Raw genomic sequence first — 455859 nt, forward strand, 5'->3', positions numbered from 1 at the left:
GCAATGAGCTGGATGTTCTGTATGGACATACTTTCTACATAGGCTTTGTAAATTATATACTTCTAAATTTTGAGAAACTTGCCTTTTAAACACTTGCCGGAAGATAATTTTAATGAAAGAAACTATTTAAAGCACTGTCCTGAATAGAACTGAATTTTATCATATACTCAGGCACTTTACAAAATCAGAGTACAAATTTCTACTTCCTCAGAAATCTTCCTCAGAAAGCAGCTAGCAAGGGGATGAAACACAAAGTGAGAGCAGAAGCTCCATGGAAGGTGGAGGAAGGGAGGCAGTAGTCACCAGGCCCAGTGCTGCCCTGGAAGATGGCAGTCCTGCCACTTAGCAGCTGTAGAGACAGCTGAGGGAAAGACATTTTGGTAATGCATAGTACCAGAGTAGTGTAGGGGTGAGTGCCTCAGAGACTGGGAAAGAAAGCTGAAGTTAGTCCTTGTGAATGCACTCCTGAATATTTGAAATATCAACTTCAATCAGACCATTAACACTGTTTGTTATGCATGGGCAGAAATACTGAATAGAAGTGATTTCTGACCACAGGTTAATTAAAGTGTAAGAGCCAAAGCTGATCACATTTTTTCATGTAGTATGTTATATTCAAGCATTCAAAATTCTGCAAAACCTGTATAGAAGAATTTTCTTTCACATCAACTTTAGTAATGGCTTGGCTAATTAGTAATAACTTGGGGAAGCAGATACCACATATTAAATAACACAATAATGAAGAAGGCATGGTAGATCTTGGAGCTGTATATATCCTTCAACTGAGAAATGACTGTCAACAAAATTTATCATTTGGTTATAATTACTATTCCTCTTCCCTTTCCACTCAACTGAATTAATTTAATCTGTTGCATACAGAGATGTTATTTAAGCTCATATTTCCTACTGTTTTGTATGCTTTAAAGAAGAAGAGATAGAAAATCTCCTTATTGTCTTCATTCTCTATGCACTGCTTTGGTAAGTTCTTTGATACAAAGAAGTAGGAAGGAAAGCATTAAACGGAAGCATTATGAGGCCCAGAAAAAAAAAAAAAAAACAGAGAAGGATCCAGAAAAAAACAAACAAGCAAACAAACAAACTATGTGTCATTCACTTATTTCTTTAAGAAGCTAATACCCAAAATCTTATTTTTAGGGAAGAGTATGAGCTTCCAGCCAGCAATGCAGTATTATTTAGTAGTAACCATTTAGGCAAATGGTCAACTTTAAGTTCTCAGTTTCATTGATCTGAGAACATTACTCTGAGGTCAAAATGAGAATTTGATATGCAGGCCTGAATTGAAACATATACTGGTTTACAGTCTGGATATGAATCAGCAAAAAATTTTCCCTTTAGGATCCATTAATAATAGCTGGTACTGTAGTGCAAGACCACAGAGTCAGAATATATGAGCCCTTAGCCGTTCACACCTTCATCAGTGATGAGATGCAGTCAGCATCAGCTCAAGTTCCTTGGGGGGTTCTGTCATGTTGATTTCTTTTCCTGGTTTAAATCTTTTCTCTTTATGTGGTCATAATGACATGGTAGATTATATGCATATAGATTTTTAACTTTCCAGTCCTCTCTTAGCCTACCAAAGGCAGGTTTTATTGTCAATGAATCACTTCCTTTCTTATTATCCTTTTATAATGTTGATGTGAAAGTTGTGAATTACTGTACACAGTAACAATGACACAACCATTTTTTGGGGAAAAAAAGCAAAATGGGAACACAGACATATTTATTAACATGGTATACAAATATGCTGGTTTATTTAGATTATGCAGAAATGTTTGTGGTCAATCAAAGTGACGTTTAAGATGCTAAAATAACTGACAAATGAAGCAAATACTGATGCTTATTAAATAGTTGTATTTGTCATTTAAGGCTGGAAATTTGACATGAAATGTATGACACATAAATAATAAGATACTTTATAGATCACTCACTGTTCTGTTTTTCTGTCAGTAAAACTTTTCTACAAGTCTGAAAGAATAAAAGGGATCTTCAGGCTTTTGAGACAGGAATCAACATGTGCTGAAGTGTGGGACGTTTGACATAACAGCACGTAAAAGAAATAAATATCAATCCAGAATGATTGAAAAATTATAGTGAAACATGAAACCTGTCACCTTATCCTGTAAAGAAATTTAGCATATAGAGGAGAAGCCATGCTGAAGCTCTGAAAATGAAAAAGAGGATCAGTATTGTAGCTGGCTGTTGGCAGGGGAAAGCTTTGGAGAACTCCAGCATCAAGTCGTGAAACCAAAGACAAAAATACTGCTCTCAGTAGATCTGAGCTACACCCTGCAGATGTTAGGTCAGCACCTCAGGGAGATGACTTTTATCTCTGTCCTCATAACAAATTCTTCAGAAGAGCCATGATTTTGCCTCTGAAATTCTCCAAATGCATTTTCCTGCAGAACAGTCCTTACATTGTGTTCATTTCCACTGTCATTACAGGGAGCGTGCCCTGTGCTATTTGTGTGACAAAGCACTAACCTGTGTGTTCAGCAGAGGCTCAGAAAGGCTTCTTGCAGGGAAGTCAGAAAACATGAGAAGCCTGATCCCAGGACAGCGGTGCACAGGCAAAATGACTCCTGAGCTCAACAAGGATGAGCAGGAAGAATGCTCCCATTCACTGTTCACCCTGTTGATCAGGTGCTGGGGCAAAAAACACCTGACATGCATTCTCAGGAGATAGTATGGCACACTGCCAGGTGGGCTGCATGATTTAAGGCTGTACCTCACGCAGGAGAAATGTTGGCATAGGAAGAATTAGGTTGCTATCCCATTGGAGACCTCCAGATCTTAGGACACACACACGTCTGGTTCGAAGCAGGTGAAGCAGACAGCGCCAGCAGGCTCCTCTAAAGTTCCTCTATACCTACTCTGTATAAGCACCTAATTCAGCTTGGTCAAAAATTTGCAGCAAAGTAACTGGAAAATTTCTCAACTGAGTGAATTTTCTTTTTGCACTACATTGAAAGAAAGGGCTTTAAAAAAAAAAAAAAAAAAGGAGGAAAAAAGCCATAAAATTCACATTGACTTTTTGTAATGGGAAAAACGCACTGTGACAATCTTAATAAAAAAACCCCATGGCTGTTTTTGTACATTGTATCTCATTGTGAAAATACACATCCTTTGAAATATGAAAATTGTTGCAACGTGAGAGAGAAATAATTTCGGGAAACCCCTGTCAAGTTATTAACAACACATTCCATGGAGAAGCACAAAAAAAAGGAAATCTCATAAAATACAAAAGGCCAAAGCTCTGAAAGAACCTTCTGTCTTATAATTAATTTTCTACATTCTGCCTCTGTTCTCAAGCACAGAAAACTCTTTCTAAATTAAATTATCTTCCAGTAGAGAAATACATGGAATTTTAATGCACAAGAACACATTGCTACTTTAATATTCTACACTATTTATAAGACAGCACAAGGCACGGTGTTTCACTTTTAAATACTGGCAAGCCAAATAATTTTAATTTCTTAGGCATTTATCTATGCCAAATTTAGAACATATGAAATTCACCATAACATCCTGAGATATTTTTGCTTAGAAATATATCACATCAGATTTCCATTTATGTTGCATTTACATTTATATCCATTTTAAAGACCCTCTTGTCTGCCAGAATGATTTAAATTGACCTTGCTGAAGGAAAGTAGGGTTTATATTGTATTTTTAAAAGCCGATTATTCAAAAAGACATTGATAACATAGCAAAGTACACTGTATGACACAGAACCTCAGCTGGCTGATATTATTGTAATTTCATTTACAGCAGTCCATTTATATGGTTTCCCTCAACTGGGATCTAGCCACGAATATTTTGTTTAATAAGAGGATATATATTTTAAGCACTAACAGAGGTCTATTGTGTATATTTGGCAAATGTTTCCACACTTCAACCAACTGTGGGAACTGTGAGTTTGGAAGCTAAACATACCAATTACACCCAACCTATATTCATGCCCTTCTTTTAAATTTTGCAGGTCTTGATTAAACCATCCTTTGCCTTTGGAGATTGTCCAGGTTTATGCAATTGCACCTGAACACAAAGTATTATGAGGCTGTACATAATTTATAGAGATCAACACTAATTACTATGAAAAGATTCAGGTGGCTCAATCTTACTTTTTTAATACCAGACCTGAATTTCTCTGTCACCTGTGAGGATGGAATTGCACCTTGCCCAGACAGCAAGCAGTCCTATCTCCCTCTAGATTCTGGACGTAGGTCTCAAGGAGAATTTACATGGTTCACAGGCTCAGAACAGATGGTGCATTTCATCCCAGTAACAGTAACTCCTCTCACTGATGCCAGATAAAAATGGGGTTTGGATTTTTAAATTAAAAAGCCTGCGTTATTAAAACCAGCTGTAATCATTTGGGACTGAATCGCCATTTACGTTTTCATTTGCTGTGCTGAAGCATCAGTTATCCCATTGTGCTCTGTGGAATTACTGTAGGGTTTTATTCTTGTAAATGAGAACAGAATTTCTTTCTTAATCCTGTCTTTGAAACTAAGTGATTACAGCCCAAATTGCCTCTTTGAATCAGACAACTGTATGCCCCCATATAAACATACTCTATAGGTTTCACATTATTCTTTTTTTGCAAACCTACACTGATTTTACAGGATTTTAATGTTGATCAAAAATGAATTAAAAAAAAAAAGTCCTCTTCGAATCAAAATTCCCTAATTTTATTCTTTGGTGGATATTGTCTGTAATGACAGTGCCCCTGTGGTTCATATTGTTTCTAATGGTCTTAAATGGACACTCCTCAAAACTACTTCTTTGAAAAAAAATCAATAAGTAAACCTTTGTGCTGAAGCACAGAACTGTACAAAGAAACTAGAACAAAAACATCTGATGAAAACCATAGGTAGTAGCAGATCTGACTATATCTTAAAATAAAATTCAGATATAACTTCTGTGAACATTAAAGCTGTAAAAGGGGCAAAATTCACAGTGCATAATTTCAAAGTGACAACAATCAAAGTTCCTTGGAAAAGAAAGAAAAACATTACTCTTTTTGTTCTTGTTATGTAATTGTGCTTGTCCTTGGACACACTTCACCTACAATCACACTTCTTGCAGTTTGGTGTAGAATTTCTATTACTTCTTTATATTTTTTCATCGTCATCACTATTTATTTTTTTAAATGTGATGGGGCTTGCCTGCCTTAAAGAGGTTTTTGAAACATCAGTGTGCATGGTGGACATGGCTATAGTCTCATAATCCTCCTCACGGGAGTGGAAGTGACAAAAATGAAAAAAAAACTGCAGGTCCCTTTGGAAGTTCTTATTGAGAAACCCGTAGAAGATGGGATTCACACAGGTGGAGATCATGGCAGTGAGGTGGCAAATCAGGAACAACAGGTTGTGGCTGCAGGTAGCAACAGGCAGAATTTCATGATTCCAATCAAACACGATATTGAAGATGGTGAGAGGCAGCCAGCAAACTGCAAATGCGACCACTATTGATATCAGCATGATGTTGATCCTTTTGGTTTCAGAGGATCTGTACTTACTGTCTCTCATCTTGTCCATCATGTTGTTCCTTTTTTTTAACCGTATGTATATCTGCAGGAAATTCAACAAAGAGAAACACATGGGATAAATTAACCTACCACTGTCATCTTTGCAAGAAAAAACAAGCATCAGGTAGAATGAAGTACATATTGCAAGAGCATTCTATCTTACCTTCAGGTAGCAAATAAATATAAAACAAAGTGGTCCAAAGTACTGAATCACCAAAAGCGTTGTTGTATAAGAAAGCCTGGCAGTGTCCCAGGGGAACAGGTCCAAGCACACATATTTGTCCTTATATTCATCAAATGTTACATTTCTGAAGGGCTCATCTGTCAATACGTGGTAGATCAGGAAAGGCAAGGAGGAAGCTGTGGCTAAAATCCATATGGCAGCAATCCCCATGTAGGCATGTCTGTTGTTGGGCCTCCAGCCGCGGGGATTGATGATCAGCTGATGGCGCTCAATGGCAATGAGGACTAAAGAAAAGACCGAGACGGTGATGGAGGCACATTGTACAAAAGGGTTCAGCTTGCACATGGCCTCCCCAAAAATCCAGTGGTCCATTAAAGTGTACACAAAGGTAAAGGGAAGACACATGATGGTCACTAGGAGATCAGAAAACGACAGGTTGACAATGAGGATGTTGGTAACATTGCGCATCTCCTTTTGTTTTAAAATAATGACAATCAAGGCCAGATTCCCAGAGACCCCCAGAATTATCACAGTCCCATAAGCCAAGGCCAAAGTGAAGACCATGGCCAAAGGCACGTGGCAATCTTCGTCCTCAAACTGCAAGATCTGCGAGTTCATCTCCGAAAAATTCAGGTGACCGGAAATATTTCCCAGTGGGGAGAGAACCGAGGTATTCATGTTGTTTCCAACTCGCCGTCGACCTTCGCCGCCGCCGCCGCGTTCATCCAGAGCGCTCCGAGCTCAGGACGCGCCCGCCGGCCCCGCAGCGGAGCCCGGGCCGAGCCCGCTCCTCAGTCTCAGCGCCGCATCTCGCTCGCCGCCCCTGGGGAGAAGGGAAGCAGCGGGGCCGGTCACGGCCGGGCACAGCGCCTGCCCCGGGCCGAGAGCGGCGCTCCCGTGTCCCGCGGCAGCGCAGCCGCCCGCTCCCCCCGCTCCCCGCCCGGCTCCCTCCGCGGGGCTGCGCAGAGGCGGCGGGCAGGAGCGAGGAGCGGGACGGGCAGCGGGGACACGAGCCACGACCCTGCCCGGCCGTTCCCGCCGGCACGAGTCGCACGAGAGAGCCAGCCGGGAAGCAATTCCAGCCTTCCCACCAGCGCAGCCTCCACTCTGTGTTTTACATCTCCTTTTCACAAGTTTAATCTGCAAACGTCTGCTTTCTTAAACTGCTCTAAATGAAATTATATCCAGGCGTCACATGAGGAGGAGGGGAAAGCCCATCTGACTAATGTGACGGGTGGAAAAATGACTCAATTGCTGCTTTTTTTTTCTTTTTTTTTTTTTTTCCGAAATACATATACTTGATGTTGAGTGGCCAAGTGCCCTCAGCAGCGCTGGCACTGAGTCAAAGGTAAATTAGGAACTCTGAACACCTTAATCTTAGCTAGCAGGGTTGTGCAGCAAAGAAAGAAGAATACAGGACAAAAGACAAAACTTGGCAAATTTTAAACAGAAAATTTCTTTAGCCATGCAAGGGAAATAGGCATGCTTAAATAACCACCCCTTTGCAAGGCCTTGGCTTTTAAAAATCTGAAAATCAAGCCTATGTGTTCAGAAGGCAAATAAAAAATAAAATCAAATTAATTGATACACTATTAAAAATCAATTAATTGATAACCTGACACACCCTTACTTCAACTTGCCATTAGTGCCACTGACTCTGAGCATCACTAGTGACTCTGCATTCCACATTGGGTCTAGAACTTTCTCTCTGCCCACTCCTGTGAGCTAAATTTATTGCTCACTTAACCTTAGGTTATGGTAATGGAAGTAATGCCACTTAAAATTCACACAAGTGGGTTTCAAATGTGACTTCATGTGGCATTTATCAGAAAAGCTGTAAAAACGTTGCCCACTAAAACGTACTTCAATAGAAGTTACCCTGAATAGGTGAGCTTTTGTTCTTAAATGATACTCGATATAAATCTCTGTGCTGTGTAAGTCTCTGGAGAAGAGTTGTCTTTGTCTCTTACTGGTGGCAGGCACCCTTTTAACAGCCTCATGCTGGGCCCCAGAGCTGGGGCTGCCTCCTCCCTAGGGCAGAGGGTGAGGGCTGGGCTTGCAGCTGCAGCTCCTCCTGAGGGTCAGCCAAAGGATGGCCGAGCCAATGCCTTGTCGCTGCTGTCAGGAGCTAACCCCTGCTGGCTCTTCTGGCTCTTTCAATCAGCACAAGGCTACACGAAACTGTGACAGGCAATGGAGCTTGCCTCTGAGTGGCATTTTACTGTGAGAGTTAACAGCAGTGATTTCAGACAAAAGGCTTCCCTGTCTGTTTGACTACTCTGATTTTCAAGCTATCTAGGTATGCACCTGAGTATTACCTCTCAGACATTCTGCTAACTAAATTTATCAGATCTCCTAGTCCAACAAATCTGTTTTAAGGTCTAATAAAGAAATTTCTACCCCATGATTCCTTGAAGCATCACTTCTGTCACAGCCAGAAGTGCTTTACCTAAATGTAAAGTGTGTGGCTCATGTGGACAGCCAGGGCTCCTCAATTCCCACAGTGAAACTTTATCATAGTCTGAAAATCAACACCTGGATTTAATAATGAACCCCACCACCACTTCTATGGCACAAGGTGGGCACTCCAGCCCTGTGACTTGATAGAATGATGGCAAGAGCCATGAAGAATGAAGGCAAGGAGCCATGTCCTGCAAGGAGGGAACTGGGCAGGTTCTTTCACCAGCCAGGACCAAACTGCCCCCAGCAATAAGGTGTCCAGGGATTCATGCTCTTTGTGGCATTTATCAGGTTTTTCTACTCCCTTAGCCAAGCTCTGCTCTTGCTTATTTATTAAATATCAAACTCAAAACCAGAACATGCTACTGTTCCTTCTCCCCTCATTTTTCCCTTAGCAGAGATGCAACCTCTCTGATGTGTGCAAGAGTGTATCTAGGAGGCAGCCCACCACTGCCAAGTGATGAGGAGTCCTTCTTTCCTGTTCTTCTGCAAAGTGGACCAGACAACAGAGGGACATAAAGTTCAATCTCCCAGACAGCTGCACTGTTCCTTGTCTCCTAAGTCAGGAAGGTGATCCCTCCCCACTCTGAGTGATGGCTTGGCATGGGGAAAACCCATAGCCCTGCAGACCCCTCTGGGTGATTGCAGTCACACACAAGCACACCCTCCCGACTCTCCATGAGAGATTTTGGGCAAAAGTTTAGCACCAGCAGACAAAAAGGGTGAAATAATGTGGTGTGAGGTGAATGGAAATGTACAGCAAAACTATCGGAGCTGTTCAAAAGCAAGAGCAAAATTCTGTCAGCCCAAGCTGAAGGTTCACCCAGCTGCTCAGAAGTTCTACCTGGAACCTAATCCTCCCTTGGATATTGTCACTTGCACCTAAGACAGCAAGCAAACACCAGCCTTACTGGCACACAAGCACCCAGAGTCATGGAAAAGCAACCACGGGGGAAACTCACCTTGCAACTGCTCTGCCCGTCTTTGGTCTGCTCAGGGGCTGGCCCAGGAGGCTGGATGGAGAAGGAGCAGGGAAAGGAGAAAGATCCTTTGGTATTTCTCCAGTCAGATCCTAAAGATTGGTGAGGAAGGCTGGAGACTCCCCCTTAAAGCTGAACTCCACCTTACCCCAGTATCACATGATGGTGCTCTACGGAGTAGATCCTGAAAACCACATTGCAAGCACATCACCTTTAAACTGCACATCTGGGGGTGGGTTGCCTAGTAATTCCGAAAGAAATGCAATTAAATATTGAAACAAAAGAGGGGGGCTGGGGGCAGAGCGCTGGGAAAAGCTCAGGAAGGGAGACAGTTTCAAATCGGTCTGCCTGTTCCATTTTGTCTGCAAGTTATTGCCATCTTGTGGCCAAACTAAAGATGGAAATAGAAACTCCTATTAGAAGTCCTGTTAGAAAGGAGACGAGGAAGCAATTTTCAGCATAAGGAGCAAGTTACAAAGTTTGGGTTTGGCCTCTTAAACCAGTACAGCTAACTTCTACTTTGCATTTATCATGAATAGCAATGACTGGACGAATAAGAAATGTCAAGTTCCTGAAACATCTTGCTGTCTCACTCACAAAAAGCACTGCCCTGATCCTCTTTAATGGGCATAAAAGACACAGTAAATTGGGAAGTCTGTGAGAAGTTACCCAGACAAATGTAAGAAACACTTTGAAAATGCCTTGACAAAAACTGCAGACTGTAATAGGAGTTTGTATTTATTGGAAAACAGAAGTTCCCTAATTTGTCCAAGGTCCCAGATTGAATTTTCCTGTGTAAGGAGTTGCATGCTCTCACATTCTTACCCACAGGCATGCATCTATTATATGGCAACACTGTTGTGTCATGAATAACTCTCAACTGAGAAACCAGCCTAATTATAGTTAAAAAAATTAGTTGCACAGAATCATTGATTGTTACAATTTTTTGTAGAAGAAGCCACACAGGAAGATTTCAGAACCCAGCATAAGGCTGATGTTTGCACTGTATTTACAGGCACTTGGCTCAACTGCATTGTAATTGCAGTCCTCGATGAAAGAAAGACAACTGCAGGCACACTGCAAGGCTGCTATAAGCCAGTAGCTGTGGTGCTGCTGACATTTTAAGAGCAGCAGCCAGAAGGAAAGTGCAGGCTGTATACAATGCCTCTCAAGAACTCCAGTCCTATGTAGGTCATTAGCATATGTGCCTTTGAGCAGAGCAAAAGTGGGTACGCTCAGGCAGGGATCCAAGCTGAAGGTCTCATAAAGAGCATATTTCTGTCTGAAGCAGTGACACTCTTGGACATGTACAACTGAGACTTCTCATGGCTTTGGATGTGGAATGATATATCCACAGTGTCCTATAAAGATATTTTTAAGGGCAATAGATGTATTGCTAGGCAGAGTAAAAGCTTTGTTGTTTGGTTTTTTTTTAATGCCAGAATGTTCTCACTACTTCCTTGTAATGTTCTTACCCATATGGTCAAGGCAGCTATTTAAAAATTATAATGAGCATTATGTGATACAAAATTGTTGTACTCTGCTAACAGGTATCCAAGGCAGAGATACCTTTTTAAGACCAGTTCAGAATAAGAGACCTGAGTTTACATGGCAAGCTGGAGAGCTGCAGGGGTGGCTTTTGTGAGAAGAGTACACCCACGTTGTACTCTTGTACTCGTTGTTCCACGACCGGAACCATTTTCATCTGACTCCAAAATGCACCCACTGCTGGCCAGAGCAGAGATTCCTCCCCGCCACAGCCTGTGGTGAGAACCTTGGTGATGAAAGTTGCTCCCTGACAGCTCATGCAGGACCATGGTAGGAGCAGATATCCATGCTGTGGTCCACAGAGGAGCCACACAGGAACAGTCTGTTCCTGAAGGACTGAAACCCATGGGAAGAACCCGTGATGGAGCAGGGGAACATCATGACAAGGAAGGAGAGGCAGAGAAAAAGGGTGATGAACTGACCAGAATTCCCATTCCCTGTCCCCCTGCACCACTCAGAGGGGTGGGAATAGAGAGCAGTTGGGAGACAAGAGTGATGCTGAGCTTGGGAAGACAGAGATGTAGAGAGTTTTGAATTTTGCCTTTGTTTCTCACCATCCTATTCTAGATTTAGATTTAAATGATGTACCACAGAGCCATTCATTTACTAAATGCCAATTTTTCAGAAATGTCGGAATATTCAGATACATATGATCTTTCTCCTCCATTTTGTTGTTAGTCATGAGGATCTCCATTTCAGCAGCAAATTAAGTGATTCATAATACTTCACTTTTTAATGGTTAATACATATAGGAATTTCAAACATTGCATAAACATGGGCAAAGCAAACCTCACAATGCCTCTGTTATACCATGCAAATATAATAATTACCTATAAAAGATCAAAAATAGAGCCTACATATCACTCAGTGACCTGAACTCACAGTGATAACAACAAATATCCATGGGATTACTCACACTGCAGACAGATGCAAGGCCAGGCATTGAACAGCATGTGTGTAGAGCAATGGAAAGCACTGCCTTGGTCCCTGAGTCTCTCAAACACATGTTCCATACAAGTGTATTTACTTAAATACATACACACACACATATATATATATGTATATATATATATATATATATATATATATATATGTGCACAGACACTATAACCCCAGCCTTGTTACAAGCTTTCTGCTTCATCATAACTGTTGTGTGTTCACCTCAGATGACTAAATCAGTTGGAGCTATATCAGTCTTCTCTGAAGCATTTCACATACATGTGAGCACTAATACATGTGAACAGTAAAAATTAATCACTCTAAATTAATAAACAGATGCTGATTCTTTTCAAACTTTCCATTATTCCATTGTGAATAAAATACATTTTGTGCATCGAATATGCTCCATGGGAAAATCTGGCATTAGCAGGTCCTGGCTATTCTGTGCATCTCCAGTCTCAACACCAAGCTGATGGTCTCCATCTGGAGCCCCAAGCTCACAAAGATGTCAAATAATTCCTTATAACTCTTATTTTATTGATGATGACTCTCAGGACATGAGAACACTGGAGTAGCAAGATAACCATTGTGTTAAAGATTATCCTCTTCCAGGGAATAATTTTTTCAGTACATCAAAGGCACCCTGGATTGGATGACTTTGTATGCATGTGTTTGTTTGTGTGAAGGCATGACATTGCAAAAAGAGAGTAAGTACAATAAACAGAACACAAGGATTTCAATTAAGGAAATAGAACAGCTTGAGTAAAAGAATACAGAAATGCTTTGAAGGAAAACCATTGAGAAGGGAATTAGATGTTTTTTAAAAAACATATAGAAAAAATAGACTAAGATTTAAATCCATTAAAATTTTTTCTCACTGCAAAACTCAGAAAACATTTCATAAAATGAGGCTGTTGTTTTTATTGTAATGTATCTTCGTGTGTTCAGCCAATGCAATCCCTCCCTAAAATTTAAAATCCAGTAAGTGAAAGAACACCAGGAGGATCATTTGTCTCTTCTGTTCAAACTGAAGTCACCACTATGGAAATAAATGGAAACACTCTCTGAAGGGGTTTTTTAACTTTATTTTTTATTGGTTTTATATTTTAATAATGAACATCAGTGCCATTGAAATAATTGCATTTCACACTACTCTGTTCAAAGATAAGGGAACTCATGGTCCTTGGGGCAAATTCTGTCATCAGCAGACTAAATAGGCCTTTTGCTGTTGAGTGTAATTTGAATTGCAGCAAATTCTCTCTTTGGCTAAGAACATGTTTATTCTGACATAACTGCATCTGACACCAAACATAACAATACTTCATTTGACTGCTAATGTCACAAACCCAAAAACGCTGCATGAATGATTATGTGGTTCATCTCTGCTGACAGTCTTGCTGCTACAGTTCCATTTTCAACAATACAGCCAAGCTGACTAATGAAAATCTATCCTGATCACATGAAGTATTGCTTAAAGGCTGCTTGAGCTATAACCTAAATTATGCCCACCTGGCTAAAATACTAAGTCATGTTTTCTGCTATGGGCACCCCAGGGTGTCTATTCAGGATTCAAACTCCTATACACTCATACAAAAGCTCTCATCTGGCTTCAGATGAAGCAGAAATAGGCCCCACATGTGAACATTCAGACAGGTCAATGTGTATAACACCAGCCAAAAAATGTGATGGCACGTTAGGAAGCAAAACTTATTAAATACAGGCTCAGTCTTGGAAGTATTTTATAAGCTAGCCCTCGGGTGTCCTGCCTTTCATTGCACAGACATCTCAACCACTGCCACCTTCTCAGAAGTCCAAGGCTTGCTGCTTTATGCAAGCTAAGAATCTGTGGAAGGGATGGACCTTACAGAAGCCAGACATTGGTGGTATTTTTCCTAGTGTTTTATTAGAATTTTTCTGGGCATGAAGTGGTTGGGTGAAGAATTTTAACCAACACAAATGCTTTATATGTATCTCACAAAATCTCTCAAATTCTGTAGCAGCTATGTCCGACCGCTTAAACTGTTTTGCCCATGGATTGGTAGCAGACTTTACAATAACATTAGACTTTGTCTCATGACAAACTTTGACTTTTATGATTGACTGCATGCTGAGGAACTGGATATTAGGTGCTTTAGACCTTTGGTTTTGTGGCATTTATCAGTTCTCACGGATTTCCATTAGGGATTTGAGTCTTCATATCTTCCACAGTTTGCCTTTAGAGGCAAAATTTTCTAGGATATTGGAATGATTCCCCCAAAAGAAAGATACACTTGGGACTGCAGTAAGAAACATGACAAAACTAATTTGAATTCATATAGACACAGAGTTTTCTCTTGTATTTTCTCTTGTATGCTTCTGACTCAGGAATCCCAGCCTTCTCTCTCTGAGGCACCATTTTTCCCCAGCTCCCCCAGAGGAGGTACCTTTCATCATCACCATCTCTTACTTCCTCAAGGACTCCTTTGTGGTTTCAACAATGATATAGTAGCTGGTCTCTAGGGAACCTGTACTGTGATCTGCTGTCACTCCTGACATTTGATATCTCTAATGGCCATACCTTTTCTATCTCTAGATTATTGATTTCATTATTCAGTAGTATTACTGGCAAGACAGAAGGACACAAACAGTGGAAAAGGAAAAATTATAATGATCTGGATAGCAATTGTCTCTGATGTGTGCAAGTATCAGGGATGAAATGTACAGACACAGTTGAGGAAAATGTGGTGTTATTTACAGGTCTGTGGGGAATAAAACAAATAATCTCACACCTGTACAATACATTACAGGCTTTTAAAATAAGACAATAAACAAAAAAAAAGTAGAATATTTTCTTCTTAGAGAGAATTGCTTTGAGGAGGGAATACTTGTCTTACTGACTACTCTTGCTAAGACGCATAAATTTTCTGGAGGCTCCTTGGGAAACTGTACTAGGTGACCTTAGAAATGGCTTAACACGATGGTAGGCTGTTTGTACCTTTATGAAGGTACTATGGCATCCCACATAAATCACACTTGTGCAATATAAGAAACTTTAATTTCCCACTGGGCTCTGCCAGCAAATTTAGACTACTTGTAAAACACACTATCAGTCTGCTGTAGCCAGCAGTTTCCATAGAAAGATGTAGTGTCTTTAAAACTTCACTTTTTCCAGGAGAGACCTTTCACTTCAAGCAGTGGGGCCAGCAATGTTGGAAGCTCTCCTGGAACAAGAGAAATAGGGAACGTGTTCATGTGCCCATCATGTGTTAGAGCCATAGTGGGTTTCTATCTATAGGTCAAAAATTTGCGTGAAAGGCTTCAAAGCCATCAGTGTTAGGTGGGAAGATGGTCAAAAATGCTAAGAACAGCTACTCAGGCCTAAAAAGGATTAATTCTGTTCTCCATTGTGACGAACAGGAGGGTTGTGTTAATACCATGAGATGGATTGGCACGTCATTTCCACCTGGCAGCTCCCTGTGCTCCCCTTGCACATGCAGTGATTCACCAGCAGTGGGTGGTGAATTATGCAGAAGCAGGCAAAAGAAGATGGGACGAAATCTTCAAAAGAAGAGAGGGTGAAATCTTCTTTACCATCCTGAGCTCATCTCCTGAAGATGAAGATTATTTGTTCCTGGATGGCTCAATGAGTATTTTCACAATACCCAAGTTAAATAAGGAACCTACCTGGACTTTTCAAAGGTTATTTTACAATATGATTAATCCAGTTGTTTTGTCTTTATATGGTACAGTCTTTCACAGCCTAATTATAGGGACAGCTTTTCTGCAGTGCTGTGTTAATATCAACTGTCAAAGTAGCACTTTAGCAAATGGGAAAGTCATTACATTTCTGTGTCAGATTCTGCCACTTGTGGTCCCAGGGACCCGCATGTCACTGAGTTCTGCTGTAGCTCTGTAATAGGACTATGATCAATGATTCTTCTTGTGCTAGAAGATAACAGCTGGTGAGAGTAGCAGAGTTTGTCTTTTCATGCTTTGTACTATGACATACCCAACAGCTTTTAGGCTTTAAAATATTGCTCACATAAGAAAATGCCCTGCTTTCTCACTGATTGTTCAGATAAAATTAAAACCACCCTTCAGATATTTTGCTCTGTAAAAACCGAACTCAGCTCAGCGAGGAAAACTGTTTGGGGGAAAACCATTCCCTTCCACCTGTTCTAAAATAAACATTAAAGGGTACTTGAGTAGCAGGGATAAAATCCTGCGGAGCCCTGCTCCAGCCGAAGCGAGGGGAGCTCTGACCAGCTCTCTGCGATTGCCTGTCTGTGCTCGCGCCTCGCTGTGTCCCGATACTCGCAGCGCGTTTCACCTCCGCAAAACGCCGTGCCCTGAGTGCCGGGTGAGGCACTGAGAGCATCCCCTCAGCACCGGCGAGGTGTATTTACCGTCTCGCTGCATTTCCATGGAAACTCTGATTGTCACACCGCGCGGCGCTGAAATACCGGGCTCCAGGGCTGCCTGCAGCGGCCTCCCGAAATGCGCCCCCGCTGCAGCCCCAGCCCCAGCTCAGCCGAGCGGGCGGCGGGTGCGGCACGGACGGCGGCATCCCCAGCCCCGGGACCCGACCCCGTAAGATGCGCCGCCAGCCCTGGGGGCTGCGCGCCTCCCTCCGTTTCCTCGGAGCCGCGCTCCGCCCGCCCGTGCCAGAGCCGTGAGCGCGGACCGGAGCCGTGAGTGCGGACCGGAGCCGTGAGTGCGGACCGGAGCCCTGAGCGCGAACCGGAGCCGTGAGCGCTGACCGGAGCCGTGAGCCCGAACCGGAGCCGTGAGCCCGAACCGGAGCCGTGAGCGCTGACCGGAGCCGTGAGTGCGGACCGGAGCCGTGAGTGCGGACCGGAGCCGCCGCCTCGCCGCGCCCGCGCCGCCCCCGCGGCCCCTCCTCGCCGCGGGACGCCCGCAGCGGGACACGCGCGCAGGTAACGCAGGGCGGGCGCGGAGCCGCCACGGTGGGCTCGTTCGGCTCAGCTCGGCTCGGCTCAGGTCGGTTCTGCTCAGCTCAGCGCAGCTCAGCTCCCCTCCCCTCGCCGGGCGGCCGCGCAAGTTTGCGCGGGGCCCCGCCCTGGCACCAAGTGCGCGGGGATGAGGGAGCGCACCAGCCCTGCCGCGGGTGGCGGTGTCGCGGGGATGAGGGAGCGCACCAGCCCTGCCGCGGGTGGCGGTGTCGCGGGGATGAGGGAGCGCACCAGCCCTGCCGCGGGTGGCGGTGTCGCGGGGATGAGGGAGCGCACCAGCCCTGCCGCGGGTGGCGGTGTCGCGGGGATGAGGGAGCGCACCAGCCCTGCCGCGGGCGGCGGTGTCGCGGGGATGAGGGAGCGCACCAGCCCTGCCGCGGGCGGCGGTGTCGCGGCGGCCGCGGGGCGCCCGGGGCTCGGGCTGAGAAGGGGCGCGCGGTTTCGGACGCGGAGCGGTGCAGAGTGGTTCCCAAGGGAGGCGTGGAAGGGCAAAAATATCAGTCGTTCCCGTTTTGGGGTGGTTTGGTGATTTGCGAGCCAGGAGTTGCTGTGCTCCCTGGAAAAAAAAAAATGTAGCCAGGCGTTTCAAGTTTTCTGTTCTGGCCAGCGAATAGCCCATTATGTTTCATAGCATTTCCTTGGAGCTGGACATACAATCTTATTAGTTGGCTTTGGCGTAATTTGGGAAGTTGTATTCTTGTTTTCCGGGATAATGTTGTAGTTCTTTTGTTGATTCAGAGAAATACGCATACCATTAATGTGTGGAAAAATCGGGGTTTTTTTAACTTCTGAAGTAATTTCAATCTGTTGAATTCTTCCAGGCTCTCAGGCTAGTTTTTGCTGTTGCACATTATGAACTAGAACACGAGAATCAGCAGCTTTTTATCCTTAGCTTGTGTAGTGAAAGCAACACTTGAGCGGTTTCAGATTTTGTCTCAGATGTTATCTCAGTCTGTATTGATGTGAGGGTATTATTTCTCAGGATGTAACAACACAGCTCAGTGCTTTCCTAAAGCTTTGGTGGTCATGCAGTAACGGCCACTCATATTAACTATTTACATCTGTGTGGATGCTTAAAAACCTTCACTGACTTTTTCTGTGCAGTCTTGATATTTTTCCAGTATTATGAGGGCAGAAAAGTTGTACTTAAAAATTTACACAATGTGCTTCCTCCCTGTATGTTTTCATCATGGAGTTTGGGGGGGGTTGTTTTTGGGATTTTTTGCGGGGTTTTTTTGGTTGTTTTTTTTTTCTTCTTTTAACATAGAGAAAGGTCATCCAAGACTGTAAATTGTTCACAGCTATAAAGGTTAATTGCCCTGTTGCAGGGATTAAACTGGACTGTACAAGGGCCAGCCAGTCAGAGATAACTTAATAGGTATTAATATTGTGGGATATAAGCTCTTATCCATGAATAAACCTTAATATAAGTATCTCATCTAATTGAAAGAACATTTCCGGAAAAAACAATTGCCTTTAGAGGATGATGGTTGCCTGACTAACTTTTGTGCTCTTGAAAATTTCCCTTTAAATATATAGAGAAATAGAAATATCCAGCCTATTAACTGTCCTAAATTATGATTTAGGGAATTTGTAATTTAAACAACAGCTTTAAGTGAAAAAATGATGTTAAGTATAAGATGTTAATCCTTTTAAATTAGCACAGATTATCTGGGGCCTCTAACTCAGCTAAATGCTAACTGCAATCATTTGACTCTTACAGTAAATATTCGAATCCACCTTGGATCCTGTCACAAAACTGCAGTCTCTACTTCCTTGAGCATCCTAGCCTCCTGCCTCAAGCATTCCAGTGAAACTACAGGAGACCTGGGCAAGCCCATGCAGAGCTCCCACAGGTGTAGCTGAGCACAGTCAGGAATGTGCGATGTCCAGACCAGCATTACAGAACGGGGACCTCGTTTGCTTGACTGATAGATGCAGGAGGTGAAAGTGATCCAACATTTGGAGCTGACAGCTAGAAAACCTCCAGCAGGTACCTTCAGATTAACTAAATCTGAGTTTTGAAAACAGGTGCAAGCCACCCTGGCACTGTCGCGCATTTAGTTTAGAAATACACTTCAAATATGAGGCGAAGGTTTTGAAAAGGGGCTGTATTACTTAATTCTGTTTTCCACAGTGGGATTTCTGGGAATTTCCATTTCCCTGAAAGTTACAGCCATGTGCTACACCAGGATTGACCAACCAACATAAGGGAGGGTGAGCCAATCTCTGAGAACAGGAACAGCTGTTAAAACAAAGCAGGAAGATAAATGCCAATAAGTGCACACAGCCCTGTGAAATCGGTGGCATGCTAAGATGAGTTTGGGGACTAGAGATCAATGATATGGGAGGAAAACTTCTGTTTACATCTTTACTGCTGCTGGCACTCAGACTGACAACAACTTGTTTCTTTTTGAGCAGGAGAAAAACCCCAGAGAGCAAGAGATCTACTTAGCATATTTTGAAATTAGGGGGGAAAGCCTGCTTTCTTTTTACACATCCAAAATTAAAATAAAATTCTCTTTGGGCATTTTGCAAAGGGAACCTGTGTCAGCACAGCAGTTGTCTGTTGAAACCAGTAGATTATACTGTTATTCCTCCCCTCTCTGTTTTGCTGTCACTCTGAAACTGTGACTACAGGAAGATGGTGTATAAGGGGTTTCTATGCTCCACAGACATTTTTGGTGCCCTAGGTGTCCAGCCAGGGTTTGAAGAGATCATGTTGTGACTTCTTCCAGTGCTCCTTCCTCATGGAAATGAAGACACGTGGTAGGGAAGAGTTTGTCTATCACCTGAGTTAGAGGGCAGCCATAGCACAGAAGGAATAGAGCTGGTAAGCCCATGATGGACTTCCTCAGTACTGATGCATCCCAACAAAATATGTCTGCTTCAGAAAACCACCATATTTGCTTTTTGTTTTTAAAGACACAATTTGTATTAAAAACACAATGAATCCTTCTGCTAAATCCATACTGCAAGAGCTTTATGTGGAGGTGTAAAAATCCACAGAAACTGGTAACAATCTTTCACTTAAACCTTCAAGAAGAATTAAGTAAACATTAATTTATTAAACATGTTACAACATAACACTACATAAAATTTTGTTCCTTGGTCTTATTCATAGCATTATTTTACCTTATCCAGGGCAGAAAAAGTTATGTAGCAGAAATTTCAGCAGATTTGGAAAGTCACTGTGGTGCACATACCATTTTCAGTTAGTTAGTAGCAACTCAGAAATTAGCTCAGAAAAATTAAATAAAAAACTATTTACTTAATGAGCTTAGAGTTGTATAAAGAGAAATCAAAATGAAAACTTCTGATTGTATCAATGTAGAAATAGAGAGATTAGATCACTTACCGAATCTCTAGTCTGCTCCTTTCAAGTTGGTCTAGAGGCAAATGTAGACTCAGATATCACTACTTGTCTGTTATATGGTTTTCCACCATATCATTAAAGACTAGAAGAAACTGAACAGAAATAATATGCATTAATGCCTCTCTGCTCATATACACACAATTGTAATATTTTGTTTATCTAATTTCATGTATTAATTTCTTAATTCAGTTTTAGCTGTTAAAAAGCACTTTAACATTGAGGCAAATTGGGAAGGCTGACTTCTTTTCACCTCTTTCCAACATATTACCTGCAAGATCTTTTCATATATATATTTCTACTCTTACTTGGAGGACCTTCACATCACAATACAGTGAGTGAACATTCTCAGGTTGTTTTAAGGTTTGAGCTGCCCTTTGGCTCAAACCATAACGATAGGAACACACATGATGTGAAGGAAGGAGCACATCTGCATGTGTCGAGGGAGCCAAATAATATTATTACACTTTGAAAATGTCAGCATGGTAGTGCTCACTAAGGAATGCTACAGTCTTGAAGAGCCCTGCCTTTTTCAGGTGACAGATACAGCCTTCTGCTGTATTGACATATGCTTTGGGTTTGTAGGCCTTTTTTTGTTTTCTCTTATGCAAGATTTCTAAACATTAAGCAGTTTTGTATGTTGGCACTCTGGGGAATTTTGACTTTGAAACTCTAGTACATGCAAGTGTTTAAGATAAATGGAGGTTTGAACTGAATTCTCATGTCTTTCTGTTTGTTCTAAAATGAAGACTAATATGTGAAGATTCAGTAGGCAGAATAACTTTGTGCTGAGCTAGGTTTAACACTAGATGATTCTGTGCTGAATAAGTAGCAGTTCACTGAATTTTCAAATGGCTGTGTGGAGTTTGCTTTCAGTTAACACTGTCCTCTCTATATTACATCCAATTACTTTAGGTGTTTTTTAATTTTCCTTTCTTCTTGAGCACAGTTAAACTATATTCAGCACTTAGTAGAAGATGTTTTCTACACACACCACATCAGGAATTCCATCTTGGATTACTGACAGTGGATTTCCTGATCCTTTTTGAAAGCTCTCACCTATTTTGTGTTAGTTGTCTACTAGCAAGGTAAGAAATACTACTGCAGTTATGCATATGCATTTTCAGGTTACCTTCTTTATAATTTGCAATGATATAATGATTAGCCATCTGCCCAGATGGTGACTGTAATTTCCTTACTCATATCAATGGGCTGTTATTCACATGAGTAATCTCACCGACTCGAGGTGTATTGCTTTTGTAGCTAACTGTTCCCTCGTGGAAAGCCTGACAATATGTTCTGCAGCAGAACACAGTTAAAAGGCAGCATCATAATGCAGACCTGTAAACTGTCATTCTCCCATGTGAGCATCTAGGTAGGAGGCCTAGCAGTGCTGAACACCAAATGATAAAACCTACTTAGCTAATTCATATTGACCTGAAATTATCTGCCTCACAGTAGACTAACATCAATAGTAATTTATTTGCATTGAGGTAAAAGGTACATTTATGTATTTTTACATTCTGATTAACAGCAATATCATAATTTCTTCAGATGCTAATTAATGCCTTTCTCGTTCTAAGCAGGACTGTAAAATGGATTTAGAATTCAAAGACCGTAACAACAGCACACGTAGCAAGAACACTTCTGCTGCAACAAAGAATTTTTCTGCCTGGGAAGACTATAAGAGTAGCGTTGATGACATGCAGTACTTTCTCATTGGGCTGTACACACTTATAAGTCTGGCTGGCTTTGTGGGAAATCTACTTATACTAATGGCCCTACTAAAGTGCAAGCAGAAGACAGTAATAAACATTCTCATTGGAAACTTGGCCTTTTCTGACATCTTGGTTGTGCTGTTTTGTTCACCTTTCACGCTGACATCTGTCCTGCTTGACCAATGGATGTTTGGCACTGTCATGTGCCATGTAATGCCCTTCCTCCAGTGTGCCTCAGTCCTAGTTTCCACTTTGATGTTAATATCTATTGCTGCAGTCAGGTACCGTATGATAAAGTATCCCCTCTCCAGCAATCTCACAGCAAAACAAGGCTATTTCTTAATAGTGATCATTTGGGCCTTTGGCTTCACAATTTGCTCCCCTCTGCCAGTTTTCCATAAAACCGTGGACCTCAGCAAAACTCTGAATTTAGAGGGACTGGAGAACAGGCTGCTGTGCATCGAGTCCTGGCCTTCTGATTCCTACAGGATCGCCTTCACGATAGCCTTGCTGTTCATGCAGTACATCCTGCCGCTGGCGTGCCTGACCGCCAGCCACACCAGCGTCTGCAGGAGCATAGGTGCTAGGCTGTCAAACAAGGAAAACAAGTTTGAAGAAAAGGAGATGATAAACCTAACTCTTCATCCCTCTAAGAGTGCTGGCACACAGGTTCAACCCTCCAGATATTCCAGGTGGAGCTGTGCCTTTGGCAGAAGGCACCACAGAAGATACAGTAGAAAGACTTCAAGTGTGATGCCAGCTATTTCAAGGCATCATCAGGATACTCATTCCAGAGATCTCCCAGAAACCTCTGACACAGAAAAAAGCCAGCTTTTTTCCTCCAGTAAATTCATCCCTGGGATCCCTATCTGTTTTGAAATGAAACCAGAAGAAAACACAGAGATCCAGAACATGATTACAGTATCCCAATCCATCATCAGAATTAAGACAAGATCAAGGAGGGTTTTCTGCAGACTGACAGTGCTAATACTAGTTTTTGGCTTCAGCTGGATGCCTCTTCACCTTTTCCACATTGTCACAGATTTTAATGCCACTCTCATTTCCAACAGGCACTTTAAATTAGTATATTGCATATGCCATTTGTTGGGTATGATGTCCTGCTGCTTGAATCCCATTCTCTATGGGTTTCTTAACAACAGCATAAAAGCTGATTTAATGTCCCTTATTCCATGCTGCCAAATACCATGATTTTATGTGCCCTAAGATAAAGTAAAACAAACAAATATGGCTTTCAAGCCTAGTGGTGTGCATAGCTGTAAAAGCTCAATTAGTTTAGTTTAGTTAGTGTGAGTTGGTTGTGATTAGTAGCATTTTTTTGTGGATGGATAGTTCTATGGCTGCACATATTTCTTGCATTGGGCAGAAATATATGCATATGTTATAATATTATTTTATCTGTTACATCGAGGAAATCATGCTCAGTGTACAAAACCAGAATACCATTTTCATTACCCAAATTGTTGGCAACCTGTACTTTGGAATTATACAGAATATATAATGAGTAATAAATGTGAGACAGACTACTTAGACATATCAGTATTAACTGTCATAAAACTATAATAAAATACATAACATTTACTAAATAATTATTGTTGAGATTATTTCAGTGCCAGCTTTGACTGCTTTCTAATATAATTAAATCTCTCTGGATGTTATTAGGAAAATATTTTTCCTTAGCTCTTTGACTCATAGTTTGCAATATCTTTGCAAGATGCTTTGCTGCTTATTCCTTCGTTGCCTTATTCCCTGGAATGGGTTTGAGGGTCATTGTTCTTGCCTTGACTGTTTCCATCTCACTGTATTTATCCAATACAACCTACCTCTGATTTCCTCAGACAATTTTCACTCTGGCTTGTCATTTTATGTCATTTTCATCCAGCCTGAATTTATCTATAGTTATGTCTTTATTCTCACAGTGATGACACCCCTGAAAATACAACATATTTCTGATCAGAGTAAGCCTTCATTATCTAAGCAAATGATAGAGGAAAGAAAAAGGAAATGGAAAGACATCAGGAATTTTTCTCTTCCTTTACCAAAATGCAAAACTCACTGCACTTCATTATAACTGACCCACTTGCTTTGGAAAGGTATAACAGCTTTCAAATAAACATGTGCATGTGTGCCTTGACAGATGGACGGGGAGGGGCAGAGTGGATTACTTTTAAATTCATCAAAGGCAAGTGTAGGGTCCTGCCCCTAGGGAGAAATAACCTGTCCCTGCACCAGGACAGGCTGGGGGTGACCTGCTGAAAGCAGCTCTGCAGAGAGGGGCCTGGGAATCCTGGTGGACGCCAAGCTGTCCATGAGCCAGCAGTGTCCTGGGGGGCATTAGGAAGAACATTCCAGCTGCTCCTCTGCTCAGCTCTGGTGAGGCCACATCTGGAGTGCTGTGGCCAGTTCTGGGCTCCTCAAGACAAAGAGAGATGGAGCTTGGTGGAATGGATCCAGTGGAGCACTACAAAAATGATGACCAGACTGGAGCATCTCTTTTACATGTTCAGACTCAAAAAGAGACAACTGAGATAGGACCTCATCAATGTCTGTCAGTGTCTAAAAGGAGGGTGCTACAGGGATGTTTCCAGGCTCTGCTTGGTGGTGCTGAACAATAGGACAAGAGGCAATGGGCAGAAACTGATGCACAGAAAGTTCTACCTGAACATGAGGAAGAACTCCTTTACTGTGTGGGTGAGCACACCCTGGAGCAGGTTGCCCAGAGAGGCTGTGGAGTCTCCTTCAATGGAGATACTCAAGAACTGTGTGGATGCAATCCTGTGCCTTGTGCTCTGTGATGACCCTGCATGAGCAGGGAGGCTGGACCAGATGTGACCCGCTGTGGTCCCTTCCAACCTTCCCATTCTGTCATTCTATGTGTGCAAACGCACAAATACACACACACGTTTTCTGCATCTCCTCTCTCTCCTTTTCTCCTCTTAACCAGACTAGTATGTTTGCTTCCAAATTTAAATTACAGGTACCTTCCTTAAGTCATATTGTATTTCACAGCACAAACGCAAAGTCTATATTTATATATAATTACCTGTCCCAGATTAATTTAATAATCCATCTCTGCCCTCAGGATTCAGTAAATATACAAAGCCTTTGCTTTGAGTTTTAAGCTGTAACACCTCTCCCCAGTTGTAGCTGCTGATTATTTCCTTTTCTCCACTAAGATTTTTTATCCAGTAGGCTTTTGTATATAGCTTCTACAGACTGAGAAACAAAGTTATTATTTTTATAAATGGGTGGTTGGAAACAGTCATCGTGCATTTTTTTCCCTCAAGATATGTCCTTTCCAGACAGTCTTTAAAGTGAAAGCAGTTCTTTTGTTTTGAAGAACCATCAGCTTATTTTTAACCACAGTGTTATAATTCTGAGACCTTTCCTCCCCAAGACATTATCTGCTAAGGAGTTTATTACATGCCAGTGGGTAATAGCTTCTCTCCTTAAAGAATTTTTCTAACCTCTAGTTCCCATTAACCCATTGTTCTTTGTTTTCAGTAGTGATATACTTTAATAATTTCTTCCTGGGCATTGACTATTGCATTTTGCAGATTATTATCTTCTAAAACCCTATAATATGTCACTTAATAGAGTATAAATGGTACAGAATAGATACTGCTGGAACAATAGATATTAAAATACCTTTTTAAATGTTTTAAGTACTTTAAAAATTTAGGAAAAAGTTAAATCTACAGTCAGAACACAATTATGTCATCCTAAAGAAGCTACTGCAGCTTTTGCCCTCTTTCTGTCCACAAATTTTTGCATCATTGTAAGATTTAATTTTATTTATATCATGTGATATAGCCAAATAGTATAAAAGGAAAAGAAAGCAGTCACATTGTTTCAGTTTGAAATATTCCTCCTAACTTAATTTTTTTTTCAATTTATTGTTATCTTCCTTCCGACTTGCTGTTTATTTTCTATTCCTTCCATTCTTTCAGAATTTTAACTATATTTAACTCCTACATTGCCAATTGTTATTTATATATAAATTAAATATTTATTCAGTAATTATTCTTTCCAGAGCAAATTCTACTCACTCTGTATGGCAAACAGAATCATGCTAGGACTGTAACAAGGCCTAGTTTCTGAGTTGCACAAAGATTAGTCTGTACACTGGAGATTTTAGATTTATATCTATTTGCCTGTATGAAGTCAATAATTGTGCTCCCTGCTCTTTACACTGATCAAAGCACAACAAATTGTAATTTGGCAACAGAGAATTAAATCAAGACAGCTATTGAACTTCTTTAGTCCTGTGCCATATAAATCTGTCATCTTTTTTTAAAGCAATAGTGGGAGAATGTGTGTTTTCTTTTTATTTATAAAGCAATCATTAGCATTCTATTTGGAAATTTCCAAAATATCCCTCTCTTTTCTCTGAAATGTTAAATAAAAATAAAACAACTTTTCTACCTTCCACTTTACTTCAACAGCCAGTGTAGCTTGATCCCAGTAGCAGCAAGGAATACCTATGAAGCAGACAGGAGCAGTAGCAAGTGAAACCAGGCATTAGGCAATTCCCAAAGGAGTGACTTCCATGAAAGGGATAAGAAACAACTGAACCATCCATTTAATATTTTCCCAGTCTTGAACATTAAAAAAAAAATTCTAAACACAGGGACATTTACCCCTTGCTTCTTTACTAGGCCTCACCTCGCTGCAGTGAATGCTCCTGGAGCTTCACACCCAGCAGTGATGGGCAGTGTGATGTTGTTTCCAATAAGTGTTGGGAAAATGTTATCTCACCACAATATCCAATGACATTTTATCATTCTTATATGTAGACAGGTACATGTGCAGGTACAGATATAGATAATGCACACTTCCTAGAAAACAAAGCACATTAAAATGGATTTTCAAGTAGCACATATAGCCAAGTCCTTTGGTTAGCTGAAGTCTACTCCTTCTGTAACTAAAAATCTAAATAAATGGGAAGATAGGACTTTGTTCTGATAGCATCCACTAAATGCAATCAGGAAACAGCAGCTGCAGAGCTATGTATCCATTGGAGTTAGAAGAATGGATTCTAATGGTAGAGTAATTCCTCTCGATTAATAAAAAAAAGAAAAAAAAAGGCTTTCAGACAGATGGTCTTTGTGTATGATGAATGTTAATTCTTAGGAAGACTCATATAACAAATTGGGTTTTCTAGTTCTACAAAATATCATTTACAAAGTTGACTTTTTGCAAATGTCAAAGATTAAAACTCAGCTTTGCCCCTTCTCTTTCAGCGGAGAAGAAACAGATGCCCTGGCACGTACAGGTCACTCCTGAGCCAGCCAGGGCAGTGACCATGGCTGAGAGGAGGTCTGCACGGGCTGACACTGGAGTCTATTTAGTGAGGTTGTGGTGAAAGGTTGTGGTGAGGTTGGAGCCCCTGTGGTTGCCCCCAGTGCCATGGCAACAGAGTCTGGGAGAGCTGGGCATGGCCTGCCATGGGCCTGGAGCAGCTGCAGCCCCAGCAGGCAGCACAGAATCCTTCTGGGGGCAACTCTGTCCCAGGCAGGTCAGTGGGACAGGAAAACCACAGCAGCTGGTTGTCCTGTTCCTGAAGCCTGGAAGCTCTCATGACCAAATTTTTCCTTCTCTGAATTATGAACACCTGGGAAAAGGGGAAAAATAATCCATTGATCTGCAGATGTGTAAGAACCAAGGAGAGGAGCATAGGCAGGAAGAAAAGTGCTCACTTCCAATCATGCTGAGTTAGGATCCAGTTCTGCTGTGCAAAAGTAATAACAAATTAAAAAAAAAAAACTTCTGCTATCCACTATCCATAGGGGTCTGTCAGCTATTATTGCAGTTTTGGAAAAAAAACATATACATCAATAGATTTTCACAGTAGTCCCAATATCCCTCTGCAGCATAAAAGACAAACAGTATTAAACATCACAGTCTCCAGAAAGTTGGCTTTCATAAATACTGTTGGGTTCAGGAATTTAACCTTTTATTCTGCTGAAAGCTAAATTATGCCTATACTATTTGCATTTATAAGTCCTCTCCAGAAAATACATTTGTACAGTCTGGAACTGCCTTGGGGCAGTGGCAGGACTCTTGTCCTGGACATGTCACTTCCTTTTTGCCCCCACATGACTGGAATAATGGTGTAAAATCATGAACCTCATGATTTTAAAGACAATTAAGTAAATTTTTGGACTGTTTTTGACCATATGTGGTCTCTGAGGTCAGGTTTCTTGTTCTTTTATTTCATGGGTTTTTTTTCATATACAGTTTAATACAAATCTCCCATATTATTTTTTTCCTAGAGCCTTTTACATGCAATATGTAATGAAGACTCCTGCAGTTGCTTCGTTTTGATCCAAAAATATATACACCTTTCTTGAAGGTATATTGCTTGAAGGTCGCCCTTACACTGAGAGTAGGTAGAGCTGTTGTTAATGTTCATATTCAGCTGAAGTAACTTTTCCAGGAAGATAAACAAAAGAGAGAAAGAGAACTAAAAGCAGATCCACACTAACACTACTTACCCACATTCTGCCAATTGACAAAGGAATGCATCAAAGCCAGACCCTTCTCAGGCACCTATCATGAACAGTTAGTGTGTGGCAGTAGCACTGAACATTACTAATCCCACAGGTGACCCAGAAGCCTATTGTAAATTTTTGAGTCTCAGGAAGTAACAACTAATAAGTGAGTATGGGTTTAAATGCCTTCAAAATTACCCCTCTCAAAATTTTCCTTTAACACAAAACCATTTTCTTCCCAACCATTTGATAAAGATAGGTTTGCTGAGATCACTCAGAGTGCATCATGCTGTGCCATTAAGACAATCTGTGTCATCATACTAGAGCATACACTTGGGCCAGTGAATCTTACCACAGCATCTATTTTTAAATCTCTCAAGCCCAGAGATACTAGAAATACGTGCTCTACCAGGTTACCATGATTTCCTGTCCCCTTATTAAACTCCATCTCAGTTAAAAGAAAAAAAAAAAAAAAGAAAAAAAAAGAAGCCTGATACCCTGATACAGCTTGTCCTTTGTAAAAAGTCTTAAATTCTGATTTCCTCAGAAAGACTATAACTGCAGGCATGAAGATGTGGTCACATTGTGTTTTTAAGAGCTGAGCAATGAATTAAGATCACAAGTGGCACCATTGTGATGAAACTAATAGAACTGTAAAAGTAAGACTTCTATTAATCTTGTTTCCGTTTGAAGAGAAAATATTGTAAACATTTTTAAAGTAATAAAATTACTTCATTACATGCTAATCTTAGGAAATATCGTAAAACAAAATATTGCTACAATCCAAATTCAGCTCATTTGAACAAGTATGAATGCTTCATTTTGCCCTTGTAGTCACATTAAGATGACCCTTTTAATAATAAGACTTAAAAGTAATCCTCTGGGAAGTTTTTAGAATAGAGATTTGACATTTGAGACTAAAGTAAGTTGGCCCTGCTCTTACATCCAGTTCATCAAATACTTCCTTTGTCTTAGCAGGAAAAGGATCATATCTGTATCACTTGGAGATTAATTGGACATTTTTCGAGCAGGAAACATTTATTACTGTCCCTGTGAACAAAATTATTTTAAAGACACTTCTGGTGCAAAATTTCCCCAGAGAAGTAACTTGGTAATACTCAAGCAGTTATTCATCTCTTCAGACTCAGCTGGAACCACAAAGACAGAAAACCCATTTTATGACAGACCACAAGACTGTTAATTATAAGTTTAACTATAAATCTATTTTTTTGTTGTTGTTGAGAGAGAAAAATATATAAACTAGGAGATAAATAAAATCATCCCTACTACAAGTAATTTTAGTGCCTCTTTCTACCAGATTTTCATCCAGATTTTCTTATGTTGAAGAATGTGGTAATCATACTCTATTTTAACTGCTAGTAATTTCCTTGGATGTATGAGGCTTTCCACCAAATTGGGGTTCACTTAGCATTCATAAGGATTTTGACTTCTTGGCCAAAGGATTAAGAAGCTGCACAAGAGGTCAGAATATAAGTTAAACTTTTACTTTCTGCTGGTTTTGTGTTGGTTTTTGTTCTGTTTTGTTTTTCCCTTTCTTTTTTGTGATGTTAGCACAACTGGGAGAAGTGCAAGTTGTTTACTGCAGGAAAATTAAACTTATTTTTATGTAACTACTGGGACCAAAACCAGGCAAAACAATTATGTATTTTTTAAGACTCCATCAGTTCCAAGGCACATCTCATAAAGATAATTGTCTGAAGCCTCAATGATACATTCTCTCAATTAATATCCTGGAGTATGAGAACACATTTCAGACAGCATAGCCTCATCTGATCCACACTGCACATCACAACGGGTGAAATTCAGAACCTCATTCCTTCTGCAGAATTAAATTACAATATGCTCTACTTGAGATTGCTCCTTAAAACCATTCAGGGACTGAAGCTTATTCAGGGCACAGCTTGTATCTTACTGGTTTTGTGGGGTTCTGTTCTTCAGAAAAGCTGCTGCAAGGCCCTTTATGTCAGAAAAATTAGTTATTTCCCCAGAGCTCTCAGGAGCATGTAACACCAATCTCCCCCTCGAACATCATCACACCTGCAGTCAGCAGGGGCCCTCAAATGTTGTTCCTTTCACAGGAGAGATGGATGAAAAAAGCAGTGAATGAGACTGAAAACTCTGTGGTACTTGTTTTTCCTCTTGATCTGAAATAGCCTAAAACTGGAGACCTTCCAGAAAGTTGTGGAAGACACCTGTGTGAGACTGCTAGAGAGGGAACAAGGAATCACTTCACAGAGATGAAGTGGAATGAAAAAGTCTGTCTATGCAGGACTAGATAATTACTTCAACACATCCAGGATCATGGAGTCTTACTAATTGTATGGGAAAATAATAATAATAAACAAGTAGATATTTGGATATGCAGTTTTGATTATTTTAAGATAAATTTATTGTAAGTCCTTAGAGTCTTATATTTCATACATACCTGATTTGTGCTCTGACTGAAGCAACTTCACCTTGTAACACAGCTCCAGCACCAAACTACCCTTTGTTTTTAAGCTATTCACTCCATTTTTATTGTTCCATGCAGAAGTTTAACCCCAGCCAGCAGCCAAGAATCACACAGCTGCTGCTCACTCCCACACCAGTGAACCTGGGGAGAAAATCAGAAGGGTAAAAGGTAGGAAACTCACAGGCAGAGATGAAGACCTTTTAATAGGGAAAACAAAAGCCACATACACAAGCAAAGAAAATAAAGGAATTAATTCACTGCTACCCATGGCAGGCAGGTGGTCAGCCATCTCCAGAAGAGCAGGGCCCCATCACATGTATTGGTGATTTGGAAGAACAAGCACCATCACTCCAAATATTCCCCCCAGTTTATACACTGAGCATGATGTCATTTGGTCTGGAATATCCCTTGGGTCAGTTGGGGTCATCTGTCCTGGCCGTGTCTCCTCCCAGCCTCCCATGCACCCCCAGTCTCCTCCCCAGCATGGCACTATGAAAAGCAGAAATGGCCTTGGCTCTGTGCAATCCCTGCTCAGCAATCTCTGTGTTATCAACTCTGTTGAGCACAAATCCAAAACACAGCCCCATACCAGCCACTGGGAAGAAAATTGACTCTACTCCAGCCAAAATCAGCACATTCCATTACATAGCACAACAAGTCTGATCCTGATTAATGATTCTGTTGAATTACTACCATGAAAATGTTTCAAGAGAACAGAAATAGAAAAAATTCTTTACATCTGTCAAAATGAGAGGTTGATTAGATCAAGATATCCCTAAAAGCTATAGGAATATAGGAATACTGCATCTTATTGGCACTTGTTCAAATACCTGAAAGGTAAAGGTTTTTTTCCATGCTTTGGTGGCTGTTTGCTGAAATACAACTTCCAGTCTGTGCCCTTAAGAAGGGACATCGACAAAAGACAAGGTTATACTAGGAATTTAATGACCAACAAAAACAAGACACAAAAAAAGCCCCAAACAAAAACAAACAAACAAACAAAAAAAACACCCCCAAAAAACCCAGGAAAACCCCAAACAACCTAGAATGGAAAAGGCTTTCATGTAAATAACACAAAATAAATTGATAATGGTTTATTTTCTTTGGTTATAGTACTTCAAGCACTATAGCAAACTGATTTCTCCTTTCCTTGCATGGATTTCATGACAATGCTTACAGTAAACCCATAATTTACGACGGTAAACAAGAACTAAAAAGCAGAGTTCATTCAACTATTGCTAGAAATGCAAATAACCTTGCTGTTGCTTGCTTACAACAGAAATAAAGACAGCATCTGTGTTACTCTGTTTATGCAACAGCATTCATATAACGATTTTATACATTCATTTTTAACAAATAGGAGGTATAGTAAGAGGAGAGACAGCCAGGCTGATTCTATGTTTGTATCACTATAAATTTACTCTTCATGATACATAATGTTATTTGAAAGATGGCAAAAAACTAATAAACAATATGAAAAAAAGAATCCTTTTTCCTCTCTGAAACATTAACTCCTATTTTCATAACAGTGTTTAAACCACACTAAGCATCCCAACAGAAAGGGTCCCACACATTAGTGGGATTTTCTTGGCAAACCCAATAGTAGTGTTAATCTGCATGTTTGTGGTGCTGTACAGAAAGTTGATTTCTATAATATTTTAGTGTTGTTTAACCACAGCCATACAAAGGAAGAAATAGAGCTAAGCTGCAACAGCATCCTTATTTGTCTTTTTTTTAATAAAAGCACAAGTATAATCTGCATTATTTATTTAAAATTAACGTTTATAGTATCTGTAGCACACTGGTGGACATAACCTGATTTAAGCAGGTCTTGCATGACTTTTTCTGTAGCTTCACCTTCTGGTCTTTCTGCTCCCAAGTTCAGTAATAACAGAAGACTGTGAGAGCCCTCTCCTGGTGAACAAATTTTATCTCCCTCTAGCTGCTGCTTGCCAACCAGAGATTCTGAGACAGATGCTCCAGCTGTAAAAGAAGATAACACTTATAATGTACTCTTAAGGTTTTTATTTATTAATACTTTTCTTAAGTTAAAAAAGTCACAAAACAAAGACTTTATTTTCCAAATACCACCTTATAAAGTGAAGCAGAAAGTCAAGGAAAATACTTCTCAAAAAACTTCTATCTGAAAAGAAATACTACCATCAATATACTTTCACATCAGTACAAATTTTGCATGGCTAAGGCTGACACCCGTCTGGAATGTTTTAAATGAAACTTTAAAGATTTGTTTGTTAGTGATAGGTTTTGAGAAGGTCGTGTGCACAGAGTCACTCCCCAGACAGGGAATGAATGAGTGAGCAAAGTCTGAAGACCCTGAGGCACCTAAAGGGAGCCCTGGGATCCTCTGAGATGGGAGTGGAGAGGAAGGCTCTAGGCAAGAGCACATTTCTTTTCTCCTGTGTAATCAACCAGAGACAGCCCCTGCTGGGTGCACAAGTTATTCTTTCATGCTACCAAAACTGACTCTTTTTCTAGGCATTCCCCTTCATTCCCAGCACCTGAATGAGGTAGCCTGCCCACATTATTCAGAAAAGGGAGGAGCATATATTAAACACAATATCCCTTCCGTGTCTGTAGTTGCTGGTATTAAATTTTGCACTTTCCTTAATACCTATACTCATAACATGAATTTGGCTTATTCTCCTGCAATGCTCTCCCCTTTCCCTGTCACAAGCACTCAGGTTGAAACACTGTCTCTCTCACTTGCACTTCTGCTTATCTTCTTAGTCTGATTTACTGTATCAATTTTAAGAACGTTGTGTATCTCTTTTCCCATGACTTTTGAGGCCTGAGGAGAATTTTAAGTTCAAAATATTTTAAATTCAAATCAGACTAGGTCAAGGAACTACCAGACATGCTTGGGTCCAGCTTACTGTCTAAATAGCATCTCAGTAGGCTGCAAAGGCAGTTTAAGTAATCTTGACATAATAAGAATGCATACACATACTTAAAGCAAAGCTTAGGAGCTTTGAGACCTTCAAGCTTCAGAATACACAGAGGCAACAAACACCCTTCCATTGCTGTGGCACTGAAGCATTAGAGCTGTGATCACACCCCCATGCCTTGGGGAGCAGAGGACTCCACACATCACGTTCACAAAGGTTTTTCTGGGGAGCAATGATGGCCCAGGCAGCCTAAAATGAACTCACTGATTATTTGCATCAAAGTAATCTCAGCTGAAAGCCAAGCTTTACCCAGATTGAAAGCAACCCAGAGAGGTTTATGGGTGCACTAGCATAAATTGTGTTGCCTTATTTGAAGAGTTTGCATAGAGATGGCAGAGGTTGGCTGTGTAGCAACTGCTAGTGGAAGAAATGTTCAGAAAACAAGGAGTTTAATATATGTACTTTGCTCTTAATGTTGACACATGGCTGGTTTAGGTGTGGTGTGTAGCCAGTGTAGTGAGTCAGAAAAGCCGTATACACTGAAACTGTTACACACTGGATAACTTTTATGATAGGCAATTTTCAATCAGTTATAAAAAAAAGCATTTGACAAGATAAATTTTTCTGCTCAAAAAGGGAAGTTCTAATTTTTAGCTAGTACAGTTTTCCTTAGCAAGAAGGAAAACATGAGCAGTGAGTTATTATGTGGAAGAGCCTTCCATGACTTCAGAGACAAACACTCCCAGTTCAGCTTGCACTAGCACTGCTATCTCTTGTAGATGTCAAAGAGCTGAAATACAGTAAGGCCTCCTTATTAAAAGGACATACTTTTATATAAATATGTAGCTTGGGTTCCCATTTCAGATGATCTAATACAAGATCTCATCTCCTCGGTTTCTTTTAGAGCAACAAAGCACATTAACCCTGCTATTTCTAGCTTCAGCTACAAGCTAGAATCCACTGTAGCAACAAGACATAAGTGTCAACTGGGAGAAGTAATGTTTGAAGGCAGAGTAGTGCTGGCCAATTTGATTCCTAGGCTGCTATGGCTGAAACATGCTGTAAAGATTCAAACTGACAGCTAGGAAAACACTTTTGTATGAAATGACTTTAAGATTACTTTTAAGATTGCCTTTTTTTTTTTTTTCATTTTTCAATGCCCTTTTTAAATTTTTTTCTCTACCCTAGTCTTTTCCTTAAATAAGCAAATATATTTTGGTCTCTGAAATTCTGCGTTATTAAGGGTAAGGTCAAATGACACCAGTAGGCAGAGGGCTCGTTGCTTGTCTGGAACTGAATAATTACAGTGAAATGCTGTACAAAGCAAACCACCTCAGAGCATTTGTACTCTAAAATGGAAACTGGGACATGTATTGTGCAAAGCTAAAAAGATCAGTCTGAGAACTTATATCACTATGTGAGAGAACTCAAGAACTTGCTCTCAGCCATTGATCAGCTTTGCTGTATCAAAAAAGTAATAGATCACTGATAATACTGAATAATTCCCAAATTATCATAGGAGCCACGAGGACCCTAAATCAATACACCTCAGTTGGGGCAAGTTTTCAGAAGTGCTAAATGCTCTGCAGACACCCCTGTAATCAGGGGCAAAATAAGCCATAGAAAAACCTGAAAGAGCAAAAATGTTTCTTGCTGGCCTCCATCAAGGAGTTGAGAAGAAACAGAAGGGCTCTGCCGGCTGCCACTTGCTTTTTTGGAGCTGCTCTTACACTCTTGACTCACACGCTTCACAAGCAGGTAAAGCAGAGTGCACATGTTAACTTCCATTTTTCCATGTTTTTGAGGCACTGGAGAAGTTGTGTCCCTCTTTCTCTCTGTTGCTGTACTACATCCAAGCAGAAATACCTGGGAGCACTTCCCAGGTATGAGCTCACCTCCTTGTCATGTCCCCACACCAGACTGCAAGAGCAAGGCATGGAAGGTGATACAGGATATCAGAGAACAAGACACAGCTCCTCAGATACCTAGTGCAAAATTTCTAAGTACAGCCAAGAAACCTGGTTCCATTCCAGTTAATTTAATCTAGTAAAATTATTTTGGGTAAGCCAGTGGGAGTACCAGCTCACCTAGATAGCAAGTAAAAAAGAAAAAAAAAAAAGAGGAAGTGACTTAGTTATGAGTTTGCTGAATTAGAGAAGGAACTGTCTCATTCAGTAAACTAATGAGGTGTGCTATTTTAGAAGGGATTATATGAGATGATTATTTTTAATCAATTAGGGTGTGGCAAATATTGCGCCAGGTGGTCCTTTAAATTAATGGTATGCTTTCATCTACAGTCACACGGATCATGCTGATCATCTGCATTTATACAGAGCAGAAGAGAAAATTATCTCTAATTAATAAATACATTTCTAGCAAAAAAAGGTAAGTTGGTGAACTGCATAAAAAGACAGTGTTCCTGAAAAGTTAGTAGAAACCCCTAGTTATTCCTTTGAATGAAACTTATAGAAATGGGCTCTCACATAAACTGCAGACTGTAAAGGGACACTATTAATACAAAGCATAATTAATCTGTAAATTTATTGTCAAAAGTATTGCAAAGGTCAAAATCTTTGTGAACTGCATCACTTAATGACAACACAAAAGCACTTTTACACAAAGCCCTTTTTACACCTGCTAAGTGATAAGTACTTAATCATGAGATCACAGGCTCAGTTGTAAATTAGTTGAAAAAAACCCAATGCATGAATTAAATATTCTCTGACTGCCACTGTGGTTCTAAGCCACACCGGTCCCTGGTCTGATCCATTTATAAATGACTATAAAATGCCACCTGAAACAGCTGAAGTTTTAGGACAACACATGTTACAACAATCCCCCACCAAGTCTAATACTTTCTGATACAATGTTTACCGAAGGCTAATGACAAATGATCAAAACAAAAACTGTAGTGGTGATAACAAATTATTTTTGTGTGCATTTACCAGTTCAGTTCCTCTGAACCAATTAACTGAAGATAACAATTAGGCAGATACTGTCATAAACAAACAGCTATGCTGCTCATGGTACCTGCCTAACAAGGTCTCCCAAGGATTTAAAATTTAACTCACTAAAATAATTCTTGTTCTAAAGTAAAAATAGGGCACAAAAGTATATCATTAAGAGCATCTTTTTCTTGTAGAAACCGGTATAACTGGATGCCAATGCAAGAACTGGCTAAAGGAATTTATAAAAAATTCTCATTTCTATCATCAATCTATTTCTGCATTAGATTGAGGTATTGCCCTTCTAATATAAAATATTTGAAGTTTGATGTCCAGTAATTCTATTTTAGGAAGCATTAGGCACTGTAAGCCAGACTTTAAAATAGGGATTATATGAATAGATCTCTTGGATATTTTTGAAGAAGTTTTAGATCTATCACTAACCATTAAAAATCTTAAACTACCTAAAGATACATGGAAGTGGAGAGGGAAAAAAAATCTTTATCAAAGATCCTGCTAAAACATAGTTTTGAAAGTTCACACAAAAGCAATCAAGTGTGTATGAGACAAGACAGCTCAATGTTTCTACAAAATTGCTTCATTACAGAAGAAAAATAGCACAAATGGTTTTTCAAAGAGTGAGCCTCTTGCAGGAGACGATGGTTTTTCTTTATACCAAGACCTTCACTTCTCAGTGGACAGGCATTTCTAACTGATTCTTCCAATTACTGTACCCCAGTGTAAAGCATCAAGTAACATCAGGGAGAGCTTCAGCTTGTCTTCCCATTCCCCTCAAAGAAATGCATCTTCCTGGGTAGCAATGCATCTGTCTGACTAAATTGCTCAGCAGAGCATCAAGAACAAAGCTGAAGCATGTCATAGTGGGCATGGAAATATCTTTTCATTTAAAATTTATTGTGACAGGTATTCCTTGGTGATTTAAGGAAGCCATGAACCTCTCCTGCCTCCTTGCACTCACCCGTATGCTGCAACACCAACCTTGGCCCAAATGCCCATTCAGGTTACATATGGCAATGCTACCCCCCTCCCATGTTCCTAGTTAGGCCAGTATTCATTTTAAAAATCTACTTTATTATGGACTTGCAGACTTCCCCTCTACCACCTCTGATTTTGGCCATATTCTAATTGTTCAAAATCTGTTTGCTATTAGTTCACAAAAACTGCAACCGTAAAATGTGGCTCATAGCATGCTTTAAAGCTTTTCTTATAAAGCGTCTACTTTTTCCCCATCCTTAGGTAATCCTTCTTAAATTTTTCTTTTGAAATAGTGGATGGTAATAGCTGTGGATAAATGGGTTATTATTTGAAGTATCTGATGAATGGGAAGAAAAATTTCATAGTGAAAGCAGCAAATGCCCGCAAAGTAGAAAACTGCTTTTCAAAACATCAGACTTTTCTAAATTAAACCAGTTCTTCTTGATAGAAATTGTCACATTTAGGAAGAGACTTTCTTTGTGAAGTCTGAAAATGAAAACATTGTGATCTGTCAAAGATGATAAAACCAACACCTTCTCAAATATCCTTATTTTTGCACTATAGATTTTTGAAAGAAGATAAAATATGAAAAACCTAAAAACTATTAGGCAATTATTGAACTTTGCATAACATTGTGTGAAACATTAGAGAAATTCTTTTCTAAGATGGTAAAGTTATGTTTTTGCTCTGTTTAGAGTAAAACACCTGCAATACTTTTATGCTCATTATTATCAGCAGAAACTCCTGAAATTATGCTGATAAGTTGTTTCAACAGAATTTTATTTAACAGATGCAACAAAATATGACCAGCTTCCCCTGCCAAATAGGGCAAAACTTCTCTTTTAACTTATTTAGCCTCGGTTTTTAAAGAATATTCCTCTGTTATAAAAAAAAGCTTTTGTCTATCTCCTTCTAACAGCTCTGCCTGCAGAGATGTCACCTCCCTGTTTTCTAAGAAACATGATTCTCATGATGTAAGAAAATGCTTCTCCTGACCATCTGCTAGAAAAATATAAGCATAAATACCTTTTTCAGTAATATAAATACAAAATCTAATGATCACTATGACCATGGGAGCTAAATGCAGAGAAAAGCCTCCCTGAGCACTTGCTATTGGCTGTTGTGCCTCTTCAAAAGCCAGGAGCCACACAAAGTCACAAAGCCCACAAGACATTCTGCTGACATGTGTACAACAAACAGCAATGTTCATGCACTTCAGCATGAGTCCTCTGTATTGATTATGCCTACTCAGCAGCTGCTAAGTTAGGAGTAGCTGAAGGTGACAGCAGAATCAAGTTGAAAGCCTAACAAAGAGAACTAATTCCTTGGTGAAGCCATGCTGGATGCCTCCAATCACCTCCCTGTCTTCCATGGGCATAAGCAGAGCTTCTAGAAGTATCTGCTCCATGACCCTCTCAGGCACAGAGAAGTAAAATGCATGCAATAGGATTTAACACCAAAGCCTCAGAAAGCAAAGAAATGCTCCTCTTGAAGTCATTAAAATTCTATTGTGTTGTAATTTCAAAAAAAAATCTTTAGAAACAAGAATATCAGTTAATTTAGCTCCTAGATTTCACATGATGTCATGCAATGAAACTGTATCTTCCTGCTCTGGCATTGTTTCACTATAAACTAATTGAGACTGCAGAATGGCACATGTCATTTTGAAACTCTTCCAATTATCTCTGGGGAAAAAAAAAATTGAAAAAAAAATCAGATTAACTGTTTTTTCTTCTTGTTTTTTGTGATACCAAATGTACAGTCTGACTAATTTATCTGGTTTGCTTTTCTGCCTATACAAATGAAATTATTTCCAGAAGCTCATTAGGAGTAATAGCTCCTAATGGAATAGTAACAGTAATAGGAGGGAAGGGTCAGACAAGGTAACTGGCCATACTAATCAGGGCAAAAAAAAAAAAAAAAAAAAAGTGAAATTCATCTATGTATGTCTATACTTGCCCACACAACTCATTATTTAACAACAATATTTAATAATTGTTGTGACTTGAGTAGATTGTGCACTTCATCTACCTAAGCAGACACGGAACACTGAGTCAAACTACCAGATCTGGTTGTTTTATTGAAAAATCACCAAGAAATATACAATTAATATGTTTCACAAAAAAATTTGTGTTTGGGAGACATTCAGACACACAAGGCACATTTCACAATAAATGCTTCTTTCTCAGGAGCTCTGAATTTTATTCTGAACACGGTGTAAACTGATGCTGTGAATAATTGAAGACTACTGCCTCTGTTCTTTTGTCAGTAAAGCAAATAAAATGATGATGCCCAGCATGATGAAGTACTTCAGGATTTCTTGGGGACAAGAGTACAGCTAAGTGACTATACACCTCAGTCATTGAATGGAGGGCACTCCAAGATGGGTATGTTGTTCACAACCTTGGGATAAATTTCAAAGCTGACAAAGTTTCAAGCCAGACTTGTTCTACAGCTTTAACTTACATAATTGTTATGCATAACAGTCCAGCTAGATTTATGGGAGTCAAGGTTATATTTCTTTCTATATGTGAAAAATAGAAAGCAAATATAGTTTGAAGATATGTGGTCTTCTGTTTTCTTGACACACCAGGAATCAAACAGACAATGTAGTTTCAAAAAAGTGATTTTGTAAACAAATAACAAATTTCAGCTACAAGTTCCTAGGCATGAATTTAATTGCAAGACTCAAACATCATTTGCAGGGAGTTACAAGATTATTTGCAAATCTCCTGGCAAATTTACTGTAGGGCCTTTCTGTGGATTGTTTGTACCTGACAGCAGCAGACCCTCAAAACCTCAGGTAAATTGCCAGCACTTCCAGATACTTCCAGTAAAGTCTCCCATAGTTGCCTGATATAAGGAGACTTATAGGCAATAAAGGATAGTGCCTATGGACCCTTTCCTATGGGTTATATTTCAACCTCATGAAGACACACGGTCATACCTAAAATAGATTACAGATTACCTATCACCGTGGGAGACATTAAGATTTCTGAATGGGATAAACTTCACTCTTTCAGTTCCCCATAGGCCTCTATTTGTTGTCATCTTATTGCAAAAGTTCCATACCTTCCCAGTGATTTCTCATGGGCAGCCCCTCACAGCACTGACTCCCTCTTCACAGCACAGCCAACAAACTCCAGCTCTCTCCTCACCCAGCTAACCCACTCTTTTGTGGCACTCATCTTCTTATTGGACACAGCTCTGGCCTATTAAGGGCAGGCCTGTTCCTAATCTTTGGTGATTGGTACAGCTGCAACTCCTCAGGGGTCAGACTGCCTTCTGCACTATTCTCTTACATTCTATCCCTCCACATCTATTTCCATGCATGTTGTTACTGGACAGTATTCTGTCAGCCATACAAACCAGCCCTCTGTGATCCAAACACTGGGAAACACCTATAGATGAATGGGTTTTAAATATGGTTGGGGGCAGGATTTTTTGTATGGGGAGGAATAAGAGTTTTGTCAAAGGTGGCTCCAGATTCAGCACTACATAATCGCTTGTAACTTCCACTTGTAGCACACCATGATACAATGCAGCAATTGTCAGTAACATTTTTGCACAGCTCCAAAAGACATCATTCAATTGCCAAAATTCACATCACAGTGACCCAGAAGAAAAATGAATTTTGGTGCAACTGCACAAGCACGGCAGGGTTGGAACCAGAACTGGCTTCAGTATGCAACAATCCACCAGCACACACCAGCTTTTCTGCCCTGAAATATTGTAATGGAGGATGGAACTCAAAGTCATGGACTGAAACAAGTCAATCAACTTTTATAGGGATGGTCCATAGACTAAGGGCATGGTATCTGTATTTATTTATATATATGTAGAGGATAGATAGATAGATTAGATAGATTAGATGGACAGATAGATAGATAGATAGCTCAAATAACCAGAAAGATGATGGTGGTTAACTGGGATGTATTGGGAAGTGTAGGACATAGACATGATGTAAATGGTTTGGAATAAGGAGTAGATACTGTCCTGGATTTGTCAAGGATAAGAGCTCATTTTCTTCCTAGTTGCTGGTACAGTCTGTGTTTTATATTTCCTATGAGAAGAATATTGAGGACACACTGGTGTTTTAGTTGTTGCTAAGTAGTGCTTACTTTAGGTCAAGGACTTTTCAGTTTCCTGTGCTCTACCAGTGACTGTGACATGCAAAAATGGTTCTGTACTCTAGACATATAAGTGCCTTCATATTATTTCAGTTATGGTCACTTCAGTTAATGTTGTTTTAGTTGTTTCTTAACCCCAGTTTTCATTATTTTTCCATCTCCTCTCATTCAAAAGCAAAAGGCAAGGTAGAGAAACTAGCATCTTGAAACCATAATTATATTCCCTAAGGAAATACTGTCACCAGTAGCTGCCTTTAGTTTGTTTAAAACTCAAGACATTTTGGATTACTAGAAAATGCAGAAATTATTTAGTTATTTCTGTACAGTTTTATGCAGAGGTACTTAATTTTAAAAATAATGGTGCTTTTCATTTTGCTTTAGCCCAAGCAGGAGAATTATGTTTCCCATGCATGCCATATTACATGACAAATAATAAAGACCTGAATCCTCAAGAGCTGTAACTTGAAATACTGGCTTCAATGAATGCTGTCCCTAAGGAAAAGCAATGTTAAATCTTATTTCACACACAGAAGTACCAGCTTATAAAAGATGAAAGTCTGGCTGGAGAGCTTTTTGGAGCAGACTTTCTGTTGCAAAGTTTTGCCTTTCTCCCACCAGGGACAAACCAAGAGCTTCTGGGTTCCTGGTCTGGCCATACAGATTAGAGTTGGCTTACTGTGGAATTCAATACCAATGTGAATGCATCTGAGCTTGCAGCCTGGAAGGCCATTTAGCCACCAAAAATAAACAACAAGCCACCAAATACGTAACCTTTTACTTACCATGGCAGGAAATAAAGCTGGAGACACAATTGCTCATGAGCACTACAACAGGGACTCTGGGGCAGGGAACATGGTTGTTCCAGAGTCCCTCCAAAATAGCTTCCAAGTCTCTGCAGCAGTGAGCAAGAGAACACAGAGGCCCAATTTGTGTGACAAGTATCAAAGTCTGATTTTCTAGAATGTAATGTTATTTAATATAAAGACATTCTGTGAGTTAAAATGATCTCAAATTATTTAAAAATTGTTTTTATAAATAAGATCCTTTATTTTGTAAAGAATTATCTTTTCCTACTTTTTATTCCAGAAACATATTGGTTTGGTTTGAGATTCATAATTTCATAATTAGTTTCCTTCAGGGAAGGGAAATAATGATTAATAACAACACCAAAGATCAGAGCCATAGTCTATTAGGCATATCATTTAGTACACCTGTATTGTAATACTGGGGAAGTGTTTGTATTCAAATATAATTTCTTTTTTTCCTGTTTTAAATACCAGAAGCTACACAACAATTTTAAGTCCACTGAGGTTTTTTTCCCAAGTTAATTCTTAATATCCAAAGAGTACGGTACCCACCTTGCAAAAGATGTCATCACATTTGCTGTGTCAGGTCATAGCCAGTGGGAAAATTGCCTTTGCTGGATGGCTGCAATTATACCACTTCAGAGCTACTCAGGAACAGCTCTGAACATGGAAGCAGAGTTTTACAGGACTTCATCACCATGATTCCATGCTATTGAATTACAGAGAGGTCACTGAAGGTCTTTGCCTTGAGACAATTTCAGTTTCACACAACAGAATTTCATTACACAGCAGTCACTATGGCACACAGTGATGGCTTTTACACTAATAACATTCAGTAATGATTTATCTCTCACTAATTGTTAAGTCTGTGCTCCCAGTGTTTCTTACAATATAATCAATAATAATATGATATTTTTTTATTTTCTAAATATTATTAATAAGGAGCTACTAATCCCCCATTTACATGGTTGAGGCTCCTCTGCCAAAAGAAATGTTACTATTCAGTAGGGTGTGATGTTTTCAAGGAATAAACACACTATTGAATATGGGTTGAGGTACTTCTCAGTCTAAGTGGTTTTAGAGATTTTTTACAGTTTGCAGGGGATGAAATGATCCAAACTCTACCAATTACATACACCAAAAGCTGAAAACAATCCAAGCTCATCTTTATTTTCCTCTTTTTCCTAAAGGTTAATTCCTTTAAATAGGCACTAATGAAATCATAGGAAGAAAAACAGAAAACATTAAAGGCACTAAGGAGATAATTGGAATTATTAGGATTGTAGAAGGTTTACAAGGAGAAGTTAAATTTATTTAATGAGGAAATCTAGGCAATCAGCCAAAAAAGTCAAACCAAATCTAAAATAATGTAGTTTCAGATAGAGGTATACAGCAGTAAACTTGAACATGTTTATCTAGACTATGCCCAGATCACTCTTGCAGTCTTGGTTTGAAACTCAGAAGTATGCAGAATATCTACAGAAAAAACCACAAAAACATTGTAGGAGAGGCAAAATGTGCTATGCTGCGGCAGAATTTATGGGGATTGCATGCTTTTAAACTGAATATATCAGAGAGTTGAATTCATGTACATTTGAAGTTTGCATAACACTGTGACATGTTTTGCCAGCAGTAATGAGTCTATTCCGAGTTTGAAAAAAACAGGAATTAAAAATTAGTATGAACAACAAAATCAGAAATTATTTGTAGCCTCGCCTGATTATTTGTAGGCACCTGACAACACAATATGCCTGCTAGAGGAGCTGAGGAAAACCTCCTGAGACCTGATGAAATCCCAGACAAGATTGAATTTCTGGAGTCAGCTCATCTAAAATATTATACAACATGTTCATGTAATAGCCTCAACTGCTGCAGCCACAGGGCCTGAAGATTGAAAAGGACAAGAAGGAAAGAGACCACTCAAATGAGACAGATAGATGAAAAAATTATATGCTGTCACTCAAATTTTAATGAAAGCATTGAGATTTCAATCTTTTCATGTTTTTCTGTTTCACACAGTACCAGGATTTTATTTTAGGCTAACTCAGTAACCATCTTTGTATTGTCAGAGAATTTCATCCTTATTTTTCCATTCTTAATGTATGTATAATGAAAATATCCTGATATATCAAGGATGGGTCTGATGAATTTACCAGAGATTACATTCAATTCATTATCGATGGAAAAAGTTGTAATAAAGTCTCACAAGAATAAAATCGTGAATTTTGGTTGCAACTTCACAAATGGGTATATTTGAATGGTTATAAGGAGAAATTCTTCAAATGGATGCCCAGACAGGTAAACAAAAGTCTAGGCAGAGACAGAAAAATTTATTCCCTAAGCTTGAGGCATGTTGCCCAGACACAGCCACCCCACACTGAACTTTTGATCATTTTATCTGAGCATTAACTACTGAGCAAACCACAGGCTCAAGGAAACTGTGGGTTCCAGAGAATCTATTGAAAATTTTTGTGTATTGACACACTTGGATGCACCCTGACTGGAATAATTTGGTCCAGAAAGGTGTCTGCAAAACAGAGCATTTAATGGATCTAGTACAAAAGATTTTCTTTTCTTTGCTGAAGCTGCCATGCTACACAGTGACAGCATGTTACACTGCTACTCTGTAGGTCCATTTCTCGTTCTTTTCTCCAGAAATTTTTAAAGGTAGATACTTCTACAGTTGATATCTTGAAGCTGGAAACTTGCAGAGTATGTTACACAGCTCCCGTGTTACCACGGACTTGCAAAAGGTGAAGCATTGTAAGAGAGCCTCTGCAAAATCGAAACAAATGAAGCAGCCAGAGCTCTCATTTAAAAAGGTTAAAGAGATGGATAAAAGAGGCTCTGTCAAAAGGACTAAGTGGTCTTCTGATATTCTGATTAGCAGCAGGAATCCATTAGGAAGAGCTTAAGTGTAATTAGAATGGAGAGATTAAAAGAAATACAATAATAGAAGCATTTAGAAAAAACAGAAAGTGCAGAAATAGGCAACCTGCAACATAAGCAGAAGAGCATATAGTAGGTGTTTCTAGTAGTTTCTTGTGCAATATAGATTAGAAATTATTGTAAACCATGTAGGAAAAAGTGAGTTATATAAATAGGTACTTCTATCACATATTTTCTTAGTTTGTCAGCAGAAAAATTAAGATATCAGTGCAAAATGCATCAGTCTCAATAGCATAAGTAAACCCAAATCTACTGAATATAAGAAATGTAAGGAAAATTTCAGACAAATGCTAGAAAGTTGGGAGCACAGGTTTTAAAACTTGGCTTTATTTAAAGCTTTCTTGAGTAGTTTAATTTGAAATTATAGAAATATTACCTCAGCCACTCATATTCACAGTCTGTAAACTGTGGACATAAACAATGGCATTGAATTGATGGGAATTTAACATCAAAGCATAAGCCTGACTAAATTAAAAGCAAATGGCATTCTATTTATGAACTCAGGATACAGCAAATATTAAGGTCTGTCTTTAAACCAATGAATGCATCCTCAGATTTGCTGAAGCTCAGGCAATCACCTAACTGTGACAACAATGAGCTCAATTGTCAGCTGAATTATTCTCCTAAAGGCTGATTTAAAAATAACATAGGTCATGTATAATTTTCAGTACTTTATAATTCTTACCCAATTTATTTATATTTAAACAATACGGTTTCCTTCATATCATTATTACTTGAGAAGATCTGACCTCTGCATATGTAGAAAGAGACTAGAATTCCTAGGAACATATAATTAATGAGGAAGTTTGCAATAAATATACATTAAGTGAACCAGGGTTCTATATCCTGTATCCATTAAGATAATAGCACATGCAAAAATCACCTAAGAGATATTAGCTTAAAAAATACACTAAACAATTGCAAGCATAACTGCAATTTTCTATTTCTACTCTACTGCTAGGTCTTATTGCTAACACGTAATATGCTCAAGAAACTCTACATATGTCTCTCCACTAAAGCCCTACTACAAATGCATTCAGACTTTGGCAGAGGGTGAGACTGACTGCCCACCGTCCCCTCACTGATAGTTTTCCTTGCTCATTACTTGTTTCTAAATACAGCTGTTAATTGCTTTAACCTTTAGCTGATTCCCTTGAACTCAGGAAATTTGTATTTTATTACAACTAAGCTAAACACAATTTTAAATTCCATTCTTATTAATGCAGTTATAAAACTGTAAATGAGATTTTAAAGAATATTCAGAAATCAGTCTAAGTCCTATGCCAATTGGTCCAATTCATGACATGGAAATGTCAGAATTTCTGAAAAGCTGACACATGCTATTGTCATTATAATGGAGCCTCCTTCTTAGAATTCTATGTCTACTGTATCCTAAGTACCATACTGTAGTCACTGCTTTATAATATTTAACATAATAATATTTAGTAATGACTAGAATTTAATAGCAAATCAGTTCAGGGGTGAAAGAATTAAACTGTATTTGATAAACCTACTTTATTTTGCAACTTTATTGTTTATTACTGAACACTGTAAGAAAAACTACTGTCACAGCCAGATATCCCTTTATTTTCATTAATGCATTTGTAATAGCATCAGTAAAATTAATGCAAAAAATGCAAATTAAGATCCAGTTATTAACATGCCAAATTTGGATTCTTCTGTCTGTATCTACTCCTCCCCCACAGGATAAATACATGACTTAGGAGAACTTACACAGCAATTACTCCTCACAGCTGTCAAGACATTTTGCAAAAGATCCTTTGTAGATGGATTCAGTGAAATACTAAAAAGCAAGAAAAAGATTTTCCAGATTACAAGCTATTTAAAGAACAATACCAGTCTAGAAAGCAATGCACATTTTTATGGAACACTTTTTGGTTTGTAGCTAGGCGATCAGATTAAATGCATCATCACCCAGAGGTCTCATTACAGTCAGTGGCAGAAGACCAGCTGAAAGGCCCCTCAGAGCTGCCCATTAAATTTAAGTGTCTACAGAGTCTCTGTTTCTTTCTTACAGTTCCCATTAAAAACTTACTGTGGGTGTCTTTCAGCTCCAACTTCTGCCCCAACCATGTCCGTCAGCTCAGAAGTGAAGCCAGTTGTACATCTGCTTCCCACCCAGCATTTCTCTGTGAAATGATAGATGGAGACCACAGCAGTTTCTCTGTGGGATTTTGATGGGAGGGCCATACCTGTTGACATACCCTGGCATGCATGCTCCAAAGCCTCCAAGCTGTTCATCCAAATGAAGAAAGAATCTACAAGTTACTTTTTTCATCTTCCATTTGTATTCATGAGTGGGCCCCATAGTCAAATTATTTTCACAGCCATTTTACCTTATTGCCTGACTTCCTTTGGCATCCCTCAGTTAAATGTGAGCTGCTGGTCCTCAGCAGATTTGAACAGTATTAAAACAGAGCTATTCCCCAGTTTGCTACTATGATTCCTGTGCTGTTTGACAGTAGAACTCTAAATCTATTTACTTGAATGGACTATTTAAAATTCCATGCTCAGTTTCCTGTCTGTGACTGCTACATCCTAAATTATCAGATTAAAATCCAAAATTGCTACTCTCACTGCCATCTGTAGCACTCTTGTAGATCTATGAAACAGTTTTATTGCAAGTGCACAAACAGCCAACGTTCCAATATAAGCTGAATGAAGACTTTGCTTTAGATAATCCCACTTTCCTTATATATATATATTTTAGTAAAATATTTGTGTGCTTGCTGTTTAGGACAATCTTTAAAATTAATATGCTTCTTTATATAGTATAAGATTCATCAGCATCTGAAGAGCAAGAAGTACTAAGACCTAAAGATAGTGTCTCCTTTGAGCCTGGCATGCTGGAGCTGAACAGTCACAAGTGCTTTTCTACAGGCCCCTGGTGTAGGTGCTGATCTGCTTGGAGGTGCCACAGGAGCATTGCTGCCAGAGATGAGGCTTTTTTTCTGTTTTGGTGATGTCTGTGAGTTACACTCTCTGTTAACTTCAAGTTTTGATTTTGGACATTCCAGAGGTTGTTTCTTTCCCTTACCAAGGGAAAGCCTGGTTTCCTCACACAGGATGCTCACTTTGTTCCGTTTTCTTCAGCTCAGCAAGGCTCTTTCTTTGCATTGGCAAAGTTGTGGAATTCCAGTTCTGGAAATTTTCCATCATAAGGATCACCAGGTTCTTGCACTACTTCTACTTTTTCTTTTATCTCAACCTCACGGGCACCGCAGCCCCATTAATTTCAGCTACCAAGAGCCGCGGAACGGCCGCCGCGCCGGCCGCGCGCCCGCCCGGAACGCTGAGGCTGCTGCACCGCGGCGCCGGAAGGAGGCTCGCTCGCCATGGTGCGTGTGCCGGGCTGGGGATGGGAATAGGGTCGGGAACAGGGACAGGGATAGGAATAGGGGTTGGGGTAGGGGTACGGCTCCCGCAGCCTGCGCTTCTGGGGACGCGGTGTTCCTGGCCCCTTCATTCCCTCCGGAAGCGGCCCCGCCGCGTCCCTGGGGAGGCGAGCCCGCTGGTGTGCTGGCCCTGTGGGCCGGTACCGGCGGTGAGCCGACCCTGCACATAAAAACTGCTGCATTGGCTCCGGGGTGGGGTTCGCGACCTTCTGGGCCGGTACCGGCGGTGAGCCGACCCTGCACATGGAAACTGCTGCGTTTCCTCCCGCGGGGTTCGCGTCCTTCTGGGCCCCCCTGGCAGGCCGGGGGGAGGCGCGGTCCGCCTGTGGAGCAGGTGGGAGGTGCCGCCGCCTGAGAATTCCCGAGGTGTTCGAAGTAGCCGTGTCTTTAGCCATGTCTTTCACAACATCTTTTTTTTTTTCGCAGCCCTAAGCACTGATGTTATCGCAGAGAATTGGATGTACTATAGTCTGCGTTTACTCATGCCCATTTATTGTGACGTAGGAAAGCCCCCTTGCTTTAAGGTGTTTCTTTTGGGTGCAGTTAACTAGCACATTATTTTATAAAGCCATTCGGTTCTGTTCAAACATTTTCTTACCTGAAAGTAGCATAATTTAGAGCAGTATTACCATACTCTGGAAATTTGTGAGCTGTATTCCCTCTCTGTGCAGTATGAAGGGGTACAGAAGGGAAGCCTTTGGCTGCTCCCTGGTGTGAAGCATTCCAATGATCTCTGGGGAGGAACAAGAAAATCGCTTTTATTACATTGTACAAATTACACGAGGCTCTTGTCAGAAACCCAGATAAGAGCTCGAATGGGGACATTTTTCTGCAAAGGTACAGCTAATATTAGTTTCCTAGCTGCAGAGTTCTACAAAGGAAGTATTCTGACAGTAGTCACTAGGTACGATCTCTTACAGCATTTCCTGTACTCTAGTGGTTTTGTTACAGCATGTACTGGCTTCAAGTAATTTTGTTATTGAAGTGGGTGAAATTGATAACATGTTACTGAAAGTTAAGGGCTTTCTTAGATATCAGTGCATGACCTTTTCAGTCTTTACCATGGTGTATACTTCTTCCCCTTTGATGTTTTACTCAGCCTTGTTAGTGCATAGTATCTTTGATGTCTTTTCAGCCAAAGTTAAGAAGACCTCAAGGAGGGAAGCAAGAGAAAAAAGTTATCCATCCCTACAGCAGAAAAGCTGCACAGCTTGCAAGGGAAGTACACAAACAGGAAAAGAAAGAAAAGTAAGTTGACTGCAAAACCTCTGTACAGATCAAAGAATAACATCACAAATGATACTTTTTATTTGTGGTAGTGGACATGGACTGTTAGGCTGATATAACCACAAGAAAACAGAAAGGCCTGTGTAACTTGCCACTGCTGCTGGGCCATGTGAAGTGACAGGTTTACATGCATTGAATCAGGTTATACCAAGTATGTAGTTCTGCTGCTTTACTTTGAGTGCTGTCCTTACAAGTTAGATTTCTTGCCTTTGATAATCTGAATAGCATGATGCTGGTGATTTCACATGAAGGTGAGTCACCTAGTTTGGCTTTACTTCAAGTTCAGTAAGGATCCTGCTTAGGGTCTAGCTGCTTCTGCTAAAATGCTGAGTTAATAGAAAGGAAAACCCAGAAACCTTCCTGCAGAAGACAGACTTCTGAATAAAACTGTATAGTTAACTCCTCTTTGGTGGTTTTGTGCTGTTCCATGCTTTTAAGCTTTACCTCCCCCTCTCACAGAGAGAAAAGACAGCTGGTGAATGCTGGCCTTTAAATTACATTGTCTAAGCTTGCTTGTTGTTATGCATAAATATGTTTATTTAGGAAGTTACTAAAGCTAGCTTAAAGCATTTTCAGTTTAAGTATAATATAGCACTACATAAACTAGATAATGCTGTATAAATTGTAGTGTCTGGATGGACCTTGTGAGCTGAACCCAAATACTCATTTGTCTGAAGCTGTTAAATTGGAAACTCCTGGTCCAGAGACTGTGCAGTTTTATTGTTGGGATTGATGTACAACCTTATCCATAGCAGTTGCACCGTTCTTTCCCTAGAAGGGAGGCCTTTGCTGCCACAGTGGGGTCATGTAGCCTCCAGCAGGGCTGCTGCAAGAATTCACAAGCAGCATGTGTTGATTGGGCAGATTCTTAACGTGAGAGAGGTTTTCCCTGCTGTTTTGTATTTTTTTCTATGCTCTCTGACTATTGATAGTAATTTTTTATTGCAGATTATTTTCCTACTGCTAAATTGACCACTTTGTCCCTTAGCTCTCTCACCTTGTGTCATAAAAAACGCTCACAGTTCTTAGTCACAAAAGATGACTTCATCTTACTTGATTCTTAGTGCGTGCATTCGTGACTTCACCATACAGAAAAACATGCACAAGAAAACTTAGTGAGGGAGCAATACTTACTGGTTATTCATTGTGACATGGCACACTCAGTCTTTTAGTGACAGTCTGGTGTGGTTACGCTGATAGGGACAACAGTGTGATATTTCTTCTTAGAGTGCTACATTTTCTTCCTCCTTCCTCTTGCAACAGCAAAACGTTCAAAGGCCGTGCTGAAATTGAGATAGACAATATCCACTGCTTTCCCCTCATCCATTCAGGCTGTTGTTTCATCATAGAAGGCTATCAGGTTGGTCAAACATGACTTGCCTTTAGTAAATCCATGCTGACCACTCCTGATCACCTCCCTGTTGTGCATGTGGATAGAGATGGCCTCCAGAATGAGGTGCTCTGTCGCCTTTGCAGTGGTTTAGGTGGGGCTGACTGGCCAGTAGTTCCCTGGGTTCTCCTTCTTGCCATCTTGGAAGACCAGAGTGACATTTGTTTTCTTCCAGTCCTCAGGCTCCTCTCCTCATCTCCACAACCTTTCAAAGATAATCGTGAGTGGTTTAGCCATGGTGTCTGCCTGCTTCCTTGGCACTCATGGATGAATCCCTCAGGGCCCATGGCTTTGTGGATGTCAAGCTTTCCTGGGTGTTCTCTAGCCCAATCCTCCTTGGTCAAGGGAAAGTCTTCCCTTCTGACATTCCTTAGCCCTGGTCAGAGATTCCTGAGGGCTGCTCTTGGCAGTCAAGGTCCGTGCAAAGAAGGCGTTTGGTATTTCTGCCTCGTCTCTCCTCTGTTGCCAGGGTGCCCCTCAATTCAGTAAGAGCCCTACATTAGCTTTAGTTTTCCTTTGGTCACTGATGTGTTTGAAGAAGCCCTATCCTTGCTATTTCAATCTAGGCTGATTGTAAAAGATGTAACCTTTCATTTTGCATAGGAAAACCATTCCACCAAGAATAGTGTGTCAGTTTTGACCATCCATAGCATATTGTGATAGCAAAATGATCTTATATTTTGTATCTTTATATCTTATAAATAAGATTTCTACATCTTACACTTCTGGGGCCTGAACAGTTAACTAACATTCTGTATTTTGTAAATAGATCACTTTTGTTGTGGTTTCTACAAATCAGTTGCACTAAAAACATCCTCCAATTCTCTATGTTCTATTTTTGTATTGTCTTGGCTTGAAGAGCAATTTAATTTGAAAGACATGAAAATGATTTTTTTCCCCCTTAGTGTTTTTAAAAGACTTATTAAGGTTTCCAATTTCTTTTGAATCTCTATTTTTACTATCAGCTTGGTAAGTTCTCAGGATTTTTTTTAAATATTGGGAATTAAACACGTGTTGAACTTTTTTGTTGTAATTACTTAGCTTTCAGTTTCTGTAATATAATGGTGAGGCTTGGATTTTGCATAGCTCTGAAAAAGACAAAACAAATTTCTGATGCTGTGAATGGAGGAAAGCTTTCCACTCCTACACTCTAGGGAAAAAGAAATAGCTCACACCAGTTTTATTCTTCTGCATTGCTTCTGCAGGTCTATTAAATGTCTTTAAACAATTTTCCAAATTGCTTCTATTGAATGACAGCCCTGTTCTCTGGTGGAAGGTTAGTACATCATTTGGTGGTAAATAGAAGCTGCCTTGTAATCTCTACAGAATTTTCTTCCTTAGTCCAGTCTACAAATCTGGCATTTTTTTGACCATGCTTGTTATTGTGTAGAAGTTGTCTGAAGTATGAATAGGACACAAAACTAGAAATGGAGTTCTCAATGTGATCTCGCTAGGTCTGAGTAAAGAGGATAATTGCTCTGTACAGGCTAGTGCACTTCTGCAGAATGGAAAAACGGGATTAGAGTATTCAGTGAATGTAGGAAGTCCATAGAGGTAATCTGTACTATTTTCTTAAGCTGTGGATTTCTTTGCCAGAGGATGCTTTAATTGTGGCTAGCTAAATTTGTGCAGTTAAATCTTTTCGAACATATACATTTTATCTGTTAATTACTATTTAACACAAAGGTGTAGGGTGTAGGAAACCCTTGAGTGGTGTGTTACTGGAGGGTGAGAATATCTTTTATAGAAGTCAATGTTTTTGGGTTTGTGTGGTTTGTTTATTTTATTTTGCTTGTTTTGGTTTGGTTGGATTTTGTTGGCTTTTTTTCCCTTTGATGCTTGTCTGGAGACAGTTTAGGCTTCTATTTGCTTATTAACTTTCCTATAGGATGGAGGGAAGGAAATAACTACTGTGATTGTTCCTGTTTATTTTATAAAGAAAGGAAAATTGCATTAAGTTGTGAGATGCATATTGCAGTATCTTTTGCCCAAATGAGATAGTAAAAAAGGGTAGACATTATCCACAAGGAATTTGAAAATTTAAAATGCAGCATTGGGAAAAAATGAGGGAGAAATTCTCCATTAAGTTGCAGAAGTCTTTTGTGGGCTCCATTGTCCACTCTTCACTGCAAGCATTCATAAGGAAATATGACAGCAGTTATAAGCTTACTGTCCAGAAACTGTGACTGCACTACAAAAGACTAATCTTAACCATAATAAGAGGAGACAAACCAATTGCTTTTAGAAAATTGGCTACAATCTTAAATCATCTTGTTCACTTCAATTACACTTTTTTCTTGCCTGCGTCCATCTCCTCTGAATTCTCTTCAAGGTCTAATGAGCAGCGACAACTTCCAGTGTATTACTACCAGTTTATTCTCTCTTAATCTACATGTGAATTCTTATTCCTTTAGGCAGCTTGTTTGCTCTGTTAAATTATTACATGGATGTTTTTATGAGACAGCAATAGCTGCTTCACTGGCAGTAGTAGAACACTAACTTTTCTACACTTTAGGAAACCTAACCATAGTGGGAAATTAATGAAACTTCGGTAGTAGTCATGTACTAACAGCAGTCAGGTATTTCTGCAGTTGCAGGAAAACATATCTGGTTTTGGTAGCTAAAGCTAATGTAGCTGCACTTTTTTTTTTATTCCTGTTGTTTTCCCTCCTGAGTCAAAATGGACCCTTTCTATTGAGCATGCACGATCAATTTCTTAGTAGTCAGTGCATTTTCATTACAGATAAGCCAGTCTAATACTGACATGCTCTGAAATATGACATCTAAGGAGTTTTTACAGTGATGGGGCATGAAGTGACCCTTTGGGAGTAAGCAATCTTAAAATGTTTCCTGGTAGAACACTGTGTGTGCTTTTTCTGAGGTTTTCCCCTAACTTCCTAATCTCTCTTGATCCACTGTGCTTCTACTTGCATTGCTTGTGGCAGTGATGCTTTGTGACATACTCTTGCAGATTCCTTATGAGGACCTGATAGACTGTTAGCTTTTAAAATTATTTATTCTGAAAAGCCTATCTTTTTTTTCAGACCCATAGATGGCATTTGCACTTACGGATATTATCAGGGAAAAATACTGAGTTCATAATCTCATTTGGAAAATACTTATTCATTGTTAGTATTTAGAGAAGAACAGTTGAATAAAATATCTGAGATAAAGAGCTGCTAAAGGAACATGTAGAATGTAGTTTTAAAGTACTTAGTAAACATCAAGAAAACAACTAATCATTCTTATTAATAATCATTGCCTAAGCAGAGGATTTCTGGAAGGTGGGTGAAGAAGAAAATCATCAAGAAACAATTGCCTGCCACAAGACTGCATCCCTGACCTTACCTCTCCTTCCTGAGCAAAAGCTATTACTCATTGTGTGGAGGGAGAGGAGAGGAAGTTTCTTTGACTCACCTGATTTGATTAGCCTCCCTGCTAATGCTGTTGTCTTCTAGCAGCCACTGAGGTGAGGTTTTTATAAAAAGTACAATACGCCAACATCCGAGCCGATCATTCATTATTTCTCATACTGAAATTAGTTGTGTGCACCAGGAGACTGAAGGTTTTTGATTCAGAAGAAATGGTGGTTCTGTACTTCGCTGCTTTGATAAATGATTTAGTGGCCCTTAGCAGGTGCAGATGGCAGTTTCTAGTGTTTTAGAATGAAGATGTGTGAAATGATCCTGTTTAGGCAGCTTTCTTAGATGCTATTGTTATTTTCTCCATGGCAAAGCTCTGCAGACAGACTCATCTGGCAGCGTTGCCTTGCAGGGTTCCCAGCAGGGATTGATGGTGTGGAGTTCTACTAAGGGAAGTATGCGTCCTTTTCTTGGATGCTGTTAGCATCCAAAGCTCCCTGCTGTAAGTCCTCTGAGGATAAAAGCCTGCCCAGCTTTTATTGAAGGCTTCTTCTACACATGCTGGGGTATCCATAGAAGTAGAAATTTCTTTAATGTATTAGTGCGTTGTCATCTTACCGCAAGGGTTCCATACTGTCGTCTCCTTATCACAAAAGTTTCATACCTTCTTGGTGTCTCTCATGGGCTGCTCCTCAGAGCACTGACTCTTTCTTCTTCACAAAGCAGCCAACTGACTCCAGTTCCCTTCTCACCCAGCCACCCCACTCTTTTATAGCACTCTTCTTCTCATTGGTTACAGCTGTGGCCTGTTAATCTTTGATAATTGGCCCAGCTGCAACTCCTTAGGGGTGAGATTACTTCCTGCACTATCTTTATTTTCTTATATTCTATCCCACTACATTAGTGGAATTCTTAGCAGTTCATACATGCTGTGCATTTGCTTGTACATGGCTTTTAGGGAGTCTTCAAAGGATGAAATACTTCTTGAAAAACTAAATTGTTATTTAATAATGTAGGTTTGTGGACAAGTGGTGCAAGTATGTTTGTCTCTGGAAAAGTAAGGGTTTATCTTTTGATTCCAGTTTTTGTGATAGGTGACAGACTTCTGTGCTCTCAGTTACTTCAGTTAGCTCTAAAATGCTCATTAAATTTTACAGAGTAAAAGGAATTTAATAAAGGAGTACAATAGCTTTGAACTATGATGACTTTTAGCATTATTTATTATTTGTCAATTATAGCCTTTATGATTTACTTAATCCATTACCAATTTTTCTATTTAATAAGAAGAAGTCAATTTATCAGATGTCCTTGAATATATACACTGAATATTAATGGCTGGGATATATTTTCCAGTGAAAAATTTCATACTTACCCCAATAATGTCTTGTTTTCCTTTCTGGATACAACAGAACATTGCAAGATCCTTTGATGCAGATTGAATCTGACACCTTCAGGACAAAAGAGTACGAGGCTTAGGCGTTCCTGCTAGAGAACTTCTCTTTTTTGAGAACTCCTAATTAGGATGAAAATTAATCCCAAATAGAACTGTATACCCACACCTCATAGAGTACAGAAGGCTTTTGAGTAACCTGCCAGAGATTCAAGTGGACTTAAAAGTACTGTGAGACAGAGCTGGGGAATTCTTTAATGAAGTTGTTAATTTTGGTTTCTTAACATATTAATTTACTGTTCACTAAGCACAAACTTTAATTATGACAAGCTTTAAGGTAACAGAATGGTATTTTTTCACATTGCATGCTTGATTTGCAAGAATGCAGTGCAGTGAAATCTGCCAACTCATTAAACATACCACAAGAATATCAGAAATACTTAAGGAAATTGTGACAATGCAGCTCTTTGGTGTAATTCCTTTTGTTGTGTTTTAAAAAAAATAGTGCATCTTTTTTTCTTCCAAGAAACTTTTTAGCTTAATAGGTAAACTGGACAAATTTCAGCTAGTAATTTTACCAGAAATTAGATCTTTTGGATGAAACAGAAAAAATTTTACATTATTTGGAAGTTGTCAAATATTTCTATTTGAAATTATACCTTGACTTTCATTGTGACTGAAAAAAACCCCAACTTTTTGAGAATAAAATGAAGGTCATTGTTTATATGGTACTCATTCCTGGCTAACACATCTGGTTTTTCTCTGCTAGGTTGAAGACTGACAAAGCTTTGCGTTTAAGTATTATCGGTAAGCAGAAACTTCTATTACTGAGTACAGTATTCAGTTTCTTAGTACAGATTCTAAGTTTTATCAACTTTTTAGACATCCAGTTAGAGCTTCTTTTTCTATAATCTGATTCTGCAATCATCAATTAGACTTGGTTGAATACTGAAATACCTGACATGTCCACTTAATATATACAAGATTGAATTTGGGGCTGAGTCAATGTACACAACAGCAGGGCAATATAGACCAAAGGAGTGTTTTGTACATCTGTACACAAATTTATTGTTTTTGGTCTCCAAGCTTTTTACAATTGCTTGTAGAAGAAGATGATATATGTAGCTTAAAAGACACATTGTATTAGCAAATAAATTCAAAACTTGGAGACACATCCTGAAATATTTTTCTCTTCCATATGATTGATCCTGCAGCTTTTCAGTTTAATCTGTTTAAAAACAGATGTGACAACCAGAACTCTTAGCCACTGTGTTGGTTTTTTCCCCCTTTCTAAGTTTCCTTCCTAAGTAATTGATATAGAGATATTTTAGTTAATTTCCAGTAAAACAAAGTCTAACTTTTTTTTTTTTTTTCATGTAAGGGAGGTATAAAATAATTCTGAAATGATGTGGAAATGTTTCTATTACAGCTGCCTTCATACTTGGTCCCCACAGTATCAGAGTCTCTGATACCATTCAAAATCTTGAAAAATGGCGGGGGTGGGGGGGCTTTAAAAACTTTGAGAAACTTTAATATGTGTTGATGCTACAGTGGTGGTGTAACCATTAATATTCAGTTTATTCTTGTAGGAGAAAAACTGCAATGGTTTCAAAGTCACCTTGATCCCAGTAAAATCGAGTACACAAAGAAGGAAGCTGGTGAACTAATTGAAAAGTAAGACTGGTGTTAAAAACAAGATTAAAAACCTTGACTTGTCTTTAAAAGTAATGTGATGATGACTCAGAGGAGGACTTTTATATATTGCTAATTACAATATAAAGTAGTTGATTTTGTTGCCAGTGACAAATATTGAGAGATGTATATAGTCATACAAGAATTATTCAAATAAGTTGTTTTGTAGTTTCTTTTTTTTTAATTATTTAAGTATATCCCTAGTTTTGTAGTGCGTAGAGGACTTGAAATGATTTGGACAGTAGTAATCACATGCATTTACTTGTTGGGTTATTTTGTGACACCTGAACATGCAGATTTCATACTACTTACTCCTTGAGGCTCCAATAAATAAAATAAATTAGAAAATAAATACAATTAGTAAAATAATTTATCAGAGTAATTATGTTTTGCAATTTTTTTTGTATGACTGCATCTAGCTTTTATGGATTTTATTTCTTTCAGTTATATGTGTCGATTCAATGCTGAATTGGAGCAGATTGAATTACAAAACAGTATTAAAGGCAGACAAGGAAGACAGCATGGTTCACGGGAAACTGTCATCAAGCAGACAATAGAACGTGAAAGACAACTCTATGAGGGCTATGGAATAGGTATGTAAAAGTATCAGAAAGAATTCAGTCCTCACACCTGCTCACAAGGCCAGAATCTAAGCAAACTTTCTAGGCATTGTCTTTATTTTTCTCTTTAAAGAAATTCCTAAGTGCTAGGTGCTTGTGCCTTACAGAGTTATTTGGGAGGAGGGCCACGGTAAAGAAAAGGAGAAAAAAAGATGGTGGAGATCTGACTCATATATTCTACTTTTGCCTTTCTTTCTGCATATTTGTTGGTACTGTCTTTTCAGTCCAGGCATATATAACCTATTTTTCAAACTAAAGTGAGCTTTTAATGCACCTCCCTTGAATTCTGTACAGCAGCTGGTTTGACCTTCATTTGATGGCTGGAACTAGGCTGAAGTGAAGCAGCAATAGTTTGGTGAAATAAGAAAGAAAAAGGGATCATGAAAGTGCAAGAAGAGTTGTTTGGGGATAGTCAAGATAAGCAGTGTTTGTATTTTGCTTTAACGAATAATGTACAGGTTGAGGCTGAGTGGTAAACTTGGCTTTAATGCTAAATTATTATCCAGACATAATTGATCCTTCTAATAGTAAAATATGTTGTGGAAAACATGAAAAATCTACATTATTCTGTAGTTAGGATTCAAAGCACAGCAAGGTTTGGGTTGTGTGTCATATTCCCTGGTCAGCTGTCCCAGCTGTGTTCCCTCCCAGCTCCTTGTGCACCCTCAGCCTCCTCACTGGTGGGCTGGGCTGAGGAGCAGAAAGAGTCTTACCTGTGCAAGCCCAGCTCAGGAATAATGAAAACATCCTGTTTTCATCAACACCATTTCCAGCTAATCTAAAATGCAGCCCTGTGCTAACTACTGTGAAGAAAATTAACTGGCCAAAATCAGCACACCCATGTGTGCGATATGTGATATGTATTGTACAAATCAAGAAAATTAATGACTTTAAAATTTTGCCAGTGCAGAGGCAGAGGAATTTAAGAATATCTGTATGACCACATGCATCATCTTTGATGTCTTAGAAGGAGAGGAAAAAAGTAATAGGAAAATAGATTCTGTGATTGTCATCAAACAGCTTAATTGTAGAATGTGTTCTTTTTGTTTTTTTGCTTTTAAATTTTAGTTCTTTTTGTCCTTAGTGCTTAGTGGAAAGCTGACAGAAAAAGGCAGCAAGGCTAGAGAAAAAGATGTCAAATACACAAGCACAACATAAAAATCATGAATAAGCTAGAAATATTGTAGGCAAAATTTGAGGTTATTATAGAATTAGTAAGTAAAGCATTCACAGAGCACAGTGCAACTTCACATATTAAATACACTTTAAAATCATTCATTATTTGTTATCACAGCTGTTGCAGGTTTTGCTCTCTGTCTAGGACAGTGTTCATTCAGAGAAAATAGTTGCTGCTAAGTACTATAGCAACTAAATACTGTAATTAGAGATTGGGCATAAATGGAAATCAGCTGGAAACAGTGCTTTTATGCCTCTAGCTCATTATTAATCCTAGAAGCTTTAGTGAGTGGAGCTATTATAACTGACTTAGATTTGTTGGGTTTTTTCCCCCCCCCGTTCTTGAACTCAGTTATTTCTTGTATGCATGTGCATTTGCTATGAAGAGACTGCATAGTATGTATTCTTTTCATTTAGGGAAGTCTACTAAACTTTGATGCAGTCTGTTTATATCATAGAATCAATTAAGTTGGAAAAGACTTCCAAGATCATTAAATCCAACCTTTGACCAAACACTACCATGTCAACTAGACCATAGCACTAAGTGCCACATCTAGTCATTTCTTGAACACTTCCCAGGCTGCTGATTCCTCCATCACTTCCTTGGGCAGCTCATTCCAATGCTTAACCATCCTTTAAGTGAAAAAACATCTGTCCTAACATCCAACATGAACCTTCCCTGGGTGTAGCCTGAGGGCATTTCCTCTTGTCCTGTCAAGGATATATGTAAATGAAAAACTAACCCTTTACAAAATGTAAGAATTTGTTTACAAAAGTGGTAGACATCCTGAAATATAGTAAATTGTAGTCTTTTTTTAAACAAACAGTAGCTATACAGGGAACAGTATCAGTGATGTTGTTGAGGTTTAGCAGCTCCTTGTCACTTACTCCTTAAATACATCTACAGTAGTTTTACTGCAGTTTTCTTCCTCTTCTTTTCATTTTTGTGTATTTGGGTTTTCTGTTTAATCTGGTATTACATGTTTATAGCAAAGCTATTGAAAGGCAATGCTAGATACTTATTTATTTATTTGTAACCCAGAGTTAGTATGCTTTCAGTGGAAAAGCATCATAATTATTTCATTCGAACACCATCCATTTTTGATAATTTGCTTCTAATTACCTTACATGTTCTCTCATGCATAATACTTATCTTGCGGGAAAGTGGCTTTTAAAACTAAATACACTAGTTTTATTAATTAGTTCTGCAGGCTTCACATTACAGGGAAATCAATTTAATTCAGATGAAGGCTGTATCATTTCCATTTATCTGCTAATGTAACTTCTGTACTATTCGTTAGCTGCTGTTTTCCCTAGTGATCATTATTGTATAACTGAACAATTTTTTGCCTAAAGAGCATCTACAGTTTCCTTCTTTTTAACAGGCTGTTTGTTCATCCTCACAAAAGAGAAAAGTAAAACTGTCTGAAAGGGTCAGAAACATTAGAAAATGTTTGCTTACCATCTTTCTGCTGTTTTGCTAAATCCATAAATTGTTGAATACTTTGTCTTAGAAATGCCAGACAATAATCTACTCCCCAAAATACTGTCTTCATTTCTTTCCTACTAATTCTTGTTCTGTATTTCTCTCTTACATTTTTTTCTGTCTTTAGTTCAGAAAAACATGCTCCTATGACTTAACATCTTAAAGCAAATGAAGAAGTTCACAAGCAGCAGCAAAACCCATGACATTGGTGCATGCTAAGGAGATGCAGCTGAGTTAGACAAGTGTTACTAATCCAGCATAATTTAGAAAATCAGTTACTGTGCAGTATATAAATTACTTCTACACGCAGCTCTATTCTTAATCTTGCAACTCAGTAGTTTTTATTGTGTAACATATTGTAAACACACATGTAACTGTAGCTTAAAAATTTTGCCACTGCCAAAGCAACAAAGATGAATTCAGTGCCAAATCTTGGTTTGTCACAGAATTTCCTCTGAGTGCCTGCTTTCTCATGATGTTGGTGAGCCCTGAATGATAGGCTACATAAGACTGTTAGAATATTCTCTTTGGAAAAGGTCTGCATAACTTAAACCTATTATACATTTTCCAAAAAAAAAGGAAAACAAATGAAAGGACTTAATTTGGAAGTCTTGTCACGTAGTCCTGGTTTGTCTGACAAGAACACTGAACTGTATGTTGAATCAGTGCTTTTATCAAAGGAAAAAATACAAATCTCAGCATGGTGCCACTTCTGCCAAACTCACTGTTTACATCACTACATGCACTACTAGGGGAAAATGGACTAGCACTGATTGCCCCTTGTAAAATACCTGGGAGAAGGGAAGAACTTCTTTCCCTTGTGGGAGCTGGGATGTTCCAGCATTTGCCACTGTGCTGCCATGACTGCAGTTCAAAAAAGCACTAGGTAAATGTTTCTTTGTGTTTGCTTGCTCAGCTGTGAGCAGTATCACCTCATCTGTTTACTGAGGAACAGTCTGCAGAAATCACTGTAATTGTTATCAAAACATTTCACATATATTATTGTTCTTCAGTTGGTAACTTCATGACTAAGTATGAAAGGAAGGAGTAGTTTTCTGCATAGTAAGGACTGTCTGGCCACAAAGATAAACGGCACAGGTATCATCATCCCATGTTTTGTAGTAGCAAAATCATCCATAGTCCTGCATTGATAGCATGATTTTATTTATTACACTAAAACTTGAGGAAATTGATTGATGAACAAAAGTAAAACTATTTGCTCAAGGACAATACTGTCTTATACTGTGGGAAGATGTCAAGGCTCCTAAGGTATAAATCTCCATAAATTAGTGGTGATGTTAAACACAGGCTGCTTGTAACACTCCAGGACTGACCAAGAAAAGAAGGACAGAGAAGGGAGGCAAAAGAGCTTTGGCATCCTATGTAAAAATCTGCCTAAATTTATAAATCACACTTTAGTAGGAAGATTTTAGCTACTCTGGAAGGAAGAAAGCAAAATGGTCTGTTCCACAGGTCTCAATACAAAATATTTGCCTTCCTTTTTACTAGCAAAGGTAATACAGATATGTATTATTGCTTTAGTTATTTGTATTATTATTTTTATTTATTTTATTATTTGTATATATGTATGGCAGGTTTCTTTTAGAACAGTTTGGTTGCAATGGAAGGGAGGTATGTAGCCATTTTGGTTAGAGGCCATTTAGCTCACATTTCTCCTTTTGAAATGAGATTCACTTGAATAATGTAACACATCTAACAGAATTTAATTTCTTTCCTATTAGAAATCCCAGACATTATGAACAGAAAGCATCTTAAATTTTTCAGGTAGGTTTTTTATTATTACTAATAATCTGTTTATGCAAAATAGTGTTTCTGAAGTTCACCTGTTGTAAGTCTTTTTTCATAAAAAAAGGAACTTAGGCAAAACTGCCAAGGAATTTGTCATTTGAAAGAGCAGAGTAGGTATGGTACTGCTATTTTGGCATTTCTTAGTTGTTACAAGCTGACCACCTATGCCAGTTATTAATTAGAACATTGGAAGATTTAGATTCAACAGTTAGAATGCCATTTCTGTAACTTAAGTAACTTTTTTTCTCAATATTATTAGATAATATTTGACCAAAAATTCTGACTTTAGCTGTTCACAGTAGTGTTGGTATGTGTGTATATACTAGTTAAAAATCTTAAATGAATTTACAACTTGCATCCAGTTAAAAGATCTGGGAGCTGTGAAACTTGCTGCTGGCTCATCTGGGCCAGCATGTTGGTATGTCCTGATAGTAGATGGAGTGAGCATTTTTGCTGACAGCTCTATCAAGTGAAATACTTTAAAGGAAGAAAAAAAAAACAACTTAGGAATGCTTATGTTGCAAGGAATCACTGACTCGCAGAGATGTTATGTAGCCAGAAGTCATATTTACAGGATGTTGGAATAAAGCCAGAAGTTCCAAAGAGAAAGTGCTGTATTTATAAATATGCAATTGACTTCTTAAACAGGGACATCAGATAGAAGTATTGTTGTATTGCCTTAGTAAAGGAAAAATGTATCTTATAATTGGCAAATACTGTCTCTGCCCTTGAGAAAAATTATCCATGAAGTGCACTTACTATAATCAAGAAAGCATTCTATTAAGTGAGTACTGGGTTTGACTTATATTTAAAACAACCTGTTCTCCTTCATGCAGCCTTTTGCAATAATACATTCACCATATGATTTAATGTTACTAACCTTTTGTGTTCTCTTGAAGTCAGTCATACAACAAGTTAACATTTACCATAAATCACCAGGGACTTATGTACATGTGATGTCACATATGCAAATCAAGCCTCCAGATGAAGAAACTCTTCTGACCTGTTTTTCTGTTGCTTACCAGACTGCAAATTGAATGAGACAAACCTAAAAGCAGGTGGCCAAAAGTGACTGAGGGTAGAGTTAATCTTTGGGAATAAAGTGAATCATATATTTTTGTTTCAGAATATCACATCTGAAAGTACTTATTTCTTCATAGAGAAATTACACCTTCTGTAGTGTACAAAATCAGGTGAAATCTTTGTTGCTCATTCATACCACAGTGGGACAGAAGATAACTTAGAAAAGCAGCCTCACTTGAGTTAGCATCTTCTGAGGAAATGTGAATTAACTCTGCCATTCCTTCCTTTCTGTTGGCAACTGGTTTTCATTACCTGTTTTTTCTCTTTAAGAGAATGGGATGGTGATCTGAGGAAACTGCCAAACATCAAAATGAAAAAGCTTTCTGCTAGGGATGCTGCCTGCAGTCACCCCGAGGTGACAGATGCAGAAACAAAAGAAGACTTGAATGAAGAAGAAGAGGTGGGCCCTGATGAGCACCAGCTGATCCCAGAGCTGAAATAGTGAAGGGAATTATAAGAAATCTATTTTAATTTTCACTGCAAACAAAAATAAAATTTAACTATATTTCTAAAGGCTTTGTTAGTTACTTTTTTTTTAATCTGTTTACCTACAGTGAAGAGTATACAATGTTACTGGGTAAAGCTTTATATTACTGGATAAAATTTTTTGACTATAAATAAATACTTATAACCTTAATCATGTAAGTTTATGTTTTGAAATCCCCCAACTAGCCAAGTACCTTTTCTGTCTAGGTTCAGACTGGAATATTTTATGGTCAGAATCCTTACCTTTTTGTGGTAATTGCAATAATCTCTTAAACATGAGGAACTCTTCTCTTTGTACCTTTTCTTTGAGAATCTCTGTCAGGATCATAGAGATCTGGAAATGCTTCAATAAGATACTGAGTATTTTATGTTTTGTCAAGAGAATTTTAAAGAGTTACTGTCCTCAGCAATCTGTATTGCAGAATTCAGATAAAGCCAAAGTCCCTGCAGTCTGCATTTAAATATATCTTAGTCCACATTTTTTCTCTAACCCTTTTGTTGAGAGTTGAATTGAAGCCGCTCAGGACTTTTCAACAGTAGGCTTGCTTTATGAAGCAACTCTTTAGATGCTTTTAAATGTGTCTTTCAGGAAAGTTCTTAGCAGATTATCACTTTAAAAGCTGTAAAATGAATAAAAGAAGGCAAAAGGGCAAGGGCAGAACTAGGGATAATTTCACAGCAGGCATTAAGTAGGAGATCTCAGTGCATGTTAGGTTGTCTGGGCACAGAAGTCACAGTTCAGCTGAACTGTTTGTACACATGGTAGTAAGCACAGCTCAAATGCCTGTTGATTATGAGGAAATAATTATTGCTGGTGGATGATTTTTCTAGTACATGATCCCTAGTACTCTTCTGTGTGCTAAACAATCAAGTCTTTGTCACAGTAAATAGTTATGTGAATTTCCTAGAGTTCTTTTACAGACATCCAGGTGTGTATTTTCATAGCTGTGCAGCAAGAGTTACTGATGAGTGTTAAATCTGTTAATGTGTACATTAAGTTCTGCCCTCTTTACAAATAGTCTTATGCTATCCTTTCATGTTATAGGAAACCAATCTGTTTATGTTATATAGAACTAACAGCTGTCCTCCTTAAATGATTCTAAAGAAGAAATCTGACTAACTTTTAACAGACTTGGAGCATGGGTGGGTAATGTAATTCATCTTCAGGTGAACTGCAAGTCTTAAACCTGCCTAGAGGTCTTGGCCTCTGACACCAGCCACATCTCCAGGCCATCACATCACTGCTTTGTGTTTGAGAGATCAGTGTGCTGAAATTCATGGCAGGCCTTTGGTATTTTTATATCTTTGTTAAATTGAGCTGTGTGGTGGAATTTATCTTGTTTTGATTTATAAAACTTGAGGTGGTAAACTGTGGTAGAAGCTGAGCCAGAGTAATTGGATTGAACTAAACTTGTGTATGTGGTTGTTTCAGTACTTTGACAGATTTTGCCTTTTGGAAATTAATTTTGAATTTTTGCTTGTATACAAAGTCTGAGGTTTGAAATTGCAAGTAGAAACATTGAGTCACTTTCCCATGACACTGTAAAATATGGAAGGAAAATGAGCAGATAACTCGATAACTGGGAGGTGTCATAGTAATTACAGTATATTAGGCTGCCATCCTGGTGAGTGCTTCAAAAAGACTGTCATGCAGTTATGAAGAATGAGATGTTCTATATTCCTGGAAACAATTCAGTAATAAGATATTATAAAAATCTGGTTAATGTGTGAAATTAAGTATTTTTTTAAACATTTTTCATTTAGACTACAACATGATTGTAGATCAGATCTTACTGACTTTTTGAATTTTCTTCCTTGAACTCCATATAGTAATTGCTTGTTTAGCTGGCTTTTAAACTGTCTTGTTAAACTACTGCACAAGTAATGAAAAAAGAACAGTGTCTGCATGTGAACTTTTTACATTGAATTATCAGAAAAAATCATACGTAGCTGTCAGGTATTCATATTTGAATTTAAAATAATCCAGGCCTAAACTGATGATGTACAAGACCAATTCATCAGATGAGTTGTTGCATAATATTAACATGGCAGGGGGAACAAAAACCCCCAAAGCCATGTATTTATTTATTTATAATTTTTGTGCTGAGAGTTTTTTGTCCTGACAGGCCTGGAGTGGGGGCGGGGGGGATGTAGAGAGAGTTTTTTGCCTCACATGTGTTACTGCGACAATCTGGAATCTCTTCAGTTAATTTCATAATCCAATCATGCATTATAACCAGCTGTTAGAGTGTTGTATGTTAATGAGTTTCCTACAGGTGAAAAAAAGACTAATGCTCTCAGAAGTTCTGAATTGTTATTCTTTTTCTTTAAAATTTAGAAAGTAGATGCTGGTAACACGGATGTTCTCTGTTCTTACAAACTTGCTGTGGAGAATACCTTGAAATTGTTCTTTTGTAGCCAAGGATTTCAGATTTTTATGCTAAATCCTCTGTTCATATTCTCTGTAATTTACAGGGCATTTTTCCGGTAAAGGATTAATTTTAGGGAAGATTTCTTTCATTCTAATTTGTTGAGTACTGTTTTGCAATGTTCCTGTGTTTTTTTAGTTTTCAACTCAAAGCTGTAATAGTTAAAATTATTATTTCATTAAGTATCGTGGCTCAAAGATACAACATTTCAAACAAAAAAGTAATATTTTTACACATAAAGCCACTTTCATATAAGAACTTTGGCGTTTTTTAGTGTACTTTCCAGTTTGTTGCAATGTTCTTACTATGTTATACTTTTATTTCATCCAGCCTTGGAGAGCTAAGGCTTCTCTGAGGAAGTGGCTGAATTACATTCAGACTGTGAGTAGCAGCTGACTTGTTAGTTGTGAAACATACCCTATTGATGGTCTCAGCTGGAAAGAACCAGCTGATTTTAGGTCCAGTAGAAATGATTTTTTTTCCTTTCATGTTAACAAAGCAAATGTTATTTTAAAAAATGAAAAATCAAAACCAAACAGAAGATAGTGACATTCTCAAAGCTGCTGGTATACAGTAAATGTAAATTAATTTACAATTCCTTAGTATTGGAAACAAATTAAGCCATTTGTAAGGGGATATACTTATAGAGTATAACGATTCTTTGTTAGTTTGCCTTTCAATGCAATAACATATTTACTCATCTCTGTGATGACACTGCCACATGTGGGGACAAAGTCTGGGACCAAAAATGTGTATATTGGAGTTTAACTTTTTTTAAAACTAGGGTTTGCTAGACACCTGGCAGATATGAAAATGTAGCACAAAAACCCCTTTCTTTTTCTTAGCAGAAAAAGTTCTGTGCTTAAGGAACCTTCTAGGTTAGTTTTCTAATGAAGGGCAATGAAATGCTTGCAGTGCAGAATTATATCAAATTGGCTTGTTTGGTCAGTCTCAGCATGATACAATGCATAAATTATCTATCTTCTAGCTCTTTCAAGAGCAAAATTCATTATAGCTGATTTCCAGACTTCCCCAAAAGAAGTTTCATGAAGGTCAGAGACTTTGCTAATGAGGTGTTGTGATTTATGCTCTGCAGTTTAAGCTGCTGTCTTAAAATCACCTGCCATGGTCCTGTGCAGAGTTCCTCTAATGAAACTGAAAATAAGCTGATGGTGAGACACCATAATGGTGCTGTAATCAAGTTCCCTAAGCCTTGACTGTCCACTTTTATTAAAATGGAGGGTTTAATATGTAACTAGTTACCTGTTACAAAGGAAAAATAAAAGGAATCAAGTTATTAGACTAAAATGACAGCATTACTTTAAAAACAGGATTGCTAAATAATAAATTTAGCGATAACAATATTGCTAAATAAAAAAGGAAGGATCCTACTAATATCAGCTCTTATTCAAGTTAACACAATTAACCAAGACAGTACCATGCTGATTTGGAAACTGATAAAGGGATGATGCTTATTGCTAAGATACGAAGTGCTCAAAAAATCTCATCCACACTTTTTAATGAAATATTCTTTTTCCCCAGCTCTCAAAATTTGGTAGCAAACCTAGAGGTAAGTGGCACTTGAAGATTCATTAAAGCCTTTGCCTGAACTTCCAGACTGATTTGTTCTTTTGGCTGTATCTTCTGGGCTCCTCTAAGTAGCAGTCTTTCTTCTGTGAGCCATTAACACTGGGGTTTGTCCTTATCTGATTTAAGACCCCGTCTTAATCCTGCTACTTCACTTTTCACTTCTATACTGTTTGTGAGCCATTTTTAAAATTTGTTGACTGTGTCATTCACCATGTTCCCAGGCATCTGCACACACAGATGTAATGGTCCATGTTTCATTATAGAAGTATCTCCTCAAATTATTAGTGATTTACTTAACACACTTAAAAATTACTGTGACCTATCTTCTTTATTTGAAATAGTGCTGATTACTTTATTTTCATATATATTATCTTCTATGTGTTAAAAAAAGTCCTGTAATTCAATTACTGTCAGTTAAAGGTATTTGCAAGTAGCAAAAGTTCAAGTTTGTCCTAGGGTCCACACTCTCCAGCAGTCTGGAATCATTCTGCTATCAGTCAAGGTTCTTTTCTGAGCTCTGTGTCATAGGTACTGGAAATGTGTACACCAATGTTTTTGCCAAGTTCTTTGATAATTTCTTTGACTTTTAGGAAAGCTCATGCAGAACAGCCTTAATATTTTATTGGCTGGGAGGTGTGTATATAGACATCAAACTAAACAGAACCCTGCTTCATGTTCTAACGGTGCCTTTCATCAACAGATTTAAATTCTTGTGTGCAAAGCAAAAAGGTTAGGGACCTATACCTCTACTCTCTTAATTATGAAACCAAAATTGGTTCCACTTTTCCATATGCTAATAAATGAAAATTAATATATCTTTACTACAGTAACTTCTTTTTTTATGCTGTTTCTTCTGTATCTTGCAGGTGTTTGTGAAATCCATTTGGATTTACATAGTGAGCTAGTTAGAGCAGCTTTAAGAAAGTGAACAAGTGGCTAGCCTTGGATGTACAGAATGAAATTTGTAGAACATTACTTCTGTGTTTTGAACATATATTCTTCCCAATCATCAGCCATATGATTCCAGCCAGAATTGTGGTATTTTGAAACTTAGCTCACTCTCTCTACAGCTGACCATCTACAAGAAAGATATGGAGTAGGTAGAACTGTAGAAAACTAAATTTGGACCTTGGTTGGAACATTCTGTTTTAATCAAGGTAAGATTTTTTTTTTTTTTGGTTTTACACTTCACAAAATGCACAGGCTTTTTTTATAATGTAAACATGCAATATTCCTTTTCATTAAGAAAATGTCTTTAGGGTTTTCAAAAAGGAGAAAACCCCACCAAATCAAAGTATAAAATAATACAAAAAAGGAACAGGATCCATGCTGACAATCTGAGCTGGGATTAGCTTTAAAGTATTTAACTGTCCAGTCTATATTTAAAGCTTTCATGTGTTGGACATTACAAAATCAGTGTAACAGTTTGTACCAAGGCATTGCTTTCCTTAGGCAAGTTTTGTCCTCTTACCTCCCTGGAGTTGAAACCCAGTACTAGTTGTCCATTACTCTATGGATGCAAAACCAGTTGCTTTCGAGGCTTCTTTATAGGGTTAAAGCCTGCAAGTTAAGCAACTATAAGTCTTTTCAAGTGTTTTTGCACTATGAAGTATTTTCCTGAGCATTCTGCCAAGGTGGGGTACCCAGAAGTAGCCCCTTGCATCTTAGCAGGTTTATCAGTATTAAGTAAGCAACTGAGTTATATTTTTCACCTTTCTTGCAAGAGTGTGGTCTTGCCAATCCATGTTCAGCATTGCCAATCCATGTTCAGCATGTGATGCTCTAGGTAACAAGGTGACAAATGTAGAATACTGCAGTACTTTGAGTAATTTGTTTAATACAAATACATTTTTTCACAACATTAAGCAGATACATTACTTTTGTTTCCCTTACCTTCTGTCTTCCAGTACACATTCACCCACAAAAACATACACTTTTTCTTTTGCAAAAGAGAGGGAGTTAAACAAATAACACAAACTTGTAGTTCCGAATATTATACACAGCAAAATACTTTCATCAGAGTAAGTTTCATTGCATTATTGGAAATTATAAACTGTTTGTTCTGGAGATAGGCAATTATTTTTTCTACACAACAAAAATAAACACTAACTTCAGATAGAGCAGTGTGTGAATGGCACAGTTGGACTAGTCAAGAATCTTTGTAATGCTACTGATAGTCAAAAGTGGTATGTTTATGCCAGTTTGAAATAAACATTATAATGCTTGTAACTTAAATACAGGAAAAGAAATGTGCATGTTCACAGGAGTGAATACAGGAGTATCTTGATCAAACTTCCAGATCTGACCTGACACCAAATTACTTCTACCTACCTTTATTAAAACTTAGGTTGAACAAGCTGTTCTTGCAGCTCAGAGCCAGGTTCTACCCTTGTGGGTTTAGCCAGGCCAAATTCTATTGTCAGCATATTTGCCAGAGCTGCACTGTGGCGGCTACACAGGAGTTTGATATGGTTCTTTATTTGAGATGGTATCTTCATTAAAAAGTCTTTAGACTTCATCTTAAAACCTTCAGTATACTGTTCTGTTTAGTTGTGTGGTTTTGGTGAGGTTTTTTTTCCAGGATAGAATACTGTGGTTAATAAATTAATACAGAAAATTGTACTTTGTTTGGGAATGAAAAAGCATTGGTTGATAAGGATCTGTCTAGTTTCTCTGTCCATGTACTTTCCTTATTACTGAAGACCAGAATCCAAGGCATGGTGGTGTGAATAGCTCCTTGCCCTCTTGAAGAGGTTGCACCCTGCTTCAGAAACTAATTCCAATCCTGCATGAAATTCCTGAAAGCTCTAGAAAATCCAGTGCATCTAAGAAGAGAAAGGGATGCACAGGTTAACACTGTAATGCTTGAAAAGGTTAAAGGCTGCTTCAAGCCAGCTGAAATCTCTCTTGCTGGTGACTTGTCTCATTGTCCATCTCAGCAGACAGTGTCCCATTTTATTCCTTTTCCTGCTGTCCACATTCAGTATTTCCAAGGGAGAGGAGGAATTTCAACTGAAGTCTTTCTGCTTTCTTTTATTTAATTTACTGTAAACTCAGTTGCATATATGGTTGTGTGCCAGAACAGTGTTGAAGTTGAAGGCATTGGTATAAAAGTTTTCACAATGTCTTTTCTGTTGCTGACTCTTCAGGGTGTTTTTAAAAATGTAAAATCTTGTTGGATGCTACAGTTCTGCTTTCAGAATCTTCAGCTATTCTCTTCTTCTAGGTGAATTTTATACTTCTTCAAGGAAAAAAACCCAATGCAAATTACTCTCCAGTAAGCTGACAAAATAGAGGATAAAGTACTTTCAATGGGTCATGATGCAACCGCAGTCAAAGAACAAGCTGGCTAAAGAAGCAGGGTTACTTTCACTTAGTAAGAAACTATTATTTCAGAAAGCTCTTAATTATCTTTCATAATAATGTTCCTTGTCAGTAAACGTTGCTGAGGTTTATTGTAAACATCCTTCCAAACATTCAGATGCAGTTGGTAATTTTATGTGTCTGACATCAGATATCATGAGAGTTACCTTTTAACGAGTAGCTTTTGAAAACCATGCCATTGCAGACTATCTTAAGCATGTGCAGTTACTACACATTCCTTAGTCATGTCATCATGCTCTGACGACCTTCTGAAATCTCCTCCACAATTTTAAATGGAGAAATGATTTGGTTCTCTTGTATGTCGTTTCAAATAAGAAGCTGCTACAATTGGAAGTTGCAGTTGTATAGTTGGGAAATTATTTTATATAAAAAGTGTGTGCCATTACATGAAAAAACTTCAACATTAATCCAACTCACCTGGAGTAACTGACAGCAAATATTGACATATATTAAGGACCCATTAAAGCACCAAGATTTTGTATCCTGTCTAGCCAGATAACCATCACTTAGTCACAGCCAAATTACAAGAGCAATTCCAGTACAAAATAATATAATGATCTGATTAAAGAGACATTTCTTGCTAACACTGCTAGTATTCCCTGAGCCTTAAGCCAGTAAACATTCACAAAGGAATACCTAGTATATAAATTCCAATACATCTTAGGCCCTAAAGCCTGGGTATTTGTAAGAATGGGATGAGTCTGTTATTTCACTGTAAATATTTGAGTGTACAAAGAGAAAATTTACCAGTAGAAACTTCAAGGCTTCTGTAGAACTCCAGTTCACTTGTAATTGTGGCAGATACCCCTCCTTTAAGTGAATCTCTACTCTCCTGTCCTCATTACTCTGGTTCTTTATTTCCTTTTTTGCTTTTCCTCCTTTACTAAATACAAGATTAAAAAAAGAACTTTAACTTCTTTTTAAAATACACATTATGTTCAGGCCCCAGACTTGTGCACACCAGTACATAACTACTCCGAGTCAATACTTGCTCTTGTGTCCTTATAGTAAACACCACATTTTTGCAAAGTGAATCACAAAATTGGTTCCTTATACATAATTCACCCTGTTGGACACAGGATTATATCTACATTCATTTATCTATTGCACCTTTTAATGCTATTCACACTTCATTTTTATATGCCAGTGCTCAAAACACGAAATTAACAACTGAACTGTCGAATCTCTAACACCTTAAGTTTACCTGTACAGAAGGAAACCATTGATCTGTTTTTTTTCAGTCAGGAAGATAAAAACTAACTTTTTAGAACAAGGAGATAAAAACTAATCTTCTCCTAAGATATGTAGGTAGGTATGGTCTATTACATCTACCTTTCTGTACCATGAATCTTAAAAAATAAAACCAAAAGTAGCTTCCATCTTCAGAATGTCATCCTTTTTCAGACCTTTGATAACAGACAATTTACTTCTGTGTAATTCTGCATTAAACTGCTTTTTTTTTCATTTACAATTCTGCCTTAATACCTTGTGTATCCAATTTATGCCTAATTCACTCCTATAAAATAAAATAAACAGCAGAGCTGCTCTTCTAAATGCATATCTACATATTATCTCCTTCCTTACTTCCCTGACATTTAAAAAAAAACTATCTGCAGCTTATGGAGATGTGAGTTTATATTGGTTGGAACTGCTTACTTTTCAAAAATCCAGCCATAGTTAAAAACAACTGGTTCAAATATCCATAGTTGACACAGCTGCCCAAACATTCAGGCTCCACTACAGTCACATGAAGGTGTTACCGTACGAGGCTTAGAGAGGGAGTGCTGCAATACAAAGATCTCTGTACTTTGATTCTGTTAATGCATATTACTTGGATTGGTACCCTTTGAAGTGTAACTTTGAAAAGATACAACTTCTAGTAGTAAACAGATGAAAGGTTTTGTGTCTTCTGTAAACAAAATCATTGTATCACTTCTGTTTCCTACTTTCCCAGCCAGCCCAGTTAGGAAAAAAACCAGAAGTACATTTGTTACATAGGTTTGGCATTGTCTGTTAAACCTGTTCTCTATTGCACTTTCTACACTTCCACTTTCACTACACTTGCTGACTAGTTGCGAAATTACATCACGAACGGTCACATTCCTTACAGTAACAACTTGCTTTGCTGGATCCATTTTCCTTGTATGGTTTTGGTTTTTGTATGGGGTATTTTTTTTTTTTGTCGTTTGGTTGGGGTCTTCTTTAACTGAAAAAATGCAGCAGTCATTTCTACTTTCTTGTAGCATTTGTAGTGTAGCAGACACTACGGCTCACTGTGCGAGGAAGAAGCAGTGCTGTCCGTGTCAAACTGGCATGACCTCCGACGTCGCCTCTTCCGCCGCCGGCTGAGAGTTTGTACCTGTCTGTGCTACTGGCACCACCACCGCGTCCTTCAGCTCCGAGGGCTGAGTGCACGGAGAGCTTTTCTCCTCCAGTTTTTTGATGGTGTCTGGGCAGTTCTGAACAAAGATCACTCTGTTGTAGGCTTTCAACCTGCGCCACAGCTGGACGTAAACCTTACACTGCACGTACATGAAGACCAGGCCTCCTGTGAATCCAATGGCCACCACAACGAGTTTTGTCCAGAACGGCCATTCGAGGACACCTTTGAAATAGAAAGTTTATGTTATACATTGAATATCAAGCATTGTTTCAGTAATGTATACTGAAAAGAAGCCACTGGCTAAGAATGCCCAGGTATGTACACACTATTGCAGCAGTTGTGGCTCTGGAAAATAGATGGGCTGGCCAAAAAACTGCCCATGGAATAGGAAACTGCTTCCTACTTTTAACTGATTGGACCAACATTTGGTTAAATAAATCACTGCCACTCTTAAAATCTTTTTTCAGGATTTCTTTCACCTTTTAACATTAAATATAGGCTGCTGCTGCTTCTGCAGTAATACAGGGAGCATCTTTTTTTATTAACTGCTATGGGACAGAGAGTATATAATTTTGTATATCTTTTTTTTCCAGGATTGCCATGTTTTCAGACTTGAGCTTTACTAGTAGAAAGGTCAGCTGAATCTAGACCTGTTTATTCAAACAGAATAAATTTATGTGCAACTTGATTCCCTACCACTGGTGCCATATAAATTTTACAATATTTTAAATATATTTTAAATTCGCTTTTCTATAAACGAGTGTCAGGTTTAGCAATTAAAGGGTTTGCATCGTATACTTTGCTAAAGAGAAGAAAACTCCCAACCTCTTAAATAATTTGAGACATCCATATTTTAAATAGGATTTTTAAACTAGAATATTAACAAACAATACTAGTATTATTCAGGGTTTCAATTTTTCTCCATCTCAAAATATGTTTATAAAGTGTTTTTTCTCCCGTGCTTACTTGTCTTTGTCTTGGCAGTTCCCATTTAAAGAGAGAAAATGGGGAAGAAAGCAAACTACATATATGTCCTTCTTATTCCCCACAAATACATGTTCGCTTTTGTAAAAGTATTCCCCCCTGCAACAAGCAAATTTTGGAGCAAAAGCATCCTCTTCACACCTCTTCGTGTTTTAAGTAGCTCCAGGGCATATCTTTGTCCATTTTTTTAGTGTAAAGAATCAACCATTACATTTGGCAAATACTGAATGCTATACAAATCGTAAATACTTTTTAAGCCTACCAGGAATAATTAACACGATTCTTATGCATTGTGTGTAACAACAAAAATCCCTGTTAGCTGTTTTGTTATGTAAATTCACCTAATCTACAGAAATAGCTTCCCCCTTGTAATGAGTAGGGTGATGTAGTTGTATTCATAAACAGAAATTCAAAGCCATCCCTAGTCCTGTCCTCTGGGCCAGCTTTTTTGAGATAAAAAGCAAGGTTACCCATTTCAAAAGAAAGCAAAACAAGACTTTGTAGTGTGTATTCATCTGTGACTTACTGAGGCTTGTTGTTTATTTTCCTCTAAGGAAAGAAAGGCAAGCATCAGGAATATCATCAAATATTTATCTAACTAGCAAGGCATAAACGCTCCACCTGTTTTGTTTTCCATGTTAACTTTGGAATATAACAAAAAGCTGGAGACCTTTGTTCCTCTAGGGTGCTTAAATTCAATTCAGATCAAAACTCAAAAGCTTTTTATCATTATGATCACATTTAAGACTGAATTTAAGAGCAAACTTAGATTTGAAATGGAAAACAGTAGTTAAATTTAGGATATATTTTCCATTTATGCTAAGTATGGATCCTACTGACATTAAGCATGCATTTTGTTACACATGTCCAGTTGGATTTTCAGTATCTCAGTAGATGGAGACTCCATGACTTCTCTGTTCCAGTGCATTACCAATAAATACAGCTGGAACATGGACATTGACAGTGAAATTTGAAAGGACACAGGAATGGCTTTCCATGCTATTAAAATCCCACATGAAGGACTAACACAACTGGAAAATGGTCTCTTGGAAGTTCATATTAGGAAGGTTGTTAATGAAGAGGCTCTATCATACTTTACTTCCTGTCAAGGTTCAAGGGATTAATATAAATAAATTGCTATTTAAGGACCTGAACTTGCACTGAGCTGTTTGAACTTGACTCATCTTTTTGCCTGAGCTTTAGAATTACCTAGATAATGGGAGATTAACCCAGGAGATTAACTGGCAGGCCAGTTAAGCTGTTGTAATGATTACACGAAGTAGAGTTCTCTCTGCTGGGGCATAAGGTAAGATTTTCATACTGATGCATTCAGAACTTCTGCATTAAAGCCTCTGGTGTAGGCATGTGAGCTCTTATTTAAGAACAGAATGTGACTGGTTACAGAGCTGCCTTTCAAAGGCAGGCACTGCATTATCAGCAGCACTGAAGAAGATAAAAGATACTTACCGTTGTCATTGCCTTGTTTAATTTCTTCAGCAGTTCTGTCAATTAAAACATACAATGACCAAACAACACAGGTAATTGCAATTATATGGAATGTGACTGAACACACAATTTTTCTCCTCTCACTTGTTGTCATCTGTAATTTCTCCCACTGAAATTAAAAAAAGAAAAAGTAATTAAAACAATCTGACTTGTAAAATTTTACATCAAACTGATTAGGCCATTGTGGCTCTTTCTAACAAAACCACAAGCAGTAATAAAATTAACAAATCCTTTAGTTTTGGTAATATGCATTACAGGAGTGTGTGCATTGTCCCTGTTAAATTCACAATGATCTCATTTTCATAGATTCAGAGGACTTAAGAATACTGTTTTGTTTCTGTCTGCTTGTGAATGTTATCTTCAGTAATTTCATTACAGTACAGCCATAACATGTTAATAGACAGGTAAAAAGATTAATATTTACTTTAAATTTGCATTTCTGGTGGTGAGAGAAGAAAAAGCCCAAACATCTGTTTGTAATATGTATTAAAATTATAGGAATGCAACTATGTAACAGTCTTGCTATAAAATAAAAGCACAGGAAATTCAACTGCATTGAGGATTAAGTTCAATAAACTTGAAAAGAGGATTACATGGAAATGACCATATACAATAGCAGCCAAATAACCTCAGTAATGCAAGGGGGATCTTTCAGGCACGTGTTTCTGAATTATGGTGCTAAATCCTGGCTTAAGTTAAGGCTATTTTAAGATGAAATAGGCTATTCTCTGCAATTGAACAATGCAGCTCTTGAGGCGATTTTTTTAAATCTCACTTGTGACATGGGCTTTTTTCACAGCACGTCCTCAAAACAAAACCCTTCTCTCCTAAAACATTTGCCTTTGACAACAGATGAAAGAATAGAGCACTTAAAAGCAAAATGCCCCAATTCTGATGGATAATCTTGGAGCCAGTACAGGCAGCTGGGGAAGGAAAGCAGTGCAAAGCATGAGACGCGAGTGCCACCTCCCTGTGGCTCTGTGAACACCGGAGTGAGCTGCACTCAGCTCGGTGCCACAGCACTGCTGCCACCTGCTCCGGCTAGGACAGCAACCGCAGCCTCTGCAGAGCACTGCCATGCTGCATATTTACTGCCAAGCTCTGAGTTTGTCTTGGGTTTCCTTGTTTAGGTTTTTGGATTGTTTTGGTTCTATTAGCTGTTTTCACTATTTGGGATTTTTTAAAATTTTGTTTCCAGGCAATTTTTTCTAAATTCCTTAAGGCTGGACATGCCATCCAAGCTAGATGTTTAGCCTTTAACCTGAACCAACATAGCCATTCAACTGTGAACACTCTCTGCAGTCACATTACATTTTGAAGGAGCACAACAGCAGTAAAACCTCATGAGGGTCAGTGCTGTGTCACCAAGGGGAATAACTCTCAGAAATACTTCTTCCTGCTTGTAGAGCAGGACATACCAGGCCAAACAAACTTCAGTCTTTAATGGCAGTTAAGTCTTGCATGTTTCAGAGCTGTTGCTTCAGAACACTCTAGACCATTTTCTAGCCCTTGTCAACATTCTATGAATCACAGAATATTTTGGGTTGGAAGGAACCGTAAGGCTCATCCTGTCCAACCCCCTTGCAATGAGCAGGCACATCTGCAATTAGACCAGCCTGCTCAGAGCCCTATCCAGCCTGACCATAATGTTTCCCAGGATGGGGCACCTACCACTTCCCTGGGCAATCTGTTCCACTGTCATCATAAGCAGTTTCTTCTAAATGTAGTCTAGAGACACCCTTTTTTTTTGTTTAAAATCAATACCCCTTGTACTACTGTTAAGAAGCCCTGCTAAAAAGTTTGCTCCATCTTTCTTACAAGCCCCATTTAGGTACTGCAAGGCCACAATAAGGCCTCAAGGCCTTCTTTTCTCCAGGCTGAACAACCTCAACTGTTAGCTATTCCTCATAGGAGAGGTGCTCCAGCCCTCTGATCATTTTGTGTGGCCTCTTCTGGGCTCTCTCCAACATGACCTCAGTGGGCACCCCAGAGCTGGATGCAGCAGTCCCGGTGGGGTCTCTCAAGAATCACTTCTCCCATGCTTCATGAACACAAAGCATAAATAATTGTTTAGAAAAATGTAAACATTTCCTGAGTAATATACAAAGAGTCAGAGCCATCGGCTTATTTATTAGCTGAGACGTCATTTCAGTTTCTGATATATGTACTTTTGAGTGAAAACAAAGCTTACTGGGTTTTGTATGGCAGTCTGGAAAAAATGGGAGATTTAAAAAAAAGTTTGTTTTGGTTTTCTTTTAAATAACAATCCCCCAAACTTTATACTCATTATAGTTCGTGTAGCTAATATTCAGTGGTCAGACTGGACAGTATGTGGCATTATCAGACTCTTAGATCATTACAGCCACCAGGTTACACAGCCTTTGACCTGGAGATTTTCATTTTTTTGCAGTGAAAAATCAAGTCTTCTAACAGACTTTCTTTCCAAAGAAAGAACCCTTGTCTTTGTCCAGATGGAAGAAAGGGTTTTACCTTAACCCTTCACTTACCTGTGGACACTTTGTGAGAGATAACATAGAACACAACCAAGAATGATTTGTTCTTAAACAGATTTTGTCTGTTATCTCAACTTTGATGCTACACTATTTGGTCTGTTGGAGAGAAGACTCTCTGCAAAGTTTTCATTGTCATTGACTGTATACATGCAGTCTCTTCATAGCCATTTTACTCTCTAACACACTCAAAATGCTTTGTGTTCATCTGAATGCCCAGCCAAAGACAAATGCTGGTCCCATTAGTCTAAATTTAAACATTTTGTAGGTGGGAAAAACCCAGCCAAAATCAACCAACCAACAGGCAGTATAGGTAAATAAAGGTTCCAGCTCACAGAGTTCTGCTGAGATTTACAAGAAAAGTATCTCAGGAGAGGAAGCCAGCAGAAATTGGCTGAAGCAGGCCTTTTGGTAACATCTCATCAAATCCAGCCAGAAGGCAAGTCAAGGCCTACTGGACACTGCTTCCTCCAGCTGCCCCCTTTTCTTCTCCCACAAGACTGCCTGCCTTGCCTGTCTATTCTATCCACACATATTACCACACCAGACAGAAGGTGGCTGCCAAGACACTGGAGAGGTCACCAGGGCACAGATGATTAAGGGACTGGGAGACTGCAGAATATCTTGTACTCCCAGTTTGGGATACAGGAAAGGAATAAGATCCAAGGAGAGACTCTGTCTGTCATGGACAGATACCTGGGAACATTTTACAGCTCTTAGTGTGCTCCAAAGCTGCTCTTTTGTTTTGCCCTGCCCTTGCTGGAGTCATAATTCTCTCAACTATGGTGATGATAAGCTGAACTCAAAAGAAAAAAAGCCATTAAACTTTGTGCTGTACTTCTGGTGATCCCAGTGGCAGCTGATGTAACTTCTCCATCCTACTCATGTATTTTAGGTTGGCTGAACAGAGAGTACTTTGTGACTAGATGAGTCATGCTCTACTAGATGAGTGATGTTAGTAGCCAGCAATTTATGTTGTCCTGGAGCAGAAAAGTGCAATTCCCAATTTTAGGATTTTTGCAATAGGCTTCTATCAAAAAATTAACTGTTAGTTTTAGCATAGACTTGCTTGGACAAAAGCACAGTTATGTGAAATAAAAATTGCTTGAAAATCTGTAACAAAGGATGAGACAACAATGTAATGAGCAATGAAAGCATCAGCCCCTTTTACTTGTGCTTTATAATCCAGGACTTGATACAGCCTAAAGTCGTGTGGGGAATTTGGCAGGCGCTACCTTTCATGTCACACAGAGCATTAATGTCTCCTTAACCTCTGATAAATTCATCCCTGCTGTGTTTTGAAGCTCCTGCAGTTTTCATGGCTTTCCACATTCATAATAGAAAGATAAAAATAAATTGTGTCATGTTTTATTATCTTCATCAGTGATCTCCAAGAAAATACAGCAATCAGGTTGATGACACTGCAACATGCAATGGAGAGAATATCAGATGCTACCAAGAACAGAAAAACAGCACAAAATCAAGTACGCAGATGCAATTTTCTTTGGAAATTTAGATCTTAATGCTCCTAAGGTGCTTTAGATCCTGTAATGACAGAAATAAATGGTAACAACTAGAGGAGACATTTATAATGGCTTGCAAATTATTGTGTCACTAAATTAATCGAAAAACCGTAGCTTTTGCCCAGCCCCACAAAAAACAACCCTTCACCGTAATTGTCACACCCACAGGTTCTGTAATCCTGGCAGCAATACAAACACAGAGTGGAAATCATCACAAATGCAGATGGTTTAATGTCCTGCAAATGCAAGCAACCACAGGAATAGCATAATGCTTCACAGAACAGGTGTGCTAGAACACTTTGTAACATCTAACCGGAACCAAAAGCTCTTTTAAACTAGCCACCAAGTAAATCCAAAGTGTACCAAAAATCCAAATGTGTCCCCAGCAGAAAGCTTGGAATATCCCCAGCCCCCTTTTTATTCTCTGAATAAACTTTCCGAGCGTGTCGCTTGCACTGTGCTCTGAAAACCACTGGAGGGTGGTAAGAGACTGCCTGACTCACAGGTTCCCACCAAGAACGGGAAGAAGCTGGGCTGTGAATGTGATCAGAAACACTCCTCCCACCCCAGCTACTACTTACAGCTGCTTCTTAGACACAACGTTCATCTCAGTCGGAATTCCTATACTTTACTGCCTGAGAAGTTTGGAATAATCTTTAAAGTGGCAGCTATAAAACTGTACCCTGTTCTAGGTTTCTACCTCATGTATTGCTTTTGTTTCCTCAAGAAAATTTCACTCAGAAACTTCAAGAGAGTGGTTACTGATTTCAAATCCCACTCTTGTAATTACAAAATGTAGTCATGAGTCTTCTGGGGAAATAAACAAAAAGAATTTAAAAAACCCACCAAACCCGAAAACATACAGGGAACTTTAAATCATGTGTAGCCAACCACTTCCCTTTCCTGTAAAGTAGTTTGAGAAAATCTCTCATATTTATTTTAAAGGACAAAAAAATCTGCCTCCCTGCATGCCACTTCTAATAAAAGCTTGATTAATCAATATTGCAACAAGCAATTACAGATATTTTCTTTAGTATCTTCTGAAAACACTCCTTGTGAGTGTGGGAATGCTGCTTCATGTCCTACATACCAACACAGCCTCTCTGCTAAAGAGAAGCAAATCTGCAATGCTAATTCCCTCCCATACATTACGATTTCTGCAAAGCGGTTCCATGATGGCCAATGCAGAACTGAAAGCTCCACACTGCTCACACAAAAGCTGTCTCCACACCTCTCAATGGCACTGAACAAACTCTGCTGCCTGTGCTTCCTTTCCCCACCTCTGCATTGTAGATTTGCTGCCTGCCTGCTCCCACCCACCACTCTGTGCCCACGTGTTGCCTCCTGTCCAGGGTAATATTCTGTCACACTGGCTACGGATTTTTGTCTACACCGATGTCCTGAGGCAACTGCAGCTCTCCTGCAGGTTTGCAGACTCACACCTCTACAGCTGAAGGTCTCTCTGCTGCAGGGGCTCAGCACTGAGGATGCCAAATATTGAAGGTGAAGTTAATGGGCTGCTTCGCAACATATGATGAATGCCTGGACTTTTTAACCCCCGGGTATTTTCAAGAACCCTGTTTTAAAAATTGCATGTAAGGAGGTCTGACAGGGGAAGCTGGTATGGGGAGAATATTGCTAATATTAAACATTTTTTGTGACATTTTTCTCCCTATCCATTATTTAGCAGAAAAAAATGCCTATGTATAATGTAAGCAACAACCACAGCTGGAAGGATTTCTGCTCTCACCTAGAGCTAAAGTCATGATGCAATATTTTCTGAATTCTTTCTACAGTCTGAAAAAGTACTTTCAGCCAACCTTTATCTTAAAGTAATTTTGCCTGCAAAATAGAGGCTAAAATTACTTACTAGAGCTGTTGTAGAGACTGCACTCTGCACACACACAGACTAAAAAACATACAGAAAAAGGTCTTTCTTATCTGAAACTCAACCCAAAGGATTTAGCCAGCACGTCTGAAAAAGAACTGGTGTGGTGTATGCTGAAGTGAGCCGAGCAGTGAAGATATGTCAACAGTGTGAACACGTAGCTCCAAGTTATTTATGTTAGGGAGAGTTTTCTGGTCACTTGTTGCAGGACTAATTGGCTCAGGCTCCACAGTGAGCTGCTCACTGCTATCAGCTTACCAGCTGGAGGAAAGCAGCTGCCATGGTAGTTTGTGGAATGGAATTTGTGCAGTGGGTGGAAGAGGAAGAAATAATAGTAATAAAGGACAACAGGGCTCCACTCATGTTGGGAGAACAAAATAGCCCCGGAGAAATTGGAAGTGCTCGTAAGAGATGAGACTTCAAACCTTGTTATTTGAATAAAAGCATTCTGGGCCTCTCTGTGCCATCCAAACAACATGTGGTTGCAGCCTGAACCGTGGGGATGGTGTCTTAAAGGACAAGGCATGTGTCCCCACATCCTGCTCCAACATGAGAAGTGCCCCTCAGACAGTCCAAGAGAATGAGCCAAGTCTGATGGCTGACAAGAGAAAGGTTCGGACCATGAAAACACCTACACTGTGTTCTTTTCCCCAAATACATCCAGAGAGTAGGAAGAACTGAGCAGGATCACAGAAAATACAGAAAACATATTTGTCATTGCCTTTTTTCAAAAGATGTATCCCAGAGAAGAAACTCTTGTAAGGATAAAGACTAGAAGACCATAATTAGACCCCTGCTATGTTAATTGCTGAACAGGGAAATGAAATGAATTTTTAAAATCCCATGTCACCTGGTGGATCATATGGCCCTGTCTATGCACAACTTTACCTGCATCTCGTTATCTCATTAGGTGTTCCAGCAGAGATCATTGTCAGGCAAATCTGTCCCAAGTTTGCTCAAAATCTATTTCTGTCCCTAAGAGATACTAAACAAACCTGTCTGGAATTCAAAAGAATGTCTGTAGTATATTTAAAACACCTATTAAAAATTTTAAACTGAACCAGAAATGGGTACATTTCTAAAAACAAACATACTTACTTCACTTTTGTATGATATGCATACCTAGAGTAATAAAAGAAATACCTAATGAAAAACCTCACTTTGATGAACACCTTAAGATTATTATCTGCAAAGAACTAATAATTCAGTTTTATCATAACCAAGATGGCACCTTATTTCTTTTTTGTGACAATTAGAACAGACTTAAGTGATATAATCAGTATGCACTCTTCACAAGCTTATGCAATGTTTTGCTGTGTATGACATCAATTAGCAAACCCTTAAAAAATGTAAAAGAGAAGTGTAGAAATTAAGCAATTCAAGAATAAAATTTCTAAAATGAAGTAGCTGTTTTTGCAATGTGAAAGTGGTATTGAGAATACTTTTCATTTACCAGCTAAAAGAACTTCAGTACCTGCATCCTAAACATCCCAACACAGACTAACAAAAAACACCCAATAAAAACATAAAAACCCCAAACCAAACCAAACAAAAAAACCCAAAAAACAAACAAAAAAAACCCCAAAAAACCACAAAACAAAACACAACACCTATGCTTTGGAAATACAGGACCTCATGTCCCTCTCATCCAGTGCTCGGTCTCGGATAGAGGCCAACACCAGACGCTTTGGAGAGATGTGCAAGAAATCCCATGGGAAGTAATTACAGAATAATCTCTCCATATTGGGAGCCTCTTTCTAGCTCCCATCTGCTGGAATTTGCTTTACATCAATATATAGAACACAGAAGTACGTGACCAAGTGTTTACTTTCCAAGCATCTTCTTTGAAGGCTGAAAAGACATTAACCCATCTTTTGTTCAATACAGCCTTCAGTGCTATCATGAACTCCTCATTCACAATTACTTTTTCTTTTCTTGCTTTGTAAGAGCTGTAATAAAAAGATGACTATCTCCATGCACAGTACACTTCAGCTACCTTATCTAAAAAATAATCCTGGCAGAGAAAGTGCAGGTAAAACATTAAACCACTGATCAGGAGTGAACTACCACCCTAGTGTAAAACTATGGGGAGTATCTGGTACTACAAACAAGAGGCACACATCTACAACTCTAGAAAATATTTACTTCAGGTATCTGGGCTTTAACATGACTTTATTACTCAAAAAAACAAAAAAGAAGCTATATGTTGGTAACCCATAAAGAAGCAGGGATAAAAGGGGTAGAGTCTATGTCTCCATTAACTTTTATCACAGTTAGTCAAGAACAGAAACAGATGCTACTGTTGTCTGCTCTCCCTACAGTATTTCCATGATCATTCTATCAAAAGGATCTAGTCTGCCACTTTTGTTCTCTTTGCAGTTGTCGACTCCTGCCTCTGCCTACTCTGTATTTCCAAAAGAGCAGCATACCTAATTGAAGGCATGACATTTTCTCCAGTCACTAAGTAGCAAATACCTTTAAATCACAGTCCAGCCCTCAAACAACTTAGACACATACACATACAAAGAAAACCATAAAAAAATCAGTCAAACTGCCACACTACAAGAGCACAGACCATTATTTTCCTGCAACACCAGTTATGCTGAAATTTCCCTTTCTGACCAAAGCAGGTAGGGCTGCTGCATTTTGTGGTGTGTATTCTAGGGGCAATATAAAAGCAGCCATGACATAGGCTCAGTGGTGGATTTGAGATGGATTCTGCTGGGGTCAAAGCAGCCACAAGTCCTTTCTCCACTACAGGAGCCACAACAAACCATCTCCCAGCAGACTGTGCCTGAGTCTCTGTCTTTGAATATCAAGTAGGATTTTTTTGCACATCTGAGTGCTTATAGTGGGATGGACATGGACAGAAGGCTCTAATAGCATGGTAGAAATTGGAAAAGGAGAAAAATTAGAAAAACTGATATAGCAACATGCTGGAGACCAACATCCTATTACATGGTTTTGTAACCCTCTCCACTTCCTTTAGTTCTTCAGTCATGTCCAGTTGCAGGAAATTTCTCTAAAGATCTGTTGCTTTAGGAACCTAAAACAAGTTGTAGAATATGATTACAGTTTTGCTAGTCTTTACTTCAATTGCATTCTCTCCAGTATTCATCAGTGCTTAATTTCCTCTATTTCAAATTGCACAGCCTGCTGAGAATCAGTTAAAATTGTTCAAACTTCAGACAAACCACAAAGATGTGGTTTGGTTTAAATTTCTTTACTTGCCAAAACCCTGGTATTTTTAAATACATTGTTGTTTAAACATACCTGGACATATCCTTTTTTTGCAGGTGTCTACACATATGTCTGAATTTCCACATAACAAAGATTAAAAAAAGGAGCTGATGCTTTTAATTATCAATAAATACGGCTTTAGGAAGAATACTGACTTTCCAATGAATAGCTACAGTTGCCTTCTCTGTCCTTTAATTTTCCCACAAGAGAGATTCTTTTGATCCAATTAAATAAAAATAAAATAGAGGAAAGTTGTGCTGATGAAAGCTATAGTAATTAAAATAAAACTACAGCACAGTGCTCTAGTAAAGAGCTGAGGGGAGCTATTAATTCTGAAAAAACCACAAAACTCTATTTTTTCCCCAATAATTTTAATAAAATGCTACAGGAATAAAATTAAATTAACAAAATCCACCAAACCTGAGTAAAGTAAAAGTTATCCCATTTGGTTATAATTTAGATCCACTACTGGAATTTCTGTGTTCTAAAGAACATCAAATCATAATTTTTCAAAAGAAAACCCATTTTTAGCATATATTCCACCAACAAGCAAGCATCAACCTGTGAACAGATCATTCTCACATCAATAGGTCCCAGGCAAAAGAAATTTGAGGCAGGCAACAACTGTAAAATCGTACGTGTTAATTATGTGACAGATAACTACCTGCATTAATCAGATCATGAATAGCAATCCTCTTCCATGGGAGCTGGTAAAGTGCCTAACTTCAAAATTAAACAGTAAAAATGGCATTTTCAAAAACTCAGTGAAAGACAATGACTGGTTTAGGTCAATGCTTGGGTTGACTATGCTCTTTAATTTCATATTACTAGCTATACATTTACATTCCATTTACACTTTCTTTATTTGCAAAGCAAGAGATTCTCTTAATTATTTTCAATGCTTCAACCTCCCAGTCCTTCCTTGGTTATAACTATTGATGAGGTCAAGCTGTAAAACAAAACACTGAAAGGCCTGAAATAAAAAAAATTAAAAGAAGGCCCCAAGTTCTTAAAAAATATGAGAGAGGCTGATGAACTGCAGGATTGAGTAGGGCTGTCTAAATAAAACGGGGAATTGAATCTTTTGATGCAAGTTGCATCTGTAAAACAACTCAGATCAAACTGTTTATTTCAGCCTCAGAAAGCACAGAAGATTTGTACCTCCCAGAGCTCATATTCATGGGTCTGTGCAATAGTGGATAACACTACTAATACCCAGAGCTGAACAACCTCCCAAATTCCCTTTGCTTTTGCAAATGCTGCTGAGCAGCAAAGTAGCCAATTTGGTTACTGGCATTTAATTAGCAGAGGACACCGTTTTCATTTAATTTTCTACTGTAATATTTTCCATTTGCTTCTTAAAAGAATGCAAGTTCAAAGCAATAACTGTACAAATATCTTGCTCTACCTCCAGGAAGGATGCTGCACACAGGGGTGTCCCAGCAAAGTATCACAGCAAGATGGCTTTTAGCAAGTCTAGGGGTATGTTATGATGGTTTCAAGGCAAGATGCACAAAAATCTTCTGTGAGAAGTCTGTGGGAACTGGGATAGCTCTGTGAATAAAGCTGTGTTCTGAATGGAAGAGAAAGACATATGGGAATGGCAGGCTAGCACAAATTCTACCACCATAAGAAAGCTAAGCTCTAGTTTGTTCTTGTGGCAGAAAATGCAAGACAGCATTATTCTGTGAAGCCCAGCATGCTGTCTATACACAGATAAATTAGCAGTAATGCTCTATTATCCTCAAAAATTAGGAATACAACTGTCTGAATAAAGCAGTCCCTTGCATCCCCAAGGCATCACAATAGGATATAAATGCTATAGAATCATTTTTACTTTACAAAGCTTTAATATACACATTGTCCCTTGAGCCCAAAGTTATTTGCTATAATGACATGATAGCCAACAAGAAAGTAATAGCTTTGTGCCTTTGTGCATACTGGTGAAGTGTCTGACCCTACATATTGCAGGCAATTATTTGAGGCTACTGATGGTTTGAGACAGTTCACTGGAAGAAAGATAACAGTGGAGCAGGTTGCCTTGACGACAATATGTAGCGGCACCAGAAATCAAAGAAAAACGCAGGAGCTCCTTTGTGTTGAGGACTGCAAAATATTCATCCAATTGGGTGAAAAGGGAACTAGTCCCACAGCAAGTCCTGTGCAATTTGATACCACTTCTTATCACGAGCATTATTAGAAAACCACCGACAAAGGCAAGTGGTTCATACCTCACAGCACAGGGCAGTAAGAATTGAACAGCAAGCAGTGTGGTAATGACTGCCCACAAGTTTGGGGCTTTTTCTTGTGAGGCTCTTCTGGTCACATCTGGACCTGAGAGTTTACTCTGGAAAAAGTAGTTTCTAAGGGCCAGAACTTTTGATTTCAGAGCAGAATATCACAGAAATTTCACTGCAGGTTCTATGACTTTTGGCAGCGATCACCATACTCTTAAAAAAGAAATGTAAATATGAATTCCCAAGCTACTATTGAATCAAAAGTAAAAAAACACCCTTAACATATTTTGCCATCAGTAAATGTTTTAGGCATGCTATGAGGTTTTTTTTATATCATCATATAAGCAAATTCAGAATACAAGAGAGATAAACACTTAGAAGATATATGTGCACATTCAAAATAAATAAGATCAAGTTTATTTCATGATCAGCATTTACTTTGCTTCTGTTTAATTTAATAGAAACATATCACTCTGTACTAAAAGAACATTCTGAGTGCTCTATTTTTAAAAAGGCATAAATTCAGATACTCTTTCTATCAGAAAGAAAATTAACCTCAGCTGCTACATAAAGCTTCTGTAAACAAAAAAATTGACTTGCGCTTCCCTAATGACCAAGAGCAACCACATGGTAACAATGAGAAATATTGCTCATGCCTCACATAAATAAGACTTGATTTGTAAATCATTTCAAAAATACAACTGGGAGAGAAAATAGACATCTCTGACAATACACAATAACCTGTTGAGATGATGCATCAAATAAGACATCTCATCAGATATTAGACATCTTAAATAGACAGCAAAATTTAAATATGAAAAGTATTTTGAAGTATAGCAAGGCACTGTTGAGAATCTCCATTTAAAGACATTTTTGTGTTTAAAGCTCCTTTTAATTTGACCCTTTAATCCATTTCATTCTCACTATATTTTCATTCAATTCCTGTTTCTACTAGTCTTCAAACACCAAATTCAAGAGATATGAAATGCAGGTGTTAGTATCTAGGATTGCATCTTTTTTAAAGAAGAAGTGTTTTTCTCAGGTTTAACCTATTACCTGATAGAGCTCAATAAGGAACTCATGCAAGCTTCTTACCACTCCCTAATTCCCTCTGTGATAAAGTCACCTTTTAAATTCTGCAACATGGATTGCAGATGCTGAGAGGCATCTACAAATGTAACTGTATTATTTATAATGACAGACAGAGGTAACAGAGACCATGAGAAACAAACCAGAAACACTAAGCAATGCTTAATATTTAATCTCTATATTTATCTTGAGCTGAAGTAATTAGACCTGTCCAAATATATGGAACACTTGCAATGTCTGTTGATCAATGCTTAAAAGGATTACCTCAATGCAAAGACTCACTAAAATGATTAAACTGAGTTTTATTTGATGTCTGATGCTTTCAGGGATTCTCTAATTAAATAACTGTCACACATTGGCATAAACTTATTGATTTAATACTGACTATCTTAATTTATGTTAACTTTGTATATTCTACATTGTCACTAATGGGTGCTAACAAATATGGCATGATATTCCAAAATGATTGTGCTATAAAACCTTAGACTTTGACAAAAAAATCTGTTATGAAACATTGAAGGTGCATGAAGGGCTGAGGTATAAATAAAGATGGTAATTAATTTTTGAATTAAATAGTTTGTTTTATATTTAAATCATGCTTTTGTGATTCTGCAAAATACAAAACTATAGATTTCTGTAATTAAGTTTGATAGTCTGTAATTTTTTTTCCCTTCAGGAGGCCAGCAGTAGGAATTTTACAAAGACATTATGACAAAATTCATCACAATGAAACAATGCACAGACAGGAACCAAATTTTAAAATGTTGTATAATAAGTGATGAGAGAGATTACAAAACAAAAAGAACTGGTAAGAAGATGTGACCCTTCCACTTGTAGAATGTCACTTCAAATCCATGTTTAATGGCCATGGAAATTGCATCATCTGAAGCTGGACAGAAACTCACTTTAGGAAAAATAATTTCCTTTGTTTTTTTTAAGAAATTAGTCTCTTACGGAATTAAATAGGCACTCCTTTCTTGAAACCAAATATATGCTCTTCTGTTTAGGAAGCATGGAAAAGTAATCTGTTTTCAGAATTCCTCAAAGCTCATTAGCAAAATTAATAACTTTTTGGGGGTGAATTTTGCTGTTCCAGTCAGCATCCAACAAAGTTGACAAGAATTGTGTTGTTTTCAGATACATAACGTCCCTATCATCATGCCAAGAGGATTCCAGAAATTCAGAAATTTTGATTCACTGCTGACAGGCCATACTTAGGGGACTGAAGGTTCTTGAGGTCTAGTACAGAACCAAGCTTTAGCAAAACCCAAAGCTTTCAAGGTCTGGAAATCCCAGAGCCAGTAGTGTTTTTCAGATCCTGCATCAAGGAGACAGGATTGTGCCGAGCTTTAGTGTTAGGAGCTGCCTGTCCCACAGTACTTTGGTCACCACTCTCTGTGCCAGTCTTTTGAAAACATGGGCTCCCCAAGGAACGCCCCAAAACTGAGATTCTGGGCTTCATAAAAGCTGCCAAGAAATTTGACAGTGTTTAATCGGGACTTTCCACTTCTGCAAAATATGTAAGTTCTGACAAAAAAAAATCCTAAACAAAACAGTTTCAGTGATTTTTATAAAGGACATTTGGGTGGAAATTTGCAAGTCAGCTCTACTCATATGGCAGGTCTCATGATCACTTTTTCCTCCCTTACTTTGGCTTTGCTACAGCTGTTAAAATACTTGGTTTCCAAAACAGGTTCTCATAAACTGTTAAGTGTTTCATAAATTTGTGAACAATGGTGATGATAGTGCTCACACTTAGTAAGGATCACATGTTTAATTAAATGTAACACATGAAGGGTGTCACAGTTGAATGCTATAAACGCCAAAGGACAACTAATTTTAACTTTGAAATCTTTGGGAGCTTTGGTTTCTGAAATGGGCTTGACCTACAAGAAAGGATTAATAGTCAGAAGCTGGGTCCATCCTACACAACCAAATATTTGTTAGCATTGCATTTGAAGGGAGGAACGTTGCCAGCACAGACTGCCAGGCAGATAAACTACTTTTGAGTAGTGCTTTGAGCAGAAACAAAAAATCCTGCCTGAAAGAAGAGGGGAATCTTTTCTATGCAGAAATCTAAACCATACCTGAGAACCAATGATAAGCTGAATAAGGTGACAATCATTCAATTAAGAAATTGCAGACTTGTAGAAATTACATTACCACTCTAAAAGGGGGAGGAGATGTGGCACTGACCACACAGAGTTAAAAGTGCCTACATCTGATATCAAGTTATGCACATTTTTCACTCCTTTTCTCCTTGGTTGCTACAAATTTTATTTCCCTTTTATAAAAGATGCTGCATTATCTAACAAAACCAGGAAAACACTTTTGTTAAAAATACTAATATCTGTATATTTTCTTGAGAAAAGTAACTGTTGTGAGAGTACTTGTTAGATATTAAAACAATTTGGTTTGAAAATAGAAACATATAAACTGAAAAAAACCCCAAAGATATGCAACAGGCAGGGGGTTTATATACAATTATCTCATCCTGTCACATTAGTTAAAATCTATATGCAATTACTAAAACTGGAGTCAATATAATTGAGTTTTTAGCCATCTTTTTTTTTGTTTCAATTTCTAGTGTACATGGCCAGATCTACTTGGCATTTGAGAACTGTCTTTCCCTATTACAAGCTTTGCTTTCCAAATTACCCCGAATTCTCTCTTCAGAAGTGGTTTATCACCAGGGACTTAATAGAAAATTCGTCTGAATGGGAAGTGTGAAGAAATTCCATTGATTCTCCTTTCTCTGAACTACTGCTACCTGTGTAAGGCCAACAAAAACAAAATGTCGTTTGCCTTTAGAACACTACTATATAGGCATATGCTACTCCAAAGCAATAGTTGGTACATGTTTTTCATGCAGAAATTTATTTTAAATCAAAACTTGCCCAGCTCCAGATTGACTCAAACTTCAAAGATTCAACAAGACTCCAGAAGGATAAGAACATTTTAAAATACAAATTCAAAGAGAAACTATCCACTCCAAAGAAAACAGAACCCACATATGTTTAATAAATTCTTCACCTTCCCTATACTGACAATCTGTGTAGCATTTTATTGATTTATCTTAGAAAACAGATGAGTGCAGATAACACACATTTGACATTCAGGATGCAAAGTCACCCTGTCTTTTCAATTCCATTAACTAATTTTAAAGCAGAAGTGATTAATTTGCCCATGAGTGTCACAGCTACAACAGATGCAGCTAAATTGACTGTGTTACTTCATAACTGCTGTCTCCACATGGGTATAAGCATCATTCTCAACCAGAAGTTATGGGCTTCATGTAAAAATTGCTGGGTGAACTGGACTGTGTTAATCAGGAGCAAAATATGAAAATATTTCTTTCTGGCTTAAAAATACGCAGATGAATTCATAACAAAAAGCTGACGATAGAAAATCTAAACCAAAAGACCATTATTTGTGCATTTATATGTATGTGTGAAGAAAGCAAGTCTTTAGTCAAATTCCCTGCTGCTGAAAATTAACCAGCTTATATGTAAGAATAAAATCACCGTGACTGATTACCAGCAGCAAATACAACGCCATTCTGGACAGATGTTTCTTTAACTGTGCTGGCAATTTGCACAGCCATCCTGGAGCTCTGAGCCCTGAGGACAATCAAACTCCAGAGCAGCCTACCTTGCGCAGGGGCTTGAGCTTGGTCTCCATGATGAAGTCGTACTTGCAGAGCTCGCAGCAGCGCGTGTCCGAGCTCTTGATCCACTGGTGCAGGCAGGCCTGGTGAACAAAGCGCAGGGTGCCCGTGCAGCGGCACGGCGTGATGAGGGGGCTTTCATCATCTCCCTCACAGTGACAGATCCTGACAGGAAGGACAGCAAGAGAGAGTCAGCCAGCCTGCCAACCAGCAGTGCAAAGGCACTGGCTTATTTACACTGCTTTCTCATCTTCAGGCTTGACATTCAAAAGGTGCCAGGTATATGACCTTTCAGATGAAGGCCTAGGAACATACTCCTTGTTTCTTTCTGCCATTTAGCAGCTTCTCGTCACTTAGTTATTATTTCTCTTTGAATTTGCTATGTGGTCTGAGGGTGAATCAATAGAAATAACAGCTTTTCCCTTTTATGCATAGCAAAACCTTTAAGACAAATACCAGAGCGGAATAGTTCTCGGTCTGTAAGCAATGCCAATAAATCCCTCAAAGGTAGAGAAATCTAACCCAAGCTGAAAATATCCAGCATGTGAAGTACAAAAAGTTTATAGGATATTTCTCTGGAGTTACACAGTTAAAGAATCAGAGAACTGTTTTGAGTACTCTGGAGTCATACATATGGCACAGCGTGTACACACACGCACACTTTTTAGGAGACAGGTTTGAAAAGTCATGGTAATTTTTTTTATTCCTCACTGTCTCTCTTAGGCAGACAGCTGCATTATCTCAGAAAACAAAAACTACTCTGTAAGCAGACCCTAAGATAGAGGTTGGCCCAGAACTGTTTTACCTTATGATGGGATACAGAGCTTTTCATGTTGTGGTTTTGCATCAAGTGATCAGTGTTCTAACATCATCATCTAAAGGGCTTCTTCTGTGACACATGTCCAGATGTTCTGCTGATTTTCCCCTCTTCTAAACAATCTCATGATCACATCAGGAAAATATTCACCCATCAAAAACAATGTCAGACTTATTGGCAAGCATCTCTTTGAAGGCAGAGAAAGCTTTACAAAGAGCAGAAGGCTTAACCAAACACCTGAAGTTAAGGAGGTTCACCTCAATGAAGAGTAATTCCTTCCCATCCCCCAGCCTAGAAAAACACAACAAAGCACCCAAGGTCTAATGAGTGCATTTAATGTCAAGCTGTCATGCAAGTGAAAAAGAAAAAAAAAAGAAAAAAAAAAAGTTAAAAATAAAAATCTGAAGCCTGAGAAATACTATTTCAAAATAAAGAAGTAGCAGTAGCAGCACAGATCCTGTTGTCACACAAATAAAACTTATTACTTCGGAACAGCACCCTCAGATGGTGCAGATGCAGAAGTGTCTGAACACATCTGAGGAATAACTCACCCTTTTACAGAGAAATCTGTGACTGCACAACACCTCTGGGGTAGGAGAGCTTCAGGATAAGGTTGTCTTCCTACTGGGAAAAGCAGGAGTTGCTGAGGTATGTCAGGAGGCAACCTGACAAAGATATCCCAGGAAAGACTGGCTACTGCACAGCTCTGAGGCTACCAAGACTATAAGGAGGGGAGCAGGGAATTCCAATGTCTCTACATGAAAGATCTACAGATCAAATCCGGCAGCTCCACTGTTCTTCTACAGTGCAGCCCAGAGCCATGAGAAAAACCTATCTATGATAATGGGAAATCTGAACAAAGTGGCTTTGCTGGACATACAGAAATAAAGAGACCAAAAAACTCCAACAGATAAATGAAGCTCCGAATACCTGGTCCACAAAAGCCACGTTTCAGTTTCTGCAGTGGTGCTTGCACAGGATTGCATGCCCCACAGCAGTGGAGAACAAATTACCCACAACTTCCTTCTTGCACATGTTCATTTTTTGAGACACATTTTACAGGAACTCAATTTACAGTCTTGTCTTTACTAATCCAGCTGAGTTAGGTGCATCAGTATCTTAGTTCTTAGGTGGGAATTGCCTATATGGTGAGCCTCTTAGCTTAAACAGAACTATATTTTCAAAACACTGAATAGTTATTTTTCTAACAAATGCATTCCCAACTGAGAGTTACATAAAAAACCATAATTCTCTTTTTAAATTAAAACTATTCCCAAAAGGAAGACCAACATTCTTTGTTCATTTAAATTCCAGCCATACATAATTTACTTTACGGCCTTAGCATTTAAACTATTTAGAAATTAGACAACTAAGCTATGGACCCAATAGCTTTTTTTCTACTACTGCCAAGATTGTTTAAAATTATTTTCAGAGGCTAAAATACAAACCTAAAATTCCACTGGGATCTTCAAATAAAGTGACACTGCAAATTTGAAATGAATACAAATAATCCTTAGTAGAAATACTTCTATAGAAAAATTCGATATGCGTTATACATTCTATTTGGGCTTTCCTTGTACATAAATCACAAGCCAATTGTACAAACAACAGGGTGACACTAAGAACTCACAGTAGGAATAAGCTCAAACTAAATATTCTAATGGCCTCTTCTAGCTTTATAACCATGAAATACGTAATGAGAATTAAAACAAACTTCACTAGGAATTAAAGTCCAGAGAAAATGACCAAAGGCATGGCTTTCATTAGCTTGAATGCTCTTTGGTCTCTTTGATGCTATTTAACTTTTTGTTATTTGTTTACCCAGAAGAAATTAGCTTAAAAGATGACTGTGTACCTAAACTCATAGTGACAGTCTAAAGATTTTTGGTGCCCAACACCTGTGGTAGCAGACTGTTGGCTAAATGCTAAAACATCTTTTAAAGACTTGGAGCAGGTAACTTGCTCTGTCTTCCTCAGCCATTAGAGTTAAACCACAATTTTGTGCCTCTTTTCTCTTTGATGTGTTCATCTCTAATGTACATCATAATTATCACAAAACAGAGAAAGTTAACTGTTAATGATGGCTTTGAGAAGTTTGTTGTGCAAACAGAATGGAGGTAGGGATACAAAGCACAGACATATCTGAACCATGTCTGAACCAAGCTGGAGGTGGAGAACTTTCATTCTAGTTTCCTGTTGTCAATGATCACAACTGTTTGAAACATTCATGCATCAAATTGATTATTTAGCTCACTGAACTTGTTCTGAGAATAAAATTTGCGCACATACTTTAGAAATTAGCTCAATGGAAAAAAAACCAAAACTACTCTCTATGATAAAGATAAATATATATAATTTGCTAAATCTATACTGATGTATTTACATTTTGTAGCACAGCACTGATCATTGTTAATAGCTTCAGTTTTAGCTGGTCAGACACACCTACAGAATTTACATACTCTTCTCAAATTTTTAGTCCTTTAGTAGATAAATCGCCTTTATTATAGAGAAATACCTTTGACTATTTTTTTTTCTGACAGCTTAATGCTTTAAGGATTCTTGTCTATGAACAGGACCTTTTTTTTCCAGGGAAAAAATGAGCAGAAGAGTCCAGAGGAGCTTTTGTTCTATGAATCATGTGTATACTAGAGATACCTAAGCCTTTAGATGATCTTCTGATTGTGATACACAAAATTTTGTGTGTGTATTTGTATGCACCCACAAACATATCTCTACACACTGAGATCACAGAATATCTATATTTCTTTCAATAAAACTCACTGTGAATCCTTATGAAACAATACTCTGACAGTGCTGTCATCCTTATGCATAAGTTTTTGGTTTATGTTATTTTAATTACCCAGCATATATTTTTCTAGCACAAAATTTTTTCTATAACCTTCAGCAAACAGATGTACCACACACAGAAATTAATGCTAACACTGTGCATACATGAGAGGAAAAATGAAAAGCAAAAAAATTCTTTGAAGGATGTCTTTAAACAGCAGGTTCATGTATATAATGCAACAAATTAAGGAAAGTATATTTCAGAAAAAAATAATAATGTTAAAACTGAAAAAAATCAATATTTGTGAAAGATTTTTCATAATTCATATAAAAACTGTTGCAGAGCTCTTGTATGTTCCTTACAAAACATATTGCCACCACGTATATATATAAACAAAAGGAATTTCTTATTGGATCAAAATGATGAGATGCAGCTAAAGAAAGCACTCGGAAGTGAGGCATCCTCAGAATTTAGTGTCGTCATACTGTCTTAAATCCCATGACTATTAATTGCTTTCCCAAGTTTTCCATGGTCCTATTCATTGCAAAAGATAAAATGCAGAAAGTTAAGTATGAAACCAGTCTACAACTTTCAGGCATTCCTAAGGTCATTGGATTTTGGCTGATTTTCAGAAAATCAGATAGAGTTATCTTGGATGCCTGACCATCATTTGTCATCAAATTAAGACTTGTTGTCTTCCATATAGACAAACATAATCTCAGTTTAAAGGGTCTAAAATCAGTATAGAACAAGGAAATCACCTGGAAAGCTTTCAGGTTTTCCCAATAGTTATTTATTCTGGCAAAATGATAGTAATTGAAATTACAATCTAGATGGTTAGCATCTAAGCTGCTTATTGCAGGAGATACAGGCAGATTCCAACAGATTTGTAGCTTTTTCTTCATGTGCAGTTAACAGTTTTACTCTCATGAAAGAGAATAGCTGCTAATCTCCATCCACACTGGAAACCCATCGGTTTCCCTAACCTGTCATCCATTAATCCACCTGACTCTTTGGAAATTAAGCAAATAGGCTGATCCCTGTGTCTTTGTAGTGAAGTGGAAAACACACTTATTCTGCAGGAGTCCTGTGGGATTTAGTGCTCCACTCCTACCCTGCCAGCAAGTGCTCCTCTGGGACAGCATCTACCCAGCTGATTCCCATGGATGACTACTGCCAAAGGAAAGTGATGAAGAATAAGAATCATTCAGCAAGTCCCTGCTTCTGCTGCAAGCCACATTGAGAACCTTGTCACCAGGAGCAGTGCTGGAGGGAAAGTGTTTACAGTGATTCTGCATCACCAGAACTCTCTGTGGATCCCGTATTTGCAATTGCCCTCCCTACCTCAGTACCTGGTAAAACTGTTAACGTTGTTTTTGGCCATTGAACATAGACCAAGGGTTTAGCTACAGAAGCTTTTACAGACTTCCTTGAAAATACACAAGGTCAAATTTTACCCTCATTAACAAATGTAAAATGTAGGGGAACGCCTCTGAGCTTTAAAAAATAGAAATGTATATGGGGGCATGGGCATACTGATAATGATGTGCAATAATGTTTAAGGGCTATAAATTATGTAATTATGTAAAACTTGTATTGTTCCATGATTTTCTGGGAGCTGTACAGCTATGTCCAGCTAGCATTACAGTGAAATTGTAACAAATCTCTTTTAAAAAAGTAGCTAGTGCTAAAACCTGGGGTATCTACACCAGACTCATCCTGGTGGTGTTCCTTTCATTTGAAACGGATTTTAGACTGGACCGGGAATACACTCTGAGACAAATTCTCAGTGTGGTCTAAGCCATGGCAAAAGTAAGGTTGATCAGATGTGCCTCAAAAGCAGGCTCCTTATCTGAACTAATGGAGGCCCCTTCACTCACCAAATTAGGAGGAGCTACATGGTGACTGTGGCATGTTTACACCAGCTGTGATGCAATTTATAGGCAAACTGAACTAAATTAACACAGATGCCTAATAACCACACTGTCTTTTTTTTTTGAAGATGGAAGAACACCGGTACAAGAGAAATACTTTGGAACTTTTAACACATTTCCTTAATAAAAGAGAGAAATATTTTCTCCATATAAATATGCTCAAGAAAGATAATACCTATTCCAGAAATATTTTTTTGGTGAGATATTATTGAAAATCTTGCCCTTCACTGGAAAGCACATATGAACTCATAATGGTTAGGCAAAGAAAAACTTTTACTCTGTTTGATGGGTACATCTCATCACTGTATCTCACTGTTGCTAAAGAGAGCTTAGTCAGGAAGAAACAGCAGAGCTGAAAAATGTTGGAGCAAGTGAATCCCTGGATTTGATTTTTGGCTGTGGGGATTATTAGCTGCCAGCATGAAATGCCATGAGCTCCTAGGTTATCTTAATTGGACCAAAAGGATGCAATTTCCAAGAATTGCAAAAGGATGCACAAAATTGCTGTCGCTACTGTTTGATTTTTTCTTAGGAAAACTATTCTGTCCAAAAAAGGTCATTTTCTCTTTTGCCAATTTATAAATTCCTTACAGTACTTTTAGACAGTTAGAATCTAAAATAAAACAGCTTTATGAAGAACTCACAGCAAGTAATTTTCATTCATAAAAAAAATCCACAAAAATATGGAACTCTGCTTATGCATGGTTCATCACTTGGGAAAAAAAAAGGTTAAATTCACGGAATATGTTCACCTTGCAATAAGCTATAGAGTGCCATGTTTCTCTTGCTTTCATTTTACAGGCTTTTCTTTTTTTAAATCTCATTTCCATTCTTTCCACCTTTAAATCACCAAGTAATCTAAATGACAAATTGGTCTTCCTCTCCATTTAAACATGGTGCGAATGAGGCACATTAATTCTCCACACCAAATGTAATCCATTTGTAGGTCTCCTCCCTGTCACTCCTGCCCTTCCATTATGCTATACAGTCAGCTGTCTTTACCCGACTAGAGGAAAAACCATTTTTAAAATGTTGCACCACACTAGTGGAATTTCTTAAGGGCCTAGCTCATAAAGCTTTCTTTTCATTTCTGCAAAAGTGATGAGAATTTGTAAGAGCCCCAAGAGCAAACAACATTAGTGAAAGCACATAAATATTTTATTTTGTGGACATTTCTTGTCTTTCTATTAATCTTTCTTTATAGGTGATAAATAGGATATCGAAAGAGTTACAAGTAATTGCTGCCTCAGATGCATGGTTAGTGCAAGATACATGTCTGACAAGATTTACTGCACTGAACAAGTTCAAAGAACTAGGGACTGCATCTCAAAACAGGATATAGATTTCCTCCCACCCACCTAGTGAAAACCAAGGCTTTAAGGAACTGAACTCCATTCAAAAAATATGCAAGCTTTAAGTATTTAATAATGGGACCTTTAAAACCAAGGATAACTTTCTAACAGGAGGCTGTGCCATTTCATTTATTTCCATTAAAAATAATAATAAGTTCTGAAAGAAACAAGCAGAAAGAAGGACTCAGTTCTCCCCCAGACAAATGAGCCTAATCACAACAAAGACATACTTGCCTTACTTTGGCTCTCCTTGCATCCTTGTGAAGCATGGAGAGCTTCCAAAAGAGACTGCAGAACCAGATGGCTGAAGAGGTGACAGATGGGGATTTGAACCATCAGGCAGATAATAGAATTAACCAGAATTTCATATTGCTCCAAAGACTGATGAACCACCAGACCATCAAGCAGAGGAGGAGATTCCTCAAAAAGCAAAAATCCTTATCAAAAAGTCACTTTGCAAAAAATAAAGCTCTGAACAGGAAAGTAAGCAGCAGTCACAGGTTTGTGGGTTTTTTTGAGAAAGGGGTGAGGAATCTACATGCAGGACAAGATTCAGAGACTTAGCTCCTAACATGCTGAGGTCACAAGGTACACACTAATATCCCAGGGAGAAACAGGATAAAAACTCTCCAGTCAAACACCACAGTCTGGAAGTAGAACACCTTCCATTTTATGGTGATTTTAGAAGGCTCTGGATGGTACTTCAAGTCTACATGTTCTGCATTACAGTTTCTTAACTGGATCCAACAACAAGGTTTCAGCATAAGTATTTAGAATGAGTGTTAAAATTCAGTGGTAGAATTAGAACCTATATATCTATCTTCAACTTTCTGTTTTTTCTTGCTCAAGGACTTATTTCCTATCAACCCCCTTTCTGTCTTCTGATCTCATGAGCACTCTTCTACCTGAATATTTCAGAATGTAAGTAATTTCATGAAAAACACATTTTTTTTGCATGTCCTACAAAATAATACTAAGAAAAGAAAAACCCTGCTGAAACACTTGATTTCACAAGAGAAAACTACATAATCATATTGCCTCTTGTCAGGTGCAGCATAGACTATTTCTTCCCATCTATAATTGTGCTAACACAGAAAAATGCCCATATTAGTATTTTCCTAAGTTTTTAATGGCCTTTTAATTAACGCACCAGATTTTAAAAAACTGTTTTTTAAAAATTATGCTTGAAATATACTCTGCAGATCTCATGAGTCAACCTCATAATCTTCTTTACTTCTCCCCTTCCCTACTGTTGTGCCCTACTCCTCAAATGAGAGCCTGCCATTTGAATGACTTTCTGCAGTCAAGTATGAGTTCATTCAACAAAATCAAAATTTGACTTCCAGTAAGCCTTTTTTTCAAAGTGAGAAACTCCACTTTATTTAAGTGCATGTGTTTTTGCTGAAATGACTGAATCAGCAGTACAAAAAGATTGTACACCTGTACACCAAAACCCTAACTAGTTAAACAGAAAATATCTTTCAACTATATCATCAATAATAAAAATACCACAAGATATATTCATAATCAATACACAAAGCACTTATGATCCACTATGGTAATATCAACTACTCAATTTTCTTTTCTTAGTGATTTCCATGTGAAAATCCATGGGACCAACTTCTCACAATCCATTCACTTTGTCATATCCAATACAGAGCTGTTCCCTTTGGGGATTATCCACATGCAGACCAAAGAAAGCTATTTCTGAGGCTGTGCCTCAAGCCATGGCAACTTCCTTGATAAGGTATATATGAAGAAAATCTCAGGAACAGAGCAACTTCGAAAAAGGAGTCTAACTGTATGATTTAGAAAGCCTAACCTGTCAATCTTTAAAAAAAGAAAAAATTAAATTAGGTGCCAAAACAATGCAGCATAGCCAGAACTTTTGTTATATCTCAGAAGAAGAAACCTTGCCTCCTAATGGACTTCAGGAGAAAGTAGTTGTCCAGGGAAGAGACTGTAAAGGTCAGGATTGATGCCATGACATTTTTTCAGCAGTTTGGAAAGAATCAGTGACACTAGAAGGGCAAATAATTCCCTGAAATGACCAAGAGGTTCCCCTTAGACTAGCTGAAGAACATATTGCACAATGGTACTGTACTTTATCTAAAATGTGCTTATACTGGAATTGAGTGTGCACTGTCACATTCCAGCTCATGCTGATAAATGCAGAGTGAAGAAATTGTCAGCAATCCATGAGGAAATGAAGGAAAAAGTTGCCTACCCAGAAACTGAAAGACAAAATAACTGTTGCCAAGAGACGTTTATGATCCCCGTTCCTCTGCTATTTCCACACAACACCATTTAGGTGAGGACCATTCCTCTCAGCCAGTGCTGTCATATCAACTAAAAGATATGAATAGCTAGGATGAAAAGCTTGAAGAAACCCCCCAGGAAAAAAAAATTTCCACATCACAACCAGTGACTATGCTAACCTAGTCTTGGCATAAACAAAACCGCCCTCTTTTTTCTATATCTCATGCAGAAAAATGGGGAGTATATGTGCACATCTACACTGACATACAATTATTTATTTGGGTTTTGTTTCAGATTGGAGGTTGTGAATTTTAAAAAGAAAACATACCACAGATCACAAATCAATGACGTGCATGGACATGTCCCAAGAAATAGAAACTGCAGAGTGTGCTAAATTGGTAGTAAAAAGATGTCTTCCTTTTTCTTCAGCTGTCTACAAACTGATTAAGTAAGACAACTTATCAGCTATAAAAAATTAACAGGCTTTTGATTTTGCTGTTTTTCCTAGATGTATTACAGTCATTATGATACATCTGATAATGACAACAACAAAAAAATAGTATTATCCCTGACATAGAAAAATGTGTTTCTGACTGGCTTGAGAAATTTTGCAGAACAGGTCTCATCATCAATCATATTAAGTTTAATGCTGGTTGTTCAAAGAACATCTCCACTGATACTGAGCCTAAGGGTGCAACCTATCAAAATTTTTCAACTTTCCTCAACTAAATAAGAGCCTGGCTGAAAAGTCTGCATGCACATCCAAAACGTCCATCCTTGAACCAAGCTCCAAAGCTCTTGCAAAAAGTGCCTGAAAAATTATAATAAAATTCAGTGGTTTGAGAAGACAAATAAAAGACTGGGATTCATCTGAATTTGCTTTTCATCTGAAAGCAAATTCTAAGTTTGGCAACTTGGGCAACAGCTAGGACTAATCTACATAATGCATTTATAGAACTTTATATAGATACATATACATATATATAGAGAGAGAGATATACACACATATATATATATACACATAGACATATCTATATATATAGAGAGAGATACATATATATATATATATATAGTGTGTGTGTATATCTATATACTCACACACACCTTTATTTATTTATTTGTGTAATTTTTACTACAGTATGATGAAGTCCATTGTGAAGACCCATGCTGAAGTGGCATTTCTCAGGTTTTGGGTAACTCAAACTCTTAACATTATCAAATGACCTGTTATGTATGTACTGCGTGTATTACACTGGATCTTCAATATGGGTAGTTCAGAAATAGAAAACAACACTGAAGCTGTTGTAGTTACCTGTGTGCACCTCTGCATCATGCCCTGTAGATAAATTTCAATAACATGGTTTATCACTGTTGCTGTTTCTTTGCATTTCCATAAGGCAGAGAGAACCCAAGCCTGGTCCTAATACATAAACTCATGCACAAACACAGCTGGACTTTGAAGAACTTTAAATTACTAAGACAGACAGTGGATAGACAGTGGAAAAGTGTGGTTTTGCTTGGTAAGTATAAAAAGGAGTGCATAGCCCTAGCTGTGTTAGTCATGGCTTATATCTTCTGCTGCAAAAAACCCCACAAAATACCTGCATATTACCTTTTTTCTTTTCAGAAATAAGATCTTTGCAATGTTTCACTAAGTTAAAGCATACTGTGAGACTGTATGATGTGGCATCATGAACTTCCTCATCCTCTGTTTACATTTCCACACAAATTCTTCCCAGCAAAGAAAAGTGAGAAGTTTTGGGTTACCATATGAAGAAACTAAGCTTGATTTCCACTTTGCAGATGAGAGCCAGTGCTGGCTCACAAGCTTGGTGAGGGAGAAAAAAGGAAATACTTGTTTCAGTTCTGTTAGGCTTACGGGATGGTGCATTTTTATCTACCACTGAAGTAAGTAACTCAAGTGTTCCCAGCTGTGTACTCCAGATTTGGATGTTAGCCCAGAAGTGGCTAGCTTCATCTCATTTCCAGGGTAAAATGCTCACCTTCTGGTTACATGGTTCACACCGGGGCATCAGATTGCCAGAGGCCTGAACTTCTGAACTAAAGAGAACTCTTGGCGTTGCCTTTTCTTTCCCAAAACTTATTTTGCTGCTTATTCCGCCCAATCACTCTTTTGTATCACTCCAATCCTTAAGAGTGGTGACTGAACAAACAGCCCATACACATTCACAGTGTGGAAGTGTTTGGCAGTGCAAAATCACAGACAAATCATGCCCCGCTATAGACATGTTCTCCAGGCACCATCCACTGGCTTCCTGAGGTAATGGCAACTCTAAGACCATAAATTAATTTCTTATAAGTTATTGAAAGATTATATAGGGAGACCAAAGCTGGATTTGAACTGATCACTTAAGGAGGAATAGTTCCATATCCCACTGTATTGAGCTATCTGGCATCCTGCTCCATTCTCCTGCCTCTGGCTGGAGATTTAAAAAAACCCAATACTCTGCCAGAGGACAGAGTGGGTCCATCTTCATGGAGCAAAGACAAACATTTGATTCCCTTGTAAGATTACTCTTTTTAAATAAGGGAAGTATCTCTTCACATTGAGATATGCTAACTTCTCTGTAGCAAAGGCTCTTTGTTATTTCCTGTGGCCTGCCTAGCCTAGTTTATTACTGAGAAATAGTGACAGAAAGCAGTCAAGGGAAAGGCACTCAGACCGTGGCAGGGAGAAACTCCTCTTAAGAAAGCTAAATCCTTCTTATTAGGGACTAACCTGCATACTTCTAAATCATCAGACCAGTCATCATACAACACTGGAAGCTTCTGAGCAGCATGAGGCACAGTGGGCCCTGCCCCAGCAGGTGCTCCATGATCTGGGGCTGCCAGAGCATCGCTGCCAGAGCCTGCCTCTGCAAAGGAGTCCTTCGTGTGTCTAAGGAAAGGCGCAGGCTGCCGGTCTCTGTGGGAGCTTTTCCCTTTGCTTTTCCCACATTTTCTTGAGGAAATCTTTGCTTCCTGAGATGATGCTGAAGACTGTGATTCCTTAAGCCTTGAAATCCTTCGGCGGTGATTTAAAGTAGGATTCTCAGGGTCAGACACCTCTTGTTTCTCTTTTCCCATTGTCCCCAAGGTGACAAGTTCAACAGCATTACTGTTTGAGGACCCATCCTGGTTACTGCATGATCTATTATTTCTTCTCCCTCTCCTGGCCATCCTGGCCTTTTCTCTTGCTCTCCTCCTAGCTTGAGCCCACTGACTCTCATCCGAAGATGATGATGAATCAGATGCATTCCAGCTGGATCTCGGAGGCTCAGGATGCAATTTACAGTTTCTGCCCTTTCCTTGCTTTTCTGTGTGCTCACCATTGTCTCCAGTCTCTTTTTTCCGCCTAAACCTTCGTTTTATGAGCTTCTTACTACCCGGCTCCCTATTAGGAGGGGCCAGAACCATGACAGGGGTTGCATGCTCAAGCTCATCTTCTGACAAATCATGCAAGGTAGTAGATCTAGACAAAGCAGTAAGCAAAGGAAAGGGATGGAAATGGGAAGGGTGGGTGGAAAGAGAAATCACACAGACAAAACAAAAAAAAAGAATGAGAATGAGAACATGAATTTTAATACAAAAACATGAGACTAAAACACAAAAACAAAACCAAAACAAAGAGAGATCAAAAGAAAACTAAAGTCTATGTCCATTATGAATAAAGTTAAGCAGAAGCAAGAGCTACATAATATCTAATAAAAGCAACTAACAAGTATCAGCCAGATGAGAGTATATTTTTCTCAGCACATACCTACAAATGTCCTGAGTGGAGGGGCAGACAGATAACCGAGATTGACTCCTGGGAGCTGTTCCTGTTGTAGGACTGCTTGCCTGTTGAAATAAGTTAGACAGTTTGGAATCTTTGTCCATGAAATACATTGCAGATATTTTACTGCTTTGCCACATGATCACAATATTAAAACAACTATTTCTGCTGTTCATAGTGTGCTGTTGAACACATAGAAGCTGGCAAAATACAGGAAGCTTGAACAAAAGTGAAACCAATTTGTGGAACTAAGTACGACTGAAGTGTCTGAGCTCTTATTCGCTCATGACTACTTTTTGTCACTGTTTGAGGAAGCAGCTTTTAGCATTTGAATTTTCATTTGGCTCTAATGTAAATGTCTGAAGGGAAAATGTCTGGTTTTCTTTTGTGCAGTCAACCAACCATGATAATGCCTTTCCAAATCACGTGAAGTGCATCTGCGATACATTGAGTGAAGAAGAACCCAAAGCTAACTTAGGTTGAGTGGACTGATGAAACAGCAGGAAGAATAGAGTGTGTTTTAAAAGGTTTTGAAGGCAATCAGATCTTCTAGAAGAGCTGAAAATGTTAAAATGAGATGAGCCAGAAAAATTCAAAGTGCAGGCTGCATCTCTACAGAGCTGATCACATTCTCAAACAGCAGAAGAGATATAAAAATGTTTAGTATGTGACATTTTGCTCATAAGGTTGTTGCTACAAATTGCAGATTCAGTTACCCAATACTTTCACTGAAAACATACTTTGATGGTGTTAACAGCAAACCATTTCAATCTGCCTTGCTATCTACTGACAGCGGAACTGTATGGAATCCAAATGTAAATCCAAGGCATTGTGATTCTTCAGGATCCCTCACAAGACACAGTATTGTGGGAAGTGGGTTCAATACACATCACTCTTAAGGCTGTGACCTTCCTGCAGCTGATCAGGGGTATTGGCTTTTACTGTGCAACCCCATCCAGCCCACTGTGATCACCACTTCCAAATGCAGACAAAATACTACAAGCCTCACAATTCCACAAGATCAAGGACCAGATGCAAGGGAAGGATGACTATTAAGAAAGAGCACAAAGCACAAATCAAATAAAGATGTAAAGCCTGTTATCCAAACCTTTTGTACTAGCAAACCAAATTCAGTCAGATAATTGAAATTATTTCTAGCTCGACTTCCACAGACATTTTTGTGGTGTTAAAAAGGTGTTGGAAAATTAGTAGTACAAGCAAAATAATTATAAACAGCAAGTACCTGCCAACACTTCACTTTTAGCTGAGGTTGTCAATATCCATTCTATTTAATGCATACATATTTTGGAAACATCAGTCACCCCTATGTGGATTTTTGCTTTTATATGGGTACCAGCTGAGACTTAGGAATAGTGCTTTTGCATGAAAACATTCTTCTAGCTCCTGGAATTCAAGTAACCATTTTTACCTGTTGATTAATATTGCAAAAGTACACCAAAACCACCAACAATATTACTAATTCTTTACTTCTAGTTCCATGAATGAAAATCAGATATACAACAACTAAGCCAAAGTGAGCAATTAAATTGATAAATTGACACAATCCTTGTGTTGTAGGTTTTTGCCTTGTCTGGATTCACCATCAAAGGAGGAATGTTAATGTGTATACATGCAGTGTCATGCTGGAAGAAAAGGACAAGTATCTGTGAGAGAAATTGTATTCCACATCTCCTTTTCTACAGAAGCAGTATTTCAATTATATGCATTGGGACAGAGTATGAGTGTTTCTTACATACATATTGGAAACATACGTTAGATGCATGGTTGGGTATATAATCTCCTTCCATCTCAGCCTCTGCGATTAGCATTAGGTAATTAGGCATGTCTTAAGCTACTTAATGAGGAAAGATGCAGACATCAGCACCAATAACTAATGTTATTGGGTTACAGGATGCTGCTGCATGAAGAAACACCCCTCCAGACTAAGCCCCAGTGGAAAGACTGGTGAAGAAACCCAGCCCCAGAGTTGAGTGAGGAATCCTGGATTGATGCCTCATGATGCGCTCATTTCTTTTTTCCCCTCACAGCTCCAGGACTGTTAACATTGCTTCTTTTGGGATCTCTGTACTGCAGGGGTTTGGCCTGGTCTTAAATGGTGGTAAGGTCAACTCCATGCAGTAAAAGGAATTTTTACATCACCTTGCCACCGGCAATATCCTTTGAAGGGATATGACTAAGCTGGCCCAGCAACCATACAGTAGGTCTGCACAAGTTCAAGGAACTTTCAGCAGCTATTAAAGCAGGAAGCCAGCTAGACAGTTCTTAAGTGAGCTGAAATAAAGCCAAAATGAAACAAGCTCCTTGAAAAGCTTTTACACTTATGATTTGGAACTGCAGACCAGCAGAAATCTAATTATTTTAAAATAAGTTTACATTATCAGCTTGACTACTTAAATCTTACATTTCACTTTCAACTGTCAAGAGGTCTGGACTGTTTCAGCCCTGCTCAGTCAAATTTACTTTCTAGTTACCCTGTGCCAGCATGATGCTATGTTAATTGTACATAACTCATAGGAAAGTTTATTTCCTTCAAAACCAATTTATATAAATATCTTTTACAAAATGAATGCTTTTTGCTTATTTATCTAAGCCCTATTGGAGCAAACATGACAACTGGCAGGCAAAAAGCCAATGCACCATTTAAGTCTTCAAAAACAAAGCATGACATTCAGATTTTTACCTGTGATCAAATAGAATTAATTTAATTTTTACAACTTTGTAACACGATTTTTAATCTGTATTATCTAAATTGATATGCATTTATCTACCTTTAATTAGCTTTTCATGGTAAAATCATAGATTCATAGAATTCCAGGTTGGATGGAACCTCAAAGATCACCCATTCTAACCTTTCTTGGCAAAAACACAGCGTGGACAACATGTCCCATCACCCCGTCCAGCTGAATCTTAAAAGTGTTTTCATGGAAAAAAAAAATGAACTGATGGAGCGAATTCTAAAACCACAAAGGTTAATGCTTCTGATATTAATTTTCTGTTGATTTGTGCCCCTCACAGGAAATGGAGACCCTTAATTTATAAATAGGTCCAGTCATTGTAAATTAAATAGGAGTGGAAGGACCTGCTAATGTCAGGTCTGTCCTTGCTACCACATGTTAAATGAATTTAAGAATTCACAGCTAGATGAGCTGTTTTTAAGAACCTGTAAATTTCAACTCAGTTGGATGCCTAGTCCAGACCTCTATGCCCAAACCCCTTTACTTTTTCATCCTACCCTGTTCTGACAGCAGTAACTGTATCTGCTTTCTGCTACCAGCACTGTCTCTAGGTTTACCCCAATTCTTTTGGCAATATTCCCTCTTTGCCATCTCTTTTACAAGCCATACATCCCAAACTAATTTTAAAAATTTAAATAATAATATCTCTTAAATTCAGTCTGAGAGCAAAGATATCTAAAGGTGCTTATAGGGTAGTGTGTTTACAGAGAAAATTGTGTATTTTCAAGGCATATCTGACAAACCAGAACATGATAATTTGAATATATTCTGCTCATGTCTTATCAGTCCAGCTCTTTTGGGAATGCATATGCAGCAGATGTTGGAAACAGTCTCAAGCAGACAGATCTTATTGCTGTAATTGCCATCCCATTGCTATTTTGCTATACAGCACACCGAATATTCTGAGATATTGTATTTAGTGAACAGAGGGATCAAACTGATGCTGAGGACTCCAATTCCACCCAGGAGGCTGAATAACAATTTTTTTAAAATAGTATTCCTTGAATGAATGTCTTCTTCAGACAGGTATATTGTACAGCTCACTGGAATGGGAAAACTAAACAAGCACTGTACTAATTTTATCATAACAAATTACATCAGTAGCAGAATTAAATGTCATAATTCAAAATAAAGCTGTCTCTCAATTAATTTATAAGCAAGGCAGCTCATTTCTCTATGCCATCAGTACAAGGAAGAGGTCTAAGGGATAATGCCAACTCCAGCTGATCAGGTTTGGCATTTCAAAAAGATTGTTAGGAGAGAGAGATTCCCCAGTCACCACCTTCTGCTGTCTCGGCCAGTTTAGATGAACTCTCTTGTCAAGGATTTGCAATTCAATTAACAGACATGACAGGGCACTCATCCATAATTATTTTTGGTATGTTGGAAGTGTGCTTTTCAAGCAGAATACTGGTAAATACAGAGTTTTCAGGATAAGTGAGATGATAATCACTTACCCAACAAAAAGGGACTTCAGTGTCACACACATGTGTCTGTGTTAGAAAACCAACAAAGACAGAAATGGGGTACAGAAATAAGTACAACTGGTGAAAACAGTAAGATTTTCAAACCAAGGCTACCTTTACTTAAGTGTTCAGGATCTGGTAGAAGTTTCCAGAAAATAAAATAAAAATAAAAATAAAATTAAATTAAAATAAAACTAAAATTAAGGTTAAAATAAAATAAAATAAAATGGGGGAAAAAAGGTCCTTAGAGGCCATCTATTGCTTAACCTGCATGTTGAAACTACTGCAAGAACATGAGTCAAGTTGTGCTCTTCCTAAGAACAGAGAAGGGATCTGCTTCAGCTTAACAGAAAAGCTGAGTAAAAGCAGATTCCAGAAGTGCAAAGAATCACATACTAAAGGAGTGAAGCTTTAAATTGAAAAACCAGATGATGTAATGGACAGATTATATAAAATGGCCTCACAGCTATCACCAGGAAGGTTAATGAATCCTCTCCTGTCTCTCTTCTGAAGAGAAGCATTTCCAAAAGCTGGTCAACTTACAACAATGCTGAAGCAGAAAGCTGCAGGCAATTGATGGGTGATAGGGCAGACAGGGAACATGTCTCAGGCTTTTACTCCCCTGCTGAGTTTTCTCTAGTAGCAGTGATGCATCACAGAGTACTCCAGATCCCACCAGCCATCATAGATAAAAAGCTGAAACTCTATCCTATTTCAAACACAGCACACAAAGAATGGTTCCCTCAGAAGATCAGAGCAGTTTGTCTGGCTATAAGCTCAGCAGGAGACCCAGTCTGTGTATTTTAATCTGAAAATTTCTGCTTTGTAAACAACATAACGTTCTGCAGAAAACATCCACCTTTATGAACTTTTATGTGGACATCTCCTCAGGTCTAAAAAGTTCCAAAACATGATGAAGATGACCCAAGGTGGGAGTTTTTACAAGCTCGGTCTTGATGGCATCTAAAATTTGTGTGCATGGGTTTGGGAGAGGGGGTTTCTGCATTTTGGTTTGTTTGGCTGTTATGTTTTTCTTTTCTTTATTTGTTTCTTCATGATAGAGTTCTTGCTTTGTGCTCAGATTTCAAAGTTGTTTTAATCTGATTGATGTCTTTACAGCAACTGTTACATTAATTGGTAACTGAATTTCTGTTGAATTATCTTTCACAGATTTTCTTTTTCAGTAACTTCTTGCATAATTCTTCTCTAAACCTTTTCTTTCTCTCCTTTCCTCCTTCCCCTCCTTTCACCTGCCTCTGAAGAGAAGGAATTAAGGGAAAAGTAACACACAAGGAAGGAGCAGAAAAATCCTTCGGATTCTGCCAAATAACACCATTCAGCACCTCTAAAAGTCAGTATGATTATATTATAAAATAGTTTGAAATCTAAAATCAAACTTGCAAATGGCAAATCCGTACTATCATTTAAAAAATGAAGCAAACGAGTAATTACAGCTTTAACTTGTAAATTCAATCAGCTTGTTTAAGTTGTTTTATCCTGCCTTACTAATCTATGTTAATCTTGAGTTTCATGGTACAGGTTCAACTAAAAAACCCACTTTTTCTATAGGCATAGAAGCATGGCTAACTAAGCTTTGAATTATCAAATGGATTATAGTATGCAAAAGCCTTTGTATCATAGCCACACAGTATTTTTCATTCATGAGTCTCTTTAAGGATGCATCTTTCTAGTCACTATCACTTTCTTAATAAAAATATTTCATATTTCTTTAAAAAAATATAGGTAATTGGAAGAAAGGATGTGCCAGGTTTTATTCAAAAGGTGCAGAGCCATGAGATCAGCAGCTTTTGACTGTGTAGAGGGAGCTAAATGGAAATTTAGCCTATAGGAAAGGTGAAGCACAAAACCTGCATTTTCTTTGTTACTGGATTTTGTGGCACTTTATTTCTAAAGGTAGGCAGTACTCAGAGAGCCACTTAGAATTTCTGTTCCAAAGAGGGCATCTGCTTTCACACATCCCTCTATCTGCAAGACTGAAACCCTCAAAACATTCCTATAACCTAAACAGCTTTCACTCAGATGACATTCCTGCCATGCTCTCACAAGCGTGTGTGAGTGCACACACCCACCATGTTCCTCCTTGGGTCTGGTGGACTGTGCAGGAGACAGACTGGATAAAATCCCATCTGTGAGGATACCATTCTTGTGTTTGAACAACCACATTCTGGTGTGTATTTGATGTCTGTTCATTCCAGCCCTAAGGGAGGAGAGAAGCCTAAATATGCCCAAGCAAAAGAGTTGTAGTAAGAATATTGAAATGACTAAACGAAAGAAGTGAAACCCTGAGAATGCATCATTGTGAAAAACAAGAGATATTGTATTTTTATGAAGAGCAATAAACATAAAACTGCATGACTCCCCTAATTTTTTACCAGTGTAGAAACAAAGTTTGCTTAACTGAATTTGTTTATGGGACAAATACGCAAAATGTGCTTCTGAGTGCCATGGTGAAAAAACAAATGCCATGCAAAGACTTCCAGAGTATATATGTACCAGGAATGTTATGGGTCATAATTACTATTTATAATTATGGAAATAATTAATTATATATAATAAGCATATGCAGTAACTTGCATACTCCATTTACTAAAAACAAATCAAAGCTGCTTCTGTATGATATTGGCTATCACAGGATAGGACTGAATTCTGTCATAACAGAAATTAAAATTATATATGGGCATGAGTGAGCTTTTATAAAAACATAAAAATTGTGGCACAACACATTCCACACATATATGAAGTTTTATCTGGATGTGTCAAGATATGAACTATTTTCTGTTGGTTGTCCCCATGTATTTAATACCATCATATAAGCATGCAATTTCATTCAGTTCAATTTTCAGGCAGACTTAGGTAAATTCTGCTGCCATGCCTTTTGTTAAGCTTATTGTAAACAAAGAATAAACTGTATGGACAAACTACAAAGTATTCCCTATACATAGAAATCAAACATTCATAGCTACGAGTTTTAAAAAGTGCAGAAACAGCTACTATGCAATGGATTTACTTCTAGTCTTTGGTTTTCTGCCTCTTTTTTTGTGTTCAAAATGAATTCTGTTCTGATGAAGAAAATCTTTTCACTAACTTGTTTACTTTGCACTGTTGTTTTCAATAAATGAGATCTAAGTGCTAGGTTAGTCTTCAGCTTTCATGAAAATGATTCCGTTTATGAGCAAGAAGAATGATTTGATGACTAATGTAACATTTATACTCATATTTTAATGCCAGTTTTGTATACATCATATTATCTACTGTAAAAGCACTTATGAAGGCTGACATTTTATGCTTTACAAGAGCGAGGACTTTTTTTTTCTTGATTTGTTTTCTTTTTTGAAAGCCCTAAGTTTTCCCTCAGTTACTCACTACAATAATCTAGAACCTACACTTGGAAGGGATAGAGCTTCGTGGTTCCTTGAAAAAAAGCAGCCACCAATCTGGAAGAGAATTTTCACTTGTGATTAGCATGAAATTGGCCAAGAAGAGTAAGAACTATGGATCAACTTGGAGCATTGTAGCTGCCTGTAGCAAAACATAGGGGGTCACACAACTGGTCTTTAGGATTCAGTCATGAAACAATCAATTATCTTGGAATGCTGCAATCCTAGTTCTGGCAAACAAAGTCCATGGTAAGAACTTCTTTAAAAAGAACATTGAAATTCCTTTATGTTTTTTTCACCATGAAACCTACCAGGAGATACTATGTGCTCTCTGTTGGTGTCACTGCCTTAGACATGGTGATGTTTGGACATTACAAACACTTAGAGTGTGTAATAGTGAGTTCTGCTTCAAGCTGGGCAAACCATCCAAATTGCAACATAGGTCTGTTCGTACAATCACCTCATACACAGAGAGGATGAAATAGCTGATAATATCAAAACCCATTTAAAAGATGATTCAATTTTAATGGAAGAGATTAAATGGTAATTTATAACTATTATAAATATTGTATTACTTACTACATTATACTATTACTATTATTATTAGAAATATTATAAATAGTACAGAATTTGATGCCCAGTTTGTGAAATTTCTTTCAAAGTCACAAACTGAGTGATTCAAATCAACAATCAATACATTAGAAACAATAAATTTTTCATCTAGATTGGCATCCTGGTGCCTTTTGGTTTTCATTTGTATCTTATTGGGAGGAACCCCACCTGACAAAAGAAATCAGAAATTGCTAACATAGAGTAAAAACAATTATTTCCTTCTTTCTTTCCCCTATTGCTATTCATATACTAAATTAGACGTGAATATTATCACACAGAATATTCCAAAACAAGCACCTTACTTCCTGATGTAACTCAACAGAGTTTTATTAGATGGAAGCTTCAGAGACTTGTAAATAAAAAGTGTTCCAACACCTGCTCCAGGCTTTTGAGAAGTAATTGAGGCAAATCAAAATTCAGGCAATTTGCTCCAAGCCTGATTTTCTCTGCACTGAAAAATAAGCCCAAGGTTCCCATCAGAGAATTTTAGATCTTGCTGCTGAGATAGCATCCTTCTCTAATGAGCTCTTGAATCATAATTAACATACAGAAAGATAATTACAGTGTTTTAGAAACATTTCTTCCAGAAAGCATTTAAACATAACCAAGCTGCCTCAGAAATACGTATAGAGCATAAAGTCTACAGACTGTAACTCAGACACAAAATTTGTTCCACAGGTTCCCTACAACAGAAAACAATGAATCCAGCAGATCCTTCCCTGACTACCCTTCCTCTTAAATTATACATCTATTTAGGAAGACATAAGAATTTTAATCAAAGAAGTTATATTGCACAGAAAACTAAGCAATAGCAAATAGGTAATGATCAAGGTCAAGTTTTTAATTTACTTAGATTTTAAACACATGCAGATAGGATAATAGCAACTCTGAAATCCAGAACATTGCACAATACTATCTCCTACAAAGAATAATTAAGTTCCTTCTGCTTCCAGCAACAGAAGAAATAGGTGGGAAAAAAAGTCTAATGCTTAAAAATATAGTAATAATTTAAAATCTTGACAGCTGGTTCATAACTCACATTTCCAAGTGTTTCCTATTTTTCTTTATGTGTATAGGTTTCTTTATGTAGATAGGTTTGGAAAGCCATAACTACTAACTAGGGCTACACTTTGTCAATACAAGATAATGTGAAATACTGATCAGTCCAAAATATGAGTTAATAATCTAGTTATTAAATTACTAATCATATCCAATTAAGTGCTAGCAGGGCAGAACACAAAAAGATTGTTTATTTATTTATTGATTGCACAGGAAAAATCTAGGTTATTACCAGAAGTGCAGCAAAAATTAGGCACTGATACATTTTCCTAATTGTCTCTGATTGGGAAACTATCAGAAACAGTTGCTTTTGGAGTTTCAAGGCAGTTTTCTTGAGATAAATAAATAAAAAGCTGAGGTGAATGAACAAATTCTTAGGTTGCTGTTCACTGAAGAGAGCCACAGCTGTCAGTCAAATATTTTAAGTTCTGTTCTTCCATTTGCCTTAAATAGTCTGTCACTGAAATCCTTGACAGAAAATTACATGCAATAAGAAAAGTCCTTGCAAAATGCTAAACTTCTACACTCTCAACAGACTGCAAAAGTGAATGATAAAATTTAGGTGTTGATTTCCACATACACACACATCCACCTGTCTTGGGAATGTTTGATTGTAAAATCTCTTGACTGAATAGATATATACTAACCAGTATCTGTAAAATACCAAATCAAAACCATTTCTTCTCATTATAACTAGATAAGACATCTTCAGTGTTCAACAATTCAGTTTAATCTGTAATACCACAAAATTCAGACTTAAAATTCATGTACCTAGCATGCAAAATTGTCCAAGCATACACTGCAAACCTCAGGTGTCCTCTCCAAATAAACAATTTAAGAGCATTATGAAATATGAATCTGCATTTACACAATCTATGCTGTATTTCATTTCACAAAGAGGTTAGTACAAAATCCAGTGGTATCTGCTCTGGGGAAGGAGCTCTACATCCAGCTAAGGGTGGAATACACAAATTAAAATGTAATTCCATTTGATCCTTTTTAACTTACACATACAGGCAAACGAGAACAGTCAAAGGCAGTGCCTTGATGACACTAATTTATAGCTTTACATAAAGACTATCTAATTTTTCTGCCCATTGAAATTTTTGTTGTGTGCAAGATCTGACATTGCACAGAACTCAGATCCTGCCTTTGGCATACAGTTTATCTGGCCTAGAAGCTTTCAATCTTGTTCTGAGGTATAGTATTTTTTACTATCACTTTCTGCCATGCAATATTAACCTGCAAAGCCAGATGTTTGCTTTTCTATGTATACACACATATATAAAAACCTGTTTTAGAAAAAAAGCATTCTAAGTCAGACAACAAACAAAACTGGAATTCCAATCAAATGTCTTTCAGCATTTGAAAAACTTCACTGGCAGGCAGCTTCAGAAAAAAAAATTGATCCAAAACAATGCATGATGCTATACATCAGAAAAAGATAAAGTGCATGACTGAAAAAATGGGATTTTAGCTTGCAACTAAAACCAGTGCAAATATCCCTCTCTAATAAGCAACTATACTGATTTCTGCAGAAATCACTTCAAAACAAATGTTAGTAACCAGCACGTTTCTCATGTCAGTGAAAGTATTTATGCTTTGTCACAGTGCAACCCAGGCACCTGTCTTCAAAAAAAGCAGAGAAAGTAATATCAATTCATAATAGATTTACAGTAACTATTGCTAGATACATGCATTTAAAATTAGTAATTAAAATAATTAATACAATTCCTGGTGATCAAGTTTGTAAGCATATAGCTATGTGATTTCTAAGGATAGGCAGTAAGCCTAGAAGAGTTTCAGCCGTATCCTACAGCAGTCTGGATATATTCTACATCTTTTTCCCTTCTAAACATAAGAGAGAAGAACCTAACATGGAACTAGTATTTTAACTTAAAATTGCATTTGGGGTTTATTGTCTTTTTTTGTTTTATGCTCTGAGAAGAAAAAATTTTTACAGTGGGTACCCCAAAGACAAAAATATTGAAGAGGTTTAAGGATACAGTGCTTGCCCTAAATGCAAAATATTTAAAACCAAACATAATACATGGCAAATGTTTAAGGCCTGGATTAAAAAAAAAAAAAAAAATTGATTTTGATCTTTTGCCTCCTGTACATCCCGGCTTTTTGGCATAAATTTCAGCCATATCTGAACCAAAAAAATAAAGAAAAGGGGGGTTAAAACCAAAGAACTTCAGTAAAAATCACATTTTGCCTTTCCTAAAGTTTCCCTTCTCTTTCCTAAAAAGCAAAAATTATCTAGATGTAAAGCCCTGGCTTCAGTGAACCATATATCTCTGTGAAAGGAACTCAGAATTCAGCCTGAAATGAATACAGATTTATACCTTTGCATATTACACTTGGTATTATTTGGGTAGGGAGGAGGAGAAAAAGAAAATAGTAATTTTATCTTAAGCTGAAGTGCTAAGGGAACATTAAACACTTGGGGAAAAGAGGTGAAAAAAGCGCATTAATTTATTTTCTTAGTATTGTTATTACATATTTTACAGTAATGACTAATAGTATGATGGAGTTTACAGGGTAACCATAATGTTCAGCAGCAAAACTTAAAATCTGATTTTTATGAATAAATAAAATACTACATAATGAATATGATGGATTAAAGTACTGGTTTATGTTTAATTACCTAGTTTTCTTTAAATTCCAGAAAAAGAAAACAGATTTCACATACCTTTGAAATATTACTCGATCGACTTGCGGAACGCCCTGGGGATTTGTCATTCTGGAAAACAAAATTAAAAGATGAAAAAAAGTTATGTAATTTGGATTTTACCTAATCTTTTCTGTGATTGTGAATGCACAGAGGTTCTCTTCCTCTCTTTTTCTTCAGTTTGGCTACTGACTTGACTGCACAATGGAAGACAGTTCAAGAAATAAACCATCACAACAGTCTTACAAATTACATGAATAGAAGTTTTTAAAAAGTTCTGTAAGAAATTATTGCTAGCATTTAATTATTGTTGGTTTATTTTGCAGTTTTTCAGAAAAAACATTTTGAGTCAAAGCTTAAGGAAACATCAGAGCTTCTCATGAAAACTGGTACTTCTGTATGAAAACAAATGTTCAATGACAAAAATTTCCCACTTACACTGAACATATGCCTGCTTGAAAAAAAAGTAGAATTTATTCTTTAGGCAAATTAGCAGTACTAGATGGCTTCCTGGACAGATATGTTCTGAGAAAAACAAATTGTGACCATGCAAAGATACAGTTCAGTTTAACATCTACTCCTCCATCCCCTCTCACTCCTGCAAACAACACACACACACAAACACCACCATGGGCTCAAGTGCATGAATAAAGTGGATGGCAAGAGCTACATTTCTACAGCACATGGTTGTTGTGGGGGTTTGTTTTAGCAACCCAAAGGAGGGAGTGGAGAAGGGGTTAAAAAATTTCTTCAGTATTTACACTTCCCTGGCAATTGATTTAGCTTCATTTACACTGAAAAGGTAAGATATTTCAGAAACAGGGCTCATCCCCTTAGTAAATCCATGTATCTTGAGAGAATCATGAAAATATTTTTCTCAGCACTTGAGGATGTAGGTTCAAACACTCAAGTGAAACATTCACATCATTCACCAAGCCTGATTTTTACCCAGAAGGAGCTGAACTAGGTGTCATGTGCGTAAGTCTGTCAGATAATCTGCTTGGAGGATCAGGGTGACAAAACCCAAAGCAGAGCTTTTGCTTCTGCAGCTTTATTTGCAATTCAAGCATCATGCAAACACATACATGCACACAAGAGGCTTTCAACTTGACTATGACCCATCTCTCCTCAACATGTACTCAATTAAACTACAGAAAAATAGAGAAGGTGCCAGCTACCAAAGACTAAATTTCCTCCTCAATTAATGCGCGTCTAGTCTAGAAATTAGTACTTCCCCAATACTTTGTGGCACAGAACAGTTTTGTATAGGCAAAAATGACCAAAAAGAAACATCAGGCAACTCATCAGCAAACATCTACATCAAAAAACTCCACTTTTATTTGTCATTTTTGTAGTAAAAAAGCCACTTTGCTCTTAATCCCAGTAAGCACATCCATATGAAAAAATAGTTTTAAAACAATGTGCTTCATATACCTATGTATCTTTCTTCCTCCAGACTTTAGATGGCTTATGTTTTTATTCCATCCCTCAGCACTATCACATTTTTTTGGACTGCAAACATAAATATCCTGAATTATTTCTCCTTCTACTTTATCTTCACTAGCACTAAGTAGCACAATGGATACTTGTCATCAAAAGCAATGCTGAGTTCCCTGACCACACAGCACTCTACTTTTTATTCTATCATAGAAACTAAATCTCAGGACTTAACGACCTTCAGGTTTGTTTGTCACTTTTTTTTTTAAGAAAAATTTAGAAAAAATAAATTCTTCAAGTTATGCATTCATTTCTTACATTTTGTCCTTGAGGCTGGGCCCACTTTGAACAAGGATGCGGAGTAGATGATCCTTCCTGACCTGAAGTATCCTGTGATTCAAATATTACTTCTGTGGTATATTATCCACTGTAGCTTTGGTAATAAATTCATAATTGCTTATCCTTTCTCAATGACATTAAATATCCACAGTTCTGAATGTCTGCGTTTATATCCATAGAAAATACACTTTGGATATTCTGGTTACATCATTTAGAGTAGCTCTGCTTTGACCTCAAAAAAATAGAAGTTATGGACCCATGAAATTAGTTCCCATTTTGTGGTTAGAAATTATGAACAGGGATCACAGCTGAGAAACTCTCTACTAAAAGCATGCAGCCATTATTGTCCATCCCTTGGACTAAAAAATACATTGTATTTTCTGACAGCATAGAGAACCCTGGAACTCTAACTTCTTTTCTCTCAACAATCCATCATTCAAGATTGATTTTCAAAATCTGTTTCTTGACTGCAACTCTCCAGGCTTTTTACATGATTCATCCTTCTCTCTGGCACATTATCGCCTTCACTTGGGATACAACAAGATTCTGACTCTCCAACTGAAAATTCACAGCATCCACAGTCGGCAAAGTACTGCTCATACACTGAATCATCTAAACTGAGACAAAGAGTGCTGTCCCAACAGTTTTTTGGAAAAAAAAAGAAATAAATTTAATCATCACTACTAGGTTCAGGCATTTCAAGGTGATTTATCATGAAAACCACAATATAAATAGAACAAAAAGTGTTGCACTAAATTACAGCACATAAATCAAATACAGAATTCCTCATTGAAGTTCCTATTCAACTTGCATAACTATTCATACAACAAAAGAACTGAATAGAAAAGTTATGGCAAAATCACTTTTGAAATGTGTCATTAAAGAGTGTCTGTGTGCTTCTGTTTTAATGATTTATCTTTACAAAGAACTCACATTGTTAAGAATAATTGATTTTTGTTATAACTTGGTCAAGAGGAAATGCAGAATGCTTTCCCTACAAGCTTGTTAAACAGTAAGATTTTTTTTTTTGCAAAGATTCAATACTAATTTACATTTTAAAAGTTAACAACAAAACAGAATATGCTGAGTTGGAAGGGACCCACAAGGATCATCAAGCCCACGTCCTGGACCTGCACAGGACATCCCAAGAGTCACACCATGACCCTGACAGCATTGTCTCAATGCTTCTTGAACTCTGTCAGGCTGGTGCTGTGACCACTTCCCTGGGGAGCTGTTGCAGTGTCTGATCACCCTCTGGGTGAGGAACCTTTTCCTGATATTGAACCCAAATGTCTCCTGACACAGCTTCAGGCCATTCCCTCGGGTCCTGTCACCGGTCACCACAGAGCAGAGATCAGTGCCTGCCCCTCCTTCTCACAAGGAAGCTGTAACTGCAGTGAGGTCTCCCCTCAGCCTCCTCCAGGCTGAACAGACCAAGTGACCTCAGCCACTCCTCATATGGCTTCTCCTCAAGGCCCTTCACCATCCTAGAGGCTCTCCTTTGGACACTCTCTAATGCCTTACTACCTTTTTTATATTGCAGTCCCCAAAACTGCACACAGGACTCTAGGTGAGGCCACAGCACTGCACAGCAGAGGCAAGACATAACCAAAGGTTTTAACCAAAGACATATATATTCAAATATTTATATATATTTTTGTGCATCAAGGAAATCAGATTCAATTTCCTTAATCTTTGAATCAGATTATTTCAAAGCAAATAGCATTCACCTTTTAGAATTACACATCTCAGCAGGAATTATTTAATGTCTGTAAAGAGCATTTTTCATTTCTGGGACTGAGTTTTCTAAATTCACACACACACACAGTCCTGGCCCTTGAGCAAAGTGAAAACAAGATATTCAGAGATATCTCTCAATAAAATTCTTAAACTGTGTTTTCATCCAGTCAACAAAATAGTAAAACAGCTCCTCCTAAGACTCCTCCTGGACAGGCACCAGCTTTTTGGGTTGTCTTATATATGAAGACCACACTGAAATGCCTCTCCTTATTACTAGATGTCCTGTACCACCAATAGCTCATCTCTTCTATCCTAGGCTACAGCCTGCAAACATTTATCAGGTATCTTTTCTAAAATGTTTTGGCATAAAAATAAGGTCCTTGAACTATTCTACTTGGATATCAAGAAAAATCAGTTTGTGTTTGTAAATTTCCTAAGAATTAGGTTTTACCAAGATCACTTCTAAGGAAATAACTGAAAATGTAATTCAGCCTTCAGTGTAAATTCTGGCAGGAAGACAAAGGGGAAATAATACCACAAAAGTTCAGATTATGACATGTTCATGAAAATGCTTTGGGAGGAATTTTCCATATACCTGTTCCACCATATAAAAACAAAAAAAATCTGTATGCAAATAGTAATTAAAATAATTAAAAATAAGTGCAAAATCTGTTTTTTTACAATAGTAAACTACCTCCCAAAACTTCATTTCAGCCTAAAACTGGGTTTTTGAAGTGACATTATTTTCAGGGACCATCATAAATCTAAACCCATTAAACTTTCTAATACTTAGATACAGCTTCTTTTTCTTTTCTTTTATTTGCAAATGTGACTTGCGCTGCTTACAAACACATTTTTGTTTTTAAAGTAAGAGAATAAAACCCTGACTGGGCAGAGGAAGAGGTTAGTAATAACAAATTTCTAAAATACTGCTGTGAACAGTTCAGGCTCTCATTATAAAGAGGAAAGTAGGAAATTAGCTAGCTGCTTTCTGGCTCACATATAAATATTCATAGGCACGGTTAACGATTTTAAGTCTTGCTGGGCAGCACAGCACATTTTAAACTAATCCATTTGTCTGCTTTCTCTCCTTAGCTGCCCCTTGTTTTGCTCTGGCTATGAGGATCACTGGGGCTGACCCAAGCACCTTGCTAATGAATTGCACTTCATCTCCCTGAAGTGAGCACAAAAGCATCAAGAATTAATCAGAATATCTCAGTTCACAGGAGAATCTTAAGCAACTGCTTTTGTCACACAAATAAAACCAACCCACCTCCCAAAAAACTCCTTTTACAAAATATTTTGTCTTAGTTTTATTTTTGTGGACTCTAATCTTTGCATCCCAGCGGTGCCAAGTGCTGCTTCACATTATCTGTACACAGCCCTTAGCCTTGGAGTTCCACACATGACTGCAATGACAGATATCCATCATTCCACAACATGTTACAAAAATAAATGCCTCCTAAATGTAAGTACAACACAGGCCAAACAGTTTTGCTTCTCTGAAGTGCCTTTCCACATGGTAGACCCTCACTGGATCTGCACAGGAGCCTCTTCTCAGCACCTTTTCACTTCTAGAATTCTGAATAGAAATTGCTTTCCCTTTATGACCTGAGCTATCACATATGTAGATGATCTTAAGTAGGAACATCAGTTGCTGAAAGAGCAGAAGCTGACATTATTAAAACTAATGTACAGACTGGATACAATTATTTCAGTATCTCAACATGAAAATGAAAAGAAAAAATCACAAACCAGGCAACATTTGCTTTAACTGTTAAACAAAAACACCAATGCCCATAATTATCTAAGACATAAACACACTGTAATTACTGGGCATCATGCATAATTTTACTGGAAACCAGAATTTTTTCAATATGACAGAACTGCTAGATTCAAAGTGCCAAGCGACAGGAAAAAAAGCTCACTGTGAATATTAAAGACTGTGCCACAGAGGCAACCTTTAATTAAAATAACAAAGTACAGACAGCAGTAACTATTAATTAAAATAAAATATCAACAAAATACACAGAATATTACCATTTGTATTATTCATATATACTGCATCACATATATATAAATAAAACATCTAAAAAGAAATAACTATCTCTTGATCTATTTGTATAAAGTAATGTGTAAATGCAGTTACTGTCTACTAGTTCTCTGCTACTGCAAACAGCCAGAGCCAGGATAACACTGTCTCCTATGGTGTGGCTATTGCTACATTACTAAAAAACTACTTCAGTTTCTCCTGTTGGGGGTCTATGTTTTTAAACCAAATACAAGCATAATACTGTTCCTTTAAAATTATTTATGCCAAGAAGGTAATGGCAATGTTACTACTGACAGAGCATATGCCCTGACTCTTGGTCAGCATGGACTTGGACAGCCTTTCTCCATAGGAAGGAAGAGGGGGGGAAATCAGCTGCTGGTGATAACATCCTAACAATTTCAGAGTAACTGGCAATTCCTATACAGGTTTGATGTGGGGAATTTATGTTCTGAAAGGAAGTCAAAGCAGATTTTAGCTCTTAAATAATACTGAGAAAAAAGCCTATCATCAGCTGACAGTTACCTTTTATTTTTAATGCAATTATTCTCTGTGCTGCTACATATTTTATCTATATTTTCATATTTTCAAATATTCAACAGTCAGACATATAATTCCTCTTATAAATGAATCCTACCACTAAATCGCCAAGTATAAAATTATTGGTAGTCAAATCTATATTTGAAAATGTAAGAAAATCTATCTCCCTTCTTTGTAAACAAATTACTAGCTTATTCTAAGACATTTTAACTGCACTAAAAAGTTCAACATTAATGCCAAATCACCTACAAAGTCACTAGGGGAAAGGCAGAAGGAGAAAATGAATCTAAACAGACTGAAGGTCTCTGTTGCAAAGCACAACTGTGCAAAACCAGCTAATTATCACAAAAAGGGTTCTGAGGATGCTGAAGCATTTCAAAATTCCACTCTGACTGTCATCTGTGGAAAGAGACTACATATTCCAGTGTGACATAAAAAAATTAGTTTAATTACCTTAGAAGTTGTATATTTGCCACATTTATATATGGGTAGGAGAGTACATAGCAATGATCAAGGAACCTATCTCTTCATGGCCTACTGGGTAACTTTACTTCAGAATAATGTACAGGTGCTTTACTTCTCTTAGGCCCTGTGCAACTAAGAAATCCCTGCTGCCAGATTTGCAGCACATAAGACCATAAAATGTTTACACTGGTACTTGCACTGTAATAAGGTTTGGAGTGAAACCTTTTAGGAAGTTATCCTCTTTTTCAGCATTTTATCCTCTAAACAAAAATCTACAATGCCACCAACTGCATGGCACAGACATATTGCTGTGTTACTTATGGCTGCTTCTTACTCTGGTATCTCTAGTGTGCTAGATTCCTATCTCCATATCAGTCTCAGTGTGTCAGGGTTTTTTTCAGGGAAAGCTGCTAATGAGCATGATAAATACATCAGAATCTGATCCACCATCTTTTTGAGTTGAAAATGCTAATCACACTTTAATGAGGCTCAGGGCACTTTCCATCACAGGCCAAGTTGAGTCAATACCATTCTTCCTGTTAAGGCTTTCACAGTGATGCTTTTACCTGCAGTTACACACAGATCTTCCATGTTTCAGCATTCAGTTACTTTCTCTATGTTGCACAGATATCCAAGGTCAAAGCTGTTTTCAAATGGGAACAAATGCACCATTACAAAAAAAAAGGAAAAACTCAGCATTGAATCAGCCTTGAAACAAAGCACAGGCATGCACAGAATGCAGTCAGAAAACACTATGCTAAACACTCAGCTGATGTCAGTGAAATCCCTTTCTCAGATCACAAAAAGGGCCAGATTTTAATTTGTTCTGCCACATGTAGCAAAAATGAAAAGTTCCTAGAAATCCTCACCAAAATTAGAAATTAAATAACCATGAAGCTGGGAATTTGTTCAACACAAATCAGTTAACAGACAATGTGTGTCACGTAGCTGCCCTTGACTGATCATGAGGTAAGAATCTAGTCAGAGGCTTTTATTGGAAAATCATTTTTGGCAAGTCCTACTACAAATGAGAATGAGGTTAATGCTCATTTTGGCTGGGATAATTTTCTTCACACTAGCTGGTATGGGACTGTGGTTTGGACTGTGCTGGAAACAGTGTTGATAATTCAAGTAGGTTTTGGTTGTTCACAAGTGCCAACAAGAAGTACCAGTATTTGCACTATTCAATACAGTGCAGCCCAATCTGACTAATGTCTCCACTTAGCTCTACCAGGAGGTGAAACCCTGTGTTGCTAAGGGCAGACTTGGGCAATAAGCAGCACATTGCTGAGTGGCAACAGCTGGGCACAGTGGATCTTTCTGCCTCCTTGGCCCAGGGCAAGACATCAGACTGAACCCACTGACAGAGAAGTTTGTGGCACTCCTCACTCCAAAACAACCCCATCTCAGATTGTGTCATTTGAGCTGGGTGGTATCAGAGACTATGGACAACAATATCCTAACCACTTTCTAGGTTAACATACTCTAAAGCCCCCCTAGTTCCACACGATTGTTTTCATTCTTTAAATAGATATTCACTCACTGAATCCATCACTGACTGACAATACTTTAACCTTAAGAAAAATCACAAGTATCTAACCCAAGGTTGTTCTCTATGATAAGGCATTCTAAAATACTCAGTATGTAAAAAGACACATCTAAAATAGTATCTGCCCTTGTTGACTCAGGAACCGTGTGGTGAACACCATGCATTAAGCACAGCACTGCATGAAACATCTAGTAAAATTAGCTGCCTGTGCTCTTCAGATTATACCCTAGCTGCCTGTTTTATCCAAAGCTGACCACATAGCTAAAAATTAAAATCTGCAAAGACAGATACTGGACAAGTGAAGCTTGCCCTTTTTTTTTTATTAACATGTCACAGAGAAAAAGCAAGGAAGAATAAAAAAAAAAAAATCAATAAACTGCTAGTCAGTGCTCTAATGATGTACCCTGGCATTACCAAGATGTATGGAATACTACTCACAAAGGGTACTATATAAAAAATGCAGAGGGATAATATTAATTACAACTGAAGAAAATATGAAAATAAATAAATTTAGGAAAAAAAAAGAAAAAGACAAATATAAGGGAAAAGAAAGAGAAGGAATGAAAAAATAAACATGGAAAAATGTTTCCCCTGTTTTGTCAAAATATGGAACCCTATAAAGAGTTTTCTCCACTTCTCTTATAAATGTTTTATCTATGCATATAGGCATTTTAAAAAGCTTGCTCTTAAACACAAAAGAGAAACCTACAGGGAGGGTGAGCAATTGCATGAATTCATCACTGTGAAGTTTTTCACCAGAGAACTGTGCACTTACTGACACTCAATACAAGGCTCCAACTTCTCTGACACATAGTGCCTGTAGATTTACTTGTCACATTTAGAAACACAGCTTGGCCTCCAAACTTCTTATGAATGTTTTTCTTTCCCCCTGCTATTTGCCAAGTTACTTCTCTTCAGAAAAAACACAGCACTTTTAATTATTATTGTGTCAATGTCTAACTACATCCTGTTTAATTTCTACCATCTCACTATGTTAATCAGAGCACTTTAGCTAAAACAGGTCAGCCATAGAATTTGAGATAGATTTCCACATGTCAAAACCACCTTCTGCTACTTGTTTGCTCATTTTTAAATTACCTGGCAACAACCTGCATGATTGCACAAACACTTGATTTACATTTATATAATACTGGAAACATGCTATGGGGGTTTCATGGTTGGGTGTGGTTGATAAAGATATCTTACCTTGAAAAACTGAAAATGTTTTATATTTCTTTTTCTTGACATTTCTCAGCTATAGAAAATGAAGAGAAACACCATGCCCTCTTTTTTTTTCCCCCTCTAAAACACAAATGCAATTAACAGCCTGCAGGCTTTAATTTGTCAATCTGTTTTTCTAATGTAAGTCTAGCAGTCCAGCCTAAGTTTTATTACTTCTGGACAGGTGTGAAGGGTCACTGCAAGTCAACCAAGATATGTCACTGTACATATCTTGGTTTCAGACATGAAATAAATCAACTCCCTAATTTCCTTAATTATCACTTATTTTCACACTATATTACTCTTTTTAAATGGATTTGACATATAGAACAAGAAAGTGAAATAGAATCCTCCTCACTTTGACATCAAGCTATCATTTTGTCTCCCTCTGGGATGAACAGAAATGCAACACAATAAATTCCACTGTAGCACTCTTAAATCAAATGGGTCTATTATTTACACATTACTAACATTTACAGATGATGTATTTAGGCATTTCCATCCTTAATCAATAAAGATCTGTCTTTTCATACAACATGACAGTATTTCAGTACACTGTAATCCCCAATCTGCTCAGTGGATTTAGTAGGAAGTGGTTGGATTTACTGTGGGAATTTTGCAGGAAAAACAACAGCATTCTCCGGAGGTTCAGAACAACTTTTTCTTGCAAACTTTAGACCACTCTGATGGAACAAGGCACTTTCCACCTGGTTGTTTTGAGCCAATCAACTGTTCCTCTGGTCTCCTTCAATACACTAGGCACTGTATTTATTTTCCTAACCGCCCAGTACAAGATTCAACTTTGCTCCTCCATAAGATCAGCAAATCTGAAGAGAAGGCTATTCATTGCCATGCTGAACTGATAATATTTGCTCCATTATCGGTGTGAATGCTCCCAAAAATCTAGTCTCTGCAGTTCTCTAGTGTAAGAACACTCCTGGTGGTCAGTATAAGTTTCAGCCAAGAGTTTTTAAGTTCTTTACAAGAAAGTAGATGTGGTGTATGGACCATGTAATTTGATTTTATTTCATAGGATGGTATGCATTCCAATTTATCTTTGTTAAGCATGAAAATATGCTGATTTTTAAACTGAAAAGACCAACTAATGAATTTCAGAAGCTGGAATTCAGGGATCACTTTGCAGTCTGTGTTTTTGTGACCTCCTGGATTCCAGTCAATTAGAACCAGTGGTGAAAGTCTCTGGGTGGTCAAGTAGTTTTCTAACAGCCAAGTGTTTATCAAAGGATAAAAGTTTAATTAAATACACAAAGTCAAAGTGCCTCAATTACAACAGAGCTATAAAACATTACTTGATTATGTTCTGTATTTTCAATATCACCCCTTTCATATCTGCTATCTAATTAAAGTTTTATGTCTTTATGTTGCACATTGGTGGCCAGGACATCCACTTCTGAATGTGGACAAAAAAATCATAAATGTCACCAGCTGAGTAATTTATTTTGTACCAGCAGGCCCTGTAAATCTTGGTGCTATGGGCTTAGCATGTCTGAAACCTTACAATCACAACCTGAAAATAAAAAATGTAAGAACATGAGGAAATTTTATGCCAGTTTAATCCAAGATGTACATAGATTCCATAGATATAATCATTAGCAACTTTCCTATTTCTTCTGGAAATCCCTAAATTCATCTTAATGTGATATCACGTTAATAAATAATTAAGCAGAATTTGGCTTATCATTTAATATAATCAAATTAGTTATTGTGTAGTTTGTAATTTTCAACATAAATGTGAAGATTGCAATTCATGTCTCTTTAACCATCAAAGCAAAATATCAACTTTAGGGCCTGAATAACAAAATTTCTATACAATTATTTTCAACAAAGCTCTACATGAAAGCTCCCAAAGTTATATATATATTCACAGTAAAAGGTGTAGAAAATTGGAAGAAAGACAGCTTCAAGTTAAAATGAGTCTCTACAGCCACTTCTCTGTTTTAGAACTAACACTGAAGTTAACTCAAATTTTCTATGTACTTCAACCCATCCTTCATAAAACACAGAATCACAGATTTGTTTGAAAAGACCTCTAAATTCACCAAGCTAACCCAGCACTGCCAGATCTACCACTAAATCACATCCACAAGCACCACACCCACGTACCTTTTAAATAACTCCAGGGATGGTGATTCAAACACTTCCCTGGACAGCCTGTCCCAAAGCTTGATCCTTGTTATAGTTACCTCTACAATATTTTAGGACAGCATTTTTTTTGCCCCTCTGCTTTCTGAAATATTTATTATATTCATCAATGAAAGGATGCTGTGGAAATTACAACTAAATTGGGTTTATTCCTAGAACTCACAAGCCCTAACTAATACTATATATTCATTTATTCAGTCAGGGGATGGAAGGAAACTTATACAAAAGATTTTTGGCTCTTTTCCTTTATAGCTACCTTAATGTTTAATTAAAAGGCTGAAAGTTGGTTCTATTTTCCACATAAAATAATGCAAGTAAAAAAAAGTGAGGAACACAGAATACACCTGTTGTTAGCAAACTTGCCAAGCAAGTTATACATATTCATGAGAGCAGGTTTCTACAGACAGACGTGACCTACATTTAGACTCAAAGATGTGTTGAGGGGTGGGCACAGCACAGCATTTACTGACTGCTTCTTCTTAGCAGACTTTGTGTTATAAACAGAAATCTCTTAGATCTAAAGAGGAACACCAAGGGGATACGGAGGAGGAAGGTTTTGAAAAACCGGTAATAATGACACTGTCCTGGTGTAGACAAAATGTTACACTAGCAAGAGAAGATTTTAATGTTGAGAGCACAATTTCTGATTTTAGATGTGACAAATGAACAGACAGAAAAATAACACCAAAATATAAGAAGCAGCTCTGCTTCTAAGATACCTGATTAACTGTAATGCTGAGACTTTGCAGGCAGTTATTAATTCCTCCCAGTCAGATCTTCATGCCTAATAAAAAAGTCCCTGGCACAATTAGGACAGACAATAATTCAAACTTTCCCAGGGTGGCTATAAATAACTACTTACCAGAATATGGAATAGACTACATTTATTTTATTAATATCTGTTAATTACCACACAGAATTTAGACTAATGTGTTGGGAGTAACATCCTGACACTGTAATTGACTTGAGTATTTGCCCACAATATTCTATGCATTTATGTGTGTTTGTCTTCAGGGCTGTAGCTCCTAAAAACGCCACTGAAATTACCCAGTCTCTTATTCATGAAACATTTTAATTACTACCTTATGCTCTTCATTTTTTCCATTACTGCAAGCAATAATGAAACATGTGTGATTTCATTCTATTCTCTTCTGTGATTTCTCACCAAAGAATCCTGCCTTGCTTAGTCACTACTAAGTGAAATAACATTATAGCCAAATCTCTAGCGTCATTTCTAAATATAAGAATAATAATAATAAATACCATACTTCCTCACATTTCAATAGATCTCACTGTAATAAATGCTCTAAATTTTCAATCTTCAGTACATTTCCAGATTTCCAGCAGTCTATGTTCAAGCACAGTTATACCATTTTAAGAAAATACACAGTATTCTGCCACTTTTATCTGAAGCTGGTATTTAACTGCTGACTTACTCAGGGTCAAGTGGAGACTTCTCCACTGAAGATTTGGCTCATTCATCTCAGGTAGTGGTCCACAATTTGCAATCTGATGCTCATACAACAACCCCAGCACCATGTAACCTTTCAGATTTTTGGAAACCTCACCTCCCAATGCTGGCAAACCTCGGCTTATACAAATACAAAAATGTAGATGGTATTCAGGTAATTTTCTTTTAGGTTTAAAAAACCATCTTTAGCTCCAAATGAACTTTCTTCCATTGTACAGAAAGAATAATCTTGTCAATTATTACTACAAACAAGCAAAACAAAGCTTTCACAATTTCTAGAGAAGAAAGTATTAGAGAGAAGAGCCTCAGAGGAAGGATTAAGGATTCAGTTTTACGTCCTGATATTTTTATTAAGCACTTAACTGATTAGAAATGATCAACCAGAAAACAAAGTAAAGGGATTAAATCTATATCTTTTTTCCTTTACTTGCTTCCAGAATTCAGTTTCTTTAAAAATAGCAACAAAACCTAATTCCAAAAAGCATGTTTCTGTTTTATCTTAAAAGGGCCATGGAAAACTACAATAATGAGCTGGAAAAGAGGACAGGTTACAGAAAATATCAATAGACAATCAGACAGTTTCAGTATCTTCTTTGCTGTTCCTATTTCATAATAAAGACAAAGCATGAAGATGTACTTTCAATATTCTGTTTTCAGTTTACCTTAGTTCTTTCCAAGCTCAGCTGTGTGCTCCACCACTTCAGTAATAAACCTCTCCTTTTGTCTAATTCAGGACAGTGATAATGTTTCTGGATACCAGTGATCCACTACTCCAATGTGACTCCCAGTAGTATTTAAAACATGCAGCTTCTTGAGTATGCTTCAAATATGTGTCCTAGTTGGAAGGTTAATTAAACTATGATTCTATCTGTTTTTCCAGTTGTAAAGGTCAGTATCCAGATTGAACCTACACTGAAATGAAATTAACCTTTTGCATTCAAAGAAAATAGATGTGCTAAAACCACTGAACTGTGATACATGCAAGCACTACAGCACATAACTCAGCTTACCCATCCATATTAGAGACAAACTGAGGAGGAAAGATAAGGACAAACTGACAGAACTTCTGAAAATGGTGCCAATTAGCAGGATGATGAATATAACTTCATACTGTGATTACATGGAGAAACTTCACTAGTGATAAAAGATGAAAATATAATCCCCAATACCAGCTCTGATATAATTTCTCTTTTAAAAGTAATGCACACATGATTTAGTTGGCCTGGACAGTGAAGGCCCCTTCCCATTATTTGCAAAAAGAGAGTCACAAGGACAGTCCCCGTGAATATGAACGTCTCAGCCATTAAATTCTCTCAGCCTGCACTACTCACAGCAAGCATGAAGTGAGATCACCTCCTTCCCTGCATTATGCTTCAGGGAAATTGGATTAAAATGTGCTCAGAAGGCTCAGATAAAAGCAGAAGATTAAGTGCTACACAGGTAAAATATGTTAAGCCTCTGTGATGTAAAGGATCTATAAGGCAAAGAATAACAGCTCTTTGTGTAAGGAGATCCATGTGGGAGAGAAGTTGTGTAAATGTCCCAGCTCTTCTCATACAACAGATAACACCACCCCCCTGGGGTCACTCTCTGACTGTGATATATTCACATGGTTCAACTGCCTCTGCAAGTAACTGGAAAGAAGAAATAGCACAGCTAGATCTTCTTCCCTTCTCAAGTCTTTATTTGAGCTGCTCAGTAAGAATCTCCACAGTGTAAGGAGAGAGCAAGTGAGTTTGGCTCCTACCTGCAGAAATGTTAGGGAATACTTCCAGTAAAAAAACCACTTAACATGGCCTTGCTGTCAGAACCTCAGTGGTGTCACAGCAAAAATTAGCACCAGGAGCCTGAATCAGCTACAGGATGTGAAAGATCCAAGGAAGAAATCCCCATCCTGCCTCTGAGATGCTCAGTCAGTACCAAGAATCTACTGTTCCACTTTAAACATAAAAAGAACAGATACTTTTATACCACTCCAGATCACTTCTGCAATGCATTCCTGCTCTCTGAGTGCCCTCGTGGATGCAGCTTTGAGTTCATATTTACATCAGCTTCTCAGTTCAGTTTTTACTGTGCACTTCTCCAAGGGCTACAGCTGGTACAAGTTCCTTTGTGGTGCTAAGAATCTGTGACATGGAATCGGAGCAGTGAAGGCAAAGCTGTGTTTTTACAAGTGCTTACTTGAATTTGAGAATAGATAGTGGGATATTAGTAACTTCACCTGCATCCTAAAATAAATGTGTTCCAATACCTGTAACTTATTTATCTATTTAATAGAGTCAAACATTTACCTGATAATCCACTGAGGTGCTCCCTTTACTGGCACTGGATCAGGCTGAGCTGTGCACTCATCTCCATGACAACAAGCTTGTATATTTGGCAACTAAAAAACTCAGGTAAATTAAGGTCAATTCACCCTCCTCTTTTACTCCTAGGTACTTTAAAAAGCATAAAGAGTAAATAATGACAAATACAAGAAATGGCTCATGATATTTTTAGCAATGAAAATAACACAAAACAGAACCACCATTAAAATCTTTTTCATTTAATTCAATGAATTAATTATAACAAGATTCATATTTATTAAATATACACTTAAAATGCACTGTAGTCTGACAGCTCTGCTGTAACAACTGCTGTACAGAAATTCCACAATACAACATATTTTTTACTTAGAAAAAAAAAAAAAAAGGCAAAACAGGTGCTTTCCTCTCAAAGGTTGTTTGCCTTTCCCTTAGTCTTACCTTTGCAAATTCACCTTGGCCATTATGAAAAACTATTTTCCTGCTTACCATTAACCACCCATTGCCTTTTCCTCTGTTATGCTCTAAGCTTCCTGTGAAATAGTTTATCAATTAAGCTAATCAAGAAAATCTTAGTTTCATCCTATTCTGAAGAGATTTTTTGTTGTTGTTGTTGGAGGTGAGCAAGTTTTTTTTCATCATGGTATGCTTTGAAAAACTTTGCTGAAGACCCCAATATAGTTCTGAACTAACGTGAATTTAGAGATCACTTCTACATGAGATTAAGGAGAATCATCATCAGAACCTATATCCACACAGTAAGTACCTTGCTAATGGGCAGGATAATCAAGAATAGTAGTTTTTCTTCTCATTCTAATTTAATAGGCCATAGAGAAAACTATTGTATAGCATACTAGTAAATCCTTCATTTTTTAATGTCCTTAACTCATCTAACAAAAGTTTCAGAAAAGTTTATTTAAATACTTCAGCTTCTTTTTTAAAAAGCTCTCTGGTGAATTTAGCAAAGATTCCAGATACACTTGATAAATGAAGCCAGATGCTAAATAGCAATGTGGGAATAAAATTTCATACGATGCCAGCAAAGAGGGATGGAGGGGAAAAGGAGAAGAGTTATGATATCCATGCCTCATGTTGTGACTCTGGAGAATAATTATACTGAAAACCCTGCTGAGTGGATTAGTGCTATAAAATTTCATTAGACACTGCACTCAGTATTGTACAGAAAACTAGGAGGAACTGAATGAAAAAGCAAGAAATAAGAACAAGATAAAATACAAATAAAAGAAAAAGCTGATCTTTATTAGTCCTAAATACCTCTAATGATCCTAGAAACTTAATTCATAACCCCACAAGCCCTTAAGATGAAAAGAGATTTCAGAGGAAACATTTAAGGAAGGACATACAGTCTCAGGGGCTTTAGGAAAAGAAAGGGAACTATCAACAACATGGACAAATATTAACTGTCTTTGCAGCCTCTTGCCCCCAAGTTTAACTTTGTTTGTGGGAAAGAAATAGAAGATTAACTCCACATAAAGCATGGAAAGTCCTTCACATTTTGGTACTGTCAAAATAATCATTCAGCCCAACCATTAAATTAAATCATGCACTCTATAAAGTACCTCACAACTTGTTCTTCTAGGAACTGAATTATAGCTCATTAGTCAGCTTTCCCTTTCTGGAACCCTAAGTTTTTCCATCCTTACCCCCGATGAGTAGCAACTTGACGTTGTTAATCAGATCATAACAGAAAATCCTGCATTATGAGAAAGTTATAATACTTCTAAACCAGTTTGCTATGACATCCACTATGTGCATGGTCTTTCCTCACTGCTCAGCAATCTATCCTTATCTTTCCTTGAGCTGAATGCTATTTCAAATTTTGCTACTTTTTCTTTTTTTCCCCTCCCCCCAGGCCTTGAAGATTAGGCTCAAGATTAGGCTCAAACCTCAAAATATAAACTAAATATTTTTGAGTTGATATTTCTGAAATCTAGACAAATGTATAGTGTTCCAGAATTTTTGTCCAGGCCTTAATATTGATTTACATAGCCTCATTCCTGTGATTTACTCTCATATTTATCAGTTCTCACACTTATAGTTTCTAAGAATATAGATTTTAATCCTGCAGAAGATTCTCCTGAGGAATGCATAACAGCACACCGACCAACTTTCTGAAAGTGTTCATTTTGGATGCTATAAAACCTATTTTAAATTGCCATCTCTAACTTTCAGTATTTGCAGTGGTAAAACAAAATAAAGAAACAAACCTAAAAAAACCTAACTAGCTTTGTAATAGTTTTTTGGTTTTTTTTTTTTTACTTTTTGTATCATGTAAAGTTTTTTATATCATGTAAAGCTCATGGAAGCTCCTTCCTGAACTTTCAGCTTCAGTATCTTCAAAAGCAACTAATTTCTAATTGAAAACTTAAGTTCTTTACTTGCCTGAACAATTCCTTATTTCCAAGATGAAAATGGTAATTGCTATTCTTATTACATGACACATTTGTTTTAGCACAGTATTTCCTATATAACAATTTTTAATCCAAATTCTTTCTTTATAAGCCTTTTATTAACTGACACTAAAAGAAATGTGCATCCTTTTTGAAAACTATCAGGGAATTGTTATCATTGTGCTAGGCATTGATGAGATCACATCTATAATAGCACGTGCAAGAACATAAACATAAGAAAGATTAATTGAAAGTGGATTGAGGGTAGAAAGGCAGTATAATCAGTAGAGAAAGCCAACACTCCTAGAAAGCTTAAGGAGTTTGACTGGTTTAGATTACCAAAATTATGGCCAAAACAAGACAGCTGATATGTATAAAGGTATAGCTGCAATAGGTAACTAAGGGTGGGACAATTTAAGATAAGCCACAGTTTGCACAAAATAAATGGTTTTAAAATATCCTCAGAGTAAATTTAGGTAGGACACAGAATATTCTTAATTGCTAGAAGCACAATTTTCCAGTAAAAGGATAAAAAATACAATTGTTAATAATAAATCAAAGAACAACATGAAAATTATAACAGCACATGACTGGAATCCATGATGGAGGACATCACCTCTAAACATTTATTTTATTTTGGAAATAATGTTTTGTAGGTTTCGTAAGAGAGAATGATTTATTTTCACCAAATTTGCTGCTTAGTAGGAAATTTTTCTTTCTAACAATCTGCTTTTCCACTAGAAATACAATTTTTTAGAACTTCAAATTATTTACATCAATAAAACAAATTTTTGTTTCAAACTTGGCCAATATGTAGAATAATAAATAGCCTGAGCAATGTTTCCAATGCAAAAATTATCCAGGTTTTGGGTTTGAAATTCATATGAGGCACAAAATGGCACAAGAACTTTACTGCCTTCTGCTCTCAAGCAACTGTGTAAGTACAACTTCTCAGAGGTCAAACTATAAAGACAGCTTATTAAAGATTTTGTGGCTATAATATGCAAAATACAGTATAAGTAAGGCAGTTGTGGTAACTAACACGAGTATCAAAAACCTGGCTCTACATTCCCCTGTTTCAAACACAGAAGCTCAATTTTCATCTGAAAGTTTAGATATACATTTTTGTTTAACTGGGCAGAAGAACTCAATTTTCAGCAAGAAACACACATTTTTTAACCCTAGGTATTTTGCTAAGAGCATTCTTCAGGAACATGATGCAAAATTACATACTGTATTCAAGATGGAAATCTAGTACTAAATTAAACCTGAGATTAATAGTTATTTATTTTATAATTTATGATTTCCTGTCCACTGAATAATCCTTTAGGATCAACAGAACTTACCACTTTTTTTAGTTAGCCAGTTTCAAAATAATTAACAAACACATAATCCTTGACTCTGTATCTCCTCAGTGTTTTCAAAACTGCTCAAGAACCTTATTAGCCACAGAAAGGATTTGGGTTTCTCTAATCTGGCATTTCCCTTTGTTCATCCACAGGTTATTTCCATTCATTGTTACTTTTCATTCTCAAACACATTTCTGACTTTTCATTCTGCCTTTCACACTCTAAACACTCCAACAAAACTCTATATGTGAATATCCACTCAAATGAACATTGAGAGTTTAGGTACTTTTTAGCTAAATATTTGTTGCCTTGTACAGCAATTTCCTGTTAAATTTTAAAAGTGATCACTAGTATTTGTAATAAATAGGCATTTTGTCAATTTTTCTTTAGAATAATTGCCAACAAAACTATTCTTATACAGATAAACATTTTTATTCAAAATATTCTCTATGTCAACCAATCATTATCCCCAGCTATGACACAACCTTCCTTGCAAGATGTTTCCATTAAAATTTTATAACTCTATGAATGCTTGTTTCCCTCTTCTTTTGAAAGTGACAGTAAATTCAATTATTTAAATCTTACTCTCAGAAGCTATTATTAAAAAGTATAAAAATAAACTAAATTCTGGACTGCTCTTTTTTAAATACCACTATTTGAGTCAATATAGCCAACCAGTCTGACTCCCAATGTTTTGTAATGAATTTTGCATCTTGCTATTACTTTAATACTTTGAAGGAGCACAAGTTTCAATTCAACCTATAGGAGAAATTAGGCAGAAAAACCTCTGTAAAGGAGACTTCACTAGAGCACATTAATTGATTAATAAAAAAGATGTATTTTGTTTATGGGGAAAAGTTTCTTCTTCCCCTGCAGCATTTCTGTACTTCACAGATGATTCCTCAACTGTCAGCTCATTTGACATGAAATTATACACACAAACTGTTCCAGAGTCTGTACCACTTGACAAACAAATTTAATAAACAATGCAAACACCAAAATACATTGGCTTTGATTTTGTAGCACCATGTATTTCACTAGTATATTGATAGAAAACATACTAAGTTGCAAGCTATACCATAAACCCTGTGCCTTAGGATACTGGTGAACATCTAAACTCTCACCTCTGTTTATTCTGTTCAGCTCTGGTAATAGGATATAATATTGGATTTCCTCATTTGATTTGGGTTCAATGTTGAGCACTCAATTAAAAAAAATTGAAATCTGCCACGCTGTTAGAACTCTGATTACCCCCAACCTAAACCAGAAATGAAACAAGAAACTCACTTAACTTGTGACACCGGTGCAATGTTATATTTGTCTCTGACAAATAAACAAGTTCACCTAATGACATGTGTTTCAATACTTGAAGCTGATGTGAGACTGCAATGACTCTGCAGTACATGATGAGGTAAGAAATTTAAAAGAAAAACCCAAACATTTTATTCTTCCCTAAATGAAGGGGATCCAGAAAGGCTGATATTTTTCCCTTTTTAAGAGAACCTTGGTTACACAGCTGCAGCTCTGGAACTGACTCTGCTGACACACACTGCCTGGCTATGGTGCAGATTGCAATGCAGGACACGTGAAGATTTGTCCATTAGTGCATTATCTCCTCTCTATGCATGGCATTCTGCTTATCTTATCAACCAAATGCAATGGTGCCACCACTGATTCATTCAGGCTTGATTTATAATACAGAAAATAACATCTAAAATTTCCTTTCAATTTGGTAACAACATCAAAGGCTTTAATGCAAATCTACATATGAAGTGTAAAGCTTCAGCTTGAATGATGTGAATTGCTTATCGTTGGTTTCTTTTATTTCTCTAGTAAACTGAACCCCCACATGGCTAGACAGACACAAAATTGCTATGAAGCCATTGGAATACTGGAAAGACACATTAGAATAATAGAAAGTGCCTGATGATACACTCATGCCCCTGGTGAATGCTGCTACCAGTGCTCATAGTGAGTCCTGCACCAGCCCACTGTCAGAAGGCAGGAACACAACCTGAAAACTCTGAGATATATTTTAAAGTCAATTTCTGTTTAAGAAAAAAAAAAAAATTACTGACCCTGGACATACCCTAATCCCTACCCTAACAGTCTAAGCATGCTTAGAGCTATTAAAGTAAAAATACTAATTTTAAAAGTTAATTTTTATCTTTATATTTTCCTAGCTTTTTTTTCTTTTGTAAAAGGTTTTGTTTACCTTCATGCAGAACATGTTCTCTTTTTCAAAACTTCCTTTTTTCAAAAATGTACTTAAATCATTCTGTAATTGAATTCCTGTGCTGACTGATCTTTAAAAAGCATGATATAATACGGCAAAATTATTTCTTTAGCTCACGGATAAATTTGGGAATTTGGGATAGATAATCTTGCTGGTGCCATGGGAGAATTGAAAATTTAGCACTACATGTAAGCAATGTAAAATTTACATCTTAGCTTGTTTTCAACTAATTGAGTAGTGGAAAAGAGAAGCAAAGTATACACAAGTAGTTTATTTAGGGTGTTATTTTTAAACCACTGAAGTATTACATTAACTTCAAGTATTTGATCATATGGCTGGATGTAGCACTACTTGTAATTCAGTGCTGACATTTTAATATACACAAACAACACAGCATATGTTCATATTTAGCAATCTATCAGGAACTTAGTGTCTTTTTTTTTTAGCTCACTAAATTACTGGAATTAATAGGTTTTTGATAATCTCTTAGTGCATACCTGAAAGAAGTAGTATTATGCTTAACAAGAACCTTGACATCTTAACTTGGAAGTTATGAAACCTAGCACACTTTGGCATAGTAAACATACAACAAAACGATAAAATATAAAAGAATTTATCACAGAAGTATAAAATTATTGAAAACCAACTTTTTTTAATTAAGTACTTGCATTTATACATCCTAGTACCTGTGGGACAGAGAAGAGCAGAAAGCACATTTAATATTCCTCCTAACCTATCAAGACCCAAGCTATTCCAAAAAGAGGTTGAACGTTTCAGAAGTGCTTAACACAAAACCCGAACATGTCATTGCTATTATACCACTTAAAACCCTTCGTTTTAAAATATTCTGAGGCTGCTGTTGAAAGATACCAAAATAATATTCACATAATTTATGAAAGGCATAAATAAAAAATATGCTTTTAAGTGCAAGTACTAATTAATGGACTCCACAAGTAAGAAGAGGCAGAAAAAAACAACATAAAACATGGAATCATTGAAAAACTCTTCCCTGTGATATTATATTAATTGCCTATGCAAGTTCAGCTAACAAGAAAAAAAAATCATGCCTCTAAGTAGGGAATAATTTAGTTTAAAAGTATGTAAACTGAAGAGGTCACCTGCAGCCCTGGATTCAGAAGTAGTCAGTAGTAGTGACAATACTCTGCTGCTTTCACACAGAGTCTGCATTCAGTCCTTTCTCCCCGCACAGCTGCACATCATGATCACCACCCTTTCAGCTTTTCATCACATTAAAATCACATCAAAAATGTTAATTATTGTTTTCCAGTGAGAGAGCTTCCAATGACAACACGTGACTCCAGTAAAGCTGTTGAATATAAAGCCTTTTCCATGTTTGCATGGTAAATCACCTGTTTGCCTAAATCATGAAGAAAATCGAAAGACTACTTTCCATATAAATATGTAAGGTATAAAAATAACTACTTTGAAATCAAACTAAGATTTAGATCAGACTTTGGAAAGTTAAACTCCCAGCAACTGTTACAGTGCACAGGTATTGCAGAGAGTCTGTATAAATTATTCTGTCCCATACCAAAATAAAAATTTGACTTCTAGCTAAGTGTTCCAGGCAATGCCAAAGAATCTAGTACTCTGTAAGCAATACACAATACACAGCTGAGGCATCTCAAAATCAGGTTATGTGAGACACATCAATTACTTTTGAAACACATAAGACTATTCTGACCTGCTGAATTTACAGATACAAGATGACAGGATGAGTCTTTTAGTGATGCTTTTGTACACACATATCATAGAAGATCTGTCTTCAAATAGAATCATGAACCTTTTAGTTTCATCTTTGATTATGCCTGATGTGAGAGACTCTACTGCCTGAGTACCAAGAACTAGCCTGGGAACAAAATTATTAATTTAACTTCTTCCTGCATGTGGTTCAGAGAAAGGTTTACAAGAAGTGATAATCAAGGACAAAGACTTCTCCAGAGATTCTAACTCCAAGAACCTTTCTGCCTAAACATTTTCAAAAACCAAAAATTCTTGGTAAAATTTTAATCCAAAACCATTCCCCAAACTCATTCAGTACTTTGATACTAAAAAAAAATTAAAGGGAGGGGAAAAAAAAGTCAGCAGTTTTTATTTACACTGAACTTCCACCTCCTTCCTCAAATCCCTCAACCATCAAGTCAGCAGGCCAGGAAAAGCTGCTGTTCTCTTCCCCCTTGCAAAGAATGGTGGAAGTGACACAAGCACAACCTCTGTGAAGGCCAAACACACACATCTGGGTGGGAATCCCAGATGAGCAATCTGATTATTCATTAATATCCTGGCCTCTCATTCCTGAAGTGACCAGGCACAGCACCAAGGCTGCAGCCAACAGTGGGATCTGCTGAAGGGGAGCAGTTCATGTCACCTCCTACTCTTTCATTCATATGGAATTTCAGCACCAATGAATCTGCTGACAGATTTCCTCCTGCTCTGGTTATTTGGGAATCTGCTGCAGGGAAACATGAAATTAGGAGCAGCATTCTGCTTGAAATTGTTTTGAAGGTATTTCACATTTAAAAAAAAAAAAAAAAAACCCAGGTGTTTCAAAGACTCTGAGTTTAATTTCTTTAATTTTGACTGTCAAAGGGGTGGAATGCATAATTTTGGAGATAGTATCATTAAGTGACAATGATTTTTTCCTTTGAGAAAATTACACAGTCTCAAAATTGTACAGAAACAGCAAAGACATGCCAAGCCTCAGGGACTCTTGCAATTTTTTTAATATGGCCTATGAAAGAGGCATAAAGGGCACTCTTTCTAAATCCATGAAAGATTTGATAATTTATTTCAATATGCATCTCAGTAGGAGCCCAGGGATTTCATTAACAATAACAAGCAGCAGTTCTTCACACAATCCAGTAATTAAATCTGGAATTCTGCCAGAGAAATTGGTCAATTTTAAAATTTAATGTTCTATAGATATTAAAGGAATGCAACTGATGAAATTAATGAAAGTAAATACTTTTATCATGGGCTGTTAAATGCCCTGTGTTATCCCCTCTTAAGTTTTGGGAAGCACATCACAGAAATGTTGACATTTGTAGTCTTCTAAAGACATCAGTTGCTTTTGAAGGAGACATGACTATTTTTATGTCCATCTTTTTTGGATGGAGTGAGATCTAAGTGCTCACATTTGAATTTCATTATTGCTTTCTCACTGTTCAACACTTGGACAAAACAGAACAATACACAACAATTCCAATAGCAGCACAATATTTCACTTTTAGGATCACAGTGAATAATATCAACTTCTGCCATATTTTGAAGCATCTTTTAATATCAAAATACAATGTATGCCTTATTTTGTATCATACTCAGCCTCATATGAAAATATTATGCTTGTAGCTATAGCAAGAAGTAAACTTAATATGAATTACAAACATATTTGTATGCTACTTCATATTTTATACTCTGATGTGTTTATTTGAAAGCTCCATTAACTACTCAGTATAACAAGAGCTAATGTCATTGCTGTCCAGGAATTGAGTGATAAATGGCGAAGTCTCATGATTTGCATTTTCAAAACAAGGCACCTGAAAAAGATAAATTAAAAACTACACAAGAATAAAATTTCCTGGGGAAAAAGAAAATAAATTTGAACAACAGAGGAGCAATCTGTTTTGCAGACCTACATTTTTTCCTCCTTGCAGATCTCTAAAATACTGATTAGGCCCAGGTTGGCTTATCCCACAAGATCTGACAAGATCACAGCTCATGGCAGTATGAAAAGTTAATTTCCTTTGTTAATGTGCTCATTGCTACTGCATGGAGTGAGACAAATGGAATAGAGAAAAGGAATTAAAAAAAAAAAAATTAAAGTACTTCCACCAGCAAGTCCAAGTACATTTAGCTTTTCTCATCCCTCAGTTCACATGCAGATTTATATTTTAGAGACACACTTTAAACAACACATGGCTAAGGAGTATTGTTACGAACATGTTTGCATAGCTTATCCATTGAAAAAGGTGCCCTTCTACAGCACTAAAATGATCACTTGGTTAGATTTCTCATCTCAGCTCACCAAGTATTAATATGATTACCATCTTGCAACCAAGAGGAATACTCAGGTAGAAAGAGTTGGGTGCTCTATCAAAATCAGTCATGTATCTTTCATTACTGAACCTTCTACAGTGGATTTTCAGGCATGAAACTGGTTTTGCCCAAATCTATTCTAATCTGAAAATTAGACAAGATTTTTTTAAATCGGAACAAAAATATTTCTAATGTTTAGTATTTAAGCTTTGACTTTAAATTTATTGAAAAATTATACACAGTCGATAAAATGAAAGGTAAAATAGTAGAAAATGGTGTTCAAAACCTTCCCCTCTTCCCACAAAGATATCTGTGCTGTCCTTTGCTGAGGCTTTGAAATTTGAAAACCAAATGCTACAATAATTCCCTCCTAATAGAAAAGACCTTCAGATCTGGGGAAGACAGATGTGCACAGCTGAGCCTGGGTGGGAAATGATGGGATGGGGAACAATGGGAAATCAGGAAGGGCAATGTAGAATATTCTGAATGTGATTTTCAAGTTTGAAGTGTTTGAAAGGTTTTATTTTTTACTATTTCAAAGAAGAGCTTAGAACACAATTCTGAAATCTTAAACCTCGACTTCAACTAAATTTTTTAAAAACTTACCTAAGCAAAGGAACTCAACAATGACTCAACTTCTATTAACAATAAATTTACTTCTTACAACACAAAGCAAAAGTCATGGTTTTGTTCAAAAGGTGAGCTTAACAGAACTCAATACAAAAATATATGTTTCCAAGAAAAAAGCATTTGCATGAATGTCAAAAACAGCTTCATGATTGTGGAAAGTTTCATCACAGATACCTCTTGATGGCATAGGTTCTAGTGAGGATTATAAAGCAGTTTCAACTACACTGTTTCCATTAATATAACAATCTCAGGACATCCAAATCCAGAGGCAGTGACTGAAAGGCTATTAGAGAAAACTAATAAGCTTTCTTGAGCAGACATGTTATTCACAGACATCCTGCTGAATCTAATTTTTTAATATTGTTTTAAAGATAACCTACAGGTCAAATGCATGGGAATACATTAAATTTTCACTCTCTGCTTTCTAAATAATGTATTTAAAAGCAGTCATTTCTTAGTCCTGAGTCTTGGGCTTCATTTAATATTGGGTCTGAAGGGGAAAGGAGTGAACATGTAAACCCCCTGGTTTTCAGTATCACATATATAATTCTCCTCGCACAACCCATTTGGAAAAAAAACAGGAAAATGTATTTTCTCTCCTCATTCTTTCTCATGGCACAGAAAACTTAGCAGTAATTTCATTCTCATGTCTGATATGGAAATATTCATCCTTTCCCAAAGTATTTATAAATTTTATATTATTGAAAAAATACTGCAAATGTTCCGATTTCTTGTTTTGATTTCTGATTTTCTTGTATTTGTGTAAATAATTACAATAGCAATAACAACAGTAATACTAGCAGTAGTAATGTCCTTGAAGCAGCCTGAGGTGGCTAATGGAATAATGTAAACTCAGCCAATAAATCTTGAAGCAATTACCTTTCTTGGTGTCTGCAATCAGTTCAAGGCAAATGGGAGGTTTAGGAAATAACTAAAACAGAAACTGCAAAAATTTACATCATTCATGTGTGCCACAAGTTACTGATTGTTGATTTTCTTATGTCATGTTTTTGTTTATATCATTTTTCAGATTTCAAGGGGTCTAAACACTAAACCTGAGATTGTGGTAGTTTGCAGAAAGCCCTAAAGAAGTGCTCAGCTTGTCTGAACAGAGTTGTCTACACCACCACTGACAATTCTGTGATAACACAGATGTTATTTTGTAGGTAATGTGTTTGAGTTATTTGGAAAAAAAATAAAATACTGTGAATCAAAGTAGACACTCTACCACCTGCAGTGAAAACCAGAAGCTACTAAGCTGCATTGGAGAACTGTCTTGCTTTGTTTGTAGTAATAATGACTTAAAATAAATGACCTAAAATAAATATATTTTGCTTATTATTATACACACAGCCACAGTAGAGTTTATCCCATGGAGTCTACTCCATTTATCTTTGCCTTTAAACTGAATCTAATAAAATAATGTATAAAAATACTCAAAAGTGCATTGCCTCATTTAATTCAAGTAAATACATTAGGTTTTTAAGAGAAGTTCTAACAGTTTAAGTTAAAAATTATATTTACTTTACCAGAGAGTTATTGCTGCAAGTCTGCAAGCATTTCAGAATGCTTTTTACCTTATTTCTCTGCAGGTGGCAATCTGTATTAAAGCAAAATAAAAACTTATAATCAGAAAAATTCAACCTCTCAATATAGAACATACAGGTCAGGTCTCATCCAACCCACTACACCATTTCAAATGTGAAAAAGTGGACTTGGTCTGATCCCCTATGAGCTAACAGAAAACAAAATTCTCAGATATTCGTCCACCTTTATATATATTTTGATAAAGGAAGAGTTTACCTGCACCATGTAATTAAAAAAAAAAAGTAAAATAGAACACAAAACCTCCAGACAATGGCCCCTAGAAACAAAATTCCTAATGCTATGATCTCTGGATGACAAAAAATACAAGATTCAAAAAATGAAAGAGGCTCTTTCCTTGTAGTGATTTTTTTTTACTGTTGTTTAATTAAAGCACATGCTGGACTCCACACCACATTTTAATGCAGACAATTTGCTGGTCACTCTGGAATGCAAGAATGCACAGGTATGCACAGACCCCATTCTGACTGGCCTGCATGTGGTTAATTGCCTCCCAAAAATAAACACATAGATAGCCAAACCTTGTAGAATTTTCTCATGTAACAAAACTAAGTTGCTTTCAGTTATTTATTTTTTACCTGCAAGAAACCAATTGCTTTACCAACCACTTTGAATTGAAAATAAATATGCAAAATTGCTACAGAAATTGCATACCTTATGCATCTGATGAGCAGTGCATTTTCCATGTCAGGCACTGACTGACCATCCCACACTGTCAAAAGCCTATCTCTTTGCAAATGGTTCTTCAAACTCTGAACACTGAGTTGAAAAATCTTTCATACCTGACCTCACTAAGAAAACTCATGTAAAAAGATGAAATTTTTTTTCTTTTAAAAAAGAAGAGACCATGCTTTCATGGATGATACTGTAGTTAAAATTTCTTGATTCAACCCTATAAATGAAGATGTATTACTTGAAAACTTGTTGTCTATGTTAAACAAAAAACTTTTAGGCCACTTACGGCATTTAAAGAAAGTTTTAATGTTCTACTTTGCAGAATTCTTATATTTATTAATAATTTAATCACTTTTTGCATCCATGGGAAAAAGATTTCCAAAATGCACATTTACTTTATTTATGTCATCCTGTATGTTCTCTAAGTCTCTTTTGAGAAAGAAACATGATCAACATACAAGATTCAAGCAAGAAAAATGAATGTTACAATGACTAAAGTAGAGCAAGATGACTGTTCGTGATTCCTGTCAATGATGGTGCAAATAAAAACTTTGGTTTGCTTAGAACAGACCTTCAAAAACAACAGATTAGTGATAAATATCTCAAAAAAACTTTTACACTGTATTTTAAACATACTTGCATGCCAAAAGTGTAGGCACCCATAGAACACGAAAACTGCATTTAGCTGGAAGTGTCAACACAGTGAATATTCAGCTAATTGATATTGCTTACTACAGGAGCCAAGGTGAACTATGAATAGGGTGAGATAAAGCATTTGGAAGAAAACAAACTTTCAAAAGAGAACAAATGAAGTCAGAATGGTACAAGATACTTATCAAAGTGGAGTTGACATCTGTCAGTATTTACAATACAGTATTCACAATACAGTATTCACTTTTTTCCCTTTTTTTCCTCTATTATCTTCCTCATTCCATTTTCTCTCTCCTTTAAATAATAATGTTTTTTTAAATCCTATCTGATTCACCCTCCCATTATTTAAAAAAAATTCACTGTAGGACCTTGATATCAGTAACATCAACTCTGAGATATTCACACATTCTAAATATATAACTTCTACTGGTTCCCTGAAAGGACAACCATTTTTACTGAAATCCCAAAATAATGACTTAAACCCAAAAGTTATCTTTACCCATTTGAAAACACCCCTTTTGATTACAGACCAGGATTTTCAGAGAGGGAGCACCATTAGGCATTTATGGTACTGGGACATCAGCATTTCTTCAAAAATCCCATGAGTGTCTTGAACTGGCTATTCACAAGATGAGACCTTCAGCATTTCATAATCCCAGTTCTAAACAAAATGGCCTTAACCCACAACAACAACAAAACTGAAGGGAAATCTTACTTAGTCTACATAAAATACTCAACCTATCCCATACTACTGTAGTTCAATGCACATTAACTGATGTTTTGACAATTTAGCAATTATTCATGCAATTATAATTTAAATTGATTAACTGAATAGCTCATTTTTCTGCATTTTGTTTTTATCAGTTGTTATTAACATTTCATAAGCATTAGTATTTATAGATTACCAAGATTACATGAAGCAATTAACACATTCTGGAATATTATTACCCAGAGAAAACAAACATCAAACACAATTCAATAAACACAAGTTTCCATAATACAAAAATTAATTCAATTATTTCAGCATCAAATAGGTAAAATATAATATATATAATATAGATACAGTTTTGTTGCACCCCACTACTGACAGAGCTCTCAGAAGCACCTGCACTGCTGCTGTTGTCTTCCTCTACTGAGTTAGTAATTAGATGGAGCAGCATCAATGCACCTCTGCTCAATGACCTCATTACCATAAATTTCACTACACCTAAGTTTATTCTGCCTGCCTTCAAATTTACTAAAGCCAGAGCCTGTACTCAAGAGCTTCTCTATGAACTACAAAAGGTAACAAGCCTGCAGATATCTTGGTTTTGGGGGTTTTCCTTTTGTTTGCTTGTTTGGGAGGTTCTTTGTCTAAGAAGAACACAAGTTCAAATTAATGGCCTGTACAGCAAAAGAGCTTTATCTACAACAACTTTTTATCCCACAATACACCTTTCCCCTTTATTTACATATTTCTGTTACATATTTACTCCAATGGCTATACTAAAAATGCCAATTATGGACTGACAGTAGAGATAGCCCTACAACAGATTCTTCTCTGGGACTTAAGACAATGTAAGGAGACAAATAATATCTAGGAAGAGTAAAATGGGATTGCACGGAATTAATATAATCTTCTATGTCCTTCAATTTTATTTTTTTCTCAGTATTTTTTCCTTCAGATTTTTGATTTTTTTCCTTTCTTTAACATGGGAAAGAAAGGGAGGCAAAATTTCTACAAGCTACCAAATTTCTGTGGAAGGAATAGTAGTTCATAGAAAAATGACATAATCTGTCATTTTCAATTCAAATATTTTATAGCCAACTACCTTTTCAAAAAAGACATTTTAATGTGTTTTTTTCATACACAGTTTAGAATCCTAATCTTAAAACAAACAAAACAGTCTTTTCAGGACTCCTGTTTAGTATCCTAGCAAATATTTCCTTTAGAAAGAGGAAAATATTTCCTTTAGAAAAGGAACCTACATGGACAGAAAATCAGAGACAGAAAAAAAGCTAAAAAAAAAATCATAGCAAATATTTCCATTTCCATTCCATTCCAAATTTCAAGTACCACAGACATGGGATTTATGTAACCCCCAACATAAAATCACACAGCAGCCTAAGTCATGTTATTGCCAAGATTATGGTCTTCACCTTCAGTTTAAATTTCCCCTTCTTAACCTTATCCTATTACTCCCATCTCATACTTTATGCAAGGGCCAAGGGGAGGGAATAACAGATTAACCCCAGAGGTAATTAGCCTAACAAGGTCACAAGCAGTTTTTTCTCAGTCAGCAGAGTCAACACAAGTGATTATGGTCAGCATCCACATACAGCCATCTCTGACCACATACCCATGTTAATGAAATTGATAGGACTGGCATTTCTAAGACAAATATTTGAACACCTCTGAAATTGCAGCAGGGTGCCTGGTTCATCCAGTTATCTCCATCTCCTGTGGATCAAACACTAAACTGCAGCCTGTCTGTTGATTCATCCTGAGGAAAAAACTAGGTCTTTGCTATATTTTCTCCTCCTTCCTTGTATTAATTATCCAAAGTTATTAAATCCTTCCACTATCAACCAGGATAAGTCTAACCCCTTTGTCTCTAGAGGATTGAAGCACCTTACTATTTTAAGTTAAATTTCATCTCAAGTGTTCATTAGTTCATATTAATGAGGCTGAAATAATATAGTAGAAATTACTTTCACAAAGTTACATGGAAGTTACACATAAGCTAGTGCTTTAACCTACACAATAATCATGATTCCTTTCCTCTCCTGCACTTTCTGTTGCCGTTTTTTGTTTAAAGGGAATACCACAATTCCAGCGGCAGTGGCAAGTGTTCAGTGACACTGACAATACAAAACAGGGACATTCGATTTCAGAGACTTCCCAGACCATATTTTTGGAAGAATCTGCTTATAAAGGTTATATTTAATTTGAAGGTATGATATCTCCCCAGACCCTATTCCACCTCATATCTCCATCAAAGTCACAAAGAAAGGGAAATCGCACATGTTGCAGATTTCAAGAGGCCCTACCTTATCTTCTATGCTACAGACGCCTCTATGCGATAAAAGGAAGAAGGACAGAGAGCTGCCATGAGGACTCAGGCTGTCCCTAGCCAGGCTAGGTGCTCACATGACAGCCCTGACATGTGCAGGCTCATCATCTGCAGGAAAGCCAGCCCCCAGCCTGGCTGGAGCACAGTGCTGCTGAATGTGTGCTGACATGGATCCACGAGGCTCTAGCACAGCAGTGCAGTGGGAGCACAGCTGCAGAGATGTGCAGCCTCTAGGACACAAAACCAACACCCAACCAATTCAGTGTTGGGAAGACTTTTACTGAGGAGAGCAAAGCAGAATACATCAGGGATGCATATATGGAGATGCACAGCTCCCTGTAGCTGTGCAACTTTCTTCTTTCACCCCTGTCTGTAGCAACACTTACGTACTGGTATGAATGCAGGAAATGGCTTCTAGGTGTGCACGTACAACCCTATTTTCCTCTTAAGAATATATTTTGCAGCAATCATTACTTTGCAAACCACTTCAGAGTGAGAATGAATCCTTTTGCAGAAACTTAAATGATTAGGTAAAATTTAAACTAGCAGGGTTGAAATACACACACACACATATATTTACACACTACACAAACTTACACGCACATATTCACATACTTGCAAGCCTGCAAATGGTATCAGTATAGACTATTTAAACAAATTATGCATACATATTTCTGTTTACAGCACTGAGTTACACAAACTGCAGTAGTCAGCACAGTAGAGAGATTATCCTTAAGCTGTTGCTGGATCTTGTAATTCAAGTGGTATGGGACAGCAAAATGTCATAAAAATACTAGGGAACCTGAGGAATGGGAGTATAAATAAACTTGCACTTAAATTAAAGTGTTACCTTGAGATTTTTAACAAGATAAAGTGCATTATCATCTTCCACCACCACCTTTTTTCCTTTTTTTTTCCTAACATGATATGCTTTCATAGCTTTCCTTGCTGGTATTACTCTGGAAATAATGGCAATAACTCTGATGCTTCCTATCATCTTGATTTCCCCACTATGGTGTGTGTTCACTTAATGATGGGACTGAAGGCTTCACTGAGCTAGAATGAGAATAACTCAATTTCACCTTATAAGAAACTTAGGTTAATTACTTGGCCCTGTCTGATTTTCTCATTTTCAAGAACTCAATTGCCAGACAGAAACTAAATGATGATCTGGCAATTCCCTCTTGTTTCAGTATCTGTAATGCTACACCACATAACCTGAAGTTTTACATACTTGAAATATAAGATTTTTATGAACATATGAAAAACTTCTAGATAAATAATTTATTGGACTTTCAGTCAAAAGTTATGGGAAACAGTCTAATGTAGTCAGACATAGCTCTCATCCTCAAAGCTAAAAAATTAATAGGTGTTAAATTCTACATTAAAATGATGCTCCTTTTCCCTAAGTGAAATATTAATGACAGCTTCAATTATACAAAAAGGAAACAAATTATGAATAATTTACATGAAATAGATTTGAAGCAATTTTGTGAGCACATGTTGCTGTGAGACACTAGATGCATGAAATATTCTGGGGAAAATAAAGAGCTGAATACAACCTATTCAAACAGTTACACAGACATTTAATACATTTTATGTCAATGTCTTTTTATAGTAGTTTTATCTAGAGAAAAATATTCTATTGCTAATTTCACTGATGATAAATGCAGAAACCTAACAGCTAAAAAACCTGAAATATAATTTCAGTTATAAAGCCAAATAAAACATAGCAGTATAATAACAATAATATTAATAAGGATAATGACAATATTACAACCTTACTGCCTTATTGAATCCAGCATTCAGATAAGCTTTTCTTTTTTCCCCCAATACTAAAGTTATTTTTGTGCATACAAATTCAAAATACTATTAATTTTCTATGTAGCCTCTGTTTTTGGTTAGAGAAGGCAAAATGAAAATTCTTGAAGTGAGGATTGTCATTTTAAGCCTGCCATAGGGGAAGTCTAACTGAAATCATTGGTCAAATACATAAAAACTTGACCATATCTTTGTCAGTCATAAATAATGAAGTGACACTGGTGGAGACTTACCCAAAAGCTTCTGCCTACATCTACCCTGCTCTAATTGTTTATGAATGCATAGAAAAGGAGCACAAATGAGCTCTTAACAACTTAACATCCTCACTACCACATTCATGGTGAGAAGGTAGAAGGTGACGGTAACCAAGGTTACAACTGCTAATTGGCTTTAAATATAAGGAAAATCAACAAGATTGGCCTGGGGTGGCATGGCTTCTGAGGCCACTGCCAGCTTAGGCTGATCCTGGAAATTGTAAAGCAATACATTGTTAAAATAAATTGTTAAAACAATTGCCCTGCTGGGCAGCATGCTGCACTGTGCAGAAGGATGTGGAACACCCACAGTGCAAGGAGCAGTTTTCTTAACTTTACCATGAACAGATACTTAGGGAAATCATATAATTTATTATACTGGTGAACAATTCTACACCTTTTAAAATTAGATTTCTCTGCATAATCTCTCTTCCATAGTTTTACTCACATGTACACATTGTTGTGCTATTATATTAATGTTACTACTATATTTTTTAAAATCAGTTTATAGAGACCTTTTTAGGTATGGTATTGTGGATTTCCTAGCTGGTTCTGGAGTCTTAGTCCTAAAATCTACTTAATAGTTATAGAAATAAGATGATAATTCAGAAGAAAACAACTCCATATTCTTAGATAATTACTCTTTTCTCACATCTAGTTATTGAGTTTTAAATTACGTGGTTTTCTTATAACAAATTAAAATACAGATCTTAAACATCCCATCACTCCCTGTCAGATTAACAGTTCAAGGCTTGCAGTATAAAAGGAAACTTAGATGTACCCTATTTCAAAGATTTTCAAGGAATTACATTATCTTGATGAAAATCAGGCAGCCAAACACTTCAAACTCAGATGAAGAACTCTTTCTTATTCTAAAATTAAGTTTGGGTGTTTAGATAAAGATCCCAGATATAAAGAATGGTTAGGGTTAGATGGGACCTTTAAAGAACATCTAGTGATAAATCTTTCTTACACTATTAGAACTCTCACATAGTTAGCAAAACTTACAGTTAAATCCCAGATACTCACTTTATTATCACTGGAGGAAAACCTGTACTGGTTCTGGCTGGAATAGAGTTAAATTTCATCATCACAGCTCACATGGGGCTATGTTCTCAGTTTTTGCAGGAAACAGTGTCAGTAACTCAGGGTTGTTTCAGTTTTTGCTAAGCAAGGCTTACATCCAAGAACATTTCTGCTCCTTACCCCACCCCACCAGCAAGGAGACTGGGATTGCACAAGGAGTTGGGAGGGGACATAGCCAGGTGGGCTGATCCCAACTGACCAAAGGGATAAATCATGTTCTGTGCTGTCATGTTCAGCATATAAATCTGAACGGAGGAGGAGGAGGAAGCAGAAACATTCAGAGTGGCATTTTTCTTCCCAAGTAACCATTACACATGATGGAGCCTGACTTTCCTGGAGATGGCTGAACATCTGACTGCCCATGGGAAGCAGGGGATAGATAAATTCCTTACTTTGCCTATTAAACTGTCTTTATCTCAACCCTCTTATCTTTCTCACCTTTTCCCTCTGCTTCTCTTCCCCATCCCACTGATCAAGTGAGAAGGCAGCTGTGGGGGGCTGAGCTGTCTGTCAGGGTGAACAGCAAAAAAACCCCAAAGCCACCCACTTTTCCTTGTTTGTTTAATTATATTTCAGAATGACTATTGTCTACTATTAGCTTGCTTAGTCAAAATCATATGTGGCAACATGGGATCTTCCTATATCAAACAGATCATTCATAATCACATTTTACTTTCTCTTGGAGAAGCAGATGGCATCATTTGCTCGCATAAAAAGAAATCCTGCCTAAGGGTTAAATCAGATGCTTGATTATTTTTCATGACTTCTAAATTTCATTTGCCTATAGAAAAACAAATTACCTAGTTACTCAGCTGACTATAGTTCCACATATATATTCACCTATAATTCTGGTTGGGAATACAACAGGGAAAAGCAGTTTATACTAATGGCTACAATTCAGCACTAAGTACATGCTCTTGTGCCATTAAATCCATGTGTTTCACACGATGCACTGAATTAAGGACCAGCCCATGCCCTGTGCAGAAGAGGCTGCAAATAACAAGAGGGAACATAAATTATAATAATGCTCAGATTTTGAACTAGGACCCGGAGAAACACTAGACACTCTGCAAAAACAGCTGGACACGGAACTGCTTCTAGGCAAATTGCTCAATCAATGTTAATACACATTTACGTATTCGCATCAAAATCATTTGATCCCACCACATATACATAATCACAGTATAAATAGATACTGTCAGCACAGAGTGATTAACGAAGAAATAATTTTAAATTTCTTATTATCAATTATATCCATTATCTTTTCAGAAGACAAAAAATAGTATTGCACAAAATTATGAGTTTTCAAGATCTAGATTCTTTTCAAATAAAGGAAAAAACATTACTATTCTTTCCCCAATTCTACAAACATCAGAGAAAGGGAAAAATGAAAAAGAGATGAGTTTGCATATTGCCTGGTGAATAGAAAGGATAGAAGAACATTAATAATTTTAATTTATACAGTTTTCATGTATTATAATTCAACATAGTCTAGAGGTTTCATCTCAAAACTAAAATAATAGCTACAAAAAAGTATCAATAAAGTGATGCTAAATCTATGCAGTATGATAAATGTGCTACTGGACAGGCAATAATGTTACAATTGTTAGGAACAGAAAGCTTAATCTGGAATACTGTGCATAACTGGTCATTCCTGCTCAAACTGGAGCAGGAATAGGCAAGAACATTTAAGACACTTATGGGGACATGGAAAGTATGACAAAAAGGGAATGTTGTATTACAGGTCTCTCAAAATATGATGAACATTACAAAGGATGGGTCTTCAAAGTCTAGAAACAATGTATACAGAAACAAACTGATAATAAATTCAGCTTGATAAAGAGATGATCTCTAGCTATCAGAGAAGCAAAGTCAATTCCAGGTTTATATTCTACTACAGCAAGTTAAATGACTATATGAAATTAAGTATAAAAAAAAAAGATTTACTCACTGTGAATCTGAAACTATCAATACAACACACCAAATCCAATACCTACAATATTAAACAGTATTTTTTGAGAACTTATGCCTCCTTTGATGACAGAATGATTCAAAATTTTCAAGGTGTTTTCAGAACCAAGAAGCTAGAGTGTCATCTAAAACTGAATGCAAGGTTTTAATCTTCAAATAAAGTAGACTAAGGTGATAAAGCTTGGGAGTATTATTATAATTAAGTTGACAACAGTAACAGAAAAATGTTTCCAAGATGCCTTAGTTGAATTCTGCTAAAATATTTCAGAATTTATTTGTTTTGGATGAAGCTATAACATCTTAACATCAAATAAAATGAAATGGTGCAACTTCTTTTATTAAACTCTTTAAATACATTCCAGTGTTTTCATAAGCTTAATTCTTCTGTATTTTTTCTCCACTGCTGTGCAGTGTTCCATTTACTTGCTTCATGAAAAAAGCAATTTCTTAATGATCATAACCTGCTTCCCGCTCTGCAAGCTCCCTTCTGTTTTTCACAGAGAGAAAAATATTTCTTTCCATAAAAGTGGACTGGGAAGCCTGCCACACAAGGAAAGGCTGAGAGAACTGGGTTTGTTCAGCCTTGAGAAAGGAAAGCTTAGGAGAGATATACATTATCATCACATTCCAGGATTTCAAGGGTGGCTACAAAGAAGCTGAAGACTCCCTTTTAGAAGGAGTTAGAAGCAAAATACAAGTAATGGGTACAAGTTGGGCACACTCTGATTAGACACAAGAGGAAAATGTTCTGCAATGAGAATAATGAGCCATTGAAATAATCCCCAAAGGAAAGGTGCTGGATCCCCCAACACAGGATATTTTTAAGACTGAGCAGGACAGGGTGCTGTGCCATCTTGTCTATATGGCGCTTATGCAAGGAAGGCTGGACCAGATGATCCTTGAGATTCCTTCCATCCTGGTATTATAGGATGCTGTGAAAAAATTAATGAGAGTTGCTTGCCATTTTCAGATCATTTTCCTTTGGAAAAGCAGCATTGTGAAATGCCCAGTTTGGGGTTTAGTTTTAAATGGAAAGTACTTTTCAATGCCTTAGCTGAAATTCTGAAATAAAAAAGACATTCTGCTGCATCAGAAGCGTACACAAAAGCATATGGCAGAGGTCAAAAAAAGATGCAGTCTACATTCCACTTTGCTTCCTTCCAAACCCAGACTTGTCACCTACAGAATAAGGAAGCAAAGAGCTGTGTCTTCATAACACAGACTCACATGGGCACAAAACTCTCCAAATAAACCCATACTGAGGGAATCAGGTCCACAGAGGAGCTGCAATGCACCGAAAAATGAAGTTTAATTCAGAAAGAATGAGCTTCAATAGCTCATTGGAAGTGGCTTTGTACACTTAGAACGATTTGCTATATTCTTTATTTTCTGCTGTTTCATTATTTTTCAGTTTCTAGTGCTAAACTCTGTATCTTCACTCAAGACCAGCCAGAAAATTTTTCAGTATTGAAAAGGTAATGACTACTAAGCAAAATCAAAATTGATTTCAAACAAAATTTCAGATTAAAAATGTTCACAAGTGAAAAAAGGATTTTCAGTCAACATCCTGCAAGCTGGAAAGACATTGCCAGCAAAAACTTATACTGAATATGATTTTCTTCATACGTGAGGGATAGAAAAAGTCATGGTTAAGAGAGTGGGAAGCAAAGAAAATGAAAAGGAAAGCTTGGCAGGCCTCAAGAGACATCACTGTTTTATTTCCTGTTGTGAAGATTATTCTTCTACAGCCAATCATGATATTAAAAGACACACAGTATTGTCCCCAGTAATTTATTTTTCTGGCTTTCTCACACACTTCAGTCTACATGCAAGCTTATTTTTGAACAAGTTTTAATATTAATAGGGTTAAAAGATGCTAAGTCAATGGATTCAGCAGTTCTGAACTGTATATCCAGTTCATCATTTCTAAATCCCATCTGGTAGATTGGAATGCTTATCTCATGAATATCAAAACAAATTAAATGTTGAATAGCAGTCAAGCAGAAATCAAAATATGCAAATTTCCACATATCCCAATTCCATAATAGCTAACTCCTCTTACTATTAATAGCTAAATAGTAAAAGCAATTAAATAAAATTTAAAAATAAAATAGCAATAGTAATTATATGTGGGGATAATATACTTGGCATCTTTTTTCATAGAATCATTGATTTTTAATTTCCTTTTATTTCTCTGAAAGTAAAATATTCTAGAGGAAAGTGAGCTATAACAATATTCTACAATATATATAAAAAACTATAAATTTTGCAGCTTTTACGGCTGTCTTTTTGCGTTCTCTTCTATAGCGGAAACTTACATTCTATATCATTTACCACTGAACATGATCATTTTGCCACATTAATTAGGGGTTTTATTTCACCAGAACTTCAACAGCTTTCAAGCAGACCACTGTCTCTTCATTTGGAGTACCACATTTCTTCAGTGGCTAGGAACAATTATTCACCTTTTAGCTGTCACCCTGTCCGTGTTTCAAGAACTGCAGGGCAGTATTTCCTGATCACTCCTGTTTCTTAGGATAGGGAAATATAGTGCCTATTTACCACTCATTAATGAAATTGGAGCAGGCATATTGAACTGGATATGTTTCAAATATTCAGTCTTGCTGTAGTCTGAAAATGTCAGTTGAATTAAAACAAGCAGACAAGTAGACAATTTTTGCTCTTAGAGACAGGGCAGTTAGAAGCCTTTACATACAAATACCAGTTCTTACTCACCTGGCCAGGTCTACTGATGTAAGTGGCTTTATTTCAATGAACAAAAACTGCAGGATTAAAATTCTTATCAATGAGTAACTTTATTCAGTTTCACATGATACATTTTAACTCCACCATGTAAACTGTCAACTTTACATTGCCTGAACATCTACTATCAATAGCTTTACATGCAGAAATTCAACCATCTCTTGGAACAGCCTGTTTAATATATAAAGATAATTTTAAAATCCAGCTGTCTGACACAAGTTTAGACACATGATACTTTGTTCCTGTTACAGGCAGGAACAAGGAGTAAATGAGGTGCCTTTAGATAATGTCCAGCTGTATTCATCAGAGACCAAATGCCATTGCACTGATTAGGATCACAAAGAATATAAGTGACCCATACTCGGTCATCTCCTGCTTAAAGACTTAACCATTCACAAAACACCAATACTGGTTTATAGACAGCATGCAAGCCAGAATGAACCATGCATTACATAAGAGACAAAAAAAAAAAGCAAACTGAAAGAGCAAACAGATGTTATATCAAAGGGTTTCGCACACGGAGGAAATGCAAGCAATGGCAAACAGTACAATTTTAAAAATAAATTTAACACCTCTCAAGTTCTGAGCATGCCACTGTCACGAAATGCAATTTTTCACTCACCAAAGTAGAGTTATGTGAAGCATCACCTGAGACCTCGGGTGTTCTTGTGCTGTTTGGAAGTCTGTGAGGGTTACGAGCTATCGCTTGGCACCAGCCCAACATTTTCTCCTTCCACTTATCCCTTCTCAATTTCTGAAATTCTGAAAATAATTTAGATTCCCTGAAACATTGACACTTGGAATTCATTGTGTGCATGTCTCTGGATGCATGCCTTTAAAAACAGCTTTTTAAGTTATATCTGAACAAGCTAATAAAACATATTTTTAAAAGACCATGTTTTTCTAAATTATTCCCAAGTGCTAAACAATAAAGGTTAGAAAAGAGTCATGCATTTTCAGTGCACCTTACATGCATTAATACTATTTTAGTGTTAGCAATTACAGTGCCTTCTCTCCATGTTAAATCTTCCTCAAGTTGTAACTTTAATTTTCATCAAGTTGTAACTTTAATTTTAAAAGTTTTATTTTAAAGGGATTTTATTACAGAATACCTCTGAGACTAGCACCATCCCAAAAACTACATAGCATTTGGATACAAACCCCCACATTCAATGAAATAAGGAGAAATAGCCCTAAATCAGCAGCAGATACTAGATACAAATAAACAGTGTGAAAACACAGAAACCTGTATGTACCCATGCCCAGACACTCCAGAATACCTGGCTCATCTTGAAGTGCTATGCTAGGATGTGTTGTAAACAGCAAAAACTAATTCAGGCACACCAGAAATAAATGCTCTGTGCCAACTACAAATTGCCTCTGCATTTACTTCTAGTTTGAAACAATAACAAAATACCTTGTAAGTAACATGACCACATTCTGGAAATGCAGCACTAGTGCAGCATGCTATTAAGTGTAAGAAACCTTCATAAGTATGTTTAAAATCTCGCAATCTGTTTCTTCCCAAGTGAACTTGGCAATGGAGGTAATCAGTGCAAAACTTGGCTAATTAATTACAAAAAACAACTTAGAACAATTTTATTGTAAACATCTGAAGCAATTTCTAATCTGGTTGTTTATAACATATTGTAATTTAAAATGTGTTATTCTGTTATTTCTGAATCATGAAACATAATAAACAGGAAGATCAACCTACAAGACTGAATGCCTAATACTCCAAATAAGGGTAGCACTAGACTGAATAAAACTGGAAAATAATGGAAAAAAAAATACAATAATGCTGAAGACCTCCCATGGCACTATGCAGTGTCACTGAATATTATGCACTTGTAACTTAAGTTTATTTTTTCTGCAATACATCTCCATGCAGGACACAAATTATGCATGTATTTACAGCAGATTTTATCTTTCCAGGTTCTGAGTCTGACAAAATGCAACCCCTTTCTGAATAATGACAGCTCTACCATTTCCACACTTAACCATTAATAGATAGTTTTCAAAGTATGAAATGCACAAAGCTGAATTCCCCACATAACCTCGTGGAACTGAAAGGAATAAATGGAAATTAGCCTTAGCTTTATTGCACTGGAGATGATTAGGTGAGTGAGACAACAGATTAACTAATTCTTTTTCAATGTTTTGGTCCCTTGGAATTTTAATGTGAGATACAAAATCATGCTCAGTAAGAGATCAATCAATCCTTTCTATACTGCCTGTATCCATGAACACAAGAAATCATTTGAATATAGGTACACTCCTATTCTGGTCTCCTTGGTGTGCAGAACCCTTTGGAAGATTTGCAATTCTTCTTTTTTTGGCCTGAGCAATCCAAATGACTGCCACTGTCCAGATCGTAACTGAAAGGATTTTGCTCTTGCTCATACACCTGAAGAACCACCACAAATAAATTTCCTGAAAACAATCTTAATTCATCATCTCTAGATTTGTTTAAAAGATAGAAGAATTACTTTATTCATATTTTTAAGGTGAGAAAATTTTTACTTTTAAATTAGCCAAGCAAAGGGACACACAATTATTGTCCATCTTGTAAAATATCAATGCTAAAAAAAAAAGGGAGGTTAAGGATGAGGTATGAAAAATTAGCCACTTGTTTGAAATAAAAGCATAATATTGCTTAAAAAAAAAATCACAAATAAAGCAAGACAAAAGAAATTACATGCTTAATTCAGGAGCATATTCAGATTCAGGTAACAAAAGTTATGATTTTTAGTCCTTACCAGAATCTAACCGCTATCACAGAACAGCAGGAAATTGAACACAAAACACACTGTTCTTTATCTAAGCTAAGTTTTGTTCTCTGTGTTCAAAGATTCCCAACAGTAATCAAAGTGATGGTATTTGTCCAGCTGCATGACTTGGCAGACCATCAAAATATTCCAGGAGCAGAGCTACAGGAATACTGAAATACAAACAGCCTTGACTGCTGAGCTCCGCTAAGATAAATACAGTCACTGTTATTCATCATGTATCTCATGTCTGAGTCTTACCAAGCTGTGACTTCTAATCAATTATTCTAATTTGGATAAAACCATTAATTGAAGGGCTGGATGCAATAGAAATCTCTGACAGTTTCTGTGTCACAAGTAAGCCATTGGCTGTTCTTAACCAGCCAGTTATTATCGTATGACTGCTGTGTTTCACAGAGACAATTCATAACATAACATAGCATATGTTAGCCATAGCATAACAACATAATGACACTAAAACTTTCTACAAATAAGCTCAACCTCAGGTTTTAAAATTACTTCTATATTAAAAAAATAAATAGATTCTTATTAGAATATATGTGATTTTGTCAACAGCTGCAAAAGTACTGTTTTTCATTTCAGTGCTTTGGTGTAATAACTCAGTGCTGTGGTGATTCACCAGTGGTTCTTTTAATTCAGGGGGAAAAAATTACTTTCCACATTCATATGTGATCATTAGATGTAAAAATTTATATAATCAGAAGTGCTGAGGGACTGCCCCCCCCAAACAAAAGACTAATTTTTTGAGTCCAGCATGGAATTAAAATAGCATGAAAGGCCATCAAGCTAGAGAAGTCTTATTTTCCTGACTGCTTACCTGCAGTAACCAACTAACTAAAGTACCTGTATAATACCTAATAAAATACTTAATGTTCTAGCCTCATTAAAAGCAATGCAGAGACCAACAGAAAACAAGCACACATGCACAAGAATCATTAAGTTGACACCTAGAATGATGGCACCAATCAAGACTATAATGGTACCAGCTTTCTTTATAGCTACTGGATATACAAAATCAGACACCTCTGCATTAAGTGCATGCAAGATTCTAAATTCAAACATGTCATCTTTATTAATGACTGTTTTCAGAAGTGCTTCTAGGGCACTACTGGAACAGTAAACCCAATTATGCACATCTAAATGCCTTTCCCTACCTGTAAAGACAAAATAGAGCTGTCATTTAACTTAGCTATGCAGCTCCTTCAAAACATCACTGCAGAATCAGGACCCCTCTCTAGAGTATTCAACCTTATATTATAACCAAGTTTTCCAGAACTTATAGTTTAAGTTTGCAAACTGCCAAATACAGCATATTCTTAAATCAATACCTATGTTATCTAAGCAATTTTCTTTAAAGAAATTACTTTGATGGTCCTGTACCATAATTAACCATATAATTATTTCTAACTAAATCCAGCCTTTGTGGATTTGTTCTTTTCTCTTATACTGCTAATACGTATTTTAAGTTGTCCTTAGTCCTTTAAGACTTTGATTCTGTTTTGTCACAACTAAGGATGCATATTTCACTTATTGATTCCAACAATTCAGTCACTGAAAATAAATAAATTTAAGATGACTGGTACAAAAATTATTGCAGCTAATATTGCTTTGTTTAACCACACCATAACTACTATGTCCAAAGCATGACAAGAAAGCTCTAAATGTTTTCAAAGAAAATAGTCTTTTGGGCTGCTAATTTAATTTAAAATTTTAATTTACAATTTAAAATTTGTGAGTATGTTTGCCTTCATAGTCCAACTCCTTTTTTTTCCCCTACAAGGAAGAGCATCTCTTTTGTAAAGCAGAAAGCAATTTTAAATCACTCAAGGCTCTTTAGAAAAACACCAGTAGGGTTTTTTCCCCATGGTAAATTTTTTTGCATTGTAATTATGCCATTTTGCATTTGTGAAGACTTCAAGAAGAAAATGTTGAGAAATGTATATTTATGGCAACTGATTTAATGTTTAAGAAACCTCCACCTTTTATACATTTAGATACTGCATAAACATCTGTATTTTCTGATGCAGTTTTTGAACTGCTTTCATAAGCAACCTCTATTCCATCCTCAAATATGACTTTGCTGTCAATCTCACAGCTACTCTTCAAGTGAATGCTTTGCTCATCCAAGGTTAAACATCTCTGTTGAATTTTCCTCAGACCTTCAAAAAGCAATGGAATTGTATTTGCTACTGCTACAGGTGAGCAGTGAAAGGGTGCCTAACCCCTCCCTGAGGACCTCTCCATGTAAATTTCAGATGCATCAGACTCCCAAGCAGGAAGGACAACAGCCTGGATACGAACATGGAGTTGAGAACAAGAACAAAGTACATGTTTTTGCTTTGTGAGTTTGCATATATTTAGCCATACATGACTGCCAAGCAGCTTAAATCAAAGTTTCAAGCAACAATAAAGACATGACTGGTAAATACACCTGATAAACCATATCCAGCACTTGGCAGATGAAGACTCTTCGGGGAATATACAGAAATAGCAGAAAATGTTAAAATGCAAAAATCCATATGAAGCTAAAGCATTAACCACCTCATGAAGTTATGCATGCAATTATCCAAATGAACAGGGCATAAGTTACAGTAAGTCTTTAATGGACTTTATTCTGCTTATGAAAAATTAGAAGTTATTTCTTAAGGTTTCTTCCCATCCTTATGTGATTTATTTACAGAAGAAGAAGGGTATATTTATGCCGTAAAATCAAATCCACTTTGCATCAGGCAGAACTAATGAAGTACAATAAGAAGACAGAGAGAAGTAACCTTTTTTTTAAAAGCCCAATAAAGGTTAAATACCTGAAAGACAAAATTTAACCACGAAACACCACTGTATCAAAGGATAGATCATTGAAAGTGAATTTAAGTTAACTTTTAAGAAAAAAGAGAAAATCAGATTTCATTGCAATACCAGATGTATACAAAATGCGCTTAAGACCATGCTTGGTCCACCAGAACTATCTCCCCTTTGTCAGAGTAGCATTTTTAACAGAACTTTTTCTGTCAAATACAAAGTTCTGGGCAGCTATTAACAATCTTCTGTGACAGCCCTAAACACAGAAAGCTCTTGCTTGTGAGCAGTCCAGATAGTGCTCCTGTGAGAGGTCAGTCACACAGAACCCACACTAGACAGCGGTAATCACTGCTGGGAAGAAGGGCTTATCCTCTTCCTTAGGTATCATTGCTCTTTGTAACACAATCTGTAACAACTCCAGGGCAGAACAGGCCACTGCACCTTTATCTTGGCTGGTCTCGCCAATTTTCCTTACCTCACTTCATATTGTTTTCAGCACCTCTTTTAGGGTAACTTCAGCCATCATTAGCATTAGACATTTGCTCTCATATTCTACGATATAGTTTTATAAAACCTAATTGTTGAATTGGTTTCTGGTTGCCATTGTTAATAATCAGTGTTTGCAAGAAATTTACTTCTGGTAAGGGTGACAGTCTTCCTGTACCTGAACGACTACAGGAAAAACCGAGAGGACTTTTTTACAAGTACATGTAGTTACAGGACAGGGGGGAATAGCTACAAACTGAAGGAGAGGAGGTTTAAGTTAGATATTAAGAGGAACTCCTCAATGTGAGGGTGGTGAGGCACTGGAACAGGTTTCCCAGATAAAGTGCAGATATCCCAACCCTGGAAGTGCTGAAGGCCAGGTTGGATGGGGCTCTGAACAACCTAGTCTAGTAAAGGTGTCCCTGCCCATGGGAGTTGGGTTGGATCTTTAAGGGCCCTTCCAACACAAACCATTCTATGATTAGTGAGAATTGCAGTCATATCCACCAATACGAACCTGGAAGTATTCTCTGACTTACCAATATCATGAAATAGTTAATCTGAATGCTAGTTGGTAGAAAATTCAGGGTCACCTCTGGATACTGAAGTGCAACTATTTTCTTCTAAAAACTAAAGACCTGAATTATAATTAGTAGGAAGGTAAAAATTGATATTCTGTTGGAAGGTATTTAGAACACTTACTGAAGTTAAGTTGTATGCATTATAATCAAGAATATTCTGCTAAATATTTTGAAGACTTTTGTTGTCATCAAGGGTATACCACCTAACAAGCTGACAGAAGAGCCAAATGTGTCAGGAAAATTTGTGACAGATTTACCAAAGGAGAAGATTTGGAATCCTTTTTAATAAAGATTAAATAAGCCCATTAAATAGCTGTTCACCCCAAAACTAACTGAAATATGCAACTCCCTTCTAGTGGATACTCTGATCATGACTTATGATCTGACCTCTGCTAGTAGAAAGCCATGACAGATGGCCTATTCAGGGTTTCCTCAGGATAAATGGATTTAAGTTATAAATAATTACTGGCCTACTGGCCTAATAATGCAGTTACTGGTAACAGCTTAAATAACTAGTCCCTTACATAAGTAAAGATTACATTAACCTAAAAGCTAATAATTATATGAATAAATATTTGAATAATATTACTTTGATAGTTTTTAACCAAAATTTCCAGAAAACAAATTACAAAAGTAGGACTTAGAAGTGAATGCATGAGACCAAAAGTATGACTCAAATAGCTGAAATGTTTTTTTTAAAATGGGGCTCTCATTAGACAATAATAATGGTGGCATAATTATTGTAAACAATTATTCCTGTTGCTCTGGTTGCTGTCAAAAAATAACCTTGACAAATTGAGTAAGGAAAAAAAAAAGTTCAAGGATTATCTAGTCCTTCTAGTTTTTATGTTTGTAGTTGGGAAATAAACAGAAAAGTTTTGCTGAATAGATAATAAATCTAGAAAGGTGCAAGAAGATTGGATGAACACCAGCATGGCCCTCTAAACTTAAATTAGTGGGATTCTCAAAAGTGTCTTCCAATAGTTTCAAATTAAGCCTGGACCTAATTTATTACAATTCCAGACCATAATGGTTTACTAACTTTTTTTCCATAGAGAAAATTGGGGGGTGCTTCTTTGTGAGATAAAAGCAATGCAGAACGTGCAGTTAAAAGCACAACTCACACAGCTGTCAGTGAGCTAAGATTCACACAGCCCATATGCACATCACAGTTATAATATGCCAGTCCTCACAAACCATTTTTAAAATATTAAAGATGTGGTATTTGTTGTGCTTGCTAATTAAAGTGTAAAACTAGACACAACATTAGTTTCACTCTTCTATTTATTTATAATATTAAGCACACTTTAGGTATCCAACCTCTTGCAAGTCTTTCCAAAGAACCTTGAAGGAAGATGACATTGGCAAGATTACTGACAAAATATAAAGTTATAAAACTGAAATCTTGAAGTGTACAGCAGAAAACAAACACAATGCTTGATTGCAGAGCATTGCTCCCTGGTTCTCTTTAGTGACTGGGTAAACACTAAGATTTCTAACTCTGGGGTGGCTGTGGTGCAGCAGCTCAGGCAACCGAGTCTCATCCTGAAGGTTTGATCTCTACCCCTGGCAGCCCTCCCCTGACTTTGCTATCACTCACACTGCTTTCTACTAGGCTACACTGAACCCTGGTGCTGACACTGAGACAGGAGTATGCAGCACAGCATGGCACACAGATGCCCATGCAGGTGTGCAGTGTGGCCTGGCACAGCTGTGCAGCAGCTGTTCATGCAGTCCCATGCAAAGGTCCTGCTCCAAAACCTGCTCAGCTGCTGCACTGAAGAGCAGCTCCATAGCTAAGCCACGAGCCTTGCCCTCATGACAGCTTCCAATTATTTGTCCCTTCTACAGCAGGGGTAGAACAGAGACAAGTCTTAGCTTTCCTAAGATACCTTACAGCAGTGATAACAATGCAATTGCAACACATAGCTCAGACATGGACACCGGGATTGAGGGCAACCTCAGCAAGTTTGACAACACCACCAAGGTGTGTAGTTGTGTCAACACACTGGAGGGAAGGGATGCCATCCAGAGGGGACCTTGTCAGGCTTGAGGTGGGCCCGTGTGAACCTCACATTCAACAAGGTCAAGTGCAAGGTCTTGCACCTGTGTTGGGACAATCCCAAGCAAAAACAAAGGCTGAGCAGAGAATGGATTGAGAGAAGCCCTAGAGAAAAGGACTTGGGGATGCTGGTGGACAAAAAACTCGACACGACCTGGTAAAATGCACTGGCAGTCCAGAAAGCAACCACATCCTGGGCTATCTGGATCAGCGTGACCAGCAGGCCAAGGGAGGGGATTCTGCCCCTCTGCCCTGCCCTTGTGAGACCCACCTGGAAGGCTGCACCCAGCTTGGGAGCCTCCAACACAGGAAAGATGTGAGTCTGTTAGAACAGGCTCAGGTGATCATACGGCTGGAGCACCTCTCCCATGCAGGCAGGCTCAGAGAGTTGGGGCAGCTCAGCCTGGAGAAGCCTCAAAGGAGATCTTGGGGCAACCTTTCAGTACCTAATGGGAGCCTATAAGAGAGCTGGAAAGAAACTTTTTAAAAGAGTGTGTACTGATACAATAAACAGTAATGGCCTTAAGCTGAAGGAGGGTAAGTTTAGATTAGATATTGGAAAAAAATTCACTGCTGTGGGGATGGTGAGGCACTGGAACCAGATGTCCAGAGAGGTTGTGATGTCCTATACCTGGGAGTGTTGAAGGTCAGCCTGGATGAGGCTGAGTAATCTGGTCCAGAGGAAGATTTTCTGCCTGTGGCAGGGAGGCTGGAAGCAGGTGATGTTTAAGGTCCCTTCCAACCCAAAGCATTCTGGGATTCTGTGACCTGTACTAAATGCCTCCTCAAGGGTAACCATGTTTTTGAATCAACAAGATCTGGAATCAAAGCCTTCCATGGCCTTGATGTAATTCACTGACAGGATTTGCCTTGTGCATAAGTATTTGCCCTGGCTGGCTGTTTTTTCAGCTTCCTCCCCCCGCAGCAGTGCACGATTATTGTCCCTGTTTTCTGAAAATTTCTCTTTTTTCATTTACCAACTCTGGCTTCTTCTGCCTTCGGCACTAATCAATGTGTACTTTTTGTTTAAATCACTTGAATATATAGCACTTCTCCAATATAAAATAGCTTGAGCAGGTACACAGGTTATACCTTCTTTCTTTGGCTTCTCAATTCTTTGAATTCAAATTTTATTCATTTAGAAATGTAGATGTTTTACATTGAATTCTTATTAAATGACATTTTTATTTCTTTAAGGTCCCATTAAGGTTTGTATTATTTTGACACTTAGCTCTCTGTTATACCATTCATTTTCATATATATGTGTGTCTCTAATCACAGTCTTTTTGCATGAATCTTTCTCATTTTAAGTAAACAAGCAAGTAACCTTCCATTCTAGTGCTTATTTTTTATCCACTTCAGAAAAATAAATAAACTAGAAATATTTTTTGAAAGAGTTAATAAATAAAAGTTCCACCAATACAATTCTGGCAAGATAGTAGAACCAACACACTTATAAAATTAATTTAGCATTTAGAAAAGCACATCTACAAAATCATACATCTTGAAAGATAATTTTCACTACATTATCACAGGGCTTGTTTACAGCTTTGAAATAGATGCCATGCTACAAAGCTGAACAAGCTAGCTGGACTTCCCAAAGCCATTCCATTCTCTTGAGATTGAGGACACACACTTAGCAAGCACTAACTCAATGGCTAAGATTTTATTAAGGATTATATATAGCTCCACAGAAAATAAGCATGCTCCAGGAAACACAAAATAATGGAAAACAGAGATGAATGCAAAAGCACATGTAGGTAGTTGGCCTACATTCAACCTTAACACTTAATTAGAAAGCTAAGCAGAGAAAAACTAACTTTTAAAGTAAAAAGTGTATTTAACCGCAGGCCAGCCACCCACAAACCAGGGAGCATTTCAAGAAGTTCTTAAGGGGAAAAGAAATGTACTGGTGAAAATTATTACATACAGACTATTATTGTTGCTACTGAAGTACTCATTTTAAGAGTCTCCAAGCACAAAAGGAAGAGCCCAACCTCCCTCTCAGCTTAGGCAATATCTGGGATATAAGAAATCCAGGTCAGACCCCCGATAATTGGGTAGAAGTCAGTGGGAAGAAGCAAAAGATAAATAGGACAGTGCAAACAAGATACTCAAACAGTGGGGTCGGACACACTCATCTGCGATGTGAAAACTGGAAACATGAAACATGCACTGAACATGCAATAAAGCACCTCAGGAATCTTATACCCAACATGCAATTGGTGAAGGACAGTCTTGTTCATCTCATGTCCGTGCTGAAGCTATGTCACATTTTGAAGCATCAGGATGTCCCCAGACCATCAGAGGAGAGGCACTGGCACGTTTACAACGACAATCCATTTATCTGTGCCAACACAAAGCCACACTAGGATATGGTGTGGTCAGGGTGGGGCAGGCTATTCTCAGACACAAAATACATTAATTCCCTGCACAAGCATTTACTTAAGTCTTTACTGGCAACCCATGGGAATCCAGTTTGCATAGAGAATTATCAGTTGTTGTTAATACAAATATTATTCATTTTTAATGCCTTATGTTTCCTGCGCTGTAACAAAAAATATATTTTCACAAAAAATATACCTCCAGCTGATGTCTAAGATCATAATATCAAGTAAAACATATAGTTTCAGTTTTTTGCTTCTCTTTAAAAATTACATTTAAAGATAAGCTCTATCATAAGACAGAAAGAAACACATCTTTCTGTTATCATTTATGTAAAATTTCATCCCAAGAAGTTCTTTTTCCCAGCAAGTAAAAGCCCATGACTGCAGTATAGAAAAAGGTGCCAGATCAAAATTGGTTTTCAGCACAGTTGAAGTTTTACTACAGAAGGATTTCCATACAGTTTTACAGAAAGAAACCTACAGTCCTTAAATTTACAACAGTAACAAAGAAGTCCTGGAACAGAAACAATACTGGGAATTAAAATACATTTTGCTTCATATAAGCTCAGTACAGCTATGAAGAGGCATCAAAAGTGTGAAAATTACACTCTCTTTTTTCATTTGCCACTGCAGTGCTCCCATGCTGGAGTACCAGAATGCACACTTTTCATATTTAGAGATTGGTAAAACCAAACCAAGATTGCCTGCTAGGTGACAAGCAAGATACTAGACCCCTATTCCCAGCAACTGCGCCCCACTTTTTTGCCATTTCTCCATTCTTCTAGTTTGTGACTGTTTAGCTAAAAATAGTAGTTCTTGGAGAGAAATCAATTAGGATCTTTTAGACATTTCTGAGTTACTTACAGCAGTAATACATTGTTATCACTAAAAACCTGTCCAGTAGATATTGCACTGATCATATCACAGAATCACAGATTATGCTGAGTTGGAAGGGACCCACAAGGATCATTGAGTTCCTCTCCAGCCCCACACAGGAAAAACCCCAACTCACACCATGTGCCTGAGAGTTTTGTCCAAACACTTCTGACACCTCATATCAAGAATTGCTGTTGGAACGTAATTCCAACAAAATAATTATGATAAAAATATTGCATAATGAGTCAACACAGACCTATTGCTGTCACAGATCTATATTTCAGACATATCTGAAGATACAGTATATCTAAATATTTATGTTGCAAAATCTAGTTTTTCACAGGTTTATTGATATTAAGGTAAACTCTGCTTACTGTCTGTTTTATAATGGGGAATCTCAGATTAACAGAAGATTGGTTTCACTTTGAATATTTGAAATAGTTTTGCTTGACAGTACTGATTACTAATAGCGAGGCATAACTATATTCACAATGAACAGAAGCTACAAGTAAATTTTAATTTATTCTGGCCTATGGCATCATAGGGTTTTGATCAGCTAGAACTCACACAGAGATGAAACCTGGCCTTGACTCTTTGCCTTCACACAAGAAGTGAAGGTTGCCTAAGCAATTCGTGCTGTCACTACCTTTAGAAAAAACAGCATTGATGGTCTTCAGAATAATTAAGCCAGGCACCTTCTGAATGAGCTAAATCTAAAATGAAACAGATAACCATAAGGTAATAGGGATGTATGGGCAGAATACTAATAAGGTAAATCCTGCTTCTTTGATCCCTTCCAGTTCTTGGTGGAAAGTCAACAGTATAATGAACAAGGAATAGAAATTACTATTTACCTGGACTCTCAAAGAACTTTAGGTCATACCTTCCTGAAAAAGATATTTAAGTAAGTAACCACAGGCATTATGCAAAGTTCTGTGTCAGACAAAAACATGTGTCTGTTGAGCAACAATAGGCTGAAACAGGAATATAGGAGCTATTTCTGTTGTGAAGAGATGTTCAAGGTTTTACAGTAGGATTTTCCTGTTTTAAGCATTAGGAATTCTTGCTTGAGGAAAGTTGCTGAGGCTGACAAAGCAAATAATAAGTAGAGAAAAACACCGAAATTATAACAGATTATTATACATGCACCATAATTTCATTGTTATCATATGCTGCTTTTCCTTGCATTACTTCATACTCAAAGTGGAAAATAATCACAGAGAGCAGAAGAAAACCCCATTACATGAAACCATGTTTACTACATTGTCCAGGTCCTTCTTCAAAAGATGAATTTTGATTTCCTCACAGGTTTTAGTACGGCATCAATTAACACTCAGAAGAAAGTCTCCTTTACCCACATGTCCCTCACCATACAGGTTTACAAGTTACTTGTACCTCTGACACAGTCACAGACAGACCCAGCCTGGCTCCAAACACCTACTTTGCTGATGTACCATAGGACTGCAGACATAGGTCCAAGGCCTGGAAGCAGTTTAGGTGTGAAATGGTTATTAACTAACACCATCCACAAGCTGGCTTCTGAAGAGCCACAGGAGCACTGCCCTTCTCAGGAGTTACCACATGTGAAGGCTTGTTAGCAAAACCACAGCAAGAAGATGTGAAGACAGCTGGGGCCACACTGCACCTGAGCAAAACATATCTGAAATTTGAGGCACCAGAAGATTTTGTGAAAGGATGCCCAAGCATTCCTGTATCTGTGTTTTGATTCCAATGAAAAACTGATTGCTTCCTGTCTAAGTCAGCATACCTTAGTTTTAAAACTTCACAGAAATCATCTAGGTGACAGCTTAGAATTAAGCTTCTCTTAGTGTTCTGATTCTCATGAAATACAGGTGCCTACCTGTACACCTTTTAAGGGAAAATGCTCCTAATAATTACTTCTTCAGGATTTATGCTATAAGCAACCTTTACTGGGACTGGATGGAATGAGAATTAGGAAGGAAAATTTCCTCCCTGAAGTATTCTCCCTCTTTGGCTCTTTTACTGGAAAAAAATATACTGACATTTATTCTTTTATGACTTTTTCATTAATGTTAAGCACTCATTTTAAACTTGTGACATCCATAAACTTAATTTGTGAGGTCTTTCATAGATATGTGGCTTTGTTTTTCACCTCTTCAACACATGGTATTTTATATTACAAGGAAGGAGATTAAACCTGCCTCACAATAACATTCATATCCTTTCCAAGCCTAGCATAACCAGTGGCTAAGGCAGTGCTATACATAATTTACAGACCTTAAGAGGGCTGAGAGACCTGGAGTTCTATGTGCCAACAGTTTTTCTCTTGCCAATGTACAATGTGCCATTAGAAGATGAGAGCCAAGTTGTCAGGAATCCTTCATTCACCAGTATAAATCTAAGGTTTTGTGGCTTTCAAATCCTGTTAGCCCCTCACTCTAGGTGGAAAACTTGATGACAACCCTTGGTGATAACATTATGCATCTTCCTCAGCTATCTAATTGCACTAGATCCCTGAATTTTTAACTGTCTTTGTTCTATCTTAACAGTGTTGCACAGAGTAAGGAACATATGGGCTTAATTATTTAAGGATTTCTAAGAGTTTGGAAAAAACAGACATGTCATATTTCACAATTATATTTCACCTAATTAAGCAAAAATAAATTATTTGTTTCAAGAACTGACTCAGTGAAATCTGTCATTCCCTAAATTTCAAGGATTGCATGAGTAGGGCAATTGACTGATAAACCCATGGGAACACAGCTGGTGATTTTACAGCAACTTTTGAAGGAAATGAAAAGTGTAAACTTCATCACCTTTACCACATTCTGCAATTTATGTCTCACATAGAAGACAAACATCTGCTCCAGAAATTAAAAAAAAAGAAAGGAAAAAAACCCCTACAGTAAAGTTTATCAAGATTTTTCTCAGTTTAGCAGGAGAAATGAAGAAAGTAACAAATCTGAATAATCTTTAGCATCAATAATTTTTAAGACAAGCAATATGCAATAATCTTTAAGAAAGTTTACTGTTCTGTCCTGAAATTAAAAAAAAAAATCCCACAGAAGACTTGAAGAAACACTAGTTTCCAGGACAATATATCCATGGTTTAATTTTTTTTTTGTAGTGATCAAATAATAGCATATATTATAATCTTCTGAGAGCATCACTTTATCACAAGCAGACTAATACACCCATATAAATTCACCTTCTCCTGTCATAACACTCAATTTCAGCTCATTTAAAAAAATATGTTTTCAATCACAATCTTTTTAGGGGGAAAGGATTGCATTCATAATTTTGTGTGAATTGGCATTTCTACTAGTGTTTTAGTCATTAATGGGTCAGCTTGATAGCCTCTCGTTGGCACACCTTTATTTCAAACGTCAAAAATAGATAATGCTGATTTTTAAAAGTCACTTGGCCTCTCTACCATAATGGCAATTGAGAGTTCTTCAATGAGATTTGAAGAACCACAAATTTTAACCAAAAAAAAAATTGCATTTATATAATGTATGTTAAAGAATTTGAAGGAACTTGTATCACAAGGGGTCACTAAACTTCTTACCTGATGACAGTTTTGAGCAAGCAATTTGATATTCTATCTGCTATAACCACAGGACTCAGCAAGTCCAGTTTGCCTGATGCATGGTAAACCTCTCTTTTAAAAGGACTGGAAGCAAACACGCAGTAGAAGGCATAGCATTCTAAGTATTAGAAGAACCATCAGTCTTACAAGTTGTGATGTTGCTTGATAGTCACAGAATCATAAAATCATTTAAGTTGGAAAACCATCAGAGATCATAAAATCCAACCATTAACCCAGCACTGTCAAGTTCGCCACTAAGTCAGGTGCCCAAGCACCACATCTACTTGTCCCCTGCTTTAAATACCTCCAGGGAGGGTGACTCGCCCCTTCACTGGGCAGCCTCTTCCAGTGTTTGATCAGCCTTTCAGTAAAGATGTTTTTTCCTAATATCCAATGTAAATCTCCCCTGGTGCAACTTGAGGCAATTTCCACTGGTTCTGTCATGCGATACTTGGGAGAGGAGATCAAACTTCACCTCATTGCAGCTTCTTCCCAGGCTCTCCCCAAGCCTCCTTTTCTCCTGACTACACGCCCCCTGCTCCCTCAGTTGCTCCTCCCAAAATTTGTGCTCAGACCCTTCACCAGCCCTGTCACCCTTCTCTGGACATGCTCCAGCCCCTCAATGTCCTTCCTGTAGTGAGGGCCCCAGAACTGGACACATGGTTTGAGGTGTGGCCTCACCAGTGCCAAGCACAGGGGGACAGTCACTGCTGTGGTCCTGATGGCCACACTATTGCTGACACAGAAATCAACAAACAACCTAAAATATAACACTTGTTGTGGGATAATTCAGACAATACAATAACAAAATTATTAGCTAAAGCTGTGATTCAGAGAGCATTTAATTGTAAACGTCTCTCTTTTTTAAGGTAGTGTTGGTTTTTTGAAACATGAAGCTTTTGAGCTGATACTCAATACCTACCCATCATTCTCTTGAAATCCTTAAACTTAAGTTTTAAACCCCTAAAGTAATGAAATACAGCTCCTTGAGGTGTATTTTTTTATAAGTTCAAAACCAGTGGAACGAGGGTGAGATTCTGCAAGAAAGCACATCTTTGGTGAGGACAAACTTAGATTAGAAATGAAAAGCAAGTTGAAATCTGGCCTGTAAAATAAATACTTAGCCAACAGGCCTAGCTGTAAAAGAATGAGGAACGGTCAGGAATAATATATATGTAATCAGACCTATTTCTCCCTTTTGCATGAGCTATGTCCTTCCTTACAGTCATGACTATGTCCACATGTATGTTAGGAAGGAAGAAGCCAAGTCTTCTGGGTGGGCACAGCACAAAGGGAAAAAAATGTAACATTTCTGTTGGTGCACAGTGACAGGTAAGAGTTTGAACTAAGAAAAAAATAACCAGGGCTAAAGAGAACCCTGTTTCCCAGGCACATTTAGCAATAGGATACTCACTTCTGGGAGGCAAATTTTTATAAATACTTGAATTACAAATCCAATTTAGTACTTCAGGGATTTTCAGATGGATAAAATGTTATCAAACATTTTGTAAGGAATGAAGTAATATTAAACTGAGGAGAGAAGCGACAAAACTTGTCTGAAAATGTAGAGGTGTGTGCTTTTCCACTTAGTGTTCAATTTAGTGGATGCCTTGCATGGTGTTCCTCTATCCCTCTCTGCACAGGATTTATTTCATATTTTCTCAGCACTAGATGAAGATTGCTGAAAATAGGATCTGTAACACACTCAAAACTTTCAATCTGGTTTCAAATTTGGCATGCTGACAGCAGCAAGCCAATCCTATAGCGAAAGTGACTTTTCAAAAATCTCATACTTGAGATAGTTCACTATTGAATCCTCCCCTTGAGATAGTTCACTACTGAAAGCATTCAGATGGCAAGTTCCTAGTTACATATCACTAAATAAACACAGCACAAAGTTCACTTATACTGCAATTTGTTTCTGATTACAGGAAATAAAAATGGTGCTGCAGGTTCAGCACTTCTTTTTCAGTGTTTGCTATGAAGTATTGAATACTACATAAATTTTCCAAATGCAGATGTTAACAAATCAGCCTAGGCTTTGAAGAGAAATTCCTATCATTTAATGTCTAATCCAAAAATACACAGCATATTACAGAATGCTCTCTCTTCATATCTTTGCAATTCCACTCTTCTCCCCACAGATAAAAGTACTTGGAATTTAATAAAGAAATATTAATTGCACACTAAAACCAGAATCCAGCCTACTCATTTGTACCATCTCCTGTTTTTTCCTGTGCAATTGAAAGTAATTAGAGATGAATAAAAATTAAGTAACTTGGGTCTAAGTGCAAAACTCAGTCCAATTAAAGAACACTTGGAGCTGAAATGAGAGATCTGTGAAATAACAATAAATGATCGTGTGACAGATGATTGCATCATGGGTAATAGGTAGGGGTGAAGTCAAGTACAGACTGGAAAACCTACCAATGCAGTCATCCCTATACATGTAGGAACAACTGCAGGTGAGCTGTGCAGCTGACCTGTGCACCTGTAAAGCTGTTCCTATCCATACTGGCCTCATAGGGAAAGCTAAGCAATTGTCTGAGAGGCACAGCAAGTATTGCAAACTGTTGTACTTGAGTACTATAGCACTTTATTTAGAGTAAAATTTTCACATATTTGTGGAGGTTGTTTTGTATGTTCTCTATTTACAACAGGATAATTCTACATTGCTTCCACACAGTGATGAATGTCAATGGGGGGAATTAAAGATGACAAATATACAGAGATAAAATTATCACCATCACAACTGCTATATAGCTTATTCATCCAAACAGAAAAGCAAAACTTATAGCTGCAAATAAATTCTTCAAAAAGTTATTCAAAAATTTTTTGGATCATATTAGCCTTTCACATAATATTTCCCCCCCCTCTTCTGAAAATCTAGTCCTTCAGAAATTTTATGCTAAAAATCTAAGAGATTTGGGCTTGTTCAGCCTGGCAAAAAGAAGGCTTCAGGGTGACCTAATTGCAGCCTTCCAGAACCTGAAGGGGGTCTACTGAAGGGTTGGAGAGAGATTATTCACTGTGACAGCAGAAAAGGGAGTGAAAAAGAGTGGGTTTAGATTAGGTATTAGGAAGGAATTCTTTCCTGTGAGGAGGGTGAAGCACTGGCACAGGTAAACCAGAGAAGTTGTGGACTCCTCATCCCTGGAGGTGTTCAAGCCCAGGCTGGATGAGTCTCTGAACAACCTGGTCTAGTGGGTGGTGTCTCTGCCCATGGCAGGGGGTTGCAACAAGATGGTCTCTACAGTCCCTTCCAACCCAGGCCATTCTGTGCTTCTATGCTTATTCTCATTATCTTACTATTATTGAAAACTACCAAAAGTACTGCTTAAATTGCCTAACATATTTTTAACTCCATCCTGCCTTTTATAAAACTCCAAACCTTCAAAAACAGATGCATTGGTGAATGATTTGTTTCCTTAAGATCACATCCTATACTGTTTCTGATTTTTTTTAACATGTTTTAAGAACAAAGCAAATACTGAAACCAAGGGAAGCAATGCTCACATAAAATCTTAGCATCAGTGCACCAAATGTTTCATTTGGAAGGTCCTCTGAGAGCTGCAACCATACACACAAAAACACAATTGTATTCTGAAGCATTGAATGCAATAGCTCCAAACACAGAAAGCTTGATCCACTAATACCTGGATATCTGGTTTGAAAAAAAAAAGAAGTGTTATTTTATAAAGCCACAACTTGGAATTCAATACAACATCCAGGGGTCTGTCAAACAAAAGGTCCCATAGACCTTCGACTGAAATTAGACAAACTGAGAAAATATGCAATCCCCTTTGAGGATTATTTTTGTTGACTCACATCATCTTTGGTTAACTCTGGTAGAGCTCTGTACATGTAAAGAGGACAGACTTTTTGGCAAAGTTAGTGACGTGAAACAATTCTCCTGTAATTTCTAGTACCACCAACAGCTGTTGCTATCACTAGGATATGTCCATAGTATGACCTATCAGGGAAGTTCAGAAAGGCAAGATGGTTTTAGAAGTTCAGTCCAACTCTGCAAGAATTTGCCTACTTCCTAAATAAGCATACACAATCTGTAACAAATGCAAAGCTCAAGATTGTCATGGTAAAATCAAGATCTTGGATTTCAGCACTGCTCCCCAGAAGGACCCATGAAGTTTTAAATACAAAAGTTGAAAAGGCATTGATATAAATGATTTACCTTGTGCCAATCCAGACTGCTCAAAATAACTTCATCTCACACAGAGCTCAGTAGGGGAGAAAACCTTCTCTAAGAAGAGTAAGTACCTACTGTACCCAACACAGAAGGCTGCATGTCCAATAATTGCTTTTCAAATAGATGCCCAAAGCTAGAGTGGAAATAGTGTAAAATGTGTCAACAGAAATTTAGTGCACATTTAGTGCAAAATGCGTCAACAGAAAACATAGCTTTTTTTTGTTAATGCTTGTTTATTTTTGTTGTTGTAGATTTTGTTGTTGCTGCTTTTTAAATCAAAACTGATTTTATTAGTCAGCCCTCATCAGATCAACACGATTCATCCTAATAGCCTCTTTACCACTATTTTGGCCATTGGCCATATCAGTAAGTGTATACCTTACAGGAAAATATTCAATCTCAAATGCATACAAGAAACAAAGACATTCTAAACCTGAATGCCAATGTTGGGTATTGGTTTTTATACTTTTATTTTATACAAGAAATTTAATTCATGATTTGAACATGAAAATAAACCAAAACCCAAGGGAAAAACAAACAAACAAACAAACCAAAAAACCTCCTGAAACAGAAGCTTCTAAATAGGTTATATCCTAGCAAGAAAGCTGAAACAAAGGGAGACAGCACTTGCAAAGCCCTTGTGTTTGTCAGATCACTAAAACTGACAGTGTTGAACCACAGAGAAATAAAAATAGAAGAAAAATCTTCCACTGAGCCACTGAAAGATATTTCAAGAAGTTCACACATTTCTGACAGTGTTTCTCCATGCACAGGGGCATGGACAAAATGTTTTCCTTTTTAAAACAACTAGTAAGAGCTGCACTCACAGGATTTAAGGAGGGGTTTCTTGAATCCTAAAACTTAATGGGCTCTTTTATTAATATGTTTACATCAATAACAATATTTATGCTGCTACAATGGTAACATCATACAGAAATTTTGCAATTAGCATGGAACTTTACACATTCAGTACCACTCTCAGGTATATCAGGTTTTGCACAGCATTTCCCCTTCTTTCACAAGCAGAAAAAAAGCATAGAAAATAAGGAATTTCCTCCTCCTACTGCTGATTTCTACCATCAAATCAACCAGGTATCATCCATTGCACAACCCCCTTCCAAGGAAGGGAGAAACACTCAGCTGTTCACAATCACCTTTTTCTTTCCTTTAGAACAAACACACACCCAAGGCCAAGCTTGCTGGAAAATGACAAATGCCCATAATGAGCTATATCCAAAAGAGGACAAGAAAGAAAACCATATCTCCAGGAACAGTGATATCTCTTGTGTGCCTTAGAGAAAGAGTAGCAAATCTACATATCTCCTATGGTTTACCAGTAGCCTTCCTGTGAGATGGTATTAAAACATATATTATGTAAGTACACTAATGGGGATAAGAGGGTTGCCTAACCTCCCAAGATAATTATCTCTAATCTAGTTTCTTGGAAATATACTACCACAGACCAATTAGAGTAGATTTTTGCTGGTTTTCCTGCTTATAAAAAAATCCCTTCAATATACAATCCACATTCTTAACCACTTCTTCAACAAAGAGGCAAATATATTTCAGAGTAACACAGAAATGGAGAACTTAATATCCTTTTAAGCATTACTCTTTCCTTAATTATTCACTCTGTTTACACTTCCTGGTTGTTAAATTCTAGCAAATAGGAAGATAAGTATATCTTGAGCTCTGTTAGACTTGGAGAACTTATCTGCTGAATTCACTTCATTACTTTCTAAAAAGGGAAAGAAAACACAACTACTAAGTCATGCTTTCACATAATAATAGAAGCCTCTCCAAATAATTATCACTATGCCAAACCCACAGATTTTGAAAGGGATTTAGTACCTAAATGCATATCATAGAACTTAAAGGTGTTTTGGCACCACATTAAAATATTTGGCTCATTTGAGCTTAAGCCTCATCAGTTCCTGAAAATTAGGTACAGTGACTTAACTGAGCAATGGACATTCAAATTACACCCTTTCATCTTCACTGCTGCAGGTCCTATTTACTCCTCTTATTTTTGTGTTATTATATTACCTTAACCTGGTTCTAGATTTTGGCATCACATCACATCCTGCATATAAGATGGCAAAATAACTGTCACAACTCTGGCCCAAACTTCAGATTTTCCAAGTCTGGACTTTGGTGATGCTGGTGAGGCCAAAGAAGTTGCATTCTGTACAGGTTGGGCAAGCATTTTTCTCCTCTGTTACTTCATTCCATGCGGACTCCATGTTCACACCATCATAAACAGCCATACACTTCATTTTGAGCAGAAAAAATGAGCTGCTTTCACAAGTACATTAGAAGCAACAATGAATAATGAGTACAGTCCCATGAAGGATAAAACATGGGTAAAAGTGCACTTTATAAGCAGGAATGCTCAAGGCACAATAACAAAGCTGTTAAAAATGTGTCATACTTGCTATATTTAATGTAACAGTAACATAGCAATTGCTATGTTTTAATCAGTATTTACTGAAGATGAGATATTAATGAGAAAAGAAATTACTGTATATTAAAACTACTAACTCAAAATGAAAATGAACTAAACCCAAACAGCAGCAACAAAAAAAATATTAAGAAATGGTTTTTTTTCTGATTTCTGCTGATTGCTTACACTGATACTTCAGGAATTACTGAAGATTCCATTCATCTGCTTCACTAAAATGAAATTCCCCTGCTGATCAATAGGGAATGAAGGCATTCCTGCTGCCACTGATTCCTGAAGATATTGATCAATAAACTTACTCCTTTATGTGTAGGGGAAAAGAAAGGAATCTTGCAAATTGTTTTAGGATTCACCACTTTTCAAAAGAGCTAATTATGATACTGCTTTTATAACAATTACCTCATAACAGGACTTTAACCTTTTGTGAAGAAACATAATATTCTTGAACTTGAAACCATTGCTTTTCTCAGCTGAAACATTATTTTAACAAACAGTGAACTTGTATGATTTTAATCCTTTTAATTAATACAGTAAGTAAGTAACTGAATGTTTTAGTAGCAACATGGCTTGACTTCAACCTTGATGTGTAAGAGCATTTGAATTTTTAATAGAAAATAAAACTCCTTATAAAGAACAGGTACAAGAAACAAACTCACTAAGCGTCTACTTAGTAGAGAGACTTTGGATTGTCTTCATATAAATACACATTTACATGTAAGAAGAAATAACAGATCTTTCTAAAAGGAAGATATATAAAATTGAAAAAGTGTCCTGCAATAATGGATCCAACTCTCCCTAAATTATTTTTTTATTGTTGTTGCACTGCTTTTTCCCTAATTCTTCATTAATTTCCTCTAAGTTTCTCAGCAAGACCTGTTTATATTTATCTTTGTGTCACTGTAGTTATGAAAAGTGATTATGAAAAAAGGAATACAGTGGAAATGTTTGTAGGATCAGCATTATCATATGTGCTACTTGAAAAGGACTCAAGGGATCTCAGAAATCATACTCTTGGTGCAGATGAGCAGAAAGTTTATTACGGTCTAGTTTAAAGACTTAAAGCTTTCTAGAGAACTATCAGTTTTGTATTTTTTCAAATAATATTCAAAGGCACTCAGAACTACCCAAACTGTATTCTGTCTTCATTTATTGCAATTCTGATTCATGGTAAGGAACTGCTGTAAGGATTACAGTATTACATTCCTAGTGCATGACAATAAAAATCTCTATCAGCCTCTCAAATGTGTTGCAGTTTATTAGGGCTGTAAATTTTGCTGGTTTACCTGTCCAGCTATAGTTTTATTGTTCACTCTTAAATGGCATCATGGTCTTTTGCATTTTGGAAGCAGATGATGTTGAAAGTCTTCAAATAACCAACTGTGGAGAGCAAGACAGAAGTCTTGCTCAAATTTAAACTCACACAGTATTTCCAAATGACTACTCAAGAATATAAAATACTGTACACTTTTGTGTAAAACAACAGGGTGTCTGCTGAAGCAAAAACAAAACCTGTGCAATGATCTGCACACTCGGAATTTTAATGGGCTGGATTTACTACATCTTTATCTGATTTTACTAAGGAAAAAAAAATAAAATGTGTATAACACCAAACGTTAGCTGGCTTTTAGCCTTCTGCTACAGCCTCTTCTAAAAGGAGAAAGGAGACAAAGGATGGGGGAATTAGATACAATTTATGCTAGTTCAATATCTTTTATATCTCCCAGATGATAGATGTTTGAAGTACCAACCCTCAAAATTCAATTAAACTAATGCTCGTGTGTTATTTGGTCAGAAAAATTCTAAAACTACTCTGTGTTAGAAACCAGAATTAAACTGTATCATTAGACAAAACAGAAAATGAAGTGCCTCACTGCAGAAACAAAAGCTGTCAAACTACAGTCGGCTATAAGAGCACTTCAAAGGAGAGACCTATGCCAGCAAAGTTACACAAATAATATCTCTCCATAAACCGATTGCAGGTAGATGGGTGTTGCTTTATTAGCCACTAATGTATACTTCACACAGTAAATATCAACATTTTGACTTAGCAGCACTACCTGCAATATCAGAACAGCCAATACAGTGAAATTAATTACAGAACAGCCAAAACACTGAAATTAAACCAGGAACTGAAGAGACGAACTTTTAGAGACCAAATTTTGGTATGTGACTTATTTCAATTGAATGGGAGGGAAGTTAAGGGATAGCACATAAATCACTCAACAGTTTGTAGCTCATGCAACAATTTAAACAACAGTATTATCTTAACAGCTGTCAGTCACCACATGTCAAACACAACTTATTTCAATGTTAAATTATGGCAAAAAGACAACTACCAAATTTGAATGTTTGATAAAAGAATCAAAAAGACAAATAATGTCAGATGTTGCCCGAATCATACTGGAAAAAAATAAAAGTAAAGAAAATACACCTTGAGTTGTTTACTATGCAAATTCATCTTGCATATTTTCTATTCAGGAAACTTCAAAACACAAGAAAAATCACATTATAATCAACTTCAAAATTAATTTTTTACCACTGTATGATGAAACTAAAAATATTAGAAGTTAAGCCATAATTAGAGTGCATTCTTAAGGTATTCTGAAAGGCAGGGTTTTTTGAAATTAATACTTGCAGAAGGGAAACCAGTAACTTCTTTTTTTCATTGCAGCAATTTTTTGTTGTTATTTTAGCAGGTTTACGTAGCAAATACTATCAACAAAAGGTAAGCAAAGACTAGAAACTTCAATTATGCTTTCATTTTAAATCTTTATCATGATCAAAGCAAGTAATTTTCCTAGTTTTATTCATGGACATTCCTGTTCCATCTCTTCTGAACCTTTTCAACTGAGAGACAGCACAGAGCATTTGGGCCAAAGAGACAAAGTTTAGCAAGACTTTTAGCACAAAAAACACCTCCACAATGAAGTGTTGAACAACATGAACTGAATACTGCCAATTTGTTACCTTAGCAAGCTTCCTGAAGAAACACTTGTGCATACATACATATATATATGAGTGTCATGGGGTGAAGCTTACTTGAAGGTGTCATTCAGATAAAAAAGTGTCTGAGCCATAGGTTTGCCCACTAATTAGATGAAAATTTGAAAAAATAAATGTAGTTGTCCCTGATGACACATGTAAATGGCATGGGGAAGGCTGAACCAAATCTCTTCCAAATGAAAGGGTCTATCTTGTTTCCCAGCTATGTGAAGAAAGAAAATAAGGCAGACATACAACTTTATGTTGTTTTAATGTCTTTATGGTGAGAGGCCAAAGAGTCATAGAAACCCAGGAAACAACCACGAATTGCCCTCAGATGCACGGGGAAAACTCAAAGAGATTAGTTGGGGCCATACAACAACGAAACAATTGGCATCTTAATGTGAGCACCCACATAAGGAACTAATAAAAATGGAGAAAGGTGCCTGTCAGTGAGATGCCCTGTATGGGTGCCACAAACCATGCAGAAGGCTGAGTCTGATGTGGAACATCTGGCCACTCAAAAAAGCCAGCTGCAAGCTAGGACTGAGCACATGGGCCCTTTGGAGCAACTGCCCTCTGCCCCCAACCTCTGGTGCCACTCAGCTGGGCCAGAGGGGCAGGAGACTTGGTCAGGGTGTGCGTCCTTACAGTATCTGCCAATTTCATAGAAAACAAATCTTAAACAGAAATTGCTGTCAACCCACTACACCATTCTGGTTTGCAATTTAGTATACATTTTTTTACCAAATACTTATATGCCATACTACACTCTTGTTCTTGCAGGTCCCAACCTATATTCCCCTGGGAAAACACTCTTTTTTCCCCCTCTAGAAGCTTCTATTTTATGTGCAGAACTTTCTTACTTTAAATCCACAATAATACCACTAAGAAATAACAATTGAATTTGCACTCTGGGGGACCTCAAAATGCAATAACATGTACTTCAAAAATCACTCAGGTTAAATACATTTTGCCATCACCACATTTTAAATATATTACCGAGAGGTGGGACCTACTGGATCATCAAATAATATGTTTTAATTTATTAAATTAAAATAATATGTTTTGTATTTAAAGTTGAGCAAATTAAAACATATCTGACACTGATTAGGTTGTATTTAGTACTAACTGAAAATTCTGCAAAGACCTCATGCGGTAATACAGCTCTGCATTTAACAACTACTCCAAAATTTGAAAGCTAAGAAAACAATATGCATCACTAGGCTTCATTTCTAAATGTCATATAAGAAAATAGGTATTGACTTTATGCAGTCATGAACAATACTTAAGGAGAATGCACAAAGATTAATTGATGCTCAGAAATATTTGAAAACAATTTTCCACTCATCAAATCCACATACACTAGGTAAAAATAATACAGATATTATAAATGCTTGATCATGAACTTCAATATTTTTTTCTGTTTGAAATGGGAGCTTTCAATCTATCTTTAATTATTTAATGAGTTATCGCTTCTTCTTTTATGCATAATTTCAGTCTTTCTTCAATAAAGTTCCCTATTAAAACAAACAATACCCCAAAAAAGTTCAAATGTAATTACAGAAATAGCTTCAGATGCCCTTTACACCGGGGAAAAGTAATTATGTCAGAGAACTACTATATCCTCTGAGGCATGCCAGACTCCTGCACACAGAAGTCAGACTACAGACTTGCAGGCACATACACCTGGCATCTTCCAGTTGCTGACTGCTGCTCTCCAACAGTCATGAAAATTGTACAAATTCATAGTAATAACAGGAGCAGTGTGGCTAGCTTTGTCAAGAGGTACCTTCTACCAGCTGCTCAGCTCTGAGAAGTGGAGATTTTTGATACCTTCTTTTCCTTTAAACCCGTAGTTCTTACACAGAAAAAAAAAAAATCCACAAAATTACAGTTGGCATTTGTGCTGCGCAGGTCTTTACAGTCCATGTACTTATTTTCTTTTGTGTAGATAAATTTTATGGAGCATCTACTCAGTGCACAAAGTGTTTAGAATTGATTTTCCTAGTGACACGCTCTGCAGTTTTTATATCCACAATTTTATATGCATGACAAATAATTGCTATTCAGACATGTATTTTCGGGTGCAGAAGTGAAGACCAATGTTTTATAACTTGGTTTTTGGTGGCCTTAACATCGTACCAAATGTAACTGACTTTATGAGGATGCCTGCTAAACATTCCCTGTTGCTTTGTGCATAAAATAGATGTGTTCTTTACCCTGAAACTGCCACACTTCCTCCACCTTTTTCAAAACCAGCCCTTTTCATTAAAAAAGGAGTAAATTTGGGCAAGTCTTTGCCCAAGGTTCAAGTTTTTCAAAACTTGATTCTATGTCAATCACAAGGAAATACTTTTCATGATTATCTTAAGAGTACTTTCAGCCCATATCTGATGGCTTCAATTTGTTACAATTTTAGAGAAATTATATCATAGGTAGCTGCATGAGGCATAAAAACCCTCTTTGGAACTGCCATGAAAAACAACACCCTACAAATTGCTGGAAGAGACAGGAAAACAATCCATACACTGGCATAGAACAGATTTACCATTCCTTATAGGACCAATTTTTAAACCAAAATGACTCCTACATTCAGTACTCAATAAGCAGTAATAAACAAGCCCATTAGATAAAGCAAAGCTACCAATGATGCAAAACAGCCAAAGTCCATCATGTGAAAAAGAAAAAAAACTAAAACCAAACCAACCAAAACATACAAACAAAAACCTCCAAACACCACATGACCCCAAAAAATCTTTGTTTAAAAATAGCTAATTATTGAGATAATATATTGAACATAGCTTCAGCAGCCAACTTAGACCATAAAAGACAGCACAATTAACAACTGAGAAGACCCCAGCACATAGACCAATATGTAAAGCAAATAATGAAAGAAAACATACAGATGAATAGTGATAAAAGTTGGTTTCTTCTTCTTCATCATGGGAAGGAGAGTAAGTGAATCTGCTTCTACAAACTACATCTGAAGTGGTAGTTCACCATTAAATATTTTAGCAGCAATTCAGGCAGAGTAAAGACCAAAGAAATATCATTGGGTTTTTCTCTCATTAAACTGAAGTAGCATAAAATTAGGAACAGTTATTTGCACTACAGATGTGAGAACTCAGACATGCTATTATGGCTTAGAATGCCACTTAAACTTAGGTGACACATAATATTCCATTATTATTTTCAGTAAAATTTTCATTATCAGTAATGTAAGAAGACATAAAACCTATTTTGCAGTCAAAATTTTTGATTTCAAGGCTTAGTCTACTTTGCTACTAAATAAATAGTATTTATTACTATCAAGTATGTTATTTATTTGTTCTATTTCAAGCAGAGTAATAGTCCACTAGTAGCAGAGGTACAGCATTTGTACCTTTAACATTCTACCCTTCTGATTCTACTCAGTGCCAAACACTATTCTGCCAGAAAGTGAATGGCAAACAGAATATGCTCCTGCACACCAGAGAGTATCAAGTCTTAATGTAGGGTTTCCAAAGGAAAAAAAAACCAAACAACAACAAAGCAGATGTCACATTGAAGAGCTTAGTTTAACATCAGTCAGACACACTTCACCTGCACTCATCCTATCTGTATGTTACGTTACCACACAGAGACATCTATATTATCTGGGGTAATCATTTCAGCAAAAAACATTATACGAATCAACAACCCAATGATCAGATGTTTAAATTTTTTCCCTAATTCACAATAATGTTTTTGTGTTTAGCAAAATGCTGCAGGTTTACCATTTTTCAGAACAGACACAAAAGTGATACCTCAAAGTTTTGAAGAGCAGGTCGGTCACTTGTGTCACAGCAGTGTTGTGAAGTGTGGCAGCAGAGTAGCTGTTCCCAGTCATGCCATAATCTATTTGTTTAAGCTTAGCTGTTTGACAATAAAGGTTACATTAGCTTCAGAGAGAAAACTGATTCTGTCATATTTCTCCTAAAACAGCTGGACAGCAGCAATTCAAAAGTAGAGAGTTCTATATTAAGATCTTAAATGAACTAAAAATCTTCTGTCCAGGTTAGCTGGTGGCAGATGCAGAAACCATGAAATCTCAAAGTAAAAAAAGAGCAATGCATTCTTAGAGCTGTATTATTAAGCAAGAATGCCAAATCTCTCTTACAAACCATTGCCTTGCATTTAAGATTGCAGAGAAAAAGTTTGATACTACAGTCTGTGAAAATATGCAAAATGTATTCTGAATGGTTTGGCTTTTCCTTGCATTTGAAATGTTTTGAAGAAGGCAATTCTGAATGATGATGTTCCAGTTCACTATCTTTTTAAAAGGTTTCTTTTTAACTCCTTGCACATTTGGTATCACCTTTTAACCTTCTCAACTTTATCTACTATTAGTCTTCCAATGTTTTATAATTTATGATTTTTGTCCTTGTGCATTAATATTCAGAAATTTTAAATGGACAGTGAAACAAGTAGTCCAAATTCTCAACCACACTCAAGACAGGCACAAGAGGTAAGTGACTAACATTTGGTTTTTAAACAAAGCTTAAAATGGCAAAAACATGGAGTCTCCACATAAGAAATAGGTAGATCCAAAATCTGTCGTATGCACAGAACTTCCATGATTAGGTGGGAATGGTAAAAGTGTAAGGGCTTATTGTTTCCATGGAAACTTTTTACCTGCAGGATCCACCCACAGGAAACTACAAAACACATCCACATCCCTGAGAAAATGGACTTCACTGGGGGATTTCGTAATGTTCTATGAAAGCAGAAGGAGCAGTGCCACACTTCAGAGGAGAAAAATGAAAGCACAGAAAATTACATCTGGAATTAGAGCCAAAGTCAGAGCACTGCAAGGTGTCCATCAAATGTAGTCCATCAAATTGTCAAAGAACAGCATTCATAGATAATAAAGGGAGCAGGAAGAAATACAGCAGAAAAACTTCCATCAAAAATTACGCTATTTTCTGCATTAAATGGTTGCCCATGGATCCTGTGAAGAGGACTGTCAGCAAACCAGCATTCAGTGGCTCAGGAGGGCCAAACCTGCACACTACCTGCAGACAGGGGCTACAGCAGCCATTCCTCACTAATGAGACTTGAAACAGATTTCAGGCACAGCATGTGGATAGGCTGAGCTCGCAGCAGCACTGCCCTGTGCATGCTGTGACCTCCTTTCCTCACTGGAGGAGACTGCAGCAGCATTAGAGGGTCTTAACAGGCATTCCTGTCACTGCCCATCTGTAACAGTGAGACAGCACTGTCAGTTCAGGAAAACCAATTCACATTACCACCTGTGTCTGAGCTCTTGTATTCCGAGCAGAAGTCTGGAAGTGCTCAGAAAATTGCAGATTCAGTGTCATTCCATGCACACAGTATTCACAGTTACCAAACTGACTCCTCTCTGGGCCATGTACACTGCCAAACCACAGCACTCTCCAGCTGCACCCAGCATGTGAGACAGCATACTCAGACATCCTGGTGCCTACTCACCAGCACTGCAGGGTTCACTGCCAAAAAGCAAACATGTATTTCACCAACACAGGTGAAATTTCAGCTACTTTCACAAGGTTTGACCAATTAACCATTTGCCCTGTGTTAATGTCTTGCCTACCACTGGAAAAGTGATCAGAAGGATTTTGTTTCCCTCTCAAAGAAAGAGTGCCTGAAGTAAAAGGGAAGGAATAGCTAAAACTTACAGATACTAACATGGCATTGCTGTGAGACTCTTACCCTCACTTCATTTTGTTCTTGCACTGAATACTTGACATTTGTGTCCTATACTGACATTAAGGTTCCTGATTTCTTGCCCAGAAGCACAAGGAGTACTAAGAGGGGAAGTGTTTGCTGCATCTTTATCCCTCTCACGACAACAAAGCCATTGCAACAGGCTACTGCAGTAATGGTAGAGTACAGGATGGAAAAGCCTCCCTTTAAGCATCTGCAAGCATGATTATTTTAAGAGAAATTACAGTGTGGGGGGTTTCTATTTGGGCTGCCACAAGACAACAAATCTCTCTAATAAGACAAGCATTTCTTTAAAATCAATAAGACATCTCTGTAACTACTTTGAACTTTTCCAGCATGATGGTACTGTAAAATACAGCTATAATCTCAAACATATTTAGTGAGTAAACTAAAAGGGTTTCCTTAGGATCACATGTCAGGGGGTTAAGACATACACCTAATCACTCCAGGAGACAGTTTCCTTATTATTGACAATAAAATTATTCAACCTCCTATATTCACATAATCCTATGACTGCATCTCTGAACACACTTGGCTAATAACTGAGATCAATGAAGGTACAGACATGCTAACTACTGAAAAATTTCATTCCACAACATGGATAGTCCTAAGAAACCTAATCTGAACAAGGAAATGCTTCCACTGTCTACACATACTGCTCCTGCTGCCACAATTTTAAAAGGCAGCACTGATACAGAAATGAAGTCCTGAATCTCACATATTCAAAGTCCAGGAGAAGAGTTGAAAGATCTACTGATACTTCAAAGTAGGCTGAGAGCCAACCTCCATCTTCTTATCAAAGTCAAATTATTCCATCCTGAAATGTAAACCAGCTGATGTTTGTACTCCCATTAAAAGTAAGGTGACACTGCTAAATTACACTCTCCAATACAAAATCTTGCCTTTTTATTGAAAACAAAACCAAACAAAACAAAAGCGGGAAAAAAAGACAAAGAAGAAAACCTCAAAATCATAAAGTTACAAACATACATATAAATAGGAGGTAAGAGATGTGTGTATTTTATGAAAATTGTTTCTAGACATAAGAAAAACCTTGGCAGCAGAGAGAAGGCCAGGGGCTGTGACAAACCCTGGGTGATCTCTGCTGTGGCAGAACAATGCCTTCATCTCTAAGAACAGAATTCAGCAGATCTGCAATAAGCACCTCATTTTAAAGGACAAGAATCAACAAGCCTCCTGCAATTTGAGTAGTTTACACATGTGCACATTGCAGAAATTAGAACTGTATTTCTAATATGCTTATGACATTTCTCTGAAGCCAGGAAGCTTCCAGAGCTGGTGATATGAGCTGAAAGTGTCTCCACTAGACAGAAAATAATCTTTCCCTTTCATGGTATGATTGATGAACATTCACAGTGTCTTTGAGAAAGACCCTCAAGTTGGGCAAGTGTTCTCTGCCTTAGAAAAAAAAAGTCATACCAAACTCAGCATTATTTTGTTCATGGTTATGAAGAAGAACTAAATATTACTGTCAATAAAAGCGATTTTAGTATTACTAGTAATAATTTTATAGAATTCTATATGCCTGAATACACAGGATTTTAAAATTTCTTGTTCAGATAGCTAGATGCAGATGAAACTGGAGGAACCTATTAGGCTAGCATCAGTTTTGCAATGCTGGCAGTTTATTCAAGCAATTTGAGCCTCTATTGTATTGTTTCTTAACTAATCAAATAGTTGCCAACAACCAGATTTCAATGCCTGAGAGTCATCTTCAAACAGAACAAAATATGCTGGGGTGTATGTGACCATGGAAGCTATTTTTAAAAATGCTGACTAAATTCAAAAATACTTCTCTAAAATGAGTCTTGGGACACAGACTCTGCTGACGCCTTCAATAACTTGCACTTGAACTTTATTTGTAACACGCCAACCCCCCAGAAGAAAAGCATCTCCACCAGGGCAAACAGCTCACAGAACTGTTCATATTGTGAAAGGTATCTAGAGAAAATAATCTGTTTTTCAGCTTCCTGAACTGTATCCAGTTCCTGGTACCCTATTCAGCTACCAGGTTTAGACACTACAACACATTCTGCAAACTGTCTCAATTACAGACATTGCTTCAATATAAATCAGGACCCAAGGAAGTCATTAAACTAAAGTATAGAAGCTTACAGCTGAAGACAAAACAACCATCAATTAAAGATGGAAAACTTTTGTGTTCATGGTTTTGGATTGTTGGGGTTTTGCATTTATTTTCAAAAAACACCACTTAGCAGGAAAATTCTACAATTAATTTTAATATGGAAAGTCTTCCTCAGTAAAACGTCCAATTAACTTTAGAGAGAAATCCAAATTAAATAAAATCTGAAGCCTAATATTTTATACTCAGAGACATTTTAGACTGGGGGGGAACTACACACACAAGCCCAATTCAATTTATTTGAACTGGGAGTTCCAGAGATATAAGGAATTATAAAAGCTTTCTTCATGAAACTTATAGTCAGACTTCAGCAGCAACAAAAGACACATGCCAACAGATTGTAAGCACTGGCTACAAACAAAGAGGCAGAAAGCTACTCCAATATGGAATCTTGAGCTTCAAATCCTTTATCAGTGAAGAGATCAATTTTTAAATCAATATTAGTATTGGATGCTTAGTCAATACACAGCAAATTGGAGAAATATGCTTTTACGGACTTTTCATAACAAACTTGATCAAAAAAAAAGACCATGCAGCCAGTAGCCTTTGCATGATCTTATCAGGAAAAGCAGCCTATAAAGAATTGCATTATCCCAAAGCATGCTAATAAAAGCACAGCAAGGAATCTCTTATTTTCTTACTGGTAGCACAGTAATGTTTTTATTCACAGAAATATAAAAAAAAGAAATAATGTCTCAAAATTATTATAACAAACCCAGCATGTTAACTTCTCCCATTTCTTTCACTGTCATGAAATTGCTTGTCATAAGCCCCACATGAGTAACAGTAAAAGAGTAACAATTCCCAAACAAGGACCATAAGACTTACTGATAAACAATTTTCTAAAGCATCCTAAAGATAACTAAGCACGCCACAGGCTGATTTATGGGTGTACTTTGGGAGCACTTCAACCATTGATCACAGAAGCAATCTATCACCACAAAAATACTGACAAATTTCACTAGGAAGTGTCTTCAACTGCAGATGCAGTTGGATTTCCATGCAAACATAGCACTGAAGTACAAACAATGGTCATGTCAAGAAAAGAAGAAATACCATATAATATTGATGATAAATAGTATCAGCAATTTTGTCATAAATTGTGTATGACATCATGTTCAACATGAGCTTTACATTAAGAAAAACTATGAAAGGAAAGCAATACATGTCAGAACACATCAGTAATCTGATTCATATGCCAGAGCTTCCCCTCTCCATTCTCCCACCCCCACATCTCTTGCTGAGTAAAAAATCATACCTCCTAACAAGACTGGAATTACATGACTCTTCCCAGTCAGCTGTCATTGAAAAGAAACATCCCTACCCTTCCTGTAGAAAAAAAATCCCAGTGTATTTTAGGTAATGAATGACCATCTCTATCTGTTAAGTTAGAAATTTGCCTAAGAAATTTTTAGAATATGAGATACTCAGCCACAAAACCGAAACCATCTATCTGGCTTATGAATTATTTCACCAATATCCTGCAATTCTAAGGCTTTTATTCCTTGCATTATATGCCTTAAGCTATTTTATTAGCACTGGTATAAATGAAATTGTCACATATTAGGAGGTGCCCTATTCTCAACCTTTTATAAAGTGACCAAAGCCACCAACAAATTTAAGTACACTAAAGATTACGCTTCCCTATGTAAAGGCAAAACCCAAACCAAACCCAAACAAAATACAGACACAATCCCAAAAACAAAACAACCAGACAAAAAACCCCACAACAAAACCCAATACATCACTTGACTTAAGGCTGTAAGACAATAAAACAACATCAATATGTAAGGCCTTTGCCTTTTTTCCTTAATTACAGATGTTTCAAGTATCAATTATCTCTGTATGTACTTCACAACTGCCATGAAAATCTTTTAACAGAAATGTAAAAGCACTTTCTTTGTAGCATGTAAGGAAGTCTAAGCCTTGAAAAATATTTTGTCTATCATTACATCTATTTAAAATTAAGTAGGTAATAAGTGAGATAACGCAGATAAGTGTAAAACAATTAATTCCCATCAATAACATTTAGCTACTGCTTCCTCCTTTAAAAAAACCAGTCAATTTCTCCTAAACTACTTACAAGCTTTAAGGCAAACATTAGCAGTTACTCTAGTCTAGTGCTTAAAATAAACATTAGCAGTTACTCACAAGTGCCATTCACAAGACCCCTTAGGTTTCAGTCTCAATTCTGACTTGAAGATCTCCTTACCAAAAAATGCGTGCTCTACACAATAAATGAGTGTACATAATTCAAGCAACATATTCTTTCTTTTTCTTTAAGGTACAAACTGTACAGAAAAACCAAGCTCAAATTCAATTTACTATACTCCTTCATAAATGCCAAGTATTTCCCAGGTAGCATTTAAAGCCTCCAAAGTAACAGGTCTTATTGCTTCTGAGAAGGCAGAATATGAGAACTCTGCTGAAGAACAGAGAGGTCCCAAGTTTCCTTCAAAGCACAGAACTGTGCAGGGTGCAGAACTAAATTTCATGCCAAAGTACAATACACAGTGGAGTGAGGATTCCTCCCTGCAATTTATTGCATTTTGTGAACTTCTGTGAAGGAAACTAATAGTCATCATCACCTCTGCCAGAATATTAAGATCAGAGAAACACAGTAGGCATAAGAAAACCATTTACCAGTTATGAGCAAAAAATCAAAACTAAAAATAAATCAACAATAGCATGGCTAATTTGTTACTTGTTAACTACAGACTATCAAACTTCGTAACTTCTTTAGGATATTGGGTTAGGTTTTGGGGCAACAGAGTAAGACTCATCTCTATAACAAGCAAGTTATACTAGCATCTGAGTGTGTCCAAAAACCATATTACAAAGGTTATTTGGTTATTGGGGCTCTTTTATTTAAATCAAAGTTTTGAAAGTAACCAAATCAAGATTGACTGACACCTGCCACTGCTTTCTTCATTTAGGTTATTTTCTGCTCTGAAATTTTTACCTGCAAGTAACTCATAAATTTTCAGTACCATGTATTGAAAACTGCTCAGGCTGAAGAGGTGCAGTATCTACACATTTAGTTTGGCATCAAGAAATGTCTTCTCTACCACACAATTTTTGACTTCTGACAATTTTTGACTTTTACATACTTGCTCCTACCACTCTAAGTGTACAACATTCAAGTCTGGCTTTCCACAGTAGTCATGGCGGTTTATCCAATGACCCTTGCAAACTCTTTGTTAGTGTGAGTGTTTTCACTCACTTGGCCTTTCCAGTTTTCTCACTGGATGAAATTTTCTTTCTGTATTTAACTTACTTTAGAATAATTCATGCCTGTACAAAAGCCAATGTAAACTGAGACTACTTTATGAACTTCACGGTGTATATTCGCAACAAAATAATAAAATTATGAGCCAGAGTAGGCATTTCCTCAACCATGTTCTTTAGGAAACATATACATTTACCTTTTTTATTACGGCAGAGAAAATCAACCAGATGTTCAAAGTAACTGTTGAAATATTACATACATATAAAATGGGGGTCATATGTTACCATGACATTGGTCCCAGGGCACTGAAACCTATGTATTAAAAAAACTAACTAATTTTGGAGTCCTGATGACATAATTTGATCTTTAGGTTACTGATTTAATTCACTTTGAACAACAGTTCTATTAGTAAACTCTTCTGAAAACAGACACCCAAGGGTTTTTCTCTGTCACAGAAACCTAATTCCACACTTCACTATAAACTTAAGATATTTCTCAAATATCAAAGAAAGCTCAATTAACTATTAAAAAAAAAAAAGCCCACATCATGTTGTGAATGCACTTTATACTTTAGTCTTCATTTCTGCAACAAACTTTTCCAACTGCATTAGTAAAAGAGTAAGAAAGACAGTTTTTACACTTAAATGTTTGGGGCAAAGCCAGTGGCAATAATGACTGGTGAGCTTTCCTAAAATCAGAGAAACAAACTAGCAGAAGATTATACCTGTGTATGGAAATATAGTGTACAGCTGCTGCAACAGGTTATTCAACATCTAAGCATCTTCACTGCTTCATTATGGAAAAAACCTACTTCATCTTTAGGCTACATTTAAAGAGGCTCTATAGCTAAACTTGATGCAAATTCCATTGTTAGCTACAACTTCTGCTAATTATTATTGAGGCAAATCACTGAAGGATTGCAGGAATGGCCGGCACTAAAGTTTTTACTTCCACAAAGGACACCCCAGAGAAAGTCTCCCTGTAGGCATTGTTATCACACCTCTACTCCCAATATTGGCCAGAGGTCCACTATGGGCACTTGGGGCTCTGAAGTGATACTGCACTCAATATCCTTACTGATAGATCAGTGTTAGGCAATCATCTGTAAGTGTGTGCAGACACATATTAAAACCTTCAGATAAAGCATATGTATGAGCATCCAACTATCACAGAAAAGCATTATAGAATGAGTTTCATCATTAAGAACCTCAGTTGTGCATGACTAAGGCAGATTTACGAATTCACCATGAACTTGGAAACAGTCCACTGCATCCAGCTCTGCAATTAGACAGAAGATGAATTCTTCTTCATAAATTTTAATGCTGTTGTATGAACATAACATAAAATTCTTCAGCAATAATAGGATCTGGCGTACAATCCTAACAGTAGTTAACCCTAGCAACTGGAAGACCTTTTGGACATTTCTTTTTTCCATGTCTTCCTGAACCAGCTTGATGCTCTCAGCTAGAAGCCCATTTAACTACTTTACTTAGCTTCCACCTCAAAAAGCCTGCTGATGGAAAGACAGAGGAAGTAGGTACTTGCAGAAACAATATCAGAATACCATGAACCCAGAAGACCCTCACAAACACAAACACTGAGGACCAGGTAGGGGAGCTTCCCTGTGTGAGAACCATACCATGCAGGGGTAGACCACCATCTACAGACATCTGAGCAATCTCTGTCTAGACAATAAAAAAGCTGGTTCACTACTCTCAAATTACACCCAAAAAACAAAGCTGAACATCATCACAATTTACATAAGTACATATTTTGGGGAAAGCAGTCTTCAGTGCTTGGACTACTATATCCATCAATAGCACTAGGGAGTTTTTACACTGTATGAATTCCAGCCATAAGCCTTATAGGATAAGCAGCAGTTTGAGCAGAATGATTAGGCTCTGACCAGCAGAGAGCAGTTTGGCAAATACATTTCAGTGAGTACCATGTACTTTAAGTTTGGTTTGGAGTTTTGTAGGGTTGGTGTTTGGTACTTTTTCTATTGAGTTTAGAAGAGAACTTTAATGAACTTAGTTATACATGTCATTTTACTCTTTTCTGATACATCCACAACATTCAAGAAGAAACTGTTTTCTGAGATACTGGAGTCTTGCTGAAATGACCCAGCCCAGCCCTCACAGGGAAAAAAAAAAAAACAAAACAGCAAAGTGCATGAGATGATTCTCACAACTCAGATTCTCCACAATTCCCCCTCCCAACTAAGTCTCACATTTATCTGACTCCTGTATGAATATTGCATGTATTCTTCAGTTAACTGAAGGATCAAACAAGAATTCAAGAGGACAATTTAAGCCAGGTAACATGATATATTTTTGCTTTTCACACCCTGAGCCTTAATACACAGAATGGTTTTCACCTGAACCTTCCCCTTGAACCAATTTATGGAAGAAAAAACCAAACCAAAATTTTCCATTTCAGGACAGAAATCCCAAAATATTATGACTCTTATGAATGTGCTACCAGTTAACAACTGGAGACTACTTCCAGGGAAGGATGCTACTTATACCAAAGTGCTCAAACAAAAAACAGAATAATCATTTTCAGTGAACTTGTCATAGCCAAATATTAAGAAAAAATATTATCTTTAATTTAAAAAATAAAAAAATAAAAAAAACCCCAAACAATACTTGTCCACAGTCTCACAGACCTCTTATGAATATCAACAACCACCTGTTGAACTTAACAATTTCTGGAAAGCTATGCCACACAATCCACCAGAAGAAAGACTTCTTTCAGGGACACAGTTTGTCACAGTCTCTCACACAATACTTAAAAGACATCGTGTTTGTTTTCCCAATAGTTCCTTGGTTTCCATACAGCAATAGGAAAAGAAAAGCACAGAGACGAGAAACATGTCTGTAAAAAGCAGATGTCTATGTTACATACATTTACTGCTATATCTATCAACAGACTACTTCTGTTTTGGGTTTGTAAGGAATGCTTTTCTTTTTGGGCTTGCACAATGCATACTTAACCTATACATGGCAAAAGAGATTCCTACAGGTAAAAACACCATTAAAATTGCACAGATTTTCTGTATTTCTTTTTGTACTAGCCATTAATGTAATGTGAACCTACAGTTTCTTTTTAACTGGGAGATAACAGGATACAGTTTTTACTGATGAAACAACACTTGTGTATGTTTACAAATCAAAGAAAGTCAAGAGATAAAAAACAAAACACTGCTGCCTTTTAAATGGTAAAAAGACTAAGCTTATGCCTAATGTGAGTGTCCTTATACCAGGACGCTCACATTAGAAAAACAGGCTTTAGTACGGTATTTTTGTTGGTTTTAAACAAAGACAGGAATTTTACTAAAACTACTTTTCCATCCAACCTACTGTAAAGAAACTGCTACTTGACAGCTTATAGGGAACAATGACTGCCAGTACAAGCAGGCTGCACTCATTTAAAAGAAAGCATTAAAACCCCCGATGCAGTTTGTAACTTCCTTCAGCAATTTATCTGACTTTTGAAGCAGGCTCCCTGTCCCTGTAAGGCTGAGGTGCTGCTCTCACAGCATCCCCTGCAGTGTGCTACAGCTGCACCCCTGAGCACTCTGCAGCGCTCCAGCCACGCCGCATCCTGCATCCCACATCCAAACCCACTGCCTACCACAGGCACATCACCCTGTCCCAGCAAACTGAAACCTTCCTCTTACCTCCACCTCCTTGCTCTTCTCTTTGTTTGTGCCCATTGAACTTCTCCCATTGCTGGCAGTCTCCCGCGCTGGCACTACAGAAATCTGCTGGAGTGGCATTCTTACAGAGCTGCACGTTGCCAGAACCTGTTTGGATGCCTTATATCTTCACTCCCCCCGAGTAGCCCACCTGTATAATTGTTCATATCCTCTCTTTGCCAAGCTCAGCTCTAAATAAAAAGGGGAAAATATTATTTGAGAAACGGTGAAGCCAGGGTCTTCCATCAAAAGAAAAAAAAAAAAAATCAACAAAGCAGAGCAAATTGCAAACACAGGCGAGACACAGCAAACAAAGAAGTAAGGCACAACAATCCAGGGAGTTTCACATGCTTAGAGTGATGAGTTGCTGCAAGTCTGTGTCCCTGGAGCACCCCACCATACCACTATCCCCCAAGAGCACTGTGGGAGACAATTCAATTTCTGTGTTACCTAATAACTGTCATGGAAACCAAGGAAACCCAGGTCTCACAGGCCCTGGTTAGCGATCGCTTCCCGCTAACAGCACCGGCTCCCACATTTGCAGCAGCTGCCACTTCTGCTTTTGTCTCCCATCCGACTCCACAGGAGCCCACTGAGCACCCCCAGACACTGCCTCGTGCCCGCTAGGTGCAGCAGCAGAAGGCTGAAAAGCTTAGTGTCCTATTTTGGAGGCAAAATCTCCTCCTTTAAAAGCACAGGAGAGCTTGCTGTGTCCTTCATGCGTCTACAATAATCTGCTTAGGTCAAGGGATCTGCCTTGAAGTGAGGAGTAGCAGTGAGCAATCGAGGTGTAAAAAGGAAGACAAGACTGGGAAGGATTGCAAATGTGCCTTCCTGAGGTTGATAGTAAAAAGTTAACCCTTTGCTGCGCTCCTCTTTTCCCGAGACTTGCCCAGAAGCCAGCTCTGCAGGATGAGCAGAGGCAGACACACACGTGCCTTTACAGTAGTCACACACACCCTGAGAATGTCACTTATGTGAGCTTCTCCCTCCCAACAGCTTCACTGCTTTTAGTCACTGTGGAGCAAAACACTCAGGAAAAATGTTTCAGCATTTCCCCTCCCCTTAAAATGCAAAACAACAGAACAAAGTCACAGGTGTTGTATTACAAAAATGGATATGAAGAAAGGAAACTCCTGTTGTTTCTACTTCTCTAAAAAAATTATTATTCTTCATAAGTATTAGGAATGCCAGCAAAACTGGTTTTGATTAAAAATAGTAAAGAAATTATTAGATCAGAAGCCAAGTTCTTAGCTGTATAAATTATTCTGCATAAATAATGCAGGAATAAGAAAAAAAAATCCCCCAACAGGCACCACCAGTGTTTTAATATGCTGTCAATTAAAGAAAAAAAAATATTACCTAAGCCCTGAAATACATCATCTTTATTTCCAGCTGTACAGAACAGCACTTAGAATTCTGACAAGAAATAATAGCATTATAAACAGCCTGGATTCTCTTACAAAGCCAGTGGGGAGGATTTAAAATACTGTTGATTCACTACTCCACTACTTTAGTTACTATTTCTCCTTCTGAGTTAATAGAGCTTACAAGGGACTAGCCTGAGATAAATTGAGATCTGGTTCAGGTTGACATCCTGGTTTTACATCACTGATTTAAACTAAGGTATATTGACAGGCTGTAAGAGAAGAGTTCATCAATGCATTAACAAAGAAATATAATCTGTGCTAGGAGTTTAGAGATGCTGCAAGATTTGAGTATATGTGCACATCTTTATAACATATATATTCTATATATCTATAGTCATGGAACAGATTTACAAAGAATAAAATTAAGTCTATTGCCATTTACACGTTTCCTTTTACACATTTTTAGTTATATTTTACATGGTAATTCCATTTTTAATTTCCAATATTCCAAAATCAGTTTGAATGTAAGTTTAAATAACTTTCCATATACACAGGGAGATTTTGAATATAAAGGAAAAAAAAGACAAGCTCCAGCTCCACCAAGACATTGGTAAACCAAAAATTCATTCCAGAAATATTCAAAGACAAGAAATGTTATATACCAGGCTAGTAAAGTTTTACTTCAATCTTTAACTTGATGATAATGCAAAGGAAATTCCTTTTTAGTTCAATAGAATGTTTTAAAGCTACAGAAAAACTCTTCTCCTTCCTCTGAGGCACAACCAGATTATGAACTCCTAAACCTGACTCTGCTTTGTCATGATAATCACTCACCTCTTTGATAAAAATATTGATAGAAAAGTAGAAGGTTTGTGGTATTAAAATGGAACCTTCCTGTAAATGTGCTTTCATGTCTAGTAAAGCTTTAAAAAGTCAACCTGCCTTTTGATACTGTGCCAATAATTCTGCATTTGAAATCATATGAACTTGAGATTTAAATCAGAGATTTCTGGGTTAACCAGTAATCTCTTTAATCCCATCTGTTTTAGCCAGAATAAGGACCTTACAGGGCGTGATGTACTCAGTTCTTTCTAAAATGATGCATGGCCCCTTTCTTCCCCCACAGTGAACCTATGACATCAATATGTATATAACAAAGCTCCCTAGTTCCAAACAAGGGCTATATTTTGACATTAGGTAGCTCCATGCTTGCATTCTGCTTAACTATTTCACTAATTACATTTCTTAACCATGGGGAGACTTCAAATTCATGTGCAATTGCCTTCCCTGTACATATGCTGAACATGGCTCTTCCCAGCCTAAGTGGCAGAACAACCAAGCCTCATGCTGCTATACCCAGAAATACAGAGATCACCACTGCTCCATAGTAAGGAAGCTGTTAGAAAATACAGGACATATCCAGATGCATATTGTAAAAGTCAGCGGTAGAGGTGTGGCTGGGATCATTTTTCATTAGCATTAAGTTCAGTTTTCTGTCTTTGCTTTTTCAAGTTTACTCTGGTAGAATTATAAAACATACAACTTTTGCACAGGTATTAATACACCTATGATCTCAGAACACCAGAGCACATCTTAAACAAAACTATTGATTTCAATTTACAATTGTTTTTAGCTCCCAGAGTCCCTAAGTTATAAACAAAGTAATTTTATATATACACACACAACCCTTCTTGTTAGAAAATGTATTTACTCCCACTCATCCTCCAAGGTGAACAGGCTGTGGTGTCCTATTTAAAGGACACTAATTTTGGCAAATGTACCACCCAAAGAGTCGTAATTTCAGAGCCATGCCTCACCTGAAGGACAGTGCGCCAGCTGCTCAGTGAAGTATGAAGCTGCTGTGCAAAGCAGCATGATAGGGTCTCAACCTCAGGAGGGCAACAATAACAAAAGAGAACTGCTCACCTGGAGCAGGTGAGAGTGACATTGGCAGAGAAAAGGAGTATGTGTTGGGTGTGCGTTAGTAATTGATTTTCATTAATATAATTTACAGGTCTTGAAGCAAGTAACTACAGAAAAGAGAACTACCACCCTTCTCTCCTCTTGCTTATTGCTCAAAACCCTACTAATCCCAGCTCAGAAAAGCCAAGGAATCCAAATCTTTATTTTCAGTTGCCCAAAACATTCCCCTTGGTACTCAGGACCCATACATTCCCTGCACAAAACATGCCTAGAGCCACTTCCATAACAATCTAACAGCAAAAAGGGATCAGAATTATAACCCTACATACATACATAAAAACACACTATGTTTTTAGTTTAATTTAATAAGGAGCACATCATCTTCTCAGCATACCTATTTACACAAGACCACTGCTTTGAACTACGAAGACAATCTGATCAGCTATGGTTAATGGTTCAGCCATGGTGATGCAAGTGCCAATGAGAGAATGAAAGACAGCAATACAATTATTTTGTAATACAATTGCAAGGAAACAATGTACTAGTGTACCAGAAGCTCACTGGCAGCTTGTATACAATAGCTCTGCTTATATATATAATAGCCCTGCCATTGCTTACAGAAAAATTTGTACAAGACTCTTGAATTGAAAGAAAACCTAAGTTTACCTGCATAAATAACACTATCAGAAACAGATAATTCTAGCTCTTTTTTACTCACACAAAATCATGTTTGGATAAGATGTACTTCAGCTTTTATATGATCTTTCAGCAAAAAGCTGTATTGAAGTAATATCGTGGACATAAAATACTTAGAAGTTGGTTGTTTGGACTTCACATTATTGGTAAAAAAGACACACTAACTATGAATACACAATATACAAAAAGGTATAGACAAATAGTCTATAGTCTTGAGATTTAGGAATGGCTTTCACTTTCCCCAAAAATTAAACAGAGGACTTACAAACACTGTGCATGGTATGCTCCCTTTACCAACAGGTATTGCTTCTCTCATAATCACAACTTAGGTACAGAGACAAAAGTCTGAACTCTACAGCAGCTCTGGAAGCAGATGGATACTAGTAGGTAATCAACTGGCATGAGTACAGTCACTTAATCTAGCAGAAGCTTCTAATATCTAAATTAAAAGTGCAATGAGCAGTAGTCCAATGCACACCAAATAGGACTGCTGTAAACCAATCCCTTGGGCTTCCAAAGCATCCTGAAGCTGACAGTAGAACCGAATAAAGTTTTCAGATAAATGAAAAATTTCTTTAGATTTTCTCTCAAGCCTTAAGCCTACAGGAGTACAAAGTTAGTCATGGAATTAGGGCAATCATGAAACACATCTTTGGCCAAGCACAAATATTCCAAAGCAGCAGATTCTAGATGGGAATGGGAAAACCTGTTGTTCTCTGCTATCTGAATAAGTATGTCCTAAATACTGTTCTGCACTGTGGGCTGGCTTCACATGGAGGAGCATCAGGAATGCAAGTTTTCAGCAGAAGTCATGTTCAAATAAGTCCTCAGCAGAAGCAAAACTTAAAAGTTATTTTAAAAACTTGAATAGAATTTGCATTCTTCACAAATAAGAATGAATGGCTGTGAGATACCGTATTAGAAGTTGCCTTTTAAATGCCCCATGAAGTTGGTACAGACTGGAATGCAGCCATCATGTTACTAGATCCTTAGGGAGGTTTTGGCAGCTTTTTTCCTTGCCTCCTTCAGCTTTGCAATTGACTGAACTGCTGAGAAGTACCACATGATGTAATACGGTGCATTAGAGCAATAGAGGTGTATTAAAGGTATTAAGGAGGCAATCAACTGAAAATTTCAAACTAATATCTTTGGATATTTTTCCTACGTTGCCATTCACAGGATATTGGACGTTATTACACATCATTTCATCAACAGCATCACTAAGCACAGGTAATCTTCCCCTCCACTGAGAGACTAACAGAAGTCAGTGCAAACACAGAGGAATCTATTTGCCACTTGTATATTCTGTGCAGATATATTACCTAAGTAGAACATCTTAGAATGTTTCTAGAACATCTGAAAATCCAAGGTCATGGAATGGTAAAAGTCAAAAATCGAGTTAAAGATCAAAAAGTAATAGCTGAGACTGAATTAAAACATGACTGGTACCTCAAATAAAAGTTTACCCAGCCAAAACTTAAATTGATCAGTGAGATATGAAACGACAGAATGGTGATAAAACCGATAAAATGTTGCCCCCAGGTATTAAAATCAATCAGCTATGCTATGTCCAAGCAAAGAGAAGTAAAACCAACTGATTTTCACCGCCAAACACAAAGACCTTCACGGATACCTTCAGTGTAATGTCTGCATTAAGCTTACTTTATTTAAATTAAACCAAGCATACTATTCCCTCATCACACTAGAGTGTCCCCATGAAATAGGGAACAAGGGAAGACTTGTAAAGTTCTAAAAACTGCCAGTAACTTGAACAGCTCATTTAGAATTTCTGGTTAAATGTAACTAAATTTATAAAAATGATCAGAAAAAGTAAATCACCAACTTTTAGGCAGAATGGGCAGACTATGTATTTAACCAATTTACACAAAAAAGAACTGAAATTATGTTGTTAAAATGTCCACTGAAGAAATTATTTATACTACAGTGACACTTAGCTATTCACTACACAGACAAGACTTCTATTATGTTTATTCTAATTTGCAATACCCAATTTGTGTGAATGCCCACATGTACTAGGAGGTCCTATTACCTCTGTAGTTCAGATGTGAGGAACATCTACCTTCACAATGAACTTCCAGGCACCCCTCTGCTTACAAATGTTTCTGACCTTTAGCAATGTAAAGACAGTATAATTTCATAACAATATATATTGATATATGTATTTATAATACATAAATGCATTTGTAGTAGAGGAAGTAATCTGCACACCATGCTGCCTAGCTGCTCATTTCCACCAGCACACAAAATTTAAATGGTATTGTCCATGTGCCTCTTCAGAGTAAAAGGTAAATAAAGACACTGCCACACAAAATATTATTTCCCAGTTCTAAAGGACATACACAAAAAAGGGATTTGAATAGCTCTCTAAAGTGGTTCACAGTCTTTATGACAGAAGCATCAAAATTTAGCAAGCAGTGTTCAATTTTGGGTTAAATGCTGCAAACCCGAATCCATTAATCTTAAAGAGTTCCAGCACTGCTCAGTAAGAACGGACTCAAGGTCTTGGCCAGCTTTCAAAGCCAGCTGTCCCTCCGCGAGCCTCTCAGGAACCCTGGGCCAGTCCCGAGTCAGCAGACACCGGGGGGCAGCCCCGACACGGCCGACAGCGGGGAGACACTGTCTGTGTGTGCCCCGAGGGTACTGAGGGCACCTGGGCTGACAGCAGGGAGACACTGTCTGTGTGTGCCCTGAGGGTACTGAGGGCACCTGGGCTGACAGCAGGGAGACACTGTCTGTGTGTGCCCCGAGGGTGCTGAGGGCACCTGGGCTGACAGCAGGGAGACACTGTCTGTGTGTGCCCCGAGGGTACTGAGGGCACCTGGGCTGACAGCAGGGAGACACTGTCTGTGTGTGCCCCGAGGGTGCTGAGGGCACCTGGGCTGGCAGGGAGACACTGTCTGTGTGTGCCCCGAGGGTGCTGAGGGCACCTGGGCTGACAGCAGGGAGACACTGTCTGTGTGTGCCCCGAGGGTATTGAGGGCACCTGGGCTGACAGCAGGGAGACACTGTCTGTGTGTGCCCCGAGGGTGCTGAGGGCACCTGGGCTGGGGGGAGACACTGTCTGTGTGTGCCCCGAGGGTGCTGAGGGCACCTGGGCTGGCAGGGAGACACTGTCTGTGTGTGCCCCGAGGGTACTGAGGGCACCTGGGCTGGCAGGGAGACACTCTCTGTGTGTGCCCCGAGGGTACTGAGGGCACCTGGGCTGGCAGCAGGGAGACACTCTCTGTGCCCCGAGGGTGCTGAGGGCACCTGGGCTGACAGCAGGGAGACACTGTCTGTGTGTGCCCCGAGGGTGCTGAGGGCACCTGGGCTGGGCGCCTGTGCAGCACAAGAGACACCAGAGACATCGGTAGAAGAGAAAGGGCCGACTCTTAGCAGGGGTTAATCCAAGGTTTTATTAGGAGTCCCAAAGGAGCTCCTGCACCTCAGGGGCCTCCTGCCGAGAGCCCCGGGAGATGTGCCAAGGTCACATTTAAAGGGAGGTGGAAACCAAAAGTAGATAACATTTTACCAACCAATAAGTGACCCTAAGGGATGGATGATGGGGGACAGACATCTAGGACAGCGTATGGGGCAAGGCTTGGGGGGCTGACCCCTGGCCTCTGGCTCATCACTCGACAACTTGGACCGAAACTTCTTGATGGAGGGGATGGGAGGCTGAGTGATTGACAGAGAGCCAGGGTGGGGGTTTGGGGATGATCTCATCCCGGGAGAGAAATAACACAGGTAAAGGGAGGGGAGTACAGTCTGGGATAAACCATTTGGGAAAAATAGGGGGATACAAAACAAAACTACTTCAAAGTATTACGAAGTATAAAAACAGCTGTCAGTCAGCACAGGAGGATGGGGGCACAATCCTGGGAGACTTGGACAACCTTCTAGATGAGAGCATGAGAAACAGAATGAAGTTCAACAGTATAAGCAACCCAGTTACAGCACTGGTAGAACAGGAAAAAGAAATTGGGCAGCAGCCAGGAGCACAGACTGATTTAAGGATCAGTCTGGATCAGCATATTCCTTTATGAAAGGATAACTGGAAAATGATAGTTATCATCAGCAAAAACATAAACATTGTCCCAGGGAGCACCAACTAAGTTATTTCCAATTCTTCTTAGTCCTGTACAAAGTACACCAGTAATTTTCCTCAAAAACTAGACCTTTTTGTTTTCATAGTCTGATTACCAACATCAAAGAGATCCTGAACTTGAACACAGTGGGAAACTGTTCAAAAAAACCTGCATAAAAGAAAATTATTTCCTAACCCACCTGCTCCTGTTACTAGTCACATATAATTATACTGGAAGACCAGGATTGTTTATTTTTAATGCAGATATTCAGGTACACAGTATTATGCTACAAACTGTGTTCTCAACTGTTATTTGATGAAGAAAAAAAGACAGATTAACAATTTGTGATCAAAAAATAAAAAATCCATTTGTGTGAATATTGAAAGTGTACAGACTTTCAATTTAGAGATTTGCCATGCTTGATAAGCCATGCTCAATTATTTGTTCTGTGAATCTCAGCTGCTAGAATGTTTAATATAAAAAAGTAAGACATAATTTAAACATGCAAATATTCAAACCACTTTTTAAAAAATATTTCTTCTCAACTTCCTACAGGTGTCTATTCTTGATTATGCTCTATTTTTCCCTTTATTTCACATGGCTATCTGATCTCCTTATAAACATTGCTATATCTCTCCTAATCTCATCTGCTGTGACCCCTTTCTCTTTCTCCAAGCAAAATTTTATCTTTGTCTAAATACTCATATTTCAAAAACTGTAATTTCTGATTTTTGAGTATTTTATTCTGTAACCTGCTTTATTGACAATAACTTAATTTTAAAAAACTTCTATATCGAACAAATATTCAACCTTATGTCCAATTTGCATCTTGTCTGTCTTCAAAACTTCTCTCACTGCTTCAGAGAGAGGAGGTCTCAATGCCAGGATGATAAGGATGTCATTAAATTACAGCAGCATGAAATTAGAAAGTATCTGTAGAAATTAACATTACAGAAGTGGACAACTCATTTTAAATTTGCTGGTGGTTTTGACCCAGAAATTCCCCTGGCTTCTTAATTTTAAGATGACTATAAAAAGTGAGATTATGCTTCTCTACATGCTATGAAATAGCTTAAATGAATTTTGATATCCAGATTCATTTTAACTCGCAGTTCATCTACAGGATTAACCCACTTTAAAACCACAGATTTCACCTTCTTGGATCATTTTCTTCACAGTATCATAGAATGGAAAGGTTAGAAGGGACCACAGTGGGTCATCTGGTCCAACCTCCATGCTCAGGCAGGCTCATCAACATGAGCCCAGACAGCTCCTGAGTATCTTCAGTGAGGGAGACTCTGCACCTTCTCTGGGCAACCTGTTCTAGTCACTCACACAGTAAAGAAGTTCTTCCCTGTGCTCAGTGCATCAGTTTCTGCCCATTGCCTCTTGTCCTATGGCTCAGCACCACTGAGCAGAGCCTGGCTCCACTCTCTTGGCAACCTCTCTTCAGCTACTGACGGACATTGATGAGGTCCCCTCTCAACTGTCTCTTTTTGAGGCTTTACAGGCCCAGCTCCCTCAGCTTTTTCTTATAATAGAGATGCTCCAGTCCCTTCACCATCTTTGTTGATTTACCTCTAGTGAATCCACACTGACTACTCCTGACACCTCCTTGTCCTCCATGTGGGTGGAGATGGCCCCAGGATGAGTGTTCCATCATGTTATCAGGGAATGAGGTGGGGCTGATTGGCCAGCAGTTCCTTGGATTCTCCTTCTTGCCCTCTAGGAAGACTGGGGTGACATGTGTTTTCTTCTAATCCTCAGGCTCCTCTCCTCATCACCAAGACCTTTCAAAGACAATCAAGAGCAGTCTAGCTATGCCGTCCAGCTCTCTCAGCACTCACAGATGCAACCATCAGGGCCCACGGACTTGTGGATGTCAAGTCTTCACCACTAGGTGTTCTCTATCCCAATCCTCCTTGACTAAGGGAAAATCCTTCTTACAACATGCCTTCATCCCGGTCTCCTGAGTCAGACATTCCAGAGGGCTGGTCTTGCCAGTGAAGGCCCATGGAAAGCTGGAATTCTGTAACTCAGCCTCCTCTGTGTCCTCTGTTACCAGCGCCCCCTATTTAGTAACAGGCCCACATTACCCTTATTTTTTCCTTTTATTATTGATGTATTTGAAGAAGCCCTTTTTGCTTTCCCTGACATCCTTGGCCAGATTTAATTTCAGATGGGCCTTGACTTTCCTTGTCATTTCTACTTCAATAACCTCTCTATATTCATTCAAGCAGCCTGACCCTGTTTCCATGGCTTGTGTGTTCCCTGCTTAGGCTCAGGCCTAAGCTCAAGGAGTTGAATAACAGGAGTTATTCATCCATACATATCTCTTGCTGCCTATGCCCAACTTTGCTCATCAGGATGCATCATTCTTGAGCCTAGAGGAAGTGATCTTTCAATATCAGCCAAATCTGTCGGACTCCTCTTTCCTGCAGGGCCTGTTCCCTTTGGGTTCTTCCAAGAATATCCCTTAAGAGGCCAAAATTTGCTCTCCTGAAGCCCATGTTTGTGATCTTACTTTCTACCCTACTTCCTCCTTGCTCATACTAAACTCAACAATTTCATGGTCAAGGTCTAAACATTTTGTTTAATATAACAAAATTTTTCCTAAGTTTAAAAATAAGCAGTATTCTAAGTGGGTGACACTGCTAAATTACTGCCATCCACCTATTGTGTGATTTTGACTTAGAAGGAAGCAATTTGGTTGTATTTGCTTACTTTGTTACCCAGTAGCTCTTTATCTATTTTGCTAATGAATTGAACCTCCTGTGCATTTAAATGCTTTTGTTTCATTCTGTAAGGAAATTATTGATGTTTTTCAATTAAAGTGTAAGCCCAGAAGGAACTGATGCCTGACTGATACCTGGGGTCAGCAGCCTTGTTTTCCTGAGTAAACAGCTATGAAGAACAGAACCTCAATGTAAATGAGCCACCAGAGGGAGCTCATCCAGCCTGCTGAGTATAATAGAACTATATTGACATTGGCAAAAGTTAATTAAACATTTTTACAGGGGTCACTGACTGAGTTCAAAACAAAGCACATTCCCTGGCTGAAACTCTACATACCTGAGAAGCTAAGGAAATCAGAAAAAGTTATTTCTTTAACAAACATGGAATGTATTTCAGATTAAATAAAGATAATTAAGTTTAGAAATCTGTGATACAGCATTCTTCTAAACAAGCACAAGACTTTTATTCATCCATCTTTGTTTTATCCAGATAAGAATGTCAAAGTCTTATTAAACTAAAGACCAAAAAAAAAAAAAGGACTAACTTTGCAATTGAATCTTAAAATTGTGAAAGTATACCAAAAGCAGAGTCACATAACTAGTTCAAAGATATTAATTTCCAATCAAATACAGTTCGGCATTATGATGCTTACCTACTTCTGTAATCAGTTATTATACTTTGATGGATATTGCCATACTAACTTAGAGTTTATTATCACAATACAGTTTTCTCATTTTAAATTGTAGCAGCTCAGAAAACAAATCCCTCAACTTCCTGTTCTGAAGGATCCAATGCTTACTTTCAAACTTGAGAACATTTTTTGAAAAGCAATACTGAAATAAACTTATTCAGATTTTTGCTTATTGACCAAGGAATCAGGAGTCTAGCAGGAGATAATTTTGTCTGTTACTTTTCCATGAAGCTCAGTATCTAAGAGTGGTTAATTGAGCAGGGCACATGCAGGAGAAAAAAGCCAATAAAATTATTTCCTAAAGGAAAAGCACCCTCCAACATAAACTCCCAGGCTTATCATTGCAACTCTCCCTATGTATTTCTGAAGATTATTATAATAATATTCCTTATAAATTAACACACCTCTTCCACAGATTTAATTCTATATTTGTGTTACTCCCACTACCAGCTTTCTAAACATTGCAAGATTAATTTGATCATACTTTTATCTTACCTCTGCCTGCATGCCTTGCTTTGGAAGATAAGATTAAATGTAATGTGCTATTTTATTTATCTCTTCTTTCAGGCTTCAATAAAAAACTGAATTTTTACCAATACCACATAAAAGTAGTACTTTTTGGAGTTAAGTCCCAAGAAATGTGAGGATACCACGAAAAGCACTTGTTCTGTAATCACACTCCTACTTAACCACTGGAAGAAAATCCAGCCTAAGAAGATCCAATACCAGCTATAGTTCTTTTAAGTTCCACTAAGCACTTGAGAGTGCCCACCTCCTCCACACAGCTATTTCACCTTTGGTGAGCGTGATTTTTCATCATTTGCCCATAGCAATCAAAAACAATCAGGGAAAAAAGTTACAATTGCTCTCTAGTACACTTTCTGAAGTCATCTTTTCCAGGAATATTTTCAGATATAAGTAACTTTTTTCTTGTTTTTCTCACTGAAAAACTGCATTTTTTAAGAGAGTCAGAAGTAGTTATTAAGAGCCTAAATTAACAAAGGGTCAGATTTGTCAATTTCCTGATGAAAAACATCTAATAAATTCATTTTCAGGACTGAAATAAGATTTACTACCCATCCCTCTTGCGCTATAAATATATGCAGTTTCTTCACATCACATACCGATTAAAAGTTTACTTTGTACTGCTGAGCATCTTACTGATTATCATTACATTATCAATTGTCAGACACATTTTTATAGTGCAACAGTTTAAGACTCCCTGGGAGTGACTTCCAAACACTAACAACAGCTCCCATGCCATTTATACTCTGCAAAGGAAAACCCAGTTTCATAAAGCTCAGCTTCATGAAAGTAAGAGTCTTCATCTCCCATCCTCTAAGCAGCAAAATATCCCAGATCTGAAAGTCAGGATTATACTGTAACACCTCCAAGATGTGAAACCACCCCCACCTATCTGCTTCTGGGATTTAAAAGCAACCATTAAACACAGGAGCAAAATCACTGCCAGAAAATCTACTATGATCATATTAAAAAAACTATCCTTTTCACTCTAGTGATGAATTTAATCTACACTGAACACCTTTGAAAATTTTCTTGATTTGTCCTTTGTTTTCTTCAGAGAGAATTACCAGAAAGAAGACACACTGGATATTAAACATGCTTCATGACATTAACGAACTGGTTCAGATTAAAATAAGAGAAATCTAGAAACAGAAAATATTTTTGAAGTAGAAACTTAGTATTTTCTGAAGTTAGCAGAATCTCCATTTCAGCCAAACATTTTTGGAGGGAGATTTTAAAAATTCCTTCAGGGAAGCTTGCAAAGGTAACATTTCCATGGTTCCCAGAAGGATGAGTCTCAAAGCCTTGAACAAAGTCTCAAAACCTTGAACAAAGTCTGCACCTTAAAATATTCATAAAAATTATTGAGGCCCTTTTTTCTAACATCATGTATTGATAAACACTTTGTAGATACTAGTATTTTAAGAATAATTTACCTTATAATAATATTCTATCTCATAAATAGATTGTAGAATTTCCTCCTACTTGGCTTTTGCTCCCTCCCTCCTATATTCTTCAGCTGCCTGACAAGGTATTTTATCATCTAAATCTCATCCCACTGGACTTTTCCAGCTTAAGCAGTAAACTTAAACCAACTTAATCGAAAACGCAGAGCTTTCTTATCTCAGTGAAATTCTCATTTCAGATAGAAAACGCAGTTAAAAATGACCCCTTGCTAGATGATTTTCCCTCGCTGGCAGTAAGGAAAACTGAAGTGACACAAAACAGAATAAGACCTATAATTACAATACTGTAACGTTCATTTACCAGAAAGACTAAAAAGCTGCTGTCTGTAAGACACAAAGCAATGAATGAAGCAGTTTTGTTCTCTCCTATTACTCAGCTAAGAATGAAATACTTCCCACAGCCCTGAGCTGTTGCAGTCCCACTAGCTTAAAAAAGCTACAAGACTGTGTCAACTAAGCCACAGCTATTAGTGGCACTGGGTCAAGAGTTTCATTGCATTTGTGACGCAAAGGAAAAATTTTCCCTTACTGCTGCACACTGTGCAGCCCACCCTGGATCCAATTAATAGCAGGTACAAATCCCTTTTTAGATCAAGTGCCCTACAGTTGCAATTTTTGGAACTGTTTGCTTTAGAAAAGCGTTGAAATTTCCCATTGTTGCCTGAGCATGAGTCCCTGGTAGCACATGAGTAACAAAAAGCTGAGAGCTGCCCTTCTCTGAATTGCAGAGCCCAGTTTACTCAAGGCAGAGGATGACTACGGGCATGACGCAGGCAGGAGCATCTGCTTTCTATGCTGTCTGCTCACCTATGGGTGCAATTTCTCCATTTCACCAACACTCCTCTTTTGTTTGTTTTTGTTTGTTTGTTTTAAGTGACTTTCCTTGTCAACTTCTTGACAAGCAACTTTCAACCAGAAAATGGCGGATAAAGGCTAGAACTACTCAGCTGTGTTTAAAGAAAAAAGCTACTACTGTAAAACTCTATTTTCAACCCACATGTTCTTTGTATATTTAGATGTCAGGCACTCCTACAGGAAAAAATATTTCTTTATATGTGTGTCATGTCTAGAAAATTAGAAACCCAGTCTAAATAAAATTAGAACTTTCAGGCTGTATTAACATAAAATTACATTTGTTAAAAACAATAGAAAGGATAAAAATTCTCTTATTTCAAAGAATGATTGCAACCCTTTCCACCTCACACTCCTTGCAATATTACCAGTGCTCAACCTAGGTCTGTAAATACCACCTCTTCTTCCATTCAGGGATAACAATTCTGAAAACATCTAAGCATGGGTATTGGGGTACTTTTCCTGCAACAAACAAAGGAGACTATTGCTATGACTTATTCTAACATCAAGTAAGAATATATATATACACACACACATATCTACACACATTTATACACTTACATAGGTGCAGCCTAACAATGCTGCAAGGTCATGAACATTCACTGTGAGACTCCCACCCCATCGGGTTCACTTAAGCAGTATGAAATCTACAAAACTTCCATCTGCAAAAATATTGATGAAAAAGACAGATCATCCAGCTGGAGGAGATGAAGGATGAAGAAGAAAAGTGAATAAAGTAATGAAAGATGCACAGAAGAAGTAGGTAAGAAACAGGAAGTAAGAGCCTATTAAATGAAATTGTAAGGAATACATTTCATAAATTGTAAAAGGCTGGCATTCTCATAGCCTAAAATCAACCTAAATAATTCAGTTACAGGCTTTAGTTAAAGTCATAATTACATTAAGAATCAGAAGATGCTTAGACACTTTGTTGATGAAATTGTTTATCGTATACATTAGCAAAATCCAAATTTAGGTCTCAGATGAGACTTATAAGAGCTAATAAGATAATTTTTAGTTTTTACTGGTTAAGAATACATCTCTCTAGATGAGTTGACATCTGTCTGCTTCAAAGTGTTCAACACACCATCGTTCACTTAATAATAACAATACTAGTAGGAGTAGCATAGCTGTAACTTAAATGCATTTCTCAAATAGAACAAAATTCTTATTCATGGTGGCATCTTTGAAAACTTATTTATGTGCACAATTTAAAACGTTGCACATCAGAGAAATCTTCCAGGAAAAAAATAATAATAGCTTCCTTTTATATATTTTTGTCTCATAATTCTGCTTATGGATAGGTATTCTCTATTTTGTATATTTAGCTCCATTAAAATACAGTGTGATTTACTTAGGGGGAAAAAAAGAAAAAAAAAGCAACATAGTTTAAAAGACACTCAATCTCTTCCAAAACAAGAGAAAAGAATTTCTATGGTCAGAAAAGAATTGCTGTGATTTTGCTTTCCCAAGAGCTGAACATCAGCTTTCAATCTCCCTTTGTGAGCAATGCAGTTAGATTTTGTCAGCTCTCAGGAAATGTCTTCATTATATCACCTCACACAAAGACAGCTCCAGTCTGACACAGCAGCACTGCCACTGCCAAGTCAGTACACGTGAGGGCAGAGCCCTCCTCAGCCCCAGCCTTCCAGTGCTACAGCTGGGCTCCTCCACCACAGGAGAAGGCTCAGCTGTTCATGTGGGAGCAGATGGCAGCCAGCCTGGTACTGAGCTGGAGGAACCAGGAGACACTCCTGATGGGAGCACCCAGGGAACCCAGGCTGAGGGTCACTCCAGGATCTTCCTGCCCACTGTCAGCTGAGCCAAAGTGAGTCATTATAGATAATTAATCTACTTCTTTAACATGCACACTGCTCTCACCTCTTCAAGGGATCATTTCAATATGAAAGCCAAGTTTATTTCAAAATGGAAGTTGTTGCTATCCTGTTTCTTTGATGGATATACACTGGAGAAATAAGTGTGTATACACAATCTAACCCTTAGCCACATAAAGTGTGTACAGTCTACTTTCCAAAGCAACAACTCTCCTCTGCAAAGCTAGATGTCTGGACAAATTTCATGCTCTGAAATCAACAGAGAAAATTAGTGCTGTCAGTGCTAACAGCCTCAGGAATTAACTTTCTGGACACTTAACACAAATGAGTTTATCAAAGGAAGTTTTCACTTTAGCAGGAATGACTTCTGCAAAACATTCCAGGAACGGTATCTTCCAAATGAATATAACATTAATACTCATCATTCCTCTCTGACTTTTGCAGTGCCAGATGGCTCAGCAGGAAACCCCCACACATGAGGAATCACAGACACCTCCAGTCCAGCCATGTCTCCAACCTCTAACAAGATGACCAACACATGTTGCAGGGTGTACCTGCTAAGAAATTCTAGCTTTAACTACAGTTGCAACTGTGAGTTTTAGCTATTTATACACAAAAAATACCACCTATCAGGACTATTTTTCCAATTGTATCACTAATAACAAGACAATTGAACATGGAAAGGCCAAGGATTGCAGCAACACCTATGCAATAGTAATGAGAGGTGGCAGTAGTGCATAAAACCTTGTTTTCTCAAGATCTTCTATCCAGCTCTGTATGATGCAAATTATGTACACTGCTGGGCTATTCAACCAAAAAAACCCACAAGCTGCTGATGCCCCCCCCAGCCTCTAGACAACAGGAAGCTGCAGATAGCAGCACAAGCAGACAGGTTTTGCTTGTTTATTTACTTTTAGAATATAGGCTTTTTCACTGATTGATCACAAAAGCAGAAACACATCAGTATTCCTACTGCCTCCCTGTCTGTTTGACAGTAATTTCTAATGTCACTCTTCAGGTTGTCTTCTGTTAAACAAACCTTCTGCTAATAGTCACAGCCACAAACCAAGAGCTGTACAAAGAGGGTATCTTGAAGAGTGGGAGGGTACAAAAGTCATATAAAACCTAAAAAATAGAAACAAGCTATCAGAGATTACTGCACAGCTGGAAGCCAATGCTCTCACAATGCACACATGATTTAAAAAAGGAAACAAAAACAACTCAATCTTGCAGCTACACAGACCTGACATTAATGCTAAACTAGTTAATTGAGGAGCAAAAGCACCTCTTGACATTCTAACTATTTTCTAGCTAGCAATTTCTTATGATTCATGCAGTGTAGGTTTACCTGAAATAGACTACAACAAGAAACTGCAATCAAAGTAATTACAGAAGTATGAATTTGCCTCTCCCATTCAAGTTTAGAGGCAAGAGCTTACACATGTTTTTCCAGGAAACAGTGAATCCTTAACCCATTCTCACATGAATCAGCCCATAAAAACAGAGCTGTCTTTGGTCCATTACATTAATCAATAATTATCCTCTAGATCCGTGGAAGGCACAAGAAGGCCACAATCATGACAGTCCTTCCAACACTATCAGTGGTCTAAAACAAGAGTAATCCTGCAGAATGACATTTCCTGAGACAATCACCTAAAACCTGCCTTCAGAGGAGGAAGACACAACACTCAGTGTTGTTGTCATCAATTTTTAGGCAACATGAAGGAAATAAATGGAAGTTGCTTCTCTACCAATGTGAGGTTTCTCAGGAGTGCTCTGCTTTCAGTGGGTCCGAAGGAGCTCCCCAGAGAGAAGTGTGCTTCTGTGGGCACTCTGGAGGTCCTGACGCCCCCCTTGCACCTCTATGACAACACAACCCTTCCACACTGTAAATTATTGGTACTGGAGTTGAGCCTTTTGTCTGCTGGGAAGCTGAATAAAGTTTTCTGCTTGAAGCCAGATAATATGAGATGTAGACATACAACATAATACCACATCTCACCCAAAACTGGTGTATTTGTTAAATTAGACCATAAAGACTTTTCTTTGTACTTTTTCTGGTATCATTAAGAATCTCATTCTAAAGTGCATTATTCTTTGCAAGACAATTATTTGCAGACTCAGAAAAAAAATTTCATGGGCTCTCAATCCCAGGTAACCTTTCCTGTCAAAGGACTAAGTGTGGAGTAATATTCAATGAGTGTAACAAGGAGGCTAAAAATGACAGGCTACACATCAAAGCTCATTCCTTACCTCCCAAGCTACTTCTGCAGCATGGTCAAGACAGTCAAGAGGAATAGATGCAAATTCAGTCTTGAGAGAGGCTGAGAAGCCAAATCTTGTTGCACTATTTGGAAACATATACTGTACCCACACTGTTCCAAATGAGGGAATCAAAACATTTATAACTTTACCCATACATTCCCTAAACCTACACATAATTACCCAGAAACTTACTAATGATAAAATATATACAATTAATGTATATTTGCACAACACTGAAAATAAACTAATAAGTTTCTTCTACTGAATTTGAAAAACTTTAAACCAATCAAAAATAACAACTATTGTTCAGAGGTACTCACATCTTGTATAATTTTCTTTCTTTCCTCCCCCTGGACCTCAATTTTTTTTATTCATTGAAACGGACTATCTTCCCTTCCTGAGAATTCTTTCCAATATTTTTTTCTTTTGTTCGTGTTTTTTTCCCCATCAGCTCTTTTTCAACTTTAGCACTGCTTAGGTCATGAGGACCCATTAAACTCTTAATTTTTAAGGCATCTCAGAGAACTCTCCAGCTTTCCTAAAGTTCAGCAGCTAATGAAGCCATGCCTGGTGGACTACGAATGCTGTCTGTGCACCTGTGTTGCTATCTACAGCACCATTTTGATGTCTACACATGCATTGTGACCTGAGATTTAGGAAGTTTATGCCTAGAGAAAATATTAACTGTATATTGACTGTAAAGAATAAAATATTATGGTTTAGTTTAATCAATGCTCTTTACTGTGTCAACATATTTAACTTACAGGATGCTTTTCCCTGACCACTACTTTCAGTGAATATTACGTACCACATACTTTTTAAAACAAAGAAACTTCATGGAGCCTGTCCCCTTATTTCACCTTCAGCAAATCATAGTTAATAGGTCTGATTTTAACAAAGCATGAAATTACACCTCAGCACAGCAAATTAACAAGCAACAACAGGGACAGCTGTTGTATTTCTTGTTGTCATCATTTCAGATATATCTATTTATATTCCTCAGTATACCCCTTATTAAAAAAATCTACATAATAAGTAATGAAGCAAAACATGAAAGACCTTTGCAATAATTCTATTCTCCTTACTCTGCAATTTAGGTTTGTACACACTTATGATCAGGAAGATGCTTATAGTATGCAGAAATGCTACAATTAAAACTTGTATTTCCCTGAATGTAATGACAGAAGCTGACATGAACACATATGCCAGGTAACACCTGATATTAAATTTCAAATCTAAGTTCAGTTCAGAATGACAAGAGGTAGGCATAGGGAGAGCAGGGAAGATTCACTCCCCGGTGATCAGTGAAACCTTAATTAGAGCTGTGCATGACACTCCTTGAAAATTAATGTGCTCTTAAGGTACTGGAATTTTCTACAGCAAAAAAAGCCTGTGTTAGTGTTCACCAGTTTCCATAGACAGTACTTCAATTCTTACTACTGATTTTGGTAGTGTCTTTTTGGGTTTTTTTTAGTCTTTCCTTTTGCTGCACTTTCACTGGACTCTCACCAGGATCTCCATATAATTGACCCAACCCTGTAGCTGTGAATGAAGAGAAGGTATTCCATATGTAATTTTTCCCCCAGAGGGCATGAGAAGAATAGGAGAAAAAGCTAAGTTCTCAAAGATTCCCTTCTCAAAGGGAACTACTCAAAGAAAATGAGGAACACTTGATGCTGTGCATCAACAAACATGCCTTTCCCTAAATGGGAATAATTTATTGTGCAAACAGAATATTTCTGCTCTTACATTTCTGTCAAGGTGAATGGCTATCATATTAAGAACTTCTGGTTCATATTTAGAACTTCCAGTTCTTCTATAAACATATAGCAGTAGGCTTTGTGCTACTCCTTATTTTACACAGAATATATGATGGGTATAATCTTGATCTTTAGGCACAGGACTGAAATATTACTTTGATTGTGACTAGCTGAACATAGAAGAATCCAATTGCAGGGGGGAAGGTAGAAAAAGATTCTTATTTACTTGTGGCTTTTCAGTACTTAAAGGGAGCTTATAAAAGAGAGGAAGAGTAACTTTTTACACAAGTGGGAAATAAGACAAGTGGGAAGAGTTTTAAACTAAAAGAGGGGAGATTTTGATTGGATGTTAGGAAGAAATTCTTTATTCAGAGCTAGGAAGGCACTGGAACAGGTTGCACAGAGAAGCTGTGGCTGCCCCATCCCTGGAGGTGTTCAAGCCCAGGTTGGATGGGGCTCTGAGAAACCTGGTCCTGTGGAAGCTGTCCCTGGCAGGGGAACTGGAATGAGATGATCTTTATGGTCTCTTCCAACCCAAACCATTTTATGATGCTATGATTTGTCAGCCAGCTAGTATTAATAGAAATAATACATGGAAACTCTTTTTGAAATTAAAATATAACAATTACAAAACTGTTCATAATTAATTGCTGTCACAATCTACAAATCTCAATGAGTTATGTTGTTGCTTGTCTGTACATCATGACAGCCAATCTTACAATACTAATTAATTAATTCAGAATACTGGCAGGTTCATTAAATGTATAACAGAGAAGCTTCTAATCCATATAAAAATTAGAAGTATGGAATTATTTCTAGCAAAAAGACAAATAAGTTAGAACTATGTAATGGTTAAAAATGCTAGATTTCTCTGTCGTGTAGCAACCTGTACTCATAAAATAATTATAATAACAACAACAACATCCCTTTCCTCCCTATGTTGTTTTTTTCTGTTTACACCAATACAATGGTTGAATATATGAATTACAAAATCAATTGCAGTCTACAGTAAGAAATATTATTGGATATTGCCAGCTCTTTAACCAGACTTCAGAATTCTCTATATACAGTAATAGACAATGTTTCAAATATTTTAGATCAGGAAAAAATACATTTTTCTGCTATTTTGTCCTCAAATGCAGTCACACTATTAAAATCAGCATGTTTGCAGGATTTCAAACAATGCATTTTTTGTCTGGGAAGCTGTAAATGTACTTTATTGCTCAGTGTGCAATACAACACTCAGCATTTGCATCCTGTCAGGGACTTTTCTCCATGTTCTCACCTCTGATTTTTCAAAGTCACTTCCAAGCACTTTTGTCCCAACTGTTGTCTTATCTTCACTGAATATAAATATCTCTAATGGATACACATCCACCCACATGCACACATATAAAAATAAAATACTAGGATTTCTCAGGGAGATATGAAGAAAATAACAAGAGCAATTAATTGAAAGAGAAGACAAAACTGAAATAATTTAGCCTATTCTACCTCAATCTTCTCTCTCATAATTTGTGCTCTTTTAAGGCTACTGTTATGATACTGCAAATCCACCTGACTAATGCTAAGTAATTAAACCTCTCAAATAATACTGAAAATCTGACTAATTCAGTTATTAAGACAGCATTATCAGAAGAGCACTTTTTCTTCTCTCTTCCTTGACTAATTGTAGAAGTCTCCTTGAATTATCCTGAAATAGCCCATCTGGATTCTTTGACAAACCTAAAGAAATGCTCCAATGTTGGAGTAATTTTAATGCACTTAGGATAATACAGGACAATTGCTGAAGCTGCACCAGTACTTTGTGAATATTTACATAATAAAGACATTCTGTTTCTACTTTACAACCCAAAGTGCAGAATTCAGATTTTAATTTCTAACAGATTTGCTTATATTGGTACTTATTTTATGGTTGTCTCAAGTTACATCAGAGTGGTAAAGAGACAAAGAAGCACATTTTGAAGAAAATCAAATAAATATGAGCAGGTTTTCTGAAGCTTCATAAGGAGCTTGAAACGTGGAGGGCTAGTGTTTGCAAGCTTTTATTAGGTTGAAGATTTTATGTCAAACTAAATTACCTATGCTGCCCTTGTACAGGCGTTGCTGCTACTTTAAAATAGAGTGCTAGATAACAAAAATAATCTGAAATTATTACTTTTAAAGGATTAAACCCCTACTTATCAGTTTTGAAACGTTTTTCAGTAGTGCTTTCCCCCTTATAATTTTCAAGAACTTGCTATCTAGGTGATGCATAGTTCAACTATGATAATTACATACAAAAGGGAAAAAATTAACACATTGCTGAAATTGTAGCTTGCAAACTCCCAATCTCCTTCAGGCTATACTTTTTTGGCATATTTACATATTTTCAAATTATATCTTTTGACAGGGACTAAGAACTTCTGTATTCTGTTCTAAGCTCTGACACAACCCACATGAATCTGTCAAAAATCAAGCCTAATGGTTTTGGTTCCTTGTGTAAAATGGATCTTTTAATATTTTTCTTGCAATTTTGCTAGGAGAGCAAGTTCATATCTCCCAATTTAAGTATTTTGATGTAGATAATTAGACTCAGGATGAAAGCCACAGTTTAAATTCATAGGTGGAGTTTGTTGTGAAATACATACAAAATTAAATGAGTTCATTTTAGCTTGAAGAAAATTCTTTGCTACAAGTGACACAATTGTAAAGGGCACTATCATATAATTTAATAACTCTGAATCCCAAAGATGTCTCTGTCACAGCAGGCACCTGCATATGAAATCTTTGCAAAGAGCTTCTAGTGGTAGTTTCACACTCTCATACAAGTTTGAATAATTTTTACCCTTTACTTTTAAAATAATTTCTGAAAAACAAGTAATTGCAGTTTAGAATGCATCCCAGTGGATCCAAAATCTGTAATGAAACAGCATGAAAATCTTGCTCATTGGACTCTAAACCTTAACAGGTTTTATGGAAAATGGGAGATTTAGTTATTTACTTAGAGGAAAAATGTTTGTTTGGGCTTTACTAAAATAGAGAAAGTGAGTAATAGCACATGTTACCACATAATGCACTTGGAAAGGTTTTCTTCACAATTAAGCTGCAAGTCAAAATGCTAAAATAAAGTCTTTTTTTCCCACCACAGTATAACATTTAACAACAGAAAATAAGAACTTACAGGTAAAGCAATCTTTTAGAAAATTTCTGCTATGGCAGAGCTTCACATGACCTTTCACATTACTTCCTGGGTTCATTTCCTAGAAGAAATAGAAACAAGACACACATGAAACCAGTTGCAATGTTAAAATAGTGTCTATTTCATTGCCTTAAAACAGGTTACGAAGCAAGGCTTGGGAGAACTTTGTAGGCTGGTGTCTTCCAAAAGGCATAACCTAAGTAAAAATTCTGGACCTGAAAGGTAATCTTAAATAATTTTCATCAAATCCTGTACCAAATACTGATATCCATTATCTTTCTGTAGACTTTCAGACTGATTTGAGATCACTCCTTGACCTTCCTGAGCACAGGGAAACCACACATGATCTTTCCTCTATTCATCACAGTGGTACAAAAAGCCTTTGCATAGCCAGCTAACCCACATGGCATTGGCAGGATAACATTCAAAAATAAACAAAGCTTAATAAAACAAAACAAAAAAAAGCCAAAATGTGTGATTAGTTCTCCAGCAATGTTTTTATACATATTTGTTCACAAAACAGAGTAAAATACATAGAACACTTAACTGAAATAGTTTCTCATAAGAATAGCAAATACAAGCGCTGTCCTGCAAGGGACGTTAGCCAGCAAAAGAATGGAGGTGCAGAGACACCTCTGGTGGGCATTTGCAGCAGGAAGCTCCCTGCTGAGGGGAGGTGAATCCCACAGCTGCTGCTTGGGGAGGTTTGCAGCCTGCTGGAGACTCAGGTCAGGACATTGCAAAGGGCTGCTGCAGACTATGATCCTGTGCTGCTCCTCCATACGAGCACCAAAAATGACATCAGAGGCAATGAAGAAAGCACTGAGCATTGATTATGCTGCTGATTATGTGGGGGGTTGGGGTCAAGTGCATGGAGACTCCAGGCAGTTTTCCCCTCAATCCTTCCAGAAAGGCAGAAAGGTGAAAAAGGAAGTAACAGATCCCATAAGAATTTGTTGCGCAGCTGGTGTGGGCTGTGGGGCTTTAGATTTTAAACAATCACGGGATATTCTACAAGGACAGAGGATGGTTCAGCAGAGATGCTGTCCACATAAGTGGAGAAAAACATTTTGACAACAGGCTGGCCAATCCAGTAATGAGAAGTCAAACTAGGAATAGCAGAAGTAGGAGAGCATGAGCAGCAATCAAGAGAGGAAGTAATGTGCCAGGCTGGCAAGCAAAGAGTATGGGGTAATGTCAACAGGAAGAAATTTGTAAGCAAAAAACCAGGGCTGTAGGGGTCCCACCCCAACTGTGTACATGTAGATAGGGAAATGCCTTCCAGGCAGAATTATGGTAAAGGTATTCTATCTTTTCTGGGGAAAAAACATGCTTTTGTGCCTCTTCAAATAGCCTGTTTGCTAATGCACACAGCAGAGCAAACAGGACAAATTAAGAGGTCTGCATGCAGTAGGAGAATTTACTTTACTGGGAATTCTCCTACTGCAGTAGGAGAATTCAACTTTACTGGGATCACAGACACTGGTAGTTTCAGCTGGTGCTGTGCAACATAAGGAAGGCTATGGGCAATGGTCTCCCTGTCACAAGATATAATGAAAAGATATCTCCTGGTGGAGACTGTCACAAAAGCTATGAAGAAGGCCAATACACTAAATGCCCTGTTCATCTCACTCTTTACTGATAAAACCATCCCTCAGCTATCTCAGGTCCCTGAAAACCATAGGAAAGCCTAAAGCAAGGCAGATTTCCTCTCAGTGGAGCAGAGACAGGTTAGGAAGCATTTAAACCAACTGGACACACACAGATCCATGGGCCATAATGAGATGCACCACACATATTGAGGGTTGGCTGATGTCATTGTGAGAGCATTCAAACACTGAAAGATCAAAAAGGATAACAGATCAAGGTGAGGGGAAGAAACTCTGAGGACTGGAAGAGAATAAATATCACCTCCACTTTCAAGAACTCAGTCCCAGCCTCACCTCAACTCCTAGGAAAGGAATGGAGAAAATAAACCTGAAAGCCATTGCAAAACAGAGGAGGGATAAGAACGCATTTGGACATGGTAAGCATGAATACATGGAGGGGAAATTGTGCCTGACCAACCTGATAGCCTTTCACAATGAGCACGCTGACCCAGTGGACAAGGACAGAACACTGAACATTGCTTATCTTGACTTTAATAATGTTTCTGTCACAGCCTTGCATTGTCTTCTCCCTGAAAAACTGATGAAACACAAAACAGATGAATGGAGAGTAAGGCAAACAGAAAAGTGACTGAATTGCTGGCCAAAAAAGGTTGTGGATCAGCACCACCAAGTTCACTGGAGGATAGTCATCAAAGGCACACACCAAGTGTCAATACAAAAGCCAATACTGCTCAGCAACTCATCAATAACTCACAAGTTGAGACAGAATTCATGGATAATACAAAACTAAGAGTAGCTGATACATGGCAGGTTGTCCTGGCATTCAGAAAAACCTTGACAGGCTGAGGAATGGGCCAACAGTGACCTCATGAAGTTCAATACAGGGAAAAAGGTGAAGTGCTGCACTTGGCAGGAATAATCCCATGGATGCTGGCAGAAAAGGGCCTGAGGGACAACAAGCTGGCTGTGAGCCAGCAGTGTGCCCTTGCAGCAAAGAAGCTCCACAGCAACCCTCACTGCACGAGGAAGAGCATCACCAGCACACTGAGGGAGAACATCCCTCCCCTCTGCTCAGCCATCCTGAATGCTGCAGTGGCCAGCCCAGAACTGGGCCCAAGAGAGACAAAGAGTTACTGCAGCAAGGCCAGCTAAAGGAGGCAAGTAAAGGATTGGAGCACTTTTTGTATGAGGAGAGGCTGTGAGAGGTGGGGGCCTTGAGAAGAGAAGGCTCAACAGGATCTGTCCTACGCTTACAGACACCTATCAGTGGCAGAATAAGGAAGGCAGAACTTTTCTCAGTGGTATCAAGTGAAAGGACAAGAGACAGCAGGCACAAATTAAACACAAGATATCCCATTTAAACATGATTTTTTTTTCTATGGGGGTGGTCAACCAATGGCACAGGATGCCCAAGATGCATCTCCATCCTTGCAGATATTCAAAAGCCCACTGGGCACATTCCTGGGCAATGTGTGCTAGGTGACCCCATGACCCTGCTCTGACCAAAGGACTAGCCAGTCTTCAGAGGTCTCTCCCAACCACAGCATATCTATGATTCTGGAAAGCAAATTATTTAACTGGACTCGCTTAAAATAAATTGAAAAGAGGTTAAATTAATCACCCATGCAATCTCTTCTCCACAATGCATGGGGGAATATAAAGTACAATCAGCTAGTGTAAATACACTAGCTGTAGTACAATACTAGTACAACACAGCTAGCGTAAAAGCCTTTAAAAGGTTATAGCTGAATCTAGAAATACACAGGAACCCTGACGCTAATGAATGTCAACATGTCTTTTGGACTCCTGGATATTGATGGCAAGATTTTAAAACCATAGATTAAAAGCAACAGGAGAAATTCAGATGCTCTGATCCAATTAATTGTCTCTCTGTCTGCAGATATTCAAAGCCCAGCTGGATGTGTTTCTGTGTAAGCTGCTCTAGCTGACTCTGCCTTGGCACAGGGGTTGGACCAGATGATCTTCAGAGGTCGCTTTCAACCCTAACAATTCTGTGATTCTGTCATTGTGAAAGATAAAAATTTTCCCCAATAATTCCTGCTGCTAGCACTCCTAGTTTCCCATGAGAAAGCAGAACATAAATAAACATAGAATTTCAGGTAAGTATTCACATCCAATATTTAAAATTGATTAACAACAAATGCATCAAATATATTTCCTCTTCTAATGGAAAGATATACTGAAAAGTAAACAAACTTTGCTCTGACCACTCAAAATAGTTGGCTAACATGCACTCTAAAAATGTGAATCACCTGCATGGTGTTCAGTGGAATAGAATTTCATGGCATATTATACTAAATGAAACACCAACACCTACATAAGCATTAATAGATTTATGACAGCATCTCCCAAAGAATTGTTCCACTCATGTGGAGACATCAACCTGTGGAATAAGTTTTATAAGTCATGAAGAACAGAAGCACAAATAGACTGTAGAAAATCCAAAGAAATACTCTATAATCAACATATTACTCAGAGGGGAAAAAAACCCCTTTGATCAATCATACATCTTCAAGGGATCAGATAAAGCTTTTATTTTTCCATAAGTTTTTTCTTTATGCAAGTTTGAATTTGAGTTGTTGAAAAGATATGATTACTATTTATATTTCAAGTTTTCTAATGACCTATCTATTATTGTTATATATTGGTCGCCAGGCAAAACAAAGAATACATGTTAAACAGAAATACAGTGTATTTCTGCACACAGGTACTCATAAAAAGGCATGCTACATGTAGACAGTCACATGGGCATCTTTTGTGTTCATGTTGCTATGGAAACAAACTTGTGTGTAACCAAACATGATTACCAAGACATTCCAGCTCTTAAACAGAGTATGAGTCTTATATTTTTTTATTTCTCAAATCAAGGATAAAGGCTGGTTTATAAGGTTATAGAAGAGCTGCCAGTAGCTTCATGTGAAGCCAACAAAATTATAACATCTTAAATACAAAGATTTTTCATTTCATAGTGTTTGTGTACTTAAATGCAACTTCAGAGACTAGCCCAAAACAGCAGTAGATTATGGCATAAAGTAAGGACACCACGGATTTCCCATTATACAGAAGGTGAGGCAGATAAACCCGGCATTTTCTCTGATTTCTTGGAAACAAAATTTATAGGGAACTTTCACTGTGGAACTACTCATATCAAACAGCATACACATTTTAAAAAGGGCAAATCAAAGAACTATGTTATATAGATTTAAGTTCCTGTTTTCCTATTTTTTCACAGAGCATTAAACAATCTCTATTCAATACCTGTATCTGTTTTATTTATCTTGGTCCATCTGCGATCCAAATGTTCTTGCAAAGCAGTTTCCCATGGCAACACCAAATATCACACAGTCTCAGTCTTCTGTCAAAGCCCTTCTAACTGATCCACTCCTGAATTCAAACAGCATATTTTTCTGCAGTATTTAAGTAAACAATAAATGGAGTACTTCTTCAAGCAAAAAAAACCTCACATGAATGAAATAAGTACCCATGAATAAGCTCCTCTCTTCAGGCATATATTTTTTATTTTGTTGTTTTAATAATTTCATTTTTCAAGAGCATTACATTTAAATCATCTAAAGCAAGGTGGGAGATACAGGTTATTTAAAAACCCTGTCAATATGATGGTAGTCTTTACTTAATTAAAATTTCAAAATCATTACTTTGCATGTAGCAAAACAAATTGTGCAAAAGTTTTAAAGAATAAGGAAATAATATGTTGAAATGTGATTTTGGAATGAAAAAACCACAATGGCTGCTTACTGTGGGACAACTTCTGATAGACATCATCACCTAGAATATATTACTAGCCAGACCCCTCTAATTTTTACATCCTCATATTTATAATGACCAAAGAAATGTAAATAAAGAGAAAAATTTCTCAATACATTTTCATTCAAGATAAACTAGTAACATCGATTCCATGAAAGTAACTCATATTTTACCTGGGATTCTATCTTGAGAACCTGTTCTCCCTGAATTAAGACATGGAAGAAACATACATTTTTAAGTGATGTTCTTCTGAAAAACTCGCTTAAAGTAAGCATCAAAAAATCCCAAACTCTTCAGTAAATATCACCTTAGTCCTGAGCACACTGATTCTGTGTGAAATTGCAACAAAAGTGTTGTTCAAGGTGCACATTAAAGAAGAAATGTTCAGATTAGGAAAACTAGCCTACTAAATTTCTGAGTCTGATATCTTTTATTTTAGATTTGTCTGACCAACACCAAGATCAGCTAGGAACAAGCCCTGTGGAGATCTGAAAAATAATCAGACATTCTGGATCATTCCTACACCACAACACTTTAGTTTATGGTAGTTTATAGCCTACAGCTACTTCAAGAACGACTACAACTGAGCAATCTCAGATCCACAGTAAACAACAGGATTAAATTCCCACAATAATTTCCCATCAGCATCCCCTCCTGTCCTGGCTATGGCTGGCATCAAGTTAACAGTGTCCTTAGTAGCTGGCACAGTGCTGTGTTCTGGATTCAATGCAGGGATAATGCTTCTGACACGCTCCTGGTTTTGGTTGCTGCCCAGCAGTGCTCACCCCAAATCAAGGACTTCTCACTGCCTCAGGCTCTGCCAGTGAGGAGGTGGCACATGCAGCTGTGAGGGTGCACAGCTGGGACAGCTGACCCCAAATGGCCAAAGGGATATTCCCTACCCCAGAATGTCACACCCAGCATACAAACTGGGGGAAGCTGGCTGGAAAGGGCTGAGCACTGCTTTCAGAAGGGCTGGGCATCCATGAGCAGGGGGTGAGAAGTCGCAGTGCGCATTACTTGTTTCTCTTGGGTTTTCACCATAGAATCAGTCCTCTCCCTCTTTTTCATTACTATCAGTATAATTAGGATTATTTGTATATTATTTTGTTTCAATTATTAAACTCACAAACCCTTAATCCATGAACCCTACTTTTTTTTCCTGATTCTCCTCCCCACTGGAGGGTAGTGGCAGGGAGTGGGTGAGTGGCTGCCTGACACTCAGTTGCCAGCTGGAATGAAATCACTCTACCTTTCCCTATAATTTCCTTGGGTTATTCTTGGGTTTTCCAGGCACACTCATCTGCTCACCTTGGAATTTGGCCCAAACACGTTTTGCAGATTAGCCTAGATTTCTGGTCTCTCTGGTGAAATTCTGTACAATGATTCTGCTATTTTTAGTTAGAAAGGCTTCTTTACATGTTTTAGACATAAATGACACCATGGACTAAGGAAGCAAAATGTGGCATTTCTACAGAGCACAGGGCAGATCTACAACAGGAGTAGAATTCAGCTGGTCTGTTGCGCATGCACCAAGCCAGTCCACTTCATGAATATATGCAAATATTGCTGGAGGGATAAACCAAAATACAAATAACAAGAGCCCTCTGTCTGCAAATAAGAGCAGATAAATATGCCTTTACAAAACCACCTGTATGCTCAGCTGCTACCTTTCCTGTGGTTTACTACCCAACAGCCAAAGTACATTGCCCACGATTATCTGTGTACTGACGTGAACAATAAATGCATTTTATCATTCCACTCTAAAAACTTTTATTTTATTTTAACTAGCCATTGAAATAAGCCTGTGGATTTATGAGTGACATGGTTTTGATTCTAATGCATTTTATTTTCCAAGCAAAGACAGGTAGTAGAACTGATTCCATCAGTCACTAGGGTCATCCTAAAAACTGTTAATTCAATCCTTAATTGTATAAGCCTAACCATGAATGTGTTTTATTATTTTTCACTCTACACAAAGTGCTTCTCTTAAATATGTAGGTTGGTTTCCCTGGTTGGTAAGAAAATCAAAGTTAAAAATATTTCAGCCAAACTTACAGTGAAAATTACAAAAAAAAAATTAAGTTTTCATCAAACCACACATATTTGTGTTTACCTGTCCATAGGAGGATTCGATTTTGACTCATTTTGAAATACCACAGTAAAAACATCAGTGATGAAATGACCAGTAATAGTAAATTTCACCACATGCTACAGCCTGTGGTACATGTCTGATGAACTGGCTACAAGCAAAGCACGTTTTGCAAAATATTTTTCAAATATGCTACTTCAAAAGTTATTATTTAGTCTAAAAATAAAGTAAAAATTCTTAGAGGACTAACATCCTGCTTTTTCTGAAAATCTGAAAGGCTATAATAAAGACTTTAAGTTATTACAATCTATTCTGCAAATGGCTAAGCAGCCAGGACCATGTTCATTTATGCTTTGTCCTTTTACGCTTTCAGGGTGCTGTGTAGCCATAGTAACTATGCTTTTTCTCTGCAAAATCCATTAGCTGGTTTCAATCTGGGATTCAATACTACCATAATCAAAGCCAAAGATGAAAAAAAAAATTGTGATTAAGAAAAAGATTGTTGGTGACAAGCATTTCTTTTAAAAGCGATTTCTGCATATCTATGCTTTATACACAACGGCAAAAGAAACCAAAAGATTAAAAGGACATCAAAAGATAAATTCCAAATTAATTTTAAAATTAGGCTACCATCAGGAATTACAAACTATTTCCTCAAACCAGATAGTTCAGAAGACTAGGATAAGCTCTATCCTGCATCCTATTTGTATGTTGTTTTTAGTCACAACAGCACTAAACACCTTCAAATGCCAGCTCAGTCCTGGCACTGGTTACAGATAAACTAAACTAATGACATTGTCACTGCTTACTTGAATCCTAATTACAAGAAGGTATACTTGGTAACCAAGAGGAGGCACATTTTCTGCAAGCAATTGGTGTATATACTCCACAGCTGGATTTTGAAAGTGTTGGAACCTATTCCACTAACCATTAATTTAAAAATAAATTCCTTGAGTCTTTGCACTGGATACCATATTCCTTAACTGAAAATTTTCATTGCCTCCTCAGCTATTTTACTGTTAGTTCATCCTCTGCTGATTGCTCAAATTCCATTTGCTTCTGCATTATATTAGAATCAAACATGATTCAAAGATAAAAATCTGCCATGGCAAGAGTGTGCGTATTTGGGCTGGGGAAGGGGAGGATATCCCCTAATAAGAGAAAATTATCCATAATGGCATTTTATTTCTGCATTCCAGCTTCCTATCCTGCCATAGCCCTTCTTGTAACAAGCATCAAGAAAGAATGGCAAGGCTGTGGCTGTATAGGGTAAAGAAAGACTGCAGGATTACTTTTAAGAGACCACAAAAATTGCAAAATGAACTCATACTTGCATTCAATAGACTTTAAAAAAATAAACTTCATGAGTGATCTGAATCTAAACTTTCTGCTTTTTCCCTATATTACACAAGTTGTAAAGCCCTGACTTCACTGAAGTTAACAGCACAACTGCCATTTCACTAGAGAAAAGATTTCACCCCATGTATATTTCATGACAAGGACAACACAATAGAGGCTTAAAGGTCATGCTTTCCCTGTCACTACAGCAGAGGACAAAGTCACATCATCATGGCTCCTACACCTAGCTTATCCAAGGATTCTGTGATCATCAGCCTAGCCCTGGTCTACATCAGAATGACAGCACTTTCTAGAAGTCACAGCATAAACAACACTAACAGTTTCCAGGAGTTCAACTCTCAAAGAAAGATGCATAGAATACTTCTTTCCAAGTATTCTTGGTTCTGCCTTTCCAAGAACTGACAGAGGCTCACCTTTACTTCAAAACAGTATGAGCATACCGAGAAAGACAGAACATTTTGACAAGAGACTCTTTGTCATTAGCAGTGACTGCACAATTTCATCCAATCAGCTACAGAACAAAGTACTTCTGTGTATATTGGTAGAATACTCTATGAACTGAAATCTTTGGAGAAGATATGCAGGTCCTTTCCTTTTTCCACCCAGTCTTCCTGATGCAAAAACTCATAACAGGAAGCAGCACTGATGGTAAAAATCACAGGAAATCAAATTCAGCCCTGAACAGTATTCAGAAAAATAAAATTACCAAAAGAGCCCCAAAACAAAACCAAAAACCAACCAACCAAAAGCTGCAACCACAACAAATCAGAAAAGCTGGAGATTGCATAGAGCGTAAAGACGTGTAGGTGCTCCCAGCAGACTTGCAAGTGTTGCAGAATCCAATGAGAGCTTTTGCAAGTAACACAGCTTAGAATGCCTTGAAAAACACCAATAATTTTCTGTTCCCACAGGCTTTAAATCAAAATACTGCACAGCATTGTCTGTGTATGTGCCTGTTTAGGTAACTTTAACATTCACCTACAATTACTCCATAAAATTTTTTGTCAAAATTCAAAAGCCATTTTTCCTTCTTTTTCTCATTAAATTAAGAGAGACACCAAAATTTTAGGGTGCATATTTTCATAGCTTTGGTTTTTCCTGGATTTCAAGACCTAAGGATAATCCAGAAGTTTTAAGTTATGAGGAAATACAAGCCAAACCTATCTTTAAAACCTGAAGTACCTATTAAAATAAACTTGGAAGAGAACTGGTCATTGGAAGTTTTATTTTGTTTGGCATTAGAAAACAAAGGAACTTCACACCATAAAAATGCCCATATGTCATCTCCATCTGAGGAGGCTCTCTAAAGATGTTTTCTATGTCCAAGGATATCACTTCTTTCACATAAACCTCCCTGCTTACTCTCCATTCCAGCATCTGCAGTTGCCATAGTTACCATTTTGCATGACCACACTGTGAGTGGTGACCTCACATTCAATAAATCCCCAAAGGCTCAAAGTTTGCAAAATATTTCAAGGTTTGTGCAGAAATTTTGCCATGAATTTTCACTAAAACACTGCAGGTGCCAAGGCACTTTCAAACAAATCTCTCTTTTTGAAGACTATATATTGTATTTGCAAACTTTCAGCCACAATGAGAATATAGGAAGTTAATGAAGGTATCGGAACCAGAATCACAGAAAAAGTCATTAAATATATTCTAAGAATTTCAATGTGCAATTTTCATTATAATTCAAAAATTTTAAATAAGGAAGGTGACCCAAGTGGAATCAGGTTTCCTCTTTCCAAATTCCAAAAATTACAAAGAAAAATCCTTTAAAATTCCTAAACCAGAAGTTAGTAAACAGGACCCGAGTTAAAGCATTTATGGATAAACCTTCCATAGATACTTTCATCACAGCTACCATGAACACAAAAGACACAATCAGAAACCTTTCTCTTGAGCTTGACAGATGGCAAAAACAAACCATGTCATGACCATAACAGATAAGTCACTTAACTAATCTCATCATAAACAAAAGCAGATATATTGGATTTCTGCATGAGGTTCCACAGCCCTTAAGGAATAGGAATATAAAGAACTCTTCTTAGAGGAATTCTGTGCTGTGTTTGAAATCTTTAACATGATACAGATTACTATTGACTGATATATAAAATTCAGGTACAAATTACATCTCTCCAAGAAGCAGACCTTGGACCCTGCTAGAAGCTTCCAAAGAAAAACTCTTCTCCCCACTTTTCCTGCAGATGAAAAGCACACACATGATTATGGAAACTGTCCTACCTTCCAAATATGGGATTGCCACAATAAATATAAGGTAAAGATTGAATAACTTGCAATACTTTCTTTTAATAAATTATAATAAACTACATCCCATTCAGTTTGTTCTATTCTTTTAGATCAGATGCCTTACATGCCACTCAACTTTTGTGTTTCCTACACCCCAAATCAAAAGAGAACATGATGAGATGAAAAGAACCCATCTGGATTACATGAATATGATACTAACAGGGAAAGGGACCTAATGGAATTATGAAAACATCATACCCATCCACTTATTAGCATACATAAAACTTTTAAATCAGAAATTTTTGTCACAGAGCATCTCTAGCTCAACAGTTAACACTAAGGATCAAATGTGAGAGAAGGTTATTTTCATATTCATCCTGTGATCTTTCATATGCAAAGCAGCATCACCCTGTTCCTTATCTCTCAAAACTCCACTCTTCTATGAACACACTTGAAGATTCTGCACTGGCTTTAACCTTAGAATAACAATGACTAAAAGCCATCTGTGACAGCCCAGCACTTTGCCATAGATGCATTTATTTCCCTGCTTGGCATATTTGGCATCTTTCTCACTTATAATGTCACCAGATTTTTTTAAATTACTCTTCTGCTGACACTAACCCCGCTGATCTCAGGTTTCCCCATGCAGACAGAGCAACTAGAAGAAGGGTTCTTGTCTTTCCACCATGTCCTGCTATGAAAACAAGAGGACACTGGAAAATCAGTGGATTATCTCGAGCTGGATGAAGTAGATGTTAATGCTTCCCATGAACCTCAGAAATCAGGAAAACAGATTTCTGTACTTGTTGATTGACTTTTTAGATTAATTATTGGTGTCTGTGCACAGACTACTGCATTTCCATGTATATTTAACAATCCTTGCTCACACCAACAGCTAGTATTAATCAAATTTTCCATCTAAAATCAAGAGTGATCAACAATGAAAACTGTCCACAGTGTACAGCTCAGAGCACTGTGGATCAGGAGCACCAAGTCCAGCCGTAGGCCAGTCATCAAAGACACACCCCAGGAGTCAACAGGAGAGCCAATATTGTTCAATACCTCCATCAGTAAGTTGCAAGGTGAGACAGAGTGCCCCTTCAGCAAGTTCACAGACAGTGCAAAACCAGAAGCAGTCAATACCTCAGAGGGTTGCGCTGCTATTAAGAAGAACCTTGACAGGCTGAGAAAAGAGCAAAAGACACGAAATGCAACCAAGAGGAAGTGCAAAGTCCTGTTCTTGTGGAGGAACACCAGGCACCAGTATGGGCTGGGGGCCAAATCACAGGGAAGCAGCTTTGCCAAGTGGGACCTGACAGTCCTGGTAGACAAGCTGACTGTGAGCCAGCAGTGTGCCCTAACATCAAAGATGGCTCAGAGCAACTTGGCCTCTCCAGGAGGTCAAAACTGGTGCTTCTTTCCCTCTGTTCAGTAGCAGTGACAAACATCTGGAAGGCTCACTCCAGCCTCAAGCTCCCTAGTAAAAAAGAGCACAGTGAAGGAAATTCAGTGAAGGGCAACAAAGATGATTAAGGGACAAAATCATCTTTTTTTATGAGAAGCTGACAGAGATGAAGGCACTCAGCATGGTGAAGAGATGTCTCAGGGATGGGACACACAAAAGAAAGAGAGAGTTGGGTTTGCCAGTGGTGACCAGTCAGTCACAGGACAGAGGGAACAGGACACAAACAATACAGGAAATTGCAGTGAAAGATCAAGAAAGCCTTTCTTATTGTCACATTGGGCAAACACTGGAAAAATGTCACCAAGGTGGATTGCGGAGTCTTCATTCTTGTATAAACTCAAAATATGACTTGATACAGCCCTGCAAGTCCCTTCCAAACTCAACTATTCTGTGAGTCTCTTAAGAACAAACATGTCTGGTTTTAAAACAGGGAACCCAGGTGAGGCTTCTCACCCACACTGAGAGTTAAGAGTGTCTACACAGTGTTCTGTTATGATCCACACCATGTTCTTGCATAGAGTCAACTGCATGCAGAACTGAACCACTACATTCTCATTATGTCTGTCTGTTGCTTTGAAAGTAATTGTTCTCATATTGATCAGCAACATTAGTGCTCAATTATTTGAAAAAATGAAAAAAAATCTTAAACTAGGAAAAAGTATTTACAGGAATGAGTGTTCTGTGATTTTTTTTCAATTGCCTTACAGTATTATTTTTTCATAATGTGAACACTTGGATTTCATTGTGCAGATTTTTCAAAGTACCATCTGTTTATCAAGTCCTCATAGATTTTGCCATTAATAAATCTAAATCCCTGCCATCCTCATTCACTATACAAAATAGGCATTGCATATCACTCAAAATATGAAAAAAAATTCTCCAAGTTTGAAATTCTCTATGAAGTGAGCTGTAGCTCTCATTTTGCATTTCATACTTATCAGACAACTGTTTTACAATTTAAATGTTATGTCAACTCATCCATAACCTTCTTTTATGTTCTATTTCAACACTTTGTGAATAGAATATTAATCTATCATTTAAATTAGTACTTAATTGAAGAAAACTCAGTTCTCTCAGTTCATGAATTTGAGAATTTATAGTACCTAGTTGTCAAGTGATATTCAGCAAGCTGTCATGAGGAAGAAGTACTACACATACCTTCCTGTCCCCAAATGCTGGCTTCTATTACAGACCTTCATTCCTAACACAGCAACAGGGAGTCATTTTACCTCGCCCTGAAACAATTATTCCCACCTACATATCCAGCTAGAATTTTTTCCTAAATTAAAATCATCACTAGCTTATTTTTTTTTATGCGGAGTTCATTTAAACCTAAACGTCTTCCAAGCTTAGTTAACAGGAGGCTGCTAAGATGACCCTTTTCCTAAAACCAAGGAAGGAAGTAAAAGCAGAAGAAAAAAAATAGAAGGATTTTTGAGATATTACTGAGTTGCAACTGTTTATGAATCTACATCTGCAGAAACCAAAAGAAAGTATAACACAGGGTGAAAGGTACGTAACCAGTGACAGGGTGCATAAACTGCACTAGGTCACAGAGAATCTGGTACTTGCTTCCTCATGACAATAAAATATTCTGAGGATGACTTAGAAGTAAGAGAGATGTCATAACACAGCCTTTTGCTTCTGTACTATGATTTCTTTAGAGAGGAAATAAGATTTGCTATCCCAGATGGTGCCACCCTGAAGCAGCATTTAGGACACTGCCTCTCGTAGTGCGCCGCTTTGCTAAATTAACAAAGTCTTACTTAACAAGCTAGAGGAAGTACAACCACAGCTCCTGTGTATCTAAGGTGCAATACAATGAAAATGCTGTCCTGAACTTGGAGCACAACATTTAAGTTCATGCCTCAGGCAATGCAATTTCTGGAACAGGAGAAACACTCAAGGCACCATCTGACTGGTACCAGCCTCACTCACTTAACATTTTCAGCCCACAATTCTGGATACTATATTCACAAAATCTCCACTGCATTACTTCTCTTCTCCGCTAGGGAGAGTGCAGTATTATACCCTGACATTAATTAAACCAAACCACAATACTATAATTGCTCTAGAAAAATTGTGCAACATACTTTTCCAGACAACATGTATACCCTAAATTCCTAAAATGAATGGCTAGTGTTAAGAAAAATCTTAATTTAAAAACTGCCACGGGACCAAAAGCATTTTTAGCTGAAGCTTTTTATTTTCACTTTTCTTAGGAAAACAACAAAACCAAAAACAAACCAAACAAACAAACCAAACCTAACTCCATTTTCATATGCACAAGCAAGGTACATCATCTCAGACTTTTTTCCTAGCAAATACTCAAGGAATAGCCGCATTTCAACCAGTGCTACATTGAAGTATTCTACACTTCATAAACTCAAGATACTATTTAGCTACAGAAAACATGAAAATGCCATCATCAGTTTGTTCCTAATTTTTTGCCAGTAGCTGACTTTTCAAGATCAAGGGAGCTTCATACAATTGAAAAAGGGTGCTAAGATCTTAAGGAGGGGGATAAAAAAAGAGAAGGAAGGCAAGTTCTGTAATTTAAACAGCAGCTGGCATTTGCTTCTGCTTCTTCTGTGAGTTGCTGCACACGGCAACGGTCACTCAAATTTACCACAATCCCAAATCCATTCAGTGGATTTATCTGCACTACTACTTTAGTCATCAACTTAAGTCATCAATTACAGTAAATTCTGATTAATTGATGCAGCACCTTTTTCTTGCAAATAAATTTGAATGCAAAATGAAATCTTGGAGTAAGGAATTTGGTTCTAAAGGATAACCAGAACGAAGTTTTGCACATAGTCATCTCTCCCATCCCTGCACTGCAAGTTTCTGGGTACTAGTCTCAACTCAAGCCTGAAATTCCAGCAAGAGTCTGGTTTGTAACAAACTCCAGGCAGTTCTTTTTCAATCCTCCAGAATCTTTCTAACCATCTTTAACAACCGAACTTGCAGAGGCCAGACTGCTCCTCTAAAGCCCATCTTACTGCCTTTTTTTAGCCTTTCTAGCAGCTGAGTGAGTCTCTGACTCCCTGCTCCACCCAGCCTAACAAAGCCATTCTCCAGGCAAAAATAGGGAGCTGCTTGCTGGCAAGGAACAGTCACCCCTTCATCGCCAAGATTTCTTCCAAAAACCATTTCTTAGCATCTGAAGGATGGCAGCCCTCTTCTACCATGCTCCAGCTATGTCCCTTTCAGGAGAAGCAGATACAGAGCAGGTAATAAACCGCAAACAAACTGCACAGAGCAACCATCACACATCTATGCAGATTCTTAAGTGATCAGGTAGATAACAACTCGACAGATGTACAAATTTGGAATGATTTGAGGTAAAGTTCATATGAGAAACATACTTATGTAGATTCCTTTTTGCCATCAAAACAGCATTTGTTCTCTGCTGCTTATGCATGTTTTTCCAATACATTCTGCCTCATTGAAGCACTACATGCTGGCTAAAATACACTTAAGGATCCCATTTTTTTGTCATTAATTACTTCAGACATCAAGTTCTGCAACTCGAAGCTCATCATCTCAAAACTCAATCACTGTACTGCACTTAGGTAAATATCCCCAAGATACATCATCAAGCATATTTTCCACGTCATCTGTAGAGGCTGAAAATGGTCCTTCTATTACAGTTCACTTAAAATGGAACCAAATTGAGAAAGAAAACTATCATCATCTTCCAGGTCCCTGCTGTGATGTAAAGCCTCAGAGAAAAAACAAATTAGATCCTTCAGAAAAGGAAAAGAAAACCAACAACCAAACCCAGCAAACAAACAAAAAAAAACAACCAAAAAACACCCAAAAAAAACCCAAAACAAAACAACACCCTACCTACTAACATAGTAACTACTACTAACCTACTAAAGCAAAGCTACCCAGAGTGTCAATCTGCCTCCAAGAGAGAGTCCAATCAACAAGAGCAAGCATGAGCAAGCATGGCAGGGAATCATGTCCTCATGGATGTTTTTTTCATGATCCTGTGGCTGCATCTTACCTAACACCATATATTGGTAGATCTTGTCAAATTAAGAAAATACCTCTAATACTCAGAGCTGTCATTAGGTGTCTTTTAGTTAACCCTAAATACTTTTCCTCACAGTAACCAACTCTGAAGTCTCTCTCCAACTATTAGGAGGAAAATCCTTATTTTAACCAAATTCTTTTCATGTAATCCAGAAAAAGAATGACAGCATGTAACTATTAAACTGCTTTGAATTTGGCAAAGAGTTTAATATAACCACAGCTGATGTTCTGGTGGGCCCTTCCCAAAACTGCCAATAGCCCCTCACATAAATCACTGCTAAATCAGGAAAGGGAAACCAGAAGATGTAAACCAGGGAAAAAGGTAATAAATATCTTCACATTTGAACGCCCCAGGAGACCTTCTGACATAAATTCCTACTGCTCTGCTTTCTACTGATTTATTAGTAATTTATATATACATATATATAATAGAAAACCACTCATAGGCAAGATTCATAGGTGGATTATGGCTATTTACACTAAGGTAAATGATGTCTATAAGGATGTACATTTTGTCTCTTCTGCTCTGCCAGAATACTACTGAGTGCCAGGTTTCAGTCCACAGCTTTAGGCAACCAGTGAGTGGTCTAGCTTAAAGAGAGCTACAAGGCTGTAAAAGAGGCTGGAATAAAAGAACAGAACTACTCCACTCCGTAAGTGAAGTAGAACTGCCTCCCCCATGGGATATATTTACTTGTGCAAAACAAAAGTTTTCTAGTTGCAAAAGCCTCTAGCTTCTGACCTACCCAGGCTCATCAGAACCCTCTCAAAGGCATTTAATGAACTTAAACCTTTCCACATAACTGTAGTGCAAAACCAAAACCCAAGTCTTTTCTATCAAGAACAAGAAAAAATCCATGCACAAACCTCTTCCTTAAGGACAGAAAAGGCAATAATTAAACCCCAGATAGATGCTATCCACAGGCAGACTAACATCCCCAACTACTATAGCGAGGTGCTCACAGAACACAACACACCATCCCATTGCCAACACAGCTGGAATAGCAAGCACAGGGCTCGAAATCTTGGGAGTCAGAAATGGATGGTGCATGAAAAATTAACCTATTGAAAAAACAAATGGAAGAAATAACAAGTCTGGGTAATGTTGAATCTAACTACTGTTTCTAGGTATTTTCACTACAAATCATTTAAAGCACAAAGGAACACTAATGACAAATTCGTAACACATTTGTCAATAAGAAACAAGACAAATCCAAGGACATGAATTGATATAGGCAATATTTATCTTCCTCTTTTAATCTAGACAACAGACTGACTGACCTGCCACAACAAAACCAAAATCTCTGATATAAGACCTGTTGTACCTTGAGAAACCCCTCCCCCAGCAAAAAATTAAATTTGATGCACACTAGTCCAGCAGGTAGTTTGGATTTTATGGCACGATCCAAGAGTTTATGTTCTTCTACTGCTTCTATTTGCTCCCAAGTTCCTCTCTTTGTGATGAATAGACTTCTTCACAGCAGTATTTTTTTTATTCATTTTTTTTATTTCTATTCATTCAGATCCATGTTTTAATTATCACGGAGCAAGAGCTCCAGTATTGCAATTCTTGCTCCTTTGTGAGTAAAAAAATAAAGATAGTATCTATAATTGTTTTTTTCACTGCCTGGTTGATTAGATTCATAAACATACAGTATGGGGAGCCAAATTCTCCCAGGACTAGTCTAATTAACAAGCCATCAGCCATGCTGATTACAGGCACTCCTCGAGAACTTTAAAATCAATAGTTCTCAAAGTAACTGCAAATCTCATGTGCTGTTTCAGGGAACAGTTATGCTTTTTGGTTTTAATAGAGGGTTACAATGTTCACAGAAGAGTAAAATACTTACACAGAGATTTTTTTTAATTGCTTTCCAAAAGGATGGTAGCCTATTACTTTACTCACATATTTACCATTGCACTTATCAACTAAAGAAAAAAAATTTATGCTATGAAACATTCTCAGTTTGGGGCTGTAGATTTTGACTTTACATTTCAGAATAAAAGAAAGTGAAGCTATACGGTTATGTGATTCGATGATTTTGTAACAATCATGTCAAATTGGTTGGAGAGCAACCTGCTGAGGGAGCTTGTTGCTCAGGTTATTAAAGTGCTGAGGGTTGTTTAAAACAAAGGTTCATGGTAAAGGGCTAATTCAGAAAAAAAAAAAAATCTGCTTTCTTGCAATAAATAGATAGTTCATGATCCAAAGTTCCTTTAGCCCTACCATTCAGACTTGTACAAAGCACCTAGGCTAGAGGAGACCTCAGCTGTTTTTCAAGTAGTGAAAAAATTTCCCAGAAGACATACAATTATGAAAAAATTCAAGTTTTGCCAGTGAAAAATTCTGCTCTTCCACGAATGCTATTGCACCTGCATCCAAAACCATTGCATGTATGTGATTAGCCAAATGATTCAGGGACAGATTATTACTACTGGCAGTCCACAATCTCTATTTATTTTTTTTTAACTGTAGTATATTCACGAAGAGAAAATCCTCCTTAAATAGGATACACCTTCCAAAAGCCTTCTATTTCACAACCACAACTTGAAATGCAAGCAGGGTGAATCCAGCACCAAATAACCAACACGTCCAACGTGAGCCCCCAAAAGCCTCCATCAGTAATGATGGTATTTCACTATGGGACCCACATAGTACGTATCTTTTGCTTCTCAGAGTTTCACTAATTAATAAATGAAGCAAGAACTTAGTTCTTTAGTCACCAGAAAATGATAAAAGTTTCAGAAAGTAGTCCAAAAAAAAAAAACCCTATCTTAAAGAAGAAAGAGAAATTATTATAGAAGAAAATTATTATTTCCTTCTATACAAAGAAACATGGTGTGTTATTCAGGACATAATTATTAGAAATAATAGTCTGAGGTTAGAACAAAGAATAAATGGGATGCCAAAGAAAGCTTTTGTATGTTGATATTTATTAGGCTATAAAAAAACCTGCTAAAAAGTGTGTAGCTGAAACAGCGAGGAATTTACAGTGTAACAAACCAGATAAATATACAAGGTACTTTTATGCCATACTCATGAAAGTGCAAATTACAGATTACTAAGTGTATTTTATACCTTTGATATCTATTTTCCATCATTTTTTACTGAAGTAAATATTTGAAAAGAAAATAACCAAAATATTTCCTTGTTCCACTAAACAATAAATCAGTATTTAACTCATCAGTATTCAAAAAGTTATGAATAACACCCCTGCCTTGGGAAAATGCAGGAACGCTTATCATACTCAAATGCATACTACTCGGGCAGAGTTTTAGCATTTGAAACAGTCCAATAGCAGAATGTGATATCCTTTTGAAAATAAAACCACGTAATTATTATGAAAGTAACTATAAAGATTTAAAATACAAAAAATAGAAGTTCCAGCTTTAGTTTTAGCTCTAGAAATTTTTCTTCTGACTGTACAAGTTTCAGGCGCATCAAACAGATATTCCATAATAGCAGCAGTACATAACTATACCAGCAGCAAACCATAACTATAATAGGAGAAATTAGTTGTTCATCATTCTATGACAAGTTTAAACTGTCCAAGTTTCACCATATATCCTTACATCTTTAACAAATTTTCCCACTCCATAATTATTTGTAATGCCAAAACTTCAGTGTGTTATAACATTTTTGTGAAAACAAGCCCGACTTGCAAGCGATGTCACTGTTCCACACAGAACTTACTGCTGCTTTGTTGCATTCCTTATTCCTAGAATTCTCTTAATCTACTAGGAATAATATACTTTAGAGCTATGAAGTCAAAATTCAGCCATGCAACTACATGGAATAAAAATGTAAATAAAGAAATATATTTAATATTACACAGACTACTGACAAAATTCTGAAATTTCCCTTCCTCCCTCTGTCCCACCTGGTTCTTCTCACTCTAACAAGGGTTTTTCCATCTGTGGTTTGCCTACAGTTGGATTATGTTATTATAATCACTTAATAGCTAAATCTCCTTGTTATCAAAACTACTGATAAAGGACCACATAAAAGCCAAGTATTACTGTTTTCATTTATCATATAATAAAGACTCAAAGATCTTATACATGAAATCAGTGTTCCTCTGTCTTATTTTAAGGTTACTTTTCCCCCATGGAAGACAGCAAAACAATTCTACCATTCAATGTGACAATTTATCAGCACAATAAGTAGAATTAGCTGTCTAATTCCAAGTAATATTAATTCAACAGACTTCTTCCTGAATTAGGTATTTACTAACCAGCACTTCATAAAACTCATCTACAAATCTAGATGGGAAAAATATTTTTATGATTAAACCTTGTGAATTCCACCAAGGGGAAAAAAATATGCCAAAGAGCTGATTTTGATTATAGGTAAAATTCTACCTACATATGAAAGATGGAAGTTTCTTAGCAAAATAGATTATTTGAATTTCTTTTGCTGTTGCTATAAATACTATCACTTTAAACTGAGGTTAAACAACAAAAGCTATGAAAAGTACCAGGCTCCCAAAAAAAAAGTGTTCTATTCCATTACAAAAACCCTATATTGAGAGTCAGTAGCCGACAGCAGAATAATAGCATCATATTCTTAGAACTGTGTAATTTTTTTTTATTCAAATAGCTACAATGTAGTACGTATAATCCAGGGGAGAGGTGGTGAAAAATCACCATTGATTCTCTATCTGCTCCACAATAAGCAGTTGGACCCAGGAGCTGAATAGTGCAGATTAGCATTAAAATACCAGTCAATTATTACTAACCATACTACAGCAATCTGAATGGACAACACTCTGCACAAATACATGCAGAGTTAACCAGAGCATGGAGGACAACAGATGGCTGAATAAAAAGAGCCAGGGATTCCTGTTAATTTCAATTAGTGATGCAATTCACTCTTACCTTGTACACCCTTTGGATATCTGTACTATTCCAGCATCATGATAAAAACCAACAAACACATGATTATAGTAGAGAAGAGCTCTGGAGATGCCCACAGCATGTACATTTTTTCCCCACCAAAGCATGAGCTCATATTCAGATAAAGGAATAATCAAGAAGGAATAAGGACACACTTGAAGTATTCTGCAATTATGTCCTGTTCCTGTGAAATGCCAGATCTTGTGGACCAGTTATAAAAGGCTTGGAGCTTGATACATTTGTCTCTCAATGGAAGGACAAAAGGGTATTAGGTAGAATGAAGTGTTCTAAGTAGAAAATCTCAGCACTCAGCTGTCCTCAGTGAGAGTCCAGGGGAGTAGTCTGCCTTTGACCAATTTTTTTATAAGAAGGAGCATTTCAGTGTTCCTGGATTCAAGTGTAAGAGCTCAAGGCAGCTTTGTATTAGCAACTGCCTTCATGGACTGACAGCACTGACCACCAATGATGCACTCAGAGAAATCAGAGAGGCAATGAGGGAAGGAAACACAATTGTAATGGCAGATACCCAGGAGTATCAGGCAAGCACCATACTGGGACACAAAGCAGAGATGAAACTTTCAGCACTACAATAATCATTTCATGGAGAGCTGGTTAGGGAAACCATTAGAGACACAGTCCCAGAGTGTGTGCAGGATCTTGTTCAATTTTTTTCTATTGAAAGGCACACTAATAATGCATTCAGACTCAATACCCCTACAAGAGTTACAAAAGCCAAAAAATCCACCACAGCTGTACGTGACTTACAAAATGAAAAGGACATAGAAATGAGGTAGCCTATTAAAAAGAAGATAGAACTGCTAAAAGAATTAAATCCCAGAGACAATCATGTCCCTCACTGAAAGAGACCACACTGAAAACAGTGCCAGCAGACATCACCCCTTAAGAAATAATTTATTAAAAGGTAAAAGGAAACTGAGGTAGAGAAACAGGCTGAGAGCAGCTTTCAGAAACAACAAAACAACAAAAACTTGATTCATTGAAAAGCTAAAGTTAATCCCAGATTAAGGTAGAAAGAATCATACACCTTGGTGGATTAAAAAAATAAAAACAGGTAAAGAAAAAAGTCTGAGTAGTAACTCAGAAATCAAAGGTACACACTAAATACAACCCCATCCAGAGCTTTTTCTGTTAGAAACATATTGCTTGCTCTTTTATCACATTCCTAAATGTTACCTATCAAGACATACAGTAGCATCTGGTGGTTTTACTCTTGAAAACATTTGTCAGCAAAAATTCAGATAGTACCTTGTTTTGCTGAAACACAGAATGTGGAAAAGAAAGAATGGCTGGCAAAGATCTTAGTTCTAAAATCTAATTAAGAAATACGGCAAGCTGTAAAACTGCTTTTATGCAGAAGGTAGAAACAGAGACAAACTGTCTCCATGAAATTTCTGTTTGTTTCAAGGAAAAGCAAATGCAAAATTGGTCGCATTGGTGTATTCCTTCAAAGACTATTGTGCTTGAAAAATGAACATTTATGTCAGCCTCATGTGGCTGCCAGCTTTCGAGTAATTTTGTCACGGCTTTCTGTTCCTGTTGCAACAAAAACTGGAAAAATTTGACATCTAAGGGCCTAAATTAAATCACACACACCTATCTTACCCTTACAGTCAGGTGATATATACTGTCAGATAACAATGTCTCTGGTAGTCAGCTATGTCTTTATTATTTTCCTAGTTACATTCTTCTAATTTGCATTTTTATATAAAAATAACAGTGTTGACCTACACAAAACTGAGGGTTTACTGAATAAATGCTGTAAATGCGTTGGTTATGACAACAATACTATGATGTCATCAACTGTGTTCTATTTTCAAATGGCTACATCTGAATTACCTCTCTCCTATCAGAACTGAGATATGTCAGCAAGGACAGTATCTCAAGAAACCCTGACATAGATGCAATCCTGTGCTCATAACATGTCTGTCACAAAAAGGTTGCTGATTTCTAAGTGTACAATGAAGTATGTTTTCTGTGCACTTCCTTTATTTGGCTCAGGTTTCCCCCAGTGACAGAGTCAAAAATGGTGAAAAAATAATGAAGAAACAAATGTAAGGTTGTTACCACATGTACACATAGAAGTGTCTCCCATTGCTATACTGGTTTTGTGTCTGGATATGAGTAACAAAAAGCAATAACTATCAGAGAGGACAAAACCCAACAACAAGAAAAAAAACCCCAAAAATTACCGACCAAAACTTTAAAAATGAGCACTTCATATAACCAAACAAATTACTTGGGGTCCCAGAAGAAAACAAAACCAAAACAAAGTAAATCAACCAACAAACAAAAAACTCAAACAAAAAAAAACTCAACAAACAAACAAAAAACCACCTCACCAATATCAAGAGCAATACTAACACTCAAATCTCTGTGTTGGGATATTTTAACAATGTCACAGGTTTTCACCTCCATGCAGGCATTAGGGCCCAGACAACATATTCTGTGCTCCTTCTTCCCTAGAAATAGAAACATGATGAGGATTTTTCCAGCTTCACTGATTCAGCTTGTTCAGGACAAGCTCATTACAAAAATCTCAGAAAGATTTTCAGGCAGTTTTTTAAGTAAAGCCTAGCATTACTTTCACTCCCCAGAAGAGCTGTTTCTCTGCCAGCACTGCTCTTTACCAGTCCTTTTGCTCAGCTCCCACAGCAACTCAAAAGAAATACTGTGCATTTACAGGCAATTTGTTTTGTTTTGCTCTAAGATCTACTGAAAGAGTTTTTCCAATTATCTCAAACCTTAAATTTATTATATACTCTAACTACTACAATTTCTGATCAAAAAATTAAAAAAAACCAATCAGTACACATGAAAGACATGACAAAAAGATTTGGATCACAGCAGAAAAGCCAGCTGATCCAACACAAGAGCCTGAGGCATGAGAGGCTGGTCCTTCAGTGCTCCAAAGTGAAGTGGAGAGAGAAGATGGGCAGGAGGCTGGTTACAGTGAAGAGGCAGTTTAGCATGTAGCTCCTTAACTGTCTTTTAATCCATGAGTCATCAAATTTCCATTTGTGTTTAGTGTTCACAAAAGCATAGAGCCAGGCTAAACCATACACGTGAGCTTAATGATGCTGACAGAGTAAGTGTGCAAGAAAACGTGGAATTTCTAGGAATGAGTTCAAGGTTAAAAGCTTTGCTACATACCTCCTATTTTGTCTCTCTCATTTATCCATCAATATAGTAAAATATTACTCAGTGTGTTCTCACAGAAGAAAACCCACATTCTCAAAAGCTACGCTACAGCTTGAGAGAGGAAATTAAGATAAACATCTCACAACACTTTCTGGGGAACAACATGGGAAGATACATCTTGTCTGAGAACAAGCTTATAAATCAATTCTTTCAGAGTAAAAATAGTCTTCACACAGGTGATTTTCAGGTCAGGACTTAAGGGAAAGCAGATAATAAGAGCAAGTCCTACACACAGTACGTTTTTTTGGTTTTAAATAAAGTGCATTAAGTAGGAAAAATTATGCCATTATTGTAACTGAACAGCTTCAGTACCAAGTTCACAAAAGAATTTGGGAAGGAAAAGGAACAGCAACAACAGAAGTTTATTGATCTCCTCTATGAAACAATTTTGTCTAACTTAGGAAACACATTTAAGTATTATACTTCAGTGGAAGGGTTTACTCTAACTTAAGGTGGATGTAGGAGAACACTTACTATATTTCTTTATTTATTTCAACCCAAGTCATGTGCCAAATAGCACTGGCAGCATAAATCATAGTAGAGCAGCACGGTTAGCTACACATGTTATCTCAATTTCTTCCCTGTGCTTAAAATGGCTCTTAAAACCAGTCACTCCATAAACATGTAGCATCCTAAGCTTGAAAAAATTTTCAGAAAAAACACGCTGACAGCTTTGCACATATAAGCTCATAATTACTTACATCACTTCATGAAAGTCAGTGGAATTCAGAAACAAACTCCTAACAGCTAATGAAAAGCTTCTCAGCAAAGAGCTGAAATAAAACATAATTAAATGCAAAAAAGAAAATCAATTTTAAAGTCTAATTACTAGGTGTCTGTCAAAATACATTTCATCTAATTAACTGCACATACTCAAAACTTTCATCTGCTCACTGTCTGCTGTGGCACTACAACAATTTATACTATAATGCCACTGAATCACTACCATAGGAAAACAAATAAAATGTTTTATAAAGAAGAAAAGTTTGAAGAGACCATTTTTGTTAAGCCAACTGATAGCAAGTGAGCCTGCAGAGAAACTTCTGGCCCTGCATCAGAAAAAGAGAACAAATGACAGTGCTTCACTAGAAGAGAAGTGCAGCTAATTTGCAAACACATTTAAAGCTACACAGGAACAGAAAATAATAATTCAAGTTTCTGAGGAAGGTAACAATCTATGTAGCTTACACTAGAATTTCAATCGTTTATAACAAAAGTACTCCAATTGGCATCTACTCTGAAGGCATCGCCTTTGTCAAGAAAAGATGTCAAACGCAGGCTTGTTTCACAAGTACTCTGGCAATCAAAAGTTGTACCTCTGGTACACAACTAGCTACTAATTCCCCCCACTGAGAGCTAAATGCTTCAATGATAGCCAACAGAAAAAGTTCTTTCATTTCAACAATTACAGTGCAAATACATATTGGTTACTTAATTATCCTATTCTGACCACCATAGAATAGCCTCCACTCAGAAATAGGGCTGAAATGTTGAAAAGTTGTATAGATAACTACTTTTCTTGAGTTTTCACAGGTTTAAAATTTAAGCTTGAAAACAAGATTCTTACCTGCATGGTAACTGCTAAATTACCATTACATTGTCAGCTGTAAATTTTAACACATTTTAACGGAAGAGAACATGAGAACATAATGCTAACTCAAGGGTAGCTGACCAAGTTTGAAAAGATTTAACAGACTTCCTATTTCTGAAATGATAAAATAACTTCAACATAATTCTTAATTCATTTACCTCACTCTATTTAAAATATCAAGAGGGGCAGGAGTGCAGTTTTACATGTTAACATCTACAAATTTAGGCACATTCCTCAAGAGTGCAGCAAGTTGCTTTATGCACCCATGAATCCATACTGTTGAATAGGGGCAACCACTCCCATTTTTAAAACTACTAGAAGACTGAAGACCCTCACTTCATATAACAACTTGGAAGCACAATTTGTCTGGCTTGCAAGAGAACACTGAACTGCCTCCTGAACTTGAGAAGACAAGCCCATGTTAATCACATCCTTCATGTCCTAGTGGACTGTGTTACTCATCAAGCTTCTGGAAATGGTAAGAGTTAAAAAAAAATAGGGAAATTGAGGCAGAATAGCAAGAACATGGCTATCTAGATTGGGTAGAGCATAAATCAGAGAAAACAGGACTTAGGGGTGGCTCTGAAGATTAGTGAGCTCTTTGGGACAGACCCTACCAAGGAATACTTTCCCAAGACTTAGTTTGTGTTTCTCTGAAACACAATAAACCCTATCAGAACCTAGTAATAGGAATCAGGATCTTTAGCTTCTTCCCTACAATAAACATTGTCTTAAGCAGACCCAGGCTAATTTTTGAAAAGTTCAGTGTCTGGAAAAAAGTAGTAGCAGCTATTCTCCTGTACACTCAGAAGGCGATCTCAACAGGTCTCATCAAAGTCACACTATATTAATGCTGAAATTATCATCTTTTTGCTCTTGCTGGTCTCTTACATCCTTTAAAATCATTGTATAACACTATAGACAGATCTGTAAAGGATCTGTAAGACTGTATCCTTAGCAAACCTGTGGATGACACTGAAGCAGATGACATGGCTGACGCAAGCAGCAGAACTCCAACTGAGAGAAACCTCAGCAAACTTGAGGACTGGGCATCATGTACCTCATGAAGTTTAACACAGGCAGTACTCAGTTTTACACCTTCAGCACCCTAACAGCAGTCAAGGCCTCAGCACTTACAGAGGACACTGAGGTGAATGACTGATGAATGGCCAGCAGTACCCTCTTGTCATGAATGAGGCAAACTGCACCCTGAGCATCATTAAACAGGGCCCAAGGAACAATTTATTGCCATCCTGCACTTTGCAGTGATGAGACTGACATCCTACAGAGCTGGTTTATGCAGCCTCACAAGAGCAGTGTGGAGAGGGCCAGCAGAGGACTGTCACAATGGTCAGGGGACCATGACACATGAGGAGAGGTTGAGGATGCTGGCCTTATTCAGTGTGGTGATTGGCAGGCTAGAGGGGCAAGCTGATGGGAAGGGGAACCATAAAGACAAGGAAGCCAAATTCTCAGCAGTGGCAGACAGCTGAGAATTTAGCTGAGAATTAAGCAAGGGGAAACAGCCACAAACTGACATTTGAGAGCTTCAGGCTGTATATTAGTGGGTCAACATTTCCCTAGAAAAGTAATGCTGCTCTAGATTTGTTGTTCATGGAGGCTATGGAGTCTCCACATACTTGGAAGTGTCCAAGACCAGAGCCCTGAGAGATCTGACCCAGGGATGGCCACAGCCCCGCTCTTTCAGGGGTTTAGGCCATCCCAAAGTTTAGGCTGGATAACCCCTGAAATCCTTTCCAACAGACTTTGATTTCCTATGATTCAGTAAATGCTCAGCTGAGAACCACTTCCATGCATGCTTCACTCTCAGTTCAGGCTTCTTCCTCCTCATTGTCACAGTCTGTATGATCACACTGATGTCTTTTTACCTTGATCCATATTCTCCAAAAAACAAGTGAAATTAGAAGAAAGAGGCATTAGAATGATTTGAGCACAACTGAACCATGAATGATACGACCTTAGGAGGAAAACCAAAAGGTTTGAAGACACAGTCCTTCCCCTGGGAGATATTTTTTCCTGTAAGCACCAGATCTCTCTTGTGTAAATGCAAAACAGATTTCATTTAATGCCACATGCTTTACTGAGCAAATAAAACCACACTAAGAATAAGAGAATGTAAAAGGTTGCAACAAATACCTGAACCAATTTTTGACCCCTCTTTATATCAATATTTTCATCCTGTCTTTGTTCATTCTTACCTGTCTGTATTTATCAGTTCATCTTTCATTTAGTTTGCAAAGTTTACAGACAGAAAACTTTCTCTGTTCCTGGCTTTATTTTTGTTGTTGCTACTACTGCTCTGGGTTGGTTTCCTATACCTTCTTTTTAAGCTCCTGGCATCATGAAGGCAGATAAGCCTCAGAAGAAATTCAGTTCAAAACCACAAAATGAAATGCCTATGACAAAAAAAAAAATCATATTTGGGTTAAAAAGGCAGGATGTAGACAAGGAAAAATCCTCAGTAAATTGGCTTGCCATTTATGCAGTCTTTAGTCCTTTATTCTAGACCAAAGGCTGTTCCCTAATATTGAGAATTTATCAAGAAATATGCTCATAGCAAGGCAGTCACATGATAAAGCTGTAGAAAGACATAAAAGACTGTCTATTCTGCAGGAAAAGCTGTCATTAAATAAGCAAAGAAAAACAGCAGAAAGAATTATAACTTTGCTTGTACCAATTTCTTCAGAATCTTTTATAATCCATTACACTGAAAGACATTATTAAGGCAGTAGTTACATCTCCTTGTTTGGGAAAAATGCTTACAGAAGGAAAAATTTGCAAAGCAATGAAGCGATAAATAATTGGACTTACAAAAAAGGCAGAGTATCTGAACAGAAAAACCTGTATAAATTTAATTATTGCAAGCTAATAAAAAAAAGATTGGCAACAAAAATCTGAGTTTCCTTTTGGCAAAGAAAATCAGAGTTTCACTTTGTTAAAGAAGGAGAGACTTGATAATTAAGTAAATTACTGAGCAAGAAAATGGCTCCAACATCATACTGCCCAAATGCTTCACTGCAGTACAAAAGGCATGCATTGCACCCCATTATGTGGCTCACCTCTGCTACTCTAAAATTAATTTTAGCTATCTCAGTAAAGATCTCACTCCTTGTGTCCATTCACTTTGCTATCTGGTAGAAGCAACATTTATTATAGCAAAGAACAGAATGAAGCATTTTTGAGAGAATAAACATTCTATAAACAGAAAAAGACCAGTAATGTTAATTGCAAGGTAAGCTGAAAATGCAGACATACTTGTGGATTGTAAAGGGAAGGACAACAACACAATACAAAAGTATTCTCTGTGACTGTATTCTGAAAAGCATGTATTAAGAAGAAAGATTTAAAAACAATCAAGAAAATTATTAAATCTGAATTTAAAGTTTAGTCTTTAGAACCAAGAAAAGAGTTTCCTGAGAAACAGTTTAGCAGTAGCTTCCCTTTCTGTCTGTCAAATAATTCAAAAAATGCTATTATTAAAAAAACCCCACCAAACTTGACAACTGTTCTCCCCTACTGATGATGCCCCCATGTACAATGTTACCATCACACTGTACATTTCTCAAGAGTCCTATCTGATCTCCCACCTTCACAAGGTAATGACAAAGCAGGGTGACAAAGCAGCATTGCCCTCCAGGATGAGCAGAGCTCACATACGGATCTGCTTGAACTACTCCACATCATGAAAACAACTCCAAATAAATGAATAGCCTTATCAACAACATCACAGATTTTGCTCTATGAAGATTAAAGACCACAACATTTCACATAATTTAGTCATTCACCCACCAACTTTAGGACAATACACAGAACTGCATGAATATCAGCAACAACTCTGAAAATAATTAACATACAATTTTAAAAATGAATTTGCATAAATCAGACTTAAGTTTTGTCCATACAAAACTCCTGAAGTTCCCCCCGCTCCCCATATATAGAAGAAAAAGTAAATTTGTCAAATAATTGGCTCAAATAATCACTGTTTCAAACTCAGTTACTTTTATTTTTTTTTAAGAATTTGAAATTCCCTGATTATCTTCTAGTAACAGTCTTGAGAACAAAGCACTTACAAATCACACTAAAAATTAAGTTTTGAGATTTGAAAGTCCTAGTCTGGACTGCATCCCATTGTAATAAAACAAAAACACAGGGTGACACTGAATGTATGTGCTCGCCCTACACAGACACACTTCTTCATAGCTGTCTACTGAATAACTGTACTCAGGACGTTTTTGCATTTCTAAAAACACCATAGTATTTTTCTTCTGTCAGGAAAGTAATGCATACTGTTCCTATCCTCTTAAAAAAAAACCCCTAAGCTACATGCAATTTTGAGTATGTATCTCTTGTGTTCTAATCATAGAATAGATTGGGCATACAAATTAAAATTGATAATTACAAATAGCAGAAAGGTCTCCTAGGATTGTCATCCCTTCAAGCACATTTCTGGATAGAAAGAAGCTCTCCATTTTGCTGGGGAACTGTCAGTTGACCAAGAGCCACAAGAGATTCAGACCTTACACTTCTGGAACAGAAGAATTTGCTGACCAGCACAAGTCCTCCTGTTTCAAGAAAGAAGAGAAAAAAATCCAAAATGACAGAATTCAGCCTCCCAGAGATTACATGAACTTGGCCAGTAGGTTCAACTAGAAGTTTTTATGAAATTGGAATTGCTGTTATAGCTCAGTATTTGCAAAAATGTTATGAAGTTCCTCCCAGGAAAGGAAGGTTGTTTGATTTAACTACTGTGTATTCACAACTTTAGCACTTAATCTGCTCAGAGACAAGCTATCACCCAAGTGCATGAGGCAAAATACAAGATTATGGTAAATAAAACCAGCTGGAACTCCATAACTTAATTAAAAGAACTTCATTTCACTCTTGAATAAACACCTTTGCCATCTTTCTATAAATGTTCTATCCCTTATTTACTTGTCTCATAGTACCAAATACCTTTTGAAAATTCCTTATAATGTTATCCATGAAAGTCAGGCTGATGTATGCCTCCCTAAAGTTAAAAAAAAAAAGAGAAAATAAACCACATAAGACTAATGTTATAATGTTCATACTCCAAAGCATTTTTAAAGGAGTAAGTCAAAACATTACTCTAAATCTGTTGCATGATAATAAGAGCAAAAAATTACATGCATTACCATAAAAACATAATCCTATCACAATTGTGTTTTATAATGGAGTCCAATTTTCTACAAATTGAGATGCTCTGCTGACTAAATTGAAGTTTAAATCAGATGACAGATTATTTCTGATACACATGCACAATAAGAGAGAGTATGCCACCCACTAGCAATTTTCATGTTTGAAACATAACAAACAGCTTGTGAATATGAATCAAGAAACATTCTTCACAAAAAAAAATAGAAAATGTTATTAGAGAGACGATAATGTCCTATTCCTGCTAGCCATGGATTGCCACCTTCTCAGAACTGAGGGCTGATATAATTATATTACACAGAACTAATCAGAAACACTAGAAGCACCAAGACTTCTCAACATGTTAGAAACTCAAGTAGAAGATGAACAATCTACTGATAATCCAGCATACATTTTTATGGGGAAAGATGAAACTCCTCCTTCCAAAACACATAATTCTGTCAGAAAACTGTGCAAGTCACAGGACCACGGAATGGGTAATGCTGGAAGCAAGCACAGGGCATCACTTTGTTTGAATGCCCTGCTCATGCAGGGTCATCCCACAGCACAAGGCACAGGATTGCATCCAGACAGTTCTTGAATATCTCCAGTGAGGGAGACTCCACAGCCTCTTTAGACAACCTGTTCCAGTGCTTGGTCACTCCACAGTAAAGAAGTTCTTCCTCATGTTCAGGAGGAACTTCCTGGGCATCAGTTTCTGCCCATTGCCTCTTTTCCTATTGCTCAGCACCACTGAGCAGAGCCTGGAAATATCCCCTTGTCAGCCTCCCTTCAGATACTGACAGACATACGCTTATCAAATACTGAAAAACCTCTTAAGAGTATTCCTATTGTTGTATATACTCTAAGTAGGAACATCAATCAAGAAAACTAACAACATGCACACTTAAAAATAGAAAATATTAGGAAAATGTTCTGAGTCAGATTTGCTAAAAAATGAGTTTAAATAACCTCAAGTTACTTTTTTTAAATATCAGTTTCATATGGAAAGGAAATTTACCATTTTAAAAAGGTTTTATATGTAGGCAATTCATGGCAGAATGGAACTTTTCATCTCCATTGTTTTTAAACATATTTCTTGTTGACCTCTTGTTCAAAGGTCATATTTACACGTAAATCAAATTGGAATGCTTGAGTAATGGTCAAGATTTAAATTTTTTATCCAGCTTTCTAGCTTTTACAGCATTCCATACACTGGTACAGCTATGACGGACTTTAGGGAAGTCCCCTCTTACATAAAGACTGCATGGCCCCAAAATCAGCTTTTGTTCTTTGTTCAGGTCCTGTTTCATCCTGCACACAGCCTGGGAACCACACAGAGATAAAAATTACGGCGAGCGGGTGGTCAGAAGCTTTAATTCACAGCCCTGCTGTGACTGCTATGGCTGTCAGTTCTCCTGGGACCAAATGACAAATGGAGGCAGTGTCACTAAGGCACACACTCCAGCAAGAGTGGATGGATGTTTCCTCTGGTTTTTCACTCTTTGGAGACAGCTGCTCTAAACCCAAGCATTGGAAGAGCAGAAATTTCTATTTCATGGGTTGGAATATTAATTACAGTAGAAAAGTTTAATTCCCTTTATGTGATTATACTCAACACTTTTGCCTTCAGCCATCTCAAATAAAAGTACTTCACTAATCATTACAGAAACTCTACAAAATATCTACTTGTTACTGCAAGAAGCTAAACCTCTACTACACATCTCTGTGATGTCAAATGAGCTGAATAAAGGCAGTAGGGCAGATGCAATTCAATTCCAGATGTATTAACTCACCTAACATCCAATCTTTTGGGAAGACATATTTTGCAAGTTTGGAGATGCCTCTATAATCGAGAATTTTTATATTATTGTACAAATAAAGCCAGCACACAGGCTTCATATACAGTGTACTTCAATCCAAAATTCAGAACTGCAATAAAGGATGAAGAAAACATGATTTTGTAAGAAAATAAAATCAGAGGACCTAAATCAGTAACACACCAGTAGTCATAATGTCTCCTACTTTCAGCTCCTTGATAAGAATTTAAAATCTGTCCACTCTTGCTGGTTGAGCAACACAAGCTCTGAACATGTGGAGAATATGCCTACAATGCCACCATGAAAATCAGCTGCTTTCACAAAGTACCCAAGTGAGTCATTAATGGAGACTCACTTACTTCATGAGCACATTATGATTCAGTGGAATGAAGTCAAGCAATACCTTATGTAGACTATTGTTGATGCTAAAATAGATCATTTCTTGGGCAGAGTAAGTTTTTGATTCATCCTTTTTGTTTCCTTCTCAATTTCCAACTTGACAAAACTTAATATTGATTCTAGACTGATGAAAACCTTTGACAGTTAGATAACATACTCACATTTAATATTGCCATGCAAAAACTAGCCTTTGCTACTTACTTTATCCCATTTTCTTCCTCCAAGTCATCTTTTTCCTCAAATACCAAGTCACAGATTTTTACATATCTTAACTGCACTTAAAAGAATTAATTACATATGTGATACTATGAATATTAAAACAGAATTTTTCACAGCATTACATGTATTCCATTTAAAATATACATACTTGCCCACATTTGAAAGAGCCACAATATCCCAGTTTGCCATGACTTTTTCATCACATGCCAGAAGCAGAAACCCTTTTCCTGGTAGTATTCCCTCACACCTGTCAGCCATATCTACAATACAGTAGGTATGCAGTCATCCTACTTTGAAGGTACATCATCAATTCCCCAGAAGAAATTATCATGACGAATAAATGGTCAAATATTTTGAAGCCCTTCACAATTCACTCACAGCACCCCAACCATCCTGAAACCACACTATAGATGTTCTTTGTCATGACTTTTCAAAATCATTTTTCTTCAAAGCTTCTGTATTACAGGAACACAAATCATAAGGCAGAAATAATTCCCACCCTAAGCCAAGAGCAGAGGTTCACTCAACCAACAACATTTGGCAAAATTTACCAAGGCTTGAATTGTGCCAGCAACATTGCCACCAAACCCAGCGCTACCATGGTATGTGTATTCCACTGCGCTATGCCCTCATCTCTTAATAGCAAAGATTTGTAGTGTGTCCTTTGAGATAAAAAAAAAAGTGAACACATACTCTCTGTACTGGGGGAGGAGGGGCTGGGAATGTGTGTAACACAAAGTATAGATAAAAGTTACTGGGTTTAGAGGCATGACAGCAACAGTAAACACAAAACTTACTCTCGTAAATTTTCATTACTAACTGTCTCTTAATACTTGAGAAACAGGAAAATTTTTCAGACACATTTTGTTTAAGCTCTTAAATAACCCATTATTTTACCTGGCTAGCATTGTCCCTTGGAAAAAGGAACAATGCCAAACAAATACCAAACACTCTTTTAAAACATAGGTTATCTTGAAGATGTTTATCATGGCAACACACACACAAGCAGGTTTTAAGTTACTCTGAAAAGAATGACTGTAAAAAGTAAAAACTCTATCACAACAACATTGTTCAATGACTAAAATATTTTCTTTCATACAGTGTTTTTCCTTCCAGAGGCTAAAAAATATCAGTTTTGTTAGTCAGTGAAATCAAAATACAATCCTATATGCCAAGATAATTTCTTGTGTCTTCTAAATACCTTACCTACAAATGAAATAGAACCGTTATGGACCAGCAATTGAATTAATTTCCTTCAGTGAAAAAACTAAACAATTTGAGCTGAAGAATCGAAATTGAAAGTGATGGTGTTGCTGTAAACATTTATACTCCTGCTATTTGCCTTCTGTGAGTGTATACAGCATCTCATTATAACACTAATATGAATGAGACCACACACTAACTTCATTACCTTCAAAACACCTGAATAATTCAGCTCTAGTCTTCAGTGCAAATTTAGGAGATGGCATATATCAAGGCTTACTGTGATTTGTTTTCATTATTGTAATCTTGAAATGAGTTGACTGGCCCTCCAAATGAAACACAACAAAGCTCAATAACGAAAAACCAGCCAAACATATATTTCAGTTAATCTACAACTACACCAGTATGCAGTCTCCCATCAATTTTAGAAACGTTGTAATTTATTCTCAAAGAAGTCATAAATAGTATCCTTATCAGAATGGCCATTTACAACACTCAGAAGTCTTTAATGTTTTATGGGCACAGACACACAAAAGGAAGATGGAACAGGAATTTACTTCCATAAAGTACTAACTATATTAAATGTCAGGTTTTCCTAGGAAGCCAAGTGATTAGTAGAACCTGCTTGGAAAAATTTCCCACCTCAGTTCAACTACCTGAAAATTGATGAGCTTTGAATATACTTCTCCAAATTCATTTATAGACATATACAGCATGTGCCTCATAGTAACCAATATTCAACTCACACAGGAATGTCTTTAAAAGACAAAGCACTTCGTTTTTTGAAACAAGCATCTCACTACTAGATCTGATGAAGCATCTCTGCCAAGTGAAACTTGTCATTAAAGTGATGGCTTGATACATAGATGAAAACAAAATCCAAATTGTAACCATCTTGAAAAAGTCATCTGTTTGAACCTTATCCCAAAGGCCATCTGGATTTGCATATGCAATTATCATTATTTTAGAATGGCAGTCTTGGTAATCATAGTTTATGCAGAATTCATAGGTATTTAATATTCTCACAGGAAAAATTCGTTTCTTTTTTATGCATAATGGCCCTCTGGATGCAATTCAGAAAAATCAAACATTCCTCAAATACACCACTTTCTACAGTATATAAATTCATCACTTTTACTATTAAAAAAATTACATGATGTAACATTCTTCCAGCTTATTTTGCTTTGTTTTGCCCCTACAACAGATTTTTAGATATGCTTTCTCAAATACACTACAGCCTTCTATTTGTATCAGTATCTTCTTTTACCATCACTCCTCTTATCAAAAAGTCTCTATCACTTGAATCCTTTAGATTAAAATGGCCTGTAAATATCCATTTTTTTTTCCTTACAGAACAGAATCACAGAATATGCTGGGTTGGAAGGGATCCATCAGGATGATAGAGTCCCACTCTGGGCCCTACAGAGGACACCCCAAGGATCACACCATGAGCCTGAGGGCGTTATCAAGATTAACTAGCTAGAACAAAAGCAAGATTTTGATTCCTGTCTTTAAGAGGCACTCATAAATATTTCACAAAGCAGGAACTTTAAGAAAGTAAGTTGCCTAATTTGTAAAGAAACAACCTCAATTTCAAGTGATCTCTGCTCTTAGGATAGACTTACAAATACATTTTTTCAATACATACTTAATGTTCACCTCAGGAGCTAGACAATCAGCAATTAACAGCCCACACTTCCAATTTGCAACTTCAGTCATTCCCTTGGCATTATTACTTGATGCAAAATTTACTAATATTAATCTACTCTATTTGAATTAGACAGATATTACAACTGAACTTAGATCATTTTGAATTACATATGTCATGGAAATTAAAAATCGCTATTATGCACATTCCTACTTTCCTTATCTTTATTAGACCTTCCAACTTTGCAATGTTTTAAATACAATCATCATTATATGAGGTTATATAGAAAATATACAAATGGAATTTATCAGGTACCAAAAATTCAAAAAGCACATTTTGCAGAACTTGAAAATGGCAGATGCTGGCCAGTTGCAGGACCTTAAAAAGATAACAAAATTCATGACTAGGATGCAGGCTCACTTCTTCTCCCTGTTTCTATTGATGAAAATAACTGATTAACTTGCAGTATGCATGCTCAGATTCAGTTGCTATTAATTAAGCATATTTTCACAAGAACTTCTATCAAAAACTTTTGCATAACAGTGTAGAGATTTTTCAAAAATCAAAATATCTGAAACAAATTGCAAGCCGCTGCCCTAATATTGTGTGCATTATAAATTTTACACATCAGTTCATCATATCCAACTATCTCTTTGTTTAAAAACTATCATACTTAAATTTAGAAGGTTATAAATTTTTTTCTGAAAACTATCATTTTTCATTTCATAACAAAAAACCCCAGTTTTCCTGAATTAATTTTTTGTTGCTTCATTTGCTTCTCATTTTTGTTCCATAGAACATGCAGACAGGTATGCAAATTGCTCAGTTGTCCATAGCTGTTTTTTAAAGAGATGACCTGAAATTCTAGGCTTAGAATTTTAAAGCTTGTGGTGAGAAAGTATCTAGTTTATAAATACTAATAAAACTTACAAGTGCTAACTGGGTTTTATGTATAGTTTCAATAATAGAGAGAACAAAATTGACCTTGTGCAACGTGATAAACACATATTGGTTTCTTACTGAACACCTCCACTGAATTCTATACAGAACAACATAGAGCTAAGAGTCAGCCATGACAGTCAAGTGAAACCAGACAAAAAGAAAGAATATTTACAAGGAGGGAGAATATCTGTGGATGTGAGGAACTGTTAGGCAAAATAGGACCAGACAGCCTGGCAACTTCAAGTCACTCCACTGCTTCCAGTGGTATAAACAAACAATATTTATCCTGGATCTGATGTCATTACTGTTTTGATTCTAGCTACTGAACTGTATAGCAATAGAGTTAATATTTTTAGCACATGCAGTTAAAATGGCAGAAGAATCAGTTCCCCCACTGACTGAATGCTCTGAAAAACAGGTTATCTGTGCTCAGTTATAGGTCAGAAGCTTGAAAGTTTACCAGCATCTTTCTGCAGCACAGTTCATCAAGAGAATGCTCAGCATGAACTTTTTAGCAGTTTTCCCCAGAGGCAGTAGTGCCAAAAATAAAAATCAGGGATTTCTGTCAACTGCCTAAGCATGTAATATTTATTTGAAATCTTAAATATTTCCATCTACACATTCTCTGGAGGCAACTCCGCCATCTTCCATGACAGCACTACCCGATTCCTCAGGCTGTCTCATCTTTCATCACCTTTCTTTCTTCCTCTGCAAACACTCTCACTAAACTCTACTGCTTGTAAGTCTATCCTCCTTTATCATTCTTTCTGCTAAAATACTCATCCCTCTCTGTCAGCCCATCCTGAAAAAGACATTTTCCACCTGGCTTGCTTTCTGTGTTTCATCCAAAACTCCTCCCTTCAGCTGCTTCCCCAGCTATAGTTTTTAGAAGTTTTTCATTAGCTTGCTTTGCCTGCCATCCACTTTCCACACTCAGTCCAAGGAGATAACAAATGGATTTCTGTGGTATAATCCTGTCACATTTTTCTCTCTGCACAACTTCCCTAAAGTACCTTAAAATGAGGCTCCAAAGGCTTCTAGTTGCTCCTACCTCCATAGGGAAGACCAGGGTGTCAGCCAACTTACTGATTTGATTTGGATGTGTCAAAATCAATGTCTCTAAAGCCATATTCCTCAGAATCTACTTCTCACATGATGAAAAATAAAATTTGGAATTTGGAATAAAATACTACTAAATTACTGGAACATTTTCAGTCCAAAAACAGTTCTTCCAGTTTTCAATTCTTTTTAGATACTGCGTTTTTGTTTTTGTTTTTTTTTTTTTTTAACACCTTTTGAACACTCCAATTTTAATGGCAAACCGGATTATTACAAAAAACAATGCATTATGGTTACTTTGGGCTGTTTCCAAGTAATAAAATAATTCTAAACAAAAAGAATTCATGGCTTACAGCTGTAAGTCTTCTCAATGAGTCTAAGCATGTCCTAACACTGCTCTGTGGCACTCACAAATTGCAGTACATACGGCTGAAATGCTGCTAGGTTAATACTGGTGCTACCTGCCCCTGCCTGCCAAGAACAAACAAACACAAAGGATGCCATTTACAGTCCCCAGGAATATTGTCTAAAACTGACTATCAACCTGAAGCCTCTAAAAAGTCACTGGAATTTTCCATAAATACTTTTATTTTTCCCTAGTGACTGCAATAGGGGATTTGTGACATTCTGAGGCAACAACAGTGTCCATGAAGAACAGCAGGAGACAGGACAGGAAAGAGTTCCCGCAGCTGAATATGGAGCTAGCTACAGAATCCATCTCAACATGTCCAGAGATGAATAATAGGGCTGATGGAGTAATCAAGGCTACAAGCATCTATTTCACAGGACCTTTGTTGGCTCAGAAAGAACTAATTCTTTGAATAAAGTTTATCAGTGGAGGAGAAAGGAAATTGAATCCTAAGACATGTTTGATACTACTGAAAAGAGAGACAGACCCCTAGCATTTGTTTTTTCTATTAAAAAAAAAATCCAAACCTTTCCATTGTTAATGGCTGCCCAAATAGGAAGATGGAGAAATGGACTTTTTTCATTTACCAGCATCTTACACATAGCCATCCAGAAAGTAAAATTTCCAAGTGTGTTCCCAATCCTTCCCCACAATATTTTTATTCTTAAGAGAATATCTCCCTAGCTATAAAGGGATTCCTAGAGAACTGCAACTTCTAAGTCTGCATATATTTGTTTAATAGCTAAACCAGACAGTTCCTACCAGTAAGTAAGCTAAAACAGGCCAGCCAATCCCTGTGAACACTTTAGCCAGATGATTACAGTGCTCTAATAAACCACTTTTTTAATACAAACCACTCCACAGAGGCTGTGAGAATTACATTGAGAGCTGACTCTCACAAATGACAAATTCCAAGAAACCAGAAAAAAAAACCCAAACCAAAAAACCCTGTAGTATGTAGATAGATATCGATATGTAGATAATACAGATATCTATATATATAGAATTCCTGATCTCTATATATCTAGATGTGTAGATATATATAGATCAGGAATTCTAACAATTTTTGCTGCTGTTACCATTAAGCAGCAACCTGAAACATTTGGTATTTTCTGTTCCAGAGAATTTACTGTACCTTTCAAGTACAGTTTCAACAGGAGGCAGACACTGATGTTTCTCAAATAGGCATAAAAATTGGGCAACTCAGCTTAAAAGATGTGAATTCAAAGAAGCATCATGCTGGTTTATCAAAGCCACTAACCCATGTAGATTTATTGAGCCCTTGAAGTGCTCCATTATGGGCTGACACATTGTTGTACCAAGTTTTATCTATGTTCACAACTGTGCAGTAGCTGATTTGTGCAGTCACATGTGCCTGACTTTCGCTGCTTTATTTCTGAACACAGCAAGAACACTCTTCTACCAGTACACACAACAGCTGTGAAGGGCTCTATAACTTTATTTAGACAAACATTTCACACTGGTCACATAACAGAGGCTCCTGACAGCAAGTTCTAACCTATGTTATTTATCACACCAAGAAATCAGGAGTAATCCACACCTAGTTGACTGAATTTCATACCTGAGTGTATGTGAATTGTGTAAAGCAGAATGAGGCAACTGTATGGAGACTGGCATCTTACCAGTCATCCCCAGCTACTGGAAATAACTTGGAATAGGACAAGCACAGCCAGTCTAGGCTAGGCATGGCAACCAAAAAGCACAGAAGACTAGAAATATAACAAAAGCAAAGCAGCAGGACAGCTACTTTACTGTGTCACGGGGAACCTCTATGATAAAGTTGCTCTTCCATGTAATTACTTGGTCTTGTTCTAGGAAATGCAACAGTTAACAGAATGAAAACACAACTTCTTCTAAACAGCCCTTCAAGGCTTAACACAGTGGAGCAAATCACACTGTTCTTTGTTTTTGTTGCAAATCTGATGATTAGTAGCAGTTAACCTCCTCCTTGCCAGACAGCTGAGAGTTCACAGAACTCTCTCAGGGAGGCTTCATAACTCTATCCAAAGAGGACACACAAAACTCACCTGGAAGAGCACCTTCTCTGGCCTCTGATGTTCTACATGAGGCTGCCCTTGGGCCCCCCAGAAGTACCTGCCCCTCTCGGTGTGTCTGTGATTCATCGGCTGTGAGCACTGCCCCAGGCAGTTTCTGCTGCCCACCTAATTACCAATACCCACAGAGTTCAGTGGTGCTTTCGCCTCTTCCCTACCCCTTCCTCCACTTGAGGGAATCAGACGCCTGATTTTCCTCCCAGTGATGCAGAAGAGACTCAGAAACAACCCATCTACATATCAAGAGTTGAAAGACGGGCTCTTCCCAAACCTTAGGTTTAAAGCTAAGTGCCTATTCTGAACTAATTTTTGAATGAGACTGCCCATTAACATAAAAAGTCTGCAGAAAGACAAATTCTAAATTAAATACCAAAGGTAGATATATGGTTTCTGCTAACCCACTAATACTCAAAAGTTCTGAAAAATATTACTACTTTATCTCCGGAAAACTATACACCAGCTTGAAACCAACTTGAAATCTAATTTATACATACATCAGAAAGCCTCTAATTTTAGTATTTAAAATGTTTAGAAATCAATTGGTAAGAATTTCTTTTGCCTACAACAGCATTTCAAAAATACAAAGCTACAGACATGACAAGAAAAAAGGAATCAAACTGAGATGTATCAAACACTTGGATACTGAAAAACTGCTTGGCTACACAGGGTGTGAGGATTTTTTAACTCACACAGTAGGTTTTTTCAGCAGCTTCTGGAGCTTCACATGTTCTCTATAAACTATTCCTTCCTTCAACAAGGAGACAACTTCTTTGTGGAAAACAGTGTGGCCAAACAAAATAAATTGGAACAGGATTGAATAGAAAAAAAAATGCTGAACATAGATTTGGTGGTGGCAAACAACAACTAGTCAACACAATTATACCCTAAAAAAAGCATATTTTCCCTGACAGTTCATTGACCTCTAAAAATTTCCCATTTTGAATTAACTGGTGGATAACAATAAGCCATCATACCAAGAGAATTTTCCTCTGTTCTGAACTATCACGTACTGGTAACAAGTACAGCAGGTTTTCCATCCAAAAACACAAGGTAAATTAGAAGAATAAGCTCTTCATGTCTCTGTGTTCTCCTTCTGTGGCATTAGGTAATCAGACAGCAATTTATTCTTCCACAGCTCCATGCACTGATTATATGAACACAATATATTGCCTGCAGAGAGCTTCTTGTTAGATTATATTAAAGGGCAAGAGTGCATTATTTCATCTCCTTGGTTTGCTCTATCCACAGAACAGTTTTAAAGCGTTTCTCTAAACTCTAAGGGAATCACTGTCTGTAACAGAAAATATAAAATAACTCTTTGGCAGAAAGCACTGCCATCTTCCTCAACTCTAAGCCTCCTTTCAGTAGCAAAGCAATCAAAGAGATTAGTGGGGTTTTTGGGTTAAACATGACCAAAAATCAGGCAACGTACCTCCATGCACATAATGCACAGAACTACTCCCACATATTACTGGAGTCTTGAGACCATAAAAGTGTATTTTTCAAGACAGTTGAAATAGACAAACACACCTCAGGTCAAGTTTCTAGCAAACTTTGGGCAAGGACAGACAGCTTGCTACTATTGATGCACCCTTGCGCAGGATCCTACTCTCCACTCCATCACCCACCCAAATTTTGCCAACTTTATGTTCTTCATGTTTCAACACTGACAGGGAAGATGTGAGGGGGAGGGAAAAGAAAGGAAAAAGGCAAATAAAAGAAATTTGAAATGTTAACAAAAGTAATAAATTGATTTATTGCAGCATAAAAAGAAAGAATATTAAAGAGGTTTTGACCTTTTCCTTGGACAGTATACAGAGGATCAAGTATAACTGCATTATTTTACAGCAGATTGTTACAGAAGAGATGTTCATATGGGACAGGGCTGAAGCACTCTACAGCCATTCATGCACTTTGTTCCCATAAGGTAAAATCAATATACTATTTACCAGAAAGCTTTACAGAAATACAGGTGAAAGAGGGAGCATCATGCAGCATGGTAGAATGTCAAATATAAACTTGATCTTCCTCAGAATGCAGCTTTTGGTGTTTTTTTTTGTTCTGCTTAGAACACACCATTAAGTGCACGAAGGCAGAGGACTTCCATTTAATTCTCACTCTATTAACATTGCCAAGAAGCTTGAATGCCTTAGAGTATAAAAAAAGATCAGTTTTCCAATGGTATTTTGGAATTGAATGAAGAAGTCAAACCTCATGAATACTGTGACCAAAAAGAAACTCTACAGAAGCCATTGAATAAGGATGGGAATTGGATACAGCCTAGTTTGCCTGTTCATACTTTACAAGTGGTCATTCCAAACTGGAATTTTAAGCAACTTTTAATCAAAGCCAAAAAGCAGACTGTTATCTAACCAGAAACTACATTACAACATTAAAAATACAAGCCACTCATAGAACAAACAAATACACAATGGAAAAAAAAAAAAAGGATGTTTGAAATAACAAAACAGACAATTTAAAGAAAAAAAAAGAGCTGGATGGACCAATTTTTATTATTCTTTTTTTCCCACCTTTGAAGTAAATAAACTAGCTCCACAAATACCAGATTATACTTTTTTCTATTTCACACAGCTTCAACTGTAACTTAACAAAAAGTGCAATCCTTTTGCTCAAATTCTTACTTGAATTTATTTACATACTGAGATCTCAAGCACACTCCAGGCTGAACTGAAGAAAAGTCAGTGCATCAGTGCATGCAGTAGCAGAGCATCTTCTCACAAGTCCTACCTAATGTTTACACATTGCACCTTCATATCCTCCCATCCCCCAAATTAAGGGTCATGTCCCCTTTCTTCTGTAACTCTCAGAGTCACTTACTGTAGAGTTTGTTCAGGATTATCTTAAGACCTGACAGGACTGGTTTAAAGCCCACTCATTTTGGGAGAGGCTGAAAGAGCTGTTATTGTTCAGCCTGGTGAAAAGAAGGCTCAGGGGATTCAATCCATCTACAAATGTGATGCTAGGAACTAAAGAAGACAGAGGCAGGCTCTTGTCAGTTGTGACCAGTCCCAAGTTCAACAGACAGAAACTGAAATACAGCAAAATCCAGACTGGTTGTGGAGTCTTCATCCTTGGGCATGCTCGAAACATAATGGGACACATGGCTTATAAAAGTTTTCTACTTGAGCTTGCACTCTACAGGTAATCTATGATTAAAAACAAATTCAAAATTACCCCAAAATGTACTTTTAATTGGGAGAAAAGTATTCATATTTTATTTTACTCAGGAAGGTATTCCCAAATTCACCTAAATTAAACCCTGATTTTTTTCTGGTTCTATCAGAAAGCATTGTGAATGCTACTAATCAGAGCAACAACAGTAACTTTCCCCTAGATATATCTTGGAGACAAAAATCCCATCCCCTCCCGGTAGAGTTCCCTGCCTCTAGGTAATCCACCTAAAATATACCTTGTCACCCCTAAAGCAGCAGTGAATATTCATCTTCAGAGGGGCAGGAGAGCTGCTACATATCTAGAGAAATTAATGAAGTGTTTTTGAGGGAACAGACTACGATTTCAGAAAAATGCATTTCAGTTTTCTAATAAAGCAAATGGCTTACATAATTATGTGAAACTCAGGTATTATATCAGTATTTTCTAGCAGTATATACGAATAAGTTCAGGAGCTTGCAGTTGGGAAGGTAAATAGGCATCTTCCATTGACATGAACATCAGCCTTCAAATTCTTTTGCAATCCCAAAGATAGATAACTTTCTTCAAAGCCCTGCCCTTTTCCCAAATCTGGTGGAATCATTCTGGTGAATACTGGAGTATACTTATTTCATTTTCCTTTGCATGATTTTATCCTTCACACTGCCTAATATTGTGAAAAACACATGCAAAACATGTCCAGGTATTCAAACTGCAAACTGAGATTTTGGGAAACTGTACTTGATAAAGTTACCTAGGAGGCAGAGGCAAAAAAAAAAATAAAACAATACAAGTCAGACAACTGTATTATGAGTTTTACAAACAGGAAATCCAAACTATTCCAAAATCAAGGTTGCTGCAAATTAACAATACTGCAGAGTTGGATATACAGTGTTAGATGCATATGAAAATTAAGTCTGTCTGAATGCCAAGACACAACAGAAATGTTGCAAGCAAAGATTAGTCATATGTTTGACAACTCTATATTCAAATAGTGCTCTTCACAGAAAATTACAGCAGGCTTTGGCACAAGTGCTCGGAAAGCTAGGAAGTGTGAAGGGAGTCATTGAAATGTTTCCCAACAGACAAAGAACAAACAAGAAAGAATTTTCTTTGCAGAAAATCCTACAATATATTAAGCATAAAGAAAAAAAAAATAATTTCCACACAGGAAAAACATTTGATACATTTACTGAACAAAAGATGTATGGTTTCATAACTAAAGGCACCAAATAACTTTTAATAAATAAAATAACTCCATCCTGAGGAAAAAACACAGAAGAAAGCAGAATAAAGCCTAACACTACCAATGAAAAGCCAATAAAATGTTGGGGAATGGAAATTACACAGTGAGGAAACAAGCTTGTACTCTATAACTTAACAGACTGCAAGATAGAGACTCAAGACAGAAGGGAAAGAAAAATCTAAAGTGCAATAGTTTCCACTTCTGAAAGCATGTAAGAAAAGAAATAAGCACAGAACAAAGACAAGAAAAAAATCTAACTAGACCTGGAAAGGTTTTTACAGGTTTTCTTTGTCATGAGGTTGTGGGGGTTTTTCCCTTCCCCTCCCAATTCAGGTGTTTAATGAAAAGATAGTGGCAATACAGGGAAACACCTAAAGATTGTGACAAGCTTTCAGAAAATAAAGTTTACATCCAATTTACAAGATTTTGGAAAAGCTGGTAGTTTTTTGAGTCAAAAACCGTAGCTGTAGTTTTTTGAGTCAAAAATTTTGTATATACATAAACAAAAAATACATGATATCATTATTTTTTACTTCTGCTAAATTCTGAATTCTCAGATTCAGCAGTCATTTAGCAAACAGATGGACCAGAAAGATATTTACTCAATAATTTAGGACGCATGTGCAAGGGAGGCATGAAAGTTTCTGATCATTCACCAAGCATTTGAAGCATGATTACAGTATTCACTGACCAGCCATTCAAAAACCAAATGATATCAAAAATGAATTGCATACAGCAACTTAATGCTATTGCTACAATGTGGTAATTTGTAACTTTAAGAAGACATTTCTAGTTTAAAAATAAGGTGGACAGAAAAAAGTTCTCAATCTTTCAATGAAGTGTCACAGCGATCAACAGCCTTAAGAGCAGATGTTCCTCAAGCTTGTGCTCGAGCGGGGTGACGTCAAAGCCAACGTGTGCTCTTCCCACCCATTTGTTCCATGACAGCAATGAAAGAACACATCAGGCCAATCATGACTTAGTGTTGAGATTCTAAACCATTTCTAAGGAAAGCAAAATATCCCCACGATCAGTAAACCTTACATTTCACAGCTATGTAACTCAAAATGAAAATGAGTGTTTTATCTCAGAGTGCAAAATATCCTCAAGTTAACTAAAAATAGCAACACTGTATTCAACAGATTCCCATGAAGGTATTTCACAGCAAGTAATGAAATATTGAGACATTTACAGATAACATTTTGGCTGAAAATCTTTCCACTACTTCCTACTTAGTTAAGCTTCTCCTACAAAAATCTTGTAGACTCTACAAAATATCTACCAGTATTAAGTCTTCTCATGAATTCCACTCATTATATAGCACTTATGCTAACTAAGTCTTTGTGGAATTTTCAGCCATATATTAGAAACAGAAGTCCAGCGAGCATCAAAATTATCTTGATTTAGGAAAATGCCCATCAATTTTAAACTGCCTCTGTGTCACAGTTGAGAGGACCACAATACACAGATTATCACCTTGCAATTTCAGAAGGCTTTAAACATTCACCCAAACAGAGTAACACCATACCTCATCTGAAGGCTTCTAGCATCTGCCCATGCACAGCAACACCATTCCACTCCAAAAGGCTGCAAGTGTCTGCCCTTCTTGTTCTTCAGCCCAGCCTTTTATACCCTCATGTTCATGCATTGCACCTGTGTGCCCTCTGCTCCCTTTGGTGGTTGGTCAGTGCCCCTGGGCACTCCATGGCTCATTGCTGTCAATGCTGCTCACCTGCTGCTCACAGCTGCAGCCCATTGGGGATGAGGCTCGGCCACAGCCCCACTCCCAATGACCACAAACTGTGTGCCTACACCTCTGTGCTTCTATTCAGCTTTGGTACTTCTGAAAAAAATCTCTCTCTTGATGCCTTCAGTAAGGTTCTCCAAGAGGCTGAGAGAAGAGAAAATCTACTGAAAAACTGCTTGAACTACTCAGAGAAAAAGCCAGTCTGCTTTAGGAACCGAAATTACAAAAAGGGAATGAGATGAATAAACATGAACTACAAATGACAAAGTGTTGAAATATACAATAACCAATTTTCTGAATAAAGAAATACCACCTCTCTACTGATCAATTTTTTTGTTATACTTGTTATTTCAAAGACCAGCTAAGTCATTAAATACATCCAATATTACTGCTTAAATGATAGAACTTACAGAAGGAAAAATACTTATATATAACTTAATAAAAACATTGAAGAAATTTCAAACAATGTTTTCTGTACTGGTATATAAAGGTAAGCAAAAAGGAAAAAAAAAAACAGCATGAAAAACAGAAAGTAGCACTTAAAAGAGCATCCCCAAAGCTTAGTTGATTTTGCCATTGATTAGCTCAAAATGAATGTAACATTTAGGAAATTAAATCTTGCAAGTATTTTACTTTAGCCATCTTATCTATTGTTTTATCCTATTTGGAATCAGCAAAACAAGTGTTATCTCTTGTTATCTTATCCAGGTATACATTGAATCCATTCAGGTAAAGCCTAGGTATTTTGCAGAAATGCTTTTACCTCTGTGGAAGCTGGAAAAAATGAATTAAAAAAATGCACCAGAATTATTCTAAACACTGAGATTTGCCAGTGCTTGGGTTACAAATGAGAAATATATCCAAAAACCTAAAATATCCCCTTGTCCCAGGGAAATGTTACATTGTTGTCAGGTTTTCACAGCCTCCTTTTTCCTCCTACTAGTATTATTATATTTCCTCCACATAACTATCATTAAGCCCTTTCCCCATTGTTCAATATCTACCAAAAGAGTAAGTACTGACAGCTTAGAAATTCTAACCATAGAATTACAAATGAAACCCAAGTGACATTTGAAACTTTAAGTCACCATTTGCTTTGTGACAGACTGAATTCTAGCAGCAACACAAATTACAGTCTGCAGGCCTCAACCATCAACTTCCCCACAATCTCTTCAATTTGTTGACCCTATGAGCACAAGATGAAAACCATCCTTAAAATCATCTCCTCTCAGGTAAGCGGTGACAGGACATGAAGAAATGGAATGAAGCAGCATCAGGGTAACTTCTGACTGGACATTAGGAAAAGGTTCTACACTGAGAGGGTGATCAATCACTGTAACAGGCTCTCCAGGGAACCAAGCCTGGCAGAGCTCAAGAAGCATATAAAGATGTCATAGTCATATGGTTTAGTTTTAGACAATCCTGTGAGGAGCTGGGAGTTGAACATGATGGTTCTTATGAGTCTCTTCCAATTTGAGATATTCTGTGATTACATAATTCTCTATTTAACACCTTCATAATGGGTGATGATGGGATGGACAGATAGATGACGGGATGAATGCATCTCATCAAGTTCACTGGTGATTGAGGGGAGGGGTTCACACACCAGGGTAAATGGCTGTGCTTCAGGGAGATCGCAACTGACCTGAGAAATAGGCTGCCAAACCTCGAGAAAAAACAGCAAAAACCAATGCACAATACTGTAACTGTGATAGAAAAGCCCCATACAACAGTCCAGCATGGGAGCTAACAGCAGAAACCAGCCCTGCACAAGAGGACATGCAGAGTCTGATGGACAATTTGAATGTAAGTCAAAAATGCACCCTTGCAGAAACTGAATGCTAAGGGCACACTAGGCTGCACTCACTACAGAAGAACCAGCAAGTAAAGGGAAATTATTATTATTCTAATCCACACCTGCCAGCCTACATCTTGAATACTGTATTTCACTTTATGCTCCCTGGTATATGACATACTGGTTCACATCTTTTATGGAAAGCCAACAAGATGGTTTGGGGCTGGAGTATGAGCTGTACAAGGAGCACCTGAGAGAACTGTGTCTCTTCAACCTCTACAGGAAAATCTAAGGGGAGATCATGGCACTATACCCAACTATTTAAAAACAGAGCCAGAGTTGCTGGAAATTGCACAGCAAAAAGGTAAGAAGCAATGAATATAAACTGAAGCAAGGGAAATTCAGATTAGATAAAAGGAAAAAAAAGAAATTCATAGTAAAGATGATCAAAACCTGAAACAGGTTGCCCAGAAAGACTGAGGAATATTCACTCCTGAAAAAATCCAGAACAAGCAGGCAAGGCCCAGAGTAACCCACATACCTTCAAAGCCATCCCTATTCCAAGCAGGCAGGAAGACAGACCAATTCCAGATGATACAGAAGTGGTATGGAATAAGGGATTGCATTGGGTCTGGTTGAGATGGAATTAGGTTTTTTCAGGGCAGCCCTTAGGATGTTCTGGTTTTTATTTGTGGCTGAAATGGTGTTGGTAACACACCAGTGTTCTCCCTATTGCTGAGCTGTGCCAGCACAGTCAGCCAGCCAAGGGGAAGCTAGCGGCTGAGAGGACACGAGCAGGACAGCTGTCACACGCAGACCATACCGTAGGGAGTCATGCTCAGATACAAAAGCTCAGGGGAAGCCAGAAAGAGGGGGAATAGTCATGGTTATGGCACTCACAAAGCATGCAGAGACCCTGCTTCCCAAGAAGCAGTTGGACACCTGCCTGCCTACACAAATTAGTCAATTATTGTTTTTATTTTGCTTTGCTTAAGCGTCATGCTTTTGCTTTTCCTGTTAAACTGTCATTATCTCAACCCATCTATTTCCTCCCACAGAAGATGGGGGTGAGCAAGATGCTGGGGTGGAGTTTGGCTGTTGGATGCCCTTCCACTTGAATGATTCTGTGATATTTCGTCATATATGTTTCTCATCTATACTACAGGTGTCAAAAAGCACTTCATAATGCTGTGAGAAAAAAGTTGTTAAAATTTTGGACTGTCCCAAATTTTCTCAAGATTTGTTTGGGTTCTTTTGTGTTTTTTATGTGAAAACTATGACAAATTCAGTACTGGCTAATATCCCAGGAGAGCCACAGATCAGCTGCTACAAGTCAAGAATCATTTATCTTCCTATCTCTCCCATCAATATTCACTCAAAAGTGAAAGGAGAGAGAAAAAATCCTTAGGAAGATGGAGCGAAACTGAGAAGAATGATTAGATGACACACCATACTCCAAGTTTCTACGTGGGTATGTGTGAATTCTGACATATTTAAAAAATTTAAAGCATTTTTACTGTTGTGGGAGTTCATGGAAGATATCTGAGCAACTGTTGTAAAATAAAAACTGAAGTAAAAAAAGTTGTCAGATGCACTGGATTTGCTATCCTCCCAAGGAAGAAAAAAAACCTCAAGGCAAGTAATTGAAGAATAAGCCATTAAGATAAATCACAAGGTTTGATGGTTAAGATTAAGGGGGTTGGGGTTTTTTTTGGTTTAGATTGGAAGAATTGTGGTGACTCTTTTCTCCTGTTAGTTATTTATAGCCAACAACCTATTTTATCTCATGCAGGGGTGAAAACAAGGGTGTACAGCGTCTCATTGGTTCTGAAAAGCCTAATGAGCTGCTACAAATGCCTCAGACTGTTTTCTCAGACCTAGAATAGGATGTGTGAAAACTAAAAAAAACTTTAACAAGCATGTTTATTTTACAGAGTTTGACAGACATGCTGCGTTCACATTTGTGTGCTGCAGAAGGTTTGAAAGTATAGGCAGCAGTGGACAACACAGGTACATTTACTTAATTTACAACATTCTCCAGACAGGCTTTTGGGGGCTCTTGGATTATAAAATTTCTTTCCAACAGATCACCATACGCTACCAACATTATGATCTAATTTTATAGCAGGAAAATGCTGCTTATCAATACCTGACAGCCTTGCTCACAGACATCTGCAGAAAATCAAATGCTTGCAGATTTACATTGCCACATGTGGCTTTTAAGACAAATCACAAATACAAATTCAGAAAAAGAAATTTACCTGCATCTATAAAGTGGGCTTTTTTTTCATAATTGTTGATATTACTATTATTAGATTTGATCTTCTGGACAAAACCAACCTAAGCTTTGTCTGCTTGATACAGAAAAATGAAACATGAATTAAGAATCCTAAATTCCATTAATGATCACATCTACCAGGACCCCATTAACAGATGCCAAGGTATGTTAGTCAGAGTGGCTGTGACAAATGAGTTACATTACAATGGATTACATATGGTATTCAGCTTTTCAAACTAAAAAGTCAACTGTGACACCATCAGGCTATTTTTATAGAGGGCAGTGGGAGTAGGTTATATTCCTGACTATGAAATCTAAAATAAGCAAAGTAAGAATGGGTCACCTTAGGAATTAACATGTTTAAAGAGAAATATAATGCATGAAAAGAAAAATACTGTGCTCTAGATACTAGTGTGCTCTAGATTGTAATAGCAATCCATGTTCTCCCTTACTTTAGCATTTTGATCTGTTTTTTTTGAGTTTATGCATTGATATAAACATAATGCAATAGCTCTCTCTTAATTTTGAATTTGTCATAATGCCAAAGGGCAAAACTTCTAATAAGCTCTTAAGGTTTATTTTCTTTTGTTACAGGGAGCTGTACTTGGTTGGGTTGGGTTCTGTTTGAGGGGTGGGGGTTGTGGGGTTTTCTAGGTTTTTTTTGTTTGCTTGTTGATGGGCTTTTCTGGTTGTTCTTTTTATTGACTCAGCAAGACCAGGAAAAGGTGGAACAGGAAAGGAAAAGGAGGAACTAAAATTCAGTGAACCAACAGGTGAGAGCCTGTACATCACTTGTCACAGTGAAATGGTCACCTCATGCCAATGAAAGACTTGTGCCTCAGAAAAAGACACACAAGTAGAGATGGATGCAAGACTAAGTAGTAATCTGTGTTGGACAGGCTTAGTGATGTGACTTTGTCCTCCTACATAGCTCAGAACTTGAGTTCACTCACACCTTTTGTCAAGTCTTTCAAAACAGCTCAAATTTGCTGCCTTACTTAAAAATTAGAAAAAAAACAAACCCAAACCCTACCACACCTGTCCTGGCAACAAATCGTTTTTGAAAAAGACAATTATAGACTTTATTTCGTTAGTAGGTGGTTCTACCAATGCTCACAGATATCAAATTAAATTCTCAACTAATATGTGACTTGAGTCTCTAGAAATCCTTAACTCCTTCAGCAACTATTGAGATTTGGTTAAACAATATGGTGGTCTATTAATGAACATCACAGATGAGCAGGCATTCTCTGCCATTTCTACTATCCAGATGTGCTTAAATAGTACACAATAAAACATTCATAAACAGCTTTAATTAAGGGGGGGGAAAAGCAACAGGGAATGACGCTTTTTTCCTGGAAAAAAAAAAATAGGGGACACCTTTTTCCTAAAAAAAACACTTTAATTTTTACTTTTTCAGTGCTCTCAATTTCACATATGTGCTTTGTGACAATACTCCATGAAGACTGAAGAGTTCTTCCTTCTTAGACTGATCTTCCTAGTTGTACAAAGGCCAGAATACACCAACCATTTGTTGATGAAGGGCTGAAATTCCTGCATAAGTCAGATATAATAACAGAGTCTAGAGATTCACTACCTTTTCTCTCATTAATGAGCAAACTCTCAGAAAGCCAGAACCACAGAAAAGCAAGATAACGTAATAGGCATTTCACTTATTCAGGCAGCTACACAGGGTCATTTTCCATGAAAGATTTCAGGAACCATAACTTATTTTTAACATTAAATTAGGTACATATTAAAAGTCATGCTCTCTTCTCTTTTACTATCATTCCTTTTGAAAGATAATGGGAAATATGACAGAAAGAAGAAAAAAAAATGAAAACAAAATATTTCCAACTTTCACCTTGTCTTGCCTTCTTTCGTGCTTCTCTTGGGAGACTCCCTGCAGCCATCAAAGATTTTTCAAAGCATACCTCTTTTTTCTCTGGACTGAGCATGCCATCCAGATGTATGACTTAGAACAGACTCACTGCATGGAAGGATTCACTGGGATGCACAAACATTCCTAAGCAAAGAGTTTTGATGTTTTTAGAGAGCAAGCCTGTTTTTAGTCTTCAAATTAGTTTTTATGTCAAATCTGGGAGTAAGGGAGAGGATGGGGTGTCAATGCGTCAAAACATAAACCTCCCGATTTCAGCCCATTCAGCCCAACCAATTAATTAAAATACCAGTAAAAGAGGCACAACAAAATGGAAGAGCTACTCCCTGAAGGTGAAAAAGAGGCTGTTAAGTTCCACACTTCAGTTGCATTTCTAAATACTTCATGTGAAAATGTGAGCAGTCAGAAAAACTTTACTTAAGTGGAACTAAACAAAGATGACATTGTCTTCTCTTGTAACAAGGAAAAGGTGCAAGCAGAAGTATTTCTAGGCTAACTCTTAAAATAAGGAAGCACACCAGGGTCCTAGTGGCAGCCCAAATCAGTGGGAGGGGGCACGGCCAAGACACTGTTGTTCAATGCCATGTTATGTTCTGTTATGGCCAGGGGCAAGGGAAAGGGAAGAAAGGTTTCCAGCTGGGAGCAAGCATGGGGCATGCTGCCACTGGCTGTGGATACAGCACATCCTGTCAGGCTTTGGTGAGCATTTCTGCATATAAATCCCCCTCTCTTTGCACACTTTTGCTAATTGTATTGTTGCTGCTGCTATTTATTTTCCTATCTTGTTATTTTCAGTAAATTGTTCGTATTTCAACCCATAATCTTTACCTTTTTGTGTCTTCAATTCTCAACTCCAACTCTAGAGCTGCAAGATGGCCCAAAAGGTTTTAGCTGCCAGTCAGGTGAGCCTCTGGTCACATGCAAACATTTCACCAAAACCTGACCTGACATGACATGGCAGCACCCCACCCCAACCACTCCACCCACCACACTTGCTCCCAACCACAATCCATGCCTTTCCTTCTCTTTCCCCACCCCTCACCACAATGTAGGATGGTATCAAATAACACAATGTCTCGGCCATGCCCCCTCCCAGTGATCTGGATGACAACTACAACAAAAACATACAAATATCACAAGAGGGGCAAAAGATGGCAAGAGTTTCCATGATGGGAGAACCTCATATCCCACTTTGCAGCTAAAAGCTCTCTCCCTTCTAACTGGAATTTGCATGTCAAAAATGTCTCCATGAGAAACCAAAATCACAGAAAATCAGACACTTTCATTGTCAGGTATTTATGAGCATCATTACAGGATGATTCTTAAGACAGTAACTAAGCAATGTAGGGAAGGTACTTTTATTTGCATGAGATCTTCAGGAACAAGGAAGGAAAAGAACTACACAGTACTTTGGGAAAGAATTAGAAGAGGAAAGGTCTTGTTACCGATCCTTTACAGGTGACTGTAATAAAGGTGTCATAATCAAGGTTTCTATACTAATTTTAAATTAATGTAGAAAATATCTAGATTGTCCAATCTCCTACAAGCATTCAACCTGCTTCTTTGGAAGTAAGGAATTTGACACCATAGAAAAACCAACCAGATCATTTCTTCATCAGGCCCTTAATAGCCCCAACACAGTGCTTGAAAGCTACAGATTCATTATATTTATGTGAACACTAAGTCATATAGAAGTAACCTTTCAAAAAAGACTCTTTACACTGCAGTATAAAGAACCTTTGGAATCTATCAAAAAGGAGAAAGGAAGCCAATTCACATGATAGATTTTGAGAGTGGGAGAGTAGGCAAGTGCCAGTGAACAAAATCTCATTGTAGATAGTGCTTTCTTCATTCATTCAAGTACAATTCAACACTTACAGGAACACAATTATAGGAATTTTCTCACTTTGTATTAGAAACACACAGATGTAAGAGCAAACATTTTTATGCATGATGCTTTCCTGCATCATGCACCAAAAAAAAAGAGAAACCTGTAGGATCTGAAGACTCCTTTATTCTTTGATCCTAAAAGAAGGTTTTTTGAAACCATCAAAGAAATACTATATAATTATAAGTGCAGGACAATAAAATGAGAAAAAACAAAGAATCCATAGATATTCCCTATCTTGATTGCAACAAATAACATTTCCTTAGACCATCTGTTCCTCTTTAGGTATAAAAGCTTCTAAAACAGATGAGGATATTAAACAACCATCCTGCAGAAAAGTTTCCTGTTGCTAAGAAACAGGAAGTAAAATCATACAGCCAAGGTCAGCTATTACTGAATTGATTCAGGCTGATAACATTTTTGACCCAAACTGACATATTGCCTAAGGAATCAAATATACTGTTTGTTTAGGCTGGACTGTTTCCATATTCTGCTTAGATTTTTTATATTCGCATGGAGATGAGTAAAAGTATAATGGTGTTCAGTGAACAGTGACAGCAATGCTGCTTTGGCTGGGCAAATCAGTAGGGAATTAGAGTACATGTTCTTGAGCAGTTAAAAAATTCATCACATTTTGTATAACCTTTCATTTCTCACAGCTTTGTCATTACACAGACTTTAGTTCTAGGTTCAAGGCAAAGGTCAAGGCTTCTAACACACCACTTCTTTCAACAGGCAAATTAAAGACAAGAGTTTCACTTCTATCAGCATGAAATAAGGCATTATTCTCTTGCTACTCCCAGCTCATTGATTCAGTTGCCCTCCCCCTTAGAAATTAAGAAATCCAAACCATCTCTATACCAATTAAATCCAAAAATGTATTATTATAGTGAAATTACTGCATGGACTCCAGTTGTGCAACTTCAAAAAGAGCAGACAGAGCAAGCCACAGGTTTGCTACATCAACATGTAGGAAAAGACATCTTAAAAAAACACTGAGAAACCAAGTATCATTATCCATGAAGTTTAATGAATTATGATTTTTTTTTTCCAAAAAACAAAATGCCATCATTACTTTAAAGACTTCCAAGAGAACAAGATAAGAGAAGTTTGGAGGTTTGTTTTAATAGCATTGTTCTTCCCTAGCAAAGCAGTAGGGACACATAGAAGCAATCAGGTATTTTGATGTTTCTCCATTTGCTCTCCATACAGGTGTGCATAGCTCTTACCAAGTAACACATCCAAGAATTTCCCTCCCCACCTTCACTCTTGGGAGTTAATTACACTACAGACAAGGCCTTGGAAAACAACATGGTTCCAGGCACAAAAAGTACCACTTTACAGTCTACTGAACATTAAAAAAAGATCCACACAAAACATGTAAACTGCAGTACATCCCACAAACAACCCAAACAGAACTGCTAGGCAGTCTGTCTGTCCCCTGTGCAGTGTTTCCCACTGGTGTGCTGCGCTCACTCCGACACACACCGAATGTAACATGTGCTCAAGCACTGAACTACAAATGCTTATCTTGATGCCTACATTTCTCAGTCTGAAAAGGCAGTTCCCAAAATTACAGCACATACCACACAGATAATCTTCTGGCTCTGGCAAAATACCTCTTGCTTACAAGCTTGTACCTGACGTAACTGCCTGAACTCTATAAAAATAGTTTCCTCTTGCTGCCTCCTATTTGTTCTCTGCATTTTCTACTTATTATCTCCCCTGAAGGTAACAGCAGTGATAACACATCTTTTAAGAAAAAACGGAATCCGACAGTGATAATGCCACACATCAGTGCTGAAATAGCCAAGGATAAAAAAAGGTCAAACTGCCTCCTGCACTCCCCAGGTTTCTTAATGACATCAAAAGATGCTGGTACCTTTAAAGATCCTGTACACCCATTCAAAAATGCTTGTATTAAAATTATTTTTTCTTAATTTACTATTATTGATAATGTTGAGATATATGTACATGAAAAAATAAAAATATTTATATTAAAAAGAAATTGTCTAAGTAATATGTAAAGTTTAGTAATAAACACTGTCCAGTCTTTTTCCTTCCCTTCTGACCCATTCTTCATTTATGGTTTAAATTTTAGCACTCTGGTGATACGGAAGATTTTTCTAAACTGTAAATTAGTTCAAGATGTTTCTTCATTTGACACCTTCTAACACTACCAACAGTTCTCACGTTGACAATGAAATTGAAGGCTGTTCCAGTCTATAACTGGACAGTGGTTTCAAGTCAGCATGAAACTGGTAATAGGGGAAGTTACTGCAGCAAAAATCTACATCAGATCTTGAAAATATCCCACTCATGCTCATCCTTCCAGAAATTTCATTCATTCCCAATCCCAAACTCACCTACACACAAGTGACACATGTGTCCAAGTGGTCTTGCCGGGATCACCTGCACGTGACAAAAAGGACAAGGGGCACCAGCTACCAAGTCCTCACTATTGGAGGACTGCCTTTCTTCTGTTGCAGTTTCTAGGTTTCTTCTCAAATGGCAACAATAAACTACAGACCTACATAGATTCTAGGAGCCATTGTGGTCCTCCACACCAGAACCTTACTTATCTCAGTCTCCATAAACCTTAAGCCAGGCTGTTTTCCTTAATTTGTTGGGCAGGTAGGAGAAGTATTAGCACATAATAAGTTTTCACTGACAAATTATCAGCTCTTTCAGACAGCAGGCATCCTGGTCTTAACATAAGCACTCCTCAATCTTACTCCTGACAATGGTGTCCCCTGAGCTGCATTCTTGAAGAGCTGATCTTCATTATCACAGGCCTTTTTTTAACCCTTTGCTGTTTCTGGTGGTTAAAGACATGATTTCTACTTCATTCATACCAACCCTAATATTGCTATTACAGCTCTCCAGAAAATATTAACAAAGTTAAGCCAAGTCATCACGAACAGCCACAATTGTTGTTCCTGGCAATCACAGCAAAGAAGCCAAAAGCTGATGAGTATCAAAAGTATCTGGACAATGCTCTCAGGTACATGATGTGATTCTTGGGGGTGTCCTGTGCAGGTTTGTTTAAATTCTGTTTTCTAAATGTCCATCAGCAAAGACCATTCCCCATTATCCAGTAAATCATAGGCTTTAGTCTTTCATAATGACAAGGTACCATATGGGAAGGTTCCAAAGGATAATTAAATACCAACATACAGTATCTTTATGGATAATAGCTTACATTTTTCTTCATAAAGGAAAATTTTTCCTCATAATACTTTTACTTCCTGCCTTTAAAGCATTTGTCTCCTCTGTCTTGATTTTGGCCATGGACCAGAGAGCACACCATGTGCTCAGAACTTTCCACAATATCAAGACAGATATGCAGGTACTGAATCCTCTTCAGTAAAGGAAATGGTTTTGGCATCTGTGCAACAACTGTTTATCAACTGCACATACTTCCTACAGCTAAGAGGCTTAATGCTTTCCACTGAGAACTCAAGTTCTCAACAAATACAATTCTCTACTATACAGTACATAACTAAGAAAATTAGGAAAGAGGACTTACTATGAAGGAAGATGTTTTCCAAAGTAATTGGAGAAAGATGAAATAGAAAATGAAGGCACAAGTAGGTAAGTCTCAATGAACATCAAATTGATTCCAAAATCCTCTCATAAGAAAATAAATGTTGATGTGCAGAAAGCGGATTAGACCACTTCTAGTTAGGCCTTTCAAAAAAGTTTTAAGTTAACCATTTCTATTTACTTCCTTTACAAGGTATGGTGTCAATCAAAATATTTCCAACCTAAACATAAAACTATTCAAGGCATTCTTTTTGTTACAGAACATTCCCTAGTGAGAATCAAGCAATATTTCCAGGCAGAAATGCTCACAATTGTCACATGTTTTGCGCCCTGAAATGGCCTCTGTCATTTTCAAGTATTCGCAGTACCCGGCGGTTCTGCAATCCTTATAACATTTGTCACAGGACAAAACACAAAGCTTCAGCTTAAAATGTGGACTGAAAGCCAGAGAAAATGGCTTGATTTCTAACAGTCTGAATATTATGCCAAAAATAATCAGTCACTTAGCTCAACTTTAACACTGTCAAAACCAAATCCTGCTTAACATTGTAATAATGAGAGCTGTGGCGGAATATTCACTTTCTATCACTACAAAGTTTGAGACGGGAAACATTCAAATCATGTCCTGAGGTGCTTGTGTGTGTTTATTCCAGACTCAAAGCTGAGGTAGGTGTTTGTCTGGTGAGGATGCTACATTTCTCTACCAAGAGAAAGTAACCACTTCTAGCACTGACTGAGACTTGTATGCTCCTGTGGAGTATCACACCCTTGCCCATTTGTTACCTACCATCCTATAATTTCTGTTATATGTGGTACTGACACAGTAGCTGTATGACAGAAGGTATTACTGTCACCTAAACGAAAAAAAAAAAGAAAACATGTTCTTTGTTGTTTCAGCATTAAAAATATATTATCTACCATGAAGTTATTTTACGTTTCCTGCCTATGAGAAAGACCAACCTTCCCAGGTCCAGTTGAGAACAATTACTTTCATTTTGCCAGGGAAAAAAAAAAAAAACATTCCTTTCACAACCAAAATGGCTAGTACAAGCGAAGGTAATTTGTAGGTTTGTTTGTAATCCCGCACCTACTACTTAACAGTAGATTTGTCAAGGGTGTATATCTGGATATTTAATTCTTTGAATTCATTATACTTATATGACTATTCAGATTTTGAGGCTCCTTTGCAATCTTCTCACTGGTTGTCTGTCTGAGCAGGAGAACTTACAAAGAAACAGGTATGTGTTTTAGGAAAGCTGTGGAGACAGCATTGACTTATAACTCCATGTATCTCATCTCATTCTAGATAGAAGCACAGAGGATAGGCTATGCCCCTGTCACAGACTGAACAAACTTGATAACCATTTAAAATGCAAAAATGGAAGTGTAGCAACTGTGTTTGACAAGGAACCCTCACCCCTGCAAGGCAAAATGTTGCATTTAATTGCTATCTGATTTTATACTTGAAAGATGCATATTTTTCACTCAGATAAAGTCCTTGCTGGAACAGATATAGTCACAAATATTTTGATATGCCTGTCTACTCCTAGATTTCTGCAGCCGGGAGAAAAATTCCAGCAGTTAAACCAGTGATATTTCTGATCACAGCAATGGCTGAGGTTTACTTCACTTTAGCACATGCCTCTCCATTACACAAAAGACATCTGCATAGACAAGTACACCCAAACTGCTCCAGAACCAGCACTAGCTGTGTTTCATCTCATCAGGCTTGGGAAAAAGAACCAACAATTAAGTCATGCTTAAAGTAACAGAGCATTATATAGCTTCTGGACTTAAGGCAGAGCACAGACAGCTCTGAACATGGGGAGGAGGGAAATGTGTTAAACTAGCCAGGTATTAAAATAAGTCAGAGACCTGAAAGATTTGACCTTGTTAAGAGAATGCACTCTTGGATGTTAAAACTCTAGATCTTCACCAGGTTCTCTTCCTCTTTCTTCTCCTCCCTACCTCCATTCTTCTTTTTTCTCTGCAAGCCTTATGATTCATCAAGTTTTTCTGAGGATTGCTTGTTGTTTGGTTGAGGGTTTTTAAGTCTGAGAAGAATTAATGGAATGAGAAAACAGCTTTCTGGGAGCTCTACCCAGGATGCTTCCTTGGCCATGAATAACTAACTGGTTTTGAAAACAGCATTGCTCTATTTCAGTTGCTGAGCAGGTGGTCCCTTAAATCTTAAAAGTTATGTCTCTTAGTTAAGTGTTCATGTAAATATTTCATTAAGCTTCCTGGCTTATAATAAGCATCGCTTAACACTATTTTATGCAACACACGCTGCAGAAATCATCCTACCAAGGGGAGAAAAAAGATGCATGAGATGTGAATAATTGCAGTTGGGATGGGGAAGAGGGGTTGGCAATATCAAAGGGAAAAAAGAACATGAATTCTAAATTAAATGCGCCTGATTAGGGAAGATGCATCTTGTTTCATCTTGTAGCCTAGGCAAATAAGCTCACATTATCCCTATATTCTCTTTCACATAATCTTATTCAATTATTTTCAAAAATTTCCCTTAAATTACTTTACAAGTAGCTTGAGAAAGTCCAGGATATGCTTTTCCACAACAACTTACTATAAATTAATTTATTTCTATAACATACTTTGTCATCACAAAAAAATATGAATCTCTTTGTGTTGCAAAGCAATAAAGATAAAAGGTCTTAACTATGAGCAACTTTTAGGTGTTGAGATGTTAACAGTGACTCCATTTGAATTTCTGTGAAGATGAGGGATCCTGTCAGGTTCACTGCTGCTCTCCCAGAATACTACCACTTAAACACTACCAGAAGTTGCCTACTTTCTCTGTCAATTTTGCAAGCCATCATCTGTTTTATTTCCTGGCATTCCCCCCTTGGCAAGTGATTTAAATTATCCCAAGATCCACATAACACACAGGACAATAATTACACTTTGAACAGCATTTCTATTCCCATTTTTATTTTTTTAGCATTGAGAAAGGAAACCTTTCCCTCAGATTTTTAATGATCATGTTCTCAGATGTCTCTATTTTGCTTGTTCCTTCATGAAACAGAGAAACTATCCTATTATTAGCATAAAAAGCAACATGGCCTGTCACAATTCTTACAAGGTTGTCAGCACAGAAGAGTGGCCTTGCAGTAATGAAGTTTTCTACACTACAACAGTATTATTGTAGAGGTGGTGGGGCAAAAAGCTGTAATTTAGAGATTCAAAACAGGCTTCAATTCTTATTTAACTAAAGGTGAAATGGAAAAGCAGTATCTGGAGAAAAACAAAGAAACTTTTTTGTTTTTCCATTTCCAGTAAAGCGCCTGCGTTCCCTCTGCACGTTGGAATTAATGCAGCAAGAACTGTGACACTTGCACAAGGAACTGCAGCTACTGTAGAGCATGAAGCACCATGATGGAGCTGCACAGCCAACACAGCAGCAAAGCATGGACCAACTTCCAGCTCTGGAATGACTGCTCCAAGGGAAAAACAGTAGAACTCGTACAGCTGCAGTCCTGCACAGAGCACAACAGCACAGAGTGAAGCAGAAAGGGAGCTGGAGTAAGCTTTGCACTACTCCCCAGCAATATTTAAGTAGGAAGATGGATCTGGGGCTAAATTATTACAGGTGAGAGCAGAATTATCTTTTTGAACCTGCTAAACCAAAAGGTACTTATTGTAATATAACATTATTTCCTGAATAATACTGAATGTTACTAAACATAGACAGGACACCTGGCTCAGAAATATCTCCAGACACTAGCAGGTAGAGCTGGTACAGTCTCCACAGCAAGCAAGCACTAAAAAGGCCTTTGGCTTCAGAAGCAATCATCCAATTCTTCTACAGATTAGTTCCTGATTTCCAGATTGGGCAGAAAAGGAGAGAATGACACCACAAAAATATACATCTTCAAATAAATAAATAAATAAATGAAATCTAGAAAAATAGACAATATTAATAAAAAGAAATACAATCTTATAAAAAACTAGCTCCAGCTTCAAACAGGATCTATGTGGGTAAAGAAGCCATAAGCCATATAAGCCATATCTCCAGGGTAACATTTAGCTGCCTAACAAACACACAAAACACACCCTGCAAAACAAACCCTACAAAAAACACTTGCCCCCATTGTGCATTCAGCATGCAGGTTAGAGCTCTACAGATAAAAATGTCATACATCTCTGATTTATCCCCAGCACATTAGAATTCTGAGCAACGGTTCTATGGAAAGAGGACAGAAAAGTATAGAAAAAGGTATTATATGCAGCTGTAATACATACATACACCAAAGAAACTGCAGAGTAAATGGGGTCTGCTGTAATAGCCAAATTAGGGAACAATGCCAAGGTGTTACTACCCCTGTGATCAAGAACTCAAATCAAATGGACATTTTGGCTACACTGTTGTCACACTAGCACCTCAGCCTGGCTTCAGCTGGGCACACCTGCCTGTCTGCCTTCACGTCTCAAATCACAGAGGAGGTGCTGTTCTTCTTAACCAGCTCCTTGTCCTCCTCTCTCATTAGTATCCTCATCTGACTCAGATCCTGCCAGATTATTTCTTATTTTATTTCTTAGCACCTCACTTTTCTAGCCTAGACTGTGAATATCACCTTCCCATTGTACAACCTGACTTCTCAGGTTTCAAGCATTCATCTCTTTGGGTTTGCTCCCTTCCATATCATTTTCTCCTCCTTGTTTTGCTTCCTCAGGACTTTTACTTCCAAGCAGCTTTCTCCCCCAGAGCTCCTGAGGAGCAGGCAGTATCAGTTTGGCTGCTCACACCCTCATCTCCCACAGCCTGAACGACTCACATTTGTGATTTCAGAGTAATCCTCTTTTGGTCCAGCCATTAAATGTTACAGAAGCTTCAGCCAATAATGTGTAAGTCTTCCTAGCACCAGAACAGGTGTTTTTGAGGTCTACTATTTTCCACAAGCAAATAAATCTTCTGAGGAAGGGGAGAAAATCATTCCTTGGACAAGAATCAATCTATTTTATTTCAAGGCCCCTACACTGAAGCATCAGAGTCTGTGAGTTTGCAAAAGCATTTGACAGTTATCTTCCGCCAGCCAGCTCAGCTCTCTAACCTTGCTAAAACCTTCAAAAATTTCTACTCAAAAGGCTGACAGACATCACAGAGGGAGTTTAAAGCCCAGCAAAGGTGTAAGTAACAATGACCAATGTCATATATCAAGAAGAACTTACTTTAAATAGATGATTAGTAAAAGAGTAAAAGAAGGGTATTCATAATTTATCGCACCACACTCTTCAACTATCATTTCAACTATCTATTTCAGAACTTTTACCCAAGAAAACTCCTTTCTAGCTTTTTTTGCAATTTAAAATTTCTACGTGTTGAAATCACCTGCATAGGGAAAATGCCACTATGTCACAATTGTTTTCACTTTGTTGTAATTGTTGAAACTGGTTGCTTCTGCTTGAAAAACCTTTCTCCATACCACCATGGAGAGAGACACACCTGCTGTCAAATATACTTTCATGATATTGGTGCATTCACTTTTTTTTAACATTGTTTTAGGAAAACAACTATAGAAAGTAGTGTCCATGCTCCATGAATTTAGTTTCTTGCTCTGACAGGCATCTTATTATCTTTATGGAACCTTCCTCAGAAATCTCCTAGACGTTATTTTAATGCAGTAAGATACGGCTTGATATACTGAATTCCTTCAATTGGGAGGTTATCCTATTGATTAGAAACCCTACTCCAATTTCTAGAATTTATACACATGGTTATTTGCTCTCCTATCAGTATTATTATACTGATAGGAGAGCAAATTCCAGGTAATACTTTCCTTGTGATTATCCCCACACATTTACAGAGTACTTACTCCAAAAAATTCATCTTGCCAAAGAAGTCAAGCTTCAAAATAATGACATGGTGCAAGACAAAAAAGGTTGACAGTGTATTTTATTTCTTAAAAACAAAATTTATCTTATTTAGAGTTTAGAGATGAAAACAGCTATATAAGCACAGCTGAGGCAAAGGGACCTTTGATCTGTCACATTTCCTTATAGTACCACTCTCCTTGGTAAACTCCTAATACCTTTTTCTAATATTCTTTTACCATTATGCACAGAAATATCCCTTCCTACAAAAGCAGTTTAAGAACTTGATTAACACTGACTTCAAAACCGTAATCCTGCAGTTCCTTGGATTAGTTTTTGCCCCTTTAAAGAAAAAAAGCACAATTCCCTGTTAATGCCTAATTAGTTAGACATCTCACTTCACAGCCAATCTGCATTCAAGCTCCATGTTAATTTCCATACATCTATTCCTTTTCCTGTAGGCAAGAGGAATCACTTGGTGCAAAACATGGCACTCAATTAAGGTTTTAGACAAACCTAGACTTTTAGTGTTTCCCATTCCCACTCTGGGAAACACCTCTGATGAACTTTGTGCTCCTGTCCCCAATATTCTTCACAGGGTTTAACTCAGCTTGACAGTTCCTCTGTGAAGAGGCCTGTCTTCAGTCCTAAGGCACTGAAAAATCCTGCTGCAATGAGGAACACAATCATTCTTTCATGAACTCAAGTGTATCTTAATGGCAGCTTTTCAGAACACACATATGTTTAATCATGGTTCAAAAAGAAGTAATTATAGTATACACTTTAGAAGTCATCTAAGCTCTGAAAGGCATATTCAGGAATGCTGGTGGCAATTCTGGGGAAAAAAATTAGTTCTATTCCATTAGGTGCAACATCACCACAGGCAATCAAAAGCACTTCCTCAGATTTGTTTTGTAACAATTACCTTTACCTGGATTCCTCACAGATGTTTAAGTAGTGTTGTAACCCGTGCTGTAGCTCATAGCTACTGACTAGTCCCTTTAGCTGAACAATATACCCTTTCAAGTTTTAAAACAAACATTTAACTTGACTAGATTTCACAGGTCATGCATTATATTTAGCATTCCACAGCATAAAGCCAAACAAGGAGGCAAGAAGCATGTGCTTTATAACATTGCATATTTTTCATTCCTATATGTTATTTAACAAAGCATTTTCATCCCAATTTTACTCTTTAAAATTTCCATAGCAAATGAAGACGGTTTTATATGGTTAAGACTATATGATACAAGCTCATTTGCACCCAACAACAGAGCACAGTGAGACAGTGGCAAGTGGGGAAGCACAAATTATACTTGGCCCATCTTCTTCCAGGCCCACCACAAGAGCAATCAGCCCATTAAGGGGCTCTCTCAACGAGGCCAGAGGACCACAGGGCTGCAGAATGGCACAAATTAGGGGACAAAAAAGCATGGAAAAAAGGCAGGGACACAAATTAAGGGACTTGAAGGAAAGGGGGGAGGCCCCATCCAGACTCTTCTCAGGGCAGCTTCAAGGAGGACCTCAGTCACACTGTTCAGTTTTGAAATCCATCATGAGTGATCACAGATGTGGGACATACTACAGGATGTAAGGGAGGGGCATTTGGGGATTGCACAGGACTTGCTATGAAATGTTTATAGGGGAAACCAAAGGCAGGAATGGATTTAAAGGATTTGGGAAAGAGCAAGCATGAGGTAATAGAGGAGTAAGTGGATAAAAAGGGCCAGTTGCATGCAAACGTTCTGGTTGCTGGTTCAACTGCCTGGTTGTGCACTGCCCTGATCAGCTTAGTCTGTCCTGTGTGCTTATTAAACCCTTTCCAGCTCTTTTCTGGGTGAGTGGCTCTGCTCACTCTGCACATGTGCACAGGGGTGTGAGTGCAGCAACTTCTGACTGCCAACCAGCAGAGAGACTGGGCTGAGTGGCTGAAGGTGCCAGGCTGAGCTGGGCCATGGGAACAGCTGTGTGCAGGGCAGCCCATGGAGCAGGCGTGGGAGCACATCCCCTGTGCCTGTGTACTGGCAGGGTGTGCCCTGCCTGGCTGCTGGCTGGAACTGGGGCATGGACCTGTGGCAGTCTCACCTCCCTCAGCCTGCAGAACCAGCCGGCCTTTTTCCCTTTCCAGAAGGGAAGAAAAGAGTTCTGAAAATTTCAACACAGCACATATTTAAAACAAAATTTTCTTTTCCTGTTCCACAAGCAATGTTTGTCATCTTTCATTCCATATTTCCATTTTATTCCTTTTTCCACTCTGGTCATTTCACCCACTTACATCAATCTTCTCTTCTTATAAATATTTTCTCTCCTCCTTTTCACTTCTACCCCATATCATCACAGATTTTAGCAGTTGGTTTTCCTTTAGCTTGCTTAGATCTTTCTCCATTTCCAAAAACCTTACCTCTGTCTTCCCCTCCACATTTTTTTACCCTTCCTCTTTAAATTCCTCAACCACCCTTTCAGTAGGGATAAAATCTGCCCCTTGCACATTCTGCCACTTCTTTTCAGCATTCTTTCTGCTTGCCAAACTCCTTCTGTGTTAGATTGCCTTCCACTCTCTTTCAAAGCAAAACACATGCATTTGAAGTCCTCTTGTTCATAGTTAAATTAAACACAGCTATTTTCAAACACTTACAGACTGAACAGGGTTTGCATTAGGACTTTTTCACAGGAGGACAGAATAGAATAAGCAGACTATTACTATGAATGCTGCTCAAAGGCACAAAAAAACAAAAGGAAAAAAAGTTACTCACAAAGTGCAAGGGGGACTGTTCATGTAAGAAACTTACCAAGAAAGCACTCAGTTTATCTAGATCCTGTTTCCTGCTCCCCTCTGTGAGGTTCCAGAAGAACAGAAAATGACAGAATTTAATTTCTCAGGCTTTGCTCTACCTTAAGTTGCCCACCTTACCAACTTCAGCATATCTTATAAAATTTCAGGGTTGAATTCAGTTCTTCACTCTAGCAGGACTTTATCAAAGAACTTTTATCTTTTTGATGCATTTTGCCTCCAGTGGACAGTCAGTCCCTCCCAGCTCCACAGAATACTGCATCCCACCAGCTGTGAAGACCAGCATTTGAGAAACTTTTGAAGGTGGAATTAATTTGGCCTTTTTGCAGATATGCCATCTTCCAGCCAACACCTCATATCATCTTTTAGGGACTTCCACTAACCTAAGGCACTGATGTTACTGTTTGATTTCTAAGGAAGTACTACACACACAAGGAAATTTCACAGTAAACATTTTCAATCCTCTTGAGTTATGTTTCTCAGCTTTATGGAAAAGCATCTGTCTCCACAAAAACCCATACCCATCAGCTGGCTCTTGAATGGCCATTTACCCACACAGAGAGCCAGCATAGACAAGGACAATTTGATACTGTCATTACATAAATAAATTTTCTACAGGACACTGAAATTATTAGTACTCACCAGAGAAACAACTCGGTAGCATCAGCTGACCTGCGCTTGGCTGCGCTTGGCAGAGAGACCTTAAATAGGTCACACCACTGTGAGGAGACAGTGGACACCTTTTGAAGTCAGCACTCAGAAGCTGTGCTTTAGGTTTCTCTCCAAAGAAGCAGCACAGACCCTCTGAGCCTAAAGCAGCCATGAGGTGAAGCAGCACATTTGTCACCAGAGGCCAGGAGAGCATTGTGCCTGCATTCATAGATTACACAGCAAGAACTGATGCCAGTTTCGCGTACTAGAAATGTTGAAGTAGAGGGTCCTCCCTTGGGAAGCATAATCATTTCTTCCTGATGATGACCCAACACCAGGGAAGCATGATTAGATTTCATCCTGTTACACACTGCTTTGTGCTAGCATGCAGAATTCCACTCTTCGGCCTGCCTCCGAGCAAGGGTTTTTCCTCCTTTACTCTAGTCAATGGCTGCCTCTGTACTCAGCCAACCCCAAAAATCAGAGATCTGGAGCTCAGCCCACCCTTGTGCTACAGAAAAAGGTACCAACTCACAGTTTCCAGCAATACACCAGAATTAAAGCTGCATTCCATGTTATTCTTCCAGTCTCCTTTCATCACACTTAAATAAGTCCTACAATGTCTTACACCAAACAAAACTTTGACCACATAGAATCATAGAATATGCTGAATTGGGAGGGACCCATCAGGATGATGGAGTCCAACTTCTGTCTCTGCACAGGACACTCCAAGAGTCACACTGTGTGCCTAAAAGCCCTGGCAGGCTTGGGGCTGTGAGAGCTTTCCTGGGAAGCCTATTCCAGTGTCCAACCACCATCTGGGTGAAAACATCTTCTCCTAATACGCTGTCATCTTATTGCAGGGGCTCCATACTGTTGTCTCCTATCACAAAAGTTTCATACCTTCTTGGTGTTTCTTGTGGGCAGTCCTTCAGAGCACTGACTCTCTCTTACTCACAAAGCAGCCACTGACTCCAGTTCCCTTCTCACCCAGCCACCCCACTCTTTTATAGCACTCTTCTTCTCATTGGTTACAGCTGTGGCCTGTAAAGTCAGGCCTGTTCCTAATCTTTGATAATTGGCCCAGCTGCCACTCCTTAGGGGTGAGATTACTTTCTACACTATCTTTATTTTCTTATATTCTATCCCCCTACACTAATATCCAACCTAAACCTCCTCTGACACAGCTGTAAGCCATTCCTCCAGGTCTCTGTCACCAAAGAGAAGAGACCAATGCCTGACCCTCACTCTGCTTCCTATAATGAGGAAGTTTTAGAAAGCATATAACACATGTACACCCCTGTCCTGGCAGAAAATAGCTCCAAAAGTTCACTTCCCTACTGGCTAGAAATCTTAAGATAGTCTCTATTTTATTACTACCTTATGCCAAAATTTTATCCCTTAGGTTAGGTATGTGTTTAACTTGGGTCATATTAGATCAGTTTAACTTCTGAAGCAAGTTATTAATAATTGGCTTCCGCTTCAAACTTTTCCTCCATGCTAAACAAGTCCCTTTGTTCCTTAACATCATTAGTACTTTTTTTTTCCACCTGGAAAAGACTTCAGAGAAGACAACCCTGGGAAAGGGAGAGAGAAACCTATCTTCTATGAGACCTGCAGTCAACAAACCATCACAGTGTCAGCTCCACTCCATGGAGGCCAAGGAAGCTGCTCCCATAATAGCAAAGATGGCCTGGCTCTCCCTCACTGTGCTTTTGTTTGGAATGTCTTCTCTGCTTTAGAGAGCCAACAGGCAGAAACTGGAAAACTGGGATTAGTGAGCTACTGACGTCCAAAGCACTTTCACTCAATGACCCAGCGTAACCAAAAGAACTCTGACAGGCACAGAAGCTGCCCCCTGCGTTTCCTCTGAGGCAGATCTAACCATAGAATGCCACAAGGATTACATTTCTACAAGTTCCTGCAGAACTTGGTGCCATTTCCCTTCTGCAGTGGGTCCCCCCCAAGAGCTGTGTAACACAGCATGAAGTAAAAAAAAATAACGTAATACAAGGGAGCAGTTAATTGCAACACTTCTAAAGATGTAAAAAAAATAGAGAAACTGTTCCTATAAGAAAACCAGAAAGCCTTAAAGGAAATCAGTCAGTGACCACTACCTTGTTTAAAGAACTTCATTTAGCAATGAAGATAAACAGGCAAGGACAAATGTTGTTCCAAATGGCAAATGAAACAAGCCTCTGGTTTTCAGACTGGGAAACTCTCCTGCTGAATAGGTTAGAAGTAATTAAACTTCTCAGTGTTCTAAAGTAGTTTTTGAAGTACACTGCCCACTATTTTGATACAATCAAATTGAACATAACATTTTTGCAGAAACCACGTTTGACATTTAATTTTGTCTACCTGAAAGTCGACTTGGAGGTACAAATGGACCAAACTTGGATTTCAGTTGCTGGTGGGCAACTGGAGAAACATTCCCAGTACATCAAACCCTTCCTGACCTTCCAGACTTAAGTTATGTATTTTATTCTACTGAAATCTGAGGGTTTGGACTACCATTCTTTGTCAACAAAGCACAACCATGCTGCTACCAATGAAACAAAGTCAATCTTGATATCATGCAGTTTGCCTTTGCAAAAATGCACTCAGATGTGACTAAGATGAAGTTCTACCTCACCCCACAGCATAAAGGGTTCACCCAAGCCAGTACAGGGTAGCAGCTGACAAGCTGAGGTTTCCCACTGTGCTGTACCTCCCACCACTGCCCCAAAGCAGGCAGGCTCACACACCAGAGGGACAGGTATAGATGGGTCAGTTCTGCAAGTCATTCTTGTGAAGAAATCTGGCAATGGACAAGCAAACTTAATGGGACAAAATCCAGGCAGGAACATTAGAAGTCTTCCTAAAAACGAGGACACGAGGTACTAGAGAGCTTTCAATGCCTTGAAAACCATACACCCCATGAAAAAACATTCATTTTATAAGATTATAACAGAGCCATAAATATATTATCATCTTCGCTGCAAAATTAGAAACTTTGTTTTTCAATAGTCACGTAGTCTGAAATTAACTTTGCAGCCATCCACAGCTCAGCACTGTGAAAGCCTCACAATACAGAACAAGACGTGTCTTGTACACCTGTCCCAAAACCAAGAGGAGAGCACTGTGGCAGTACAATCACCCCAAGCACCTTTAGTGCCTCTGCATCCCAAAAATCATTCCATATAAGAAAAGTTATAAGCTGTATGGAAATTCCCAAAGGAGCAGTGAAATTACACTGAATAATTCAATATTATCAAACTCCCCACTATTTCTAAATTATGAAACTCTATGAGATTTAAGTTTCAGTGTATGCCTGGCTGCCAATGAATTTTTTGGGGGGAAAGGCATTGAACCATCAAAATGGCACAGAAAATAACCTAAAGTTAGCTTACTACTCATTATTGCTTTAACTGTATCATTAAGTCTACTTTTTAAAGGTGTTTATCCCTCTTTTCTGAAGAGTCTGATATAAATTGCTGTAATATCACACACTTGCCTGGAACAAAAATCTCCTTTTCAATTACCAATGAATTGGAAAAATACTACCCAGCAGACGAGAGATCTTTTTTTCTGGCCTGTGATCACTCCGTTCACTTCAAAGAAATGCACCTCATTAACCCTGATAATTAACAAGGTTATTCTCATCACATTAAAGGTTTAAGTTCCTCTATTAAGTCCTTATTTGAATTTGCACTGCTATTAAGATGATGAGACTGTTCTGGATTTAATTTCATATAACAAGATGTTTCTCTTTACAGACCCTAACTTTTTTTTCAAGTCAAAGCATATAATTTCATTGTCTTGTATGCTACACTGAATCACAGAATGAGCTAGGTTGGAATGATATGCATCCTCTAGCTCCAACCCCATGCCATGGGCAGGAACACAACCAGCCCATCTACTGGACTAAGAAATGTATTACATACATACGAAAAATCTCCAAACAAAATCAAAACTGAAAAACTAGAAAGGGTAAGGCAGCAATGCAAACAGGCAGCAAAAACAGCAAACAGGCATCTGGCAGCAGCATGGCTGTGGCAGCAGAAACCAAAGAGAACTGAAAAGGGAGAAGAGAACCAAAATTACAAGGAGGTGCATATGGCTTGGGCAAAGACTACCAGCAGATGAATCTACTCCTAGCTGTAAGACTACACAGACTAAAGGACACTTCCAATTCCCATGATGTCCATCACCATGGCAGAGGGTTTTAAACTACATGAAACATAAGATCCCTTCCAACCCAAATCCCTCCATGATTCCATACTTCCATGTAACAACACATGTTTGGGGCATTTTGTTCTTAGGTTGTATAGATAGCTGTCTAGTCAGTGAAGTCTTCTAAAAATCTACTAAATGCTTTAAATTCTGCAAATGGGTATTCCTAGTAAGGAAACTTGCTTCGCCCACAAGAGAAAAGCCAATTGTCTAAGTCAGACAGTTATTCTGAGAATATTAAAAATTGCAGCAGCCACATATCAACATCCCACATCAAATATAAAAACACAGATGATGGTTCACCTCATTATCCATGCTGGCATCATATTAGTTCATGTGCTCTGTCGTTAACAAACATATGGAAAATCATAATATGGAAAATTTGGTCACAATTACCTGGAGATTTGACTACAAGGTTCCAATGGCAGCATACCTGACACCAGGGCAGTCAAGCATCTTGAATGCAAATATCTAGTGATGGCAAATTAACATGAAAGATTTTGCAAACAATCTTTCGTGCTAATTTTTTTGAGTTTTTTTGCACAGAATTCAGTCCCTATGGAATAATAATAACAGCAATATCCTTTAAATGTCAGAAGAGAGAAGAAAACTTTCTGTCATAACACAAGTATTATCACAGTGCTGACTTGGCCAAATACCAAAAGCAAACAAGTTCATAGAGTTAAAGTCAAGGTCAGCTGTCAGTCTACAGGAGAGTTCTGAGCACTACAAGTTTGCCCCATCCATGCACCTTAAAAGGGTGTCATTCATTTAGCTTTGCATTTTCCAGAACTTCATTTTTTGTACTTTAAAGCACCCATTACTAAATCTTGTCACAAGTGCTTAGCAGTGTACAACAAATATTAAACTCTTCCCTTAAAGAGGGTGTCAAGAATGCTGTGAAATATTCAGAATAAAGACACTGGAAGTCTTATCAGCATAACAACTCCCTCAGGAGTTACTAATTTGCAAATCTCTCAAACCTCTAACAGGGTTTTAAAATGTTGTCTAAAATATAGCAGGGTACTCATGTATGAGCCATAGATTGACCCTTTTTTTTTTTTAAGTCAAAGGCTAGTAACTGTTCTTCAGCAGAATGAAGTCTGAAGTATACACATGAGATTAACAGAGGACATAATGGAGGATGATATTTAACCACCATGACAGCTTTATGTAAGTTTGGATGAGACTTTTGGTCACTAACATTTGACAGCAGCAGAGCTCTCACCATCACAAGAATCACCAAACAGAGCCCTATACATGCTGGAGCACTGAGAAATCCACCTGAGTACTCACACGTTATCCACATCTTTACTTAACACATTCGAGCTTCCTTCTCAAATTGTGATTTTCCCATTGAAACCAACGACCCTGAACAACAAACATGTGAGTTTCATTGCCATTAGTTAGTTTATTTCCTCGCTCTAATACAAGATAAACATAATCATCTCATCCCCCACACCCTACAGAATCAGGAACAGAACCCCAAACAGAAGTGTTTGTTTTTCAACATGAAGTACAAAGAGCTTAAAATTACTCATTTTCCCTTTTTTTTTTTAAACAAACACTGAAAATAACCAGACTGGCTTTGGCATTGCTTTAATCAGTTTAAACTTAAAGACAGGAACTCTAATTAAAATCGGGAACTCTAGCTGTAAGAAACAGCTAATTAGCTCCCAACTTTTTAATGAAGTGCTGTGCAGAGTACATATTAGCTGATCGGTATTAAAAAGGAAATGCTTTGCAAAATAAGCTCATTCTCTCAGGTAGTACATCAGTTTGTCTACTTACTTCAGTCCATGCACAGTCAGAGGGATTTAAGAAAACACACAACAATAACTATCAGGTTTACACATCTCCATACACACTAAGATAAATGAACTTTGCAGGATTTAAAACTGAGAAGGAGAAACACGAGGCAGTTCATTACCTTTCTACTAGGCAATGAAGACAATTTAAATTGCGTTAAAGCGTAAGATTGCATTTCCTTCTTCTCAATTCGTTCCTGGCCACAACTTGCAAATACAAGAAAGAAGAAGACGGGGAAGAAGTGAGAGAAGGCATTTGACGCTTGTGCTCTCAAGAAGTCTGGACAAAATGCATGGGATAGAGGAAAAGTGAGAACTGCCAGATGAGGAGGAACCTTGTCCAGATAGTCTCAGCAAGATATGCCGACAGTGGTGGGAACCTGAACTCCGTACACATTTCCACAGCTTTTACTGTCTCCTTTTGCAAGGACTGGTACTTCTATCCACCTTCCCACACACCGAGCATCACTTAAACGAGAAATTACTTAAAACACGATTACAAACAAAGACCAAGTTGGCATGCGCTCCCTTGCCAGGGTTTTCTAACCTGGGTTCCCTCTTGTCGCGACATGCCACACTTACTCGGAAATCCCTGATCGTTAAAGCGGCATTTAGGGTGGTGCCAAGTGAAGGAGGGTGTGAAATCGCCCCTGAGAGAGCAGGCTAGCCGGGGCCGCTGCTGTCCAAGCGCCAGCCCCACGGAGCTGCCGGGAACCTTCACCCGGTGCCCGCAGCCGGCACCAGCCGAGGGGACGGCGGCAGCAGCGCCGTCTCCCGCGATGCGCTTCTCCCGCGAAAAACCCCGAACAACAAGAACAACACAAAAAAAAAAAAATCAACAAACCAACCAAACGAACAACCAAACCAAATCCACCGAAAAAAAAAAAAAAAAAGAAATTATTTTAAAAAAAGAAAATTAAAAAGAAAAAAAGGGCAGCGCCCGTCCCCGGCGGGACCCCGCAGGTGCCGAGCCGCCCGGAGCCGAGAGGAGCCGCCCCCGCTCTCACCGGTGTCGGGGCGAGCCCTGGTGCCGCAGGGAGCCAGCCGGCTGCCGGCCCGGCGGGTCCGGCCGCGCCCCCCGCCCCATCCCGCGCCCGCCCGGCGCGGCACCGCCGCCGCGACACGCCCCCGACACGCCCCATGACGTCACCCCGAGGCCACGCCCCCCGTGCGGACGGCGGCGGCGCCGCGCCCCCGGTACCGCTCCGGTACCGCTCCGGACCCCCTCGGGCCGCGGCGGAACCGCAGCAGAACCGCAGCGTGCGGGGCAGCCGCGCCATCAGAGCGTGCCACGGCGGAGCATCCGCCCCCTTCCCTCTCTCCCGCTTTCTGCTTTTCCTTAAATATCAGTTTGTTGCGAGTATAGAAACGGTGCCTCCCCTCGCCCAGTGGAATCCCCGGGCGAGGGGAGGCAAAGGGCTTATTTGCTTGTTTATTTCTCTCCGCATTAAAAAGCGGAGTGGTCTCCCCTTCCCCTGGGAGAGCTGTGCAAAAATGGCATCTCTCAGCCTTTGGTTCAGCGCGGAGAATCGGGCGGGGGACGGGAGGGGGCACAGGACAACATGTATCTCCATTGCTTAGAATCCACGCTGTGCCCTGATTCTCATTTCACGTTTGAAAAGAAGTCTGAGTTTGAACGTATTAGACAGCTTAACAAAGATGCTGAGGCAGCGGTCCAGAGTGGGGTTGTCAAAATAAAACAAAATGAAACAATCAGTACAGACCAAATTTCCACAATACATCTGGCTATTTACCTATCTTGATACAGGCGTCATCATTAAATCAACCATTCCAGGTTGATTATAATAATGCTTCAATGTCTTAGGAGACAGAAAGAGCAGAAATAGGACACAGACTTTTTTTTTTTTTTTTAACTAGCTGTACTCAATTGACACATCTTGAAATTAAAGAAAATCTCAGCCTGAGCTGCAGTGTGGAGGGAGTGGTAGTACAAACCTCAGGCTTCTCCAGACAGGTCTACTGTAAAGATTGAAGACCATCAAGTCCTTCTGTAAGGGCAGGTGTGTAAACAAGCATCACCTTCATCATTATCAAAACATTAAGCAGATACCTCTGTGTTATGGAGCTCTCTCAAGCAGATTAAACTACTTTTTCTCTTTTTCTGGGTCATGATTTATGACCTGCAGATCAAAACGTGAGAGGTTTTCTAAAGTTATGTCTGCTTGTTATGTATTTCTTCTTTTCTGATAAATAATTAAAAGGAAAAAAAGCTGCTCAAAATTCTCTCACCTTCTGGCACTAGTTTAAAAATTCTCTTAATTCTCAGCCATACACAGGTACATTCGCTCGTTGTAATTTTTATCTTGCCTTGTTCATTTTTTTTTTCCTTACTGAGATTTCACCTATTCAGGCTTCTAACAGCAATTTCTTTATTCTGAAAATAAAACCGAAAATGGAGTTAGAGCAGCCTCAATTACTGCTGTTTTGCCTCACCATCTTAACACACTTTTATGCCTGCTTATCACATCAAAATTTCATCCCTTCCTCCCTTCCAAAGAAAGTATTTGGGTGTTGTTTCTTGTTACCTGCAGAATGATTTTTGATAAAACTGTATCACAGTAAGAACACATATGCAGGAATGTAGACTCTCCTTCCACAAAAGGCTTCCACCCACCTAGGACCCTGAAGTCCCAGGCAGGGGCAGTAGTTTGAAACCTTTGCTCATTGCTCTGCCTATGTAGATTGGTCAGGTAGTAAAGGCTAGTCTAGTAAAGGCTACTGATCTCACGAGTGGAACACAAAATTTAAAAGACAAAAAACACTTCAAACTTACACAGATAATTGATACTGAGTGAATAATGAGGCTGCTACTAACTGAAAACCAAGGGGCAGGCTGACATTTGAACAGTAATGTTTAACTGGAAAGAAGATGTGCACCAAAGAGAAGATGCATAGTAGGCAATTAATTCAGAGAAGTTAATATAAAAAGATGAGCTCAGTTTGCCATTGCAGAGCAGCTTCTTCAGAGTGAATGCCTCAGGAGAGCAGAGCATCAGTCTGTCAGTTGGAGTTGCAATTGCTGCTCCTGTATCACTGAACAGCAGTAGAAATACTTGTTTACAGCGTGCTGCAGCTTTCTCTAGCAAAATTTTTAGGCTCCTTCACATCTTAAGCGCATTAGCAACTCTGTAACTACAGCTGCTGTGATTCCATATGGCTAAAACAACCAAGAACCACACACCAGAGTAATTGATTATGACCAAACATGTCTGACTTCTTTGGTACCTAGAATTTTCTCCTTGGACATCAATATGCTGTCTATTTGAAGCCAGTATATATAGAGTTTTAAAGAGATATTAAAGTTGAGGAAGAGTTTGTGCAGAAGAAGGTCCTGAAAGCAGTTCTATGAGTTCAGAACCATAGAGTTTAAATACAAGAGTAAACTTTTCTGGTTTAATCCTTTCAAATGTTAAAATTAATATTGTATTTACAAACATTTTCTGTGTTTCTATGAGGGCATGGTAAGCAAAAGAGAAGAAAGAATAAATCATGGTGTGCACATTATTTAAGGTAAAATATAAAATTATGGAATTGAAGTAGGAAAAGTAACAATGAGCAGTTAATTACAATTTTTGCAATAGAATTCAAATTTACATAACAATATGCCATTAGCTTTCCCAAAGATAGTAATAAATTTGAGTCAGATCTCAAAGGCTTGATTCATGAAATGAAAGACAGCAACAAAAACATTCTTCTTTTAAAAAATAACAAACTCCATGGTGTGAAAATAACAAGCACCATGGTGAGAGCTGTTGCCATACTCGCAGAATATGGTACGCTGCCAGTTCACAGCTCAGTAAGATGTGCTCACCAAAAGTGACTCTTCTTTCAGGTATTCCCAAGCCTCCCAGCATTAATAAATATATGACTGATGTGGTGGGCAAGATCAGTTTAGTTATTAGAGTGCCAACAAATCTGGATGTTCTATAAATTTTTATGTATACCCCCTTCTCCAGCTGTCACCAATCACTGCTGTCCTCACAAGAGTAGCAGGGGCTGAGTTCAGTCTGGAGGAGAGAAAATGAGGGAGAAACCCTCTAGCAGAGATATGGCAACACTAACTCAAGCCAGCTCCAAAATACAGAGAGTGAAGCAGTTACCCCACAGGCAAAGATTTAGAGCCCTCTTGATTTCCATTTATTCTTGTTTCACTGAGTTGAAAACAGCTGTCTTTGTAACCAGGTCTACTTTCCAGGAGAACATCTCAAAATGGGAAGGAGTAAGCTAATGCTTTCTCAGAGCTGACCACACCCTGGTATAGTTAGGCTAAAATGAGAAACACAGCTTTTAATCCCTTCAGGCAGAAAAAGGAATTGAAATTTAACGTTTAGATTGGACAAGCATGTAAGTCACAGAGATAACAGATAAAAAGACAGAAAAAGTCATCCTGATGTTTAGTGAACATACAACAACTCTGCAACATCATCATTTTCATTACTTCGTAATTTTTAGAAAAATTTAGAAATTTGCTTTTAGAAAAATAAGTCATTTCCATTGTAATTAATTTTGCATTGAAGATTTTCTTCAAGATTAAATAAAAAAATTGTCATTTGTTCACGTTGAAGGTCTCACTGGACTTGGGATAAAAGCTAAACACAGTGAAACAGTGCTAGAAATCCATATCCCCGAGACCAGGAAAAAGGTGTTTGTTAAACTAAAAACCCCCAACCTAGAAGCCAGCCACTTAATCCAGCTTTACTGGATTGCTTGCCTAGCCTGCTGTTTGCCATGCTGAGGGTCTTTAAAGCATGAGTTTACATGTATTCAGAAGAAGAAGGAGGTACAAGAGAAGGCAGAAAGATAGAGCTATTGCACATCCAAATTCATGTCGTGTTTCCTGCTACACATTCACCAACAGAAAAGCATATTACCCATTGCCTGAGCTCACCATGTTAACAGGCAATGTCCAATTACCTGGATGATAATATTAAGGCATAACTCTGGTTTCTCACTTTGACCTTGATTACTGATCATTAATGAGCGAGTTTTACTTTGACAAATTATGCAAGTACTGTCCTCATGTGTGTGATCACCATCATAGCCCTATGCCTGTGAGGGATTGATGGGTTTCTTCACAACACTTCTTGGAATAGAGACATCTCTACAAATGTGTTTTTAATAAAAAGAATTAATTAATCATCTTTTTCATAAATAAATTTTCTAAATGTTATGTCCAGGTTTTTTTCTATTTCATCCTAACACTAACTCCTTCCTTTTCCTTCTTCTTGAAACAATATAAACCGGTGCTCATGTTGCTACATGGAATAGTGATACAGTGAGCTCTTAATAGCATCTGGTTTTATTAACTTTGTATAACCCACACATTTGTTTTCCCTCATTCTACAAATGTCTGCTGAGAGCCTAAGGGCCAAAATGCAAAAAACCATTGCTTTGTTGAGAAATAAGTCACTTCAAACTGAGGACTAGAGGATATCTGGCTGTAAGGAAATATTTGACGTGTAGTAATTCAAGGTCTGCTCTGAAGAGGACTGAGTCATCTTTGTTGTGCTAATATAAAACCTGTACCTCATGTAGTTCTATAGGTGAAGGTGTTACCTGCTGAAGTGTCCTTATAAGCAATTTGAAAAGCATTTCAATAAGAGGATACAGTATGAATATTAACTTACTACTGGAACACATCACACTTAAATCCACATATGTAAGGATTTTCTAACAGGAAAACTGCCTTGGTAATGTAGAATCATGAGCGTGAAATATCAAGTCTCCTGCTAGCTGCCCTCCTCTTTTATCCTTGAAATACTGTGCCTACAAGCACTGCACTTCAAATTGCCTCTCATATGACTTTAACTCAGACCTACATATCTTCATGTTCTACATGTGATGTGAAGATGTTGCACTGGCTCCCCACTATCCAGTGTGTGAAATATCTGTTGCTCCCATTTAAGAAGGCATGAGACCTCCTTACCCCTCTGCTGCCAGTTTGTTCTCTGCTCTCCTTCCAGAATTCTCATTACAAATACTACACCAAGTGTTTTCTTCTCTGAGCTTTTACTGCCAGATTGCAAATATAATGGTGTTTTGGTAGCTCACTCTATGAAAACACTGAACATTTCAGCAAAAAGGTATAAAAAAGCTGCCTCCCACCAAAAACAAGTACTAAAATTTATTTTAAAAAAAGAGACTGAGCAAAACATCGCTATGAGGTAAGCACACTTTGGTGTGCTGTTTTCCATCTTGTGAACTTTCACTCCATGATACACTTCCTAATGTTTCTTTTCTTCACAAAGAAAATAAACAGCAAATAAAAATGAACAGATTTTACAAAACTGAAAAAAAAATTAGTTATTATGACAATCCAGGATGAATGTTCTGTTCCTGAGCAACACTTATGATCTAATAGAAAGGGTAAATGAGGTATTATCAAAGCTACTGGTAAGTGTTTTCATGTCTTGGTTTCTTGGTAAGGTAGATATCAAATATCCTGTACTGATTTTTGCCCATGGGGTTGTTTCTCCTCTACATCATATTTAGCAGAGTTGGACTATGATTCAGAAGAGTGGCCTCAATTAATGCAACAGATTGAAGGGTATTGTCTAGTCCGTCATTTTATTATTTGTATAAGTAGAGAGTTTTAATTATCAGGATTTCTGAATGCACTGATTTGAAACAGAGTTAATGAAGTTCAGTAATAAATGTGGCAGTGGTTGAACAAGATTCAACAGCAAGCTGGATTATTTCCTGCATAGAGGACAGGCTCAGACAAAGCTGAGACCCTTCTGTTGGGTCATGAGGTTCAGAAGGGACCCCCTTGAGTTCCAAATGCCTTCATGGAGTCTAGGTGCAGATGGGTCCACTGCTAATCCCAGACTTGGTCAGCGATTTATGACTAAAGGATTTTATATGCACAATTTATCCTTTTTATCACTTAGCTAAAATTTCTAAGAAGTTTAGCACACTATTAATCACTTACCAAGACTCTGTTGCAGCAAGGAATCCCTCAGCCTCAAGGAGCCCCTTGGTAGTCATTCCTGCTCAAGGGGAGTTCCTGTTGTACAACACACCACCATGCAGAGCAGCTCAGGAGGCCATGGGCTCCACTATTCAGGGAGTAAAAGAGAATGATTTACAATCATATATGCATACCAACAAGACATCTAGGTCATCATTCCAGACAGCCCTTGGCCACCACGTTGCCATCCATGCATGGGGAAGGAGGCATTGTCCCACACCCGAACTATCAAGGATGTGGCAGCTTGTGTATTCTCTAATGCTGAACTGTAGACTACCACAGCAGCTCTATTGGTTTCATTCTTCATATTAAATCAGAGCAAGTATTTCCAGTCCCTCTAAAAAGTGCATTTTACAACCACATCTTGTTCTAGAATTCATCAACAGCAGTTCTTTTGTTGAGACAATAAATTAATGCTCTACAGGACCTTCATAAGTCGTTATAGGCTGTCATTATGCTGGAGCTGCTAAACGCTTGCATGCCCAAATTTCATCTGCAAATGTCACATCTACCTTGTTCTCTCAGGCACTTTCATTATCAGGATTAAGTCTCTATTTGGATACTCCAGTTTCCCACTCATTCAGATGTGGAAGACCAATTCCACGGTATAATTCTGGCCACTGAACCTTATTTAATTTGGAATTACTGTCCTGTATATAGATGGGCTACACACCTCTGGAGTAGTTCACTTCGTTGGTTTCTAGTTTTCACATTTGTACTTGAGCTGAAGATGCATAAATATCCCATAAAGTAGGTAGGTTTAACTACCCTGGCAGTGGGCTGTTCTTATTTAAACTGTTGAATGCTGCTGCATTCAAAGATTGTGATGTTTTCCTTTCTCTTAACTTGAATACTATTAGATCTACAGGAGCCAAATTGTCTCTTTGACTGCATTTCATTATGATTCAATACTTGAAATTGCTGGATTCTCATTAGATTTGATTTCCTTAATTAAAAGGATCTTTTTGGCAACAGAAACCCCTTCAATCTTTCATGTATATCAGATAACTTGAGTAATATTTTCCTTTATACCTTGTTTTCATTTCATTTTAAGAAAGGTAATAATTGAAGCCTAATAACTTATATAACTTATTGAAGCCTAGTAGCCTAATCACCCAGAATTCGTAGGTCTGACTTGCTCACAACTCCAGAACTGAAAGATATATCAGGAATCACTTTTTGTTTCATGTTACTATGACTATTTTAGATATAATTATTACAATATTGTATGTCCTGGGCCAGGAGCTGGACTCGATGATCTTTAGGATCCCTTCCAATTCAGGATATTCTATGGATGGGGGTCTTGGAAAATCAATTCATCAATTTCTTCCAAATTGATTAAATATAATTGAGGTTCAATTCTTCATTTTAAAAGTATGGCATCCATCTTTACATGGGGGTGAAAATGTAACCAAGCTTGACAACACAATACTACATGAAAAAACACTCCCTACTGAAGTTATCTGTTTCGATACAGAAAAGAAAGGAAAGGTCAGTCAATAACTCATTTAAATATGCTCAGATGTGTATTTTCATTGAGGTCTGCCTGTAGTGAGCATTAATGTGTAAAGATCAGTTTTCTTCCCACACTTGACAAGACTCATCCACTGTTTAGGCAGTGGAAGACAATAATTTTCAAACCACAATGAAACCTATAAAAAAATCTATAATAACAATTTATCTGAAGAGTGAACCTGCCACACATTCATTGCTTTGATTGCTGCAATATCACTCACACAAGTAACTCTGTGAAACTACATACGCTCATGCTAAAGAACGAATGCTATAGGATCACCCTATAAATCAAAACAAAAGCTGTAATTGAGTTGTGCTGGTTATTAAGACTGATGAAATGCAGCTTTATTTTACACAGAATGCACTGACAGAGGAGTTATTTCACAAAGTCTAAATACGGCATCTGTGGCTTTGGATACCCACAAATCAACACTCATATATCAGGCTTTGCTTATAGGGACAAGCATGTACTAGCATTACCTAGTTAAAAACAGGTTAGCTTTCAAAACAATTTTGCTGTAGCTGTCACTTCTGATGTTCTTAATGACTCCATAATTGGTATTATCATTACCTTAGTGCTTTATTCCTTAGAGGAATAAGTTAGTAACAGTTTGTTTTCATGTAAAATAGATAACACAGATCACCAATATTTTGCATTCTTCCTTTTCTCCAAAGTCCTGAAAACAAAGTTAAAGCTTGAAAGGTGTTTGTACCCAGGAGAAACCTTTGTTCACCAAGTCCCCAAGAGATCTAGTGCCTTATTAAGATTTAGGTACATGGCTGACAAAAAAAAAAATATCTTCCTGGTTTTAGGTTCAATTTTGTGCAGACACACAGCATTTTCTGGGTAATGCAGATATCACATAACAAGAATCCAAGTTTTAGAAAAGAAGCTGTGTGAATGTTCTTTCTCACAGTCCTGCTGTTAGCCACTACAACTACATATTATTTCAATACACACTGACAGTTAAATCAAAGAGGAAGTCAAAACCCTCAGGAAAATTACTGCCCAGTAGTTTCCAGCTTTGCCAACTAATACAACTCAGTAAAAATAAACAAACCAACCAAAACCCTCTTCTCAAGTAGAACACATCAATCCTCACTCCATTTCCATGCCCACATGGAAATAGATAACCTCAGCAGCTGAGAGAAAGGTTATTCAATGGCACATGGTGTTCCAGCAGTGGTGAAAGTCCTTAGGGTTTGAGGGGCAAGCAAAAGTTTTTGGTAGAAAAAGGTGAACAGACCCATTTGGGCAGTGGCTATTGCATTTTACTCTTTCAAAGGTGTTTTTTGTCCCTGTAGATCAAAGACTGGGAGACTAATAGTTCTAGACATAGAAAGCATTGCTCAAACAGAATGGAATAAAGATTATGTGAGCAGCATCTTCATGCTTCAATTTCTTGGTCTACCACACCTGAATTTTATTGAAGACCACTGGGAGGATGTTGAATTTTTCACATATTTGAATTGGTTTACATTCAAGTCTTTGAAAGCTAGAGCAACAATCCTCAAATAAATATTTCACTGTTCAATTTTGTAGCTTCTTTAATAAGGCATTTTTATTGTTATTGTGGCAACGTTGTAGGTATTCTTAGAAGTATCATTATAGTTAATAATTCATGCAGAGAACACAAAACATATCCTCACTGTATACAAGTCCATTTCCCTCTTCATTCCAATCATTAGAAATTACTAAAGGATGTGAGTTACTGCTTTTGAGGAAACATTTTCTTCAACCTTTCCTTTCCTCCCCAAGTCAAAAACCTGTTGGAGTACACTGAGATCTTTTAACTTATTTACTCACCACAGGAAGGCTCCTTAGAAGAGAACCTGCTCCAGAATCCAGGTCCCAAAAAGTTGTTGAGATTAATGATGTGGCAGGCATTGTGAACAGCAGGTTACAAAAAAGATGATGAAAGAGCAGAGCTATTACCCATCCTGCAGAATTGTGGGAAAGAGCAGTAACCCTTACATTTTCTAGGAAATAGGGCTCAGACAGAAAGATATGGTTTTTAATGGGATCCAAAGTTAGACTCAGTTTAAAGTACTACAGTTTTTTCTTAATGTACTAATGATAATTCAAAAAGTCATCAAAAGATACATTCTATAAAGAAACAGTCAACTCAAAAGATGCAGATACATAATTTGTGCGTCTTGGAACCACAACTATTCTTTTTTTCCAGTTGATTCAAAGGGAACTAGAATTCATGTGTATCGGTTAAAAACATGTATCACTGCATCCATACTTTCCCATAAGTATTTTCTATTTTGTTTTTTTGTTTTTTGTTTTGTTTAATATGACAGCATATTGGATCCAGTTCATCCATCATGGTTCTATGTTCCACACTACGAGGTTAAAACTTTTTAAAACTGCATGGAGTGTTTACTTGTTAATGTTCATTGCATTTCTGTTCACAATTTCACTGTGGTGGTGTGTTTACATATAATTACTCTTGGGCATGCAAAACTAAGCCTATGCCAAACAGAACTCTAATTTAAAAGACATGCCAATCCATCACCCATGTGTGTTGGGGAAATTTTGAATCTTCTTTCCACCAAATATATTACTGATGAACAGAAATATAGCTGCTCTCTCACAGTAAGTGACTTCCATGCTTACCATTCTCACCAAAAAGATCTGAGAAATGTAATTTAATTATATTTAATATAATGTTCAATTAATATATTTAATCTAATTTAAGTATATTTAATTTTATTATTGCCTGAAGCATATACAACAAAGGGAAGCTTCATCTTGGAGAATTACTGAAAATATATGAAGAAAAAACTGATATGCCAATAACATTATGACAAAAAATATAAAGAGCAAATGACAGAAGGATTAATAAAGTCAGTTTTTCTCTGAAAAGGGCTGTGTAGAAACAAACCTGAAAGAGTTAGCCATGGCACGAATTAAAGCATTTTTCTTTCTCTGGACTAGTAGACCTTTAAAAGCTTGTTTTCTATTACATAGCACATACTGTTTTGAATGTTTTGTAGCCAGTTTTCTTCCTGTCCTCGTGCTTCATACATATTGAGAAACAAACACTAATTAGTTAATTGCTTGTTGATTTTGTCAGAGTACGATAGTACTAGTTTGCATGGCAACTGATATGCACAGATACTGATTTTCAGAAACTGTCTCATGTTCCCAGGAGTATTTCCTTTGTTTTGATGGGGGAAATCAGTTGTCTAACAGACCCCAAAATTAATGTAACGAGCATTTTATAAGGAGTGGGAGGCTTCTACAGTCATTAAAAAAAACCAAAACAAACAGTGTTAAGCTATGTGGGAACTTTTCAGATAAACTATATTCCAATGTTAAAGCATTTTCTCAAATCTGTATTTACCTTGAGTAATATTTAATACCACAGTCCTTTTGAAACAGGACTTTTTTTTGTAGAGAAAACACTCTACAAAATCAAAACAAGGCACACAAAAAAGAAAAACAGAATTGTGCATGCAGTACTGTACTTTTAGTCAATCTCATTTGATTTCTATAAGATGCAAAAGTAAAACTGCTCTCCATGCGTCCAGTAAAGGCTGGTAAGAATGCATTTCCATGCTTAACACATGTAGTATATAATAGCCCAAAAAGATGAGAGCTTCTTGTTCAGATAATGAGCAGAGGGAGAACTTCATTTTCACAGGCAAAGATGAAACACATGCCTTTTTTGCAGGCTCCAAATAAGTTCCTGAGGACAGAGCTCATTCTGTCTTGGAAAACCACTGGATGAGGAACTCCAGTATGAGAGCTATGGTTTAAATCCAAACAGGAGTAGGTGGGTTGTTGTGCAGCCTGGCCAGAGCATAGCTTCTTCACACAAAATTCCTACATCTCCTGTCAGCAGAGGGAGTTTTATTGTTGATGTTAAACTGGCCTATAATGAAACTGAGACTTGGATGAAAAACTTAAAACCAAAACTCAACAGATCTACAATTAAACTGAAACAACAGAGATTTAGAAATAAAACAGATGCTGACATGAATCATCTGATTACCAAACTGCTGTAAACCACAGAATCTTGATGCCAGGCTCAAGCACACATTTTATTCACGTGTCTGATACATAGAACAGCTCTAGAGGCAGAAGTCACAGTCCGGGATTTCATTGTCCCCCAACAAGAGACTAGAGAATTGCTGTACTGCAAATCCAGTGCTAAGAAGTGTCTCAGCCCAACGTTGCCTCTGACCGTGTTGAAAAGCAAGTTTGAATTGCTGTATCTGGGGGCAAGACTTGAACCCCAGGCCCTCCTTTCCACTTAAAATAATTCCCCACTCATAGCATTTGTGTTGAAAAGGATGACCTGTATCAACACTCAAGTAAGAGGGTCACTTATTATCGTGATCTTTGCTGGAGGTAAGGCAAACTGTTTTCAGTGGGGTGATATTCTTTTTAGCCTGTGATCTTAGAAGTAGGAAAAAAAGGCAAGCATTTAAAGTATCAGAATTTAAGGGGCATGAGAAGGAGAGAAGAGTTTTGATTTACAGTTCTAGACTTTATTCTGTATGTTTGTCTTTGTTCTTTATGCTGAACTTTGCTTCAAGCATGTTCATGCTGCTCCATTCTATGAGGTACATGATAAGGAAAAAAAAATTAATGTCAGAAGTGCCAGTTAACTTCACGTTTCATTTGGAAAATGTATAGCTGATCTCTTGGCATGCAAGCAATATACAGCACTTCATTTCCAGCCCCCACTTCATATGCTGTCTTACAAGCCTCACAGAAACTCTCTCTTGCCCCCTTATGGAAAACAATATCAAAATAAATGCCTTGTCATTATATCTAAAATCAAGAGCTGTTTTTTCACTTACAATACTTCTTAAGTTTTAAAAATTCAGGAATGATAGTACAGCTACCACAAAACTTCAGAGCACAGTCCAGCTGGGGACCAGCACCACAATCTTGTTAGGGAGAACTTATAACTCTTGGTAAGGCTCTTATTTAACTGATTGTATTTTGACCCAGGAGTTTTATTGAGTTTCCTCTTCCTTCTTCCTCCCCACCCACTGCTGGGATTGGGGAAGTGAACAGCTGTGTGGATGCCCAGCTGCTGGCTGGGATCAACTCACAACAGTTCTTTTTAGCTGAAATTGGCCATTTTTATGTCAAAACCCTGTGTCAATTCCAAAGTCTGCTCAAAAAGAAAGTAAGAAAAAACCAAATTCCTATGTTTGTATATTGACTATGAATAAGGGATATAATAGTGTGGAGAAAAATGCTCTTATCTTCCTCCAACCAATTTATATTTAAATAAAACTACTTTAAGATATATGAGTTACAGCCACCCCCTGAAATTACTAATTGCTAAGATAAATTAGTTCTTTCATGAATAAAGTGATAAAGTGATAAGTTTTCCCTGTTTATTGCCATCTATTTCCAGTATCAGCTTGAACACTAGCTTCAAAGCAAATAAATGATTTTCATTAGAACATCTTCCCTTTAATGTACTATAAATTCAATTAATAATATGGAAGATTTTCTATATTTCATCACAGAAAATCTTTTTCTCTTTTGTGTAAAACTGGTGAATAGAAAATAGTTGTTTTTTTAAAAAGTATAAGAACAGGTTCAAACATGATTCAAACCCAAGCTGAACATTTTTTTATTTTGAAAAGTTAATGTTAGCTGTCTTTTTTTCTTTGCCAATTTATTTCCCTACCTTCCAATTAAATTGTTACTAACTTACAATGTTATTATTCATTTGCACCACCTACATTTTGTCAAGAACAGCACTAAGATACCATAATATAACAACATGAGCACTAATATTAAAAAGAAACACCAGATATTTAACAAACCCTTCATTACAAAATATCACAGGTACTTTCAGGCTGTGGACTGTCTGAGATGATTGAATCTGTTTTCTGAATCTTAAACTAATTTAATTTAATGGTTACACTACCCATATTTGTCAATCAGGTTCCTTTATTTACAAGAAAGGATCTTTTTGAACCTGTCCTCTCCAAATACTGGATTGTTGGGGTTTTTTTCTCTTTTTTCTGTTTTTTTAAATAAAGACTGGTTTTTTTTGTCTAATTAGACTGATTAAATGTTCTTTAGATTAGGCATAAGCAGTTTTGCTAATGCTTTGCATTTCACATTTCATATCAAAATTTCTGAATAACTGAAGCCATAAACCCTGGGGAAAAGACATTTAGCTGATGGGAAGCATCAGCCTTCCCACTGTGCAGGGTGGGCCACAGCAGTTTATGTAGCCCAGTAGTCCCTCTGTTACAACAGACACTCTAAAGTGCACCCAGGGGACCTGTTGCATTAAGGCTGCTGAATTCTGCCAGAAAATAAACCCCTGAGCATTCCAGCTGTGCTCAGACATGAGAAGGGCTGCATGTGGCTTGGCTTCATTTCTATTTATGGTCAATTCTACTTTATCAGCCTGGATGAGTTCAGTAAGAAGTTGCACAAGTGCTGATTAACAAACAGTGTGGTGTTGTGGCTCAGTCCCAGCAGGCAAGCAAGCACCACACAGCCACTTGCTCACTCCCTCACCAGTGGGATGAGAGAGAGACCTGGAAAGTAGGAAAACCTGTGGGTTGAGATAAAGGCAATTTAACAGGTCAAGCAAAAGCTGGGCATGTAAGCAAAACAAGCAATTCATTCTCCATTTCCCATTGTGTAATGATAACTGGAGAGGACAAAAACTATCATTTTGAACATCTCCCTCTTCCATCCTTCTTTTCCTGTGTTTATAGCCTGAGCATGATGCCATATGGTATGGAATATCCCTTTGGTCAGCTGGGGTCAGCTGTCCCAAATGTGTCCTCTCCCATCATCTTGTGCACACCAACCCCCTACCGGTGGACAGTACAAGAAGCAGAAAGGGCCTTGGATCTGTACAAGCCCTGCTCAGTAAAACCAAAAACATCTGTATACTATCAACAGTGTTTCCAGAACAAACCCAAAACACAGCCCCTAACCAGCTACTGTGAAGAAAACCCAGCCAAACCTGCACATGCATTTAACCCTACCCCAGCCAAAACCTGCACATGCATTTTTCCAATCTGGCACTGGTCTGGCTAAGTTCAGTAAGAACTTACACCCTCTAGATTCATAAAAAGGAATGGTTTATTGAAGAAACAGGAAAGCAGATTCAGGATTGCTAGTGATAAATGTGCTAATTGGGGGGGGGGATAGAATCCAATTGTTGTCATCTTACTGCAAGGGTTCCATACTGTTGTCTCCTTACCACAAAAGTTCCATACCGTCTTGATGTTTCTCGTGGGCACCTCCTTAGAGCACTGCCTCTTTCTTCTTCACAAAGCAGCCAACTGACTCCAGTTCCCTTCTCACTCAGCCACCCCACTCTTTTATAGCACTCTTCTTCTCATTGGTTACAGCTGTGGCCTGTAAAGTCAGGCCTGTTCCTAATCTTTGCTAATTGGCCCAGCTGCAACTCCTTAGGGGTGATATTACTTTCTACACTATCTTCATTTTCTTATATTCTATTGCACTACATTTTATAGAGTGTTAATATGTATTGTAGTGGGAGGTACAGTAACAGTCATCTATTGTGCTATATATGTATAAATGAACATTCCCAGGTCTACTCCAATGCCATTGATATGCAAAGCTCACCTAAAGGTGTTCCTACAGTGGAGGAGGACAGACACAGTCCTGAGTCCTACTGATCCTGAGAAAACAGACATTTCCTCATCTCGCTTTTTTGCCCTGCAACCTCCCTTCTTTTTCTACTACAGATTTTTTTGGCCCTTCCCAACTGGATGGAACAACCTCATGTTATAGGTGGGGTTTGATGACTTTGGTCAAACATGTTTTACATGTCTCATTTTATTCCTTGTTTGCACTGGGAAGGGTGTGAAATTCAATATGCAGATAGGCCTTAGTGATGGTCTTGGTTACTTTAAGTCTGAATTTATAGCTGATATAAGAGGTAAAATAAACACTTTGGTCCTCCTCCACTCACTGAGACATCTGTAAAGGCTGCCTCACCAGAGTCTTTGTGCACATCCCTGTCTTCTTAAAGGATCAGATTTGGAACAAGTCTTGCTTTTCAGGAGGAAGGAAGGGCGAGGCCAGTGGCTGGTACAGAGCCATGGGTGCTCCTCTGTGCCTCACTGAACCAACACTGGGCTGTGAGACCTCCACTTCCCTCTAGACAGCATCCCATTGTCCAGCCTTTCTTGAGCCAGATGCAAGATGCAATAACTGAGGGGTCCAGCTCATGGTTTTCTCAATCAGCCTGATCAATTCACCACCAGCTAAAGGCAGCTCTGTAGCAAGTCTGAAAATTTACCATAGGAGGTCCAGAAAACTACTGTACTTACTCCATCTGAGATACCTTATGTGCTCCACAGTTTCTCACTTTGCCAAATGCTACCTAAATGTGCCTGAATAAACCAGGATTATCACAAGTGGTAAATATAAAAAGCTGGACTGCAAATCTAAATCAAGAAAGCTCCTTGGATTCCAAATGGCCATGCCATGTATTGATTAAAAAGGCCAGGGGGTTATACAAATAAGTGAATGCACAGCATGAAATTTCTATCTTGTAAACATTTAGGTCAATCATTTATTAAATATGGATATTATGCTATTTCTCTTCTACTGAAGAAGCCTAAGGAAAAAGTCTGATAATATGCTACTCTAACTGGACACTTCTCTATATTTTTTGAGTGGAACACATAATCTATTAAATGAGCTAAGAAATTATTGATGCTGAAAAGTAACACTGCCGCATAAAAGACATCTTTTTGAAAGGAACTAGCATGTAACTGTATGTGAATAAGATTCTTGGTAAAAATATTTGCACTTTTGTTTGTTTGAAACTTTTTTGTAGCATTATTTCTTGTAAATATAAACAATCAAATCTATAGAAAGCAACTACTTGTTGCTTTCAGTATATTGCACAAAGAGATTACACCATAGGGAACGATTCAAGTTAGTATATTTCTGAATCAAAATGTGCATAACTCAAGGCCACATTTTGAAAAACATGAGCTTCCTCTTTGCAGATCTAAAAAGAAAACAGTTAAAAGCATGAAAACTGACAACTACTATATTGGTTCAATTACAGAGGCAGCAACTGTCTTTTTACTTATCCATGTAATTGCCATACCATGGTTGTTTTCTAGGAAGTGATTTCAAATGTCTCATGTTAAATTAAAGCAAAACTGCCACCTCCTGAAGATCTGAATTAAATCTTATCAATAAGGAAAGCATCATCTATGGTCAGAGAAACATAATGCTTTGCCTGTGAAGGAAAACTTCCTTGACCCTTTCAATCCTACCAATGTGTCTTCATATTGTAGAACACAGTAGTGACAAAAGCCAATTAATTCCCTTTGTAAAACTGCATTTTGCAGGGTCTCTGTTCTGAGAAGCTCTTGCTTAGTGTGCTTTCAGTGCATTATTTGTAATGCAAATACTTGCAACTTAAGAGCAGCGGAAAACTGTACAAATCTCCCAACATGTGAGAAATTAGCAAGTGTTACATTGCTGTTTGATATGCAGCACACAGTCAAATTTAAATTCCTAAGTTTTACTTTGAAATAAAAAGCCTGCTCATGATCTTTGAAAATAAGAAAGTAAAACATTTAGAGAGAAAACCAGAGGCATCTCACATTCTTTTTGAGCTACATTTTACATTAAATTCTTTTCTGAAGATTAGAAGTGGGGCAATTTTTATGATTTATTCTATTTGGATGCTATGTCTACAAGTGAACTGGTATGTGAGCTTTGTAGGAGCTCAGTTTTCAATGGTGTTAAATGTAAATGCCTTTAATTATAAACAAAAATTGGCAGATTTGTAACAAGGCTGTATAATGGTCTGCATATAATACTATAAGTATCATTTGCCAAAGAGGATTGTATACTTACGGAAGAAAATAACGTATCTAGGAAAATTGGGAAGACAGCTCAGAGAATGAGAATACAACCAGGAGTATTGCAGCATAGTCTCAAAAAGTAGGGTGAATTCCTGAAAAGTAGCATTGTCTTGGCACAGGAAATAGTCTTAAGTGTCTGTTACTCCACATATATATATATATATATATATATATATATATATATATATATATAATATTTTGATTATATTTCAATTTTTTGTAAGGTAGTACTACATTAATGATAAACACAGGAGAAGTGGGAGCTGAGGCAAAAAAGAGAGCTAAAATCTGTGGTAAAAAGGGGGCTGAGAAAAGGCAAAGAAAATCTTCAGCATGGTCTGAAGCCATTGCACACAGAGAATTAAAGAGGTTGATACTTGGTCTTGAATTCTGCCTGTGCTCTCAGTTGGCCTGGCATCAGGAACACAAGTGCAGGTGCCTGGCTGTTAAAAGGCTCCAGAGCATCAATCTCACTGTAGGAAGCTTAGTAATAAGGGCAGCATCTTGAGGTTTGGGAAGTTAAGCAGTACAGCACAACTAATTCTGACACCAGTTTCAAGTGTGGTATATTCTTTGCATGATGCAGATGGCAATATTTTAACAGTATGTAGTGGGAATCATTCCCATCATATAGAATGGAAAATGTAGTGTTTTACAGAACATTTCACACCCGTTAAAACACTATTAAATATTCATTAATTGTTTGACAGGCATAGGTAGGTAAGCAACTGCATTCTACAGTCAACATTAACCCATGCACAGGCCTGCCAAGTATGACCCATCTCACCAAGAAAACAGACATTATCCAGAATTACAGTATCTAAACTACCAGTATTAAGTGTTAGCTTCTGAATAGAAAACAGCAAAATAAGTAAGAAAACCTCCTGTCAATGGAAAGTGAAATCTTCACCAGTAAAACAAAATCCTGAGGTGTGCATGTGTGTTTGTTTAAAGACAAACTAAATTGTACCTTTGGCTTTAATCTTACAGGCACTTTCAGCAAAATCAAATGATGTGGTGAAAACTCATCTGGAACAAAAGGTTATACCTATGCTGGCTAGAAAGATATGTTCAGAAGGTTAAAATGAGCATCATCAGAAAAAAATTCTCTAACAGAATAGTCAAAACACATATGAATGAATAATGTTTATAAGCCTGTATGTTGGCAGTGAGAGACAGACCCCATATTAAAAGAAGCAGAAGGCTGTTACACTCTATGCTATTTCTATAAAAACTTGGGGGTTTCTGTGTTGCTATTCACAATTTTTCCAGTGAAACTCAGTCAAAGAGGTGAACTGCAGTGAAGTAAAGAGAGCAACTTTTCATCCATTGTGAGAGAAAATATCAGAGCAATGCTGTTTTGATCTGCCGCCAGAATGATCTTCACTCTGTGGATGCAAAGATGAATTTAAAGCACTTTGTGATACCTCTTGGTATCCATGGGGGTTCTTCAGAGTTGGCCAAATAAAGAGATGAAATGGTTATATCACTGTTTCAGAGGAAAATACATGAAACAAAATGGAAATTATAGCTGACAGTTATACTCAAGTCATGGTGAAATATTTTTGACATGATTAGCTATCAGAAAAATGCTGTACCCAGACATGACTAATCATCATGATTATCTTTCTCCTATTTGATAGAATATACTGTGAGGCATGTGTGCAAAACCCTTACTCCCTTATTTAAGTATTTCAGCACTATGTCACTGACAATTTCAGTAAACCTAAGCAAAGATTATTTAAAGATTAGATTTTTCAGAGAGATAATAACATTTAATTATGCTTGCAAAATTAAGGTGAATTTTAAGGGCAAAAAGTACACTAGGGATGCACTGGGTGGAAACTGCTGTTCTCCAGAGTTTTTACTCTGATATTTGGATTTCAGAGCAGAACTCAATATTTAAAGCCCTTAAATTTTTTGCCTGGTTTTCTTTCACAATTTTCCCTAGAATGGAGGGAATTGCTAGTCCAGGTTTTCTTTTTCCAAAGCACTGGAAAGAAAAAAAAACTAGGGAAAGGGGATTTCAGAATGGTTATTTCCTGTTCAAAATTACTTTTTACAAATGGTAGTGGACATTGTCACATACTTAGGAGTTGGGGGGAGAGAGTGCCCATTCAGAGTCCAAAAGACTCTGAGCCAGAGTTCATTCTAGGACCTATACAGCTCCTCTCAGGTGACTGATCAGTCAGGGGATCCCGCTCAGCTCAGCCATAATGACACCGCATCTGGAGTGCTGTGTGCACTTCTGGGCTCCTCAGTAAAAGAGGGATATGGAGCTTCTGGAGCAGGTCCAGGGAGGGCAGTGAGGGTGATTACGGAACTGGAGCATCTCTCTTATGAGGAAAGCCTGAGAGAACTGGGCCTGTTCAGCCTCAAGAAGAGACAGCTGAAGGGAGACCTCACTGATGCCTATCAGTGTCTGAAGAGAGGCTGGCAAGAGGATGGCACATGCCCTGCTCAGTGGTGCTGAGCAATGGAACAAGAGGCAATGGGCAGAAATTGATGCACAGGAAGTTCCATCTGAACATGAGGAAGAACTTCTTTACTATGGGGGTGAGTGAGCACTGGAACAAATTGCCCAGAAATGTTGTGGAGTCTCCCTCACTGGAGATATTCAAGAACCAGCTGGATGCAGTGCTGTGCCTTCTGCTCTGGGATGACCCTGCTACGTGACCCTACATGACCCACTGTGGTCCCCTCCAATTCAGAAAAGGAATGTTCCAAAGCTCTCAGGGGATGACTCCCACCATTCCTCCTCTCCTGTCCCATTTTGTCCAAGCAGCACGTACTGCTGTCATGCTACTGTCAGTGCTGCTGGCACCTCAGCCTTGCAGGAGCTCCCCATATGATCAACACCACCAAACTCTTGCACAAGGCCTGATAACAGGTTATTGAAACTGGGGAGGAAGAGCAGAGCAGCCCAGAGGTAGAGAAGGGGGAAGCAGGGAGGATCATGCACCCCATGGTAGTTAGCTGAAGGGGAATCATCCATTTCCTTTCCAATGAAGGTGTGCACAGTGCTCACAGACAGTGAGCATCTCACTTGTGAATGTTTTCTCAGTGAGTTGTAATGCCATTAACTGTGCATCAAGAATAGTGACTTTTATAATGCCACTCACATTTCTCGATGTAAGTTTGTCTCTGATAGTTTCATATCAGCATGTCAATTACGTGAATGCCCATTATATTTAAGGCCATAACCTGGACATGTAGAATTCCAGCCAGCCACAATTTTCTTTACGTTTCACTCAGAAGATAATATACTATTGGAAAAAACCAAAATACAGCGTCGTAAAGATAAGAGTTTTTTTTCTTTCATTACTCCACAGAGAATAAGGATTTTTTTTTTTTTCCTTTAACAAGTAAGCATGAGACTGAAAGGTGGCCGTTAGACTAACAAAGCACTGATATGACTCCTGGAAGAGTTCCCAATGCTTCCTTATTGGCTACTACAGTATATAAAAATCTAATGAACCACAAAATGGTGATGGATAAATCCAGTCTGCTCAGACTGGCTTCTGGACACTGGAATATTATAAGTGCTCATCACAGTCATTATGGAGAGCATAATAGGTGGAAAATAGCATGATTATGAGATTATTAATTTCCACTTTTCTTTATTGTTTCTAAATTCAACAAAACCTTTTTTTTTTGCCTGTTGCATTTTCAGATGTTTTCCTTTATTACAGATTTTAAGCAAAGTATTCTCTTCTAGATATAAAAAATAATTATGAATATAAATACATTATTGTTAAATACGTATAAATATCAGTATATAGATGTATTAATAGATTTTTATTTAATAATATAATAAAATCAATTCTAAATACTGTTATATTTCTGGGATTTCTATTACACAGTATCTGGATTGCTAATGCTACAGGCATTTTATTTTTGCTCATTACATCAAATGCCGATATCATCATACCATCTTGAACTCAATTTGCTGGATTTTTATCTTTTTTTTTAGTGTTATAGACATCTTTTACACTGCCAAATATTTGTACCAATGCAAATAATATTTTATTTCACTACAGATCAGAATGTTGGACTGCAAGGTTTTGCTATATGCAAAGTTTTATACCTCAGCTATTGCAGAGATTACTTTTCCAACACTGTGGCTCTCTACCCAACATTCTGAAGGAGTGTGGGATGGGAGATATGAATGTTAAAATAGTCTTTTGAGTTTTTTCCTTGGCTGCTTCTACCCAGATGAAAATATGTCAAGAGTTAGAGCATTTTTGCCTCTGTCTTCCACACTGTGCTTCAGTTCCACGGTGCAATGACTGCCATCATAACAGTGCAGTCCCCTTGGTACCTAAACCATGTGTACACACACTAACATGAATTTTCAGCCTCAACATTGATTTGTAGCTAATCTGTATCACAGCATAACACAGACAGTGGCAAGAGAAAAGGATTAAAGACCAGCAGAAATGTTATCATGATCTCCAGCTGTATCCTTGAACACCTGAGTACCCTGTAGGTGTTCAACCAAAGCTACAGTTCACCTTCTCCCTCAGAAAAAGTCACTTCATATGTTTACATGGCATCCATTTGGCAATTAACACATTTTTAGTTATACTTCTTAACCTAATTTTTAGACATTGATTAAAGTTTTCTAGACACAGAATGAGGTTGTGATATTTCTCATATTCAAAAAGTATTTATGTTTTGGAGAGACTGAAGTGAATCAGATCCTCCTGTAAACAGCCAGAATATTTTCCCAGTCGTCAAAAGATCTCAGTTACATTTTTAGCAGCTGAACCAGATGTGAATAAATTTAGTCTCTTGTATTAAATTGCCTAATTAGGATAGTAGCATTCTGCAGGGAAACTGGGGATGATTTATCACATTATAAAATAATTTAGAATACATCAGACTTCTGATTAGTCTTTAGCACTCTTCTGGAGTATATTACAGCCTATGATATCCAGAGTTTGCATCTACCTACCTATCTGCTAGATACCTTTTCATGAAAGTACTCCAAGTATCACAGAGGGAACTTTTCAAGATGTTACTTTAGAAACAATATTCTATATGCTCCATTTCCCTTACTTACTATTATATTTAGGAGATCACTGTATAGAGGGTTATAGAGGGCCCTATGTCAAACTAGTCTCTTTTCTTTAGTCATTCTCTTTAGATAACAGATTTTCTAACTCAGAGTTCCCTACAGAAAATTTGATAGTTTTTTTTTTTCCTTCTTGGACTATACAGTCTAGGACGGATAGTTACTGCCACACGGACAGAAATATCTCTGCTTCCAGATACATCTTAAACAGAGATATTTTAAGGACTGCCATTGCCTATGCAGAGCTTTAAGAGCACCTTTTACATTCAGTAATGTGAAAAGCAGCCATTACTTTCCAATTCTTATCAGTGATCAGTACCGCTGCCATTATATTATATCACTACCATCACTTATATTCATTAATGCTCTACTTGGCTTGTGCTGGCTACTGTCATGGGCACTCATATTCTGTTTAAAACACAATTCCTTGTTATATTCAAATCTCTGCAACATATGACACCAAACTAAATATGTGTTCTGTTATTGGACTAATCATGACTTTATGAAACTCCACAAGTACAGGAGGACACCTGCAAAAAGTTCTTGTTTGAAAGCTTGTCCTGTGATAATACCCCAAAATATTTTCCACCACAAGATAATTTCTGAGATTGGAACCGCGCAAGATTAAACCTTTTAAAAATACTTATTTTAATGGCATTTTTCAGGGGGGGAAAAAAAACAGGAAGAAATTTCACAGTACCATTCCACAGACCCATGGCTTCATCTTTTTGTATGCATATATATATATATATATATAAAACATACATAAAAATGCAATGAATGACATTGAGCCTGTGGGGGAGGGGGGTGGGGAATGCAATGTGGAGGGAAAGAGGGAGAGGATTCCCCAGGGCTGCAAATAACCACAACAGCCCCAACACCAAAAAAAAAGCCCCAGTCAGTCCAGCCAGTGTAAACATCTGGCAATACAAAAACAAACAAACAAACAAAAAACACCAAAAACCCAAGACCACATTAAATGTGTTAAAATGCGCAGCCATCTTTTCTTTTTTTAAAGGAGGAACACACATGTATACAGGTACCTACTGCTGATAGTTAACTCAAAAGATTACTCTACATTAAGAAAATATTATCCCCATCTGGGCAAATGACTTCATATAATCTTGTTTACTTTTACTAGCAAGAGTTGAATGAGACAAATACATGGGCTGTGAGAAAAAATTCCTACAAAAAATATTGACTACTCCAATGAATTTACTATTTTCATTTCAACCAACTGAAATCCTAGCAGAGTATTTGCTCCCTTTCTTTGACATAATGGAAGCCAGATATTTGTGCTTCTTTTTATCATTTTTGCCTGCTAAAGTGAGAAATTTTGTCACAATTTAGAAGGCTCAAAACAAGTACTATCTGTGATAGTTAATTCAAATTTCTGTAACTCAAAACAGCCTGGCTCTCAGATGATGCAGATGGTATGGAGGAGTAGAAGGATCGTTTTGGCTACAGAATCACATTTAATCCTTTTTTTCCCCCTCTAGCATAATCACATAATCAAGTGATGGCACAAGACTCTTGAGGCTACTGCTCTGTCCTTGTTCTTCCCTTTTTTAGCCCACTATAGTGTGGGTGTGAGTGTGCAAGGGTTTTCCCTTGGGAATGACTCTAGCAGAGAGGATGAACAAAGGGCTGTCATTCAGAGGGAAGGCAGAAGGTCACAGAATGACAGACTGACACTCCATCAGTCTCCACAGAGAGGCCATCATTACTGGATTTCTTGCTGAAGTACAGCCAGCTTTATCCCCAAAGCACAGGCATACAAGGTTAGCATCCAGTGCTTTTGATACTGCCAGAACTAGGATTTCAGGCAGTAATGAAAAGAATAAAGAGGATATCAAGGTAACTAGAAAAACCCTAAACCAACCCATCAGATTGTCAGCCATGTGACAGTCATTCAGCTGTATTTCATGTCAAACACAACCCCACCACTCATCAACGTGCTTCTCTGTTCTCCCTGTCATAATGTTACCCGAGCTTTGAAAACTCAATGGACACCATGGCAAAAGTTTTGTACTACCTTCTTTTCCCTTGAAACTGGTGAGATTTTGTTTTCATTTAAAAGTCTTGAATCTAATAAAAGTGATAAATACCTAAGAGAATTATTAATTGCTTGACGGTTAACCCACAGATCAGTTTAAAACCACAGAGTGACACCACTACTGCAGTAGCCAATAAAAGTAGGCAAAACATTGTATTTTCATCAAATCTATTAATCATAATAATTATTCACAAGCTGCATCGCCATGGAGACAATCCTCCTAAAATCACCTGAATTAATGAGGTTGGTAATTAACTTTATTTATCTCATTTCAAACTGGTCCTTAGGTTTTGACATTTACTGATTGGATTCTGCAACCTTTATATTATTTACTTTTGAGTAATTTGTAACCAACTTCGTGCGACCCTCTGACAATTTTGCTGAGCAACCACAGATGACAGAAAATCTTTTTCTTGCAAGGCATTCTTGAGAGAAATAGATACATAGGTGCATATACTCATACAGCCAGCTTACTGTGCATCACTATTGACATTTTATCAGAGTTTAAAAAAAAAAGCCAGCAACATAACAAACCTCACCAGAATTATGATCAATGCTGACAGCTGGTTTTCTGATGGTAAAGACCATCTTGGGAAATACAAACTATCTTTAAGTACCCCTTCCAAAAAAACAGTACATGGCATACACAACTAGAAAATGCAGTTGTTGAAAGCTCTCATCCAAGGCAAAGGAAGGCAGATGCTGCATGTGTTAAATGCAATGGTCTAACTCACATAAAGTTGCCAGGATTTTATAGCCACCACCATGTATCTTTATGAGGAAAAAAATTCTTCAGCCCAATGCCTATTGCAGCTGGTGGAAGAGAAGCTGTTTAGGAACTTTTCCATGGGTTCTCTTTATGCAAGTTGACAGAAAATTTGCAGCCAGAACACTGACAGTAGTGATACTGAGTGGAAAATTATTAATATACACCCAAGAAAAGAAGAGTACTATTATACTTTCTAACCCACAGACACAGATTATTTCTGTCCTCCAACAACTTCAGATCTTCAGCTCTTGACCTATACGTTAAATCCTCTAAAAGCAAACTTTTGTACCTTGTACTTTATTTGATGTCTCATGAACCCATGGTGGGCTGGAACCTAAGTTCAATCTTGAGCTTGATGGTTATATCAAGTGAGGTATCTTCAAAACACTTTGCCAGTTGAGCTGTTTACAAGCTAAGCGATAACTTTAGTTTTCAAGCACTTTTATAAGTCCATACTATTAGTGTAGAAGACTTTAAAAATGCTACATGTAAAACCAAATGCTACACATGAAACCAAATGCTACATGCGAAACCAAATTAAACTTTCTTGCAGCAGCTGTTCTACCTGACCTCAAAATAAAAATCACTCCTCCATGAATATCACATCATTTTAAAGCAATAACATAACAAATTTATACAAAATAACTATTGTTTCTGTGGTTCGCTTCTCTTGAAACATGTCAGAAATTTGAATTTTGTATTCTTTTGATAAGTAGGGAAAAACTTTCTATTTCAGCTGTATGAAAAATTCAATAAATAGGGAATGTTGGAAGGTACTCCTTGTCTCCTATGGTCACTCTTAAAGAATTAATAAAATGTATATTTTAATAAATGGGTTTTTTTAATAGGAGTCTGCATATAACCCAAGAGTGTTTATTTCTCATCAACTTCAAACTTAATCTTCGGTGACTGCAATATTAAATTGGAATGCATGGCTGTAAAACCAAATGTGCATTTGGTTATAAATTTTACATCTTCTAGTAAAAAGCAAAAAACAGCCTTCCCATTCCCAAAATCATAGGGACTTTTTGACCTATTGTTTGCTTAGAATTCCTCATTTTTGCCAGACTGTTTTTGACAAATATTTGGTCAAGGATGAAATTCCCACCATGAGTATCTGCAGCAGAGTTGAGAATGCATCAGCTTCCATCTGCCAAAGTTGAACATATTTCCAGATAGATTTGGCCAAAATGGTAGTGCAGATCTAAGCACTAGAATGTGGTAGTTGATAGCAGCACTGCCAATAACACCCTTCCCTCTCTTCTGCCCAAGCCATGTAGACTAATATCTTAGCCCCCAATCCAATATGTAGGAGTAACTTCATGGAAGTTGAGACAAAAATGCTGTATAATGAGGTGGTTACAAATTGGCTCATTGCAGCCAAAATTGTTTCATAGTGATGCAGATACTACCAGGCATTTGCACACAAAGAAGGGACACCTGGATGGAACACTCTGGCCCACTACCTTCCAAAGGTGTTAAATACGCTGGAGGATGTGCATTTAAATATTAACTACCTGTAAGCACTTTGCCAGAAGGGACTTCTAGGTAAAATTGCTCATAGTATGAGAAAACTCATAGCCCAAGACTACTGAAGGATCTGGAAATTAACTTGGTAACATCACATTCTGGAAATCTTGTCCATCTCCAGATCAATATCTAAGAGATGTTTATCTCCCCATTAACAACAAAATTAACAACATTTATAATAAATCCATCCTACTCCAAAGTCTCTGGTAATACCATTTTAAGCCAGGAATGAAAACTTATCAAAGGTTTTTGAAGTGAACAACAGGTTTATCAGAATGAAACCCACTTGTGTCATACATAGACTGCTCCTAAGGGCACTATCTGGTTTCTAGCCTGGTTTCTAGGCTGGTGGCACACACAGACATCCTGTATCTCTACCCAGTAAAGAGCTCTAAACTGTTTGGCAAGCCAAGTTATGCCTTCTCACATACATCTGCCAGTTCCCACATAGTAAGCATCATCTGCACTAAGCCAAGATGGTAAATCAAAATAATTCCCTTGCAAGATTCTGGAACATCCTTTAGGACAGCTGCCATCCAGTAAATTCTAAAATACAGGAATCAGTGGTATTAAAGCCCTGGCAAGCCTTTCATTACTGACACAAGTAATGATGGTAGGTTCATAGCTGATGAAATCTCTCTGCCAAATAGCTAACTAAAATGAAAGTAGGACCATTTGGCCAGTAAAAAAAAAAAATTACCTAAGCACTAGCTGAAAATTGTTCACCCATGCTACATGGAACTTGGAGTGTAGATGCCAACAGTCTAACTGTGGTTGTTCTAAAAAACATTAACCTAAAAGAACAATGAACAGTCAAAGACATTAAATATAGTAGGTGCTTAGGTGCTTTCAAAAAAAAAAAAAAAAAAAAGAAAAAGACCACTAGCCATGTAAGATATCATTTATATGTTTTCCTTACCATAAATCTACACATCAAGGGAATGCACTTCATGATCTGTTACCTGTATGAATTTTAAGATTCTAATAGAAAGAGGTATTTTTGTCAGTGCCCTATGTCCATTAATATCCAAATAAATAAAGATAAATATTTTAATTTCTTCTCAAAGACAAGTGAACTATAACCCTGCTTTTCAGCAGGCTGAAGAACCAAGTGAAGTTTTACTGTGAGGGTTTTAGTGTTGCACACCTCTAGCTTTAATTGCTGAAATTTCTTTCTGGCTTTGTTACTAAATTACACTTGCTATAGTTTGTTGCTCTGATCTCTGCCTATGATTTTCCTACTAAATATAGGTTGAGAAGGACTTGATTCAACAGATGAAAGCACACTTGTTATCCATAATGGCCTCACACAGGGGTCTTCAGATAACTGAATCAGCACGGGGATAGATAATCCCTTAAAAATGAGACCATGAAAATGAAGATTGAACTATGTTACATCTGTGTAAGAAAAAAATTTACTGATGGTAATGTGTATGCCAAGGGTGTCATAAACCTAGTGTGACAAACAACAAATGGGAACAGAATCAAAACCATTGCATTAGACTCTAAAGCTTTTGTTAGCAGACCAGATACAAAGATGTCCAGACATTATCTTAGATTAGTTTAAAAAATTATTCCAGTTCATCTTGTGCATTCAGTGCATGTGGATATCTACAGCACTTATTTTTTGTACAGACATTCAGATCACATCTCCCAAGCAGGAAATATACAGGAGATGGAATTCCTCACTGAAGAGTGTCTTATCTGTGAGAACAGAAAAACACAGGAAATGCCAGGTTTTGCCATGTCTTGCATTCCCAAGACACCAGGGCATTTAAGATAGAAGCCTGAATGCTGGCTCTCAGACAGCCTGACTCCTGTCAAGAAGGAATGCTTCCTGGCTTGTAAGCTTCTTCTCCCTCCTTTGTTTCTATCTCATCCATTACATCGGAGAAAAAAAAAATCTCATTCCTTTTTAGGATCCCTCAGAGCTGTCTCAATCAGTTCAACAGGATCCAGGGAATCCAGGTGTGTTTTGGTATGCTTTTAGTATGAACTTTTCATAAAGGTTGTTTTGAAAATTGTCTTGTTTTTAATATTCCTTACAAGCATTCTTTCTTACTGTGATGACCTGCTTTGCTAGTTTAAATAAACTTGACGTTTTATGTTATATGGTAATCTGGAAGCTGTTTTCAAAAGTACATATAGGACACCAGATATTTGTCAAAAAAGAACATTTTTTTCTTGTTTATGAAAAAATAATAATTTTTGTCTTGTAGAAAAAGAACATAAGAATGTAAATATTTGCTTGATTTTTGCTCTGCTTTGGGCCAGAAAGAAATGGCTTGATCTTATTCCTGTTACAATACTTACTGAGTTATACAGCCTTAGTATTACTGGATAAAATATACAGCATAATTATCATATATCCTAGATCGTTGTTGGAAGCTGTCACTTGTCTTTCATCCATGTAGACTAATTGAAGTTTGTTCAGTAATACTTCTTTAAAGAATTTAAAGGCAAAGATTGTAGCAGAGCCTGAGACTTTACAAGAATATTCTTCCCCCCAAACTGAAGGGGAATCTATGTAAAAATATAAGACAGAAATGCATACACAAAGTTTTGCTTCCAAAATTCCTACACAGTGCCAACAGTGGTAATAAATATGTCCAGTTGTTAATGTCTTCATAAAAGTCAAGTTGCAAAACCTGTAAACTCACTCACTGTAAGTGAAGGGGAGAAAAAACTGCTTTGAATAAATCTGAATGTGATAGCCACATGGGGCAAAAAAGAAACAGCACAAAGAATTAGCATAAGTTCTGTCAAACACAAACCTTCAGTAATTGCATTAGAACCTGTGAAATCAACCTAATATGAGGTATCTTCAAATACCTTTGTATCGTCCATGCCTTTTTAATGCAACAAATGCATAAAGTATTTGCATAAGCGAAGCACAAAATTTTTATAGATGTAGTATCATTTGTCTAGAAATCTTTAGGATCTGAAACAAGAGAGGATACTATCATAAGGATCTTACTTTTTTCAAGTATTCATATCACAAGTAAGACCTAGGAGCTTCAGCCTGCAAAACTGATATTTCCACATTAGTGCATTACTTATAAACATTCTAGTTTTAGAATCTGTTTCTTTTGGTGCGGTTTAGGGGAAAATAATACAGATCAGCAAGGTATGCTGATCCACAAAGTGCAGCAGGAGCTGCACATTTTTGAATAAAATAATTCACATGATCACCCAAATTTAGAGTCCTCCAGATTCTGTGCTTGCATTCAGTGCTTTCCAATCTGTGCAATACCCCACTCACATTTTCCTTACAAGTTTTTATGGACTGTTTTGGAATCAATATTTATTTCCTCAAGAGGTTGAGTGAGACTTTGGGAATCACCTCAAAATCCCAGAGAGTTTGGTTTTTAGGATATCGAGATTCAAATCAAACTTCTTTGGAGAAAACATCTTTCCCAACACGAACACCAGGTTTTTAGTTCTCCAAATAAAGAACTTCTCTTTCATACTACAGATGTAGTAACTAAAATTGCCTTACCTCATGAATATTACACTATATTCAGGCACTTCCAAAGGACTTGTGAAAATTGCGGACAGCTCTACAAAAGAAGGAAGCACAGCAATCATCATGTGTGGATTGCAGTAATAAGGCCACTAATCTTAGTGCAATATCTATTCAGAATATATCCATGCAGAACACAGAAAGAGAATTATCAGATATTCTGCACTCCACTGAATGGCATGGCACACTGGGCATGAATTATTGCAATTTCCTCAGAAGTCATGGGCAAGGGACAAAGATTAAAATCTGATGTAACTGTTTAATGCACAGAGTTCTATGTGAAGCTGGAAGTTTGTACAGTGTTTTAAGATGCTTTTCAATTGTAGCAAATTATTTTCTTCCAGTACCACAAAAAGATGTTGCCACACAAAGGGAGTTAGCAACAAGTTACAGCTATGAAAATAGACAGCAAAGTGAAAGAAATGAAACTTTATAGTGGCTCTCCTTTAGCAAACAAGCAGTCAGAATTATTTACACAAGTATAGAATTTCTTTTGCAGGAATTTTTAAGTCCTTCTGCCTTCACATTCTTAAAAGGAAAGATTTCTAGAATCTTGTACTCCTTAAAATCTGGCTCTAAAAGTTATCAAGTAATCCTAACGCTGATATAACCTATTTCAAATGAGGATCCAGGGAGAAAATAAAAGAAAAACAAACAAACAAACAAAACATAAAAGAACCAAAAACCTGTTTTGTCAGCATTATGAAATCTTTGGAGAGGAAGGTTCATAGATCCTTTCTCTGGAGGATCCTTTCCATATTTGATACATACACCTAATATATATCATCAAATTCACAGCAAAATCTTACTAATGATTAACAGACATTTTTTACACAAATAAGAGAGGTGATCTCCACACTTTAGTAGATTAATAAAATTGGATTTATATAATTTTAATATCAATATTGTTCAGTAAAGTTTACAAATTGAAAAAATAGGGTGCCTCATAAAATTAATCTCAGTATTTCTGTGAAGTAATTCTTTTTATGAAATAATAAACAAAAAATAGCTGATGTTATTTCATGAGATATCATGAAAACAGTCATTGATCCATGGGAAAGTAATGTTTGAAGCTAGACATTAAAAAAATCCTTCTTCTGAACACCACATTAATTTTGGTTCAGTAAGTTTTTTTTCAGCAGCAACTTTCATATGCTTCCCTCACTTCATTTCAGCACACCCTTTAGATGACCCAGAACTGCAGCTTTGCAACTGGAATATACCCCAGTGAATAATTTCTGAGAACACAGCTCTTGCTCAACTAACAGTAACTGCCAAAAGTGCTCTAACAAATTAGGAAAATCAGAAATATGCAATTATTTTATCTCCAGCTACTGATTAATTGTACCACAGCCACAACTAGAATTTGGATTAATGAACAGTAACATTCTGCTAGCATAGAAAGGAACCTAAATAGTGAAAATGAAAGCTCTAAACAAGTAAGAAAATGCAGTTGTGACTTAACTCTCATGCTGTCCTTTGCTTGGAAAGGAAACTGATGATGTTTTCTTTTCCTCACAAGATAGATGTCTATTTTGTTTTCTGGATGAATCTGATCTTTTGAAATAATCATGGCAAACTAAGGCTAGGAACAGGAGGTAGAGTGTATTGCTGTTTCTCTTGGCATACAATTTTCAGAGATGAGATTTGTGTTCTCTCTTCATATGTCAAGATGTAAAAAGTCTAGAAAGATAAAAATATATATTCATGGAAATTGCACATGTGATGGGGTGAAGGGAGGGTTTATTTGTGTCTGTACTGTGGGGCACAATCCAAAGATTATCACTTTCCATGATAAGCCTGCCTCAGCCACTAACCACGTGAGGTTTGGGATTCAGTCAATAGTAATCAAAACACACAGCTGGAAATGTACTCTAAATACACTTAGTGCAGTCTCAGTGGGGAGCTTTGCATGGCATATTTGCTGAAGCCAAAACAATCCATTGTACCCTTTTGGTCCCAAGAAAGAGGTAGCACAGATAACTCTGTTTGGGGAAGGACTGAGAGTTGTCCCTGATGACAGCTGACCAGAGGCAATTCAGACCTACCCCATCTCTGTTCCTGTGTTTAATCACACACCCTGCCAGCACATCTTGTGTGCCTGGTCCCAAGTCTATGTTTTGATCACAGCACAGTGAATAATCATCGTACACTTTGTAGCTGCAGATTCCTTGGAATTTGAATACAAGGGTGATGTAAATGAAGATTGTCTCTGTGCTCTTAATCACTAATATTTTCCCCAAAGAACACAGTTTAAGACAAACAACTTTTCATTATACATAACATTAAAAAATGCTTACAAGCCAAAACCTGAAGTTATCCCTGTACCTGTACCTCACAAAGTCTAGAGAATTTGTCCTTATAATGCCGACAAGGTGAGCCATTATTCAACATCTTTGTTTCACAGATAAAAAGCTTAAGCACAAAGCCCTGCCAGGGTAACATGAACACTTGCATTTATCTTGGTGGTATTAAAACAAGTCCTGGATTCAAAAGCAGCACTCAGGCACACAGATAATATATGAAATAGAAAACAAACAGAAAAACAAAAGCCCAAACAAAAAAACCCCAAGCTTACCTACATCTCCTGAATCCCAAGGCAAAAAAAGGAGCACCAAGCTATAACTTTCAGTTTCCATTGTAATCTGTATCACACTATCCTGATGTCTACTAACAATACATGCTATTTATGTTACACATCAAACACTAAATATTCTTTCTACACATTTAAGCATACGAAGTGCAAAAAAATGCTAGCTTTCTTGAAAGAATAAATCCAGAAATGCAAAATATTTTCTAAGCCCCAAGAGAGTCCCAGGTGTGTTACAATAAGCAGGCAGTATTCCTGCACAGAGAGGTCACTTTGATATTACATACAGCACAACTCTGAACTGAGTGTCATGTATTAAACCCAATTCAAAACACAATTAAACCACAACAAAAACATAACCATTTTATACAGAAACAAACTGCACTGTACCCCTCAGATCAAGCTAAGAAAAAGCTTTGCCTTAGATATTCCATTTTTCTACAGGAAACCACTCTCTTTTTTCTTATCAAATATTTTTTCCTATGTTCATGATCTAGAAAATATGGATAACACTTAACACTGGAAAATACATTTTTGTTTATAATAAATTGCATGTGACAATCTATTTCCAAGTCATTATTAACATCAAACAAAAAAATAACTATGATCCGTATTCCAAGTAACACCTCTGAGCAGTGGAACACAGGAAGGCTCTGTCAAGTGTAGTTACATTTTCCTGTCAGCCTCTTGGTTGTAGAGACATATATTGATTTAGTGTGTACACAGACAGAAGGTGTTGCCACTAACACTAGAACTGAAAGGGTGGGAGGAACATGGTGCAGGAATACCAAAGCCCACATGCAAAACAAGGATATACTGGTGGATCCAGTGCAAGCTGATACATGGAGATTTACAAACTGATATTTACAAACTGAGATTTACAAACTCTGGTAGCATGAGAGTCTCAAGCACCAAGCAGAAGAGACTTGCCATGCAGCCTATCACTACAGTGAAAGACACTAGGTACTGACAATTTCAAGCTGTTCACATTATTCATATTTACTTCAAGGTCAGGCTGGATGGAGCTCTGAGCAACCTGTTCCAGTTGAAGATGTTCCTGCTCATTGTAGGGACATTGGACAAGAGATGGCCTTTAAAGGTCCCTTCCAACCCAAGATTCTGTTTATATTGCGTGCAGTGATGTGTGGATTTTTAAATATTTATTCTACTTACTAGCATATCTCACAGAAGGTAATTCAGATCACCTTGGATTTCCTTAGCCATTGTCACAAGAAGAATGAGTGTCATTTTTGCCCTCTGCAGTCTGAGTAAATGTGCCAGTTAAACCTACCCTGCTTTTACATATGTATACATAGTAATAACAAACTCTGAATCAGAGCCTTGCCCTCCCTTATTTTTGCCTCTCCATATTGCTCTCTGTTTTCTGGGATAGCCAACCCATCCACAACAGTGTTTAAAATACTGAAAAAGTATACTGGAAAATACCAGGGCCTGGCAAAGATCAGAAATAGGCTCAGCCACACAGATAGTTAAAATTCAGTCATAGCTCTTTTTCTTTTTTCTTTTTCAACCTGCTTTCATGCCACCAGCAATGTTGAGAGAGCTGAGTTAGTTGATGAAAGAGACAAATGCTCTGTATCTCTCTTATATTTCATAAGCATGACAGTGACGTAATGTGTACCCATTGCAGTGTTTGCACCTCAGAAGACATTAGGTTGTTTTTCATTTCTGCCTTGATAACTTCACTACAAGGACATAAAGAGCCAGTAGACATGGCTCACTGCACAATTTTGGCAGCTTGTGTTGTAGTTTCTTACCTTACACAGCTATGAAGACTGTGAGAGTCAGTCAAAGAATTAATTGCCAGTAAACAGTTCTTCTCCTCACACAAGACAGAAAAGGGAAGAATAGAAATTACAACTATATCACAGTAAAAATAATGTTTTCTATTAGATAGCTGAATATAGATTATTATTGACATCAGCTATATTGGTTAAAAATGTTTTCATTATTAGTGTTCGTGTCCTGGACCTGTCATTTATTTGCCTGCCCAGAGACAGTCTTTATCACGAGCTGACAGACCAGGCTTACAAATTTACCTGCCTCTGTCAGTGAGGGAGGACTGCAGATAACAGTTCTGCACCATGTCTTCACCTGAGCCAGGAGGAATGAGAATAATAGAAAATACTTGAGAATTCAGGTACTTATCCTATCCCTGCAGAGTGACCAGAGAAAGCCCAGCAGCACCGATAGTGACGCTGATGGGAGAGAGCATCACTGCTTTGAAGTGGTGTGGTCTGCACTGCTGCACTGGCAGCTGTCAAAGCAGATTTGCTTCTTTTGTTCAGAGAATCTCTCTCTCCTTCTTCCCTCTCTATGGGCAGCATTCAAAGAGCAGACAATTCTGTCAGGGAATTTTCCTCCCACTGCTGAAAACTACATTCTGTATCAGCAAGAAAGTATGGCTGTGTTTGCTAATGACTAACCTTGAATTTCTTCTAATAAATCAACAGTGATAAATAACAATGAGAAGAAGATTCAGTGCATGCAGTTAGATAATGCAGGGGCTACCAAATAGTGACTATGAGAAGAAGAAAATAAAATAAAACAACGTATTCAGAATTTCATCCAATATTAATGTGAAATTTTCACTTGAACTAGGGGAAAAAAACAGAAGAGCTTTCTTTTCCACGAGAGCAGGTATTAGCTCTTAAAATTTTCTTAGAGCTGACACCAGTATGAAAAACTGAGAAACATTCATGAGCATGCACACACGCACTCAGACATGCAGAGAAATAAGGAAACATCTGAATATAACTGCATGAGCAGACTCAGGTTACAGAAAATTCTAGAGCTTCTTGATATCACTCTGATGATGCAAGGATAGGATATTTTGGTTCATGGTGTGAACATCAAGATATGGGTTCTAATTTGATGGTACTTTAAAAGTAGTAAAGCTTAAAATAAGTTTTTCTAAGACTGTACCTAGTATCACTGATGCCTTCTTTTTCTTTCCTATCCCTTCTCCTTCAACAGAAAAGTATTTAGGTTTTATTAGTTTTAATATATATAGCATAATATTAGTTTTTGTCTTTATGAATTATATATATTATATATTTAGTCTTTATAAAAAATTAGTCTTAGAGGAAAACTGCAAAATGAAAGAGAATTACAGGTTTTTATTGGTTTATAATATACTCCTCAATAGGTTTAGAATTTGACGGGTACATGCCTAAGGGAAAGTGGCAATTTTAAGCACAGACTTTAAAAACTTTCATAATCAGTAGCACTCTGTTCAAGTATCTGCCTTTGAGTCAGTCTCTTAAGTTTCCATGCATTGTTATCTGGCAAAAGGAAAAAGAGTTGCACTACTTCTACAGCTGCCTTCTGCACTTACTTCCTTTTGTTAGCGCATTTTTAAGACAAGGTGATACATTCTGTATCACCATTCATACACAGAATGATCTTTGATGTTACTAGTTCTGGATGTATATAAAATTCATTATATACTTTCTAGTGTTACTCCAATAAACAGAGGAAAGTTGTTATTGCCATTTAACTGTTGGTTCTCCCTTATACTGATTTCAGTTTTATATATGTTTCAAAATTTATGTTTAAAATTCCAAGAGTGATCTAACATCTTGAAATCAATTCTTAGCTACAAAACCAAATCCGATTACCATGCAATGTTGTTTCAGATCTTTCATAAGACAGGAACACTACCAAAAAGATGCAATAAAAACCACCAAATTGCTTCCTCAAAGAACACTTCTGCATTTTTGGCCTCCCACAAATGCCTCCCCATTAAACTGCTTTTGAAGTACAGCTTGAAGGTCAAGGACTTACAGGGAGCATACCTAAACCACAGGTTTGGGCATCAGAAGCAGTAAGTCTGTGGCAGATTACTTCTCCATACAAGCTAATTTACTATGCAATGCTTGTGCTCTCAAATATACAGTGAACTAGCTCACACAAGCCATGGCTAATTTGTGACTGAGAATACTTGTGGTAGCCAAGCTATCTTCTTTTTACAGATAACTCAATATATCACCAGTGCTGCAGGTTGCCAGATCTTGAACAATTTCAGAACAGGAGCCACCCCGGTTCAGGAACACATCCTTACTTCAAAAGGGAATTCTCCAATAAAATCCATAAAGGTCAGTGCATAAATCAATGCTTTCTCAAAGATCTCAACTTAAGGATCATTATACACTTATTTTCCTCAGTTTTCACCACAGAATAACCACCCAGTTACTCATTAATTATACAACTGGCAGTACCCCTGTGCATGGGGTTCCAGGCCAAGATTTTTTTAGGATCAAAAATATTACTCTTAGCTTCACTGGAAACTTTGTAATGAGGCAGACAAGGAGTCCTGAGCAAGGAGAGAAAGTGGTGAGAAAGCCCACTAAATAAGGAGCTTATCTGATGGATTTGAAATTATATGCATATGAAATACAATGATTTCCTCTTGCTTTGGTGGAAACAAGTGGAACATGAGGTAGAGCACTGAGAATCTTGCACAACACAGCCCAAAGGAAACACAAAGGGCTGTAACTGAAAAGCAAAACAGGAGTGCAGAGCAAAGCTTTTAAAGACCTGGAAAAGATAAACCTCTTCCCTTTGGTTTTAAATTACCTTGACATTTTGCTTTCGTGTGGCTTTTCCTTTCCTCTAGGAGCTGGATATTCAAACCTTGCAAGTAAATAAGGAAAACAGAAGTTTTAAAGATGGACACAATTTGTTTAATAAAGAGCAAGTTGTCAAAATTATGCACAGAAGCCCTAAGGCAGAAAAGAAAGAGTTTTCAATCACAGTGGTAAATAAAATCCTTGACACAGTCTGACTAAAGGGTCCAGCTAGCAAATTCAAGATCTATGTTCTTCATTGTGACAGAAAAATCAAGGAAGACATACATAATTATTTTTTATCAAAACCAAAGTGACAAAAGCCTTAAACCTGCTGGGGTTTAACTCTGTGTAAAATAGTTTATTCAGCATAGCCTCTCCAATGTATTACCATGCTTTACATCAAAATGTCTCATTCGCATGCAATAAAAAGCAAAGCCAGGTTAGGTCAAAAAGGAATACATAAATAATTTTGATGCTAAGAAAATGTGACTTGCATTACCACAATACACACTCAAGTATATTGCAGCTTCCTGCAACAAAAACTCAAAATAAAAGCAGTATAATTATAGCTACTGTGGTCACAGGAGCTGTTACAGTCCAAATTTGAAGCAAACATGCCATGTTGGTGGTCCTGTAGGACAATCCTGTCAGGCCCTGATATGCAGGTGGGACATGTGGAGGATGGATTTGACTTTTATCACATGCAAAGCCACAGACCCTACATGCATATGCTTTTTTATTAGCACAAAGCTTTCTGTGCAGAATTTCTAATTCAGGAGGTATGGAGCTATCCCACAAGCTGGTACTTAGTCCATAAAATGCTTGGATAGGAATTCCATTGTATTATCCACCAGTAATTCCTATGTGGGAGTCTTCTATGCTATTGTAAGACAAATATCAGCTAACAGAATTAGTTGTGAACTTCCTGTGCATGCCAATTCATGGTGTTTTTCAGATTCAAGGAGAACTTGGTATCCCTACTTGGTATGCACATGAACACACACAAACAGATTAGTTTGTTTATGACTTAGAATCCCATTTCAAGTTTGCTTTTTTTTTGGGCTGATTTATTTTTAACAGATGCTGACTGGTGAAGGAGCACAATCAGCAGAAGCTTTCTGCATGCCTCCCTGGCCATTTTCCTCTCCTATATATCCTGGAAGGTTTTACGATCAACATCACTGTCACACAGAGCATCTAAGGAGCAGCCAAAGCAAGTGAATTCACATTACATAAGCTCTAACAAACAAGGAAACACAGCCTGATATCCACCCCAGGCATCTTTAGCCCTCAAAATCCTGCTTCACAAAACAAAAAGTGACTTTTTATTTCTGCTGACAACTGCGATCTTACATTTCCAAATCATCACTCCATGCAGCTATCACTTGAATGCACGAGTGGGGAACGCACCTTTCTGAAGGCAAAACATCGAAATTTCCATGGAAGTAAAATAGAAACATAAATGAGATATTACATAAGTATTGAAAAATTATCTGAAGTTAAAAGCTTTGTTAGATATTTACTTCAGATGCAAGATGAAAAATTCTGAAAGCTCCATTTTTTTACCTCTAACTAAAGGGGTTTCCACCGTTAAATATTTTCAATTGTTTTCTATTTCTTGATTACAGTAGAAACCATTGAAGACTGTTAGGAAAATAAAAAATGAATCAGAAACTAAGAATTTCAAACAGTGGTTGTTGTCTAGCTCATAAAAGGGAACAAGCAAAATTTTCAGGCAGATTAGGCATAAATCACTGTATTTGATTTGGGGTTTTATTTTTTAAGCAATAAAGTAATTAAATATTCCTGCTAAATATAAATTACTTTTGGATGATAAAGGTTGTTGTGTGTTAAAGATTCTTTAAACCTAGGAGAATAAAAGATTAAAAATGTCTCAAAAATAACAATCCTATCTCAAGGACTGGAGATTATTAAACAAAATTCAGTTGGAGCAGTATTAAACAAAATACAGAAGTGTTTTGCTGATTACCTCCTGCACAAAGCAGAAAACCCTAGAAATAGAATGTAAAAGAAATGGATTATCAGAACAAATACATTCAGAAAATTTCTGGTCCCTTGTTCACACTACATTTACAACAGTAGGAGAAATAAAACTTCTTTCTGTTCATTCACTTCATGGCTCCTTTTTTAATGACAGCTCTAGTAATCAGGAATAAGGCAGATTTTATGCAGGTTGTCTGCATGCATCAACGGTAATGTAATTTTCTTTTCATATGGCAGGGGTTCATAAGGATGAATAAGGGCTTCACATTACAGAAGTCGTGGACAATACTGAATGGTGACTGCCAGTAAGTAACATCCTGAGACAGTTTCACAAGGAGTCATACACAGACAAGTGGGTTGAGAAAATTATAAGTTGGATTCCTTTTTCAATTGCTTGACAGATTGAATGCAGATTCAGTTAATAACAGAGTCTGACTTAACAAATACCAGAATATACATTGCTGGAAAAAGAGTGTTAGAGCTAGATTTATAAGATTAAAAATACATTATGTCCCTATATTTATATGATTGACTGTGTTTAAATACTAATACTAGAAACTTAATTTTGAAACATGAAATGAAATCTTCATGTATTTAGCAAACGCATACAAATGTCCTGTATAAATTCATTCAGCTCTCACAATTTTTAGAGCTACTGGTCCAGTGCAAAGGGGTTGCCATGGCTACTGCTCTAGAGAAGGTCCATTGAATCACCCTTTACAATAAACTGTTGCTTTTCAGGTGCCACAAGCCTACACATTGGAAAACAGTATTTCCTCTTTCCTCCTCCCAACACAGCAAGCTTCCCCCACAAACTGAATGTTAGTGCATACGTGTGTGAAGAGCCATGCCTGCTCTTTCATCAGCTCTTCAGCTGTGACCATTTCACATTTATTGTTAGCATAAACAAGAGGCAGGACCATAGAATCACAGAATGGCTCAGGTTGGAAGGGACCACAGTCTGTCATCTGGTCCAGCCTCCGTACTCAAGCAGAGTCATCCAGAGCACAAGGCACAGGATTACATCCAGACAGTTCTTGAATATCTCCAGTGAGGGAGACTCCACAGCCTCTCTGGGCAACCTGCTCCAGTGCTTGGTCACCCACATAATAAAGAAATTCTTCCTTATGTCCAGGTGGAACTTTCTATGCATCAGTTTCTGCCAACTGCCTCTTGTCCTATTGCTTGGCCCTACCAAGCAGAGCCTGGTCCATCGTCTTGGCAGCCCCCTTCAGACCCTGACAGACATTGATGAGGTCTCCTCTCAGTTGTCTCTTTTTGAGGCTGAACAGGCCCAGCTTTCTCAGCCTGTCCTCATAAGAGAGATGCTCCAATCCCCTAATCATCTTAATTGGCAAAGATATCTTGATCCCAAACATTTTGCTTGGAAACATCTCAGAAATGTTTTTCATAAAAATCCACAAACCTATTAAATCCACTGACCAGTCACATTCAAATTTCATCAGGTCCAGAGGTCCCACCAATTCTGGTTTCCCACAAATTTCATAAAATTCAGTTGCTGAATTGAGTACTGTTAGTGCTTCAACTGCAAAAGACTGAAATTTGGGCACTTGCCATCAGGGCATGGCACAGCCTGGGGAGGCACTGCCTGAGCCCTGAGATTGCAGTCACTGGCTGGCCTGATGGCCACTAGCCAGAGAACAGCTTTCATCAGCCCAGCTCTGCCCAGTAACAGCACAGGGAACATGGAAGCAGGGGACTCCCAGCATCTCAGGTGTGGGCTGAAGGGGAAAAGAGTGCTGGAAACATCTGAGTCAAGGTGCACTGAAAGGCATCCAGGGTGCACAGGGGCAGCTCAGGCATTGGGTATTTTTCAGTGAGGAGTTACAGTCAAAGTACAGAACTTTTTTCTTAAGTTCAGCTGAGCTGATTTATAGTTTGTTCCACACCAAAACAAGAGTGCCCTTCCAAAACTCCTTCATTAGGAAAAAAGCCAATAGGACAATATGATAACCACGCTTACCTGAAAAATGGGAAATTTATTCTTAAAATGTTTATTCAGAGTGCCTTAACTCTGGTAATCCCTGCGTAGGCATCCTAGCAGTTATTTTTTCCCTTTGAGGTCCTTGTTCTGCTTTTAACTAAAAAGTAAATCCTGATAAATCCTCCATTTAAACACCCACAGATATTTTCTGTTTGTATTTCGTAACAAGAAAAAAATGTGAAGATGTCTTTTTGACAGGTTCTTTTGCAAAGACTTTTGGATTTTAGCAGTTAAATGGAGACTTCAGCTAGCCTAGTTTCTGCTAGAAACTAGCCAGCCTAGTTTCTTTCTATCACATGGAGTCATCAAGAAGCAATATAACTTTTCAGTAAAGCAAATCTTACAACTTATAAGGACTTAAAAGGGATCACAAATAAACAAGAAATTAAAATCTTTAATTAACTCAAAGTTAATATAGTGCTTTCATGGACTATGGGCTTTAGGAGTGGAAGAGTTGAGAAGTACCATGTTTTTAGTGTTATAGAAAATATTTCAAACAATGACCCTTCTTCGTGTGTCCCACAGTATTCTTGTCCTCCTGAATGACCCTCCTCTTTACAGTTTTCAGCTATAGTGTTCAGGAATTTTAGTGATTAAAATCTCACACTCTCTTTCATAATAATGACAACATTTACTGAACAAACCTCATATACTGCCTCAAGAATATGCAAAATTCTCCTCCCCTAGTGCTTTCCAAATGCAAACTTTAAAAATGGCCTACAGTTTTCTTCAAGTTGTTAATAATCGTATAGCTCTGTATCAAGATGTGCATGCATTCAGGAAGTTTTAGGAGCAAAAATGTAGGGATTTGAGAGACTTAAATTTCCCCTTCCAGTGTCATAACAACAGCATGTCCAATATTTTCAGGGCTCTTTGAAAGTATTTCTTCAGTGTCATTCTAAACTGGCTTTAATCAGAACACTTCGTGTTCACTAATGTGAATACACAGTTTTGGAAAAATCTTTCCTGATTATATATTTGCAAAAAATCTAGTGTTCATGACATTGCAAGCATCAAATCCTTTCCCAGTCAATGTTAACATTGACAGACCAACTCCAGTATTTGTCAGGATTGACAGAGTGATTTAAAAGCATTCTGTTCTGGTCAGTACTAAAAGAGAGAACAGGGAGGAGAGGAAAAATTGATTATGTACCCTAGGGGAGATTTGCTGCTTTATATCCCTGAAGCCCAGCACATTTTTCAGATTCCTATTTCTGTGCATCACAGTGGAGGGCACAACTGTAGGACAACCATTTTTGCCTTGTACTGTCCCAACAGGCTGGCCAGTGACTAAGGCCTAATGTGGTTTTGAGGTTTCAGAGCACAGTCATGACCCACTCACCAGCTGTCACAGGACAGAGCTGTTGCTCTAAATGAACAAGGGACTCAAGCAGAAATTCTCATAATGTGGCATACTCTTTTAGCCACAAGCTGCATCATGTTCTGATTTTCCAAATGTTCAGGAGCATAGGACTGTCCATTAGAAACACCATTTTACCACAGGTGGAGCCACTCACTAAATAAAACACTTGGATGGCTAAATAGCATCCTGCATTTTTGATTTCATTTTAACTAAAACATAACCAATTGCTGGCAAAGTATTAGGTGTTTTCTTGGGATTAATTTTTTGAGAGAATTTAACAATAAACAAATGAATGAGATACAGTTAAAAAAACACCATGGTTGATGACTAATTCCTGGGTCATCCTATTTCCTTCACTACTCTGCTGCCATCCCGTAATACACAGTAAAAATGCCGTAAACCCCAAGTACTAGACAGTAATCCATGGAGCATGGGCATTTACACGCTGGATACCAAATCCTTTTCCAGTACATCTTCTGATTGCTATGTGAAGTACTGGCAAAAGCAATCACACCTATGCCTTAGTAACTGTGTCTGCCATAGTAATGTGTATATGCACATGTCATCAGCCATGCTATCTCTGAAATTGTCTATCACATGCCCAGCAGTAGGAAAATATTTTTAACCCACCATTTCATGTCCAAAAAATTTTTAAGCAATTCTCTAAGTAACTTTTTTGATTAAAATGCAAAACAAATGCCAAGTTATCCGTTTCTCTGAATAATATTATGTGAACCTCTCTGCATATCTCTATAAATATTAAAATAAAGTCTTGTAAATCAATAAGCACATATGGTTTCTTAACCACTCTTTGAAAAATTAATGCACATCTAACTGAAGGAGAAACATAACAGTGAAGTCTATGGTGACCTTACATTTTATTAATGTAATAATAAAAGCCAGTTTAGACATTCAAGTCACAAAAATAGCTGGTCTTCCTAGCATGTTACAGCTATCTAGGAAAGAAGAAAATATTAACATTTCTGGTGATTACACTAAACAACTACTGAGTAATAATATTTTTTATTCATGTGGTTTTGTGAAAGGGGAGTGGGTGGTCTAAGATTGTCAAAGAATTACGTGAGACTACTGGAATTCCAAAAGTAAGAAAAACATATATATCCCACACACCCATCATACCTATATAATGTATGGCATGTTCTTGCTAAGTCCAATCTGAATTTCTGAGTAGGTCACTCCCTAGAAACTTAGAAATCAAGGGAGGCTAAATAACTACAAGTTCCTGTTTTGGGTGTTTAAAATATGTATAGTGGAATCAGTAAAGAATGAATAAAATTCTGAGCACAAGTAGCTTGGAAAACTTCCAGGACTCATACTATCTTCTGCCCATACATACAAGAAAATTAATGTATACACTAATTGTTTTAGCTAACACTGTGGAGTAAACCTCTGAGTGCTTGGGTTACAGCATGCCTATATAGGGCCCTTGATGATTCTCTAGATCAACTAAACTATTTCCTGAAGAAACAGATAAGTCTGACTACTGTATGCATAACCCTATCTGGGTAATTTCTCTATTATATCTGAGTTATAATATGCAGGTGATGAATACATCCATCTACCATCACAAAAAGTAAAACTTACTGGGCTAAGTTCCATGTTATCATAACTCATGATAACTTCGGTTAGTTTGTTCTACCATCTAGAAACACACAAGACCATGGAATATTTTGATAAGCCCTTTACTCATTCAAGAATGCACAAAAATTCAATTTCCATTGTCCATAAGGGATGGGCACAGAAGATCTTCACATCTTTTAAATCCAGTCTCTCCCATTCATTTAATGAAAAGAAGAGGGTGGGCATGCTGTGAGCATACACTGTAACTGGCCAGTTGGTTTGTAGCTGTTGAATTTATCATTTACACAGATATGTGCACTCTAGTCTATCTAGAGGTAAGCTTAAATCATCCGTACATCAAAATTTCATGCCTTGGTCTTAAACCGGTCCTCACAGATACCAAAAGTGACACAAAAACTCCACTAGGTTGCTCAGGATTTCAGTTCCCCAAACAAAGCAAAATTAAACATTAATGTGGAACCTGAATTCATCTTCTTAACTTTTATTTAGTGCAAGAAAAAAAAAATCAATACTACATATTTATGATAACTTTCAGGTGGTGTACTGGGTCTGTTCTTTGCAACTCTGGTAACAGAACAATACTGATTCAACAGGAACACTAAAAGCAAACTATTCCTGTGAAACCAGGGAAATTGGGTGGGGCTTTTTTCCCATCAGGAGCCCAAATATTAACCTATGTAATGCTTTGCTCACAGAGTTGGGAGAAACCTTTTACTTTGTGAGAAGTGTCTCTTTTTTGCTGCCAGAACAAAACACTCAGCTAAAAACATCCTTAATAGCTGAGCAGAAATTTTGGTGACAGAAGGTCCATAGTAGCTAAACCAGCATTGGGGAGGGCTGCAACTTAAATCCTGCAGAAAACACAAAAGCTTACAGCCTTAACTCTTTATTACAGTAAATATATTCTAAAAGTGTTTAGAATAGGTGATGCTATTTTAAAGATGCTTTTCACTTGGCAGAAAACCAATCAGGTTTTCATACTTTCCTTCAAATCTGTCACCTTGGGAGGTGACTTTTAGGTACCTTTGGATTGCTGTAGTCATATTGCATTATGGCTCATTGTGATATGACAACACACGACAGATTAAGCTAACAGCACTTGGCATGCCAGATCATCTCTATCCTGTTGCATTTCAGAAATTTTATTTTAGCTTTTACTCCTACACAGTGCATAGGATCATGATTCAATCCTAGGCTTGCAAGGTTGGAAGGATCCTCAGGACCTCTCTAGTCCAACCTTCTGCTCACAAAGGGTGAACTACATGGTCAGATAGCTTTGCTCAGGGCTTTCTTTACACATTCAGGTCTTGAAATCTTCTGAGAGCAGAGACTGCACAACCTCTGTGTCAACTGATTCCAATGCTTGACTTTTCACCATGAGGGGATAGGTTTTCTATCTATTCTACCCAAGTTCAATTTACAGTCTGATCTCACATCCTCCCACCTTGCCCAGCTGTGAGGGGCCTGGCTCCATCTTGATGGCCTCCTTGTTGTCCAGGCAATTGCTATTAGGTGTTACTCCTCCCCCCAAAGCCTCCTCTTCTCCAGGCTGAACAAAACGGATTCCCCCCCAAGCTCTCTGCATTCCCCAGACCTTTACAGTCACTCTTGGTAAGCCTGAGCTCTCCCCAGGCACTATCATTGGTGCCCACACGGACACAGAGGAGAATGAAGTCCTTGTGCTGCAAACCTTGGCAGCACTGTTCAGAGTGCTGGGTCTGAGCCCCTGCCCAGAAAAATACCTCTGAGGATGACATGGTCAGGGCTACAGAGGACCATAGGTCCCCTGCAGGTCCAGGTCCCAGCCCCACAACCAGGAGTGAGGGCTCCCTGTGTTGGTGCACAGCTCCAATCTAAAGGTGCCTTTCCAGCACCCCTGGCCCTTGGCTGTCCCCAAGCCCACCCTGCAGCCCCAGGTCTGTGGGCAGACAGGCAGCTGCCCCTGTTCCATCACAAGTCACAGGCCTCCAGCTTTCCCTCCACACACCCTGTCTCCCACCAACCCTTCAGCTATGCCAGACAGCCTCTCCAATCCACAAATACTCCCTTGGAGATCCCCATGTTCTCTGGCAGCTGCTCCCTGCCTGGGCAGCTCCATGGGCATGCTGTCCAACTCACCTTTGCCCCATAATGGCAGTGGGAGGCCTTGACTGTTCTGTGTTTCATCCTGGAAGTTTAAAACCTGCTTTTCATTATCTAGAAGTTTGCAAAAATTAAGTGGAGGATCATTGATAAATGGTGGTCAGTAAGGAAGATGGTTGATCATTCAGAGGAGCAACAGAAATGATAAATATTACACTATGCGTATATTTGGACAATCGAAGGCTTTGTAAATAATCACTGAAGATCTTATATTGTAAATAATCGCTGCAACTTCACAAGGTTTTTTTGTACACTTTTTTCAGCCATTACTAGTAAACCTAAGAAACCCATGGCAGAAAGAAAAGCACAACTCCCAATCAAAGGGCAAATTATTCTGAAGAATTAAAAGCTTCAATCAAAATATAAAAGTTAATTTGCTTTGATCTTGCAGTACATTTCTCAGTAGTCCTACAGAAGGTCAGTCAATAATGTCATAGAATTTCCCCAAAGTAATACATCTCAAAAATTCAGAAAACAATCTATTCCCTGCAACAGGTCACAGTTCTAGTCTGTGGCGATTTTTTTTTCACAGCATGCATGCCACTGATGCAGACATAGGTGAATAACGTGGACAAGATAGCAATATAATCAAGATTTCACCTAGGCTGTGAAAGAATCTGTGTACTCTTTCAAGTTCAGGAAATATTTTCTGGCTGCCAATCCTTCATTTAGAAAAGAATAAAGCTGGTAATCTAGAAAATATCTTATATAAAAAATAAATCTTTCTGTTCCTGACCATGTTTTTACTGGATTTTTGTACTTACCTCACACTTCAGTTAATACAGAACTGCAAATATTTGTATTCAGGCTTCAAATGCCTTTCAGAGGGGATGGTACTGGTCTGCATCCATTTATAACTGGACTATCATGCAATTTAATTCAATTAACTAACTTAATTTGATGATTAGACAGTTTCTAAGATTCCATTTTCAAACTAATACATTGCTACAGAGATTTTAGAATGCAGGGATTGTTTTAAACATAACACTTTTAAACATATCACTTACAGATTTTGTTTCCCTTCCTGCACTTACCTTCTTATATTCACTTCTACACTTTCTCTGACCTGAAGAATTTGAAAAAGCATTTTTACTTGAAGAACATAAAATTAAATACTGGTGTCTGCCCATTAAATCCAATGTTGAAAATACTGCAGATATACAGAATACTTCAGTGGTCAATGTTTTTATTCAACTGAATAGGGAAAAGTTTCATTTTTCTCATACAAGACCAGAATTAAAGTAATGATTCTGGAAGTCCTATAGCACTCCTTAGAAAACTGCTTAGTGTTCTGGAAGAACAGAAATATGGCCATGAGGGTAACACTGAGCATTTTAGTCTCCTATAAAACATCTCCTTCATGAATTTTTTAAACTAAGCCTTGTACTTCTGATTTCCAAAGGATCAGCAGCTCTGCCTACCTTAGTTGGTAATACAGGCCAGTAGGAAGAGAGCAGTGGAGCTGAAGAGCTGAGGTCTGTGCTCTCTGCACACCAGAGCTGCTTTATCTTGGACATCATGCAATGAATTGCGTGCCCACTTGTAGCTGGAGTGCTCGCATGCGCTCACGGATCACAACTTCCAGGTTAATTTTATCCCAAAGAGGTTCACTGCATGTGGTCCAAGATTGCTGTGAGATGTGAGCCAAGGCTGAACAGGGGAGAATGAGCAAGAGATGCGTATCAAAAGCACACTCCTGATCCAAGCCCAGACAGTAATACTAAAAATTCCCTGGTGTGTCTCCATTATCTTTATTTCAGTGGCAAATGATTAAGTAATTTCATTACATTATTTGTAAGTTGTTTGGACCTAGGGGAGGCAAAAGATTCCTAGTGTCAACATGCAAAGTAATAATAGTACACAGTGTTAATACTTTTCTGGGCACTTGTAGAACAGAACAAATTTTATAGATCTAAAGCATTTGAATTTTCTCTCCCATGATGGTGTCAAGTATCATCAATATATTATTCATGGGGAAAAAAAAAGCAAACAGTTACTGAAGTAATGAAGACAAAGTTATTTTTTAATAATTTTAATCTTTTTACCCACTACTATGCATCTGGAAAATACACATTCTTCAGTTATTTGTTTTATATTCCTACTACACCTGAAAATATACAAACATATATATTTTTCCCTGGCTCTTATACTGACATCCTGTTTTGCCATTAAGCCATGGAGAAAGAGAGAGAAAACACTTCATTTCAAGAATGTATGTAGTTAAAGAGAACTTTGCACTATATTGAAAAGATGTATGCGATCATCAACACTAGTAAAGAGTGAAAAAAAATTACCAGTTAAACATCTCCATTTGCAAAGTATAAATTTTAAAAACCAAAAATTGTTTAAATGAAGACTGAAAATCTCAACAAACAGACAGTGAAATGTATTGTAAAGGGAAAAGAACACTAAAAAAAGTAAAAAGGGGTGTGACATGAAGACTGAACATGAAAAGTGAAAGTAACTATAGAAAAAGCTCAATTGGACTGTGTGAGAAACGCCAAAAGAAAATGGTCAATTTACTGAAGAAAATAATAAAAAAAGAACTGGGGCATTTTTCAGTAAAGACAGCCTAGAACCTGAAGTTAATTGAGGTTTATGATTTGGATTGAAATGAAAACTTCACATCAGTTTTTCATAGGGATGATGGTGTCCAATGAAGTGTCAAAGGTGTAAGGGCAAATAGTTTAATGCCGCTGAAAACAAAATTATAATACAGTAAAATCAAACTGAAGAGGATTTTATGTCTCCTGACTACACCATAGACTCTCCATTTCAAGACAATAAATGAATCCAATGTAATTTGAAATCATCTATTAAGGCTAACAATAAATCTACCAAATTAGGAAATTAGGAACTAGGTATAGAACCAATGAAAAACAAGCATAGACATTATAGCTGAAAAAGGAAATATGATCCAGACAGCTGCATGTCTTGGAATGTGACCTTAGTAGTAGTCAAGTCTCAGATATATTGTGTGCAGTAGCATTAATTTTAGATATAAAAGTAAATAGGAAAAAAGGATTAAATATTGTATGACTTTTTCATTACTATATTATAGCAGACTAATCAAGCATCTTTGTTTGATAAACCAATCATCTAAACCAAGAAAGTTCAGAAACATCCTGACTGTTCTTAGGTGTTGGTTGTGATGTGGTGTGGGAATTTCTAGCTGCATGCAGGAAGGTGGAATTGCTAGAAGAATAGAAACAGAGGTCATGCCTGGGATAGAATTGGCATTAATTTGGTGGAAAAGGCAAGTAAGGGGAAAAGTGTGCATATGGAAGAAGAAAAGCAAGAGAAATCAAAAAGAGATTACTTGCAAGTAATTGGTTGTAAGTAAAGCCACCATTGCATCTGGTTTGTGCTATAAAATTAAGACATTTGTAAATTAAAACATCAGGAGTACCTCATGTTGCTTTGAGCAAACCTCTATTAATTACCTCTGTCAGCCAGAGCCTCTTTTGGGACACAGTAAAATATGCCATTTGAAATGCAGCCTGAGTTTTACTAGAAGTATTAAAATCTATTTATGTTTTGATTATAAGATATTTAAAAGGCCAGGTAGGTTTTTTTTCCGGGACTATTTCACATCATTCTTCAAGCAATAACTTGCTTGTAAAGATCTATCTTTGGCTTCATCTCACTATAACTTATGTTGGAGTAATGTGTGCAGAGTGCAGTTTAGTAAATATGAAAAAATTATTTAATCATCCAAATTTTATATGCTTTTTCTTGGACTGTGTCTGAAATTCAAAAAGCTGCCTTCTTATTAACCATATTTATAAAAATTAATTTTGGACAATTCTGTAGCCTACCTACTAACATCCTACTCCCCAAATCATGAAGTTGCAACCAAGCAGATATTACTTCCTGAAATGCATCATTTGGTGAAAAGCAACTGCCTCAGGGAAAATGCATTTTGTTGATGTATTGAAGAAAGACCTCATCGGGGCAAAACTATTCAAGACTAATTCTCAAGGCAGCTATTCCATATGGCCTTTTTCTTACTGCTGCTTAACATTCTCATTTTCCAGAAGAGAGGTAGATGGAAAAATACAGAAAGCACATTTGTCTAGCTGAAAAACTGTCATCCCTTCAAGACCATTTTGGCATTTAGCTTTTTTAAGCATTTCCTATAAAATTGTGCTTCATATAACAAAATATGTATTTTTGGCAATGAAAGCAAGCAGGTGTTGAAGAAGACATAAAAATTAAAATGCTGCATTTTAATCGCAGCAACTGAGTGATTTTTGGGGGTGTGTGCAGAGGAAAAACAAACAAAATACTTATTGAAAGAAGTTCTACAACCATAGGATCATTTAGGTTTTAGAAGACCTTGGAAATCAAGTACAACCATAAACAATACTGCCAAGACCACCACTATACTGTCCCTAAGCACCAGCTCTACACAACTTTTAAATACCTCCAGAGATGGTGACAGATCTACATTAAAAGTTTTTTTAGCTTTACTACAGTTGTCTTAACTACTATTTTCTTGGTCAATGACTTTTCTCTATTTTTTTTTTAGTTCATGCTAAATAGCTGCTACACAAGAGGATTTGCTCCTAGACAAGAGATGTTTATTTGCTTGGAAAAGACAGTAGGAAAACTTGCAAAATGTGGGGAAATATTTCCCTTCACTTTTTCAGATAAAACAGTTTAATCAAAAAAGTCACAGTTCTTATTTGTGACTTAACTGTATTAACTACCTCAATGCCAACACAAGCTATAAACAGTACATTTTAATCAAAAGTTAGTCCTAGTTATTTTTACCTCCCAAAATGTATTGTTCTAGTCACCTTTATTGGGACAGGAAAAGGGCAGGAGTAGGTACAGCGGGGAACAATAATTTTATTCATAGCATATTGTAATGCACAAGGGGATTAACCAATTCTTTCCTAGAAACTTATCTTGGTGCACATTATTGTCATCAAAATTATGATTATCCAAGGCACATATCCCTATTCTAAGGCATTAATATTCTAAGGCATGCTTATATTCTAAGGCACTGTGGTCCAAACTGTTTCCTGACCCTCTAGCAAAACATCACAACACTATAAGTTTAGGGAAAAAGTAGGTAGGATTTTTTTACCTCTCCTTTTGGTGCATGGATTAGCTTGCCATTAGCAGTCAGTCTCCAAAACTGCTTTATATCTGCTAAAAATATGTATTATTTATAGAATCCTGAAACCACCTGCTAAAAAAATATTAGAGCCTTGCAGGGAAAATACATTTCCCAGTTCATTATTCCTGAGAACTTTCAAAAATTTATCACTCAAGTCAGGACAAAATACTCTGTATAAGCCTCCTGCAAAAATATAAACTGCTTTAGATAGGACATATATATAGTAAGTGTATTCTGTGTTCTTTCAGTAAGGATACAATGCTTTTCACCTCAGTAAATCTTCTTGGGTAGCAACAAGATATAAGAGATAGAGTTATTCTGTCAGACATAAAAATGGTGTGAGAACTGAAAATCTATGCCTTCTGCAATTTATGATTGCTGCCTAGCAGCAGCATGGATACTTCAAGAAGATATTCTGTCTCAAAGTACTTTGGAACTTTAGAAAGTTTCCTTGAACTTCATAAAATCCCTCAGAAAAAAGTAGTTTCTTTAGGGTATTTGCATGTTCTCATCCTTGGGAATTTCGTCCTCTTGTTTAACAGCTAGTTAGCAGAAGATCTATAGAAAACTGCTCATACATAATGTTTTTGCTGGGATTTCATAGCAAATGGAGGAGGAAAATAAGCCTTGGGTATGTTATTTAAATTGGCTTTTTTTCTTCTTCTTGGTGAGTTTTTTAAAGCTTGCGTGGGATCTTGTGAGATATGGGAAAAAACTGCAAAGCAACATAATGATTCATCATGGAAAGCAGAGTTCATCTTGCATAGATGAAAAAAACAGTAGATGACTTTTCACACACATATTTCCTAATTAGTGTTACTTAAGCCAACCATCCTAATTCTTAATCACTCTAAATATGTACAAACAAAAGTATTGCTCCCAGGATACCTAGTTTTTGGTTCTTTGTGTGTTCAAAGAGAATATAGCAGTGACATTTGTACATGTACTGAGGTGCCAATAATAACTTCAACTTCAGCTGACAATAAGTCAGAAAAATATGAAAACAGTTCTGCCTCCTATCTCAAGCAGAGCAGAATTGTAGGAAGAAGTCATTGAGTTCAAAATGATTGCCTTTAATGCTGTGTGTTATCTAGTGCATAGCAGAAGGCACTTGAAAAACACGAGGGCAGGATTGCAAAAGAAGGTGAAAATGTGAGGTGATGAGTTTTTACTGACAAGGAACTGACTGACATCACAACCTTGTTCCACAGGGAGCATGGGAACTCATACAGGCATCTGGGTAAAACAAGAAATATGGTGCATAAAACAGCCCTTTTGTGCAAAGCAGATGCTAACCCAGAAAATCCCAGGCTAAGATTTTTTCCTTCAGGTTCATTTCTCACAGGATGCACCTACACACATGCATGCATATATTCACACACATAAGAACCACTTCTGAGCTCACAGGAAACTCCTTATGGTTTTAAATCTCTATATTGAACCTCAGGGCGTTTTGTATCTTTACAACAGATGAAAGGAGAAATAGATGTAGTCCTCCATTTCAGAGCGGGGAAAGCAGAGAAACATTTTGTGACAGTTTAATTTTGCTGCATGAGTGTGAAAACAGTGTGAAAAAGATCTGACTCAAGTATTTTTTTGAAAAAGCCCATCTTGTAAAAATTAAAACAATGACACTCAAACTTACACTAGTTATCTACAGAAGTATTCTCATGGAGCTTTGTTGGACTGGAGGCAAAAAAAGACACAAGATACTTAAAGGGAAAGAAGAATGACCCTGTGCACTCTGCAAGTTCCTCACTGTCTTGGGCCAAGCAGGATTGCATACCTACAGGAAAAGGATTACACACCTACTCAAGAAAAGGCAGGCTAGAATCAAGACTAGACCTTGGGAAACAAAATACTAATTGCAAAAAATAAATTTTTTGTTCACAAGCTACCCTTACACTAAAGACCCAAATGTGTTCCTGTACATTCCATAAATCTTTTCTCCGCTCTGATTCTTCCATAGGTAGCTGAGATACTGGGAACCTGCCATGTCACTAATTTCATTCATGTAAAATGACATTCTTATCTCTCTTGAGAAAGAGCATGAAGGCAAATCAACAAGTCTTCAAAATCTCAAAAATGCTTCATATATCAGAAAATTTCGTTTTAATACACCTCTATAGAGGGCTTGCACAAGTTACATTCCCATTATAATAGAAAGAAGTTTAAGAGAAAATTTTTTGTTGAATAATTTTGGCACAGTAAATATTTCAACTTTTCTAAGTGAAGGCCACAGACAAGCTTAGAAGTGTATTTCAAAATAAGGAGTGTGGATTAAATTGTCTTACTGAAGCCAACAATTTCTGTTGCTGTTCGGGAGAACTATCATTTCAATATCCTGTCTATTATATTTTTTCCAGGTTAGATTCTTTGGCTTGCTTGTACTTTTAGCACTGTAGTTGGGATGATGGAAGAAATCCAATCAGGATGCTTAAAGTACTGTATAATTACTTTCTAATTACCTCTATAAATCAGTATTAGAATGCACCTAAAAAACCTCACAGGATTTAGAGCATTTTGGACCAGCTCCATGCTGGTTCCCTGGGATATGTGGCATTTCCAAGATTCTGCATGTATGCCACATATCCCCTGAGATACAACATTCCTAAGATTCTATTTGGACATTTCTAAATGGACAGCTAAAATGGGCAGTGCAAGAAGAGATGACCTGCACCAGATGACAACATGTGGGAATTCTGTTCTGCCATTCCACTCAACATTTAGCTTACTGTTAAATTTTAGCAGAAATCTGCAGCCCTGATGTTGCATTACCTCTTCACATCCTGATCAGTCTTTTTCTTATGGGTGCACGTTGGAGAAAAGTAATTGCATCCAGCAAGTGTGGAGGAGAGGAAATGCAGAGCGGGCTTTGCAGCCCATGCCAGCAAGTGGATGTGGAATTCACCCAGGCACAGCCTTCCACAGCACAAACTGCTCTCCTGATTACCTCATCCCATGTTAAAATGCAAAATGACCCAAGTTAGCCTGTATTCTTTGCACAGGCTGACATAAAGATCTCTTCCTAACTATGTAGTTACAGTTTGAAAGTTGGTATTATCATCATTTCCCGTGGCCTGTTTAACTAGGTTTCCTAGCGTAGACAACTTTTGTAATCAAATGGACATGAGAAAGAAGAAAACCAGGGGTAGATGATAAAACTGTTTGAGCATATGTTCCAAGAATGCAGGAACCTCTTAGTCTCTGTGAACATATAAAATGAGTCAGAATGTCTAGCTTAGGGTGAGTTTTTTAAATAGAAGGAAAGAAAATGTAGTTACAACAAATATTTAGCAAACTCCTGCAATGTATTTATCATTCTCTGAATGCTCAGTTTTAATGCACACAAAGAACCCCTGCAACCAGCTGGATACAGGCCTAATCAATTCCAAAACACTAAAGATATTTTTTCCTTCTCATTTTCAGATGCTTACAGAAACAAGGCTCTGAAACAAGGCTGGGCAGACTCTCCCATGCACAGCATCCTTCAAACTTCATGTTAATCACAAGATTTGCATCAGTTGTGAGGCTTTGTTCTCAGCACTTTCAGCTCCATTAAAGTGAAAAATGATGTAAGTATGCACAGTTCCTGACACTGATAATGTTTTACAGTTATCACACATCATAATACATACCAGGCACAATTGTGTGTAAGAACTACTGAATTATTTTCTAGATAAGGTAGAGTGACAGGTAGTACAAATAGCTCATTATTTACATACCTGTCTGACATTGTGATGTTGATTTAGAGAGTTAAAATTTCATTACAGATAGGTTTTTCCCCCCCACAATGCATTATTCCAATATTTTAGCAGAACAATAGATTTCACACTTCAAAGGAATTAGTAGTAAAAGGCTACATACACTGAAATGGAAATTACTGTATTACAGAGCAGACCAGGTCTGCAACATAACTGTGCTGATAAAATCTGCCCTATATTTCAATGATGTTTTCTACTAAAGAATGAAGATAACAGGGAAAAGAGGAAAATGAGCAGCATGGTTATTGGTAGAGAATGGTAGGGCAACAGGGAATAAAAACAAAAAGGGTTGATAGAGGAGGTAAAAGGAAGATAGCAGGCAGAAACTTGATGAAGAAGTTAGACAAGCAATAAAGACACAATACAAAAAACAGAGAGTGAAAAATCAGAGTGAGGAAGAAAGTAAAAAGTCCAGGAAGAAAAGGAAATGAGAAAACTGAGAGGCAACAGAAAAGAGCAGTTGGAAATAGAGTGGGCAGCATAGGTTGGTGATACCAGGAAGGCAGGGAAAGATTGGTGTAAAAAAGAAGCAGGAAGGAATGAGGGGAGTGGACAGGGAAATGGGCTATGAGTATGAATGAGAGAAGAGCAAGGACCAAGATGGGTAGAGGAGGCAGGATAGAGATGCAGAGACTATGGAAGGGTAATAGATACCTAAGAGAACAGTCAAGTTAAAAAAGAGAGAGAGAGAGGAAGAGTGTATAGGGGACTAATAAAAATGCTAGAGGTAACAGATAGAGCAGGATGGTCCTCAGCTCAATTTCAGATTTTGCTTTAGACTTCTATACCTTCTCTGTTGCCTTCTTTTCTTTTTGTTGTCATCTTTTTCCTGTCTAGCAGGATAGATGCAGACTAAACTAATGGGTTTATATCTGAGTGGATATAAGGGATTTCACACAAGAGATAACAGGAGGGCTACTTCAATCAAATGCACAGCGAATGATCCCTTTTTCTGTAACAGTGTGCCAAGATTTATATGTTTCAAGTTTTGTAAGAACAGACTATTCTCTGCATTCAAAAGAAGAGGAAATAGACAAGGCAGATTCTCCTCTGCTTACCAAACCATGCTTCTGTTAAATACTCTATTAATGTCTCCTGGGGTTGTTCAGGTAATGTATTCAGTATTTAAACCAAACTCACCTTCTATGACTTTTACATAAATTATATTCACTACCACAGATGTGCACATTAAAGTCTGTATGTGTCAAATTTGAATGGTACTTGGGAAAATGATAATCAAAATGAAGGAATAATACAACTCCAAATGAATGACCACATACATCTTCATCTATTAAATGTGATGAGCATAAACATACTGTGTTCCTCTGGTGATATTATGGGTTGTCAAAACAATTAGTCATGATTATACAGGTTATGATTATACAGGTCAAAACATAAGCTTATTCATTTCTCAAGATAGCCAAGTGTTCTTTTTAATTAATTAAAAATTGTCCCTGAAATTGACTTAAATAGTGTTGTATTATTGATAGGATTTGTAATAACTAATCTCTTTTTATTTGTATTCTAAGATATGCCTGGTCAACTTCTAGTTCTTCATTGCTCTGGCATTATAGCTAACATTTTTGTATGCAAAACTGTGGTGTTTTCAGCACTATATAATCCATTAAATACACTGTAACGGTTTGTAGGTCTTATGTTATTCATCAACTAAGTATAATGTGAAAACAAGCTATGCACTGACATAAGAGCAATCCACCGCAGGTGCCCTTTTGGATAATCTTGGCTTCTCTACATTGCTTTACTTTGCTGCCATATTATTGAAGAGCAACATTTATTTTCTTGTCCTTAACGCCTCAGTTGAAGTGCTTCAATTTTGACCTTTGTTGGTCTGTCTTCCACCTGTGTATTTTTAAGCAAACCGCGGCTGAGGTGTGTGTTGAACTTAACAGACTTAAGTGTTGGGCTTGCAGAGAAAAAGCTCTACTGACTATGGATCAGTGTATGCTTACACTTAGAATTAACCTACTCATGAAAGCTGCTCTTCATTACAAGCTAATTTTTATGGATTTTGATGGCAATTTATTGCAGGATATGTTAAATATAAAAGGTAGGATCATGTTACACATAACAAGATTATTCTATCCTAGTTTATATGGTAAAATCACATTTCTGTTTTAACTTTAGGGATGAAGATATAGTTCATTACAGTAATACAGTAAAAAATAAAGGACATCAACTCTTCAAATTTGATTTGATTCTGGTCACAGAATATGCTGAGTTAGAAGGGACCCACATCAAGTCCAACTCTTGGCCCTGCACAGGACACCTCAAGAGTCACACCATGTTACTGAAAGCATTTTCCAAATATTTCTGGTCTTCCATTTTAAAAATGGGAATTTAATCTCAAATATTAGATATACTTGTATAAACATACATTTAAGACTGAGGAGAAATTAACCCAATTCTTTCAGAAAGCTAGTTATAGAGAAATAATTACTCAGAATTCAACTACTTGTCATGGTGCAGAGCCCTGCAAAATTCCCAGCTGCATAAATCTGCGTATAAATCAATTTCAGAATAATTAAACAGCTCTGTTATTTTAGCCAGAGTCCTCTGGGACAAGTTTGAGCCAACAGCAATATTTGCTTTTTCAGTAAGTTTCTCTCAGGCTTTTTCTAAGGAAAGTTTTAACTGATGCTTTACTACTCTGTTGCTAGTTGTTGCTTTTTCATGTTAGAGATTCTCTCTCTCAAAAAAAGCATATAAAAATAATTTGCCTTACCAAGGTGATTTCAAGTCACTCTGTGAACTAAATGTCTCACTATTCAGTCATTAATATGATTCTGATACTAAAATCCATTAAGATATGAGACTTAATTTGTTCAAAGTAATTCTTACTTTAATGCAGATGTATCTGCCTCCTTCTCAGTCTCAGAAATACACTGCTACAGTGAAATGTTGTTCCCAGCTTCCCAAGGAAAGGAAGCAGGATGCAAAGCTAGGCTGTAATGCCACTAGTTAGACAATCTGACCCCATGGAGACAACTGATTCAGAAAGATCCACCAAAGCAATAACACAAGCATGTCCTCTCCACTGTTATCATCTTATCACAGGGGTTCCATACCATTGTCTCCTTACCACAAAAGTTTCATACCTTCTTGCTGTTTCTCATGGGCTGCTCCTCCAAGCACTGACTCTTTCTTTTTCACAAAGCAGCCAACTGACTCCAGTTCCCTTCTCACCCAGCCACCCCACTCTTTTATAGCACTCTTCTTCTCATTGGTTACAGCTGTGGCCTGTTAAAGTCAGGCCTGTTCCTAATCTTTGATAATTGGCCCAGCTGCACCTCCTTAGGGGTAAGATTACTTTCTACACTATCTTTGTTTTCTTATATTCTATCCCCCTACACTCCACATATTTTCTATGAAGAGTTTTTCTCAGGGCTATGTCTCAGCTCAGTGAGGAAGAGGATTAGGACTCTGAGTGAATAATAGTTATTATTTTTTTTCTATAAGATGGTTTGAATTCAAACTAATGCAATGAATGTTTCTGTTCAGCTAGCTCTGTGAATCCAAATGTTGCACTCCAGAATTTAATCTGAAGATGAGATTATACAGAAAACTAGCAGTGACTATTTAAAGTGTGTGCTATCCAGCTTGTCAAAAAGAATATTTACCATGAGATTTTTATATCCCATCTGGATTAATTGTGTAAAACAGTCTGATCGGCTTTAAAATTCCTCATCAGAATCTTAAAAAACCTTCTGGAAAAGACCTTGAGATAGATAAAACATGCTCAAAAGAGATGGATTTATACAAAGTTCCAAACAGGAAGTCAGTGTGCAGCAATGTGCAGCAGAGAAAAATATGTCTCTAAATCCCACTGTTGGTTGCTCAAATATATTTAATATTAGCCAACCTGCTGCAATTTAATTCAGACAATTCATACATCAGCTTTTCTTATTTAATCATCTTCCAGGCTTATTATGTTCCTAAAGATCAATAAATAATACCTTGTTTTGAAAACTCTACCCAAAGTCCCTGCTATTTCAAAGTCATTACAACTCCCTGAAAGAGAGCCTGCAGTGGAAACTGAAACAGTTTTATCTGTCAGGTTCATCCCATAGAAAATTCCCTGTGTCTGCACCTTGATAGGTCCAAGTCATCAGTATAGATAATCATCCCTTTCTGTTTCCATGCTCTGGATTTGGAAAATTTGCCAGAGAACAAAATAAAACAAGGGCAGAGGAGTTCTAATCTGACTCCAGAAATTTTAACCCTGAATGTGTTTTCATGGGTGTTGTAAACAACCAAAGTCATTAAATGAATATTTTGACCAGTTGCTTTTTATTTTGTCTCTTATTTATGATTTCACACTACATCAAACTTTTACTTAATACTTGGCCTGTAAAATGTTCTGATGAGATATTGATGGGACTGGCTTCAGTATTAGTCATCAAGTAATCATTAATTCACCTTGTGTAAGCAAATTATACTTATAAAAGTGACATATATATATATACTTATCTTTTTTTTTCATTTTTATATGTATACACACACTTATGAAGTGGCTGGGTTTGTATACCTGTATTTCATCTCTTCATATGATGGATAAATAGAAAAAAAATTGAGTGTTAATATACTAGAAAGTTTAAGAAATTTACACTTCCTTTCTGCAATCCCCCCAAAATTCTATTTACACTGAAAAACTATTAAACTTGGGAGATTCCTTCTATGAGATTTTTCTATTACTTTTCACCATTTTATTTTAACTGAGACACTAAACCTCTCTTTCCCAGTGAAAGTCACCACATACATTTCCCTCAAAGTTTTGCAGAGCATTAGGAATTTTCATCTTCTCCGAATATATTGCACCACAAAATCGTGATCTTTCAAATGCACCGTGGTTCCTGAGGAGATGATGGCAGGTGTAGATGGATGATCCTGGCTGAGAGGCAGTGCCCCTGCTCACAGCATGATTACCGAGGTACCTGTGGCTCCTGGATTTGTTCAGTGGCAGCATCCCTGCAGCTTGCAGGAGGACTGTGTGGCAGCCTCCTGTTCTGTGCTGATGCTGTACTCTCTGAAGAGAAAAGCACTGTTTATTTATTGGAGTAGCAGTATCTGCTGCAAATTGCAAACTGTGAGCACCATTATACCGGCATGACCACATAAAGTTCTGTTCTATTCAGCTCTGCAGCTTATGTATCATATGGTCCTGTTCAAACTTGTATTTAAAAACAGGTTTTTTTCAGAAAAGCTCTGTGGGATCTGGGGAATCTTTATGCCATATAGGTTCAAGATAGTACTAATATGGTTTTTAAAGCCACATGCAGATCTTACTCTTGATGACGCTGAAGTTGTCAAGATTTTGCCTTGCTTTGATGGGATGAAAATAGGGCTCATGCCAAGCAGAGGAAAGTTATTTTAAATGGTTTAAGCCCTTAATAGGCCACAGCTGTGTCCAATAAGAAGATGAGTGCTATAAAAGAGTGGGTTAGCTGGGTGAAAACGGAGTTTGTTGCCTGTACTGTGAAGAAAAAGGAGTCAGTGCTGTGAAGAGCTGCCCATGAGAGATCACCAAGAAGGTATGGGACTTTTGTACTTAGATGATAATATACCTTTTCTGCAATAAATGTGTGATTCAGTGCACATTTTCTTTTCACAAAGGCAGCTATGAATTATAATCAGACCCAATCTTCCTACCAGTAAAGGAGGGAAGGATACTTGAGGAGAAGCTATGGAATTGTAATTAAAGTGGGAGAGGAAAATAAACATTCATGCTGAGTTCTGCATTTCAAAGCTTTCCAGTGTTTGACTTTGCAGTCTTGATGTGTTCTTTAAAAGAAGTTTGTCCTCAGTCATGTATGTTGCAAAGCACTATACTGAAAGTTCAGATTCTTTCGAGTACCATGTTGACATCTATATGTTTCATTACTATTATTTTGTAACTTTTAAAACACTGTACAGATCTTTCCTACTTAATCAGATAAAACAACTTGTAACAGTAGTAAATTTTATTGGTTTTACAGTAGTAGACTATTTACTATAAACCAGTCATAAAAAGGAGATGGGGAACTACTTCTCTATATAATAAAATACTCTCTTGGAGCAAATAAATGACAACTGAAAATTCAGGGTACATACTACGGATTTTGGATGTGAATACTGAATGCAGTAATGAGCCTTTCTACTGCTTTTAGCCCAGACTGAACATGTTTTCCTTTGCTGATTCCTTACTCGAGTCTCAGCACCTCTCCTTTCCATCTCTGAATCTAGACATATAGCCTCTGTCCTTCCTGCTTCCAAAGCTAAGCATCTCATGCTCCTCTCTTCCTAGCTCAGGCTACTTACAGGACCTGTTTTGCATTAAACCATTAATGTACCATGGTGCTTTTATCAAGTAAAACTTTCTTTCTCACCTGTTTTGTTCTTTTCTTCCTTTTGGCAGCATAGTAAGAGGGCCTTCTCTCTAGTGAAACTCAAGGAGATGAGTAAAGGCAGGGAATACACCTCCCTGTTTTCAAGTGTTCAATACCAGGATTTGCCACAGCTATCAGAAGAAACTACTTTGATAGAAATCTTGCTCAGCACCTACATTCTTGAACAAGAGCTTGTTCACTATTGGCAATCATTCTTCTAACATTCAACACATCTTTAATGAATATGTTTCAAAAAGGTTATTTTTAGACTGAAAGGCTATTTTTGAAAGACTTAACATTAGAAGGAAGAAAGTAATTTGCAGAATAATCCCTTAAATGTCAGGCTTGTGAAATACAGCAGAGCAGTAGTTTTACAGATTCGTGCAAAGAAATGATCTTTCACCAAAAATATGCACAAACAGATGGAAGCTAGGTGGATTAAAATGAAAACAAGTTGTCCAATCCATTATCTACTTAAATCTTTGAAAGAAAGGAGCCATAATCAAGTATAAATTTAGAGACTTCTCAAAGAGTTTATAGTTGATTTCCAATTCACTCTGACCTCTATTTTTCAGCCATCTAATTGACTATTTACAAACAAAAGTATTTTCTTTTACCTACAGGGAGACTATCCCTGTAGGGACACTATCTCTCAAGATTAGCAGAAATAGGTTACAACACCTCAGAAGCTGGAATTTATATATATAAGGAATATTTGCCAATTTTCAGGACAAAGAGTCTGTCATTATTTTTACAAAGTGCAAATATTTGCCTGTACTATACTTCAAGCTTATAAAATAACTTTGACAGCCCATGTCTAAACATGAGGGTAGAACCTGGATAACGCAAAAATCACATGACACTGTGCTATTAAGTATCCAGAGGGTTTTTTTTCTTATCTGAAGAGCATCTACTGGAAGCAAAATATTCTTCTTATATCCCAGGTGTGATGATTTGCCTTTGATTACTTAAGACATGGCATAGGAAGATTCAAATGGGATTTTGCTGGTTTTTTCACACCTCCAGCTAATTTCATGGCAGGTGTATTTAATAAGGCCAAATTTCATAGTCTCCAAGAAATTGCACCTCTAGAGAGATGAACGTGATTGCAGAACCACTGCAATTAACAGAAAGAGTTTCAGGCTGAAAACATCTTCCACAGTCACTTTTTCCAGAATGCTGTGGTAACACCAATAATTCACCTAGATTAAGCCTCATTATAACAAACTTAGAATAAAAATGGCTCTGATATCACAGCTTTCATATTGTTGGAAGAGAGGACAGGAGCACTTCTGGCTGTGACAATCTACATATCAGAAACAGATTGACAGCACTCATCAGAAAAATATTAATACACCTAAAAAAAGAGCAAAGAGTTAAATGTGGTTTCCACTTGTATATATATAGTGAGGTGCCCTCATGAGTAACAGCTGTAAAGGTATACCTTGGAATTTACCTAGGAAAATGTAGGGAATTCAATTCTGCTGTGTCAGTAAGGAAGTTTAATGCTTTCTATGAGGAAATGACCAATACCAGCCTTTTGTCACAAGGTCCAAAGGAACTCATGGCTGCAGAAACAAAGTGTTTCAAAATGCTCAAAAATGGATTTTGGAAGTCATGCTCTGAACCTGAAAAAATGTGGGAATTTAAAAAAATACATAGAATCACATAACGGTTTGGTTTTAAGGTGACTTAAATGTCCTCTAGTTCCAACCCTGCCATAGGCAGGGACACCTTTTACTAGACTGGATTGCTCAGATGCTCATCCAGCTTGGTCACAAACATCTCCAGGGATGGGGAGTCCACAGCATCTCTGGGCAACCTCTCTGGCAAAATAGGAGATAGAAATTCTAGAAGTTGAATTCTTATATAGTGAGCAACAAAGCTGTACTGATAATGAACCCTTCAAAATTAACTTTTGCATATATGTATATACATATATATCGGTTGGTTCAGCAGAGGGTAGAGGATAAAAAAAAGCAGGGAAATTACAGTGACAGTCTAAAATTTACAATATCAGAAGCTAAGCATTTGTAGTAAAATATATAAATCAGTTGGGAAAGCAGATGTGACAGGTGTGTTTCAAAGATTTTCCCCTTACATGCCAGAAAATAAAAAGGTACTTCCTTGGTTTAGTGAAATAAATGCAGATGCATAATGATTTTAGTAAATATTTTTATGAACTTCTCACTCCCTGAAAAAAACTTCTACCACCCTCTGCATCATACTTGGTTGTTGCTTGGAGGTTTTGTTTAGATTTTGTTTCTATTTTTCCCTTCTGGATCCTACTATCATAATATCATGTTTGGATGGATTTATCAGGCATTATTTCCTCACTCTTCCAAATAAATCTGAGTAAAACAAGGAGCCTGTCAAATGCAGCTGTAACACAGAATTTTTCTTCTGACTGCATCCCTTTCTTAGAAACAGTAATTTGTCACAGAAAGAGTTTATCTTCCTAACACATGGAACAAATCTGACCATGAATTCTCTTGAGAAATCAGAAAGTAATTTCCTTGGGCTTATTTCCTTTATGGTGCTGCTCATATTAAAAAGGTATTGTAGAATTATTCTGTCCATTTTTGTGATCACATTCTGTTAGTTTATCTTCCACACTGCAGCCATCTTTTGTATCAGCTTGAACCTCTCTAGCAAAATGGAGCTGGTTCCTTAGATTTGCCTTCTACTTGTTTTTGCAATATAAACAGTGAACAGAAAAAACATGTGGTGTTTCATTTTCACTCTTCCCTTTCTAGGCAGGTTTTTTTCTTTATCTCTGTTCTGATACTCTCATATCTAAAAAGATACTAATTTATATTCAATTCACCAATTTTATTTTTTTCCCACTCAAAAATCACTGTTTGCATCATTGCCACGTGCAAGCACAGTAAGAAAAATGTCAGCCAAACAGTTTTTTTGCCAACACAGCACAATTTATTCTAAACATTTTATTAACCTATGAAGTATCTTACACATTATTTTAGAGTCTGCAAGAGGTTCTGGCAACATAAAAATAGTCTAGTTTACCCACTTTTTGATCAAAGTAAAACTATATATTTTTATTTTTTTCTCTCAAGTGGAACAGCAAAAACTTTGAATTCTTGAGATCCCCCTGGAAAGAGAATATTTAGTGCATGATGTGTGGAAGCCATTTTCCATGACTGAGAGGAGAAACAGCCTCTAGGTACCAGGAATATCCCCTGACCTTTTCTGTTGGACAAACTGTTTCTGAGCTGGAACACTGTTCCTGAAGAAAAAATTATGCTAGTTAAATAGTGTTGTCTGTTTTCTTCTAAGTCTCATTTTCATTAATCTAGTGCTGATGTCAGAGGATTTCTCCTTGTTTATGTTGATATTAAAAACTTGCATTGTCTCTATTAAACAGTAGGTGTTCTTTAACGAAATAAAAAGAAATATTAATCTTACTTTGTCTGAATTTGCTGTAGTATGTAGGGGGATAGAATAGAAGTAAATAAAGGTAGTATAGAAAGTAATCTTACCCCCTAAAGAGTTGCAGCTGGGCCAATTATTAAAGATTAGGAGCAGGCCTGACTTTAAAGGCCACAGCTGTAACCAATAAGAAGAAGAGTGTTACAAAAGGGTGGAGTGGTTGGTTGAGGGGAATTGGAGTCAGTTGGCTGCTGCGAGAAGAAAGAAGAGTCCGTGCCTAGAGGAGCTGCCCATAAGACACATCAAGGAGGTATGAAACTCTAGCACTAAGGAGACAACAATATGGAACCTTTGCGATGTAATGACAACAGTAGTATTGATAAATATGTAGTTATGAAAACTGAAAATAAAGTATTTGGGCATAGTACAATGAATGTGTTATATTTCCCTATTTGCAGAAAATAGAAGAATTTAGGAGGAAAATAACCAGGCATATTCCACTTTGTTTTTACTTACTCTTACAGAATTAAAAATATTTTAAAGTAATTCATAACGAAAGTAGAGAAATCAAGTCCAAGTGACAATATTCAGATTAAATTATTGAGAAAGAAAATTTGATAGTCCTGACTTGCTACCTGCACTATGGACATTACTGTCCATACTGATACATCTCCTTATGAAAACAGGGCAGCATAACTGCATTTTAGTTGCATGGTCGATAATCAGTTCTTCTTCAAAGGCAGACACAACAGGGTACATACCTGAATGCTTGGTGCCACATTTTTTGTGCCTTTCTTATTTTAGAAGATCATTTCAATGACTGATTTATAATGTTTACAATGGCCTCCATGGTCTGGTGAAGGACATAGAAAGTAGCACTTTTTCTAATAACACACTATCATACTCTACATTCAAGTCTCTGTCACCTTAAAAAAATAAACAAAAAATATTGTGAAAATGGTATTGCCAAATAATGTTTTAGCTTTAATATAGCTCATAATTTCTTCTACACACTCCCGTGAAACTCATTTCTGTATTGTTTGACAATTCTAGTAAATTCTGCTCATGTATTAAAAAAAAATCCCCCAGGATAACACTATACGTGAAATGACTTATTCTTTGAGTTGGTATGTGATAATTGAGATTGGTCTTGTTCATCCTTTACTATTTGTTAAAGTATGGTGCAGTAACAGCTTGCTCGCCTACTATTTAAGCCAGAAAACATTAATCTGCCAAAATGTGGCTGAGCTCTCCAGAAGCAGACATTGAACCAAATCATAAGAAACTAGAGGCAAATTCATGAAACTCATCCCTCAAGGTGTCCAGAACACAGCTTGTCTGTGTGCTGCCACAGGATGTCACTGATGTTCCACTTACACATCCCAAACAATTAAAAGTGGTCTCAGAACAGAATCTCCCACAGGTGTTGAGACACTGTTAATAAAATCCAGCTTAATGAGAAACCTAACAGCTAAAGAGCTACCAGCTGGCTAGTTTAAAACCAAAAGAGTTCTATGGGGTTTATGTGGCATGAGTTTGGTAGCGGGGGGCTACAGGCGTGGCTTCTGTGAGAAACTGATGGAAGGTTCCCCTTGGAATGGCAGCTAGTTCCAAGATGGACCCACTGCTGGCCAAGGCTGGGCCCATCAACAATGGGATAACAGATCTAAGGAGGGGGAAGCAAGCAGCACAAATGGCACTTTGAGCCAGTGAAGAGAGGAATGAGAGAAACAGCCCTGCAGGCACTGATGTCAGTGAATAAGGAGAGGCAGGAGGAGTTCCAGGTGCCAGAGCAGAGATTCCTCTGCGGCTCCTGGTGAGGCAGCTGTGCCCTTGCAGCCCATGGGGTTATATGCTGGAGCAGCCTGTTCCTGGAAGAGACCAATGCTGAAGCAATCTGTGGAGAATCCTGTGGGAAGGACTTGTGTTTGAGAGGTTTGTAGGGGACTATCTCCTGTGGGAGAGACCTCATGCTGGAACAGGGTAGGAGTGTGAGGAGTGCTTGAGGAGGAAGGAGCAGGGGAGACAATGTGTGATGAACTGACGGCAGCCCCTATTTGCTGTCCCCCTGCACCACTGATGAGGAGGAGATGGAGAAATTGTGAGTGAAGTCTTGGAAGAAGACAAGGCTGAGGGGAAGGTGTTTGCCAGATTTGGTTTCGTTTCTCATTACCCTACTCTGATTTGGTTGGTAATAAATTAACCTTATTTCCTCGAGTCAAGTCTGCTTTGCTCATAACAATCATTGGTGAGTGCCCTTATCTCAACTCGAGCCTTTCATTGTATTTTTATTCCCTTATCCAACTAGGAAGGGGAGAAACAGAACAGATTTGGTGAATATCCTGGCATCTAGCTGTGTTCCAACCCAACACAAGTGTCAACTCAGATGGAGAATAATTTAGAGGTTGAATCTGCAGCTGGGGGAAATCTCATTTTACACTGTACCATTACCATGTTAGCAGCATGTTGTGATATGAAATCCTGACCTGCTCAGGTCACTGAATTCCTGTTTCTAAAAGCTGCCCATTGGTAGAAGTTAGCTGCTTTTCTGAACCTTACTATCCGAGGCTAGGGGAGAAATCGTCAAAAAATAGCTATATCACATGCAGAGTAAAAACTGGTCTGTTAGAGCCAAAATAAATATTTTAAATAAATAATTCTCTTCATAAATGTGTCAAGGAGTTTATAACAGTCCTATTTTATGGGCTCTGAGCAGTTTCTGATTTTTCTTGACATTTTTATAACTTCTATGAGAACGAAAGAACATTTTATCTTTAAGGGAAAGTTTTGACATCTTCATTATCTTACAAACAAGAAATGAGAAGCTAAGACAGCAGTATGAGAGTCTGTCTTTATTTAAAATTCAAACTTCTTTTCTTCTACTTTATTCAATTTCCTCTTTCCAATATTGCTTTCCTCAGAGATTTTTTTACTGATAAATTTTGAATTAACCGTTCAAGACAGCAAAGTCATACTAAAACATAAATTATGGCATACCATAATGACCTCCTAGCACTAACCTCACTCAGGGTTTAATGCAGAAATCCAGATGTGCCTACCTTGGATTCCTACCCTGAAAACCATCACTAATCTTAATAAAATATTTTCACCTCTCAAGACCAGGTGCTTATATTAACCATAGTGTCTGTGTGGCTTGGGTCATGTTTGCCTGTACATGTGCACAACACAATCTAAAACTATTTTGTTACAATATATGTATTTACCTCTCCTCAGATATCTCAACCCCAACAGCCCACACATCTGTTTTGTTTAGCATTTCAGTATTGACAAGAACCCAAGAAGGATTCTGGTGGTGTCTATATAGGACAGTAACAACATCTTCACTGCTCCTTTAATCTGACCTCAGATTACATAATCCAGGCTACCGTCAGGAATTAGGAGTTCCGTGGAAGACAGGACCATATGTCCTCAGAAGCAAAGGGCCACTACTTACAACAACTGACTTTGCAAGAGATAATTTTTCAGTTTGAAAAAACTCCCTGAAACCTGTTACAGCACCTGAGACAAAGGGGGGAAATCAGATATCAGTTATTGCAGCATCACACAGCGTTGCTGTTTGGTTTTACTGGCTGCTTTATCTAACTATCGTGTTGGGCTGGTAGTTGCACTGCTAACTGCTGATATTCTCAGTCAATGGTTTTATGTGCTTCCATGGTAACAACGAGCATCCAGGTGCATTAGAGTTAGAAATGTTTCCAAAGTTGACCTCTTACATGCTAGGATTGTCCCAAACCTTTAGAGGCAGATGGGAAAAGTAAATCAAGGAAAAGAATCAGCACAATACAAGATTTAAAGTATCTTTTCTTCTGAAAGGTGTTTCATGTGGTTTTTTTCTGTTTCTTTGAATGATTTGACACAAACAGCAAAGAAAATGCTGAAAGGGGAAGGTTGTGCATACCCCCTCTCCCTTATGTTAGGTAGAAAGAGAATATAATACTGAAAGTTTCTCTCTTACAGAGATTTTCTTTTTTTCCTTTTTTAAATGGTTGGAAGGAATCTGGACTATGTTCTGTATTTGTCTCTCAGAAGCCCTTTGTCATCTATCGAAAAGCATTATTTTCTGCTATGATTCCTGTTAAGGAAGAGATAACTCCTCTTCAATTGCCAAAAGTGCTACATTTGTCCTTGTACATTTAAAAGAGTGGCTAAGATATTATCTCAGTTAAGGAATTAAATACTTTAACCATTCATTTGGCCTTAACCTACCTAATCTATGTACCTTCCTTTCTAGGTAATCACAGGATATGGAATAATTGAATTTACAGTTTTCTAAATGTTTTTTTCAAATCTCACACCAGTATCTACAGAATCCATCTTGTTGTGCAATAATTCAATTGATTTCTGTGTAGTACCCAATATATTAACAGGGTTACTCAACAAGACAACCAAACAAAAAGCACACACAACTTGGAGACACTTCTGGCATGTGGAGCAGAGAAGAATGGGTACCTGCAACAAGAGCTGGGCCTGGGATCCTCCTGACAGGAAATAGGCTTAATTTTGGCAGGGAAAAGACTCACAAACCAGAATAAGTGCAAAGAAGCTCTCTGTAACACCTATGGAGCATTGTGTGAGGGTTGTGCAGCTCATGAAGCCACTGAAAAGCTGCTGGACTGAAGACAAGTACCAACTTGCAAGGACTCAGTGGGCAGGGAAATTTATCCTCAATCATTTTTTGTTTAATGTCTTACTCAACAGATCTTTATTCCTTTTTTCCCCCCTTACTATTTATTTTTAAAACAGTGTTTTGGAAACCGGAGACATTTGAGCATACTCACTAGAAGGAAAAGTTCAGAGTTGCTACAGTCACGATTTGGGGAGAATCAAATGAAAGAAATTATGTTCTGTTCTATTGTGTGCATTTCTTTTGATATCTAAGCCTAGGTATGCAATGTATTTCTGTTCCACTAGTAGATGGTGGGTACAGTCAGATGCTCATGCCGTTTTGAGGGAGATTTAGAGACTCATATATAATTTAGAGACTCATATTTTAGTGCCAGAGGAGAGTTTTAAGATCATCTCTTAAAGTTCTATTTACCATGGGGTATAAGAATCACCTGGCAATGTAACCCTGCCATTTAGACCTGACATGGTAACATACATTTATCTTTGGAGATTAGTGTAAAAGCTTAGGTACCACTTCTTAAGACTCATTTTTGTAATCCTCCCCAAATATAAAATTTTTAAAAAGTTAAAAATTATACAGTAAATGCCATTTTGACTTCCCATTTTTCAAGAAACAAAAAGACTTTTCTATAGGCCTGCCTCATGTTGACCTGAAATGGCAGCCATTATCTTTATTGTGATAAAAATGGTCTGGTTTGCTATAGTTGGAATCTACAGTGAAAATACAACTGAACATAGTAGCATGAAAAATTTTAAATTTACTTTTCTGTTTACAGAGTTAAGAGTTTCATCCTCAACTACTAGAATCCCCCTTTTGTAATTAATCAGATAATTGGAGCTACATTAGTATGGGATGTGAATGGTATTGCAGTGGTAGAGGCCATAAAATCAAATAGAACTAAGCATCCAAAGAGTTTAAGAGATTGAAATCTCTCTCTGGTGCCTAAGGTGCTTGTAATCCTTCAATTAAATTAATTAGTGTTAGAGAAGTTTCATGTCTTTGTGTAATAGTAAAAATTAGGAAGGTTGAAAAATCTGTATTAGTAAAACCAAAAACAAATTTAAGAAAAGTAAAAAATTTATTTAATCTGAATTGTTTTACCAGCTACCATATGCAACCAAATGATAGAATTTTGTGGCATGGCCTTCTGATTTACATAGGAATACTGAGACACTATTCAGGCTCCTCTGTTGGAGTTGATGTGCTCATAAACAATTTTCCAAAAATAAACTGAAATGTGTGGCTTATATGTATGTATTTTGGAAGAGTTTTAATCAACAGCTTTTGGGACAAATCTAACTTACTCCATCATTTCAGGTAAATACACAACATGGAATTCACAAATGAAATCAAATGGAAAAGATGGCCTACAGTGTTGCTAATTCTGCCTTTTTCTGACAAGTACTTTGTAAGCCTGTTCAAGCCACCTCATTTAAAATTTGAACTACGTCTTTATCCAAAGAAAAATTAAGTTTTCTAGAGGAATGCTTTTCACAGTATGACTTGAACTAGCTTACAAAAAGATAGCTGAATTGATACTTGCTTGCAAAAAAGCAACTCCCACTTGATCTTCCCAGAAGTCATTCTTTTGGAAAATAATTTTGTGCAGAGCACAAATAAGAAGCGAGTTTACAAGAGATATACTGGCTGGATCTGAAGTTGATAAAAAGAACATTTTATCCAGTGTGACAGTGGCTAGGGAATGAGTTACCATCCCTGTCTTCAGAAAACAGAAACCTGAGAGAAAAATGTTTCATGTTTAACTATAATAACAATAGTTAGACCTTTCCATCCTTCTGCTACTATTAATCTTTGTATTTTATTTCTGTGATGTTCCTTTTGTTTGGTCATGGCTCTTCAGCTGAACATCTATATTATACCTCTGTCATCTCCCACACATGCAGAATTCCTTCACAGAGGCACAGATATAAAGAAGAAATATAAAATATTTCTGTTAGGAACCTCACCACTTTTCATTCTCTTTTTTCTTTTGCACATAAGATAGCATACTATGGTTTCATTACTCCAGCAATTGCAGCAAATTAAAAATTTGTACCCTTCATGAAAAATATTGGTAACTTTTAAGAACACAGTGTAGACTAATGTCACTGTCATATTTTCTGAAAAAATCCCTTTGCCAGGATTTCTTCTCCTAGGAAGCTGAGAAGGCTCAGAGAAAAGATGAAAACAATAATTATCTGATCGCTTCTTGCGTTTTGCTGCTTTGGAATGTGGTTGGACATTGTTTATCCAACATGTGAATTTTTTACTTAATGACCAATCACAGCCAGCTGTGTCAAGGCTCTGGAGAGTCACCGGGTTTTAATTAGTATCTTGTTAAGCCTTCTGTAGGTATCCTTTCTCTATTCTTTAGTATAGTTTTAGTATGGCATTCTTTAATATAATATAAGTACATAAAATAATAAATTAGCCTTCTAAGAACATGGAGTCAGAGTCATCATTTCCTTCCTGCCACGGGGGACCCCGAAAATACCACGGACCTCTGTTTCTTTAAATACTATCATGTCATGTGGGAGTAAAGAGATAAGCAGAGAGCTTAGGCAGCTTAGAAGTTATCAGCTCAACCTCTTGATTCCTCCTGCTCTAGTTTACATTTCTCTAGTGGAGAAAGAAGCTGAGTCAGTGGCACAGATTGTGTGAGTCCTCCTGTCCTTCTGCATGGTTCCCATCAAATCCTATGAGCCAAGGCAAACAGCTCTCCTCTGTCACAGTGCATAGCCCAGCTTCTGACATCATGAGCTCGATTTGAGCACACAGAGCCAGTTTCCCTCATATATATTTTTCAATCATAAACTTCCAGACAAGAAGGCCACAGGGCCATTGAGCCAAACTGAGGATGGCTGAGACCCACTTCCTCAATGAGTCCCCCCCCAGTCACTGGTTTGCTTGGTGACAGAGCTGCTCCCAGTTGCCTGGTGCTGAGGAAAGGAGGACTTGTCCCTGTTCCATTCAGCCTGTGCTATGAACAAACCATGTCTGATGGATATGGCCCTCCAGTGGAGTTAGGGCAGTCTCTGTCCCTCTTGGTAAGAAGCTATAAAATACAGCTAAAAGCCAGCCTGTGCTCTACTGAATCTGCTGGTGCAGTTTAATCCAGCAGGGAGTCAATCACCACACAGCTGCTCGCTCACTCACTCCCCACAGTGCAAGACAGGAAAGAATTGGAAAAAAAAAAAAGATAAAACTTGTGTATTGAGAGAAAGGCAACATAGCGGAACAGAAAAGGATATGAAAATAATACAAGTGATGAAAGAATATGCAAAATTAGTGATGCACAACACAATTCTTCACCACCTGCTGACCAATGAGCAGGCAGCCCCCAATCCCTAGCCAATTCCCCCCAGTTTTATCATTCAGAACAATCACATATGATCTAGAATAGCCCTTTGGTCAGTGGGGGTCTTGGCTGTGCCCCCTCCAAGCTTCTTGTGTCCCCCACCCGCTCTGCTGGCAGGGCAGTGTGAAAAGCTGAAAAATCCTTGACTTAGAGTAAGCACTGCTCAGTGCCAACTAGAACAGCAGTGTGTTATCAACATTATTCTCATCCTATATCCAAAACACAGCACTGTGCCAGCTACTAGAAGGAAAATCAGCTTTATCCCATCTGAAACCAGGGAAGTAGACACTTAGGTAATGTTTGGGTTCCAAAGCATGCAAATCTTCGGTGGAAAAGTCATGCACATTATAAAATCCATGCCTGAGAAAGGGAGGGAAGAAGCAAAAGATTTACCAGTAGCACATGCCTAGTCCATATCTGTCTCTGTCTCTGCTCTATATCTTTGTAATAAATTTGTCATTGAGGAGAATTCAAAAAAATTAGCTGAAAGAATTTTAATTTTGCTATTCAACCTCAAACAATCACCTCAAAGAATCAGATTCTACATCCAAACAGTGCTACCTTAAAAAACTGGTGGGGAAATGTACATGTTTTCTGGAAAAGAAGGAGAAAATACAAAATTGCACACAAGAAGCTTAGCTAAAATTGTCTATTATTTAATATTTACTTGGCTTCAGCTTTTCCTTGAAAATGTCAAAACAATTTTTTTCTCAAAATGTTTTTTTATCCCTAAGCGAAGTCACCTGTAATTTCTTTTCTTTTCAATTCAATGAATTGTAGTCTTTAACTCTCCTAGAATAAAAATGATCCTTTCAGAAAGACAAAAGTGAATTAATCATGACACCTGAACAGGGGTTAACCACATGATCTCCCATAAATAGCAAAAGAAATTCTATCACTAAATCTCATTGCCTCAAAATGAATATTTAATACTAAAGTCAACACTAAACTTGCTTGTATTGTGTGAAAGTGTGAAAAGAAAAATGAAGTTGCTATGTCATCAATGTTTTAAAACTAAATTTTCTACTGTATATACAGGGTAACACTTCAATTTATTTAAATTTATATTGTAGGTTGTAGCCATATTAACATCATCATTTCCTCAAACAGAGAAAAAAGCAGCATAATGTCTTCTCAGGAGTTGCTGCAATGCATCAGTTTCAGACTGTGCCAGTGTGCTCCATTATCAATTATTTTTGCACCAACATTTTGGTCCATTCACCATTACAGTGATTTTGAAATGTGTCTAGGTAAGAAAATAATTTCATCAGATACCCTAAATGAAATGTTATTGAAAACAAACAGACAAACAATGACAACCACTAAAACTCTGGACTTATGGAGAATATTTCCTTTTTTTTCCCTGTCATTCTGTTCATTTTTACACAGACAGTGCATTAAAATATTCAAAAAGATAAAGCACTGTTTCCCTTAGGAATCTCACCTTAACTTCCTGAAGAAAAATAGCGTTTCCTCAATGGTGAGGAAATATTACTGACAGACAGAGAGGAGACACAGAATTGTTACTAATTTAGCCTGGGTTCTACCTGAAATCTTTAGTATAAGACCTCTTTTATTAAAGTGGTTAGATACACATGTTTAGGAAACCTGCATATTAAAACTATCTATCGTTTTCTATTTTCAGCTTATTCTCCAGTCAACATCATATAGAATTTCACCATGATAGCACCATAACACTGTAAGACCTAAAATTTTTTCACTCAAAGCTAAACAATTGAACTTAAACCAGACTAGATACTTTGCCTACAAAGCATTGCCTAAAATAGGAAAAAAATTAATTAAATTTTTTTTTTAAGAAATGTAATTAAGAATGTATTAATACCTTAAACTGACAGATTAGATGCCCATTGATAGTTTGCAAGTGACAAGAGAGGAATATTGAATTTTCAAAGGAATAAAAGTAACAGTCTTTAAAATAAATCAGTGATAATAGCTCTAGCTTCATGTCCCTTGCTATCCAAAAATAGAAAATGTAACAATTTCAAAATCACAATTCAAATTCATATGCTATTCATATGCTCAACCATAATTTCCTGGCTTTTTTCATACGTAAAAATCAGCTTGTATATAACCTGTCTTAGAAGGTTCTCTTCTAGTGATATTTTCATTACAAGTGCACAGAACCCACATTTCTCTTGGAAAGTGATTCATGCAGCTCTGCAAAATCAGGTAGCGAATTTTTGGAGTTAACAAGGGCTCCCTCTTGTGATATTGTACTGAAGTTGGATTCATTCTGAGACATTAGACTGGACCATTACTTCATTAGTGCAACTGCTTCAATAAGCAGTTAGGGAATCTCAGTGGATTGTGTCCTGGAAGTTGGAGGTGTGTACAATCCTCCTAACTATTCAAAAAATGCAGAGAACATGGAAGCTAGGAAGAAAAACACATGCAATGACATGACTGTTCACATAAATATGGATTTTTACAAGAATTTATGGGAGTCCTCTACCTTTATTAAATAATTATCTAATATAAATAAAAATCTGTTCATTAAAGTCAGAAGGCTGTAAAGTAAAACAGCCTGCTATCAATAACATGAATGTTTTAATAAGTATGTAAAATTGTAGTTATGAAGGTTTATTAATGACAATATCTTTGTTTGGAATTTTTGCAAAGTGTCTATGTATGGACAGAGGTCTTAAACAACTGCTTCTATTTAAATTCAATTATCTTTTCGTGCACTTACCCAAATGATTTCTACTAAGTTTTCAATAAATACATCCTTTAATTAATACCAAATTGTCTCTTTCGCCTTTAAAAATAATTAAAATACCATTTTCTGATTTCAGCAAATAGAAAAATATTGCTATATTGGTTTAAGTTAATTTAATTCCCTAAGTAAATATAATGGAAAACAAAATCAGTAATGTCTGTGAGCATTAGGAAACTTGAGACTCCTAAATAAACATTTCTTCTAGTATTACATACTTTCTCCTCTCTGAGGTCAAAACCAAGAAACAAAACTAGATCTCTAGTAGACATCTGCAAAACCAAATTTCACCCGCTGCCTGAAATGTAAACTAATTGAAAATGGAAATTACATACTGCAGGCAGAAGGTTACTCGAATACACGCTCCTCTTTCAGCTGTTTAGGGCCCGTCAATACTGCAGGAATACAAAGTTTATTCTCCCTTTCAATTTTGATTTGGTCATTTGCAATTATAGGTACTGCATGTGATGTAAACTCTAAGGTATTAGCATAAAATCCAAACTGAAAAGATGCATACAGGCAGCTCAGAGTAACTTGAATGAATTAGTCAGTGTCAAGAAGCTTTGCATACCATAGTGTGTTTTTAAATTATATCTAAATTTAATAGCTGGCTGCGTGAAATGTAAGTGTCCTTACATTGTGTCATTATTGATTTGCCTCCCTCAAATGAGCTAACATTGGGACTACGCTGTCTTCAAGGAAAAGAACAGCTTTCATCAGATCCAGATAGTTATTTCTCACAACAGAAATATGAAGGTGTTTATTCCTCCAACATATATATCCTACTACCACTCCTTCTTGAGGCTTATTTGGTATCACTTTCTATAGCTATAGCTAAAAATTTATGACTGCACCAAGAATTATCCATAAACTGGGTCAAATGGAAACAGATTTTTCTAAAAAATGCCTTGGAAGTGTACTTGGCTGTAGTAATTTTTCCATAAAACATCAACAGCTATGTATTTTTGTACGAGGTATGTAGGATATGTAGGATCTGCTCAGATGCAAAAGAGGGCAAACACCTCCAAACAAATTTGCCATCTGAGATTCCGCAGCAGAGCTAAAAGAGGAGCCAATCTGAAGCCCAACTATCTCAATCATGTTTCTTATGGCAGCAAAGTTTCACTCCAGGAAGACCTTGGACAAGCATTTTGGTCACAACAGGCTATATGCAATATAAAGAGGTAAGGAAGGGAAACTGGAATATGAAAATAATTAGTGCTGCTTCTATTTTTACTTCACTGATTTCAATGTGCATATTAACCTTAGGATGCCTAGCTTAGCAAGGTGTCCAAAGTGATAGGCTGTCCCAAACTCCTTAAAAACAAATACCATGTATTTGTATTAAAGTGCCATTGACTGATATAGGAGGGAACTTTTAGCTGGGGGAAATGGCAGACTGACTTCCTTTTGAGGTACCAAAATATAGATAAAACACAAAACTGAGTTATACCAGGAATTACAGACTTTAACATTCTGAGAAAACTATAAAGTACATGTTTATGTCAAATATTACTTTACCTATTGTTCCTAGGATAATGGCAATAAATGAAGGAGAATTGATAATCCAGCATGTTAATTCATATCCTTGTATATTTTAAGCACCCAGAGAAGCAGATAAATTACAATGTCCCCTTCATATTCATTTACCAGCAAAACACCACCATTAAAATAGTCAGAAAGGTGAAATCTACAGAATCCAGATGGTACAAGGCATAAAACAAGTTTCCAAAATTTTTCCTTTAAACTTTTACAGAACTGGAGCTAGTTATAAGGTATCAAAGTGTTGACAGGTATAACAATGTTTTTATAAAGGAGGGATTCAACTGAAGAAATCATTGTGGGACTGTAATATTAAAACAGTATGAATATCCCATTATTGGTTATTCAAATAATGGAATTAGATATGTTATTTCCACTGCATTTTGACAGCATAGAAGGCTTCATTACTGGCCATATCCAGCTACTTTACATCTTCTCCACACCCCTGAGATAAGCAGAGGCTGAACCTCAGCCTCTAATTCTAAAGAAAATTCACCTTTAAGGCTTTTTTTTTTTCTACTTCATCATTTTAGTGACACAATGAGCTTGAAAGCTGACACACATCTTACTAACTCATTTACTGTTTTTATGTACTTCACACCCATCACTTGCTTTGCATATGGATATGCTTGTGAATATGCACATGGATCCATAAATGTGTATTCCAAGTGGTTAAATACTTGCAGAGCTCTCCATGCTGTGAAGTGTTCTCAGTTCCAAATCTTAGTGAGACAAAATCAAATTTTAAACAACTGTGAGAAAACAGAAATGGTAAAAAAGGAACCCAAGTGCAACTTGCTGTTACCAAGTCCTAACTTCATTTTAGCTGTGGCTTTAAACAGGAAACCACTGAAGAGACAAGATGTACTGCACAAATAAGTAATCTGGCCATGGAAAATTAAACATAATCTTTCTAGTCATGTCAGTAGAGAGGCAATCACCTGGTTTGGCAAAGTAAAGATTATCTGTTGATAGTACGGGCCATAAAACTTCATATCCAGATGAGTTATGTTGAAAAAAAATTGTTTACTGGAAAGTAAGTCATGCTTCCCATAAAATGATGAACACCAGCTCTTATTACAGATTCACAGAATCACTGTGGTTGAAAAAGACCTCCAAGGCCATTGGGTCCACCCTTTACCAAACAGCACCACGGCCACTAAACCATATAATCGTGTGCTACGTCTACTCATAGTTTTGAGCACTTCCAAAGATGGTCATTCCGCCAGTTCCCTGGAGAGCTTGTTTCAATATTTAATCACTCTTCCAGTGAAAACATTTTCCCTAATAACTAACTTGAACTTCCCCTGGTGCAATTTGAGGCCATTTCCCCTTGGCCTATTGCTACTTGCCTGGGAGACAAAGCCAACTGCCCACCCCACCACAACTTCATTTCATACAACTTAAGCTGGAAGTGCCCTATACTGAGAAATGAGGTAATAATTCTATCTTCTTTAACTTTTATATTGAAAGGATTGAGTAATTAGCAGTGACATGGAATGGAAAATTTTGTAGTTCCCCTTTATGGCTGCTAATATCTCACAAGATAGGATGTGCATACTTTCTGATATGGCCTCAGTTTGCTCTCTCTATTAAAAAAGAAAATAAAAACCTAAAATCCCAACAAAAAGGATCTTGAAGGGAATTCAGAAAGCTGTCCTTATGCAGTTGCAAAATTTTCAGTCCCTCTACTGAAGTCCAAGAGATTGTGTGTACTACACTAGAGCATATAAATTTTTGCCCAAGGAACAAGCTAGAATCACGTATTTAATACAAATTTTCTAAAGAGAAATGTGCAACAACATGTCTACGGAGAAAAGGGTCAAACCGAAGCCCTACCCAGGCTCTGCTGCACATGCAATTCACCTCTAATCAAGGGAGGGGCAGAGGGTGAGCTGCAGTCCTGCTGTTCAGTGGAAAGCACATGACTAATGTAGTGGGCTAAGGATGATACATACACCCTAAAAAAAGCTAGACCAAGGAAATGGACACTGGAGAGAGGATGCTTCAACAATATCACAATTGTAAATATCACAATTGGCAAATTGCTGAGTTTCAGTTGTTGGTATATCCTGCATCTCACAATTCAGCTTATTAAAAATCTTCTTTAGAAAAGCTGTCTGAGTCACTAAGAACCTCCACTGAAGTAGAGCCATCCAGATGCTTAGACATATGGGCAGTTTTTCTAGTCATTGCTAAAAGGGAAAAAGAAACAACATAAAACAAGAGATTTTAAAAACATTTTTAGCCACTTTTTTTTCTTTTTAAGTTGAGATTCTGAGTGAAGGCAAAATATTGTGTTTTAATAGCATTTTGATTAACATTTTTAGTCCTTTCTTTCCCGATAGTTCATTTAATCTAAAGTTATTATTTTGCCAAATAATAACATATTTATATATCCTTATTGCTAGTGCCAATTTAAAAAAAAAGGGAAAACTCTGACAATTAACCCTAATTAAGTTTGAAAGATAAAGTTTCCCTGAAAGAGATGTCTTCTATCTGCTATTTTGTTCATAGTATTTTAAAGGAAATAATATTTGGTATACATACTTTTGGAAATACCACTCCATACAAAATCAATATAACAGCACACAAAGTAACAGTCCCACTGTTCACTTTGGTTAAAACATATACTCTTACAATATTACAATTTTATTTGTTACAGAGGGCAAAGAAGCCCTTCCCTTCCCCCTGCACACATATTTGTTGCAGAGCTTGGCAGACTGACTCTTCCTGGAGTAAAACCAGCAGAACATCCCAGGCTATGATGACAGTCTCAGTTTGGCACTGGTTTACCACAAGGTGCTCTGGAAAGAAATGCACAGGGATGGGCTGCACCCTCCTGGCCTCTGGAGCTGAGATGCCCTGAGCTGTTCTATCCTCTGCATGTACAAGCTCCTCCCAAATTTTTATGTAATATGTGACTGTCAATGGGATATAGAAAACTCCATTTTGACAAATCTTTTCTTTCAAATGGCTTAAACCCCAACAATTTCAAGCCTATGCTGGTTAAAGGGAAACCCTGCTCCCACTCCAGAAGTTTTGCCACATGTTCACGTTTCACACTGAACGTGTCTTTCCTTTGTGATAGAATACATATCAATTATTCATTGTTATATTCTTGCACAGAAAGTATCTTCAACCATTATGAAAGAAATTATAAAGATGTGCTTTGCACTACATGTACAACTGTCATATGAGACAGAACAAAAGTAACCAAATTTTACATTGAACTCATCTGCATTCTGACCTATGAGGATTTCAAGTTGTTATTAACAAAAAATAATAAAAATAATCACTCATATTTAGAATTGTTCCTGTAAATCAGCAGTGTTAGGTTCAGTTTTACAAACAAAATTTCATTCCACTGCTGTTACGAAGTCATCAATATCACAGAAACAAATACAAAATACAGCAGGATCTTTCACCTTTTAAACTGTGCTAGTTCCTTAGGCAGGCAAAAACATGGAACACGTGGACAGCAAAGTTAAAGTCACACAGGTTCATTTAATATTAAAGACATTGGCCACAACATCCAGAGAACAAAAAACCCAAACCAATGAACCAACCTAAACAACAACAACAAAAAAACACCAAACCAAAAGAAAACCAACAAACCAACCCAATAAAAAATCCACAAAAGGGTAGCTAGAAAAGCTACCTGTCACTGGCAATTTCTACAAGTAGAAAATGCCCCTGAACTGAACACAGTCTAGATGCAAACATAGCTAAGAAAAAGGCAGAGTTAGAGAAACATCAACATTATTTCTGTAATAGCATTATGACTATACAACTGCCTTTATCATTATTTTTTTATTATTATTATTTACCAAGAGCTTTTTTTATGTTCCTTGCTGATCCACTAACAATGTTGGCTCACTTCTTTACTGAGATAACAAAGAAGGATGTATGCTCTCAGTGGAGCTTTCCCAAATCATTAACCATAGGAGCAGCAAGGCCTGGGGAGAAAGCCAAATTTATCTCTATAATACCATTTATACATAATTGTTAATAAAGATAGATCCTATGAAGTGAATAAATGTCTTACTTCACATGGCACTGGTTATTTTTCAGTATACCATATTAAAGTTACACCTTATTGCATTCCTCACAGCTAACATAACTGACTTAAGTTGTGCCTTGATAAGATTAAAACACAAGGAAACAAAATGAGCAGAGTGAACAAATACCCATTATGAACTTAGGATATACTGAGAAAACTAGGAAGCTGCAGATATGTAAGTCCAAAGGCTGTGTTCTCTTTGACATATACACTCTATACATGTTGTGATTTATTCATTTGGCAACTTTTTTCTACTGGTGCTTCTCTGGCTGTTTCTTCCACATCCTTTCTCTCACTTTTCTCACACTATCTAATTTATTTTTTTTTCTGTTTCAGTTCACTCTGGAGCTAATGAGCAGGCACATACCTATGCTGCACAAATAGCTAAGAAGTTTTAAATAAAATATCTCCTTTATTTCCACAGCACATGACTGATCAGGTTATAATTCCCTGAAGAAGCAGCTCCTCAGTCCTCCAGAAGCTTTAAGTAAGCAAATTACACTAATTTATAACAGCCAGGATGGGTGACCCCAGCTGACCAAAGGGGCTATCCCATGCCATATGACATCATACTTAGTATATAAAAGGGGGGAAGAAGGGGGAAGGAGAGGATATTTGGAGTGGTGGTGCCTGTCTCCCCAGGTCACCATTACCTGTGGTGGGGCCCTGCTCTCCTGGAGATGGTTGAACACCTGCCTGCCCTGGGAAGCAGTGAATTCATTCCTTGTTTTGCTTTGCTTGCGTGTGCTGCTTTTGCTTTTCCTGTTAAACTGTCTTAATCTCAGTGAGTTTTCTACCTTTTATCCTTCTGGCTCTATTCCCAATCCCACTGATGGTAAAGTGAGGAAGCAACAGCTTAGGGCTTGGCTGCTGGCTGGGATTAACCCACAACAGACTGATATTTAACTATTTAATGACGTACAGGTAAAATATTCATTTATGTAAATGAATGTATTACACATATCCCCAGCAATACAAAATACATCCATTTTGCTTAAAGAAATTGCAAGTTATTATATAAAAAAACCTCTCATCAACTGTAGCATGATTTCAGGAAACAGGCCCCTTCTTTAACTGCACATAAATTTATCTCTATCCGTTTAGCAGAGCATGAAAAATTCAGCAGCTTTATTGAGATAAGGGAAGTAGAAGAATTTGACTCTATGGGAAAAGCTGTAAATTTTGAATTCACATCTAATTTCAGGCAGATATATAAATATCTGTTACAAAGAGCAAGAAAGTATAAATACAGTCAATCAAAGATTTTTCAATGTGGTGTAAGTTTCAGGATGTAAGTTTTCCTCTGGCTGAAATAGCTAATCCTTAGTTTATTTAATAAAATGAAATATTTGTTGCAAGGTGATCCAGCAAAAGATACATTGGATGTGACAATGTTCAAATCATGTCCACAATTTAAGAGTGGTTCTATTTTATATGTTCTATTCTTATGTATTGACATGGGTTTTCATAAGCATCATTCCTTTTCCTGCAATGGAAATATTCCTGCTTAGATCACTATACAAAAGATCAGAAAGAGCGATGTCAAAGTATCTTATATTTTTAAATAGAATAATCAGAATATTAAAAAATACAGTTTAGAGATCCCTTTTAATTAACATGTAGCTAATGCAATCCAAGGTGGCTTATGCTTTATAGTTTAGTTTGTATAAACAGTGTTTGTGTTTTTCAAACCAAGGCTCAAAAGGGAAAAACCTCACAGATTGATCAGAAAGGTCCTTCAAAGGGATCTTTTTTCATATAAATTGAACCTATATGGGTTTGGGTTTTGCTGACATAGTGATATCATTCTAATAATTATTGCTTATATCAGTATAGACCTGAATTTCAAAGCTGGTACATTTTCTGAGCTGGGTTTCTTTCTTATACTTGTTAGTCTTGTTTGCAATCATGTTAATATTTCACTAGGGCTTAAAATCCAACACGATTTACAAGGTGCAAACTTCAGTCTTGACTGCCCCAAAGGCATTGCTACAATTTCTGTGCTTTCACTTTGCTTTCACATGCCAGCATCCTGGAGGCAGGTGCAGGAGAAACAAGTGTCCTGTGGAGCTGTGCCTCTCCTGCCACTTTCACAGCCCTCTGGTCTGAAGTGGGCTGTACCTGCGGAGAGCAAGGCAGCGGCTGGAAAGCATCAGGGAATCACGTTACGTTTTAGGTCCTCCCAGCTTCGGGTGATTAACTCGGTCCATTTCATAGAACCGGGACGCTTTTGAAGAAAACCCAATGGAATATGTACGCAAATCGCTGGCAATCAGTAAGTGCCAGCTTCTCTTTACTTACTGAAGTCGTTGTCTTTTTTTTTCTCTTTTTTTTATTTCCCCCTCCCCCACAAAATTCTGTAAAACTATATCGGACTCCTTGGTTTTAAGATTCTGGGAGAGTGTTTTTAGAGCTTAATCATATGGGCAACTGAGCACTTTAAACTTCTACTGACTTCAGAATTCCTGGACTATTGACTGGAATTTGATTAGCAATTTGGTGGTAATGTTCGGACTTCCTCTCATACATTTTAAACTTTCCACTACACAGAAGGCAAGGGCGGGGGGGTATATTCTGGCAGTTTTACTATTAAGAAAAATCTATGCTTTCCTACACATCATTATAGATAATTTTTGTTTTAATAAATGGGGTTTAATACTCTTTCAGAGTCCAGGTATGTTTCTGTTATTAAATACCTTGCACACAAAAACATATAAAAATAAATATAGCATATAGATGTATTTGCACATACAGTTAAGTGCAGCTGCTCAAAGTGTCCCCTAGAGCAACAGCGCATTCTGAAATCCTCGGCAAAAGGTTTGGGCTTACATTCTTGTATGAGCCAGCAGCATTGTTTCCCTCTTGCCCAGCGAAGTGACTTAACCAGTTTGACCAGGATCTAGTATCCTCCTGAGTAAAGACTTAACTGCTCCATTGAGAGCAGTCCATTCCCACAGCCAGTCAGATGAGTAAACGCTTTTACACTCTTTTCCTAGGCGAAGCAGTAGCAGTTCATGGAGCTGCCCTTCACAAACCTTGAAGTAGCTTTCATCTTGCTGGCTTTTGTCATTTTCACCTTGTTTACCCTGGCTTCTATCTACAGTGACTCCCATGACAACAAAGAAGGTAATGATCTAAAATCAATGTAGTACTTTACAGGTTTTACTAACTAATACTCTAACTACATGTTTTGTGGTTTATCTTGCTGATAGACTTACAGTACCCGACACCAGCTTTAGAAATACCATTCGAGGGGGCAGAGAGTAATTGCTTAAGGCATCAGGAAAAGTCACTAGCATAGAAATTGTGTAAGGTCTGAGAAGGAGACTCTTTAGAGCCGGGTCTGCCCACTTGGCCGGAGCTGTGCCACACAGCCGAGATCAGCGCTGTGAGCAACCTCTGCTCTCAGCAGGGGAGGATTTTCTCCTGGCAGCAGTTCTGCTTCATGGTCTGAGGAGTTATAAAGTGCTTAGGCTGGCAAAACTAAGGATGTTCTTGTAATCAAGGTAAATGTTTGTTTTCATGAGGCTGAAGCCAAGAATTTGCTGCCTTTTAAGAGAGTGAAAATGCCGTTAAAAGCACGGGTGGGGGTGTCTTTCTCTCATTCAAAAGATTTTGAAATCTGAATAAAACCCCGACCACATCCCCTGCTAGTTCTACAAAGAAGATTTAACATAGCCTTACACCATCGGCAGAGAATTCCCGTGTCACAGTAGTGCTGTCACAGCCACCTTCATGCCATCTAATCTCTTGATGGCAGGAGTATCAGCGAGGCTGCTGGAGTGGAGTAGGAGCAGGGAGCTCTGGCCATCCCTACCAGTAAAGGAGTTCCTCTCTTCTTCCCAGTCTCCCATTGGATCACCCTACCCCTGCTAAGCTTCCTCAAACTGGAGAAGGGGGGAAGGAAAGGAGGTAGGGAGAAAGAGACTGCAATAAACTTCTGAGGCACACAGCAATATAGCTGTTGGTTTCTGCCATATCTGACAGAAACTAATCCTGTGTTACTTCGATTTCTGTCGAAAATAAGATATTTATTTTATGGACATTTTTTGAGCAACCCTAATGGAATGCTCTTAATGTATGTCTCATATGGTAAAACTCCGGCCTGCCTGGTAACCTGTGAAACAATAGCTAACAGCATGAAAGGTAAGGAAGTATCGCAGCGCTTGCCGCCTGCATGTCAATTAGGTTTCTTTCTTGCTCTTCTGCTCCCTCAGATCTTACATCATTACTACACAGAAGGGGAAAGTGCCTGAAAACAATGCACATTTCTGTGGATAAAGTGTGGTTGCCATGAGAACTGACCTCATTCAGACAGCGTGGACACAAGCAGTTTTTCCTGGGAGAAGTCTGTTGTACTGACATGGCAAGAGGAGGATGGGGGAAGCATGTGCTGCAAGGCATGCAGTCCTTGTGGCAACCAACAAATTCTGCAGAGGCGGGAGCTTGGAAATGAGACCCTGTTTCACCAGTCTATAGCTGAGATATGTCTTATGAGATCAAAAAAGAAAGTTAACAGAAGCATATTGACTTTTAACTTATGCCTGCTATTGAGCAAAGACAAGGTTAGGTCCCCTTTCTTGTCCTCAGCTTTCACAATAACTCACAACAGAGTTGTAGAGTAACTGCTTGTGACAGCACCTCCTTAGTGTCAAAACTGCATGCAAACTTCTCACTTGACCTGTTTATATCACCACAACCACACTTTCAAAGAGAAAGCTGAATCTTCTGCTGAGCACTGTATGAGAGCAGAATCTTGATTTAAGAGCTCAGAGATGCCAAATATCTCAAAAACCTTGATGTTCCCTCAGCAGGCCTAGTTCTCACTTTCCTAAATAGAGCTATATTCAAAGAACTTTGTATGCAATGATTTTGGACAGAACTGTCGTGAGAACAATTCATGCTTACTATTCTAGTTAAATAAGCCCTGAATTCAGGCAAAATCCTTCTGCAATACCAGAGCTTTGTAACCATGTTTATGCCTTTCTCCTACAATGCTTTTCAAAATCTCCATTTAGAGGAAAGACCAGCAAGCAGGGAATATACAAAAAGCCTTTTGCCTAAGTTACAGTGGCAACAGGAGAATGAAAACCCTACACCCTCTTTGCACTAACATTGACAGATTCCTGGTTAGAAGAGCTAAGTGAAATGTTTTTCAATGGGGTGCTGTCCTTCCTCAGCCTTTTAGCACACTCATACAGCACTGGGCCAGTACATTCTACTCACAGCTGAAAGAAGTATCCTTTGATTTCCCTCTTGCATGTTATCTGAACAGAAAAGGGTGCTACAGGAGGATTCTAATTTATATTCCAGTTCAGTTATTTAAGAGGAGATAGTTGTACTTTTTTGGGGGAATGTGACTGTGCTTGTTTTATTTTCTCCTGTGGCCAGAACTTTGCACATCATTTGCTTTTCCCACAACACCAAACATAGTGTGTATTTTTCAGATATTTATTTAGGTTAGGGAAATGAGAAATTGAAATATTATCCTGTATTTCTCAAGCTTCTAAGGCAAGCTTTGAGGGAAATTGTTCTAAAAAACCAATCTCACCACATATTACAGTATTTTATCATGGAACTCTATAGCGGGGGATACAGTGCAAATCAGCTATTCCTGTTCTAGCTCAAAAGCCAGTGCTCAGATTTGCCACTTCAGTGGAGAAAAGGGACTGGGAGAGAGGAGTGTGCATGGCTAAGTGTGGCAAATTAGACATATCAAATAGAGTAATTAGGAAGTGAGAAGTATGCTTACCTTCTATTAGAAGATAAGTGTTTTCCTCCCTCAGAAAATGAGGGTATGTTCTATAAGATTATTCTACCTTTGAGCAAATGCAGTAATTCATGCAAATGTAAAGAATGTCATCCTTCAAGGGTCTGTATCTACCTGAAGAAGAGAAGGAGAATATTTGGAACAATATTCTTTGTTCAGGGAAGACAAATAAGAAATCTGAGAGCATTTATTCATTAACTGGGGTGGAAGTAAGAGAAAGTCCTCATAACATGACAACTGAGATGCTTGAGGAAGGGCACTGAACAAGTAGAAGAACATTCTGGGAAAATGCAGGAATGTTTCACTAGGTTTGTCATAAGGAAACTTAACTCAGAAAACTAAATTTAAAATAAGGCATGCATCATTATGCATAACAGTAGCTACTGGAAGTAGTACAGAAGCTTACAGAAAGCCTAAATGTAAAATCAAGAATATACCCATTGCCTGTGTTCTAAAGCTTTTTTTGCTGGCATTACACGTTGTTCTTTACAGTTAGATGCCAACAGGCTGGCATCTGGCACAATCTGCAGGACATGGATTGGAGTAAAATTTGGAAATCTGTAGTGGCGTGATGTTCTGATGGAGGCTGCAGCACGTGTTTCCTGCTGCCCTTTTAGAAGGGGCTAAAGCCACTGTCACAACTTCCATGGAACATAATTTTCATGGCCCAGTGCCTTTTATATAAGGAATAGCTGTGAGAAAACAGTCTTCTGATTTTCTAGGATCCTTTCTTCTGTGTAGGAGGTAAGCCTTGACTTTAATTCTTTTCCCTATTTGACCAGTATCTCTGTCAGGAACCAAACAACAGCTCCTTGAGGCAAAGTGCAATGTGCTTCACAGAGTTTTGTTCTAAGGAATATAAAAGATGACAGATTTATTGTGAAGAGGTAAAAGAGAGCGAGATTTTAAGAACTTGTGATGCATTTGCTGCCAAGAACAGACAGTCATGAGAAGAACAGTTCCAAGCAGAGTCTATGCAATAAATCTCCCACTGGAGGGAGATGTCTAGTCACTGTGAGCCACTAGCTCTGCTACTTGGAGGAGAATTATCTTGCAAAGACCAGAAACAATTCATGAATCCCTGGAAGCTTTGCTTTCAGCAGTGTCTGCTAGAATTGAAATCTCAAGTCTGAAGATTAACATGCCTGTTTTGCCATTCATATCTCCATTGTATGACAAGCCATTCCAAACACAGGTGCAGCAAGGGAGTTCTTCTATTTACTTAGCAGATTTTTCCCTCAGGGAAATTCGACTTCATATGCACTAATTGAATTTCAGTGGAAGAAATTTACTGTTTTTCTCCACTTACACAGCATAATCCAAATGGTAAGACAGCAAGGAAGATACACAAAAAATTTATTTCTCCTTATCTATATTCTTTTTTACAGGAAAAATCAACCAACCAACCAACCAAAAAAAAAAAAACACACAAAGAAACCTACATACATATAATGGAAATAAAGGAAGCATTGCCTACACTAAACCACTATTTTAAAAATTTACTTATATTAAAATTACTTAAATTTTTCCATGTTTAAGAATAGTGACCCTAAAAGTGTCAGACTGAGGTGTCTGACCTGACTTTGAAGACTACACTTATAATGATTTGAGTGCTGACATACTAAGCAGTGAGAAGTACAAACAGTAAATGCACTCACGAAATGCATCCTCTGATGTTCAACTTCTAATAGTTTTGGTATGTTGTATATTAGAAAAGTTTAATATTTCCATGATTTCTCTATAGGTAATTTCTTTTGTTTACACACTGCTGGAGAGCCTTGTGAGGCCATGGATTCATACAGAATGCTTCAAGCACACAAATTTGTAGACAAAGCCCCTTCTGTTTCTTTTTCTTATAAAAATAAAGGCTCTATTTTCTTATAAAAATAAAGGCTCACTAAGCAAACTTAGTGATCATACATTTACAAATAACAGGTTATGTCTAGGAAAATTACATCAGCTAAAACCTTCAAAATCACACCAAAGGGAAAAATAAATGTTGTACATCAGCCACTATTTCACATGAAATGAGTATGGGCAAGTCCTGAGAACTGCAAGAAAGAGACTAACATTGTTTCCTACTAGTCAATAAATCTGATTACACTGGAGAATAAAATATCATACAAAAAGAAATACCATACAAAAGGAAATATCTAATCACGTAACACATTTTTTTTGTAACTGATTACTAGGAATTCCTGAATAATTTTGAATAAAAAAACTTTGCATGACATGATAAAGTTTTCTACACTTTTTCATTCCCAGTTGAATCAAGCTTCACCTGTATGTTACCTACAAAGCACAATTTCAGGAATAAAGAGCCTTGGCCATGCATCCATTCTTATTAGGGAAAATTAAAGCACGTAACAACAGTGTTAGATCTGCAGGAGGAAACCTGGAGAATTAACATTTAACATTCCATTAGTCACAAAGAGATACCTTTCACCATCCTTGGGACAGTCCTTAGTGGCCTGCATTGATTTGACAACTTAGTACCAGTTTCATTCCATGCACATTCCAAAAGCACAATTCACATGCTTGATGCATTCTGCTCTAGAGGTCAATATTTTCAAATTCTAAACCAGTAAAATAGTCAGATTTAGGCTCTTTAGCTTGGGGCTTTTTGTTCACCCCACTGGCATAATTAATAACATTAAAGACTGTGAGATTACACAGTCACTTAAAGATTTTTTTTCTCTGCTGCCTAACTGTTCTCAGGTTAATTTCACATCTTATTAAAGATTAATAAGATGCTTAGAATAATGTAATTAGTATTTTTCAAGCTTTGCTACAATCAGCACTTTCTTTTAACACCTATGTTCCTTCTGTCATTAGTGTTTGATCTTGCCCTGTGAAAACTCTTTGAAAGATTTTGAGTATCTCTTTAATAAGAGGTCAAAAGTTTACTTGTATTATAAATTATTCAGAAGTGTTCTACCTACTTAAGTGAGATTACAGTAAAATTTCAGTTTATTTGATGAAAGAGAATTTGGAATTTATATTCCTGGGTTTAAAATCAGCCATAAATGTGATCTCCTTACCACCCTGTTTGATACTGTACTAAAAAAAGAAAGGTATTTTTCAGTAACTGCTTTAAACTCTGCTGCTTTTTACACTGCATTATGGACTTCAGAAGTACTACTTGGGTCTCACAGCAGATATTTTCATCAAGGTTTTTAAATTGAATGAAATCACCACAACACTTAAGATCCCTCAGCATGTACCATATGTTCCTTTTACTGCTTGCAGTACTTAGAAATGACGTTCACAGTGGGAAAGACTCACTTGGGCTTCAGAATCAGAATCTCTTCAGAGCCATGTTTATGTGTGACCACAATCACAACATGTGTCACCTAAAAATATTATCAGAGCATCAAGGAAGTAGCAATGGCATCCTTAGATATATGAGAAGATGGAGGCAGATTCCAGCTTTTCCTCATTTCTTGCTTTATAATTTAAAGATTCCTTATGAATTTCCATTTGAAGTAGTTTTTAAAAAGCCTGGGATACATTTTACAATTTCTCAAGTTGAGAGACAGCTTGTGTTGATCTGAATATCCCTTTCACAAATCAGTAATATACCTGTGTGTGATTTAGGCTCAAAGAAACAACTTTTAGCCCTAAAGCCAAAATAGCAGCCATGTATTAAGGCCATTGTTACACCTAATAGAAGATCAATGCAAGAGGAGAACATTCTAAAAATATAAGTAACCCAAATATTCAGCTCTTCTTCAGCTCAGAAGACACTGAAAGTGGGAGATGATATAATTCTGTTCCAAATTTTATTTAAAGTGAAGTATTTTAAAATTGTAGAGAATTAAATCCTGTGGGAGGATTTTTATATTTAATATTCTTCTCTGTATCATATATAAATTTCTTTTAAGAATCATGGAGATTTGGGGGAAAGAATATAGCTTACAGCAGAATTTTCAGATGTACTACTAAAACCAGACTATCACTGTGTAATGAAAATATAGGGCCTTGTACTCTGATGAAAAAATCTGTATAGGGCCACCTATGGTGTACAGATTTAATGACAGTAGCACCTTGGCTGGATGGAACTACAGGAAATGCTGAAGCACAACCATCTGTATGGCAACACAGGCATGGTCCTAGAGGTGAAAACTTGCAGGTAATTGCTGAATAATTAAATAAAAGAAGGTATCTAATCTGAAATAATTATAGTGACTCCTTTGTCTGAAGGTATTCTATAAACAATTTTAGTTGCTAGGAGTGTGAAAGTACTTAATGGTCTACAGGCCAGAAGAAGAGGTGGATGAAAGTGAAAGTTCTATAATTTGGCTGGCAAGAAGAACACCCTATAGCAACAAGTGCTTTTCCTCCCTGCCTCCCATTCACTCAGTGTGAGGACCAGGGAGATGTTTTCCTTCATAAACATCATCTGCTACTGCTCCTTCAAGTGCAGATTGAATTCATGATTTCAACTCAAAAAAGCCATGATAAGTGGACCATGAGATGCCATGTGTTGATCAAAACAAAACTGAGGTATTTAAAGACAGTAGTATCAACATCAAACACCAAATCCAAGGGGTTGAGGTCTTTATGAGCAAATAGTTTTATTGTCTTGTTTTTTGTTGGTTTGGGTTTTTTGTTGGTTTTTTTCTTTGAGAAAACTTTTTGAGAAACCTAATAGGCCTACAGCAAGTCTTCCCACATACAAAAATATTGCCAGGGTGCTTTCCTGTCAGTCCTTTGCCTCCCAGCATATAAAGTTTAAAGTTCAATAACTCCCTTCAGTGGCAAAACTCAGGGAAAATAAGTCACCTTTGAAAAGCCCTACAGGGGAGGATAAAAAAGAAAGAAAAAAACAGCTCTGTTTTCAATCTAATAATGTGGGAGTAAGAGTGAAGACTAAGACTTTCCCAGGAATCCCTAAGGAACTGGCATATATTATTTTAGGACTAAATTCAGTCCATATTGCTGTCATAGGATTGCTTTTGAAATGTTGAGTAACACTCATGGATTGGATGACATTCTTACTAAACTCAGAAGTATACAACAGTTTTTCTTTCCCTGGGAGGTAAACATTGCTGATATGTATCTATATAAAATATCTATAACAAAGTAAGTGCTAGAGAGGTTAAGTAGTCCTTCTCAGATTAAAAAAATAACAGTTTGGGTTCAAAGAAGGCAATAAATAAGATTACTCCACCAGCTCCTGTTCTCTGTCTACTAATTCTATTTTCCCCTTAAAAATATGATACTCTTGCACCCCATCTATGTAAGTGGTCTCTAGAAAAGATTTTTTTGAGGACTATGTTTTACAAGTAGTTCTCTGCCTGTCGGAGCATTCATATCTAAAAGAATATAGAAAGGAAGGGCTCACCAATCTCAAGGAGTTCTGCTGGCTTTGTGCCCTAGAACATTCTTCAAAGATGGCAAAGCCACAAATGTGAGCATGCACTCAGACTCATCTTGGAGCTAGAAACGTTTGAAATGTGAGTGAAATTTGAAATTAGTTGATGCGTCTGCTTGGCTTCCATGTTCTATTCTCTATTTTTCTGAACTCTGCCCTTGTCTCCACTGACCCCACACAGCTCTCTCAGGCCAGTGCTTAACTGCACCTGTGAAGGAGAGACAATTGTAGAAACACAGATAAGTGACCTTAGGCAGGCTTTTGCCAGACCCAGCTGGAATCTTGCTAACATATCTCAAAATAAAATTTGTTTTCTTTAGTCTCCTGTATTCTTCACTCTACAGCCTTCAATTTGAGAGACATTTTGTTTGTGGGTGATGGAATGTGAAGAAAAGGTGGGGGCAGATTTTTGCAAAAAAGTGATGGATCTGTCCTCAAACTGGTTTATTACAAAGATAAGCTTTGTTGCATTGCTTAAAAATAAAATCTCTCTCCTTCTAGATAATTATACTACTAAGACTGATACCTAAGGTTAAGTAGAAAAAAATTACTTATAAAACATGTTTTTAAAATATGAAAATATTCTAAAATAAAAAGCAATATATTTCTTCATTATGGTTGAATTTCGTGCAACTTGCACTGAAATACAGGGAGGAATCCACTAACCTCTAAGTTAAAGATTTCTGTGCTCTCTGCTCCATGTAAAAGGATGTTCCTGACTTCCAGAACCTCAAGAAAACTTTTCAACCTGGGGAAAGCTGACAAAGTTGTAAAAAAAACCCAAACCAACAACAACACTAAGAGATTGCTATTGTGATTTCAATGGAAGATAACCTAAGCATCAGGAGGTGAAACAGAAAGAGAAAATACTAGCCCTCAGTGAGGCAGAATTAAAAGTAATAAGGCATAAACAGCCAAACTTAAGGCGAAAGCATAGCTGTTTTTCAGTGACCTCTTCATATCAAAAATATTTATAAAAAATGGAAACATTGTGAGACAATTAGTAACAGAGGCATTGGAAGTTAGTAGTGATCAGGCAACCCCAAGCACTCCCTTTGTACACGAGCAGGTAGGATGGCTCATGTGGAGCTTGTTTTGCTCACATAAATCGGCAGTGTTTGATTCAGGCCACAGTATAAACAAGACAAATGAGACTTGTGAGCCACCCAGAGAGAACAATTCTAAAAGGGTGTGCTACCAAGGCCAGAGCAAAGGCCTCCATCTAGTAACAGTTAAATATAGGAGGACATAATTAAAGAACAGGTTAGACAAATACTTTGAGTGTTGAATAACTGTTCTTTGGAAGGCTGCAAAAACAAAAGTGCATCCTTTAAAGGCAAGAACACAGATGCCTAAGGACTTCAGGACAAATCAGTCATGGAGAAAGTACAGAGAAGTAGATGGAGAGGAGAGAATAACAAAAAAAAAAAAAAGAAAAGAAAGAAATTCAAACTAGATGTCACAGTATCTAAAGGCACTAACAGTCTTCTCAGGAAATATAATATTTTTCCTTGCTGCAAATTTATGCAACAGGTCAAATATATATGTTTGCCTTGTTTTCTTTGATGGCAGATTGTATAGATCAGATATCAAAGAATGTTAAGCCTATGCAATGACTGCAATTTTAAAACCACTAGAGGTGGTCCAATAGAAAAGAGCTGGAAATTGAGTAACTCCCTAATGATAAATTTCAGGGTTTGAATGCTATCAAAGCAGAAACTATATTCTTTTTTCTTCAACTAGTAAAGGTCAAACGTCTGAAAACATGACTGAGATGCATATGAAACAGTAAAGTGAAGCAGAGTAGTAGAGCTTCCCATAGGAAAAGTGGAAACCAAAGAAATAAGTTAACACTGGAGATTGAAGAAGTGAGACCTCTGCATAAAAATAATTTATGTGTACATTTAAGAACCTTTCATTTCCTTATGTTATTAAAGAAAATTCAAAAGGCCCACAACAGGCTGAAGTTTAAATATTGCAGTGTGAAAACAGTCAGCAAGATCCTTACCTATAGATAAAATGCAGGAGAAAAAAAAGTCAATTTTCAGGCAGTAAAATACAAAAGTATGGTGAGACTAAAGACCAGAGATGCTGTTGAATAAGCCACCAGCTTTCATCTCTGTTTAATGCCCTCTGGCACACGGACACTTTGGAGAAAACTGCAGACTTAAAAATTAATGAGCTTAGCATGCCATGGCTGAACCAGGATTAGTTTGATCCCAACTTGTAATAAATAATGAAAAAGTGGAGCTGTAAAATAATTAAATAAGTATACAGAGCCCAGAGTGAATTAGGGACTTTATACTGTAGAGTGGAACCAGACTGTTTTAGAAAACAGGAAGGTTCTTTTAATAAAAGTCACAAGACATACTGAAATAGAGGTAAGAGAGGCTGGTTTTACTTTGTTAGGCATATTATATTTTTTTAGGATTGTAACTAAAAGCATTAAAAATCTGCTCAGGTAATACACCCCAAAAAAGTGAATAATACTGTGGTAACACTTATAAATTACATTGACAGCAAGTACATTTATCAATAACTGAAGTGAACTTTTAACAAGTTAACAGAAGTGGGAAATTGGATACTCAGTTTATCTGTGATATTTCTTCCTATTTTAAAATACAGGAAATACTTTAAAAGAAATATAAATGCTGAAAGTATTTTGAAAAATCAGTATCAGACAGTACTGATAGACATACCCTAGGATGGTGGCATTCTGAGGGGGAAAAATCATTAACAAAAATTGAATGTACTCAAAAAAAAACCACTTACAGATATTTAATATTGGCAAGTTCTAGAAAGTTATTCGTGTGCTATTAATTGTGAAGTGGATTTGTAAGAATTATTTTCAAAACTTTAGCTACATGTATAAACAATGTTTATACACGTAGCTAATTGATACATTTAAAAGCAATATATGAAGTGTTTCAACTGTTTCACATGCTTAAAGTTTATTGATTTTTTTGGCACAGTATATCAGGGTTATAAATTAAAGATGGTTTGAATACTTATGACAATATTAACAGCCAAGAAAGTACAACCTTATGAAATGTTAGACTTTGATTTTGTAAACTCAGAAAATCTGTTCAGATTTACAGATCTTTTTTCTTGATTTCAGAAAATTTCCTTCTACCAATCATGCTAATGAAATTATCCCTTAAAACCACATCATTATTTATTTACTTATTTTAAGTTCTTAAACTGCACTGAAATCCAAATTGTGATCTCCTATAATAATGAAAGATTATTCTTTCTGTTACCATGACATGAGGTTTTGGTTATGCTTTGGAATTAGATTTGCCAAAAAATTTCCAAGTTAAGAAAATTTTTGGCTATTTTTAGTGGGGAAAACAGATAGTTCTATGTACAAATGAAATATATTCACTGCTAAAGAAATGCTATTTGACATTGGTCTGAAAGCATTAATTACTTTAGTTTATTTCATTAACTCAACTGATTTTCCTTCCTCTTGCAAACAATCATGACACAATTTTCAGTCACAAATAGCCTGAAATAAAGGGAGGAACATTCTTTACTTATTTCACATCTTTTCTTCTCCCTTAGAGTTAATGTTCTGCTTTTGGCTCAGAGCTAATTCTAATAAAAAACCAAGAACTTGGGAAATACACAGATGGCCCCACACTATAAATTATGTGGTTGTCTTACGTGGGCGGTATGTAAAACATTGCTTCTTCACTCCCTTATAGCAAGCCTGAAATCAGAAGGCACATGGTGCTTGATAAGGCTTTTTTACATTCTCCATTTTCAATGTGTGTAAAAACTTAGTGACCTTCAGAAATAAGTCTTGTCAATTAGGAAAACCTTTCTGTAACATAATGCCTCAACATCTAAAATGCTTTTCATTAATGGTGGCTTTATTCTTGCCAGAGGAAAGCTACACACAGGAAGAAAACGAGAAAAGGAGAAAATCCAACAAGAAAAAGAAGCATTCAAATATGACTGAAGTAGTTTAGAAAATGACCCAACTCCACTGTTGGAAACACTTGTGAAAGAGGTATCTGTGGATGCCAGTCACCTGAAGACAGTGAGAAAGCGGATGTGAGAAAGGAAGGACCTGGTCATCCATCAGATGGAATCCAGACGTGACAATTAGAGTTAATGAACCACAACCCATGAAGCTGCTTCAGCGCCTTTTTACAGCCCCACTTCATGGCCTTCATAAAAGTACCAGGACTTATTTTACAGAGCACATCTGCTCTAAATTCCCAAAGGAGAAACTTGCATTCAGAAGTTATTTTTTGTTTCTTCACCACTTTTCAGTCATTTAGAAAGAATATTTAACAGCAGTGTCTTTACTTTTCTACCTATTCAGTCAACAGAATATCAGAACTGAAAGATATTTTTTTTACAATAAAACAATATTATTATAATAGTTATTTAGCTTGCATGAGCTGCTCAGGCTGACTGAAAAGTACCAGGCAAATGTGGGGTTTTTAAATTTCTCCAGTACCACAGCATCTATATCCAAGTATTGCCTTTGGTTTTAAATACTTAGAAATAGAATGCCTTACAAAAATCAGGTTGATTTACTGCTTTTGCAGAGTGCCTCAGTCAGCCTTGGTACTGAAGTCCTCAGTTTCTTCACAGAGCAGATATAACTAATGAAGCAATACCTCTTCCTCCCTGAAGTCCAGAAGATCTGCTGAACTTCTAAGGCTGAGGTTGGAACTGATCCTTCTTGCCTTATGGACAAAGCATTTCTGCAGTTTTTGGATCCTATTCATTCCCTTAGGTCTCAACCAGTGCTACACTCACACTGCTTCTTCCATCCGCATGCAAAAAGAAGCAAAGGGAAGGACAAGGTAGCTCATGGGCTAATTGTTAGAAAACTCCCTTTTGCATACTAGGAGATGACTGGAAGAGCTCTGGGCTGGGCTACAAGGTGTAGTATGCAGAGAAAAGAAGTAATTATTTTCCTCACCACAGTGACATGAATAAAAATATCATGAAATTGACCCTGTTGACCCTAAATATTACAAATTTGACCCTGATCCAAAGCTTCAGATGGCAATAGCTGAGCAGCCTAATTATGGCGCTTTCAGATTGTCAGTGTTCTTCAGGAAAGTAAAGAGAATACCTTCTTCTGATGTTAACCACTAATTTAAAAAATAATCAATCTGCTCAATAATCCATGACCAAGTAAATGCTAGAGCCACTTGTTGGAAGAATACATGTATTTTCTTAAGACATCATTGGTCCGCCAAAGTCTGATGTGTATACTAGAACAAAAATTCTGTTCCAAAACAAATCAATTCACTAACAAAACTGATATCTATGTTACAATTTGGCAATAGTAGACACTCCCAGGAATCCTTGTCCAGCATAGCCCTTGTCAAAGCCTCCCATAGTAAAAAACATTATTCCCCTGGTTTTATATCAAGCAAAGACATCTCAGCAGCTGGTGCCTCTTTAAATCTGAACTGGAAGAAAGCCACCATTCAGAAATAAGACTCCACTTTGCATTTGCACATGGAAATGTCTGTGGTATTTGCAGGACCTCATTGGGAGTCGTCTTTCAAGGGAAGTAGCTCATAGAATTATTGTATCATAATACTTTTTCCATAGCCTAAATAGCAGTTGAAATACTAAAAACTGCTTTATTATAGCTAAGTTTTCTCAATTAAAAAAAAAAAAGTGCTTCACACTGTGTTAAATGTCTTGGTAACAACAATCCCTGAAACTGTCTCTGCTAGCATACACACCATTGTTAAGACAAGTTCAGGTTTGTCTTCATTATTTCACTGGCTTGTTTTTTTGATTTAACTTTTCTAGAGCTCATTAAATGCCACTGGTATTGAAAACATGGTCGAACTAGTGAAAAAATAAAATATAAAGTTTTATATAAAGTAGCAAAATTTTTAAATTATTGAAATAGTGTTTGCTGCAAATACCATCTGCCTTGTGTAAACACCAAATTATTTTTGCAAATATGTAATCAAAAAACATAAACAACATACTGAATAAACCACCCACAGACCAGGCAAATAATGTTTTAAAGGCCCACTCTTTTAATAATTTCCTCCAACCCAAAACTACTTCAGTAAGTCTGGACATAAAACATAACAAAAGAAATAATTGTTTTTCTCTTCATTAAGATGTCATATAAACATACTTAATGGGAGATCTCTATGTAAACAAAACTTTCTAAGAGAAACTGCTCTAATAGACCTTTGGCATGAGTTGATTTCAAGTCATTCTAGGATGAATGAACCTAACACATACATATTCTAATTCTTTTTATTTAAGAACTACAGTAAAGTGTATTTATCTGTAAACCTAGTTTATTTGGGGTTTAATTAATTTTTTTAATTACTGTTTTGATGACATTAAATCTACAAATTAGTTGTTTTGATTAAAAAGAAACCACTGTTTCTCATCCAATGTTCTCATTGAAAACAACTCATGTTTGTAGGGAGATACATCGGGAAAGAAAACTTCAGTGTTGACACAAAGATAAGAGGGCACTTAGAATCGTGACTTGGTAGCATGAATGTACAGTCCTTCTTGAGAATTACAGTGCAAGCTTTTGCATACATTCTGGGAAAAACTAAAGAGAACTTTCTTTTAACTAATAAAAGCTGTACGGGACCAACCACCCAGTACAGTAAATGTATTAGAAAATGTCATGTGTACTAATGAAATTATAGTATTAAATTATTCTTTTTAAATCTCAATCCATGTTTTCAGTGGCCTGTGTTCCTGTTTTACATGCTAAGTGAGTCATGGCTTTAAGAACATGTAAAATTCCACTTTAAAAGGGGACAGCATAATGGGACATAGATTCAATGAAAAGAGTTTTAAGTGTGAAAAAATACTGTGCCCTTCTTGTCACTAAATTGCTATTGCAAACAGAAGCCGACATTATGGAGATGACGGAGATGATTTTCAGCTTCATCTTGGAGACTCTCTTAAGACAAAAATTAGGATTAAATACTACAAAGAAACTTCTCTCCAGATGAAGAGATCCTCTGAACAGATCATCATACACTTAGTTAAGAGTCTGATTGCAAACCCATTTAAGATGAACAGTACAGAAACCACTTTGAAATAAGAATGTCCACACAGGAACTGTATCACTTGAAAAACTTTTCATTGTAAACCAACTCAGCCTTCTTATACAGGCAAAGATGAGTCTTTCACAGACACATTGGCAAATCCCAAATATGAAGATAAAATCACTTCTTATATTAATGTCCAGTCATTACAAAACTAATTTTGATGATTTGTAGGTATAAACATTGGAACACTGAATGTACCATAGAATCCTCACCTAATTACTTGTCTAATATTAAGAAACAGGAAGCAGCTATGCATACACAGTAAAGAGGCAGATGTTTTATTAGGAACATGCAGTTGCACTTTGCCTGATTAAAATTCTGTGTTGTCTTCTGTTACTATGCACAATTTGAAGACGCTGTTCTAAGTATGCTGCTGTAAAAGGCATTTTGCTCTGTAAGAGGACAAAATATGTCATCTACCACACTGAAGCTGTAAACTTCCCTGCAGGCAATTTCTGCTCTTCCCAAATATCCTCCTTCTCCTGCCATATTAAAACCATTACTTGTGTGACACATGGCAAAGTTTTCCAGCTGTAGTGGACCCAAGTAAAGATCCTGGTTTAAGGTAAGTCTTTCATTAATGTGAATCTGATTTTGTTGAAGTCAGAAAATGTTTACAGCTGAATTCAGTTAGGGAACAACTTGGATTTACTAGCCCATTCCTGCTCATGGCACTACTTAGAGAAGAGGACCTGTAATTTTGGAAGTGACTTGTTCAGCTTAATGGCCACATCCTCAGGGCTGAAGCAAATTAATATTTTATCAAAAATTCCCATAAGAGTGACTTCTCCACAGGGCAAGAAATCCTTTCCAAGAGGCACCATAGAGGTGAAGTAATTTTTTTCTTGTTTTGAAATTTAGTGGTTACTGCTCCTTAGTGTACTATTTCTGCACTGACAGAGAAATCTAGTTCCTCCTGACTGTTGTCCTCCTTATTGAGTTTTAGTAGGTTTTTAACAGTAAGAAGCAAAAAAAAAAGAGTACCATTAGTTTAAAAAGTTAAAGTACATCACCAAAAGTGCAGATCTAAGCCATGAGCTTAAAGGTAATAAAAATAAGGTAATGAGGTAATAAAAAACCACTAAGAATAAGAAAAAAGTTGTGTGAGCAATTGTTTTACATGAAATTGTGTATAATTTATCATACCAGATTATCACTGCAGCAGTATAGAATTTATAGGACTAAAACCAATGGCCTTGGCTTAATTTAAGATTTAAAGGTAATACCTCTTGCACCAAAAAATTTTTAGTCAGCAATCCCCACCCATTTCCATGACAGACTACTGTTGACTGTCTTCCACTTCACTGGAAATGGCTCAGAAGCCTGGCCCCCAAGTACTAAGTACCCATGTCATATGAATTGATATTTGACCAAGTCTGACATTCATCTTCCTATTTTCTGAACAAGTGGCAAACAAGGAAAACAAACAGGAAGATCCTGTTTGGAAATCCCTTACTTTGAAGGACTGACAAAAGCTACCTCACTACAGCCCTTGCAAGGACATTTTCCATGACTGGCTGCACCAAGCAGCACACGGTATTCCTAGGGGATCCCTTTGATCCCAGGAGCATCATTTACCTGTGTTACGGGTCATTTAATTATTTGTCTTCTCAGCCAATATCCTTTGATGTAACAAATTCAGGATGCCACTGCTCTGCTATATGGCAAAGTAATTAATTCCAGCAATAACGTCTTCAAAGATGACGTTGTAATTGAACACAGAAGGAAAAGCCACAAAAGAAGAAAGCAGATAGACATAAATAGTATATCTAATTCAGCTAAGAACCAAACTTTGTATGTTGGTCTGAGTGAGAAGATTTGGAAGATTTAGCTACACACTGTAGTCTTTTTCTCCATTTTATATGTTACATCTAAATCTTGTATTTATTAAAAGATAATTGACAGATGTAAATTCATGGGACTATATGGTTATATATTCTAAAAAAAAGGTCATATAAAAGTGCTAAAAATAGCATTCACTTATTTTTTTAAATTAAGGAATTCAAGATGTATTCTCATTGCTTTCCTAGTAACACTCAAAGTACTCAAAGTGATATTGAAGTCATGCAATATATGCACATATGGGCCAAACTTTAGCTCAAACTTTACAACCTGTACAATTTTTTGAGGTTGTTCAAGACAGACCAACCATAAAATGAGTACTGTATTAAATATATATATATATATATATATATATCCTGTCTTGGATTTTCTTATCTCATTCTACAATGTACTTGGGCTCCTTGTTATTCTCTAATTTTCTTTGAGGCTCACTCATGAGCTGCCATGGACTGTAAGGGAGTATGCCCTCTTTAAATCCCAACAGCCAGGCTGACTGCAAAAAGACCAAGTTCTAACTCAGAAGGCTGAAGTTATCTCTGCATAAGCAAGTAGTGCAGTCCCACAGGAGAAAGCTTGTAGAGCAAACATGTTTGTACCAAGAGTGCAACATCCAAACTCTGTGTATTTCAGGTTTACTCAGACTAGTTGATAATCAGCTTCTGTGGATTGAACACCCTTTAACAATTGGACTGCATCTATTGTACTCATCTTCAATTCACAATTAGATCAAAAAGAATCCAGTTAGCAATTTCTGGTACCTCTTCATGACACTAAGTACACTAATTCAGAATGACTGGGATATCCACTTTAAAAGTGCACTCCTGATAAAAATCCCAAATTGAGCAAGTGCTTGGAGAGGGTACAATTTTATGAATGTTCAAACTAGTGCTGTGGCACAAAAACTTGAAGTTTAATATTCTTACTTGTTTTGTTAGAATTCAGGAAAGTACTCAGCCCTAAAATTTGACATTTTACTCTGCTTCACATGTTCTGACTCTAAAGCGTTGAATTCAAATTAGTCCTGGAAGCAGTCATGCTGGAAGCTTAAAACTCTATTTGCATATTCCATTTGGGCTACTACTGTGAATTTAGACTTTAAGATTACTCTTTGATGTATATTTCCTATGTTTTTAATCTACCCATAACCTTCTTCATAAAAGTTTTCTACAAAGACATAATATATCAGATTCCAAGGTATGATCTCTTCAACTGAGTGAAACAGATGTAAAATGTGACATTTTTTCTGGGTGGCAGAGTTTGTTGATAAGAAATTTCCTTTATTACTATGCACATTGCTCGTATCAGTAATGGGATGATGACTGTGGTAAAGGTCATATTGGTTCAATATAGCATAAAAACGTGTAGAAAATTTTGTACCGTACATCAAAGAAATGATGTTATGAATTTAATAATTTTATCTTTGATTTATTAGATGTAACATTTAACTATCTGTTCTGTGAAAACTGCATAAAATGTTAGCAATTTACACCTGGATGCAAGCCCAAAATAATAACTGGAATTATAATTGATAAAAATATAGCTCTTCAAATATTAGCTGCATGTCCCTGTGTCTTTTTCTCAAGCAAAAGATTTGGAGTGAAATATTGCTTCAGAACAATATAATGCTTCAGAAGAGCTGCACAGACCTCAGTGAGAGAGGAATGAATAACTTCTTACAGAGATGAAAGATTTTAATCTTTTCTGCTTTCTCCAAATACCCTCGGGAAGCAGGAAAATAATGGATAAGTACCACACAGCTCTCACGTGGCCTCTGCCAGCCCTTCCTATCAGCACCTGTCAAAGCTTCATCTGCAGGTTGATTTAACATGTGGTCACTCAGAAAGGGTGCTTTCCTAGCAAACCCCCTTATCTACCTGCTCTGGTCCTGACTGATGGAGATGGAGGAGGTCATGGCCTTGGGAGGGGTTATTTGCAGATCTTCCCTCTCTCTTTTTCATTGAGTTTTTTATTTGAAAGGGAATCTGAGTGGTGCTATTTACAGCCCTGCTGAGGAAGATTAGCAGACCTGAGGGACAGTGATACAGATATAAATTCTGTGATGCTGTCGCTCTGGGCCCACAGAGATGAAAGTGCAGCGCTAATGGCACAGCACAGCATGTTGGGGGCTGCTTGCAAGGAACACGAAGGTAACAAAAACATATTTACAAAGGTATTAAGGGTCATGATGTGGGTCAGTACTTTTGGGCACCCCGTAATTCGTCCCCTCTTCCTTCCCCCTCTTCTTCCTCTTCCTTTCCACTTTTTGCTCCTCCTCCCCTTCCAATAAACAAGGATGTATCTTATTTATCATTTACTAAAATTTTCACCATTCCCAGGGCTGATTTGAAAGACTGCAGTGTTTTTTTGCTTTGTTATATATTTAATATAAAAGATTTACTTTGCCAAAAGGACACTTTTATATAATTTGATCAGCCTTTAATTACTACTCCAGTCTTGCAAATGTATTTTTTTAGAACTCTTAAGTAAAATGCACGGATTTTCTTGCCATTCCCTGAATTATTGTATGCAAGATTTATAATTTCTAGTGTTAGACTTTTGGTATTTGAAACAAAGCTTTCTTTACAGCAAATACTCATGTTTTTTTCTGCACTACACATTTACCATCCCAGAACATCTAGCTCCTTTTAAAATTGCCCATTACCACCTGTTTAAGAACAGCTCTATTGACATTGTAATGTGCTGAACCACTTATGCATGCACATGCAGAAATTCCTTTTCAGACTTGATGTCTTCAGTCAGATACATTTGTAGTTGTAGATGTCAAAGTTACCCATCTCAATCCCCCTCACAGGCTCTGTGACCACCTATGAATCTCTAACTTTCTACAGGAAAATACTTCCCTCTTTTAACAGCATCTTTTTTTTCTACCCCTGCCTCGGAAAAGCATTCAGATCCCTGAGTTAACACTAGTTGCATTGTTTAAATGATAGTAAAAGGTAACACAATCTTATGCTTTTAAGATCCAAAATGGTAGTGAAAGCAAATTAATTTCTGTATTTTTTGTATAAGAAAAAAAATCATAAGTTTTAGAGTTGTTACAACTACCGTATTTATTAAGATGTTTCAAATTGTAATAAATTACATCTGATTAATTTATGGTTTAGAAGAAAATTAGTAGAAATTTATGTAACTAGCTTCAGTCAGCATTTATTTGATTTAAACTAATTTTTGTGTTTGAGCACTTTTTGGTTGTAAACTTGAAAGCAAAAAGTCAAAGATTACTTGAGTTCAAAACAAAAACTCCAAAGCTGGCTCTTCCTGAACATTCTTTAAGCTCCCCTCCTCCCTGATAGATCCAACACTGCTTATCTCTGAATGATAACACTTGAACTTAAAAAATGAACACCAAATGAAGAACAAACCTCTGCCCAGCCACATGCCCAAAACTGACACAAAGTTACAGATTTGGGTTTACTTCTCCTTTTAAGACCTGAAGCTGAATTACTGGAGATGACATAAGCTGGTATCCCTGTAGTCTCTGTCGCCTTGGCACACTGGAACCAGTCACAGAAAATGGTTAGAAAACAAAGGCCTGACTAAAAGAATGGGATCTGGAAGGAGGGTTAGAGTTAGGGACAAAAAACGAGGAAAACAGAGGAAGGGTAAGAGTAAGAGAAAAATATAGAAAGAGTCATAGATAGAGAGATTAGTAAAGGAAGAAAAATACACAATGAAGAAAAAAGCAGAAAAGCAAGAAAGAAATAGATTTTGATCAGGTTTTACTCAATTGTATCCCTTTAATCAGTTACTCCTGATCTTGTACTATAAAATGAGCTGTTATATTGAAGCTCTTTTAATTGCTTAGTAAAAGAACTACCTTTCTTTCAAATTTTGTTACTTAAATGACTCTTGATATGACTCTTTAAGACTTTTTCTTCCCAACTTGGCTCATAATCTGTATCCCTAAGTTCTTGGAATTCTTTTTTAGTTAAAGGCCTCAGTGAAATATTTTGTACTACCATCCTTGGCTAAACAGTTGCCTTTAAATACATGTAGAGGAAAAATTTTGTGCCACTTTGGTGTGCTATTCATAAGTGAATTTCAGCCAGGCATAACATTTCCTTGCTGACACTGCCAGAAGGCACCACCAGCAAGTACAATAGCTTCTTTTTTTGTCACATGAACAAAACCAAACAGGTCCAAGAATACACAGTCAGCAATACTAGAAAACATGGAGGAAGAAATTCTAGCAGAAGAAAAAAATCACTATAAAAAGAAAGAGAAATTGAGGCAGAAGAAGATACAATATCCCTCCCAAAAAGCAATTTATGGACACATTGTGCATGCTCAGGAAAACCTGGTGTAGACATCAGCATCCACTGTTTCTCATTAATAGCATAGGAAGTTCAGTGCTTGAAGAAAGTAAAACATCCCTTCATTCTTTAGCAGTCACCAAATTCTCTAATTTTTTTATTATTTATTTTCCCCTTATTTTGGCAAAAAAAAAAAAAGCCTATGTAGTTACCTCATTTCATCAATTTTTTTTGTCTTTTGCATTCAAAATATTCCTTATTACACTTCTCTTCCTCTTCCCAAGTATCTTTTACTGATTTTGTTAGTAGGAAAGGACATAAAAAGTGCAGGGGGAATATGAATGGAAATCTCAACCAGTTTTCTTACATTATGTGCCTTTATCAATGACCCTGTTGTACAGAAAGTAGTTGTCCATGCCTCCCACTGTGAGCAATTCATATTTGTGTGTGGTTTGCTTTTAAAGTACTTGGTTTTGTTCAGGTGACTATCTAAAAAGCAGTACTATTTCAGGAAGGTAGCTTTTGGTGTTTTGGTGACAGGTGGTCCCACTAAAGTGTTATTGTTTATTTGCTTAGCTGGCTGTAGATAACAAACACACTGAACAGTCCCTTCTTTGCTCAGAAAGGAGTTAAGGCTCATGCAGTCTGTGACACAACTTTCCCAATTTAAGCTCCTCTGTCACTGTTTCTTTTCACAGAACTCTGCTCCCTTACTTGAAAGGATTACTAACCAGGAGAGTGACCACCTGAAAGGTGCACAGACCTTAAGAGGTCTTCCACAAGAACCTGCATCACCTGCTTGATTTTGACAAGTTCATACAATGCCTCCTTAACTTTGAGGGAATTAGGACTGGCCAAAACCTTGCAAAGGAAGCCAGGTCAGTAAATGCAAACCCAGACTGAAAGGCCTCATACAAGATAGGTGTTAAGAAAGTGCTTAAGCTGATTTCTTTTCAGCAACCAGCCCTTGAATGTATGCCATAGGTGCCTTACTGAGCAAGGACAGCTCACTGAAAGGAAGCTGAGAGCAACCATAGCTGGACATTTCTTATGGCAATGACAATATTGCACCTCCATAACTGAAAGTGTGCTGATTTCCAGAAGTCTTAGATTTTCAGTGGTTAACTTTCTTGGTTGAAATTGTTTTCCTACCTTTAGACTCTTTTTGAAGTGTCATTGACTTTCATCTACTATTGTTCTTTAGTCTGAACTGGTTGTCTATGTTGAACATTTAAAAAACCCCTAAAAACCAACAACAAGCAAAATCAACCACAAAAAGTTTGGTAGGATGTAAAATAGAGAATATGTAATTACATTTTAAAAAATTTAATGCAGTGACTTTTACCAAAAAGTGATGCTTATAGACTGTCTGCAGGGACAAAATATAGTTCAGTGTCTGAGTGATTCAGCACTTACTGAGGTACTTCTGAAAATGTATGCATTTTACTTTTAGCCAAGTTCTACTTCTCTTTGCTACAAACAGGTTATTTTATACCTCTTCCATTTGCAAACATTCAGTTCAAAGAATCATTGATTTGTGAACCTAATGAGTTTTTAAGGGTTGCCTTAAAGACATTGAATTTTTAAACATGCTGAACTGCAACTTCTAGTTGTAACAGACCAAGAATTTCAGGATAAAGACATTGTCTTCATGCATATTCACAAAGTATATATATGCATTGCTTATGGGAATTATTAACAATATTTTAAAAAGGAATCTAAGACAATCACAGTGCTCCAGAAACAGAAAAAAAAAAATAGGTCATAGTGTTTTACTTCAATGCCTTCCATCACCTCAATGATGAGAATGTAACAATTCATGATGAAACAGTAACCAAAAAATGGGATAAACTAGAATTCTGCCCTTGATTCTCTGGCTTATTCTGGTGTGCTGGTGTACATAGACTTGGAATTGTAGACTTCCAGACCTTAGGGTGACTTTATTTTCTCACTAGCTCAGGTTTCTTTTGGGTTTTTTTTTCATGGCTGGGGATCTCTAAGTGACTATCTGGGGCAAGTCCTCAAAGGACCCTAATACAGTTTATCGACTGGTTTTGTCCTTTGTTTTACAACAAAACAGTATTTCCAACATCTTGTCATTTGTTTGCATACCACAAGCTGAAAAAGCCTTTCTTTTCTGTGTTAAAGACCACAACTGCTGGACTGTAACAGTTATGTCCAGTTATTCCTGAACAAATGATCACAGATTAATCTGAAATAAGTTTTACTTCTGCTCTGCCCTTCTGGCTGTGCATTTTAACATTTTTCATCTCCTTAAAATATCCAGTCATTATACTAATGTATAATGTTTTACATTACAAATGGGTTTTTTTCTCATGTATCACTATTTCTTTGACTACTCAAGCATATATTTAATATATTGAAAACCACTTGGTGGTAGAAATTTAGTTTTTATATTCCTTTGCATGACAACAAGCTCCCATCCCAATTTTGTGTTTACTAATAGACTCATGTATCTCTATATTAAACTGTGTTCTCCAATACATACCAGTTGTGTGGAGTAGGAATAAAAGCATCCAAAACATTTCAGGCCTGTCTCCAGTCAGATAAAATATAGAGAATACAGCATGCAGAACTATTGTATTCTATTCTGGTTAACTAAAAGTCTAAAAACCTGTAAATACAATTTGTTCTCACAATTCTTTTTTTTTTTTCTTATCTGCCAGCCACCATCAAAAAAAAATGCTTAGACTGAAAATCCAAAGTTTAAAACATCCAATCAGACACATATAGAAAAGTTCACAACACAGCCACAAATTCCCACCATACTTGAAAAAAAATTTCAGAGAATGCATTTCACATATTGGCATGGATGATGGCAATATTGGCAGGGCTGCTTTATACAGCTGTTTCCCCCCCAATTTTTAATATCTCAGGTACTTAGAAACCACTTTGTAGGAGCTGTTTAGAGGGCTGTTCAGCAGATACTGCTAAAATTTACCAATGCCTACATTTTACTGTTATCTTACTGTTGTCTGGAGCAGTTCAGAAAGAGCAAGCAAAAAAGGACAACGAAGGAGGCAGCAAAGAGTACTTTGCGAAAAATCTGTAACAGGAGAGACTTGAATTAGAGATAGTGAGGAAAGATTAGGCAGAGGCCTTATCTATTCAAGAGAGAATGCACTCGTCTGGAAGCCAGGGAAGTTTGAACTCCCTTACCTCTTTCCCGGAGGGCACTTCAGCCCGGTGGCTGGAGGTGTAAGCAGCCCCAGGTGAGCTGCATGAAGGGTCGACCCAAGCAGCTGCACCAGCCTCTCTAATATCATTCACTTATAGAGCAGCACTGCATCTAACTAGAGAGCGTAGGAGCCACATTTCAATATCTAGTAATAAAATATTAAGCTGAAGAGGTATTAAGCTGCTAATATCAGAAATTTTGACCTTGACGGGAGCTCTTGTTCGGAGTGAGGTTTTGTCACAGTATAAAAACCTCCTCAGCTGTCTTTGTCCCAGCTCGCATAACTGCTACACCAGAGTAAGTATGATGCTCACTGAATATTTTCAGGCACTCTACTTTTTATACACACAAAACTTTTACATTGATCACTTGTTTCCTACTTATTCATCTTCCAGATTCAGGATAAATTTCTGATGAACTTAGGACTAGATGGACCACTGCAGTCAAGAGGTAGAGTTCTTACAGAATTTGTTGCACCTTCTAAAAATGAGAGCTTTTTGGGTTTGTGCAGCCAAGGACCAACAAAAAAACATCAAAGTGTAATCTAATGCAAAACACATGGAATTGCATTTAAAAAATTAGTAGCTAATTGGTATTTAGATGTTATGAGAAAACATTAAATCATCTGTTATTGTTATAAAAAGCAGTCACAATTTACAGCAGAATCTAAATGAATTAAATTGGCACAATTCCTGCATATAAACAAGGATCACAGATGAACATATTCTCTAGCTCTGTGTGAGTAATTCAAACCAATTGAAGCAGTACTATAGCAAACTGATTTTTAAAAGCTGATAGAGAAAAAGGAATCAAAGGTGTCTATTTTCCAATTAATCTTCACCTTTAATACATAATTAGAATTTGACTACTTAATTAGGTTTGGAGTATTTTCTTCTCAATAGAAGACCTGTATTTAATGTTTTTGTTTCTTTCTAACTTTCCATTTACACAGGACATCAAATATTCACTTATGTTTACTTTTTTGTAGGTAGCTGACCTCTAGCAGTTTTTTGATGATTTAGTAAAGAATACTGGACAAATCTTTGACTATGTTTTTCAGTGTGTATATGTTCAGAGGGAAATTGAACATATTAATGTCAAATCTCTTTTAATAAAAAAATAAATATATACATTTTGAATTGAAAACAGTTGTCTTTAATTAACTGGGAAACTCTCCCCAATATGCTATGCTAGGATCTCCCAGTTTTGTTAAAGATAATTCTGGACAAAAGAAAAAGAAGACTGTGAAATACTAAAACAAATGGATACCCCAGTTCTTTCAGTTTTTCAGAAAAATAGAGGGGAAAAAATACATTGTCATTTGTACAAATTTTGTCTCCTCAGAGAATGTTTGTTAAGTTGATCTAAATTTATCTGAATAAAATCAAAATTAAAATATTATAGCTAGTTTTGGGAAGAACAGTTCCAAAATACTAGGGATCAAAACTACCTATTAAAAAACCTAAAAAAATTATCAAGAAATGGATACTTTCTAAGAACTTTCTAAAAGTTTCTTACTTAAGAACTTTCTAAAAAGTTCTTAAATATTTTAGAAGGGATATAACTGTCTCATATCTACTATGCCCATAATCTTCGATAAATATGATAACAGATATGAACACAGACGAGGCCTTTCAAAGCTCTGTTGAAGATATTATGCTTTCCTGTATAGTTTACCCTACTAGTCTTTTCCTCTCCATTTATTTTCTCTGAAATACCACCTTTTTGGTTATTTTTTCTATTTTTTTTAATACAGGACAATACAGCTGTCAGCTTGCACTGACTGTGAAAATGAAGATGTTTGCTGTACATGCAATTAGTCCATTAACTCTAAAGCTATGCTATTTTACCAAGGGGTGGCCAAGAGGTTAGAGGGAGAGAACAACCTCAGCTCTCCCTCAGCTTTGACAAACCCATTGTGAAAGAGACACCCTTCATCTCATTTATAAGACACATGGTCCCATAAAGCCAAGATTTATAAGGCTGTATAAATTATGCGTACATGTCAACGAGACAAAAGCAGTCTCTGTCAGCATCATGGTGTGCTTTTCATCACTACAGAAAAAAGAAAGGAACATGCAATTTTCAAACGGTCTCCTTTCATCACCTGGAAACATCTACAGGATAAACAAGAAGCAAACTTGTTATCCTATCTGAATATACCCACTGGGCTTATGGATAGACAATGAGAGCACCAAGGAGAGTGGGGGAAATCAAGAAAAGAATTGGAGCTTTGCTGTTTGTTTGAAATCCGTAACAAGCTGGTTCTTAAATGCCAAGATAATGGGTGCACAACTATGCTATCTTACAGAAATAAGATACTTTGCAATTTTCAAGTGTAAAGTAGAATATGTATTTATTGGTAAAATCACAATACCACACATTCCTTCAGGTAAAGGGACAGTCTTAATGCAGTCAATAACTATAAGGTCTATCTCACATTTGATTGATTTTCTATTTCTGCTGGCTTTTCTACATGAAGGAGGGAGATAAAACCAACTAAAAAAGATATAAGCATTACCTATTAAGACCCCTGAGGAAATTATTATGAGGATTTAGCTTCATCTTCATCCTTCAAGTCTCCACTGCTCATGGTTGCTATTTAGTATAGGATTATATCTATGTATTGATTCAGGGAGAAATTAGTTATGAATAAAGGTTACTGAGATTTTCATTTAAATTATATTGTTGGAAAAAAATCACTTTTAAGTCAATGGAAATTTCTTAAATTTGGTCTAAAAAAACAATAATATTAAAAAAAACCCTCAAAACATTTTCTGGATCTTCATGACGAAACAAAATCTCAGTTGGAATAAGATCTATGAAAAAAGGGACTCAAAGAGTACCCTACATTTAAGACAATTTTTTTTCCTGTCACCAAAAAGACACCACCTCAAGAAAACCACCACCACCACCACCGGAAAAACACCCCAAACCACACTCAAAACCCAACAAAAACTGAACCACATTCTCAAAATCATTACAGTTCAAGATGTGTATCTTCAGGTAAGTAGGTTTTTTATAGCTAATAATACCATAGGTAGATCACTACAATAAAACTGATAGTATTAAACACGGCTCTGACCTCTCTGAAGGCAAGGTCCCTTCTGAGTAATGATTATATTTTCAGTAAGTGGGATCCTGAACAAACTGAAAATCAGGCCACTACTTTAACCAGCCTCAGTGAGTCAAGACTAATCTTTTCTATCTTCACACAAATAAAATACCCAGTGGTGTGTACAAGTGCTAAACACAGGCTGGCTCTGCATGCTTCTGTCAGAGCTAATCGCTCTGTGAGATACTAGAAGTGGAAAAAAGTTTGGGGAGCCACATGTGAAGAATGGTTGGTTGATAAGGCTACCTTTCAGGGGCAGTAAAAGCAAAGAAAGGATTTCCTGTTTGATAACAGAAGAGATAGTGAAACTCTGAATTAACTGATACTATGACAGCAAAAATTCAAGAAAATACTTCTCCTTTTTTGTGTTTTTAGCAGTATTTTTTGTTGTCCCTCCAACAGTCAGAGAGGCATCTCATACAAATGTCCAAATAACTCACATTTTCATTTCTCTTAGGTTTGCTCTATCTTAAGAATTGGTCACCAGCTTTCCACTGCAAACTGCAAAGACTGAGATATTCTCTGCTTACAATGAAATACTTCAGACAATGTTGGCATATAGAATACCTAAGTATTTTATAGGAAAAATAAATGAAGATGCTTCCTTTTTTATGCATTTGTACTTATGTCAGTTAGCAAACACTGCAATACAGTCAATCCATCAATCCAAATGATACCAAAACAATAAGAGATGATGTGAAAGGAACATAAACTAATCCCTCTGAAATACTGGGCTGAATAGCTGCCTTTCAATAAAGCCTGACATCATAAGAAATATGCCTATTAGCCTAAACTACTACAGTTGTGCTTTCATCATGTCAGCTACAATGATAGCTTCCAGGTAAGGATAAAGCAAGAGTACATTAAATGTATTTATGCTTAAATGAGCTGCAATCAGATAGAAAATAACACTCTCATAAAGGAAATCTATTGCTGCTCACATGCACTGATGAGATGCAACGTAGCATTCAGGAAAAGGATGTTTTTCAAGTTTTTCAGCTTGTTGTACTGAAACTTTCCCAACAAATATTTATTCCAAGATACATTGACCCTGCAAAGAACTCATTCCTGAACATACTTCCAAGTATATGAGCACCCTCAGTGAAGCTGACAGATCTACTTATTGGGTTGTTGCTTTAAATATCCACTTCCACACCAGCACACTGCTGGATCAGAGCCTATGAGCTGCAAAGAATGCTTACTAGCTACAGTATTAATTGAGACACACAGGACTTGTAACCTCTCAGCACCTCTCCATATGTTATGACCTCATTTAGGGCTTCTGATCAGCTGCCAAACATTTACTTAGCTGTTAGCACACTGTAAGTTAATGTGTAACAACTGCAACAAACCCTGAAAATAATGTATTTCAAGAAGACAGCTGTAAATCTCTGAGATCTATTTAAAATCCCTACAAAAATTATATATAAAAAGTGTAGTCACAGTTCTATAAACATGACACTATAAGTCATTTAAATGTAATTTAGAGTTTAATAAACCTTGAATTTTTATTTGGGTTCTTCTCAGGTCTTCTCATACAAACCAAACAGGAAAAAATATATCTGCAGTAGAAAGGTTACCTTACCTTACCATTACCTAAGATTAGTACTGACACACACTGAGAAAATTATACAGTATTTTCTTTATCTACAAAACTGTGAGCCAAATTTGTTGCTGCTGAGATTCAAATACAAGATTGGATTGGTTTAGGCTGGGGTAGAGTTCATTTTCTTCAAACTAGCTGGTGTGGGGCTGTGTTTTGGATTTGTACTGAACAGAGTGTTGATAATTCAGAGATGTTTTTGTTACTTCTGAGCAGAGCTTGCACGGATCCAAGGCCATTTCTGCCCCTCATCCCACCCCACCAGCAAGGAGGCTGAGGGTGCTCAAGGAGCTGGGAGGGGACACAGCTGGAACAGCTGACCCCCAGTGACCAAAGGGGTATTCCAGACCATAAGCCATCATGCTTAGCATATACAGCTCAGGGAAGAAGGACAGGGGGACACTTGGAGTGATGATATTTGTATTCCCAAGTAACCATTATGTGTGATGGAGCTCAGCTTTCCTGGGAATTACTGAATACCTGCCTGTCCATGGGAAGTAGTGAATGAATTCCTAGCTTTGCTTTGCTTGCATGCCCAGCTTTTGCTTTACCTATTAAACTGTCTTTATCTCAACCTATAAATTCTCTCACTTTAACTCTTTAGATCCTCTCCCACATCCAACCATGGAAGCGTGAGGGAGCTGTGTGTGGGCTTAGTGGCCATCTGGGATTATACTATGATAAAGGTCCAAGTAAATACATATTAATCCTTTGAAAAACAGGACAAGGAATAGCAAATTTGTTGGTGCCTTACAAAGGTGACTGCAGTCAATTTCTGTTTGAATTCTGAAATAGTTTCCATATGCCTAGTACTGTATTGTAAGTATTTAGAACCAGAAAACCCTGCTGCTGCTATATAGAAATGTGAAGTATCATACAAGGGTAGATCATGGTCTATTTATTTTTCTACATGCCAGTGATGGACAACAGATGTAAGCTGCTGACCTTCAAGTGAATGCACTTATACGTTAATGTAGATACTCTTCACGCTATTTATTTTTTATTTCTCTAAGTAGATAGTATTTAATTTTGGGGTTTCAGGCTGAAATTAGTACTAGTTGAATGACAGCCTTAAATCAGTTAGCTCAGGAAGGCTACCCCTGTCACCATGGCAGCACCATGGCCCTAGGAACAGTTGTAAACTCATCAGAGGACGTGAGCAAACACTCAGGAGCATGGTTATTTCACTGTTACACTGCTATGGTTACCTGGATTAGCACATTGAGACCTGCCATGGGTAAACCCCTGCAGTGATAAGAGCCTTGTGAAGAAGCTCATTCTATAAAACCATTCTTCACTGGGATTTCCAGTTGAAATGCCATCTGCAAGTTATCCAAGGAACAGCCCACATGACATTTTCTGTCTGCCAGAACAAGCTGTGGAGCTTGTAGCCTGTTCTCAGCTTCTCCCAGTCTTCAGGCCACAATACCCTTTCCACACTCTGTGAGAGCTGTACAACCACACACAACAGATGGAAAACCAAAGGGCCTCTCAAGAAAGCAGAAGCAAGACACTGCGGACACAAAACGAATTCATTCAGCTGGTATTCTCCATCCTGATCCTTCCAAGAGTAAAGACAGCTAGGAAAAGGCTGCATGAGATGCCTGGACAGTGGTGGCACACATTTGTGGCCACTTTTCTAAAGCAGCCCCACACAGCTCTGACAGACAGGACACTGCACAGCTACCACATGCTGCTTGCTGGGAAGGGCTATGGACTGGCCAAAGGAAACTTTCCTTTATATTTTGTGAAAATTAAAAACTGTGATTTACTACCTATCAGCATCACAATATATGCTTGAAGCATGACATTCATGCTGTGATTTTTCTATCCATGTATCATGCCAGAAAACCATTAAGACAATTTATTCAACTACAAGGTACAAATCACTTTGGCTCCAAGTATATCTGGTGCTAGTAATCTACTACTCACCTTGGTGGCCCATTAAAAACAAAAAGAAAAAAGTAAAAAAACCCAACCAACCAAAAAAAAGACCCCAAAAAAATCCACCACAAAGACAAACAAACAAGCAAAACACAATGACAAAAACCAACAACAAAATCCTACAAACAAACAAACAAACAAAACCTCCATCAAACCATACTAAAAAAAAGGGGGGGAAATTAGCAATTATTACATAATGGAAGGACTGTTCAAAATGAACAAAATTTTGCAGATCTGATACATTAGCATCTTCACCTCTGCATCTTTGTGCTTTTAACAGATTGAAATGCTGCAATGAGAAAAAAGTTGAAGAGACAGAACAACATATTTTGTTAAATAGCACATTTCAAAAGGAATGTTCATCAGGGTCTCTGGTAACAGACACTTATTACTATTTTGTATAAATTTGCAAGCTGAAAATATTTACTGGCCTTGAAAGCAAATAAAAACACTGCCAATTTCAATTGAGGGTTTCTAAGTCAATGATGCAACACATCTCATGAACTGCACTTCCTGACAACAGCTAAGTTATGCACATAACCTAACATAACCTCTCTTCCATGAAGCATGTATTTTGTCTGAGGGTTGATGGTTTGGGCTGCTGTTTTGTTTCCTGGATTCAGCTATTTTTGAGGGAGCACGGTATCTATTACAAAACTTTGATGAGTCTGTAGTCTCAAGATCTTCTTTGAGGGTTTAACACAATAATTCTTGTGGTAAACATTGAGATCAACAAAATTAACTTTTGAGCTTTGTGCCTTTTATTCATGCTAGACATTATTATTATTTAATATATATACATTACAGAAGCAAGACCAATGCTTTGCTGCTTCAGCTTCTAAAGGATATTCTTTTGCCATATCCTGTACCTACTGTCAGGTTTTGCACGTATTTCCATTACATCATCCCTGCTAATTTAGTCTTTGGTCTTTCCATTGATAAAGAACTTTTCTACCAAAAAAAAAAAAAAACAAAACAGCCAGGACCTTTTTTGGTATAGCTATAAGTGCTGTACAGCCAGTAATCACCTTACTGGATTAGTACAGGGGGTAACAGATTACAGTGCTCTGTCTTGTAGTAGGCTTTTTTCCTCAAAATTTCCCACCTTTCCTATCAGTGCAGCTTCAACAGGGGGAGAAAAGGCAAGATCATTAGTATGTGAGATCCAGAGTGAGCACTGATCACAGCAGGCACCCAGCAAGTGCAGCAGGTTAAAGCACTGAGATCTTCTCCAAGGCAATCTCTTCAGTTTGGCAGATTTGTTACCACAGCACATTACACAGTCATCGAGCCTATGTAATTAAAAAAAAAAGGAGCTGGCATAGAAAGATCTCACGAGTCTACATTGTAAAGCTTATACTTTGAAAAATCTGTTATTAGTTAGAAGCATGCAACATCTAGAACAGCCAGCAAAAAGGCTAGTTATTACATAGGTGCTGTTATCCTAACTAAGAGTAAACACCACAAAACTTTTCAAATAAGCAAACCTATATATAAGGCAATCAGAAAACATTAGTCTTTCCCACACAAACAACATAGGAATTCAATGAAAGTCCACATTTCCCTAAATATAAGCTTGACTGTCTTGCCTCCATTATTTTTCTTGTGTTCATATATTTTATTTGAACATAAGCTTGCAATTCCTTCTTTTCAGATTGATGGTCAGAAAAGCAAAGACATCATAGATACCTTCTCTTCTTTTGCACCTCTCACCAGCTGTGTTGGCCACAGCAAGGCTGACCTTCCTGATCACAGCAGATAAAGAAATAATTCAGATAGGAAACATTGAAAAGGCAGTGTTACAGCCCAGACACCGATAAAGAGCAAGGCAGATCTGCAATCTTATTGCCAGGAGGCAAAGTTCAGAGGACTGTACTAAAAAGGTCCAAACCCTACTAAGAAAACCCTTACATAAAGCACACATTTCACCTGGTTTCAAGATGGTGACCAGGCTTGCAGGGGGTTAACATTAATGGTGACAACTATGGGATATTAAAACATTACATCACACTAGACTCCCTGATGGGAACTTGTCCTCACTCTTGCTAGAGAGCTGCTTCGTGAGACATCATATCCCTAATGCTAACATGCAAGCAACATAGAAAAAGGATCTGCCAAAGCTGCAACCTAAATTTACTAGGAAGTCAAAAGTATATATATGCAAAAAGCTGGAGATTAATTTGAAATTCCCTTCCAAGTAATCATTCAACCAATCTTTACAGAAATTTGCCAAGCCTGTCCTAACACCTCCTGCATTAAAATTTTACTGTGGCTAGTGGCTGCCCAAATCCAAAACAGAAGATCAGTTATGTAGCAAATTATCTCCAGGAAGTTAACTCTTTCTGTCTGAAAAGCTTACAGAAATTTGCACAACTAAATGGATAGCTTTAGGTAAGACTAATAATTTCCTGACTGCATGTGAAGCTCTAAAACCTGGAGTTTAGGACAAAAATATGTCTGTATTTCCTTCCTGAAATTTCCCTAGTAAATATAAACAGTAACTTCAATGTTAAATACTACAGTAAGCATCTCTTTTTCCTACATGTGTGTGTTCTAGCTGCAGCAGAAAGGTACAAATATGTTTGCTTTATTTACGTGATAACTTCTCAGAGTTTTCTTAATAACATGAAAAACATACTTTTAAAAGTTCTTTCCCTGCTGAAACCTAGGGCATGAAGGGTCTGGATATGCAAGGGGGTTAGATATTTGAAAGTCAACCAGCAAATAAAAATTTATTGTAGAACCTTGTGCTTTGCAAGAATTGTGGGGTTTTTCTTGAACATCATTTATTCAAGACAATATAAATGACTCTTTAAATTAAAAATCTCTGAAATTATGGCCAGTGCCAGAGAAGAATCTGACCCCAAATGGGCTGCCTGAAATGGAACATGCGGTCGCACTGGTGGGGATCACAGGCACTGCTGCTCCAGAGCTGACCTCTTTGTTTTCCTATTAGGAAGAAATATGCGTATGTATTTCCTAGATGAATCTTAGAATCAAATTTACTTCTAAGAGATGGAAGGAAACAGAAAAATAAGTGTGCCTTGAAGCTCATAAAAATGTATTTTCCTTAAGTAAAAAAGAAAATTCATCAATACAGTTCAGTAGGTAACTGATGAAATTGTCTTTTGAAAAATGAAAAAATTGTCTCTGATGAAATTGTCCCTCTAGGAGGGACTTCAGAATTCATGATTATTTAGGAGCAGGGCTGGTATTTCATTGTATTTTAAAAAATCAACCATACAGATTGTAGGGTCACAGAAGTAAGACAGAAAAAGGCTACCAGAGCATGTTTTACTTCTATCATTATTCTAATAATTGTAATTATGACTTATATTTCAGTAAGAACCTAGAAATGATGGCAGGAACACAGCATACTTTCTTCCCAGATTAAAATTAAAGAAAATGTTCTTTCTAGGTAGTGCATCTCTGCAACACACATAGAAAACATTAAAAAAAAAGTTATGCAAGGTTCAGCCTGGTCTGAGCCATCCCCATTTCCTTTCCTTGAGCACATCTGTCTCCAGTGTCAGGTTACTAGTGCACATTCCTTCTGCTTGCTGACTACCATTTTCTTCCAGAGCACTGTCTCCCCTCAGGCAGGAAAGGCAGTGAGCACTTAATAGGGAGGGAAGTGGATTTTTTTTTCCTCCAGAAAAAACCATAAAATGGTAAACAGGAGGAATAGAGTTTTGTTTCTGGGTAGATTTTGATTTCCAAGAGCAGATAAAATTCAGGACAGAGTGCATAATTTTCTCCTGAAATCATAATTTTTGAGCTAATGAGTTTTGCCTAGAAAAAGTAGTCTTCATGATTACAGTCAACGAAGAAGGCAAACATGGTATTTGGCATCTGGTGCTGTACCCTGGGCTGAAGAAAAAACATCCTTTATATTCATGGTAGGCGCATAGACCCTATAAAACCATGAGATAATAATCCCAGTGAAATTTGTGGTTAAAAAAAAAAAATCACAGACACCTAAACAACATTTCAAAATTTATCCCTGTGAGCATTTCTTGGCCAACTTTTTTCTTTCAAGTGGTTACTCACATGATCTTTTTGCATTTTTAAAATTTTTTTTGTTGCACAGCCCACTTACCATCTTGCAATGTAATAGAAAGGAGCAAGGAAAACCTGAGAACTTTCCCTCGTGACACTTGCAATTTGACTCGAAGATATGCTTCACAAAATTCTTTTGACCCATAAATGTGTTTATCCCAGATCTTGTCTGGTTAGTGAAATAATTCCTCTGGATCAGCAGGATGGATTAATTTGGGGAAAACCAAGTTAGAAAATCTGACTAAAAACTCTGGTGTTATATCTTATCTAACAGCTTCAAGTCAAAATAAACAAGAATTTTCACTTATTATCAGTTACTATCACTGCTGAGCATTCAGCATGGTTTCTTATGAAACACTGGAGACCCACAATGATCTACGTATTTTTACAGGCTTCTAAGAGGGGAAGAGTTATTATCCAAGGGTTATCTGAGATACCAGGATTGAAACCAGTATTGACATATATAGCAATTAATTTCTGTACTTTAGAATCATCACCTAACATTTTATACTGATAGAATTTGAAAACTGTTTTTAAATATTAACGATAAATGCTAGAATTGATAATTATGTGTTGGCCTTCAAACCAAAGGTAGTATTCAATTTCTGAACAGCAGAGCAATAGGGAATGCTAATTAATCTCTTACTTCATACTAGGAGGTGCCCAAGTATCTTTCTGTTCTGTTGTAATCATCCAAGCTTATTCTATTTCTTAATACTGTGCATTTTACTGCTTCCTCACATTTATTTGATCTTTTGTTCTTCCAGTGACTTGCTCTTTCATTATTGAGGTATTTTTTACTCTTCTATATGTCACAAAATTATCTGATATTCCCTCAGCCACTTTTCCCTTATTTCTTCCAATATTATTATTAGAAATGGCAACATGTTTTCAAAATCTTTTCCCCAAATAAGACTGTAGCAGCAACTGTACTGAAAGTGTCACCCAGAACAATTAATAACCAGTGAAGTGATACAGTACTTACTGAAATGTGTTAAGCAAAAGATAATATTTTGTATTACTTACAGTTAATGTTTGATATTCAGGAAAGGCAGTTCCTATTCAACACTTTCAAAATTGTTTCTGTAATATGCTAACTATTTTTTTCACTTTCTGGATGCAAACAGATAATCTGACTGTTTGATCCTATCAAGGTGGAAATAGGGAAGAAAATGTCTGTTGGAGAAGTAGCAATGATATAGATAATAAATGCTGAAATCATCATTCCTTTATTATGTTCCTTCCAGATTATAAGAGAAGGAAAGCTTTTGATTCCAATAACCAATTCTTCTAGCTCATAAAGTGTTATCTACAGACTTGCAGCTTTCCTACACACTTTACATTCTCTCTCCTCTCAAGCCAGCACTAACCCCACCAGCAAACACCGTGAAAAAGGCAGAACTATTACATCACTAAATTCTACCGAGTTGTTATTTGCCTAATTTCAAGTAGCACATGAAAGTAAGTACCTGAAGGAAAACTGCTTGCAAAAGAACTACAAATTCTAGAGTGGGGCTGTATTACATTTTAGAAATTTTTTCAGTGGGGAAGCATAGAATTATTACTTGTATCTTACATGAAAATTATCATAACACTGTCATGCTCATGTTATAGTGACTTGGATTTTTTTATTAGTCAAATAAACATTTGTAAACTTTGTCACAGAGCTAGCAGTGGAATTAAAAGATTATAGTATACAAAACTGGAAAAAAACCCAATAAATATTGCACTTAATGGTTTGCATCTATCTCAAGTCCCCTAAATTTAATGTGACCTCAGAACGTCTGTAAACTTCACCACATTCAGGTGCAGAAGAGGCCTGGGTAGCCCGAGGGACTGGCAATAGTCTATGCATTCTCTCTGCCTTTTAGCTTTCTGCAGAGTCCCTATCACTTTGAAGTCTATACTACTTTCCACCTTAAGGTCATGAGCCTGAACCTCACCTGCTGAATGAAAGTGATGGTCATTTGCAGGGCTGTATGAATGAGGTGGCCAGTGTGTTCTCATTCATGGTGGGCAAGAGAACACACCCTTAAACCTGTCCTAGTGGAGACAGAATGACATTTAGGATACTGAGGATGTAACCCTGGCTCTGTTACAAACTCGTTGGGTGATCTGGGCACAGCACTCCTCTCCTACTCCACCACATTTGTACTTGAATTTATAACCCCCTTAAGAAATTCTGTCCCTGCCACCACAGGACCCTGATTTCAGCTGAGCTAGTGGCAATAATATTAAAAAAAGTTCACTTTAAAGGCCAGAAATCACAAAGAGAAAACTTAATGACCACCAAGCTCTAAAGAACAGGGGGATGTGTCTCCTCTAACAGATAAATCTGATCAACCAGCAGAGGATTTTCCTTTTGTTTTCCTGTTTTGTCTGAGACACCTTCCTCAGTAGTCTTGGTATAATTTTAAAACAATATTTAATAACCATTTCCTCCATGTATTCAAGCTGAAATTTGTCTTTTAATTGATAGGGGCATACTTTACCTAGACAAATCAAGTAATGATGTATAACTCTACCAGGAGGGAGTAGCATGCACTATTGAGTTAAATAGGTTTTTAAACAAAATGGGAAAGCCCTTGATAAGGGAAAGCAATACACGGGTGACTGAATTAAAACAAAACAAATCAACAAAACAAAGCAAAACAACAAAAAACTCCCAAAAAATTAAAAAAAACCCTCCCCAACAAACCAACTATATATTCCACTATTTTAGGAAATAGGCAAATAACTTTATCCAATTTTCAATAACAGTTACCTAGTAATAATAGTAGTGCTTTGCTTAGCTTATATAGAAATGTACTCTTTCCTGCGTGTTTTAGAACAGAAATTTTTCCCAGAAAGGAACAAATTTTAATGGTTTGCTTTTCCAAATAACTAGGTGCTACTTCATCACAAGAAATCAGCAGGTTGGAAAAAAGAAAAGGACCAGTCGAATTTCAACTGATGCCAGTAATTCATTAGATTTCAAAGCCATCAGTGCTGCTCCCAAATTCCACAGGTTTCGCCTTTTTTCTCTTCAGGCATGGGTATCTGCACCAGCTGGTTTCAGTGGTTTGCTAAAGCGAGCTCTCATCACAATCAAGTATAAATATAATGCAATGTACAGGTGGGCTATGCAAATGGATGTCCCATCCAAAACTGCTGGCCTCAAACTGGCACTGCTAGAACAGATATATCTATTTTACCCTACACGGTAAAAAAAAAAAAAAAAATCACAAATTAATTTCTGAATATTCTGATCCTTTAAAAATAGTTGACAGTACAAAAGCCACCCATTAGCCTTAAGTACTGCCAGTTTCACTTTGAATGGCCACAGCTTCGCAGGTATTTTGGAGAAGAGAGAGAGCATTTGAGCTGGGACAAGGGCCATGCTTGGGGGGCTTCCCTGCCCCCGCTTTCGGGGAGGGGGAACAAAGGTCGGGGGGGCATTTCCTGCCCCTGCCATTGGTGTCTGCATGTGGGACCAATATGGGCAATGCAAAGTTTAAACAGTTGCAAATGGGGGAGGGAACATCGGGGCTTGTTTTACATATGTTTTTTTCCTGGCCGGGCTGAATTTAAAGTGGAGTGGCCGCATTGTTCGAGAGGCTCCTCGCCCCTACGCATTGACAGGAGCTGCTGTTTACACGGGCTTTTCATTCCTGCGCTATTTGCTTATGGAAAATAAGGGGGAGTGACAGAAAAAGGGAGAAAGGGAGAAGGGAAGGGAGGGAGGCCCGGAGCGCAGCGCAGCCCGGGAGCCTCGTCGCTGCCTGATCATTAACCCCGCCAGGGCTGGGCCTGCCTGCCCGGCCTGTCAACGGGCATGTGAGCGCTGGGGCTGCGGGCGCTGCCGGCCCCTCACGGCCCCGCGGGCGGCTCTGCGGGCATTTCCTCGCCAGCACTCACACGCACACACATACACACACACACCTCCGCCTTGACTGCAGACATGAGGCTCCAGCTGCTGCTTTGGATCGTGGCGGTGCTCCTGGCGAGCCTCCTCCCAGCCAGCGGACAGCGGCCAGGTAGGCCATGCCTCAGCGTGATGCTTGTGCCGGGCAGGGAGCTGGGGGTTCGCGCCTGCCACGGGCACGTCCGGCGTGTTCGTCCGGCCGCGTCCCACACGCGGTTTGTGACCTCCGGGACGGGTTTGGACCTGGCGCATCCATCTCTGCGCTTCATCCCTACTTCTAGCGGCAGCGGGAGAGGATGCTTCGCCTATCCCAGGAGTCTGGCAACTTTAGCGGAGGTGGGGAGGTGCGGAGGAGGAACAGGGATAAATAGGGACCCAAGGTGGGCAAGTGTTGCAGACTTGCTACCGGGAAACACCGGCGGCACGGGAGGGCACAGGCACCGGGAAGCACCGGGGAGCGCCGGAGCCGGCCCGTCCCGGGGAGAGGCACTGCCGACGGCCCCTCTCACGCCTCGCTTCCCTCTCTCCCTCCGTCCCTCTCTGTGTCCGCAGCCAACCTGGCGCTGCGCAGGAAGCTGCACCGGCACGGCTGCTCCCACCGGCGCTGCATGCCGCTCCACTCCAGGGTGCCCTTCCCCTGAGCCCCGCCGGAGCGCGGCCAGGTAAACCCGCGCGTGTGGGGCCGCAGGGAGGGAGCCCCTCTGGGAATGCGCTCCTGCTTTGGAGCAGTGCGCGAGGCATGGCTGCACACGGGCTGCCCTCGCTTGGTTTGCAAACGGGGCTTTGGAGTTGGCAAAGTTGCGGTCGCTGTCCCGGGGCTGGGGCGCGGGTCCCGCCGATCGCTGCCGCCTTGTCCCCCTTCCAGGCCACCCCCCCTGCCAAATGCCTTCTTGAGGCAGTGAAAAACATCTGATCCCGCTAATCGGGCCGAACGCTGCCCTCCGAGGCTGTTGGCAAAGTTGCGGGAGAGTGTCACTGGTGCAAAGGCGGGGTAAAGCGGCTCTAGCAGAGGATGCTCCGGGCTGCAAGCGCTGACACTTCCCCCGTGCTGGATGCAGGGCAAAGCCACCTCACTCTGCCCGTCAGTAACATGAAGGTAGCAGCACTCAACCCACTTCAAAGGGGACTGTAATTCTTAATCATTGTCAGCAAAAGACTTTCAGCTCCTTGGATGAAAGGCTATACAAGTGCAAAACATTAATGCTTTATAGCTGATGAGGGTAGATACATTCAAATACTAAGTGACTGCAGAAGCACACAGGTAGCATATGCTAATAGGGTAGGCATCAAAAGGAAACCGGGCTCTCTTTGCAATTTAAGAATGAATAAAACATGCAGTCAGTAGTTTTGCATCTTTGAAACTCATTATATATTAAAATAATGTTGTAGCCCCAGGCATGTCAGCATCCCAAATAAACGGTGGCAGAATCTGCACACTGGAGCCAAGCTCTTTTGATTTACTAAGAGGTTAACAGTGAAAAGGAGACTAAAGTAAAACTCTTAACAGCCCTATACCAAACAGCTTGTCAATGCATAAACTGCCCTGGTGAAAAGAACCTACACCACTCCCAAAACAGCCATGCAAAAAGGGTACCATTCCACTCTATAGGGCTGGCCCATAAACACATGGAATGTGCATATAGGATGGCAAACTGGCAAGTTTGTAAGGTTGAAAAAAAAGATTGCTGTATCTTAAAGTGAATCTCAGATGGGCTGCATAAAGAGTGGCAGAATTGAGATGCAAGTAGAAAGGACATGCCAGAAGGATGCTTTACTACTGAGTGCCATGTCTCACTGCTACATTTAAACAAGAGACAGATTAAATGATACTACATCATCAGTTTAAGCTTGAACCTAAAAAGATAAGCATTGGATCGATTCACTCAGCAGGCAGAGACTGAATGGACAGAGGGACAGAGGAATTTAGGCCCAGTTGCTTCGAGAATCAATTCAGAATGATTTGCTTCAGTTCCTAAGAAGAGTACATTTCCTCCCATTCAACATCCATGTCTGGAAATTGTGTAGAAAGCACCTACACTTTCTGTAATGTGCTCTGAAGCCTCATATAATGAATGCATTTTGCTTGAGACTGCAGTAGCTGCATACACCCCCCATATTCTGTGGGGAATTCCTTTCCTCACAGAATATGAAGATAAAAGGTATTTTCAATGTTATCTCCTTTTCTTTGGGGAGCTGATTTCTTGTAACAAAAGTCAATGACCAAACAAAACAGTGTACTTACTAATTCTCAATAAATTTTGTAGACATGTAGCTGAAGATCCTTCCACTTTATAAAGCTGTTTAGAACTCAGTAAACCTCTACCAGGGAGTAAGGGGAGACAGGCACCTGAACCAACTCTCTAAACTTCAGTCATTGTGGGTGCTATCCTTTATCTTAAGTAGATTTACCACCTATGTTTACATTCCCTTCCAGTTTTAGTCCAAATTCAGCAAATATTGACATGCCTGGGTTGCTTGACTCACATGAGTAATCTTATTGATCTCAGTGGAGTTGTACATATGGATAGAGCCATTTGCAGATGCAAACAGGATGCAGCCTTAAGCCTGAATTTCAACTAGTGGTTGGAAACTAAATGAGCACAGCAGCCTCTTGCAGCATTTGAAATTAGTAGATTGAATTTGATTTTTCATCAGTTCCAAACACAAAGCACGAGACAAAAAAAGGAAGAAAATTTTATATTAGCAGCCTTCTTGCTTTTGTCTTTTTTTTCTTCAACTTTGTAGCTGAAATTTCCAAATTAAGAAATATTATTCCACATTTCATCCATTTGTTTCACAAATAATGTATTCTGTTTTGTACAAAACTTATTTAGACTACTAAATCTCTCATTAATATTTATCTCCTTTTTCCTTTTTTCCCCCAGCAGCTTCATACTGGACTTTTCAGTGTTTTAAAGGAGCAACAGTTAAACCAATAAGAGAAGTTTGCCAAAAGTGCAGATCAACAACAGCTGACCTGACAGCCACCACAGTGCCATCTTCAGCAGTCCTGTCTGTCACATTGCACTGGACCTGGACTAAAGGCGCCTGTCTCACACCCTAAAAAGTGGCAGAGGGGGGAACTGGGTGATGGGGACATACATGAACTTACCTGGTGGAATCATTCCCTGCAAATGATTTGGCTTTCACAATCACTAGTGAAAGTTAAAGATCAAATCAAATATCAGGTAGATTTTGATCTGAGCTAGATTTTCAGTGGCAGTAAGAAGGAAGGCCACTCCTGGTGATACATAATATTCAGACTGAGTGAAATTGAAAGTGCTGTTGACTACTCAGTTCAGGCTGTGTTTAGGATGAAATAGTATCAGACTCCAGTATGGAATTCTGAAAGTCCATTTTTTGTTTATAATTTTATATATTAATAATATATACATTTATGTTTTAACATCTAACATTACATTTTTATGGAATTACCTTTATAATAACATAGAATGCATTACTGTAATAGCACCAAAGCCAGCATCACACCAGTGGTCCTACTGGCTTCATGTATAGAAAGCATAGTAAGAGTTTACAATATAAGAGAGCAAAGAGAGTGTTATCCCTCATTCTATAGAGAGAATTGAAGCACACAGAGATAAGAGATTAGCCAAGGGTCATGCAAAACTGATAACTCAGATCTCTCAAGCCAGGCCTTAAGGTCAAGCCCATCCTCCTGTCTAATGAGCTGTTACTGCAAAGCCTATCATTTGTTTTCTTAAAGTGGGCTGCCAAACCAGACAGTTTAAACATGCTTGAAAATTCAGTACTACAGAGCTATTTGCTTAATAGTAGTTTTCCTAAAATACCAGCTACAGTATTATAAATAGAGCATAAAAATAGACCATTGAAAAGAATCCTTTGTTTGGTCAGCCCTAGTGTTGCATAGCACTCTATTCCTGTAATTTAAATGAATGGGATATTTGAACATAGCACTACAATGAATGAAGACTTCAAACAGAAAACAGGCTGTTCTTTTCAGCACTGGAGGTCAAGAACACATTGCGCTTTTAGTCTGAGTTTTGGTCTTAAAAATACATGCTTCACATATGCCTTCCATATCAGCAGAAGGATATAAAGGATAATGTGGTAGCCCTTTCATTAGCATAACTAAAACAACCTGAAAATAAAACATACCCATATTTTTAAGTCATTGCATTAGACTTGAAATGCCAACATTTTTTACAAAATACATAAAGATGATCAAAGATCAGAAGTGCTGTGGTTTAAATCTGGTATTACTATTTTTTTCTTACAACACATAGTTTCTAATAATTGAAAGAACAGCAATCAAAAAAAACTGGATAGCTGAAACTTTCTAATCAGTGTGTATATGTAACCCCTTATCTCTAAGAATCTGAAACTTTACTTGAATTAATACTGGCAGAGTTTACCAGGAGTTACAAATTTCTCTCCATGAAAAAAAAAAATAAAATGTAACTTCAGACCCATTCTGGAGTTGTGTAAAACCATCATACAAAGTGGTCAAACTTATCTAAAACAACAAGCAGTCCTGCAGGTAAACCTTTGAAGTCTTGAAAAAAAAAAGCAGTTTCCCAAATAGGCATTCTACCACTTATATATTTTTTTAAATTATTTTTTTAACTTGGCTTTGATATATATCCTTGGCTAACTCTGTTTAGAACTACAGGTAAAGAGTATGGGAAAGCAAGAAAGGTGAAGAGTAGCTATTTTACAGTTATGTCTTATGAATGAGTATATGGATCTATTGTGGCACTGGATCTTTTATATAACCACAATTATTCAATTAACTTTGCTAAAATGGTAAAAAATACATAATTTATCTATCAAAAAGCTATAAATAGATGTTCCTTCACAGAAGTAAAAACAAAACAGCACCCTAGGATGCCCGCTGTCAGTCTACAAAATTATTCTAAGTATCTGTAGTATCTGTTCTTTAAAGGCATTCTGATACCATCAAATCTGCTTTGAAAAATGCATTAATTGTGAGCTTCAATAGATATGTTTATCAACTAGCTGGTTGATTGTATATTTTGTAAAAAGATAGTATGCATTTCATATAATATCTTATTTGAAATAAATTTTGTACACTCCTCAAAGTCTGTATTCCTCAGCTGTCAAAGGCAGTGCATCTAAAGAAAATTGAGAACTTGCCTATTTTCCCTGAATCAGTGTTTGAAAATTTTTCACTCAATTTCTGACACAAATAAATGATAACTAATAATGGAAAAATTTTCTGTGACATCTTCTGTCTTTCTAAAAATGCAAAATTCTGATTCAAGTTAGATTTGCATTTGACTTTGTTGAGACTATCTGTTTCCATTTGATGTGCAAAACATAAGGCTTGTGGGAAGAATGGCTTTGCATGATAACAGTGTGATCACATCTTTAAATTTGAATAATTTGGACACAGTGCTGCAACAGCCAAACTGACTGATCTCTCCCTGTGCATATACCAGTGTACATTTGAAGGCAGCTTGCACCGGTACAAATTGCTCTCTATTCAAAGTCAGAACTGATGTTTGCATGGATGTAATCTAGCAAGACTTGATCCCAAGATAGATTAAGACCTCAAATTCTGGAAGGCAAAACTGTGAGTTTCTAAAACATTGAATTAACTCCTTGTCTTGTAGATAGTTGTAATATGGGAAAAATGAAAACTTAATTTGAAAGTACATTTCATTAAGTCTGGTAATAGCAGGTCAGCAGGAAACGGAGGTAAATGCAAGGCTTTGGTGAGAAACAACAGTTTAGCATGTTCCCAAAGGATAATAAACAATTCACCTCTTCCCTTTCCAGTATGGAAAAAAGGAAATTATAGGAGAATAAAGACTGGAAATATTTCCCTTACGCCACATACGCATGCTATAAATATCTCAGTGTCTACACAAAGCCAAATTTTGCCAAGAGTCACAAAATATTTAAATTTACATCTATCAGGAGAAACATTGGTATGGCAAACAAGTTTCAAATGTTGGCTGTCAGAGTACAATTAGCCCATTGACCTCTCACTACTTGCTCTTCTACTGGCCTTTCTCTTTCTTGCTAGTGATCAGCTGCAAAATATTTGTGTGAAGCAGGAAACACTCGCAACAGCACAAACAGGGCAACATGGCTTTTACAAAGAAAGCCTAACTCATTCCAAGGCTGAAGCTGCTTTTCCATGTCTTGAGTTACCTGTTCAGACTGTTGTCTGCCCAAGTCTCTGGTCCTTGCTGCAACCTTGTTTTTTAGATTAAGGACTTCCCGTAAATCAAGCCTGTTTAACTCCATGTTAGTTACTTACATGTTAGTGTAGAACCTTATAGCAGAAAAACCCTGTTAAAATCTTTTACAATCAGTGATTTCCCTCAAGGAGTGAAATACTGAAGTGTTTATATAGAATATCCACAATGAGCAATTCAGAAAGACAAAATAGAAATACCGATTGAGAGTTTTCCCTCATGCAAGATATGCATCACAAGAGATAATCACATCTTTTCTTTCCTGTGAACAGAATATTTAGCACAGTTCAGCATTTCATCTAAAAATTATTAAAACCCCACAATGGGAACATTTTTCAGGCAACCCAATATATTCCTTAGGTGGCACAAAATACTTCTTTTCTCAGACCTAAAAACCATATGTATTTGTTTTCTACAGAAATAAAAAGCTACTGGAGTAGCACTGAATAATATAAAGGAGGATAAAATTATGATATATTATTTTATTTTAAGGTACAGTTTTAGCATATATTAGGAAACATTCCTTCACATTTGTTATCTTCCTGCTGCCTCAGTTGTAATCAGGTAGCTCTTCCCAAGACCTGCAAATACCAATGGATTTCAGCAGTTGCAGTTACATAAAGAGTACCACTTCAGCTGCTCAGAGTAACAGCTTTGTGGCTTGGCCACACCTCACCAGAGCAGGGCTGTGTTGGTGGTTAGCAAAGCACTGCCTTGCAGCAGAGCACGTGCAAACCCCTGTGCTCACAAAGCAGCACCTTTTTGCCCCCCTGAAACTTGGGCCCAATGCTCCAGTGCTTGCTGCATGCACAGCATACCGTGGATTTCACTTCAGACAGTACAATCCAGCCCAGGAGCAGGTGCTGGCACTGCAGGGACAGGCACTCAGGCTGCCACACTGGGCATGGACAGCACTGGGCAGCCCAGCACCCAGCCTTGCAGCAGCAGAGAGGTGTCTGCTACACAGGATACAGCAGAACCAGCACAATTAGGAGTTCAATTTAGCACTGTGGAATGTCAGACACAGCAAGGTCACAGCTGAGCTTCATCTCCCTGGCACAGCAGTAGCTATTCACCCCTTCCATGTGGCCTGTCAAGCAGCCAATGGCACACAGGCCCCCTGAGCACCTTCTGCAGAGCAGTGAGCTTGGCCAGGAGCAGGGTGGTGGCCAGAAGGAGGCAGGTGCCCACAGAACCAGAACACAGGCTCTGATGCCCAGGCCCACAGAACCCAGCAACACCACACCATGTACTGGGGCAGGCAGTACAGGGGAACCTGGGGGCTGGGGAGTATTTCTGCCTCCAAACAAGGCTGGCCTTGGCCCATCTGCTGCAGACAAGGGACTTGGGGCTGCCACACACAGCAGCAGCTCCTATTGACAATTCACTGTAGCTCTGCCATGGCCAGAGGTTCAAGTGTGCAGGGTGAGTAGTAAAGATTACCAGCTTCTGGTTGGAGCCCATACAAATGTCAAAAGCCTCCACCCTGCGCAAAGAAAAAGCTTAAAGATACTAAGAAAACAAGATAGAGTTGGGAGTATGATAAAGATATAAAACTGGGGCAAGGGGTGGGTGGTTGTTATCATTTGTTATCACTTGTGTACTTAGGAAAGGTAATATTTAAAGGGCAGAAGATGTACATGTGTGTGCACAGCAAGCCATACTTGCCTTTTTTTCCAGCTACCATGTTTCACAGAAAGCAACGCTACTGGTTAATCCAAGGTTTACCTTGAGCAGTCAGAGAGAAGAGGAAGGTTTGAGTAATGAAGGACAAAGGAAAGCTGTTCTGCCTGACTATGCAGCATCCTTCTCAATGTTGGAAAGAAACACAAGTGGCAGAGGAAGTCTGAAGCATGATGGAAAGAAACATTACTCAGAAAGGGGAATAAAACTAAACTTAAAGTTCCAAAACAAGTGTACAGCTATCCTTGTATGGCTAGTTTTACATGCCAACACTGCTGTGAGAACTTCAGCATAACAGAAAAATCTGCACAGATTGCCTGTTGGAACCAGATGTACAAGAGCTTAGAAATAACAGAATTCACACTCTTCCTTGGTTGCATTTATTGTGCATGAATTTCACAGTCACATTTTACTGCTTTTCATAGAAATGATATAAATTGACATACAGAGTCACATCAAAACCTGAGTTCTAAAAACAAATAACTTTATTCCATACATGTATACTATAAAATTCTGGCTGCATTTTCAAGAAACAACAGCTAAGAAGAACAGTCTAATGTTGGATAGCAGCAAAGCCTCCAATGCTTGTTTTCCTTTGAATGAGACAACCCCCATATTTGTTGCACACTAAACTGTCTAGGTACTTTTAAAGTTGTGCCCTAACACCAAAGTAGGATGAATTAATTTTCCTTTCTTATATTAAACTACAAGACCACTCCTCTTAAGAGTCTTCTTCCCAGTTTTGATTAGTGATTATCCTATCCCCAGAGAGGTATTGGCTTCTAAAATAATTCTTTGTCTACATTGGTAGACAAAATAGTACCCAGAAAAAAAAAGTTTCTTTCACCAGCCTTAATTCACCATAAATTAAAACCAAGAATTCTTGTTTCTTCAACTTCTAAAAGATCTTTCTGTCTTCTGCTGCTTTCTACTTCCCCACATACACCACTTCAACTTTTGAATCAAAATGCTGACTTTCTCGAAGGGCCAAAGTGAAGAGCAAGTATGTAACAAGCATTTTTGACGGCATCTTTAAAAGCATTCAACACAAGTTAGTTACCAGATCAATGGAAAAGCTCGTGCTCAAGTATTTTTGCTTTGTTAGTTCAGTTGGCAGAGTAGGAGTCTTGTTACTAACACAAACTTGTGGTAATGGGATAGTCATTGGCCCTGAGGATCCCTCTTAAGAGCTTTAAAGCCAGAATTCTGAACAATTGCTTATCACGGCATGGTTTTTGTACCATGAACTTGTATGTGACATTTACAGTTTTAGGGCACCCACCACTTTTTTATAATCCCAAGTTAGATACCAAATTTCTCCACTTACCTGACAAAGGAGAAGAGAAGACATCTAGAAAACAAGTACCTGTATTGGAAGTAATACACCTCTATCCCTGGAAGTAAAGGGAATCAGTGACAGAACACATCTAGTCTCAGCTTCAGCAATAGAAACTGCATATACATCCCTTGGAAAGTCAGATTTTTCTAGAGAACAAATTTGTATTCCAGAAATATAAAATACTTTGGTAGCCTGAAGCTTAATGGTTACATAGCAGTACAAAATAATAGCAACAACTGGGCAAAGTTAAACCATTAACTCAGGTCCAACTTTAACTTATGAGGAATTTTAAAATCTTTGAAGCTGCAGAACTTTTTTCCAGAACTGATGATTTGAAGAGAGACAGAGTGTCCAGTTGTAATAGGTTTATAATGTATGCAGAGCTTATCCTTCCAGCTTAACTTGTACTTCAAAATGTGAAAGATGATTGAAGAGTCACATCTGTACAAACCAGTCTGGATATTACATTACTTCACATTCTCCTCCAGAGCTCCAGCAGGAGTTTCCCAAATGCTGTTAAGTTTTGATTTGCTGAGATGTTAACGCCAACAGTCTCTTGCTGAGCAGTGCATTGTGTCGCTGAAGATACTCTATTACATCTCCTTGCTTCTCAACTATCTCTTCTAAACTGGAATTTTCCCTTGAAGGAACAAAAGTAAATATGGGTTTCAGTAAATGACAGCAGCCTTCTAATATGTGAAATATCAGAGCTAATTAACACATACTTGTTGTTTCCTTTAGTTTCACTTTTACTGGGATCAACTAATTTTTGAGGGAAGAGGCAATCTACAACACCAATATGTCTAACTCTATTTTGCATGAGAAGGTAGGAAGTGAAAGCCTGGCTGAACTTCATGCCATGTATACACAACTGAGTTACATATTTCCTGCTAGACAGTTACAGAGTGAGGATCTTACTGTTTGAGGAACCAAGACAGACAATATGCTAGAATTGTAGTAAGGAACGTGGGACCTTTCCCACACACATTAGGAAGCTTGTTTTGAGCAGGCATAATGTTGTTGTTCAGCTGTGGGGGACCATAAGCTGTTTAAGATAGAAACTGATTAACTTGGAGTAGCATACATTTTATGCTACTATATACAGCAATATCTGTCACATACCATGACAGCATCAGTACCAAAAAGTTGTGCTACTTCAGATCCACAACCTCGTGTACAACTACTGTCCTCCCTTAAAATATATCCAGTTTTCAGATATCTCTCATTTTAACTCAAATAGAAACACTGAAACATTTAAATAAAGCTCCCTTAATTGAGGGGGAAAAAGTAGAGAATTTTGTCAAATCAAATTAGGAATTTTTAAGATTCAGCAAGATGAAGTACCAATGCCTGAGTGTAGTCTACTCTTTCCTTACATATTTTTTCTCAGCTGACTTGAGAATCTGCCCTCCTAGTACACTTGTGAGCCTCTTAGTGCTGAGAAAGTTGTTCCTCAGCCTTACAGCGTTTTGTAGAGGAACACTGCCCATTTCATAGTTCTTAGAAAGTGTTGAGAAGGATATTGAGTGGAAGAAAGCTTAGGTCCAATTAAAAACCTACTATAGATAAACCGGGCAAAGTAAAGATCACAAGTTTTGTAAACAGAAAACTTGCAACATTAACCAGTAAGGTGCACTGCCAACTGAAGGCTCCTGATCAGTAGCTTAGGTTGCAGAGGTCATGATATTCAAAAAACATTCTTATAACAAGGTCAACTGAAGGGCTGACAGGATTCACTTTTCAATAGATGTTAACTCCCAAGGGAAAGCGAGTCAGAGTTGTATAGAGCTAAATTAAAATAACGGTTTTGCAATCAGTTCTCACAGGAAGTTTGCACTCTTTAATCAAAAATGAGCACAGTCTTTTCCTCAGCTGGTCATTGTTGCAGACACATTCCCTGGGCATTTGAGAATTTCTCAGGGGAGAAGATGAATGAGAAAGAAATGAGGTCCACCATGCAATCACCATGGTTTTTATATCAAAATGGAAGCCAGACATGGTATCAAAATTCAAGACAATTCTAAATCCTTCCTGTATCCTGGACACCTACTTCCAACTTCCATAAAAGCATGTGCATGCTGCATTTGTGATACCAGGGAAAGTCCCAAAGTATTAGTCATCTCTCATTAGTCAACCTTTCAGGAAGGCAGCACATATAGAAGCAAGTCATAGTATATTAGAAAATCTCCAATTCTTTTATAGAAATCCATGATATTTTCAATTACTAGTTTTTATTAAGTCATACCAGGCTGATTTCAGCAACTGGAAAATGATTGAGCAGGTGGCAGGTACACAAAGAACAAATGAAAAATAAGTCTCAGTGCCTGGGACAGTCTCAGTTACTGTTGGATAGCTTCTACTCTCACTGAGACCTTCTTTACTCCTTAAGTGCCCTCCACACCTTAAAAGTTCCTTCCGAAACTCAAAATGCATTTCAAATCCATTGCTAAAACCTCATGTCCAACTGCTGGCACAGAACAGAGCTGCTCAGTTTTCTTGTTTGTCTATCAACTGCCCACAATATATCTCCTTCCCTGAAAAAACTAGCTGAAGCAGCTAGGCTTCTGTCGGCCTGCTTTAAGTAACAGTGTTAAGACAACACTATCTTTCCTTAAACCCCATATAAAATTAACTAAACTAGATTAAGCACAGCTATTTATATTAAAGATTAATGTAACCAGCCATAAATGGTCAAATCACCTCCATCCTTATGTTTGAGGATTTCTGTACCATAGTAAATTGTCATTTACCATGGAGGAAGTACAAGACTGCTGCATCTCATCTGTGCATCTAAAATGGGAGGCTTATGCATAGTTCCTTCAGAACTGTTATTCCCACATCTGGTTTAACTGACAAGTTTAAGATTGCATGGAAGTCTACAGGAAATCATGCAATTCCATTCATGTTACCTATATACCACGGCTGAACACAGCACAACATGAATACAGAATTCTTACCTGAATCCAACTTCTGAGGTAATTTGGCTAGGGTAGGCATACATCTTTTCTTCTTCAATTATGTCAGGTCTTGGCTTGGCACGATTGAAGTTGCTTACTTTCACTGCAAGAAAGCTTTATAAATTAGTTGGAAAGTGGGAAAAAAAAAAAAAAAAAAGAAGCTTTAACACCAGAGTCCAAGTTATAACAATCTGTAACAGATGATCCTAAGATTATTGTAAGATAGGAGATGGAAAGACAAAAAGACAATAATGGAATTTGAGAAATGGGAATGCAAAAGCAGACCTGAATGGGGAAGCTTGAGCATACTGCCTAACATCTGCAAAGTTTAATCTGCCACCTAAGAGAGGGTGAAACCTTAGTTGCCTTTTACAGGGTACTGATTCAGTCTCCAACTTCAGGCAAAACTAAGTAACATGCCATAAAAAATTGTAAGAAGTTTTGTACTGGTAGCTGGTTCAGAACTTACAGCTTAAGCTCTTCAATAAATACCACTTTAACTAGAGTAGCTGCAGTGAAGCAGCAGCTTGTTTGCCTGCTCAGACAAGGGCAGACTTGCTACAGAAAGCCATTGTGAACCAAGCAACCTTGGCTATCAAACCCAGAAGTCATTCCTGGGCACCTGTGAATAAAGTTTAAGGCTAAATTTAACAGCACCTGTGAATAAAGTTTAAGGCTAAATTTATGGGTGGGACGGGTGGGAAAAGTTGTAGGCACCCTCTGCATTATTTTGAAAAGGAAGCTGAAAATATTTAAAGCCATTCAATGTCAGATACTGATTCAGAGAAAATATCAAAATATCCAGAGTATGCATTTGGGACTGTGCAGTTAGGGCTGCTTGTGAAACAATGCATCTAATGCCACAAAAACCATTACAGTGCAGCTCTGTGAGAAATCCATACTACAGTAACAGAGGAGTGTCCTTACAAGTCAGTACTGTGATGGGGTTTATTACAGGCCACCCTGCTAAAACAATGCTAAGACCCTCCAGAGGTTAACTACGAGTTAGGCTCAAAGGTTAGTTATTTCTGTGACGGTATTTCTCTACAAATAAAACCACAAAGGAATGGACGTGGAATTCTCAACATGTTATTTGTGGGAATGTTGGTCTTTTATTCAAGTGATATTAGAAGTATGTGAGAAAGTAATTAAATACATATATTTAGTAAGTCATTTAAAGCTTTACTCCCTATCCTAGCAGTAAAAAACTTAGAATAGTAAGCTGACATTTAGAGCTGTCTGCATCGTACTTCATTCCATGCACTTTTACCTCACTTGAACGATTTATATATGTCAAGTCTATTATAGGTCAATCACAGCAATTCCTTGTAGATTTCTGAATCTCTGCATCCTACAGCTATATATACACACTGCTGCATGGAGATAATTTTAAGGAAGGCAGTAGTCCTTCACAGGACATTGTCTATCATACAATTCATAAACAGGTCCAACAAGCAAGAGAAGTACCTAGAATTACAGTCAAGTATTCCTGATTTGTGAGACAGAATTATTTAACAGAATATAAGTCAGGTACATGAACCTTCTACAGATAAGCATTATGTCTCATTCTCATAATTAAATAAGTGCCTCACTATGAAGAAACAATATCTAAAACGGTGCTGCCTTCTCTCCAAAATGATACAAAACTAATACAAAAAAGGGTGGGCCAGAAGTTTTTAGTGTAAATTTAGTCTCCCCATTGTTGCTCAGCTGATACTATCTTAGCGGTATCTGCTAAGTGCTTGCCTTGAAGAGGAGAATTCTAAACCTCAGCAGACGGCTGCCCTTAAAACTATCCCATTAAAGAAGCTTCATGCTTCCACCCGTCACATACTCTGCTCTAAGAGAAAAAACCCATATGAATAGCATTATTACTACAGATTCTCAGGGTATTTTCAAAATTGTCCAGATACATTTGTTTTGCCTCAGTACAGCCTTAACTTGATATTAAAATGTTGAAATTTTAAAAGTTGAAATTTTAAATGTTGTTTAAATGTTACCTTAAAACTCACCAGTACAGATAAGGCAGACATGCAAGCAGTCCCTCAGCTTACCTCAACAAGCACTGGTATGGAAAACAAGAAAACAAACTACACTACCCACTGGAAAGAGCAACTTAGGGTGACTGGAAGTCTTCCTCATCTTGCAGCAGGTGTAAAGTCACATAAAAATTAACCCTAGCTTTGTACAGCAAGCTTTAGAGAATGAATTTTACGTTGATTTTGGGCTGCTCAAGAGATAACGCAGCTGTTGGTAGAACACACTGCCTTACTCCTTCCTAGCAATGCAACTCTTTCCCTTAGTTACAGGATTCACTGAACCCTTCTCCAAGCCTCTTTGAGCTGCAAAGCACAACACTGCACCTCACAACTTCCTTGTATATGCATCTATTTATCAACATATTAGATAGTTTTGCAAAGTTTAAAGGCAAGTGTTTTATCAAATCGTTGTAAGTTATGCCAGACCTAAAGCAGACAACCTTACAAACCAACACTGATAGCACAAACATGGTTAATGAATTTGAAGGTCACAGGAACTGGCATAAGTACAAGTCAGGAAACAATACCCTTTTGGTGACAAATAAGCAGAAAAATAGTTTGAGAGTTTTTAGAGAAGCACAAGCTCAGACCTTACCACTATGCAGGTCATCTTTCTTGCACCTATCCTTTTTGGTCAAGGTGAGAGTCACACAATGCAGTTCTTTGAGCTCCAGGAGGCTTCAGGGCTAGAAACAGCATTTCTCTGGAATTCCTGACATTCTATTAAAGTTTTACAATTTATCTCTTATTTCCCAGTTTCCCAGGAAAGTATGCGTATGCAAAGAAGGGATGATCTCCAGCATTCTTGGAATAGTTTTCCAGCACTGCCATGATTGCTTTCCCTCATCACTGCCTTTATTCTTCCAGAGGACAGTCAGTCTATTTGAGCCATGCTGGGCCATTGAGGGGAAAGCCTGACAAGCCTGCAGCATTCAGGCTTCTGACACTTGGAAGACAAAGACATAGTTCAGGGCTGGGACCTGATTACTTGGCACATTTTTGATGCTTTTGCAGGAGAGTCAGAAGAGGTTTTATTTCCCAGATGAACAAGCTACTTGGCAGTATTTCTCTGTGTGCCATTGCATTACTATGAACACACCAAAGTTTTTTTTTTAAGCAGTAATTTATCACCATTTTAGATAGTTTTGAGAAGTTTAAAGGCAAGAGTTTTATCAAGTCTTCCTAAGTTATACCAAACCTGAAGCAGACAACAGTGACAGCACAAAGCAAAGCCTCACAGTTTTATAAAGAACTACAGTGTTTAGATATGATCACAGCTTCCAAAACCCATGCATTCTTTTAAATATTCATTAGAAGGAATTCAATTTTAGTGTCAAAGAGAAACTGAAGCCTTTGGGGTGGGACCAGGGAAAGAGGAAGAGGCTGGAAAAGGCACAATCACACAATCAGACATGTAAATCTCAGACACAGTTCTGACAAAGCCAGCTAGCTCTTACTGCTTCACAGCTTGTGGTGCATGCATTTGAGAAACACTGATAAACAGACAAACCTGTTCACGGGACACTTTTTGAATTAATTAGGCATTTATCGCCACTTCACTGGATTAACAGCTTTGAGATAACATGGAGCTTTTATTCAGCAGCCCTTGGAACCAAATCAAGCCTGACAACCTTTCCCAATTTGTTTTGGATTTGCCTTAGTTCTCCTTCTACAAGCACAGAATCGTTTTGTATTTATAATGGTAGTTAAATGCCTCAGGGTACCACAAGTGAACTACTGGTGAGGGCAAACAAACAGCTGAGTACCAGCTATAATGAATGTCACACAAGAAGGCTAAGCTTGCCTCTCTCACCTGTGTAAATCACTAAGCATGTCAGGGAACTAATCATCTCCAGGCTCAGGACTCCCAGGATAAGATACAGGTACACTCTGCTGTGATCAGGAAAGGAATGCTGCACCGACAGAATTAAGAGCAGGGCTGTATTACCTAGAAAACAAATGTTATATTTTAAAGATTTACTAATTTTATTAGCTATTGAAAATTAATTAATGCTTTCTCATGCCCAGTATCTGCATTAGGCTGCAACACTTCAGTAATGCTTTTCCATTTCATACCATGTTTGCACCTTCAGCTAATTTCCTTAACATGCAAGCTTATACCTGCTGGTAGCAAAATGAGGTTTCATTTCAGAACGTGCTTGTAATGGTAGACAATTAGGGTTTTCTTATAGATTGTTCTGATTTAAAAAACAAGAGTGGAAGAAACACACTAGAAATACCTAAAATAAGTACATGGGCCTAAAGTGTTTCTGACTTTGATGCTATTCATCTTACTCATTCTTTCAATTCCTAAGAGATCATGCAAGTCAGCTGAAAATGAGGGAGTATTTTCCTTCAAGTAGTGGATTTAAAATATATTTAAATTAGGCTAACAGAGCAAAAAAACCTAAACACCTTAACACCTTTTCAAAGCCAACTTGCATAGGCTTCCACTTGCTATTATCTTAATACTTGAACATAACTGAAAGTTTAATTGAAATTAGTACAATTAGTCAAGGAGAAAAAATACTGAGTTACAGGTCTAAAAATCTTTTCTGATACTGAGTGTGAAGTGTTTTCTTCCTTCCTGTAAAAATGTGTCAGACCAGTGTCTGGATAAAGAACTAAATTTATAAAGACCATTAATGTAACTGGGGAACTGTGCAGTTCTCTTTCCTGCTGTGTCAGTCAAGTGAAGGAAGTGGTATCAGCAGTCATTACCATGGCAGGAAGCTTGCAATAATGGAAGAACTACCTTCTGAACAACAGATGATCAAAATTCTACAGCACACACCTGATTGCATCTGAACATTCATAAATGCCCAGAGTTTGTCTAGTAGGGGAGAAGTGGGCTCCATCTAAGACTGAAAGCAGGGCAAAGCATTGCCAATTACGCTGCAACAGGCAGAAATAATCCTTTTACATCATTAAGCCTCCTGTAGCCTCCTTTTGTCACTGCACTCCAAACACTTCTGCATCTTCAGAGCTCTATCTAGCGGCCAGAACCTGAAGTGTTGCACATTTATCAAGCTGACTACCTCTTTTAGAGACTGTGAGGAAAGAAAGCTAGATTTCTGTATAGAACATATTCACTTATTAATTCTGGTGAAAAAAAATATCTACTCCAGGAGGGAAGTGGGATTATATGAGGCAAAAATACTGTAGAAGGCATTGCTCTGCCCTTTTCCACTGCTATTTGTAGGGAAAATCCCCTTAAGTTAGATGGATTTCAGATTTGCAAGTGATTTGTAGAAAAGCTTCACCAGTTAGGTGCACCAACACTTTACAGCTAAACTTGCCAGAGATGTAACTTAAAAATATAGTTAAATCACTTCTATACACAACCTTTTGTCCATAGAGAGTAGAGAAAGGTAGTCAGATACAAAGCTGAATGTTACACATCCTGTGTGAAGGTCAGAAAATTGGTGATTTCATTGAATTCAGAGAGCTGTTGGGCAACAAGCAAATCATCTGTTTCTATGTGGATTGCTGAGCTTGAAAAGAGAAGAGTAGCACACTTCCTGAAAGGACTAGAAGGCTTACCACATCTCCAGCCAGACAAATGAATATGCAAATCAAATCACTAGCAGTCAAACACAGACCTTGCTGGCTGAACACTCCATGGCTGAAGACTAAACGCTAATGACTAAATGTTTTACTCAACAGTTTTACTCAACTCACAGTCGTGAGCATTTTTGCACTACAACCTGTACCTGGCAGACCAGAAAGATCAGTACAGAGGATCATCTGACTAAAGGATAATTTCTAAGTGCTCATAGGCAGGTTCATAAAAGTTCATAATACAGAATACGCAATTATATATAACCTGCTCAGTCTTTTATTGTGTCAACAGCTGAAAGCTTTAGATGGAAAAAAACCCAAGTTCACTTCACCTGTGGCATGTATCAGCAGTGGAAGCCTTTTCAGATGCCTTGTTGATCGGTATATGGAGAAGTAACCTCTTCTTCTGACTCTGCTGTGGTGGTGCTGCACGTATCGTTCAAAACAGGCATGCAGAACCCACAGAACTACTTTTGCAATTATTATGACAGTCTGCACTTTAAGTGGGTGAGTGTAGTTTCCAGGGCACTTATCTTGGTTTGGATTGGGGTAAGAACAAAACATAGCTGCTAAAAATGCTAGAACAACAAAAGCAACCTGGAAGAGAAAGGAAGAGAGAAAAATCTTTAAAGTCAACATTTAGCTATATATATGAAAAAACCCCTGAAACACAAAACCAGGATTATGTAGTTAATTCATTATGCATTACTTTCTGAATTGATTTTATTAGAGTTGAGGTAACATATAAAACATTAGACACTTGCTACAACCACTACATGTCACTCTGGGAACATACAGATGACTGAAATAGCTAAGTAGTAAGATTGAATTCCAGCATGGCAAGCAGCCTCCAGCAGAACAGAGCTGGTAATTGTCACCCTTTCAAGAATTTTTACTGAATCAATTTCACTGTTCCTTGAGTCTTTGTAGTGCATTTATTTTATTTCTGGACCCTCCTTACTATGCCTTTTTACTTTAAAGAAAACTTGATTTATGCTCCTAGAAAAGAGAAATCATATCTTTTTAGACTCATTCAATTACACTGAAGAGCCTGTCCCACAGAGCAGTATTATCTTATTGGTACACTCTATATTTCCTGAAACTGACATTTCTGGAAATTGACATTTCCTAAGTGAAAATCAACACTTTCCTACAGCCACTGAAGATCATCTCCACATTGACTTTAGAAAAGTAAATCATCAGAGAAACTTAAAGTGAATTATTAGCACTGGGTAGGCATTTTTGCCAACTGGTAATCATTCCTTAGTATATTTACCATCATATTTTTCCGTTTTACCTTTTTACTTATGTCAGAAAAAACAGACAGATTGTCAGAGTACATATATTGCCAGACTGTGTATATACTTATCCTTTCAGACTACTGCCATTATGCCATAACTTTTCCTGACTTCTAGATTCCTCTCCAAATTTTCAGCATCAGCAGTGAACATTAGCAATATTTTGCCCAATTAGAAAGCAAAGCTGAGGATGCATATTACCTGTAGTGTATGTATACACACAGGGCTTTCTTAATATTTATACAGTTCTTGTCACAGAAAATATTTTCTCTACTGTGATCATTCAATGAACAAGAACAATATTATACTTTCTCATCCTGGTTTATTCTACAGAACAGAAATATTTTTAAAACAGAACTGTAAAGAAGAACAACTCCCACCAATACAGAAATAAATGGAGAGCTACTAATATACAAAATACAAAAATCAATTTATCTCAAGTCTACAAATGATTTCTAATACATTTAGCTTAAAAAAAAGTGTCAGATGTTCTGCATGCCATAACAGACAGAAGCAGCACATCAGAACTGAAGACAGATGAAAGCACCCAATTTTCCTTTGCTGCCTTGGTCTCCCTACTTAGTTCTATGAGTATTTAAGATCCCACGACCCCCTTTTAACCCTCTTGAACTTATAATTCCTATTTTTGTACTTTCCTCAAGCAACACTCTTCACAGAAATTAACTTTTCAGAACCATTTAATTACTCTTGAGACAAGCTACCCTTAGCTGGCTCAGGCTGTGACCAGAGTTAGGTAATTGGGAAGGGAGCAAGAAAGGGGAATAATTTCCACACAATTGTCAATACCTAAAAAAGACTTTACAGAGGACAGATAGAATAGAAGGTGGAAGGAAAGAAACTCAAACCAAAATAGGAGTGTACCCTACATTATCCATAAGACCATTACCTCAAATACAAATTAAATACCATATTATCTTGAGATAGGTTAAGTTGCTGGATTAAGAAGTTAAATTAAGAGGCAGGTTTATCATTTGTTTAATCTATTATTTTACCATCTTCTTTTCTTACAAAGTTAAGAATAATTCAGCTATTTTATTTGATCTGTTTGCTGTTTGGTTTGCCATTTTACAATAGTGATACAATTAGTTCTGCTCCTTCCAGGTGTTAAGAATAAATTTCAGTAAAGAAAATGGCTATGTTAAACTGATGCAAGCAGGAATGACCTGGCATTGCATCTCTACTAAACTACTACAGCAGTGTATACAAGAGGAAACAGGAAGCAGGCAATTAGAGTGGTATTTATTAAATATGTTTTGCTTGCATTGTTGGGCAGTTTAATAATAGGTGTTTCACCCCATACATATTTTTACATACAAAAAGTTATTCTTATAAAGAGTAGTATTTAAGTTCAATTTTGTGTATGTGCACACACAGAGAAGATAAAGGAAAGAAAGGATTAATATAATTAAATTATTTCTAGCCCGTACACTCCACATTGCTTTCCAGTCTCTTGATGGGAAGCCTTCAGAAAAGCAAGGCTTGGCAAAAGGAAAGGCACTCAAAAACCCAGTCCTACCACAGTCCAGCACATCCTATCCACTTTCCAGAATTGTATCTAACTAGGCAGCTGCATCACAGCAGCTATTTTGCTACCTAACTCCATTTCTTGGCACAGGAAGGTGGAGAAGAAATACTCCAAGTTACATACAAATTGCTTTCCATTATAGCTCTCCCACATAATACCACGATGGCTTAACTTCTCCAGGACATTTACCCCTTTGGCAGGCTGTGCATCAGAACCCTGGCGTCTCTCCACATTCCACAAGATTAATGCACATTTACAGAAGCACAGGGGAAGGATATCCAATAAGCTTGTTTTGCCCATCCAGCTTTTCAGTGAGAGAGACAGTGCCACTCAAGGTAGCAACTACAATGCTGTTTTGCCAACAGAAAAGGATACTTCTCCATTTTGCTCCAAGGACCAACTGGTCACTGAAGCAGGTTCAGCAGCAAGACTTAACCTGTGAAAATACATGTGGACAGATGCCACAGAAGTTTTCCCATTTCACCTAACCACCTTCTCTCCATTTACAGGAGAGAGGGAAAAGTAGGAGGATAACAAGCAGCAGTTTCCTAGGATCTGGGTGACTGACATTTGGCTGCATTAGTTATGGTAGTAGGAGGAGCATTTCTTGATACTACTACAAGGCCCACAAAACAGCTACTCTTAAAATTAGAAGGCTAAAGCACATTGAACAACTGCTCAAAGAGAGACCTTAGAGGCTGGTATGTGCTTTCAAAGTCCTGGCAGAGATCATGTTTTCAAGAGCACTGGGCATTGCATTTTGTGTTTGAGATCTAATGAAGCTGTAAAACAGCTTGTGTCACTGGTACTATAGAATTATAGAATCTAGGTGGGAAAAAACACTTAAGATCACCAAGTCCACCCTTTACTTAAAACTACCACGTCCACCACTAACCCATGTCCCTAAAACACATGAAAGTGACATTTCAGCCAGATCTTAGGCTCAGAGCTCTTCAGCCTTCCTTCTTCATATCTGGTTGCCACACACTCACAAGGAGCAACAAGCTTCTTCAGCTTATCAAGGAAAAACTCATTACTAGGCAGGACTCTGCTTCTGTCTACCAGCCTCCATAAATGCCTAGATACTGATCAGTATCTATTTATGCTTTTTGCTCTTAACCTCCAGAAGTGAGAGCAGGAAGTAACATTTGGATTACTTTCTTTCTCCATCCACTACTATCCAACACCCCCTAACCAAGTCCAGCTTTAATTGTTTAGTTACCGTCTCTCTGAAATTAGGTTTGCTCTCAGAAGGCACAGCATGAAAATTATCTCAGCCCTCTATAACTAGCATAGCACTTCAATATATTATTTTTAAATAACATTATTTTAAAATTACAATACTATTGTAATTTAATATTATTTTTAAATTACAAATGGCAATAATATAATTTTTAAATTACATTTCCAACAGCATAGAAGAGCTACTATTTAAAATGCCCTTCCTCCTAACAAGACGTATCACAGCACCAACAACAAGAAGGCAGAATGTATTTAATAGCATATACACTATCAAAATTGATTGGCAAAGTGGACCTCATTGGTTTGGAAGAACAGCCAGTGTATGCAATTCTCTGTTATATCATCAGAATTCTGTCACGTGAACAGTGGATTCTGAAGGATTCAGAAGAGAGATAGCAAATATCTTAGGGAAATCATGCTTCTTAAACTTACATGTATTAACAACAGGAAATTGGCAAGGAGAACTGCTGGGATAGCATGAAATCTTGGCCTCAACTGGGAATGCAATGTATGAGATGAAATGAGTGGTGCATCCAGTAGAGGATCATCTTCTAAACTCTGTGTTATTTCCAAGGAGCCCTGGAACAGAAGGGGAAGGCAAACAATAGCAACAGGTAAGCTCTAAAAGTAAAGTACAAAGGTTCAGGAATTTCCTCTTAGCAAATCAAGCCTTGAGGGGGAAAAACCCCACTAGGTTAATATCTCCAAAAAGCTCTTACACTCCAGGTAAACTCTCATCCCATCTTTATGTGAGAACTCACATCCCTGAGGAATTCAACACTAATCCACTTTCTAGTATCACACTTAGCCTTCAGGAATTTCAGTTTTTAAAATGTATTACAAGTACCTGAGCTTCAACCCTGAGATGTCAGAAGCATCAGTATACTGATGGGGAAAAGGTGACAAAGTCTCTCTCACATGCTTTATACAGGTATTGCAAAACTCTTTGTTGTCCTTACTTTTGTCTGACTACAGTTGGAGGCAACAACAAAGTTGCAGTGTAACAGTAACAGTTTTGAGTATTCAGCCTCTGATCCTACTGACATGCCCAAACACCCGCAGCAGTAACTAGAGCTGAACTCAGGCAGGAAAGAAGCAGCAGCTCACAGAGGGAAGAAGGTGCTACCAAGTGCTGAGCAAGACATTCTCACCTACACTAGAGAGAATGCAGCCTGCCTGTGCCATGTTGGAGCCAAGCATTAGTTCTTTGACTTCACAATCAGCTCAAATATAGTGTCTTTTACTAAGCAGAAGGTAAAACTAAGTATGAGTGGAGGGATAAACTTTGGACAAAGAACTTGCCCCACAGCTAATCATCCCTCCTCCTTTCAGGCCAGGACAAGGTCATTCAATACATATTAAGTGGAACATACACGGGGTACTATGATGGCCAAAACTGATAGAGTTTCTCCCTAAGCATCCTGTTACATCCCTTGCCTCAGAAGATAAAACAGCTCAAGATTTCCACTCAAGTTTTGACTGCTGTTCTTCATAATACCAACCACAGCCCAGAACAAGAAGACAAGGGCAAACCCTATCCCACTCCAGACTTCTGATGTGCCATGTTTCACCAGGCCATTTACTGATTTATAAACTGAGGACTTTTCTATAAACTGAGGACCCTCTGCCATGAGAAAAAGCAGCATAAGCCTCAAGACAAATGAAACATGCCATCCTTCTAGACACTAGCATGGGAAGAGAGGGATTACACCTAGGTTTATACCTCATGTAAATGAGGACAATGTGATTGTCTCCTCAGAGTTATTTCACCTGCAGACAACTGCCTACAGTGAAGGAAATCGTCATCAAGAGTTATTTCAGTCAACAATCAGTTTTATTTTAGAACTGTGAACACTACACCTGCCCTGCCACAGAGGAGTGTGAACAGACCAGCCTCAGCTATTTAACACCTTTTAATTAGCCCAGTCTTTGACTGAAAATGACCCCTACTAAAATACCTGCCTGGTAAAATGACCTTTTACTGCACACCTAAATGTTTACAAATGGCACTCCTCTTATGGCACAGATATAAAATCCAGAAGCATGAGAGCAAAGATGCCTTCTAGCCCTCCTTTGCCTATTTTCACAAGCCAGGTGTAACTTCAAACTCTGAGAGCAAGGACCAACACTCCAGCAGCCAAGGCATCTCAACTAATTCTTTAGATCTCACATCAGTAAAAAATCAATTACGATGAGAGTGGAGAGACACTGGAACAGTTGCCTGGTGAAGCTAAGATGGCCCATTCCTAGAAGTGTTCAAGGCCAAGCAGGGGCTTTGAACAAGCTGGTCTAGTGGAAAGTGTCCCTGCCCATGGCAGGAGGGGTTGGAAATAGATCTTTAAAGAACCTTCAACCCAAACCATTTTATGATCACAGAATCAATAGTGGGGTTAACAGCTCGCATCTCCCACAAACTCAGCAATTCTTCTTAGGACAATAACCTTTGTCTCATGGGAACAAACGATTCACCACCTCTGCATTTCACCATTCCCTCATTTCCATGACGGATCAGGGCACTCCTTCACAGACAAAGCTTTATCAGAGCTTTGACCATGCTACTTTCTCACAAGACTGGCTACAATCCATCTTTGTATCCTAAAATACAGCTAGTATTAGGAAGCACTAGATTACATAATCTATTAAAAAAGATTTTATTACAGACAACATGGAGAGGAGGGGAATTAAACCATGGAACATGATGATCCCATGCAGTCAATATGATATAAAGAAAATCCAGTAAGTGTCCTTCCTTACTGGAGGAAACACTGGTTTTATTTCATTAAGATGAGCTAAAGCCACAGTTATCAAAAGCCAAAATGCCTTAAATCCAGACTTGCTTGGCACGGCTGCTGAGTACAGGTTAAAGCTTTGGCCTCCTGGCTCCCTGATCCACTTCCAGCATGTGACCGCTTCCACAGCAGCCCAGCGCCAGCAGGAGGAGAAGGGCAGGCAGGAACAAGCCACAGCCAGCAAGCCTTGCCCACGCAGGCTTCCAGCTGGGGTGGGGACAAACATTCAAACAAACACAGAAACGCCGTGGTCATGCCAGCCAACAGCACATAATCCAGAGATGGCACAGACAGGATCCGCCTGTGGAAAAATAACCCAGAAAACCTGAAGTAGCCACACGAGCAGCCCCGATTAGAGGCTAAAAACCTCGATTAAAAACAAGCTCAGGCCCAAATGCCTCGGGGATATTTCAAGCCCGGCTGGGGAGGCGCAGCGCGGGGAGCGAGGGGCCGCGGCGGCCTCCGCCCTCCGGACAGGGCTCCTGGGGACACGCCTGGGCCGGCGGGCGGCCCCGGAAGAAACAGATAAAGCCTCGGGCTCCCGGACGGAAAACAGCCAGGAGGAGGCGGAAGGAAGAGACGGCACGGAACATGAGGTGCTCGCCCGGCGGTGCCCACCCTCAGCGGCAGCCCAGCCGCTCACCCGGGCGGGGTACCCGCGGCCGCGGCCCCACTCCCGCCCGCCGCGCTCACGTTGTCCAGGTCCTGCCGCCGCCTCCCCGCCGTCAGCGCCATGGCCGCCTCCCACCACAGCCGCCCCGGCGGTGTTTAATAGGCGCCCCCGGTGCGGCCCTGCCGCCACGGGCCGGCCACGGGCAGCGCCGCCGCCCCGCCCCGCCCCGCCCCGCCCCGCCAGCAGCGCCGCCGGCCGCCATTGGGCCCGCGCCGCGCCAGCACCGCCCCAGGGCGCGGCCCGGCCGGCGGAGGGGCTGGGGCCGGGTCTGGGGCTCGGGCTGAGGTCTCGGCCCGCCGCTCCGGTACAGGCCCGTGCCCCCAGCCCGCCCTGGGGTGCGGCGCTGCCCCGTGGCCGTGCTCGCTGCAGTTCTCTCTCAGCCCGCGCCTGAATTCCAAACGGAGACCACTTAGAGCAGGCTCCGGGCTGGTGTCCCTGCGGGGCCGCGGCTCGGGAGGCAGCGCTGGAAGGGGAAAGTGCCCCAGTAGCAGGTGGTTGGCCAAAGTGTGGGGTAAAGGCAGCGCAGTGCTGGCGCCAGCTTGCAGTGAAGAGTGTTTTCTCACCTCCGATTGGTCTTGCGGGAAAGCATGGAGCTTATGCAGCTAGTTACTGTTTCCAGCGGATCTGGTTGCCCCTTCGGATCACGAAAAGTTTTAGCATTCATGAGGCACTTTATACATTTTCTAAGTTATTTTTGGCCCTGTTGTATATTTTGAGAAGAAACACATTTTCTTTAAAACGTGCGCTTGGTAATTTCATTTTCTAACCCTTTGTGATCACACTGAGACAGACTGTGGCCACTGACAGTGATCCCTTATGGATCTCTGTCTTATTGGCATTGACAGCCTTGTGTATTCTGCATACTCCTCAACCACTTAGTTATGCTTCAGTTATTATTTGGTAATTTTTGCTAGCCTCTCTGAAATGAGAAGGATTAGAATGACACACTGTTCAAGCATGTGCAAAGTATGAATTTCCAAAGTATCATATTTGTTATCTGTTATGTGCTCTGTTCCTCTGCTAACGTTTCTTAACCTTCTGTTTGTTCTTTATGAACGTCCCTTAAGCTTCAGTTAATGCTAGTGAGGACTCTGAACAGTATCAAAGCTGTTAGAGGGGACTGAAAGACAAGTAAGATTGTATCCTCCCCAGGTTGTAATTGTTCTATGTGTACGATTCAAGAGAAGCCAGGACTGTCACCCTGAACAGCTGCAGTGGCTCTATCTCTCTTGAAAGCATGTTGAAGTGCCAAGGGGTGAAAATTGCTCTTGAGGTATGAGCTTCTTCAGAGAAGAAGTTCCAAGTTTTTTATCTCAGTTTCTGTGACTTTTCCTGGCTTTTTCTAGAAAAAAATTCTCAACTGAAACCTCCCACCTGGAGCATTTACATTCATCACTTGCATTCATTTGTTCTTGTTTAATACAGATACACACATTTAATGAACTGGACAACTATCTTAAATTAAAAAGAAGCTTTAAACTTGCTGGTTTGACTCAGATAAAGTCCAGCTCCTGTGATAAGAGCATGCTCTGTTCCAGTTTATCAGCCTAAATGTTCCTTTTTCCTCCTCCTTATTGTGCTTCCTCTTTTTTTTTCATTTCTGACAAGAACCCAGATCCTACTGATCAGCAAGCAAAAGTTTTCAGTGACAGTGAAGTGAGGCCACAATTTGCATACATATATGTAGTGTGTGTAAGACATGCCATTAGACAAGTGTTTAAGATAAAATCAAAAGAACTAATTTTTCTATTCTTCTAGCTGTAATTTTAAAATCCTAATGTCCCAGTAAGTTTACATTTATTATCACTCATTTGAATAGCTATAACTTTATATATAATTGCAAACATTGTTTATACTGAATGGGAAATGAAGAGTTCTCAATGGACTATTGAAGAGTGCAGTTAGGGAAAAAAATTGCAAGTTTAAATATTTGAAGTGCATAAATACTTACTGCATACAACACCAGTTAACATATTCAGAAGTATGTGATTGCCAGTTTCAACTGGTTTATGTAAAACATGTATGTAATCTCTATAGTAGTAGTCTGCTCTTGTTCTTCCTAGATCACTCAATCTTTGTTTTGGTTTTGATCTATCATTTTAATTACTAGATTCACAGTATTTTTTATAGTGAGAAGTATTAGTGATGAAGATAGGTTTTAATAAAGTAACATTCTCTTCTGCTCCATTCCTGTTCCATTTTCCATCAAATTTTGCAGACATTGTAACTTAAGTGTACACAAACTTGCAAGTCTGGCTCCTGAAGCATGATCTAATGCTGGGCAGTCTAAAACAGACAATGATATGGCCTGGTCCTAAATTATTTCCACTGCAACTCCATCAGTAATGATGAAAGTATCTGCTAAGGGTAAGATAAAAAGAAATAGTATGGCCCAACAATGCTCTGCTGCCCTTAGAGAAAGCTCTACTTAGGCATTAGATGCACAGGAGTAAATGCTCTTCTTTGGCATTACCTTTGCTATATCAGTAATAATTACAATATTTGGGGACTGGCTGTCACAATTGTATCCTCACAAAGAGACGTAATATCTACTTTTCTTCCTCTCAGTTTCATGTAAAATTTGGCATGAATGGAAACAGGATTGAGCTCACAAACTTCTTCACATTCAGCTATAAGATATAATTATCATTACTGTTTCTTTTTTCATACTACAATTAGTACTTAAACTGTATTCAGTTCTATGTAAAGAATACAGTCTCTGCTCTGAGAATATGGGGTTGTGACAGATCCCAACATTACTTAAAATACAAATGGGAAGTGAAAAGGTAAAAATAATAGTAGAAAATTTTATTTGCATGAATTGGCTGTAATAATCCTGAAAGCCATACTGTAGTATGTGCAGTCTATGTTCTAGCCTCATATTGCAGATACTTCAGAAGTACTGATTTTATTTCAAGCTCCTGTAAATTTTTTGGATCCTGTGGAGGTTAAAAAAACAGTTCACTGCTGAATATGTTAATATGAAGGAACCTTTCACTCCATGTATAGCTTCAAATTTTCACATCATGTTAGTGTCAACTTTTTGTGTTGAGCAGCACGGGGCTATTTATGCATGGTAATCATGTAATCAAAAACTGCCACTTGCTATGCAGATTTTGCTTCCTAAGTAAAATGTCCATTAAAAATTCTGTGGCCTCTAAATGCAAGCTATTGAGAAGAGAAGAGCATTTCACTGGTATTGATAAAAACTCCTTCAGTCTTTCACAGATTAATATACAAATTTGAATGCTGGAGGCTTAGTGTGGCCAGGGGTTACTTCAGCTAATCTATTAGTACAAATGATTTTGCAAAATGATCTTGCAAAATGTCCATAATGAATTCCAGAGTTAGGACTGATGAAAAAGGGTAGATAATATGGCTGTAGAGAGAGAGAATTTGGACTGTTTTATGCAGATGAGACAAAGAGTGAAATAATAGCAAAGAGAAAAAGTGTGAAAAACAGAATGGGCACTCTTGATTACTTAAAAAAAATTTACTGATTTCCTAGATATATTAAAAAGCAAATAAATTGGGGTAAAAGAAAGGACACAACTTTTCAATTTCATATCTACTTTTAGAAATACACACTAGAAGTATAAAAGTTCAGAATTAACTATCACAATGTATCTTACTTTGTGCTAAAGATGAGTTTGAGTTTTAAATGTTTTAGCACTTAAGCAAATGCCTAATTTGCAGGGTGAAAAGTACTCCCTCTGCAGACTAATTTTTTCATTTTCTTCTGATTTTTCAAAATCACATTTCTGTTTACATTCTGTTATAAAGCGATCACAATATGGCAAGCATTTATTTGAACTATATAAAGGGAAACAGAGAGCTTTTTCTAAAAATATTTCAGTTTAGATTATATACTTTCTAGGGTGATTTCCTTAAAAATGAGGTATGTTTGAGATAATTACCTTGGGAAAACTACTGATAAAATTGAAATAAAGAGAGAAGATAAAATTTCAAGAAAAAATCAGTTTATTTTTTTTTCCCATATTTTTTTTTCTCAGTTTTCTGTATAGTTTGTCTGAAAATCTTAACATTAACTTGTCAAGAACTAGTTTGTGTAAACTAACTTTTTAGGCTGTATGGTTAAATATTAACATTGCAACAAATATTCTTTTGAATATTTTAAGTTCTGGAGTTACCTATTTTTTACCTCAGTATATTAATCCAGATCCCAATCTTCTTTTGCATAGAAATAGTGGCAAGGGACTATCCTTGATACCAGTGAAAATTCCACTCCAGAAACACCATAATAAGCTACTTATTCTGTGAGTACCTCCTTATACCAGAATTATTGGACTAAACCTTTTCATATCTTTATCTTTGACTTAAATTTCCCCTTATTTTTTTTTCAGTTTACTAGGAGTCCAATTTTAATAGACATTCTGTATAGCTACAAGTACTGATCCTGAGCTATTTTATTAAACAATGAGTATATGCTTATAAATACTAGAAGTATAAATACTTCTAGTCTTTCTTTCACAGAAAAGGTTATTCCAAATGAAGATAAACTAAATTTCTGGAACAGCAGCATGATATGCTTTTCACTTTCTATAAACAACCTCTCTGCAAAATTATGTGCAGTAACTAGACCTATGTGATTGTAATTGCTATACCTCCCTGAATATAACATTTTAGTATTTTAATGTCTTTGTTTTCATTGCCTCTTTGTACAACAAAAGAATCTGTACAATGTGTGAGATATATCCTGCTGGTTTTTTCCCAGTCTGCAGCATTTTTCATTTTCACTGAATGTCCCCTCAAATGATGCAGACTCTGCAAATACTGCTCCTCCTGTCTTGTTTATATGGATATGAAACAGTAAATAATCAGGTTGATTACTTTAGCATACTATGCTGCTTTTCACAGTGTAAATTGCTCCCAATTACTGCTCTTAGGTAAGCTCACAATGAGCACGATTGGAGGAAATTGATGATTTTACTATTGGTTTGCATCTGGCCAATCCTGGATACCCAGGGCTACCTAAACGAGTCTATCTCTCTGTCTCATCGTGCATTCAGGAGGCACTAGATGGCAGTACATCAGTTCTTTAAGTGTGATTTTAATTTATGAGCTGTAACCGTTTTCTTCTGAGAAAGGGGTGTGTTAGTTGATTGACCTGGTTAGCACTATCTCACAACATTGCTGTTCGAGTGGGAACATGATGGAGGAGAAGTACACAGACTTTGATGGGCTTGCATGTAATAGGTACCTTACAGTTATTATCTATGAAGAAAATGACTTTTGCTTCATTTTCAAGTAAACAATGTTTTGACGAGTTAAACAGGTATGACAGAACACAACAATAAACAAAAGTCTTTTCTACACTCTTATGAAGTAAAATAATCAGGAAAAAACTCCAATGACTGCTTATGATGCATTATTTGCTAAAAACTAAGTGTTGCAATTTTTTTTTTTTCTGATGTAGGCTGTACACAAAAATGGTGCATAACTTATTTCAGTAACGTATAATTCTGTGTTAAGGGTGAAACTCCTCATCAGCTTTGCACATTGCTGATTGGGATGGTCCAACTTTTCCCAAAACATCCTTGCTGCAGGTTTCTGCTGCTGCCTTTGCATCATGTCTAAGTGGTAATGTGGCTACAAGGTGAAATCTGGTAATTTTTAATGGGCTTTCTTCTGGTTTGGTGAATGGAACCCACTCAGTATAGAGACCTGACTGCATTATTCAGTATACAGGAAACAACACAAGTCTGCAGATATGAGAGCAGGAGTTGTTCCATCTCTTTCACAGTTATCCCAGGAATACACTATATGTGAAATATATATAGCTTTGCAGCATTGGGCTTTAGATCTACTCAACAAGATATCTACTTGGAATCTTTGTAGTTTGCAGTTCAAATATGAATCATGGCTATGACCTACATTTGCTTCCATTTGTAACTCTTATTTCAGCTAGGACTTCCTTTTGGAAGCTGTAATCTAGAAGGAACACAGCACTGACCAGAGGGACTTGGCTTCTCCATCAAGTCGAATTCAAAAGTGTCATATCATTTGCTTTTTATGTGGCCTTATTTTCCAGAAATAGGATTAGATCTGTTTACTAGACTGTGTATCATATCAAGTCCTTTTAGAAATTACACTATATCTGGTTTTGAACACTGAAAAAAACAGTTCATAGTTACTAATTTTCATCATCATCATTATAAGGTCCATGAATTTTACAAATAAATCTTATCCCTTCACCTATTTTCAATAAGTATGTGTTATTCTTAGTGCTTCAGCAATTGTTCACATAAGAAAATAAATGCTAGAAAAGACAAAATATTTTAATCCATGCTTAATTGTATTTCACTGATTTTGGTCACAGTACAATTTCTCTTCAATAGCAGCTGCTTTGCTATTCCTTATTTCACAATCCCAATTTACGTGTTTTATTTTTTCTCTCTCTGCCTACTCTCCAGTACATATTCTCTGCAATCTGGTCCCTTTCTCATTCTGCTGCGTGCACTTTCTTGCATTTCCTTTTCACATTACTTTTCAGTGTAATTCTTCTCAACTGCATTGATGTCCTTAGCTCAATGGTTCTCTGAAACTTTAATTATTCCATGCTTCTGAAGCAAGAAAAAGGAATCTCTTCCACTAGAGTGAGGCTTTTTAAGATTAGGCAATGCTGGATTAATGCTGATATTAGTGCTGGTGTCTTAGACAAAAGAATGTAGTAGTAGCTGGTGTCTGTGTTGAACTCAAGTCCTGCCATGAATTCCACAAAGGTCCTTGTGGATTTGTTTAGATACAGGTGCCTGGATTGCATAAAGGTCTGCTGCTGGATGGTTGAGTTATTGAGGGTGAAATGCATGGGAAAAAAATGCATGTGTGCCCCCATGTATTTTGGATAAATGCATACTTATCTTTACATAGATTTTTGTACATAATTTACTCTCAACTCAATTCAGTAGGATACAAATATAATGGATAATCTAAAAGCTAACAAAGTGAAGAAGCACATTATTTTTCTGTTTGAAGCAATAGGAGTACTGAGAGGTACTTAAGTATTTAGTTCCAGAGCCCTTCCTTTCCTCTCCCCTGTTCATGAGAGAATCCCATCCTCATAGCATGTCCTCATAAGCATTCTACCCAAATCCTTCAGGAATGATGACTTCTAACATCTTAAACAAGAGCAAATGTTCTTACCACCTTATATTTTGTCCTTTCTTGGAGATGTCTTCCTAACCTATATTTGTCATTTAAAAATAAGTAAGAACTTATATCAGTGTCCTCTGTGGCTAAACCTAAACCAGATTTCTTCTAAGGTGACCATATCAGCAATAGAGCATGATCCCTTAAACATGCTAATAAACCACCAGGTATGTATGCAGTCACATTGACTTTTACCAGCATTGTTATTCTATTTGTAGGGCTGTGTAACTTGTGGGACTATCTTCTTAGCAAGCAGAGCTCTGCTAGCATAACTTCATTTTCACTGGATGCAATTAATTGATGGATAGTATGAGGTTTCTGTATGAGTAAAGTATTTCTAGTGTCAATAGATCTGAAGAACCGTGTGATCCTAAGTAAGCATTGGCCACAATCTTTGTAACTCACTAAAACAAGTGGGAAAGTGCTAAGAATTATTACAGGAACAGCCTGAAGCATGACAGGGAATTTTCTCAGTAAATGCAGTAATTTGAATTGCTGCAGCATAAACAAAAATGACAGCTGTTTCATCATAGATAAGATACATAGCCCATTTCCTTTCAAAACTACATACATACACCCACAGACATATATAAATAATTTTTTTCTCTGAAAGTTCTTTTCTAAGAAGAGGTATTGGATCAAGCAGAATCCCATAAAAATCTAGGCATTGTATTTAAAGGATGTGTTTTCTCATGGTTAGAGATACAGGTTGTTTTGCCATAACCACATAATGTATTTTGGATGAAGTTGTTTTTGCTTCTATTCCTCTTGAAATTACTGAACTACAAAGATGTAATTTTCAGAAAAAAAAAAAATTGAACCTTGCCCTAGTTGTTTCTTTCTCATGCTCTGCATCACAGAAATTAACTGAACTAATGTTGAACATTTGGCTCTGAAGCCAAAACAACACTGCAAGAAAATGAGAGAAGTCACAGGTTGGAAATGTTTAATGTTAAGAATAAATGTTTGTACTGGTTTTGGCTGGGGTAGAGTTAATTTTCTTCACAGTGACTGGTATGGGGTTGTGTTTTGGATTTGTGCTGAACAGAGTTGATAACAGAGGTGTTCTTGTTACTGCTGAGCAGGGGTTGCACAGAGCCAAGGCCGTTTCTGCTCTCTATGGCCAGGCTAGTGGGGAATTTGAGGGTGCATGGGAAGTTGGAAGGAGACACAGCCAGGACAGGTGACCCCAATTGACCAAAGGGACATCCCACACCATGTGACATCATGCTCAGCATATAAAGTGGGGAGAAGAAGGAGGAAGGGGAGGATATTTGGAGTGATGGTGTTTGTCTGCCCAAGTAACCCTTACATGTGATGGGGCCCTGCTCTCCTAGAGATGGCCGAACACCTGCCTTCCCATGGGAAGAAGTGAATTCATTCCTTGATTTGCTTTGCTTGGGTATGCAGCTTCTGCTTTCCCTGTTAAACTGCCTTAATCTCAACCCATGAGTTCTCTACCTTTTAGCCTCCTGATTTTGTTCCCAATCCTACTGTTGGGGGAGTGAGTGAGTGGCTGCCTGGAGTTAAACCACAACAGCAACATCACTAAACAGTTCTGCCGTGTGAGCATGGAGCAGAATCTGCAGCTGCCTACCTACTTGCAGGATCTATGTGCAAAGAGTGTACAAAGCCCCTCAGCTTCCAGACCAGCTCACAAGTTCACAGTGGTCTCGTGTGGACCCTTAAACACAAAAGAGTAGAATTCACTTAGGTCTTACGGATCAGTAGAAGTTGGGATCCTTGTCTTACAAAGTGATGTGTCCAGGAGTTTACTCTAAATTATAGAAACCTGGAAGTGTGATGTGACAGACATCATCCACTCTTGGATCTACCCAGGCCACACCTGCTTATGAACTCAGACCTCTGACATGCTATGCTATGTGGAGCCAGCTGAATTTTAAACCTCCATTTCAGAGAGCATTATTTCTGGCTGGATCCTTTGGAGCAGACTTCCCAGCAAGCAAGCTTTGGTGTGTATTTAAATCTTTAGCAAGTACCTTGTCTTCTTCAATACAACCCAGAGGTAAATCTAGTTGTCTCTTGAGAAGAGACAAATTCAGTAGTTACAAAGCACAGACTTCATAAAAACAGGCACTGCCAATTGTGATTATTTAATTTAGAAAAACCTCTAGTGGTAACCCATTGAAAAAATTTTGAAGTGTTCCCAAATCAAACATCACTGTAGTGAAAGAGGATTGGTAATCAGAAAAATAAAATGGCATTTTCCTAGTGAGGAGTATTACTGGAGATTAGCAAAAATGAAAATAACAGATTAAAATTCATTTAGTTTTAATAGCCAGTGATTTTATTAGAAACACTGGTGAAGGCTTTCAGTATCCGTCTATAATAAGTCTTCATTCAAAACACTCCAGCCATTTCGTTTTGTGTCTTACTTGAAATATGCTGCCCTCAAACTCTTCTCACTCTTACAAAAGTAGTGTTGGTAAGTTATTAGTAGATTTATTTGTTTAGAGATACTATTACTATTTAAAATCTTTACTCCAGTGAAAAAGCATTTTAATTTTACAGACACAATCAGATTTAAATATCTGAATTGTGTTCAGCCTGCTAAATCCATTCTCCACTACACAATCTTCAAAGATTTGGAAATAACTTGCAGTTTAAATACAGTAAATTATTCTCTAGTGCCCCAAGTCAGAAGTTGCTAAATGTAGTATTGTTGATCATTGCTTGAATTAGTGTCGTTTACAAAGACACATTTGAAATAGATGTCTGCTCGTTTTCCTTTTTGCCATTTTGCATCACAGAGGCTACTTCAGCAAACATTGAAACACAATTCAAGTACTTAATGATCAATGTCAGCCATTTTTGCAAAACACAGGAGGCCAGCTGTTTTGAGCTGCAGTGTTTCTGCTGGACTGATCAAATAAAAGTCGATGACATCCAGCAGGTCACAGGGAATTAGACCCTGTTCAACTCCTCCGTGCCGACGCCTCTTCTGCTCTTCCCTTCGGCCCCTGCTCGAGCAGCAACCACCTGCATGAGCTGGAGTCGGGCCAGCTCCTTGGCTGGCCTGCCAAGAAGTTGCCCATGTCCCTCATGGTGTGCACCTGCTGGTGGATTTTCTCACTGTCAGTCTCACTGAGGAGACCTGGAACAGTTTTCATTTTTAATTATTTTTTCCCCCGTGGGACAGAACACCTGTGTGTCCCCACGCGAGCACCCCAAGCCATCCTCGCTGGCGCTGAGGACACGCTGATGCGGGCGCTCC

The 455859-nt window shown here is 37.7% G+C and overlaps 5 protein-coding genes and 1 long non-coding RNA gene across 20 annotated transcripts in view; 3 read left to right on the plus strand and 3 right to left on the minus strand.

The window, feature by feature from the left end:
• NPY1R (neuropeptide Y receptor Y1) overlaps nucleotides 1-9489 on the minus strand; it is a 10280-nt gene extending 791 nt beyond the window's left edge. The window contains exons 1-3 of one of the 2 annotated variants that reach the window (XM_071431986.1): nucleotides 9158-9489; nucleotides 5715-6558; nucleotides 1-5594 (exon numbers count right to left, since the gene is read on the minus strand). The exon at nucleotides 1-5594 is cut by the window's left edge and continues 791 nt beyond it. In XM_071431986.1, the coding sequence (XP_071288087.1) occupies nucleotides 5136-5594; nucleotides 5715-6413 (1158 nt within the window). In that variant the 5' untranslated portion in view covers nucleotides 6414-6558; nucleotides 9158-9489 and the 3' untranslated portion in view covers nucleotides 1-5135. Of the gene's footprint in view, nucleotides 5595-5714; nucleotides 7255-9157 lie in introns of those variants that run through there. The other variant, XM_071431987.1, reaches the window with a different exon arrangement.
• Nucleotides 9490-16438: 6949 nt separating this feature from the next.
• Nucleotides 16439-23312, plus strand: NPY5R (neuropeptide Y receptor Y5). 7 transcript variants are annotated; one of them, XM_071431993.1, is made up of 4 exons: nucleotides 16439-16578; nucleotides 18338-18607; nucleotides 19353-19447; nucleotides 21574-23312. In XM_071431993.1, exon 4 carries the CDS (start codon nucleotides 21583-21585, stop codon nucleotides 22912-22914), a length of 1332 nt encoding a protein of 443 aa, XP_071288094.1. In that variant the 5' UTR covers nucleotides 16439-16578; nucleotides 18338-18607; nucleotides 19353-19447; nucleotides 21574-21582; the 3' UTR covers nucleotides 22915-23312. The 7 variants fall into 7 exon arrangements, with proteins under 7 accessions (XP_071288094.1, XP_071288095.1, XP_071288090.1 ...); XM_071431994.1 differs by having other exon boundaries at nucleotides 16503-16642; nucleotides 19308-19447; nucleotides 21571-23312; XM_071431989.1 differs by having other exon boundaries at nucleotides 16503-16642; nucleotides 19308-19447.
• Nucleotides 23313-48454: 25142 nt separating this feature from the next.
• Nucleotides 48455-64646, plus strand: TMA16 (translation machinery associated 16 homolog). Its single transcript, XM_071432004.1, has 7 exons — nucleotides 48455-48781; nucleotides 49974-50086; nucleotides 57037-57074; nucleotides 57857-57941; nucleotides 58404-58552; nucleotides 62984-63026; nucleotides 64404-64646. The coding sequence occupies exons 1-7, from the start codon at nucleotides 48779-48781 to the stop codon at nucleotides 64573-64575; spliced, it is 603 nt and encodes a 200-aa protein (XP_071288105.1). The 5' UTR covers nucleotides 48455-48778; the 3' UTR covers nucleotides 64576-64646.
• A 5809-nt stretch (nucleotides 64647-70455) lies between these two features.
• MARCHF1 (membrane associated ring-CH-type finger 1) lies at nucleotides 70456-296459 on the minus strand. Of its 7 annotated transcripts, none has more exons than XM_071432003.1 (10): nucleotides 296324-296459; nucleotides 221170-221248; nucleotides 197782-197990; nucleotides 158401-158540; nucleotides 117961-118011; nucleotides 105960-106039; nucleotides 104940-105671; nucleotides 93034-93214; nucleotides 76857-77004; nucleotides 70456-74627 (listed from the first exon to the last, which is right to left on the minus strand). In XM_071432003.1, the coding sequence occupies exons 4-10, from the start codon at nucleotides 158500-158502 to the stop codon at nucleotides 74326-74328; spliced, it is 1596 nt and encodes a 531-aa protein (XP_071288104.1). In that variant the 5' UTR covers nucleotides 158503-158540; nucleotides 197782-197990; nucleotides 221170-221248; nucleotides 296324-296459; the 3' UTR covers nucleotides 70456-74325. The 7 variants fall into 7 exon arrangements, with proteins under 7 accessions (XP_071288104.1, XP_071288099.1, XP_071288101.1 ...); XM_071431998.1 differs by lacking the exon at nucleotides 104940-105671 and adding an exon at nucleotides 295899-296100 and having other exon boundaries at nucleotides 296324-296437; XM_071432000.1 differs by lacking the exon at nucleotides 104940-105671 and adding an exon at nucleotides 295864-296100 and having other exon boundaries at nucleotides 296324-296437.
• An 84493-nt stretch (nucleotides 296460-380952) lies between these two features.
• LOC139592321 (uncharacterized) lies at nucleotides 380953-395797 on the plus strand. The gene is made up of 2 exons (XR_011679961.1): nucleotides 380953-381081; nucleotides 392991-395797. It is a non-coding gene; the product is annotated as an uncharacterized lncRNA (long non-coding RNA).
• Nucleotides 395798-428367: 32570 nt separating this feature from the next.
• On the minus strand, nucleotides 428368-445630 carry TMEM192 (transmembrane protein 192). 2 transcript variants are annotated; one of them, XM_071432005.1, is made up of 6 exons: nucleotides 445475-445630; nucleotides 442425-442571; nucleotides 438239-438503; nucleotides 436159-436293; nucleotides 432307-432409; nucleotides 428368-429989 (listed from the first exon to the last, which is right to left on the minus strand). In XM_071432005.1, exons 1-6 carry the CDS (start codon nucleotides 445514-445516, stop codon nucleotides 429866-429868), a joined length of 816 nt encoding a protein of 271 aa, XP_071288106.1. In that variant the 5' UTR covers nucleotides 445517-445630; the 3' UTR covers nucleotides 428368-429865. The 2 variants fall into 2 exon arrangements, with proteins under 2 accessions (XP_071288106.1, XP_071288107.1); XM_071432006.1 differs by lacking the exon at nucleotides 436159-436293.
• Between the last annotated feature and the right edge of the window lie 10229 nt (nucleotides 445631-455859).

The sequence above is a fragment of the Agelaius tricolor genome, unplaced genomic scaffold (assembly GCF_023055355.1).
Source record: "Agelaius tricolor isolate 1412-34295 unplaced genomic scaffold, bAgeTri1.0.p SCAF_8, whole genome shotgun sequence".
Classification (NCBI taxonomy): domain Eukaryota; kingdom Metazoa; phylum Chordata; class Aves; order Passeriformes; family Icteridae; genus Agelaius; species Agelaius tricolor.

Excerpts from the sequence above, each read along its gene's own strand:
- MARCHF1 (XM_071432003.1), bottom strand. The coding sequence starts at position 158,502 with ATGTTGGGCTGGTGCCAAGCGATAGCTCGTAACCCTCACAGACTTCCA. Across the intron at positions 93,215-104,939 it reads GATGATTTAGAAGTATGCAG|GATCTGTCACTGTGAGGGAG; the intron begins GTTAGTCCCTAA and ends CCTTCCTGTCAG. Across the intron at positions 74,628-76,856 it reads TAAACAAGGCAATGACAACG|GTGTCCTCGAATGGCCGTTC; the intron begins GTAAGTATCTTT and ends TCTATTTCAAAG.
- TMA16 (XM_071432004.1), top strand. Across the intron at positions 57,075-57,856 it reads TTTGCGTTTAAGTATTATCG|GAGAAAAACTGCAATGGTTT; the intron begins GTAAGCAGAAAC and ends TTATTCTTGTAG. Across the intron at positions 57,942-58,403 it reads GCTGGTGAACTAATTGAAAA|TTATATGTGTCGATTCAATG; the intron begins GTAAGACTGGTG and ends TATTTCTTTCAG.
- NPY5R (XM_071431993.1), top strand. The coding sequence starts at position 21,583 with ATGGATTTAGAATTCAAAGACCGTAACAACAGCACACGTAGCAAGAAC.
- TMEM192 (XM_071432005.1), bottom strand. The coding sequence starts at position 445,516 with ATGGCGCTGACGGCGGGGAGGCGGCGGCAGGACCTGGACAAC. Across the intron at positions 442,572-445,474 it reads GGCGGCAGGACCTGGACAAC|GGCTCCTTGGAAATAACACA; the intron begins GTGAGCGCGGCG and ends CTTCTGTTCCAG. Across the intron at positions 436,294-438,238 it reads ACTGCTGATACATGCCACAG|GTAATACAGCCCTGCTCTTA; the intron begins GTGAAGTGAACT and ends TTTGTTTTCTAG.